The following is a 576716-nucleotide window of genomic DNA, read 5'->3' on the forward strand; positions in this document are numbered from 1 at the left end:
CCGGCCCTTCAGCCCAACCCATCCGTGCTGGCCAAGGTGCCCATCTAAGCTCGTCCCATTTTCAAGAGAGGTGAATAAAATTAGGCGACATAGATTTAAGGTAAGAGGTAAGAGATTTAGAGGCGATGTGGTAAGGATCTTTTTCACCAAGACAGTGGTGAGTACCTGGAGTGCACTGCTAGAGAGTGGAGGAAGCAGAGTGGCTGACAGCATTTAGATATAGAAGGACATGGGTCAAGTGCTGGAAGATGAGATTAATATGGATGGGTGCCCGCTGGGCAGCATGGATGCAGTGTGCTGAAAGGCCTGCTTCCATGCTATCATGCTCAATGATTTGCTATTCATTAAATATTGCAGTGTTTACTGTGAGAATAATCCTAAACCATATGTATAAATAAAAGTTGGTGCCTAAGATGTTACCCTTGGAAAAACCCCAAGCGTTAGGAAGGGCAGAGATGTTATCATAGAGAATGGAGTTGTGTGTAGAAGGTCAGAATCAGTGGTGATATTCATTAAACTCAGGCCCACGCTATTGATTCCCTTCCACCACCATCATCCCAGCCCCAGTGACTGCTCTGCCTCTTGCTGTCTCTCAAAGTAAAGTTGATTCTATTGTCATATGCACAAGTACATGTAGGCACAGGTGAAAAGAAAAGCTTAGTTGCAACAGCATCACAGGCATGTTGCACTAGAGACCCAACTTTCACAAGAAAAACATAAATTATACAAGAAAGAATACATGGGCACACTATGTTGGCGCTGGAAGTGTGGTGACACTTACGGGCTGCTCCAGGACATTCTATGCAAAAGATGCATTTCACTGTGTGTTTCAATGTACATGTGACTAATAAAGAAATCTTATCTTACAATTAGGACAAAAAAGAACAAATTCCATTTTAGTACAAAGTGGTCATAGTGTTGCTAAACTGTAGTGATTAGGGTTTTGCCAGTTGGTTCAAGAACCAAATGGCTGAAGGGAAGTAACTGTTCCTGAACCTGGTGGTGTGGAACTTCAGGCTTCTGTACCTCCTGCTCGATGGGAGCTGTGAGAAGATGGCATGGCCCGGATGGTGGGGATCTCTGATGATAGATGTTGCCGTCTTGAAGCAGCACCTTATGTAGATACTAGTGACAGTGGGGAGGGATGTGCCCGTGATATATTGGGCAGTGTCCACCACTATCTGCAGCTTCTTATGTTCCTGCGTATTTGAATTGCCGTACCAGACCATGATGCAACCAGTCAGGATACTTTCAACAGTACATCTGTAGATGTTTGTTAGCGTGTTCGGTGATAAGTTGAACCTCCTTAACCTCCTAAGGAAGTAATGATGCTGGCGCACCTTCCTTGTGATTGCATCTGTGTGCTGGGTCCAGGACAGGTCATCCAATGCCTGGGAATTTAAAGGTGCTGACCCTCTCTACCACCATCTTGATGTGCAGTCACCAGTATCACTGACATCAGGTGCAGGAATAGACCACTGACTCACTTCCCGCAACCTGCTCTGCCATCCGTACCAACAAGGGTGATCTATTTGCAATCTCAGCTCGGCAGTATGGCCTAATCATGGTAACCTTTCACCCTCTTGCTTATTAAGAATCTATCTCAGAGAAGACTACTTTCTACTGCACTTTGAGGAAGCATTCAAAAGGTACACAACCCCCTGAGTGAAAATATTTTTTCTTAATTCCTGTCTTAACCATACAAGGATTAGAACATACATAGAACATAGAACATAGAACACTACAGCACAGTACAGGCCCTTCAGCCCACAACGTTGTGTTGACATTGTATCCTGCTCTAAGATCTACCTAACCCTTGCCTCCCACATAGCCCCCTCTATCATTCATGGGTCTATCTAAGCATCTCTTAAATGTCCTTAATGTACCTGGCCTCACAACCTCTGCCGGCAGTGCGTTCCACGCACCCACCACTCTCCGTGTAAAAAACTTACCCCTGACATCCCCCTTATACCTTCCTCCAATCACCCTAAAATTATATACCCTCATGTTAGCCATTGTCGCCCTGGGAAAAGGTCTCTGACTGTCCACTCAATCTATGTCTCATCATCTTGTTTTGATTGTTTTGATACAGTGAGCTCTGGTTCTAGATCCTCCCACAAGGTGAAACCTCCTCTCCAATCCTACCCTGTCCATAGCCCTCAGGAATTTGCATGTTTCATTTGCTTTGTTGTCTTAATTTATCGTTTTATTTACAATGATTCCAGACACTGTTGTATTTTTAAGTGTTAGGATTTTTTAAATTAAATTATTTTAAATTAAATTTTATTTATTTTTTTACAGTGTGGTAACAGGCCCTTCCAGCCCAACGAGTCCGCACCGCCCATTTTAAACCCATATTAACCTACCTGTATGTCTTTGGAATGTGGGAGGAAACCGGAGCACCCGGAGGAAACCCACGCAGACACGGGAGAACGTGCAAACTCCTCACAGACAGCGACGGGAATCGAACCCCGATCGCTGGCGCCATAATAGCGTCGCGCTAACCCCTACGCTGACCTAGATTCTCGAATTCTGGAATGCCAGCCATGTTTTTACATTGAAACCAATGGGGAAAGTCTTTTCAATTTGCAACTTTTCATGTTTTCCTGGATTGCAATCCTTTGGTAGAATAAGGGATGGCTATAACTGCCAGCCTTGGAACTGAGGCCCACATCCCAGGATTGAAGATTTAATGACAGAGAACTGATGTCCTGCTCCCCACCCACTGAGAGTTTAATCCATTTCTCACAAAGCACCAGCAACTGTACGGCTGTGAGCTTGGAGACAAGAGGCCAGTGTAGCGATCACATCAATGTTTTGTGATTACTCAGAAAACATTGCAGTAGCAGAGGTGAAAGTCAAGTCTATTAATCTGTTGCTGAGGTTAGCTGAACTCTGTACTATATAATAACGATGTTGTTGCACATTTAGAACAGGTTCCAAAGAAAAGAAATGGGTGTGTGTGGGAATTACAAAAACAGCTACATCAGTGGCAGACAACTGCCCACCAAAGATCCACAGAAGGAACCCATCCAATGCATTTTAACCCTTGAAATGCTGTTGTAAACACTAATGCCCAGAGACTGGATTCACCCTTGTATGGCACACTAACTGGGTTCTGTGGGTGATGTTAACATTTAGTTAGTGTCACTGGGAAATTGAGCAAAACATTTAAAAAATCATTAGCATGGTTTTCACCCTGATTCTCATGTAACCCCTTCAGCAAATGAAACAGACCTCGTTTAAATGCAACAAGACCTGAACAGTATTCAGGCAGAGGCCACCTTGTGAAAAGTTGTATTCCAGTTATTTTTCCGTGCTGTATAGTTCCACGACTCTGTGCCATAAAAATACCAGGCAATAATCGTCTCCAAAAAAGGAAAGAGTGTGGAAACACAGGAGACTACAGATATTGGAATCTGGAGCAAAAAAAACAAACTGCTGGAGGAACTCAGTGGGTCGGGCAGCATCTGTGGAGGCAGAGATATGGTTGACGTTTCAGGTCGAGACCCTGCATCAGGACAGAGTGTAGGTGGGAGATAGCCAGTGTAAAGGGGTGAGGTAGGGGCAGGCAGGTGGTAGGTGTGAGTCTTAGTAAGAACACGGTCGAAGGGCAGAAGAAACCACAGGGGGAACAGTGAGAGAGGAACTCACAGAGCTCCCTTCGAAGGAAGGAGGAAACATTCTTCATGGTGGGCACACCTTGAACTGAGTCTAATCATCTACCCTTGACATTCAAAAGAGTTACCGTGTCACCCATCATCAACATAATTAGGGTCAGCACCGACCAGAACCTCAAGTGGACCAGCAGCACAAACACCGTGGCTAAAGAGCAGGTGAGAGGCTGCAGATCTTGAAGTGAGCGACGTGACTCCTAGCACACCAAAACCCTTTCATCCACAAGGCACATTAGCAGAATACTCTCCACCTGCCTGGTTGAGTACAGGTCCATCAACTCTCAGGAAGCTCACAACCATCCAGGACAATACAACCCACTTGATAAGCACCCCATCCACCATCCTAAACACTTACTCCCTTTACTACTGGGGCACAGCAGCTGCAGTGTGTACTATTGACAAAGTTAATAGTGGTTCTCTGACAGCACTCTCAAACCTGCTACAATTGGGGAGGATAAGGGTAGTAGAGGGAACATCACAAGCTACAGGTTCCCTCTATTGCCCACCATCCTGACTTGGAAATATTTTGCTGTTCCTTCGCTGTCAATGGGTCTGAATCCTAAAACAGCATTGTGGGAGCATTTTGTAAAAATTCGTTCAAGGGTTGTGGGCTTCACAGGCTGAGCCAGCACTTATTTACCCAGACCTAGTTGCACTGAGAAGGTGGTGGTGAGCCGTGCAGTCCTTGAGGTGTGGGCACACCCTCAGTGCTGTTAAGGAGGGAGTTCCAAGATTTTGACCCAGTGACAGTGAAGGAACAGTGGTATATTGCTTCACCACTGCAACAGTTTAAGACTTACTACCAACTTGTCAAGGGCAATTAGGGATGGGCATTACATTTTGGCTTTACCAGTAACACCCAGATCCAGAAAAATAAATCGGGTAGAACTTTATCTGGAAGGTTGCCAAAAACAGCACCTGCAGAGATCACAGCTGCTGCATCATCGTTACTACAAATCGTGGGAAGGCTGTTGGAGCTAATTGCCCTGGGAATGATTGCTAGCATCATATAATGTGCACAAACAGCTTTTATACACAACTTCTGCAGGATAAGTGACTGAGGTGACAGTGGGGAGCACTTTGGGACCAGTGACCATTGTTGTATTTGTTTTAAATTAGTTATGGAAAGGGACAGATCTGGTCCACAAGTTAAAGTTCTAATTTGGAGCAAGACAAATTTTGACGGTATTAGACAAGAAATTGCAAAGGTTGATTAGAGTAGGTTGTTTGCGGGCAAAGGGATGTTTGACAAGTGAGGGCTTTTAACAGTGAGATATCGAGAGTTCAAGATCTGCATGTTCCTGTTAGAGTGAAGGGCAATGCTGGCAGGAGGAGGGAACCCCGGATGATGAGGGATATTGAGGTTCTAGTCAGGAAAAAGGAGGCGTGGGTCAGATACGGGCAGCTGGATCAGGTGAATCCCAGGAGGAGCATAGGGGTTGATAAGATAAGATATTTATTTATTAGTCACATGTACATCGAAACACACAGTGAAATGCATCTTTTTGCATTACTGAGAATGTGTTGGGGGCAGCCCGCAAGTGTTGCCACTCTTCCAGGTTGCAGGAGTATACTTAAGGAAATCAGAAGGGCAAAAGGGGGGCATGAGATAGTTTTAGCAGAGGAGATTAAGGAAAATTCAAAGAGATTTTACAAGTATATTAAGGGAAAAAGAGTAACTAGGGAGAGACTAGGGCCCCTCAAAGACCAAAGTGACATCTGTGGAGCCACAGGAGATGGGTGAAGTCCTCCATGAGTATTTCTCCTCTGATTTTACTGTGGAGAAGGCTGTGAAGACTTCAAACCTTGAGATAGTTAATGGGGAGGTCTTGTGAATAGTCTGCATTACAGCAGAGGAGGTACTGGATGTTGTAAAAGGTATGAAGGTGGATAAATCTCCAGGTCCTGACCAGGTAAATCCAAGAGCACTGTGGGAAGCTGGAGAAGAAGAGGGAGCCCTGGCTGAGATATTTGCATCATCGTTAGTGACGGGTGAAGTGCTGATAGACTGGAGGGTGGCTAATGTTGTGCCTTTATTTAAGAAGGGCTGCAGAGAAAAACCTGGGAACTACAGACCAGTGAGCCTGACACCTGTGGTGGGCAAGTTACTAGAGGGGATTCTGAGGGATAAGGTATACAAACGTTTGGAAAGACCGGAATTGATTAGGGATAGTCAGCATGGCTTCGTGCGTGGGAGATCATGTCTCAGGAATTTGAGTTTTCTGAAAAAGTACCCAAGAAGGTTGATGAGGCCAGGGTGATAGACGTGGTCTAGATGGACTTAGGTAAGGCTTTTGATAAAGTCCCGCATGGTAGGCTGTTATGGAAAGTTAGATCGCATGGGATCCAGGGAGAGCTGACTAACTGGATACACAATTGGCTTGATGGCAGGAAGCAGAGGGTGACAGTGGAAGGTTGTTTTCGGACTGGAGGCCTGTGTCCAGTGGTGTACCTCAGGGACCAGGGCGAGGGCCATTGCTGGCTGTCATTTATATGAATGACTTGGATGTGAATGTACAAGGCACGGTTAGTACGTTTGCAGATGATGCTAAAATAGGTGGTACAGTAGACGGTGAAGATAGTTATCAGGATTTACAGAGAGATGTTGACTCAGTTAGGTAAGTGGGCTGAGGAATGGCAAATGGAGTTTAATTTGGATAACTGTGAGGTGTTGCATTTTGGGAAGAAAATGGGACTGTTGGAGTGAACAGTAGAGCCCTGGGGAGTGTTGTAGAACAGAGAGACCCAGAAGTACAAGTACATGGTTCCCTGAAAGTGGCATTGCAGGTAGACAGGGTGGTGAAGAAGGCTTTTGGCACACTGGCCTTCATCAGTCAGGGCACTGAGTATAGAAGTTGGGATGTTATGTTGCAGTTGTACAAGGCTTTGGTCAGAATCAGAATCAGGTTTATTATCACTGGCATATGTCATGAAAGTTGTTGTTTTGTGGCAGCATTTGGAATATTCCATTCAGTTTTAGTCACCCAGCTACAGGAAAGATGTCATAAAGCTGGAAAGGGTGCAGAGATCGACAAGGATGTTGCCAGGACTGAAGGAGAGAGGTTGGGCAGGTTGGGACTTCTTTCACTAGAGCGTAGGAGAATGAGGAATGATCTTATGGATGTGATCTTATGACCTTTGACAAAGTCCCGCATGGGAGGCTGCTCCAGAAGGTTAAGTCGCTTGGCATTCAGGATGAAGTAGTCAAATGGATTCAACATTGGCTTAGCGGGAGAAGCCAGAGAGTGGTAGTAGATGGTTGTCTCTCTGATTGGAGGTCTGTGCCTAGTGGTGTGCCGCAGGGATCGTGCTGGGTCCATTATTAATGATTTAGATGATAATGTGGTAAACTGGATCAGCAAATTTGTGGATGACACGAGATTGGGGGTGTAGTGGACAGCAAGGAAGGCTATGAAAGCTCACAGCGTGATCTTGACCAGCTAGGAAAATGGGCTGAAAAATGGCAGATGGAATTTAATGCAGACAAGTGTGAGGTGTGCACTTTGGGAGGACAAATCAGGGTAAGACTTACACAGTGAATGGTAGGGCTCTGAGGTGTGTGGTAGAACAAAGGGACCTGGGAATACAGATCCATGGTTCCTTGAAAGTGGTGTCACAGGTAGATAGGGTCGTAAAGTGAGCTTTTGGCACTTTGGTCTTCATAAATCAGGGCACTGAACACAGGAGTTGGGATGTTATGTTGAAGTTGTACAAGATGTTGGTGAGGCTGAATTTAGAGTATTGTGTGCAGTTCTGGTCACCTACCTACAGGAAAGATATCAATAAGCTTGAAAGGGTGCAGAGAAAATTTACACAGATGTTGCCGGGACTTGAGGACCTGAGTTATATAGGGAAAGGTTGAATAGGTTAGGACTTTATTCCCTGGACTGCAGGAGAATGAGGGGAGATCTTATAGAGGTATACAAAATTATGATGGGTATAAATGGGGTGAGTGGATTCAGGCTTTTCTCCTCAGGTTGGGTGAGACTAGAACTAGAGGACATAGGTTTATGGTGAAAGGTGAAATATTTAAGAGGAGTCTGAGGGGGAACGACTTCCCTCAGAGGGTGGTGCGAGTGTGGAACTAGCTGCCAGCGGAAGTGGTGGATGTGGGTTCAATTGTAACATTTAAGAGAGGTCTGGGTAGGTACATGGATGGGAGGGGTTTGGAGGGATATGGTCCGGGTGCAGGTAGATGGGACTAGGCAGAAGATCAGGTTGGCATGGACTAGATGGGCTGAAGGGCCTATTTCTGTGTTGTCGTACTCTATGACTCTATGAAGTGTATAAAATTATGAGGGGCATAGATAGGGTGAATGCGAACAGTCTTCCCAGGGTTGGGGAATCAAGAACTAGAGGCCATAGGTTTAAGGTGAGAGGGGAGAGATTTAATAGGAACCTGAGGGGAACTTCTTCACACAGAGGGTGGTCCGTATATGGAACGAGCTGCCAGAGGAAGTGGTTGAGGCAGGTACATTAACAACATTTAACGGACACTTGGACAGGTACATGGATAGGAAATGTTTACAGGAATATGGGCCAAATGTGGGCAAATGGGACGAGCTTAGATAGGAATCCTGGTTGGCCTGGACATTAGGGTGAAGGGCCTGTTTTTGTGCTGTATCAAAAACTTGTGCAAATGGGTTCCAATTTCTAGGCACAAGAGATGAAGGGTAAATGGGAATAAATTGGTGTTGACAACCACATGCCAGGGAATTTTAGAATCGGCTGCATATTTCCAGGCAGCCGGGAAGCTGTGTCAGTTGTTGGTGTGGAGTGAGAGGCTGCCCTGAGCTGATCATCTTCTCCATTCTCCCCCCTACCCGACCTGCCATTGTACACCAACCTGCAGCCTGTTATGGGCTGTTATGGTTATAACAGGTATAAGTTGTTATAACCATAACAGCCCGTTCATGGAATATACAGCAGGAACTGTACAGCTGTCAAAGATGTGGAAATCCAGATCTGAGCCATCCACGGGCAGGGAGCTGCCCTCTGTGTCAGGCTCTGCTGTCCTGGGTAGGGGCGAGTTCTGTCACAACCTTTCTCCCCTCTTCAGTAGAGGAGTGTGCCACACACGTCCTTCAACGTTCTGAAAGACAACTGCAAGTGCGATGGGAGGCAGCAAGTGCTATAAAAACAAAAACAAACATGGAGGACAATAAAGTTCTCCACACCTCAATCATCTTGTCATTGGGAGGGCAGGAGTATAAACCAGAAAGAATAAACAATCTGATCTTAATCTAAGTTCCTCAGAAGTCCCCGTGCATGTGCTGACACGCAAGCCCTGGAGTGTGAGTGTGGGGAGGAATTGTTCTGCTATCACTTGACAAGCATTCACCATTTCATTTTGATCACAGCAGTCTGACACACCTACAAACTGTGCAACCATTGAACTCAGATCATACAGGGCAGTAATAGGATCTTCGGCCCACCATGTCCATGACAACCATCCACTACATGACACTAATCCCATTTACAGGACTTGATCTGCAGCCTTACATACCTTGACACATATGCACACAGTTTTCCAGGTATGGCCTGACTAATGCTTTATAATAGTTGTACCATAACCATCCCACTCCGATATCCTATACCCAGGCTAATGAAGGAAAGTATACTGTACATTTTCTTAATCACCTTTGGTAAGGCTTCTGACAAGGTCCAGAAGGCACAAGGGATCTGAGACGTGCTGAAGAATCGGATCCAAAATTTTCTTGGTGATAGGAGGAAGACGGTAGCGTGGATGGTTGCTTCTCTGGCTGGGAGTCTGTAACATGTCTTATGAGGATAGGTTGAGCGAGCTAAGGCTTTTCTCTTTCGAGCGATGCAGGATGAGAGGCGACTTGATAGAGATGTATAAGATTATGAGGGGCATAGACAGAGTGGACAGCCAGCACCTTTTCCCTAGAGCGGCAATGGCCAATACCAGAAGACATCAGTTTAAGGTGAGGGGAGGAAAGTTCAGGGGAGACGTCAGAGGTAGGTTTTTTTACACAGAGAGTGGTGGGTGCCTGGAATGCACTGCCGGGGTGGTGGTAGAGGCTGATACAATCCGGACATTTAAAAGTCTCTTAGACAGGCACATGGAAGTAAGAACAATGGAGGGTTGTGGGCTGTGCAGGAGAGAAGGGTTAGATTGATCAAGGAGGAGGTGTTCATATAGTTTGGCACAACAATATGGGCCGAAGGGCCCGTCCTGTGCTGTACTATGTTCTAAGTGGTGTAAAGCAGGGCTTGGTGATGTAACCTTGTTAACTTGTAATGTATATAAATAGATGAGAATACAGGAGGAATAATTAGTAAGTCTGCAGATGTCGCAAAAGATGACACAGAAGTTTCACCTTGTCGAGTCGGGAGTTGGAGCCAGATTTGGAGTGGGACCTTTGGAAAGAGGTGAGTCTCTGTGCGTGTGCAGGTGAGTTTCACCTTGCAAGAGTCTAAACAAGGCACATTTGCAAATTGTTACCAGTGATTGGCTGATTAACAGCAGCAAATAAAAGGAAGGTAGGTCTAAGCAGAGTGGCCATTGTATCAGTGTTAGACTAGGGGACTGATGCTTTGGCTCAAGAGGTGTTGGTGAGAAGTGGTGACTGTAAGTGTCTAGTAAGTACCTTTCTTGCTTTGGTGTTTCCTTTTGTGCCAGGCCAGAGTAGGGAGAATGGCTCCAGGGTCAGTGGTGTGCTCAGCTTGTGAGATGTGGGAGTTCTGGGAGACATCCAGTCTCCCTGATAACTACATCTGCATGAGGTGCATCCAGCTGCAGCTCCTTACAGACTGTGTTAGGGAACTGGAGCTGCAGCTGGATGACCTTTGACTCCTATGGGATAATGAGGAGTTCCTAGATAAGAGCTACAGGGAGGCAGTCACTCTGAAGCTGCAGGAGGGCAGGTAGCTGGGTGACTGTCAGGAGAAGGACTGAAAATAGGCAGGTAGCGCAGAGTACCCCTGTGGCTGTTCCCCTCAATAACAGGTATACCACTTTGGGTACTGTTGGGGGAGATGACCTACAAGGGGAAAGCTGCAGTGCCCAGGTATCTGGCACTGAGCCTAGTCATGTGGTGCAGAAGGGAAGGGGGGAGAAGAGGAGGGTGGTAGTGATAGGGGATTCCATTATAAGTGGGGCAGACAGGAGATTCTGTGGATGTGAAAGAGACTCCCACATGGTATGTTGCCCGCAGGTGCCAGGGTCAGGGATGTCTCAGATCGGCTCCACAACATTCTGAAGGGGGAGGGTAAACAGCCAGAGGTGATGGTACATATTGGTACCAATGACATAGGTAGGAAAAGAGATGAGGTCCTGAAGAGGGAATACAGGGAGCTAGATAGGAAGCTGAAAAGCAGGACCTCAAGGGTAGTAATCTCTAGATTGCTGCCTGTGCCATGTGCCAGTGAGGGTAAGAATAGGCTGATTTGGTAGATGAATGCATGGCTGAGGAATTGGTGCAGGGGGCAGGGTTTCAGATTTGTGGATCATTGGGATCTCTTCTGGGGAATGTACGACCTGTACAACAGGGACGGGTTACACCTGAACTGGAGGGGGACCAATATTGCGGGTAGGTTTGCTAGAATTATTGGGGAGGGTTTAAACTAGTTACCCAGCGGGCTGGGAACCAGAGTGATAGGTCAGACGTTGGTGCATTTAGTGTACAAGTAGATGCAGAGTGTAGAAAGACTGAGGAAGGATAGGCATTTGAAAGGGCAAAATTGCAATCAGCTGGATGGGCTGAAGTGTGTCTACTTTAATGCGAGAAGTATCAGGAACAAGGCTGAACTTAGAGCGTGGGTAAGTACTGGAACTATGATGTGGTGGCCATTACTGAGACTTGGCTGTCGCAAGGACAGGAAGGGCTGATGGATGTTCCAGGTTTTAGATGTTTCAAAAGGGTCAGGGGTAGAGGTAAAAGAGGTGGGGGAGTGGCTTTGCTGATCAGGGACAGTGTCACAGCTGTAGAAAGGGAGGATGTCCTGGAGGAATCGTCCACTGAGTCAGTGTGGGTGGAAGTCAGGAACAGGAAGGGAGCGATCACTCTATTGGGAGTATTCTACAGACCCCCCCCCCCCCCCCCCCAATAGCAGCAGAGATGCTGAGGAGCAGATCAGGAGGCAGATTTTGGAGAGGTGCAAAAATAACGGGGTTGTTGTCATGGGTGATTTCAACTTCCCAAATATTGATTGGCACCTTCTTAGTGTAAAGGGGACAGATGGGACGGAGTTTGTTAGGTGTGTCCAGGAAGGATTCCTGACACAGTAGGTGGACAGGCTGACTAGAGGAGAGGCCATACTGGACCTGGTACTAGGCAATGAGCCTGATCAGGTTTCAGATCTCTCGGTGGGAGAGCATTTTGGAGACAGTGACCATAGCTCCTTGACCTTTACCATAGCCTTGGAGAGGGATAGGAGCAGACAATATGGGAAAGTATTTAACTGGGGGAGGGGGAATTATGATGCTATTAGGCAGGAAGTTGGGAGGGTAAATTGGGAACAGATGTACTTGAGGAAGTGCACAGCAGAAATGTGGACGTTGTTTAGGGTGTACTTGCATGGGGCTCCGGATAGGTTTGTCCCACTGAGGCAGGGTAAAGATGGTAGAGTGAAGGAACCGTGGTTGACAAAAGATGTAGAATATCTTGTCAAGTGGAAGAAAGAATCCTACCTTGTTTAGAAAGCATGGATCAGACGGGGCTCTGGAGAGTTACAAGGTAGCCAGGAGGGAGCTTAAGAATGGTCTTAGAGCTAGAATGGGGCATGAGAAGTCCTTGGCGAGTGGGATTAAGGAAAACCCCAAGGCGTTCTACACGTATGTGAAGAGTAGGAAGATGACTAGTGAGGGTAGGACCAATCAGGGATAAAAGAGGAAATGTGTCTGGAGTCGGAAGAGGTAGGGGAGGTCCTGAATGAATACTTTGCTTCAGTGTTCACCAGAGAGAGACCTTGTCATTTGTGAGAATGGCGTACGACAGGCTGATGTGCTGGGGCATGTCAACATGAGGGAAGAGGATGTGCTGGAACTTTTGAAAAACATTAGGATAGATAAGTCATTGGGGCTGTACAGGATATATCCAAGGTTATTACGGGAAGCAAGGGAAGAGATTGCTGTGCCTTTGGCGATGAACTTTGAACTTTGTGTTCTCACTGGCCACAGGAGTAGTGCCAGATGATTGGAGGTTGGCAAATGATGTTCACTTCTTTAAGAAAGGGAGTATGGATAACTCTGGGAATTGTAGACCAGTGAGTTATATAATGACCTGGATGAAAACATGGATGGGTGGGTTATTAAGTTCGCAGATGATACAAAGATTGGTGGTGCTGTGGATAGTGTAGAAAATTGCCAAAGGATACAGTGGGATACAGATCAGATGCAGATATGGGCAGAGAAATGGCAGATGGAGTTTAATCCAGCTAAGTATGAACTGTTGCACTTTGGGAGATCAAGTGTAAAGGGACAGTATACAGTCAATTACAGGTCCCTTAACAGCATTGTTGTACAGAGGGATCTTGGGGTCCAAGTCCATAGCTGCACAGGTTGATAGGGTGGTAAAGAAGGTTTATGGTATGTTTACTTTTATTAGTCAACGCATTGAGTTCAAGAGTTAGGAATTTATGTTGCAGCTTTACAAAACTCTAGTTAGGCTGCATCTGGAGTATTGCATTCCGTTCTGGTCACCCCATTATAGGGAGGATGTGAAGGCTTTGGAGAGGGTGCAGAAGAGGTTCACCAGGGCACTGCCTGGATTAGAGGGCATGAGCTATAAGGAGACGTTGGACAAACGGGTTTTTCTCTGGAGTGGCAGAGGCTGAGGGGAGACCTGATAGAAGTTTATAAGGTTATGAGAGGCAGAGACAGTAGACTGCAGGGTCATAATGTCCAATACTGGAGGGCATGCATTTTAGGTGAAAGGGGGTAAGTTCAAAGGAGATGCACAGGACATTTTGTTTTACAGTGATGGGTGCCTAGAGGGCACTGCCAGGGCTGGTAGTGGAGGCAGGTACGATAGAGGTGTTTAAGAGGATATTAGACAGGCACAGGAATGTGCAGAGATTGGGGTGATATGGATGCTGTGTCGGCTGAAGGATTAGTTTAGTTAGGCGTTTAATTAATTCGGTACTAATTAATTGGTTAATAAACATGGGGCCTGTTCCTGAGCTGCACTGTTCTGCTCAATGCTATTTCTCATCCCATTTCACCCACACATCGATATCTCCCTGCAGCCTAAGACCACCCTCCATCCTGTCAACAAATCCGCTGATCTTCATGTCATCCGTAAACTTACTGATCTTGTTTCACACGTCCACATTCAAATCATTCCCTTGTATCACAGACAGCAAGGATCCCAGAACTGATCCCTGTGGAATCAAATCACACATATCTAATCACAAAACAAGCTGCTTATTGTCATGGGCTTGCATACCAGGGTATAAATGGCATGAAAGTGAGCTTTTTGCAGCAGCAGCAGCACAGTACCTCCTGCCTAATGGCAGCAATGAGAGAGCATAGCCCGGATGGTGGGGGTCCTGATCATGGATATTGCCTTCCTGATACATCACCTCTTCTAGATGTCCTTGGTGGTGGGGAGAGCTGTAGCTGTGATGGAACTGGCTGAGTCTCTGTAGCCTCTTGTGTTCCTGTACATTAGTGTTTCCATACCAGGCTGTGATGCGACCAGCTGAAACTGTACATCTGTTACTGTTTGTTAGTCTTCGATGACATGCTGAATCTCCTTCTACTTCCAAGAAAGTAGAAACACTGGCATCCATTCTTCATGGTTGCATCTGTGCTAGGGTCCAGGATAGGTCGTCCGAGATGGTGACACTAAGGAATTTGAAGCTGATCACACTTTCCACCGCAGACCTTTCAATGAGGACTAGTGCGTGTTCACCTGACTTCCCCTTCCTAAAGTCCACAGTCAGTTCCTTGGTTTTGTTGACATTGAGCACAAGGTTGGAGAGAGGTTTGGAGCAGGACATTTGAAAAGAGGTGTGGTGCAGAAGGGAAGGGGGAGAAGAGGAGAGCTGTAGTGATAGGGGATTCTATAGTAAGGGGGGCAGACAGGAGATTTTGTGGATGAGAGACTCCCAGATGGTATGTTGCCTCCTGGGTGCCAGGGTTAGGGATGTCTCAGATTGGGCCCACAGCATTCTGAAGGGGGAGGGTGAACAGCCAGAGGTCGTGGTACATATTAGTATCAATGACATAGGTAGGAAAAGAGATGATGCCCTGAAGAGGGAATATAGGGAGCTAGGTAGGAAGCTGAAAAGCAGGACCTCAAGGGTAGTAATCTCTGGATTGCTGCCTGTGCCATGTGCCAGTGAGGGTAAGAATAGGATGATTTGGCAGATGAATGCATGGCTGAGAAGTTGGTGCAGGGGGCAGGGTTTCAGATTTGTTGATCATTGGGATCTCTTCTGGGGGACATATGACCCGTCCCACCTGAACTGGAGGGGGACCTATATTCTTGTGGACAGGTTTGCTAGAGCTGTTGGGGAGGGTTTAAACTAGTTCAGCAGGGGAATGGAACCTGAGTGATAGGTCAGAGGTTGGTGCACTGAGTGTACAAGTAGATAGTGTAGAAAGACTGAGGAAGGATATGTAGTTGAAAGGGCAAAATTGCAGTTGGTTGGATGGGCTGAAGTGTGTCTACTTTAATGCGAGAAGTATCAGGAACAAGGCTGAACTTAGAGCGTGGATAAGTACTGGAACTATGATGTGGTGGTCATTACAGAGACTTACCTGTCACAAGGGCAGGAATGGATGCTAGATATTCTAGGGTTTAGATGTTTCAAAAGGGACGGGCAGATGTAAAAGGTGGGGGAGTGGCTTTGCTGATCAGGGACAGTGTCACAGCTGTAGAAAGGGAGGATGTCCTGGAGGAATCGTCCACTGAGTCAGTGTGGGTGGAAGTCAGAAACAGGAAGGGAGCGATCACTCTATTGGGAGTATTCTACAGACAGCCCCCCCCCCCTCAATAGCAGCAGATGCTGAGGAGCAGATCAGGAGGCAGATTTTGGAGAGGTGCAAAAATAACAGGGTTGTTGTCATGGGTGATTTCAACTTCCCAAATATTGATTGGCACCTCCTTAGTGTAAGGGGGACAGATGGGACAGAGTTTGTTCGGTGTGTCCAGGAAGGATTCCTGACACAGTAGGTGGACAGGCCGACTAGAGGAGAGGCCATACTGGACCTGGTACTAGGCAATGAGCCTGATCAGGTTTCAGATCTCTGTGGGAGAGCATTTTGGAGACAGTGACGATAACTCCTTGACCTTTACCATAGCCTTGGAGAGGGATAGGAGCAGATGATATGGGAAAGTATTTAACTGGGGGAGGGGGAATTATGATGCTATTAGGCAGGAAGTTGGGAGTGTAAATTGGGAACAGATGTTCTTGGGGAAGTGCACAGTGGAAATGTGGAGGTTGCTTAAGGAATACCTGCATAGGGTTCTGGACAGGTTTGTCCCATTGAGGCAGGGTAAGGATGGTAGAGTGAAGGAACTGTGGTTGATGAGATGTAGAATATCTTGACAAGAGGAAGAAAGAAACTAACCTGAGGTTTGGAAAGCATGGATCAGACAGGGCTCTGGAGAGTTACAAAGAAGCCAGGAGAGAGCTTAAGAATGGACAGGAGAGCTAGAAGGGGGCATGAGAAGCCCTTGGTGAGTAGGATCAAGGAAAACCCCAAGGGGTTCTACACATGTGAAGAATAAGATGACTAGAGTGAGGGTAGGACTTTTCAGGGATAAAAGAAACATGTGCCTGGAGTCAAAAGTAGGGGAGGTCCTGAATGAATACTTTGCTTCAGTATTTACCAGAGGGAAACCTTGACATTTGTGAGGATGGTGTACGACAGGCTGATATGCTCAGGCATGTTGGTGTGAAGAAAGAGGATGTGCCGGAACTATTGAAAAACATTAGGATCGATAAGTCAGTGGGGCCAGACAGGATATATCCAAGGTTATAACAGGAAGCAAGGGAGGATCATCCCTTTTGGTGATGATCTTTGCATCCTCACTGGCCACAGGAATAGTTACAGATGATTGGAGGGTGGCAAATGTTCTTTTCTTTAAGAAAAGTAGGGATAACCCTGGGAATTACAGACCAATGAGTCTTACTTCAGTGGTGAGCAAATTACAAGAGAAGATTTTTAGACAGGATTTATGGGCATTTGGAGAAGCATAGGTTGATTAGGGACAGTCAGCATGGCTTTGAGGGGCAGGTTGTGCCTCATGAGCCTGACTGAATTCTTTGAGGATGTGACAAAGCACATTGAAGTTAGAGCAGTGGATGTGGTGTACATGGGTTTTAGTAAGGTGTTTGATAAGGTTCCTCATGGAAGGCTCATTCAGAAAGTCAGGAATGGGATTCAGGGAAAGTTGGCTGTGAATTCAGAATTGGCTGGCCCATAGAAAACAGAGGGTGGTGGTAAATGGAGCGTGTTCTGCCTGGAGGTCGGTGATCAGTGGTGTTCTGCAGAGATCTGTTCTGGGACCCCAGCTCTGTGATTTTTATAAATGACTTGGATGAGGATGTGGAAGGGTGTGTTAGTAAGTTTTCTGATGATAAAAGGTGGGTGGTGTTGTGGATAGTGTAGAAAGTTGCTGTAGATTACAACAGAATATTGATAGAATGCAGAGCTGGGCTGAGAAGTGGCAGATGGAGTTCAACCCAGATAAGTGTGAAGTGATACACTTCAGGAGATCAAATTTGAAGGCAGAATACAAGGTTAATGGCAGGACTCTTAGCAGTGTGCAGGAACAGGGATCTTGTGGTCCATATCCATAGATCCCTCAAGGTTGCTGTGCAGGTCGATAGTGTTAAGGTGTATGGAGTGTTGGCCTTTATTAGTCAGGGTATTGAGTTTGCCCTCTGCTTTGCAGCCTTGGGCCATTCCAGGTGGCTTCTGCTGATCTCTGCTGCATCTTGGGAACCCTTCGAGCTCCATACTCAAGCAGTGAGACTTCATCTTTTTCTTCAGCTTGCAGATGAAGTCCTGGGGGGGGGGGGGGGTGGCAGGCGGGGAATAACTATAGGGAGTTAGGAAGGAAGTTGAGAGACAGGACCTTAAGGTAGTAATTTCAGGATTACTGCCTGTGCCACGTGACAGTGAGTATAGGAATAGAATGAGGTGGGTGTTAAATACGTGGGTGAGGGATTGGAGTGAGGGGCAGGGATTCAGATTTCTGGATCATTGGGGCCTCTTTTGGGGCAGGTATGACCTGTACAAAGGACAGGTTGCGCTTGAATCCCAGGGGACCAACATAATGGTGGAGAGGTTTGCTAAGGCTACTGGGGGGAGTTTAAACTAGAATAGTTTGGGGGTTTGATCCAAACTGGAGAGACTGGGGAAGAGGTGTTTGACTCTCAAATAGAAAGCTTGTAGACAGTATGAGAGGGAGGATAGGAGGGTGATAGAGAAGGGACGTGCTCAGACTGGTTTGAGATGTGTCTCTTAACACAAGGAGTATAGTGAACAAGGTGGATGAGCTTAGAGTTTGGATAAATACTTGGAGCTATGATGTGGTGGCCATTAGAGACTTGGATGGCTCAGGGACTGGAATGGTTACTTCAAGTGCTGGATTTTAGATGTTTCAGAAAGGACAGGGAGGGAGGCAAGAGGTAGGGAAGTGGCACTGTTGATCAGAGATAGTGTCACGGCTGCAGAAAAAGTGGACGTCATGGAGGGACTGTCTATGGCATCTCTGTAGGTGGAAGTTAGGAACAGGAAAGGTCAATAACTTTACTGGGTGTTTATTATAGGCCACCCAATAGTAACAGGGATATCGGAGCAGATAGGGGAGCAGATCCTAGAAAGGTATGAGAATAAGTTTTTGTGATGGGAGATTTTAATTTTCCCAGACATAGACTGGCATCTCCAGACAGTGAGGGGTTTGGATGGGGTGGAGTTTGTGTTCAGGAAGGATTCTTTACACAATATGTAGATAGGCCTACAAGAGGGGAACCTGTGCTTGATTTGGTATTGGGAAATGAACCTGGTCAGGTGTCAGATCTCTGTGGGTGAACACTTTGGTGATAGTGATCATAATTCTATCTCCTTTACGATAGCACTGGAGAGAGAGATAGGAACAGACAGCCTAGAAAGGAGTTTAGTTGGAGTAAAGGGAATTATGAGGCTCTCAGGCAGGAAATTGAAAGTTAAATTGGGAACAGATGTTCTCAGGGAAAAGTACAGAAGAAATGTGGCAAATATTCAGGGGATATTTGTGTGGAGTTCTGCATAGACATGTTCCGATGAGATGGGAGTCATGACAGGATACAGGAACGGTGGTGTACAAAGGCTATAATAAATCCAGTCAAAAGGAAAAGTAAAGCTTACAAAAGGTACAGAGAGCTAGGTAATGTTAGAGATCTGGAAGAGTATAAGGCTAATAGGAAGGAGGTTAAGGAAATTAGGAGAACCAGAAGGGGACATGAGAAGGCCTTGGTGGGCAGGATTAAGGAAAACCCAAGGCATTCTAAAAGTATGTGAAGAGTAAGAGGATGAGATGCGAAAGGATAGGGCCTATCAAGTGCAGCAGTGGGCAAGTGTGTATGGATCCGGAAGAAATAAAGGCATTTAATGAATACTTTACGTCAGTATTCACTATAGAAAAAGATCTAGGTGGTTGTAGTGAAGACTTGCAGTGGGCTGAAAAGCTTGAGCATGTAGATATTAGGAAAGAGGTGCTGAAACTTTTGGAAAGCATCAAGTTGGATAAGTCGCTGGGGCTGGATGGGATGTACCCCAGGCTGCTGTGGGAGGTGAGGGAGGAGATTGCAGAGCCTCTGACAATGATCTTTGCATCATCAATGGACTGGAAAGGTTCCAGAAGATTGGAGGGTTACAGATGTTCTTCCCTTATTCAAGAAGGGGAGTAGGGATAGCCCAGGAAATTATAGACCAGTGAATCTTACCTCAGTGGTTGGTAAGCTGATGGAGAAGATCCTGAGAGGCAGGATTTATGAACTTTTAGAGGTATAATATGATTAGGAATAGTCAGTATGGCTTTGTCAAGGGCAGGTCCTGCCTTACAAGCCTGATTGAATTTTTTGAGGATGTGACTAAGCACATCGATGAAGGGAGAGCAGTAGATGTAGTGTATATGGATTTCAGCAAGGCATTTGATGAGGTAACCCATGCAAGGCTTATTGAGAAAGTAAGAAGGCCTGGGATCCAAGGGGACATTGCAATGTGGATCCGGAACTGGTCGGCCCACAGAAGGCAAAGAGTGGTTGTTGAAGGGTCATATTCTGCACAGAGGTCAGTGACCAGTGGTGTACCTCAGGGATCTGTTCTGGGACCCTTACTCTCTGTGACTTTTATAAATGACTTGGATGAGGAAGTGGAGGGACAGGTTAGTAAGGTTGCAGATGACACAAAGGTTGGAGGTGTTGTGGATAGTTTGGAGGGCTGTCAGAGGTCACAGTGGGACGTAGGATGCAAAGTTGGGCTGAGAAGTGGCAGATGCAGTTCAATCCAGATAAGTGTGAAGTGGTTCATTTTGGTATTGGTTTATTATTGTTACTTGTACCAAGGTACAGTGAAAAGCTTGTCTTACAAACCGATCATACAGGTCAATTCATTACAGTGCAGTTACATTGAGTTAGTACAAAGTGCATTGAGGTAGTACAGGTAAAACAGTAATAGTACAAAGTGTCACAGGTACAGAGTGCAGTGCAATAAGGTGCAAGGTCACAACAAGGTAGACCGTGAGGTCAGAGTCCATCTCATTGTATAAGGGGACTGTGCAGTAGTCTTATCACAGTGGGGTAGAAGCTGTCCTTAAGTCTGGTAGTATGTGCCTTCAGGCTCCTGTATCTTCTACTCAATGGAAGAGGAGGGAAGAGAGAATGTCCCAGGTAGGTGGAGTCTTTGATTATGCTGGCTGCTACACCAGGACAATGAGAGGTAAAGGCAGAGTCCAAGGAGGGGAGGCTGGTGTCCCTGATGCACTGGGCTGTGTCCACAACTCTGCAGTTTCTTGTCTTGGGCAGAGCAGTTGCTGTACCAAGCTGTGATACATCCAGATAGGATGCTTTCTATGGTGCATCAGTAAAAGTTGGTGTGATTCAAAGGGGATAAACCAAATTTCTTTAGCCTCCTGAGGAAGTAGAGGCGCTGGTGAGCTTTCTTGGCCGTGGCATCTACATGATTGACCAGGACAGGCTGTTGATGTTCACTCCCTGGAAATTGAAGGTCTCAACCCTTGACCTCAGCACCATTGATGTAGACAGATGCATGTACGCCACCCCCTTTCCTGAAGTCAATGACCAGCTCTTTTGTTGACAGAGGGAAAGGTTGTTGTCATGACACCATTCCACTAAGCTCTCTCTCCTTCCTGTACTCTGACTCATTGCTGTTTGAGAGATGGCCTACAATGGTGGTATCATCTGAAAACTTCTAGATGGATTTGGAGAAGAATCTGACCACAGTCATGAGTGTATAGGGAGTAGAGGGCTGAGGATGCAGCCTTGTGGGGGCACCAGTGTTGAGAATAATCGTGCTGGAGGTATTGCTGCCTATCCTTACTGATTGCGGTCTTTGTTAGAAAGTCAAGGATCCAGTTAGAGGGATGTGTTGAATCCTAGGTCTTGGAGTTTGGTGACAAGCTTGCTTGGAATTATTGTATTGAAGGCAGAGCTGTAGTCAATAAGGTCAAATATGATGGCAGAGTACAGTATTAATGGTAGGACTCTTGGCAGTGTGGAGGATCAGAGGGATCTTGGGGTCTGAGTCCACAGGATGCTCAAAGCAGCTGCACAGGTTGACTCTGGTTAAGAAGGCATACGGTGTATTGTCCTTCAGCAATCGTGGAATTGAATTTAGGAGCCGAGAGGTATTATTGCAGCTATATAGGACCCTGGTCAGACCCCACTTGGAGTACTGTGCTCAGTTCTAGTTGCCTCACTACAGGAAGGATGTGGAAGCCATAAAAAGGGTGCAGAGGAGATTTACAAGGATGCTGCCTGGATTGGGAAGCATGCCTTATGAAAACAGGTTGAGGGAACTCTGCCTTTTCTCCTTAGAGTGATGGAGGATGAGGGGTGACCTGATAGAGATGTATAAGATTGATCAGTTAGAGGCTTCCCCAGGGCTGAAATGGTTGCCACAAGAGGACACAGGTTTAAGGTGCTGGGGAGTAGGTATAGAGGAGATGTCGGGGTAAGCTTTTTTTTACTCAGAGTGGTGAGTGCGTGGAATGGGCTGCTGGCAACAGTGGTGGTGGATACGATCGGGTCTTTTAAGAGACTTTTGGATAGGTACATGGAGCTTGGAAAAATAGAGGGCTATGGGTAAGCCTAGTAATTTCTAAGGTAGGGACATGTTCAGCACAGCTTTGTGGGCTGAAGGGCCTGAATTGTGCTGTAGGTTTTCTGTTTTTGTTTTGTTACGGACTCAGTGAAAGTCCCTTTAAGATAGAGAGTGTGTGTGTATGTGTGTGTGGGGCGTGCTTACGTCAATAGAAGATAAAGGACGTAATGACGTTGTTGAAGAAGGCAGAAGAAGGAGAGAGAGAGAGAGAAGGGAGAGAGACACCAGCCTGCTTGTTTTCTCTATCGATGGATGAGAAACAATAACTGTTTGCCACTGAAATCCATGTATGGAAGTTGGAAGTAATACGGTGGAGTTCACTTTGTTGCTGACCTGTAGAAGGAAACAGGTATTTGTGTGTGGACGACCACGGTTCGGATGCTTTTCGGGGTGAGGAAGTCACTACCGAGTAAACACTGAAGTGTCGTTTGGGTTCCATTGTGGAACATTTGGATTTCGTATGTACTCTCTGTTTTTCTACATCTACATCTTCAGACAACGGTGGTTGTTGAAGAAGCCCTTGCAAATGTTTCACCTTATGGCTTGCGGAACTGAACTTTAAGAACCATTCCGGAACTGGGAGTTTTGGACTTTGTCACACACACACACAATGAGTTTAGTTTTGGGGTTAACATTCAAGGTTTAACATTTTTGAATTCTAACATACTAACATTTTTACTTTTATTTTACGTATTATCATAAGTAGTGATTAATAAAATAGTTTTTAACACTGAATCATGCTCAGTGTGTTTCTTTTGTTGCTGGTTTGTGACAAAATTGGGGGCTCGTCCGGGATAGTTCCCAAGGTTAACGAGATTCGTCCGGGATCCAATCCAAACATTAACGAGTGTCGTCTGGGATCGTTCCCCAGATTGACGAGATTTGTTCGGGATTCAATCCAAAGATTTTTGAGGGAGGTCTGATAAATTCTTTTTTAATTGGCTTGTGTGTGTGGAAACCAGCAACAATGGATATTAAGGCATTTTTGGAGTCACCCTACAGGGATTGGAGATGGCGAAAAAGGATGATCTGATAAAGATTGCTACAAGGCTAAACCTTACAGAAGTAAAGCAGTCTATGAGAAAGGCAGATATTCAGAGACTGATAGTTGGCCATTATGTGGAAAAGAAGGTGTTTGAGAAGGAAGTGTTAAAACAGTTTCCTGGCAGTGAAATAGCAATTTCTGAGGCACAGGTGCAGCTGGCAAAGATAGAGGCTGAACGAGAACAAACCCAGTTAAAGATAGAGGCCGAACGAGAACAAAAGAAATTAGAAGCTGAACGAGAGCAAAAGAGATTAGAGGCCGAGCGAGAGAAATTAGAGGGCGAACAAAAGAAATTCAGAGACTTGAGGAAATCTGCAGATCAGACTTATATGGAATTTGCCAATGGAAAGAGAATATGTTTTGAACGATGGTGCCTGGCTAAAAATGTAGATGGGGATTATGATAAATTGACAGAATTGATACTAGTGGAAGACTTTAAAAGATGTGTTCCAGCTGAATTAACAACATATTTAAATGAAAAGGCAGTGGAAACTTTACAAGAAACTGCTAGGTTGGCAGATGATTATGCTTTAACCCATAAATCCAAATGGGGACAACCTAAAACCTTTCAAAAGAGTTACAAAGACAATCCAGGTAAACCAGAGATTAAATTGAGAGGTAATCAAAAAGGAAAAGATGAAAAGAAGCCAGGGCTGGAGAAACCTGTTGAGCGTACTTGTTATTACTGTAGGAAACCTGGCCACGTGATATCTAATTGTGCCCTTTTGAAGAAAAAGAAGGCAGCTGGGCCCAATGCTTGCTTTCAGGCAATTAAAAATCAGTCCTTGCAAGAGGGAAAAGCGGAAAAGTTGGAGGAGGTGAGAAAAGAATTCCGTTCGTATGTATCAGAGGGTTTTGTTTCACTGAATGATGAGTCACCCTAGGTGCCAGTGAAAATTCTTAGAGATACTGGGGCTAGTCAATCTCTCTTGCTGGACAGTGTTTTAAATTTTGGTGAAGAAAGTGACACTGGTGAAGTAAATCTAGTACGAGGCGTTACAGGTGAGACCATGTCTGTCCCTTTTCACAGGGTGATTTTAAAGTCAAAGTTCGTAGAAGGACCAGTTGAGATAGGGATAAGACCTAGTTTGCCAGTGGAAGGAGTTTCTTTGTTATTGGGAAATGACCTTGCAAATGGAGAAAGTGATCCTGTGGTACGGTTAACAACCAAACCAAGGATTGATGAGTCTGAGAATGATCCAGATGTTTACCCATCATGTGCGGTGACTCGAGCTAGAGCTAGAGAATTAGCCAAGACAGACAATCCGGCGCAGTCTGATGTAGTTCCTTGTGACAGTCCTAAACAGGAAGAAAATTATGATGCCTTGTCTGAGACTTTTCTGTCTTCATTGGAGGATCAACATCCTTATAGTGAGCCTGAATTTAAAGATTTGTCTTTGTCGAGGAAGGATTTTATGGTGGAACAGACAAAGGATCCTGAGTTGACAGAATTGAAAGAAAAAGTTCTCTCATGTGAGGAGATTGAAAAAGTGCCAACTGGATATTATGTCAAAAATGGAGTGTTAATGAGGAAATGGAGACCTCCTCATGTTCCTGTTACTGAGGAATGGGAAGTTATTCATCAGGTTGTTGTTCCAAAAGTTTATAGGGATGAGATTTTAAACCTGGCCCACAGTATGCCTTTGGGTGGTCATTTTGGGGTGAATAAAACTGTAGGGAAGATCTTGAAACAATTCTATTGGCCTGGTTTGAGAAAAGATGTGGTGATGTTTTGTCGAACCTGCCACACATGTCAGATGGTAGGTAAACCAAATCAAAAACCCCCTGTGGCTCCATTGAAACCAATTCCTGCTTTTGGTGAACCCTTTTCGAAGGTGATTGTGGACTGTGTTGGCCCCTTACCAAAGTCTAAGACTGGAAATCAGTATTTGTTAACCATCATGTGTGCCACTTCTAGATTTCCAGAGGCAATACCCCTTAGAAATATTAAGACCAAGACGGTGTCAAAGGCTCTTGTAAAATTTTTTACCTTGTTTGGTTTGCCAAAAGAAATCCAATCTGATCAAGGTAGTAATTTTATGTCAAAAATTTTTCAACAAATAGTCTATGAGCTGGGAGCAAAGCAGATTGTATCATCTGCATATCACCCAGAATCTCAAGGAGCTCTGGAGAGATTTCATTCTACTCTCAAAAATATGCTGAAGACTTATTGCTTTGAAAACACCAAGGATTGGGACGAAGGTATCCATTTACTTTTGTTTGCCGTTAGAGAATCAATCCAGGAGTCAATAGGATTTAGTCCGTTTGAGCTTGTATTTGGACATAGGGTGAGAGGACCTTTGGAGTTGTTAAGAGAGCAATGGGTTAATGAGGAAGTTCACTTGAGTCTGTTGGACTATGTCCAAAAATTTAAAACTCGGTTGGAGAGAGTCTGCCAGCTAGCGAGAGAGAATCTGAAAACAAGCCAGATAAGAATGAAGACATATTTTGATAGACGTGCTCGGCCTAGGACATTTGCAGTGGGGCAAAAGGTGTTGGTATTTTTCCCTAGCCAAAATAATCCCTTGCAAGCTCGTTTTTCTGGACCCTATGTTGTTGAATCTCGAGTGACTGATCTAACATATATAATCAAAACACCAGATAGACGCAAGAAAACACAACTCTGTCATGTAAACGTGCTAAAACCTTATTATGAGAGGGATTCAGTTGTGGCCTTGGTGGATGGTGTAAAGGTTGTTTCTAGAATGCCTGATGTTGATGTTGAGGAAGGCCAATTTAGACCAAATATTGTTCCATCGAAACTAAAAAACTAAAATATCATGGAGAACCTTGAAACGAAGTTGGACCATTTACAAGTTTCACAAAAACAACAGATGGGAGAATTAATTTTAAAATTTAAAAATCTGTTCCCAGATGTTCCAAACAGAACATCGATAATTACCCATGATGTTGATGTTGGGGATGCAAAACCAATCAAACAACACCCATATCGAATGAATGTAGAAAAAAGTAAACTTGTTGATCAGGAAATAAAATACATGTTGGAAAATGATATTATTAGACATTCTACTTCAAATTGGAGTTCGCCCTGTGTTATTGTACCTAAACCTGATGGAACTGTTAGATTTTGCACAGATTACAGGAAAGTGAATGCTGTAACAAAGTCAGATGCTTACCCTATTCCTAGGGTGGATGATTGCATAGACAGAGTGGGAAAGGCAAAATTTCTTACAAAGATTGACCTATTAAAAGGGTACTGGTGTGTTCCATTAACAGATAGAGGAAGGGAGATTTCAGCCTTTGTAACCCCTTCTGGATTGTATGAATACAATGTTTTGCCATTTGGAATGAAAAATGCTCCGGCAACATTTCAAAGAATGATTAATTCAGTGATTCATGGGTTAAAACATACAGATGCCTACATTGACGACTTAGTGACTGGGAATGATACTTGGGAAGATCACATCTCTGCATTAGAAAGGTTGTTTGAAAGACTTTCCAAGGCTAACCTTACAGTTAACTTGGCTAAAAGTGAATTTGGCCATGCCACTGTGACGTATCTTGGTTATGTTGTAGGTCAAGGCAAGCAAGCTCCTGTTCAGGCAAAAGTTCAAGCAATATCTGAGTTCCCTATTCCCACAGGTACGAGGACTGTTAGAAGATTTTTGGGAATGGTTGGATATTACCGAAAATTTTGTAAAAATTTTGCTGATATTGCTCTTCCCCTAACTAATCTTCTGAAGAAGGGAGTAAAGTTTGTTTGGACAGATTCTTGTCAAGAAGCTTTTGAGAAACTGAAAGCCATTTTATGCTACCATCCTGTGCTCAAAACACCTGACTTTGAAAAACCATTTTCATTAGCAGTAGATGCCAGTGATGAAGCTGCAGGAGCTGTGTTGTTGCAGAAGGGTGACCTTGATGATATTGACCATCCTGTAGCTTACTTTTCAAAGAAATTTAATGAGCATCAAAAGAATTATTGCACCATAGAGAAAGAATTACTGTCACTTGTTTTAGCCTTGCAACATTTCAGTGTATATGTTTGCACCGCTCAGACCATTGACTGTATATACAGATCATAACCCATTGGTGTTTCTGTGCCGAGTCAAAAACAAGAACAGAAGGCTGTTAAACTGGAGTTTAATTTTGCAAGAGTTTGATCTCATGATAACTCACATTAAAGGCAAAGATAATGTGATTGCTGATTGTCTTTCCCGATGTTAAATGGGAAACATGTATCTGTACTAATCTGATAGTCTGTAGTTGTGTAGCATGATAATTATTAACATTACTAACTGTATGCGCGGTTAAATTTTTCTTGGGAAAAATTTTTTTTAGGTGGGAGGTGTTACGGACTCAGTGAAAGTCCCTTTAAGATAGTGTGTGTGTATGTGTGTGTGTGGGGCGTGCTTACGTCAATAGAAGATAAAGGACGTAATGATGTTGTTGAAGAAGGCAGAGGAAGGAGAGAGAGAGAGAAGGGAGAGAGACACCAGCCTGCTTGTTTTCTCTATCGATGGATGAGAAACAATAACTGTGTTAGCCACTGAAATCCATGTATGGAAGTTGGAAGTAATCCGGTGGAGTTCACTTTGTTGCTGACCTGTAGAAGGAAACAGGTATTTGTGTGTGGACGACCACGGTTCGGATGCTTTTCGGGGTGAGGAAGTCACTACCGAGTAAACACTGAAGTGTCGTTTGGGTTCCATCGTGGAACATTTGGATTTCGTATGTACTCTCTCTGTTTTTCTACATCTACATCTTATCTTCAGACAACAGTGGTTGTTGAAGAAGCCCTTGCTCATGTTTCACCTTATGGCTTGCGGAACTGAACTTTAAGAACCATTCCGGAACTGGGAGTTTTGGACTTTGTCACACACACACACGACGAGTTTAGTTTTGGGGTTAACGTTCGAGGTTTAACATTTTTGAATTCTAACATACTAACATTTTTACTTTTATTTTACGTATTATCATAAGTAGTGATTAATAAAATAGTTTTTAACACTGAATCATGCTCAGTGTGTTTCTTTTGTTGCTGGTTTGTGACAGTTTCTACAGGACAGAGCAGAGTAGGGTGAGTAATTGCATGCACTTACCAGCTTGCCCTGACTGTAGGAATACAGGGACTGGACTCATTTCCTGACAGATCTCCCTGCATCCTCACTGAGTTCCAGACTGTAGCTCTGGAGGAGCTCTGACCCCAAGAAAATACAACATGTCTTCTGCAGATTGTCTTCAAACTCTCTAAGTCCCTCTGACCCCAAGAACACTCCCCCCCCCCCCTCCCCACCCCCTCATTGCAACATCCATTCATTTAGTCATAATGCTCCCCTGTAACCAGAAGTGTTGCTTGTAAAGTGGATGTTCCTTCAAGAGTTGGCTGCAATGGTCATACCTACTGTGTAACACTGTCAATGGCAATAAATAGTGAATATCAGCCAGAAACCAACATAGCCAATGTCATCATGTCTTTTGTTCTGTGAGTCTTGCAATTGAGCTCCCTGTTTGTTATGTTATAGTGAGACAGCATGGAAACTGGCCCTTTGGCCCAAGTGGTCCATGCTGACCATGGTACCCACCAAACTAGTCCCATCTGTCTACATTTGGTCCATATCCCTCTAAACCCCTCCTATCTGTGTACTTATCCAAATGTGTTTTAAGTGGAGGTGCTCTGGTTTCCTCCCACATTCCAAAGAAGTACAGGTTAGGAAGTTGTGGGCGTGCATGTTGGCACTGGAAGTGTGGCAACACTTGTGGGCTGCCCCCAGAATACTCTGCACAAAAGTACATCAAACACAGTGAAATGCATCATGTGACTAATAAAGATATCTTATCATTCCACATACAACCCTCTGCGTGGAAAAAGTTGCCCCTCGGGTCCCTTTTAAACCTTGCACCTCTCACCTTAAACCTATGTTCTCTAGTCTTTAGTCCCCCTTCCCTGGGAAAAAGATGACATGCATTCATCCTATCTATGCCCCCCTATGATTTTATACATTGACTTTGAGATTTCACATACAGTTTTCAGTGACACAATGCTCTCCTAACTTTTTTTAAAAAAAAATGTAGATCTGGAAATCTCCAGAACAGCATCTCCCTCTGTAGACTATATCTGGATGTTACACCAAGCTGCAGGCTGGGAGAAATTCACCCACAAGCTGCTTGCATCACTCAGTCAAAGGCACACCTTACAGGGCTGCACCCAGTGAAGGAAAGGAATCACAGCTGCTTTTTGTACCTCTTTGGAAGTGCCACATACACTGCTTACTAGATGTGATGGCTGGGCAGTTAGATAGCAGCCAGACAACCTTTGTCTTCTGTTTGTAAGTTGCAATTACTGAGAAGGTGTGACTACACCATTTTCTTTTGTGAAAGGTTGGCCTCTGGTGAGTTGGAATCTAATTTACCCGCCACATTTTCCCAAAAAAATTGATAAATTTAACAACAAAGTTAATGTCTGAAGCTGACAACTGATTAATGGGAACTAGAGATGAGTGTGCAAGAACAGAAGGCAGCAAGTTCAGAGGAGGAGGCATTCAAACCAAGAGGTGAAAGGGACCATACCAACATCCCTCCCAGTGTAACCCCACTCTCCCACCTCACCTTTCCCAACAGGACTAAACTTTAAATCCTCAGCCACACATATCCATTTGATGATTATCTTAATTTCCTTTCAATGCATTGTAATTTTCTGTTCTGTGTCTCAGTTATTGTGAAATAATTGGGTGTGTAGTGAGAACTGGAAACACCAACACTCGTGCTCAGAACCAAGACTTCCATAGTGTTGGAGCTGACTTGGAAGTAAAGTCAGGATGCAGCCAGAAACTTTGGACTGAACGTAGCAAAGCCCAACAAGAAGGTGAAGAGGTGTACACACAACTTCCCACGTAAAATAAAACAAAACCTGCTGTTCAGTGGTTCAGGAATCCTGATGGCTCACATAACCCCATTCCCACACCTCGTGTACGCACTGGGGACCCCATTCCCACACCCCGTGTACGCACTGGGGACCCCATTCCCACACCCCGTGTACGCACTGGGGACCCCATTCCCACACCCCGTGTACGCACTGGGGACCCCATTCCCACACCCCGTGTACGCACTGGGGACCCCATTCCCACACCCCGTGTACGCACTGGGGACCCCATAAGCAGTGTGGGAATGGGATCCCAGTGCATTAAAAGGAGTGCAGGGATAGGCCTCTGTGAACATGTTTCCAGTATTCCTGTTTAACTCATCGGCACCTCATTTCTGTGCTCTTTTGAAACTTAACAGGTCCCTGCTTAGCATCATAGTCATAAGCACGAAACAGGCCCTTCAGCCCAACTCATCCATGTCGAATGTGTTGCCCAGCGAGCTGGTCCCATCTGCCCATATTTGGCCCATAGTCTTCTCAATCAATCCATGTACTTATCTTGACAGCTCTTAAACATTGTTAATGTGCCTGCCTCAACCACTATTTCTGGCAGCTCGTTCCAAATACACACCACCCTTTGTGTGAAGAAACTGCCCCTGATGTCCCCTTTAAATCTCTCGCCTCTGATCTTAAACCAGTGCCCGCTTGTTTATAGCACCCCCTCCCTGGGGGAGAAAGACTATGTGCTTTCACCCTGTCTATGCCCCTCATGATCTTATACACCTCCATCAGGTCACCCCTCAATCTTCTCCGTTCCAGGGAATAAAGTCCTAGTGTACACAACCTCTCCTTGTAACTCAGGTCCCCAAGTCCAGGCAACACCCTGGTGAATTCTTTCTGCTCTCCTTCTAGCTTAATAACATCTTTCCTATTGCAGGGTGACTGAAACAGCACACAATACTCCAAGTGTAGCCTCACCAACATCTTATGTAACTGCAGGATAACTTCCCAATGTCTGTACTCTCTCATGTTCCCTTTAAGTTCACTGAGTTTTCTTTCCTACACTCCTATTAAACTCACTTGGTTAATTGAAAAACATATTATACTTCTGTGTAACATCTAAAGAAGTGAATTCAAAGTGAGTTGGGGTGTTAATGGGAGTGACATCCCATAGTCCAGAAAATCCCCTGGGTGCTGGATTATTGGAGAATTGTGAAGAAAACAACTCTCAAACTGGCAACCCACAGACCTGCCCAAGTACCCTGTTCTGTAGTACACAGGCCATCCCTGGGTAACCAACATCTCTTGTCCATAAGTCGGAAAATACACAAAAATCTCTCGCTACGGTAACTAGGTTTCCACAGTATCGGAACAAATGGCAGCAAAACCACATAATACTGATAAAGAACAGGTACTCAAAGTGGATGGAGAGTGGGAGCTGGTTCTGCCATTCATAGGAGCAAAAGTATTTGCGTAGGTCAGACTTCTGAATTGAATAATGTGATGGGAGCTCATTTGTATGTATGGTGTCCCAAGTCAGGCATTCTTTAACCCGGGACAGTCTGTAGATGTAAAAAAAGATCAAGGAACCGTGTGGCAACAATCCCAAAATCTACTCTAGAAAAGAGTCTTTTGCTGTGTGGCCAAGGGTAGCAGGCTTATGGTGATGAGTCTGCAATTAAACTTGGCTCCATTTGATATTACTTCAAATGGAAGGATACAATGTGGATGATGTATTATTAGTTGCAAATGCTAATCGTTGCTTTAAGGCAATTGTCCTTTAAGATTGTGTAATATTATTCTGGGTTGTGGAGGAGGATCCAGACTTCTCACTCACAATGAAGCAGGAAGAACCTTTGAATAAACAAGCCACCCTTGTCTATAAATCGGACACATTTGCTTGCAGATCTTATGTGCCAACTACTTGTGAAAATAATAGTGTGTATTAGACATGTCTTACACTGGTTACAAGGATGTGATGTCAAAGAATCACAACTGTTTAAAAATACTGAGATCTTTGAGGTCCTCACGTCTGAGGAGCTCATAATTGCCACAACAACAATCTGCTGGAGGAACTCAGTGGGTCGAGCAGCATCTGTGGGGGAAAGGAATTGTCGATGTTTCGGGTCGAAACCCTGCATCAGGACCAAGGGCAGAGAGGGGAGACGGCCGGTATAAAGAGAAGAGGGGGAGTGGTGAAACAGGAGCCAGAGGTGATTGGTGGACTGAGGAGGGGTGAAAGATGACGGGCAGATAGAACCAGGTAGGAGAGGGGGAGAGGTGAAGCTGGGAGGCAGGCAGGTGGAGGGAGGTGGTGGTAGAGGAGGAGGAAGGTAGAGCGCTGGGGGTGATGAGCAGAATCACAAGGCTGTCACTGGTGGAATCTGGCAAGTAAGTGATAATGGGAACCATTAAGGGAGAGAGAGAGCAGGTGGAACCAGGTGAGGGAGGGGTATGAATGGGTGATGGGGAGCTGGAGGAGGGGTATAGGGAAGTGGACAAAAATGGGGGGACTGGAGGAGGATTGAAAGGAGAGACAGGGTGAAGGGGGGAGCGTACCTGCTGACGGTTACCTGAAACTGGAAATTTCAATGTTGGGTTGCAGACTACCCAGGGGAACATGAGGTGTTGCTCTGGTTTGTATTGGACCTCACCCTGGCAGTGAAGAAGGCTAAGGATGGACAGGTCAGTGTGGGAATGAGAACACAGAACACTACAGCACAGTGCAGGCCCTTCGGCCCACAATGTTGTGCTGACATTTCATCCTGCTCTAAGATCTATCTAATCCTTCCCTCCCACATAGCCCACTCTATCATTCATGGGTCTATCTAAGAGACTCTTAAATGTCCCTAATGTATCTGCCCCCACAACCACTGCTGGCAGTGTGTTCCAAGCACCCACCACAATCTGAGGGGGGAAAAATACTTGCCCCTGACATCCCCCTTATACCTTCCTCCAATCGCCTTAAAATTATGCCCCCTCATGTTAGCCATTGTCGCCCTGAGAAAAAGTCTCTGACTGTCCACTCAGTCTATGCCTCTTATCCTCTTGTGCACCTCTATCAATTCCCCTCTCATCCTCCTCTCCAAAGAGAAAAGCCCTCGCTCACTCAACCTGTCCTCATGAGGAAGGGGAACCGAAATGGCATGAAACTGGAAGCTTGGGATGGCAGTTGAGGAAAAAAAGAGGCTAGAAAAGGGAAGAAGAGAAGCATTGGGGGGGGGGGGGGGTGGTGTGGGGAAGGGGTGGGGATTACCTAAAGTGGGAGAATTATTGTACATGCCGTTAGGCTGCAAGACAGAAAATAAGGTGCTGTTCCTCCAGTTTGCGCTTGGACTTCTGGCAGTGGAAGCTGAGGACTGGCATATCAGTGATAGTGTGGGGGAGGGAGCGCGCGGTTGAAGTGACCGGCAACGGGGAGATGCAGGTCGCGGTTACGGACAGAGAGCAGGTGTTCTGTGAAATGGTCACCTAATTTCCCGCCCCTCTTCCCCACAACTCCCCCCCCCCCACACCACCCCACCCCACCATGCCTCTTCTCTTCCCTTTCCCAGTCTTCTTTATCCTCTCTCTCCTCACCTTTGACCCACCCCCGGTGGATCTGCTCTCCCCTCCTCCCCCGCACCTGCCCATCACTGTCTCTTACCTGCATCTACCTATCGCCTCCCTGTGCCCACCCCGCCTCCCCTCTTTTGTCCACCTATCACTGCTCTGCTTTCCCCTCCTATATATTGGGCTTCCCCTCTTCCTATCTTCAGTCCTAAAGAAGGGTCCTGACCCGAAACGTTGACCACCTGCTTTTCTCCACGGATGCTGCCTGGCCTGCTGAGTTCCTCCAGCATCATCGTGTTTTTCATCATGGGTCAAAGGGCCTGTACTGTGCTGTAATGATCTACGTTCTATGTTAATATTCTTTTAGAGACTGAACACTACCTCTTTCTTTATCTGGAAATGTGCTAGCATATTAGCACACTCCCCACTGACCTCACTATCTTCCATGTCCTTCTCTTCGGTAACTACTGACGCAGGGGACTCATTTAGGACCTCGCCCACATCCCCCACCTCCAAGCACATGTTCCCTCCTTTATCCTTGAGTTGTCCTACCCTCTCCCTAGTTATCTTCTTGCTCTTGATGTGTGTATAGAATGCCTTGGGATTCTTTCATCCTACTTGCCAAGGATTTTCATGGCCCCTTCTGGCTCTGTTAATTCCCTTCTTGTTCTTCTCTGACTTCTTTATAATCCTCAAGGGCTCAGTTTGATTTCAGCTTCCTAAACCATACATACGCTTCCTTGACTAAATTCACCACCTCTCTCGACATCCAAGGTTCCCTTCCCCTGCCATCCTTGCCCTTCCTTCTTACTGGAACATCCCTGTCCTGTACTCTGTGCAGTTGGTCTTTAAACACCCTCCACATGTCAGATGTGGACTTGCCCAACAACAGCTGTTCCCAATTAACTCTCCCTAGTTCCTGCCCAATACTCACATAAGTTGCTCTGCCCCAATTTAATAATCTCCTGCGTGGTCCATACTAATCCTTGCTTATATCTTAAAGTTGAAGGAGCTGTGATCACTGTTCTCCAAATGTTGTCCACTGACAGGTCAGTCACCTGGCCAGGCTTATTTCCCAACACCAGGTCCAGTACGACCCCTCCTCTAGCTGGAGAAGAGACACAATAGAGGCATATAAGAGGCTTTTAGATAGGGACTGGAATATGTAGGCAATGGAGGGACATGGATCATGTACAGGCAGAAGAGAATTGTTTAATTTGGCATTGTGTTCAGCGCAGGCGTGGGCTAAAGAGCCTGTTCCTATGCTGTACTGTTCTGTGTGCTATGAAAGTGAAATATTTAAGGGGAATCTGAGGGGGAACTACTTTCCTCAGGGTGGTGCAAGTGTGGAATGAGCTGCCAGCAGAACTGGTGGATGCGGGTTCAATTGTAACATTTAAGAGAAGTTTACATAGGTATATGGATGAGAGAGGTATGGAGGGCTATGATCCGGGTGCAGGTAGATGGGACTGGGCAGAAAACCAGGTGGGCATGGACTAGATGGGATGAAGGGCCTGTGTGTGTGCTGCGGTGCTCTATGACTCTTATGTCCCCAAGGCCTGATGGAATATACCCCAGGTTATTGGAGATGAAGTTGCTAGGGCCTTGACCATGATCTTTGTGTCCTCTCTAGTAACAAGCTAGGGCCCAGAGGACCGGCAAGTAGCTAATGTTGTTGTTATTCAGTAAGGAAATGAGGGGAATTCCTGGAAACTATAGACCGGTGAGTCTCACGTCAGTGGTAGGGAGCTATTGGAGGGGATTCTTAGGGATAGGATTTATGAGCATTTGGAAAACCATGGCCCAATTAGGAACAGTCAGGTGGCTTTGTGTGGGGCAAGTCATGTCTTTCGAACTTGTTTGAGTTTTTCGTGAAGGTGACAAAGGTAGTTGATGCAGGTACAGCTGTGGATGCTGTCTACAAGGATTGTAGTAAGGCATTTGACAAGGTCCTTCATGGGAGGCTCACCCAGAAGATTAAGAGCATGGGATCCACGGTCACTTGACTGTTTGTATTCAGAACTGGCTTGCCCATAGAAGACAGGGTAGTGGTCGATGGGACTTATTCTGGCTGGAGGTCTGTGACTAGTGGTGTTCCGCAGGGATCCGTACTGGGACCCCTGCTGTTTGTGATGTATATAAATGGCCTGGATGAAAATGTAGATGGGTGGGTTAGTAAGTTTCCAGACGATACAAAGATTGGTGGCGTTGTGGATAGTGTAGAAGATTGCAAAAGGATACAGTGGGATATGGGCAGAGAAATGGCAGATGAGGTTTAATTTGACCAGTGTGAGGTGTTGAACCTTGGGAGATCAAATGTAGAGGGACAGTGCACTGTTAATGGCAAGATGTACAGAGGGATCTAGTGGCCCAAGTCCACAGCTCCCTGAAAGTTACTGCACAGGTTGATAGGGTGATAAAGGAGGCATACAGCATGCTTGCCTTTATCAGTCGAGGCACTGAGTTCAAGAGTCAGGAAGTTGTGCTGCAGCTTTATAAAACTTTAGTTAGGCTGCATCTGGAGTATTGCATTCAATTCTGGTCGTCCCATTACAGGAAGGATGTGGAGGCTTTGGAGAGGGTGCAGAGGAGGTTCACCAGGATGCTGCCTGGATAGAGGGCTGTGTTATGAGGAGAGGTTGGACAAACTTGGGTTGTTCTCTCTGGAGCGGCAGAGGCTGAGAGGAGATCTGATAGGTTATGAGAAGCATAGGTAGAGTAGCCAGCCAGTATCCAGGGTCAAAATATCTAATTCTAGAGGGCATGAATTTAAGGTAAGAGGGGGTAAGTTCAAAGGAGATGTGTGGGTCACATTTTTTTTTACAGAGTGGTGGGTACCTGGAATGTGCTGCCTGGGGTGGTGGTGGAGACAGATACGATAGGGCCATTCAAGGAACTCTTAGATAGGCACATGAATGTGAGGGAAATGGTGGGATATGGGCATTGTGTAGGCAGAAGGGATTAATTTAGTCGGGCATTCAATTACTAGTTTAATTAGTTTGGCACAATATCATGGGCTGAAGGGCCTGTTCCTGTGCTGTACTGTTCTATGCTCCACCACCACCACCCATGATAGCCCATGGCTGGCTACCTACATAACTCATAATTTTACAAACCTCTAACATCACCCCTCAGCCTCCTTCACTTCAGGGAAAACAGTGCCAGCCTATCCAGTCTCCCCTTACAGTGGCATGCAAAAGTTTGGGCACCCCTGGTCAAAATTTCTGTTACTGTGAATAGCTAAGTGAGTAAAAGATGACCTGATTTCCAAAAGGCATAAAGTTAAAGATGACACATTTCTTTAATATTTTAAGCAAGATTACTTTTTTAATTTCCATCTTTTATAGTTTCAAAATAACAAAAAAGGAAAAGGGCCCAAAGCAAAAGTTTGGGCACCCTGCATGGTCAGTACTTAGTAACACCCCCTTTGGCAAGTATCACAGCTCGTAAACGCTTTCTGTAGCCAGCTAAGAGTCTTTCAATTCTTGTTTGGGGGATTTTCACCCATTCTTCCTTGCAAAAGTCTTCTAGTTCTGTGAGATTCTTGGGCCGTCTTGCATGCACTGCTCTTTTGAGGTCTATTCACAGATTTTCGATGATGTTTAGGTCAGGGGACTGTGAGGGCCATGGCAAAACCTTCAGCTTGTGCCTCTTGAGGTAGTCCATTGTGGATTTTGAGGTGTGTTTAGGATCATTATCCTGTTGTAGAAGCCATCCCCTCTTCATCTTCAGCTTTTTTTTTACAGACGGTGTGATGTTTGCCTCCAGAATTTGCTGGTATTTAATGGAATTCATTCTTCCTTCTACCAGTGAAATGTTCCCCGTGCCACTGGCTGCAACACAAGTCCAAAGCATGATCGATCCTCCCCTGTGCTTAACAGTTGGAGAGGGGTTCTTTTCAGGAAATTCTGCACCCTTTTTATCTCCAAACATATCTTTGCTCATTGCGGCCGAAAAGTTCTATTTTAACTTCATCAGTCCACAGGACTTGTTTCCAAAGTGCATCAGGCTTGTTTAGATGGTCCTTTGCAAACTTCTGACGCTGAATTTTGTGGTGAGGTCACAGGAAAGGCTTTCTTCTGATGACTCTTCCATGAAGGTCATATTTGTGCAGGTGTCGCTGCACTGTAGAACAGTGCACTGCCACGCCAGAGTCTGCTAAATCTTCCTGAAGGTCTTTTGCAGTCAAACAGGGGTTTTGATTTGCCTTTCCAGCAATCCTATGAGCAGTTCTGTTGGAAAGTTTTCTTGGTATTCCAGACCTCGACTTGACCTCCACCGTTCCTGTTAACTGCCATTTCTTAATTACATTACAAACTGAGGAAACGGCTACCTGAAAATGCTTTGCTATCTTCTTATAGCCTTCTCCTGCTTTGTGGGCATCATTTATTTTAATTTTCAGAGTGCTAGGCAGCTGCTTAGAGGAGCCCATGGCTGCTGATTGTTGGGACAAGGTTTGAGGAGTCAGTATTTATAAAGCTTTTGAAATTTGCATCACCTGGCCTTTCCTAACGATGACTGTGAACAAGCCATAGTCCTAACAAGCCAATGAAGGTCTGAAACCTTGGTAAAAGTTATCTGAGAGCTCAAATCTCTTGGGGTGCCCAAACTTTTGCACAATGCTCCTTTCCTTTTTTCACTCTAAAATTGTACAAAATAGAAATAATACACTAATCTTGCTTAAAATGTTGAAAAGAATGTATCATCTTTAACTGCATGACTTTTGGAGATCTGTTCATCTTCGACTCACTTATCTATTCACAGTAACAGAAATTTTGACCAGGGGTGCCCAAACTTTCGCATGCCACTGTATAACTCAAGCCCTTCATCCTTGTGAATCTTTTGTGCACCCTCTCCAACTTAATCATATCCTTTCCATAGTGTAGTGACCAGAACTGCACACAATACTCCAAGTGTAATCTATCCAGTGTTTTGAGGAACTATAACACAAGGTCCCAGCTCCTGTACTCAATGCCTCATTCGATGCAGGCAAGTATGCCCTATCTTCACCACCCTGTCTACTTCTACACGAGATGGGCGTAGTCTTAATACATACTGCAAACAGGAAAGGTCCCGGCACTGATCCCTGTGTTACACAGATTTCCAATCAGGAAAGCATCCTTCCACCACTACCCCCTGCCTCCCATCATCAAGCCAGTTTTAAATCCAACTCGCCACTAGCCTTGAACCCCATGTGCCTTAAACTTCTGGACCAGCCCACCAATTCCAAATCTACAACATCTACCACTGTGTCTTCATCAATCTTCTCAGTTACCTCCTCAAAGCTTTCAGGAAAGATAGAGATGGTGAGAAGGAACGAGAGTGGAAAGATTGATGGAGAAGTTTCAGTGTTGTAGAGAAAGGATTTCCTGGGATGATTGAAGACAGAATCTACAGTATGTCTTGAGAAACAGGGAGTAAGGGAGATAACGTTGTATCACTGGGACTGTTCCATGGGTCACCACCTGCTGGGAAGGGTATTAAGGAATGAATTTGCAGGGAGATTGTAGCCGAATGCAAAAGCCATTGCAAAGGGATAACAGGGATATCATCTGTCAGAATACAGACTAGGATAGCAGTAACGTGAGGGGCAGGGTAGGAGAGGTAGCTTCCAAAGTGTGGTGAGGACAACTTTCTTGGTCAGTACGTTTATGGCCTAATGAGGAAGGTGATCTTGATCCACTTTTAGGAAGTGGGCTAAGCCAAGTGGATCAAGTACCAATAGGGGAGCATCCAGGAAACAACAATCGTAATATGTTAAGGCTTAGAAGTCAAAGTTGATTTTATTGCCATGTGCCCATGTCTGTGTGGGTTTCCTCCGGGTGCTCTGGTTTCCTCCCACATTCCAAAGATGTACAGGTTAGGAAGTTGTGGGCGTGCTATGTTGGCACTGGAAGCGTGGTGACACTTGCGGGCTGCCCCAGAACGCTCTACACAAAAGATGCATTTCACTGTGTGTTTCGATGTACATGTGACTAATAAAGATATATTTTTAAAATTTTTTAAAAATTTTATTTACAGCATGGTAACAGGCCCTATTGGACTAACGAGTCCTCACTGCCCATTTTTTAAACCCATATTGACCTACCTGTACATCTTTGGAATGTGGGAGGAAACCGGAGCACCCAGAGGAAACCCACCCAGACACGGGAGAACGTACAAACTGCTTTCAGACAGCAACGGGAATCGAACCCCGATCGCTGGCACTGTAATAGTGTTACACTAACTGCTACGTTAAAACTCAATCCAATTAGTGACACAGAATTTCCCCCACACAAAGCCATGCTGATGATCCCTGATCAGTCTCTGTCTTTCCAAATGTACGTAAATCCTGTCCCTTAGCATCTTCTCCAATAATTTCCGTGCATCTGGTGAAGGCTCACTGGCCTGGCCTATCCCTGCAGCTCTTCTTAAACAAAGCAACAACATTTAAAGGACATTTAAGGAAAACAAGGATGTAATTTTAAGGTGATTGGTGGAAGATATAAGGGGGATGTCAGGGGTAAGTTTTTTTACACGGAGTGGTGGGTGTGTGGAAAGCACTGCTGGCTGAGGTTGTGGGGGCAGATACATTAGGGACATTTAAGAGACTCTGATACCCACATGAACGGAAGAGAAATGAAGGGCTATGTGGGTTAGATAGATCTTAGAGCAGGAGAAGATGTCGCCACAACATTGTGGGCCGAAGGGCCTGTACTGTGCTGTAATGTTCTATTAACTACCCTCCAGTCTTCTGACACCTCAACTGTGGACAACAATGATGCAGAAAACTGTCAGGCCCCCATCTATGTTTTCCCTTGCCTCACATTGCAACATGGAATAGATTTCATCTAGCCCTGGGGATTTATCAACCCTCATGCATCCCATGACATCCTCACTATCTTCCATGTCCTTATCCTTGGAGAATACAGACGAGGAGCATCCACTGCCTCCACACATACATTACCCCTTTGGTCCCTAAGGGGACCTGCTCTTTCCCTGGCTAATTCTTACACTTGTCGTAGAACGTCTTGGGATTCTCCTTAATCTTACTTGCCAACTCTATATTCCTCAAGGGGGTCTATTGATCCCAGTTGCCTATACCTGTCACACGGTTCCTTTTTTTTCTGATTAAACTTTCAACAGCCTTTGTCATCCAAGGCTCCCTGATATTGCCATCTTTGTCCTTCACACTCACCGGAACATGCTGACCCTGAACTTTCACTAACTTTTAAAAGTCCCACTTGTCAGATGTTGTTTTACCTACAAGCATCTGCTCCCAATCTACTTTCGCCAGGTCCTCTCTTTCCCCAATTCAAGATCTTAACTTGAGGACCAACCTTTTCCCTTTTCATAACATCCTTGACATTTACACAGTGATGGCCACTGTTCCCAAAGTTTGCCCCACTGACCCTTCTACCGTCTGCCCAGTTTCATTTCCCAAGGTCAAGTACTGCCTTGTCTCTAGTAGGACTCTCCATATATTGTCTCAAAAATGTTTTTGAACACTCTTAACAAATACTGCCCCATCTAAGTCCAATGAAACATGCAAGGATCTGAGGGGTCTTGACAGGGTGGATGTGGGGAGGTCACCAATTTAAGCCAGGAATAAGGCAATAATTTTCCTCTGAGGGTCATGAGTCTTTGGAACTCTCTTCTTCAAAGGGCAGTGGATGCAAAGACACTGAATATTTTTGAGGCAGAGGTCGATAGATTGTTGATAGGCAGGGGGTGAAAGGTATTGGTTTATTATTGTCACTTGTACTGAGGTACAGTGAAAAATTTGTCTTGCATACCGATCGTACAGGTCAATTCATTACACAGTGCAGTTACATTGAGTCAGTACAGAGCGCATTGATGTAGTACAGGTAAAAACAATAACAGTACAGAGTAAAGTGTCACAGCTACAGAGAAAGTGCAGTGCAATAAAGTGCAAGGTCGCAACAAGGTAGATTGTGATGTCATCTCATTGTATAAGGGAACTGTTCAATAGTCTTATCACAGTGGTGTAGAAGCTGTCCTTAAGTCTGGTGGTACGTGCCCTCAGGCTCCTGTATCTTCTACCCGATGGAAGAGGAGAGAAGAGAGAATGTCCCGGGTAGGTGGGGTCTTTGATTATGCCGGCTGGTTACCAGGTCACCAGGGTAGAGGGGGGTGGGGAGTTGAGGTTACAGTTGGATCTGCCATGATTTTATTAAATGGTGGAACAGACTTGAGGGGCCGAGTGGCTTTCTCCTGCTCCCAACAGGGAAATATTGTTGGGTTGTTTTCCAGTGAAAGGCTAGTTGCCAACTATGTTCAGCAAATAGAAATAAAAACAGAGTTTTTAAATGGCCTTGACTTTGTTTTGGGGATGAAAGGGTCTGTGCGTGAAGTTACACCTCTCACGTGACCAGAATTCTTCCTGAGGTTGCCCTTCTTCATTTTTGGGTTTTGTGGTAAACAGCCTGCACCTGTCCCAGATCAGGATGGATAACGTTGCAGCTTTTCTCCCACTTGGAGAATGTGTTTCTCGTTTGTTGTGTGTTTCAGCTGTTGAACAACAGCTGACGTTGTGGGAGTGGAGAGACCAATCCAGCTCATGGACAAGGTGGGGCAGGCGGGCCAGCACATGATGGACATGTCAGGCTGGGGTCGCTAGGGTCTCATCTCACCCAGACCAAGGGGAGGTCATCCCACAGATCAGAACACCTTCAGCACAGTAGGGACGCTCCCAGGTGACACTATAGTTCATACTCACAACACCACATCTTGTACCCAGGCACTAGCTCCTCTCTCAGGCTGCACAACTCAGGCCAAGGGAACACTGCCAGGAAGTTTTAGGTGCTGCTCAACAGACATTGGACTTTTATTCCTTCATAAAAAGATAGGAGCAAGAATAGACTGCTTGGGTTTCAATAGGCAGATGGGACCAGCTCAGGGAGGCAACTTTGTCAGCATGGACGAGTTGAGCTGGAGGGCTGTTTCCGTGCTGTGTGACTCTAGGACTCTGTTATTTCGTAAGATCATGGCTGATCTTTATCTTGCCTCACTATCTGTATATCCCTTCCTTCTCTGTCGATCTCTGTTTGAATGCACTTGGTGACTGAGTAGCCACTGCTCTCTGCGGTGGACAACTGCAAAGCTCACTCCCCTCTGGGTGAAGAAATTTCATCTCACTCCAATCTTAAATGACCTGCCCCTTGTTATGAGAGTCAGACTCATGGTTCGACACTCCTTGGCCAAGGGAATGTCTCGTGCATCCTGTCTGTCGAGCCCTGAGAATCTTGTAGCTTACGTTCTAGAGACTGCAACCCAGAGCAGTCTCTGGGAGGCTGATGATCCCTCTTGTGGAACATTATTTGTAAACTAGGGATTTACAAATAAGCAGGGAGATAAAAATACCCAAAGTGACATAAGTGCAAGGGAAGAAGTTGATTGGTTGGGAAGCTGCTCAGAGCAGCCTTCTCCTGCTCAGGGATACCCCACCCATTTATTCAGGGGTTTGATAAAGAGTTGTCAGGGCACCTCACTCTCATCAAACACACATCTTGTGCTGTGCAGGAATCCTGGGATGCTCCTCATGTCCAGGATAATAACAAGTGCAAGAAGTACTGTCTGTTGCAGTTGTTAGCATGTGGAGCTTGAGCAGCAGTTGGCATCACTGTATTCATCAGTGGGGCAGAGAGCTGCCTGACAGCACAGCTCAGGAGGCAGCCTCCCTCTAGCTCATGGGCGTTGGCAGTAAGTGCCTGACTTACCGTGAGGACCAGGGTATAATGGGCTCTCCTATACCAGGTAGCACAGGAGAGCCCGTGCATGTCCTTTTTCATCAGTCTGTGCACTAAGTATAAAAGTTGGGAAGTCATATGCAGCCGTATAAAACCAGCTCACACACATTACACCAGCTCACACATTTACATGTTTCACACACTACACAGCTCTCACACATATGATGCCAACTTGTATACACTACAGTAGTACATCCCTATGAATTAGTCATTTTGAGGATGTCATGAAGTTGGTGGTGTTGTGGATAGTGACGAAGGCTGTCTAAAGCTACAGCAGGATATTGATAAATTGGAAAGTTGGGCAGAGCGTTGGCAGATGGAGTTTAATCCCAGCACATGCAAGATGATGCATTTTGAGAAGTCAGATAGAGGTAAGACATATACAGTAAATGGTAGGGTGCCGAGGAATGTCGATGTACAGAGGGACCTTGGGAACCAAGTCCAGAGTTCCCTGAAAGTGGCAACACAGGTGGATTGGGTGGTGAAGAAGCCATATGGCATGCTTGCATAGGGTGTAGAATATGAGTTGGGACATTAAGTCGCAACTTTATAAAATACTGGTTAGGCTACACTTGGAGTATTGTGCGCAGTTCTGGCCACCACACCGTTGGGAGGGTGTCATTGCACTGGAGAGAATGCAGAGGAGATTCACTAGGATGTTGCCTGGATTGGAGGACTTTGGTTATGGGGAAAGATTGGACGGGCTGGGCTTGTTTTCCCCAGAGCGAAGGTGGCTGAGTGACCTGATATAAGGATATAAAATACAATACTCTGTTTAAGAGATAGACAGACACTTAAATAGGCAAAGCGTAGAATGATACCACCCTAATGGGAGTTAATGGGATCAGTGTAGGTGGGCAAAAAGGTTGGCATGGATGAGTTAGTCTGAAGGGCCCGTATGACTCCATGAGTCTATGACTCAATCATTAGATGCTTCAATAGAAATTTATCAGATCCTCAAAAATTCCATGAACAAGATGAAATAGAAATTTGTAAATTGGTTTATTATTGTCATATGTACCGAAGTACAGTGAAAAACTTGTCCTGTAAACTGTTCATACAGATCAATTTATTACAACAGTGCATTGAGGTAGTACAAGGTTAAACAATAACAGAATGCAGAATAAATTGTTGCAGTTACAGTGAAAGTGCAGTGCAGGCAGACAATAAGATGCAAGGTCATAACAAGGTAAATTGACAAGTCAAGAGTCCACCTTATTGTAATATGGAACTGTTTGGTGGTACGTTCTTTCAGGCTTTTGTATCGCAGCCTTGTGGGTCACCAGTGCTGAGAATAATCGTGCTGGAGGTATTGCTGCCTATCTACACTGATTGCAGTCTGTTGGTCAGGAAGTCAAGGATCCAGTTGCAGAGGGAGGTGCTGAGTCCCAGGTCTTGGAGTTTGGAGATGAGCTTGTTTGGGATTATAGTATTGAAGGCAGAGCTGTAGTCAATGAACGTAGGTGTCTTTACTGTCCAGGTGCTCCAGAGATGAGTGCGGGCCCAGGGAGATAGTGTCTGCCGTAGATCTGTTTTGGTGGTAGGGGAAGTGCAGTGGGTCGAGGTTTTCTGGGAGGCTGCAGTTAATGCATGCCGTGATTCTGTCATTAGGTGATTCAATAGAAGCACTTCATGATGGTGGATGTCAGAGCCACTGGTCGGTAGTCATTGAGGCATGTTACCTTGTTTTTCTTAGGTACTGGGATGATAATGGTCTTAAAGCAGGTGGGAACATCAGATTGAAGCAGGGAGAGGTTAAAAACGTCTGCAAATACCCCCGCCAGCTGATCTGTGGATCTAAGGACACAGCCAGGGACATCATCCGGGCCAGATGCTTTCTGTGAGTTCACTCCAGAAGACTGATCTTATGTCTGCAACGGTGACCGCGGGTTGAGTTGCATTGGCGGCTGTTGGGGCAGGTGGTGACATTGCAATCCCCTTCTGTTCAAAACATGCATAGAATGCATTAAGCTCATCAGGAAGAGAAGCACTGTTGTGGGCGATGCTGACTAACTTTGTTTTGTAGCCTGTTATAGCATATAGGAAGGAAGAATAATTGACTTGACAGAAAGTGCAGCTATTTTTAGTTTTTGGAATGTCATTGGAAAATCTTATTGTTGAACTACTCAAGTTCATCGAGTGCAGATCATCCAGAAATACTGTCGAAAAATGAGCTGCTGCAGAGAAGCAAACAGTGATTAGCTGGTTTTATCACCACCGTGGAGTTATCTGATAATACAGTTCATCACAGCCACCTCGGTAAACAGATACTTTAGCTCATAGTTACAGCTTGCTAATCATACCGTGTATCAGCAGAGAAGTATGTCAATTTTCTTAGGGATGGAGAACTTGTAGTAAGGAATGAGATACTCTGTGTTTTGCACCATTGTATTGGGAGTCTTTGTGGGAGTAATTCTCCCTGTACACTGTCCCATCACAATCCCAGGCAGGGACCACTTTGTTTTGATACAATGTGAACTCTGTTGTCCTGAGTAGGTCATTTGGTCATTGTATTGGGGGTCTTTGTGGGAGTTTGCTGTGTACAAATGTTCAAGGTGCAGACTCCTGTCCAGATGGAGGATCTCGACCCGAAATATTGACTCTCCACTTCCCTATAGAGATGCTGCCTGACCCGTTGAGTTCCTCCAGCAATTTGTTTTTTGTTCCACTGTTCAAGGTAATGAGCCTTTTGGCCCTTGTCACAGCCTCTGCCAGTGAACCACCTCACAGCAGGTCATTTCATCCTCTTAAATACTGTCAGTGACTCTGCCTCCGGCAGTGTGTCCCAGGTACTCCCTGCTCTCTGGGTAAAGGTCCCCCTCAGATCCCCTCTACATCCCCCTCACCCTGAATCCATGTCCTCTTGTTTTACCTAACAAATATGGGGAAAAGTTTCCTGCAGTCTACCCTGTCTGTACCCCAATCATGTCCCCTCTTAACCCTATCTGCCCCAGGGAGAACAGACCCAGCATCTCCAGTCTCTCCTCATAACTGAACTGCTCCGTCCCAGGCACCACCCTGGGGAATCTCCTCTGCACCCTCTCCAGCACTGTCTCCAGCACTTCCTATAGCATGGTGACCACAGCTGGAATACTGTGTGCTGGATTCAGAGGCAGAGGGTGGTCCTGAGGAGGAGGTCCTTCTGCTAGTTTTTTCCCGTCACCATCACCACCCTAATCAGTTGCCATGGCAGAAGGGGAGTGGAACCTTCCTCGCTGATGGCTGCAGAGCCTCTGTGGTGTTGAGGTCAGAGGTGGTGTTGAGGTCAGCTCTGCAGTGTCCTGGGAGCTGCTCCACCTCCTGGGACATATTGTAAATACCATGAATAAAGCCCTGCTTCTGGCCCCAGGAACGGCAACAGGTCAGAGAATTATCGATCTCCACCTCAGGAAATGGAAAGCAAAAACCAGCAGGTGTTGCAAAATACTGGAGGTACTCAGCAGGTCAAGCAGCATCTGTGGAGATAGACACAGGATTAACGTTTCAGGTCAATGACCTTTGATCAGAACCAGGAAGCATCTGAAAATGTGTTTTCTAAATTACAGAGAGTGCGGGGGGGGGGGGGGGGGGGCGGGGTGCGGCAGGGAGGGGATGTGTGTGAGAAGGTGCAGACCAATAGGGAGACTGATTGACACAGGAGCTATCAGTGCTGGCTGAGGGAGGGTGGTGGTTAAATCATAGCTGATCTGTTTGGAGGTGGTGGATGAGGACGGAGGGAGAGAAGAGACATGAGTGGAACTGGGGAATGCAGAACTCTGCAATGGCTGGAAATTTGAAATAGAATGCAAGAAATGTCCAACAAGTCAGGTTAAAGTCAAAATCAAGTTTATTGTCATACGCATGCACAGGTGCAATGAGAAACTTACTGGCACCAGTATCACAGGCACAGAGCATCTGATACACAACATTCATAAGAAAAACATAAATTAAACAGTGTCTATGTAAAGAGAAAAAGTTATAGATTGATGACCTTGTATCGGTACTGGTCAAACCTGATGCAAACTGGAAAGTCTGGTTATCTGAAGTTGTTGAATTCAGTGTGATGTCCTGAGAGCTGCAATGTGTCCTGAGAGAAGATGAAATATTGTCCCTTAAGTTTACGTTAGGTATCATTGGAACAATGCAGGAGGCTGAAGAATGAGAGGTCAGGATGGGGATGGGATGGAGAATTAAAGTGTCAGGTGAATGGAAGCTGAGGGTTACCGTGGGATCCTGAACCTGGGTGTTCTGCCATTCTGAGGAGACATGGTGAGCACAGAGTGCATGTCACTAGATTGGAAGAAGTACAAGTGAGTGGCCACTCCAACTGGGAAGGGTATTTAGGAGCTGAGCAATGGGAAAGGTACTGCACCTCCTGTGTTGCATCAGAAGGTGCCGTGGCCAGTGAGAAGGGAAGTTATTGGAAATATTTCTAAGGGACAGTATTTACGTTCACTTGTAAAGAAAGGACTGATTAGGGGGAGTCTGAATTGTTTTGTGCAGGGGAGATCATGTCTCACAAATTAGATAGAGATTTTTTGGGGAGGCAATGAAGAAAATTGATGAAGGCAGATTGGTAGGCGTGGTTTACGTGGACTTTAGTAAGGCTTTTGACAAAGTCCAGCACACTGGACTGGTTCAGAGAGTGTCTGACAGAAGTTCATAACCAGTGGTATACCGCAGGGTTCAGTGCTGGGACCTTTATAACCAGCGGTATACCGCAGGGTTCAGTGCTGGGACCTTTATAACCAGTGGTATACCGCAGGGATCAGTACTGGGACCTTTATAACCAGTGGTATACCGCAGGGTTCAGTGCTGGGACCTTTATAACCAGTGGTATACCACAGGGTTCAGTGCTGGGACCTTTATAACCAGTGGTATACCGCAGGGTTCAGTGCTGGGACCTTTATAACCAGTGGTATACCGCAGGGTTCAGTGCTGGGACCTTTATAACCAGTGGTATACCGCAGGGATCAGTGCTGTCTAAATGACTTTGACCAGAATGTAGGTGGACTGGCAGGAATGTACAGTAAATGGCAGGGACCTCTGGAATGTGGATGTACAGAGGGACCTTGGGGTGCAAGTTCACTGTTCCCTGAAAATAAAGACACAGGTAGATAGGGTAGTGAAGAACGCATTCGGCATGCTTGCCTTAATAGGCTGAGGCATTGAATAGAAGAATTGGGATGTCATGCTGCAGCTGTACAAAACATTGGTCAGGATGCACTCGGATCACTGTGTACAGGTCTTGTCACCACACTACAGGAAGGATGTGGTAGCAATGGAGAGGGTGCAGAAGAGATTCACCAGGATGTTGCCTGGAACGGAGGGCTGTAATTGTAAAGAGAGATTGGGTAGGCTGGGTTTACTCTCATTGGTACATAAAAGGCTGAGGGGTGACCTTACAGAGGTTTATAAAATTATGAGGTGCATTGATAAGGTAGATAGTCAGTCATTTTTTCCCAAGGCAGGGAGTCTAGAACTAAAGGGCAAGGTTTAAGGTGAGAGGGGAGAAATTTAAAGGAGATCTGAGGGGTAAATTTTTCTCACAGAGGGTGATGCGTATTTGGAACGAGCTGCCAGAGGAGGTGGTGGAGATGGGTACAGTTACAACAACTAGAAGACACTTGGACAGGAACTGGTATAGGAAAGAAGTGGAGGGATACCGGCCTAATGTGGGCAGATTGGCTTAGCACATATAGGCATGACGGTTCGCACAGACAGGTTGGGCCGAAGGGCCTGTTTCTGTGCTATACAGCTCTGACTCTAAGGGAAGGTAGGTTGACATAGAAGAGCGTTGGGTTGATGGTGCAGCCTTGCTTGACATTGTCTTTACTTAGATTGACTCTGTGGTAGACACGTAGATACAGCCTGCATGTCATCAAGAAACAAACATAAGGTGGAGAGAAATTTCTGTGGGCAGGCAAATTTGAGGAGAATGCTCCACCATCCCTCCCCACTGACAAACCCATAGTGAGATTGAGAAGGGCCACGTTGGTACTGCTCCCTGCATTTCTCCTGTAGTTGTTATGTGATGAGCTTCATGTCCACGGTGCTTCTACACTCTCCTGTGGCCATAAGGGGAGGATTCAGAAGGATGTTGGTGATGACTTTCCCTGAGGCTCACAGAAGGAAGATCCCTCTGCAGTTACTACTATCAAATTTATCTCTTTTCTTGAAGGAGGTTGTGCTATGGCATCTCTGAGATTGCTTTCTATATCCTCTTCCTCCCAGATGACAAGGTGGGATTTGTGACAGAAGTCCCTCACCACCGACTTCTAGAACTTCAATGGTGAACCATCTGACTGGAGACTCTTCTTGTTCAGCCGATACTGAGCCTTCCACACTGCAAGTTGTCACCTCCCCTCCAACAAGTTTCCTCCTGGACTAATGGGAGACTGTTCAACCTGTGGCACCTCCCCCCCAACAGGCTTCCTCCTGGACTAATGCGAGACCGTTCAACCTGTGGCACCTCCCCTCCAACAAGCTTCCTCCTGGAGTACAGGACTACTGGGAGACTCTTCAACCGATGGCACCTCCCCTCCAAAACCCAGGTGTCCGACTTTGGTACTTGAGCAGTACTAATCTTAGGTTTCCCGAAAGCATTTGGTAAGGTCTCCCATCAAAGGTAATTACGGAAGGTAAAAGCTTGTGGTGTAGGCGATGTGAATAGAAGATTTGCTGGCTAACAGGAGAGACCTAAATGGGGCTTCTTCTGGCTGGCAAGTTGTAATGAGTGGTGTACCATGGAAATCAGTACTGAGAACTAGTGGATGAAGTTTCCAAAGGTACGGTTGCTAAATGCCCTGATGACACAAGGACAGGTGGGAAAGGAAGTTGGGAAAAGGGCACAAGGAGGTCAGTCCACTTTAAGTGAGTTGGCAAATATCCAGCAGATGGACTGTTGGAAGATGTGAAATTGTCCATTTTAGTAAGAAAAATATAAAAAGAACATGAAGTGAATAGTGAGAGACTGCAGAACTGTGAAGTGCAGAGGGACCTGGGTAACCTGGTGAATGATTCCCAAAAGCCTAGTACGCAGGTGTGTACAAAAAACTTGAAACAAGATAGGGAGGTTATGTAATAGTTATATTGTTCATATCTTGGGTGCCATCTGTACGGTATCACTCTCTATATACGGTATCACTCTCTATATACTAGAGAGCGTGCATTTAAGGTGAGAAGGGTTAAGTTCAAAGTTGATGTGTGGGGCAAGTTTTTACACAGAGAGCGGTGGGAGCCTGGAATGTGCTGCCAGGGGTGGTGGTGGAAGCTAATATGATTGAGGCGTTTAAGAGGCTGTTAGATAGGCACAGGAATGTGAGGAGAATGGAGGGATCTGGACACTGTGCAGGCGGAAGGGATTAGTTTAGTTAGGCGTTTAATTGGTAGCTTATTTTAGTTACTAGGGTAACGAGCCTGGCCAGGTGACTGACCTTTCAGTGGGAGAACAGTTAGGGAACAGTGACCACAAGTCCTTAACTTTTAAGATAGCTATAGATAAGGATAAGTATTGACCTTGCTGGAGAGTATTAAATTGGAGCAGGGCAAATTATGGGAGCATTATGCAGGAACTAAGGAGAATTAATTGGGAACAGCTGTTGTTGGGCAAGTCCACATCTGACATGTGGAGGGTGTTTAAAGACCAACTGCACAGAGTACAGGACAGGGATGTTCCAGTAAGAAGGAAGGTCAAGGATGGCAGGGGAAGCGATGTCGAGAGAGGTGGTGAATTTAGTCAAGAAGAGAAAGGAAATGTATGTAAAGTTTAGGAAGCTTGGATCAAATGGACCACTTGAGGATTATAAAGAAGCCAACAAGGAATTCAAGAAGGGATTTAGGAAAGCCAGGAGGGGCCATGAAAAGTCCTTGGCAAGTAGGATTAAAGAGAATCTCAAGGCATTTTATATATATGTCAAGAGCAAGAGGATAACTAGGGAGAGGGTAGGACCACTCGAGGATAAAGGAGGGAACATGTGCTAGGAAGCAGAGGATGTGGGTGAGGTCCTAATGAGAACTTTGCATCAGTATTTCCCAAAAAGAAGGACGTGGAGGGTAGGGAGATCAGTGCGGAGCGTGCCAATGTGCTGGGGCATTTCGAGATAAAGGAGGAGGTAGCGTTGGGTCTCTTAAAGAGCATTAAGGTGGATAAGTTCCTGGGGCCTGATGGGATATACCCCAGGTTATTGAGAGAGGCGAGAGACAAAATTGCTGGGGCCTTGACCGATATCCTCTCTAACAACAGGCGAGGTCCTGGAGGACTGGCAAGTAGCTAATGTTGGCCCATTATTCAAGAAGGGAAACAGGGATAATCCTGGTAACTATAGACTGGTGAGTCTCATATCAGTGGTAGGGAAGTTGCTGGGAGGATTCTTAGGGATAGGATTTACGAACATTTGGAAAAGCATGGCCTAACTAGGAACAGTCAGCTGGCTTTTTGCAGGGCAAGTCGTGCCTTACTAACTTGACTGAGTTTTTTGATGAGCGTGATTGATGAAGGTAGAGCTGTGGATGTTGTCTACATGGATTTTAGTAAGGTGTTTGACAAGGTCCTTCATGGTAGGCTCACCAAAGATTGAGATGTATGGGATCTATGGTGACTTGGCCATTTGGATTCAGAACTGGCTTGCCCATAGAAAACAGAGGGTATTTGTTAATGGGCAGGACCCTTAACAGTGTTGACGAGCAGAGGGATCTTGGTGTCCACGTTCATAGCTCCCTGAAAGTGGCTACATAGGTTGTTAAGGCGGTAAAGAAGGCATATGGCATGCTTGCCTTCATTAGACGAGGCACTGAGTGCAAGAGTCAGGAAGTTATGCTGCAGCTTTATAAAGCTTTAGTAAGGCCGCATCTGGAGTATTGCATTCAGTTCTGGTCACCTACAGGAAGGATGTCAAGGCTTTGGAGAGGGTGCAGAAGAGGTTCACCAAGATGCTGTCTGGATTAGAGGAGAGATTGGACAAACTAAGGTTGTTCTCTCTGGAGTGTTGGAGGCTGAAGGGAGATCTGAAAGGGGTTTATAAGATTATGAGAGGCATAGATAGAGTAGACAAGTCAGTATCTTTTCCCCAGGGTTGAAATGTCTAATACCCAAGAGCATGCACTTAACGGGAGCGGGGGTAAGTTCAAAGAGGATGTGCGGGGCAAGTTTTTTTACGCAGAGCGCAGTGGGTGCCTGGAATATGCTGCCGGGGTGGTGGTGGAGGCAGATATGATCGGGGCATTCAAGAAGCTCTTACATGAATGTGAGGGAAATGGAGGGATATGGACATTGTGCAGGCAGAAGGGATTAATTTAGTTGGGCATTTTATTACTAATGTAATTGGTCTGGCACAACATGTGTGGGCCGAAGGGCCTGTTCCTGTGCTGCACTGTTCTGTGTTCTAAGTTTAAAGAAGAATGTTAAAGCATTGGAAGCAGTTTAGGGAAAGTTGATTTTTATGCCTGAACTGTGTGGATTGTCTCATGAGAAAAAGGAGGGTAGGCTTGTGTCTACTAGAGCTTCGAAAAATGAAAGATAGGAGATCCTGATGGAACTTGTTCGGGTGGTTATTGAGAGGATGTTTCCTCTTGTAGGGGAGCCTGGAACTAGATGTTGTAGTTTAACATAAGGGATGCCCATTTAACATGGAGATGAAGTGAAATGTTTTCTCTCACAGGATTGGGCATCTATGGAACTTGCTTCCTCGAAGGGCTATGGGAGCTGAGTCTTGGGATATTTTTAAGGGACAAGCAGTTAGTTGTTTGATAAGCAAGAGGCTGAAAAGTTACTGGGGAGCTGATGGGAATATGGAGATAATGGTACCTTGACCGGCCATGACTGTATTCAATGGTGGAGCCAGCTCAGCAGGACATGGTCTGCTCCTGCCTGATCGTTTGTTTGTATCTCTTATATAGGAGAAACCAAAACCTAACACAATGTCTCAACCCGACCCCGATGGAAATGCAGTGAGATATTTTTACTGATATCCCCTCATCGTGAAGGCTCACACACCACCTGCCTTTCTAACTGCCTGTTGCAGTTCATGTTGGATTGAATGACTTGTGTACCAGGACACCCAGGTCATTTTGAACATCAGTCTCTCACCATTTAGAGCATAGAGCAGTACAGCACAGTACAGGCCCATGATTTTGTGCCAACTGATATAAACACTCACTCTTTGATCAATCTAGCCCTTCCCTCCTACACTGCCCATAAACCTCCATTTTTCTTACATCCATATGCCTACCTAAGAGTCTTTTAAATGTCTTTTGCAGATAGCAAGGGCCATGACTTGGAGCGAGAAGCAGGACTCTTGAAGTGAGAAGTGGGAGCCATACAAAGAGGGGAGGGTCGGGGCCCAGTTCTCTTCCAGGTATTTCCAGACAATATAGGAGACACAGCTGGGAATTGTTAGGTGGTAATTAAATGGGAAATTAGCCAGTTGGCAGCAACAAATAAAAGGAAGGTAAGGTCAAGTGGAGCGGCCATTTTGGAGTGGCCATTTTGGAGCAGCCATTTTGGAGTGGACCAGTGTTGGAGTGGGGAACTGAGGCTTTGGCTCAAGAGGTTTCAGTGAGAGGAGGCTAAGTTAAGTTTGTGGTAAGTTTCTTCCTTTCTTTGTCTGTCAGTGACCAGTTAAAGTAGTGACAATGGATCCAGGGCGGAGATCTGGGAGATCTCGTGTCTCCCTGATAGCTACAGCTGAGGGAGGTGCATCCAGCTGCTGCTCCTTACAGACAATGCTATGGAACTGGAGCTGTACCTGGATGACCTTCAACTCCTACTGGAGAATGAGGAGATGATAGATAAAAGCTACGGGGTGGTAGCCACACCACAGTTGCAGGAGGCAGGTAGCTGGGTGATTGTCAGGAGAAGGATGGAGAATAGGCAGGTAGTGCAGAGTAACCCCTGTGGCCGTTCCCCTCAATAACAGGTGTACTGCTTTGGATACTGTTGGGGAGGGGTGGGAATGACCTACCGGGGAAAGCCACAGCAGTCAGGTCGCTGGCACTGAGTCTGGTTCTGTGGCTCAGAAGGGAAGGGGGGAACAACAGTAATTGGGGACTGTATAGTTAGTGGGGCAGACAGGAGATTCTGTGGATGCGAAAGAGACTCCCAGATGGTATGTTGCCTCCCTGGTGCCAGGGTCAGGGACATCTCGGATCGGGTCCACAGCATTCTAGAGGGGGAGGGGGAGCAACCAGAAGTTGTGGTACATATTGGTACCAATGACATAGGCAGGAAAAGAGATGAGGTCCTGAAAAGTGAACATGGGGAACTAGGTAGGAAGCTGAAAAGCAGGACCTCAAGTGTAGTAATCTCTGGGTTGCTGCCTGTGCCACGTGCCAGTGAGGGTAAGAATAGGCTGATTTGGTAGATGAATGCGTGGCTGAGAAATTGGTGCAGGGGGCAGGGTTTCAGATTTGTGGATCATTGGGATCTCCCCTGGGGAAGGTACGACCTGTACAACAGGGACAGGTTACATCTAAACTGGAGGGGGACCAATATTCTTGTAGGCAGGTTTGCTAGAACTGTTGGGGAGGGTTTAAGCTAGTTTGGCAGGGGGGTGGGAACCAGTGATAGGTCAGTGGATGGGGCAGATGGTGTACAGGTTGATGCAGCATGTACGTAGAACGTAGAACATAGAACAGTACAGCACAATACAGGCCCTTCAGCCCACAATGTTGTGCCGACCTTTAAACCTCCCCTAAGACTATCTAACACCTTCCTCCCACACATTTTAAATTCCTCCATATGCTTATCTAGTAATCTCTTGAATTTGACCAATGTACTTGCCTCCATCACCACCCCAGGCAGTGCATAGAGACTGTGAGGAAGGATAGGCAGTTGATTGGGCAAAATTACAGTCAGTTGGATGGGTTGAAGTGTGTCTACTTTAATGCGAGAAGTATCAGGAACAAGGGTGACCAACTAAGAGCGTGGGTCAGTACATGGATCTATGACGTGGTGGCCATTACAGAGACTTGGCTGTCACGAGGGCAGGAATGGCTGCTGGATATTCTGGAGTTTAGATGTTTTAAAAGGGACAGGGGCAGAGGTAAAAGAGGTGGGGGAGTGGCTTTGCTGATCAGGGACAGTGTCACAGCTGTAGAAAGGGAGGATGTCCTGGAGGGATCATCCACTGAGTCAGTGTGGGTGGAAGTCAGAAACAGGAGGGGAGCGATCACTCTATTGGGAGTATTCTATAGACCCCCCCCCAATAGCAACAGAGGCACTGAGGAACAGATCAGGAGGCAGATTTTGGAGATGTGCAAAAATAACAGGATTGTTCTCATGGGTGATTTCAATTTCCCTAATATTGATTGGCACCTCCTTAGTGCAAAAGGCTTGGATGGAGTTGAATTTGTTAGGTGTGGCCAGGAAAGAATCCTGAAACAATATATAGACAGGCCGACGAGAGGAGAGGCCATTCTGGATCTAGGACTAGGCAATGATCCTGGTCAGGTGTCAGATCTCTCGATGGATGAGCATTTCAGAGACAGTGACCACAACTCCCTGACCTTTCCCCTTGCCTTGGAGAGGGATAGGAGCAGACGATATGGGAAAGTATTTAATTGGGGAGGGGGAATTATGCTATTAGGCAGGAAGTTGGGAGTGTAAATTGGGAGCAGATGTACTTGGGGGAAATGCACAATGGAAACGTGGAGGTTGTTTAGAGATCACTTGAAGGGGGTTTTGGATAGGTTTGTCCCACTGAGGCAGGGTAAGGATGATAGGGTGAAGGAACCATAGTTGACAAGAGATGTGGAAAATCTAGTGAAAAGGAAGAAAGAAGTTTAGTTAAGGTTTAGGAAGCAAGGATCAGACAGGGCTCTAGAGAGCTGCAACGTAGCCAGGAAGGAGCTTAAGAATGGACAGGAGAGCGGGAAGGAATGAGAAGGCCTTGGCAAGTAGGATTAAGGAAAACCCCAAGGCGTTCTACACTTTTGTGAAGAACAGGAGGATGACTAGAGTGAAGGCAGGACCAATTAGGGATAGAGGAGGGAACATGTGCCTGGAGTCAGAGAAGGTAGGGGAGGTCCTTAATGAATGCTTTGCTTCAGTGTTCGCCAATGAGAGACCTTGACGTTTGTGAGAACAGCATAAAACAGGCTGATAAGCTGGAACATGTTGATGTTAAGAAAGAGGATGTGCTGGAACTTTTGGAAAACATTAGGATAGATGAGTCCCTGGGGCTGGATGGGATATATCCCAGGATACTACGGGAAGTGACGGAAGATATTTCTGAGACCTTGGCGATGATCTTTGCATCCTCACTGGCCACAGGAGTAGTACCAGATGTTTGGAGGGTGGCAAATGTTATTGCTTTGTTCGAGAAAGGGAGTAGGGATAACCCTGGGAATTACAGACCAGTGAGATTTAATTCAGTGGTGAGTAAATTATTGGAAAAGATTTTAGGGACAGGATTTATGAGCATTTGAAGAAGCATAGGCTGATTAGGGACAGTCAGCATGGCTTTGTGAGGAGCAGGTCATGCCTCACGAGCCTGATTGAATTCTTTGAGGATGTGACAAAGCACATTGAGGGTATAGCAGTGGACGTGGTGTATATAGACTTTAGTGAGGCATTTGATAAGGTTCCCCATGATAGGCTCATTCAGAAGATCAGGAGGCATGGGATCCAGAGAAACTTGGCTGTGTGGATACGGAATTGGCTCTCCCATAAGAAGACAGGGTGATGGAAGATGAAGCATAATCTGCCTCTACCACCATCCCCAGCAGTGTGCTTCAGGCACCCACAACTCTCTGTGTAAGGAACCTACCTCTGACATGCTCCCTAAACATTCCTCCTCTGATCTTAAACTGATGTCCTCTGGTATTGGCTATTGCATCCCTGGGGAAAAGGTGCTGGCTGTCTACTCTGTCTATGCCCCTCCTAATCTTATACACCTCTATCAAATCGCCTCTCATCCTGCATTGCTCTAAAGAGAAAAGCCCTAGCTCACTCAACCTGTCCTCATAAGACATGCTCTCCAATCCAGGAAGCATCCTGGTAAACCTCCTCTGCACCCTCTCTAAAGCTTCCATATCCTTTCTACTCTGCCTTCAAGTTTATTCTTTCAAAGTGCATCACTTCACACTTTTCCAGGTTGAACTCCATCTGCCACTTCTCCACCCAACTCTGCATCCTGTCTATATCCCATTGTAACCTATGACAACCTTCTACACTATGCACAACCGCTCCAACCTTCATGTTATCTGCAAACTTACTAACCCATCCCTCATCCAAGTCATTTTATAAAAACCACAAAGACCAGGGGTCCCAGAACAGATCCCTGCGGAACACCACTTGTCACCGACCTCCAGGCAGAATACACTCCATCCACTACCACCCTCTGTCTTCAGTGGACAAGCTAATTCTGAATCCACACAGCCAAGTCTCCAAGGATCCCATGACTCATGACTTTCTGGATGAGCCTACATGGAGAATCATGTCAAATGCTTTACTAAAGTCCATATACACCACATCCATCGCTCTACCTTCATCAACTTGTTTTGTCATCTCCTCAAGAAACTCAATTAGGCTTGTGAGGCATGGCCTGCCCCTCACAAAGCCATGCTGGCTATCCCTAATTAGACTGCTTCTCCAAATGCTTGTAAATCCTGTCCCTAAAAAAATACATTGCACTTTATTTTACATCAAAGAGAACCCAGCTCACAGCTCAAGAGATCCAGGTTCTGTCCTGACCTCTGGTGCTCAGTGCTCCATCTAGATATTCCACATAGTCTGATCCCACTGTTCCCTTCTGGGCAGCAGCTCATAATAGCAGGTAGTGCTACTGCCTCATAGCTCCAGTGACTTCTGGTGCGCTCTGTGTGGAGTTTGCACATTCTCCCTGTGACTGTGCGAGTTTCCTCCAGGTTCTCCCGTTTCCTCCCACATCCCAAAGACGTGCAGGTTAGTGGGTTAATTGGCTGCTGTAAATTATCCCCAGAGTGTAAGTGACTGGTAGAATCGAGGAGAACCCATGAGACCACAGGGAAAATGTGCAAACTCCACACAGACAACACCCAAGGTCATCGTCTCTACTCACTGCACCAATGTGTCACCTGATGTTGCTTCCTCTTTTGCTCCTGTGTTCTATCTGCTCTGCCTTTATCAATGTTTTGTCCCCATCTTGCTGCTTTGAAAACTCTTCCAGTACTTTTGAATCCAAACTTGTCTTGGTGATAGAGGCAGAGTGGAGGGGTGTTTGTCTGACTGGAAGTCTGTGACCAGTGGTGTGTCACAGGGACCAGTGCTGGGACCTCTGTTTGTCATGGATGTAAATGACTTGGATGAGGATGTAAGTGGACTAATTAGTAAGTTTGCTGATGACACAATAATTGGTGCTTTTCTGCTCAGTGAGCCTCTCCAGCGGCACTATTGATGCACTAATGGCGATCTTTGCATCCTCACTGGACACGAGTAGTGCCAGATGATTGGAGGGTGGAAAATGTAGTTCCTTCTTTCAAGAAAGGGAGTAGGGATAACCCTGGGAATTACAGAGAGTGAGTCTCACTTCAGTGGTGGGCAAATTACTGGAGAAGATTTTTACAGACAGGATGTATGGGCATTTGGAGCTTAGGCTGATCAGGGACAGTCAGCGTGGCTTTGTGAGGGGCAGGTCGTGCCTCACGAGCCTCATTGAATTCTTTGAGGATGTGACAATGCATGTTGATGAAGGTAGAGCAGTGGATGTGGTGTACATGGATTTTAGTAAGGTGTTTGATAAGGTTCCTCATGGAAGGCTCATTCAGAAGGTCAGGAGGCATGGGATCCAGGGAAACTTGGCTGTGTGGCTTCAGAATTGGCTCACCCATAGAAGGCAGAGGGTGGTGGTAGATGGAGCGTATTCTGCCTGGAGGTCGGTGGCCAGTGGTGTTCCACAGTGATCTTTTCTGAGACCCCTGCTCTTTGTGATTTTTATAAATGACTTGGATGAGGATGTGGAAGGGTGGGTTAGTAAGTTTGCAGATGACACGAAGGTTGGTGGTGTTGTGGATAGTGCAGAAGGTCGCTGTAGGTTACAACAGGACATTGATAGGATGCAGAGCTGGGCTGAGAAGTGGCAGATGGAGTTCAACCCAGAAAAGTGTGAAGTGATACACTTTGGGAGATCGAATTTGAAGGCAGAATCCAGGGTTAATGGCAGGACTCTTAGCAGTGTGGAGGAACAGAGGGATCTTGTGGTCCATGTCCATAGATCCTTCAAGGTTGCCGCGCAGGTTGGTAGGGTTGTTAAGAAGGCGTATGGTGTGTTGGCCTTCATCAGTCAGGGTATTGAGTTCAAGAACTGCAAGTTAATGTTGCAGCTCTATAGAACTCTGGTTAGACCACACTTGGAATATTGTGTTCAGTTATTATATGATGTGGAAGCTTTAGAGAGGGTGCAGAGGAGATTTACCAGGATGCTGCTTGGATTGGAGAGCATGTCTTATAGGTTGAGCAAGCTAGGGCTTTTCTCTGGAGAGGAGGAGGATGAGAGGTGACCTGATAGAGGTGTACAAGATGATGAGGCATAGATCGAGTGGACAGCCAGAGCCTTTTTCCCAGGGCAAAAATTGCTAACACGAGGGGGCATAATTTTAAGGTGATTGGAGGAAGGTATAAGGGAGAATGTCAGAGGTAAGGTTTTTTTTACACAGAGTGATGGGTACATGGAATGCACTGATGGCAGAGGTGGTGGGGGCTTTACATTAGGGACTTTCAAGAGACTCTTAGATCAGCACATGAATGATGGAAAAATAGGGGGTTATGTGGGAGGGAAGGGTTAGACAGATATTAGAGCAGGATAAAATGTCGGCACAACATTGTGGGTCGAAGGGCCTGTACTGTGCTGTAGTGTTCTACGTTCTAAGTTGAACACTAGTTTGTGTCCTGAGTAAAGTTATGGAGCCTCAGTACCTATGACAAAGTGAAGCAGAGACAGGATGGCAGAACCCTGCTTTATTTGACCAGCATACAGAGTTACACAGATTTGTCCTGTACGCCATATCAATGTCAATAAGTTATAGACTCTCATCAATCACACACATCAGAGGAGGCAATCATGCGACGACCCAATCAGCAAACCCCTTCAAGGGACCCCACTAATGTGTTGGGCTTTAACAGCCTGTGAGGTGATTACTCTGGTGTCATATTGTCCCCAGGAATGAACTGAAGAAGACATCTGGCTCCATCTGCAGAGTTACTTGGCAGTGAAGGGGGTGTGTTTCTTGTTCTGTTTTGAAGAACCTGTGCTGTACGTCTGTCACTGAGGAACAGTGTGCTGTGGTGCTGGTTTGTTTGGGTCTGTCTCTCTCTCTGCGTTTGATCCACATTGATGTGTGGAAGGGTATGTGTACTACCTCAGCCAGTGAGGGTGCACCCCAAGGTGAGGTTGGCTGGGGCTGCGCAGAGACCAGTTGGTGATGTAGGGTGTGCCCCTGGAAGGTCCCAGCATGTAGTCCTGGTGGGCAAAGACCCCTCCCAACCAGTGGCAGAATCATAGGGAGAGCCTATGGATACACCCAGGGACAAGACCACCAGCAATATCTAACCACAAGAGCATGCCCATGTTGTGGCTCTGCTGTGGATGGTCTATGGTCTACAATTGCCTGCAGTTTGGACACCAGGGTTTTAACACAATTCAATTGAACAAGTTGCTTTGATGAAGTTTGTCACTCTGCCAGTTGATCCAGGTCTGTGACAGCTGATTCTAGAACGGCAATGAACTGATTGCAGTGCAGATAGAGAACAGGTGCTTGCAGGAGAACCCAGCATCAGGTGCAGGGTGTGGAAGCGGTGCGGTGTGGAAGCGGTGCGGTGTGTGGACACGGTGCAGCAATACTAGAACCCCACCGAGCCCCGAGCTAGCGAATAGCCAAGCTTGTTTTGATTGCTAATGAGAGAGATGACCCCAATGTACGTCTCAATGGGGATTGGACGATCCAATATAATCAGCCCATTGGCTCTGCCGGGAACTGGCTCCACTTCATAGGCTCTCTGGACAGCTCGAGCTAGCTGGTCTTTAAAGTTTTCGAGCTGTAGAGAAAGAATAAGATCAGATCAGAGTGGGAGTAAGTGTGTCGGTAAAGGAATCCGGACAGGTTACTTCATGGAATCAGAACAACACGTCATGTCCATGCTGGTAGCCCCCCAGCCTAACCCCACCTCCCCATAACGGGTCCACAGCCCTGCAGGTCACTGCTCTTGGAGTTTACCTCCTGTACTGTGTGAATGTGAGGGTGGCCTCTGCTTCTCTCAACCTTTCAAGCACTGATTTCACAACTACCCCTGATTTGCCCTGATTTGTGACCCTCTGCAAAGGGAAAAGGTCCTTCTGATTTACTCTGACAAGGCCCTCCACAGTTTTATATGCTCTAATTAAATCTCCCCTCCTCCTCTTGGGGATAGGAGAAATGGGTGAAGGGTGTGCTCAAAGCTGCTTGAAGAAATGCAACAACAAGGGCAATCTGTGTGGAGCTAGAAGGTAGGAATGAATCCTTCCATTGGCATTCACCACAGAAACAGACTTTGTAGTTGGAGAATTCAGTGAAGGGGTAGGTGAGAGTCTAGTGTGGGTCTCCATCCATAGACAGTGGGCTTAAAGGTGGATAAATCCGAGGGTTGGGTGAGATTTGTCCCAGGCCACTGTGGGAGGCAAGGGAAGAGATTGGTGGGGCTCTGGCTGAGATTTTTAAGTCTTTGCTGGACACGTGAGGTAGCAGTTGACTGGAGGACAGCAAATGTGGTCCCGCTTTATGAGGCAGGCAGCAGGGAGAAGCCTGGTAACTGTAGCTGTAGACATCGGTGGCAGGGAAGATGCTGGAAACAATTTTGTGGGACAGAATTAATGATCACTTGGAAAGGCTCTGTCAGGGGCAGATCCTGTCTGACCAATTTGATTGAATTCCTTGAGGTAACAAAATGTATCAATGAGGGCAGGGCAGTAGGTGTGATTTACGTGGACTTTAAGGTCTTCTACAAGGTCCCACATAGGACACTTGGTTCAAAAGGTCAGGTGGGGCCCATGGGATCCAGGGCAAGTTTGTAAATTGGATCTAGTTTGCCAACTTGCCTTGGATCCCATTCTCCCTAAACAGGAGACACAGGGTGATGGCTGTTTTTGCAATTGGGTGCCTGTGGCTAGTGGTGTCCCACAAGGGTCGGTGCTGGAGCCCTTGCTGTTTGTTATATACATGAATGCTTGGATGTGGCAGGTATGATCAGTAAGTTTACAGATGACATGAAGATCAGTGGAGTTGTTGACAGTGTGGAGGGTGGTCTTAGGTAGCAGGGAGATATCAATATGAGGGTGACAGGGCTGAGAAATGGCAGATGGAGTTTAATCCAGGCAAATGTGAGGTGATGCATTTTGGGAGCACTAATGAGGCTGGGACATACACCATGATGGTAGGCTTGGGGCACTGAATACAGAAGTAGGGAGGTTATGCTCCAACTTCATAAAACCTTAGTTAGACTTCATCTGGAGTACTGCGTGCAGTTCTGGTCACCACGTTATAGGAAGAATGTGACAGTGGTGGAGAGGATGCAGAGGAAATTCCCCAGGGTGGTGCCTGGGATGGAGCTGTTCAGTTAGAGACTAGAGAGGCTGGGTCTGTTCTCCCTGGGGCGGAGGGGGTTAAGTGGCGACAAGGTTGACATATATAAAATGATAAGGAGTAGACTGCAGGAAATGTTTCCCCTTATCAAAGAAAAGTAGAGGACATTGGTTTAGGGTGAGGGCAAAGAGATTGAGGGGATTTGAAGGGGAGTTTCACCCAGAGAGCAGAATGCACCTGGAACACACTGCCTGAGAGAGTGGCTGAAGCTGGGTCAGACAGCATTTAAAAAGTGTCTGGACGAGCACTTGAATTGTTTGGGCATCAAGGGCTGTGAACCTAGTGCTGAGCAGTTTGGTTAATGCAGATGGGTGCCCACTGGCCAGTGTGGACTGGTTGAGCTGAATGACCTGTGCCTTGGCTGGGATGGTCTGAGCCTGCCCACACAGAGAATGTCTCAGACCCTGATGTGACATGGGCTCTCCCAGTGACTGACAGCTTGGTCTGAGCCTGCCCACACAGAATGTCTCAGACCCTGATGTGACACGGCCTCTCACAGTGACTGACAGGTTCACTTCACCCAGGGAGTGGAGAATCTCTGCATGAGGGGCTATGGGGTTCTGATTGTGTTCAACACAGATCAAAGGATTTCGGGATACTGATAGGATATTTCTTTGTTCAGGAAAGTGGCTTCAGGAGCATGATGCACAGAACAGGCCCTTTGGCCCACCCTGTCCATGCTGGGCATCAGGTACATATCTATACTGATCCCATTGACCAGCCTTCCAGTGCTCACCTAACCATGTTTTCAATGATGTGAGGGTGTCTGCCTCCAAACCCCAGGCAGTGTGTTCCAAGATGCCAATGTTCCTCAGATCCTTTAGTCTGAACCTCTGCCCTCTGGTCTTGGACATCTCTGCTGTGGGAGGAAGCTGCTTGCTCTCTACCCTATCTATGCCCCCTACGGTTAAGATTAGTATTTTGTATACCCCTGTCAGATCCCTCCCCCCACTCTCCTCCCCCTTCCCCCCCACCCCCGCTCCACTCCAAGGAAAGTCCAGCCCATCCAACCTCTCCTATTCTCTCCCTCCCCACCCTCTCTCCCTCCCCACCCTCTCTCCCTCCCCACCCTCTCTCCCTCCCCACCCTCTCTCTGACTGAAAACTAATCGGTTTTCTCTCTTTCCCACTTCTGCTGAAGGGTCTCAGACCTGAATGGTTGTCTGCTTCTCTCTCCACAGATGCTGCCCGACCTGCTGAATGTTTGAGTGGTTCTGTTTTTGTTTCAGATTTCCAGCCTGAGCAGTGTTTTCACTAACCAATCTCCCTGATGGCTGCACTTAGACTGAGGTGTAATTGTGTCTAATTGTAATCTAATCACATGGTGAGGTTTAGCAATTTACAGATGTTTTGTTAAAAACACCTCCAGCTCCAGGCATTGCCAGAGCTGAAGAAAAGTGAGCCAGTTCATTTAAATACTGTGAGAACAAAATCCAGTTCAGTGACTCTATGCCAATAAAGACATTAGGCAGTGATTGTGCATCGTAATTTCATTAAAGTTTATTTGCCTAAGGTGGAATTGAGAGTGCAGGTTTAAACTGTGGGAACCAGCAGTGACTAACTGCTGAAGAATTCTCAGAAAGGTTTGGCTGTGGCTGAGACAACAGCTTGCATCACTTGCTGTTGGCCAAGTGTGTACGGAACACACTGGAACACAAGAACACAGGAGCAGGAGTCGGCCACCTGGCCCACCATTCAATATCTATGCTCACCTCAACCCCTCTTTGACCGTTCCCCAGAGCCCTCAATTCAAACAGTCATGGAGTCTTGCAGCATGGAAACAGGCCCTTCAGCTCAACCAGTCCACACCGACCATGGTGCCCACCCAGCTAGTCCTATTTACCTGCATTTGGCCTGTATCCCTCTAAACCCCTGCTAACCATGTATTTATCCAAGTGTCTTTTGAATGTAGATATTTTTAACCACCACCACGCTCCACCCCTCCGCCCCCCCAACCACCCCCCCCCTCCCCCCCCCGCAGCTCATTCCACACACCCACCACCCTCTGCATGAAGATATTGCCCCTCAGGTCCCCTTTAAATCTCTCCCCTTTAAACCTGTGCCCTCTAGTTTTTAATTCCCATTCCCCACACTATCTATACCCCTCATGATTTTATTCACCTCTATAAGGTCACCACTCAGTCTCATATTCCCAGGACTGAGACCTAGCCTCTCCAGCCTGTCCCTATAACTCAGGCCCTCGAGTCCTGGCAACATCCTCAGAAATTTTCTCTGCACTCTTTCCAGTTTAATGACCTCTTTCTTATAACGGGGCGACCAAAACTGTCAGGGCGATCACACCAGCGTCTTGTACAACTGCAATATATTGGTCCAACTCTATACTCCATGCCCTGACTGAAGAAGGCCAGCGTGCCAAACGCCTTCCTCGTTCAGTCAAATATTCATCGATCTCGGCCGTAAGTATATCTAACGGTCCTGCCTCCACACCCTCTGGGGGAAGAGAATCCCAGAGATTCATCCCCCTCAGAAGAAATTTCTCTACACCTCGGGTTGAACTGACCACCCCTTATTTTGTAGTTTGTCCTCTTGGTCATGACTCTCCCACTAGTGAAAACAGCTGAGCAACATTTCCTCTCTCCCCACAGCTGCTGCTCAACCGCTGAGCTCCTCCAGCAGGTTGTTTATGGCTCCAGTTCTCTGGTGTTTCCGGTGAAAGCATCCCAACATCTACCCTGATCAAGCACCTTTAGGATCTTGTATGTTTAAATAAGGTCACCCCTCATTCTTCTGAATTCCAAGGAGTACAGACCCAAACCGTCCAGCTTCTCTTGATAGAACAACCCTCATATCCCAGGAATGACCCTGGTGAATCTCCTGTGGACTGCCTCCAATGTTATCATATTCTTCTAGCTAAGGGAACGGTACCTGTGAGTACCCCAGGTGTGGTCTCAACAACACCCCGTACAACTGGAACACAACTTCCCTGTTCTCACTCCAACCCCTTCGCAATGAAGGCCAACACATTGCTTGCCTTCTTAACCACTTGCCTGCAAACTTTGTGATTCATCATACACACTGGGCCAGGAAGACTCCTGCCATTTTATACACTGTTAACCAGGTTCTGTTGCTTAAGACCCTCAGCTGAACAAAACATGGAATGTGTTTAACTGGGAAAAGGCTCACTGATCAGGTGGGTGAAGTCCAGTGTAGAGAAACGTATGGTGAAAGGAAGTACACACAGAGGTGTCGCACATTTAAAGGGTCTATCTAAAACACGACAGGGCATAAATGAACTAGTTATAAAACGGGAATGCTGGAAACGTTCATCAGGCCACAACATCTGTGAGTTTTGTAGTCCCCAACCTGGGCAGTTGGGGAAGGCATGAGGGCAGAAATCTGCAACGTCACATTCAGGTATGTGTAACAGCTCCTTCACCCTGTCAAGGCAATAAGGGGAGGGCAGTAATAACAGCAATGTGGCCGTACTGCTGACACCCACATCCAGAAAATGAATTGAAGAATCTTTCTCTTCTGGTCCGAGATAGGAGAGGAGAGTGGGGGGAGAGAGCCCCAAAGGGCCTTTCCCGATGGTGTGGGAGAGGCCAGCGGAAATCTCGGGGAACATTGGGGTTCAGTGGGCAGCTGAGGGTAGCATCTCATGAGGTGGCGTGATGATCCCACTTTACTTTGTAGCTCTAACCATATGGATTCTGCTCCCCATCAGAGAGATGCCCTCTGTCCTGTCCACCCCTCACCCAACAACCCTGAGGAGTCTTCTTCAAACACTGGGTGACTGGCTGTGACGGGAGACAGTGAGATACTTTTGGGCTGTGGGGCTCAGTACCACCCTGGCAAGAGCTCAACTAACGACCCCTCTCCCTCCCTGCCTGACCCCACCACTACCTGGCAGATGCTGGTGAACATCTCGTTGGCTCCTTTCACCGGGTGCTCAATGAAGGTTGTGTATGGAATCTCGTTGCTCCAGGGATTCCAGCGGGAGAAGAAGGAAGCCTCACGCAGTTTGTCCCAGTGAATACGCAGCCCATGAGCTTCTTTCCTGTAGAAAACAACAGCAGAGCCAAAGGCTGAATGCCAGATCTGCAGGGGTCACGGCAAAGGGGATGAGGGGTGTCAGCCTGGTGGCACTGGGCTGTGATACAGCAGGATATAGATCAGCTGCAGATATGGGCAGAGACATGGCAGACGGAGCTTTATCCCAGCAAGTGTGAGGTGTTGCGCTCTGGGAGGTCACGTGTAAGGGGAAAAGTGTACAGTTAACGGCAGGACCCTTAACAGCAATGATGTACAGAGGGATCTTGGGGTCTAAGCCCATAGCTCCCTGAAAGTGGCAACACAAGTGGATAGGGTGGTAAAGAAGGTGTATGGCACACTTGCCTTCATTGGTTGGGGCATTGCATATAAGAGTAAGGAAGTCACATCGCAGCTGTATGAAACTTTGGTTAGACCACACTTGGGAGTATTGTGTGCAGAAGGATGTGGAGGCTTTGGAGAGGGTGCAGAGGAGGTTCACCAGGACGCTGTCTGGGTTAGTGAGTATGAGCTATAAGGAGAGGTTGGACAAACGGGTTGTTTTCTCTGGAGCATCGGGGGCTGAGGGGAGACCTGATGGAGGTTTATAAAATTATAATACGTATGATAGGGTAGATGGTCAGTCTTTTCTCAGGGTAGAAATGTCAAATACTAGAGGACCTGCATTTAAGGTGAGAGGGGAAAGTTTAAAGGAGATGTGCGGGGCAGGTTTTTTTGAACAGAGTGGTGGGTGCCTGGAACGGGCTGCCAGGGGTGGGGGTGGAGGCAGATCCGATAGTGGTGTTTAAGAGGTTGTCAGACATGAACAAGCAGGTAATGGAGGGGTATGGATCACGTGCAGGCAGAAGAGAATTAGTTTCATTTGGCATTGTTGGGTTCAGACGTTGTGGACCGAAGGGCCTGTTCCTGTACTGTTCTGTGCTCTAACATCAGACCGCATGAAATTCCCCCTCTGCCCAACCCACCAGAACTGATCCATTTCTAGTTCTCAGCCCATGTCCAGCAGTTCCCACCCACCCCCCGCCCAATACCTCAGAATCCATCGATCTCTGTCCTGAATGAACTCAAGTGACAGGGCAGCACAGCCACCTGTGGTAGAGGTCCAAAGGCTGTCCATGCTGTAGGGATTCAGTTCTGGTGTGGGGCAGGGGTAGTATAATGAACACGTTACCCCACACACTGAGTGAGCAGGGCTCTGCTGGCAGGAGTTAAGGATGAGCAGAGTGCCAGGAAAAACCCCTTCCCTTCAATTGACCGGTGGGATACCAGCCAGACGGAGGGACAGAGCCAGAGGAGGAGGTGGGACAGGAGGGGACTGGTGGATCAGATGCAGGGGGTGGGGTGTGAGAGGAGGGGAAAAGCACTATGCTGGAGGAACTCAGCAGGCCAGGCAGCATCCGTGGAGAATCTGGGGACATCTGAGGATTGTGTGATGTACTCAGGGTGGGGGTCTTACTCTCCAGGACAGCCTGCTATCCCCTTGCAGAAGGAAGTGGTGCTCGTTCCTAAATGGACTTGAATCAAATCTAACCTGACATGTCAATTGCTCCTGAGCGGATGAGCAGTGCCGGTCGACGAGCCTGTAACTTCAGGGTAAATTCACTCACTGATCTCCAACACAAGGCTGAGTGGAATGTTTTGTAAACATTTACCAGAAGTGAAAGGCTCTTTCACAAAGCTGTTGCTGAATGGGTCTCAGCTTGCTACTAAACCATTCCTTTCACAAGAGTTCTGTAAACCAGTGACTCAGACTTGACTCAATGAACAGCTTCACTGACACTCACACAGTTAGGCGCAACAGCAGCCCAGGGCACCACTGGCCTCAGACAGCTGCCCAGTCAGAATGAGCCCCGCTTTGTTCTTCACTCTCCTCACTCTGCCCAAACCAATGGCGAGCCAGCAGCTCCAAGGTACCATCCAGGGGCAGGCGATGAACGCTGACCTTCAGAGTGACACCTACATGTTGAGAATATATTTGTTCGTTCTGTTTTGTTCTGATCCAAGCCATGTAGAACCTAACCAGTTTGCCTCGAACATACACACAGCGCTGGAGCAACTCATCAGGTCAGACAGCATCTATGGAGAGATATAAAGTCAATGTTTCGGGTCAAGACATTTCATGATCTCGACCCAAAGTGTTGACTGTTTATTTCCCTCCATAGATGCTGCCTGACCTGCTGAGTTCCTCCAGCATTGCTCCAGATTCCAGCATCTGCAGAATCTCCTGTGTCTCTGCCTTGAACATACCCAGGCCCTGAACTACCAGGGCCAGTAGGGGAGAGGATTCCAAGGACTTCAGAGAGAAGACATTTCTCCCCTTCACGGCCCGAGGGATCCAGTCACCTGTCCTGGGATTCAGGAACCACCAGCCTGAGGAAGCCCAGATGGGAGATCATTCCCTTGGGGGAGTGAGGACTTTACACACCCAGAGTACGGGGCACAGGAACTCTTCATCACTTCAGTACCCAGTCATTTCAATCTCTTACAAGTTACCATGGAAACCTACACACCCCTGCTCTGCACAAAGCAATTTCTGACTATGACTGATGGTGCAACATGGTGTAAATACAAAGGTGACTGAATGAGAGACAAATATCTAGAATTTAATGACCTTTGTAAATATGCCTCCTTTCCTCTATTGGATGGGAGATCAGGAGCAATGCCTTTTCATCAGATGACTATTCTTTGTCACAATAACCATAAAGCAAAAAAACTGCAGAATCCAGAAAAGTTTCAGGTCATTGGGTTAACATTAACCTGTTTCTCTCTCCACAGACGCTGCCTGACCTGCTGAATACTTCCAGCATTTTCTGTTTTTGTTTCAGATTCCCAGCACCTGCTCTGGGTGTGAAGCTCCTGGGGTCAATGGGGAGGAGATTTACTGGGAATGTTTCAGGAATTTTGGCTGCCGGGATAGACTGGAGAAGCTGGGATGGAGAAGCAGAGAGGTGGTTGGACAGAGATTGTGACTGATTGAGACTGGGTAAATGGAGGGAAGGGAAACAGTCAGAGAGACCACAATAGTCATGGAGTCAGACAGAAAAACAAGACTGGAGACAGAGAGAGAGAAAGTGCTCAGAGATGTAGAATAAGCCCAGATCAGCTAATGCCATTCCCTGTCTGCCTCAGATCTTGTGATGGAGGGGGACTCACCCTGTGTCACTGGGGTGAGGACCCACTGACAGAAATTGCTGATGTTACATCACTTAAAATGATTGACAGCTTCAGTGAAAACAGAGTTCAGTGAGTGAAGTGAAGTCTGATCTCAGCCCTTCCTGAGGCAGAATAAGGCCCTGCCCTTCACCTCCCAGCACGTGTCACACTGCAGTGCCCCAGGGCAAAGGGTGGTGTGGCTGCTGAACCCCTCCCTCTACTGCTCACACACCACCAGGCTGGGAATAGGCTGCAGCCACACACACAAAGTGCTGGAGGAACTCAGTGGGTCAGGCAGCATCTGTGGAGGGAAATAAACAGTCGACGTTTCAAGTCGAGACCCTTCACCTGGACTGGGTAGGCTATTACATGGTGTAAGGGTAGAGTGTGATAGACTGCTGCTGTTGGCGAACTAGCATCATTTTAAACTCCTGAATTAGATCATTCCTGAACCCTTAAAACTCGAGGGCAAATTTATTGGTATTGGTTTATTATTGTCACTTGTACCGAGGTACAGTGAAAAACTTGTCTTGCACACCGATCGTACAGGTCAATTCAGTACATGGCGCAGTTACACTGAGTTAGTACAGAGTTAGTGACCTATCATTGTACTCTACAGTTGCTGCTGAACTTTAAGCCCGTGTGTTAGCCTGCAGCGGAGCCCTGGTAACCTGTCCCTCCACTGTGTGGCGGATTGGGACTGATCAGCGTGGACTGGGAGCTGTGCCCACAGACCACACTGCTGCTCCAGCTGCTGAGGGGAGGGCAGGGGGAGAGGGTGTAGAGAGCTGCCAGCCCTCTGCTGAGATTCTCTTCCATTCACCACACACACAAACAGTACTGGGATCATGCCTGGGGCACGGAGGTGCGATTGTTGAAGAGGCAGACACATAAATTTCGCCAATTAAAAGCTGGGTGTGTCTGTTTATGTACAAGGAGAACTGACAATGGTTGTCCCAGCCCTGTCCTGCCACCAGGAACAACTACCAGCCGATAGCAGGGTCACCTTCACCCCCAGCACCCCGGGGTGCTCTCCACCCTATCACGGACATTGCCTCTGTTCTCCAGCCCTGCCCTTCCCTGCAGCCTTTAAGCCATGGTGGAGATCCAACCCTTCCCACTTCTAATGGGGGCTCATCACCCTGAAACTTTCTGCAGCTGGGAGTCTGGAAGTGCTCAGCAGGTCATGGAGGACCTGTGGAGAGGGGCAAACCTTCTCGTCAGAGTCGGAATGAGTTCTACTGAGATGTCATTGACCTGAAACGTTAACTCTGCTTCCCCCTGGGCAGTCGCCAGCCGACTGAATGAAGATTTCTGGTGCCCCGTTCCGTCCCAGCACCCTGCAGTGCAGTGACACAGGTGACCGTTTGACTCAGTGCCCGGCCCCAGGACTATGGCTGTGCACGGTGAGAACAGCAGGAACTGGCAGTGTGTCAGCAGGCTGCTATGTGCCGCTCCCCGTGGCCACAGACACTCCCAGAGACAGCTGCTTCTGCTTCACTGCCAAGAACAGCAGGACCTTTAACCGAGCTGGGACCCTCTTCCCCACTCCCCACACCACTGCTGACCACAGACCACCCCATCACGAGCTGGGAGCCTCTTCCCACTCCCCACACCATTGCTGACCACAGCCCAACCCATCACGAGCTGGGACCCTCTCTCCACTCCCCACACCACTGCTGACCACAGCCCATCCCATCACGAGCTGGGATCCTCTCGCCACCCTCCACACCACTGCTGACCACACCCCACCCCATCCGACCTCGGCTGTTCTGGACCTTAACCCCTTTACCCAGCTCTGCACAGATTGACTTCTGGACTCAATCTGGAGACAGTTTAATCTCCAACTACCCCCTGATACAGGCCTTTCTGGGAGACAGAGCCAGGTGTCCACCACACCAACTGAGAGACACTTGCTGGCTTCACCTCAGTGGGTTTGCTGTGCCCGTTTCTGGGCAGCCCCTGCTGATATGTATCACACACCAACACAACCTGTCAGCACTTTAAAAGCTTTGGTTAGATCGCCATAACCTTCCAAACGTGGGAAGATGTCACACAGAAACAGGCCCTTTGGCCCATCACGTCCCTGCTGACCTTTTTGCCACCTACACTAACCCCATTTGCCCACATTAGGACCGCATCCTTCTACACCTTGTCTATTTAGGTGTCTGTCTAAATGCCTCCTAAACACCTCGTTATCAACCAAGTGCCCGGTGTATTAGAGGCAACACAGGGTGGTGAAGAAGGGTACGGCCGATCGGCCAAGGAACTGAGGGCAAGAGTTGGGATATTGTGTTACTGTTGTTGGTTAGCCCGCACGGACTATTCCCTGCAGTTCTGGTCATCACACCATACGGACTTGTGATAAAATTCGCGAGGGTGCAGAAAGTTTCACAAGGATGTTGTGTGAATTGGAGGGTTTGAGTTGTAAGGAGAGATTTAATAGGCCGGGCCTGTTTTCCCTGGAGCGAAGGAGGCTGAGGGGTGACCTTATGGAGGTTTATAAAATCATGAGGGGTATAGAGAGATTAAAGAGCAGTGTCTGTTTCCCTGGTAGGGGAGTCAGAAAACAGAGAGTACAGGTTTAAGGTGAGAGGGACCAGGTGTAAAGGGGATCTGAGGGGTAAATGTTTCACACACAGAGGAGTCGGTATCTGCAATGAGCTGCCAGAGGAGGAGGTAGAGGCAGGAACAGTAATAATGGAATGAGCAAGGCATGGGGGAAGATGGAATTAATGCAGGCCAGTGGAATTAGTGCAGACAGGCAGGGTGGTCAGCAGACATGCTGGGCTGAAGGGCCTGTTTCAGTGCTCTACAAGTCTATGACAAAGCACAGGGAGTGACACAGAGAGTGTGCCGCAGGGAGTGCCGCAGGTTACCCGTGGTGCTGAGGACAAGAGCCGAGGGGAGGGGCGGAGAGGGGAGGAGCTGCCGAGGGGAGGGGTGGCCGAGGGGAGGGGCGGCAGCACACAGAGCGATCCCTTGTCCTGTAATCACACTGTCCCCCATGCGAGCCGGCCAGCATTGTCGGGGAACCGGCTGGGATTGGCTCTCCCAGGGAACATGGGCTGGATGGAAGTTCTACCGACACTCCCAGTGGGTGCAACTGATCCCATGAGCACCTTCTCAAAGGCGAGGAGTGAGTTTGTCTGTGTCCTGGTGAACATAAATCCCTCACTCAGCACCAGGGAGAGGGTGGGTGAGGGGCAGCTGCCCAGGGGCAGTGTAGGGTTGGTGGAGGAGAGGGTTGGAGCAGTGGAAGGCACGGCATGGGTATCCACAGCCTCTGTATTCTCCAGTGATGGTCCTGAGAGGCAACAAGCACACAGGAGGGGCAGGTGTGGGCAGCAGAGGTGACGCCACTGCTGGGTGCCCTCAGGCTACCATTAGATGGGTACAGAGGGAGATGGGGTCCATGGTCCCACCAGCTGGTGGGGAGCAGAGGTGAAGGGGGCCAGTGGTCAGTCACTCCCCAGGACACTCTGGGTCCCGTGGGGAAGGGGCCATTGGAGAGGTGGGGAGGGGAGTGGAGGGATGGTGGAGGTGGAGTGGGTCGGTGTTCAATCACTGTCCTGGGACACTCAGGGTCCCATGGGGAGGTAGGGGAGGTGGGGTGAATGTGTAGGGGGTTGGTGGTCAGTTATTCCCCAGGCAGATGGAGTTCAATCCGGAGAAGTGTGAGGTGGAACACTTTGGAAGGACAAACTCCAAGGCAGAATACAAGGTAAATGGCAGGATTCTGGGCAGTGTAGAGGAGCAGAGGGATCTGGGGGTCCATATCCACAGATCACTGAAAGTTGCCACACAGGTGGATAGGGTGGTTAAGAAAGCTTATGGGATGTTAGCTTTCATAAGTCGTGGGATCGAGTTTAAGAGCCACGAGGTAATGATGCAGCTTTACAAAACTCTGGTTAGACCACACTTGTAGTACTGTGTCCAGTTCTGGTCACCTCATTATAGGAAGGATGTGGAAGCATTGGAAAGGGTGCAGAGGAGATTTACCAGGATGCTGCCTGGATTAGAAAGTATGGATTATGACGAGAAACTAAAGGAGCTAGGGCTTTACTCTTTGGAGAGAAGGAGGATGAGGGGAGACATGATAGAGGTGTACAAAATATTAAGAGGAATAGATAGTGTGGACAGCCAGCGCCTCTTTCCCAGGGCACCAATGCTCGATACAAGAGGGCATGGCTTTAAAGTAATGGGTGGGAAGTTCAAGGGAGATATAAGAGGGAGGTTTTTCGCCCAGGGAGTAGTTGGGGCATGGAATGCACTGCCTGTATTGTGCTGTATTGTTCCATGGTTCGATGGACTCTCAGGGTCCTGTGGGGCAGGGGACATTGGGGAGGTGGAGAGGGTCGATGGTCAGTGACTGCCCAGAGACACTCAGGATCCCATGGGGAGGGGAAGGGAAGGGAGGGGAAGTGGTGTCGGGGGTCAGTCACTCCCAGTGACACTCAGGGTTCCATGGAGAGGGGAGGGCAGGGGATGGGAGGGTTGGGGAAGGAAGGGAGGGGAGGAGGTATTGGGGGTCAGTCACTCCCAGTGACACTCAGGGTCCAATGGGGAGGGGAGGGGCTCAGTCACTGTCCAGGGACATTCAGGGTCCCACGTTGCATTGAAGTAATGAGCTTTAAAGGTTCAGGGGTGAATCCAATCCAAACCCCCACTGACCTGTCCTGGAGCCACCCAGTATGGAAGCAGACCCTTTGGCCCACTGAGTCCATGCTAGCCATCAAACACATTACACTAAGATGTGATCTCTTTATCAGTCAAAGTACATGGAAACACACAGTGAAATACATCTTTTGCGTAGAGTGTACAGGTGGCACTGACCGGTACAGAGAGCCCGGTGTGGGTACAGGTGGCACTGACCGAGAGGGCTCTCTGTACCGGTCAGTCCCAGCTGGCTGTGGGAAGTGGCAGAACCACAGGCTGCCACCTGGGGGCAGCATCAGGCACACAACCTCTCCATGGATCACCAGCACCACCATCAGGTGGTGAGCAGTACGACCTGTGAGGAAAGTCCCCACCAGCCCTGGTCTCTCAGCCTCACCATCACTGAGGCCCACTCACCATCCTGTGGGTCACCACTGACCCGAACCTCAACAGGACCAGCCACATAAACAGTGGGTGTACAAGCAGGTCAGGGGCTGGGTCTCCTGTGGTGGGTGACACCCCAAAGGCTTTCTCTACAAGGCGGAAGTCAGGACTGTGATGGAACTCTCTTCCCCTGCAGCTGCAACAGCTCTCCAGAAACACTGTCTGGGACAAAGCACCCCTATTGATTGGCCCCTCATCTACCGCGCTGAACACTGATTCCAGTGGCTGCAGTGAGTACCATCTACACAGTGTGCTGTAGCTACTCAAACAGCACCTCCCCAACCTGCAACCTTCACCACCAAGGAAGACGAGGGCAGCCGTCGCAGGGGAGCACCAGCCCCTGCAGGTTCCCCTCCCAGTCACACTTCATCCTGATGGGAATATCTGACTGCTCCTTCATCACCAGGTCTAATCCTGGAACTCCGTCCCCAACATCACTGCAGGAACAGCTTCCCCACAAGACCATACAACTCACCCTCATCATCAGGGGCAGTCAATAAATGCTGGCCCTGCCATCCTGAAAAATAACAAACATTTGGGATCTGCCTGTTTGACATCCAGCAGTGGTGGGGGGAGTGGAGGGAGTCTGTGGCTGGGACCCACCTTTTCTTTAGAGAAGCATCTTTGTTCAGGATCCTCACTACTCTGCTCTAGACACCTCCTACTGCTCTGATAGCTTCAGATAGCTTCAAGTGCAGCCCACTTCCGCAGAATCCTTTCTCAGCCGAATAATATTCCCCTTCCCCCATTTGCCCTGTTCCATAACACGGGTAACTAACTGAATTACGATCACTGTGTGTAAATTCCCACCTTCAAACTGTCAGCTCTCATCTCGCTTGTTGATCTTGCTAGGTACAGATTAAAAAAACTCTCCTGAATGAATTTCAAGAACTTTGTTTCTTTGGAAACCTTTCCTCTGTAGTGTCACAGTTAATGTTCCAGAGGTGGAAATCCCCTGTTTTGAAGCAGATTACATCTTGCATTTCTCAGAACTTGCTGCCTTTCCCCCTTCTCTGCCTCCGACTGTTTGGGAGGGCATCTGTAAACCCACCCCCATGATACAGCTGTCCCCTATTCCTCAGTCCCACCCAGGCAGCCTCATGATGATCACTCCACCCCCCACAGCTGTATGTTTCCTTCACTGCCACCTCCCCCCTCCCATCAACTCCGTCTGGTAACCCGGTAACCAGGAATGTCAGCTGCCACTCCCTATCCTGCTGGAAACCAAGTGTCAGTAATGGCCTCTGTCCCGCAGTCCTACCCGTCGCTCAGTGCCTCACTTTCACCCACGCAACTCCTCACCTTCCCATTTTAAAGTCTTTTTTTCACTTTCTTGGACTTCGTTTCTTCTGCAGTCCAGGCACACTCACCCCTTCCCTGACCTTCCCGGCCCAACTTTGCCTCTCGCACTGCTGAATCTTTGCTCAGTTTCCCCTGCCCCTCCGTTTAATCCCACTGCAACACACTGGCAGTGACCCACGAGGATCTGCTCCTGGCCCTGTGGAGGAGCAGCCTGTCCGTCCCCTCCCGTCCCATCCCCTCCCCTTCTGTCCCCTCCCGTCCCATCCCCTCCCCTCCTGTCCTGGGAGGGGAGGGGACAGGATGTGCTTGTCGTGCTTTTAGCAAATAAACATTTGTAAAATAAAAAAAGCTGTGGTACTGTCACACCATGAACCTATGACCCCTATTTCCTGATTCCCCAACCCTGGGAAAAAGACTGTGTACATCCTCCCTATGGATGCACCTCTATCAGGTCACCCCTCAGTCACCAACGTTCCAAGGAATAAAGTCCGAGCCTGTGCAACCTCTCCCTGTAACTCAGGCTCAGAGTCCTGGCAACGTCTTCGTAAAACTTCTCTGCACTCTCCCCCGTTTAGTGACATCTTGGATGACCAGAACTGTACACAGTACTCCAGGTGTGGCCTCACCGACATCTTGTACAATCGTAACAAAACAGCCCAGCTCTGTACTCCATGCCCTGACTGAGGAAGGCCAGCGTGCCGAACGCCTCCTTCACCACCCTGTCTACCTGTGACTCCTCCTTCATGGCATTGTCCCAAATCAATCCAGGTCACCTGAAGTGCCCATACCCCAGCTGGTGTGCCCCCGTCCAGCTCGGACTGTCTGCCTCATGGCCCGCTCTACCGCACCGTTAGCTGTGGGATCAGCCCTGGTCCTCTGTGAACACTCTCCCCTTCTCCCTACACTACGGAGGAGACTGACTGGAGAGGCAGCTCAGGAAGATCCAATCAGAGGGTTGCAGAGAGGACGAGGCCTACCTGCTGATGGAGTATTCCGGAAAGGTGAGTTGGCCGTAACACATCTTGTCGATGTAGTTCAGGGGAACTTTACGACAGGACTCGAAACTGAGCATCACAAAGTCGTATTTACAGATGATCAGGGAGTTCTCGGTGATCATTACGATGCGTTCCTTTTCATTGTTCCAGTGATCCACCCTGCAACAACGCCAGGCATCAGCACAACAGGACTACACCACAGGCTGTCACACCGCAACAGGTCGACACAGCAACAGGCCGACACACTGCAACAGGTGATCTGAGCTCCTGCTCCAAGAGACATCAGCAGGAAGGTGCTGTGGGTACAGGACCCAGTGGATGTACCAACTCACATTTCCAGCAGGATAACAGTCCTGGAGGCATACAACATGTTCCACCACGTTCATGCTGCCTGCTGTACCTAGCCACTGGTTCCATTTATCCACATTGAGTCTGTAGCCTTCCACGGCTTGGTCATGAAGATGTTGAGATGCTTCTTAAAAAAAATTGTAGATGTCAGAATCTGAAATAAAAACAGAGACTGCCAGAAACACTCGGCAGGTCAGGCAGCATCTGTGGAGTGAGAGACAGAGGTAAAGCTTCAGGTCCGAGACCATTCGTTAGAACTGGGAACCTTCCACTGGATGCAAAAAAATTCATTTAACATCCCCCCATCTCTTTTGGCTCCATGCATAGATGACCATGCTGATCTTCAAGAGGACCAATTTTGTCCCTTGCTATCCTTTTGCTCTTAATATAGCTATAGAAACCCTCGGGATTCTCTTTCACCTTGTCTGCCAGAGCAACCTCATGTCCTCTTTTTGCTTTCCTGATTTCTCACTCAAGTGTTCTCTTGCATTTCTTATACTCCTCAAGCGCCTCATTTGATCCTAATGGCCTATACCCAATGTGTGCCTTCTTTTTCTTTACCAGGGCCTCAATATCCTTCGATAACCAAGGTTCCCGAAACCTGTTAGCCTTGCCTTTTATCCTAACAGAAACATACAGTTTCTGTACTCTCAATATTTCACTTTTGGAAGTATTCAGTCTAGACCTGTAGTTCTCTACAATTTCCAGAAAGTTCTTGTATCTTCATTTATGAAGGCAGACACAAAATATTTGTTTAACTTCTCTGCCATTTCTTCATTCCTCAATGAAGAGATGGCAGAGAAGTTCAACAAATACTTTGTAAGGGACCATGTTCACGTTGAGGTATTTTCTGATTTACTCATCTATAAGCTCCTTCATCAGTCCTTCTCTTCCTCTCCAACTGCTCCCATGTTCTACCTTCCCTCTCCTTGTCAGTACCTCAGTCCTCTGCTGACCTAGAGTCATAGAGCACTGCAGCACAGAAACAGGCCCTTCGGCCCATCTAATCCATGCCAGTTTGGTTTCCTGCCTAGTCCCATCTACCTGCACCCGGACCATATCCCTCCAAACCCCTCCCATCCATGCACCTATCCAAACCTCTCTTAAATGTTACAATTGAACCCACATCCACCACTTCCGCGGGCAGCTCGTTCCACACTCGCACCACCCTCTGAGTGAAGAAGTTCCCCCTCAGATTCCCCTTAAATATTTCACCTTTCACCCTAAACCTATGACCTCTAGTTCTAGTCTCACCCAACCTGAGGGGAAAAAGCCTGCAGCATTCACCCTAACTATACCCCTCAATTTTGTATACCTCTATAAGATCTCACCTCATTCTCCTGTGGTCCAGGAAATAAAGTCCTAACCTATTCAACCTTTCCCTATAACTCAGGTCCTCAAGTCCCGGCAACATCTGTGTAAATTTTCTCGGCACTCTTTCAAGCTTATTGATATCTTTCCTGTAGGTAGGTGACCAGAACTGTACACAATACTCTAAATTTGGCCTCACCAATGTCTTGTACAACTTCAACATAACATCCCAACTCCTGTACTCAGTGCCCTGATTTATGAAGACCAAAGTGCCAAAAGCTCTCTTTACGACCCTATCTACCTGTGATGCCACTTTCAAGGAACTATGGATCTGTATTCCCAGGTCCCTTTGTTCTACCGCACACCTCAGTGCCCGACCATGTGTAAGTCTTACCCTGGTTTGTCCTCCCAAAGTGCATCACCTCACACTTGTCTGCATTAAATTATCAGCCATTTTTCAGCCTATTTTCCTCACTGGTCAAGATCACACTGCGAGCTTTGATAGCCTCTCTTGCTGTCCACTACACCCCCAACCTTGGTGTCATCTGCAAATTTGCTGATCCAGTTTACCACATTATCATCTAAGTCATTAATAATGGACCCAGCACGATCCCTGCGGCACACCACTAGTCACAGGTCTCCAGTCAGAGAGACAACCATCTACTACCACTCTCTGGCTTCTCCCACTAAACCAATGTTGAATCCAATAGACCCCTTCATCCTGAATGCCAACCATTCACTGTGTAAGTCTTACCCTGATTTGTCCTCCCATCACCTCACACGTGTCTGCATTAAATTCCATCTGCCATTTTTCAGCCCATTTTCCCATCTGGTCCAGATCACTTTACAAGCTTTGATAACCTTCCTCACTGTGCACTACGCCCCCAATCTGATAGCTTCCCAATCGTCAGGATGACCGTGTTTTCTTTTAACCCCACCTTTAACTTCACTGGATAAATGGGGCTGGTCCACTGATCCTAATGAGGTTTATTTGCCTGTTGATATATTTTAGTTGCAAACAACATACTCATTCTTTGAATATTAACCATTGCTTGCTTACAGTCATACCTTTCAATTTTGTTTTCCAGTCTAGCACAGACAGCTCACACCTCACGCCTTCGTAAATTGATTTATTCAGATTTAAGATCCTGTTTTCAGGTCGAACTAACATTAATTTTAAATAAAATTCCGTTATATTACTTCACTGTTCCCTAAATGCCCCTTAACCACCAGTTAACCCTTTCTCATCCGGCAACACTCAACCTAAAACAGCCTGTCCTCTTGTCGCCTCCTCTGCTGACCTCGGACTCAATCCCCTGTCCTCACCGCATGCTTCGAACCCCCGCACCACCATCCCCCGCACCACCACCACTTCCATCCCCAGCACCACCACCTCCATCCCCCGCACCACCACCACTTCCATCCCCAGCACCACCACCACCTCCATCCCCCGCACCACCACCACCTCCATCCCCCGCACCACCACCACTAATTTGGTTTGCCCAATCTATAGGCAGATTAAAGTCTCCAGAATTATTGAATTACCCCAGTTACATGTCCCTCTAATATCCTGCACCACCACTACACACAATCCCAGCCATATTTTCTGCCCCTTGCTGTTTCTTAGCTCAATGAAACTGGTCCTACACGATTATCTGATCTCAGACCCTGAGTGTGTGACCAAGGCCTGTCACACTCTGAAACTTCAGCATCCAACTCCTTTCATTTGCTTCTCTCTTCTAAAAGAATGTTTAATTCTCATCCTTGGTCAACCTGAAACAGCCAGTAGCTCCTGCCCATTTATTTCTATTTTGCATTAATTCAGCCCCAAACAACGTCTGCCCATGAAGAGCCTTCAGTTTTGACGTTGTCCCATTTCCCCCTCTGTCTCCCACTGGAGGTAGACTTGTCTGCACATCCCTGGTTACCGACACCCATCTCACTGCCTGCACTATCGGTTTCTCCTTCAACTTTCGAAGCATCCCTCACCAGACCCCTGCCCTCTCACTATTTAATAACTCATCTACTGCCCTGGTTATTTTATTTACTAGGATGCTGGTTACAAATTGCAGCCCTTTTCCTGCACACCAGCCTCTGAACTACACATTCAGTTAAAACATAGAACACACAACAGTACAGCGCAGGAACAGGTCCTTTGGCCCACCATGTCTGTGCCGATGATGATGCCAATTTAAACTAATCCCATCTGTCTACACGTGGTCCATATCCCGCTATTCTCTGCCTGTCCATGTGCCTTCTGCACGTTGATATCATACCTGCTTCCACCACCTTCCCCGGCAGTGTGTTCCAGGCACCTGCCGCTTCCTGTGTCAAGAAATCTCCTTCAGACTTCCTCCTCCCACCTTAGACTTATGCCCTCTAGTATTTGACATTTCCACTCTGGGGAAAAGGATTACTCTGTCTAATCAGCCCACCAACCTTTTCATTCAAACCATTGATGTACATCACAAACAGCAGAGGTCCCAGAACTGATCCTGCGGAACACCACTACTCCCAGACATCCAGCCAGAATAACTCCCTTCCACCACTACTCTCCGTCTTCTACGGCCAAGCCAAGTTTGAATCCAGTCCACCAAGTCACCGTGGATCCCATGTACCTTAATCTTACCACCATGATGGACCTTGTCGAATGTCCACTGCCCTACCCTCATCAATCATCTTCATCACCTCCTCAAAAAACTCAGTCGCTTGTAAGATGTCATCAACACACAAAGTACTGGAGAAACTCAGCTGGTCAGGCAGCATCTATGGACAGTCGATGTTTCAGGTCAAGACCCTTTATCCTGACTGGAAAGAAACAGGGGAGGTAGCCAGTATAATAGGTGAAGGGGTGGGGTAAGAACTGGTTGATGATCCACGATCTTCCCCCCACAAAGCCATGCTGACTGTCTCTAATAAGTCCATGCTTATCTAGATGTGAGTAGGTCCCATCCCTAAGAATCTTCTCCAGTCATTTCCCTACCACTGACGTCAGGTTCATCGGCCTATAATTTGCTGGATTATCCCCATTGTTCCTCTTAAACAAAGGATCAACATTGACCCTTTTCAGGCAACAGGGCTCCCCCGCACTGTAGAGTCCTCACCTGTATCCTCTTCATTCCCTGCACTTCTGCTCTCACCCCAGACAGTTCCTCTGGCCCTTACCTTTCAACCACCAGCCCATCCGTCCAGCACATCATTCTTTAACGTTTCCACCACCTACAAAGTCATTCCACCACCAGTCATATCTTTCCCTCCCCACCCCTTCCTGCTTTCCACAAGGACCACTCTCTCAGTGACTCCCTGGTTCACTCATCACTCCCCGGGCACTTTCCCCTATAGCTGTAGCAGGTGCAACACTGTCTCAACACCTCCATCTCGGAACCTGAACGGCCCTTCCAGGTGAGGCAGACATTCACGTGTACCTCCTCCAACCTGCTCTACTGCATCTGGTGCTCCCAATGTGGCCTCTTCTACATCGGTGAGACCAGGCAACTGCTCTGCCGAGCACCTGCGCTCTGTCCGCCATGGCTGTCTGGAGCTCCCGGTTCCCAACCGTTTGAATCCCCCTCTCCATTCCCACACTGACCTGTCTGTCCTCTGCCCCCTCCACTGCAGGAGTGAGACCAAACATCAACTAGAAGAACAGCACCTCATGTTCCACCTGGGTAGTCCACAGCTCAACAGCATGAACATTGAATCTCCAACTTCAGGTAAGGTGCTTCCTTTCTTCTGATCGTCTCATGCCCTAAAGCACACCCCTTTCTTCTCAAACCCCTTCCCCACCTATGACCTCCCGCCCCCGTCACGATTTCCACATCCCTCCCCCACCTGACCATCTGCCATCAACCCCACCTCACCTGGATCCACCTATCGCTTGCCAGCTCTTTCTCCACCTGCCCCCAGCTCTTTATACTCTCCCCTCTACTCTTTCAGTCCAGATACAGTGTTGACTGTCCACTTCCCTCCACACACACTGCCTGACCCACTGAGTTCCTCCAGCAGCTATTTTTTTTGCAACAACATTGGCCATTCTCCAGAACTCTGGGACCTCGGCTGTGGCTAAAGAGCAAGGCCAGCAATCTCTTGACTCTCAGTGACTTGGGATAGATCCCATCAGTTCCTGGGGACTTATCCACCTTAATGATCTTCAAGAGACCCAACACCTCCTCCTCATTGATATCAGCTTGCCCTAGAACATCAGCATACTGATGTCACTGATCTCACTGTGGCCTTCTCCCTGGTCAATACCGATGCAAAGTAGTTGCTTAGTACCTCGTCCACATCCTCTGGCTCCCTCCTTTGTCCTTGAGAGATCCTACCCTCTCCCTAATTACCCTTGTTTTTAATGTATGTATAAAATGCCTTGGGATTCTCCTTAATCCTACTTGCCAAGGACATTTCATGGCCCCTTTTAGCCTCCTAATTCCCTGCTTGGTCATTTCTGCTTTCTTTATATTCCTCAAGGGCCCTGTCTGATTATAAAGAACATCAGAAGATAGCGGGGAAGAGAAGGCCTCTCAGAGTCTCAATGTTTACCAGGTGGGCAGTGGCTCAGCGGGTAGAGCCACTTCCTCACAGCTCCAGAGACCCCGGGTTCAATCCTGACCTCCAGTGCTGTCTGTGTGGAGTTTGCACGCTCTCCCCATGACTGCACCAGGGGCTCCAGTTCCCTCCCACATCCCAGAGATGCGCGGCTTGGTGAGTTAATTGCTGTAAATTATCCCTGGTGTGTGGATGGTCGGTGGTCAGCATGGACTGTGTGGGCCGAAGGGTCTGTTTCTGTGCTGCATGACTGAAAATGTGACCATGGTTGACCTGCCCCAGGCCTCATCTCCTCTGCTGTGCCAGTTCTCCATCGCCCTTAATTTCCCAGTCTTTCAAACATTTATCTGGTTCCTCTCCGAGTACCCCTGGAGTAGAGGGTGCCAAAGAATTACAAGAAGTTCCTGCACTCGTCTACTTAAATGACCACTCAATCTTGTAATTTTCTCCCCTTATTCAAGACTCTCCCCACTGGCAGAAACACCTCGGGACCTTCTATGTTTCAGTAGATTACCCTCATTCTTCTCAACTCCAAAGTGTATGGATCTAATTTCTTCAGCCACATGATAGGACAACCTTTTCATCCCAGGAATTTGTCCGGTGAGTCGTGGAATCCCTGCCCACTTCACCAGATGGAATGTGGAATTCAGCATCTTTATTCCAAGGTCCATTGTGACCACTAACAACGTGCGCTCACGCACACTGGACCTCAACTCAGTGAGTCTGGGGGAGACATCAGCCTGTGCTGCCCCCTGAGCTGGGACAGGCACCATGTATAACGTAAATACTCACTCAGTCAGGAGCCAGGTGCTCTGTACTTCTCCATCTGCTTGCTGGTCTATCTGGGCTGTGATGTCGGCCAAGGCTTGCTCGAACATCCCAGGCTGAAAGAACATGAAGAGAGCACCGGCATTGGTGATAGTTTGGTGACAGAGGCCGGCTTTACCCAACCACCTGCAAGTCAGGCCAGTATTCTGTGTACAGATAGATCCCAGGAATGGCTGTCAGCTGAGGGCCAGTTGATTTCTGGTGGTTTGGGCAGTGATCTCACACAGTGACACAAGTGAACAGTTACTGGCTCGCTGAAAGTAACTCCTTTGAGGGGCAAGTTTTTCCACACTTGGCGTTGGGGATCTGCAATGAACTGCCAGAGGTGGCGGTGAAGGTCAGTACAATGACATTGTTAACGAGGTGCTTGGACAGGTACTTGGGGCGTATAGGGATAAGGGGCTAATGTGAACAAATGGGTTTCATGTAATGGAGACACCAGAGACAGCAGCCGCTGGAACCTGGAGCAACGGACAACCTGCTGCGTGGACAAAGTGACAGAGGAGGGTCTGTTCCTGTGCTGCCTGTTTCTACCTTCGTGAGATTCTTTAAGGCACAAAATCCCAAAAGGGAAAGTCCTCCATTTTTGCGTGACGGGATAAAGCAGGAGTGTTACATCAAAGGAAAAGGCTTGTGATGTTATCAAACAGCAGTCAGCCTGACTGGGAGCATTTTAGCGCTCGACAAAGGAGGAGCCAGGAGGTATAGAAGGTAAGTGAGTGTGTGAAGATGGTGGGTGACACGTAGTGTGGAAAAATGTCAGGTCATCCACTTTGGTACAGAACAGGAAGGCAGAGTAGAACCATAGAACCACAGGACACTACAGCACAGAAAAACAGGCCATTCAGCCCTTCCAGTCTGTGCCGAAACATTATTCCGCTAGTCCCATTTACCTGCACCCAGTCCATAACCCTCCAGACCTCTCCTTTCCATGTATCTATCCAATTTATTCTTAAAACTCAAGAGTGAGCCCGCATCTACTACATCAGATGGCAGCCCCTTCCACAATCCCACCACTCTTTGAGTGAAGAAGTTCTCCCTAATGTTCCCCCCAAACCTTTCCCCTTTCACCCTAAAGCCATGTCCTCTCGTACTTATCTCTCCTAATCTCGGTGGAAAGAGCCTATTTGAATTAACTCTGTCTATACCCCTCATAATTTTGTAAACCTCTATCAAATCTCCCCTCATTCTTCTGCGCTCCAAAGAATAAAGTCCTAACCTGTTCAATCTTTCCCTGTAACTCAACTCCTGAAGACCCGGCAACATTTTAGTAAATCTCCTCTGCACTCTTTCAATCTTACAAATATCCTTCCTGTAGTTAGGTGACCAGAACTGCACGCAATACTCCAAATTTGGCCTCACCAATGTCTTAAACAACCTCACCATAACATCCCAACTCCTATACTCAATACTTTTGATTTATGAATGCCAGGATGTCAAAAGCCTTTTTTACAACCCTGTCTACCTGTGACTCTATTTTTAGGGAATTATGTATCTGAACTCCCAGATCCCTTTGTTCCTCCGCACTCCTCAGTGCCCTACCATTTACTGTGTATGTCCTACCTTGATGTGTCCTTCCAAAATGCAACACCCCACACTTGTCTGCATTAAATTCCATCTGCCATTTTCTGGCCCATTCTTCCAGTTGGTTCAGATCCCTCTGCAAGCTTTGAAAGCCTTCCTCGCTGTCCCTAATGCCTCCAATCTTAGTGTCATCAGAAAACTTGCTGATCCAATTTACTACATTATCATCTGGATCACTGATATAGACAACAAACAACAATGGCCCCAGCACAGATCCCTGAGGCACACCACTCGTCACAGGTCTCCAGTCTGAGAAACAATCATCCACTACCACTTTCTGTCTTCTCCCACACAGACAATTTTGAATCTAGTTTACAACCTCTCCATGGATACCTAGTGTCTGAACCTTCTGAACTAACCTCCCATGTGGGACCTTGTCAAAGGCCTTACTAAAGTCCATGTAGACAACATCCACAGCCTTTCCTTCATCTACTTTCTTGGTAACCTCCTCGAAAAACTGTACAAGTTTCATTAAACACGATCTACCACGCACAAAGCCATGCTGACTATCCCTAATCAGCCCTTGGTTGTCCAAATACTTGCATATCCGAGTACTCTTCGATGGTGAGGTACTGGGAGAGGGACCTGACTGTCCTTGGACACAAGTCACTGAGAGCCAACATGCAGGTGTATTAAGTGTATTGGTATTGGTTTATTATCGTCACTTGTACCGAGTTACAGTGAAAAACTTGTCTTACAAACCGATCATACAAGTCAATTCATTACACAGTGCAGTTACATTGGGTGAGTGCATTGATGTAGTCCTTTGAGAATGTTTGGGTTTGCAGCTACACAGGGCCTCACCAAGACCACACCCAAAGGATTGTGTACAGTTTTGGTCTTCGTACTTGATAAGATTGCCACGGGGGGGAGGTTCACCAGGGCCACTCCGGGGGTGCTGGCTTTGCCAGGTGATTACACTGGGGGTTTGGAAAAATGAGCGGCGATCTCCCTGAAACTTACAACATTCTTATGGGGCTCGACAGGCTTAATGGACTTTGGAAAGTCAAGTTCCAGCAGGAAATATAGAGTTTGACCGTAGACCCTAAGGAGCATTAATGTGCAGAGGGACCTTGGACTGTGTCCATTGTTCCCTGAAACACCAGGTAGACAGTTCAGTGAAGAGGGTGTGTGGCATGCTTGCCTTCACAGGCCAAGGCACTGAGTATAACACCTGGGATATCGTTGAAGCTGTACAAAACATCGGTCAGACCTCAATTGGAGCACTGTGAACAGTTCTGGTCACCACACCATGGGAAGGATGTGGTAGCGATAGAGAGAGTGCAGAAGAGATTCATCAGATGCTGCCAGGAATGGAGGGCTGTAGATTCAAGGAGAGATTGGATCGGCTGGGTGTGTTCTCACTGGCTGAGAGGTTGATAAAATTATGAGGGGCATAGATAGGAGGGATACCGGCCTAATGAGGGCAAACGGGTTTAGCATAGATAGGCATCATGGTTATCACAGATCAGGTGGGCTGAAGGGCCTGTTCCTGTGCTGTACGTTTCTCTGATTATACACTGAGAGGAGTACTTCTCTGTTGAGAGTAGAACCAGGAGTCACGGGCTCAGGAGCAGGCCTTCGGGGTGGAGAAGAGGAGTGTTAACTCCACACACCTAGAGGGTGATGAACCTTGTGACCTGCCCTGGAGGGATGAGCTGTCTCAGCCGCTGAGTTCATACAAACCTGAGACAGAGATTTCTGCACAGTAAGGGGATTGAGGTAACCTCTGTGACACCTTTGTCACACAGCATTAGAGCAGGGCACACAGTGTGGTGTGACCGAGGATCACCCTCACTTCTGCTTTGAAGGGTTGAAGAATCAGGAGGAGAGCACTCAGGCCTGTTATTCATCATGGTCACAGCTGAAGTTTTACCCCACATCATTCAGCAGGACTGTCCCCATATCCCTCAGTCCCTCCATAGCCATATCCTTTGATTCCTCTTCTGAATGAACTCATGGCCAAGCCTCAGAAGCCGTCCAAAGGAAAGAATTCTAAAGATTCACCGCACTCTCAGTGAAGAAAGTACTCATCTCAAACTGAACCAGCCTACAGCTCATAGTGACCCCTGGTCCTCATCCCCCAGACAGGGAAACGTTCTCCCTGCACTCAGCCTGTCAGGCTAGCCGGGAACTTTGCAAGTTTCAATTAGGTCTCCTCTTATTAGAACATCAAACACTACAGCACAGTGCAGGCCCTTCGGCCCACAATGTTGTGTTGACATTTTATCCTGCTCTAAGATCTATCTAAACCTTCCCTCCCACATTGCCCTCCCATTTCTCTATCATTCATGTGGCTATCTAAGAGTCTCTTCAATGTCCCTAATGTATCTGCCCCCACAACCTCTGCCGGCCGTGCGTTCCACGCATCCACCACTCTCTGTGTAAAAAACTTACCCCTGACATCTCCCTTACACCTTTCTCCAATCACCTTAAAATTATGTCCCCTCATGTTAGCCATTGTCACCCTGGGAAAAATTCTCTGACTGTCCACTCAATCTATGCCTCTTATCATCTTGTACACCTCTATCAAGTCACCTCTCATCCTCCTTCTCTCCTAAGAGAAAAGCCCGAGCTCGCTCAACCTATCCTCATAAGACAAGCTCTCCAATGCAGGCAATATCCTGGTAAATCTCCTCTGCACCCTCTCTAAAGCTTCCACATCCTTCCTATAATGAGGTGACCAGAACTGAACACAATACTCCAAGTGTGGTCTAACCTGAGTGCTATAGAGCTGCAACATCACCTCGCGGCTCTTAAGCTCAATACCCCGACTAATGAAGGCCAACACACCATACACCTTCTTAACAACCCTATTGACCATCATGGCAACCTTGAGGGATCTATGGACCTGGACCCCAAGATCCCTCTGTTCACACTGCTAAGAGTCCTGCCATTAACCTTGTATTCTGCCTTCAAATTTGATCTCCCGAAGTGCATCATTTCACACTTTTCCAGGTTGAACTCCATCTGCCACTTCTCAGCCCAGCTCTGCATTCTATCAATATCATGTTGTAATCTACAGCAACCTTCTATACTATCCACAACGCCACCAACCCTTGTATCATCAGAAAACTTGCCAACCCACCCTTCCACATCCTTATCCAAGTCATTTATAAAAATCACAAAGAGCAGGGGTCCTAGAACAGATCCCCGCAGAATACCACTGGTCACTGACCTCCAGGCAGTATATGCTCCATTTACCACCACCCTCTGTTTTCTATGGGCCAGCCAATTCTGAATCCACACAGCCAAGTTACCCTGGATCCCATGTCTCCTGCCTTTCTGAATGACTCTTCCATGAGTAACCTTATCAAACACCTTACTAAAATCCATGTACACCACATCCACTGCTCTACCTTCATCAATGTTCTTTGTCACATCCTCAAAGAATTCAATCAGACTCATGAGGCACAGCCTGCCCCCCACAAAGCCATGCTGACTGTCCCTCATCAGCCTACACTTCTCCAAATGCCCATAAATCCTGCCCCTAAGAATCTTCACCAGTAATTTGCCCACCACTGAAGTAAGACTCATTGGTCTATGATTCCCAGGTTTATCCCATTTCTTAAACAAAGGAACAACATTTGCCACCCTCCAATCATCTGGAACTATTCCTGTGGCCAGTGAGGATGCAAAGATCATCGCCAAAGGTGCAGTAATCTCTTCCCTCGCTTCCCATAATAACCTTGGATATATCCCATCCAGCCCTGGTGACTTATCTATCCTAATATTTTTCAAAAGTTCCAGAACATCCTCCTTCCTCACTTCGACATGCCCTGGCATATCAGCCTGTCATATGCCATCCTCACAAATGTCAAGGTTTCTCTCTCTGGTGAACACTGAAGCAAAGTCTTCATAAAGACCTCACCGACCTCACCTACCTCTTCCAACTCCAGGCACACGTTTCCTCTTTTATCCCTGTTTGGTCCTACCCTCACTCTAGTCATCCTCCTATTCTTCAAATTTGTGTAGAACGCCTTGGGGTTTTCCTTAATCCTACTCGCCAAGGACTTCTCATGCCCCCTTCTAAGTCCATTCTTAAGCTCCCTCCTGGCTACCCTGTACTCTCTAGAGCCCTATCTGATCCATGCTTTCTAAACCTTAGGTAAGTTTCTTTCTTCCTCTTGACAAGATATTCTACGTCTCTTGTCAACCACGGTTCCTTCACTCTACCATCTTTACCCTGCCTCAATGGGACAAACCTGTCCAGAACCCCATGCAAGTATTCCTTAAACAACCTCCACATTTCCGCTGTGTTCTTCCCCAAGAACATCTGTTCCCAATTTACGCTCCCAACTTCCTGCCTAATAGCATCATAATTCCCCCTCCCCCGGTTAAATACTTTCCCATATCGTCTGCTCCTATCCCTCTCCAAGGCTATGGTAAAGGTCAAGGAGTTATGGTCACTGTCTTCAAAATGCTCTCCCACCAAGAGATCTGAGACCTGATCAGGCTCATTACCTAGTACCAGGTCCAGTATGGCCTCTCCTCTAGTCGGCCTGTCCACCTACTGTGTCAGGAATCCTTCCTGGACACACCGAACAAACTCCGTCCCATCTGTCCCCCTTACACTAAGGAGGTGCCAACCAATATTAAGGAAGTTGAAATCATCCATGACAACAACCCTGTTATTTTTGAATCTCTCCAAAATCTGCCTCCCGATCTGCTCCTCAGTGTCTCTGCTGCTATTTGGGGGGGGGGGGGGGGGGGGGGGTCTGTAGAATAGTCCCAATAGAGTGATCACTCTATTCTTCTAAAGTCTGAGAAGACAGTGAAATAGGCATTCGTCCAGCTTGCCCCTCTTGTCCCACTCACCTCTGATGTTCTCCCCATCCCGAGTCTCTGCAATTCCCTTCCCCTGCTCCACAGAGAACTGACCCACTGTGAAGAAATGTTCCTGTCACACGCAGGATACTCTGCCCACAACCTTCATTCCATGTCCTCTGGTCACCAAGCCTCCTGCCCCAGTAACAGCTCTTCACTAATGCTGTCAAATCCCCTCCCTGTAATTAAATCTTCCTGGAATCTTCTCTGCTCTGTGAAGAACCCAAGCCTGTCGGTTCTCCCATGGGTCCCCCTCCCCTGACTCTTCCAGTCAATCCCACCCCATCCCCACTCAGGACTGCGAAATACAAGTTGGAGGCAGATCCACAGCTGGGACCAATCAGAGAGTTAGAGACGGGGGTCCCATCCACTGGCTGGCATCTCTCCCAGCTATTGACAGTTACAGTCCAGGCCACCCTGAACCCAGGCCATCCCTGACCCAGATCACCCCTGACCCAGGCCATCCCTGACCCAGATCACCCCTGAACCCAGGCCATCCCTGACCCAGATCACCCCTGAACCCAGGCCATCCCTGACCCAGATCACCCCTGAACCCAGGCCATCCCTGACCCAGGCCATCCCTGAACCCAGGCCATCCCGAAGCCAGGTCACCCCTGACCCCGATTACCCGGAGCACGAAGAATTTCCTGAGTCTGGACTCCCGCAGGACGAGGGCAGGTTCCGGGCTCGCTGCCGCCTTCTGCTCGCTCTCGCCCGGGACGGCCGGGCTCTCGCCCGGGACGGCCGGACTCAGCCCCGGTGTCGGCGACTCGCCTCCATCCCGGCCCGACGCCATGGGATCCCGAGCAAAGCGATTCAGAGCTGGGAAGGTCCACTTGTCCCACGGCAGAGCCTGGTCTACAGGTGATGCCCAACAGGTGATCCCGACAGGTGGGTCTGCCCCCACAGGTGCGTCTGTCCCGGGGTCCCGACAAGTGAGTCTGTCCCGACAGGTGGGTCTGTTCCGACAGGTGAGTCTGTCCCGGGGTCCCGACAGGTGAGTCTGTCCCGACAGGTGAGTCTGTCCCGGGGTCCCAACAGGTGCGCCCGGAGAGTGCCGGTCGAGTACAGGAGGGGCACGAAGAGCGGATGAGCTGGTTGTTTGTTCCTGGACCGTCTGTTTCCTGGTTCCTGGTTCACTTCAGGGCGGGACAGCCCGGCTGAGGCGTGACTGCCGCCACCGTCCGCCCACGGCCGGGATCTGGAGAAATGGGGCGGGTCGCTGTCACATCTGCAAGCGGTGAATACATCCAGAGCAGAGGAGGGGTGGAGGTGAACGGTGCGAACACCCAGCGGTTCAGGCAGCGTGTGTGGAGGGAGTGGACTCCACCCTGGAGCTTGTTCCCTGACCTCTGCACCCGTGCTGTGGCTGCCACATCCCAGGCCCTCTCTGCTCCTTATGCAGAAACCGGCCCAGCTCGTCCATGCTGACCAAGGTGCCCATCTATGCCAGTTTGTCCCATATCCACCCCCCCCCCCCCAACCGTCCGGATCCATGGACCTGCCCAAGTGTCTTTTAAGTGTTGTCACTGTACCCACCTCCTCTTGTTAACCCGATTTTGAAGTCCCACTTCCGTCTGCTGTAAATCACACAGTGCCACAGGTTAATTCAAACGCGTTTGTTTGGCAATATATCGCTAGGGAGAAACCTCCTTACTCTCAGGCAGAGTCCGTGGCAGGGTTCTCCGAGGTACAGAGGAGGCAGACAGTAATTTATACAAACATTGTCACGCACACTTTAATGAGTCAGGTGCCGGAGTTCTTGGTTGAGCAGGAAGCGGACAAAGGGCTACTGCAGATGGACAAAGAACAGCCTCACATCACAGGTTCAGCTCATCGTTTTGCAATCGGGTGAGAGTTAGGCAGGTATCACCTTCATTGTTTAAGACAGCCTTCCTATTTCTCGTTAAGATTGACCATCATCTCCATAGTCAAACATAATGGGAATCCAATTAAGTTCCAGACACAGCAATTACCACACAGCACCCAGCCCAGGTAAGCAGTGGTGTGGCTGTTCTGGCCTGAAGGACACTTTTTAAATCAGTATTTCCAGCAGCCATAATTCTCATCCGTCTTAAGATCTGAATACAGTTCCAGTTTATTAATCCTACACCTCCTCACTCCCCCCTTTTATCATATCATGATAACCTAGGGGGTGCTTAGAACGGGGTCGAGATTTTATTGCAACAGGTATTCAAGCAGGTCCACACCACACAGCAGATTATAATAATAACTATAAGCCCTACTGCTCCATGCAGCAGGTATGATGCCACTGACCCTCCCATCAGCCATCCCAACCAACCCTTCCCTCCTGCAAGTCCCTGCCCAAAGTTATCTACTTGCTTCTGAATATCCAGAATGGCACGGGACATATTGTAGGCCTCATCCCTACCATTGGTGACACATTTTTCCCCTATTATGGCACATACTCCCCCTTTCTGAGCTAACAGGTAGTCCACAGCGTACCGGGTCTGTTGGGCATAAAGTCGAAGTTCCGCCATTTCCTGGTTCACTGCCTCCAGGCCCTTGATGCTGCTGTTTCCCAACACGGTCAGTCCACAGACGAGGTAGTTCCGATTGTTTGCGGCCATGGTCCCTGCCGAACCCCCTTGAGAGAGAGCACTCAGGAACACATAGCCTAACGATGATCCCACTACGACAAGATCCCTCCATTCTTCGCAGAATTCCTTATTTACTGACCGTGCTACAAGTCTTCATTGGATACGAGCTTTCTGGGGGCAGGGGACCGTGACTGGCCCAATCGCTCCTATTGTGAACCAGGCTGACAGAGTGGGGGTGGCGGTGGTATAGGTACCATTGAAAAGGAGCACATACCCTTCCTTGGCCCGGTAACAGGTTATATTTCCCATTTGCTGTGGACTAGGCATCTGAGGATACCAAGTGATTCCAGCAACTCTCCTCCCATGAATTCTCAGTTAACTTTCCCTGATTAGGCATTCCAAAGAGACATTTGACATTTTCACATGGGTACCATTCCCTTCCCCACAAACCCATCGCTCCCCTGCAAGTAGTTCAACATATCTAGTGTTGGCACAGTCACACCTAAACCATCCTCCCCTTAATGCACACTTTCTCTCGCTACAAGTGGTGGTGGCACATGATAGCGGGTGCTGTACTATCGCTAGCCCACAACCCCATCACTTACCATTGAAGCAGTGGGGAAGGACTGGTGGCTAGTTGTGCTGCTTAGGTCTGCTGTGGTTCCTTGCAAAACATTTACCTGGCAGCACCCTCCTGTAAGATCCTGTCTGCCCAATGCACTTTGTTTTCGAGTATTCATATCTTAAGAGAGCCCTGGGGCTCCAGCTTGGTGTGACTACAGAAAGACCTTTTACTGATCCTGCCAAGGGGTAGCAAACAGTGCGATTGCCATGCAGTTGTATATGGGCTTTGTAAAATAAATTGTCCTCTAATGCCCACACACGAGTACCGGTAATGATGAAGAGTCCAAATTTAAGAAGCGTCATTTTCCCTCTGGTGGCCATCGTTTACAGACACTTAGATGAATCCAGCGTTCCTGGCCCTGTACCTTCACCTCTGCAGTAGTATCTGGAGGGGCCTTTCCACCGAGGTCCCAGCTTAGGTCGTTCCCAGTCCCGTATCAGCACCGACCCTGCAAATTCCAGGTTAGGCAACTCTGCATCCTTTCCCTCCTGCTGTGTAAAGGCGCTCTTCACCTGTGAATGAAGGAACTTTAATGAGGTCGTAAGTTGCCTGAAATATCTTTGTAGTTCATTCCCCATGATATTAAGGTCATCCCCATGATATCAAGGTAGGGGGCTGGGTGTCAGCATCCCACGGGGTTCGTCCCGGGCGTCCATAGACGATTTCGGCAGCCGTCACCCCGGTGGCCGAGTGGGGAGTAATTCTCATGTGGTATAAAGCTAATGGGAGAACCTTCAGCCAGTTTAGACCTGTCTCTGAGACTAATTTAGTCAATTTATTCTTCAGGGTGCCATTAGCTCGTTCTACCATACCCGCTGCCTGAGGGTGGTAGGTGCAGTGGAACTACTGTTCGATATGCAGTGCCTCGCACAACTCCTTATTTATTCTCCCTATGAAGTGGGGACCATTGTCTGAACTTATCTGTCGGGTACCCCAAACCTTGGTATGATCTCTGGAAGCAATAACTTCACCACCATTGAGGCCTTATTGTTAGTGGTAGGAAAATTTTCAATACATCTACTAAATACATCAACAATAATAAGACATTGATTATGGCAATGTACACGCGGTAATTCAATAAAATCGAGTTGTATACATTCAAAAGGTCCCCCTGGCAAGGGGGTTCTGCCTGCAGCGCACCTCACCCCTTTCCCAGCAATGGTTTGTTGGCATATTAAACATGATCGTATCTTGCCTTGTGCTGCTTCCTCCAATCTGGGGTGCCACCAGGTACGTAGTAAAATATTACTCATTCCCTCCTTGCCAAGGTGGGTGTCAGAATGCAGGCAGTCAATAAGCATTGGTAACAAAGAATCAGGTATACATACTTGACTGACTGGAGTGGTCCAGAGGCCATGTGGCGCAGAGTGCGTCACCCGTGAGCCTTCCATACTTGATTTTCTGAGTCAGGGGCGTCCCCCTGTAAGTGCTGCACAGTGACCATGTCTGGGGTGCCCTGCGTTGCTACTGTCGGTTTATAAACAACTACCTGTTTTTCCGCAGTCAAAACAATATTAGTCCCCCGGTGTGCTGCCAATTTTGCCTCTGCATCTGCCCTGTTATTGCCCCGTGTTATTATGGAGGCGTCTGAGAGGTGGGCTGAGCATTTGATGATGGCCAATTTATTAGGGAGGATGATGGCTTGGAGGAGGTTCTTCACGTAAGCCGCATTCTGTATGGGGCTGCCTGTAGATGTTAGAAGTCCTCTGTGCACCCATAGTTGGCCAAAATCATGGGCGACTCCAAAAGCATAGCGGGAATCAGTAAAGATATTAGCTACTCTGTCCTTGGCTAAAACACAGGCTCTGGTGAGGGCGAAAAGTTCTGTCTTTTGGGCAGAGACTGGGGGCTGCAAAGATGCAGACTCCGCAACGTGGGAGTCATCTACTATAGCGTGGCCGCAAAGGCGGGTTCCCTGTTCCGAAATGGAGGAACTGCTGTCGACATACAGGTTTAAGTCTGCTGGCTGGGAGGCTTTATCTTAAAGGTCCGGACTGGGTGTAGTCAAAAAGTGGTTACGCAGTAAACAGTCATGTGGTGGGTCTTCAAGATCCTCAGGTGGGGTCTCTAGAAAGGTGACGGGGTTAATAGTGGTGCAGTATGCAAAAGTGAGGAGTGGGTTATTCAGGAGCGCTATCTCATATCTGTTTAAGCGGGCTTGGGTAAGGTGTTGGGTCTGATGGGAGGTCAGGAGTGCTGTTATGGTATGGGAGGAATAAACCATCACTGCCTGTTGCAAGGTTATATTGGAGGCTGCTGTTACCAGGGAATAAATGGCTGGAAGCATTTGTGAGCATGGTGGAAGTCCCCTTGCAACTGGGTCCAGCCGAGTGGAGTAGTATGCCACCGGTCTTTTTCTATCCCCATGGGCTTGAGTAAGGACGGCTGTAGCGCCGTCCTCCAGAACATTCACAAAAAGCTGGAATGGGCGATCATATAGATGGCGTCCCAGGGCTGGGGCGCTGGCAAGGGCCTGTTTGAGCTTATCAAAGGCCTCCTTCTGTTCCTCCGTAAGTTCAAAAGGTCCCACAGACTGGCTTGACGCCAGGGGTGTGAGGTGCTTAGTAAGGAGGGCCACGTTAGGTAGCCACTGTCTGCAGAAATTTACTAAACCTAAGAAGGCGCGCATACCCTTAGGGGTAGCGGGCGGTGGGGTAGCAATGATGGGAGCAATACGTTCAGGGGTGAGCTGCCGCCCAGTGGTGCTTAAAAGGGTGCCCTGAGATTTTGCCTGGCGTTCGTTTTACTTTCTGTGGAAGTATCACATATCCCCAGGAGTGGAGTGCATTAAGTAACCTGTTGGTGTCTGCGATGTTGGTGGGCTCCGAGGGACTTGCTAATAAAAGTTCATCGACACATTGGACAACAGTGGATTCGTCAGAAAGTTGTAACTCTTGGAGTTGTTTATGCAAAACTTGGGAGAAAATAGTCAGAGAGTGTATAAAACCTTGCGGGAGACACGTCCAGGTGTATTGCTGACCTTGGAAGGTGAAAGCAAACAGGTGCTGCGATTTGGGGGATAAGGGAATTGCAAAAAATGCGTGCTGGAGATCTATGAGTGTAAAAATACAGGATTTGGCTGGGATGTTACTGAGGATGGTAGCGGGGTTCGGGACAACGGGATGCAGTGGCTCCACTATATCATTGATCTTACGCAGGTCTTGGACCAGGCGCCATTCTGCCCGTCCGAGTTTGGGGACATGCAAGATGGGGGTGTTACAGGGTGATTGGCAGGGAACCAGGATGCCCTGTTTTCAGAAGGAATCTATTAAATGGGTTATTCTGTTGACCGCCTCTCTCTGGAGGGGGTACTGTTGGACGGAAGGTAATTGTACTCCCGGCCTTACACAGATTTGGATCAGGGTCACTGGGGTGAGCCCAAACTCAGCTTTCGACGCGGCCCATAAATCAGGGTTTGGCTCATCCGAAGGGAGTCGGTGGGGCTGATGGTGGCGTAAATGGCCTGTTACCAAAAAAGGGGTGAGGTAGTAAGTCAGGGTCCCTTCTGGTAGTACCTGGGGAACCCCGTAAAGGCCTGCATCTGCCTGTACTTCGGTTTGCTAGGAATCCCAGTTCCTCGGCTTATGACCCTCGTTAACTGACAGGGTAATGTGAGGGGACACTAGGCCTGACTGATTCCACAATTCATTAGGCACTTGAACCATAGAACCATAGAACAATACGGCACAATACAGGCCCTTCGGCCCACCATGTTGTGCCGCCCTTCAAACCACACCTATGACTATCTAACCCCTTCCTCCCACATATCCCTCTATCTTAACTTCCTCCATGTGCTTATCTAACGATCTCTTGAACTTGACCAATGTATCAGCCTCCACCCCCCCCCCCCCAGGCAGCGCATTCCATGCACCAACCACTCTCTGGGTGAAAAACCTCCCTCTGACATCACCCTTGAACTTCCCACCCATTATCTTAAAGCCATGCCCTCTTGTATTGAGCATTGGTGCCCTGGGAAAGAGGCGCTGGCTGTCCACTCTATCTATTCCTCTCAATATCTTGTATACCTCTATCATGTCTCCCCTCATCCTCCTTCTCTCCAATGAGAACAGCCATAGCTCCTTTAGTCTCTCCTCATAACCCATACTCTCTAATCTAGGCAACATCCTGGTAAATCTCCTCTGCACCCTTTCCAACGCCTCCACATCCTTCCTATAATGAGGCGACCAGAACTGGACACAATACTCTAAGTGTGGCCTAACTAGAGTTTTGTAAAGCTGCATTATCACTTCACGGCTCTTAAACTCGATCCCACGACTTATGAAAGCTAACATCCCATAAGCTTTCTTAACTACCCTATCCACCTGCAAGGCAACTTTCAGTGATCTGTGGATATGAACCCCCAGATCCCTCTGCTCCTCCACACTGTCCAGAATCCTGCCATTTACCTTGTACTCCGCCTTGGAGTTTGTCCTTCCAAAGTGTACCACCTCACACTTCTCCAGATTGAACTCCATCTGCCACTTGTCAGCCCAGCTCTGCATCCTATCAAAATCCCTCTGCAAGCTTCTACAGCCCTCCACACTATCCACAACACCACCGATCTTTGTGTCATCTGCAAACGTTCTAACCCACCCTTCCACCCCCTCATCTAAGTCGTTAATAAATATCACGAAAAGTAGAGGTCCCGGAACCGATCCCTGTGGGACACCACTAGTCACAGCCCTCCAATCTGAATGCACTCCCTCCACCACAACCCTCTGCTTTCTACAAGCTAGCCAATTTTGAATCCACACAGCCAAGCTCTCCCAGTTCCCTTGGCCTCTGACCTTCTGAAGAAGCCTACCGTGTGGAACCTTGTCAAACACCTTACTAAAATCCATGTAGACCACATCCACCACACTACCCTCATCAATCTTCCTGGTCACCTCCTCAAAGAACCCTATCAGGCTTGTGAGGCAAGATCTTCTCTTCACAGAACCGTGCTGGCTGTCCCTAATCAGTCCATGTTTCTCCCAAGTGCTTATAGATCCTATCTCTTAGAATTCTTTCCAACAGCTTACCCACCACAGACGTAAGGCTCACCGGTCTGTAATTCCCTGGACTATCCCTACTACCTTTTTTGAATAAGGGGACAACATTCGCCACCCTCCAATCCTCTGGTACCATCCCCGTTGACAACGAGAACTCAAAGATCCTAACCAACGGTTCAGCAATCTCCTCCCTCACCTCACGAAGCAGCCTGGGGAATATTCCGTCAGGCCCCGGGGACTTATCTGTCCTAATATTTTTTAACAACTCCATTACATCCTCTCTCTTAAATCTACATACTCCAGAACATTACCCTCACCTACACTGTTCTCGACATCATCAAGACCCCTCTCCTTGGTGAATACTGAAGAGAAGTATTCATTGAGAACCTCACCCATTTCCACAGCTTCCAGGCACATCCTCCCACCTTTGTCTTTAATCAGACCTACCTTTACTCTAGCCATCCTTCTGCTCTTTATGTACGAGAAAAAAGCCTTGGGATTCTCCTTAACCCTACTGGCCAAAGCCTTTTCATGTCCCCTTCTCGCTCTCCTCAGCCCCTTCTTAAGTTCCTTCCTTGCTACTCTATATTCCTCAAGAGCCCTGTCTGATTCTTGCTGCTTACACCTTGTGTATGCTGCCCTCTTCTTCCTAACTAGTTGTTCCACCTCTCTCGTCACCCACAGTTCCTTCACCCTACCATTCCTTCTCTGCCTCACCAGGACAAATTTATCCCTAACATCCTGCAAAAGATCCCTGAACATCGACCACATCTCCACAGTACATTTCCCTTCAAAAACGTCATCCCAATTTACACTCCCAAGTTCTCACCTTATAGCCTCATAATTCACCTTCCCCCAATTAAATATCTTCCTGTCCTCTTTGCTCCTATCCCTGTCCATGACAATGCTAAAGGTTATGGAGCAGTGGTCACTGTCCCCCAAATGCTCACCCACCCATAGATCTGTCACTTGACCCAGTTCATTACCTAAAACTAGATCTAATATGGCATTCCCTCTAGTGGGCCTGTCAACATACTGCATCAGGAATCCATCCTGGACACACTTAACAAACTCCACCCCGTCTAAACCCTTGGCACTAAGTAGGTGCCAATCAATATTTGGATAGTTGAGGTCTCCCATTATAATAACCCTGTTATTTTCGCATCTCTCCAAAAACTGCCTCCCAATCTGCTCCTCAGTATCCCTACTGCTACCTATAGAATACTCCCAGAAGGGTAACTGCCCCTTTCTTATTCCTAACTTCCACCCATATTGACTGTGGAAAGGATCCTTCTACATTATCCACCCTTTCTGCAGCTGTAATAGTGTCCCTGACCAGTATCGCCACCCCTCCTCCTCTTCTCCCCCCTCCCCATCCCTTTTAAAACACTGAAAACCAAGAATATTCAATATCCATTCCTGCCCTGATGTCAGCCACGTCTCTGTGATAGCCTCAATAACATAGCCCCAAGTACTTATCCAAGCTCTCAGTTCACCTCCCTTGTTCCTGATGCTTCTCGCATTTAAGTAAATGCACTTTAGCCCATCCACCTTACTACTTTTATACCCTGTACTCTGCTTCTCCTTCCTCAAAGCCTCTCTACCTGTCAGATCTGACTTTTCCCCATCCCCTTCTTCCTCTGACCTACTCCTCCGGTTCCCTTCCCCCTCGCAATCTAGTTTAAACCCTCCTGAACCACCCCAGCAAACCTGGCCGCAAGTATATTGGCCCCCCCTCAAGTTCAGGTGTAACCCGTCCTCTCTGTACAGGTTGCACCTTCCCCAGAAGAGATCCCAATGATCCAAAAATCTAAAACCCTCCCTCCTGCACCAACTTCTCAGCCACGCATTTATCTGCCACCTCCTCCTGTTCCTGCCTTCACTATCACGTGGCACTGGCAGCAATCCCGAGATCGCTACCCTCGAGGTCCTGTCCTTCAGCCTTCTGCCTAGCTCCCTGAACTCGCTTTTCAGGACCTCATCCCTCTTCCCACCTATGTCGTTGGTACCAACATGAACCACGACTTCTGGCTGTTCTCCCTCCCGCTCTAGAATCCTGTGGACCCGATCAGTGACATCCTGGATCCTGGCACCTGGGAGGCAACATACCTTCTGGGATTCATGCTCACTGCCACAGAACCTCCTATCTGTTTCCCTGACTATCGAGTCCCCTATCTACCTTGAACTAGAAGTGCTGTACCCTCCTTGCCCACTACTTCCCCTAAAACAGTAACCGTTGCCCTGCCATCCAGGAGGGGAGCATACAAGATTACCAGCTCCCTTGAGAGCCCTGTGGGGTCATAAGCTAGCATAACATGTGGGTCAGGGGCCTTCAAGGGTGGGTCAAAATCTTTGTTCGTGAAGTCCACTGCCCACCACTGAGGGGGCTGGTGAACCCAGAGGATCCTATAAGGTTTAGGGCCGGTAATGGTAATTCCTTCATCCAGGCATTGTATTTTGTGTCAGAGGGAGCAGAGCAGGTCCCTCCCAGCCAAGTTAACCCCTAGGTCTGGAGTTACAGCAAATTGGATCAGACATTGCTGATTCCCAAATTTCACTCATAATGGTTCCGTTAATGGGTAGGACCTCTCCTGTCCCTCCAGCCCGTTCAATGAGATCATGGCCGTGGAAAGTTTAAAATCATGGTGATCAATGCAGGGAGCTTCAAGGGTCGAAGTATTGGCCCCTGTATCTATCATAAAGGGGATCGGTTTCCCTTCGACTAATAAATTAACGATGGGTTCATCGTCTGGGTTATCGGTGAGGGCAGGGTACGTGGAGTGGCTACTTCCTACGGTTAGTCAGGCGGAGAAAGGCTGCCGTGTGCCAGGGGGTCTGGCCTGCCGTTGGTAGTGGGGGCAATTCCGCCACCAATGGTCAGGTACTCCACACTGGTAGCACTCTGAAACGCTTGCCGGTGCGGGTTGTTGGGGTCCCCTGGGTCCTGCGTAATTACGAGGGTGCAGTGGTGGCGCGTGAGGGGGTCAGTACACTGGGGCTCTTGGGCCATTGGGGCGCATTGCATACCTTCTATCAGACCGGTCAACCCATCCTGGAGCGCAGAACTGCGGCTCCATTTGGTATTCTGTATTATCGGGACAGGTAGGTCGGGGCCGAGGCGGCCTTTGGACCATCTCCTGTTTTACCCTTGTGGCTTTCGAATCACACCCATTGTTCCAGAAGTGGACCAGGGTCCTTCTCATATTTTGTCGTGTATGGTCAGGCCAATTCATGTCATTAGTGCGGACAGCTGATGCCACTCCCTCAGGGATACATTGTAGTAGGAGGGCGTTAAACTGAGGGGAGGCATTTCCTCTGTTATAGGCATCATCCCCTGCATAGGTGCTGTAAAGTGAGCAGAAATGATCCCAAAAATCTGGACCATCCTCACCCTGTTTCGGTCGGCATTCTAAAACCTTAACTATGTCAATGGGCTGTTGGAGGGTCTTGCGGAGGGCAGCTCTAATGGTGTCTACCTGGTTTGGAGCCTGAACGGCCGCTTGTAAGGCTGTCCAGTCCACGTAGTTACCCAGGTGCTCTTTCCACCTATCTGCCTCAGCAGTTGTAAGGGTCATGCAACAAAGACTAAAAAGGTCCTGTGGTGTTGCCTGGCACATCGGAATTGTCCCAATGATATAATCTATAAAATCCTCCGGGTTGGTTTTACGGTTGGGTGCCTGATTCATGATTAGGCACATCTCCTGAGGTTTCCAAGGGGTGTAAATTTAGATCGTGGGATTAGTGGGCGCTCGGGCTGGATCGGGATTGGGGACACTCCTATTGGGGAGCTGTCTTTTAGCCTTAATTCCCTTCCCCTTATTAGGCATAGGTGATGGGTCGGGACCTCTAGGGTCGTCACTATTAGTGGTAGAATCGGAGTTGTAATCATTGTCTGACTGAGGATCTGTTATAGGTCTGTCTCCTACCAAAAGGTTCCGCCGTTTGTCTGTGGTTTTAGAACCTTTCAGAGGTGGTCTTTCTCTCTGTCTGAGCTGATTTCTGGTTCGGGACGCGACAGGGTCAAGGGACTGATCTCGTGACAGGGCTTGGCTGGCAGTAATGGTTTGCGGACTAGCCACATTATATGGGGGCGGCAGTGAAATTGGGGGTAGATAGGGGCTGTGGGTCAAACCCTCCAACCCTCCTCACTCTCGTCCGTATCGTTATTTTGGAACAACAGGGGCACACCAGACATGTCGGGAGGTGCCTCCACTTTCTCCTCGCTATTATTCCTTTTATTACTATTTCTGCATTTTTCCTCCTTCTTCTGATCCATCCCTTCCCTTTCCCTTCTGCTTCTCTCCGCACTGAGACCTCAGAACCTCCCAACTCTTGGGATTGCCTTTCTCATCACGTACACTAATCCCTCTTCTACGTGCATTATGTTCCCAACTACTCTGTTTAGATCTATTTGTTAGCTCTTCGGCCGTTTTTCTCCATGTAGGCATTAATATTTTCCATTTTTCCCCAGTATTCGGTTCCCAAATCGCCTTTTCTGCCTTTTGGCACTTATCCAGATCCCAGGTTCCCCCTAATGGCCATATTTCATTTCCCAATTTTTTATTGAGGCCTGCCGATAATCTGCGGAAGTTATACTCATTTTTCAGATCGTCTTTACATAGTTCAGATAGTGGGGTATTGGACCCAGACTTATCCAGACTTTGTCCCTTTTTTTTCTTACTCTCTCTCTCTCCTTTTTTTCTTTAACTGTCTGGTACAGATCGCTGTGATTATCTGTAAGATCGATCGGTCTCTTTCCTTCACCCACTTCAGGTTCCTGACCTTGCCGTGGGGGATTTCCCCTCTTAAGAACCGGTCTAAGGCAGGGTGGTGGTACCGGAGAACCGATCTCAATACTTAGAGCTCTAAACTTTAAAATTCGCGAACTTAAACTAACCCTGACTGGGGACTTGAACCCCAAACCTTAAATTGACCCTTGACATTAACAGGGGCGTCCAAGCCCAAACATATAATACTTGCCCAAGGCAAACCACAAATGAACCTCGAATAACCTTGATTTTAACCCCAGTTCTCTTACCTGTGGCACTCAGATGGGTTCGCGAGGAGTCCATCAGAGAGTTTTCGATAAGCAAAGGGATCGGTCAGGAGTCCGGCTGCCCGAGAGGATCAAGGTGAAGTTTACCTTGTGGGCCCTTCCATCTCAGGTAGTCGTCGTTCCCATCGATCGCTCACGCCACTTCCAAAACCTCGCCTTGGACTCCTGGCTGGCTCGCCAAATTGCTAACCCGATTTTGAAGTCCCACTTCCATCTGCTGTAAATCACACAGTGCCACAGGTTAATTCAAACGCGTTTATTTAACAATATATCGCTAGGGAGAAACCTCCTTACTCTCAGGCAGAGTCCGTGGCGGGGTTCTCCAAGGTACAGAGGGGGCAGACGGTAATTTATACAAACATTATCACGCGCACTTTAATGAGTCAGGTGCCGGAGTTCTTGGTTAAGCAGGAAACGGACAAAGGGCTACTGCAGATGGACAAAGAACAGCCTCACACCCCAGCTTCAGCTCATCGTTTTGCAATCGGGTGAGACAAAGGCAGGTATCACCTTCATTGTTTGAGACAGCCTTCCCATTTCCCATTAAGATTGACCATCATCTCCATAGTCAAACATAATGGGAATCCAATTAAGTTCCAGTCACAGCAATTACCACACAGCACCCAGCCCAGGTAAGCAGTGGTGTGGCTGTTCTGGCCTGAAGGACACTTTTTAAATCAGTATTTCAAGCAGCCATAATTCTCATCCGTCTTAAGATATCAATACAGTTATAGTTTATTAATCCTACACCTCCTCACTCTGGCAGCTTGTTCCACACACCCACCACCCTAAGCTCCCCTCTCACCCTAAACCTGTGCCCTCTAGTTTTAGACCCCCCTCCCTGGGGATAAAAGGCCATCTACCCTATCGATGCCTCTCATAACATTATACACCTCTATCATGTCACCCCTCAGCCTCCTTCACTCCAGGGAAAACAGACCCAGACTATTGATAAGTCCAGCCGTCCAGTCCAGGGAACATCCTTGTAAATCTTTGCTGCAACCTCCCTGGCTTAGCCATATCCTTCCAGAGGTGCGGTGACCAGAAAGTCCAGTGCTGACAAGCTAACCTGTGCACAAATGTAGCAGGGCTTCCCCACTCCTGCGCTGCATGTCCTGTGCCATTCACCTTTCTTACCTGTTCCCACTTTCAGGCAACTGGAGATGTATCCCAAGGTCTCCCTGTTCTACAACACTCCCCAGGGCCCTGCCATTTACTGTGTAAGTCCTGCCCTGGTGTAACTTCCCAAAATGAATCACCTCACACGTGTCTGAGTTACGTTCCATCTGCCGTTTCTTTGCCCACTTTCACAGGTAATGTAGATCCTGCTGTAACCTGAGACAACATTCCTCACCGATCTGCAGACTTGTCATGGCACCTACGTTCTCATCCATGTGGTTAATGTAAACAATGAACAACAGTTACCCAGCAGCTCCCGTCCTTTCCCAACTCAGCACATCCCAAATCCTTCACAGCCACTGGCGCTCTCTGCGGTGTGATTGGATACACGGCAGCCAAATTGTGCACAGCAAGCTTCCACAATCTGCCAGATGACCCAGGAGGGCACACTGCTCCAAGGCACCTTCCACACGCAGGAGAGCAAGGAGCCTTGCTTTAACTTTTCATGAGGAACCTCAGACACTACAGCACTCCCTCAGCGCTGGCATCAGCTCAGATTAGGGTCTCGCTCTCTGCATTGGGACAAGCCATAACCACCTGACTCTTAAGGACATGCCCCTGCTCCAAGGACCTAAAGCTGAGTCACAGAGTCAGTGTGGAATGGAAGGGGACCATTCGGCCCATCGATTCCATGCTGGATTTTTGCAAAGCAGTCCTATCCTTGTACCCCTGCCGGTTCACTTCCCTCTGTGCCCTTCCAATTTCCTTCTGAGATTGTGAATCGTCTCCACATAAACAAGTCGGAGGCTGGGGATCCTGCAGCGAGTGACTCACCTCCTGACACAAGGCCTTCCCACCGTGAATGTGGGCCAACGCTTTCCACGTGGGGTGTTGACACCATCCAGGACAAAGCAGCCTCTTGACTGGCACCCGAAACATTCACGGCCTCCACCGCTGACACAGTGATTCTAGAAGGAATGGTCCTTTCAGGATGCCGAAGAGGAGGGGGATACCTGTCTGGTGGGCTTTGTTGGATGTTGTGGCGATAACGAAGGGAAGAATAGTCAGAAGTGGGGTACGTGAAGGTGAGGGCAAGTGGGGTACGTGAAGGTGAGTGGGGTACGTGAAGGTGAGGGCAAGAAGGTGTGGGGTACGTGAAGGTGAGGGCAAGTGGGGTACGTGAAGGTGAGTGGGGTACGTGAAGGTGAGGGCAAGTGGGGTACGTGAAGGTGAGTGGGGTACGTGAAGGTGAGTGGGGTACGTAAAGGTGAGGGCAAGTGGGGTACGTGAAGGTGAGTGGGGTACGTGAAGGTGAGGGCAAGTGGGGTACGTGAAGGTGAGTGGGGTACGTGAAGGTGAGGGCGTGGGGTACGTGAAGGTGAGTGGGGTACGTGAAGGTGAGGGCAAGAAGGTGTGGGGTACGTGAAGGTGAGTGGGGTACGTGAAGGTGAGGGCAAGTGGGGTACGTGAAGGTGAGTGGGGTACGTGAAGGTGAGTGGGGTACGTGAAGGTGAGGGCAAGTGGGGTACGTGAAGGTGAGTGGGGTACGTGAAGGTGAGGGCAAGTGGGGTACGTGAAGGTGAGTGGGGTACGTGAAGGTGAGTGGGGTACGTGAAGGTGAGGGCAAGTGGGGTACGTGAAGGTGAGTGGGGTACGTGAAGGTGAGGGCAAGTGGGGTACATGAAGGTGAGTGGGGTACGTGAAGGTGAGTGGGGTACGTGAAGGTGAGGGCAAGAAGGTGTGGGGTACGTGAAGGTGAGTGGGGTACGTGAAGGTGAGGGCAAGTGGGGTACGTGAAGGTGAGTGGGGTTCGTGAAGGTGAGGGCAAGAAGGTGTGGGGTACGTGAAGGTGAGTGGGGTACGTGAAGGTGAGGGCAAGTGGGGTACGTGAAGGTGAGTGGGGTACGTGAAGGTGAGTGGGGTACGTGAAGGTGAGGGCAAGAAGGTGAGTGGGGTACGTGAAGGTGAGTGGGGTACGTGAAGGTGAGGGCGTGGGGTACGTGAAGGTGAGTGGGGTACGTGAAGGTGAGTGGGGTACATGAAGGTGAGGGCAAGTGGGGTACGTGAAGGTGAGTGGGGTACGTGAAGGTGAGGGCAAGTGGGGTACGTGAAGGTGAGTGGGGTACGTGAAGGTGAGGGCAAGAAGGTGTGGGGTACGTGAAGGTGAGTGGGGTACGTGAAGGTGAGGGCAAGTGGGGTACGTGAAGGTGAGTGGGGTACGTGAAGGTGAGTGGGGTACGTGAAGGTGAGGGCAAGTGGGGTACGTGAAGGTGAGTGGGGTACGTGAAGGTGAGGGCAAGTGGGGTACGTGAAGGTGAGTGGGGTACGTGAAGGTGAGGGCAAGAAGGTGTGGGGTACGTGAAGGTGAGTGGGGTACGTGAAGGTGAGGGCAAGAAGGTGAGTGGGGTACGTGAAGGTGAGGGCAAGAAGGTGTGGGGTACGTGAAGGTGAGTGGGGTACGTGAAGGTGAGTGGGGTACGTGAAGGTGAGGGCAAGTGGGGTACGTGAAGGTGAGTGGGGTACGTGAAGGTGAGTGGGGTACGTGAAGGTGAAGGCAAGAAGTGACATGGATACAATCAATGTCCTGTTAAAAGGGTAGCGGGAGGGGTCCGGGTAGAGTGGGACAGACAGGACAGGTCAGGCAGCAGCTGTGGAGGGAGAAATGGATGGATCAGGTCTGGGCACCATCAGCAGTGTTATTATTTCCAGCAACAAAATACATCTGTCCATCCTATGAAGATTGGCGCGTCTGAGAGCCAGTACAATAGTGTGAATGCATAACGGTGACATGGGTAAACTGCTCCCAGTCCTGGATGTTGTGTATCCCGACAGATGCTAACTGGCTGATGTGGCATTGTCCTGTTGTACAGGTCCAGTCACTGCACAAGAAGGGGTTTCAGACGGAGCTACACACAAACTGCAGGAGGAACTCAGCGGGTCAGGCAGCATCTGTGGAGGGAAATGGACAGTCAACGTTTCAGGTCGAGACCCTTTGTCTGGACTGAAAGGGGAGATAGGCCAGTGTAAAAAGACGGGGGGAAGGGATGAAGCAAGAGCTGGCAGGTGATAGGTGGATCCAGGTGAGGGAAGGTGATAGGCACATGAAGGGGGGAGGGGAGGTATGATGTCAGAAACTGGGAGGTGAGGGGTGGAGGTGAGAAAGGGCTGAAGATGATGAAATCTTCAGATGGACACTCAATTTACGAAGAGTGCTGGTGGGGATTGTGTGTGAAACGGTGGGGATGGTGTGTGAGACGTTGGTGGGGATGGTGTGTGAGACACTGGTATTGGAATTGGTTTATTATTGTCACTTGTACTGAGGTACAGTGAAAAATTTGTCTTGCATACCGATTGTACAGGTCAATTCATTACACAGTGCAGTTACATTGAGTCAGTACAGAGTGCATTGATGTAGTACAGGTAAAAACAGTAACAGTACAGAGTAAAGTGCTGCGGCTACAGAGAAAGTGCAGTGCAATAAGGTGCAAGGTCACAACAAGGTAGACTGTGAGGTCATCGTCCATCTCATTGTATAAGGGCACCGTTCAATAGTCTTATTACAGTGGGGTAGAAGCTGTCAAGTCTGGTGGTACGTTGCCCTCAGGCTCCTGTATCTTCTACCTGATGGAAGAGGGGAGAAGAGAGAATGTCCCAGGTGGGTGGGGTCTTTGATTATGCCGGCTGCTTCACCAAGACAGCGAGAGGTAACGACAGAGTCCAAGGAGGGGAGGCTGGTGTCCATGATGTGCTGGGCTGTGTCCACAACTCTCTGCAGTTTCTTGCTGTCCTGGACAGAGCAGTTGCCGTACCAAGCCATGATACATCCAGATAGGATGCTTTCTATGGTGCATCGATAAAAGTTGGTGAGTGTCAAAGTGGACATACCCAATTTCTTTAGCCTCTTGAGGAAGTAGAGTTGCTGGTGAGCTTTCTTGGCCATGGCATCTATGTGATTTGACCAGGACAGGCTGCTGGTGATGTTCACTCCCAGCAACTTGAAGCTCTCAACCCTCTCGACATCAGCACCATTGATGTAGACAGGTGCATGTACACCGCCCCCTTTCCTGAAGTCAATGACCAGCTCTTTTGTCTTGTTGACATTGAGGGAAAGGTTGTTGTCATGACACCATTCCACCAAGCTCTGTATCTCCTTCCTATACTCCGACTCATCGCTGTTTGAGATACGGCCTACCACGGTGGTATCATCTGCAAACTTGTAGATGGAGTTAGAGCAGAATCTGGCCAGACAGTTGTGAGTGTATAGGGAGTAGAGTAGAGCACTGAGGACGCAGCCTTGTGGTGCACCAGTGTTGAGAATAATCGTGCTGGAGGTATTGCTACTTATCCTCACTGATTGCGGTCTGTTTGTTAGAAAGTCAAGGATCCAGTTGCAGAGGGAGGTGTTGAGTCCTAGGTCTCAGAGTTTGGTGACGAGTTTGCTTGGGATTATAGTATTGAAAGTGGAGCTGTAGTCAATAAACAATAGTCTAACATACAGTGGCATGCAAAAGTTTGGGCACCCCTGGTCAATATTTCTGTTACTGTGAATAGCTAAGCGAGTAAGAGATAACCTGATTTCCAAAAGGCATAAAGTTAAAGATGACACATTTCTTTAATATTTTAAGCAAGATTACTGTTTTATTTCCATCTTTTACAGTTACAAAATAACAAAAAAGGAAAAGGGCCCAAAGCAAAGTTTGGGCACCCTGCATGGTCAGTACCTAGTAACACCCCCTTTGGCAAGTATCACAGCTTGTAAACGCTTTCTGCAGCCAGCTAAGAGTCTTTCAATTCTTGTTTGGGGGATTTTCACCCATTCTTCCTTGCAAAAGGCTTCTAGTTCTGTGAGATTCTTGGGCCGTCTTGCATGCACTGTCTATCCACAGATTTTCGATGGTGTTTAAGTTGGGGGACTGTGAGGGCCATAGCAAAACCTTCAGCTTGTGCCTCTTGAGGTCATTGTGAGGTGTGTTTAGGATCGTTATCCTGTTGTAGAAGCCATCCTCTTTTCATCTTCAGCTTTTTTACAGATGGTGTGGTGTTTGCTTCCTGAATTTGCTGGTATTTAATGGAATTCATTCTTCCCTCTACCAGTGAAATGTTCCCCGTGCCACTGGCTGCAACACAAGCCCAAAGCATGATCGATCCACCCCCGTGCTTAACAGTTGGAGAGGGGTTCTTTTCAGGAAATTCTGCACCCTTTTTATCTCCAAACATACCTTTGCTCATTGTGGCCAGAAAGTTCTATTTTAACTTCATCAGTCCACAGGACTTGTTTCCAAAATGCATCAGGCTTGTTTAGATGTTCCTTTGCAAACTTCTGACGCTGAATTTTGTGGTGAGGTCACAGGAAAGGTTTTCTTCTGATGACTCTTCCATGAAGGTCATATTTGTGCAGGTGTCGCTGCATTGTAGAACAGTGCACCACCACTCCAGAGTCTGCTAAATCTTCGTGAAGGTCTTTTGCAGTCAAACGGGGGGTTTTGATTTGCCTTTCCAGCAATCCTACGAGCAGTTCTGTCGGAAAGTTTTCTTGGCCTTCCAGATCTCAACTTGACCTCCACCGTTCCTGTTAACTGCCATTTCTTAATTACATTACGAACTGAGGAAACGGCTACCCGGAAACACTTTGCTATCTTCTTATAGCCTTCTCCTGCTTTGTGGCATCATTTGTTTTAATTTTCAGAGTGCTAGGCAGCTGCTTAGTAGATCCATGGCTGCTGATTGTTGGGACTGTTGGTTCTATGGGTCAGTTAGAGAGCAGACGGGGGCAGTGAGACAGCAGACGGGGGCAGTGAGACAGCAGACGGGGGCAGTGAGACAGCAGACAGGGGCCATGAAAAAAAATGGTATACAAAATATTAAGAGGAATAGATAGAGTGGACAGCCAGCGCCTCTTTCCCAAGGCACCAATACTCAATACAAGAGGACATGGCTTTAAGGTAATGGGTGGGAAGTTCAAGGGAGATATCAGAGGGAGGTTTTTCACCCAGAGAGTGGTTGGTGCATGGAATGTGCTGCCTGGGGTGGTGGTGGAGGCTGATACGTTGGTCAAGTTCAAAGAGATTGTTAGATAAGCATATGGAGGAATTTAAGATAGAGGGATATGTGGGAAGAAGGGGTTAGATAGTCTTAGGTGTGGTTTGAAGGGCAGCACAACATGGTGGGCCGAAGGGCCTGTATTGTGCTGTATTGTTCTATGGTTCTATGGTTCTAAGGTTTGATGAGTCAAGGTATTTATAAAGCTTTGAAATTTGCATCACCTGGCCTTTCCTAACGATGACTGTGAACAAGCCATAGCCCTAACAAGCTAATGAAGGTCTGAGACCTTGGTAAAAGTTATCTGGGAGCTCAAATCTCTTGGGGTGCCCAGACTTTTGCATGGTGCTCCTTTCCTTTTTTCATGCTAAAATTGTACAAAACAAATAATACACTAATCTTGCTTAAAATGTTGAAAAAAATGTTTCATCTTTAACTGTATGACTTTTGGAGATCAGTTCATCTTCAACTCACTTATCTATTCACAGTAACAGAAATTTTGACCAGGGGTGCCCAAACTTTTGCATGCCACTGTAGGTGTCTTTACTGTCCAGATGCTCCAGAGCTGAGTGTAGGGCCAGGGAGATGGCATCTGTTGTAGACCTGTTTCGGCGACAGGCAAATTGTAGTGGGTCCAGGTTGTCTGGGAGGCTGGAGTTGATGTGTACCATGACCAGCCTCTCGAAGCACTTCATGATGGTGCATGTCAGATCCACTGGTCGGTAGTCATTGAGGCACGTTACCTTGCTTTTCTTCGATACCGGGATAATAGTGGTCTTCTTAGACAGGTGGGAACCTGAGATTGAAGCAGGGAAGGGTTAAATACGTCCACAAATACCTCTGCCAGCTGATCAGCACAAGATCTGAGCACATGGCCAGGGACACCATCTGGGCCAGATGCTTTCCTCGTGTTCATTCTCTGGAAGACTGATCTTATATCCTCAATGGTGACCATGGGTTCAGTTGCATCGGAGGCTGTCAGGATGGGTGGTGACAATCCACTTCCTTTCTGTTCAAAACATGCATAGAATGCATTAAGTTCATCCAGGAGGGATGCGCTGTTGTTAACTATGCAGCCCAACTTCGTCTTGTAGCCTGTTATGGCACATAAGCCCTGTCATAACTGATGGCTGGTCAGGGACTCTATTTTGAGTCAGTATTGCCTCTTGGCATCCCTGATAGCTTTCCAAAGGTCATACCTTGATTTCTTGTACAGATCAGGATCACCAGATTTGTGTGCAGCAGTCCTTGACTTCAGTAGGGAGTGGATCTCCCGGTTTATCCATGGTTTCCAGTTTGGGAACACCCAGATTGTCCTCTTTGGTACACAGTCCTCAACAAACTTGCTGATAAAGTCTGTGATGGTGGTGACATGCTCATCAAGGCTGGCAGCTGAGTCTTTGAACATGGACCAGTCCACTGTCTCAAAGCAGTCACGAAGGAGCTCATCTGCTTCCTCAGACCAGCACTGCACAACTCTTTGTACCGGATCCTCCCGTTTCAGTTTCTGTTTGTATGCAGGAAGAAGGAACACAACCTGGTGGTCTGATTTCCCAAAGGGAGGATGAGGGGTGGCTCAGGAGGCATCCCCGATGGTTGTATAGCAGTGGTCAGGGGGGTCAGCACTCCTGGTGGAGCAGGAGATGCGCTGGTAGTATTTTAGTAACAGACTCTTGAGGTTGGCCTGGTTGAAATCACCTGCGATAATGAAGAGGTCCTCAGGGTATCCTGTCTCAAAGTTGTTGACCACGGAGTATAGCACATTGAGTGCAGGCTTCATGTCCGTGTGTGGTGGGATGTAGACTGCCAATAGGATAGCTCAAGTGAACTCCTGTGGCAGGTAGAATGGTTGATACTTCACCATTAGATGTTCCAGGCTGGGTAAGCAGGAGCTCGCCAGGACCATGGTGGGGATGGTGTGTGAGACGGTGGGGATGGTGTGTGAGACGTTGGTGGGGATGGTGTGTGAGACGTTGGTGGGGATTGTGTGTGCGACACTGGTGGAGATTGTGTGTGCGACGGTGGTGGGGATGAATGGGTGTGTGTGACACTAGTCCACAAGATGGCAGTACAGGCCCTCTTTACACGGCCCCTGCTGTCAGGCAGCCAGTCTGGGCTTGGTGTCAGGAATCAGTGTCTCAATAAAGGAAATGCACCTCCAATCTGCAATCATCAGCTCAGCCTGGAAAAGGCCCAAACCATTCCTGAACAGGTTAAATTGTGTGCTGCCAACTTGTGGATACCATGACTGTTTGAGCAGTTCAGTAGCTGTGCATCGACATAAGGAATAGGCCCAGCAGTGGGGCATCCACCTCCTCTCACCTGCCCCAACACTCAGGACCACGTCCCATCCTTACCTCACCGCCATGCTGCTGCATGAAGCGCGTGTCCCTGAATTCCCAGAAGTCTATCAGCCCCTGATGTGAATGTCCTCAGTGACTGAGCCACAGCCTCCTGGGCGGAAAGTTCCCAAGGTCCACCATCCCTAAGTGAAGAACCCTTTTCCCATGACAATCTTATTCTGAGACAGCGACGCTGGCTGTGGACAGCGAGCGGGGAAATGACTCTGTGATCCCCTGACAATTGTACATTTCAATCATTCACCACTCACCCTTCTACATAACGGGCCAGGACTGCTTCAGCTCCACACAGACCCCACCTGTGCACATGATTCCAGGACTATCATGACAGCAACATTTCCCTGCCCTTGTCCACAGATCCCCTTGCAGTAAAGGTCAATACGTGGTTTGCCTTGCTAATTACCTGCTGTACCTGCTGTACCTGCTTGTCAACCATCAGTAATTGGTGTGTAAGGACCCCTGGGGCCCTGAACACAACACTTTCCAATCAGTCATTCTTTAAAAAATACTCTGTAAAGTGGATGCTACCTGTGTGCTCCTTATTGAGCTATCCTGCCAGCTTTAAGGATCTGTGGACACACATTCCCCTCTCCTCCTGCAGTGAATTACCGTGCAGCTGACCCTCTCGCCTCCTCCCACCCGCTCCAGGACGAGGAGTAGTTTACAGGCCAATTAACTCAGCAATCCCCGGATCCTTGTGTGGTAGGTTATGCACACGGTCACAGGGAGAACGTGCAAACTCCACACAGACAGCACCAGAGGTCAGGATCGAACCTGTGTCTCTGAGCTGTGAGGCAGCGGTGGTAACCACTGTGTCCCACCATTGTATATTCCCCTGCCTTACTGCCCACTCCCAGGGACACAACTTCCTCTGGATTAAATCCCGTTTAGCGGTTTTCTGTCCCGCTGACCAGAGCACCTTCCTGCTGTCCATAGCTTCCCACCCACTGGGATCCACACGTCCACAATGGCAGCTGTGTGTGTAATGTGTTCCCCAAAGCTCCTGGTGGGGAGCTGCCCTCCGATGTTCTCAGGCAGGACACTGTCCACGATCAGTGGAGAACCTGCCAGTTTCCTGAACCTTGTCAGCTTCCCATCATTCCCCAGGCTGGGCAGAGAATCCAGCTGCACCAATAACCTGTCAGCAGGGTCTCTGGGCCTCGCTGTGTTTGTTGGTATCTGGGGCTGAGTCTGCCCAGCACTGGTCACAGTTACAGTCTCCGCATCACCCCACCACACCCCCCCCCCACCCGACACACGTCCTGTGGGTCTCTGGGGGATGCCCCCACCTTACTTCTCAGGAGAAGTGCAGTCAGGCCCAAGGGATGGTCATGGACTGGGGGGATGCCTATGGCACCAGTTGATTCCCCAGAGGCTGTGTTCATCAATGAGTAAGCACAGGAGCAGGGGAGGCCATTCGGCCCCTCAACCCAGCTCTGCTATTCAACAAGACCGGGACTGGCCTAAACACTCCCTCCCTCCACCAGCACAGTGGCTGCAGTGTGAACCATCCACAACGTGAACTGCAGTTACTCAGACAGGCCCCTCCAATGCTAACTCCCAGACCCACCACCTCAAGGACAAGGGCAGCAGCTACAGTGGGACACCACTGCCTGCAGGTTCCCCTCCCAGTCTCCCACCAACCTGATGTGTAAAAATGTCACCCTTCCTTCATCTGGGAGCTCCCTGCCCAACAGCACAATGGGAGCACCTTCCCCACATGGACTGCGGCGACTTGGGTGGGTGGTTCGTCATGGGCAATAGATGCCAGCCTTGCCAGATGCTGGAAGTGAGTACAAACTGATGGCCTGCTCTCCTCCCTTTGACGGATGGCGGCCTGGTGTCCCATGGTGGGGCTGGGAGAGCACAGGAAGGAAAGGTGTGGTGATCTGTCCTGGCCAACCGCCCACCAGTTGGCAGATGCACCAACTGTGGATCAGTCTGCGCTGCGTCTGCTGTGGATTTGACCAAGGACAGAGTCCAGATTCCTTTCCCAAGGGCACTTGTGAATGCACTGGGCTTTCAGACAAAACAGCAGATTTTACGATCATTTCATCTCACGCCAGCTCTCGGAAAATCATTTATAATTAATCATTAGCTAATTGCCTGGCTGACAGTTTGCAGAGTCAGAGTTTGCCTTTTAGAGTGCGCAGCCTTTCGGCTAGATAACTTGCAGTTGAATTAAATCAGGCAGAGGGTTGATGTGAGAGAGGTTTGTGTCAAACAGGTGTGCGCTGGACTGGGGCTTCTGACAACGTTGGTCGAAAGGAATATCCGTTGGTTTTCATTTCTGAGACGGCAAGGCCAGCACTTATCCCTAACTGCCCCTCAAAGGTGGGGCTGAGTCTCCAGGAGCTCCCACTGTGCTCTCGGCAGGGGACACAGGATTTAGACCAGTGACGTGCATGCCTTGAAGGGGAACCTACGGGTGGTGGTGTTCCCCTGCACCTGCTGCCCTTGTCCTTGGTGGGAGAGGGTGGGTTTGGGAGGTGCTGGTGATAAGGAATCTGATAGACCAAGGCACTGGAAAGACAGGAGGTATTTGTGAAGCACTTTCATGGTGGGAGTTGGCAGATGAAATGGAATCAAAGCCCCGTGATCCATGTTCGCTCTAGGTGGGAATGGAACCTTTGGGAATTAGACAGGCAGTCTTGTTGATGTTATAAAATACTTTGGATCTGATCAAAAGAGTGTTTGCTGGGTGAGAGGGAGCAAGTGCCGTCAGCCTGAAGGGAAGCAATAGGACTGGGATAGCAGGGTTAGTGCAGGCTGGGCCCCAAGCTGGGATGGGAACAGAGCTCGGCGAAGGAGCAGGTGCACAGGAGGAAACCCAGGTACCGCGGGGATCGACTGCCTCTCTGATACTGTAAAGCAGCAATTAAACTCTAGACCTTTAGCCTGGGAGATCAGTCTTCTCTTGGGCTGTTTGGTAGGTAGCAGTGAACCATTCTCCGCTGTGACTGGAAGCAGAGAGCGTGGATGTGACCAGTGAGTGGAGGTTCCATGGATGGACGGTGTGGGTTGGACACAAGGTGGTGTACTGACCTCGGGCAGAGCTCCAGCAGCTAATGCAGATTACTTGGCGGATTTCCCAAATAAAACCTCAAAAGAGTTCTGCAGAATAAATATGTGTCCAATCCTGTTTAATTCGATAATAAATCACAAAAAATTACTATGTTTTCTTTTCCTGAGTCTCAAGACTTTCCAGCAATCTGTCCGCTCTTCTCTTGGCTTCTGGTAGCAGTTTGTTTGAAATCTTACAAATTCAGTCCAATTAGTAGTCAAATATTTTATTACTATCATTTTAAACATTTTTTAACCACTTCAGATACCTGTACAAACAACGTCATTGTAGCATTGTCTCTGTCAATACTAAACATATTACCAATATTTCTGTGACAGCAAGGGTCAGGCACAGGGTGAAGCTCCCTCCACACTATCCCATCACACACTCCCAGGGTCAGACATAGAGTGAAGCTCCCTCCGCCCCGTCCCATCACAAACTCCCGGGATCAGACACAGGTTGAAATTCCCTCAACACCGTCCCATCACACACTCCTGGGGTCAGACACAGAGTGAAGCTCCATCTGCACCATCCTGTCACACACTCCCAGGGCAGGAACAACAGGTTAGACACAGAGTGAATTTCCCTCTCCACTGTACAAATGTCACATCCAATGTTCCATCACACCAGCTCTGGATTAAGCCATGGTTTGGTGTGTGGAAGTGCGAGAGGTGGTAGAAGGTTTGTGTGTAAATAGGAGGATGTGTTTTGGGGTATCAGAATGGGGATGGGGGTGGGGTGACGAGGTGGGTGTGGGAGGGGGTTCTGGATGTGGGGTGAGTGAGTATGCGATTGTTTGCCCCGGGGTCTGTGTGGAATCCCTTCCTGCAATCCCCGGCCAAGGATCCGAAGGCTACGTCCTGAGACCTCAGTCCTGCGGCATCAGGCAGTAGGGGGATACCCTCCTGCTGCTGATGAGCTCAATACTTCAAATGCAGCAGAGGTTCTACACTGATCCCTGTGAAGCACCACCAGTCACAGACCTCCAGTCAGAACAACACCCCTCTGCCACTACCCGCTGTCTTCTATGGCCAAGCCAACTTTGAATCCAGTCCACCGTCACCGTGGATCTCATGTGCCTTAATCTTGTGCATCAGCCTCCACGAGGGACCTCGTTGAATATCTACTAAAGCCCACGTCGATAACATCCACTGCCCTACCCTCATCAATCACCTTTGTCACCTCCTTCAAAGCCCCAGGGAAAACGTTTACTCCCAGTCTAACTTGGTCCTTTTTCCATGACAAGGTTAAATATGTCTGAATTATGATCACTGTCATCAAAATGCTCCCCCACAGATATCTTCTTATTCCCTCACACTGAGCAGAACTGCCCCTTTCTTGGGCTTGCTACATTTGACGAAGTTCTGAAGTACTATAAGAATTCAGCACTCCCCTGTAACTCACAATTTCCTTCCCAGTGTTCAGACAGTTAGAATCAGTGCCATTATTTCGGCAGTTGGTTCGAGGTTTGCTGAAGTCTTCAACCTTCCCTCCCCCACCCACACCCCCAACTATGACAACATCCTAAATGATTCCGATTCAACAAATGGCCAGTTTCTCTCCTCACCACAACCCTCCCTTTTATCCAGTTCTCTGTCCAGTCCAGAACTCTGCTCTGTTGAACTACCATCCCTGCCCTTTCTCAGATTGTTTCAGCAATTACGTGGTCTCCAGCCCTTCACCAGCTGGCTCTCCAACGTTAGTGCACCGTTGTTCACTGCCTTGTCTACTTCCCAGCTGTTCTTCCCTCTTTCTTTAAGTTGTTTCATAATTCTGTGCCTTCTACTTGTTCTCAACCCCTTTCCCGTTCCCTGTGGGAGCTCGTTCCCTCAGTCCCTGTATCTGGCAGCTCACTTCCTCTGCCCCTGTGTGTGGATCTGGGAGCTTGCTCCCTCTGCCTCTGTGTGTGGATCTGGGAGGCCGCTCCCTCTGTCCCTGGATCTAGGAGTGGGGATCTCCGGGAACTCATCCCAGCAGAACTGGCAGCTCCTTGCTCAGGTTGGGGAAGTTATGCAAAGCATTTTCACACCACATTTTTGGAAGGAGGCTGATCCAACCTCATTTGACCTGATTGAAAACTACAACTGCTTTGAATTAGACTGCAGCATGTAAACAACGGGAAAGATCATTTCCAACCTTCCATTTGGAGTTCACTCTTCTACCATCTGTGAAGCAACAACCCTGCTGTAAATAGGCTAGCTCAGACCCGTCCCGTCCCTCGGACAGGGACAGCCCACAAACCCATCCATGGATGGGGCGTTGGAATGCTGGCCTGGATCTCAGCTCTGGACGGAAGGTTTCAGCTGTGCAAAGCACATCTGGGGTAACCATCTGACCCTAGGGTGGGGGAGCCAGCAGTGACTGGAGCCCAAAGGGTTAAGTTGTGAGGTCGGGGGCACAGCTGGATGTGCGATCGCTCAGTGGTGGAGACTTCCCTGTGGTGGGCAAGGCTGGACGTGGCTCTGGGGAGTTTGTGGATGGATCGTGCCGAAGGCAAGCTCTAACTACTGGAATATTCTAGAAGGAACGAGGGGCTTCAGACCAAGGGCATGAATTTATCAGCGACAGTTGAGGACATGGAACTCACACCTTCTGCGCATCAACAGTCACAGGGATTATTTCCACACTGGGATAGAAGGGAACCAGAACCGGCAGTGATGTTCCCGATACACCAGCAATACCTGGAGCTCTTCTCCTCGGAGCAGACCGAACACTCTCGGTCTGGGGAAGCCAGGGAACGAGGGCACTGACGTAAAGAGGTGACAACCCCCGTGGAAACCCTTGCCCTCCCATTGACACCCACGTGTTGTGGGAAGATGTGCTCTGTGCTGGAGTAGACCAGTGGCTCCATCCTTCAGGAGCAGAGACACCACGATGTACTCACGTGGGAATCCTGGGCAGTGGTAGGGGACTGTGAAGCACCGCTTGGCACATGTGGGTCACCTACAGGCAGAGATGGGAGACTTCCGAAAGGGGAGTAAGGACATGGCAGGGGAATTAAATGAATAAAGCAGCAGGTGTTGGAAATCTAACATCAGGGCAGCAAATGCTGGAACACTCAGTAAGTCAGGCAGCATCTGTGGGGGGAGAATCAAAGGAATTGTTTCAGGTTGGAGAACCTTTGGTGGGTTTGAGGAAGTTCTGACAAAGGTTCCCCAACCTGAAACGTTGACACTTCCCACAGGGAATTTCCAGTATCTTCTGTTTGAATTAAACAAATACTTTGTCTCCATCTTCATGGAAGACACACAAAGTGTCCCAGACATACTGGAAAACTGAAGGTGAAGAGCAAACAAGCAAGTTAAGGAAATTCATCGCAGTGCAGAAGTGACTGAGGTTCGAGGAAAAGGTGTCTGAAGTAGACGTGAGGATGGAAGGGAGAAGGTCGATCAGCAGTGGCAGACGTTTCAGGAGAGACTTCATAAATATCAGCAAAGGGAGGCCTTCTGTGGCCAACTCACAACTTAGTGATGGTCTCACATTGGAAGAACAGATGTAAGTGTTGCGAGGGTTATTGGAGGTCTGATGATCAGCCTGGTTCCTGCTGGTATTTACGTAAGCTCCCTATTGTAGCTTCATCTTCATCTGAAGCTCCTTGGTCATCCAGGGAAGCCTGTGTTTGTTTGTGCTTCCTCTGCTCCTCAGGGGAACGTGCCTCAACCTTACCTGAACCATCTCTTCCTTGCAGGCACCCGCTGTTCGGTTTCAGTTTTACCTGCCAACTGTGGCTTCTGGTTTCCCTGAGCCACATCTCAAGCAGTCACAGAGCTGTACAGCACAGAAACTGGCCCTTCGGCCCACCACGTTGATGCTGGCCATTGGACATCGATACTGATCCCATTTACCAGCACTTGGTCCATTGCCTTCAGCGGATGGTGACCCAAGTGCTCATCCGGATACTTCCACCACCCCCAAGGCAGCGCATTCTCTATCGGAAAAAATTCCCCATTCTCCCCGTGTCTGCGTGGGTTTCCTCCATGTGCTCCGGTTTCCTCCCACATTCCAAAGACGTATGGGTTAGGAAGTTGTGGGCATGCTATGTTGGTGCTGGAAGTGTGGCGACACTTGTGGGCTGCCCCCAGAACACTCTACGCAAAAGATGCATTTCACTGTGAGTTTCGATGTACATGTGACTAATAAAGATATCTTATCTGATCTTATTTCTACAGCCCTCCAATCCAGGCAACACCCTGGGGAATCTCCTCTGCACCCTCTCCATTGCAGTCAAGATGCCCATCCAAGCCAGTCCCACTTACCTGCGTTTGGCCCGTAACCTTCTGGAACCTTTCTGATCCATGTACCTGTCCAACTGTCTGTTAAAAGTTGTTACTGTACCTGCCTCAACCACGTCCTCTGGCAGCTCGTTCTACATACACACCACCCTTTGTGTAAAAAGTTACCCCCCAAGTTCCTATTAAATCTTTTTGCTCTCACCTTAAACCTATAGAACACAGAACAGTACAGCACAGGAACAGGCCTTTCGGCCCACAATGTTGTGCTGAACTAATTAAACTAGTAATCAAATGCCCGACTAAACTAATCCCTTCTGCCTGCACAATGTCCATATCCCTCCATTTCCCTCATATTCATGTGCCTATCTAAGAGCTTCTTGAATGCCCCTATCGTATCTGCCTCCACCACCACCCCCAGCAGCGCATTCCAGGTACCCACCACTCTCTGTGTAAAAAAAACTTGCCCGCACATCTCCTTTGAACTTACTCCCATCACCTTAAATGCCTGACCTCTGGTATTAGACATTTCAACCCTGGGGAAAAAGATATCAGCTGTCTACTCTATCTATGCCTCTCATAATCTTATAAACCTCTATCAGGTCTCCCCTCAGCTTCCACCGCTCCAGGGAGAACAACCCAAGTTTGTCCAACCTCTCCTTATAGCTCATACCCTCTAATCCAGGCAGCATCCTGGTGAACCTCTTCTGCACCCTCTTCACAGTCTCCACAACCTTCCTGTAATGGGGTGACCAGAATTGAATGCAACACTCAATTCAATACTATGCCCTCTAGTTCTTGATTCCCCAACTCTGGGAAAAAAACTGAGTTCATTCACCCTATCTATGCCCCCCATGATTTTATACACCTTTGTAAGATCACCTCTCAGTCTCCTATGCTTTAAGGAACAAAGTGCCAGCCTGTCCAACCTCTCCCTATAACTCAGTCCCTCAAGTCCTGGCAACATCCTTGTAAATCCTCTCTGCACTCTTTCCAGTTTAGTAACATCTTTCCTCTATAGTGTGACCAAAACTGAACACAGTACTCCAAGTGCAGCCTCACCAATGTCCGGTACAACTTACCAACTTTTATTCTCAGTGCCCTGACTGATGAAGGTCAATGTGCCAAACGCCTTCTTCACCACACTGTCTACCTGTGACCTCACTGTCAGGGAACCATGTACTTGTACTCCCAAGCTCCTTCTGTTCTACAGCACTCCTCCAGGCCCTGCTGTCCACTGTGAAAGTCCTACCTGGATTTGACTTTCCAAAATGCAACACCTCACACTTATCCAAATTAAACTCCATTTGCCATTCCTTGGCCCACTTACTCAGCTGATCAAGATCCACTGTGATTTTTGATAACCATCTTCATTGTCCACTATACCACCTATTTTAGCGTCATCTACAAACTTACCAACTGTGCCTGGTACATTCTTATCCAAATTGTTGATATAGCTGACAAACAATGGGCCCAGCACCAATCCATGGCACACCACTGGTCATGGGCCTCCAGTCTGAGAAACAACTGTACACCATCACCCTCTGGTTCCTACTATCAAGACAATTGTGTATCCAATTAGCCAGCCCTCCCTGGACACCATGCAATCTAACCTTCCAGAGCAGCCTACCACGTGGAACCTTACCAAAGGCCTTACTGGTCCATATAGACCACGTCTACCGCCCTGACCCACCACTCTCTGTAGCACCAACCTGGTGAGCCTCTTCTGCACCTTCTCCAAAGCCTCCACATCCTTCCTGTAATGGGGAGAACAGAACTGCTCACAATACTCTAAATGCAGCCTCACCAACATTTTACACAGCTGCAACGTGATTTCCTGACTCTTATACTCAATGCCCCACCCAGTGAAGGCAAGCGTGTCATTTGCCTTCTTTACCAACCCATCTACCTGCGTTGCCACTTTCGGGGAGCTATGGTCTTGCACCCCAAGATCCCTGTGTACATCAGTGCTCCTAAGGGTCCTGCCATCAACTGTACACTTACATTTAACACCTCACACTTCTCCGGATGAAACTCCATCTGCCATTTCTCCACCCGTATCTGCAACTGATCTATACCCTGCTGTATCCTTTGATGACCTTTCACACTGTCCAGATCTCCACCAATCTTTGTGTCATCTACAAACCTACAAACCAACTATGGTCCAAGTCTGCAGCTCACTGAAAGTGTCTGCACAGGTTGACAGGGTGGTAAAGAAGGCGTATGGCGTGCTTGCCTTTATCAGTGTTGAGTTCAAGTGTCATGAAGTTATGTTGCAGCTTTATGAAACTCTGGTTAGGCCGCATCGAGGACGTTGTGTCGAGCTGGGATAACTGAGGTTTGCTGGAATGTTCCAGGGATAAGGGATTGGCTTGGAGAATCTGGGGTTGTTCCTGGCTGGCTGGATGGATGTGGATGACCCTGGAGAGAGGGAAGTGTCCATCAGTGGGTGGCTCAGGGACCAGCAGACAGTGTACAAAGTACCGATGTGGAGAAGAACGTTTCAGCACAGACGGTGATGCTGTGGGATGCTGGGTGATGGAGACAGGCGGACAAGGGGGGTCTGGGTGGGGAGAGGAGAGAGATAATAATCTGCAGTGCTCTTGGGAAGGAGCAGAGGTTACTGCACCAGGAGGAGCATGGACTCGATGGGCTGAATAGCCTCCCTTTGTGTTTTAATGACGCTGTGATTGCAGAAATTCTGTAGGTAAGGCTGCGTCTATGGAGAGAGAATCAGAGTCAGTGTTTCAGGTTGATTAATTCTCATTTCTCAGATCTGTTTTCTTTCAGATTTACGGTCTTTGCAGGATTTTGTTCTTTCCTGGAACCCTCACTGACAGGACATTGGTTAACGCTGTGAGCAATGCAGCTTCTCATCTCCAATGGTCCGATTCATGTGATATTTCTGTTTAACAATCATATTTCCCTTTTGGTGTTTCAGGAACACTGTGCCACAGAGTTTCACTTCCTGAGGAACTAAAGTTAGCTCCTGATTCCAAGGGACAGGATTCACATTTCCCCCTTCCTGTTCACTCTCAGGCATTGGGGTGCACTTGTCTACAAGTAAATGTGAGCACTCATATGAGGGTAAGATTGTGTAAATGTGCAGGAGTGTGTGTGAGTGTGCAGGAATGTGTGTGAGTGTATAGGAGTGTGTGAGTGTGTATGGGTGTATGTGAGTGTGCAGGAGTGTGTGTGAGTGGGCAGGAGTGTGCAGGAGTGTGTGTGTGAGTGTGTAGGAGTGTGTGTGTGTGCAGGAGTGTGTGTGAGTGTGTAGGAGTGTGTGTGTGAGTGTGCAGGAGTGTGTGTGAGTGTGTAGGAGTGTGTGTGTGCAGGAGTGTGTGTGAGTGTGTAGGAGTGTGTGTGTGAGTGTGCAGGAGTGTGTGTGTGTGAGTGTGTAGGAGTGTGAGTGTGTAGGAGTGTGTGTGTGTAGGAGTGTGTGTGTGTAGGGGTGTGTGTGAGTGGGCAGGAGTGTGTGTGAGTGTGTGTAGGAGTGTGTGTGTGTGAGTATGCAGGAGTGTGTGTGTGTGAGTGTGTAGGAGTGTGTGTGTGTGTAGGAGTGTGTGTGTGTGTGTGTGTAGGGGTGTGTGTGAGTGTGCAGGAGTGTGTGTGTGTGTGTTGCAGTCCGATTCCTGAACTACTGGCTGCCTCCTTGTCTGGAGCTGTTTTCCAGCCTGATCAGTGTGGTTTTGCCAGAACACTATGTTCTCTGGGTCCTTGCCAGGAACTCCTCCAGTTACTGTCACACAAGACAGAGGCGAAGAGTGGTGTGTGTGTCTGTGGAAACGCTGTGAGCTAAATTTAACAGCTCTCACTCTCAACTGGCTGTGTGCCCTCCCCTCCATAAATACCGAGCTGTTCCCGACCGAGGCTCCTTCCTGCTTGTTTTGCATCTCATTCTGTTCACTCTCTGACTTGTGCTGAAGTTGTGAAACAAAATATAATCCCTTTAAATGTTTAAAATGTTTCTGAAGGACTTGCATTCACACACACACCTCCCCTGTAGCATAGATCCTCGAAGGGCAACACTATCGCTATTTCTGCAAGTTTACACAATACCCAATGACCACAAACAGGAACTGGGCCGATATCTATTTATGGGCCGGGAATGGGACCAAGTCACCTGGGTTCACCCGAAGCTGCTGCAGTGCCATGGGAGCAATGTCCTCAAATGGTGGGGGCCACGGATCACACTGGGGGCGCAGTCCGAGGGACAGGAGCTAGGGACACAGAGAGCAGCGCGGCATGGGAGGGGCAGTACTGAGGGAGGGTCACACTGTGGGAGGGGTGGTACCGATGCGTCGTGGACGACCCCAATACGATTTTGATATGAAGTATTGAGTGTTACAGTACCGGGCGTAGCGACGTATGTGTGCTCTCGCAGTGTCAGTTTACAGTAATCTCTGAAGTTCTGTCATTGATTAGATGATCCTTTCTGTATTAGATGTATACATTTGATATTTGTAGTCTTTTGTAGTGCTTTTAACTAATAAATGTCTTATACAAAAAAAGGGGGCGGTACTGAGGGAGGGTCACACTGTGGGAGGGGCAGTACTGAGGGAGCAGCAATGCAACACCTCCTCAATACCCCCTCTCACAGTGTGACCCCCCCCCCCATACCCCCCTCCCTGCCCATGCCTCGGATGGGACTTGCACTCTGACCGTACTCCGGGTCAGGATCTACACCGGTCAGTGTGCGGTCCATGGGTTTGGGTTACCCCAGCCTCCTGGGACAATATTTTCCAGCATCTGTTGCTCCCAAAACCCTCACCCCAAATGGTCCTCATTTCACTCTCCCAAACTCTCCCTTAACAGGGAAGGAATGTCCTGGACGACGTGTGTTTTCCTGTATTTCCCCTTCAGGTCTGGCATTTCCTCACGTCTTGGGTCTGGGGCTCTTCCCCACTGTTGCCTGTTGTCCGCTCTGCCCCACTCAGTGCAGGGACTTCCTCACGTGACAGGAGGCAAGGACGGGGTGTGGATGGAACCGGGCTGATTCACCCTCCCAGCCGCCAGTTGTCCTCATTGTGTCCTTTCACTCAGGAGGAATCCGATGGTTGAAATCCATCTCACTGGTTGGCACTGAGAAGTGAAACTTACTCCAGTGTTTCTATCCAGTAAAATAAACTCCTTATGCACCTAACTCAGTCTCTGCAGCTTCCAGAAGGTTCCAAGCGCACAGTCAGCTCACACCTGCCCACAGTGATCAGGTGTAACTGAACAGTGGCAGTTCCTGGTCACTTACATTTCAATGAGAATCTGTTTGGAGTTAAAACCTGCACAAAGGGAAATGGTTGGTCATTGGGAGATCCATCAGCCCAGTCCCAGGACATCACTGCCGAGTCCGAGGCCCAATCATCCCCTGACCTTCCTTCTATCATACAGTCAGAAGTGGCATGTTCACAACTCCTCAAGGGTAACTCAGGGCTTGACAATAAACATTGGCCTTGCTGGTGACCCAGATCCTGTGAGAAGAAGAATTTTCTCCCAGGCATCCGTGTGTGATGCAGCACAGGGGCCTTGACACTTGAGCTGAGCTCCCTCCACCTGTCAGGTCTCCATCAAGTCCTCACAAGCAAAGCCAGCTAAAGCTGAGGACAAAACCACTTCACTAAATGCCAGAATCCGTGGAGAAGCTGAGAAAGTTCACTGGAGCCAGAAAGATCCCATTGGACCCTTTGCGAAGGTTGTGGGGTGATCTCGGGAATGGCTTGAGGGGAATTAAAGGTGCTGATGGGGGGGTGGGTGTGAAAAGGTTTCCACCTGTCGCCGAGACCAGACCTGCGGCCCATCAATGTCAGACGTTACCTGAGAATTCTGATGGGGAATTCTGGAGAAACTCCTTTCCCCAGGGAGCGGGGAGGGTGGGGAATTGCTCCAGCAGGGAGAGGTGAATGGGGAAGATGGACAGAGTCAGGAGAGGGAGAGGAACAGGAGAGGGTGACGAGGTTAGATGGGCTGGGTGAATGCTGGAACATCACCCACAGCAGGGGCTGAATGGCCTCCTTCTTTGCTGAATAATCAGCAGAATTCAGTCTGTTATTTGTTGATGCCGGAGGATTCAGCTGGGGCTGCCTGCATTCGATCTGCACAGTGCTGGGATCCCAGTCATTTTCTGAGCCAAGGTGAAACTCTGTTTCACAACGTTGGATGCAACTTGCAGGCTGTTTATACAGAAAACTCCAGCAACACAAGTAAGGATTGGAGTTTGATTTACGGTTTGTTCTCCTTGTGCCGAGCTGCAGCTGGTCGGGCCAACTCCTGGTGGTGCTGCTTCATGAGAGCTTGTGTTACTGAGGCCACAGTGGATTCAGCACAGTTGCATTTTACTGACTGAAGCTCTACACACAGATGGCAGTGAGGAGCGGTTTACACTGTCGAAATCCGTACCAGAGGTTGAGTTACGTAACACCCAACATTTCCTTCTGCAACTCAAAGCTGCAGCAACATCAAGCTCAGGGACTGGGGCCAAAACCTGGAACAACACCTCACACTAACACCGTGGTGGAGTACTGAGGGAGTGTCGCACTGTGGACGGGTGGTACTGATAGCAACACGCACCTCCTCTACCTGGGCGTCTACCTATCTCTGGCTGAAGGGTCCTGGCCAGCGAACTGTAATCAGAAAAGCTGTTCTCCCAGGACGAATTCGTGGTGGATCGTGGCAGATCTCTGCAGACACCAACATTGAGGAGAAGATATCGAGGACTTTTTGCGATCAAGCAGCCGCCTGATGAGAGCTTAACCTGCTGACACAGAGGAGGATCCTAATGCTGACTGGGAAACCAGTCTAACTCCTCTGTTCTACAACCACATCAGGATGACGGCAGCGACGAGCACCTCGGGAGGAGGGATCTGCAATACCGTCAGGGTGACGGTGAAGAACCTCAGTGATGGGAACCCTTTCACAAGGGACCTCTTCATCAGGAAGGTCTTGCTGGATACGTGCAGGTTCGAGGTGAAGGACATCTACTGCCTCCAGGACTTCACGGGTAACGGGTACTTCGACGTTACCTTCAAACGCCCAGTGGGATGGCAGAAGCTGCTGCAGGACTTTCGGGAGAAGGGGAACGAAGCTCCGCTGTCACTGCTGAAGGTGCAGCCTCTCTTCACCCTCCCCACCCAGAAGGAACGTGTCGTAACGGTGCACATGTTCAACCCACATGTGCCCGTGGTGGATGTCCTCACCTTCCTGGCTCGGTACGTTGACGGAGCGGGAAGCTGCATCGACATCAAGGACCTGTTTGGGATCTGGACCAGCAAGCGCCAGGTGAAGGTCAAGTTGAGAGTCGACGCAAATGGATCCATCATCCACCCCCCTCAGCGTTTGCCATCGGAGGGAACCGTGGATACATGGTGTACACGGGACAACCCAGGGTGTGTCGCAACTGTAACAAACCCGGACACGTGGCAGCCCAGTGCAGCGCAGTCATCTGCAAGAACTGCAAGCAGCAAGGTCACCAGACAAAGGACTGTCAAGAGAGCAAACGTCGCAACCTGTGCGGGGAAGCAGGCCACCTCTACAAGGCCTGCCCAAAACGGGCCTGTCCCTACACACAGGCAATGAAAGGCGGTGTCAGCACCAACACCCTGGGGGACACTGACACACCCCCCACCAGCATGGGGCCCTCAGAAGAGACCAAGACCAGGGAGGGTGAGGACAGCCCGACAGCCTCGAGCTCCCAACTCCCAGCCACAAACCCCCAGCCCCCTCCCCAAGAGGAGGTCAATGGGAGTGGGGGAGGGACAGGAAAGGGAACGGCAGGTGGGGAAGAGGAAGAAGGCGCAGGAGACGCCACCCAAGAGACAACGGGCCACGGAAAATAAAGGGACTGGAAGGAAAAGAGTAATGCAGCAGGTGGACACCAGCGACCTCTCCTCGTCGGAGGATGAAACCAGCAGAAGCCGACGACGGAGGCAGAGGAAGCGGCAAAATGGAGGAGAGAACGTGGAAGAGAACCAACAGACAGGAACAAGCGAGGGAACAACCCTGCCTGCCGACCCCCAGCTCCGGGAGACCGGGAGCAGCGCGGAGGCCGTCGCCCCCCAGCTCCGGGAGACCGGGAGCAGTGCAGAGGCCATCGCCCCCCAGCTCCAGGAGACCGGAAGCAGCGCTGCATCTGATGCAACCCAGCACAGGGAGAGGAAAGATTCTGGACCACCAGTGAAAGGAACAGGGGCACAGGCAGATCCCCCCCCCCCAGCGGCACCACCAGCCTCGCCACAAGGGACCCCACACCCAGGGGGAGACCCAATATCTGAGCCTGGAATCGGTGAGGCAGTTCACCAAAGCTGTGGGCATGAGGGCCCAGGACAAATGAAAAGGGACTGTGTAACGGGAACTGAACTCCAAAAGAGCCATGGAGATAAAACTGGCATCTCTAACGTGCGCAGTGTGAAGCGCACCGCGCAATGCGTTAACGCCCTGCAGTTCCTCACCAAGGTCAAGGCAGATGTGACTTTCTTACAAGAGTGTGGGCTACCACACCTCCACAACTATCGGAGGTGGTCGCGATGGTGGTCCCACGGACTGTCGGTATGGTCGGGGGGCAATGATTGTCGCGCTTCTGGCCTGGGGATTCTGATGCGGGGGGGCAACTTTTCAGTCACGGGGGGTCAGAGAGGTGGTGGGGGGGGGGGCGGCTCCTCGTAGCAGATGTGATGTATTGGAACACTCCACTCCGGTTAATTAATATGTACACCTCGCCTGTGCGGAGCGAGCGGCTGGCCGTCCTCCAGCAGCTCCCACCGCTGCTGGCGAAGTCCCAGCCGGTCGTTCTGGCCGGTGACTTCAACTGCTTCATCGATGCGACTGGACGATCTGGCAGTGCCGACAACAGACTGGACGGCACCTCCAGACTCCTGATGGAAACGGTAAAGGATGCCAAGTTGCGCGACACCTTCGGCACCCCTGCAGGCGGAGCACAGCCACAACACACCTGGTCAAGGTCGGACAGCTCAGCCCGGTCCCGGATTGACTTCCTGTTCGTGTCGGAGCCAATCACGGTCAGATCCACCGACGTCACGCCAGTGTTCTTCTCTGACCACCGTCTCCTTCGGGCCTCCTGTCACCTACAGGAGGACCAGAAGGCAGGCAGGGGGACGTGGAAGTTGAACATGAAGCTGCTGACCCCAGAGAGCGTGGAGGAACTAAAGAGGGATTACGCAGGTTGGAGAACCGTGAAACCCCTCTTCGACTCCCCTGTGCACTGGTGGGAAGCGACAAAGAAGAACATCAAGAGGTTCTTCATCCGCAGGGGGGGTCTAGAAAGCAAGACAGAGTCAGAGAGAACTGTGCCTACTCCAGACAGACCTGCAGCAACTCCTCCTTCTGCAGTCGAGGGGGGTGGATGTGAGGGAGCAGCTCCGAGAGGCAAAGAGCCGGCAAGCCCAGCTCCATGCCTCAAATCCTCCAAGATTATCTTCCGATCTAGGGTCCGCTCCATGGAGCAGGATGAGACGTGCTCACGTTTCTTCTTCCAAAAGGTGCACAGGGGGAGCTCTGTGATTCACAGCCTTAAGGAAGAGGACGGCTCAGTAGCATCCTCGCAGACGGACATGTTAAGGATCTGCAGATCCTTCTATGCCAGTCTGTACGACAAAAAGGCCACAGACAGCACCGCCTCCCAGAACTTCCTGTCTTCTATCACGGAGGTTTTAAATGACAGCAAGCAGGAGAGTCTGGACCAACCCCTGACCCTGGAGGAGCTGACTGGCTCTGTTCGTTCCCTTGATTCAAATAAAACTCCCGGAAGTGAAGGCTTACTGGTGGAGTTGTACTCGGCTCTGTGGGACTGGATGGGCCCGGACCTGCTGGAGTTGTACAATGCTATGCTTCGGTCTGGCAGTATGTCAGAGTCTATGAGGAAGGGCACCGTTACCCTCATCTACAAGCAGAAGGGGGAGAGGGCGGACATCAGAAATTGGAGACCCACCTCACTGTTGATTGTGGACTATAAGATCCTGTCCAAGGCCATCGCCAACAGGGTCAGGTCTGCTCTGGGACAGGTGATCCACCCCGACCAAACCTGTGCTGTACCTGGCAGGAAGATATTTGACAGCCTCATGCTGCACAGGGATACCATCGCCTACGTGCAGGACAGAGGGGTGAACACATGCCTGGTCAGCTTGGACCAGGAGAAGGCCTTCGACAGGATATCACACACGTACGTGTTGGACGTGCTCTCCAAAATGTGTACCCAGCTGGCAGCCCTCCGCCTCTGGGTGCTGAAGAGATACCTGTATACCGAGTGCCCCCCGCGGTGGCACGCGCTGGCCACCTATTTCCTCCACTGGGGACGCTGCCTCCGATAGGGGGCATGTCTCCCGGCATCAGACGTCGGCCGTGCCGCTCTGCAGGAGCTGCCCAGGTTCTTCCGGGATCTGATGCAGGTGTGGGGCATGGTGTCATGCGGCAAGCACGTGGACGATCCCCCTCCTGTCGCGGTGGGCGCCAGGGGCAGGTGCCGGCCATGCCGGCACCTGCCCTCCCAGAGTTGCTGGTCGGGCCCAGGGCCCGGCGTCTCTCGCGGGAGGTGGCGCAGCACAACCTGAGCCGCCTGGCGGACACGCCGACGGTGCCGTTCCGCGAGGCGCTGAGGCAGTTCTTGTACAGGCTGCTCTTGCACACCTTTCACTTCCTCACCCTGGTCTGCTGGCCAGACACGCCGTGGCGGTCCGTCTTTCCGGCAGGCGGCGAGGGAGGTCCCCTGTGGAGGTCTCTTTATGCAGGAGTCCTCCCACTGTACATCAGGGACCTGGGGTGGAGGGTGTTGCACTGGGCAGTGCCGTGTAACCGTTTTCTGAGCCGGTTCACAGACACCCTGGCCACCTGTCACTTCTGTGGCCGGGAGGAGGCAGTTTACCACGCATACACGGAGTGGGAGAGGTTGCAGCCCCTCTTTGCGTATCTGAAGGGGCTGCTGCTTAAGTTCTGGCTGCACTTCAGCCCGACGCTGTTGGTTTACAGCCACTCGGTGCGGCGCGGGGAGGGGTGTGCAGCGGATCTCCTGGTGGGTCTTCTGCTGGGCCTGGCCAAGCTGGCCATCCACAGGACGCGGTGGCGGGTGGCCGAGGGTTCCGGCCGGTCCGACTTCCTGCCTGTCTTCCGTGTTTACGTGTGCACGCGGGTGTCATTGGAAAGGGAGCACGAGGTCTCCGCGGGCACCCTGGCTGAGTTCTGCGCTCGGTGGGCTCCTCAGGGGATGGCGTGTGTTGTGGACAAAACCAATGTGATTTTGATCTGAAGTATTGAGTGTTGTGGTAGCGGGCGTAGTGTTGCGTGTGTGTTCCGCGGGTACAAGTTTGCATTATTCTCTATAGTTATGTAGTTGCTTAGTTGTTTCTTTCTGTATTATCTGTGATGTTTTGATATTCATTGTCTTTTGTAGTGCTTTTAGCGAGTAAACATTTCGTATTAAAAAAAGGGGCGGCACTGATAGCCGCATGCACCTCCACTACCTGGGGGTCTACCTGTCTCCGGCCGAGGGGTCCTGGCCAGCAAACTGGCAGGAATTGGCAGCAAAAGTCTCCGCCCGGCTGGGGCGCTGGTCGGGTCTGCTCCGGGCGATCTCGTACCGGGGCAGGGCGCTGGTCATCAACCAGTTGGTGGCCTCCATGCTGTGGTAACGGCTGGCCACGCTGGTGCCACCCAACGTCTTCGTCACCACCACCCAGAGGAGGTTGATGGACTTCTTCTGGGGCAGCTGGAGGCACTGGGTCTCTGTGGCGGACCTGAGTCTGCCGTTGGCGGAGGGGGGGGGGTGTCAGTCGCTGGTGTGCGTGCATACCCAGCTGGCGGCCCTCCGCCTCCGGCGCTGCAGAGATGCCTGTATACCGAGCACCCCCCATGGTGGCACGCACTGGCCACCTATTTCCTCCGCCAGGGACATTGCCTCTGGGAGGGGTTGCGTCTGCCGGTGGCGGTCATTGGCCATGCCGCTCTGCGGGAGCTGCCCGGGTTCTATGGGGATCTGATGCGGGTGTGGGGCACGGTGTCGTGCGGTAAGCACATGGCCGCTCCCCCTCCCGTCGCAGCGGGCACCGGGGGGGATGCCGGGGGGGGGCCCAGCCGCACTGGCCCCCACCCTGCTGGAGTTGCTGGTCGGGCCCAGGGCCCGGCGTCTCGCACGGGAGGCGGTGCAGCACAACCTGAGCTGCCTGGCGGACACGCCGAAGGTGCCGTTCCAGCAAGGTGCTGAGACGGTTCTTGTACGGGCTGCTCCTGCACACCTTTCACTTCCTCTGCCTGGTCTGCTGGCCGGACACGCCGTGGTGGTCTGTCTTGCCGGCAGGCGGCGGGGGGAGGTCCCAGGTAGAGGTCTCAGTACGCGGGAGTCCTCCCGCTGTACATCGGGGACCTGTGGTGGAGGGTGTTGCACCAGGCTGTGCCGTGCAACCATTTTCTGAGCCATTTCACCGACACCCCGGCTGCCTGACACTTCTGCAGCCGGGAGGAGACGGTGTACCACACATACACGGAATGGGAGAGGTTGCAGCCCCTCTTTGCATATCTGAAGGGGCTGCTGCTTAAGTTCTGGCTGCACTTCAGCCCGACGCTGTTGGTCTACGGGCACCCGGTGCGGTGCGGAGAGGGGTGTGCAGCGGATCTCCTGGTGGGTCTTCTGCTGGGCCTGGCCAAGCTGGCCGTCCGCGGGACGCAGCGGCGGGCGGCCGAGGGTTCCGGCCAGTCTGCCTGCCTGCCCATCTTCCATGCGGGTGTCTTTAGAAAGGGAGCACGCGGTCTCCGCGGGCACCCTGGCTGAGTTCTGCGCTCGGTGAGCCCCTCAGGGGATCGCGTGTGTCGTGGACGGTACGAATGCAATTTTGATATGAAGTGTTGTGTGCTGCGGTGGCGGGTGTAGTGTTGCGTGTGTGTTTCGCGGGTATTAGTTTGCTTAGTTGTTTCTTTCTGTACTAGATGTAGTGTATTTGATATTGGTTGTTTTTTTGTAGTGTTTTCAGCGAATAAACGTTTTGTAAAAAAAAAGGGGCGGTACTGATAGCCGCATGCACCTCCTCTACCTGGGGGTCTACCTGTCTCCAGCCAAGGGGTCCTGGCCAGCGAACTGGCAGGAGTTGGGGGCAAAAGTCTCCGCCTGGCTGGGGCGCTGGTCGGGTCTGCTCCGGGCAATCTCATACCGGGGCAGGGCGCTGGTCATCAACCAGCTGGTGGCCTCCATGCTGTGGTACCGGCTGGCCACGCTGGTGCCGCCCAACGTCTTCGTCGCCACCACCCAGAGGAGGTTGACGGACTTCTTCTGGGGTGGCCGGAGGCACTGGGTCTCCGCGGCGGTCCTGAGTCTGCCGTCAGCGGAGGGGGGTCAGTCACTGGTGTGCGTGCGCACCCAGCTGGCGGCCCTCCGCCTCCGGGCGCTGCAGAGGTACCTGTACGCGGAGCACCCCCCACGGTGGCACGCGCTGGCCACCTACTTCCTCCGCCGGGGATGCTGCCTCCGGGAGGGAGCGCGTCTCCCGGCGGTGGGAGTCGGCTGAGCCGCCCCACAGGAACTGCCCGGGTTCTACCGGGATCTGATGCAGGTGTGGGGCGCAGTGTAGTGTGGCAAGCGCGCGGCCGCTCCCCCTCCGGTCGTGGCGGGCGCCGGGGGTGTCCCGCCCGCGCAGGCGCCGGCCCTGCCGGAGTTGCTGGTCGGGCCCAGGGCCCGGCGTCTGTCGCGGGAGGCAGCGCGGCACAACCTGAGCCGCCTGGCAGACACACCGACGGTGCCGTTCCGCGAGGCGCCGAGGCAGTTCTGGTACGGGCTGCTCCTGCACACCTTTCACTTCCTCGCCCTGGTCTGCCGGCCGGACACGCCGTGGCGGTCCGTCTTGCTGGCGGGCGGCGAGGACGGTCCCCGGTGGGGGTCTCTCTACGTGGGAGTCCTCCCGCTGTACATCGGGGACCTGGGGTGGAGGGTGTTGCAACGGGCCGTGCCGTGCAACCGATTCTTGAGCCGGTTCACCGACACCCCGGCGGCCTGTCACTTCTGCGGCCAGGAGGAGACGGTGTACCACGCGTACGTGGAGTGCGAGAGGTTGCAGCCCCTCTTCGAGTATCTGCGGGGGCTGCTGCTGAAGTTCTGGTTGCACTTCAGCCCGGCGGTGTTGGTCTACGGGCACCCGGTGCGGTGCAGGGAGGGTCGCGCGGCGGATCTCCTGGTGGGTCTCCTGCTGGGCCTGGCCAAGCTGGCCATCCATGGGACGTGTCGGCGGGCGGCCGAGGGTCCCGGCAGGTCAGCCTGTCTGCCCGTCTTCCGCGCTTACGTGCGCGCGCGGGTGCGTTTAGAGAGGGAGCACGCGGTTTCCGCGGGCACCCTAGCTGAGTTCCGCGCTCGGTGGGCCCCTCAGGGCATCGCGTGTTGTGGACGGTACGAACGCGATTCTTATTTGAAGTGTCGTGTGTCACGTTAACGGTTGTTGCGTCGCGTGTGTGTTTAGGTAGTATTAGTTTGCATTCTCTACCGTAGTATGTCGTTGCGTAGTTTCTCTTTTCTGTATCAGATGTGGTGTATTGACACTGGTTGTCTTTTGTAGTGCTTTTAGTGAATAAATGTTTATTATTAAAAACAAAGTGTGTGTTATCACCAGGAGCGGTGGCTGGGACAGCTTCTCTTCGAGAGAGGTCTGTGTTTCCCTCGTGTTGGGAGCTGATTTCCAAGCGCTGTGGGAGCGGCAGCAGCTGGCGAGTTGCCAGGGTTCGTTTTGAACTTTGAGGGAGCTGGGACTGGATTTCTTCTGGTCTGTGATATCCCACTGGAGAACTCGGCCCAGGGTGCCTGGGTGAAGAGTTTCTCGGTCGCTCCTTGGATTTCGTGCGGTAGAAGGAATGGCGGACTCGGCTGCCGGTGGACGTTTCACTGCGTGCGGGAGGGACGGCGCTGGAGTTTTCAGCTCACAGACTGCGTATCAGGAGACGTCTCCCACCTTTACTTTCTCTGGACTGCTCTTTATGGACTAATTAATGTGTAGCTGTTTATTGGACAGGCAGTGTGTTTTGGATTTCTAACTGCGTAGGGACTAATCATGGCTGCCTGTGCTTTGGGCGTGATGCAGCCTCGTTACTACGCGGCCGTCACTGGTCCTGGAGGCGTGGCTACTGCGAAGACATCACCCTTCAGACTGTTGACTTTGAACGATGCAGTGCGCTGCTCTGTGCCTCCATCGGTCGGGCTGAGCGATGGCTTACGGGCCATGTCTGTGACGGTGGGGGGCAGGGCAGGTGTCGTCGTGGTCACTAGAATGTTTGGTAGACTGGTATTTGTATTGCGATCTGAGAAGGAGGTGTCCTTGGCCTTGGGCAGGGGGCTGACGTTAGGGGCGGTCTTCATGCCAGTGGAGCTGGTGGGGGCCCCCGTGCAGTGAGTCATCCTGTTCGATGTCTTTCCCCATATCCCTGATGAGGCCCTCCTCCCTCACCTGCGGTCTCTGGGCGAGGTGCAGTCGAGCATCACTCCGATGTTACTCAAGCCGGCTGTACCTGGTTTCGAGAACGTGTACTCCTTCACGCGCTCGCTGTTTATGCAGCTGGCGCGGGGCGGGGATGCTGAGGGGCAGTTCCAGGTCCTGTACGAGGGACAGAACTACAGAGTGTTGTGGGCCACCGGCCGTCTGCGGTGTCATGCGTGCAAGGCATTCGGGCATGTCCGTCGGCATTGCCCCAGCCGCCAGGCTGCTGGCTCCGCCTTGGCGGCGTGGGCGGATACCGCTGACACTCCTGCCATGGACTTCCTGCCTCCGTTGTCCCCGCCCCTGCTGCCCCTCCTGTGTCGGTGGGGGTGGGGGGTGGGGATGACCGCGGTGCAGAGGGTGGGGAGGGGTGGAATCCTGTCGTGGGTAGGAAGGCGCGGTGGAAGAGAAGGCACCTCCAGGTCTCACCCTTGGAGGGGCAGGAGCCGGCGGCCTCCTCTGGTCTGGACCGGGGGGTCCCTGTGGTCTCTGGGGTTCAGCGGGTGCCAGGGGAGGTTGAGGGGGAGGGTGCGGTGCTGGGGGCCGAGGTTTCCTCTGAGATGGAGGTCACTGTGCATTCGCACCCCAGCGGATTGAAGCGGTGCCGGAACATGTCCCAGGGGTCGGAGGGACTGGGGTTGCCTGAGAGGGGGGACTTACTCCCGGTGAAGGGCGACCCCCCCCCAGAGCAGGATGGTGGTGCTGAGGGGGATGAGTCAGCTTCTGACGGGGTTGCGCCCCCTGAGTCAGTGGGCGATCCTGTGGTGTGGGGAGAGGACCCACCCTCGGTTGAGGCCGCGCGCTCGGAGTGCGTGCCCGCCAGGGTGGGGGTCAGCCCCGCTGAGGGCCCCGCGGATCCAGGGTTGCCTGAGGGTGGGGAGTCGGCCGGAGGGGTGGTCTCCCAGCTCGTGGCCGCCATCGAGGCCAGGAGTCCCGAGAGGGTGTGTTCGGCCCCCGTGTCTAAGGGAGGTCAGTGTGCCCCTGGGTCGCCAGCCTGCTCGGTGGCGTGGAGTGTGGGTGCCCCAGTGAGTGGGGAGGGTGGGGACCCTCCTAGTGCTGCTGGTGGGGCGGGGGGAGACTGGGGTGTGGCGTTGGGCGTGACCCCGTCGACTCACGTCCTGCGTTCGAGCTCTGCGAGGGCCTGCGAGCTGCCCGCCCTGCGGGGTGGTGATGGTGTGCGAGGGTCCGGTCCTGCCCCGCCTCGGGGCCAGAGTCCGGGTGGGCTCCTGGGCCCGGGCGTGGCGGGGTCTTCTCTGGAGGAAACCTGGAGGAAGAAGCACAAGGCCAGGTGGGCCGCCTCCCGGCGGGGGAATCTGCCTGGTGTTGTGCAGTTCATCCGCGGCATCCTTGGCCAGGGGAAGGGGTCGGGTCTGGACCGGCAGGAGAAGTGCCGGTTCAAAGACCTGATGCAGGTTCTGGAGGCTGGGTGCAGGGGAGCTCGGTGGGGAGCCCTGCTCCTTCCACCTGTAGTGTGGGTGAGGGGAGCGTACTGTAGCCATCATGAGGGTCACCATTGCCAGCCTGAACATCAATGGCGGCAGGGGGTCTCTCCGCAGGTTCCATCACCTCTCGGTCCTGCAGGACGGGAGGTACACGGTGAGCTTCCTGCAGGAGACCCGCACCGTTCCGGGAGACGAGCCCACCTGGCTCCTGGAATGTCGCGGTGGGGGGGGGGGTCTACATGAGTCACCTCAGCTCCACTTCGAGCGGGTGGCGATCTTGTTGGCCCCGACCTTCCAGCCGGAAATATTGACGGTTCGGGAACTAGTGCCGGGCCGTTTGCTTCATCTCGCCGTGTGCTCGGACAGCGTGCCGTTGCACTTCGTCAACGTGTACGCCCCTGAACTTGGCCCGATGCAAGCGCGCCTTTTTTGGGAGGTGTCTACCCTGGTGGGCTCTTCCGATCGAGGCGAGTGCGTCATCCTTGGGGGTGACTTCAACTGTACCCTCAGGGAGAGGGATCACTCCGGGCCCCAGTGTAGCCGTGGGTCCGTGCGGCTGTTGAGGGACCTGGTCAGTTCCTTTGCCCTAGTCGACATCTGGTGGAACCTTCATCCAGACTCCCGCACTTTCTCGCGGAGGTCTGGGGGAGGTGGAGGTTCGCGGATCGATCGGCTTTATGTATCCAAGGCGCACGTCTCCTGCATGTCGGCGGCTTCCATGCAGCCGGTGACGTGCTTGGACCACTGCCTGGTGTGGGTGGCGCTCAGTCCGCAGCCCACGAGGGCAGGGTCAGCGTACTGGCACTTCAACAACCGGCTGCTGGATGACCAACGATTCCGGGATTTGTTCCGTCTGTTTTGGACGGCTTGGAGGGAGGAACTGCGGGATTTCCCCTCCCTAAGGCTCTGGTGGGATGTGGGCAAGGCCCACGTCCGTCTCTTCTGCCAGGAGTACGCGCGAGGGGTGACCAAGGGGGGGTTGTCCGAGATCGAGTGGCTCGAGAGGCTGGGACCGACCGCTGAGGACTCGCCCCTTTGGCGCAGGTACCAGGGAGTGAAGGAAGCGCTGAGGGACTTGCAGCTCGAAAGATCCCGAGGCGCGTACGTGAGGTCGCGGGTCCAGATGCTGCAGGATATGGACCACACCTCGCCCTTCTTCTACTCTCTGGAGCGCTGGCGGGGTGTCCGCAGGCGGCTCGTGGAGCTGCTGGCGGAGGACAGATCCTCAGTCACGGATCAGGCGGGAATCATCTGGGAGGTCTGCACTTTTTACACGGCCCTGTTCTCGCCGGTTCCGTCCAGCGAGGAGGCGTGCGCGACTCTGTGGGAGGGTCTGCCGCGAGTCAGCCCCGAAGCTGTCGAGTGGCTGGAGGCTCCCCTGAGTCTGGAGGAGCTGACCGGCGCCCTGGAACAGCTGCAGCAGGGCAAGGCTCCGGGGCTGGACAGGTTGACGGTCGAGTTCCTCCGTGCTTTCTGGGATGTCCTGGGGGAGGACTACGCAAGGGTGCTGGGGGAGAGCCTGGCGACGGGTGAGATGCCCCTCTCTTGGCGCAGGGCGGTCGTGGTCCTTCTACTGAAGAAGGGGGATCTCTGCAGTCTGCGGAACTGGCACCCAGTGTCTCTCCTCTGCACCGAGTACAAGGTGTTTGCCCGGGAGATGGCCAATCGTCTGGGCTCCGTACTGGCCCAGGTGATCCACCCCGACCAGTCGTGCACGGTCCCAGGCCGGTCCATCCAGGACAATGTCCACCTTGTCAGGGACCTGCTGTACCTGTGCCGGGAGGCCGGGATGTCAGCCACCTTTCTCTCTCTCGATCAGGAGAAGGCGTTCGACAGGGTGGATCACGGGTGCCTGTTCGGGACTCTGCACGCATTTGGGCTCGGGCCCCATTTCGCGTCCCGCATCTGGCTGCTGTACACCGCCGCAGAGAGCCTCGTCAAGGTCAACGGGTCCTTGACTGCGCCCTTTCGCTTCGGGAGGGGGGTGCGTCAGGGGTGCCCCATGTCGGGGCAGTTGTACTCGGTCTGCGTGGAACTGTTCCTGTGCCTCCTTCAGAAGCGGCTGACAGGTCTGGTGCTGTGCGAGCCGGCGACGGAGGTTGTCCGCTCGGCTTACGCCGACGATGTCCTCCTCGCGGTCACCGACCCGGCGGACCTGCGGAGGATGCGCGAGTGCCAGCGGGTCTACTCGGCCGCGTCCTCCGCCAGGGTCAACTGGGCGAAGTGTTGGGGTCTGCTGGTGGGTCCGTGGCGGGCGGACTCCCTGCCGGAGGAGTTGTGGCCCTTCGGGTGGAGCACCTCGCACCTCCTCTACCTGGGGGTCTACCTGTCCCCGGCCGAGGGGTCCTGGCCGGCGAACTGGCAGGAGTTAGGGGCGAGAGTCTCCACCCGGCTGGGGCGCTGGTCGGGTCTGCTCCTGATGGTCTTGTACTGGGGCAGGACGCTGGTCATCAACCAGCTGGTGGACTCCATGCTGTGGTACCTGCTGGCCACACTGGCGCTGCCCAACGTCTTCGTCGCCACCACCCAGAGGAGGTTGACGGACTTCTTCTGGGGCGGCCGGAGTCACTGGGTTTTTGTGGCGGTCCTGAGTCTGCCGTTGGCGGAGGGGGTGGCCACATATTTCCTCTGCCGGGAATGCTGTCTCCAGGAGGGGGCACATCTCCCGGTGGTGGCCGGTGGCCGTGCCACTCTGCGGGAGCTGCCCAGGTTCTACCGAGATCTGATACGGGTGTGAGGCACGGTGTCGTGCGGCGAGCGCGTGGCTGCTCCCCCTCCCATCGCGGCGGGCACCGGGGGGGTCCTGGCTGCTCTGGCCCCCGCCCTGCCTGAGTTGATGGTCAGGCTCAGGGCCCGGCATCTCTCACGGGAGGCAGCCGCCTGAGCCTCCTGGAGGACACGCCGATGGTGCTGTTCCGCGAGGCGCTGAGGCGGTTCTTGTACGGGCTGCTCCTGCACACCTTTCACTTCCTCGCCCTGGTCTGCCGGCCGGACACACTGTGGCGGTCCGTCTTGCCGGCGGGTGGTGAGGGGGTCCCCAGTGGAGGTGTCTCTACGCGGGAGACCTCCCGCTGTACATCAGGGACCTGGGGTGGAGGGTGTTGCACCGGGCCGTGCCGTGCAACCGATTCTTGAGCCGGTTCACCGACACCCCAGCCGCCTGTCACTTCTGCGGCCGGGAGGAGACAGTGTACCACGTGTACGTGGAGTGTGAGAGGCTGCAGCCCCTCTTCGCGTATCTCAGGGGGCTGCTGCTGCTTAAGTTCTGGCTGCACTTCAACCCGACGCTGTTGGTTTACGGTCACCCCGGTGCGGCACGGGGCGGAGTGCATGGAGGATCTTCTGGCAGGTCTTCTGCTGGGCCTGGCCAAGCTGGCCATCCACAGGACGCAGCGACGGGCAGCCAAGGGTTCTGGCCGGTTGGCCTGCTTGCCCGTCTTCCGTGCTTATGTGCGCACGCGGGTGTCTTTGGAGAGGGAGCACGCAGTCTCCGCGGGCACCCTGGTTGAGTTCCACGCTCGGTGGGATCCTCAAGGGATCGTGTGTCATGGACGGTACGGACACGATTCTTATTTGAAGTGTTGCGTGTTGCATTAGCGGGTGTAGTGTTGCATGTGTGTTCCTTAGTATTAGTCTGCATTATCTACTGTAGTTCTGTCGTTGCTCAGTTTCTTCTTTTCTGTATTAGATGGTTGTCATTTTTGTAGAGCTTTTAGCTAATAAATGCTCATAATTAAAAAGGGGTGGTACTGAGGGAGGGGCACACTGTTGAAGAAAGCGGATACACAATCAACGTTCAGAGGTCACTGAGTATGTAGAGGAACAGGGGGACCTGGGAGTGAATGCCCACAGTTCCCCGATGGCAGTGAATGAGATGTTAGAGCATCTCCTGATGGAGGGTACAATGCAGAGCGGGGAGGTCTCATTGTAACTGTGGTGCTCACTGGGGCCACAGCTGGAGTACTGGTACAGCTTTGGTCAGACCCAGTGTCAGGGGTGGTACGGAGCAGGATTACAAGAGTTGTGAGCAGGTTCTGTCTCTGCTGGGATTCTTCTCCTTGGAATGTTGGGAATTGAGGGGAGATTCAGAGGGTAGGACAGGGTGAAGAGGAGGCCAGACGTTTGAGTTGATTCCTTGATGGATGGGAGGGGGGGGATTCACCCAGGGGGCAGGGAGTCAGCATCTGCCAGCTCCCCAGTGCTACCACGTTTCGTTTTGGAGCTAGTGGCTGAGAGGCTTCTTTTGTTGCTGTGAATTTCTACGGTGGAGGCCTTTTGCCACTGTAGGAAGGTTTCACAGGTTTACATCTGGTGTCGAGAAAAAGGAAACACTTGAGTCTGGTAGCAGCTCATTCATAAATCCACTTCTCAGTCTCAACTGCAGCTGCTGGGATTGTAGCAAAAATCAGTGCTGGACGAACTTGGCTGCATCTGTGGAGGGAAATGGACAGTTGATGTATTGGGTCGAGACCCTTCACCTGGACTGGATGACCAGTGAATCACTCTCCATCTCCAGGGTCAACTGGGAGGGAGTGTCTGAGTCTGTCTCACACCTTCAGTTGGGAACTGTATGCTTGGTACCTCTCTGCTGGCTGGGTTTTATCAGAACCTCTTCCCGCTCTGCACTGACATTTAATATTGGAACAATGCCACTCCCTTCCCTGAATGATCCAGCTACAATCTGTGTCTGTGGGGGCCACTCCCACTTTCAATTCTCTAAACCTGTGGAAAGCTCCCTTTCCTTTATCTAACTCTCAAAGTCCCCTGACTTCCAGGATACTTGACTTGCAATCCTTGCCTTTCACCCTGACACATTGGCTCTGAACTCTCACTATTTCATCTTTGAATGCACCCACTGTTCGCCGTGGACTTACTGAAGGTAGCTGCTGACTCTGGCCAAGCACTTGTACTGAATTCTTCTCATATCAGGAGTTACAGATAAGGTGTCGACCAAACAAACCAATACAAGGATCAATTTTATGTAACTCTTGGAATAAAGCACACTTCATGAATGCTTATGATTGTGAAAAAACTTTATTGAGCACTGTGTTAATAAAGTGAATAGAAATCTCAGCAGAAAGTCAGGATCCAAGCCTGATTGGAATTCTTAGCTTCTCTCAAATCAAAGCAGAAATGGTTGCAAATAAACAGATGGTTTTATGATGAAATATTTCAATAATTAATACAATCATGTGAATGGCAAAGCAAAATACAATATTTTGTGTTTCATATAAAATGCTTCATTTTCAATCTAAACCAGTATATATATAGACCAACTCGACCAAATCACACTTTAATTCCATTTTATTGCTTCTTTGTGATGGGTGGCTTCTTCCTCGGCCTTGCTCTGACCCCAGGTATCTGGGTTAGAGCACATTGCTCTGGTGGTTTGGATTGGGGTTAAGCTTTGTTGACCAGCTTGGAGAGTGGTTTGTTGGGCTGAGTTAGACTGGGCTGAACTGAGTTCAGGTATTCTCTCTTCATTCCCAAGAAGAGGGTCGCACTGGTACAACAGCATTTCTTGCCCATGGACTGAGTACAGGAAAGAGAGGGACCACACTGCTGAGTCTACATTCACCAACAGACCAGGCTGGGGAAGGAAGCAGATTCAAGACCACGTGGATTTTTATGGTAGTTCTTTCACTCCAGATGTTACTTAAAACAGAGAATGCAGATTCCCTGGCTGAACCTTGGAGTTGAACTCTGGATCATTCTGCATTATCAATCCAACTGGGCTGGGATGAGTTGGGCTGGGGGTTCTGATGTGGTTGAATGGGTTGCGCTGGGAGGCTGAACTTGGATGGGTCAAGCCAGGGCAACGAGGTGGGCCAGTGCTGTTGAGCTTGGTTGGATCGGACCTGGTGATTAAGGTGGTTCTAGATGTTCCAGCCAGGAGAAACATCATCACTGCAACTCCCAGTCAAGGCCCCACAGGATTTTGTATTCATCAATGGGCACAGATCTAATTCTTCTTAACTCTCTACACCGCAGACCCAGCCTGCTCAATCTCTCCTCATACATCAAACCCACCATCCCAGGAACTGATCTGCCAGAACTTTGTTGTTCTCCACTGATCACCTCCTGCCTCAGCAGAGTCTGTGTACACATTCGTTGGCATTGTGATGGTTCCTCTGGCCAACTGTCCTCTTGCCCACATGTTGCAGACTGCTTAGTGTAATCAGGGCTTGGAATCCTGGTGGATGTTTTCCCCTTTGTCCATGTGTGTTGGGAATCATCTTTATTGTCCTGCTCTGGATCTGCCTGAGGTCATTGGGGTCTGCACAGATGCGGGAGGAAGCTGAGACAGGGGTCAGGGTTGTAGTGGCAGATTTACAGGAAAGGGAAATCATAATGTGTACGTCAAAAACTACACAGAACTGGGCAGTGTGGCAAACTCAGAGCAAGAGCCGGTTACAGAGAAGTCACTTCCCAATCTCATGTTTAAGGCATTTACTCATAAGCTGTCTTTGTAATGTTGAGCTGAGGAGGATTCCTGACTCCGATCTCCAGCTCTCTTACAGCTCCATTCATACTTCTGATTAAAGGTATTATTCAGAGGAAACTCAGTTTGGGCATAAAACCATCTGCTGGAGGAACTCTGTGAGTCGAGCAGCACCTGTGGGGGAAAGGAATTGTCAACGTTTCAGGTCAAAACCCTGATACAGAGTCTCAATCTGAAACGTCGACAATTCCTTTCCCCCACAGATGCTGCTCGACTCGCTGAGTTCCCCCAGCAGATGGTTTGTTGCTCCAGATTCCAGCATCTGAAGTCTCTGGTGTCTCAATTTGAATAAGATTTTAAGCAAATAATAAATGCAAATGAAGTATTTTAGCCCCAGACAATCCTATAATTGTGCGATTTGGTGCAAAATGGCAATTTGTCTGAAATATTTAATGTGGTAAATAAACATAACAAACAGCCAACAATCGGTAGAATCCACTGACAGTAACCGTTCCGAAGCTGATTCTGTGAAAACACTTGAACTTTGCTCATTATCTTTCCTCACTGATCAGTTTCAAATCATTACAGTTGATTAGAAATACATAAGTGTAATATTAGTGTTTATAAAGTGTTTTAGGATTAATATTTAGATAAAGCAACAATGCTATTGATTAAGTACAACAGAAATTCACAGAACGGCACCCAGCTGAAGTCACCATGCCCAGGTCTGGCATTACTGAGTGCCTGGCAACAGATCCCCGTGTCTGTCACATTTCTGAAAACAAAACTTGTAAACTGATCCATATACCACAGGTGTGTAGTCACCGGGCACTGATTTCACAGAGTTTGCAGCCACTGGGCACATTTCACAGATTGTGCAGTCACTGGGCATTGATTTCACTGAATGTGCAGTCACTGTGCACTGATTTCATAGTTTGCAGTCACTGGGCACTGATTTCACAGAGTGTGCAGTCACTGGGCACTGATTTCACAGAGTGTGCAGTCACTGGGCACTGACTTTACAGATTGTGCAGTCACTGGGCACTGATTTTACAGATTGTGCAGTCACTGCACTGATTTCATTGAGTGTGCCTTAGGGTTAGGGTTAGACCCTAACCCTAGTCACTGGGCACTGATTTCACAGAGTTTGCAGCCACTGGGCACTGATTTCACTGTGTGTACAGTCACTGAGCACAGATTTCACTGAGTGTGCAGACACTGGGCACTGATTTCACTGCCTATGTAGTGATTGCGCACTGATTTCACTGAGTGTGCAGTGACTGTGCACTGATTTCACTGTGCAGTGACTGCGCACTGATTTCACTGACTGTGCAGTCACTGTGCACTGATTTCACTGATTGTGCAGTCACTGGGCACTGATTTCAAGACCACAGTGATGCTGAACTCCACCAGGTGGCAGAATGATGCCATGGTGACCAGAGCATGTTGAGTTCAGGCAAGGCAGGTAGAGCACAGAATGCCAAAGACACAGCCTCCTGTAGACACACCAGTTTATATAATGGTTGTCGCAGCAAACAGCTTTCATTTTATTGCATAGATATCAACAAAACAGCTGCCCTCACATGTACCAACACCAAGAGTAAGCACAAGCAGTAAATGGGACAGAAAAGGAGATATTCTTGACAATAAAGTTACTCTGAGGATCGAGAACTGTCCACCAGTGGAAGCCAGGACTGTGTCCAGAGGCACAACCAGCAGCCTCACACCTGTCCTGCTGGAGTCTGAGTAGTTCCTTCCCCCTTACAGCTCATCCCCACTGGTACTGTACCCCGGGGTTATACAGCGACAGACCCGTCCCCGCCGGTACCGTACCCTGGTGTTATACAGCGGCAGACCCGTCCCCGCTGGTACCGTACCCCGGTGTTATACAGCGACAGACCCTTCCCCACCGGTACCGTACCCTGGTGTTATACAGCGATGGACCCGTCCCCGCCGGTACCGTACCCCGGGGTTATACAGCGACAGACCCGTCCCTGCCGGTACCGTACCCCGGTGTTATACAGCGACAGACCCGTCCTCGCCGGTACCGTACCCCGGTGTTATACAGCGACGGACCCGTCCCCGCCGGTACCGTACCCTGGTGTTATACAGCGACGGACCCATCCCCACCGGTACCGTACCCCGGTGTTATACAGCGACGGACCCGTCCCCGCCGGTACCGTACCCTGGTGTTATACAGCGACGGACCCATCCCCACCGGTACCGTACCCTGGTGTTATACAGTGACAGACCCGTCCCCGCCGGTACCGTACCCCGGTGTTATACAGCGACAGGCATGTTGCTGTTGATGTGTGTGTTGGTGAGTTTCCCACTTGTTCCTGCCAGCCGTGTGTGAGCTCCATGAGCACTTTGTAATGATCAGGAACTCCTTGCAGTGATGTTTGCTGGACAAACACTGCCTGGGACACTCACATCCTTTAGGTGTGATTGAAGATCCGTTTCCCTCACCTTTTTGAGTCTGAGGCAGCTGAAGACATTAAAGTGTTGCCGTGCTATGGAATGCCGGGATACCCCAGGAACAACACCGGAGACAGAGAGAGGTGGCGAACAGAGACTCCCTCTGCTAGCCCTGCCTCTTCCAACCTGCTCACCCACAGTCCCTACGTTGCTGTTCCTCTTCCCCACCTTTTAGGAGGCAGCGCCCAATTTTCCGTTGGGTTCCACAGGGTCGGCTGGTCCAGAAGGTTAATGGACGAGGGAGCTGAGCTGCATTGACAAACCGGATCCAACACTGGTGGTGGATGGGTGTCTGTCCGACTGAAGGTCTGTGACCAGTGGTGTGCCGCAGGCATCGGTGCTGGGACCTCGCTTATTGCAATGTATATAAATGAGTCAGATGAGAATGTAGGGGGTAGTATTGGTCAGTTTGCAGATGGCACAAAAAGTGGTGGAGTTGTAGGTAACAAAGGAGGTATCTAAGGGCACAGCAGGACACAGATCACCAGGAAAGTTGGGTGGAGCATTTAAACCTGAGCTAATGCACTTTGGGAAGTCAGATTCTGGTCGGACATATGGAGTAAATGGCAGGGACATGAGGAGTGTTGTTGTACAGAGGTGCAAGTCCATAGTTCCTGGAGAGGGTAGTGAAGAGTGTGTTGAGTATAAGAGCTGCGACATCATGTTGCAGCTGAGTAAAACATTGGTCAGACCTCAGTCAGAGCACTGTGTACAGTTCTGGTCACCACACTACAGGAAGGATGCAGTACAATGGCGAGGGTGTGGGAGAGATTCACCAAGATCTTGCCTGGAATGGAGGGCTGTAGATACAAGGAGAGATTGGACAGGCTGGGTTTGTTCTCACTGGCTGAGGGGTGACCTAATAGAGGTTTATAAAATTATGAGGGGCATAGGTAGGGTAGATAGAGTCTTTTTCCGAGAGCAGGGAGTCTTGAACTAGAGGCCACAGGTTTCAGGTGAGGGGGGGGGAATTTAAATGAGTTCTGAGGGGTGCGTTTCACACGTGGGGGGTGGATGTGTGGACCCAGCTGCCAGAGGAGGCGGTGGAGGCAGACACGATGACAGTGTTGGATAGGAAAGGTGTGGAGGGAGACAGGTCTCATGGGATTGGTGTAGATGAGTATCATGGTCAGCATGGAATGGTGGGCCAGAGAGCCTGTTCCTGGGCTGTTGGATGCTGTGATCTAAAAGTGGTTCCAGATTCTGCTCCTTTCTGGTCTGGTCCTGAGAGATTTTTTTCTGAGTGTGTATCACAGCAGACTTATTGGAACACAAGTTGGATACTGGCAATGCTTCCTACGACCTGGGAATATGTTGCAAAATTAGGAATGTGTGCTGTAATGTGGAATGTCTGGAATAATCACAAAATGTCTAGGGGTGTTGTAATCCTAGAAATGTAAGGAATAGTTTGGGAATGGTTTACAAAACTTGGATATATACTGCTTGATCGGGCAATGTACTGAATTTGGGAATGTGTTGTATAAGCCCCTTTATGGATTTGCAAATCTCCAAAGAAGGATCATCAGTCGTTTAACGGTGTCTGTTTGGATGTAGTTGTGCTGAAGTTAGCTGGTGCCACATAACAGATCTAATTTACTTGGAATATGTTTTGCACAGTCTGATCTTTATATTTGAATGGACAGAGGTCACTGTGATGTAGTTCCTGATGTAAGAACCACAGGATCAATAAATGTTATTACTTTGTCACATTGGCATTACCCCAGTTCCAAGTATAATATTAACTCAGTTTGCATGATCAAATCACACCGGCAAAGAGAAATACGTTTTTGTGTTCAGCTCAGGTCCCTGAGGGGCTCTCTGTGGGAAATCTATCTAGTGATTGTCAAATCCAGACTAACGTCTGCACCATGCTGCACTGTCTAATCTCCTCCCTGTGCTCCCTAACCTCTTCCCGCACATTGTGTGCTCCCCACAGAGAACGTCGCAGTCATCAGAGCAGCACGTCCCGCAGGTGGCACACACTTACTCCTGAAAACCTTCAACCATCCTCGAACATTCACCCATCCTGTTGCCATATAACCCCACTTCCACCTATCACAGGAACATGGTGAAGGAAAGAGGGGTGGTGTGTAGCAGCTCTGGCTGATCACTGCTTGGACATTACTTACGGAGGGAGTGATGCTGTGGTCCTCACGCATTAGCCTGAATATCAGTTGACACAGGAGATCACCTGGGGGCAGAGCCCAGATTAACTCCGACCTCCAAACCCACCTCCTCCATGGCAACAGGAGACAGGCCCATAACCAGACAACTTCCGGCTGGGATCCTCGTGAGGACACACTGTCCATTCCTCAGGACACTGGGGAACCAGTCAAGATGGTTCAGTTTTATCCAGTAGTTATAGGCCCCTCTCCCGTGGGTGCAGGCTGAAGCAGCACACTGTGCAACAGGACAATCATCCAGTTCAGGCCTGATCTTGGTCGATGTTAAGCAGAACCATACATCATGTGTGGCAGGAGGAGGTATAAGGAGAAGGCTAAGGCAGCAATGACCTCACTGAGTGCAACAGGGTGAATAAAAAGGGAAAGCACAGTAGGTCATTCACACCTCGAACCCGCTCTGCCATTGGGGCTGATCCTGTGCCCCAGGTCTATGTTCTAAAGATCTGTAACTCAGCAAAGACCATTCTTGCCATTCGACCCGATGTACCCAACTCATTGTGCAGATTCAGAGGGAACAATTCCTGGACTTTCACCCTGTTGATCTCACTAAATATTTTATCTGTGAGCCTGCCTCTCACCCCTAAACATCAGAGAAGTTGTGAGCAGCTGAAACGGCCCCACAGAGTGAAAGCACGACTTCAGCTGAAGACACAAGCTGCAGCTTGAAGCTCCCTGACGCTGTGGGAGCAAGGATCCATCCTGAGCCAGCCTGCCTGCTCTGCCCCTGTAACCAACACACTTATGGAAATCCTGCTTCTCTTCCCAAAAAATTCTTGGCAAAATTGGCCTCTAAGTGGTGCCGAGAAACGCGTGTCTCGGCCTTTGGTTATTTACAATGTCAGGCTATTTATTCTCATTGCAATGCAGATTCCCAGAGCTAAATAAAGGTTACTTTACTCATTTAGAGCATGCCAGAAGTAAATATTATTCCTTCCTGTACAAACACAAAGCAAGAACGCCTGGTCCCATTTTTATCCAATCCTGCTGTTTCTGTCAACAGCTCAACCCTCCATCCAGGGCCTCAGAGCTGGGAGTACAACCCATGGTTAATCGTCTCACCAAACCCATCCAGGTCCAACCAATCTCTCTCACCTCATGTGCTTCTGCTGGGAGGAGTTTCATTAATGTCACATCGGAGGGAGTGGTGTAAAACCGCGCTTCAGATACCTTCTACTGGCAAGAATTCTCCTGGATCACAAAGGTTCCTACAGAAATAGTCCTCAAACACAGGCAGCAGGAGCTTTTGGCAAAGGCACTCCTAGCTTAGGGAACTTTCAGCTGGATGTGAAAACAGTGTGTGTGGCGTGGAGCTCTGATTCTCCCTACACATAAGAAAACAAAATCTGTTCCCTGCAGAGTACGGACTGGGCAGCAATTAAAAGAGGCGAAGACCACATTCCCCGGTGAGATGACACTGGCCCTCAGTCACCCTGAGTTACCAAACCATTGCACCCTCACCGGGGCCAGCCTGAAGCCCTCCTTCAGTCCCATCAACTCACTGATCCCTCTCCCCTGACCGCAGCAACGCAGGGGGCAGGGTCTGCAGCCACTCACCCTGCCATCAGATGGAAGCCCAGCCCTGCAGGGTTAGGTCTGCAGAGCTCACCCCCAATAAAAATTCCAGTCCACTCCAGACACGTACCCCACCCCTCCCGGTTCCCCTCCCAGGGAGGCACCGAATCCTGATGGGAAACTGTGCAATGTGGAGCTATCTGCTGGGACGTACCATAGGTACACTCTCCCTGCTGGGATACAGTACATTGGGCACCCCCTTCCTGCTGGGATACAGTACATCAGACATCTCTTTCCTGCTGGGATACAGTACATCGGGCATCCCACCCTGCTGGGATACAGTACATCGGGCACCTCCCCCCCCACTGGGATACAGTACATCGGGCAACCCCCCCCGCTGGGATACAGTACATCGGGCACCCCCCCGCTGGGATACAGTACATTGGGCACCCCCCCTGCTGGGACACAGTACATCAGGCAACCCCCCCCCCCTTCCTGCTGGGATACAGTACATCAGTCACCCCCCCCCTTCCTGCTGGGATACAGTACATCAGGCACCACCCCCTTCCTGCTGGGATACAGTACATCAGGCATCCCCCCTTCCTGCTGGGATACAGTACATCAGGCACCCCCCCCCTTCCTGCTGGGATACAGTACATCAGGCACCCCCCCCTTCCTGCTGGGATACAGTACATCAGGCACCCCTTCCTACTGGTCTTTGCCTCAACACTTCTCTCAATGTTTTGCTGCCCAAATCTCCAGCATTGAGACCCTGGTTCTGGTACAATGTTACATCTCACCTCCAATGAACACCCTGTGGGAGTGGAGTGGGAAACTTACAGCAACTACACCACAGAACCAAGGTCGCCCAGAACCCAGTAGCTGAGCTCCAACCTATCGTCAGCCTGTTCACTGAAGCCGGGTTAATGACTGTGTCAATGGCACCAGGGAACGGGGAGGGAGTTTGCTCCCAGGCGCTGCAGGAGGTGGAAGCAGATGATTGTTGGGGGTTTGTTCCGGAGGAGAGGTAGCCAGTCCTCGACCGATCGCAGCTCCCTGCCTAACCCTGAGACACCCATCATCCCAGGAACCCACTGCAGGGTTGTGCCACTGAACACACTGAACTCAAGCATTGCTGAGTGGCAGGAAATTTCAGTGGAGGAAGTTGGAGGGTGTGGGGGGGAAGAGAGAGAGAGAGCGAGATGGGTTGGTGCATGTGGATGAAGGAGAGACTCTGCTGCCACCTCACGATGAGACAAGGCAAGGTTTGCGCATCAGCCTGACCCAAGCTCAGGCTCAGTGCTCTCCCTGTCTATTCAGATGGGTGATGAATGGGCACGAGTCGGCTGTTGTTCCCGGGGCAGGCACCAACAGTTCCTGGTTCGTGGCCCACACAGCAGCTCTGGGCAGTGACAGAGGCTCAGACTGACAGGCAGCGTGAGTGAAGATCATCAAAAGTGAGAAGGTGAAGGCGTAAAGAGAAAGTGCAGCTGGTGGATCTTTGGTAAGATTCCAGCTCCCAGCAGGATGCAGGTCCTGCTGGGAGCTGCTGGTCAGTGGGCTCACAGGTCAGTGGTAGCCTTGGCCGTCAGAGTCTGGATGCGCCTGGCGTTGCATGGCTTGCAGTAGATGTGTCCATCCAGGGGGTAACATCCTTGTGTGTCACCGTCCGACAGCAGGGTGCCACAGTCCTGCCAAAACAAAACACCAACACCTATAGCAGGGTGTCAGTAACAGGCAGCTTCAGTCCTCTGAGACAACACTGAGAGAGTCACAGAGTTACACAATACCGAAACAGGCCCTTCGGCCCAACCCGTCCCTGCTGACCAAGATGTCTACCTGAGCCAGTCCCATTTGCCCACATTTGGCCCAAGTCCCTCTAAACCCTTCCTGTCCATGTACCTGTCCAAGTGTCTTTTAAACACTGTAAATGTACCTGCCTCTACCGCTTCCTCTGGCAGCTCGTTCCACACACCCACCACCCTCTGCGTGAAAAAGTTGCCCCTCAGGTCCCCTTTAAATCTTTCCCCTCTCACCCTAAACCTGTGCCCTCCAGTTTTAGACTCCCCTCCCCTGGGAAAGACTGTGACCCTCCACCTTATCTATGCTGCTAATGATTCTATAAACCTCTATCAGGTCACCCCTCAGCCTCCTTCGCTCCAGGGAGAACAGTCCCAGCCCGTCCAGTCTCTCCTTATAACTCCAGCCCTCCGTGCTGGTAATATCCTGGTGAACCTTTCTGCACCCTCTCCAGCTGAATGGGTGACCAGAGCTGCACACAGTTCTCCAAGTGTGGTCTCATCAACCTCCTACTAGACACAAGGTAGTGTTCAAACATATCCTGGAAATGAAACTGGGCAGGTGGGGGAACACTTCGGGAACAGTGACATAATTCAGTAAATGTTCAGGTAGTTATGGAAATGTCAAATAAAACCAGAAAATGCTGGAAGACTCAGCACGACAGACAACATTTCGGGCTGGGACCCTGCACAGATGGACAACTGACACAGACCGAGAAATCAAGTTACCTGATGTTGGAGAATTCAATCTGGTGTCGGGAAGACTGCAACGTTCCCAGCTGGAAGGTGAGGTGCTCCTCAAGCTTGCGTTGGGCCTCACTGACAGTACGGGAGGCCACAGACCGAGAGGGCAGTGGGAGTGGGATGGGGAATGAAAGAACGGGAAGCTCAGGGTCACTCCTACAGACAGAGTGCAGCTGCTATATGGTCACCCACCCAATCTGTGCCTGGTTTCTGCAGTGTAAGGGTCCACACTGTGAACATCAAATGCAGGACACTGGATGGGAAGAAACATCAAATGGCTGCTTCACCTGGAGAGACTGTTTGTGTCCGTAGGTGGTGGGAGGGGAAGAGGTGACAGGACAGGAACAGTGACAGGGAAGGTGTGGGAGAGGGGCTGTGGTTGGTTGGGAATGGAAGGATGCACCAGGGAGTTGTGAAGGGGGCAATGGAGCAAAGTGGTCACCCAATCTGTGTTTGTCTTCTGCAATGTAGAGGAGGCCACACTGTGCATGTTCCCCTCGCTGAACCCACTCTCACTGGTGAATACAGGTGAGAAGTATTCATTAAGGAGCTGGCCCACATCGATTACACCTTGGGTCCTGAAGGAGACCCATTCTTTCCCTGACTCCCCTCTTGCTCCTGATACAGAACAGTTTGGGATTCTCCTTAATTCTACCTGCCAAGGAGATTTCATGGGCTCTTCTTGTCATCCTAATTTCTTTTTGAAAAGCTGCCCTGCACCCTTTGTATTCCTCAAGGGCTCGACTAAGTATAGTTTCTACTACCTGTCATTGGCTTCCTTTTTTTCCTGATCAAGCCTTTCATAACCTTTGGAGACACAAGAGGCTGCAGATGCCGGGGCCAGTGGGTGAACCCAGTGGGTTGAGCAGCATCTGTGGGGGAAGGAACTGTCGACCTACCTCACAGCGATAACAGTGGACGTGGAAGTCCCGGTCGAGAGCCACAATGCGCACTGTTTCCTCCTGACCCTCAGCAGGCATGATGGCCTCACCACACACAGAACAGCGTGGTGCAAATTTCCTGCAGGTGGACGGCAGAGAGCAGATTAAACACAGTCTTGGGTCACAGCGGGCAGGACAAGATGCACAGGATGGTAATTACTGCTGAGTTCCAACACTCCGGCCCACAGCCACACCTGCAGGTACCAACAGATGAAAATCCTCTGGCACAAAGGCAGGTCGTAAGATGGAGGCACGACCTGTGTCAACAGTGCACAGGAGTAAACAATAAGCTGAGGTCCATACCGCGGGGGAGAGTCGGTACCTCAGGGTCTGTACCCTGGCGAGAGTCGGTACCTTGGGGGCCGTACCCCAGGGGGAGTTGGTACCTTGGAGGCCGTACCCCGGGGAGAGTCGGTACCTCGGGGGCCGTACCCCGGGGAGAGTCGGTACCTCAGGGGCCGTACCCCGGGGAGAGTCGGGACCTCGGGGACCGTACCCCGGGGGGAGACGGTACTTTCAGTGAGACCTGGTTGATGAGATGTCCTTCACCTCACCCTGGACAGCTGAAAGAGGAGTGTGGGTCTGGAGTGCAGACAGAATTGAAGGTTGAGCCTTCAGAGGGTGGAGTGAGTTCTCACACTCAGTCGGAGGTGAGAGGCCATGTCCTTTGTTACCTGTTCCCACTACAGTACAGGTGCCCGAAACTCTCCAAGCACATTTCATGTGTCTGTGGTACCAGGTGATCCACTGGTTAAATTATTACTGCTGTGCTGGTAAAGCTGCTGGTTACGTGGTTACTGGGGTGGTGACTCAGCTACTTACTTGTGGAAGTCCTGGATGCAGTGGATCTGGTTGGTGGAGTCCACGGTGAAGGGGATGCCGTCGAGACTGCGGTGACAGACCACACAGGTGAAGCACTGGGGGTGATAGGCCCGGCCGGTGGCTCTCAGGATCCGGTCCATGATCGGCTGGGAGCACACACTGCACTGCTCCAGGGTGCGCTGTGGGTGGGAGAGAACCGAGACTGAGAGCTGTGCACTGGGGGTGGGGAGGGCAGTCGGACCTCTCACCTTCCACCCGTGCCCTCCCGGTCTGATCCCTCTACGGTGGGAAAGGATTCTGACTCTTGCCCCGACCTGTACCTCATCATCTTATAAACCTCTAAAACATAGAACAGTACAGCACAATACACCCCTCAGCCTCCTCCACTCCAGGGAAAGCAAACCCAGCCTGTCCCATCCCCCATCCTGGTACCCCTCCTCCACACCTTCTCCAGCAGTGACCCAATTAATATTTGACAAAGTTTTACCATGAATCTGCATGGTCTTATATTTTATACCCCGGCTAATGAAAGCTAGCATTCTATATACCCTCTTCACACCTTATCTGCCCATGTTGCCACTTTCAAAGCTCCTTGGACTGTTCATCAAGGTCCCTTGTTTCTTCAGTACTTCCTTCATGGTGTAAGTCCAACACTTGTTAGACCTCCCAAAATGCATCAGCTCATATCATTCTGTAACCTAAGACTATCCTCAGTATCAACAATACCACCAATTTTCATGTGATCTGCAAGCTTATTAATTACACCTCTACATTCATACCCAAATCATTAATGTCATAGAGTCATACAGCGCAGAGACCCTTCGGCCCAACTGGTCCATGCCAACCAAGATGCTCCATCCAAGCCAGCCCATTTGTCAGTGTTTGGCCCATAACCTTCTAAACCTTTCCAATCCATGTACCTGTCCAACTGTCTTTTAAAAGTTGTCATTGTACCTGCCTCAACCACTTCCTCTGGCAGCTCATTCCATATACTGACCAACCTCTGTGTGAAAAAGTTGCCTCTCAGGCTCCTACTAAATCTCTCCCCTCTCACCTTAAACCTATGTCCTCTAGTTCTTGATTCCCCAACCCTGGGAAAAACACAGTAAGGGTGCCAGCATGATCCCTGTGCTATACCACTGGGCACCAGCTTCCAACCATAAAAGCAATCCTTCACTACTACTGTCTCCTATTCCCAAGGCATTTTTGGATCTAATTTGCCAAATTGCCTTGGATTTCCTGGGCTACAACCTTTTGGATCAGCCTTCCACATGGGACCTTGTCAATGGCCTTGCTGAAGTCCATGTGACCAAATCAACTGCACTGTGCTCATCAAAATATATCCCATTACTCTTCAAAAAACTCACAGTCAGACAGGACCTCCCACCGAAAAGCCCGCGCTATCCCTGATCTACCCCTGCCCTTCCAGGTGTCGGTCAACACAGAGCCTCAGAATTTTCTCCAATAACTTTCCTACCACTGACGCTAGACTGTAATTACTTAACTTATCTGTGCTGCCCTTTGTGAATAAAGGTGCCCACATCTGTTGTTCTGCAGTCACCTCACACATGGTGAGCACAGATTTCAAACCCTTTGTCAGGGTCCCAGCAATCCCCTCCCTTACTGTTTACAAGTTGCACGATATCCCAGCACCGCTCCCTGGAACCCACAGCTATGCCTCTCCTCTGCGTGAAGTATTCATTTCCAACCTCACCTACACCCTCCATCTCCATGCACAGGGTGCCCTTCAGTCCCTACTGGACACTACTCTGTCCCTGGTTACTCTCTGCATTTAATGGCTAGGGATTTTCCTTGGTTGTTCCTGGCAGTGATATTTGGTGACCCCCCTTTTCCCTTCTAATTTTGTTTTAAAGTACCCCACTTAAACCTCTGTACGGCTGAGGGCATCTTCTGTGTTCAGTCCTCTATAACCTGCCACGTGCTTCCTTTACTTGTATCAAACCTTGATATTCCTTGACATCCAGGGCTGGTTAGACCTGCCTTCTTTACTTTTCACCCTTACAGGAAGATGTTGGCCCTGAACTCTCACTACTTCACTTGCTGAATGTAGATTTAACTGCAAACAGCTGCTCCCAGTCAATTTTTACCAGCTCCTATCTTATGACGGCTTTGCCCCTGTTCAGAACCTCAATCTCATTGAACTCTGATGTGATTCTCCACACAAGTCACTGTGCCACAAGTTTAGTGGGCACAGCTGCCCTGTATTTACCCTGTCTGAATCCGTCACAAACTTGTCCACCTCGAACAAATCCCCTCTGAACCTTTGTTTGCTACTTGAGAACAGACCCAGCTTCTCCAGTCTAAACCTGGAGCTGGGATCTCACCTTTCGGGAACCATTCTGCAGCCTCTCTTCAGCCTTCATGTCCGCCCTACAGTGTGTAACCTGAACTCCTCCGACAAATGTGTTGTGCAGCTACAATGTAACTTTGCCTTTACAGATATGTGAATTCGCAGCTGATGGAGGTCACCTGGCCCCTCAACCTGCTGCACCTTCTCGGGTGGTCTGACGGTGACCTGACTCCACGTTCTCACCTGCATGCTCTCTGCACTGTGCCATTCATATATTGTCCAGCCCAAGCATATCACCTTGTATATCCCAGTAGTACCTTTCACCTGCCATGTGGCTCCATCCCCAGCCTGTAGTTAAATTCACCACTGGCCTCACTGTCCACAGTACTCCCACACTTTGTGCCGTCTGCCCTGTACGTTCAGGTTTAACTCAGGAGCATTGCCCCGGGGGAAGACCACTGACCTGGGGGAAGACCACTGCCCCGGAGGAAGACCACCATTCACCTTGCTCTCTTTCTCCATTTCAATCCTCTCCCCGGCCACCCTCCCATTTGTTCAGTGATGCAGGCAAGCTCGTCAACATTACATTCAGTACAGGTAACAAGCTGGATTTATTTAATAAGTAAAGGAAGCTGTTAAGTGAAGATCTAATTAAGTGTGATCACTCTGTGATCAAATTTAAACAGCAGGTTTCCTTGGTGTCAGTGAGGATTAACCCAATGAGATGGGCAATGCGACTGGTCAAAGGCCGTTCCAGATAAAGGTGGAGGTGGACAATGGAAGTCATAAAGTCCAGAATGTACCCTGAAGGGAAAGAGTTATCGTTACCAAATAACATTTTAAGGTGATTGGAAAAGAAAAAAAAGGAAGAGATGAGAGAAATCATCCTTCTCTCAGTCTGGAGGCAGTGACACAGATTCATCAGCAACTTTCAAAAGAATTGAGATAGTCGAAAAGCAGAAATATTGCTGAATCTGACTGACAGTTCAACCAAAGAGCAACACAGTCACAAGGGCAGAATTTGGTGCTGTGAATTAGGGGCACAGAGTACAAGAGTCAGGAAATCATATTACAGCTGTATAAAACTTTGGTCAGGCCGCACTTGGATATTGTGTGCTGGTCTGGTTGCCCCATTACAGGAAGGGTGTGGAGACGGTGGAGAGGGTGCAGAAGAAGTTCACCAGGGTGCTGCCTGGATTGGAGGATTGCACTAGGATTGTTTTCTCTGGAGTGTCAGAGGCTGAGGGGAGACCTGGAAGAAGTTTGTAACATTATGAGAGGCAGAGATGGAGTAGACAGTCAGGGTCTTTCTCCCAGGGTCGAAATGTCCAATACCAGAGGACATGTATTTAAGGTGAGAGGGGGAAAGTTTAAAGGAGATGTGCGGAGCAAGTTTTTTTGCACAGAGCGGTGGGTGCCTGGAACAGGCTGCCAGGGGTGGGGGTGGAGGCAGATACAATAGGGGTGTTTACGAGGCTGTTAGACGGACACATGAATATGCAGAGAATGGAGGGATGTGGATCATCAGACAGATGGGATTTAGGAAGATGAGCAGTTCCTCTGGCCTTTTGAGCTGGCTCAGCCATTCATTCAGCTCATGGCTGACCTACACTGGCCATCTCCCTGCATGATCCCTTTGTCACCGAAGGGTACAGCACCGAGCAAGGCCATTCGGCCCACTGACTGACTATCAAACACCCACTTACACTAATCCCACAAATCCCATTTTACTTTCCCCACATTCCATCAACTCCCTTCAAATTCTACTGCCCATCTACACACCAGGGGCAATCTAAAATGGAGAATTAACCCACCAACCCACACCTGGAGGAAGCCTATGTGATCACAGGGAGAACATGCAAACTCCACACAGACCGTAGTGAGGTCAGGATGAAATGGGTCACTGGAGCTGTGAGGCAGAGGCTCCACTCTCTGCATCACTGTGTCGCCCCGGCTGAGCCTCCCCTCGATCCCTTAATGTCAGAAGTCCATCCACCAGTGAGTGAATGCAATACCTGAACTGTCACAGACCTCCAGGGTACCAAATTCCAAATGTTCACCACCCTCCGAGTGAAGAGATCTCTCCTCATTGCACACTTAAATGACCTACCATTTATTCTGAAACTATGCCCCTTGTCTGAGACTCCTGAGTTGTGGCAAGCACCTGCTCTGCATCTCACCTGCCAGTAATAGGTCACTAGTTCCCTGTACTCTCCCTCCTTCCAAAGCAGCTGGGTCACATGTGGTGCCCTCCATAGGAACAATTTCAGAACCTACAGAACTCTGGAAGATGATAACCAGGCATTCACTAAAGCCTCCTCCTTCAGAACTCTGGGATATAGATGCTCAGATCTTTGGGATTTATCAGCCAATGTTCCAATTTCTCTAGCACTAATTTTTTTGACTAATACTTAGATCCTCCAGTTCCTCATTGTACCTCTGATTCTGTAATACATCTGGCAGTGTTTGTGTGTTTTCTCCTGTGTAGAGAGACACACAGTGTTGAATTCCTCTGCTGCCTCCCCATTATACTGTAAGTTCTCCTCTCTCTGCCCTCATTACCCTTTCCTTTCTACGTGCTCATACAATCTGTTTTATGTCTGCTCTCATATTTATCTGCCCTCCCTTCATCAGCTATTTCAGATAACTCGAAAAGATATTTTCTTGTATTTAACACTGTTAATCTCTCCTTTCAGCCACGGATGTAATCACTTTTGCTGTTGGACTTCTGTGACTTTTTTGTAACCTTGAATTTTTTTTTTAAATGTAGAAGCAGATATGACAGCAACATTTAAGAGGCATTGAGACGGACACACGAAGGAGTAAGGAATGGAGGGATATGCACCAGGTGGGATTAGTGTGGACTGACATCACGGTGGGCTCAGACATGGTGGGCCTGGTGCTGTGCTGTTCTGTCTTCTCCCTGCTCCTCTCTGGTGCAATCATGGGATAAGGGCCAACAAATTAGTTTTGGGGGTGGGGGTGGGGGAAGAGCAGGGGTGCAGGGAGCACTGGGGGGTGGTGAGGGTGGGGGGCAGTGTTACCACACTGAGCAGGAACAGTTAGAATGGGCTCCAACCTATTTCTGAATCCTCCTCTGAGTTCTCCACACCCCCTGATCACTCACACATTCTAATTCTCCACCACTGATTGCTGCCCCTCCTGCTGCCTGGGCCCTGAGTCCGATCCCCTCTCTGTCTCTCCCCCTCACTACCTTTCTTTTTGCCTTAAAGTTACCTTTTTGTCCTAATCTTTGGCCATTCATCCCACCATCTCCTTATGTGGATCTTGTAAAGTTCCTTGTAATATTTTACTACACTAAAGGTACTACCTAAATGCAAGTTCTTGTTGTTCATTTCAGTCACAACAATAGTCTCCAGGTGACACTGTAGAGCAGACAGTCAGCACTCACTCCCCACCCTCCACTTCAGTCTGTCTGTGAGAGTTGACGGTGGATTAGGATGCTCTGTATACCTGTTCTGGCTGAGCAGGCTGCACTCAGTGCCAAGCCTTTGCTGCCCTTGAGAAGCTGAAGGGCTGCCTCTGAACCTCCTTAGCAACTTTGAGACGCGGTGGCTGGTTCAGGGGGTAGTGAAGTTTCGGCTCTGTTGCTATGGGTCTGGATTCACACAGTGGGTCAGACTGGGGAAAGGCAGTAGTGAACCTTATGAACTTTTACAACAAAGCGATAGTTTCCCTGACACCATTACTCAGACCTGCTTTTTATTTAAAGGAACTTACACAGTGACCACCAGGGTGGGCAGTTTGCTTGGATCCCTGGACCAGGTGCCTGGATACAAGTCCAGTAACAGAACAACTGCATATCATGAACACAAAGCCTCGTTGGTGTGGAAACATCAATTAATATATCAGCAGCTTTCCTAAACAGTCTGCTCCTCCCACACTCTGGTGAAGCCAGACAAGGTTGCACATTGAAATATGGGACTGTACCTAAGTACACTTTCTTATCTCCCAGATAGTCCCTGACCTTCACAGTCTAGTCATGTTTTATTGCCCGTTATCTACAAATATGAGGTGAGATGTTCCATTGTCAGTTGTGGCTCCCGGCACAGGGTTTGAGGATGTGCTGTTGTCTTTCAAGGCCTGGAGACTCAGCAATGCTCATGTGCAGAGAACTGATGGATTAGCAGCAGACCTCAGCTTCCACACCCATTCTGCAACATATCAGATGATGGATCTGGAGGTGGAATTGGCCTTGGCACACTGAATGCTAGTGGGTCAGCTAGTTCCTGCACCTCTGCTCCCTCCAGCAGACAGCCCTGGGCTCAGATATGAAGCACCAGGTGATCAGAAAAACAAAACTCCTTTCTCCTGAACAGCCACAAACACCACATCCACTGCCTTCCCCTGCCCCAAACACACTGAGCAAGCAGCATTGCCTTTAGCTGTTGTTACACAAAATGGGAAACATTCCCCAGGCTCCTCACCACTCAGCTGAAGGAGATTTACCCTCAGGGAAAAGGCCATGGAGTCCCAGCCTTAACTTCAAGGTGTTACACCAGTGAGGAACAGATGCTTTGGGGGACAGGCCCTTGCTGGGATGGATGTGGACAAGCTGATCTCAGTTCTGGGCTTGTCTGATGGCAGGAGGGGGAGAGGGGGTGCAGTAGGCACCCACCCCATGATCACCGTGGGTGAGGTCAGGTTCCACAGACCAGCTCTGTGCTCTCTTTAACACAGAAGATTAACGGGTGACGGAAATAGAAGGATGGAAAAATTTGACTGGGTGTACAAAACTCGACACAAGGTTCCAGGTCGCTCTCACAGGACCCTACGTAGTTGGCATGAATACTGAGTTTTCCAACTTTGGTGAACCCCCTATTTTTTTCCTCCCCCCCCTTCTAATTCTCCTCCAGTCCTCCCACCTTTGTCCCCTCGCCCACACACCCCCAGCCCCCCTTCACCCATCTTCTGACCCCCCCCACCCCCGGTTCCATCCACCCACTTCACACACAGGTCCCCCCACCCCCATCTGGTTCCACCTGCCATACACCTCTCCCCCAATGGTTCCCATTCTCACCGAATCCAGCACAGGCAGCCATGTGTGTTCCTGCTCATCTCCCTCCACCTTCACCCTCCCCTCCCCTCCCCACACCTCCTTCCCTCTGTCTCTCTGTCTGCCTCCATCTATCATTCACCTGCCACTGTCCCCCAACCCCACTCCCTCCCCTCCCCTCCCCGGCACTACCTGCCTGTCATCTTACACCCCTCCTCAGTCCACCCATCGCCTCAGAATCCTTCCCCACCCCCTCCCCTCTTTACTCCGGCCACCTCCCCTCTCCTCTCTCAGTCCTGCTGCAGGGTCTCCACCCAAAACATGGACAATTCCTCCCCTCTACAGATGCTGCTCAACAGGTGGTGTGTTGCTCTGCATCATTGGAGCAGTACAGCACTCCCACATTATGTCAGAGGGCCATAGTATCAGAGTTCTCGAGAGAGATACAGCAGGGAAACAGGCCCTTTGGCCCACAGAGTCTGTGCTGACCATCTTTCCTACATTAATCCCATTTTATTCTCTCCACATTCCCATCAACTCCCCCCAGATTCCACCACTTACCTACACTGGGGGCAATTTACAGTGGCCAGTTAACCTACCAACCCGCATGTCTTTGGGATGTGGTAGGAAACCAGAGTGTCCAGAGGAAACCCTTGTAGTCACAGGGAGAACGTGCAAACTCCACAGACAGCGCCTGAGGTCAGGATTGCACCTGGGTCACCAGAGCTTTGAGGCAGCGGCTCCACGAGCTGTCCCAGTGTGCACCCCATTACCTTCCAACCGCCAGCTTCTTGCTCATTGACTTAACCTGTCTATATCGCCTTGGAGCCTCTCTGAATCCTGCTCACAGCCGACTCTGCCACCTTGCATCAGAAAACTTGGATAAGATACACAATCCCCTCATGGAATCCACCAACAAAGACCGTGGACAGTTAGTGCTCCAGAACCGATTCCTGCGGTACCCACTGGTCACAGCCTCCAACCGTGAAATGACCCGTTCATTCCCACTCTCTGGTCTCTGTCCGTTAACCAATCCTCACCCCCGCCCCCACACCCCTCCACCCCCACTGGTTTTGTTTAATAATCTCTAGTCTGGCACTTTATGAAATGCCTTCCAGAAGTCAAAATACACACCCATTGCAGCCTCACCCATTGCAGCTCCTTTCATTACACACCCACCCATTACAGAACCCATTACACACCCACCCATTACAGAACTCATTACACACCCACCCATTACAGAACCCATTACACACCCACCCATTACAGAACCCATTACACACCCACCCATTACAGAACCCATTACACATCCACTCATTACAGAACCCATTACACACCCACCCATTACAGAACCCATTACACATCCACCCATTACAGAACCACAATATGGACCCTCCAATTACACAACCTCTGGTTACAATCCCTCCATTACAGATCCTTTGGTTCCATCCACTCCAGCTACAGACCCTGCAGCCACAGTACCTGTGAGGGACCACAGTGGTACAGCTGGTGGACACACAGCCTCACAGCTCTGGTGACCCAGGTTCAATCCCAACCTCTGGCGCCATCTGTGTGGAGTTTACACATTCTCCCTGTGACTGTGCGGGTTTCCCCCGGGTGCTCCAGTTTCCTCCTACATCCCAGAGACGTGTGGGTCGGTGGGTAACTGGCCGCTGTAATTGGCCCAGTGCGTGGGTGAGGGGTGGGATAATCGGGGTTCCGTTGATTGGCAGATGATAGAGAATGGAATAGCAGGAATGGGATTCATGGGATTGCACCGAGAGCTGGCACAGACATGATGGGTTGAATGGGTTCTGAGTTATAAGGAAATAAAAATATAAAACAATAACTAACATAGATTACAGCCCCACAATTACAGACTCTAGTATTGCAGATGCACTGTTCTCACCACTTCAATTACAAATCCATTGATTACTCTCCTGATTACAGATCCTCCAGTTATAGCCACTCTGATTACAAACCCTCTAATCATACTCCCTTCAATTACACTTCGACTGTTTACAACCCCTTCTAATAAAGGTCCCAGCACACTGACTGTGGACTCTCAGCACAGACCCATTGATTACAGACTCATTACACACCTCCAGTTACAGCTTCAGTGTCACCTTGGAAACTGCAGCCCTCCAATTGTAGATTCACTCCTTATAGACCTTATGGTTATAACCCCTTCAGTTTCTAGCTCCCCTGGCTACAGTCCCTCTAATTACAGATCTCCAATGACAGCCTCTGATTATAGACACTCTGTTACCTCCTCCAACTGCAGATTTGTTCATTATAGACCCAGGGTTACATCCCTACAACTCCTCTCACCAGAGCCCCTTCAATTACAGCTCCTCTAATCTTCGCTAGGTACAGGGGAGAGGCCAGGTCATGATAAAGTGGTAAATATCCCACCCATGTCCAAGGAAAGGTCATTCTGATAACGACAGGGCGGTCAGTTTAACCTCAATAGTATGGCAAGGAATGAGGATATTACTCATTGAACGCACCAGTACATAGGCTAACAGAATGGGTGTGGCAAATGGAATTAATACAGAGTGATGCCAGGTGGTCAATTTTGGGTGAAGGGATGGGGAGAGGTAACAGCACGTTGAGATGCATAGACCTTTGAAGGAGGAAGGACATATTGAGTGGTTAGCAAAGCACATGGGATCTTGGGCCTCACAACCAAAGAGTTACACCAAACATTTATAAAACTCCGGATGAGCCATAATCAGGGAATTGCATCCAGTTTTAGTCACCATTCTGTAGGAAGGATGTGAAGGTCCTTGAGAGGATGCAGAGGAGATTGCATGGAATGGATCTGAGGATAATTTTGCTCATTAGGTTGGAGAATCTGGGGTTTTTCTCTTTGAGTATAACAGAGGTTACAAGAGTATAAAAGGCTTAGACAAGGTAGACAAGGTGGAACAGTTCCAATTAGTTGATGGTCCAAGAACCAGGAGAGATTTAAGGTTCTGGGTGGAAATACTGAGGTATCGTAAAGAAGTCCTTTACACTGGTAATGACCCAAAACTCATTGCCTGCAAGATAGTGGAGCAGAGACAATCAATGATTTCGAAAGGAAATTGGATCAGCACCTGGGAGAAACAGGACTGTCTGGAGGGCTCCACAGACAGCCAGCACCAACTCAATGGGCAGGTCTGCATTATGAGGAGAGGTTGAGTAGGCTAGGCCTACCTCTATCAGGTCGCCCCTCAGCCTCCTTTGCCCCAGGGAAAGCAAACACAGTCTCTTCCAATAACCAAAGTCCTCCAATCCAGGCAACATCCTGGGGAATCTCCTCTGCACCCTCTCCTGCACAACCACATCCTTCCTACAGTGTGGCGGCCAGGACTGCACCCAGTTCTCCACATGTGGTCTAACCAGTGCTTCATAAAATTGCAGTATCATGTCCCAACCTTCATAGTCTTCACCCTGACTGATGAAGACAAGCATGCTGTTTGCCTTCTTCACCACCTGATCTACCTGTGTCCAGCAACGTTCCTTACTGCCCTACCATTTACTGTATATGTCCTACCCCACCTGACTTCCCAAAACACATCACCTGTCATGTGTCAGGATTAAATTCCACCTGCCAACACTCTGCCCAACTTGTAACTGCACTGTGTAATGAATTGACCTGTACTATCGGTATGCAAGACAAATTTTTCACTGTACCTTGGTACAAGTGACAATAATAAACCAATACCAATACCAATCTGCCCGCATTGGGTCCATGTTCTATGCCTTGTCAAGGTCTCATTGAAATTTATAAAGTATTGCAAGGCTCAACAAGCTGAGGAAATTGGAACTTGGAGTCCAGTCTCAGAATGAGGGCAAGACCACTTGGAGCTGAGGGGAAATCAAAGTTCTTCACTCAGAGGGTGATGGATCTTTGGAACTCTTAAACGGCCTCAGCCACTGATTGCATTCAAAACTGAGATCGATAGAGTTCTGGATATTTAGGTGTCAGAGGATCAGGGTGCGGCAGGAGAATGGTGTTGTAGAAAATCAGATGATTTTGTTTAATGGTGGAGCAGGCTCCAGGGAACAACTCCCTGTAATGTTCTCCTCGGGTATTATTACTCTATGACTCTCTGATCAAGTTGTGACAATTAATGTGGATAAACTTGCAATTAAAACACAAGAATGCCTCGAAGGAAGGGATGGGTGCCTTCTGTATCCAGTCTGGGCCTATAGGTGACTCCAGTCCCAGACATCATAACTGACCCTCTGATATGGTTCCTCGGTTGTATCAGTTGTTAAGAAAATGGCATGGCCACCTTGGAGTACGGGGCTGAGCAGTGAACGCGACGGTGCTGGTACCTCCCACACCCTCAGAATGGATAATTTAAAAAATATTGCAGCAGTTGTTAAAATGGGGACTAATAAAAATGTCTGCCAGTAGTTTAACCCAGAGCCTTTTGAAATCTGCACTTCAATCTATAAAAAGACCTGCACAGATATAGTTCAGATTCCAAAGCAAAATCTGGCAAACATTTTACTATGCCCAGTGGACAGGACATTTAAACAACTGTGTTGTGGGGGTTCATTCTGTAAGGTGTGAATCCTCTGTAAAATTGTTGTGTTTGGCTTTGCTGAAGTGTAGGAGGAGTTTGGAGATTTTCAGTACTGTGGCTTGTTCGGGTTTATACATTCCTCATTTTCACAGGGAAAAGGCAGGCTTCAAAGTGTCAAAATCCTAAACGTTTTGTCAAGCTGACTAATACGTTCTTTCTGTTACAGGTTCAAACCTCAACGTAAAAGTGATAAAATGGGGGGGGGGGGGGGCTATGAGCTGGCACCTCCTCAGTTGCTGTGATCCAAAGTGGAAAGTGCAGCTTAAACCAAGGGAGCATCCGCAGTTTAAAGAATGTGGGACAAAGGGCACCTGGGCTAATTACTGAGCTTGCAAATCAAATCCTTACTTTCAAAGACATGTAATGTCCAAATGAGGGAATCTAAATAGGGTGAAGAGGAGGAAAGAGGGGAATGTGACAGTGGAATGGAAAGGGAGAGACAGGACATGAGGACAGAACAGAGTTCGGGGAGTAGGCGGAGGTCGAAGGGCACTACAGTAACTGCCTCACATCTGTCTCACAGCTCCAGCCACCCAGGTTCGGTCCCAAACTCAGCTACTTTCTACGTGGAATTTGCATGTTCTCCCTGTTACTCGATGGGTTTCTCGCGAGTGATCCAGTTACTTCCCACATCCCAAAGATGTGCTGGTCAGTAGGTTAATTGGCTGCTGTAAATTACCCCTTAGTGTATGTGGGTGACAGGAGAACAGTCACAGATAGATCCATAGAGATGTCCAGCAGAAAGACAGGCCCTTCGGCCCACCTTGTCCATGCCGACATGATACCTATCCACTCCAATCCCATTTACCCACATCAGGCCTGTCTCCCTCTACACTTTTCCTATCCAAGCAGATGCCCAAATGCCTTTTAAACACTATAATTGTATCTGCCTCTACCACCTCCTCTGGCAGCTCGTTCCACCACTCTGTGAAAAAGTTAGCCCTTTAAAATTTTCCCCTCACCTTGAACCCATGCCCTCTAGCTTCAGACATTCCTGCCCTGGGAAAAAGACACTGACCACCTGCCCTATCTATGGCCCTCATAATTTTATAAACCTCTATAAAGTCACCTCTGAGCCTCCTATCCACCTGTCGCCACTCCCAGGGAGCTGTGGACTTTCACCCCAAGGTCTCTCTGTGCATCAAAGCACCAAGGTCCCTGCCATTTACTCTGTCGCTTACCAGAATCTGACCTCCCAAACTGCATTACCTCACACTTGTCTGTATTAAATTCCATCTTCCAATGCTCTGCCCAACTTTCCAGCTGATCTATGCCCTACTGTATCCTTGGACAACCTTCTTCGCCAGCTATGACTCCACCAATTTTCGTGTCATCTGCAGACTTACTAATCAGAGCCCCTACATTCTCATCTGAATCATTTATATACATCACAACAACAGAGGTCCCAGCACTGATCCCTGCAGTACACCACTGGTCACAGACATTCAGTCAAAGAAACACCTTTCCACCACCACCTAACACCAGGCCAATGTTGGATCCAGTTTACATCACAGATCCCTTGTGCCTTAACCTTCTGGACCAGCCTACCATGTGGGACCCTGGAAAAGTCCACGTAACCTGTATCTACCTTGTTGCCTTCATCAAATTTCTTAGTTAGCTCCCCAAAAATCTCCAGAATTATGAAGACAAAGACTTGAATTGCCAAGGCATATAAGGATACAGGTTGAGTGTTAAAAAACAGGCTTAGACTTGGTGGGTGAAAGGGCCTGGTTCTGTATACTGCTCTACACTGTGATGATGAGAAGAAAATGGGGATGCACAGTACACTTCATTGTACATTGCACACAGTACAACAGCAGTACACTTAAGGCCACCTCATTGGTTAAGGAACTAATCATTAATAAGCCTACCAATACTGTGAGTCCCCATGTGGCTCCTGTGCAACTACCTGGGACGGTGAGAGGGATAAGGTGCAGTGAACATGTGTCTCTCTCCACAGGGCAGGTGGAGTGACAGAGGCACAGCTATTGGTGACCAGCACCAATGCAGATGAACGTGATGACAGCTGATTCAAGTCCAATGTGAAGCTGGGATGAGAATAAAGTAAAGTTGTAACACGTGGACCTCCCCAGGGGTCATTATGGAGAGTCTGATGTCACTGACTTGGCAATGTCATGCAGAGAATGGTCAATCATTGGAACTGTCGACTGACAGGGTTGTGGTACCCAGGTCATTGGCTGTGTAGATGGGTCGGGGGGGGGGGGGGGTGACTCGAACTTGAAGATTTGGAAATTGAGGGCGATAGGGAACTGGCACAGAAGAGGAGGCCTGGGGCAGATCAGCCATGGTCACATTGAATGGTGGGGCAGGCTGGAGGGGCTGAAGGGTCTCCCCCTTTCCTGTGATAGTATGTCCAGAACAATGGGACTGTTAATAAATCTCAGTGGCAGGCTGTTCAGAGGAAGTCTGTGATCTCTTGGAGAGCACAAGGCAGCCAGTTCACAGACAGTTTCAGAAAGTTGAAACTGAAAGATCCACTGAAGAGCTCAGTGTCTTCAACACTCTTGTTACTCACAGAACTGTTGAATGGGCTGAATCAAGCGAAGAATGAGTCAGATACTTTGACAGTGAGGCAGTTCTAAAGCTCTGCAGATCCTGGTGTTACCCTTCTACATCGTGTCCGGAGTATGATGGGACAGACTAAATTGAAAGCCTTGTGTCAATCCAGAAAGGGAAAGCTAGAACTGACTCTGTGATGCCAAAGTCCGGTGTCTGTGGGGAATCAGGGACAAGGCAGTGTGAAAACATGTCCAGAGATGGAGAGTCTTGAGAAGTAACCAAAGTAGAGGCTGTTGTAACTGAATTCACGATATGTAGCAAATATATAATTAGAACTGTTGTAGTTATTAATGATGTCTGATGAAATGTCATCAACCAGAACCTTCACACTGGTTCCCAATCTAAAGATGCAGCCTGAACTGTTGGTATTTCCAGGTTACCCTGTATGAATTAATCATGAGCTATTGGACTCTTACATTTTAGGTGGACAGTTTAATGCATTCTGATGGTATCAGAGGATGGTGATCCAGAGTGTAATAAAATGTGTTCAAAGTTATAAGATAACTGTGTTGAAATTGAAGCAACAATTGCAGAACAGAATATGAGACTTGGCAAGAGTGTGCAAGGTTTAGCAAGATCGGCTGGAATTACAGGGCCTGGCATTTCAAGTGCTGTGTTCAATGAGCGTGAGGACCAAGAGATTGAGTGCATTCATAACTGTATCCCAGGGGAATAGTCAACCCATTGCATAATGTCATACATGTAAATAGCTCAACAGCTGTAGGGGTTCACCTCCTCTGAAAAGGGGAAGCAGTGCATTATATACCTGACTACTTTCAAGCACTGATGTTATCAAGTGTGGCACCTGATACATCATTGTATCCAGACACTGCAGAATTACTGCCTTCAGTAAAGGATGTTCTGTTTACATCTCCGTCAATGTTTAACTTTCCTATGTCAGCAGTGAAGGGAAATGACAGGCTGGCAGGATTAACTCAGCCTGTGGCTGATGAAATGGGCCCGTGTGTTCTCACGTAAGTTCCACAAAGGAACCTCCCACTCTGCTGCGGAAGGCAGGCATCACCTGTATCACTGGGAGATCCATATCCTCACAGGGTTTCTCCAACACATCATCTAGTCACATTCAGCTGTCAGAACCTTCCAGTATTTCGTTGATGAACGTTTGCTAAATTTATTGAGAGTGTTTCTCGAGCTGAGTTTGATTCCAGGCTCTGCTGTGACTCTGGACATATTCCCATTCATATGACACAGAAGCAGGCTTGGAAGGGGTTGATAGGGGTTGCAAACTATCATTGTCATTGGACTTGGAGAGTCTTAGATCCCTGGTTAATCAGGGAAATAGGCCCTTCAGCCCAACTCGTCCATACCGACCAAGTTGCACACCTGAGCTACTCCCTTTTGCCTGCATTTGACCTGTATTCCTCTAAGCCTTCCAAATGTCTTTTAACCGGTGGCACAGTAGTGTAGCGGTCAGCGTGACGCTATCACAGCACCAGCGATTAAGGTTCAATTCCTGCCACTGTCTGTAAGGAGTTTGTACGTTCTCCCCGTGTCTGCGTGGGTTTCCTCCAGGTGCTCCGGTTTCCTCCCACATTCCAAAGACATACAGGTTAGTAGATTAACATAGGTGTAAAGGATAGGAAGGATGTGGAAGCTTCAGAGAAGGTACAGAGGAGATTTACCAGGATGTTGCCTGGATTGCAGAGCATGTCTTATGAGGATAGGTTGAGCGAGCTAGGGCTTTCCTCTTTGGAGAGAAGGAGGATGAGAGGTGACTTGATAGAGGTGTACAAGATGATAAGAGGCATAGATTGAGTGGACAGTCAGAGACTTTTTCCCAGGGCAAAAATGGCTAACACAAGGGGACATAATTTTAAGGTGACTGGAGGAAGGTATGGGGGGATGTCAAGGCAAAGTGTTTTTACACACAGAGTTGTGGGTGTGTGGAACGCACTGCCGGCAGAGATTGTGGGGCAGATACATTAGGGACATTTAAGAGACTCTTAGATAGACACATGAATGATAGAGAAATGGAGGGCTATGTGGGAGGGAAGGCTTAGATAGATCTTAGAGCAGGATAAAATGTCGGCACAATATCGTGGGTTGAAGGGCCTGTACTGTGCTGTAGTGTTCTGTGTTCTAATTGGGTGGTGTGGGCTCATTGGGCCGAAAGGACCTGTTACTGTGCTGTATAAATGAAGACTTTTTTTAAAGTTTTAAATGTTGTAATTGTACCTCCCTCTGACACCCTCTTTTTTTACCCACCACCCTCTGTAAAAAAAAGTTGTCGCAGATCCCCTTTAAATCTTTCCCCTCTCACCTTAAACCTGTGCCCCCTAGTTTTAGACTCCCCTACACTAGGAAAAAGACTGTTCACCTTATCCACACCCCGCATGATTTTATAAACCTCTCTCAGGTCACCCGTCAACCTCCTTCGCTCCAGGGAAGACAGTCCCAGCCTGTCCAGTACCTTTCAGTCCAGGGCGACATTTCTGTACCCTCTCCATTGAGCTTCTCTCTAACCTCCAGCTCGACAACCCGCTGAGACCTTCCAACCCTGCTCTCCATATTCCCTCACATTCTCCCACCACTGGCACCCACGTCTCCAGGATTTTCTGCTCCCTCTCTCTGCTCCTTAAACCGTCACAGAGTGAGCGCCTGCCTCCTCACACATCCTCCGTGGCTCAGTGTCTCCGTTGGTGGGGCTCGGAGAGATGTTGGCCACGTTCACTGAGGGGTGACGGTGGGCTGGGAGAACTGGCAGTGCACAGGATAGACCACATGGTGGGTCAGATGTCAAGTGTGTGGGTCAGAGCAGACTCGCAGATGGGACATTGTGGGAGAAGGGGCAGACTGTGGTGAGGGGGTGGGGAGTGAGGTACTGTGAGGGGTGGGGCTGACGGCAGATGGGCCAAAAAGTGGGTGATAAATTATCAGTGAGAATCGATTGCCAGCCCATTGATCGAGCTGCAGAGGTGTGTGACGGACTCACTAGCTGACAGGTCCACAGGCAAGCTGCCTGAGGAGCCTCCCTCCCACACCCATTCCCCACTCCCACTCCTAACTCCCACACCCCACACCCACTCCCCACTCCCACACCCCGCACCCACTCCCCACTCCCGCACCCACTCCCCACTCTCCACTCCCCGCACCCAACACCCACTCCTAACTCCCACACCCACTCTTAACTCCCACACCCACTCTTAACTCCCGCACCCAACCCACTCCCACACCCAACCCATTCCCACACCCCACTCCCTGCACCCAATCCCAACCCACTCCTAACTCCCACTCCTACTTCCACACCCACTCCCACACTATGACCATTTGCCTGACACTCACAATGTAGCAGGGCTCACAGTATGACCTCTTCTCCACCGCGTAGAAGGCCTGCCCTCTCAGCTTGTGACCGCACGTCACACAGGTGAAGCAATCCACGTGGAAGACTTGTTCCATGGCCGTGCAGCCAGCTCCTTCCCCGACCACACTCTCTCCGCACCGGACACATTGCCCTGGAACAAGACGGCCCACAATAAACACGGTAGCCCAGCCGGGGAGAATCCGCACATCAACATGTGACAGCAGGGTTACAGGGCACTATCCTCCACCCTGCGGGTGAGCACTGCCCTCTGCTAACCTGTCTCTCCCACAATCCTGTAGCTGGACACCAAACATCTCATGGGTATGACTGCAAGCAGAGCAGGGAGCTCTCCCCACTGTCCCGGCCAACATTAATCCCTCCATCCATGTGATGAAGCAGGTGAGAACACAAGAACAGGAGCAGAGTGGACACCGGGCCTCTCCAGCCTGCTCCGCCAGTCAATACGGTCAAAGTCATTCCAACCTTGGCCTAAACACCACTTTTCCGTGCCTTCCCCTAACCTGAACCCTAACCCACTTGACATCCTTGTAGTTCAAGTATCTGCCAATCTCTCCATGAATATACCCAGTGACTCCACAGCTGCCCGGCGTGGAGAGTTCCAGTCACCACACTCTGAGAGAAGAAATTCCTCATCACCTCCATCTTAACTGGCAACCCCCTTATTCTGGAACTGCGCCCCTAGTTCTACACACCTCACTATGAGGAACATCCTCTCTGTATCCACCCTGGCAATCACCCTCAAAATCTTGTGTTTTGGTACATTCACCTCTTGTTCTTCTGAACTCCAGTAAGCACAGGCCCAACATGCTGAACCTCTCTTCATATGTCAGCAGTGGAGAGGGGGCAACACTCGATCTCCTCTTGGGAAATGAGGTGGGGCAAATAGCTGAAGTTTCAGTGGGGGAGCACTTCGGCACCAGTGACCATAGTTTGATTGGTTTTAAAACAGTTCTGGAAGAAGATAGGACTGGTCTACAAGATAAAGTCTGAAACTGGGGCAAGGCATTGGACAGGAACGTGCAAAGGTTGATTGGGAGGGGCTGTTATTGGGTAAAGCGATGTCTGGCAAGTGGGGAGCTTTTACAAGTGAGATTGGGAGAGTTCAGAGCTAATGTGTCCTGTTAGAGTGAAAGGCAAGATTGGCAGGAGTAGGGAACTCTGGCTGATGAAAGATATTGAAGCTCTGGTCAGGAAAGAAGCATATGTCAGGTATCGGATCATGTGAATCCCTTGAACAGTACAAGGGATGCAGGAGTACACTTAAGAAGGAAATCAGGAGGGCAAAAAGGGGATATGAGATATCCCTGGCAGACACTGTAAAGGAGGAACCTGAAAGATGCTGGAAGTATATTACAAGTAAAAGGGTAACTCAGGAGAGAACAGGTCCCCTTGAGGATCAGTTGGCGGTCTGCGTATGGAACCATGGAAGGTGGACGAGGTATTGAGTGAATACTCCTAGAGGGCATAGGATTAGGTGAAAGGGAAAAGACTTGATGGGGACCTGAGGGGCAAATCTTTCACACAGGGAGTGGTGCGTATATGAGACGAGCTGTCAAAGGAACTGGTTGAGGCAGGTCCAATTACAACGTTTGAAGGCATTTGGATAGGTACATGGACAGGAAAGGTTTAGAGGGATATGGGAGAAAAGTGGCGAAATGGGACTAGTTGAGCAAAGCACCTTGGTCAGCATGGACGAGTTGAGCCGAAGGGCCTGTTTCTGTGCTGTACAACTATTACTCTATAACTGATTCACCCCTGGGACAACCTATCAAAACAATCCACAGTACTCCAGATACAGCCTCACCAGCCTCCTCCAAATCATCAACACTTCCCTATTTGTATATTCCATACCCCTTGCAATACAGGCCAACATTCCCTGAGCCTTGCTAACTACCTGCTGTACCTTCTATGTTTCATGTTCTAGGATCTCCTTTATACAGCAACATTTTGTACCCTCACTTTATTTAAATAATACATAGTTTTTTCATCTTCTTTCCTCACATTTTATCACATTATACTTCATCTACAGATGCCTTGCCCATTCACTTAACTTGCTTAACCTGCTTATATTTACTTGCAGGCTCTTTGTGTCCACCCCACAACTTTGTAACACACCCATCGTTGTATCATCAGCAAGTCTGCACTGATCACTGAGGCACCTCACAATACAGTTGGCCAATCCAAAAATGACCCATTATATCCCACCTCCTTGTTTCCTGTTATTTAGCCAATCCCCTATCCATGCCAATATATTGCCTAAACCTGTGCTTTCTTCTCTTGTACGGCACCTAATTGAAACCTCTGGAAATCTAAACCCTCTACATCCATTGGATCCACTTTATTCACCCAATTTGTCACTTTCGCAAAGGACTTAAGTTTGTCAAACAAGATCTCCCTTTCACCAAACTAAGTTCGCTCTGCTCGATGTCTTCTGATTTTCTAAATGATTTTCTAAATCCAGGGAATTTTGGAAGATTACAACCAACACATCCACTACCTCTGTAGTCACTTGCTTTAAGACTCTAGAATGCAGGCTCAGGACTAGGGGCTAATTGTCCTTTAGCTCATTAGTTTACCTTGTACAGGGGCTCCTGGGGTTACAAAAGATCGGACTGACGGATATCTGAATTTACGCAAGTTCTCCTATACATTTGTAAAGCACATTTCAAGCTAGAAATAATAATAATAAAATGTTTCATGGTATTCATTGATGACTGGATACAGAATATATTCCATTAGTTTAATCATGGGTAGTGTGAGGCTAATTTTTCAGTGAAATGAAAGAATTATCGCTCTGCATACACTTTACGATACGGGTTACTACAGAAAACGGATGTTTCTGATTTAAAGAAGTCGCCTTAAAGACAGTTCTCAGGAACGGAGCCTTTGTATAACCCAGGGACTGCCCATGCCTTTCCCCAAGTGATAGAGATTATCACATCACTGTCTGTGGGAGCTTGCTGTGTGCAAACTACCTCATTCCCTTTGAAGGAATTCTTGGGTATCAAAAACAAGAGGGCACAGACTTAAGGTGGGAGGAAGGAGTTTTAAAGCGGTTCTGAGGGGTAAGTTTTTATACACAGAGTGGTTGATATCTGGAACACGCTGCCAGTGAAGGTAGTGGAGTCAGACACAATCGCTATGTTTAAGAAGCATTAGACACTCAGTAAACGAAGCACAGAAGGATACCGTCCTAATGCGGGCAAGCTGGATTGGTGTAGATGGGCAAAAAGGTCAGCACGGACGTGCTGGGCCGACCTTTGTTGACTCTGTGACTCTATAATCCAGCTCTAATATCAGTTTCTGGAGAAAATACCACTTTTTAATCTCCTGCTATGTAGTACATTTTCATAGCCTTCCTTTTAATTCTGTCTGATTAGTTCCCACTGTTATTGTCAGAAATAACCCATCAATAGGACATAGAGTCCCTCCCTTAACCCTCTCCACTCTGCTGAAGAGTTCCAAACTGATCAGATATCTACTGGACCTGTTAACTGCCTAGAAACCACACAGCACTACCTCAATCCTTCCTGCAGTGGGGGACAAGTTCATTAAAAGTCCCTTATTCCTTTAGCAGGTCCACTAGAAGATGCAAAAAGATGCATTTCATTGTGTGTTTCGATGTGACTAATAAATAAATATCTTATCTTAGTGGTTGCAGAAGGTGGTCCCTGAGCATTAAATACTGTCACTGACAATACTTCAGATGTGGCCTGACCAAAGTTTTATACAGCTGCAACAGAACTTCCAGCCTTTACACTCAATACTCCAACCAATGAAGGCAAGTGTGCCGTACACATTCTTTACCACCCTATCCAACTGTGTTACCACTTTCAGGGAGCTATGGACTTGGATGCCAAGATTTGCAGCTGTATAAAACTTTGGTTAGGACACATTTGTGTGCAGTTCTGGTCACCCCATTACAGTAAGGATGTGGGGGCTTTGGAGAGGGTGCAGAAGAGGTTCACCAGGATGCTGCCTGGACTGGAGGATATTAGTTATAAGGAGAGGTTGGACAAACATACATGCCAAAGCCAAGAAAGCTCACCAGCGCCTCTACTTCCTCAGGAGGCTAAAGAAATTTGGTTTGTCCCCTTTGACTCTCACCAACTTTTACAGATGCACCATAGAAAGCATCCTATCTGGATGTATCATGGCTTGGTACGGCAACTGCACTGCCCAGGACCGCAAGGAGCTGCAGAGAGTTGTGGACACAGCCCAGCGTATCACAGACACCAGCCTCCCCTCCTTGGACTCTGTCTTTACCTCTCGTTGTCTTGGTGTAGCAGCCAGCATAATCAAAGACCCCACCCACCCGGGACATTCTCTCTTCTCTCCTCTTCCATCGGGCAGAAGATACAGGAGCCTGAGGGCACGTACCACCAGACTAAAGGACAGCTTCTACCCCACTGTGATAAGACTATTAAACGGTTCCCTTATACAATGAGATGGACTCTGACCTCACGATCTTTGTTGTGACCTTGCACCTTATTGCACTGCACTTTCTCTGTAGCTGTGACACTTTACTCTGTACTGTTACTGTTTTTACCTGTACTACATCAATGCACTCTGTACTGACTCAATGTATCTGCACTGTGTAATGAATTGACCTGTACGATCGGTTTGTAAGACAAGTTTTTCACTGTACCTCGGTACAAATGACAATAATAAACCAATACCAATACCAGCTTGGGTTGTTTTCTCTGGAGCGGTGGAGGCTGAGGGGAGACCTGATGGAGGTTTATAAAATTATGAGAGGCACGGATAGGGTAGACAGTCAAAGTCTTTTTCCCAGGGTGGACATGTGAAATACTCGAGGTTTAATGTGAGAAGGGGAAAGTGTAAAGGAAATTTTCAAGGCAAGTTCTTTTACACAGAGAGTGGCAGGTGCCTGGAGAGGTGGTGGAAGCAGGTACGACAGCAATGTTTAAAAGGCATTAGATATATGGAGAGGCAGGGAATGGAGGGCTATGGACCAGGTAGATGGGATTAGTTATATTGGCATCATGGTCGGTACAGACACGGAGCAGGGAATGGAGGGCTATGGACCAGGCAGATGGGATTAGTTATTTTGGCATCATGGTCGGTACAGACACGGAGCAGGGAATGGAGGGCTATGGACCAGGCAGATGGGATTAGTTATTTTGGCATCATGGTCGGTACAGACACGGAGCAGGGAATGGAGGGCTATGGACCAGGCAGATGGGATTAGTTATTTTGGCATCATGGTCGGTACAGACACGGTGGGCCGAAGGGCCTATTCCTGTTTTGTACTGTTTTATGTTCTATCTTCTGAGATTCCTCTGTACATCGATGCTCCGAAGGGTCCTGCCATTTACTGTATACTTTCCTCTTGCATTTGATCTCCCAAGATGTCTCACCTCAAAACTTGTACGGATTAAACTCCATCTGCCATTTCTCCACCCAAATTCCAACTGATCTATATTCTGCCATATCCTTTGGCAACCCTCTTCGCTACCTTTAGGATTTATGTGAACCTTATAAATAAATGTTAGTTGTTCTGTCCAGTGGCCCTGAGTTCACATCACCAATCTTCCCACTTACTAATGTAAATTTACACTTATAATGACATGCTTAAGTTAATCTTAGTAACTGATGAAACCATTCCACAGTTCCCAGTTCATTAAAAGGCACAGCCTACATTCCATACGGCAAAAAGATATAGGAGCAGAATTAGGCCATTCGGCCCATTGAATCTGCTCCACTATTCAATCATGGCTGATTTTCTTTTCAACCTCATTCTCCCACCTTCTCCCCATAACCCTTAAACCCCTCACCAATCAAAACCTATCAATCTCTGACTTCAGTACATCCAAGTCCTCAGCCATCTGTGTCAACGAATTCCACAGATTCACCTCCCTCTAGCTGAAGAAATTCCACCTCATCTCAGATCTAAAGGGACATCCCTTTATTCTGAAGCTGTGCCCTCTGATCCTGGACTCTCCCACTACTGGAAACATCCTCTCCACGTCCTCTCTAAATAGGCCTTTCAATATTCGGGAGGGTTCAATGAGACACCCCCCTCCCCCCACCCATCCTTCTGAACTCCATCGAGTACAGGCCCAGAGACATCAAACGCTCCTCATACATTAACCCTTTCTTTCCCAGGAACATTCTTGTGAACCTCCTCTGGACCCTCTCCAGGGCCAGCACATCCTTTCTTAGATATGGGGCCCAAAATTGCTCACAATATTCCAAATGTGGTCTGACCGATGCCTTCTAAAGCCTCAGCAGTAAATCCTTGCTTTTATTTTCTGGTCCTCTGGATCTATTCCCAACCTCAAGCCTTTTCCTTAAATTTTGGAGCAGCTTTTTTGTTATTGAATTAAAGATGACTGACTCGCTCGATGTGGCATTTTACCATGAGGGAGTAGCACAGCTAATCTTTCTACAAATTAATCAGTTCCTGACTGATGCTCCAAGCTTGTTTGATTGCTTCCCTTCCCCCACAGATGCTGCTCAACCCACTGATTTCCTCCAGCAGACTGTTTGTAGCTTGATTGTATGCTTTAAAATATTAGGTGGACTGTTCCAATTCTTTCTTGAAACAAATACAGAACTGCAGCTGATGATGCACAGGAAGGCTGTGCATTTCTATAGCACCTTTTGTAACTCGAGGATACCCCAACAACTACCCAGAATTAAAGGCTTCTGAAGTGTAAGCACCTTCTGGTGTGAGAAACACTACTCCCGCAACAAACAATACCATCCTGAACATTCCTCAGCTGAGTATGTCTGAGGACACTGTTGACGGGAACAATCTGGGAATTTCAGAGGGGACTGAGTGGGAGTAGCTGGGACTCGTTGACTCAGCTGCCACCCAGGAAGTTCCTGGCTGTTGTAGGGTCAGATTGCTGGGAGTGAACCCCACCCTCAGACAGAGTTATACAGAGGGCAATCAGAAAGGAGTTTCACTCACTCCTCAAATCAGCTGTTGCACAAACCCTGGTACAGAGTCACTACATTAATGAAAAGGATTGCACGGACACCAGTCAAATGCCCATGTTGAGGCGAGGGTGGGAGAGTTTGTCTGCACACACTCCAGGGTGAAAATGACCAAGGGAAGAGACTAGTGTTCAGTAAAATAGAAGAACATGAGGAGGTGAATCATCTCGAGTTTGCTCCACGGGGACCAGAGAAGACAAGTCAGCCCCGTGAGCCGACATCAGCTGACCTGCACTTCAATTGCATTTTGTTTAAAAGGGAATATGCAGGGCTCTGAGACTGCAGAGGGACATTGATAGTTTGCAGAGCTGGGCTGAGAAGTGGCAGATGGAGTTCAATCTGGAGAAGTGTGAGGTGGTACACTTTGGAAGGACAAACTCCAAGGCAGAGTATAGAGTTAATGGCAGGATTCTGGGTAGTGTGGAGGAGCAGAGGGATCTGGGGGTTCATATCCACAGATCCCTGAAAGTTGTCTCACAGGTGGATAGGGTAGTTAAGAAAGCTTATGGGGTGTTAGCTTTCATAAGTCGAGGATTGAGTTTAAGAGCCGCGAGGTAATGATGCAGCTTTGTAAAACTCTGGTTAGACCGCACTTAGAGTACTGTGTCCAGTTCTGGTCGGCTCATTATAGGAAGGATGTGGAGGCGTTGGAAAGGGTGCAGAGTAGATTTACCAGGATGCTGCCTGGTTTAGAGAGTATGGATTATGTGGAGAGACTAAGGGAGTTAGGGCTTTACTCTTTGGAGAGAAGGAGGATGAGGGGAGACATGATAGAGGCATACAAAATATTAAGAGGAATAGATAGAGTGGACAGCCAGCGCCTCTTTCCCAAGGCACCAATGCTCAATACAGGAGGGCATGGCTTTAAAGTAATGGGTGGGAAGTTCAAGGAGATATCAGAGAGTGGTTGGGGCATGGAATGCACTGCCCGGGGCGGTGGTGGAGGCGGGTACATTGGTCAAATTCAAGAGATTACTAGATAGGCATATGGTGGAATTTAAAATAGAGGGATGTGTGGGAGGAAGGGGTTAGATAGTCTTAGGCGAGGTTTAAAGATTGGCACAACATTGTGGGCCGAAGGGCCTGTATTGTGCTGTACTGTTCTATGTTCTATGAAAGAGCAGGGAGTGCAGGATCAGAGAGCTCTCCCAAAGAACGGCAGAGAAAGGCGGATTGAATGGCACCCTGCTGTACTGTAAGGGCGCGTGATTCATAAACAGAGAGTCCAGCTTCTCTGGCAGGCTGACAGGGGACTGTTCTCCAGCAACATAAACAGGCAAACAGCTAAAGCATTCTCCCTGGAAACACAGGAACCCTGCCAGACCATGGAAGTATCTTGGAAAAATATTCCCAATTCCAAAAGTGCAGCACTTGGAACGATATGAACTCCACAAGAGCCTGTGCCTGACAGCAACCCCTCCCAGCCCATTCCCCATCAGAAGTGCTGAGTGGCTAGGAGCTGTGGGCGCCTATTGATATTTCAGCAGCACCTCTACAGCAGAATGTCCATTTACCGCAACAGAACAAAGAGTACAAAATAAACAGCAGGAGTCCTGTGAGAGGACGGCCAACCCCAGCTGTTATACCACACGTCACTCGGAGAGGGGACAAAAGCTTACAGAGGGACACTAACTGGGGTTACGGACTGGCTTCAGCCCCCGAGTGTTCACCCAGGGATCTTAGCTGGAAGCCTCGATCCACGAGGCACAGGTTAGAACATTATTCCCATAACCACCCCCTTGGACAGAACAGATCTACTTGATGATGAATGTGGCTCACATTCAGGAACTCAGGACCAAGTGAAGCAAAATCAGGTTCAGTGGATCTGGGCTGAGGACAGGGAGGTCCTGAGGCCGATACTGAGAATCTGGAAAGGTGGATCTCAGCAATGTGTCCCACATTAAGGCTGTGTATACGTCCAGCATTGCACCTGTGACTGCCTTTGATCTACACCAGTCTTAGACCTGTCTCAGTGTGGGACCTGTGTCAGTGTGGGACCCGTGCCAGTGGGGGACCTGTTTTCTGCCTCTTGCGGAATGCCAGCCTGAGGAGATTTTACTCAGAAAGAAGGCTGTTACTGGACTTTGGGAATCACTAAAGCAACAAGCTGGGAACTGAATGGGATGTGTTCAGGAGGGTTCACACTGTAGCCTGGCCTGAGAATGGATGCACAACAGTGGCTTATGTTTCAATGAATGGTGCACAGTCCCAGGGAAGACTTGAACGTTACACAGAGAGAGCAGTCAATGGAGATTTGCACATCATGCCAATCCTGTCATTATAGCGACGAGAGCAGATATAGTCCCAGTTTGGTAGGGAAACACTGTAAAATAAGAAAGGACAAAGGTCCATCAATTTAAATTGTCACCAAGTTAGCAAGAAGCGAGACTGGGAGAAACCCTAACTCGCTAGTTAGATTTGGATCGAGATGGTTTTGTTTACCAAAGTAATCATCAGATGGTGGATGCTCCATATCAAACAACATCTTCTTTGTCAGACGGTCAAGCTCATCCTCTGGTCTTGGAGCAGGGGCATTTGATGCAGGAACTGGAACAGGAGCCGGAACTGGAGCCGGAGCTGGAACTGGAGCAGGAGCCGGAGCCGGAGCCAGAGGCTGGTAGACATTCTGAAAGAAAGAAAGAGTGCTCGTCAAAGAATTCAGCATCTACCACAACCTCCAGCAGCAGCTGCTCCACGAGTGCTGTTGTCACTGCTGAGAAACCTCAGGGCTGTGGGGGGTGGTGCAGACAAATGAAGAGATCAGGAGACAGCAGCTTCCATCACATAACCCAGCAGTGCGGGTAGGACCCTGCAGTCTGTCCACCTGTAGAGCAGGTGCTGCCAGTCCCCAGCAGTGAGCACACTCACTGTGGAAGCCAGGGTGCAGCCTGAGTCCCACATGTCCTGCCAGATGTGTAAGATCAGGGAGAAGTCGAGTGTCCCTGATGACTACCTTTGCAGGAAGTGTCCTGCTGCAGCTCCTCTCAGACTGCATGGATCAGCTGGAAGGGAAGTTGGACTCACTGAGGAACACACAGGAGGCAGAAAGTGCTTCAGATAGGAGTATCAGGGAGGTGGTCACACCACAGGTTCAGCCAGATGGATGCTGACTGTCAGGAGAGGAAGGCAGGAGTCCCTTGTGGCTATCCCCCACTCCAACAAGTGCACCATTTTGTATACTGCTGGGGGGAGAAATCAGTCTCAGGAGAAGACAACATCAGCAGCCAGATCAGTGGCACCACAAGGGCTCTGCTGTGCAGAAGCAAGGACAAAGCCTGGGTGAGCAATAGTGATAGGGGACTCTATCGTCAGTGAGTCTCCAGGAGGGTGTGCTGCCTCCCTGGTGCCAGGGTCAGGGTGTCTGAGCAGGTCCGGGACATTCTGTAAGGGGAGGGTGGGCAGCCAGAGGTTAAGGTCCATATCAGTATTGGTATTATGACATAGGCAGGAAGAGAGATGAGGTCCTGCAGAGAGAATTTAGGGACTTAGGTAGAAAGTTAAAAACCAGGACTTCTGGGGTTGTAATCTCAGGATTACTTCCTGCGCCAGGTGCAGCTGAGAATGGGAAGATATTGCAGTTAAATGTGTGGCTAAGGTGCTGGTGTAGGACAGAGGGCTTCACGTACTTGGATCATTGGGCTCTCTTCCAGGGCAGGAGGGACCTGTACAAAAAGGAAGGTGTGCACCTGAACTGGAGGGGAACCAATATCCTCCCAGAGAGGTTTGCTAGTGCTGCTTGGGAGGGTTTAAACTGGCGTGGCAAGGGTTGGGGAGCAAAGCAGAAGGTCAGCAGGTAGAGAGATAAAGTAAGTCTGATAGGAAAACCAGGCAGGACCAGGATATTGGAGACAGCAGGAATGATGGGCTGGTGTATTTACTTTGGTTCAATGGGTAAACCTGATAAAGCTTACAGCCTGGGTTAGAACACGGGACAACAATGTTATCACCGTAACAGAAGCTTGGTGGACAGAAGGGAAGGACTTACAGCTCAATGTTCCAGAGTACAGATGTTTCAGGTGTGATTGCAAGGAATGTAAAAGAGGTGGGGGAGTTGGATTACTGATTAGGAGAACATCACAGCTGCATTGGAGAGGACATCCAGTGAGGCAATATGGGCAGGGGTCAGGGATAAGACAGGTGCACTCACTATGATGGGGTTATACTGTAGGTCTCCCAATGGCCAACAGGAGATAAGAGGAACAGGTATATGGGTGGATTATGGAAAGATGTAAAACCAACAGGGTTGTTGCAATGGGTGACTTTAATGACTGGGACTCACCAGAGACGGCAGATGCTGGAATCTGGAGCAACAAACAATCTGCTGGAGGAACTCAGTGGGTCGAGCAAGGTTTCGGCCTGAAACATTGATGATTCCTTTCCTCCCACAGATGCTGCTCGACCTGCTGAGTTCCTCCAACACATTGTTTATTGACTGGGACTCCCCTAGTACAAGGGGCTTAGATTGGGAAGGATTTGTTAGATGTATCCAGGAGGGTTTCTTGAAACAATATGTAGATTGTCCAACTTGGGATGGGGTGTACTAGATCATATATTGGGGAGCATTTTGTGAACAGTGACCATAAGAGAGTTATGGATAAGGAGAAGACTGGTCCTCAAGTGAAAGTGTTAAACTGGGGGAAGGCTAATTACAACAGTATTAAGGCAGGAACTGGATTGGGAGCAGCTGTTTGAGGGTAAGTCTACATCTGATAGGTGGGAGTCTTTTACTGACTAGTTGATTAGAATTCAGGACCAACATGGAACATATAACAGTAAAGCACAGGACCAGGGCCTCTGGCCCAAGATGTCTGTGCCGAACACAATGCCAAATTAAACTAAATCCCTTCTGCCTGCACATGATCCATATCCCTTCATTCCCTGCATATTCGTTTGTCTAACAGCCTCTCAAATGCCACTATTGTATCTGCTTCCACCACTGAAGTGAGGGACACCGGCCAATAATTTCCTGGATTATCCCTATTTCCCTTCTTGAACAAAGGAACAACATTGGCCACTCTCCATTCCCCCAGGACCTTGCCTGTTGCTAGTGAGGATACAAAGACCTTCACCAAGGCCCCAGCAATCTCCTCTCTTTCCTCTTCCAAAAACCTGGGATAAATCCAATCTTGCCATGGGGACTTATCCACTGTGATGATCTTCAAAAGACCCAGCACCACCTCCTTTTTGACCTCAAAATGCTCAAGCACATTAGCATGCCCACACTGCTCTCACTGTCCTCTCCTTGGTGAATAATGATGCAAAGTACTCATTTAGTACCTCACCCACGTCCTCTGGCTCCAGGCATAAATTCCCTCCTTTATCCTTGAGTGGTCCTACCTTCTCCCAGTTATCCTCTATGTCTTTAATGTATGTATAAAATGTCTTGGGATTCTCTTTAGTTCCACTTGCCAAGGTCATTTCATGCCCCCTTTTGGTCTTCCTAATTCCCTGCTTGAGCTCTTTCCTATTTTTATATTCCTCAAGGGCCCCGTCTGATTTTACCTTCCTAAACCTTACATATGCTTCCTTTTTCTTTTTGACTAATTTCATAACCTTTCTCATCATCCATGGCTTCCTTACCTTGCCATCCAACTCCCACATATCAGCTGTGGACTTGCCCAATAGTAGCTGCTACCAATTAACTCCCCCTAGTTCCTGTCCAATAACGTCATAATTTGCCCTTCCCCAATTTAGTAATTTCCTGCAAGGTCCAGACTTATAACTGTCTTAAAACTTATGGAGTTGTGATCACTGTTCCCAAAATGCTCTCCCATTTTAAGGCCAGTCACCAGACCAGGCTCATTTCCCAAAACAAGGTCCAGTTTGGTCCCTCCTCTCACTGGGCTTTCCACCTATTGTTTCAAGAAACCCTCTTGAATGTACTGAAGAAATCCTGCCCCATCTAAGCCGCTTGCACTGAGAAAGTCCCAGCCAATACTGGGGAAATTAAAGTCACCTACTTTGACAAGCCTGTTGCTTTAACATCTTTCCACAATCTGTCTACATATCTGTTCCTCTGTCTCCCGGTGGTGATTGGAAGGCCTATGGTACAAATATAGAGTCATACACCGTGGTAACAGACCCTTTTGGCCCAACTCGTCCATGCCGACCAAGTTGTCTGCCTGAGCCAGTCTCATTTGCCTGTGTTTGGCCCACATCCCTTGAAACCTTTTCTATTCTTGTACCTGTCTAAATGTCTTTTAAACATAATTGTACCTGTCTCCACAGCTTCCTTTGGCAGCTCGTTCCATATACCCACAACCCTCTGTGTGAGAAATTTGCCCTTCAGGTCCTTTAAATCTTTCACCTCTCACCTTAACCCTGTGCCCTCTAGTTTTAGATTCCCCTATCCTGGGGAAAAGACTGTGATCATTCTCCTTATCTAAGGCCCTCGTGATTTTATAAACCTCTGTAAGGTCACCCCTCAGCCTCCTTCACTCCAGGGAAAACAGTCCCAGCCTGTCCAGCCTCCCCTTGTGACTCACCCTCCAGTCCCAGTAACATCCTGGTGAAACTTTTTTTGCACCTTCTATTAGCTTAATAATGTCCTTCCTATAGCTGGCCGACCAGAATTACAAGCAAAAAACAAGCAGCTACAGGAACTTAGTGGGTCAGGCAGCATCCGTGAAGGGAAATGGACAGTCGACGTGTCAGGTCGAGACCCTCCATCTGGACTGAAAGATAGAGGTGAGGGGAAGAGGTGGGGCAAGAGCTGGCAGGTGATAGGTGGATCTGGGTAAGGAGGTTTTGATTGGCAGATGGGAGGGAAGGACGTAAATGACGACCGAGGCTGGGAGGTGATTTGTGGAGGTAACAAAAGGCTGTAGATAGTGGAATCTGATAGGAGAGGAAGGTGGAGCCTGGAACCAAATAAGGGAGGTGCGGACAGGTTGGGCTGAAGGGACTCGATGAATTGACAGGGAACAGAACAGCAGGACATTCGGCTCCTTAAACCGGCTCCACCACACGACAAGATCATGGCTGATCTACAAACTCAGAACCACCTTCCTGCTCTGTCTCATAAGCTGATTCCATTAATATCCAGAAACCTATAGGGATTTGTTTTCCTCAGCCTTTCAATAGAACTTACCCACTGTGGGAAGATATTTCTCCCCAATCAGTTTTAAATAGTTTATATTCAACTATTTTACAACTCATCAGCAATTAAAGCAGCCCAATCTTTTCACACAGAGGGTGGTGGGTATATGGAACGAGCTGCCAGAGCAAGTGGTCGAGGCAGTACAATTGCAATATTTAAATGACATTTGGACAGGAACATGGATAAGGAGGGTTGAGGGGGATGCGGGCCAAATGCTGGCAAAGGGGACTGGCTCAGGTAGGCAATTTGATTGGCATAGATGAATTGGGCTGAAGGGCCTGTTTCTATGCTCTATAACTCAATGGCTCTTGTTATGGCCCTAGTCCCTGACTTGACATACTCTGATCTTAGATACAATCTTATCATATGCAAAAGTTGTTTATAAATCCAAATATACTGCCTCAACTGCATCACCCTTTTCAACACTTTCTGTTAGACCTTCAAAGCCATCAGCTAGACTGGTCATATGTGAGCTTCCCTCTTGGAACTGGCACTGACTGTTTCCAGCTATTTTCCCATCACTTCCTTGAGTCACAATTCCACGGTCTACCCTTCCACTAATTGTAGTATAATGGTCTACAGTTCTCTCAACCTTCGTTACTGAGTCACAACTGTAGCACAGTTCATTATCTGAATCATTTTTTTATAAACGATAAATGTCTACCATCTTGATCCTACCTTCTCTTGTCATGCACAGATGCAATCTGGGGAAACGTGTAAGATTCTGAGGAGTCTGACAGGGCGGGTTTGGACAAGGCATTTCATCTTGTGGAAAAATCATGAGCTAGGCATCAATATTTAAAAATAAGATGTTGCCCATTTAAGACAGAGGTGAAGCAAGAGTTTGTGAATCTTTGGAACCCTCTTCCTCAAGCGAGAAGAATCTTTGAATACTTTTGAAACAGAGGTAAATAGATTCTTTATAAGGGGTTAAAGGTTACCACGGTAGGCAGGAACCCAGAGCTGAAGCTAAAAGATTAGCCATGAACTTATTGAATAGTGGAGCAGGTTCAAGGAACTAAGTTCATGTATTTGTGTCCTTTCCCCAACAATGACTGCAGGGAGTTATTCACCTCCTTACTCTCCAAAGACCTTCCTCCATCTGTGTAGAAGCCAGTGAGTTCAGGGGACGGAAAAGTGATATCCTGGAGCATTCTGATATTATGAAAAAGGAGGTGCCGGGGTCGTGGAATATATAAAGGTGGATAAATCCCTGGGGCCTGACCAAGTGCATCCTAGAAAATTATGGGAAGCAAGGGAGGAGGTTGCTGGGGTCTCGGCAGAGATTTTGGTATGTTCGTTAGCCACAGGTGAGGTACCAGAAGACCGGAGGGTGGCTAATGTTGTGCCTTTATTTAAGAAGGGCAGCAGGGTCAAGCCAAGGAACAACAGGCTGGTGGGAAAGTTATTGGAAGGGACTCTAACTGACAGAATTTATTTGCATTTGGCAATGACAAGGACTGATGAGAGCTTGGTTTTGTGCATGGGGTGTGGGAAATTGTGCCTCACCAATTTGATTGGGTATTTTGAAGATATGACCAAGAGGAATATGAAGGCAGGGAGGGAGAGTTTGTCTACGTGGATTTTAGCAAGGCCTTTGACAAGGTACGCATGGTAGGCTGGTCTGGAAGGTTAGAACACATGGGATCCAGGCGGAGCCAGCAAAAACTGGATTGGTGGTAGGGATCAGAGGGTGGTATTGGAAGTTTGTGACCAGTGGTGTGCTGCAGGGATCGGTCTGGGTCCGCTGTTGTTTGTCATCTACACTAGTGAGTTGGAAGAGAATGCAGCTGGTGTGATTTTTAAGTTTGCAGATGACACCAAAATTAGTGGTGGACAGTGAAGAGGGTTGCCTAAGATTACAACAGGATCTAGATCAACTGGGAAAGTGGGCCAAGGAATGGCAGATGGAATTTAATTTGGACAAGTGTGAAGTGTTGAATTTTGGGAGGTTAAACTATGGCAGAACTTACACAGTAAATGGCAGGGTCCTGGGGAGTGTTGTAGAACAGACAGACTAGGGGTACATAGTTCCCTCAGAGTGGTGACAAGGTGGTGAAGAAGGCATCTGGCATGCTTGCCTTCATCGGACAGAATATTGAGTACAAGAGTTGGGACGTCATGTTACACTGTACAAGAAGTTGGTGAGACCACACCTGGAGTATTGTGCGCAGTTCTGGTTGCCCAGCTGTTGAGAGGGTGCAGAAAAGATTCACGAGGATGTTACCGGTTCTGGAGGGCGAGAGTTATCAGGAGAGCCTGGACAGGCTGGGACTGTCTTCCCTGGAGTGAAGGAGGCTGAGGGGTGACTTCATAGAGGTTTATAAAATCATGAGGGGCATAGATAGGGTGAATGGTCACTGTCTTTTTTCTGGGATAGGGAAGTCTGAAACCAGAGGGAATAGATTTAAGGTGAGAGGGGGAAAAATTTTAAAGGGAACCTGAGGGGCAACTTTTTCACACAGAGGGTGGTGAGTATATGGAACGAGCTGCCAGAGGAAGTGGTAGAGATGGGTACAGTTACAACTATAAAAAAACATTTGGACAGGTATATGGATAGGAAAGTTTAGAAGGATATGGGCCAAACACAGGCAAATGGAACTAGCACAGGTAGGCACCTTGGTCAGCATGGATGAGTTGGGCCGAAGGGCCTGTTACCATGCTGTATAACTCTATGACTTCATCATTATAACTATGCCTGCCATGTGCACCACCTACAAAGTGCACAACAGTTACTTGCAAAAGCTACTCTGCCAAAACCTCCCAAACCTGAGACATCTACCACCAAGAAGGACAAGCACTTAGGGTCACACACCTCCCCTCCAAGTCACACCAATCCTAGCTTGGAGACACATCATTGGTCTTTCATCGTCACTGGATCTAAATCCTGGAGCTCCCTCCCCAACAGCACCGTGGGAGCACCTTCCCCACACAGACTGCAGTGGTTGAAGGAAGCTCTCCCCCATCTTCCCTGGGGCAACCAGTGCTGGGCAATAGCTGCTGGCCTGTGATGTCCATAGACCTGTTTTCTGATCTCCCTTCATCTTTCCTGATAGAGTAAATTTCTATTAGGGCAGCACACTTGGGACATCAGTGGTGCTGGACCAGCAGATTTCCGACTATCGCATGTTTTTCTATTAAGGCACCAACATAATTTTCATTCACTCTTTTGTAAGATGTTACACAATAGAATTATACATTTTCCAGTGAACCCAATAAGTTTAAAGGGAGGCTGGGAACAAGGCCTTGGTAAGTTCCAAAAGAGTGTGGGAAACAAAACCAGTCAAGTCTAAAGGGAGCACAGGAACCTGGACCCCAGTGAATGGAAACATGGGATCAGCATCTGCTGAGCCAGATGCCAAGCCATCAGGATATCGGAACAGTTGCATGGCGGATTACCAGAGTGTTACTGCACCTGAGATCCATGCTGCCCCCACCAAGGCCTCTGGGGAGCTGGAGTTTCTGCCTTGGAATACAGTGCCAGATTTGCAAAGTCTGTGCCAGATGGACTGGAGCCAATCCCTCACACATGAGCAGTCCAACATCTGTGTCTTCATGGACACCAGAACCTCTGGACTGCTGTTTCCTCTGCTCTGCCCTGAGCCAGGTTTCCCTGATTTATATGCTACAACTCTGCATCTCTCTCCTGTTCAGCAGCTGTGGGACTTGCTCAGTTTAAGGCAATGAGACATGCCTTTGACAGGCATTGCTGCGTGTTCCAGTGGTGAGGAAGGCGGTAACCAGGGGAGGGCAGGAACCGGGATCTGGCTTCACCTTCATCCACATGCCAGCATTTATTGGCTGTCCCTAACTGCCCTGGAACCGAGGAGACAGCGAAGAGTCGATGACACTGGGGGGATCCAGAGTAACAGTGAGCCAGGCTGGGTAACAGGGACACTGGGTAATGGGGTGTGTGTGAACTGGGTGGATTTGTACCACAATTTTATGGTCACTGTAGTTGTTCCTGTTGTGCAGAAGGTGGAAGGCCAGACATAAGACCAGGCAGCGCTGGAAACACTCAGCAGTTAGAGAGCAGCTCGCAGAGAGGAGGAGACAATGCTTGAGGTGGGAGACCTTTCATCAGAAAGCTGTGACTAGCACCCGAGGTACTGACATGGCCAAACGGTGTCGGATGTTCGGAGCCAGAGGTGTGTTGATGAGGATCCACAGAGATCAGAAAGGCTTTTCAACTATGGGCCGCCAGTGGGCTCACCCCACCCCCACCCCCCCCCCACCCCCGCCGTTCAGTCCCAACTCCCTGCTCTATCACTGAGCCCTTTAACGAGTTGACTGGGTACTGTATTCATTCTTCACCTGTGTTAAGGCTTCAAATGGAGACACCAGAGATTCTGCAGATGCTGGAAATCTGGAGCAACACACAAAGTGCTGGAGGAACTCAGCAGGTCAGGCAGTATCTATGGAGGGAAATGAATAGTCGACGTTTCGGGCAGAGACCCTTCATCAGGACTGGAAAGGAAGAGGGCAGAAGCTGGAATAAGGTGGGGGGAGGGGGAGGAGCACGAGCTGGCAGGTGACAGGTGAGTCCAGGTGAGGGGGAAGGTAGGTGGGTGGTGGAGGGGATTTGAGCACATGGTCAAAGAGTCGCAGAGCAGCAGAGATCCCCCACCCTCAGCAACAGCCCATCACCCACACCTTCCTCCCACCTCCTTCCCTTTATTGCATGGTCTACTGTCCTCTCCTATCAGGTTCCTTCTTGTTCAGCCCTTTACCTCTTCCACCCATCACATCCTAGCTTCTTATATCATTCCCTCTCCCTCCCCCCACCTACCTTCCCCCCTCACCTGGACTCACCTGTCACCCACCAGCCATGCTCCTCCCCCTCCCCCTCCCCCTCCCTTCTTATTCCGGCTTCTGCCCCCTTCCTCTCCAGTCCTGATGAAGGGTCTCGGACCGAAACGTCGACTGTTTATTTCCCTCCAAAGATGCTGCCTGACCCGCTGAGTTCCTCCAGCACTTTGTGTATGTTGATTAAAATGTTGGCACATTTTTTCCCCTTACACTGCCCTGCCACACTCCCAGGGTAGGGTCAGCACAGGCAGATAACTGTGTAATTAAAATATAAATTGTAAAGAGACACAGGAGACTGCAGATGCTGGAATCTGGAGCAAAAAGAACAAACTGCTGGAGGAACAGTGGGTCGAGCAGCATCTGTGGAGGCAAAGGGATGGACAACATTTCAGGTCAAGACCGTGTACCAGGTCCTGATGCGGGGTCTTTACTGAAAACGTCGACCAGCCCTCTGCCTCCACAGATGCTGCTCGACCCGCTGAGTTCCTCCAGGAGTTTGTTCTTTGTTGTAAATTTTAAAGATACTGGCTTTGTTTCTTGAATGTAGCAGAGTTAATGTTTGCAGTACAACCAACACTGTTGAAGCATTCCCCTTAAATTTGACTTCTACATTGCAAGAAGGTGTGGGGAAAGGAGGAAGTGTATGTCCACAGATTCTTAAAGGTAGTTTAAAAAGCGTAGGGAATGCTTTTCTCTATGAGCTGAGACACAGAATAAAGAGCAGAGTGGTTATGCTAGACCTGTAAACAACACTATTTGGACCACAGCTCGAGCACTGTATAGTCTTCTGGTCACCATATTACTGGAAAGGTGTGATATGTGATTGCACTGGAAGGGTTCAGAGGAGATTTATGGGAATGCTGACAGAACTGGAACATTTTTGCTAGGAGGAAAGAATGGATCAGCTGGGTTTGTTTACTTTGGAGCGCAGAAGGCTGAGTGTAAAATTATGAGGGACCTAGATAGGACCTGCTTCACTCAGAGGGTTCAAACATAGAACATTACAGCACGGCACGGTAACAGGTCCTTTCAGCCCAACGAGCCCACACTGCCCAATTAGAACATAGAACATTACAGCACAGTACCGGCCCTTCGGCCCGTGATGTTGTGCCAACATTTTATCCTGCTCTAAGATCTATCTAACCCTTCCCTCCCACATAGCCCTCCATTTCTCTGTCATTCATGTGTCTAAGAGTCTTTAAAATGTCCCTAATGTATCTGCCCCCACAACCTCTGTCGGCAGTGCGTTCCACACACCCACCACTCTCTGTCTAAAAAAAACTTACCCCTGACATCCCCCTTATATCTTCCTCCTATCACCTTAAAATTTGCCCCCTTGTGTTAGCCATTGTTGCCCTGGGAAAAAGTCTCTGACTGTCCACTCGATCTATGCCTCTTATCATCTTGTACACCTCTATCAAGTCACCTCTCATCCTCCTTCTCTCCAAAGAGAAAAGCCCTAGCTCACTCAACCTGTCCTCATAAAACATGCTCTCCAATCCAGGCAACATCCTGGTAAATTTCCTCTGCACCCTCTCTAAAGCTTCCACATCCTTCCTATAATGAGGCAACCAGAACTGAACACAATACTCCAAGTGTGGTCTAACCAGAGTTCTATAGAGCTGCAACGTGACCTCGCGGCTCTTTAAGTCAATACCCCAACTAATGAAGGGGACTGATTTAAATTTATTAGCTGAATGATTAAAGGGAGAAGAGGAAGGTTTTTCACCATAAAAGTGCCGAGGGTCTGGAACTCACTCCTGAGAGAGTGGGAGGGGCAGAAATCCTCATCGCGTTTAAACTGTACCTAGGTGTGTACTTGAAGCCGTGACCTGCAGGACCGCAGACTGGAAGTGGGGTTAGGCTGGGGAGCTGATTTTCGACCAGCAGACAACATGGGGTGAATGGCCTCCTTCTCTGTTGTGTGGTGTCATGACAACAACCTTTCTCTCAATGTCAACAAAAGAGCTGGTCATTGACTTCAGGAAAGGGGACGGTGTACATGCACCTGTCTACATCAATGGTGCTGAGGTCGAGAGGGTTGAGAGCTTCACGTTCCTGGGAGTGAACATCACCAACAGCCTGTCCTGGTCAAATCACGTAGATGCCACGGCCAAGAAAGCTCACCAGCGCCTCTACTTCCTCAGGAGGCTAAAGAAATTTGGTTTGTCCCCTTTGACTCTCACCAACTTTTACAGATGCACCATAGAAAGCATCCTATCTGGATGTATCACGGCTTGGTACGGCAACTGCTCTGCCCAGGACCGCAAGAAACTGCAGAGTTGTGGACACCGCCCAGGGCATTATGGACACCAGCCTTCCCTCCTTGGACTCTGTCTTTACCTCTCGTTGTCTTGGCGAAGCAGCCAGCATAATCAAAGACCCCACTCACCTGGGACATTCCCTCTTCTCTCCTCTTCCATGGGGTAGAAGATACAGGAGCCTGAGGGCACGTACCACCAGACTTAAGGACAGCTTCTAACCCACTGTGATAAGACTATTGAACAGTTACCTTAAACAATGAGATGGACTATGACCTCACGGTCTACCTTGTTGTGACCTTGCACCTTATTGCACTGCACTTTCTCTGTAGCTGTGACACTTTACTCTGTACTGTTATTGTTTTTACCTGTCCTACATCAATGCACTCTGTACTGACTCAATGTAACTGCACTGTGTAATGAATTGACCTGTACGATCGGTATGCAAGACAAGTTTTTCACTGTACCTCGGTACAAGTGACAATAATAAACCAATACCAATACCTTCTTTATCATCCCCCAACTGAATTGCTCAGTGATTGGTGGCCGTGCCTCCAGCTCATGTTCACCAAGTTTGTGGCCACTTCTCAATGTTCCATTGTATCAGCACCCCTTGTGTGAAGTCTGCAAGTGTTGGGGCTGGGTGTTAGCACTGGAGAGGCGGGATTGGGGAAAGGTTGAGGCTGTCATCAGGCACACTGTGATGCGGTAGTGCTGTTTCCAACAGTTGGTTGAGTTAACAGTGAATCTACTCACAACATCAGCTTTTAAAATGAAAACACAGGCCCTGTTTCCCCCAGCTGAGAGCTTGGGTCCAGGGGCAAAGCTTCGACATCAGAAGTAGTCCACCTCAGGTTGAGATGAAGAGGAACTTCTTCACCCAGTGTATGGAGAACCCTTGGGATTCTCCATCCTGGAGGGCCAGGGAGACTCAGTCATTGAGTTCTTTCAAAGATGAGCTCAATCCCTGCCTGGATTTGAAGACGGCATGTTCCAGATATCAACCACTCTCACTAGATATTCACGGGAGGCTCCCCAACAGCCCAATGACTCCTAACATCCTGATAGTCCAACACGCTCCCAAGATCCCTCAAAACCCTCGGAGAGTGTCTTATGATGATAGGTTGAGCGAGCTAGGGCTTTTCTCTTCGGAGAGAAGGAGGATGAGAGGTGACTTGATAGAGGTGTACAAGATGATAAACATAGAATATAGAACAGTACAGCACAATACAGGCCCTTTGGCCCACAATGTTGTGCTGACCTTTAAACCTCACCTAAGATGAAATAACCCACATATCCCTCTATTTTAAATTCCTCCATATGCTTATCTAGTAATCTCCCGAATTTGACCAATGTACCTGCCTCCACCCCCACCCTGGGCAGCACATTCCATGTCCCAACAACTCTCTGATATCTCCCTTGAACTTCCCACCCATTACTTTAAAGCCATGCCCTCTTGTATCGAGCATTGGTGCCTTGGGAAAGAGGTGCTGGCTGTCCACTCTATCTATTCCTCTTAATATTTTCTATTCCTCTATCATATCTCCTCCTCCTCTCCAAAGAGTAAAGCCCTAGCTCCCTTAGTCTCTCCACATAATCCATACTCTCTAAACCAGGCAACATCCTGGTAAATCTCCTCTGCACCCTTTCCAACACTTCCATGTCCTTCCTATAATGAGGCGACCAGAACTGGACACAGTACTCTAAGTGTGGTCTAACCAGAGTTTTATAGAGCTGCATCATTATCTCGTGGCTCTTAAACTCCATCCCTTGATTTATGAATGCTAACACCCTATAAGTTTTCTTAACTACCCTATCCACCTGTGAGGCAACTTTCAGGGATCTGTGGATATGAACCCCCAGATCCCTCTGCTCCTCCACACTACCAAGAATCCTGCCATTAACTTTGTACTCTGCCTTGGAGTTAGTCCTTCCAAAGTGTACCACCTCACACTTCTCCAGATTGAACTCCATCAGCCACTTCTCACCCAGCTCTGCACCCTATCAATGTCCCTCTGCAATCTTCAACAATCCTCTACACTATCCACAACACCACCAACCTTTGTGTCGTCTGCAAACTTGCCAGCCCACCCTTCTACCCCCTCATCCAAGTCATTAATAAAAATCATGAAAAGCAGAGGTCTCAGAACTGATCCTTGTGGGACACCGCAAGTCACAGCTGTGCAATCTGAATGCACTCCCTCCACCACAACCCTCTGCTTTCTGCAGGCAAGTCAATTCTGGATCCACATGGCCAAGCTTCCCTGGATCCCATGCCCTCTGACCTTCTGAAGAAGCCTACCATGTGGAACCTTGTCAAATGCCTTACTAAAATCCAGGTAGACCACATCTACTGCACTACCCTCATCAATCTGCCTGGTCACCTCCTCAAAGAATACTGTCAGGCTTGTGAGACATGATCTGCCCTTCACAAAGCCATGCTGGCTGTGCCTGATCAGACCATGATTCTCTAAATGCCCATAGATCCTATCTCTAAGAATCCTTTCCAACAGCTTACCCACCACAGACGTAAGGCTCACTGGTCTATAATTCCCTGGACTATCCCTACCACCTTTTTTGAATAAGGGGACAACATTTGCCACCCTCCAATCCTCCAGTCCACTCCCGTGGACAACGAGGACTCAAAGATCCTAGCCAAAGGTTCAGCAATCTCCTCCCTTGCCTCGCGGAGCAGCCTGGGGAATATTCCGCCAGGCCTTGGGAACTAACAGCTCCAACACATCCTCTCTCTTGATATTAACCTGCTCTCGAACATTAACCTTACCAACACTGTCCTCAGCATCATCAAGGCCCCACTCCTTGGTGAATACGGAAGAGAAGTATTCATTGAGGACCTCACCCACTTCCACAGCTTCCAGGCACATCTTCCCACCTTAATCCCTAATTGGTCCTACCTTAACTCTCGTCATCTTTCTGCTCTTCACATGTGAAAAATGCCTTGGGGTTTTCCTTAACCCTATTCTCCAAGGCCTTTTCATGTTCCCTTCTTGCTCCTTCCTTGCTACCCTATATTCCTCAAGAGACCTATCTGATCCTTCTGCCTATACGTTATGTATGCTGCCTTCTTCCTCCTAACTAGATGTTCCACCTCTCTTGCCAACCATGGTTCCTTCACCCTGCCATGCCTTCTCTGCCTCACGGGGACAAATTTGTCCCTAACATCCTGCAAGAGATCCCTGAACATCGACCACATCTCCATAGTACACTTCCCTTCAAAAATGTCATCCCAAGTCACCCTTGCAAGTTCTAGCCTTAAAGCCTCATAATTTGCCTTTCCCCAATTAAATATCTTCCTGTCCTCTTTGCTCCTATCCTTGTCCATGACAATGCCAAATGTTAGGGAGCGGTGGTCACTGTCCCCCAAATGCTCAACCACTGAGAGATCTGTCACCTGACCCGGTTAATTACTTCATACTAGATCTAATATGGCATTCCCTCTAGTCGGTCTGTCAACATACTGTGACAGGAATCCATCCTAGACACACTTAACAAACTCCGCCCCGTCTAAACCTTTGGTACTAAGCAGGTACCAATCAATATTTGGGAAATTGAAGTCTCCCATGATAACAACACTGCTTGCACCTTTCCAAAATCTGCCTCCCAATCTGCTCTTCAGTATCCCTGCTGCTACCAGGGGGCCTATAGAACACTCCCAGCAGAGTAACTGCTCCTTTCTTGTTCCTAACTTCCACCCATACTGACTCTAAAGGATCCTGCTACATTATCCACCCTTTCTGGAGTTGTAATCGTATCCCTGACCAGTATCGCCACCCCTCCTCCTCTTCTTCCCCCCCCTCCCTATCCCTTTTAAAACACTTAAATCCGGGAACATTCCTGCCCTGGTGACAGCCAAGTCTCTGAAAGAGCCACAATATCATAGTTCCATGTATTTATCCAAGCTCTCAGTTCATCACCCTTATTCCTGATACTTCTTGCATTTAAATGCACTTTAGCGCATCCTCCTTATTACTTTTATACCCTATACTCTGCTTCTCCTTCCTCAAACATGTTTTCAGTCACTCAGGCTTGTCAGCACTAACTGGTCACAGCTTTCGGAAGGATGATACTTCAGGAAGAAGAAGAGAGATACTTCCAGGGCAAAGCTGGGTAATATGTGCAGCTGAAGCCAATGGAAGGTTGTAGTGCTGGGGGGTACCTGGTGAAGTGACAGTGATGTGTGGGGAAGGCTGGTGTGGTGCAGAAACTGCAGCAGGTGCTCAGACATTGTACGCTGGATTCGATGACCCCAGCATGTGTCCACAGCACTGACCCCAGCATGCAACAACACCCTGGGAGAGGAAAGGGAAACCAGGGCAGTGGGGCCTGCTGTGTGGGGGAATGAGGCAAGCCTTGACGATGCAGTGGGTCAGGGAAACACTGGTAGAAAAAGCAGAGCTGAAATCACAGCAAGAGGGAGACAGTGGGTGAGAGAGAGAGAGAGAGAGAGAGAGAGAGAGAGAGAGAGAGAGAGAGAGAGAGAGAGAGAGAGAGAGAGAGAGAGAGAGAGAGAGAGAGTCAGAGAAACGGAGAGGGAGAGAGGGAGTGGGTCAGAGACAGAGAGAGGGAGGGTCAGAGAAACAGGGAGAGGGAGAGGAATGGTTCAGGGAGAGGAATGGTTCAGGGAGAGGGAGAGAGTGGGTCAGAGAAACGGGGAGAGGGAGAGGAGTGGGTCAGAGAGAGAGAAGCAGTCTCTGGATATATTGTTCTACACTGTAGGAAAATATTTCTCTAATTTTCTTCACCAGTTGTAGAGGCAATGGATTCAGCACCATCCTTCCTGAAAGCTGTGACCAATTAGTGCTGACAAGTCTGAGTGAGTGAATCATGTTGTTTACTCAGCACTCTCTGGACAGGGTAACGTGTCCTCCTTCGAGGGAGGAACGTCTGCATCAGCTGCCATGTTTGGCTCCCACCCATCACCGCCCCCAACACCTACCCCCAACCCTCCCCAATGGCTTCTCCCGATCCCTTCTACTGAACTCTGTGTTCCAGCAAAACATTGGAAGGAAGGGATGTGTGTTTCCCCCAATGGAGGAAGCTGCCCCCACCCCCAGCTCACTGTTCACCGAGAGAAGGAATCCCAGTCACCAGTCCATTAACAAAACACCGAAAAGGGAATAGGTTTTTATCTTCAGCTCCCACATAATACAGTTAGCAACAGAAAGGCAGCCAGCTCCTGCAACTGTGTGCCCCGGAGCAAACGAGAAGCAGGCTGCTTTAGACAGATACAGCCTGGGAAAAGGCCCTTTGGCCCACTATCTGTGCTATCAAGCATCTATATTTACACTAATCCCATCCTAACCCATGTTATTCTCCCACATTCTCATTAACTACCACTGTCCCAATGACTCCACCCCTCACCCTCACACCAGGGGCAATTTACAGCATCCAATTAACTCATCGATGGGGCCTGGAGCAGAGGGGACGGGGAGTGGGGTGAGGGGGAGCGGAGGGGCGTTGAGTGGTGGGAAGAGGACCGGGGGGACGGGGAGGGGGGGGACCGGGGAGTGAATGGGGAATGGGGGGATGGGGGAAGTGAATGGGGAGTGGGGAGGGGAAGGGGTGGGGGGAGTGGATGGGGAGGGGGGAAATGAGCCTGGAAAATGGAAGGGACAATGGGGCTGCCATAGGTTGGGACTCAGGCCCTGGTGTGCAGTGTTCACTGACCAGCACCTCCAGGACAACACAGTCTGACGCCCACCTGCACCAGAAGCAGCACTGCGTGGGGAATGTCCCCAACACCAACATCACCCCAGGTGGAAGGGTCGCCAGGAAGGGGTGTGAGTTGACACGGGGATCCCGCTGGGAACCTAGGGACATTGAGAGCAGGCACAGACTTCAGGGGCTGAATGACCTCCTCCTATGTGGTAAGAAAATATGAGAGATCAAATTTAAAGAAACAGTGATGGATGCGATTCAGTCTGGGTGAAAACCATTTCCTTTGCAAGCACTGACAAAGCCATAGTGCATGATCAACGCTGAAGGCAGGAGTGTTCCGAAGGCAGAAGTGTGAGTGGCTCGGTGCCAGTGTTGGGTAAACCAGTGTCCACGTGATGCCGCTGACTGATCGCTGACAACCGGGGAACTCAACTGGAGACAGTGGTCAGAACAATTCTAATTTGATAAAGAATCAGCTTAAACCCACAAGGGCAAGAACTCTGTAAAATAACATTCCAGTTAAGATGAAAGTGACAGACAACCTCTAAAAAAGAGCAGAAATAGTGACGAGTAACGCAACAACGTGGAGAGCAGCTCAAGGTGAGAGACATTGGGAGGAGGAGCAAAGGGGCAATGCAGAGGGAGTCAAAAGCAACTCACGACAGCCATCAGAAGCAACAGCTTGTTTTACTACTTTATTAGGGAAAACAGGGTTGTCGGAGTAACGGGGTCTGAACAACCTGGGTAACGTGACAGCTTGAATGAACACAGGGAAATGGCAGAGGCTGGATCATGACTTAGTGCAGGAAGAGAGCAGGACCTGCAGAAACCATCGCTGACTCAGAGACAAGAACTCATCAGCATCAACAGAATTAACCAATGCAGAGAACATACAGGCTTTGAAGTGTGACCCTCCCTCAGTACTGCCCCCCCACAGTGTGACCCTCCCTCAGTACTGCCCCTCCCACAGTGTGACCCTCCCTCAGTACTGCCCCCCCACAGTGTCACCCTCCCTCAGTACCGCCCCTCTGTGTGACCCTCCCTCAGTACCGCCCCTCTGTGTGACCCTCCCTCAGTACTACCCCCCCACAGTGTGACCCTCCCTCAGTACCGCCCCCCCACAGTGTGACCCTCCCTCAGTACTGCCCCCCCACGGTGTGACCCTCCCTCAGTACCGCCCCCGCCACAGTGACCCTCCCTCAGTACAACCCCTCCCACGATGTGACCCTCCCTCAGTACTGCCCCCCCACAGTGTGACCCTCCCTCAGTACCGTCCCCCCACAGTGTGACCCTCCCTCAGTACTGTCCCCCCACAGTGTCACCCTCCCTCAGTACCGCCCCTCCGTGTGACCCTCCCTCAGTACCGCCCCTCTGTGTGACCCTCCCTCAGTACTGCCCCCCCACAGTGTGATCCTCCCTCAGTACCGCCCCCCCACAGTGTGACCCTCCCTCAGTACTGTCCCCCCACAGTGTGACCCTCCCTCAGTACCGCCCCTCCGTGTGACCCTCCCTCAGTACCGCCCCTCCGTGTGACCCTCCCTCAGTACCGTCCCCCCACAGTGTGACCCTCCCTCAGTACTGCCCCTCCGTGTGACCCTCCCTCAGTACTGCCCCCCCACAGTGTGACCCTCCCTCAGTACCACCCCTCCGTGACCCTCCCTCAGTACTGCCCCCCCACAGTGTCACCCTCCCTCAGTACTGCCCCCCCACAGTGTCACCCTCCCTCAGTACTGCCCCCCGACAGTGTGACCCTCCCTCAGTACTGCCCCTCCGTGTGACCCTCCCTCAGTACTACCCCTCCCACAGTGTGACCCTTAGTACCACCCCCCAGTGTGACCCTCCCTCAGTACTACCCCTCCCACAGTGTGACCCTCCCTTAGTACTGCCCCCCATGGTGTGACCCTCCCTCAGCAATGCCCCTCCCACAGTGTGACACCCCCTCAGTACTGCCCCCCCCACAGTGTGACCCTCCCTCAGTACTGCTCTAAGAGTGTCAGCCAAAACTTTGTCCTGTGTCTGGAGTGGGGCGTGGTGACTGAGTGACAACTAACATCCTCTTTGCAGCCTCACCTCTTGAGTGAAGGTCTGTGCTTTGTGTTTCTCTTGGTTTTCTCATTCCTTCCTTTGTTGATAAATTCTGTCCGCTACCCTCCGACCCAGAGTGAGTGAGGTGCTGTCACCCTGTCCCGCACCCTTTCCGTGCTCAGCTTTGAGGGAAAGTGTTTAGTTGTGAGTGAGTGCTGGGAAGTTTTCTGCCCTGTTTAGGAGTTCATTAAATTCCCATTTGCAGTTGTTGTTGGACAGCGAGTTGATCAGTGTAATGAAAACCATCACAGTCACTTGGAGTGCAGCACAAACAACACACTGCAAAGAAAGCGACTTCAGCATTGCCAACACCGTCGTCTTTAGTTAACGAGCAGGTTGCCGGGAATAGCTGTTACATATTCAGTCTGAGAGTCTTTAACTACACAGCAAGCAGTTACCGCGACAAGCTGCCAGTGTATGACTCAGAGGCTCCTTCCTTCTCTCACAACCTCAATCTGGACTCGCTGCCTCTCCAGGGAATCACTCAATCGACACAACAAGCTCCTACACAAGGCTACTAAACAGAATTAATATTTCCTCCCTGTTTCCCGAGCCATGTACTTTGTGAATTAGGTGAAGATAAACTGCCCAACCCTCACAGGCAGTGACTTGAAGCATGTTCAGGCGACTGCAATGCCCAGGGAGGTGACAGGTATGGAGGGGGAAGGAAGGGTCAGCAGTGGTGGGGTGGAATGAGACGGCAGACGGGGTAATGAGGCTGTGTGTGGTTGGGGATGGTGAGACCGAGGAGGGAGAAGGGGAGGGAGAGGAGGAGTGCAGTGTGCGTGAGTTCAGTAGTGAGGGGAGTCAGGCTCTCTCTCCCCAACACTGCACCAGGACAGAACATGCTCCACAAGTTCAGCTCACACACACATTCTGGGCAGTACAGTGGTTCAGTGAGCGCAGCTGCTGCCTCAGGGCCACACGATGCAGGTTCAGTCCTGGTCTCCGACGCTGTCTGTGCGGAGTTTGCACGTTCTCCCCGTGTCTGCGCGGGTTTCCTCTGGGTGCTCTGGTTTCCTCCCACATCCCAAAGATGTGCAGGTTGGTGGGTTAACTGGTCGCTGTAAGTTGCCCCCCGTGCGTGGGTGAGGGGTAGAATGTGGGAGGAGTTGATGGGAATGTGTGAAGAGTCAAACAGGATCAGAGTATCAGTGGTTGGCACGGACTGGGTGGGCCGAAGGGCAGGTTTCCGTGCTGCAGACAAACTCACTGAGGAGATGAAGCCCTCACAGCAACACCACTGTTCCCAGAGCACTCACTGTTTTCCAAGGTACACATCTACAGTCATCAGGCTGTCTGCACCTCATGAATCACTGAAACCAGGTGAAACATTCCTCCTTTCCCAGTGAGCCCTGTAACCAGGGAACACCGTGAGACTCCCACCCCGTCCCTGGGACCAGGGAACACCGTGAGACTCCCACCCCGTCCCTGGGACCAGGGAACACCGTGAGACTCCCACCCCGTCCCTGGGACCAGGGAACACCGAGAGACTCCCACCCCGTCCCTGGGACCAGGGAACACCGTGAGACTCCCACCCCGTCCCTGGGACCAGGGAACACTGTGAGACTCCCACCCTGTCCCTGGGACCAGGGAACACTGTGAGACTCCCACCCTGTCCCTGGGACCAGGGAACACTGTGAGACTCCCACCCCGTCCCTGTAACCTCTTATCATCTTGTACACCTCTATGAAGTCCCCTCTCATCCTTCTTCTCTCCGAAGAGAAAAGCCCTAGCTTGCTCAACCTATCATCATAAGTTAAGAGGCATAGGACGAATGGACAGTCAGAGACTTTTCCCAGGGCGACAATGGCTAACACGAGGGTGCATAATTTTAAGAAGATATAAGGGGGATGTCAGGGGTAAGTTTCTTTTTACACAGGGAGTGGTGGGTGCGTGGAACGCACTGCCAGCAGATGTTGTGGGGGCAGATACATTAGGGACATTTAAGAGACTCTTAGATAGCCACATGAATGATAGAGAAATGGGGAGCTATGTGGGAGGGAAGGGTTAGATAGAGCAGGATAAAATGTCAGCACAACATTGTGGGCCAAAGGGCCTGTACTGTGCTATAATGTTCTACGTTCTTCTATGTTCATCTCCAGCCGTAGGCAAGATCCCAGAGGACTGGAGAGTAGCTAGTGTTGATCCTTTGTTTAAGAAGGGTAAAAGGGAAAATCCAACAAATTACAGGCCAGTGAGCCTGACATCAGCGGGAGGGAAGCTACTGGAGAGGATTCTTAGGGACAGGATTTACTCGTATTTGGAAAAGCGTGCGCTTATTAGGGACAGTCAGCATGACTTTGTGCAGGGCAGGTCCTGTCTTACAAACTCAATTGAGTTTTTTGAGAAGGTGACAATGATGATTGATAAGGGTCGGGCAGTGGATGTTGTCTACATGGACTTCAGTGAGGCATTTGACAAGGTCCCTCATGGTGGGCTGATCCAGAAGATTAAGATGCATGGGATCCACAGTGACTAGGTAGATTGGATTCAAAATTGGCTTGGCCATAGAAGACAGAGTGGTGGAGGGGTGTTATTCTGACAACAAAAATATAAATAGGCTGATTAGTAAGTTTGCAGGTGATACAAAAATTGGCAGAGTTGGGGACAGTGAAGAAGGTTGTGAAAGGATTCAGCGGGACATAGATCAGTTACAGACATGGGTGGAGAAATGGCAGGAGGAGTTTAATGCGGGCAAGTGTGAGGTGTTGCATTTTGAGAGGTCAGATGTGAGAGGAAAGTGTACAGTTGATGGCAGGACCCTTAGGAGCACTGATGTACCAAAGGATCTTGGGGTGGAAGCCCATAGCAGCACAAGTAGATGGGTTGGTAAAGACAGTGTATGGCATGCTTGCCTTCATCGGTTGTGGCATAGATTATAAAAGTTGGCAAGTCACGTTGCAGTTGTATAAAACTTTGGTTGGGCCACATTTGGAGTATTGTGTGCAGTTTTGGTCACTGCATTACAGGACAGATGTGGAGGCTTTGGAGCGAGTGGAGAAGAGGTTCACCAGGATGTTGCCTGGATTAGAAAGTGTTAGATATAAAGAGAGGTGGGACAGACCTGGACTGTTTTCGCTGGAGCGTTGGAGGCTGAGGGGAGAATTGATAGAAGTTTATAAAATTATGGGAGCCACAGATATGGTAGAAAGCCAGAGTTTTTTTTCCCAGGATGGAAATGTCAAATACTAGAGGGCATCGACTTAAGGGGAAAGTTTAAAGGAGATGTGCGAAGCAAGTTTTTTCCACAGAGAGTGGTGGGTGCCTGGAAGGCACTGCTAGGGGGAAGCAAATACGATAGTGGTGTTTGAGAGACATTTAGACAGACACATGGACAGGCAGGGAATGGAGGGGTATGGACCACATGCAGGCAGAAGGGACTTGGCATCATGGTCGGCATAGACATGGTGGGCTGAAGGGCCTGCTCCTGCACTGTACTGTTCTGTGTTCTATGTTTAGTCTTTAATATCTCCTGACATGGTCTGTGTGCTTTAGTTTGTTTTGTTTTCCTACATTAAAGTGCTATGTAAGTACAAATTGCTGTGTACATTTTTTGGTTAACAGATGGTGTGACCCGATCTATAAGGGGCCTGGGTCTAATTTTAAGGCTTTCCTGCTTGTTTTGGACTTGTACTGGAGGAAACATTTTCCACCCTATCCAGCCGACTGAATTGGAACTGCTGTTAACGTCCCATTTCCAGGGAGGTCAGTACAGCCGGTGCAAACCCCACGTAACCTCAGCCTCGCACTCTGGTGAAGCCTGCCTGCCGAGGCCGGGGTGGGGCATGGGGTCTGACCAAGCTCAGGACAGTGCCTGCTCATCGTGGCTTCGCTCCCCTGACATTCCTTCGCCTGGTTTCTGCACCTTAACACGGGCTTGGTTTTTAACAAATCTGTTCCCACCGAAATGGCAGAGCCCTGTCACCCCTCCCTGAGGAAAGGGACATGGTGACCAGTGAGGCATCGTGCCCACTGTGCTCCAGTCAGCATGACCTTCCGATACTCTGAGTTTTCATCAAATCCAAGTTAAAACAAAACATTCCTTCACAGGGCACCACTTTCACTCAGTGTTTGCCCTGGTCGGTCAGTGTCTGTGCTCTCTCTCACAGACACACACACACACACACACACACACACACACACACACACACACACACACACACACACACACACACACACACACACACAAACACCTCCTGCCAACCAGCCAGTGTGACCTGCTGTTCCTTCCTCTTCCACATGTTGAGACAGTTTCCCCTAAACTCAGAGTTATGGTTTTCTGTAGTGCTGCTCCTTCTGTCGGGGAGAAGTTCCACAAACACACCTCAATCTCCTGCAGCCACGGTGAAGTAGGACAAGGATCTAGTTTAACCTTTTTGGCAATGATGCAGGAGCCCGCCAATCTCCTGCTTCATGTACACTGGGGATCTGGGAGCAGGTCAGCAGTCCCTGTGACAGCAACTTTGAGGGTGATGAAACTGGGCAATGGAGAGCAGAAGCGAACAGAGGGAATGCAGCAAAGCTTCAGCACTGTGACACCGTCAGCGCCGTGTCACCGTCAGGACCATGCCGTCAGCACTGTAACACCGTCAGCACCATCCCACCGTCAGCACCGTCCCACCGTCAGCACTGTGACACCTTCTTAGGTGCTTCACCACCACTCCACACCTGGTCGGATGTGCAGTGAAACAGCAGAAAACAACATGGCTTCAGTTTTAGAGTCACACAGCACGAAACAGGCCCTTCAGCCCAACCGGTCCACGCCAACCAAGATTACTGTCTAAGCCAGTCCCATCTACCCACGTTTGGCCCATATCCCACGAAACCTTTCCTATCCACGGACCCGTCCAAGTACCTTTTAAATGTTGTCAATGTACCTACCTCAACTACTCCCTCGTTCCATATACTGACCACCCTCTGGGTGAAAAAGTTGCCCCTCAGGTTCCTCTTGAATCTCTCCCTCTCACCTTAAACCTATGCCCTCTAGTTCTTGATTCCCCAACCCTGGGGGAAAAGACTGCACATTCACCCTATCTGTGCCCCTCATTTTTACTCCTCTATATGACCACCCCTCATTCTCCTACACTCCAATGAAAAATGTTCCAACCTGCTCAACCTCTCTCCTTAACTGAGTCTCTCGAGTCCCAGCAACATCCTCATAAATCTCCTCTGCACTCTTTCCAGCTTAATGGCATCTTTCCTACAGCAGGGTGACCAAAACTGAACATAATATTCCAAATGCAGTCTCACCGACATCTTGTTACAACTATAACGTAACATCCCAACATCCATCTCAGTGCCCTGACTGACGAAGGCCAGTGTGCCAAACGCCGCCTTCACCACCCTGTCTACCTGCGATGCCACTTTCAGTGAACCATGTACTTGTACTCCAAGCTCCCTCTGTTCTACAACACATCCCAGGGCCCTGCTGTTCACTGTGAAAGTCCTACCCTGGTTTGTCTTCCCAAAATGCAACACCTTGCACATGTCTGAATTGAACACCATTTCCTTGGCCCATTGACCCAGCTGATCAAGATCCCCCTGTAATTATTGATCCCACTGAACACCACCAGTCACAGGCTTCCAGTCGAAAAACAACCTTCCACCATCACCCTCTGCTTCCTGCCATCGACAATCCTGTATCCAGTTGGCTATCCCTCCCTGCTCCCACGCGATCTGACCTTCCAGACTAGTCTACCACACAGGACCTCATCAAAGGCCTTGCTAAAGTTCATATAGTCAACAAACAATCAGCAGGAGCAACTCAGTGGGACAAGCAGCATCCGCAGTCTCGTGTCTCCACATTGACAACGTCCAACACCCACTCCTCATCAATCCTCTTTGTTACCTCTAGCAGATCTGAGACTCGTTGCCTCTTGACGTAGCTTGAGTTTGGAGGAAATGCCGAGCACGGTTGGGGCGGGTCCTAGGAGGGCCCCAGGATAGGATGTGTGCGTACCTTAAGTTGGTGCAGAGGAGCTGCTGGCACTGGTTCCATGACGTAGGGCTTCTTGGAGGGAGCAGGCTGGCGGTAGGCACCGGGTCCAGGAGCGATGGGGCTGTAGGCTGCCTCTGGCCTCCGGGGCTGCTGAGTGCCGTAGGCTGGGTCTCCAGTATATCCCCCTCCATACGCTGGTGCCATGGGCTGGGGGTCCTGGTAGCGCGATGCTGGAGTGTAACCGTAACCTGGGTCAGGACACCACGCCGGGGCAGATCTGTGGCCGGGGTCCGTGGAGCGAGGCTGCTGGAGGGGAGACCGGCTCGGCTGCACATTGTACTGCTGCTGCAGCGAAGACATCAGGTCTGGACCGGGTGGATGGGCTCCCGGGGGCATGAAGTTGGGATTGGGCTGTGCCGTTTTGACCTGCACATTGAAGGCAGGCTGGGCAGGGGTGCTGGCTGTGGTGTAGGAGGCTGGGACAGGCTGCGGAGGGCTCTTCGGGGCTGGTGCCATGCCCGGGGAGGTGTGGGGCTTGGCCGTGGTCTTCTTGGTGGCCGTCAGAAGTGGCTGAGAGGGGATGACCATCCTCTGGTGCCCAATCACGGGGCTGTGGGCGGCCGTGGTTACCGGCGCTTGGACAGCTGAGGAGCTGCCACTTGACACTCCGTGACTCTGAAACAGAAGCCAAGAGGTGACAAGGGTGAGGCAATTCATGAACTGCAGTGGGCTTCACACCCACACATAACACACACACAATACACACACACTCACATAACACACACAATACACACACACACTCACATAACACACACACAATACACACACTCACATAACACACACAATACACACACACACTCACATAACACACACAATACACACACACTCACATAAACACACACACTCACATAACACACACACTCAACACACACACACTCAATACACACACACACTCACATAACACACACACACTCACATAACACACAATACACACACACAATACACACACACAATACACACACACACTCACATAATATACACACACACTCATAATACACATAATACACACAAACAATTACACACATATCATGTACACATGCACATACATACACAATATATACACCCAATAAATACACACACATAACATAAACACACATAATATACACACACAATACACACACAGGTACATAGGCAATTGATACAATTCATCAACTGGAGTTGCCTTCTCCAGCACAGTGGTCATCTACACACACACACACACAGGTACACAGGCATGTGTTTGCACATCTGCATGCACGCACACATGCATGCATGTACATGGACATGCATACACGGGCTGCATGCTTTTACACACACACACAAGACCTTGGTGCTTTCCCATTTTTTAACTTTATACAGAATTTTGGCATAACCTGAACTGGCAGATCAAGGCCTGAATAGACAGGCAACTTTAAGATGAAGGAAAAGTTTGAAAGGGCAGACAGAGAAACCAGCATGCTGCCTGGATTAGAGAACATGTCCTATGAGGAAAGGCTGAGTGAGTTAGGGCTTTTCTCTTTGGAGTGACGCAGGATGAGAGGTGACTTGATAGAGGTGTATAAGATTATGAGGGGCATAGACAGAGTGGACAGCTGGCACCCTTTCCCCAGGGCGGCAATGGCCAATACCAGAGGACATCAGTTTAAGGTCAGAGCAGGAATGTTCAGGGGAGATGTCAGAGGTAGGTTCCTTACACAGAGAGTGGTGGGTGCTTGGAACACACTGTCAGGGGTGGTGGTAGAGGCTGATACAATAGGACCATTTAAGAGACTCTTAGATAGGCACATGAAAGTAGGTAAAATGGAGGGTTGTGGGCTGTGCAGGAGAGAAGGGTTAGATTGGTCATGGAGGAGGTGTTCATACAGTTCGGCACAACATGGTGGGCCAAAGGGCCCATCCTATGCAGTACTGTTCTATCTTCTATGTTCATACACCCTTTTGTGAGTACAAACAAAACCAAGGTCATGGATCCTTACCCCAGAGCAGGAACCGCAGCAGGCCTTTCAGCTGCTCAACCCTGCTCCACCATCCAGTGAGATTAGGGGTTGGAGACCCAAACCAGGCAGTCCTCCAAACATGATCTCAGGAATGGCCCAAACTCACAGCAAGACATGGTGTGCGTGTGCGTGCGTGTGTGTGCATGATGCAAGTAACACTTGTACAAGTGCTAATTGTTCATTTGTAACATTTGTACAATAAGCAAGTAACATGTACAATAACAGTTATAGGGAAAGGTTGAATAGGTTAGGACTTTATTCCCTGGAGTGCAGGAGAATGAGGGGAGATCCTATAGAGGTGTACAAAATTATGAGGGGTATAGCAAGGGTGAATGCATTCAGGCTTTTTCCCCTCAGGTTGGGTGAGGCTAGAACTAGAGGCCATAGGTTTAGGGTGAAAGGTGAAATATTTAAGGGGAATCTGAGGGGGAACTTCTTCACTCAGAGGGTGGTGCGAGTGTGGAACGAGCTGCAAGTGAGCAGCCACGGTAGTGTAATTATTACAGCGCCAGTGACCTGGGTTCAATTCTGCTGCTGTCTGTAAGGAGTTTGTACGTTCTCCCTGTGAATGTGGGTTTCCTTGTCCAAGTGCCTTTTACAAATGCTGTTAATGTACCTGCCTCAGCCACTTCCTCTGGCAGCTCGTTCCATATACTGACCACCCTCTGGGTGGAAAAGTTGCCCCTCAGGTTTCTATTAAATCTCTCCCCTCTCACCTTAAACCTGTGCCCTCTAGTTCACGATTCCCCAACCCTGGGAAAAAGACTGCACATTCACCCTATCTGTGGCCCTCATGATTTACACACCTCTATAAGATCACCACTCAATCTCCTCTGCTCCAAGGAATAAAGTCCCAATAGTTCCCATACATAAGTGATCTGGATTAAAATGCACACAGTATTAGTCCAGATGAAGGGTCTCGAGCTGAAACACCAACTGTCCATCTCCCTCCATAGATGCTGCCTGACCCGCTGAATTCTTCCAGCATCTCAGTTTTTTGCTTGATGAAAGTGTAGGTGGGCTTATTGGAGATGACACTAAAATTGGTGGAGCTGTGGACAGCGAGGAAGTTTGTCAAAGGATACAGCAGGATATAAACCAGTGGAAATGTGGGCAGGGAAATGGCAGATGGAGTTTAATCTGGACAAGTCTGAGGTGTTGCATTTTAGCAGTCAAATGTAACGGGAAAGTCTACAGTAAATGGCAGGACCCTGAGGAGCACTGATGTACAGGGGGACCTTGGGGTGCAAGTCTATAGCTTCCTGAAGGTGGCAACACATGGATAGGGTGGTACAGAAGGCGTATGACACGCTTGCCTTCATTAGTCAGGGAACTGAGTATAAAAGCTGGCAAGACGCATTGCAGCTGTATAAAACTTTGGTCAGGCCACATTGTATTGGTTAGTGTAATGCTATTACAGTGCCAGCGACCCGGGTTCAATTCCCGCCATTGTCTGTAAGGCGTTTGTACGTTGTCCCCATGTCTGTGTGGGTTTCCTCCGGATGCTCCGGTTTCCTCCTACATTCCAAAGAAGTACGGGTTAGGAAGTTGTGGGCATGCTATGTTGGCACCGGAAGCGTGGTGACACTTGCGGGCTGCCCCCAAAACATTCTACGCAAAGATGCATTTCACTGTGTGTTTTGATGTACATGTGACTAATAAAGGTCAGTTCTGGTCACCACACGACAGAGAGGAAGTGGTAGCAATGGAGAGGGTGCAGAAGAGATTCACCAGGATGTTGCCTGGATTGGAGAGTATTAGCTATCAGGAGAGGCTGGACAAACTTGGGTTGTTTGGTAGCTTGTAGCTGGGTGACTGTCAGGAAAGGGAAGGGGTATAAACCAAAAGAGCAGAGCACCCCTGTGGCCGTTCCCATCAATAATAAGTATACCATTTTGGATACTGCTGGTGGGGACGACCTACCAGGGACAAGTTGCAGTGGTCGTGTCTCTGGCACCGAGACGGGACCCTCAGCTCAGAAAGGAGGGAGGGAAAAGAGAGCAGTAGTGATAGGGGATTTGATAGTTAGGGGGGCAGATAGGAAGTTCTGCGGGAGAGATCGAGAATCCCGGACGGTCTGTTGCCTCCCTGGTGCCAGGGTCCGCGATATCTTGGATCGAGTTCTCGGTATTCTCAGGAGGGAGGGTGAGCAGCCAGATGTCGTGGTCCACGTAGGGACCAATGACGTGGATAGGAAAGAAGAGGAGGTCCTGAAAAGAGAGTTTAGAGAATTAGGTGCAAAGTTAAAGGACAGGACCTCCAAGGTTGCAATCTCAGGATTGCTACCCGTGCCACGAGCTAGTGAGGCTAGAAATAGGAGGATCATGCAGCTAAACATGTGGCTAAGGAGATGGTGCAGGAGGGAGGGCTTCATGTTCCTGGACAATTGGGCTTTGTTCCAGGGAAGGTGGGACCTGTTCCGACAGGACGGTTTGCACCTGAACTGGAGGAGGACTAACGTACTTGCGGGTAGGTTCAATAGTGCTGCTCCAGGGGTTTTTAAACTAGATTTGCAGGGGGAGGGGAACCAGAGTGTTAGAGCAGATAGTGAGGTGGAGGAGGAAAAAGGTCATGCGAGGACCGCAGGTATCGACAGAAATCAAAGGTTTGTACGTGATAGAAATGTTCTCAGGTGCATCTATTTCAATGCAAGGAGTATTGTAGGTAAGGCAGATGAGCTTAGAGCGTGGATTGGCACGTGGGATTACGACATTATTGCTATTAGTGAGACTCGGATGCAGGAGGGGCAGGACTAGCAGCTTAATGTTCCGGGGTTCCGTTGTTTCATACATGATAGAGGGGGAGGGATGAAGGGGAAGGAGTGGCATTACTAGTCAGGGAAAATATCACAGCTGTGTGTAGATAGGACAGCCCGGAGGGCTTGTCTACGGAGGCCATATAGGTGGAGATGAGAAATAGGAAAGGTGTGACCACACTAATAGGGTTGTATTATAGACCACCCAATAGTCAGAGAGAATTGGAGGAACTAATCTGTAGTGAGATAGCAGACCGATGTAAGAAACAGAAAGTTGTAATAGTAGGGGGTTTTAAGTTTCCACATATTGACTGGGACTCCCACACTATGAAAGGGCTGGATGGCTTGGAATTTGTCAAATGTGTTCAGGAAAGTTTTCTAAATCAATATATAGAGGTACCAACGAGAGAGAATGCAATACTTGATCTCCTATTAAGGAACCAGGTAGGTCAGGTGACAGAAGTATGTGTAGGTGAGCATTTTGGGTCCAGTGACTATAATGTCATTAGTTTCAAATTAATTATGGATAAGGACAGGTCTGGTCCTCGGGTTGAGGTTCTAAATTGGAGAAAGGCCAATTTTGTGGAAATGAGAAAGGATCTAGGAAGAGTGGATTGGGATAAGTTGTTTTCTGGCAAGGATGTGCTCAGTAAGTGGAAGACCTTCAAAGGTGAAATTTTGAGAGTATAGAGTCTGCATGTTCCTGCCAGGATTAAAGGCAAAGTTAACAAGCATAGGGAACCTTGGTTTTCAAGGGATATTGGCAACCTGGTTAAGAAAAAGAGAGGTGTATAGCAGGTATGGGCAACTAGGAACAAATGAGGTACTTGAAGAGTGTAGAAAATGTAAGAAAATACTAAAAAAAGGAAATCAGGAAGGCAAGAAGACATGAGGTTGCTTTGGCAGATAATGTGAAGGTAAACCCGAAGGGTTTCTACAAGTATACGAAGAGTAAAAGGATAGTAAGGGACAAAATTGGCCCCTTAGAAGATCAGAGTGGTCATCTATGTGTGGAGCCTCAGGAGATCTTAAACAGTTTTTATGCATCCGTGTTTACTCAGGAAACCGGATAGTGGATATGGAAGGAAGGGAAACAGGCAATAGTGTCATGGAACATATAGAGATTAAAGAGGAGGAGGTGCTTGCTACTTTACAGTGAATAAAGGTAGATAAATCCCCCAGCCTGATAAGATATTTCCTCAGACATTGAGAGAGACTACTGTAGAAATTGCAGGGGCCCTGGCAGATATATTTAAAATGTCCTTAGCCACGGGTGCGGTGCCAGAGGACTGGAGGGTAGCTCATGTTGTTCCGTTGTTTAAAAAAGGATCTAAAAGTAAACCAGGTAATTACAGGCCAGTGAGCCTGACATCAGTAGTGGGTAAATTATTGGAAGGTGTTCTGAGAGATTGGATATACAAGTATTTGGATAGCCAAGGGCTGATTAGGGATAGTCAGCATGACTTTGTGTGTGATAGATCATGTTTAACGAATCTTGTACAGTTTTTCGAGGAGGTTACCAAGAAAGTAGATGAAGGAAAGGCTGTGGATGTTGTCTGCACGGACTTTAGTAAGGCCTTTGACGAGGTCCCACATGGGAGGTTAGTTCAGAAGGTTCAGACACTAGGTATCCATGGAAAGGTTGTAAACGGGATTCGAAATTGGCTGGGTGGGAGAAGACAGAGAGCGGTAGTAGATGATTGTTTCTCAGACTGGAGGCCTGTGACTAGTGGTGTGCCTCAGGGATCTGTGCTGGGGCCATCGTTGTTTGTTGTCTATATCAATGATCCAGATGATAATGTGGTAAATTGGATCAGTAAGTTTGCTGATGACACTAAGATTGGAGGCATAATGGACAGCGAGGAAGGCTTTCAAGGCTTGCAGAGGGATCTGAACCAACTGGAAAAATGGGCCAGAAAATGGCAGATGGAATTTAATGCAGACAAGTGTGAGGTGTTGCATTTTGGAAGGACACATCAAGGTAGAACATACACAGTAAATGGCAGAGCACTGAGGAGCGCAGAGGAACAAAGGGATCTGGGAGTTCAGATACATAATTCCCTGAAAGTGGCGCCGCAGGTAGACGGGGTTGTAAAGAAGGCTTTTGACATAAATCAAAGTATTGAGTATAGGAGTTGGGATGTTATGGTGAGGTTGTATAAGACATTGGTGAGGCCAAATTTGGAGTATTGTGTGCAGTTCTGGTCACCTAACTATAGGAAGGATATCAGTAAGATTGAAAGAGTGCAGAGGAGATTTACTAGAATGTTGCCGGGTCTTCAGGAGTTGAGTTACAGGGAAAGATTGCACAGGTTGGGACTTTATTCCTTGGAGCGCAGAAGAATGAGGGGAGATTTGATAGAGGTTTACAAAATTATGAGGGGTATAGACAGAGTTAATGCGCGTAGGCTCTTTCCACCTAGATTAGGAGAGATAAGTACGAGAGGACATGGCTTTAGGGTGAAAGGGGAGAAGTTTAGGGGGAACATTAGGGGGAACTTCTTCACTCAAAGAGTGGTGGGAGTATGGAACGAGCTGCCATCTGATGTAGTAAATGCAGGCTCACTCTCAAGTTTTAAGAATAAATTGGATAGATACATGGACAGGAGAGGTCTGGAGGGTTATGGACTGGGTGCAGGTAAATGGGACTAGCGGAATACCGTTTTGGCACAGACTAGAAGGGCCGAATGGCCTGTTTTCTGTGCTGTAGTGTTCTATGGTTCCCTCTAGAGTGTTGAAGGCCGAGAGGTGACCTGATAGAAGTTTATAAAACTATGAGACGCATGGATAGGGTCTTTTTCCCAGAGTGGAAATGTCAAATACTAGAGGGCATAGGTTTAAGGTAAAGTTTAAAGGAGATGTGTAAGGCAAATTCTATTACACAGAGAGTGGTGGGTGCCTGGAACGGGCTGCCAGGGGAGGTGGTTGAAGCAGACATGACAGCAATGTTTAAGAGAACAGATACATGAACAGGCTGGGACTGGAGGGATATGGATCATGTGCAGGCAGAAGCGATTAGTTCAATTTGGCGTCACGGTCGGTGCAGACATGGTGGGCTGAAGGGCCTGTTCCTGGGCTGTACTGTTCGATGTTTGATGAATCTAATGAAGGGTTTTCTGTTTGGATCTGGACCACCCGACAAAGGAAACCTTTCCCCTCTATCCAACACCTCAGTGCCCCAAACCTGGAGGAATACATGCCCTGTTTATGCAGCCTGTCCTCACTGACTAAATCCTTCAGCACGTGTCATTCTGATGGGTCTGTGATACCCCTCCCCCTACTCCCTGGGGTACAGGTCCCGGGGAGACACTGACCACGACTGCACCGTGGAACATCCTGTCCAGCTCCTGAGATTGTCTACGTTCCATCGAGCTGTTGACGTGTGTGTGAACTTCCTGTTACTGACTTATTTACCGTCAATGTGTCGCAATATTTGAGACAAATCAAAGAAATACTAAGGCAAAGCTAAGTTACTGGATGGAGTTCAGATGGCAGGGGCTGAGTTCCGGACAAGACACACAAAATTGCAGAATGTAATATTTATATATTAATTGCAGTAATTTGGAAAAAAAAATCAGTCAACGCATTAGTTTCAGCTTAGCTCAGGCTCCACGACAGACCTGGCAAACGGAGTGCAATGAATAATGAAAAGGAAGCATATTATCTGAATTGTGGGAGATTTCAAGCTCTGGGATGCAGAGGGATCTGGGTATTCTAATACATGATTCACATAAGGCTAATTTGCAAGTAACTGTAATTAGGAAAGCTTGTTTCTGCTCATTATTAGGTAATTGAATACAAAAGTAGGGAAGTTGTGCTTCAATTACAGTGAGCATTGGTGAGACCACATCTGGAGCACCATGCACAGTATTTATCTCCACATTGAACAAAGCATGTTACTGTGTTGGAGCAATTCAGAAAAGGTTAACTGGACTGGTACCTGGAATGGGAGGATCGTTTGATGAGGAAAGTTGGACATGTCTTACCAGGGTGCATGTGGAGAGGAGATTTCCTTGTGGGAGAATCGAGAACTAATGGACTTGGTTTAAGAATAAGAGGTGGCCATTTAAGGCAGAGATGAAGCAAACTGTTTTCTCTTTGAGGTCTTTTGAACTCTTTCTCCGGCAGTATAAGCAGAGTCTATGAATATTCTTAAGACAGCGACACATATATTCTTGACAACAAGGAGGTAAAAGGTTCCCATGGATAGACGGGAAGTTGGAGTTACTATCAGACCAACCACGGCCTTACTGAGTGATGGAGAGGGCTTGAATCTTCAATCTGTGGGAACTATTCCAGAATCAGTAGGACTTTGGAAGAGGCACCTCCTATCTCCATGGCCATTCTTTCACAACCTTGAGATGCAGCTCATCAGGTCCTGGGAATTTATAGGGTTTCCGTGCCATTCATTTCTCCAACACGAGAGTGACCTGGGTCCCAGAAGTGACCGAGAGGGAGCACAGAGACCCAGGAGTGACTGAGAGGGAGCACAAGAGACCCAGGAGTGACTGAGAGGGAGCACAGAGACCCAGGAGTGACTGAGAGGGAGCACAGAGACCCAGGAGTGACTGAGAGGGAGCACAAGAGACCCAGGAGTGACTGAGAGGGAGCACAGAGACCCAGGAGTGACTGAGAGGGAGCACAAGAGACCCGGGAGTGACTGGGAGAAGATAGAGGCCTGGGAGTGTCTGGGGGGGTGGGGGGGGAACAGAGATCTGGGAGTGGCTGGGTGGGGGTACAGAGACACAGGAGTGCCTGGGAGGGAGGATAGAGGCCCAGGAGTGACTGAGAGGGAACACAGAGATCCAGGAGTGAATGAGAGGGGGATAGAGACCCGGGAGTGACTGAGAGGGGGTCAAACACCCCGGAGTGGTTGGGAGGGGTGACAGAGACCCAGGACTCACCAGGAGGAGAGAACAGAGACCCGGGAGTGACTGGGAGGGGGGGACAGAGAAATGGGAGTGAGGACACAGATCCCAGGGGACTCAGATAATTCAGCTTCATGGGCCAGATATTTTGGGATCACAGTTTAGGTTGGGCCCTCAGCATTGCGTGAAATCCATCAACAGACAGCGTCAGTCTGAGAGTTTTAAGTACATAGATTCTGTACTTTCTACATTCAACTATTTCAAATATGGGAAGTCACTTTTTCTATTTCAGACCAATATTTTAATTAGGGCCTCCACCCAGACTGAGAGCAAAACCACTGGCAATCAGCAGTGCAGCCTTGAAGCTTCAAGGTGCACTACGTCAGTCTGACAAGTGTAGCACAGGGGAGCGGGTAGGGGATCAGACACTAAACTCTCCACTTGGACCAGGAGAAGGCCTCTGACCAAAACACAGAGTAAGCACAGAAACAGGCTCTTCGGCCCACTGAGGCTGTGCCGACCATCAAACACCCATTTACATTCATCCTATATTAAATCTCATATTTCAAATTCTCCCCACATTCCCATCAACTCCCCCCAGATTCTACCCCTCACTTACCCACTGGGCGGGGGGGGGGGGGGTGCAAATTACAGCGGCCAATTAACCTCCCAACCTGCACATCTTTGGTACATGGGAGGAAACCAGAGCATTCGGGGGAACCCACATAGTCACAAGGAGAACATGCAAACTCCACACAGTCAGCGCCAGAGATCAGGACTGAAGCCTGATCTGGCGTTCTGAAACGACACCTCTGCCTGCTGCACCACTGTGCAGAACATGATAGGCTCTCCAACAGGGATTGCAAGGGGAACAGCAGTTGGATACGACAGCTTTACAGCAACGTGAGCAGTAAATTAATGTGGGAAATGGAAGGTCACTCATCAAACCTGGAGTTGGACGAGGCTGTCCCCTCTCCCGCCTTGTCTGTCTGTTGTACTACATCTGTTGCTGAACCCAGAAAGCAGGGTGTGGGCATAAGATGGGTGCCAATTGCCGGTAGTGGAGGTGCTTGAGTCAAGGCCTCCGTGCACAGGGATGGTGTCACCATCTTCTACAAGATCCAGTCCTGGTCCATAGATTGTTGGGCACTCATAACCAGCTTCAACTGGACTCAGGGACCACAGTGAATCATCGTAAAATGAGGCTACATTCTCTGGCAACTAGTCTGTCCAATCCTTTGTCCCCTTCACTATCAGGTCCAATTACGTGAAACTGCTGGAGGAATCAGGGCATGGAGTGACTGCTGGGCGGAGTTCATGGCCAAGCAGAACCTGGGATTGTGGGAGCAATGCTCATCTCGATTACTGGTTCTTGGTGTTGCTGTATGTGGCACTGGTGAGGCAATCACTAGAGTTGTCTTCCATTTCATCTGGAAATCCAAAACGGATACAAGGTGCATGCATAGGGATCCACCGTACTCATCTCCAGAGAGAGGGCGAGAGAAGGTGCCCAAAGTGGCTCCCTTTGTATGTGGCTACATCAAGCTGAGTCCAGACCCTGGAGGTGGAGGTCTAGGCAGCAGTGAGGCCAATGAGATCATGGCTGATCCAATCTTGGCCTCAGCACCATTTTCCTGCACTCTCCCCATATCCTTTGATGTTCTTTCTATTTCAGATATCTATTTTCTTCGTTGTTATAGATACAAAAAATATATTTGGTGCAAGTCATTCTCTACATTCATTGTTCCTCAACTTTCTCCCACAATGTGTCGGTGCCACTCCTGTTTCCTCCTTAAACCATGCACGGTGTTTGAGAGGCCATTACACAGGATCCAGTCCCTCAGTGTCCAGTGAAGGACGCTACACTGTGGTCCTTCCCCACAGAGCCTGTTTATTGGCTGATTGGCTGCACCGAGCTTCAGTGCGTTGCTCACTATGTTGAAGAGACATTTAGACAGGTACTTGAACAGGCACAGCGTAGAAGGATACAGTCCTAACGCAGGCAAATATGATCAGGGTAGATGGGAAAAAGGTCAGCATGGAAGTGGTGGGCCGAAGGACCTGCTTCTGGGCTGTTCAGCTCCATGACCCTACGGTCCCTTACATCCCCCTCCACACCTTCTTGCCAAACGTATAGTCCACAAGGAAATGGATAACTGTCTCATCCTCACTCCAGCCACCTGGCAGGTAGTGTATAGTGAGAGAGAGACTTGGACTGTGCAGGAAGGATCTGACGGTGAGGGTCCCTCTCACTGCCAGCCATGCGGGGTCTCGGTGCTTGTTCTGGCAATGTGCCATTCCACCAAGTGATTTGGATAGTCTGCACAGGGAACCATCCCACCGGATCCACCATGTCCACTTCCCACAGGGCTTCCAGGACATGTAGGACTGATTAGGGACAGAGGAGGAAATGTGCCTGGAGTCGGAGGAGGTGGGGGAGGTCCTTAATGAATGCTTTGCTTCAGTATTCACTTGTGAGAGACCTTGATGTTTGTGAGGACAGTGTAAAACAGGCTGATAAGCTGGAACATGTCAATGTTAAGGAGGAGGATGTGCTGGAACTTTTGGAAAACATTAGGATAGATAAGTCCCCGGAGCTGGACAGGATATATCCCAGGATATTGTGGGTAGCGACGGAAGAGATTTCTGAGCCTTTAGCGATGACTTTTGCGTCCTTACTAGCCACAGGAATAGTACCAGATGATTGGAGGGTGGTAAATGTTATTCCTTGGTTCGAGAAAGGGAGTAGGGATAACCTTGAGATTACAGACCAGTGAGTCTTACTTCATTGGTGGGCGAATTATTGGAAAATATTCTTAGGGACAGGATTTATGAGCATTTGGAGAAGCATAGTGTGATTAAGGATAATCAGCATGGCTTTGTGAGGGGCAAGTCGTGCCTCACGAACCCGAGTGAATTCTTTGAGGATGTGACAAAGCACGTTGATGAGGGTAGAGCAGTGGATGTGGTGTACATGGACTTTAGTAAGGCATTTGATAAGGTTCCCCATGATAGGATCACTTAGAAGGTCAGGAGGCATGGGATCCAGGGAAAGTTGGCTGTGTGGATTGGGAGTTGGCTTGCCCATAGAAGGCAGAGGGTGGTTGTAGATAGAGCATATTCTGCCTGGAGGTCAGTGTTCTGCAGGGATCTGTTCTGGGACTCCTGCTCTTTGTGATTTTTATAAATGACTTGGATGAGGAAGTGGAAGGGTGGGTTAGTAAGTTTGCAGATGACACGAAGGTTGGTGGTGTTGTGGATAGTGTAGAAGGTTGTCAAGGATTACCATGGGACATTGATAGGATGCAGAGCTGGGCTGAGAAGTGGCAGATGGAGTTCAACCCGGAAAAGTGTGAAGTGATTCACTCTTGAAGGTCGAATTTGAAGGCAGAATCCAGGGTTAATGGCAGGATTCTTAGCAGTGTGGAGGAACAGAGGTCCAGATCTTGGAGTCCATATCAATAGATTCCTCAAAGTTGCTGCGCAAGTTGATAGGGTTGTTAAGAAGGCGTATGGTGTGTTGGCCTTCATTAGTTGGGCGATTGAGTTCAAGAGCCGCGAGGTGATGTTGCAGCTCTATATAACTCTGGTTAGACCACACTTGGAGTATTGGGTTCAGTTCTGGTTGCCTCATTATAGGAAGGATGTGGAAGCTTTAGAGAGGGTGCAGAGGAGATTTACCAGGATGGTGCCCGGATTGGAGAGCATGTCTTATGAGGTAGGTTGAGCGAGCTAGGGCTTTTCTCTTTGGAGAGGAGAAGGATGAGAGGCGACTTGATAGCCGGCAGAGACTGCCGGCAGAGGTTGTGGGGGCAGATACATTAGGGACATTTAAGAGACTCTTAGATAGGCATATGGATGATAGAAAAATTGAGGGGTATGTAGGAGGGAAGGGTTAGATAGATCTAGGCTAAAATGTCGGCACAACACTGTGGGCCAAAGGGCCTGTACTGTGCTGTAATGTTCTATGTTCCGTGTTCTGCAGAAACTTTTCTATGAAGGACAAGTAGTGCTACAAGGTCCAACTGAATGGGACATTGTGTGGCATTGAGGCCAGGCCCATCCTTCACAACACCAGGGACAGCAGAACGTCAGCACATAGTTGCGTACTTTGGTTCTACGCATGGCTTGATGCAGTGACACACGAAGGAGGCCATCAGGACGAGGGAGATGTTGGGAACGTCTTTCTGACCTTTCTCCGGAGAGCTGTACATCACTACTCAGTGGACACAAACCATTCTGGATCTCTAGATGAAATGGAAGATGGCTTGGTGACTGTCACAGTGGAGGAGTGGGCTGTTCTATATATGAGTAAAGTATAATTTTGTAATAAAAGCAATGTGCAATCAATAAACTCTGGATGGGAGTGGGCAGACTGATCTACGCCTCCCACCCAGGGAGAACCCAGTCTACTGATACTGCAGCTGCTGGTCACCACAGAGATCAGTCTCTGTCAATGAGTCACAGACTCTGACCCAAGACCAGGAAACCCCAGGGTGGAGAGCACTGGAAACCTGAGCCCACTGCTCACCAGTCCTCGGTGAGCCTGCATCATGCTGTAAGTTACACCTACACTGGGCCCCAAGCTGCCCTTTGAACTAAATCCAATCCATAGCTTCACATTTACGGTGAGACGGGGCAAGTTCAAAGGAAAGTGTGGGCAAGTTTTGTTTTTACACAGAGAGTGGTGGGTGCTTGGAATGTGCTGCTGGGGGTGGTGGAGGAGGCAGATATGATAGTGGTGTTTAAGAGAGACTTAGTGAGGCACATGAATGTGCAGAGAATGGAGGGATTGTGTCAACAGAAGGGACTAGTTTTGTTGGGCATTTAATTACTGGTTTAATTAGTTCGGCACAACATGGTGGGCCAAAGGGCCTGTTCCTGTGCTGCACTGATCTACATTCTATGTTCTATGTTCTACGTTTGTAATTCAATGAATCAGCTTTTCTGCTCTGAAACGTCTCCCAGGAGCCATGGTCCTGAAAGGTCTGTCCCGGGTGTGACCTGAAGAAGCACTGCTCCCTGACAGAGCACTCCCCCAAATACAGGCTATTCACTCGGTGGTATGGTGTTCCGAATGTGACTGTTCCCCAGAATGGGCCCTCCCTGAACTACACCAGATTCTCTCTGAAATACTGCTCTACAGGCAGAACACTCCATGAAACGTTTCTCCAGATTTGGGGGGCTAAGGAGAGACAAGAGACCAGTCGAATTAATCTAGGATTGACAAAAACTGTAAGAATAAAGCAGATAAAGATTTATAAAGGGGTGTGGAAAGAGAACAAAGCAGAGGTAAAAGGAGGAAAGGATACAGGGCAATGGATCCAGCCAGGGGTCTATAAGGGGCAGTCTGGAGAACGTGGAACTGTGGTATTATTCTGGGATTGATACAGGACTATGGAGAGGGGAAATACGACTAGCCTTTGGAAGAGAATGAGTGAATTAATGGAATTATTCTGGGATTGATACCAGGAGATGGGAAGGGCAAGGGGTTTATTGGAATTAATCCAGGGGATGGGGATTGATTTGGAGAATGATCTCTCCTTGTACTGTAAGCAGCTCTTCAGAAACCTTGTCCAGTTCCCAGCGAGAGTGAGGTTGGAGAGATTTGGTCGAGAATGCTTTCCACTCCATGACATTTCTATTCCAATTCTGTTATTAACCAGAAATGAAAATAGAAATGATATTTAAATTAACTGGGCCATCTGCTTCTCTTTTGCTTACAATTGGCATTTGTTGATGGCACAGATGGGTTAGATAGAGAGTGAGTCAGATTGTGACCAGAAGCCCCAGCGTTAGAACAGGGTCCATCCTGACAGCTGCTGAGCCTAATGGCGAGGGCAGCAAACTCTGTCCATCTCCAGCCTAGGGTCAGAAAGGGCCAGTGGTGGCGGCGACAGAAAGGGAGGTCAACAGGAGGCTCTCAATCAGACCATGGCTGACCACTACCTTATCACATCTCCTGACCCTGGCTCTACCTGAACTTACATCCAGTCATTCTCTGTAACTGTAACACTTTATTCTGCATTCTGTTACTGTTTTTGCCTTGTACTATCTCGATGCACTGCTGTGGTGAAATGACCTGTATGGATGGTTTGCAAAACAAAGTTTTTGACTGTCCCTCGGTACATGTGACAATAATAAACCAATTTACCCAGAATTAAACTGACCTCTGGACCCACACCCAGTGCTTCCCAGCCTTCCAGCCTCTGTCAGTATTCCCATTCTCCCCTCTCCCAGTCACCCCCCCCCCACCTCACCTGGATCCACCTATCACCTGCCAGCTCTAGCTTCCCCTCACCTCTTTATACCGGCTATCTTCCCTCTATGTCAGATGAAGGGTCTCGGCCTGAAACGTCGACTGTCCATTTCCCTCCACAGGACCCGCTGAGTTTCTCCAGCATCTTGTGTCTTGCTCCAGATTTCAGCATCTGCAGTTTCTGGTGTCTCCAGGAGCCCAGCTGATCCTGGGCTTCATTCATGTTCCCTCCTGATCACTGTCCACTTGGTGTTTAACAATCCATTAACCTCACCCTTGAATAACGCTAATGATCGCAGCTCAATGTGGCAGACAGTGCAGGAATCTCTCCTCATCTCAGTGGTACATGACTGCTCGTCCTGAGACAGTGTGTCTGGTTCCAGAACTCGCCAGCTTGAGCAACTCTTGCATCTACCCTGTCAGTCCCTTGCAGCATTTTCTGTGTCTCAGTGAGATGACCTGACCTCCATGAGGATTGTCCAAGCTCCCACATTTTGCTTTCATTGAACATCCCAGGAATCAATCTACTAAATCGATACTGCATTAACTCCAAGGTCGGTGTATTTTTTCCTTTGATGCAGAGATCAAAATCACATAAAGCGCGAATATTATGCCAGAGGCAGCTTGAGAAAGGATAAAGGAAGAAAATTTCTTCAGAAGTAGAGTGGGAACTAAAAGTAAAAGAACTATTAGTCAAAGGTAAGAAAGGATGAAGGAAATGATTTTGCTTTTGCTACCATTGATGCAGGAAGCAGTGACCAGTATTTGGTGTGCTCTGCGTGTTACACTAATTACGTCACCGCAGCACCATTACGTTGGGACCAACATGCTGTATGGTTGTAAGGAACTATATCATCAGATTATAAGTATTCTACTTGTGATACTGAGGCAATTTCTGGGATGCTATATTCTGTATCATAAGGCAAGCATACATTCTGAAGCTGAGGAATAAACACTCTGTGAGTCACAAATCTGAGTCTGGAAATCCAAGCAGCAAACAGTGCTCTGGGAAACTGTAACATGGTTCAAAACATCGTGCCCAGGGGAAAAGTAATCTATACTTGTCAACAGGCACTGGTGCCAGTAAGGGCCATGAGTTAAAAAAATTACTCCAGCTCATGTTTGTGTGGGACATGGTTACATTCCCTGTCTAATTCCAGTGACAAAGGACTAGGAAGTTGATGGGTTTGGTGAAGCATTAAGTTAAATAAGTAAACAAACCAACATTCAGTAATTTTCTGAAGGTTGGGAGTAATAAACAGAGGTTAAGTTTATCCTTTTGTAGACAGCAGGAAAAGGATGAGAAATTTTCTAACAGTCGGGAAATAGGTGAGTCAGAAGGTAAAAGTCCTGATGTGATCTTTGGAAAATTCAAAGCCCTGTTGTGAACGTGTCTTATGATAATAGGACACTGGACAGATCAATGCTTTCGGTAACGACCCGGGAACAGTTCTAGTAAGTTAAAAAGCTGAGAACAATCACATCAGCAGAAACAAGATATACCAGCACTGAGAGAGAGGACTATCGACAGCTGGATATGGCTGTAAGAAATTCTACACCTGGCTGCATAGTAGGAGGTATGTAGTGGAGACTGATCACCTTCACCACAGGACTGCAGAGGCTCAATGGCTGACCATCACCTGCTCAAGGATAAGCAGGATGCACAATAATTGCTGGTCTTGGCAGGACTCTCCAGAGTCCAAGAATTATTCATTTAAAGTTGCAAAGTTAATTTTTCAAACAAACCTTTACAGAAGCACTTGTCAGCAGAGTCTGATTACTCTCTGGCTATGTCAAAGACCTCGGGAACATCCAGCACCTTCTCAATTACAATCAGCTTCTCCCTACTCTCTAGCATCCCTCTCCAACACATTCGAGTCACAGCCAAGTCTCCAGTAACTGGGTTTCTTTGCAGTAGATGAGATGTCTCCTGTACTTAAGATTTCATAATAACAGTATGTCCAGGCTTCAACCATGTGCCAAGAAATTAAACAGATGGCAACTGGTTAGTACTCTAGCAAATGCCTGTAAAAGTAGCACTTCACAGAATTAGTCACTGCACCTCATAAATCTATCGGCAAGTGACTGCAGAGAGTCTCTGTGCAGTAATAGAAGTCTGAATCCCTTCCAAGCCAGAGATCAATAGGGAAAGAGGGTGAAACCACAGGCACAAGAACAGATCGTAAATAGGTGGCAGGGGGAAAATACACAAGGAATCAACAGACATTGAGAGTATCAAAGACGGGAGGAGGGAGAAAGAAAGTCAACACTCAATGGACAGAGGGACAAAAAGCACGTGTGTGTGTGTGTGTGTGTGTGTGTGTGTGTGTGTGTGTGCAAGAGAGACGGAGAAAGAGAGATGGAAAGAGAAAGAGAAAGTCAACAGACAAAGTCAATGGGCAAAGGGACAGAAAGCACGTGTGTGTGCAAGAGAGAGTGGGAGACAGCGAGGGGGGGGAGGGAGGGAAGGAGAGGGGGAGGCGGAGAGAGGGTCAATAGATGGGAAGAGAGAAATTGAATTGACACAATGTCAAGATTGGAAACCCAAGAGAGTGCACACGCTGGAATCTGGAGCAACACACAATCTGCTGGAGGAACTAAGCAGGCAAGTCAACAGGCAGAGAGTTAATAGACAGTCAATAGAGAGAAGCAGCACAGGGAGTCAATACAGAGTGAAAGGGGCACGGCAACACAGTCGTTCAGTTACAGGTTAGCGCACAGATTATTGATCTAGAATCCTGACTGAATCCAACCTGACAGATGGAGAACATCAATTCATGTCATTCAATGAAATTGGAATTTAAACAAAAGCTAGTATGTAATGGTAACCATGAAACTATTTGATTGTTAGAAACCTCATCTGGCTCACTAATGTTCTTCAAGGAAGATTATCTGCTGTGCTTACCCAGTCTGACCTGTGTGTGACTCCACAGGCACTAACGTAATCAACTCTTAACTCTTGTCAGAGACAAGAAGGGACAGACATGAAATTCTGGCACCAGTACAGAAGTTCATAGAAATTCATATAGTCAAAGAGCAATACAGCACGGACACAGGCCCTTCAGCCCAACCAGTCCATGCCAACCCCGGTGCCCACCCAGCTAGTCCCAATTCCCTGCGTTCGGCCCATATCCCTCCAAGCCCCACCCCTCCATGTACCTATCCAAGTGCTTCTTAAATGATACCATTGTACCTGCCTCACCCACTTCCTCTGGCAGCTCGTTCTATATCTTCACCACCCTCTGCGTGAAAAACTTGCCTCTCAGGTCCCTTTTAAATCTTTCCCCTCTCACCCTAAACCTATGCCCCCTAGTCTTGGACACACCTGCCTTGGGGAAAAGACTGTTACTGTCCACCTTATCCGTGCTTCTCATAATTTTAAATACTTCTATAAGGTCGCCCCTCATTCTCCTATGTTCCAAGGAATAAAGACCAAGCCTGGCCAACCTCTCCCTGTAACTCAGGCCTTCTTGTCACAGAGTACTACAGCACAGAAACAGGTCCTTCCGCCCATCAATTTTGTAAACCTCTATAAGATCACCCCTCATTCTCCTGCGCTTGAGGGAATAAAGTTCTAACCTCAAGTCCCGGCAACATCCGTGTAAATTTTCTCTGCACTCTTTCAAGCTTATTGATATCTTTCCTGTAGGTAAGTAACCAGAACTGCACACAATACTCCAAATTCAGCCTCACCAATGTCTTGTACAACTTCAGCAGAACATCCCAACTCCTGTACTCAATGCCCTGATTTATGAAGGCCAAAGTGCCAAAAGCTCTCTTTACGATATGACCCTATCTACCTATGACGCCTCTTTCAAGGAACTATGGATCTTCAAGGAACCAGGTCCATTTGTTCTACCACACACCTCAGAGCCCTACCAGTCACTGTGTAAGTCCTACCCTGGTTTGTCCTCCCAAAGTGCACACCTCACACTTGTCTGCATTAAATCCATCTGTCATTTTTCAGCCCATTTTCCTCACTGGTCAAGATCACTTTACAACCTTTGATAGCCTTCCCCACTTTTCACTATGCCCATAATCTTGGTGTCATCTGCAAATTTGCTGATCCAGTTTACCACATTATCATCCAAATCATTAACATAGATGATAAACAACAACAGGCCCAACACCGATGTAGTATGAGAGCACATGGCTGTCACTTGACAGTAACAATACTGACCCCTCTGGTTGGAGGACAGCATTGCTTATTGGGTCGGAAGTGACACCACTGTCAATCAAGGTTTGGCTCCACCCCACCCACCAGGTGTGCGCATAGGGATTGGCCTTGGAGAGCACCTTTGTTCCTGAACCAGCCTGACCATTGGCCTTGGCAGGCACCTTTGTCCTTGACCTCCAAGTCATTGGCCTGTCTAAATTACCTGGCTGGGCTCCACCCAGCCTCCCAGCACTATGAAGAGTGTTGCACTCCCCTGGCCCTTCCTCTTTTGACTGCCCCAGGAGCAGTAAGACAATGCCGCAGAGACCACTGGTAAGAGTGTCCATCACCATGTGGTTTGGGAGCGTCTAAGTCAGATTCCAGGGAGTGTTAGGGCCAATGCTTGTTTGGGTCAAGGTATTAAGGCACTGAAGCGTTTATCCCTTGATAAGCTGTACCTGTTTATTGTGTTTGCGTGTGTGTATCTCATCCTTGTTGCGATTCCCCCTCACATTTGTGGTCTCCTGCATGTGTGAGTGTGCATCTGTTCCCATTCATTCTGTCCCCATGTTTGCCTTTGTGATTAAACTACTTTTAAAATCAAAAGCCTGTGTCCAGAGTCTTCCATCTTTAAGATTCCAAAAGAACCTTGCCACACAACAACCAATCCCTGCGGCACATCACTATACACAGACCTCCAGTCAGAGAGACAACCATCTACCTCCACTCTCTAAGTTCTCTCACTAGGCCAATGCTGAATCCAATTGGATAAAAGGATAGTAAGGGACAAAATTGGTCTCCAAGAAGATCAGAGTGGCTGTCTATGTGTGGAGCATCAGGAGATGGGGGAGATCTTAAACAGTATTTTTGCATCAGTATTTATTCAGGAAACTGGCATAGTGGATATGGAAGGAAGCAAAACAAGCAGTAGTGTCATGGAACATATAGAGATTAAAGAGGAGGAGGTGCTTGCTGCCTTACAGTGAATTAAGGTAGATAAATCCCCCAGCCTGATAAGATATTTTCTTGGACATTGAGAAAGACTAGTGAAGAAATTGCAGGGGCCCTGGCAGATATATTTAAAATGTCCTTAGCCACGGGTGCGATGCCGGAGGACTGGAGGGTAGCTCATGTTGTTCCATTGTTTAAAAAAGGATCTAAAAGTAAACCAGGTAATTACAGGCTAGAGAGCTTGACATCAGTAGTGGGTAAATTATTGGAAGGTGTTCTGAGAGATCAGATATTCAAGTATTTGGATAGCCAAGGGCTGATTAGGGATAGTCAGCATGACTTTGTGTGTGGTAGATCGTGTTTAACGAATCTCGTAGAGTATTTCAAGGAGGTTACCAAGAAAGTAGATGAAGGAAAGGCTGTGGATGTTGTCTACATGAACTTTAGTAAGGCCTTTGACAAGGTCCCATATGGAAGGTTAGTTCAGAAGGTTCAGACACTAGGTATCAATGGAAAGGTTGTAAACTGGATTCGAAATTGGCTGTGTGGGAGAAGACAGAGTGGTAGTGGATGATTGTTTCTCAGACTGGAGGGAGGCCTGTGACTAGTGGTGTGCCTCAGGGATCTGTGTTGGGGCCATTTTTGTTTGTTGTCTATATCAATGATCTAGATGATAATGTGGTAAATTGGATCAGCAAATTTGCTGATGACACTAAGATTGGAGGTGTAGTGGACAGCGAGGAAGGCTTTCAAAGCTTGCAGAGGGACCTGGACCAACTGGAAAAATGGGCCAGAAAATGGCAGGTGGAATTTAATGCAGACAAGTGTGAGGTGTTGCATTTTGGAAGGACACATCAAGGTAGGACATACACAGTAAATGGCAGGGCACTGAGGAGAGCGGAGGAACAAAGGGATCCAGGAGTTCAGATCCATAATTCCCTGAAAGTGGCGCCACAGGTTGTAAAAAAGGCTTTTGGCATCCTGGCATTCATAAATCAAAGTATTGAGTATAGGAATTGGGATGTTATGGTGAGGTTGTATAAGTCATTGGTGAGGCCAAATTTGGAGTATTGAGTGCAGTTCTGGTCACCTAACTATAGGAAGGATATCAGTAAGATTGAAAGAATGCAGAGGAGATTTACTAGAATGTTGCTGGGTCTTCAGGAGTTGAGTTACAGGGAAAGATTGCACAGGTTGGGACTTTATTCCTTGGAGCGCAGAAGAATGAGGGGAGATTTGATAGAGGTTTACAAAATTGAGGGTATAGACAGAGTTAATGCGAATAGGCTCTTTCCACCTAGATTAGGAGAGATAAGTACGAGAGGACATGGCTTTAAGGTGAAAGGGGAAAGGTTTAGGGGGAACATTAGGGGGAACTTCTTCACTCAGAGTGGTGGGAGTGTGGAACGGGCTGCCATCTGATGTAGTAAATGCGGGCTCACTCGAGTTTTAAGAATAAATTGGATTGATACATGGACGGTAGAGGTCTGGAGGGTCATGGACTGGGTGCAGGTAAGTAGGACAAGTGGAATAACATTTTGGCACAGACTAGAAGGGCCAAATGGCCTGTTTTCTGTGCTGTAGTGTTCTATGGCTACTTCATCCTGAATGCCAAGCGACTTAACCTTCTGGAGCAGCCTCCCATGTGGGACTTTGTCAAAGGCCTTGCTAAAGTCCATGTAGACAATGTCCACCACCTTTCCCTGATCAACCTTCCTGGTAACCTCCCTGGAAAAACTCTATAGGGTTGGTTAGACATGACCTGCCACACACAAAGCCATGTTGATTATCCCTAATCAGGCCCTGTCTATTCCAATACTTATACATCCTGTCCCTTAGAATACCTTCCAATAATTTACCCATGGCTGACGTCAGGCTCACCAGGCTATGGTTTCCTGGCTTATTCTTAGAGCCTTTCTTGAACCACGAAACAAAATTAGCTATCTTCCAGTCCTCCGGCACCTCAGATGTGGCCAAGGAGGTTTTAAATATCTCTGCCAGGGCCCCTGCAGTTTCTGCACTAGCCTCCCACAAGATCTGAGGGGAAACCTTGTCAGGCCCTGGGGATTTACCCACCTTCATTCACCTCAAGACAGCCAGCACTGCCTCTTCCGTTATCTGGATATGGTCCATGACACACTGCTCTTTACTTTAGTTCTATAGTCTCTTGAGTCTGTCTCCAGAGTAAATATGGATGTAAAAAATTAAGATCTCTCCCCTCTCTTTTGGCTCCATGTATAGATGACCATGCTGATCTTCAAAAGGACCTATTTTGTTCCTTGTTACCCTTTTGCTCATAATATAGCTATGGAAACCCTTGGGATTCTCTTTCACCTTGTCTGCCAGAGCAACCTCATGTCCTCTTTTTGCCCTCCTGATTTCTCTCGTGTTCTCTTGCATTTCTTATACTCAAGAACCTCATTTGATCCTAACTGCCCATACCTGATATGCGCCTCCCTCTTTTGCTTTATTAGGGCCTCAATATCCCTCGATAACCAAGGTTCGGTTAGCCTTGCCTTTTATTCTATCAGGAACATACAGATTTCGTACTCTCAGTGAAAAACACGATGATGCTGGAGGAACTCAGCAGGCCAGGCAGCATCCGTGGAGAAAAGCAGGCGGTCAATGTTTTGGGTCAGGGCCCTTCCTCAGGACTGAAGATAGGAAAAGGGGAAGCCCAATATATAGGAGGGAAAAGCAGAGCAGTGATAGGTGGACAAAAGAGAGGAGGAGGGGTGGGCACAACTGGTGATAGGTAGATGCAGGTAAGATATAGTGAAAAGCAGGTGTGGGGGAGGAGGCGAGAGCAGATCCACCGGGGGAGGGGTCAAAGGTAAGTAGAGAGATGAAAAAAGATAGAAAAAAAAGAGGCTACATCGTATTTTTCATTCAGATTCCAGCATCTGCAGTCCTTTGTTTCTGTTCTGTATTCTCAATACTTCACTTTTGAAAACCTCCCACTCACCAAGCATCTCTTTGCCAGAAAACAACCTATCCCAATCCACACCTGCCCGATCCCTTCTGAGGCCATCAAAGTTGGTGTTACTCCAGTTTAGAATCTTAATCCTAGGACCAGTCCTATCCTTCTCCATAACTATCTTGAAGCTAATGGAATTATGATTACGAGATCCAGAGTGTTCCCCTACGCTCACTTCTGACACCTGCCCCGTCTCGTTCCCTGAGAAGAAATCCAGTATCGCATTCTCTCTAGCTGGGACCTCCACATATTGATTAAGGAAACTTTCATGAACACATTTGACAGACTCGGTCCCATCCAGTCCCTTTACAGTATAGGACTCCCAGTCAATATGTGGAAAGTTAAAATCACCTACTATCACAACTGTGTTTATCTTGCAGTTGTCTGCTATCTCTCTGCAAAGTTGTTCCTCTAAATCCCACTGATTATAGTCCAGGCAACATCCTCGTAAATCTTTTCTGCACTCTTTCCAGCCTAACCACGTCTTTCCTATAACAGGGTGACCAAAACTGTAAACACTACTCCAAGCGTGACCTCACCAACGACTTATACAACTGCAACTTAATGACCCAACTCCTATATTCAGTACCCTGACCGATGAAGGCCAGTGTGCCAAACACCTTTTTCAGCACTGTCTACCTGTGATGCCACTTTCAATGAACTATGCACTTGTACTCCTAGGTCCTTCTGTTCCATTACACTCCCCAGTGCGCTACCATTCATAGCATAAGTCCTACGCTGGTTTGACTTTCCGAAATGCATCACCTCACACTTATCTGTATTGAAATCTATTTGCCACTCCTTGGCCCACTGATCAAGGTCCCCCTGTTATCTACAATAACCTTCTTCACTATCAGCAACACCTCCTAATTTCATGTCATCTGTAAACTCACTGATCGAGCCTTGTGCATTCGCATCAATATCATTTATATAAATAACAAATAACAAGGGTCCCAACACCGACCCCTGCGGCACACCACTAGTCACCAGCCTCCATTCTGAGAAACAACCTTCAACCATCACCCTCTGCTTCCTATCTCCTAACCAATTTTGAATCCACCTCACTAGCTCTCCCTGGATTCCATGGGACCTAACCTTCCAGACCAGCCTACCACGCGGGACCTTGTCGAAGGCCTTGCTGAAGTCCAAATAGACAACATCCACTACCCTCCCCTCATCTACCCTCTTGGGTTAGCTCTTCAAAAAACTCTAAAAGATTTGTCAAATATGACTTTCCACACACAAAGCCATGCTGACTCCTCCTGATCAGACTCTGTCAAAGAGTACAGGGAGGAGATAGAGAGCTCAGTGGAATGGTGTCATGACAACAACCTTTCCCTCAATGTCAACAGAACAAGAGCTGGTCATTGATTTCAGGAAAGGGGGTGGTGTACATGCACCTGTCTACATCAATGGTGCTGAGGTTGAGAGCTTCAAGTTCCTGGGAGTGAACATCACCAGCAGCAGTCAAATCACGTAGATGCCATGGCCAAGAAAACTCACCAGCGCCTCCACTTCCTCAGGAGGCTAAAGAAATTCAGTTTGTCCCCTTTGACACTCACCAACTTTTATCGATGCTCCACAGAAAACATCCTATCTGGATGTATCACGGCTTGGTATGGCAACTGCTCTGCCCAGGACCACAAGAAACTGCAGAGAGCTGTGGACACAACCCAGCACATCACGGACACCAGCCTCCCCTCCTTGTCCACCCAGGACATTCTCTCTTCTCTCCTCTTCCATCAGGTAGAAGATACAGGAGCCTGAGGGCACGTACCACCAGACTTAAGGACAGCTTCTAACCCACTGTGATAAGACTATTGAACGGTTCCCTTATGCGATGAGATGCACTCTGACCTCATGATCTACTTTGTTGTGACTTTGCATCTTATTGCACTGCACTTTCTCTGTAGCTGTGACACTTTACTCTGTACTGTTATTGTTTTTACCTGTACTACATTAATGCACTCTGTACTAACTCAATGTAACTGCATTGTGTAATGAATTGACCTGTACGATCGGTATGCAAGACAAGCTTTTCATGTACCTTGGTACAAGTGACAATAATATACCAATACCAAATGCTGGTAAGTCCTGTCCCCCAGAATTCCCTCCAGTAACTTTCCCACCTTTGATGTCAGGCTGACCAGCCTGTAGTTCTCCGGATTTCACCATTTTCTCTTTTTACATGTTGTGAAAAAATTAACGAATTTAAAGAAGAGTTGATGTATTATTGTACCAAGAATCAAGGATACAGAATAAAATGCTGATCTCAGTATCAGAGCCACCAACTGTCACAAAGAAACACATGATTCACTCATGTCCATCAGGGAGGAATTTGCTGCCCTTGCTGGACTGACCCAGATGTAACTCCAGACATAAACCACCTGCCTTGACTGGTGCACCCTCCAAAATGTCCAACAAACCATTGGGTTGGGTCAGATTGCTGGAAAAAAAACAGATGCACAACCTGACATTCAGAAATGGCAAAGTCACTGGTCAGCCTCAGAAAGTCTTCCTCAAGAAATATACAGGGACTCGCTTTGAAATTGGGAGACTTGTCCCATGGACAAGTTAAGCAATGTACCAAAACTGCTGGGTGTGTCCTGTTCCACCACTAGGATGCAGTGAGCAGAGTGGGATTTCTTGTGGGCTCGATGAAATCCCGTGGCACCAGAACCTGTGAAACCACAGCTGGAGGTTGTGGCAATGACAGAAGATCAACACTGGCTGAAGAACCAACGTCACCAGTGAAGAAGCCAGTCTTCACTCCATGTGATGTTAACACATACACAGAACACCACACCCTGGCCACAATGTACGCTCCACAATGAGCCTCCTCAACCACAACACTGGCATCTACTGACAATTTCCCTGGAATGTCACATCCACAAAAATCGGGGCAAATCCAATCCTTCTAATTATCACCCAGTCAGTCAACTCAGTCATCAGCAAAGTGATGGAAGGTGTCACCACCCAGAGCTTACTCACCAATAACCTTCTCACCATCTGAGCTCCAGACCTTTTACCATCTTGGCCCAAACATGGAAAGCAATGAGCTGACAGTGACTTCTTTTGACAGTAGTGCAATGGTGCAGCAGTTAGTGCTGCTGCCTCATAGCCTCAGAGAGCTGGGTTTGATCCTGACTTCGGGTGCTGTTTGTGTGGAGTTTACACCTTTCCATATTCATGACAGTTTTATAGAACAACATGGAACAGTACAGCAATGGTCAGGCCATTTGGCCCACCATGGTAGCCGATCTTGATGCCAATTTATATTAAATGTCCTCCTCCTGTGTATCATTCATATTCCTCCATTCCCTTCATATTCATGTGTCCATCTAAAAGCCTCTTAAACTCCACCAAACTGCCTGCTTTCACTACTACCCCTGGTAACCCGTTCCAGGCACCCACCACCCTCACGTCGCCTTTAAACTCTCCCCCTTAAAAGCATGTCCTCTGGTGTTTGACAGTTCTACCCTGGGGAACAGATTCTGACTGTCTACCCTAACTATGCTTTTCATAATTTTATAAACCTCTATCAGGTCTCCCCTCAGCCTCTGACACTCCAGGGAGAACAACCCAAGTTTGTCCAACCTCTCCTTATAGCTCATACCCTCTGATCCGGGCAGCTTCCTGGTGAACCTCCTCTGCACCCTCTCCACAGTCTCCACATCCTTCCTGTAACGGGGCGACCAGAACTGCACACAGTACTCCAAGTGCGGTCTGACTAAAGTTTTATACAGCTGCAAGTTTCCTCCATGTGCTTCAGTTTTCTCCAACATCCCAAAGAAATGCTGACGGATTGACTGGATCTCCCCGAGTGCAAAAGGAAGCAAGGGTGAGTAGACGGGCATGTCTGAGAGTACAGGGAGATAAGGAGACTTGGAATGGGACGTATGAGATTGTTCCTCCGCACTCTGGCGTGGACTCAATGGGCTGAATGGTCTCTGTTACATAGTAAGACATCAAGGATCTCTGATAAAACTGGTCTAACATCAAAGGGAAAACACTCAAAAGGCTGCATTCATACCTCACACATATCAACTGCAAATGCTAGAAATCAAATGAAAACAGCAAATGCTGGAAACTTTTGAAAGGTCCCAGAGCTGAACTGTTCACTGTTTCTCTCTCCACAGACACTGCCTGACCTGATGAGTGTTTCCAGCAGTTTCTGTCTTTGTCTCACACTAAGGAAGATCTGTTTCCTCCCCCCGCGCCCCCCCCCACCGTTTTCCCTCATTCCTGTGGACCCCTCACTCCTTCTTCTTTCCCCTCCCCAGCCCTCATGACCTGCCCATCTCCATGGTCCACTGTCCTCTCCTACCAGATTCCTTTTCCTTCAGCCTTTTGCCTCTTCCACCTCTCACCTCCCAGCTTCTCACATCACTCCCTTTCATCCCCCCTCCCCACCCACCTACCGCCCCCTCACCTGTACTCACCCCTCACCTGGACCCCCCTCTCACCTGCCAGCCTGTGCTCCTCCCCCCTCCCCCTTCTTATTCTAGGTTCTGCCCTCTTTCTCTCCAGTCCTGATGAAGGGTCTCAGCTCAAAATGTCAACTGTTTATTTCCCTCCATGGATGCTGCCTGACCTGCTGAGTTCCTCCAGCACTTTGTGTGTGTTACTAAGGAAGGTTGTTATGTTTGTTGGAGATCTATCATCCCAGCCCCAGGACATCACTGCAGGAGTTCCTCAGGGCAGTGTTCTGGGCCTCACCATCTTCAGCAGCTTCATCACTGACCCTTCTACCATAAGGTCAGAATGAGGTGTCTGCCATTAACTGTATGATGCTCAATTCCATTTGCAATCCTCAATAAGTGAGGCAGCCCCTGCCGGCAAGCAGCAAGACCTGAATAACATTCAGGCACGGGATGAAAGTGGGAAGTGACATTTGTGCAGCAAAAGTACGAGGCAATGGGCAAGAGTGGGTCGAACCACCCTCTCCTTAACCATCTAGCCCCCGCTATCAATAACCTGGCAGACCATCCACAGAAATACTGTGGCTACAAGTGTAGGTCAGAGGCTGGTATCCTGCAGCAAGTGACTCAGTCCCTGAGACCCAAGGCTATCCCACCATCTCATAAGAGACAGTCATGTCAGGGAATACTCTCCACTCACCTTGATGAGAACAGCACCAACATCATTCAAGAAGCTTGACACCATCCACAACAGGCACCCCATCAACCACCCTGAACAATCATTCCCTCCAGCAACAACCCACAGTGGCTGCAGTGTGTACCATCTACAAAGTACACTGCAGTAACTCATCCAGGTCACCATAGAAACACCCCCAAACCTGCCACCTCTCTCACCAAGAAGAACAAAGAGAGCCAGCTGCACGGGAGCACCACTCCCTGTGGTTCCCTTCCTAACTTAGGAATGTATCACTGTCCCTTCATCACACAGAACGCAGTGATTCCACAAGGTGGCTTGAAGGTAAGAAAAGGGTGATATATGCTGGCCTCCCAGGAACAAATGGAAGTCTTTTAAGGAGACACCAGAGACTTCAGATGCTGGAATCTGCAGCAACAAACAATCTGCTGAAGGAACTCAGCGGGTCGAGCAGCGTCTGTGGGGGAAAGGAATTGTCGACATTTTGGGTCAAAACCCTGCATCAGGACTTGCGTTCTGGTGAAAGTCTTCCCAAGCCCACTGCTGCCCTTACATGACTCTGCCTCTCCAATGGGGGCAGCAACACCTCTGTGGATCAGATCTCCCTTCTGCATTGCTAGTCATCACAACATAGACATTTGAGCTTGAGGCAACAGAGGGGTAGAGCAGAGCAAGGATGGAAGAGTTGGGGAGGGAGTGGAGGTGAAAGAAAGAGGAAAGAAGGAAGGAAAGGAGGGAAAGGCAGAAAGACACCATATAATAGAAAGAAAGGGATGGGGAGAGAGAGGGAGAGAGAGATAGCACCAGAGAATGTTGGAAATATTCAGCAAGTTGAGAACAGAAAGGAATATGGCAAATCACGGATCTTTAATCAGACCTGGATGATCAAAGGGAGAGATTGTTGGCAAAGGGAAGAGCAGAGTGAGGTGGAGGAGGAGGGTAAAATGGTTCAGGTAATGAAGGAAGAGTGCCCCACAGGTGAGTTGGAGAGACTGTGAGCTGCCGAGCAAAGATCCCAAGTGGTTCCCAATGACATTCAGGAAATTCAACTCTATTCCTGAAGACTCCAAGTAATATGATTCCAGAATCTCCGAGCTCAGAAACAGGAGCCTCTCACTGGGTTTGTGATGGCCACAGTGAGTGGGCAAGCCTGTGGGTTTGCAGTGTCAGTGTGATATAAACGTCTGGTGCAGTGACATTCTCAGCCCAGAAATAGAAAGGCACATCAGACGTTGTCCAAGGTTAATATTCCAACACACAGGATCTCTCTCAGGCCACCTCCTTCAATCTAAGGCTCACCAAAACAGCTCTCTGTACAGTCTGTTCCTGTGTAAAACATATTGCTAATCTGGGATTTATTTTGATTTCTTTAATCCTTCTCAGTGTTCAGTTTCTTCACTGGGTTCAGGCAGAACTCAGTTATTTCACAATTCCGCAGTGCTTCATCGGCAGATTTTCTCCCACAAATACTAAACAGAGACTGGAAAGTATGAACCATAAACACCATATGCAGATCTCATTTATGGACGTGAAAGAGCAGAGAGTTCAAATGCACCCCCAGGCCACATACTGAACACCAAGATGCCAGCCCTGGTCTCCAGCTCAGAGCTGAAGGGTGGAGGTGGAGCATCTGTGACCAAGGTACCAGCGTTCTCGCTCGAAGTATTATCCAGGAACACGAAAACATTGGGAAGTCAAGAGAATGAAAGACTGGTACAGGAGTAGAAGAGGCCATTCAGCTGATCATGCCCAGGTTTGCCCAGTCTCAGGCAGCACATTCCAAATGATGGTAACATCATACAACTCTTTCCTCATCTCCTGCCTGGTTTTTCTGCCAATCAACCTGTGTCCTCTGGTTACTACTCCCCCTGCCAGTAGACACAACCTCATCAATACCATCACATTCCGTCAGTAAATCTCCTGTCAACAGTCCCCACTCTATAATCCCCACCTCCACACAAAGGCAGTCCCTCAGCCTGACTCCAGGATTGAGCTGAGTTGTGATGCCCCCAAGTACACATCCTAAAGCTCACAAGTAGAATGGCCACTGGAGTACTGGTGCACATCTCCAGTGTAGAGCAAAATAACTGAGTTATAAGCAGAGAGTGGACAGGCTGGGACTGTTTTCCCTGGAGCAAAGGAGGCTGAGGGGTGACCTTACAGAGGTTTATAAAATCATGAGGGGCGTAGATAAGGTTGATGGTCACAGTCTTTTCCCCAGGGTAGGGGAGTCTAAAACTGGAGGGCACAGGTTTAAGGTGAGAGGGGAAAGATTTAAAGGGGACCCTATTTTTCACACAGAGGGTGGTGGGTGTGTGGGATGAGCTGCCAGAGGGAGTGGTACAGGCTGGTACAATTATAATTATAATGTTTAAAAGACACTTAGACAGGTGCACGGATAGGAAAGGTTTAGAGGGATATGGGCTAAACGTGGGCAATTGGGACTATTCAGGAAGGTACCTTGGTGAGCATGGATCAGTTGGGCTGAAGGGCCTGTTTCTGTGTTGTACAACTCTGTGACTATATAACACAGGTGGGAGTGTGCGGGAAGGGTGCTGGTCAGTGGTGAGACCTCATCAGTCTGTTTCTAAGTCTGGACAAGTCCAGGTGATCTGTCCGTCTATCTGCACCTTTTCCCAGTTCCTGTTTGTGCCTGGGTGTCCCTGGAGAGGGAGCACACAGTGTCCTCTGGCTCACTGAACGTGCAACGTGATCGCTGAAAATACTCTTTGATTATGTTAATAAAATTATTTTAAAAACAAAACTGCACAAAGTGGGGCTTGAGCATAAAGGTAAACAAGACGGGCTAGGTGCAGAGTAAAGATCTGTCCCATCACACTCCCAGGGCAGGGGCAGAACAGGTCAGAGACAGAGTAAAGCTCCCTTGTACAGTGGTTCAGCATGTCATCTCCTGAAAATAATATTGCGACTGATTGGAAAATGGGTGAAGCGTTAGAGCCTGAGATGTTTGAAAATTACCTGATTAAACTGATCAAATATTTGAGCTGGGACTCTGAACAAATTGTGCTGAGTATTTAGTGTTTTAATGATGGTACTTCAGGATATTGCTGGATTATTCTGGCAGCAGCTCAGATAATTAAACCTTTTATGAGGATTTAAACCTCCCACTTTGTTTTCAAGCATTGATTGCTCTGAGAGGCCTCTGCTGTCGGTGATGGTAATTGCCAGCATCCTCGGATGTGTGTGGTCACCAGGTAACGGAGTACTGGGACAGAACCATTCTGCTCCAGTGGAGCTGCGCTGTTATCCCAGCCACGGTCCGCTGCATTACTGCCTGGCTCTTCCACACTCATCACCAGTTCAGGGCACCTTTCCGCTTCCCGATGAATGGCAGCCTCTGAGCTGAGAACACAGAACAGCACAGCACAGGCCATTCGGCCCACAATGCCAAACTAAACTAAACCCCTTCTGCCTGCACACGATCCAATCTCTCCATTCGCTGCACAGTCATGTGTCTAACAGTCTCTGAAACACCAGCATTGTATCTGCTTCCACCCACCTGCCCTGGAACCTACCACTCTGGAGAAAACTTGCAACATTAATTTCCTTTAAACTTTCCCCTCTCACCTTAAATCTGTGCCCTCTGGTATTTGACATTTCATAGAACAGTACAGCACAATACAGGCCACAATGTCGTGCCTATGGCGACCCACTTTCGACGCAGGCAAACCGGCTCAGAAAACAGCGCGCGTGTCGGCAGAGAGGCCAGCCACTAAATGGCGCTGGGCCGCCTTCTTCACCAGCGAGGGGAGAAAACCCACACACGGGAAGAGGTTTTCGTGATGTAACTCTGACATCACTGCCGCCCGGAGAGGGCGGGAACTTGTCTGCTTAAAGCCAGCGCGGCAAAGTTCTGAATAAACCAGTCTCGAGTGCAACCTACAGACTGCGTGTCATTATTTCTAGCTCAGTGCGTAGCCAATCGCTACATTGGTGACCCCGACGGTCCAAATGGGATTTGGACCAAAGATGATCACGCAGTTTCACTAAAACTGCCAACCTTCTGGATGCTGCGACCACGCCTGTGGTTTGACCAAGCAGAGGCCCAGTTCCGGATTCGGCAGATATCTTCTGATTCCACGCATTACTATTACGTGGTGAGCTCCCTTGACCAGGAGACGGCTGCCCAGGTTGCGGATTTCATACAGTCGCCCCCAGAGGAAAGCAAATATGCAGCATTCAAAGTGCTGCTCATAAGGACCTTCGGCCTCTCACGGCGGGAGCGAGGTGCCCACTTGCTGCACCTGGACAGTTTGGGAGACAGGCCGCCGTCAGCATTAATGAACGAGATGCTGGCCCTGGCTGAAGGACACAAGCCCTGCCTCATGTTCAAAGCAGGCGTTCCTAGAGCAACTGCCCGAGGACATACATCTGCTACTGGCCGACGCAGATTTCAGTGACCCCCGGAAGGTGGCGGCCCAGACAGACGTGCTGTGGAAAGCCAAGAGGGCTTAGCAAGCCCAGACAGATTACCAAGCCACGTGCCCAACGGCAGGACAGACCAGGCCCGGCAACGGAGCGCACACAACCCAGAGGCAGGAGTGAGGAGGCCAATGAACAGTGGTGTTTCTACCACCAGTAGTGGGGCACAGAAGCCCACCAGTGTCACCTGCCCTGTGAGTTCCCAGGAAACGCCAAGGTCAGCTGCCGCTAATGGCTACAGCGGCTGGCCACCAGGACAGCCTCTTGTACGTCTGGAACAAACAGTCGGGACGCCACTTCTTGGTCGACACCGGAGTGGAAATCAGCATCTTACCCCCGACGGGGTATGACACCCGCAACAGGGAGCTGGGACCCACCCTGAAGGCCGCAAACGGCAGCACGATACGGACCTACGGCACCCGCACAGTGCAGCTGCAGTTCAGTGCCAGCTGGTTCACGTGAGACTTCACAGTGGCCGCCATGGCTCAACCACTCCTTGAAGCGGACTTCTTGTGAGCTCACAGCCTACTGGTCGACTTGCACAGGAAAAGGCTGGTCCAAGCCAAGATTTTCCAGACGTTCTCCCTGGGCGAAGCCAAGTTGCTGGCCCCACACCTGGACTCCATCAAGTTGTCGGACAACTAATTCACCAGAATCCTGGTGGACTTCCCATCGGTTCTGGCACCGCAGTTCACGGCAGCCATACCCAGACACGGAGTACAGCACCACATTTCGACCAAGGGACCACCCCTCCACACCCGCACACGACGGCTTCCCCCGGACAAGCTCTACCTGGCAAAGGAGGAGTTCAAGAGCATGGAGGAATTGGGGATCGTACGGAGGTCCAACAGCCCATGGGCCTTCCCCCTGCACGTGGTGCCCAAAGCAGCCGGGGGCTGGAGACCATGTGGCGACTACCGTAGACTGAACGAAGCTACAACCCCAGACCGCTACCCTGTGCCGCACATACAGGACTTTGCAGCAAACCTGCACGGGGCAAATGTCTTTTCCAAAGTGGACTTTGTCCAGGGATACCATCAAATCCTGGTACACCCTGAAGTCATCCCCAAGACAGCACTCATCACCCTGTTCAGCCTGTTCGAGTTCCTCCGAATGCCGTTCGGCCTGAAGAATGCCGCACAGACGTTCCAGCGGATAATGGATGTGGTGGGACGCGACCTGGACTTCGCATTCATCTATTTGGATGACCTAGCCAGCAGTAATCGTCAGGAGCATCTGTCCCACCTCCGCCAGCTCTACTCCAGCCTGAGTGATTTTGGCCTCACAATCAATCCAGCCAAATGCCAGTTCGGACTCGACACCATCGACTTCCTGGGCCACAGGATTACCAAAGATGGGGCAATACCCCTGCCTGCCAAGGTAGACGTGAACCGCCACTTCGCCCGGCCAAACACAGTCAAAGGCTTGCAGGAGTTTGTTGGTATGGTCAACTTCTACCGCCGTTTCCTCCCCTCAGCAGCCTGTGTCATGCACCCTTTGTTCACCCTGATGTCAGGTAAAGGTAAGGACATTACTTGGGACAAAAATGCCGCAGCTGCTTTCATTAAAGCCAAGGAAGCATTGGCAGACGCCGCGATGCTGGTGCACCCCAGAATGGACATTCCAACCGCCCTCACAGTGGACGCATCCAACACGGCAGTCGGTGGGGTGCTGGAGCAACTCATCGAGGGGCGCTGGCAACCCCTGGCGTTCTTCAGCAGGCACCTGCGGCAACCCAAACTCAAGTACAGTGTTTTCGACCAGGAGCTATTGGCACTATATCTGGCAATCCGATATTTCAGGTACTTAGAGGGCAGGCTGTTCACCGCATTCACGGACCACAAACCGTTGACCTTCGCGTTCACGAAGGTGTCCAATCCCTGGTTGGCCTGCCAGCAGCGACATCTGTCCTACATCTCACAGTACACGACAGACATCCAGCATGTCTCGGGAAAGGACAACGTCGTGGCGGACGCACTCTCCAGACCAGCTATCCAGACGCTGTCCTAGGGGGTGGACTATGCAGCACTGGCGGAGGCGCAGCAGGCAGACAATGAGATGCCCAGCTACAGGACTGCAGTCTCAGGTTTGCAGCTGCAAGACTTCTTAGTAGGCCCAGGTGGGAGGACCCTCCTGTGTGACGTGGCTACCAGCCAACCTCGCCCCATCGTCCCAGCAGCGGTGAGTTTTCGACTCCATACACGGCTTGGCACACCCATCTATCAGGACAACCATCCGGATGGTCTCCAGCAGGTTCATGTGGCACGGACTTCGCAAACAGGTCAGTGAATGAGCCAAAGCGTGCACACAGCATCAAACAGCCAAGGTACAGCAGCACACCAAAGCCCCGCCACAGCAGTTTGAACCCACCCGCCGGAAGTTCGACCACATTCATATGGATATCGTGGAGCCCCTGCCAGTGTTGCGAGGAGTGCGGTACCTCCTAACTATGGTAGACTGGTTCACGAGATGGCCAGAGGCGGCCTCACTCACTGACACCACCGCCGATTCCTGTGCCTGAGCGCTGATTGCAACCTGGGTAGCACGCTTCGGGGTACCGGCCCACATTACCTCCGACAGAGGCGCCCAGTTCACCTCCAACCTGTGGTCAGCTGTGGCCAGCCTGTTGGGAGCACGGCTACACCACACAACTGCCTGCCACCCACAGTCGAACGGACTGGTGGAATGCTTCCACCGTCACTTGAAGTCGGTTCTCATGGCCCACCTGAAAGGGCCTAACTGGGTGGACGAGCTCCCCTGGGTCCTGCTTGGAATCCGCACAGCACCCAAAGAGGATCTGCACACCTTGTCAGCCGAGCTGGTGTATGGCGCACCCCTGGTCATCCCGGGAGAGTTCATACCAGCCCCAAGGGGGCAAGAAGAAGAACCCGCGGCACTCCTGGACAGACTATGCGAGAGGCTTGGCAACCTGGCCCCTGTACCGACTTCACGGCACGGACAGATCCCGACCTGCGTACCCAAAGACCTGCAGAACTGTAAGTTTGTACTTGTACGAAGGGGCGCACACCGGGCACTGCTACAGCAGCCGTACGAGGGGCCATTCAAGGTGCTCAGGAACAACGGGTCCACGTACGTTCTGGACATTGGGGTGAAAGAAGAGGGTTTCATGGTGGACCGGCTCAAACTGGCCCATGTGGACTTGGCGCAGCCAGTTGAGGTTCAGGCCCCGCGGCGCAGAGGCAGACCACCCAAACAGCGACTGATCCAGCCTGTGGACATTGGGGGGTGTATCACCGGTTGGGGGGGGGGGGGGGGGGGGCATTATGTGGCGACCCACTTTCGACGCAGGCGAACCGGCTTGGAAAACAGCGCGCGCGTCGGCAGAGAGGCCAGCCACAAAATGGCGCTGGGCCGCCTTCTTCACCAGCGAGGGGAGAAAGCCCACGGGCGGGAAGAGGTTTTCATGACGCACCTCTGACGTCACTGCCGCCCGGAGAGGGCGGGAACTTGTCTGCTTAAAGCCAGTGCGGCAAAGTTCTGAATAAACCAGTCTCGAGTGCAACCTACAGACTGCGTGTCATTATTTCTAGCTCAGTGCGCAGCGCATTGCTACATGTCGACCTTTAAACCTCACCTAAGACTATCTAACCCCTTCCTCCCACATATCCCTCTATTTTAAATTCCTCCATATGCTTATCTAGCAAGCTCTTGAATTTGACCAATGTACCTGCCTCCACCACCACCCCAGGAAGGGCATTCCATGCCCCAACCACTCTCTGTGCAAAAAACATTCCTTTGATATCTCCCTTGAACTTCCCACCCATTACTTTAAAGCCATGCCCTCTTGTATTGAGCATTGGTGCCCTGGGAAAGAGGCACTGGCTGTCCACTCTATCTATTCCTCTTAATATTTTCTACACCTCTATCATGTCTCCTCTCATCCTCCTTCTTTCCAAAGAGTAAAGCCCTAGATCCCTTAATCTCCCCTAATCTCCCCTCATAATGCAAACTCTCTAAACCTGCCTTCCAAAGTGTACCACCTCACACTTCTCCGGATTGAACTCCATCTGCCACTTCTCAGCCCAGCTCTGCATCCTATCAATGTCCCTCTCCAATCTTCAACAATCCTCTACACTATCCACAACACCACCAACCTTTGCGTCATCTGCAAACTTGCCAACCCACCCTTCTACCCTCTCATCCAAGTCATTAATAAAAATCATGAAAAGCAGAGGTTCCAAAACTGATCCTTGTGGGACACCACTAGTCACAGCCCTCCAATCTGAATGCACTCCCTCCACCACAACCCTCTGCTTTCTACAGGCAAGCCAATTCTGAATCCACACGGCCAAGTTTCCCTGAATCCCATGCCCTCTGACCTTCTGAAAAAGCCTACCATGTGGAACCTTGTCAAATGCCTTACTAAAATCCACATAGACCACATCTACTGCACTACCCTCATCAATCCAAAAATTTCTACCCTGGGGAAAAGATTCTGACTGTTCACCACATCTATGTCCTTCACAATTCCACAGACCTCTGTCAGCTCTCCCCTCAGCCTCCAACATTCCAAAGAAAACATCCCAAGTTTTTGATTCATGCACAAGAGCACCCAGATTCCTCCGTACTGAACCACTTCCAGTTTCTCTTCATTTAGGCAACCATCTGCTCATAGCTTCCTCCTTCTGAAGTGCTCAACCTCGCACTTCCCATGTTAACCTCCTCTCCCACTGTTTTCCCATTCACTCGCCCTGTCAGTGGGGTGGTACTGAGGGAGGGTCACACTGTGGGACTGTTGGTACTGAGGGAGGGTCACACCGTGGGAGGGGCAGTACCGAGGGAGGGTCACACTGTGGGACTGTTGGTACTGAGGGAGGGTCACTCCGTGGGAGGGGCAGTACCGAGGGAGGGTCATACTGTGGGGGGGCGGTACTGAGAGAGGGAGTTACTGCTAGTTCAGTCCAGATGAAGGGTCTTGACCTGAGACGTCGACTGTCCATTTCCTCTACAGATGCTGCCTGAACCGCTGAGATCCTCCAGCAGCTGTATCCAATGTTCATTTTATGAGCAGAATTATTATCTTAATTCTTCAGCTGTCACTGCAGCAGATTTTCTGGTCCTTATCTTTCCATCTCTGTGGGAACTTATTGTAGGCTAATTGGTGTTGCCTTTCCTGGAGGTAATATTGCCTCTTTAATATGTTCTCCTGATGTATCTCTGTGTAATGTTGCCCCAGTAATATTCCTCCCTGTGTTCATTGTGTGATGCCCCCTGCATCATAACACATCCTGCATTCACTGACCATGTATAGTTTCCCCTGGGTAATCTCTGCTCCTGATCACAAAGGCCCAGGTGGAATTTTGCCCTCCTTGTGATATTGTCCTAGTTATATATTCAGTGTAATATTTTGCCTTGTGCACAGAGATTGCCCAGTGGTGCCGTTGGCTATTGAAGGGTTGTGATGTTTCGCCCAGCCCAGAATGTATGGTTCAAAGTTGCCTTGTGCTAATAATCCAGAGTGCAATTGAAACCATTCCCTGGTCCAATCAATTGTGAACTTTGGGTGACACTGCACTTCTCTAACACGACATCCATTTATATCTGGTTTGTACATGAATCCAGAGTCCACGTGATTGCCCAGACTCTGCAGGAGCTGCGCTGGATATTGCAGACTGTGGGTGTGGGGTGGAGAGCCTGCTGTGGTAACTGGAGGGAGGTTGAACCTTGTTAAAAGGAGCTTTCTTTGGTAAGCAGTGGCAAATGGCGTCTCTCAAAGTTCATAAGAATGGGGCATAAAAGTGGCTGCAGTTGAGATGAAGCTTGGGAGGATGGTGAGTGAGAAAGTTGGAACAGGCACCAACTCCAAAGAGACAAGTACCCTCATGCAGTAGAGTGCCACGTCAGTAGAGAGCTCGCTCGAAGAGGGCCAGGTGTAAGTCATGACAAGCTCTTCAACATTAGGGAAAAATGATCAGAGGAAGGAGAATGGCCCAAGAGAGGCGAGTCCTTGGAGGGACCGCTGTACACTGGGTAGTCAGGGTGGTGCTTCAAATGGAGGATTCTCATCTCTTCTTAATTAGATGTTCACATGGCGGATGATGGTGACAATGTGGACAGTGTGCAGGAGCATCTCATACAGATTACCCCTCTCTTCAGTGTGGAACAGCATGGAGGATATATCTAATGGATGGCTCAATTTTTGTAGAACCACCTCCCAAGGAATGTTTCAGGTTCCTCGTGATAGGCTGGTCCAGAAGATTAAGTCACATGGGATCCTCCATTCCCTGCCTGTTTAGGGGATAGAGTCATAAAGACCTCCAGTCCCTTAGAAGTTGGTAAGTTGGATCCAAGTTGGCTTGGTCGATGGGTAGTAGTAGAGTGGTGTTTCTCTGACTGGAGCTGTGTTTCGTCAGGATCAGTGCTGGGACCACTCTTGTTTCTGATATATATATATATATATATATATTAATGATTTTGATGAGAATGTAGATAGTCTTATTAATAAGTTTACAGATGACACAAAAAATGGGCCGAGTTGTGGATAGTGAAGAAGGTCGTCAAAGGATTCAGCAGGATACAGTTTGGAAATATGGGCAGAGAAATGACAGATGGAGCTTAATCCAGACAAGTGTGAGGTGTGCAATTTGGGAGGTTCAAATGGAATAGGAAAGTATGCAGTAAATGGCAGGACCCTGAGGAGCACTGATGTACAGAGGGATCTTGGGGTGCAAGCCCATAGCTTCCTGAAAGTGGCAATACGACGATGGGATGGTAAAGAAGCATGCTTAGAGTCACAGAGTCATGGAGCCATACTGTATGGAAACAGGCCCTTCAGCCCAACTCGTCCATGTCAAACAAGACGTTCTACATTTGCCCACGTTTGACCCGTATCCATCTAAACTTTCCTATCTATACACCTGTCTAAATGTCTTTTAAATGTCGTTCCACTATTGTACCACCCTGTGTGTGAAAAGGTTGCCCCTCAGGTCCCTTTTTAAATCTGTCACCTCTCACCTTAAACCTATGCTTTTAGTTCTTGATTCCCCAACATTTTGTCGGGGCATTGAATATAAAAGTTGGCAAGTCATGTTGCAGTTGTATAAAACTTTGGTTGGGCCACATTTGGAGTATTGTGGGCAGTTTTGGTCACCATATCACAGGAAGGATGTGGAGGCTCTGGAGAGGGTGCAGAAGAGGTTCACGAGGATGCTGCCTGGATCGGAGTACGTTAGCTATAAGGAGAGGCTGGACAAACTTGGATTGTTTTCTCTGGAGAGTCAGAGGCTGAGGGGCGACCTGATGGACTTTTATAAAATTAAGAGAGGCACAGATGGGTAGATAGTCAGAGATGTGGTTGGGAGCATAAGGGTGTCTGTCAAATCATTGGCAATGGACTCTTAAATCCATCCCAGTGCCCCAGATGGATGCTGTTTCTGTGCAGTTACCGTGAGTGGCTGTGCAGTGGGTTTCTCCAACCTGCAGGCTGACCCTACCTCTGTCACAGTCGCAGCCCAGGATTGGTCTGGGGCTGTGGTTCACAGACCCCTGGGTCTGTGAGCTGAATAGATGGCATTGATGGTGAGAATTCGGGGCCACTCGCTGCGCCTGCTCCATCGTCAGGGTGGTGGGGGTATCTTGATACTCTCTCCCTGTAAACATGTCAGTGCTTTCCACGATGCTCCCTCTTCGCCCCCCCCCCCAACACTTCCCCACAGACTGCCATGAGAATGCTGACCCACTTCCTGTCTGAAGGCACAGCATCTGCCTGTCTTGAGAGTGGTGATTGCTTCTGAGCTAATCAGCTCCAAGCACTTGAAAGGGGGAAAACCACAAAACCAACTCCTCGAAACAATGACGTAGCAGTTGTTGGATTGAGAGTCCGCTTTGCTTTTGCAAAATATGCAGCATCACTTCCCCAGCAGATCTGGTCCTAATGCAGGCAAATGGGCAAAAGGATCAGCATGGACAGAGTGGGCTGAAGGGCCTGTGTCTGGGCTATACAACTCCATGAATCTATCCCATGATGGAACTGTACTTCGGAACCCTGCATTAGGTTTCAAAGCATTGACAGATGCTGCTCGACCCACTGGCTTCCTCCAGCAGATCGTTTGTTGCTCCAGATTCCAACACTCTGGTGTCTCCATGGAACTGCACTTGACCTGAAATGCTAACTCTGTTTCTGCTCCTGCAGATGCTGCCTGACGTGCTGAGTGCCTGCAGCAGTTTCAGTTTTTGTTTCAGATTTCCAGCATTTGCAGGTTTTGGTTTCCTACACAGGAACAACTGAAGGAGAGGGGCGGCTACATCTGGAGTGTTGGTCTTCCCTACTGCAGCTGGGGATCTTGCCACAAGGAGCGCATCGACCCGCTTCTGTGATGGGATCTCAGGAGGAAACTGAGATGAATGTGATCACTCACATCTGGGACCTGCCGTTGTTCAGGATGGGGAGGTTCAAGGTGCCTGCTCCTTCCGTTCACTGTTTAATTGTTCACATCTATTCATGACTACATGAGTAAGACTGCAGGATGTTTGATTTGGTCTGTCAGGTGTGGGATCACTATTACATGCTGTTCAGAACTGTGCTGCACCTTCACCAGTTTAGTACTGTCCCTGGCATGACTGTCCGCACTCCTCTTCCAGGACCTCTCCAGCTTGGTGTGTGGTGGTACTACCAAGCCACCCCTAGCAACGGATGTTGAAGTCCCCAGCCAGAGTACATTCTCTGCTCCTGCTACACTCAATGCTGCTTACAAGTGTTGGTCCACATGGAGGAGCAGGGCTGAGGGAAGACCGGGGGTGGTAATCAAGAGTAAGTTTCCTTGCCCATGTTTGGGCTGTGCCCTGAGACTTCATTGGGTTCTGATGCCAGTGGTTGCTGGGTTACTTCAGTGAAAAGCTGTTAGTATGGAAGAACACACAGGCAGGACCAGATAAGGATGGCAAAATTCAACAGATGCCACAGTGGGAAGTTAGGCTCTTTGTGTTCAAGCCTCCAGATTAAACATCTGGTCATTTAACCACTCTGGCACCATTGTAGCCTGGTAGTTTTAGTGTAGTGGTGAAGGTCACTCCTCCTGCTGACCAGCACCGGTCTGGGGCCTGCTGTGACTGATTCCACATGAATGGGAAGGCCTGTTATCCAGGCCGAGAGCGGGGGGGACTGCAGCAGGGTAACTGTCTGGGGGACTGGCCATTTAGTCCATGGGTCAGTTGAGGGTAAGGGTAAGCCCCAGTTCAGTCCCGTCCTGTTCTATGTTCTGGTGGCCTGTCAGCTTTGTGCTGTCAGCTGGTTTCCCAGCAGAACCTTCCCCTCAGCCACATCAGGGTCATCCCTTGAAGAGAGGATGGCCCATGCCTCAGGAACTTGCTGTTTGGCAACACCACGCTGCTCACTTTGAATAAACCACAGTACACTCACACCCGTCGCTGCAGCAATCCAATGCCAACATTTCCCGTGACTCGGTGCTACTCACCTGGCGAGGCCGAGGCTGATATGGTGAACTGCTCTCTAGATCAGCCAAGATGCTGGTCAGTGAGTCTATCTCCGCATCCAGGCTCGAGCGCCTCTCCTCCAGGCTCCTCTTCCCTGGCTGAAAGAACAGCAATAGGTGAGCTTACGGGCTGCAACTAAATGGTGAACTTCCACATCCCCAGACTGGAATAGGCAGAGGGAGGCCATTCAGCCCGTCAAGTATGTTGCATCGTAGTATTTAATAGAATTATAGTATCGTACAGCACACAAACAGGCCCTTCGGCCCATCTCGTCCATGATGCCTATCCACACTAATCCTATTTGCCTGCATTAGGCCCATATCCCTCTATGCTTTCCTATCCAAGTACCTGTCCAGGTATCATTTAAACTGTACCCATCTCCACCACCCCCTCTGGCAGCTCATTCCACATGCCAACCACCCTCTGCGTGATAAATGTATCCCACAGATCTACTTTAAGTTTCTCCCCTCTCACCTTAAACCTGTGCTCACTAGTTCCAGACTTCCTGTCCTGGGAAAAAGACTGACTATATACCTTATCTGTGCTCTTCATAATTTTATAAACCTCCATCAGGTCACACCTCAGCCCCCTACATTCCAGTGAAAACAAACCCAGCCTATCCAATCCCTCCTTGTAACCACAGCCCTCCGTTCCAGGCAACACCCTGGTGAATCCCTTCTGCGCTATCTCCAATGCTACCACACCCCTCCTGTAGTGCCGTGACCACAAATGTACACAATACTCCAAGTGTTTTATACAGCTACAACTTGACGTCCCAACTCTGACCATAATGCCTCAGCTTATGAAAGCAAGCATATCGAAACGCCTTCTTCACTCCCCTATCCACCTGTATAGCCACTTTCAGTCAGCTATGACCTTGTCCCTCTGTTCTATTGCTTCCAAGGTCCCTACCAGAATCTGACTTCCCAAAATGCATTACTTCACTCGTGTCGGATTAAATTCCATCTGCCACCGCTCCGCCCAACTTTTCTGTTGATCTATGTCCCACTGTATCCTTCTTCGTTATCTACAATTCCACTAATTTTCGTGTCATCAGACCACGTACATTCCCATCCCGGTCATTTGCCAGTTTAATTACTCCATTGTTGGCTATTTGCCCTGAGCTCTGGAATTCACTCCTAACCCTCTCCACCTCTTCCTCCTCCTTCAATCCACTTGACCAAGCTTCTGTCATCTGCCTCAATACTTCTTTATGTATCTAGATGTTAAATTTTGTCTGATAATACTCCTGGGCCATATTGGTCGAGAGGTGTCATATAAATGCAGTTTATTGCTCTTGCTGCAAGACCCATGGTTTCCAGGGTGCAGTCAGAAACCTTTCAATGTTATTGACACTGAGAGAAGGGCATAGAATGAACCAGCACAGAAACATGTCCTTCAGCTCAACCTGTCCATGCCTACCATGGTGTGGATCCCAGAGGAAAGATCCACTGCAAAATTGCAGATTTTACACATTTTTAATAAAGGCTGTAGAGCTAAACCCAATAATTACATATCAGTCAGTAAGGAGGGTAAGTTTTAGAAAGAATAGCTAGGGGATAAAGATTGTGTGAAACAAAGGACTGCAGATGCTGGAATCTAGGTCAAAAACACGATGATGCTGGAGGAACTCAGCAGGCCAGGCAGCATCCGTGGAGAAAAGCAGGCGATGAACGTTTCAGGTCAAGATCCTTCTTCAGGACTTAAGATAGGGAAAGGGGAAGCACAATATATAGGAGGGAAAAGCACAGCAGTGATGGGTGGACAAAGGAGGGGAGGTGGGGCAGGCACAGGGTGGTGATAGGTAGATGCGGGGGAGGAGGGGAGATCAGATCCACCAGAGGAGGGGTCAAAGGTAAGGAGAGAAAGGGGAAAAAGAAAGGTAGAACAAAGGAGGCTAGGACAGGGAAGAAGAGAAGAAGCCTGGGCGGGGGGGGTGGGGATTACCTAAAGTGGGAGAATTCAATGTTCATGCTGTTAGGCTGCAAGGTTCCAAGATGGAAAATGAGGTGCTGTTCCTCCAGTCTGCGCTTGGAATTCTCCTGGCAGTGGAGGGGGCCGAGGACTGACATATCAGTGATAGTGTGGGAGGGGGAGTTGAAGTGACTGGCAACGGGGAGATGCAGATCGCGGTTACAGACAGAGTGCAGGTGTTCTGTGAAACAGTCACCTAGTCTGCGTTTGATGACCAATGCAGAGGAGGCCACACTTGGAGCACCGAATGCAGTAGATGATATTAAGGGAGGTGCAGGTGAATCTCTGTCTCACCTGAAAGGACTGGATGGAGGTGGTGTAGGGCAGGTGAGGCACCTATGGTGGGGGCAGTGGTAAGTTCCCAGGATGGGAGCGGGATGGGTGGGGGGGAGGAGTGAACTTACGGACAGAGTGCAGGTTTCCAACATATCATTCTCTGCCATGCCCGCCACCTCCAACGAGACCCCACCACCAAACACATCTTCCCCTCCCCACCCCTTTCCGCCTTCAGCAGGGACCGCTCTCTCCGCAACTCCCTAGATTATCGTCAACCAAACCTCGGCACGTTCTGAAGCAGTCCCTGTGGATTGCACAGAGCAAATGTGAATCCCACTGTTAAGGAAGAGCAGAGAAAACAGTAAACTAGACCTGCTAGTCTCATGTCTGTGTGGGAAAAGAATGGATTCTGTTCTGAAACATGTAATAAAAGAACACCTTGAAAAGAAAAAACAGGATTGAACAGTGTCAGCCTGAAAGGAAGTTGGTTAATCTAGTGGTTCTTTGAAGATGAGACCAGTGGAATAGAGAATGGGGCAACCAGTTTTACTCTGAACACATTACTCCCAGTCCTGAGGAAGGGTCTTGACCCGAAACGTTGACTATCCTTTGCCTCCACAGATGCTACTCACCTTCTGAGTTCCTCCAGCATTTGTCTTCTGCAACCAGTGGATATGGTGTACTTCTCATTTTCAGAAGGCATTCAATAAGGTGTCAGGCAGCCGGTTGATCATCAAGGTCAGAGCGCATGGAACTGTGGTAACCTACTGGCATAGAGAACCGGTTGATGGACAGAAGGCAAAGGGTGGGGGTAAATGGATGGTTCTAAGGTCGGTGGACTGTGGCTAGTGGGGTAGCCCCAGTTATTCACAATCTACACAATGATTTGGTCGAGGGGTCCAAGTATCATGTTTCCCAGCCTTCTGACACTACACAACCTGGTGGGGCTGTGAGGCGGGAGGGGAATACAGATACATCGGGGGACATGGACAAGCTAACTGAGTGGACAACAACATGGCAGATGGAACAATGTGGGAAAAATATGAAGTCATCCAGTTTGTTTCACCAAAGAGAAAAGGAAGGTACTTTTTAAATGGTGGGAGATGGAGAGTATCAATGTGTAAAGAAACCTATTTCTGCTGGTACACAGTCAGTGAAGGCCAACATTTAGGTGCAGCAAGTAATTAGGAAGGCAAATGGTATGTTGCCTACATATTGTGAGAGGATCTGAGTACAAGACTGAAGATGCCTTACTGCATTTATATAGGGCCTGGTGAAACCACACCGTGAGTCATAGAGTCATACAGCACTACAGCACAGAAACAAGCCTTTCAGCCCATTTAGTCCATGCCAGCCTGGTTTTCTGCCATAGAACCATACGGCACAATACAGGCCCTTCGGCCCACCATGTTCTGCTGCCCTTCAAACCACACCTAAGACTATCTAACCCCTTCCTCCCACATATCCCTCTATCTTAAATTCCTCCATATGCTTATCTAACAATCTCTTGAACTTGACCAACGTATCAGCCTCCACCACCAACCCAGGCAGCGCATTCCATGCACCAACCACTCTCTGGGTGAAAAACCTCCCTGACATCACCCTTGAACTTCCCACCCAATACCTTAAAGTCATGACCCCTTGTTTTGAGCATTAGCGCTGGCTGTCCACTCTATCTATTCCTCTCAATGTCTTGTATACCTCTATCATGTCTCCCCTCATCCTCCTTCTCTCCAATGAGAACAGCCCTGGCTCCTTTAGTCTCTCCTCATAATCCATACTCTCTAATCCAGGCAGCATCCTGGTAAATCTCCTCTGCACCCTTTCCAACGCCTCCAAATCCTTCCTATAATGAGGCGACCAGAACTGGACACCGTACTCCATGTGGCCTAACCAGAGTTTTGTAAAGCTGCATCATCACTTCGCGGCTCTTAAACTCGATCCCACAACTTATGAAAGCTAACATCCCATAAGCTTTCTTAACTACCCTATCCACCTGTGAGGCAACTTTCAGTGATCTGTGGATGTGAACCCCCAGATCCCTCTGCTCCCCTACATTGCCCAAAATCTTGCCATTTACCTTGTACTCCACCTTGGAGTTTGTCCTTCCAAAGGGTACTACCTCACACTTCTCTGGATTGAACTCCATCTGCCACTTGTCAGCCCAGCTCTGCATCCTATCAATATCCCTCTTCAAGCTTCTACAGCCCTCCACACTATCCACAACACCACCGATCTTTGTGTCATCTGCAAACTTGCTAACCCAGCCTTTCACCCCCTCATCTAAGTCATTAATAAATATCACAAAAAGTAGAGGTCCCAGAACTGATCCCTGCGGGACACCACTAGTCACAGCCCTCCAATCCGAATGCACTCCCTCCACCACAACCCTCTGCTTTCTACAGTCAAGCTAATTTTGAATCCACACAGCCAAGCTTCCCTGGATCCCTTGGCCTCTGACCTTCTGAAGAAGGCTACCATGCAGAACCTTGTCAAACGCCTTACTAAAATCCATGTAGACCACATCCACTGCACTACCCTCATCAATCTTCCTGGTCACCTCCTCAAACAACCCTATCAGGCTTGTGAGGCAAGATCTTCCCTTCGCAAACCCATGCTGGCTGTCCCTAATCAGTCCATGTTTCTCCAAACGCTCATAGATCCTATCTCTTAGAATCCTTTCCAACAGCTTACCCACCACAGACGTAAGGCTCACCGGTCTGTAATTCCCTGGACTATCCCTACTACCTTTTTTGAATAAGGGGACAACATTCACCACCCGCCAATCCTCCGGTACCGTCCCCGTTGACAATGAGGACTCAAAGATCCCAACCAATGGTTCAGCAGTCTCCTCCCTCGCCTCACGAAGCAGCCTGGGGAATATTCCATTAGGCCCAGGGATTTATCTATCCTAATATTTTCTAACAACTCCAACACATCCTCTCTCTTAATATCTACAGACTCTAGAACATTACCCTCACCTACACTGATCTCAGCATCAAGACCCCTCTCCTTGGTGAATACTGAAGAGAAGTATTCATTGAGAACCTCACCCACTTCCACAGCTTCCAGGCACATCCTCCCACCTTTGTCTCTGATCGGACCTACCTTTACCCTAGCCATCCTTCTGCTCTTCATGTACAAGAAAAAAGCCTTGGGATTCTCCTTAACCCTACTCGCCAAAGCCTTTTCATGTCCCCTTCTCGCTCTCCTCAGCCCTTTCTTAAGCTCCTTCCTTGCTACTCTATATTCCTCACGAGCCCTGTCTGATCCTTGCTGCTTACACCTTATGTATGCTGCCTTCTTCTTCCTAACTAGTTGTTCTACCTCTCTCGTCACCCACGGTTCCTTCACCCTACCATTCCTTCTCTGCCTCACTGGGACAAATTTATCCCTAACATCCTGCAAAAGATCCCTGAACATTGACCACATCTCCATAGTACATTTCCCTTCAAAAATGTCATCCCAATTTACACTCCCAAGTTCTCACCTTATAGCCTCATAATTCGCCTTCCCCCAATTAAATATTTTCCTGTCCTCTTTGCTCCTATCCCTGTCCATGACAATTCTAAAGGTTATGGAGCAATGGTCACTGTCCCCCAAATGCTCACCCGCCGACAGACCTGTCACCTGACCCGGTTCATTACCTAAAACTAGATCTAATATGGCATTCCCTCTAGTCGGCCTGTCAACATACTGTGACAGGAATCTGTCCTGGACACACTTAAACTGCGCCCCGTCTAAACCTTCGGCACTAAGTAGGTGCCAAACAATATTTGGATAGTTGAAGTCTCCCATTATAATAACTGTTATTTTCACATCTCTCCAAAAACTAACTGCCAATCTGCTCCTCAGTATCCCTACTGCCAAGTCCCATCTACCTGCACCCGGACCACATCCCTCCAAACCCCTCCCATCCATGTACCTATCCAAACTTCTCTTAAATGTTACAATTGAACCCACATCCACCACTTCCGCTGGCAGCTCGTTCCACACTCGCACCACCCTCAGAGTGAAGAAGTTCCCCCTCAGATTCCCCTTAAATATTTCACCTTTCACCCTAAACCTATGACCTCTAGTTCTAGTCTCACCCAACCCAAGGGGAAAAAGCCTGCAGCATTCACCCTAGCTATACCCCTCATAATTCTGTATACCTCTCTCCCCTCTTTCTCCTGTGCTGCAGTGAATAAAGTCCTAACCTATTCAACCTTTCCCTGTAACTCAGGTCCTCAAGTCCTGGCAACATCCACAGAAACACAGAAAACCTACAGCACAATTCAGGCCCTTTGGCCCACAAAGCTGTGCCGAATATGTCCCTACCTTAGAAATTACTAGGCTTACCCATAGCCCTCTATTTTACCCAGCTCCATGTACCTATTCAAAAGTGTCTTAAAAGACCCTATCGTATCTGCCTCCACCACCATTGCCGGCAGCCCATTCCACGCACTCACCACTGAGTAAAAAATTTACCCCAGACATCTCCTCTATATCTACTCCCCAGCACCTTAAACCTATGTCCTCTTGTGGCAACCATTTCAGCCCTGGGAGAAAGCCTCTATCTACGCAATCAATGCCTCGTATCATCTTATACACCTCTATCAGGTCCCCCCTCATCCTCCGTCGCTCCAAGAAGGAAAAGCTGAGTTCCCTCAACCTGTTTTCATAAGGCATTCTCCCCAATCCAGGCAACATCCTTGTAAATCTCCTCTGCACCTTTTCTATGGCTTCCACATCCTTCCTGTAGTGAGGCAACCAGAACTGAGTACAGTACTCCAAGTGAGGTCTGCAACCTATATATCTGCAACATTACCTCTCGGCTCCTAAATCCGTGTAAATTTTCTCTGCACTCTTTCAAGCTTATCAATATCTTTTCTGTCGATAGGTGACCAGAACTGCACACAATACTCTAAATTCAGCCTCAGCAACGTCTTATACAACTTCAACATAACATCCCAACGCCTGTACTCAATGCCCTGATTTATGAAGGCCAAAGTGCCAAAAGCTCTCTTTATGACCCTATCTACCTGCGACACTATTTTAAGAAACTATGGATCTGAATTCCCAGGTCCCTTTGTTCTACCGCACACCTCAGAGCCCTACCATTCACTGTGTAAGTCTTACCCTGGTTTGCCCGCCAAAGTGCACACCTCACACTTGTCTGCATTAAATTCCATCTGCCATTTTTCAGTCTATTTTCCTAGCTGGTCCAGATCACTTTACAAGCCTTGATAGCCTTCCTCGCTGTGCACTACGCCTCCAATCTTGGTGTCATCTGCAAATTTGCTGATCCAGTTTACCACATTATCATCTAAATCATTAATATAGATGATAAACAACAACGGACCCAACACCGATCCCTGCGGCACACCACTAGTCACAGGTCTCCAGTCAGAGAGACAACCATCTACTACCACTCTCTGGCTTCTCCCACTAAGCCAACGTTGAATCCAATTGACTACTTCATCCTGAATGCCAAGCGACTTTACTTTCTGGAGCAGCCTCCCATGTGGGGCTTTGTCAAAAGCCTTGCTAAAGTCCATGTAGACAACGTCCACTACCTTCCCCTGATCAACCTTCCTGGTAACCTCCTCGAAAAGCTCTATAAGATTGGTTAGATATGACCTGCCACGCACAAAGCCATGTTGACTATCCCTAATCAGGCCCTGTCTATCCAAATACTTATATATCCTGTCCCTTAGAATACCTTCCAATAATTTACCCACGACTGACATCAGGCTCACCGGCTTATAATTTCCCGGCTTATTCTTACAGACTTTCTTAAACAATGTAACAACATTAGCTGTCCTCCAGCACCTCACCTGTGGCTAAGGTTTTAGATATCTCCGCCAGGGCCCCTGCAATTTCTGCACTAGCCTCCCACAAGGTCCGAGGGGACACCTCGTCAGGCCCTGGGGATTTATCCACACTAATTTGCCTCAAGACAGCAGGCACCTCCTCTTCCGTAATCCAGATATGGTCCATGACTTCACTACTCTTTTTACTCAGTTCTATAGAATTTGTGTCTGTCTCCCGAGTAAACTCAGATGCAAAAAAAAATTTAAAATTTCCCCCATCTCTTTCAGCTCCACGCATAGATGACCACGCTGATCTTCAAGAGACCAAACTTTGTCCCTAGCTATCCTTTTGCTCTTAATATAGCTGTAGAAACTCTTGGGATTCTCTTTCACCTTGTCTGCCAGAGCAACCTCAAGTCCCCTTTTATACCTCCTGATTTCTCTCTTAAGTGTTCTCTTGCATTTCTTATACACCTCAAGAGCCTCATTTGATCCTAACTGCCTATACCCAATGTGTGCTTTCTTTTTCTTTACCAGAGCCTCAATATCCCTCAATAACCAAGGTTCCCCAAACCTGTTAGCCTTGCCTTTTATACTAACAGAAACATACAGATTCTGTACTCTCAATATTTCACTCTTGAAGGCCTCCCACTTACTAAGCATCTCTTTGCCAGAAAACAACCTATCCCAATCCATGCCTGCCAGATTCCTTCTGATGCCATCAAAATCAGCCTTCCTCCAGTTTAGAATCTTAACCGTTGGATCAGTCCTTTCCTTTGAAACTAATGGAATTATGATCACCAGATCCAAAGTGTTCCCCTACACTCACTTCTGTCACCTGCCCTGTCTCATTCCCTAAGAGGAGATCCAGTATCGCATTCTCTCTAGTTGGGACCTCCACATATTGATTGAGGAAACTTTCCTGAACACATTTGACAAACTCGATCACATCCTGTCCTTTTACAGTATGGGAGTCCCAGTCAATATGTGGAAAGTTAAAATCACCTTTTATCACAACTTTATATTTGCTGCAGCTGTCTGCTATCCCTCTACAAATTTGCTCCTCTAAATCCTGCTGACTATTGGGAGGTCTACAATATAGTCCCATTAACGTGGTCATCCCTTTTTTATTCCTTGGTTCTACCCAAATTGCCTCGGTAGTCAAGCCCTCCAGTATGTCCTCTCTGAGCACTACTGTGACATTTTCCCTGATGAGTAATGCCACCCCTCCCCCTTTAATACCTCCCCCTCTCTCATGTCTGAAACAATGGAACCCCGAACATTGAGCTGCCAGTCCTGCCCCTCCTGCAACCAAGTCTCACTATTGGCTACAGCATCATAATTCCAGGTACAGATCCGTGCTCTAAGTTCATCTGCCTTACCTACAATACTCCTTGCATTGAAATAGACACAACTCAGAACATCAGTCCCACCACGCTCAACCTTTCGGTTTCCATCTTTGCTTGTAGTCTTAACATCTACTTTCCCCACAGCCCCTCCACTTGCTGCCCTGCCACTCTGGTTCCCACCCCCCTGCAACTCTAGTTTAAACCCCCACCGAGCAGCACCAGCAAACCTTCCCACAAGGATATTGGACCCCCTCCAGTTCAGGTGTAAACCATCCCATTTGTACAGATCCCTCCTGCCCTGGAAGAGACCCAATGATCTAAAAATCTGAAGCCCTCCCCCCTGCACCATCTGCTTTGCCACGTTAAACTGCACTATCTACCTATTTCTTGCCTCACTAGCATGTGGCATGGGTAGGAATCCTGAGATCATCACTCTGGAGGTCCTGTCTTTTAACTTAGCACCTAACTTCCTGAAATCACTTCTCTTACCTGTCACTGGTACCGTGTACCATGACCGCTGGCTGCTAACCCTCCCTTCAGAATGCTATGGACTCGATCCGAGACATCTCTGACCCTGGCACCTGGGAGGCAACATTCCATCCGAGGGTCTCTTTCTTGTTCACAAAGCCTCCTGTCTGCTCCCCTAACCAATGAATCCCCTATCACTTCTCCCCTTCTGAGCCAAAGAGCCAGACTCTAAGCCCGAGACCTGACTGCTGTGGCTTTCCCCTAGTAGGTCGTATTGTGTACAGTTTTGATCTCTTTATATTCTTGCTTTGGAGCGAGTGTGGAGAATATTCACTGGACTAGCTCCAGGGACAGTGGAATTGCCATTTGAGTAGACTGGGAGGAACTGTGTTCTCTGGAGGTTAGAAGAACATGATGTGATCTGATTGAAACTTTGACAATTATTACAGGGCTCAACAGACTGAGAAGTTTCCCCCCGGCTGAGGAACTTATAACAAGGGTCATGGTCTCAGAGTAAAGTGTAGGCCATTTACAACTGAGATGAGAGATTTCTTCACTCAGAGGATGAGGAATGTTTGGAATTTTCAACCTGGGGAATTGTGGAAGTTCAGTCATTGATTTCATTCAGAACAGAAATTGATAGCCTGAATACCATGGGGAGGGAAATGAGAATGGTGCTGAGCTGGAAGATTAGCCATGAACTTGGTGAATGGTGAGTCCGGCTGAAGGCCTATTCCTGCTCCCATACATCAGGTTCTTAGGGACAGAATCAGTAGTCATTTGGACAAATATGGATTGAATGCACAAGGCCAGCATGCATCTGTCAAATTGTGTCTGACTGACTTAAAAGAGCTTTTTGATGAAGTAATGGGCGTTTGATGAGGGTAATGTAATTGGTGGGATGGACATGGTCCTCCAAAAGGCATTCGGCAAGTTGCCACAAAGTGGGAGCCATCAATATTGGAAGCTGAGGGATACAGAGTACTGGAGCAGTGTGCAGACAAAATGCGCTGAACTAACAGGAAACAGAGTGAAGTGAAAGGTTGTTCTCCAGATTGGCAGCAAGTGTACCGTGAAATCCCCAGGATCAGTACTGGCATGACTGCTTTTCTTAACATGATGTGAATGATTTAGACCTGAGTATACAGGACACAAATTTGAAATATGTAGATGATACAAAGATTGGAGGCACGGTGAATTGTAAGGAGGGTCAGTGATACTGTCCAAGGAGATGTAGACAGGCAGCTAAAATTTTAACGCTGAGAAGTATCAAATGTTCCATTTTTGTTGGAAGAACAAGAAGAGGCAATGTAAGGAGTGTCGTAGTGCAAGGGCAGAGAGAGCTGGGATGTGTGCGTAGTTCAGAGAAAGTGGCAGGGTAGTCTGAGAAAGTGGTTAAACACAGAGGCACGGAGCCCAAGAGCAAGGAAGACATGATGATCCTTCATAAATTACTGTTGCAGCCACAACTGGAGTATCGTGTCCAGTTCTGGGCACCACACTTCAGGAATGATGTAAAGGCCCAAACAAGGAGAAAAATGACCAAAATAATTGCAGTGGAATGGACTTTAGTTGTGTGGTAGACTGAGGAAGCCAGGGAGCCGGAGAAGATACATCACAAAAACTGGCTCTCAGCCTATCAGTCCACACTGACTATCAACCACTGCTTTTACACTAATCCTACATTCATCCCATTTTATATTCTCCACACATTCTCATCAACTCCCCCCTCCCCGCCAAGATTCTACCTCATTTACAGCAGCAAATTAACCTACCCACACGTCTTTGGGACATGGGAGGAAACCCATGCGGTCACAGGAAGGACGTGCAAACTCCGCACAGACAGCGCCCGAGGTAGGGATTGAACCTGGACCAAGGTGGGTGTTGTGAGGCAGCGGCTCTACCCACTGTAACAACAGAGCAGATAGAGAGAAACTCTTCCCGTGGCAGAGGGTTGAGAACCAGAGGACAGTAAAAGATGACGACTCACGTTAGGAGGAATGGTTCCTCGACAACAAGTGTTTGGGGCATGGACTGCACTGTGGGGAGTACTGGCAGCAGATTCAACTGTACCTTCAAAAGGGAGCTGGATAAGTATCTGAAAGGTAAGATTTTGCAGGTCTGTGGGGAGGTGCAGAGGAGTGGGCCTACTGAAGTGCTCATAGACACGGCTGCTGTGGATTTGTGTGAATTACTGTCAATGGTTGGGGGCCAGTGAGGCCTTAGTGGGCTATAGGACTGTCATACTGTCCATCTCCATGGCTATGACTCTATCAACACAAATGGCCTGCTTGTGTCTTGTGACCATTCCATGACATTGCCTGTTACTGGATTCCTTAAAGCACTGGTGGGAAACCGGAAGGTATAAGGGTCACCTACAGGCCAAAGGTTTATGACTCAAAGGGATGTCAATGAACCAAAGGCGTTTCTGCAACTCAGCAGTCTGCACAGCCAGCCTGTCCTCTCACCCAATTATTGATTGTTGGATTTGAACTTGTGTTCTCTGCTTTTAACACAGCTCCTATCTTTTGAGGTGTGGTTGCTGTGTTGCTAAGGAAGGCAGGAGACTGAAGTGATGATGGATTTGTTTCAAGCTTACAGGTAGCAGACACTTGGCCTTGTGTCTGCCGCTCTCATCTCCCAAGATCCTCTGGACAACCATCACTTTGCCTGGGTCCAGGCTCTGCACAGCTTCTTGCCCAGCTCCACTTCACTTGTCATTCTCCATCACAGTGTTAAAGATAAATATCCAGCTCTCTGTTTCCTGGGGTGGAAACTGAACTGATCAGTCTCTGAACTATGGTTGATATATCTCTGAGATGTTTTGTGTGTGGACTGGGCTGCCACACCAGGCAAACGGCAGCAGATGTGTTTTAGCCGTTATGCTGAGAGTGGCTGTGATCACCCAAGGTACTAGATTTAAAAATCATTCCTGCCCTTTCACGGGGCTGGCTCGAGCTACACACTGAACAATAACAATCACCGACATCACTTCCCCTTTGCACTACAACATTTTTTGCCACTTTTAATAAGGTTAAAAAAAGGAAGTGAGAGCCAAGAGGTGAATCAGACCAGTAGACGTGTGTAACGCCACTGGAAACAAGCAGGTGATGCAAAGCAGAAGCCCCAAATGTCAGCTCTGGAACAGTGGTCCAGTTAGACACTTAACCAAGTCGGCGGGTTAAACCGGTTGGTGAATCTTATCATATGTATCGCGCTTGCCCCGGCACAGTCCTTGCAGCTTCACGGAGGAATTCTCCACAAGAGCTGGGATTCACCGGGTGGGATATCAGACCACTCCACTGCACATCCCCCGAGGTCCCTGCTGTGTGCAACCCCCCCCCCCCACCCCGAGATCCCTGCTGTGTGCAACCCCCCCAACCCCGAGATCCCTGCTGTGTGCAATCCCCCCCCCACCCCGAGATCCCTGCTGTGTGTGGCCCCCTGCAGAGCTTTGCCATAAAAAACAGTCAGTCTCTCTCAAGCAGCACTGTGCCCCCTCCACCCCTCAGTGCCCCCACTGTCCCTCACTGTGTCCCCCATCCCTCACTGTGTCCCACAGCATGTTCCCACTGTCCCTCACTGTATCCCCCACTGTTCCTCCGTCCCCCCCACTGTCCCTCACTGTGTCCCCTCCGTCCCTCACCGTGTCCCCCACTGTGTCCCACACCGTCCATCCCAGGGTCATCAGGGGAACTGGGGACACACCACTGGCCCATCATCCCACTGTAATGCAACAACAACCTGCCGTTATGCAGCATCTTTCCACAGTAAGTCAGCCTGATGCAGCTCACTGCAGCGTTCTGACAGAGAGCCACACAGGGAGATATTAGTTCAGGTGACCAAAAACACTTTACGGAGGGAGGGAGGGGTAGGTGGTGGTGGTGGTTTGGAGAGGTAGTGCTGAAAGGCCAGGGGTGTCCTGACAGTTCCTGTGTTCCTGAGGCAGAGGTTGTAGCTGCTTCAACATTGGGGGGAGGACTTGCTCACAGCAGCTCATGGACTAATTATACCTGGAACTTTGTTAGCTGGACTTGCGACAGACCGCACCTGGCTCCGTGTGGCTGGACAGACAACTCACGCAGATGCGGGGACAAACCGGCAGTACAGCCTGTGCCTCCTAGGGAATTTTTATTTGGGTCGGGTAAGGAGATTTTAATGAAAGAGGACAACAGTTTACAGCTGGAACAGAATCAAAAATCAGCTCAATGTTCAGACGAAGAAAATGAAGGAGCTCCAGGCAGGCTGAAATCAGGCCAGTTTATGCCGCTGCAACCGGTCAGGCCAAGGAAGGCTGCGCAGGCACCTGAAACTGAGGCTCCTACTGCTGCAGACTTACTGACAGCAGAACAAGTACAACCATGGCAGCAGCGCATTTAACATCAGCAAATGCCCAAGTGACCTGAAACACCATGCCACTGAAGACAGTAACAGTCCTTGTGACTAAACGTTTATTCAAGTAGGTATGTTTTAAGAAATGTCTTAGCGGTTGAGAGGTGGGGAGGTTCCAGTAAGGAATTCCAGAGATTAAAGCCTTGGCAGCCGAAGGGATGAGGCTCCAGAGATCAGGAAGGAAGAGCGCGGATTGGGGGGTGGGGGGGGGACTTGTAGAGATACAGGAGATTACAAGATTGAGAGCAGCGAGACTATGAAATGGCATCAGACATATGTCCAAGTATTAAGATGGGAAATTATTGAACACAAAAGCTTCTTCACCCCCTTGAGTTGGACTTTATAGAATAAATGGTGTTGAGGAAGTTCTGTATGAAACTGCAACAAAGGAACCATGCCTTTTTGTTGGTTCATGACAGCTGGGGGACATTCAGCCCTGAAGCTTTTCCTTCCGTATGAATGAGTACATGGAGGGTACGTCCTGACTTCAACAACTGCCTTCCCCTTCCCCTGTAATATGTATGAATAAAAACATTTCAGCAATCTAGCATCGATTTCCCTTTCTCAAAGAGAGACTTCATCAAAGGTCTGCAGTTTCTCTTCAGCTCTCACTTTCAGACCCTGCCACCTTGTCCCAGATTATAACAGCTAGTTTCTCTCTGTCCACCCGATCATGCCCTTAATATCCTGAAATGTTCATTCAATTCACTGCTTTACCTCCCAATTCGAGAGAATACAATCCTAGTGCTCATAATCTCTGCTCACAGTTGAAGCAGGGATCTTCCCAGGAACACCATGCCCCTCTCTCGCCCCGTGGCGTGGAGTCCACAGGGACACCACGCCCGTCTCTCCCTGCGGTGTGGAGTCCACAACTGCTCACGGTGGTCTACATGATGTCCAACCAGGTCTGTTGACACAACTTCCTTCTACTCCAGTCCTTCAGAGATAAAGACCCATCTTTCAGTTGCACTCTGCTTAGTTCCTGTCCTGTCCCTGACATTTTAATGATCCATGTACATCCAAGTCAGTGGACCACCACTGCTTCTCACCTTCACCACTGAGAAACTGCTCACTTCTGCCCCATTTAGATCCAGACCAGGGAACATCACATCTGCGCACATTGAGACTCATTTGCCATAACTGGACCACCTTGCTGTTTCTATCACTTCCCTACGGCCAATCAAAAGTATCATGGGCTTCTAAAACCATCTTCCCAGCAATGGTTAGGAAGGTACTATGTGGCCCAGGAGGAGTATACGATACTCTACACAATACAGTACCTGATTGTTACTGCACGGACCAAACCTTGGCAAAAGCAGATCCACTACGGCTGTGCTGGAGAAGCCTGCATTTCAACAGCACCTTTCCCAAGCTCAGCTTATCTGGTAAAGTCAATCAAATGCTTGCTGGAACGTAGTCACATTTCTAATGCGAGAAAGGGAAGAAAAAGTAGAGGAGGGACTGGGTGAGCTGGGAGCACAGACTGGGTGTTTGCCTGCACTGCATGTTCTCTGTGACTGTAACACTTTATTCTGCATTCTGTTATTTTTTTGCCTTTTGTACTACCCCAAGGTGCTACTGATGCAACCTATATGTACAGGTGGCAGGCAAAACAAAGCTTTTCACCGTACCTTGGTACATGTGACAATAATAAACCAATTTACCAATTTAAAGCAATATTCTGCTGTGTCTGGACAGGAGCACAATGGCAGCCTGGCCACTGGGGAGATTCTCACTGGGAGTCTCTGCACTTTGCCCATTACACCAGCTGACTGATTTGAATGAAACTTGACAGACTGGATAATATACTTTGAATTGCTACCACAGTTTCAAACTGAGTTTTAAATAACAGCCACTTTATTGACTTTGATGCTTATCTCTGTGCAGCTGTTGTTTTAGCAACAGGAGGCTGTAGCCTTGTATAATTCACCTAGCTGTAAGAGCGAAGTCTCAGAGCTCTGCTCAGACAGATTGAGGAGCTGCTGGTGATGGTCCATCCGTGTGATCCTCACCTCACTCTCCCAGGGTCTTGAGCACAGTGCACAGGGCTCTTGTACATCCTCCTCAGACCTGACAGAGGCTGGGTAAACACAGGGCTCTCTCGATTCACCCCGACCCATACCATTCTTCTCCTCTGCTCCCCCCCCCCCCCCGTCTGGACCCACACATGGAGAAAGGCTCACCAGCCAAGATACCAAGGTCAGTGTGACTGAGAAGAGGAGGCAGGAAGAAATGAGGGAGGATTTCACTGAGGGGTATAATCAGAAACGCGTTTAGAGGACAAAAGTTAAAGGTCTCCAAATTATCCCTCTCCATGAGTGGAGCGGGCAGTGAGACTGAACGAGCAAAGCAGAGCCCTCCTTCTACCGTAGGATCCCAAGATCCTTTCTTTAATTAGTTGAATTTAAATTCCCCATTTGCCATGTGGGATTTGAATTTTCAAGAGTGAATAGAGCATTCCTTTTGGAACTCACTACATTGTAGAGCTACACATGGTTTAGCTCCTACATCTTGGTAGACCATATTTGGAACAGTGCATAGTTCTGGTCTCTAGATCCTTTGGTAAGGCATCACTGGGATCATTAGGCATATGTTCTTGTCTGCATATTCCTTGCTTAGACCATGCTAGGGGTACGGTGCACAGTTTTGATGACCATATATCTTGGATCAAACTGGGAGCACTGTACACAGTTCTGATCTCCAGATACATTGGTTAGACTGTAGTTATAGCTCTGTGACTAGTTCCAGTCTCTGTGTTATATAAAGAGGCTGATAATCTGTCATGTGGCTGTCTTGTGGGAGGAGGACGATGGGATTGTGAAGCACAATGTGGTTCACCCTCAGCTTCCACATGAAATGTCACGTGACGTAGGGACAATTAGGCACAGGCAATAAATGTTGGCTGTGTCCAAGATGCCCACATCCCATTCATAACACCAGTGTAAAGGTGATGAGATGGGGGCTGGTGGTGGGAATGGGAGGGATGGAAATGATGTGCAGGGGAGGGGAAGGAGTGTTGGCTACAAATTCTCTAATGGTACAGTAATTCAGGACAGATTCCAGCAGGTTCTGATCCAACATGCACTCAGATACTGCAGACTCAAGCAATTCCTAAGATGCTTTGCCTCAACAAAAGTCTTTTTGCAGACACTCCTGACTCAAGGGAGAGCTGGCTAACTGGATACAGAATTGGCTTGACGGTAAGCAGAGGGTGACAGTGGAAGGTTGCTTGTCGGACTGGAGGCCCGTGACCAGTGGTGTGCCATGGGTCGGTGCTGGGCCCTTTGTTGTTTGTCAGCTATATCAATGATTTGGATGAGAATCTATAAGTTTGCAGATGTCACTAAAATAGGTGGTATGGTGGACAGTGAAGAAGGTTATCAAGAAATTACTGGGGATCTTGATCAGCTGGGTAAGTGGGCCAAGGAAATGGCAAGTGGAGTTTAAATCAGATAAGTGCAAGGTGTTGCATTTTGGGAAGTCAAATTAAGGTGGGATTTTCACAGTGAATGGCAGGGCCCTGGGGAGTGTTGTAGAACAGAGGGACCTTGGGGTACAAGTACATGGCTTACTGAAAGTGGAGTCACAGGTAGATAGGGTGGTAAAGGCGGCTTTTGACACCCAGGCCTTCATAAGTCAGGGTAGTAAATATAAAAGATGGGAGGTCATGGTGCGGTTGTACAGGGAGTATTGTGTTCAGTTTTGGTCACCCTACTATAGGAAAGATGTTATTAAACTGGAAAGAGTACAGAAAAGGTTTACAAGCTTACTGTCAAGACTTGAGGGACTGAGTTAGACAAGCTTTGACTATCCCTTTGGAGACTGAGAGGTGATCTCATAGACGTGTATACAATCACAATGGCAATAGATAGGGTGAATGCATGCAGTCTTTTTCCCAGGATTGTGGAATCAAGAACTAGAGGGCATAGGTTTAAGGTAAGAGGGGAGAGAATTGAGAAGAACTTGAGGGACAACTTTTTTTTTTACACAGAGGGTGGTATCTATGTGGAATCAGCTGCCAGAGGAAGAGGTTGAGGCAGGTACAATAACAATCTTTAAAAGACACATGGACAGGTACAGAGATTGGAAAGGTTTAGAGGGATATGGGCCCAAGGTAGGCAAATACCAAATACTGGACTTAAAGTATTATACGTAAATGCACGCAGCATAAGAAATAAGGTGGATGATCTTGAAATACAGCTACAGACTGGCAGGTATGATGTTGCGGCCATCACTGAGACGTGGCTAAAGGATGGATGTCTTTGGGAGCTGAACGTCCAAGGATACACAGTGTAGTATAGTGTCAGCACAAAAGTAGGCCCTTCAGTCCACCACATCCATGCTATCCATCGATATTAATCATAAAACATAGACCATAGCACAGTCCAGCACAGGAACAGGCCCTTCGTCCCACCATGTCTGTGCTGACCATGATGCCATATTAAGCTAATCCATCTACCTGCACATGGTCTGTATCCCTCCATTCCCTGCCAATTCATGAGTTCTCTACTTGCCTCTTGACCATCACTATCATACCTGCTTCCACCACTTCCCCTGGCAGCCTGTTCCAGGCTCCCACCACTCTGTGTAAAAAAAAAACTTGCCCCGCACATCTCCTTTACTGAGGCGTAACCTTATAGAAATGTTTAAAATTATGAGAGGCATAGATAAGGTGGACGGTAACAGTCTTTTCCCCAGAATAGGGGAGTCCAAAACTAGGGGGTATAGGGTTTAGGGTGAGAGGGGAAAGATTTAAAAGGAACCTGAGGGGCAACTTTTTCCCCACACAGAGGGTGATGAGTATATGGAACGAGCTGCCAGAGGAAGTGGGTGAGGCAGGTACAACAGTATCATTTAAGAAGCACTTGGATAGGTACATGGAGGGGTGGGGCTTAGATGGGCCGAACGCAGGAAATTGGGACCAGCTGGGTTGGGCACTGATCGGCATGGAATAGTTGGGCCAAAGGGCCTGTATCCATGCTGTATTGCTCTGTGACTCTATTTAAACTAGCCCCCCCACCCCCCAACCTTAAATTCATACCCTTAGTATATGACATTTCCATGTTGGGGAAAAAAAACTGACAGTCTACCCTACTTATAAATTTATAAACAGGTCGCCCTTCAGCCTCCGACACTCTAGAGAAAACAATCCAAGCTTGGCCACCCTCTTCTAGTAGCTAATACTCTCTAGTCCTGGCAACGTCCTAGTAAACCTCTTCTGCACCCTCTCCAAAGCCTCTACATCCTTCCTGTAACGGGGCGACCAGAACTGCACACAATACTCCAATTGTGGCCTAACCAAAGTTTTATACAGCTACAACATGACTGGCCAACTTTTTGTACTCAATGCCCCGGCCAATGAAGGCAAGCAAGCCGTATGCCTTGTTTACCACCCTATCCACGTGTGTTGCCATTGGCTATCTGCCCTGATTTAACTTGAAGACACTAATTATGGACATTCTCAAAGTGCATTTGGAATTCTATCATGATGTGGTCACTACCCCCTCAGGCACCTTTAACCACAAGACCCCTTATTAATCCTTCCTGGTTACACAAGACTAAATCTAAAATAGCCCATACCCAGGTAGGCTCTGCAATGTACTGCTATAAAAAGCAATCCCATACGCTTTCCACAAATTCTTCTACGATACCCTTGCCAGTTTGGTTTGTAATATGTAGATTAACATCATATACCCTTGATATTTCCCCATTTATGCACTGACCTGCAGAGATGTCACATTTTGGGGTCTATAGAACACCCCCACTTGTTTCTTCCTTCCCTGCTAATATTGGTTTCAACTCAAACTGATTCCACATCACTATCCACTGCCTTTATGTCACCACTCGGCACTGCTCTGCTGCCTCCCTCGATTAGCAGTGCCACCCACCTCCATTCCCCTTTGGCCTGTTCCTTTGGAACAGTGTCTAACCTGGAAGAGCACAGGGAGAGAGGGGAGAGTGAGATTCGACTGGGCAGGATATTAAAGCACAGGGAGAGGGGAAGGGTGATTCAACTGGGCAGGATATTAAAGCACAGGGAGAGGGGAGAGTGAGATTCGACTGGGCAGGATATTAAAGCACAGGGAGAGGGGAGAGTGAGATTCGATTGGACGGGATATTAAAGCACAGGGAGAGAGGAGAGTGAGATTCGATTGGGCAGGATATTAAAGCACAGGGAGAGAGGAGAGTGAGATTCGATTGGGCGGGATATTAAAGCACAGGGAGAAGGGGAGGGTGATTTAACTGGGCGGGATATTAAAGCACAGGGAGAGAGGGGAGAGTGAGATTCGATTGGGCGGGATATTAAAGCACAGGGAGAGAGGAGAGTGAGATTCGATTGGGCGGGATATTAAAGCACAGGGAGAGAGGGGAGAGTGAGATTCGATTGGGCGGGATATTAAAGCACAGGGAGAGAGGGGAGAGTGAGATTCGATTGGACGGGATATTAAAGCACAGGGAGAGAGGAGAGTGAGATTCGATTGGGCGGGATATTAAAGCACAGGGAGAGAGGAGAGTGAGATTCGATTGGGCGGGATATTAAAGCACAGGGAGAGAGGAGAGTGAGATTCGATTGGGCGGGATATTAAAGCACAGGGAGAGAGGAGAGTGAGATTCGATTGGACGGGATATTAAAGCACAGGGAGAGAGGGGAGAGTGAGATTCGATTGGGTGGGATATTAAAGCACAGGGAGAGAGGAGAGTGAGATTCGATTGGACGGGATAGCAACATTTAACTTATTCCTTCACAGACCAATGTTGATGATTAGTTGATTCCACAGCTGATTTAATAGGAAAGTGACAGATGGAATTCAATCCAGGGAAGCGTGAAGTGTGTGCAGAGAGGTGCAGCTGGGCAAGTGAACGCACAAGAAATGGTTGAACTCTACAAGAAGTTGAAGGGACAGAAGGATCGGAGTGCATGTCCACAAATTCCTGAAATAGATCAGATGGTTCCGAAGGAATTTGAGATACTTGCCTGTCTTAGCAGAGGAATGAAGCAGAGAGGTGATGCTAGAACTGCATAAAACACAGCCAGAGCACTGTGTACAGTTCTGGTTACACCATAGGGAGTGTGTGATAGAACTCGAGAGGGTGCAGAGATTCATGAGGATCTTGCCAATGCTGGACAATTATAGTTATGAGGAGAGATGGTCTAGGCTGAGCTGTTTACTTTGCAACAGAAGAGAGTGAACAGAACATTGGGCTCCTTTAGAGGGAGACATGATTCAGGTACTGGGGCAGAGCTCCCTGGATGACAAAAGAAATACTGAGGAAGATAACGTGTAAAACAACTGCTCATGACAACTGTTAGGCTAAATACCAGTGGCAACCAGGCTGATGACGAAAGAATCAGGGGAAGAGAAAAAGTTAAAATAAGAGGCAAATAGAGTATGAGAAAAGATTAGCTGCCAACATCAATGGGAATCCAAAATGTGCTCTCTAGGCATGTAATAGTAAAATGGTAGGACGTGGAGGAGTGGGGCCCATTAAGGACAAAAATGAGAACTTGCACGTGGATGTGATAACATTAGAGTCAAGAGGAGATTTACGAGTGGTTTCTGGGATGATGAACTCCAGTTACAAGGACAGATTAGAGAGGCTGGGACTGTTTTCTTCAGAGAGGGCTGAGGGGAGATCTAATACAAGTTCATAAAATGAACAGGGGTGTGGATAGAGGGCATCGTGGGAGATTGTTTCTGTTGGTGGACGGGTCAAGGACTAAAGGTCCTGTGGACAGGATAAAGGAGAAGAGAATTAATAGCAACGTGAAAAAAAACTTCTTGATGCAGTGTGGTTGGGATCTGGAATGAGGTGTGGCAGAGGTATGTCCACTGTGGCCTTCTGAGGGGACTGGATAAATATAAAGTAAGGGAAACTATACAAGACATACGTCAGTGATAATAAACCTGATTCTGACTACAGGCAAAACGGGGTTGGTGGAAGTAGTAAGTTGCTCTGAAAGAGAGCCGATACAGACACAGTGGCCAAATGGCCTCCTGTGTCTGTCATCATTTGATGGTTCTGTTCCATGAGTTAATTAAAGTGCATAAAATTCTGCAAAGCCTAGAGAACTAGGTAAACAGGGGACATATATTTAGTATAATTGCTGAAAGGATTAGTGGGGAAGTGAGGAAAATTATTTGACCTGTCTGGGCTCCGCACATAGATGCAATCACAAGGAAAGCACGCCAGTGTCTTTACTTTCTGAGGTTAAGCAGGTTCGGCTTATCACCGAACACTCCAACAAACTTCTACAGATGTACTGTTGAAAGTGTCCTGACTGGTTGCATCACGGTCTCGGACAGCAATTCGAATGTGCAGGAACACAAGAAGCTGCCTGTGATATATTGGACTCTGCCCAATATATCATGGGCACATCCCTCCCCACCATTGGTAGTATCCACAGGAGGTGCTGCCTCGAGAAGGCAACACCCATCACCAAAGATCCCCACCATCTGGGCCGTGCCATCTTCTCACAGCTCCCATCGGGCAGGAGGTACAGAAGCCTGAAGTCCCACACCACCAGGTTCAGGAACAGCTACTTCCCTTCAGCCATTTGGTTCTTGAACCAAACACCAAAACCTCAGTTACCAGTACAGTTTAGCAACATTATGACCATTCTCATCACTTTGCACTAAAATAGACTTTGTTGTTTTTGTTCTACATGCGTTATTTTGTAAAGAATGTATATCATTTATGTTTTTCTTGTGAATGCTGCGTACCTGATGTGATGTGCCTGTGATGCTGCTGCAAGTAAGTTTCTCATTGCACCTGTGCACACATGGACTTGTGCAGATGACAATGAACCCGACTTTAATTATTTTCACCCAGAGGATGGTGTTTTCTGGAACTCACTACCTGGATTTATAGTTTAAGCAGAAACCATTGTCACATGAGAAAGCACCTCAATGTGTGCCTAACATGCTCAAACCCTGGAGGCTGCAGATCAAGAGCTGGGATGTATGGTTGTCCAGGGTAGTTCTTTAACAGCCGGAAAGGATGTGATGGGCCAAGTAGCCTCCTACTATGGTGTAGGTTGTCATGAACTTTACAGGGAAAAATCATCCGAACTTGGGCTGCACTGTGTACATCTGGAAATCAGACCGCAGTCAATTCTAGTTAGACCACACTTGGAGTACTGTGTCCAGTTCTGGTCACCTCATTATAGGAAGGATGTGGAGGTATTGGAAAGGGTGCAGAGATTTACCAGGATGCTACCTGGATTAGAGAGTATGGATTATGAGGAGAGACTAAAGGAGCTAGGGCTGTTCTCATTGGAGAGAAGGATGAGGGGAGACATGATAGAGGTATACAAAATATTAAGAGGAATAGATAGAGTGGACAGCCAGCACCTCTTTCCCAGGGCACCAATACAAGAGGGCATGGCTTTAAGGTAATGGGTGGGAAGTTCAAGGGAGATTTTTCACCTAGAGAGTGGTTGGTGCATGGAATGCACTGCCTGGGGTGGTGGTGGAGGCTGATACGTTGGTCAAGTTCAAGAGACTGTTAGATAAGCATATGGAGGAATTTAAGATAGAGGGATATGTGGGAGGAAGGGGTTAGTCAGTCTTAGGAGTGGTTTGAAGGTCAGCACAACCTGGTGGGCTAAAGGGCCTGTATTGTTCTATGGTTCTGGCCGTGAAAATTAAAGAACTGCAGCTGCTGGGAACTTGAAATAAAAACAGAAATTGCTGGAGGCCCTCAGCAGGTCAGGCAGCAAGGGAAAGGGTTAACCCTTCAGGCTGATCCCTGCCTCCAGCTGTCCACACATTCAAACATCAGGTGTCTCCAAAAGCACTCAGGTGCCCCATTGGTCAATAGTATTACAGGACACTCCAATCCACCCTCCAACCTTAAGCAGTGAAATCTAGGTGACATTTTGTGATGACAGTGCTGCTGTAACTTGATCTGCACTTTGAGCCAAGAATCAGCCTGTATTTTAATCTCAACACTCCAACTCTGAAGGTCACCATTTCCAAACAACTGTCCAGCTGCTCAGCACCCACTGAAACAGCTTTTCAGGAGCACAGGAAGTGTTGGGGTGTGTATGGAGGGCAGAGGGGGACACACAATTTCACTGATGGGCAAGGTTAAGGAAGATCCCAAATGATATTAAGGGCAAGATGGTAACCAGGGAAAGAGTATGGAACCTTAGGGACCAAAATGGCAACGTGTGTGGAGCCAGAGGGAGTAGGTGAGTCGTTAACAAATACTTCTTATCTGTACTCAGAGGACATTGTAGTTGGGGAATTCAGAGAAGGGGGACGGTGAAATGAACAACACTAATGAAATGAAATGATGAAAGAAAATGAAATGACCTGTAGTTGTATATATGACAGTAAACATGACTGATTTAAATCAATCTCCTCTAGTTTTATCTACCTCTGATATGGAGGAAGTTTTCCTGCAGTCTGCCCTACCTCATCATTCTATATACCTAATCATGGGTGGCATGGTAGTGTAGCAGTTAGCATAACGCTATTACAGTGCCAGTAGCCCGAACGCCGCTGTCTGTGAGTTTGTACATTCTCCCCGTGTCTGCGTGTGTTTCCTCCGGGTGCTCCGGTTTCCTCCCACATTCAAAAGATGTACGGGTTAGGAAGTTGTGGGCATGCTATGTTGGCACCAGAAGCATGGCAACTCTTGCAGGCTGCCCCCAGAACACAATACGCAGAGATGCATTTCACTGTGTGTTTCAATGTACATGTGACTAATAAAGAAATCTCTTATGTCCCCTCTTAACCCCTTCCGCCCCAGGGAGAACAGACCCAGCCTCTAGTCTCTAACTGAACAGCTCCATCCCAGGCACCACCCTGGGGAATCTCCTCTGCACCCTCTCCACCACTGTCACATCCTTCCTATAACATGGTGACCAGAACTGCACGCAGTACTCCAGATGAAGTCTAACTAAGGTTTTATGAAGTTGGAGCATAACCTCCCTACTTCTGTATTCAGTGCCCCAACTAATGAGGGCCAGTATCCCAGGTGCCTTCCTAACCATGTTATCTACCTGTGCTGCCACCTTCAAGGATCTATGGACTTGTACTCCAAGGTCCCTCTGTTCCTCAATACTCCCCAGGACCCTACCATCATGGTGTATGTCCCAGCCTCATTAGTGCTCCCAAAATGCATCACCTCACATTTGCCTGGATTAAACTCCATCTGCCATTTCTCAGCCCATGTCACCCTCATATTGATATCTCCCTGCAAACTAAGACCACCCTCCACACTGTCAACAACTCCACTGATCTTCATGTCATCTGTAAACTTACTGATCATACCTGCCACATCCAAGCATTCATGTATATAACAAACAGCAAGGGCTCCAGCACCAACCCTTGTGGGACACCACTAGCCACAGGCACCCAATCGCAAAAGCAACCCCCTCCCTTCACCCTGTCCCCTACTGCCGAGCCAATTTTGAAGCTGGAGCAACAATCACTCTGGGTGGAGCAGCATGTGGACCTGCTGAGTTCCTCCAGCAGAGTGTTTGTGGTGTCTTCTGAGATACTGCATTAGCTGTGAGCATTTTGGACAACCTGAGGTGACAAAGTTCTGGGGTAAGGACAGCAATGCTTGATCTCTGCGAGGGTCTTATCCAGGCTCAGATACTACAGCACCCAGCAATCATCATCAAGTTCTGAGCATTCAGTATCAGACTAATGCAGTAACACTTCCATTTCCTGCAATAATGTGTGTTGACATAGTCTGTCTGATGATGAAACCCTCCAGAGAAGGCAAGGAAATCTTTCCATTTAATGTTTTCGATTCGTTTATGGGAGTGAACATCACCGCAGGGCCAGCATCTGTTCTCCAGTTCCATTGGCCTTGCACTGTGGTTTGCTGAGCCATTTCAGAGCAGTTAAGTCAGTCACATTGGTGGGTCTGGAGTTACACATAGGCCTGAAGGGAAAGCTCATCAGATTTCCTTCACTGAACAACCAAGGGAACCAGATCCAGTAGTTTCATCTGTAGATGCAAAGAAATGGTCAACGTTTTGGGTGGGGACTATGCAGTTTGTTTTTTCTCCAGGATTGGCAGTCTCTTATGGCTCCAGTGCTGTCATGGTCACCATCTAAGGCTGGAGTTTTATTCCAGAATATTTTTACTTTATTAAGTGTTTAAAGTCTCCATTTGCCAGGATGAGATTTTAAGCCATCATCACATCAGTGGTCCAGAACTTTGTATTCTAGTCCGGTAAGCACACCACTACGTTACCGTGCCCTTCACTTCCCGACTGGTGCAGACAGACACTGAACAAAACTTCAGCCTTCCAGTGTAAGCCAGTGTTTCACAACTTCTGCTCATTAACAGACTTCAAAATATGACATCTATTATGCTCTGGGATTCACTCCTGAGCATTTCAGCCTCCATCCCCCTCCCTTTCCTGCTACTGCACATTCTTAAAAAGAAACTTCCTTGGCGAGCTGCCCCAGTGTCTGTGGCTCAGCCTGAGACACACCCTGGCATATTCTACTGCCATAGGCAAGTTGCTGCTGTTGTTGCTGGATATCCAAGCTGAATTAGGGGCATATGAACAGGAAGCCATTCCGCCCTTCAAACTGTTCCTCTGTTCCACAAGATCATGGTTAATCTGTGACCCAACTCCAGTTCCAGTCATAGAATTGTACAGTATGGGATCAGGCCATTTGGCCCACAAGTGTTGTACAACTCCACAACAATGACTGGAGTTCCCCACCCTAGCTACATGCATTTAGTAATTTTGATTATAAAAATCTGTGTCAGATTGAAAATGAGCACTTCTCTATCATCGATTGTGTGTGGAAGAGAGTCTCCAAACTCCACCACACTGTGCATGCAGTGTTTTCTAACTTCACTGTAGAAAGCTGGTCTCTTCCACCATCCCAGACACCCCCCACCAATTCTCACCCAGCCAGTTCCCCCAGTATCTCCTCACCTGCCCATCAGAAGATGCACTTGATTCATAATGATCCAATTTTGGTGGAGGCGGGAATTCCACAGGGATCTGGCTTAATCCTTCAACACTCGGAGGTGGTGGTGGAAACTCCCCTGCAACAAACAATGAAATTCAAACATCATTAACCTCCATAAACACAGCAAAAACTGGTTACCCAACACATCATTCTCACTCAGGGCAGGTTCTCTGCACAGCCTGATCAGTGAACAAGCAATGCTCCACAACACAGGCATGGTGCTATTCCTTTCTGGCTTCCACTGCTCAGTGCCTAATTTCTGCCTTCAGTCTATCCCAGACAGTCTGAGGTAAGGACATGATGTGGAGCAGCGCTGACAGGAGAGACGGTTGGCCACTTGACTCCTTGAGCCTGCACTGCCATTTAATATGATCACAACTGACTTGATTGTAACCTCAACTTTGCATTCCTGTCTCCTCAATGACCTTTCACCCTTCACTTTTCCAGAATCTATCTATCTTTGTATTAAAAATATTCAAAGACTGCCTCCACTGCCCCCTGAGCAAGAGTGTTCCGAAGGCACGTGACCCTCTGAGACAAAATTGCCTGGTTGGCACACAGCAAGCAAAGAGAAATAAATGGGTCCTTTTCTGAGTGGCAGGCAGTGATTAGTGGGGTGACACAGAGATCCATGCTTGGTCCCCAGCTATTCACAGTACACACTGATAACTTGGATGGGGGAATTATTGATATACTGTATATCCACATTTTCAGACAACAGAAAACTGGATGGGAGTGTGAGCAGAGAGTACAGAGAAGTTCCAGTGTCATCTGGACAGGGAGTGAGTGGGCAAGTACAGGGCAGGTGCCAAAGGGGGAGGTGTAACAAGACCTAAGTGTGCCCAGTCATTGAAAGCATATGTGCAGATGTGGCAGACACTGAATTGTGACTTTGGTTCGATCCCAGGGCACTGGACAAAGAGGAACACGATGACCCAGACAACAATCCCTCAGCTATCAACAAAACCCAACAAACTGAGCAATCATCTCCTCGTTGTACTGAGGGCCTCATGAACAGAATGTTGACTCTGTTCTACGCTTGGTCTTTGATCTTCAAATCAAATGTAGAGACCAAATGTAGAGCACTCCATGTCAGTACATGGACCCCATCCCATGACCTTTCCTCTTACACACTAATCTTTGTGGGAGAAAAGGTGGACCTTGTGGGGGCCTAATGAAATGTCCAAGTACACCCCTCTCCCCACCCACCCTACTGATACATTCTGAAGATATTCCAGTAAATTTGCCCAGCATGGTCTTCCCTCTGGTAAACCCATGCTGACTCTGACCAATCCTGTCACTGTTTTTTTTAAGTGCTCTGCTATTGCACTTTTAGTAATGGACTCCAGCATCCAATGGAGGCAACCAGATGTTGGAAAATGGCCACAAACCATATTTCTGGGGTCACTTCCTCAGGTAGTCTGGACACAGGTAATTGGGCCTCAGCATCTCACATCCTTCAATCCCATCAATTTCCCCAACACCACTTCTAGTGATAGGGTGGTAAAGGAGGCACATGGCAAGCTTGCTTTCATAGTTTGGGACATAGAACAGAGAAGTTGGGATCTTTACAGAACTTTACAAAGCACTGGTTAGACCACACTTGGAGTACTGTGTGCAATTCTGGTTGCCACACTATAGGAAGGATGTGGTTGTGCTGGAGAGAGTGCAGAGGAGATTCACCAGGATGTTGCCTGGATTGGAGGACTTTGGTTATGGGGAGAGATTGGACAGGCTGGCTGTACTTTCCCTGAGGTGAAGGAGGCTGAGAAGTTTATAAAATTACAAGAGTCCCTCTCACCAGACCCAAAGTTCTGTAACATCTCTGCAAGGTTAATTGTTAGACATTTGTACAGCACAGAAGCAGGCCCTTCGGCCCACCACATCTATGCTGACCTTTACCTGTTTACACTAATCCCATTTGCCTACATTGGTCTGAATCCTTCTATGCCTTTTGCCTATTTAAATGCCTCCTGAACGCAGTGACTGTATCTGATTCCACCACCTCCTCTGGCAGTGAGTTCCAGATATCAACCACTAAAAAAAATGTTCCTCCTCAAATCCCCTTTCAAAGGTCCTTCCTCAAACCGATGCGCTCTTGTTTTTGAAATCCCTACCATGAGAAAAAGATTTGGACTACCCTATCTATTCCTCTTGTAATTTTAAAAACTTCTCAGCCTCCTTCACCTCAGGGAAAGTACAGCCAGCCTATCCAATCTCTCCCCATAACCAAAGTCCTCCAATCCAGGCAACATCCTGGTGAATCTCCTCTGCACTCTCTCCAGCACAACCACATCCTTCCTATAGTGTGGCAACCAGAACTGCACACAGTACTCCAAGTGTGGTCTAACCAGTGCTTTGTAAAGTTCTGTAAAGATCCCAACTTCTCTCTTCTATGTCCCAAACTATGAAGGCAAGCTTGCCATGTGCCTCCTTTACCACCCTATCAGCCTGTGTGGCCACTTTCAGGCAACAGTGGGCTTGAACCCCAATGTCCCTTTGTTCATCAACATTCCTTCGCACCCAACCATTTGTTTGTTCTACCACTTCCCAAAAGGTATCATCTTACACCTGTCAGGATTAAATTCCATCTCCCAGCACTCCGGTCAACTTTCCATCTGGTCAACTTTCCATCTGATCCATACCCTGCTGTAGCCTTAGATAACCTTCCTCATGATCCACAATAGCACCTTTCATGTCAGTCACAAACTTATGAATCATGCCTCCTACATTCATATCCAAGTCACTAATATATATCACAAACAGCAAAGGTCCCAGTACCAATGCCTGCAGTTCACCACTGGTCAGACTTCCAGTCCACCACTACCCCCTGCCTCCTATCACCACATCCACTGTTCTACCTTCATTTCTCTGGCGCGACAGAGGCTGAGGGGTGATCTGTTTGAAGTGCATAAAATTATGAGGGCATAGGTAGGGTGGACAAGCAATATCTTTTTCCCCCATTATTGAGTGATCCAATACCAGAGGGCATGCATTTAAGGTGAGAGGGTGTAGGTTCAGAACAGACGCGAGGGGTACTTTTTTTTAACTAAGTGGTGGATGCCTGGAATGCATTGCCTGATAGGGTGGTGGAGGCTAATTCACTGGGGGCTTTTAAGAGGGGCTTGGATGGGCACATGAATGAGAGGAAAATAGAGGGATATGCGCATTCTGTAGGTAGGAGGGATTAGCTATGTCGGCACAACATTGTGGGCCGAAGGGCCTGTTCTGTGCTGTACTGTTCTATGTTCACTGCTCAACCTTCATCAATGTGCTTTTTCATATCTTCAAATAATTCAATCAGGCTCGTGAGGCACAACCTGCCCCTCAAGCCATGTGACTGTCCCTAATCAGCCTATGCTTCTCCAAATGCCCATAAATCCTGTCTTAGAATCTTTTCCAGTAATTTGCTCACCTCACTGGTCTGTAATTCCCAGGGTTATCCCTACTCCCTTTCTTAAACAAAGGAACAACATTTGCCACCCTCCAATCATCTGGCACTACTCCTGTGGCCAGTGAGGATGCAAAGATCATCGTCAAAGGCACAGCAATCTCTTCCCTCGCTTCCCAAAGATAACCTTGGATATATCCCATCCGGCCCTGGTGACTTATCTATCCTAATGTTTTTCAAAACTTCCAGCACATCCTTTTTCCTCACACTGACATGCCCTGGTGTATCAGTGTCATACACCACCCTCACAAACATCAATGTCTCTCTGGTGAATACTGAAGCAAAGTCTTCATTAAGGGCCTCCTCTACCTCTTCCAACTCCAGGCACACGTTTCCTCTTTTATCCCTGATCAGTCCTACCCTCACTCTAGTCATCCTCCTATTCTTCATACACATGTAGAACACCTTGGGGTTTTCCTCGATCCTATTCGCCAAGGACTTCTCATGCCCCCTTCTAGCTCCCCTAAGTCCATTCTTAAGCTCCCTCCTGACTACCTTGTAACTCCAGAGCCCTGTCTGATCCATGCTTTCTAAACCTCAGGTAAGCTTCTTTCTTCCTCTTGACAAGATATTCTATATCTCTTGTCAATCATGGTGCCTCAATGTGACAAACCTATCCAGAGCTCCATGCTAGTACTCCCTAAACAACCTTCACATTTCCACTGTGCACTTCCAAGAACATCTGTTCCCAATTTACACTCCCAACTTCCTGCCTAATAGCATCATAATTCCCCCTCCCCCAGTTATACACTTTCCCATTTCGTCTGCTCCTATCCCTCTCCAAGGCTATGGTAAAGGTCAAGGAGTTATGGTCACTGTCTCCAAAATGCTCTCCCACCGAGAGATCTGAAACCTAATCAGGCTCATTGCCTAGTACCAGGTCCAGTATGGCCTCTCCTCTAGTCGGCCTGTCCACACACTGTCAGGAATCCTTCCTGTACACACCGAACAAACTCCGTCCCATCTATCCCATTTACACCAAGGAGGTGCCAATCAATATTCGGGAAGTTGAAATCACCCATGACAACAACCCTGTTATTTTTGCACCTCTCCAAAATCTGCCTCCTGATCTGCTCCTCAGCATCTCTGCTGCCATTGGGGGGGGGTCTGTAAAATACTCCCAATAGAGTGATCGCTCCCTTCCTGTTTCTGACTTCCACCCACACTGACTCAGTGGACGATCCCTCCAGGACATCCTCCCTTTCTACAGCTGTGACACTGTCCCTGATCAGCAAAGCCACTCCCCCACCTCTTTTACATCTGCCCCTGTCCCTTTTGAGACATCTAAACTCCGGAATATCCAGCAGCCATTCCTGCCCTTGTAACAGCCAAGTCTCTGAAATGGCCACAACATCATAGTTCCACGTACTTACCCACACTCTAAGTTCATCAGCCGTGTATCTGATACTTCTCGCATTAAAGTAGACACACTTCATCCCATCCAACTGACTGCAATTTTGCTCTTTCAAACGCCTATCCTTCCTCACAGTCTTTCTACACTCTGCATCTACTTGTACACTAAATGCACCAACCTCTGACCTATCACTCTGGTTCCCATCCCCCTGCCAAACTAGTTTACACCCTCCCCAACAGTTCTAGCTAACCTGCCCACAAAAATATTGGTCCCCCTCCAGTTCAGGTGTAACCCATCCTTTTTGTACAGGTTGTACCTTCTCCAGAAGAGATCCCAATGATCTCTTGATCAACAAGATCTGAAACCCTGCCCCCTCACCAGCTCCTCAGCCACACATTCATCTGCCAAATCATCCTATTCGTACCCTCACTGGCACGTGGCACAGGCAGCAATCCGGAGATTACTACCCTTGAGGTCCTGCTTTTTGGCTTCCTACCTAGCTCCCTATATTCCCTCTTCAGGGCATCATCTCTTTTCCTGCCTATGTCATTGGTACCAATACGTACCATGACCTCTGGCTGTTCGCCCTCCCCCTTCAGAATGCTGTGAGCCCAATCTGAGACATCCCTGACCCTGGCATCCGGGAGGCAACATACCATCTGGGAGTCTCTTTCGCATCCACAGAATCTCCTGTCTGCCCCCCTTACTATGGAATCCCCTATCACTACCGCTTTCCTTTTTTTCCCCCTCCTTCCCTTCTGCACCACACAATCAGGCTTGGTGCTAGAGACCTGGTCACTGAGGCTTCCCCCTGGTAGGCTGTCCCCACCTTAATAGGATCCAAAGTAGTATACCTGTTATTGAGGGGAACAGCTGCAGCAGTACTCTGCACTACCTGCCTAGTCTCCTGACAGTCACCCAGCTACCTGCCTCCTGCAGCTGAGGAGTGACTATCTCCCTGTAGGTCTTATCTATGAACTCCTCATTCTCCCGTGGGAGCTGAAGGTCATCCAGCTGCAGCTCCAATTCACTAACACGGTCTGTAAGGAGCTGAAGCTGGATGCACCTTGTGCAGATGTAGTTATCAGGGAGACTGGATGTCTCCCAGAATGCCCACATCTCACAAAATGAACGCACCACTGATCCTGGAGCCATTCTAACTACTCTAACCTGGCACTAAAGGAAAACTCAAAGAAAGAAAGAAAGAAAGAAAGAACTTACCAGAGACTTACTTTTACCGCTACCTCTTAAGCCAAAGCCTCAGTCCCCACTCTAACACTGAAGCACTCCCAAAATGGTCACTCCACTGCTACCTACTTTCCTTTTATTTGCTGCTGTTAATCAGCCAATTACTGGTAACCATAGAACCATAAAACCATAGAACCATACAGCACAAAACAGGCCCTTCGGCCCACCGTGTCGTGCCGTCCATCAGACCACCCTCACACTACCTAACCCCTTCCTCCCGCATATCCCTCTATCTCACATTCCTCCATATCCCTATCCAACAAGCTCTTGAACCTGTTCAATGTATCTGCCTCCACCACCACCCCAGGCAGTGCATTCCATGCACCAACCACTCTTTGGGTGAAAAACCTCCCTCTGACATCTCCCCTGAACCTCCCACCCATAACCCTAAAGCCATGACCTCTCGTCTTGAGCACTGGTGCCCTGGGAAGGAGGCACTGACTATCTACTCTATCTATTCCTCTCAATATTTTATATACCTCTATCATGTCTCCTCTCATCCTCCTCCTTTCCAGTGAATAAGGCCCTAGCACCTTAAGCCTCTCCTCATATTCAATACCCTCCAATCCAGGCAGCATCCTGGTAAATCTCCTCTGCACCCTCTCCAATGCCTCCACATCCTTCCTATAATGAGGCGACCAGAACTGAACACAGTACTCTAAATGTGGCCTAACTAGAGTTTTGTAAAGCTGCATCATAACCTCGCAGCTCTTAAACTCAATCCCGCGATTTATGAAAGCCAACATCCCATTGGCCTTCTTAACTGCTCTTTCCACCTGTGAGGCAACTTTCAACGAACTGTGAATATGAACCCCCAGATCCCTCTGCTCCTCCACACTGCCAAGTACCTTGCCGTTTACCCTGTACTCTGCCCTGGAGTTTGTCCTTCCAAAGTGTACCACCTCACACTTCTCCGGATTGAACTCCATCTGCCACTTGTCAGCCCAGCTCTGCATCCTATCAATATCCCTCTGTAAGCTCCGACAGCCCTCCACACTATCCACAACACCGCCTATCTTAGTGTCGTCCGCAAACTTACTAACCCAGCCCTCCACCCCCTCATCTAAGTCATCTATAAATATCACAAAAAGTAGAGGTCCCAGAACCGATCCCTGCGGGACACCACTAGTCACTGCCTTCCAATCCGAGGGCACTCCTTCCACCACAACCCTCTGCTTTCTACATGCAAGCCAATTCCTAATCCACACAGCCAAGCTTCCTTGGATCCCTCGGCCTCTAACCTTCTGAAGAAGCCTACCATGAGGAACCTTATCAAATGCCTTACTAAAATCCATGTAAACCACATCCACCACGCTGCCCTCATCAATCTTCCTGGTCACCTCCTCAAAGAACTCTATCAGGCTTGTGAGGCAAGATCTTCCCTTCACAAAGCCATGCTGGCTGTCCCTAATCAGTCCATGATTCTCTAGGTGTTCATAAATCCTATCCCTTAGAATCCTTTCTAACAGCTTACCCACCACAGACGTGAGACTCACCGGTCTATAATTCCCCGGCCTATCCCTATTACCTTTTTTGAACAAGGGGACCACATTCGCAATCCTCCAGTCTTCCGGTACCACCCCCGTAGACAACGAGGACTCAAAGATCCTTACCAGCAGTTCAGCAATCTCCTCCCTAGCCTCTCGAAGCAGCCTGGGGAAAATCCCGTCAGGCCCCGGAGGTTTATCTGTCTTAATATTATTTAACAACTTCAACACATCCTCTCTCTTGATATCAACAACCTCGAGAACATTACCCCTACCAGCACTCCCTTCCGCATCATCAAGACCCCTCTCCCTGGTGAATACCAAAGAGAAGTACTCATTCAGAACTTCTCCCACTTCCGCCGCCTCCAGGCAAATTCTCCCACCTTTGTCCTTAATCGGACCTACCTTCACCCTAGCCATCCTCCTACCCTTCACGTACTTGAAAAAGGCCTTGGGATTTTCCTTAACCCTACTAGCCAAAGCCTTTTCATGTCCCCTTCTAGCTCTCCTCAGCCCTTTCTTAAGTTCCTTCCTCGCTACCCTATATTCCTCACGGGCCCTGACTGAACCTTGCTGCTTATACCTCACATATGCTACCTTCTTCTCCCTAACAAGTCGTACCACCTCTCTCGTCACCCACGGTTCCTTCACCCTGCCATTCCTTCTCACCGGGACATATTTATCCCTAACATCCTGCATAAGATCCCTGAATATCGACCACATCCCCATGGTACATTTTCCTTCAAAAAGGACATCCCAATTTACACTCCCAAGTTCTCTCCTTATAGCCTCATAGTTCGCCCTTCCCCAATTGAAAAACCTCTTGTCCTCTCTGCACCTGTCCCTGTCCATGACAATTTTAAAGGTTGTGGAGCAATGGTCACTGTCCCCCAAATGCTCACCCACCAATAGATCCTTCACCTGTCCCGGTTCATTTCCTAAAACTAGATCTAACATGGCATTCCCTCTAGTCGGCCTGTCAACATACTGAGTCAGGAATCCCTCCTGGACACATTTAACAAATTCCGTCCCATCTAAACCTTTGGCACTAAGCAGGTTCCAGTCTATATTTGGGAAGTTGAAGTCTCCCATTATAACGACCCTGTTATTTCTGCTTCTCTCCAAACACTGCCTGCCAATCTGCTCCTCTATATCTCTACTGCTACCGGGGGGCCTATAGAATACTCCTAGTAGAGTAACTGCTCCTTTCTTGTTCCTTAACTCCACCCATACGGACTCTAGAGATGATCCTTCTACAACATCCATCTTTTCCACAGCCGTAACAGTGTCCCTGACCAGTATCGCCACCCCTCCACCTCTTCTCCCCCCTTCCCTATCCCTCTTAAAACACCGAAAACCAGGAATATTCAATATCCACTCCTCTCCTGACGTCAGCCACGTCTCAGTAATAGCCACGATATCATAGTCCCCCATACTTAACCAAGCCCTCAGTTCATCCCCCTTATTCCTGACACTTCTTGCATTTAATTTGCAAATGTGCCTTGTTTAGACTCTTGCAAGGTGAAACTCACCTGCACACGCACAGTGACACCTCTTTCCAAAGCTGTTTTCAAACCTTTTCAAAACATTCAGGAACCCTATCCCTTAAAGACTCTCCAATAATTACCATTGACACAAGGCTCACCAGCCTGTAATTCCCTGGCTTATCCCCGCTGCCCTTCTTAGATCAAGGCACAACATCAGCCACCCTCCAGTCTTCTGGTCCCTCATCCGTAGCTAACAAAGATATAATATCTCTGTCAGGGCCCCAGCTATCTCTTCCCTTGTTTCCTATAGCAACCTGGGATAGATCTCATCCAGCCCTTGGGATTTATCCAGTCTTTATGCATTGCATCTAATGCCTCCTCCTTCTAACACTGACCTGCTCCAGATTATCCACGTACCCCTCTCCCTGAACTCACTATCTTACCTCCTACAGGAGCATCCCACTGCACCAACTCCCATATCCTACAGGAGGAGCATCCCACTGCACCCATATCCTACAGGAGGAGCATCCCACTGCACCAACTCCCATATCCTACAGGAGGAGCATCCCACTGCCCCCATATCCTAAAGGAGGAGCATCCCACTGCACCAACTCCCATATCCTACGGGAGGAGTATCCCACTGCACCCATATCCTACAGAAGGAGCATCCCACTGCACCAACTCCCATATCCTACAGGAGGAGCATCCCACTGCACCAACTCCCATATCCTACATCCCAGTCCCTTCTACTAAGAAAGGGAAGTAGAAATAAATGCCTTACCTGATCACCACCTGCCTTCCTCACCAGAGCCCACACTTTGACCTCAACAACAGCTCTTTGACCTCATTGCCACTCTCCAAATGGCCACTGCCAGGATGGCTGCTCCACTCTCGTCATCCCTATCACTCACCAACAATCCCGAAGGTGGAGCTGTTCCCACTGCCACCTCTGGCCCTTATCTCACTTACTCAGCCCATCTCACTGAGCAAAGACAAACCCAAGAATTTGTTCAAATGGTGCGGCATTTCCTAGTTCCCGGTTATACATTCCTCTGTTTCTGACTGTAAGAACCCACATTTGTCTTCACTAAACATTTTATCTTCACCTATCTACTTAAGTTTATACAGACAGATTTTTTCAGCCAATTTCTAAGTCTTCTCCTTGGACGCAGCACTATCGATATTTCTCTTTCAAGTCACAGTTGAGTCAACATTCCTGTTTTATTTCTGTCCCGGACAGGAAAGAACAATTGTCATCCGTCCACCAGCTCCTTAAATGCCTGTCTTTGCTGATTACCATCAAGTCATGTAAAGTTTCCCAATCCACCTCAGCCAACTCTCACCTCATACACTGTACTTTTCATAATTGGACGTAGGACCTTTGCTCTGAATTAACTATGTTACTCTACATTTTCATGAAGAACTGTACCATATTATGAGCGCTGCTCCCCGAGGGGCCTTGCACAAGATTGTTCATTAATCCTTTCTCATCACTCAAGGCCTAGTCACGCGCATATATATGTGTGTGTGTGTGTGTGTGTGTGTGTGTGTGTGTGTGTGTGTGTGTGTGTGTGTGTGTGTCTCTGTCTCTGTGTGTCTCACCAGTCTCTCCCTGCACTTTCTGTTGTTCCCTCAGTCAGTTTATTCCAAAACTCATTTATGCTCCTAGATAGAAATGTACAGGCAGAGTCCAAAACGACATTTCTGTTCTTAGCTGCTTGAACACTGAAGGCCTTCTGATTCATTCTCTGCCCAATTAAATCTGACAGTTCCCCTGGACCCATGCCCTTTGTTATGTTAGATGCCTTGAAACCATTTTCCCCACTAGAAGAACAGCAAGTTCTCTCTGAGCTATTCAAACAATGTGAGCGTCTGTGTCCTGGAATCATCAACTGTTATTTTCCTGCTAACCCATCAACGTCCTTTCAAAGTACAGAGGCCAGAACTGGATGTACTATTCCATGTCTTGGCCTGACTGAAGGACTGGATTATGTTAAACACTGCATCCTTTAAACACTGTGACCTGCTAGCCACACAGCATTAGATGACAGTGGACCAGTGCCCCATGGTGAAACAACTCATCCATCAGTGATGCCCCAACACCTGTCCACAGCTCTGACCAGCAGTACAGCCCACCCTCCGTACCATCACAAGACTTCCCCTGCCAACAGCCACCACTGTCTCCACACTGTCAGTGCTGGGCATTCAGTGCTACAGCTGGTGCTCGGGCTATTGGTGCTGGCGTGAGGTGGTGCCATCCGGGCAACACATCTTCTGGCCAAGGTGTGCACCCTCTGCAGCCCTTGGTGGTGAGAACATGGTTCAAGCCTGAGGACTGACCTGGATCTGTAGTGAACACCCACTACAATCTCACCTCAGCCTCAGTTAAAGTGCGGACCAACCTGTTATTGATAAGACAGTCTCATTCACATCCACAGGAGACTGCAGAGACCGCGATATGGAACAACAAAACGAGCTACTGGCGGAACTCAGTGGGTCAGGGAGCATCTACGCAGGGATGCTTTAGGCCGAGTCCCTTCATCTGGACTGAATGATAGAGGGGAAGTAGCCAGTACAAAAAAGCGAGGGGAAGTGGTGGGGCAAAAGCTGGAAGGTGATAGGTGGATCCAGGGGATGATGGGTTGATTGGCAGATGGAGTCGAGAGGGTGTACTGTGGGGATTGCCGCTGGGAGTTTTGTTGTTTGTAATATATATCAATAATTTGGATGAGAATGTAGGTGGGTATGATTAGTAAGTTTGCAGACAACATGAAAGTTGGTGGAGATGTAGACAGCAAAAAGGTTGTTTAAAGATACAGCAGGACATAGATCAGCTGGAAAGTTGGGCGGAGCAGTGACAGATGGAATTTAATCCTGATACATGTGAGGTAGAACCATAGAACACTACAGCACAGAAAACAGGCCATTCAGCCCTTCTAGTCTGTGCCGAAACTTTATTCTGCTAGTCCCATTGACCTGCACCCAGTCCATAACCCTCCAGACCTCTCCCATCCATGTATCTATCCAATATATTCTTAAAACTTGAGAGTGAGCCTGCATTTACTACATCAGATGGCAGCCCGTTCCATATTCCCACCACTCTGAGTGAAGAAATTCCCCCTAATGTTCCCCCTAAACCTTTCCCCTTTCACCCTAAAGCCATGTCCTCCTAATCTAGGTGGAAAGAGTCTACTCACATTTACTGTCTATACCCCTCATAATTTTGTAAACCTCCATCAAATCTCCCCTCATTCTTCTACGCTCCAAGGAATAAAGTCCTAACCTGTTCAATCTTTCCCTGTAACTCAACTCCTGAAGACCCAGTAACTCTCCTCTGCACTCTTTCAATCTTACTGATATCCTTCCTATAGTTAGGTGACCAGAACTGCACACAATACTCCAAATTTGGCCTCACCAATGTCTTATACAACCTCACCATAACATCCCAACTCCTATACTCAATACTTTGATTTATAAATGCCAGGATGCCAAAAGCTTTCTTTACAACCCTGTCTACCTGCGACGTCACTTTCAGGGAATTATGTATCTGAACTTCCAGACCCCTTTGTTCCTCCACACTCCTCAGTGCCCTGCCATTTACTGTGTATGTCCTACCTTGATGTGTCCTTCCAAAATGCAACACCTCACACTTGTCTGCATTAAATTCCATCTGCCATTTTCTGGCCCATTTTTCCAGTTGGTTCAGATCCCTCTGCAAGCTTTGAAAGCCTTCCTCGCTGTCCACTACACCTCCAATCTTAGTGTCATCACCAAACTTGCTCATCCAATTTACCACATCATCATCTGGATCATTGATATAGACAACAAACAACAATGGCCCCAGCACAGATCCCTGAGGCACACCACTAGTCACAGGCCTCCAGTCTGAGAAACAATCATCCACTACCACACTCTGTCTTCTCCCACACAGCTAATTTCGAATCCAGTTTACAACCTCTCCATGGATACCTAGTGTCTGAACCTTCTGAACTAACCTCCCATGTGGGACCTTGTCAAAGGCCTTACTAAAGTCCATGTAGACAACATCCACAGCCTTTGGATGACAAAATTCTGGAAGGACAAATAGAGTAAATGGCAAGGAGCTCAGACGTACAGGGAGACTTTGGAGTTCAAGTCAATAGCTCCCTGAAAGTGGCAACACAAGGTGGATAGGGTAGTGAACAAGGCAAATGATACGTTTGCCCTCATAGAGTGAGGCATTGAGTACAAGAGTTGGGATGGCATGTTGCAGCTGTACAAAACACTGGTAAGGCCGCACTTGGAGTATTGTGTACAGTTCAGGTCACCACACTACAGGAAAGATGTGGTAGCAATGGAGAGAGTGCAGAAGAGATTCACAAGGATGTTGCCTGGAATGGAGGGCTGTTGTTATAAGGAGAGATTGGATAGACTGAGGAAGGTATGACCTGTACATAAGGGATGGGTTACACCTGAACTCAACAGGGACCAACGTCCTTGCGGGCAAGTTTGCTAGAGCTGTTGGGGAGGATTTAAACTAGGTTGGCGAGGGGATGGGAACCCGAGTGTCAGGTCAGATGATGGAGCAGTTAGTTAATGTGCAATGTGCAGATAGACTGTGAGGAAGGACAGGCTCCACCTACTCCTCTTGAAGGTACTTGGTGACCAAGACCCTGCACTGTTCAGCCCTTTGTCACCTCCACCTATCACCTCCCAGACTTTGGCATTATGTCCGCTCTCCCCTCCTCCATCTGCCCCCCCCCCTTTCATCTGGATCCACCTGTCACCTGCCAGCTCTTGCTCCATCCCTCCACTTTATCTAAAGATAGAAGGCTCTCTCCCTTCTATTTTTCAGTGCAGATGAAGGGTCTCGACCTGAAACGTCGGCTGCCTGACCCTCCAAGCACTTTTTGTTTTGCTCGAGACTCCTCAATCCCCTGGGGAGAGGTCCAAGCACTCATCACCCTTGCGCTGTAGAAATTTCTCCTGACCTCTGTCCTGAATGGCTGATCTCTTATTTTAAGACTCCAATCCTTGGTCCTAGGTACTACAGCAAAGGGCAGCATCAACCCCGCATCCAAGATAGAGAGGAAATCAGGTTGCGAAGAGCATGTAAGCAGGTTGCAGAGGGATATAGACAGGTTAAGTGAGTGGGCAAAGATCTGGCAAGAGTGCAGTGTGGGAAATGAAAATCAAAAGCCTGAAAACCCACAGCACCAGGATCAAGGACAGCTTCTATCCCACTGTTATAAGACTCTTGAAAAGACCTCTTGTATGTTAAAAATGAACTCTTGACCTCGTAATCTACCTCATCATGGCTCTTGCATCTTATTGTCTACCTGCACTGCACTTTCTCTGTAACTGTAACACTATATTTTACATTCTGTTATTGCTTTTCCTTTGTACTATCTTGATGCACTGAAGTGATGAAATGATCTGTGTGGATGGCATGCAAAAGAAAGTTCTTCACTGTACCTCATTACATGTAACAATAATAAACCAATTCCAATTCTTCAGTCTCTAAGATTAGGTCCAGCAACGCCCATCTCAAGTAGGACAATCTAGCTATTGGCATAAGAAGGTCTCCTGATGCACTTCAGAAATTCCACCGTTTATTACCTTCACACAAGGTGATCCCAATTAATGGTGAAGTTGAAATATCCTACCACTGTAACCCTATCAACCAGATGGCTCCATAAACAGAGGAATCAGATGGCAATCCCCTCCCTATCAGAGATATTTCCACCCACATTGCAACTTAAAGCTTGCTTGCTTCTCAATTTCCCAGTTCGACCTGCACCATTAATTCCATTCCTCTTTCCACAGAGGATGCCTGGTGTGCTGTTTCCTGTAGCTTTTGTTTTCATTTCAAATTTCCAGCATGTGCAGCTTTTTGACTTTCATGTTCTGGAACCATGCAGAAAGCTGGCTGTACAGGCCTGGCTTTGTGCACCAAGATAGAATTAGTTAGCGACCTCACAGAGGAGGCAGCCCTGGAGAGCAGTGATCTTTCTAAGACTGAATTTTACATTCAGTATGAGAGAGAGATGGGTGTAAGCCTGGTACTTTAAACTTCAACTAAAAGTTCACTGTGAGGGCATGAAAGCAGCACTGGCTAAAGTGAACTGGCTACCCTGGGAAAAAGACTGTGCACATTCACCCTATCTCTGCCCCTCATGATCTTATAAACCTCTGCAAGGTTACCCTTCAGCCTTTCACTCCAGGTAAAACAGTCCCAGCCTATCCAGTCTCTTCCTATAACTCAAACACTCCAGGCCTGACAACATCCTTGTGAATCTTTCCTGCACCCTCTCCAGCTTAATCACATCCTTTCGATAGTATGGCAACCAGAACTGCACACAATACTCCAGGTGCATCTCACCAACATCCTCTACAGCTATAACATAATATACTCAGTGCCCAGACCGATGAAGGCAAGCATGCTAAATGCCTCCTTCAACACCTTATCTACCTGTGTTGCCACTTTCAGGGAACTATGTACTTGTACTCCTAAATCTCTCTGTTCTACATTCTCCATGGCCCTGTCGTTTACTGTGTTAGTCCTGTCCTGGTATAACTTTCCAAAATTCACCACTTTACACTTGTCTGAATTAAGTTTGTTCTGCCATTCCCTTGTCCACTTTCCCAGTTGATCTAGATCCTGTTGTTTGCAGAGTCTCTGTGGGTGGAGATTAGGAACAGGAAAGGGTCAATAACTTTACTGTGTGTTTTCTATAGGCCACCCAATAGTAACAGGGATGTCGAGGAGCAGATAGGGAAGCAGATCCTAGAAAGGTGTGAGAATAACAGAATTGTTGTGATGGGAGATTTTAATTTCCCAAACATCGACTGGCATCTCCAGACAGTGAGGGGTTTGGATGGGGTGGAGTTTGTTAGGTGTGTTCAGGAAGGATTTTTGACACAATATGTAGATAGGCCTACAAGAGGGGAGGCTGTGCTTGATTTGGTATTGGGAAATGAACCTGGTCAGGTGTCAAATCTCTCAGTCGGTGAGCATTTTGGTGATAGTGATCACAATTCTATCTTCTTTACGATAGCACTGGAGAGAGATAGGAACAGACAGACTAGAAAGGCGTTTACTTGGAGTAAAGGGAATTATGAGGGTCTCAGGCAGGAAACTGGAAGATTAAATTGGGAACAGATGTTCTCAGGGAAAAGTATGGAAGAAATGTGGCAAATATTCAGCGGATATTTGTGTGGAGTTCTGCATAGGCATGTTCCAATGAGACAGGGGAGTCATGAGAGGATACAGGAACCGTGGCGTACAAAGGCTATAATAAATCTAGTCCAAAGGAAAAGAAAAGCTTACAACAGATACAGAGAGCTAGGTAATGTTAGAGATCTGGAAGAGTATAAGGCTAACAGGAAGGAGCTTAAGAAGGAAATTAGGAGAGCCAGAAGGGGGCATGAGAAGGCCTTGGCAGGCAGGATTAAGGAAAACCCCAAGGCATTCTACAAGTATGTGAAGAGCAAGAGGATAAGATGTGAAAGAATAGGGCCTATCAAGTGCAGCAGCAGGAAAGTATGTATGGATCCGGAAGAAATAGTGGAGGCATTTAATGAATACTTCACATCAGTATTCACTATGGAAAAAGATCTGGGGGATTGTAGTGAGGACTTGCAGCAGGCTGAAAAGCTTGTGCATGTCGATATTAGGAAAGAGGAAGTGCTGGAACTTTTGGAAAGCATCAAGTTGGATAAGTTGCCAGGGCCAGATGGGATGTACTCCAGGCTGCTGTGGTAGGCGAGGGAGGAGATTGCGGATCCTCTGATGATGATCTTTGCATCATTGATGGAGACGGGAGAGGTTCCAGAAGATTGGAGGGTTGCAGATGTTGTTCCCTTGTTCAAGAAAGGGAGTAGAGATAGCCCAGGGAATTATAGACTGGTGAGTCTTACCTCAGTGATTGGTAAGCTGATGGAGAAGATCCTGAGAGGCAGGATTCATGAACATTTGGAGAGGTATAATATTATTAGGAATAGTCAACATGGCTTTGTCAAGGGCAGGTCCTGCCTTACGAGCCTGATTGAATTTTTTGAGGATGTGACTAAACACATCGATGAAGGGAGAGCAGTAGATGTAGTGTATATGGATTTCAGCAAGGCATTTGATAAGGTACCCCATGCAAGGCTTATTGAGAAAGTAAGGAGGCATGGGATCCAAGGGGACATTGCAATGTGGATCCAGAACTGGCTGGCTCACAGAAGGCAAAGAGTGGTTGTTGAAGGGTCGTATTCTGCATGGAGGTCGGTGACCAGTGGTGTACCTCAAGGATCTGTTCTGGGACCCTTACTCTTTGTGATCTTTATAAACAACCTGGATGAGGAAGTGGAGGGATGGGTTAGTAAGTTTGCAGATGACACAAAGGTTGGATATGTTGTGGATAGTATAGTGGGCTGTCAGAGGTTACAGAGGGACATAGATAGGATGCAAAGTTGGGCTGAAAAGTGGCAGATGCAGTTCAACCCAGATAAGTGTGAAGTGGTTCATTTTGGTAGGTCAAATATGATGGCAGAGTATAGTATTAATGGTAGGACTCTTGGCAGTGTGGAGGATCAGAGGGATCTTGGGGTCTGTGTCCATAGGACACTCAAAGCAGCTGTACAGGTTGACTCTGTGGTTAGGAAGGCATATGGTGTATTGTCTTTCATCAATCGGGGAATTGAATTTAGGAACCGAGAGGTATTGTTGCAGCTATATAGGACACTGGTCAGACTCCACTTGGAGTACTGTGCTCAGTTCTGGTCACCTCACTACAGGAAGGAAGTGGAAGCCATAGAAAGGGCGCAGAGGAGATTTGCAAGGATGCTGCCTGGAATGCGGAGCATGCCTTATGAAAGCAGGTTGAGGGAACTCAGCCTTTTCTCCTTGGAGCGGAGAAAGATGAGGGGAGATGATAGAGTTGTATAAGATGATGAGAGGCATTGATCTGGTGGATAGTCAGAGGCTTTTCCCCAGGGCTGAAATGGTTGCCACAAGAGGACATAGGTTTAAGGTGCTGGGGAGTAGGTATAGAGGAGATGCCAGGGGTACGTTTTTTATTCAGCGAGTGGTGAATGTGTGGAATGGGCTGCCGGCAACGGTGGTGGAGGCGGAGGTGGATACGATAGGGTCTTTTAAGAGACTGTTGGATAGGTACATGGAGCTGAGAAAAATAGAGGGCTATGGGTAAGCCTAGTAATTTCTAGGGTAGGGACATGTTTGGCACAGCTTTGTGGGCCGAAGGGCCTGAATTGTGCTGTAGGTTTTTCTATGTTTCTTTCTATGTTTCTATGTTGTAACCTGAGACAACCTTCTCCACTGCCCAGCAATTTTTATGTCATCAGCAAACTTACAAACCATGCCACTCCATCCTCATCCAAACCATTAATATAGATGACAAACAACGGAGAACCCAGCACCGATCCCTGCGGCACACTGCTGGTCACAGACTTCCAATCTGAAAAACAACCCTCCACTACCATCCTCTGAATCCTACCACCAAACCAATTTTGTATCCAATTGGCTACCTCACCCTGATCCCATGATCTCACCTTCTACACCAGCTTACCATACGGGACCTTGTCAAAGGCCTTGCTAAAGACCATGTAGACAACACCTACCACCCTGTCCTCATCAAACCTCTTGGTCGCCTCTACGAAAACCTCAATTTGTGAGACAAGATTCCCCACACACAAAGCCGTGCTGAGCTTATTTATGGTAATAAGGCAGAGTAAACATGGCTTTCTGAAAGAGAAATCATGTTTGACAAATTTATTGGAGCTCTTTAAAAGAGTGATAGGTACTGTGGACAGAGAACCAGTGGATCTACAATAGCTGATTTTCCAGAGTGCATTAGTTAAGGCTCCACATCAAAGGTCACGGCAGAAAATAAACGTGTGTGTTGTAGGAGGCAATATGTTGATCTGGACAGAAAATTGGCTAGCTAACAGGAGACAGAGAGCAGGGAAAAGTGGTCTTCTGGCTGGCAAGTTGTACCAAGTAGTGTGTCACAGGGATTAGTGCGGGGGACATAAATGGTCGATAAATTCGCTGATGATGAAAAAAGGCAGGCAAGTAAATTGTGAAAAGGACATGAGGAGACTACAGAGGGATATAGAGGTTAAAAGGGCAAAGATCTTTAAATGATGAGAGACTGCAGAGCTGTGAGATGCAGAGGGATCTGGGAGACCTGGTGTATGATTCACAAAAGGCTGATATGTCGATACAGCAAGGGAAGTACAAAGTTGATAGAATGCTACTGTTTACTGTGAGGAAATTGACATGCTTTAGTTAAGTAGGGTAATGGTGAGGCCAGATATGAAGCATGCATACAGTGTCGATATCCTTACTTAAGGAAAGGTTTGAAAAGTGTTTCTGAGGTTTACTGGACTGTTATCTGGAAAGGGCAGGGGCCTAACAATGAAAGGTTGGACAGGCTAGCTGTGCACCCACTGGAGCTTAGAAGAATGAGAGGGGGCCTGACTGAAATGTGCAAGGTCCTGAGTGGCAATGATGGGGGGATATGGAGAAGCTGCCTCCTCTTGTGGGGGTATCTGGAACTAGTGGTCATTGTTTAAAAATAATCGATCACCATTTAGGACAGAGATGAGAAATTTTATTTTCTCTCAGAGGATTGTGGAACTCTCTCCTTCAATGGGTGATGGAAGCAGAGTTTTGCTACCTTTGGGTAGAAATACAGAAACACTTGACACATACCAGGGTGAAAGGTTACTGGGAGTAAGTGGAAGTGAAGAGTAGGGATCACAGCCAGGTCAGGCATGGTCTTATTAACTGGTAAAACATCCTTGAAGGGCTGAGTGCCCTCCACCTGCTCCAAACTCCTGTGTTTGTACTGAGAGAGGGTCACACTGTGAGAGGGGTGGTGCTGAGGGAGGGTCACACTGTGGGACGGGCGGTACTGAGGGAGGGTCACACTGTGGGGGGGCAGTACTGAGGGAGGGTCACACTGTGGGAGGGGTGGTGCTGAGGGAGGGTCACACCTTGGGAGGGGTGGTGCTGAGGGAGGGTCACACCATGGGAGGGGTGGTGCTGAGGGAGGGTCACACCGTGGGAGGGGTGGTGCTGAGGGAGGATCACACCGTGGGAGGGGCGGTACTGATGTGCGCGCGCGGGTGTCTTTGGAAAGGGAGCCCGCTGTCTCCGCCGGCATCTTGGCCGAGTTCTGCACTCGGTGGGCCCCTCAAGGGATCGCGTGTGTCGTGGGTAGTACAAACGCGATTCTTATTTGAAGTGTTGCGTGAGCGGGTGTAGTGTTGCGTGTGTATTTCGTTAGTATTAGCTTGCTATATCTACTGTAGTTCTGTCGTTGTTTAGTTTCTTCTTTTCTGTATTAGATGTCGTGTATTGATGCTGGTTGTCCTTTTGTAGTACTTTTAGCGAATAAATGTTTATATAAAAAAGGAGCGGTACTGAGGGAGAGTCATTGTGGGAGGGGCAGTACTGAGGGAGGGGGGTCACACTGTGGGGGGGCAGTACCGAGGGAGGGTCACTGTGGGAGGGGCGGTACTGAGGGGAGGTCACGCTGTGGGGGGGGCAGTACTGAGGGAGTATCACACTGTCAGAGGGACAGGATTATGGAGTGCTGCACTGTCAAAGGGGTAATAGGTGTAGTGCAGAGGGAGAGCTGCATTGTCGGAGGGGGCAGTACCCAGGGAGTGCCACACTGTCGGAAAGATTGTGCACTGTACCTTGGAGGGGCAGTACTGAGGGTGTGGCAGTGTTGGAAGGGTAGTACTTCAATGACAGCAGGACACTACTAAACTTGCGCTCCTCTCTCTTGGAGGCAGTATTGAGCTGTTTTTCTATAGGACAGTTCTCTTTGCTGTCTGGGAAATATCTCTCAGTCAGTGGAGTGGATCTTCTTATCATTAACACACTGTTAACTGCAGGCGCTTGTTGTGCACAGGTTAGCTGGCATATTTCTCTGCTTTACCATAGTAACTGTACTTCTAAAGTGCACCGGTGTCCTGAAATCCTGAGAGGCACTGTGGAATGGCAAACTCATCTAAGTAATACTGTCAATGGACATAAAGGGCAGCGATGTCAGAGGTGTAGAGGGCACAGAGACGTCTCCTTGGAAGGCAGAGATGGACTGGCATTGAAGGAAGAATGCAAGTATCAAACAAGTGCACAATTTTATGTAGGCAGTCAAAATGAAGCTCATTCCATTCCACAACTCCTACTCCTCAATTACACTTGCAAATACAACAAGGTAACAAGCAGGAGACAGTTACCAAAACAACCTGAGGTAATTGGATAAGACAGCTTCATCAGTATCCAGTAGATGCAGAAATGTAAAGAACTGATGACGATGGAGTAATTTGGAAAAAAGGCACTGTGATGCAACAATCATTTTATAGAAAACACAACCTTTGGCAAGTTTGAATGCAAATCTCTGTAGGATATTTCTCTATCCAGTAAAGCAACCACTATAGTTCACAGGGAGTTCCAGTTCATGTAAAATGCTCAGAGTGTACAAAGGAATTTCCATGCAACATCTGGCAGCAGTTACAGTCTCGTGCCAGAGATTACATGAGATCATAGGGTTAAAGGGTTCATTGATGAACGAGGAGTTACAGGTCACACAGAGACTTGTCAACAAGAATGACAGGACTTTGCCTCTAAACAACAGCACAACTTGAAAACCCTCATCAACCCTCAGGTTCCAGGGCTTAGCAAAGGGTGGGGCCAACATTACTCACGATGCACGGACTCACAGCCTCTATTGCAGAGCAGCAAGAGACTCAACCAGTGACTCTGACTACAGTTTGGCTGGAGCAATGAAATCCCAATGTCCCATTATCTCCCCACACTCCTGTGTCCATCATTAACTACTCCCACTACCCTTGTTCTCCCCATGGCCCTATATCAGTCCCAAAATATCCCACTGCCTTGCTCTCTCATCACAGCACTCGAACAATCCCAAACTAACCCCATTGCCCTACTCTTTCTCCATAGTCATTGATGAATCCCAATCCGATCCCAATACCACGTGCTCTCCTCATAGTCCTGTATTCTAAGAAAAATCCCACTGCCCTCTCTCTAGCCATAGCCCTCGCTGGCTAACAGGAAACAGAGGGGAGACCTCAATGGGACTTTTACTCATTGGTAAGACAGACATGAATATGCAGGAAATGGAGGGATATGGATCATGAGCAGACAGAAGAGATTTAGTCTAATTTGGCATCGGGTTTGGCACAGACATAGTCAGCTGAAGGGCCTGTGCTGTTCCGTGTTCCATGTAACAAGTGACATTCCAGCTAGATCGGTGTTGGACCTCAACCATTTACAATTTATATAAAGGAACCACAGGTCAGGATGCTAACCTTGCTGATGTCACAAAGATAGGTAGGAAAGTAGGTTGTGATGAGGACAGGGGGCCTCAAACAGATGTAAGTAGGTTAAGTCATCCGGTAAATACTGCATAATGTGGGAAAATGTGAAAGTGTTCATTCTTGCAGCAAAAATTTTAGAACATATACTATCTAAATGGTGAAGAATGGTGCAGAAGTCTGAGGTGCAGAGGCATCTGGGTACACAGGTACATAAATAAGCTACCAAAAGCTAGATATTAGGAAAGCTAAAGAATTGGTAAGTTGGTTTATTATTGTCACTTGTACCGAGGTACAGTGAAAAACTTGTCTTGCATACCGATCGTACAGGTCAATTCATTACACAGTGCATTGAGGTAGTACAAGGTAAAACAATAACAGAATGCAGAATAAAGTGTCACAGCTACAGACAGAGTGCAGTGCAGGGCAGACAATGTGCAAGGTCATAACGAGGTAGATTGTGAGGTCAAGAGTTCATTTTATCGTACTAGGGGACCATTCAATAGTCTTGTAACATAGGGATAGAAGCTGTCCTTGAGCCTGGAGGTACGTGCTTTCAGGCTTTTGTATCTTCTGCCCAATGGGAGGGGGGGGAAGAGAGAATGTCTGGGGTGGGTGGGGTCTTTGATTATGTTGGCTACTTTACTGAGGCAGGGAGAAGTGTAGAATGTTATTCCTTATTGCTAGGGGAACTGAACTGGTAAGGCAGAAAGAAACAAAACAGGTTAGACATGAAGTACAGCTCCCTCTATGTCAGACAGGGGCTTTTGTTTATTCATTTTTGGGATGCATCGTCACTGGCAAGGTCAGTGTTCACTATCTGTCTGTAACTGGTATTCTGGTGGTGAGCCATCTTCTTGGACCACCGCAGACCTTCTGGTGAAAGTACCCCCACAATGTGGGCAGGGAGCTCCAAGATTTAGATCCAATGACTATGAAGGACCAGCAAAGTATTTCCAAAAGAGGATGACAGGAGGGGAACCTGCAAGGGCTGGTGTCCCCTTGTCCTTCCAGGTGGCGGGTTTGGGAGGTGTCGTTGGAGCAGCCTGGGCAAGTAACTACAGTGACAGAGCAGTCACTGTGTGCTGGTGGTGGTGGGGAAGTGACTGTGTAGGATGGTGGGTGGGAGCCCATCGAGTAGGCTACTTTGTCCCGGATGGTCTCAATTTCCATGATCACTCCTGCGGGTGTAATCATCCAAGTTACTGGTCAGCATCCTGACCTGTAGGTGGTAGAAAGGCTCAGGGGCGTCAGGATATCCAGCTCGTGCTGCCATGATATTAATGTCTGGTCCCGTGGATAATCTGGCCAATGGTGACCCCATAGATAGGAAGCTTCCTCCACTGCCCCATTGAACTCTCCCAGGGCAGGCAGAGCATGGAATCAATGCAGTGGGGTAAGTCTCCTAACAATCATAATGGAAGGTTTCTTGCAGGAATAACTAAAATATACTTAATGATGCTTTGGTGATGTTAAAGAATACATGAAATATATTTAGTTCCACTGTTAGATATGTGGCAATTAATCAGTTAGTCAGGTCAAGTTTAATGAGCTGACACATGACTGCTTCAGGACTTTCCTTGGGGTGAGCTTTGTCAAGCGTAGGCCATGCGAGATACAACAACGTGGTCAGTATGACTTTTAATTAAACTCGGGTGGATAAAGTTAAATATTGGAAAACATAACAAGGGGTCAGGATTCAATTAACCCATACCACTTTCTGTGTAAAAAACTTGTTTGTACATCTCCTTTAAACTTCCCCCCTCCCCCCTTAAAGCTATGCCCTCTAATATTTGACATGTCCACCCTGGGAAAGAGACTCTGACCATCTACCCTACCTACGCCTCTCATAATTTTACAAACTTCTACCAGGTCTCCCCTCAGCCTCTGACACTCCTTGCAGCTAATATTCTCTAATCCAGGTAACATCCTGGTGAACCTGCACCCTCTCCAAAGCCTCCGCATCCTTCCTGTAATGGGGTGACCAGAACTGCACTCCAAATGTGGCCTGAGCGAAGTTTTATACAGGTGCAACATGACTTCCTGACTCTAATACTCACTGCCCCTATCAATGAAGGCAAGCATGCCATACGCCTTCTTTACCACCCTATCTACTTGCGTTGCCACTTTCAGGGAGCTATGGACTGGCACTCCTCTGTACATCAGTACTCCTAAGGGTCCTGGCATTTACTGTATACATTCCTTATACATTTGACCTCCATCAGCTAGTGGCTGTATGGTCACCCCATCTGTGTCTGGTTTCTCCAGTGTAGAGGAGACAATATTGTGAGCACCAAATGCAGTTCACTAAGCAGAAGTAAATTCTTGCTTCACTTGGAAGGTATGTAGAGGGAGCTTTCCTCAATATCAAACTTGAGCTGGCCCTGCCTTAGACTATTTAATGGGATTGTGGGGATGGTGCTTTACTACATATTTAACATGCTGCCCTGGAAATATTTGATAAGAGAATGTCGAGAGAGCTTTCCTCTGTAGCTCAGCCCTGTTCCTACCCTGAGGGTCTGATGCTAATATTGCCATGAAAAGTGCTCTATTCCTCATCCTGATGAGAACAAAGTACACGCAAGTTTTGTTCTAGAGAAAAGGATTGAAGCTGCCATTTGATTTGCAGCTGTCCCCTGTACCATGGCTGATACAGTGCTGATATATGGGCTACACCACACTGTGCAGCACACACTGTGGCAAGGCCAGCACTGAGACCAACAATACATCCCTTACTTACTGAACTGCTTGAACTCAATACAGAGTTATCCAGTACTTGTGCAATTTAAAAACCATGACATAAAAACACTGTCAAATCAGTTCAAAACAACAATAAATTTCACACTTTCCTACATCTCGGAATCCTCCTTATTTGGTTTACTAACTCCACACTTCCCGTAAGGAATTTCCATGTGTCTCTAATCTGCTCCCTATTTGAGCTGAACTCAGGATTCTAGTAACTGTGCTGGTAACATTCCAACAAATAATGTTTGTGCTGCAAACCTTGCTGGTGTTCCTGTTTTAATTAAATATATTATTCATTAAACCTAATCTTCTCTCACTCAGCACAGTACACTGGACAGCTGGGCTTCACAGACAGTTTCTCACTTCTGAGTTGAAAGCTGTGGTTTCAAGCTCTCGTACTTGAGCACATGCTCAGTGCCAACACCTCAGTGTGGAAGAGGGACTGACACACTCAGTCGGGCAATTCTATGAGGGTTCTGTGCTGATGAGGAGCTATCCAGGAGGGTGGTGCAATGTCCAAGTGACAGTCATATGGCAAGTACCTCACAGTCAGAGGGGTGGTGCTGAGGGAGCGTCACACGGTGGGAGGGGAGGTACTGAGGGAGGGTCACACTGTGGAAGGGGAGGTACTGAGGGAAGGTCACTGTGGGAGGGGCAGTACTGAGGGAGGGTCACACTGTGGGAGGGGCAGTACTGAGTCTTCTGCGCTTACGTGCGCGCGCGGGTGTGTCTAGAGAGGGAGCACATGGTTTCCGCGGGCACCCTAGCTGAGTTCCGCGCTCGGTGGGCCCCTCAGGGGATCGCGTGTGTCGTGGACAATACGAACGTGATTCTTATTTGAAGTGTCGCGTGTCGCATTAACGAGTGTAGCGTCGCATGTGTGTTTTGTTAGTATTAGTTTGCATTCTCTACCGTAGTATGTCGTTGTTTAGTTTCTTCTTTTCTGTATTAGATGTAGTGTATTGACACTGGTTGTCTTTTGTAGTGCTTTTAGTGAATAAACGTTTATTATTAAAAAAAAGGGGCAGTACTGCGGGAGGGTCACACTGTAGGAGTGTGGTCTTGAGGGAGGGGCACACTGTGGGAGTGCCAGTACTGAGGGAGGGGCAGTACTGAGGGAGTGTCGCGCTGTGGGAGGGGCAGTACTGAGAGAGGGTCACACTGTGGGGGTGCGGTATTGAGGGAGGGGCAAACTGTGGGAGTGCCAGTACTGAGGGAGTGCCAGTACTGAGGGAGGGGCAGTACTGAGGTAGTGCCGCATTGTGGGAGGACCGGTACTGAGGGAGGGGCACACTGTGGGAGGGGAGGTACTGAGTGAGCAGTAAATGCCTGGGGAGCAGAAGTAGATCATGTAGCCTCTCAATCCTCCCCCGCTGTTCGACACAATCACGGCTGATTTGCCCCAGGCCGGATGTCCTCAGGGTACTGAAGGGTGTGAGGGAGTCAGGACACACAGAGACCTAACCCACCAGTCAGACAGAAATGCAGCTGCAGTGCCTGGAGTGACAGTTTGATAATTAACAGCAATTAATGTCAGGAAACGCCATACTTGCCTCAACACCTGGCTGCTTACCATCCTACACAGACACTCCCCACTTCTAAAGTGAAGCTCATTTTAAACACATTTTGCATTCTCTGTACATTGAAAATATGCGCTTCAGGCTTGGTAGTAGGGGAGGGTCAATCCATACCTCCTCCTGCCACAACTCATCAACACCCCTAGCTCCATAAACCTCCGCGGTTCTTCAGTTTAAAGTGCAGCTGACAGGAACAGAGTACACACTTTAGAAACTCAATGCACCCTCAGGTCTACTCCTCAGACACTCCCTCAGTACTGCCCCTATGGCAGTGCCACACTCCCTCAGTACTGCCCCTATGGCAGTGCCACACTCCCTCAGTACTGCCCCTATGGCAGTGCCACACTCCCTCAGTACTGCCCCTATGGCAGTGCCACACTCCCTCAGTACTGCCCCTATGGCAGTGCCACACTCCCTCAGTACTGCCCCTATGGCAGTGCCACACTCCCTCAGTACTGCCCCTATGGCAGTGCCACACTCCCTCATTACTGCCCCTATGGCAGTGCCACACTCCCTCAGTACTGCCCCTATGGCAGTGCCACACTCCCTCAGTACTGCCCCTATGGCAGTGCCACACTCCCTCAGTACTGCCCCTCCAACAGTGTGCGGGAGCACCACACTATCAGAGGAACAGGACTGAGGACACATAATACGACAGTCAGACTGGATAACTGAGGGAACCCTGCACTGTTACAGGAACAGTGGTGAGGGACCCCACGGTCCCTGTTCTACAACACACCCCAGGGCCCTGCCGTTCTCTGTGCAAATCCTGCCCTGGTTTAACTTTCCAAAATTCATCACCGCACTTGCCTGAGTTAAGTTCCATCTGCCGTGTCAGTTCGTCTAGATCCTGTTGTAACCTTCGACAACCCTCTTCACTGTCCACTATACCGTCAATTTTGGTGTCATCCTCAAACTTACTAATCATGCCAACTACATTCTCATCAAACCACTAATAAAGGTGACAAACAACAGGGGACCCAGCACCGATCCCTGCGGCACACCGCTGGTCACAGGTCTCCAATCTGAATACCAGCTCTCCACTACCACCCTCTGGTAGTGGATCCCCTAGGTTAACTCACCCTGGATCCCATGTGACCTCACCTTCCGAACCGGACTACGATGTAGGGCCTTCCTAAAGGCCATTAGACAACGTCTATACCCTGCGTTGTCAATCCTCTTGGTCACCCCTTCAAAAATCCTCTGCAGTATATTACTTCAATTCCACCTGCTCTAACCGTGTTGACCAACCTCGTACGCGGAACTTTATCAAAAGCCTTCCAAAAATCCAAATACACCCCATCCACTGGCTCTCCCGTACCTATTCTACTGGTCACAGCCTCAAAGGACTTTAGTAGATTCGTCAGATTTGATTTGCTTCTCATAAGTACATGTTACTCTGCTCAATCCAATTAATCTTTTCAAGCTGTTCTGTTATTACATCCTTCATTATCAATGCAAGGCATACAAGGCTACAGACCTGATGTGTGTAAATGGGGTTAGCAGCGATGGGAGCAGCGAGGTCGGCCAAAGGTCCAGTTTCTGTGCTGTCTGACTACATAGACCAGCAATGTCCCCCACATTGACAACAGGCCAACAGGTTGGTGGTTCCGTTCCTCTCTTAAATAATGAGTTTCATTTGCTACCCTCCAATCCATAGGAAAGATTCCTGAATCTAGAGAGCCCTGGAAGATCATAACCAGAGCATCCATTACCTCTAAAGCCAACTCTTTCCAAACTCTGGGACAGGGATCACTGTGAACTGGATTTATCAGCTCACCAACTTCCCTAGTACATGTTTTGACTCTTGTTAGTTTCTCATTGTCTGCATCCTTGATTCTCTGATATATCTGGCAGATTCTGTGTGTCTTCAGTGAAGAGGGACACAAATTGGTTAGTGTCTTTCCACTATAAATTCTTCTCATCTCTGTAAGGAGCCACATTTGCCCTCACTAGACTTTTCATGCCACAAACCACATCAGACTATCTCCAACAAGCCGCAGCCTAACTATCTACCCTTGACATACTTGAGTCATTGAGTCAATCAACACAGAAACAGCCCCTTTGGCCCAACTGGTTCATGCCGATCACGATGCCCATCCAAGTTGTTCCCATTTGCCAGTGTTTGGCCCATAACCTTCTAAACCTTTCCTGTCCATGGACCTGTCCAACTTAAAGGACAGTTGTTGTTGTTATCAACCACTTCCTCTGGCAGCTCATTCCACACGGATACCACCCTCTGTGTGAAAAAGAGTTGCCCCTCAAGTTCCTATTAAATCTGTCCCCTCTCACTATTGCATTACCATCCATTGCTGTCCCTAACCATTAATATCCTGGAGGTCACAACAGACCAGAAACACAACTGGACCAGCCACATAAATATTGTGGCTACAAGAGCAGGTGAGAGGCTGAGTATCCTGTACTAAGTGACTCACCTCCTGACACTTCATGGCTTTCTACCATCTACAAAGCACAAGTCAAGAGCATAATGCAAAACTCTCCACTTACCTGGATGAGTGCAGAACCAACATCTTTCAAGAGGTTCAGCATTGTCCAGCACAAAGCAGCCTGCTTGATTGACACCACATTCACCACCCTAAACACACCCTCCCTCCACCACCATCACACAGTGGCTGCAGTGTGCACCATTTACAAATGCACTGCAGTCACTCTCTCAGGCTACTCCAACAGCATCTTCCAAACCTATAATCTCGACCATGAAGGACAAGAGCACCATCCTGACTCGGAACTATATTGCTGGTGCTTTGTTGTCACTGGGCTGACATCCTGGACCTTCCTCCCCAACAGTACAGTGGGTGCACCTCACCAGTTCCAGAAGGTTGCCCATTCCCACCTTCTCAGGGGCAATAAATGCTGACCTTGCTGGCAATGCCCAAGTCCTGAAAATGCTACAATAATCCTGTTTTTATCTATCTCCTTAGCAGTGATTCCAGCATTTTCCCAATGACAGGGATTGGGTTAACTGGCCAATGGCTCCCTGCGCTCTTTCTATGTCAGGTCCCAGCAATCTCCTCCCTTGTTTCCCTTAGCATTCTGGGATAGATCTTATCTAGCCAAAGGGATTTATTCACCCTTAAACATTCCAAGATATCTAACATCTCTACCTTAATAATACTGACATATCCGACCATTTTAATTGTGTCTTTGAAGATGTAACAAACGGTATTGATTAGAGCAGTGCAGCTGATGTGGTCTACATGGACTTCAGTAGGGCCTTTGACAAGGTCCCGCACGGGAGACTGGTCCAAAAGGTTAGGGCCCATGAGATCCAAGATAAGTTGGCAAATTGGATCCAAAATTAGCTTGGTGATAATGGATGGTGGAGGGTTGCTTTGCGATTGGAAGCCTGTGACCAGTGGTGCACCACAAGGATTGGTGCTGGGACCTTTACTGTTTGTTTTATACATTAATGCTTTGGATGGGGATGTAGGAGATATAATTAATAAGCTCAAATGACACAAAAGTTGGTGGTGTTGATAGTGACATAAGGCTAGTTCAGTGTGCAGTCTGGTGACCACACTACATGATTACACTGGAGAGGCTGGGAGGGATCTGGCTACAGTACACAGGGTTATAAGGTACAGAGATAGGCAATGACCTTCTCCAACAACAATATCTAAACATCTAGTCTTGACATTTAATGACATTATCGTCAATGAGTCCCCCAACTTCAACATTGCCGAGGTCAAACAGAAACCAGAAACTCAACAGGACTAACCATATAAATACTGTGGCTACAACTGCAAGCCAGAAGCTAAGTGTCCTGTGGCGGGTGACTCACCTCCTAACATCTCAAATCTTTTCCACCATCTGCAGGGCACCGAGTGTGAATGGGTGACAGAATGCACTGCAAGTATTCAGCTCCCAAACCTATAGCCTCTACCACCAGAAGAGGAGATGGGAATCACAGGGACACCACCACCTGCAGGTTCCCCTTACATGACACACCCTCCAGGTGTGTCAGCATGGTTTTACGAGAGGGATATAGTGTCCAACAAACTTAGTTGAGTTCTTTGAGGATGTAATGAGCAGAGACCAGCAGATACAGTGTATTCAGATTTCCAGAAGCCATTCAAAAGTTCTGTACCAAACATGACTTTAAGGGGAAAATTTTGGCATGGAGACAGGTCAGGCTGGCTAACAGAGCACAGGGAGTTGGGATAAATGGATCATTTTCTGGCTGGTAAGTTCCAGCTAGTGGGGTGGCCTCAGCTATGTACAATTTGCATTCGTGACTGAGCTGAAGAGACCAAGTGCACTACAGCCAAATTTGCTGATGACAAAAAGAGAAATGTGAGAAGGACTTCGAGAGACTAAGGCTGGGGTTAGGGTTCAGTGAGTGGACAAACATTTAGCAGATAGAGAGATGGTGTACAATGCGGAGAAACGTGAGGTTATCCACTTTGGTAGGAAAAACAATAGGATGTTGTTTAAGTAGACAGAAAATCTGGAATGCTAATGTCCAGAAAAATCTGTGTGTCTTTGTACATGAAAGAAAGCAAGTAATCAGCAAGACACTGTAAAGGGTAAGGAAGCCTTGCTGCAGCTGTTCACAGCATTGGTGGGAGAGCTGGATTACTGCATAAAGTTTTAATCTCCTTGTTTAAGGAGGAATACAGAGAAACAAGTTAATGTTTCAGATCAGAGCAGTTTACAGAAGGTTCACTCGGCTGGGTCATGGGACGAATGGGTTACCCTATGAGGAATGGTCCTCACTCGTTGGAATTTCGAAGAACGAGTGGTGATCTGAGGAGCTTGGCAGAGTCGATGTTGAGAGGATGCTTCCCCTTGGAGGGTAATCTAGAATTAGAGGGCATCATTTCAGAAGATGGGCTTTCATCTCCTAACACAAAGATGAGTAGAAATTTCTTCTCTCAAGAGGTCATGAATCCACCCCAGCAAAGTATGGAGGCTGAGGCATTGGATAGTTATGGGGAACAGGCAGCAAAGTTTAATCAGGGAATTACGGAATGGCCGAGTCGTCACAGGGCCTCCTCCTCCCCGTTTCTTACATTATTAACACTGTGTCCTGAGTACCTGTGACTCCTGCCAAATCCTCACTTCCCCTGAACTACCACTACCACTGCACTGAAAGAACACGGGCAGGAACACGGGGATGAACACGGGCAGGAACACGGGCAGGAAAATGAGCAGGAACACAGGCATGAACATAGGCATGAACCATGGGCATGAACACAGGCATGAACCATAGGCATGAACCACAGGCATGAACCACGGGCAGGAACACAGGCATAAACCATGGGCATGAACCATGGGCATGAACACAACAAGCATGAACGAGCATGAACCACAGGCATGAACCACAGGCATGAACACAGGCATGAACCACGGGCATGAACATAGGCATGAACATAGGCATGAACACGGGCAGAAACACAGGCATGAGCTGCAGGTTATTGTCCTGCTGCGCGATGAAAAGAGAACAGAAATCAGCGTCAATAATTGGAGGTAACACAACCACAGACACAGCAAACTACACTTCTGAAATGGGAAGCAGGATTACCACCAGAAATGTGTTTTTATGCAGAATCAGGGGAACATAGTCACTGTAAGCCAAGGCAGCATTTATTACAATTGGTCCCTTACCCAGAGATTCACTTCATTGGAAGAATATTGGTCAATTGCTTAGGCTGCTGTTTGTTAAAGCAATGCGAAACAAATCCTGCTCTGTCATTCTCTCCCCACAGCCAATATCAATCCCAAATCCCCTCCCGATTGTTCGGTATCAATCAAAACTGATCCATTTAACCCTCCCATACTTCACTGACCTGTATCAATGCTAAACTCATTGCATTGCCCTGCTCTCTCCCCATGGACCTGTACACTTTACAAAGTAATTCCACTGGCTCCTATCCTCCTCACAGTTTCAAGCTACTTGCCTTGACTCTAGACCACGTCCAGCTACAACGGTATCTGACACAGCACACAGGGTGCATTCCCAGGAAAGAGAGGGCCAATGGAATCAGCATTAAATTGGGCCATTACAGCTTTACAGATAGAGAGGTGCATCACCAGCAGTGCTGCAGGGCCGTGGCCATAATCCTATTGGTTTTTAGTTATGGAAAAAGGATTGGTCCACAAGTTAAAGTCCTGAACTGGGGCAAGGCCAGTTTTGATGGTACTTACAAAGGTTGGTTGGGAGAAGTCGTTAGCATGTAAAGGGATGTCTGGCAAGTGGGAGGCTTTTAAATGAGAGAACTGGAGTTCAAGGCCAGCATGTTCCTGTTATAGTGAAGGGTAAAGCTGGCAAGGTTTGGGAACCCTGGTTGAAGAGGGATATAGAGGACCTAGTCAGGAAAAAAGAATGTGGCATGGGTCAGGTGGGATCAAGTGAGTCCCATGAAGAGTGTAAGGGGTGTAGGAGTACACTTAACAAAGAAATCTGGAGGGCCAAAAGGGTATATGAGATATCTTTGGCAGATAAAGGATCATCCTAAAAGAAATGTCAAATACAAGAGGCCATAGCTTTAAGTTGAGAGGGGGAAAGTTTAAAGGAGATGTGTGGGGTAAGTGTTTTACTGCCAGGGTGATGCTAGGGTGGTGGGGGAGGCAGGCATGATAGTGGTGTTGAAGAAACGGTTAGGCAGGCGCATAAACAGGCAGGGAGTGGAGGGATATGGATCGCGTACAGGCAGATAGTTTAGTTTAATCTGGCAACATGGTCAGCACAGACATCATGGGCTGAAGGGCCTGCTCCTGTGCTGTTCTGTTCTATGTTGTATTCTATCGGTATTTTAAGAGCAGATGGGTAACTAGGTAGAGAATGGTCATCTATGTGTGGAGCCGTGGGAGGTGGGCAAGGTCTTAAATGAATACTTCTCTTTAATACCACGGGGAGGATCATGGGAGCGAGGGAGCTCAGGGAAGAGAACAGTGATGTCCTGAAATATATCAACATTATGAAAGAGGAGGTGTTGGCAGTCTTGACGCGCATAAAGGTGGATGAGTCCCATGGACCTGACCAAATGTGTCCTAGGACATGGAGGGAGGCAAGGGAAGAAGTTGCTGGAGCCCTGGCAGGGACTTTTATATCATCACTAGCCATGGGTGAGGGACTGGGACAATAGAGGGTGGCTAATGTTGAGCCTTCTTTAATAAAGGGCTGCAAGGACAAGGCAGGGAACTACAGGCTGGTGAGCCTAACATCAGTGGTGGGAAAGTTACTGGAGAGAATTCTGACATACATGATCTACCAGCATTTGGAAAGGCAAGGACTGATTAGGGATAGTCAGCATGGCTTTGTGCATGGGAAAACGTGTCTCACAAATTTGATTGGGTTTTTTGAAGAGGTGACCAAGGGCAGGGCGGTAGACGTTGTCTACATGGACTTTAGCAGGTCCTTTGACAAGGTCCTGCATTGTATGCTGGTCTGCAAGGTTAGATTACATGGGATCCAGAGTGAATTAGTCAATTAGATAGAAAACTGGCTTGGTGGTAGAGTCAGAGGGTGATAGCGGAAGGTTGTTTCTCAGATTGGAGGCCTGTGACCAGTGGTGTACCGCAAGGATTGGTGCTGGGTCCACTTGTTTGTCCTATATCTTACGATATCTTACGATGTGTCCAGGATGGATTCCTATCACAGTATTTGTGTCCAGGACGGATTCCTGTCACCGTATGTTGACAGGCCGACTAGAGGGGATGCCAAATTAGATCTAGTTTTAGGTAATGAACCGGGTCAGGTGACAGATCTATTGGTGGGTGAGCATTTGGGGGACAGTGACCACTGCTCCATAACCTTTAGCATTGTCATGGACAGGGATAGGAGCAAAGAGGACGGGAAGATATTTAATTGGGGAAAGGCAAATTATGAGGCTATAAGGCAAGAACTTGAGAGTGTGAATTGGGATGACATTTTTGAAGGGAAATGTACTATGGAGATGTGGTCGATGTTCAGGGATCTCTTGCTGGATGTTAGGGATAAATTTGTCGCGGTGAGGCAGAGAAGGAATGGTAGGGTGAAGGAACCGTGGGTGACAAGAGTGGTGGAAAAACTAGTTAGGAAGAAGAAGGCAGCATACACAAGGTGTAAGCAGCAAGGATCAGACAGGGCTCGTGAGGAATATAGAGTAGCAAGGAAGGAACTTAAGAAGGGGCTGAGGAGAGCGAGAAGGGGGACATGAAAAGGATTTGGCGAGTAGGGTTAAGGAGAATCCCAAGGCTTTTTACTTGTACGTGAAGAGAAGAAGGATGGCTAGAATAAAGGTAGGTCCGATTAAAGACAAAGGTGGGAGGATGTGCCTGGAAGCTGTGGAAGTGGGTGAAGTTCTCAAATGAATACTTCTCTTCAGTATTCACCGAGAGGGGTCTTGATGATGCTGAGGACAGTGTTGGTAAGGGTATGTAGATATCAAGAGAGAGGATGTGTTGGAGTTGTTGGAAAATATTAGGACAGATAAGTCCCCAGACCTGACGGAATATTCCCCAGGCTGTTTCGTGAGGCGAGGGAGGAGATTGCTGAACCGTTGGTTAGGATCTTTGAGTCCTCGTTGTCCACGGTGATGGTACCGGAGGATTGGAGGGTGGCAAATGTTGTCCCCTTATTCAAAAAAGGTAGTAAGAATAGTCAAGGAAATTACAGACCAGTGAGCCTTATGTCTGTGGTGGGTAAGCTGTTCAAAAGGATTCTGAGATAGGATCTATGATCATTTAGAGAATCATGGACTGATTAGGGACAGCCAGCATGGCTTTGTGAAGGGAAGATCTTGCCTCACAAGCCTGAGGAGGTGACCAGGAAGATTGATGAAGGTAGTGCAGTGGATGTGGTCTACATGGATTTTAGTAAGACATTTGACAAGGTTGCACATGGTAGGCTTCTTCAAAAGGTCAAAGGCCAAGGGATCCAGGGAGGCTTGGCCGTGTGGATTCAGAATTGGCTTGCCTGTAGAAAGCAGAGGGTTGTGGTGGAGGGAGTGCATTCGGATTGGAGAGCTGTGACTAGTGGTGTCCCTCAGGGATCGGTTCTGGGACCTACACTTTTTGTGATATTTATTAATGACTTAGCTGAGGGGGTGGAAGGGTGGGTTAGCAAGTTTGCAGATGACACAAAGGTCGGTGGTGTTGTGGATAGTGTGGAGGGCTGTCGAAGCTTACAGAGGGATATTGATAGGATGCAGAGCTGGGCTGAGAAGTGGCAGATGAAGTTCAATCCAGAGAAGTGTGAGGTAGTACACTTTGGAAGGACAAACTCCAAGGTGGAGTACAAGGTAAATGGCAGGATTTTGGGCAGTGTAGAGGAGCAGAGGGATCTGGGGATTCATATCCACAGATCACTGAAAGTTGCCACACAGGTGGATAGGGTAGTTAAGAAAGCTTATGGGATGTTAGCTTTCATAAGTCGTGGGATCCGGTTTAAGAGCCGCAAAGTAATGATGCAGCTTTACAAAACTCTGGTTAGACCAGACTTGGAGTACTGTGTCCAGTTCTGGTCGTCTCATTATAGGAAGGATGTGGAGGCGTTGGGGAGGGTGCAGAGGAGATTTACCAGGATGCTGCCTGGATTAGAGAGTATGGATTATGAGGAGTGACTAAAGGAGCTAGGGCTGTTCTCATTGGAGAGAAGGAGGATGAGGGGAGACATGATAGAGGTATACAAGATATTAAGAGGTAGAGTGGACAACCAGCACCTCTTTCCCAGGGCACCAATGCTCAAAACAAGAGGACATGGCTTTAAGGTAATGGGTGGGAAGTTCAAGTGAGATGTCAGAGGGAGGTTTTTTCACCCAGAGAGTGGTTGGTGCATGGAATGCGTTGCCTGGGGTGGTGGTGGAGACTAATACATTGGTCAAGTTCAAGAGATTGTTAGACAAGCATATGGAGGAATTTAAGAGAGGGATATGTGGGAGGAAGGGGTTAGTCTTGGGTGTGGTTTGAAGGGCGGCACAACATGGTGGGCCGAAGGGCCTGTATTGTGCTGTATTGTTCTATGATTCTAAATGGGACTAAGCTCAAGTAGGTAAACTAGTCGGCATGGACAAGTTAAGCCAAGGGTCTGTTTCCTTGCTGTATAACTCTACGACTTCCAAAGACTCAGCACACTCCAGGCAAAGGAATTTCTTATTATCTCTGTCCTGAATGTTGGACCCCTAACTTAAGACTGTAACTCCCCAGCAAGGGAAATGATCCCTACACCTATCCCGTCAAACATACAGCATAGAACAGTATGATGCAGGAAAAGGCCCCTCACCACAATGAGTCTGCTGACCATGATGCCAATCTAAACTAATCCCATCTGCCTGCACAAGGCCTATACCCTCCTATTCTCTACCTGTCCATGTGGCTGTCTAAATGCCTCTTAACCGTTGCTATCGTATCTGCTTCCACCACCTCCCCTGGCAGTGGATTCAGGCACCCACCACTCTCCACCTCATAAATCTCCTTTAAACTTTCCCCTTCCCACCTTAAACCTACGCTCTCTAGTATTTGATATTTCCACCCTCGGAAAAATTCCATCTACCCTAAATATGATCAGCCTCCTATGCTCCAGCAAAAACAATCCAAGTTTGTCCAACTTCTCCTTATAGCTCTCTAATCCAGGCAGCATCCTGGTGAACCTTTTCTGCTCCCTCTCCAAAGCTTCCACATCCTTACTGTAATGCGGTGTCCAGAATTGCACACAATAATCCAAATGTGGCCAAAGCAAAGTTTTGTACAGCTGTGACATGACTTGCCAACTTTTATACTCAATACCTCGACCCATGAAGGTGAGTATGCCATATGCCTTCTTTACCACCCTATCTACCTGTGTTGCCACTTTCAAGTAGCTATGGACTTGGACCCTGAGATCTCTCTGTGCACTGATGCTTCTAAGGATCCTGCCATTTACAGTATACTTTCCTCTTGTATTTGATCTCCTAAAATGCATCATCTCACACTTTTCTGGATTAAGTTCCATCTGCCATTTCTCCGCCCAAAGTTCCAGCTGATCTCTATCCTGCTGAATCCTTTGATGACCTTCCTCACTGTCCACAGCTCCACCAATTTTTGTGTCGTCTGCAAACTTGCTATTCAGACCATCAACATTTTTGTCTAAATCATTTATATATATATGATATATGTGAGGAACCTCTCCATCTTTACCCTCTGTCTTCTATGACCAAACCAATTTTGAATCCAATCTACCAAGTCACCATGGATCCCATGTGCCTTAACCTTCTGGACCAGTTTACCATGAGGCACCTTGCAAACGAGTCACTGCCCTAAGCTAATATATCATCTTCTTCACCTCCTCAAAAAACTCAATCAAGTTAGTGAGACATGACCTACCACACACAAAGCCATGCTAACCATCCTGAATAAATCCATGCTTTACCTGATGTGAATAAATCCTATCCCGAAGAATCTTCTCCAATAATTTAGTATGATGTTAAGTCTCACTAAGATTTTGGCCATGGCCCCAGCAATTTCCTGCCTTGCCCCGCTCAGTATCCTGGGACAGATCGCACCAAACCCTGGGGACTTATCCACCTTAATGTTCTTCATAAGGTCCAACACCCCCTCCTCCTTAATATCAACATGCCCTGGAGTATTCGCATACCCCTCCCTGATCTCACTGTCCTTCCTGTCCTTCCCTAAGTGAATACAGACGCAAAGCACTCGTTTAGTACCTCACCCACTTCTTCTAGCTCCAGGCATACATTCCCTCCTTTGTCCTTGGCCCAGAAAGAATGTTGTACTTTTCAATGAGATAACCTCTCATTCTTCTAAACTCCAGATAATATAAGTAGTTGGGGGAAGGATTAGCAGTGCAGAGTGACGAGCTGGAACTCACTGTTTGAACAGGTGGGAGAGGCAGAAACCTCATTACATTTAATCAGTACTTGAATGTGTACTCCAAGAGGTGACCTGCATGGAAGGTCGGGTTATACCAGGTTGCTCTTTTCACCAGAATGTACCTCGGTACAAGTTACAATAATAAACCAATTCCAATTTCAGGGTGGTACATTTTCTTTGATTCTATGATTATGTGTATGTGCTAAACATATACAGCAGAGTCTAGTCTCCAATTATCTTGGACCTCCATACCACTGCACAATGACCTTACTCTGTCAAATCTGTATAGTAACTGGTGTGAACACAAGCATCTTCTGTTCCTCAATGTGGAGTTCAGGACCTGGAACATCAGGATCCTTACAGAAAACCCCAGGAGCTACAGCAGTCATACCCTGGGAGTTCAGACTGCCCTTGGCAAATAGGATTAAGGAGAACCTCAAGGCATTCTATACATGCATCAAGAGCAAGAGGGTAGGACCAGTCAAGGGTAAAGGAGGGAACATGTGCTTGGAGGCATAGGGTGTGGGTGAGGCAGAGGGTGTGGGTGAGGCCCACATGAGTACTTTGCATTAGTATTTACCAAGGAGAAGGATGTGGAGAATAGGGAGATCAGTGTATAGTGTAATAATATGCTGGGGCATTTCGAGATACAGAAAGAGGTAGTGTTGGGTCTCTTAAAGAACATTAAGGTGGATAAGTCCCCAGGGCCTAATGGGATATACCCCAGATTACTGAGAGAGGCAAGAGATGAGATTGCTGGGGGCTTGACCAAGATCTTCGAGTCCTCCCTAACCACAGGCAAGCTCCCAGAGGACTGGCAACTTGATTGAGTTTTTTGAGGAGGTGATGAAGGTAGAGCTGTGGATGTTGTCTACATAGATTTTAGTAAGGCGTTTGACAAAATCCCTCATGGTAGACTCATCCAGAAAGATAAGATGCATGGGATCCACGGTGACTTAGCCATTTGGCTTCAGAATTGGCTTGCCCATAGAAGACAAAGGGTAGTGGTTGATGGTACTTATTCTGGCTGGAGGTCTGTGACTAGTGGTGTTCCGCAGGGATCCGTACTAGGACCTCTGCTGTTTGTGATGTATATAAATGACCTGGATGAAAATGTAGATGGGTGGGTTAGTAAGTTTGCAGACAATACAAAGATTGGTGGCGTTGTGGATTGTGTAGAAGATTGCCAAAGGATACAGTGGGATATAGATCAGTTGCAAATATGGGCAGAGAAACGGCAGATGGAGTTTAATCCAGCCAAATGTGAAGTGTTGCACTTTGGGAGATCAAATGTAATGGGTCAGTACACAGCTAATGGCAAGACCCTTAACAGCGTTGATGTGCAGAGGGGTTTTGGGGCCATAGCTCACTGAAAGTGGTTGTACAGTTAAAGAAGGCATTTGGCATGCTTGCCTTTATTAGTCAAGGCATTAAGTTCAAGGGTCAGGAAGTTATGTTGCAACTTTATAAAACTCTGGTTCGGCCGCACCTAGAGTATTGCATTCAATTCTGGTCACCCCATTAGGCTGAGACTTTGGAGAGGGTGCAGAAGAGGTTCACTAGGATGCTGCCTGGATTAGAGGGCATGTGCTATAAGGAGAGGTTGGACAAACTCTCCAGAGTGGCGTAGGCTAAGGGGAGACTTGATGGAAGTTTATAAGATTATGAGACGCATAGATATGGTGGACAGGCAATATATTTTTTTCCCAGAGTTGAAATGTCTAATATCAGAGGACATGCATTTCAGATGAGAGGGGGTAAGTTCAAAGGAGATGTGCGGGGCAAGTTTTTTTTACACAGAGCGTGGTGGGTCCTGCAGCCATGGGTGGTGGTGGTGGAGGCAAATACAATAGAGGTGTTTAAGAGGCTCTTAGATAGGCACATGAGTGGGCAGAGAATGAAGGAACATGGATATAGGCAGAAGGGATTAGTCTAGTTGGGCATTTAATCACTTATTTAATTAGTTCAGCACAACATGGTGGGCTGAAGGGCCTGTTCCTGTGCTGTACTATTCTATATTCTATGTTCTCTATCCCAATCTCAGCACGAAACCTGTGATCTACCAAACAGCAGTGATCCGCACTCTTCCATCAGTTCCAGAGATATAGGCAACCTCCTGCAGGGCACTTCCCGGAGAGGTACCAGTAAAACTGTGTCCGCAAAACCCTCCAAATTCACTGGCAGCACGTGAACTAATCATCGGTGCCCCCTAGCCTTGAAACCCTGACTTTCCAATTAATGGAGAGAGGAACAGTTAAATATTTCTGGCTAACCCAAGATGTTAACTCTCCTTCTCTTCACGGACGACCTGTTGAGTTGCAGCATTTTCTGCTTTTATTTCAGTGCCTTCTCCCAAGTAAACACCCCTAGCATCAAGATTCTCATCTGACTCAATCAGCTGCAGTGAGCAGGCACAGTGTCCACATGCCCAGCACCAGAATCCAGAGATAAGTACAGTGGTCAAAGCTCTGTCAAGGCAAGAAACTGCCAAGAGAAGAGACTTCATGACCTTTCTCAAAGCCTCCTTGAAAAAAAATGTAATCTCCTAACTGGCTCCTGGAACAGAGAGATGCAGCATGGAAGCAGGCCCTTCGGCCCACCGACTCTGTGCTGACCACCCATTTACACATCCTACACTAATCCCATTGTATTCTCTGCACACTCCCATCAACTCCCCCCACATTCTATTAGTCACCTACACACTGGGGGCAGTTTACAGCAGCCAATTAACCTACCAACCTGCATGCCTTTGGGATGTGGGATGAAACCAGAGGAAACCCATGTGGTCACAGGGAGAACATGCAAACTCCATATAGATAGGAAGCAGATGAGGTCCTACGTGACTGCTTTGAGACAGTGGACTGGTCCATGTTCAAAGACTCAGCTGCCAGCCTTGATGAGTATGCCATCACCATCACAGACTTTATCAGCAAGTGTGTGGAGGACAGTGTACCAAAGAGGACAATCCGGGTGTTCCCAAACAGGGAACCATGGATGAACCGGGAGATCCACTCCCTACTGCTGCACACAAATCTGGTGACCCTGATCTGTACAAGAAATCGAGGTATGACCTCCGGAAAGCTATCAGGGATGCCAGGAGGCAATACCGACTCAAAATAGAGTCCCTGACCAGCCATCAGTTATGACAGGGCTTACATGCCATAACAGGCTACAAGACGAAGTCGGGCTGCATAGTTAACAACAGTGCATCCCTTCCTGATGAACTTAACGCATTCTATGCACGTTTTGAACAAAAGGGAAGTGGATTGTCACCATCCACCCTGACAGCCACCAATGCAGCTGAACCTGTGATCACAGTGGAGGATGTAAGATCAGTCTTCCAGAGAGTGAACACGAGGAAAGCACCTGGCCCAGACGGTGTCCCTGGCTGTGTGTTCAGATCTTGTGCTGATCAGCTGGCAGAAGTATTTGCGGACATACTTAACCTTTCCCTGCTTCAGTCTCAGGTTCCCACCTGTTTTAAGAAGACCACTATCATCCCGGTACCAAAGAAAAGCAAGGTAACATGCCTCAATGACTACTGACCAGTGGCTCTGACATCCACCACCATGAAGTGCTTTGAGAAGTTGGTCATGGCACGCATCAACTCCAGCCTACCAGACAACCTGGACCCACTGCAATTCACCTATCGCCGAAACAGGTCTACAGCGGATGCCATCTCCCTGGCCCTACACTCAGCTCTGGAGCATCTGGACAGTAAAGACACCTATGTTAGACTATCGTTTATTGTCTACAGCTCCGCCTTCAATACAATAATCCCAAGCAAGCACATCCACCAAACTCTGAGACCTAGGACTCAACACCTCCCTCTGTAACTGGATCCTTGACTTTCTAACAAACAGACCACAATCAGTGAGGATAGGCAGCAATACCTCCAGCACGATTATTCTCAACACAGGTGCCCCCACAAGGCTGCGTCCTCAGCCCTCTATTCTACTCCCTATACACTCATGACTGTGTGGCCAGATTCTGCTCGAACTCCATATACAAGTTTGCAGATGATACCACCGTTGTAGGCCGTATCTCAAACAGCGATATCGGAGTTAGAGGAAGGAGATAGAGAGCTTAGTGGAATGGTGTCACAACAACAACCTTGCCCTCAATGTCAACAAAACTAAAGAGCTGGTCATTGACTTCAGGAAAGCAGGCGGTGTACATGCACCTGACTACATCAATGATGCTGAGGTCGAGAGAGTTGAGATCTCAAGTTCCTGGGAGTGAACATCACCAGCAGCCTGTCCTGGTTAAATCACGTAGATGCCATGGCCAAGAAAGCTCACCAGCGCCTCTACTTCTTCAGGAGGCTAAAGAAATTTGGTTTGTCCCCTTTGACTCTCACCAATTTTTACCGATGCACCATAGAAAGCATCCCATCTGGATGTATCACGGCTTGGTACGGCAACTGCTCTGCCCAGGACCGCAAGAAACTGCAGAGAGTTGTGGACACAGCCCAGAGCATCATGGACACCAGCCTCCCCTCCTTGCACTCTGTCTTTACCTCTCGTTGTCTTGGCGAAGCAGCCAGCATAATCAAAGACCCCACCCACCTGGGACATTCTCTCCTCTCTCCTCTCTCCTCTTCCATGGGGTAGAAGATACAGGAGCCTGAGGGCACGTACCACCAGACGACAGCTTCTACCCCACTGTGATAAGACTATTGAACAGTTCCCTTATACAATGAGATGGACTATGACTTCATGACCTACCTTGTTGTGACCTTGCACCTTATTACACTGCACTTTCTCTGTAGCTGTGACACTTTACTCTGTACTGGTATTGTTTTTACCTGTACTACATTAATGCACTCTGTACTAACTCAATGTAACTGCACTGTGTAATGAATTGACCTGTATAATCGGTATGCAAGACAAGTTTTTCACTGTACCTCAGTACAAGTGACGATAATAAACCAATAGCAATACCAATAGACAGTACTGGAGGTCAGGACTGAACCCAGGTTGCTGGAACTGTGAGGCAGTAGCTCTACTCGCTGTGCCACTGTACGGCTCCACTTTGGTCCATGATCATTAAAATGAAGAAAGGGGGTCAGGGAAATACTGAGCAGCACAAAGCTCCACGATGGAGACCTTGAGAAAATAGTGGAAGGAATGCACAGCAATGCAAACCACCCATCCACTAGCCCCTTCATACACCTCCTGTCCCACCTCTGACACTGTCTGTCAAGCATACAATGGCCTTTTTAACGATTTCAGAAACGAGAAGATTAGATGGAAGCAAGTCAGTCTTGATTCCAAGGGACTGCCTGAGAAGACCAATACAGCCTGAAAAATCAGCCACAGCAATTTGCAAAACAAACTCAGACCACAAACAACTTCCCTAATTTAATCCCTGGTTTAACAATATCAGCGAGGCCAAGTCATAATTTCTATGTGGGCTCTGTGCATGATGATAACAGCCTCCATGTCACACATTCTCTAAATCCAACAACACTTCATAGCAACAGTACTCTGTGTGAGAACTGGACCAAAAGAGTGTGTCGACAAACACAATGACACATCACAAGACTTCCAATACAGACTTGCTTTGCAGCAGAACCTTGCACAGCCTCTGGGTATTTCGAGGCACTTTAAGACCAATGAAGTACGTTTGAAGTGTGGTCAATGTTGTAAAGCAAGAAATGTGAAGCCATTTTGTACACTTTGAGCAAACTCCCACAAACAGCAGTGAGATAATGACTACATTATCTGCTCTGATCATGTTGAAATCCTGCTCTTCGTTCATCAGTACTATTGGATGCTGAATTAAAACACACATCACAGGAACTGGCCCCTCAGCCGACCATGTCTGCACCAAACATGGTGCCAAATTAAACTAATTCTTTTCTGGCTGCACGTGATCCATATCCCTCCATTCCCTGCCTGTTCATGTGCCTAACAGTCTCTTAAATATCGTATCTGCTTCCACCACCACCCCTGGCAGCCCGTCGCAGGCATCCACCACTCTCTGTGTAAAAAACTGGCCCCACACATCTCTTTTAAACTTTCCCCCTCTCGCCTTAAAGGCAGGTCCTCTAGTACTTGACATTTCTACACTGGGAGAAAATGTCATGACTGCCTCTCATAACCTTATCAATTTCTATCAGGTCTCCCCTCCGATGCTCTAGAGAAAACAACTCATGTTTGTCCAACCACTCCTTATAGCACATACCCTCTCATCTAAGAAGCACCCTGATAAACCTCTTCTGCACCCTTTCCAAAGCCTCTACGTCCTTCCTGTAATGGGGTGACCAGAACTGTGCATAATACTCCAAGAGCAGCCTAACCTCCTAAAAGGGAAAATGAGTAACCAGAGAGAGCATAAGGTCCCTCAACGACCAAAGTGGACATCTTTGTGTGGAGCCACAAGAGCTGGGCGAGGTCTTCAATGAGTATTTCTCCTCTGTATTTACTGTAGAGATAAACAAGAAGACTTCGGAACCTGAGATAGTCAATGGGGTTGTCTTGCGGATAATCTGCATTACAGCAGAGGAGGCATTGGATGTTTTAAAATGTATGAAGGTGGATAAATCTCCAGGGCCTGACCAGGTAAATCCAAGAGCACTGTGGGAAGCTGGAGAAGAAGAGGGAGCCCTGGCTGAGATATTTGCATCATCGTTAGTGACAGGTGAAGTGCCGGAAGACTGGAGGGTGACTAATGTTGTGCCTTTATTTAAGAAGGGCTGCAAAGAAAAGCCTGGGAACTACAGAACAGTGAGCCTGACATCTGTGGTGGGTAAGTTACTAGAGGGGATTCTGAGGGATAAGGTATACAAACATTTGGAAAGACAGGAATTGATTAGGGATAGTCAGCATGGCTTTGTGCGTGGGAGATCATGTCTTACGAATTTGATTAAGTTTTTTGAAAAAGTAACCAAGAAGGTCGATGAGGGCAGGGCAGCAGTCGTGATCTACATGGACTTTCGGTAAGGCCTATGATAAAGTCCCGCATGGTAGGCTGTAATGGAAAGTTAGATCGCATGGGATCCAGGGAGAGCTGACTAATTGGATACACAATTGGCTTGATGGCAGGAAGCAGAGGGTGACAGTGGAAGGTTGTTTTTCGGACTGGAGGCCTGTGTCCAGTGGTGTACCTCAGGGATCAGGGCGAGGCCCATTGCTATTTGGAATCTATATCAATGACTTGGATGAGAATATACAAGGCACAGTTAGTAAGTTTGCAGATGACACTAAAATAGGTGGTACAGTGGACAGTGAAGAAGGTTATCCAAAATTACAGGGGGGTCTTGATCAGTTGGGTAATGGGCTGAGGAATGGCAAATGGAGTTTAATTCAGATAAGTGTGAGCAGTTGCAATTTGGGAAGACAAATGAGGGTAGGACTTTCACAATGAATGGTAGTGCCCTGGGGAGTGTTGCAGAACTAAGGGACCTAGGAGTATAAGAACATGGTTTCCTGAAAGTAGAGTCACAGGAAGACAGAGTGGGGAAGAAGGCTTTTGGCACTCTGACCTTCATCAGTCAGGGCACTGAATACAGAAATTGGGACATTATGTTGCAGTTGTACAAGACATTGGTGAGGCCACATTTGGAATATCGTGTTCAATTTTGGTCACCCTGCTACAGGAAAAATGCCATTAAGCTGGAAAGACACAAAGGAGATTAACGAGGATGTTGCCGGGACTCGAGGGACACAGTTAAGGAGAGAGGTTGAGCAGGTTGGGACTTTTCTCATTGGAGTGCAGAAGAATGAGGGGTGATCTTACAGAGGTGTATAAAATCATGAGGGGTATAGGTAGGGTGAATGCCCATGGTCTTTTTTTCAGGGTTGGGGAATCAATAATTAAAGGTGAGAGGGGAGAGATTTAATAGGAACCTGAGGGGCAACTTTTTCACCCAGACAGTGGTCAGTATATGGAACGAGCTGCCAGAGGAAGTGATTGAGGCAGGTACATTAACAACATTTAAAAACCACATGGATAGGAAAAGCTTAGAGGGATATGGGCCAAAGACAGGTAAATGGGACTGGCTTAGATCTTGGTCAGTAAGTATGAGTGGGGTCAAAGGGCCTATGTCCGTGCTGTATGAATTGATTAGGTTTGCCAAGCACTTTGAGGACAGGAGAAATCCAGGCAATTTTCCAGTTGTCAGGCAGATGACGTAGTCGGCTAGTTTTGGAACATCAGCCAGCTTGTGTCTTGCAGCTTTGCAGTATCCAGTGCTCTCTGCTGATTATGACATCATGTGGCCTGAATCAAATTTAGCTGAAGATCATTTTCTGAGATGGTGGGGATCTCAGGACATGGCCAAGTTGGACTGAAAACTTGGCACTTCTGGATGAAGGTGGCTGTGGATGGTCATGGCCTTGAAGCCTTGTCCTCATGGTGGATACTTAGTTGTCCACCACCATTCATGACTGTATACACCAGGACTGCAAAGCTGTGAAAAGATCCAGGGCCTGTGGGATTACTTAGCATGATTTACTGTGTGCTAATTTTGTCCTACAATACATATGTGGTTTAACCTGCATTGTGGTTTAACAGCTTGTGTCCAACTTTTGGGTATGTCTGCTGCTGCTTCCAAAGTACCATTCTGCACTCCGCACTGAACCAGGGTTAGAAGCTTGGCTTTATGGTAATGGTACAGGGAGGGGTATGTTATCAGCTGTTATCAAGCTTTGGGGAGCCTATTCCTGGCACCATCTTCAATTCCTTCACCACGATGGAATCCTTCACTAAAGAGCAGCAGATAAGTTACACTCACCTCTGAAACACAGTAAAGACACCTACATTAGACTATTGTTTATTGACTACAGGTCCGCCTTCAATACTATAATCCCAAGCAAACTCATCACCAAACTCCGAGACCTGGGACTCAACACCTCCCTCTGCAACTGGATCCTTGACTTTCTGACAACAGTCTGCAATCAGTGAGGATAGGCAGCAACACCTCTGGCATGATTATTCTCAACACTGGTGTCCCACAAGGCCATGTCCTCAGCCCTCTACTCTACTCCCTATATACTCATGACTGCGTGGCCAGATTCTGCTCTAACACCATCCACAAATCTGCAGATGATACCACTGTAGTGGGCCGTGTCTCAAATAACAATGGGTAAGAGTACAGGAAGGAGATAGAGAGCTTAGTGGAATGGTATCATGACAACAACCTTTCCCTCAATGTCAGCAAAACAAAAGCTGGTCACTGACTTCAGGAAAGAGGACGGTGCACATACACCCGTCTACATCAACGGTGCTGAGGTCAAGAGGGTTGAGAGCTTCAAGTTCCCAGGAGTCAACATCACTAATAGCCTGTCCTGGTCCAACCATGTAGATGCCACAGCCAAGAGAGCTCACTAGCACCCCTACTTCCTCAGGAGGCTAAAGAAATTTGGCACGTGCCCCTTGACACTCACCAACTTTTATCAATGCACCATAGAAAGCATCCTATCTGGATGCATCATGGCTTGGTACGGCAACTGCTCTGCCCGTGACGGCAAGAAACTGCAAAGAGTTGTGGACACAGCTCAGCACATCACAGAAACCAGCCTCCCCTCCATGGACTCTGTCTATACCTCTCACTGCCTCGGTAAAACAGCCAGCATAATCAAAGACCCCACCGACCTGGGTCATTCTCCCACCTGGCAGAAGATATAGGAGCCTGAGGGCACATACCACCAGGCTCAAGGACAGCTTCTATCCCACTGTTATAACACTATTGACCTCACAATCCACCTCGTTATGACCTTGCACCTTATCGTCTGCCTGCACTGCACTTCCCTGTAGCTGTGACACTTTACTCTGCATTCTGTATTGTTTTCCCTTGTACTACCTCAAAGCACTGTGTAACGAATTGATTTGTATGAATGGTACGCAAGTTTTTCACTGAACCTTGGTACATGTGACAATAATAAGCCAATTTCAATTCCAATTCCAGGTATTGAACTATATCAAAAGACACAGACCAGTTATCTGTTACTGTGAGTCTGAATGTCACCTCAGCAGCAGGGAAACTTACTTTCAAATAATTAAATAAAATTTGCAATGAAAAGATAGTGTCAGAAATAATGTCCACGATACTAACAGATTGCCCCACTTAGATCAGTAATATCGTTCCGGAAGGAATCTGACCTTTTATCCAGCCTGCCCTCCACCCACCCTCTGAAACAGCTTACTGGGCAGTTGGGGATCAACAACACACACCTGCCTTGCCAGTATTGTTCATATCCCACAATTAAATAAATAATGATAGGTGCCGAGGTTCCATGACATCCTGGCTGAGGCCACTCACTCTGCACAGATCAGGGGTGAAGTCAGTGGTGGGTTCTGCAACCACTGTGGTACATCCACGCAGAGAGCTGGTCACATCGTGCAACATGCTTGCCCTTTGCCACATGAACCTGACTGTGAGGCTGCATCTTATCCCATGAGAGTGGAGAGATCTCAGCACATCGCAACAGTGCTGCAACTATTCCATGGAAGGATAGTTAAGGGAAGATGTGAGACCACCGTCAGTTAGTGTGCAGACTCACAGCTTCATGTCAAAGATCATAAACCATCATTTCTGGTCTTTAAACCTTTTGAATTCTCTGAACCATGTGACCACATTACAATATGAACCAGCTGGTGTGGTTCTAATGGAGACACAAGGTGCCGGAATCTGAACCAACAAACAATCTGCTGGAGGAACTCAGGGTGTCGAACAGCATCTGTGGAGGGCAGGGGGACACTCAACGTTTCAGGAGGAGACCCTGTACCCAGAACTGATGCAGGGTCTTGACCCAAAACGTCGAATATTCCATTGCCTCCACAGATGCTGCCTGACCCACTGAGCTCCTCCAGCAGTTTGTTTGATGGCATAGTTCTAAAGCATGTGCAGAAGCAGAGGAGCCTAGATGAGCACATGCATTGATCCTTGGTATGGCAGTATGTGTAGCGAGATTAATTAGTAAAGCAGACGGCATGCTGGTTTCATAAACAGAGGCACAGAGAAGTAAAGTAGGGAAGTTACATTAAATTAAAAACAGAAAATCCTGTAAACACTTAACAGGTCAGGCAGCACATGTGGAGACAGCAAAGTTAAAGTTTCAATTGATGATCATCAGAAAGAGGGAAAGCTCGAAATCACTCCTGTTCTAAGTTGCTGAAAAGCAGAGAGGGAGAGAACAAAGGTGGGTTGTGACAAGGAGGAGAGCCAGACACACTAAGTGACACAGATAGTGGAGGTGTCAGCCGGGAGACGATGGCAAAGCTCGTTAATCACAGTTGATCTGTCCGGAAGAGATACAAACAGAAGGAGATAAATGAAGAAAGGCGGGACGGAAGAAAACCAAAGAAGCAACCAAATGCCAGTGCTGTTGGAGTCCTGAACCTGAACATTTAGGAACAGGAGTAGGTCACTCAGCTCTGTGTACCTGATCTGTCATGTAATGGCTGATCTAACTGTAACCTCTACTCCACTTTCCAGCCACGGTAAACTTTCACCCACTTGTTGATCAAGAGTCCACCTACCTCTGCTTAAAAATATTCAAAGTTTCTGCTTCCACTGTCTGTGAGAAAAAATGTATCTCGTCTCTGTTTTGAACGATCCTCTTGTTCTAGAATCTCCCACAAAAGGAAACATCCTCTTTGCATTTATTCTGCCAAGACCCCTCAGGACATGACAAGCTTCCATCAAATTCCTTCTCACTCCAGCGGATACATGCCGAGCCCATCCAACCTTTCCTCACCATTCCAGTAAACCTTCTGCTGCCAACGCATGAGCATCTTTCCTTAAATAAGGAGACAAGTAGTGTACATAGTATTCCAGATGTGGTCTCACTGATGCCCTGTACAACTAAACACAGTGCCCAATGAACTGAACAACAGAACCATTCTCAATGAAGACTAGAGTCAAACAGGCCATGTCCCTGCCACAACACTTCTCTCAGTCTTTCTTTCTGAAATGTTGCATCTCACCTCCAACAGACTTCTGTGGCAATGGATCTAAGCTTCAGAACTAATGGCAAGCTCTTTAACCTGAGGTGACTATATTCCAGAATCAAGGTTAGCCAAGCCTCAGTAGTCAAGCTGCAGTATGCAGACAATGTTCCTATTTATGTATGCTCAGGGGATGAGCTCCAAGCCAATGTCAACACTTTCACTGAAGTATCTGAGAGGATGGGCCCCACACAAAGGTCTTCTGCCAACCTGCATCACACTGCCCTCCCACAACAAGGGCTCACCACCACTCATATTTCAGGAGACTCCTCTCAGTGAAGGCTGACGTTGAGGAAATTCACTATTGCACCAGCTCAAACTTTGGTCAGTTGAAGAAGAGAGGATTTGAAGATGAAGCCCCCAGACCTGGCACAAAACTCATGGTCTACCAGACGATAGTTATCACTGTCTCCAGTGTGCTCTGGGTCCCTGAACTACTTACAGTGGACATCTCAAGGCATTGGAAAAATTCCACCAACACTGTTTCCACAAAATCCTCCAGATTCATTGGAAGGATAAGTGAACCAACATCAGTGTCACCAGCACTGAAGACCTGGCTATGATGGGCAGGCCATGTTTTTCACATGCCTGTTCTGAACTCTGTCATGGGAAGAGATACAAAGATGTTCCCAAAGCCCCACTGAAGAAATACCTCATTCACACTGACTTCTGAGAATCTCTGGCCCATGACTACAGAAAGTACAAAAGGAGCATTCAGGATTGAGAACCCCGAGTTTGTCCATCAGGAGCACAGTGAGACCCTGCAGAAGAGGCAGAAAACGACCAATACCTGTCACCTTCCCCCTCTCCCATCTCCTCCCCACACCTGCTTCCATCTGCCTGTCATCCTCTTCCCAACTGGTTCCACCGATCATTGACCTATCTCACCCCTGCTACACACTAGCAATCTTTCCTCTACTCAGTCTTAATGCAAGTCTCAATTCTGACCTCAGGTGCTTTTGTGTGGAGTCTACAGGTTCTCCGTGACCATGCGGGTTTCCTCTGGATGCTCCGCATTCCCTCCCACATCCCAAAGATGCGTGGGTCGGTAAGTTAATTGGCAGCAGAAATGTCAACGTTCACATTTTGCCTCCACAGATGCTGACTGACCTGCTGAGTTCTTCCAGCGCTCTGTTCCTTGCTCTAGCTTCCAGCATCAACAGTCTCTTTCACATCCACCACCTGCCTAATCTGTGGAAGAGTTTTCCATAGATTTACAGAAATCATTTGATAAGGTGTCTCATCAAATATTACTGCAAAAAATAAAAGCTCATTCTGTAGAAGATGAGATTGGTGCGGCAAAAAGATTTATTGTTAATAAATCCACCAATTCCCCTTTATTGACGGCACATGCTATTGCTTAAAGAACTCCAAATCTGCTTTGCTTTCCTGCTCACAAAGCTGTGCAACCATGTTTACCTTACCTAATTCCCATGATTTGTTTCTGTGCCCTGCTATAATGTCGTTAATAATAGCTTCTGACACTTTCCCTCTGACAGATGTTGAGCTAACTGTAGATTCCTGCTTTCTGTCTCCCTCCCTTCTTGAATAAATAAATCAACGAGAATGCTGGAAAGACTCACAGATCAGGCAGTGTCTGTAGACCCTGAAAAGTAGAGTTATTATTACAGTTTCATAGAAATGGCTGTATTATGTCCAGTCAGCAGATGAGATACTGTTGCTCCACTTCATTAGAAAAGTGTTACAGACCAGAGAGAGAAGGGGTGGAGTGGGAATGGGATGGAGAATTAAAGTGACAGGCAATCCTTGCAGAATTATATGTGGAGCGAGGACCAGCTAACAGCTGGAATAATTGGGTCATTTACTGTTTGGGAAGCTGTGATTTATGAGGTGCTGCAGGGATGAGGGGACCAAAACAAATGTATCCAAGTGACACAAAGCTAGGTGGCAATGCGGGCTGTGGGGAAGATACAGAGAGACTGTGATGGGATACCTACAGGCTAAGCGAATGGGCAATGACATGGCAGGTGGAACATCATGTAGAAATCGTGAGGGCATTCTGTATGGTAGGAAAAACAATCTAGAAGCCGAGTATTTTTTTAAAGAATGAGAGACTGGAAAGTGCTGTGATCCCTTGGGGATCCTGGTACGAAAATTACTGAAAGTTAACATGCATGTAAAACCAGCAATTAGGAAAGTAAACAGTACATTGGCCTTTAATTGAAGAAGGTTTGAGTACAAGTGTAGAAACATCTAGTTCCAATTATAGAGAATAGTGAGAGGCAGGATTTATGAACATTTGGAGAGGTATAATATGATTAGGAATAGTCAGCATGGCTTTGTTAAGGGCAGGTCCTGCCTTACGAGCCTGATTGAATTTTTTGAAGACGTGACTAAACACATCGATGAAGGGAGAGCAGTAGACGTAGTGTATATGGATTTCAGCAAGGCATTTGATAAGGTACCCCATGCAAGGCTTATTGAGAAAGTAAGGAGGCATGGGATCCAAGGGGACATTGCATTGTGGATCCAGAACTGGCTGGCCCACATAAGGCAAAGAGTGGTTGTTAAAGGGTCGTATTCTGCATGGAGGTCAGTGACCAGTGGTGTACCTCAGGGATCTGTTCAGGGACCCTTACTCTTTGTGATTTTTATAAATGACCTGGATGAGGAAGTGGAGGGATGGGTTAGTAAGTTTGCAGATGATACAAAGGTTGGAGGTGTTGTGGATAGTGTGGAGGGCTGTCAGAGGTTACAGAAGGACATAGATAGGATGCAGAGTTGGGCTGAGAAGTGGCAGATGCAGTTCAACCCAGATAAGTGTGAAGTGGTTCATTTTGATAGGTCAAATATGATGGCAGAGTATAGTATTAATGGTAGGACTCTTGGCAGTGTGGAGGATCAAAGGGATCTTGGGGTCTGAGTCCATAGGATGCTCAAAGTGGCTGCATAGGTTGACTCTGTGGTTAAGAAGGCATATGGTGTATTGTCCTTCATCAATTGTGGAATTGAATTTAGGAGCCGAGAGGTAATGCTGCAGCTATATAGAACCCTGGTCAGACCCCACTTGGAATACCGTGCTCAGTTCTGGTCAGCTCACTACAGGAAGGATGTGGAAGCCATAGAAACAGTGCAGAGGAGATTTACAAGGATGCTGCCTGGATTGCAGAGCATACCTTATGAAAGCAGGTTGAGGGAACTCAGCCTTTTCTCCTTGGAGCAACGGAGGATGAGGGGGGACCTGATAGAGGTATATAAGATGATGAGAGGCATTGATTGGGTAGATAGTCAGAGGCTTTTCCCCAGGGCTGAAATGGTTGCCACAAGAGGACATAGGTTTAAGGTGCTGGGGAGTAGGTACAGAGGAGATGTCAGGGGTAAGTTTTTTACTCAGAGTGGTGAGTGTGTGGAATGGGCTGCCGGCAACGGTGGTGGAGGTGGATATGATATGGTCTTTTAAGAGACTTTTGGATAGGTACATGGAGCTGAGAAAAATAGAGGGCTATGGGTAAGCTTAGTAATTTATAAGGTAGGGAGATGTTCGGCACAGCTTTGTGGGCTGTAGGACCTGAATTGTGCTGTAGGTTTTCTATGTTCTATGTTCTAGAGTCCTGGACTATGGTGTACAGCCTGGTCTTCCAACCTAATAACAGATATACTGGATAGAGAGAGTGTACCAATGGTTCACCTGATGGGTTCCTGGGATGGTGAGTTTCCCATTTGGAGAGGAAGAGGGATTAAGCTGTCTGGGTCTATACCCTCATGAGTTTAGAAGAACAAGAGATGATTTCATTGAAACATACAAAATTCTTCTGGGGTTTGACAGGACATATACAACGATGATGGATTCAAACGTTAATGTTACAGGCTTTATCAGATACATGGATTCAAAATTCGTGTGGCCGTAGAAGACGGAGGGTAGTGGTGGAGGGGAGTTTCTCTGACTGGAGGTCTTGGCCAATGGTGTTCAACAACAATCCCCTATGGATCAGTGCTGGGACCTCTGTTGTTTGGTATATGTATACAGTATATGATTTGGATCAAAGTGTGGGTGGGCTGATTAGTAAGTTCACAGACAACACAGAAATTGGTGGAGTTGTGGGTAGTGAGGAACCTGACACCAGAACCTGAGTAGAACCTGACTCCCTCCCCAGCTGAAGTGTCTAGAACCTGACACCAGAATCTCAAAATATGTAGTCCACCTATCAACACAGAGTTGAGTACAAAGTTCTTCACCCCAAGAGCAATGAATGCTTGGAATTCTCCACTCAAAGGGGCTATGGAGGCTCTGTTGCTGAGTATCTTTGAGAAAGGCATTGGTAGATTTTTGATACTAAGAGATGTGGGTTAATGCAGGAAAATGGTGTTGAGGTAGAAGATCAGCCATGAACTTATAGAGTGGTGTGGAGGCACGAGGGCTGAATGGCCTCCTCCAGCTTCTATTCTTATTTCCTTGTGTCAGTCTGATCTACTGAGCATTTCTAGCATTTTGGTTCTAATTTCAGACTTTGAATATCTGCATTGTTTTGCTCCTGAACTAATGAACACTACTTAGACCACACATGTATCCAGTTCTGGCCACCCTACTAAAGGGAGGTATTAAGGTCTGAGGAGGACCAGGAGGTCACTAGAAGGTTCAAAGGATGAAGGGTTTTAGCTACATGGTAAACTGGAGAAGCTGAGTTTGTTCTTCATGGATCAAAGTTGTTTGAGAGAAGATTTGACAGATATGCAAGGTCCTGACAGATTGTGATAGGGTAAATGGAGGGGTACTGTTCTTGTCAGCGGACAGCTCAAGAACTGGGGCTCACAGATTTCAAATGAAAAGCAGAAGGTATGTTGGAAAGTTTCTGTAACTACACAGAATCACAGTGAGAAGTTATAATCTGGTATTCACTGCCTGCTGAGGTAGTGGAGAAGGAGACAAGCTGAGCTTTGGGAATGTGCTAGGCTCTGGGGAAAGAGTGAGGCCACCAAGGTTGCACCACTCAGTGGATCAAACGACCTTTGATTCCTTCTGAGAAAGTGACGAGGGGACAAAGAGAAGGAGCCCCTGCCCTCAATCAGTTTATCCTTTATCAAATCTAGTAGCTCATATTTCTACTGAAATTCAACATTGGAAGGGGACATTCAGTCCATCTAGTTAATGATAGTATTTATCCTACAGATGATGCAACCGTCTGCAGACATCCTGTTTCACACTCCTTTAAGCTGTTCTCCTCCAACATCACACCAACTTAACCTCAATGTTTCTGCCTCAACCATTCACCCTGGGAGGTTGAGACCCACAGCCTCAACTTTCTCTGAATGAGGAAACTCTGCTCTTTATACTAGTTGTCCTACAGTTAACCTACTTACAGCCGATCAGGTTAGACTCCTCAATAACACCGTACATGTCTTGAAACAGATGGAAAAAGTAAATTTAGCTTTAAAGCAAAATACACCACAGGAGTGGACAATGAGAATCAACTGGGAGAGATGCCAAAGATCCGAAAAGGGGAAATGGTTTTTATATAATGGGATGTGAATATAAAAGTGCAGAAGTAAAGCCGAACCTGCACAAGACATCTGTTAGGCTGTGTTGAATGGGTCACTGAAGCACTGTACAGCTCTGGGCTCTCTCATGCAATCCACACTCTCTCCTCACTTCACTTGGCAGCCTGCCTTCTGCTGCTCAAACCAAAGCTTCAGAATTCTCCCCAAATCTCCCTCTCCCATTCTTTAAAGCACATCTTAAAAGATACTGCTTTGTCACAGGTTTTATACCTGGCCCTAGCATCCATGGGGCTTGTCCCAAAGATTTAACATTCCTATGAGGTTCTTTCTGACCACATTAGGGGAGCTATACAGATAAGGTTGTGTTTTATTCCAGTCTGACCAATACTTTTGATGAGTTAACAGGGAAATTTATTGAATGGAATGAAGTTAATGTCATCTGCATGGATCTTCAAAAGGTTTTTTCCTCTTGTTTTTTTCATCTAGATTCCAGTATCTGCAGTCCTTTGTTTCTCTGATCTTCTAAAGGTGTTTGATAAAGTCCCACACAGAAAAAAACTGGCTATAAAATTGCATCCTGTGTAATTAAAGGTTCACTGGCAGCATTAAATGCATTAAATGTAATTAAAAGCAGAGTTAGTGATAAATGGTTCTATTTCAGACTGGAGGCTGATAGACAATGGTGTTACCCGAGCCTGTTTTGGGACCATGCTTTTCATAAATATTCATCACATATGTGCAGCATGAAATGTCCTAATTTACAGACAGAAGTGTTGTGAACAGTGTGGAGGACATCAACATACTGCAATAGGAAAGAGATGGCAGAATAGGCAGGCTGGCAGCCAATGACATCTAATACAGAGCAGAATAAAGTGATACACTTTGGCAGAAAAGAGGAGAGGCAATGTGGATTAAACTTCAGCACCCCAAAGGGTGAGCAGAGATAGAGGGACCTGATGGGGCATATTGAGAGTGTGGTTGGTAAGGCACATTGAGTGCTGAGTTAAAGCTCAGGGGGTAAACTCTGCCTGTCCTCTGTAGCAGATTAGAAGTAAAATTCAGACAACCTAATCCTTCACAAACATTTTGATACCCAAGTTTCCTTTCACTGTTCTTAAGATGCGGACAATGAAGAGCCTGCGTAACGTAACTCAGACATCAACTGGAGAGGGTGAGGGTACAGCTGTGGTCAAAGAGTGGAAATCCACAGCTCTCTCAGCATCAGCTCCTCAATGAATCCATGGGGTTTAAACCACCCCCACCCAAAAACTGACTGCATACTTATTCTAGGGCGTGATAGACCAAACTTTTCTTCCTGTTCTGTAAGATTCTGTGGTTTCACACTTAAGACCAAGATGTCTAGAACTGCTGTTTAATACTTATAGGTCCGTGTCTCGTCCACAACTGACTCACAGATGTCTGTGAAAGGTCTCAAGGCCATTATACAAACCAGCAGAGGGGAGTTTCCCCATGTGCTGATTAACAACAATCAACAAACAACAGATTTCGTGGGTGATTCTGTATCTGTTTACTGAAAAGAGAGACACCACCCCAAAGGGTGTGCAGGCATAGAGGGACCTGCAGAGCATATTAAGAGTCAGGTTAGAGAAGCACCTCCTTCAGCCAAAAGGCTTCCATTTGTCCCGATCCCTGCACATCAGAAATAATCCATGGGTTATGAAACATCTGCGCTGTCTAATGAATTGACCTGTACGATCGGTATGCAAGACAAGTTTTTCACTGTACCTTGGTATGTGACAATAATAAACCAATTCCAATATCAATACCAATACATTTGATAATGCCTTAAGCACATAAATTATTTTTGCCACAATTAGACCAGACAGTGTAGTCTGGTGAGATGATGGCAGAGGATGGAAACTGTGGATGTGAGGGAAAGTTTGCCTCAATCCAACTTCAGGATATTGGCCCCACAGCTGCAGGACAAGGTATGACTTGGTCCATCAGCAGTGGCAACATGTCGACCCTGGGACTGCCTGACTGGCTAAATAGAGAGAAATGATCTCCTGCGGAGAGCTCTGCACTAAAAACGGAGGGAGAGTGTGTGTGTGTGTGTGTGTGTGTGTGTGTGTGTGTGTGTGTGTGTGTGTGTGTGTGTGTGTGTGTGTGTGTGTGTGTCTGTGTGTGTGTGTGTGTGTGTGTGTGAGAGAGAGAGGGAGAGAGAGAGATAGTATGTGAGTGAAAGAGATAGTGAGAGAGTGTGAGATAGAGAGTGTGTGTGTGAGAGTGAGGCAGAGTGTGAGAGTGAGAGATAGAGAGTGAGAGACAGTGTGAGAGAGAGAGAGTCTGTGTGAGAGTGAGAGAGTGTGTGAGATAGTGAGATAGAGAGAGAGAGAGTGTGAGACAGAGAGAGAGAGAGAGAGAGAGAGAGAGAGATAGAGAGAGAGAGAGATTACTCCAGGGTGACAGACAGCAAGAGAGGGAAAGAATGAGACAGACAGATAGACAGAGTGATACAAAGAGAGAGCAAGCAAAGAGCTATTAGATGCCTTAGTGGACTTAAAGGTGGAATAATTGTGATGGCCAATGAGATTGAGATGTATCCCAGGCTGCTATAGGAGGCAAGGGAGGAGATTGCTGGGAGTTTTGAATCAGCGCTGGCCACAAGTGAGATGCAAGATGACTGGAGGGCAGCTAATCTGGTACCTTTATTCGGGAAGGACAGCCAGAATAAGTCAGATAATTGCAGGCCTGTGAGTCAAGTATCAGCGGTAGGGAATTTACTGGAAAAAAATTCTGGGGAATAGGATCCGTCTACACTTGGAATGACAGTGATTAATCAAAGATAGTCAGCATAGGTTTATTAGGGAAGATCCTGCCTGACCAATTTGATTGATTTTTTTTGAAGACGTATCGAAAATATTGGTGGGCACTGCAGTTGATGCAATCCGCATGGACTTCAGTAAAGCCTTGACAAACTCCTACATGGGAAACTGGTCCAAAAGGAGAGCCTATGGGATCCAGCACAAATTGGACGCAAAACTGGCTTGGTAACAAGAGGCAGAGGATAATGGTCGAGGATTACTTCTGTGATTGCAGCCTGTGACCAGTGGTGTATCACAGGGATCGGTACTGTGACCCTTTCTGTTTTGTAATATACATTAACATTTTGGCTTTGAACGTAGGAGGTGTATTAGTAAGTTTGCAAATGATATGAAAATTAGTGGTGCTGTTGATAGTGTGGATGATAATCTGAGGCTACATGTTGATACTGATCAGTTGGTCTGATGGCAGTTAAGAGTGTTTGGAAGGACTAATAAGGTAGGGCATGCGCAATGAATGTTGGGGTCTAAGCAATATTGAGGAACAGAGTGATCTTGGTGTACAAGTCCAAAGATAGAACATAGAACAATTACAGCACAATTCAGGCCCTTCGGCCTACAAAGCTGTGCCGAACATGTCCCTACCCTAGAAATTACTAGGCTTACCCATAGCCCTCTATTTTACTCAGCTCCATGTACCTATCTAACAGTCTCTTGAAAGACCCTATCGTATCCGCCTCCACCACCGTTGCCGGCAGCCCATTCCACGCACTCACCACTCTCTGAGTAAAGAACATCCCTGACATCTCATCCATACCCACTCCCCAGCACCTTAAACCTATGTCCTCTTGTGGCCACCAATTCAGCCCTGGGGAAAAGCCTCTGACTATCTACCCTATCAATACCTCTCATCATCTTATACACCTCAATCAGGACTCCCCTCATCCTCCATCTCTCCAAGGAGAAAAGGCCGAGTTCCCTCAACCTGCTTTCATAAGGCATGCTCTGCATTCCAGGCAGCATCCTTGTAAATCTCCTCTGCACCCTCTCTATGGATTCCACATCTTTCCTGTAGTGAGGCGACCAGAACTGAGCACAGTACTCCAAGTGGGGTCTGACCAGGGTCCTATATGGCTGCAACAATACCTCACGGCTCCCAAATTCAATTCCCCGATTGATGAAGGATAATACACCATATGCCTTCTTAACCACAGAGTCAACCTGTGCAGCAGCTTTGAGCGTCCTATGGACTCGGACCCCAAAGTCCCTCTGATCCTCCACACTGCCAAGAGTCCTACCATTAATACTATATTCCGCCAACATACTTGACCTACCAAAATGAACCACTTCACACTTATCTGGGTTGAACTGCATCTGCCACTTCTCAGCCCAACTTTGCATCCTATCTATGTCCCTCTGTAACCTCTGACAGCCCTCCAAACTATCCACAACACCCCCAACCTTCGTGTCATCCGCAAACTTACTAACCCATCCCTCCACTTCCTCATCCAGGTCATTTATAAAAATCACAAAGAGTAAGGGTCCCAGTACAGATCCCTGAGGTACACCACTGGTCACTGACCTCCACTCAGAATACGTCTCTTCAACAACCACTCTTTCCCTTCTGTGGGCCAGCCAGTTCTGGATCCACACTGCAATGTTCCCTTGGATCCCATGTCTCCTCACCTTCTCCATAAGCCTCGCATGGGGTACCTTATCAAACGCCTTGCTGAAATCCATATACACTACTTCTACTGTTCTCCCTTCATCGATGTGCTTAGTCACATCCTCAAAAAATTCAATCAGGCTTGTAAGGCAGGACCTGCCCTTAACAAAGCCGTGCTGACTATTCCTAATCATATTATACCTCTCCAAATATTAATAAATCCTGCCCCTCAGGATCTTCTCCATCAGCTTACCAACCACTGACGTAAGACTCACCGGTCTATAATTTCCTGGGCTATCCCTATTTCCCTTCTTGAATAAGGGGACAACATCCGCAACCAATCTTCCGGAACCTCTCCCACCTCCATGGACGATGCAAAGATCATCGTCAGAGGCTCCGCAATCTCCTCCCTCGCCTCCCAGAGCAACCTGGGGTACATCTCATCCGGTCCCAGCGACTTATCTAACTTGATGCTTTCCAAATGTTTCAGCACCACCTCTTTTCTAATATCTACATGCTCAAGCTTTTCAGGCCGCTGCAAGTCCCCACTACAATCTCCCAGATCTTTTTCCATAGTGAATACTGACGTAAAGTATTCATTAAGTACCTCTGCTATTTCTTCCGGATCCATACACACTTTCCCACTGCTGCACTCGATAGGCCCTATCCTTTCGCATCTCATCCTCTTACTCTTCACATACTTGTAGAATGCCTTGGGGTTTTCCTTAATCCTGCCCGCCAAGGCCTTCTCATGTCCCCTTCTGGCTCTCCTAATCTCTTTCCTAAGTTCCTTCCTTTTAGCCTTGTACTCCTCCAGATCTCTAACATTACCTAGCTCTCTGTACCTTTTGTATGCTTTTCTTTTCCTTTTGACTAGATTTATTATAGCCTTCGTACACCACCGTTCCTGTATCCTGTCATGACTCCCCTGTCTCATTGGAACATGTCTATGCAGAGCTCCACACAAATACCCCCTGAATATTTGCTACACATCTTCTGTACTTTTCCCAGAGAATATCTGTTCCCAATTTAATCTTCCAATTTCCTGCCTGAGAGCCTCATAATTCCCTTTACTCCAAGTAAACACCTTTCTAGCCTGTCTGTTCCTATCCCTCTCCAGTGCTAACGTAAAGGAGATAGAATTATGATCACTATCACCAAAATGTTCACCCACTGAGAGATCTGACACCTGATCAGGTTCATTACCCAATATCAAATCAATATCAGTCTCTCCTCTTGTAGGTCTATCTACATACTGTGTCAAGAACCCTTCCTGAACACACCTAACAAACTCCACCCCATCTAAACCCCTCACTGTCTGGAGCTGACAATCGATGTTTGGGAAATTAAAATCCCCCATCACAACAACTCTGTTATTATCACACCTTTCTAGGATCTGCTTCCCTATCTGCTCCTCAATAACCCTGTCACTATTGGGCGGCCAAGAAAAAACACCCAGCACCGTTATCGACCCCTTCCTCTTCCTAACCTCCACCCACAGAGACTCCGTAGACAGTCCCTCCACAATGTCACCTTTTCCGCAGCCGTGACACTATCTCTGATCAACAGTGCCACTCCCCCACCTCTCTTGCCTCCCCCCCGTCCTTCCTGAAACATCTAAAACCCAGTACTTGAATCAACCATTCCAGTCCCTGAGCCATCCAGGTCTCCGTAATGGCCACCACATCATAGCTCCAGGTATCGATCCAAGCTCTAAGCTCATCCGCCTTGTTCACAACACTCCTTGCGTTAAAATAGACGCATCTCAAGCCTGTCTGAACACGTCCCTTCTCTATCACCTGCCTATGGTACTTACTCCTAGCCTCCTCTATTTGAGAGCCAAACACCTCTTCCCCAGCCTCTCCAGTACGGATCCCACCCCCCAACAATTCTAGTTTAAACTCTCCCCAGTAGCCTTAGCAAACCTCCCCGCCAGTATGTTGGTCGCCCTGGGATTCAAGTGCAACCCGTCCTCTTTGAACAGGTCATACCTGCCCCAAAAGAGGCCCCAATGATCCAGAAAACTGAATCCCTGCTCCTTACTCCAATCCCTCAACCACGCATTTAACCTCCTCCTCATTCTGTTCCTATACCCACTGTCACTTAGCACAGGCAGTAATCTGGAAATTACTACCTTTGAGGTCCTGCTTCTCAACTTCCTTCCTAATTCTCTATAGTCTCTTTTCAGGACCTCATTCCTTTCCCTACCTATGTCGTTGGTGCTTTATGGTGGGCACACAAGTAGATAAGGTAGTGAAGAAGGCATGCAAGGTGCAAAGAACATAAGTGCAGGGAGGTTAAGGTACAACTTTACAAAACATTGGTCAGGCCACTGCTCCAATACTGTGTGTGCTGTTCTGGTCACCACAGAATAGGAAGGATATGATTACACTGGAGAGGATGGAGAGGAGATTCACCAGCATGTTGCCTGGGATGAAACATTTCAACTATGAGCAGAGACTGGAGAGGATGGGACTGTATTCCCTGGAGCAGACGAGGCCGAAGGGGACCTGATACAAAACTATGAAGTGCCTAGATAGGGTAGTTAGTGGGAAACACCTCATCGTAAATGTTTCTAAAGCCAGAGGGTTTAGGTCTAGGGTAAAGAGCAAGAGGTTTAGAGGGGATCTGAAGAAGAACTTTTTTACCCAGAGTGTTGTTGCAATCTAGAATGCACTGCCTGAGTAGGTAGAGGCAGAGACGCTCACAACATTTAAGATCTAGACAAGCACATGAATAGCCAAGGCATAGACGGCTATAGACCCAGTCCAGGTAATAGTAAATAAGACTCATAGAGTCACAGGGTTATACAACACAGAAGCAGGCCCTTCGGCCCAACTCGTCTGTGCCAACCAAGTTGCCTTCCTGAGCAATGACATTCCCCTGCATTTGGTCCATTTCCCTCTAAACCTTTCCTATCCATGAATCTGTCCAAATGCACTTTAAATTCTCATATAATTAAATTTCTTTTCAATTTTTCCTTTTGTATTTGTTCACTTAATAAGAGAATGGGAGGGCTAGATTACTTTTTTTTACTCCCTGTGATTATATATATTAACTGTTATGATTGCTATCCTGATCTCTCTGCACCAGATGTAGAATTACTAATGTTAGATATATTATTTTGTACTAATTTGAAAATTAATAAAAAGATTGAAAAAGAACAAATGCACTTTAGACATTGTACCTGCCTCTACCACTTCCTCTGGAAGCTCATTCCATTTATCCACCACCCTCTGTGTGAAAAAGTTGCCCCTCAGATCCCTTTTAAATCTTTCCTCCCACACCTTAAACCTGCGCCCTCTAGTTTTAGACTTCCCTACCTTCAGAATCAGAATCAGGTTTATTATCACTGACTTATATGTGGTGAAATTTGTTGTATTGCTGCAGTAGGACCGTGCAAAGACATAAAATTACTATAAATTATAAAATAAATAAATAGTGTAAAGAAAGGAATAACAAAGTGGTGTTCATGTATCATTCATAAATCTGATGGCGGAGGGGAAGAAACTGTTCCTGAATCGTATAGTGTGGGTCTTCAGACTCCTGTACCTCCTCGCTGATGGTAGTAACGAGAAGAGGGCATGACCCAGATGGTGAGGCTCCTTAATGATGGATGCTGCCCTCTTGAGGCACCTCCTCTTGAAGATGTCCTAGATGGCGGGGAGGGTTGTGCCTGTGATGGAGCTGGCTGAGTCTAGTTCCTGGGCATCAACATCTTGGAGGATCTGACCTGGGCCTAACACATCAATGCAATTGTGAAGAAGGCACGCCAGTGGCTCTACTTCATTAGGAGTTTGAGGAGATTTGGTATGTCACCAAAGACTCTTGCAAATTTCTACAGATGTACGGTGGAGAGCATTCTGACTGGTTGCATGGAGGCTCCGATGTACAGGATTGCGAGAGGCTGCAGAGGGTTGTAGAAGCTGCTCACCCTTTCCACCGCTGACCCCTCAATGAGGAATCAAAGTCAAGTTTATTGTGATATGCACAAGTACATGTATGCATAGGTGCAATGAAAAAATTACTTGCAGCAGCATCACAGGCACATAGCATCAGATAAGTAGAATTCACAAGAAAAACATAAATTAAACATAAATTATGCAGAATTTTTACAAGAAAGAGACACAATTAGAACAAAAAAAGTCTATATTAGTGCAAAGTGATCAGGTTGGTCAAAGTGTTGCTAAACTGTAGTGGTGATCAGGGTTGTGCCAGTCGGTACAAGAACCGAATGATTGAAGGGAAGTAGCTATTCTTGAACCTAGTGGTGTGGGACTTCAGGCTTCTGTACCTCCTGCCTAATGGGAGCTGTGAGAAGATGGTATGGCCCGGATGGTGGAGATCTTTGGTGATGGATGTTGCCTTCTTGAGGCAGCGCCTCCTGTAGATACTATCGATGGTGGGGTGGGATGTGCCTGTAATGTATTGGGCAGAGTTCACTACTCTCTGCATCTTCTTACATTCCTGCACATTTGAATTCCGTACCAGACCATGATGCAACCAGTCAGGAAGCTTTCAACAGTACAGCTGTAGAAGTCTGTTAGAGTGTCTGGTGGGAAGCCAAATCTCCTTAACCTCCTAAGAAAGTAAAGATGCTGGCATGCTTTCCTTGTGATTGCATCTGTGTGCTGAGCCCAGGACAGGTCCGATATGTTAACGACCAGGAACTTAAAGCTGCTGACCCTCTCCACCGCCGATCCCCCCAATGTAGACTGGCACATGTTCACCCTCCTTCCCCTTCCTGAAGTCAACAATCAGTTCTTTGATTTCACTGACGTTGAGCAAGAGGTTGTTGTTGCGGCATCACTCAACCAGGTTATAGTTATACAGCACAGAAGTAGGCCCTTCGGCCCAACTGGTCCATGCTGACCAAGATGCCCCATCCAAGCTAGTCCCATTTGCCAGCGTTTGGCCCATAACATTCTAAACCTTTCCAATCCATGTTCCTGCCCAACGTCTGCTAAAAGTTGTTATTGTACCTGCCTCAACCACTTCCTCTGGCAGCTAATTCCACATAGATACCACCCTTTGTGTAAAAAAGTTGCCTCTCAAGTTCCTATTAAATCTCTACCCTCATGATTTTGTACACCTCTGTAAGGTCACATCTCAATCTCCTACCCTCCAAGGAATAAAGTCCCAACCTGCCCGACCTCTCCCTATAACTTAGTCCCTCGAGCCCTGGCAGCATCCTTGTAAATCCTATCATCCTATTAGTGTCCTACCTCATTCCGGTAAGCTGGCTCATCCCCACCTGTGGTTTGTCCAACAACAGTGGTGTCATCAGCAAATTTGAAGATGGCACTGGAGCTGTGCTTAGCCACACAGTCATGTGTGTATGGAGAGTAGAGCAGGGGGGCTAAGCACTCAGCCTTGAGGTGCACCTGTGTGGATGGTCAGCGAGAAGGAGATGTTGTTACCGACTGATTGAGGTCAACTGATGAGGTAGTTGAGTATCCAGTTGCAGAGAGAGGTACAGAGGCCCAGGTCCTGAAGTTTGATGATGAGCTTGGATGGGATGATTGTGTTGAACGCCAAGCTGTAATCGATGAACAGTAGCCTGATGTATGAGTTCCTGTTGTCCAGATGGTCCAGAGCAGAATGAAGAGCTAGAGAAATCGCATCTGCTGTTGTGGCGGTGGGCAAATTGAAGTGGATCCAGGTCATCTCTGAAGCAGGAGTTGATTCACACCAAAACCAACCTCTTGAAGCACTTTATTACGGTTGATGTAAGCACTACCAGACGGTAGTCATTGAGGCAGGTCACCACGCACAGGTCCAATAAATGTCTTTTTGAAGCACATGGGAACCTCAGACCACAGAAACGATGTCTGTAAATACTCCAGCCCGTTGGTCCACACAGGATTGGTGTGTGTTCTCCCGACTTCCCCTCCTGAAGTCCACAATCAGTTCCTTATCTTGCTGACGTTGAGTGCAAGGCTGTTGTTTTGACACCACTCAACCAGCTGATCTATCTCACTCCTGTACACCTCCTCGTCGCTATCTGAGAATCTATCGACAACAGTGGTGTCATCGGCAAATTTATAGATGGTATTTGAGCTGTGCTTAGCCACACAGTCATGAGTTTACCCTGGGAAAAAGATTTGTGACCATTCACCCTATTTATGCCCCTCATGATTTAATAAACCTCAATAAAGTCACCCCTCGGCCTCCTATGCTCCAGGGAAAAAAGGCTCAGCCTATCCAGCCTTTTCTTATAACCTAGGCCCTCCAGTCCCAGCAACACCCTTGTAAATCTTCTTTGCACCATCTCCAGTTTAATGACATCCTTCCTATAGCAAGGCAACCAGAACTGTATGCAGTACTCCACATCGATAGTACATGACATGGACAGCCTGCTTCTACACTGTAGGACATAATGCTTCTATGACTCTATGAGTTACAGAAAATACACTGGGGAAAACAGAAAAAGAGAGAGATTTAAGAAGACTTGCATTTCTGTATCACCTTTAATTGTTGCTCAGGATGTTCCAAAGCATCTTACAGCCAGTGATGTATTTTTGAAGTTAGATGTTGGAAATGTAACATCCAGTTTACAGACAACGAGCTCCTATGCGCAGCAACAAGAGCAAGTTCCCAATATTGAATGAGGGAAAAGTAATAGCCAGAATGTGAAGGAGAACCCCCTTATACATCATCGAAGCAGTGCCTTAAACGCTGTAGAAACATCAGCAAAAGCAGAGGGCACCTCAATGTCTCATCCAAAGGCACCATCTCAACCACTGCAATGCTTCTAGAGTCATCCACAGAGAAGCAGATGTCTAGTTCTCTGAGTTCACACGGACCATCAACCACACATTAACACATCCCATTTAATCCTTCCCATTTCCCCAACAACTCCCCCCAGATCCTTGCTCTGTGTTAGCCAAAATTTTTATGCTCAAGCCTCGGGAGTGGAACAGTCAAGCGCGCTGCCAAATAAGCCACAGCCAGAGTGGACTGAGAACTTTACATGTGACATTAACAGTATTTCATTAAGTGACAATATGAAGCTTCACAAGGGAACAAAGATAAGCAAACAGAACTAAGATTTAGTTCCATGGTTGAATCGTGGGACAGGCTCGATGGGCTCAGTGGCCAACCCCTTCCTGTACCACTGAGTTAGATTATTCTTTACAATGTAAAATGTCATCAAACACCAAATTTAATTCTCTGGGCCACCTACTGCCCTTTATTTTTCAATAGTGTCTTCGAGAGAACTGCTTTTGTAGCAATCTCACTGTCAGGACAACTTCACAGAGTTACAGAGGCACAGAGTTGTACAGCATGGAAAGAGGCCGTTCGGCCTAACTTATCCATATTGACCAGTGGGCATGTTTCCATATTAACCCCATCACCCAGTGCTCGGTCCATAGTCCTCCATACTTAGGCAATTCAAGTGTTCATCTAGACACTTTTTAAATGCTGTCAATGAGCCAGCTTCAGCTACTCTCTCAGGCAGCTGCACAGGGAAAACAGACTTACAGTTCCAATCAACGATTTGGATAAGAATGTACAAGGCATAGTTAGTTTGCAGATGACAATAAAATAGGTGGTATAGTGGACAGTGAAGAATGTTATCAAAAATTACAGGGGGATCTTGATCAGCTGAGTAAGTGGGCTGAGAACTGGCAAATGGAGTTTAATTCGGATAAGTGCAAGGTGTTGCATTTTGGAAAGTTCAATCCAGGTAGAAATTTTACAGCGAATGGCAGGGCCTTGGGGAGTGTTGTACAACACAGGGACCTTGGGGTACAAGTACATGGTTCACTGAAGGTGGAATGACAGGTAGACAGGGTGGTGGAGAAGGCTTTTGGCACTCTGACCTTCATCAGTCGGCACTGAGTATAAAAGTTGGGAGGTCAAGGTGCGGTTGTACAGGATGCTGGTGAGGCTGCACTTGAAGTATTGTGTTCAGTTTTGGTCACTCTGTAAACTGGAAAGAGTGCAGAAAGGATTTACAAGGATACTGCCAGGACTTGAGGAACTGAGTTATGGGGAGAGGTTGGGCAGGCTAGAACTTTATTCCTTAAAGCGTAGGAGACTGAGAGGTGATCTTATAGAGGTGTACAAAATCAAGAGGGTCACAGATAGGGTGAATGCACTCAGTCTTTTTCCTATAGTTGGGGTATCAAGAACTAGAGGGCATAGGGTTAAGGTGAGAGGGGAAAGATTTAAGAGGAACATGAGGGGCAACTTTTTACACAAAGGGTGGTATCCATGTGGAATCAGCTGCCAGTGGAAGTGGTTGAGGCAGGTACAATAATAACGTTTAAAAGACAGTTGGACAGGTACATGGATAGGAAAGCTTTAGAAGGTTATGGGCCAAATGCTGGCAAATGGGGTATCTAGGTCAGCATGGACTAGTTGGGCCGAAGGGCCTGTTTCTGTGCTGTATGACTGAATGCAGCATTGTGCACTGCACAGGGAGTTCAATGCTGCCTGTCATGTCCTGCACAGATCAGACACTGCCCCTTCCACAAACCACTCTAGCTTCGGACACTTTCTGTTTACTGGAAGTCCTTCTCTCACACTCAGTTTCATTCACCCTGAAAAGCAGAAAGCACCGGAAGACTGTTGCAGCCGATCTTGTGGTGTTTTCAGGAAGAGAGCTTGTTGTTGGTTTTATTTCCTGAACTGAGTCATTGCCAGCGACCTCAGGTTATTTTTACTCTTGGGGAAAACCTTCAGGAAGTATCACTCAATGTATCTCTTCCAAGAACAGAAGGCAGAGTCCAGTCACCAACTCAGCCTGAACTTCATCCAGTCCCTGCACCAGAAAAACCCTCAGCTCAGGAACACTGGGCTCACGGGCATCAGGAGCCAGGTTAAACCACTTACTCATTGCTCACCCTCCACTCACCTACTGTCTGCACTGACTGGCATTTTCTGTTACAGCCCACTGACCCACTCACTGACCATCTCCACCGCTCATCCCCACTGCCCACCGTTCACTGACCATCCCCACTGCCCACTGCTCACTACCCGCCCCCCACTGACCATCACTCACTGACCACCCCCCACTAACCATCACTCACTGATCACCCCTCACTGAGCATCACTCACTGATCACCCCTCACTGACCACTCCCCACTGACCATCACTTACTGACCACACCACTGACCACACCACTGCCCACACCCCCCACTGACCACCCGCCACTCACCGTCACTCACTGACAACCAGACACTGCCTACCATTCACTGACCACCCCTCACTGACCATTATTCACTGACCACTGCCCACTGACCATCACTCACTGCCTGCACTGACCGCCCGACGCACCACCTGCACACTGACCACCCAACGCACCGCCTGCACACTGACCGCCCGACACACCGCCTGCACTGACCGCCCGACGCACCGCCTGCACACTGACCGCCCGACGTACCGCCTGCACTGACCACCCGACGCACCGCCTGCACACTGACCACCCGACGCACCACCTGCACTGACCACCCGACGCACCGCCTGCACACTGACCGCCCGACGCACCGCCTGCACTGACCACCCGACGCACCGCCTGCACACTGACCACCAGACGCACCGCCTGCTCTGAATTAAGAAATGGGCCTTTCTCTGAAAGACAGGATGTGACAAGTGGTGTACCACACCCTCCTGTGCTGGGATCTCAACTTTTAGAATTTATAGAATGACTTGGATTGCTCAGTTTCCTGAAGGCTCAAAGATAGGTGAGGAAGTACCTTGTGAGGAAAACATCAGGAGGCTTCCCAGGGGCTTGACAGGTTCAGTGAGTGGGCAAGTTCTAGCACATTGTAGGAAAATGTGAAAAATAGTCCACTTTGGCAGGAGAACGTCAGTAGAGGCATATTATTGAAATGTTGCGAGAAGGATCTGTGTGTCCTAGTCCATGATTTACAAAAGACCAGCAAGGAGGTGCAACAAGTAATCAGGAAAGTTGACCTAATTTTATTGTTTATTGCGAGGGAAATGAAGACAAAAGTGGAGAAGTTACACTTCTGTAACGTATGGCATTGGTGAAACCACACCAAGTACTGTGTGCAGCGTTGGTCTCCTTATTTAAGGAAGCACATTAATGCACTGACGCAGTTCAGAGAAGGCTTACCAGATTGATACCTGGTGTCAGTGGGTTGTCTTATAAGGACAGGTTGCATAGGCTCAACTTGTACCTCTGGAGTTTACAAGAGTAAGAAGGGATGACTGAAACAAAAGATCTTGAGAAGTCTTAGATGAGGAAGGCTGTTTCATTTGTGGGAGAATATATCTCAAGGGGTCTCTATTTAAAAATAAGCAAGTTGCTCATTTAAGGCAGAGATGCAGCAAAATATATTCTCCTACACAATGGTGAATATTTGGAACTCTCTGCCTCAAAGGGTGGTGGAAAAGTTTTACATATTTTTAAGACAGAGATAGGCAGATTCTTGAAAAGCAAGGGGGGTGAAAGGTTACTGCAGACGATGAGGTTAAAGTCAGATCAGCCACCTTATTAAATGGTGGAACAGGTTTGGGGAACTGCGTGGCCTAATCTTCCTCCTAACTTGTATTGATCAGGTTACTGTGAAGAACCATAGATCTGTACAACACAGGAACAGGCCCTTCGGCCCACCATGTCTGTGCCAACCATGATGCCAATTTAAACTGCACATTTGCCTGCACATGGTCCATATCCCATACCTGTTCATCTGCTGGTCTAAATGCCCCTTCAACATATCTGCTTCCACCAGTTCCCCTTTCAACACGTTCCAGGCACCCACCACGCTCTGTGTAAACAAAAACTTGCCTCGTACATCTCCTTTAAACTTCCCCTCTCAATTTAAAACTATGCCCTCCAGTACTTGACAGTTCCACGCTGGGAAAAAGACTCTGACTACCTACCTTATCAATGCCTCTCATAATTTTATGAACTTCAGTCTGGTCTCCTCTCAGCCTCTGATCCTCCAGATAAAACAACTTAAGTTTGTCCAACCTCTCCTTACAGCTAATCCAGGCAACATCTCTTCTGCACCCTCTCCAAAGCCTCCACATCCTTATTATAAAGCAGTGACCAGAACTGCACCCTCCAAATGGGTCTAACCAAAGTTTTATACAGCTGCAACATGACTTGACAACTTCTATACCCAGACCATTAAAGGTAAGTACACTTTCTTTACCACCCTGTCTACTTGTATTGCCACTTTCAGGGAGCTACAGACTTGGACCCAAAAATCCGTCTGAACACCAGTACTCCTAAGGGTCCTGCCATTTACTGTGTACTTTCACCCTGCATTTGACCTGCCAAAGTGCAACACCTCACACTTGTCGGGATTAAAGTCCATCTGCCATTACTCCACCCAAATTTCCAGCTGGTCTATATCCTGCTGTAGACATGTAAATCCTATGGTACCACTGAAAGCAGATCAGCAGGGTTGTCTGTGAATGATTTGGACTAAAATATAAGTGAGCTCATTAGTAAGTTTGCAGGCATGCAAGAACTAGGAGAGTTGTGGATAGAGAGAGGAAAGTTGTCAAAGGATTCAGCAGAATATAGACTAGGAATGAGGAAAGGTTCCAGTGGACCAGTCTAGCTTTTGGTTGCACCACGATTACACTGGCACAACAACTGAAACTCCTTATAAATCAGGTCACATGCAGCCAGGATCCTTTTCACATAGGATTTCAATCCTGTGTCTTACACCAAGGATACTGAGAAACCCTGGTACCATGAGACAACTCCCTCAACCCTCCACCCACAACTCCCCCCAATTCCACTAACCACCTGACCCATCTCCTGCAATCACCTCCTTTTAAGTGACCATTATTACAGTACTTTGGAGACAGTTACACAGCTACCATCTGGTCACAGAGTCAACACAAACACGTGTAATCAGTACGTATGTTGGGTAACACAGTTACACAAGCCACTTGCAGTCCAACACAGCTGCAGTCTGACAGCGGGACCACTGATAGGAATAGCTCCCAAATTTACTGCTGTGCCCACATTTCTTTGCAAAGATTAGCACCCAGTCTGACTGAGTGAAGTCCTTTAGCCCACCAGTTCAGAGAGCTCACTCAGCTTGTTTAACATCTTTTGGATGAGCCATGAAACTGAAGCCCCATCTCCTGTGTCTGGAGGTGCAAGATCTCCTCTGTTCTGTTGGGGAAGTGGAAGAGTCCTGATCTGGATCCTTCAATCAGGCCCCACAAAGGCAGGTTATCTGCACGTTGGGGCAGTGGTGTTTGTGGCAGCTTGTTGCGTGCAAGGTGGCTGTGGTGTCTCCAACACTGCAACAATGGCAACGTTTCATCGGTGGTAATACCCTTTGAGATGTTCCTCAGCCACCCAAAGCCCTGCAGAGATGCAAGGTCATACTAGGAAGGATTCTACAGCCTGTCCAGGCACCAAGTGTACCGACATCTGATGCTGCTTATTTGTCTGATTTGAGAACTAATCGCAGTGAGCTGTTCCGTTTAGAAATGTGCATTGATGTGTAGCTCTCACTCCAAGTGTTACTCAACCCTCTACTGCTAGGCAACCAATATGACCAGGCAGCAGGTTGCTCGGTGACATTCTGAAACAACCAACAATCAAAACAATGACATGGGACTAAAAATGGGGATTGTTCTAGAATCTTCACCTTAGTGTCTGAGAAGAAAGAGGAGAGGAGGAATGAGAGAAAAGGAATGAAGAGAGAAGGGAAGATGAGGCAGGGTAGGGAATGAGATGGGAAGCAAATGAGGAATTGGGAGGGCAAAAGGAGGGGCAGAGGGAGGAGAGGATGATGTAGATGGAAGGTGGGAAAGAAATAAAGGACGGAGGACAAAATGCCATATCAAAGGGAAGCATCACAAGGAAGAGAGCAAGAGGTTCAGAGGCTTAGGAAACTCCAGGGATTAGGCTAGATCCCCGGAAATCAGGGATGGTCAAGAGGCTGGAACTGGAGGACAGAAGAAAAATGGAATGGATCCTGGAAGGTGGATTTCAACTCCAGGGTCAGACTGAGAAGCCAGCCTGTTCTTGGAGCAAAGAAGGTTGAGAAGAGATCTGGTAGAGATGCACAAGATCATAATCGGTTTAGACAGGATACATGTCAGGAAACTCAAGTACCGAGGGACACTGATAACAGAAGATACAAGGGGGATGAGAGAAAAATCCTTTTTATGCAGAACGGTGATGATCTGGTATTCATTGCCTTTTAGTGTGGTGAAAGCAGAATCGAGTAGGGATTTCAAAAGGGGATTGGATATGCATTTCAAAGTAAATTACAGGGTTGTGAGGAAAGATGGGAGGGATGGGACTGACAGGAGCCAGCACTGACTGCATGAGCCTCCGTTGGAGGTTGGAGGTTAGAGGACAGTGCAGAAGTGAGGGGAGGGAAAACACAGTGAGCTAGGAAACAAGGACTAGAGTTTTATAGAGATATGAGGAAGCTGGAAAGCTGAGACACAGGAAGAAAGGGGGAAGGAGGAAGAAAGAAGGAGAAAGCATGAGAGAATGGACAATGTGGATGAAGAAGGGGAGTATCAGAGAGGGGCTGATGGAGGCATGTCAAGGTTCCCCATTGCTTGCTTCAGTTACTGAGGAACTTTCAGTGAAAAACATCAGCAATTCGAATAGAAAATAAAGTCAACACCAAATGTCGGCTAGGAATCAATTATGGGTTTAAATGCAGTGCAGGTTTAAACATTTTAGAATTTGTATAGTATGAGATTAGGTGTAGCACAAATTTAAACACTGTACCAGTTTAAATGTTAGAGAATTTAAGTGCAGTACAGTTTTAAGCACAGCATGGGTTTAATGGTGAAAATGTTGTAATTGGCTTAAATCCAGTGTAAGGTTTTACACAGAAACCTGCAGTAAAACACAACCTGCACAGGTCCCTGCTCCACTAAGTGCACCTCCCACTCGGCTGTGTAACATCCAAAGAATTCAACTTCTCTCTCCACAGGTGTTGTCTGGCCTGCTGAGTGTTTCTCGAGCATTTTCTGCTTTTATTTCAGATTTCCAGCATCTAGGCTTTTTAATTTTCACCCAGAGAAGGACATCAGCCCATTTCCCCAGCAGCAGTTATTGAACAGCTTCACAGATCACAGTCACCATGGAAGAGACTGAAAGAGGGGAGGAGGCACAGCCCACATCTACTCCAGAGACACACAAATCCTGGTCAACAAGGTATATAACAGGAGAAAGGGCTCATATGCAACTCCTGGAGCATTCACCATGAGGGAATTCTGCTCAGGATCCATGAAAGCTCCACACTGAGGGTGTGGAAACCTCTTCTGTTACAGACAAGCTCTGTGTTCTTCATGAGAGCCTCCGTGGGCACGAGTCCAGTCAATGACTGCCTGCACTCGTGAAATCAAAGTTGATGAAGACACTTTCTCTTGAATGGAGTGCCTGGGTGACTGCTCGTATGCTGTGGTGAGCAGTACATTGGGAACTACTGCCAGTGCTTGAAAGGTCCTGGAAAAATCCAGGACGTTAGGAGTCAGGATGACTTTCATCTCCACAGAGGGAGCAGTCCAGGCACAAAACACGGTGACAGATGTCTCAGTGATGTCAGCCTTGAAAAAACCTGAGCCTGTCCATCAGACAGGTCCAGGCCTGAGGACACTGTAGAGTAGGCACTTCATGGACTGGCATGTCTTTGCCTCTTTCCCCTGGGTTCCTGGAATACTCAGAATGGTCAGTAAAGGAGCACTGCCAGTGGTATCACCACGAAGGCATCCATGCAATGAGTACCTCAGCAGCTAAATGCTGGGGAAAACACCCTATGGCAGTTGGAACATACTGTGTAGACACTGGGCAGTGAGTTCTAAAATGGCCCAAGGTCTCCCAATACCAGCAGAATCCCTTTAAATGTTGTGAAGAGCAACAAACTAACAGGACAGACCTACAGTGGCTGTAGTATCCAGCTACAGTGACTGTGGTATCCAGCTACCGTGGCTGTGGTATCCAGCTACAGTGGCTGTAGTATCCAGCTACAGTGGCTGTAGTATCCAGCTACCGTGCCTGTAATATCCAGCTACCGTGCCTGTAATATCCAGCTACCGTGCCTGTAATATCCAGCTACCGTGCCTGCAGTATCCAGCTACAGTGGCTGTAGTATCCAGCTACAGTGGCTGTAGTATCCAGCTACTGTGTCTGTAATATCCAGCTACCGTGCCTGTAGTATCCAGCTACCGTGCCTGTAGTATCCAGCTATAGTGGCTGTAGTATCCAGCTACTGTGCCTGTAGTATCCAGCTACAGTAGCTGTAGTATCCAGCTACCATGCCTGTAGTATCCAGCTACAGTGCCTGTAGTATCCAGCTACAGTACCTGTAGTATCCAGCTACTGTGCCTGTAATATCCAGCTACCGTGCCTGTAATATCCAGCTACCGTGCCTGTAATATCCAGCTACCGTGCCTGCAGTATCCAGCTACAGTGGCTGTAGTATCCAGCTACAGTGGCTGTAGTATCCAGCTACTGTGTCTGTAATATCCAGCTACCGTGCCTGTAGTATCCAGCTACCGTGCCTGTAGTATCCAGCTATAGTGGCTGTAGTATCCAGCTACTGTGCCTGTAGTATCCAGCTACAGTAGCTGTAGTATCCAGCTACCATGCCTGTAGTATCCAGCTACAGTGCCTGTAGTATCCAGCTACAGTACCTGTAGTATCCAGCTACTGTGCCTGTAGTATCCAGCTACAGTGGCTGTGGTATCCAGCTACAGTGGCTGTAGGATCCAGCTATAGTGGCTGTAGTATCCAGCTACCGTGCCTGTAGTATCCAGCTACCGTGCCTGTAGTATCCAGCTACAGTTGCTGTAGTATCCAGCTACCGTGCCTGTAGTATCCAGCTACTGTGCCTGTAGTATCCAGCTACAGTGCCTGTAGTATCCAGCTACAGTACCTGTAGTATCCAACTACTGTGCCTGTAGTATCCAGCTACAGTGGCTGTGGTATCCAGCTACAATGGCTGTGGTATCCAGCTACAGTGGCTGTGGTATCCAGCTACAGTGGCTGTAGGATCCAGCTATAGTGGCTGTAGTATCCAGCTACCGTGCCTGTAGTATCCAGCTACAGTTGCTGTAGTATCCAGCTACCGTGCCTGTAGTATCCAGCTAAACTTATGTCAGCATGCATGGAACTTACGAGAATGATAACATCATTAGGTGTGTGCCCACCACCGGGAGTGGATACGTATGCAAGTATACAGTCCAATTATGCAGTTAACCATAGAATGTAGGAACAGGAGACGGCCATTCAGCCCTTTGATCCTGATTCTCCACGGCCTTCTGTGATAGAGAACTCCACAGGTTCACTACCCTCTGAGGAAGCTATTTTTCCTCGTTTCAGTCCTAAATGTCTTCAGAATGTGACCCCTTATTCTAGACCCTCCAGCCAGCGGAAACATCCTCCCACTTCTGAGAGAGCACAGTAACAGGCTCTTTAGCCCCCCTGTGTCCGTGCCAGCCATCAAGCACCAACTTACACTAATTTCACATCCCCTCTTTGCATCTCCATCAACTCCCCTACCCCCACTGATTCTCCTGACCCCCACATACATTAGGGGCAATATCACCCAGTAACGTTCTTTAGCACAATTTACTCTGGATAAGATCAAATTTTGCACAATCAGCATCTAAAATACAGCTGCTACACATTTATCGAGTCACAGAGTCATACAGCATGGAAACAGGCCCTTCAGCCCAACTGGTCCATGCCGACCAAGATGCCTATCCAAGCTAGTCCTACTTGCCAGCATTTGGCCCATAACCTTCTAAACCTTTCCTATCCATGTACCTGTCCAACTGTATTTTAAAAGTTGTTATTGTACCTGCCTCTGGCAGCTGATTCCACATGGATACCACCCTTTGTGTAAAAAAGTTGCCCCTCATGTTGCTCTTAAATCTTTCCCCTCTCACCTTAAACCTAAGCTCTCTAGGTCTTAATATCCCAACTCTGGGAAGAAGACTGAGTACATTCACCCTATCTGTGACCCTCATGATTTGATACAGCTCTATAAGATCACCTCTCAGTCTAGAGAAACAAAGGACTGCAAATGCTGGAATCCAGATGAAAAAAACAACAAGATGCTGGTGGAACTCAGCAGGCCAGGCAGTATCCGTGGATAAAAGCAGTCCTGAAGAAAGGTCCTTGTCCAAAACGTTTACCGTCTGCTTTTCTTCATGGATGTTGCCTGGCCTGCTGAGTTCCTCCAGCATCTTGTTGTTTTTTCACCTCTCAGGTTCCTACATTCTAAGGAATAAAGGCCTGGCCTGCCCAACATCTCCCTATAACACCGTCCCTGAGGTCCCATCAGCATCCTTGTAAATCTTTTCTGCACTCTCCCTAGTTTAGTAGTATTTTTCCTCTAGCAGGGTGACCAAAACTGAACACAATACTCCAAGTGCGGCCTCACCAACATCTTGTACAACTGCACCATGACCTCCCAACTTTTACACTCAATGCCCTGACTTATGATGGTCAATATGCCAAAAGCCTTCTTCACTGCCCTGTCTACCTGTGATTCCACTTTCAGTGAACCATGTACCTAAACTCCAAGGTCCCTTTGTCCTGCAACACTCCTCAGGGCCCTGCCATTCCCTGTGAATTTGACTTTCCAAAATTCAACACCTTGCACTTATATGATTTAAGCTCCATTTGCCATTCCTCGACTCACTTACCCAGCTGATCAAGATCCCCTGTAATTTTTGATAACCTTCTTCACTGTCCACTGTAGCACCTATTTTAGTATCATCTGCAAACTTACTAACCATGCCTTGCACATTCTTATCTAAATCACTGATATCGATGACAAACAACAAAGGGCCCAGCAACGACCCCGAGGCACACTGCTGGTCACAGGCCTCCAGTCCAAGGAATCTTTTTTCCCTAAGTCTTTTACAGCGATTTGTGATATATTAGTTTCATAGTACTGTCTAGAATGAGTGGGTGTAAACGTAATGCATGTTTAAACATGCAAATACCTGGAAAGCGGACTACTTGAGCCCACTTTTAATGCACATAAATTATTTCGTGCGTGTTTTAAAAGACTTGTGCCCAGAGGGAAATTGGAGTCATCACTTCTGGATGTGATTCACCCTAACACGGGCACCATTCAGCTGGTGTCATTCACACACATGTATGCTTTGAGTCATAGACCACTACAGCACAGAAACAGGCCCTTCGGCCCATCTAGTCCATGCTGACCTGATCTTCTGCCTAGTCCCATCTACCCGCACCCGGACCACATCCCTCCAAACCCCTCCCATCCATGCACCTATCTAAACTTCTCTTAAATGTTACAATTGAACCCACATTGCACTCGCGCCACCCTCTGAGTGAAGTAGTTCCCCCCAGATTCCCCTTAAATATTTCACCTTTCACCCTAAACCTATGTCCTCTTGTCTCAATAGTGATTACAGTTGGTGCAGAAATGAGCATCCAAGCACACAGACCTGCACATACAGATCAGTGAACAGTCAGGTAGGCACCATGAGGAAGCAAGAGATCAATGCTCTGGAGGTACCTGAATTCAAGTATGGCCAACAAGTAGGCGCATGGTATTCCTTGATAGTGAGTGAAAATAAGAGGTCGTAAGTTGCACATTTTGGCATCAACTTTCATCATTAATGAAGAAAGAAGCATTGATCATGTTGATCTTTGTGCATAAAATCAGGCACAAAAGGGTCTACTTTCTAGACATTTGTGTGCTTAAACCCACATTGCATCTAGATTTGCAATCTTCTATAACCTGCACTACATTTAGATACAATCTTTGTTTAACACTGTGCTACGCTTCAAGCCAGACTACCACAATCTCTGCTTGCAACATGGATCCCATGGGACCAGTGAGGAAACACAGATGAATGCTTGGCTATGATTACAGTGGGGAAGGGATGTGGTCAGACAGTGACAATATATACTCCTCCACCCCTCCTCACTCGAACCTTCACATCTCCTGCCTCTTTTCTCATCCCCTCCCTGCTCCCAACCAACTCCAGCTCTCTCCCTCTTCTGCCAGTGTCACTGTGACTCAGGACCTGCACCTGTTTAACACTGGTTACTCTGGCTATTAAGGACAAGCTACCTTCAGGCTGCGAGCCACTGCTCATGACGTCTGGTAGCAATGAGGCAGCAGCTGGAACCACTTCAGGCTTAGAAGGACATGGGACAAATGGGAAGATGGGACTAACTCAGGAGATCTTAGTCAGCATGGACCAGTTGGGCCGAAGGGCCTGTTTCCATGGTGTATAACTCCATAACTACTGCTGAGAATTGCAGGGGTTGATTTAGACCACCAAAATGGGTTACAAAAAGCACAAACAATTTTTAAAAGATAAATTTAGCAGATGCCATGACTGGACATCAGTGCGGGGTTACGGTGGGGACAGGTTCGGGTACAGTGCGGGGTTACAGTGGGGACAGCGGGTACAGTGTGGGGTTACGGTGGGGACAGGTTCGGGTACAGTGCGGGGTTACGATAGGGACAGGTTCGGGTACAATGCGGGGTTACAATAGGGACAGGTTTGGGTACAGTGTGGGGTTACGGTGGGGACAGGTTCGGGTACAATGCAGGGTTACAATAGGGACAGGTTTGGGTACAATGCAGGGTTACGACGGGGACAGGTTTGGGTACAGTGTGGGTTACGGTGGGGACAGGTTCGGGTACAATGCGGGGTTACGATGGAGACAGGTTCGGGTACAGTGCGGGGTTACGATGGAGACAGGTTCGGGTACAGTGTGGGATTACGGTGGGGACGGGTTCGGGTACAGTGCGGGTTACGGTGGGGACGGGTTCGGGTACAGTGCGGGTTACGGTGGGGACGGTTTCGGGTACAGTGCGGGGTTACGGTGGGGACAGGTTCGGGTACAGTGCGGGGTTACGATGGGGACAGGTTCGGGTACAGTGTGGGGTTACGATGGGGACAAGTTCGGGTACAGTGTGGGATTACGGTGGGGACGGGTTCGGGTACAATGCGGGTTACGGTGAGGACAGGTTCGGGTACAATGAGGGGTTATGATAGGGACAGGTTTGGGTACAGTGTGGGGTTACGGTGGAGACAGGTTCGCGTACAGTGTGGGGTTAAAATACTCCTATATACCATTATACTTTTGAATATTCAGGGATAATTAGATCTAAAAATCTGAATAATTAGCTTGTCCTACGTGACCAAATGAGCAAACCAGAGATATAAACACAAGCTGTAATATAAACACAGTTGGTGGGAAGAGCAGAGCGGAGGAAGGCTTTGCACGTTCTGCAGCCAAAGTTCTGAGGGGCTTGGCTTCATCCAGCTCGGTACAGTGAGTTCAACAGGGAGCTTGTGTGGCTGGCCCCGACAAGGGCAGCCAACACGTGTGGCAGGAACAGGCACTGTACAGGTTCCTCAGCACAGAACACAAGACTTTATCCTTTATTGTTGATTAAAATTGTTAATCATAACACAAGCAGGTCATAGGTCACTGCTGAGAGAGCATCCATTATCCAATATTAAACAGGTGGACGGCCTGAGTCACAGTGACACTGGTGAAGAGGCAGAGAGCTGCCAGTGGATGGAGGTGGGGAGGGGGAGAGGAATGAGTCACAGAGGGAATGCGAGGGTGAGAGAAAGAGGTGGTGGGAAAAGGAGTGAAAGAGAGAAATGGGGCCAGACTATGGTGAGGGGCAGAGAGAGAGGGCAGGGAGAGGGTTGGAGGGAATAACTGTGGGTGGGCGAGAGAGTTGGTGGGGTACGAGTGGGGGGGGGGACGAGAGTGGGGGGGACGAGAGTGTGAGAGTGATGAGAGCGGCTGGGACAAGAGCGGGGGGGAGACAAGATGTGGGGGGGAAGAGAACATGGGGGGGACGAGTGTGGGGGGGACGAGAGTGTGGGGAGGACGAGAGTGTGGGGGAGGACGAGAGTGTGGGGGGGGCGAGAGTGTGGGGGGGACGAGAGTGTGGGGGGGACGAGAGTGTGGGGGGGGGATGAGAGTGTGGGGGGGACGAGAGTGTGGGGGGGGACGAGAGTGTGGGGGGGACGAGAGTGTGGGGGGGGACGAGAGTGTGGGGGGGGGATGAGAGTGTGGGGGGGGCGAGAGTGTGGGGGGGGCGAGAGTGTGGGGGGGCGAGAGTGTGGGGGGGACGAGAGTGTGGGGGGGACGAGAGTGTGGGGGGGACGAGAGTGTGGGGGGGAGCGAGAGTGTGGGGGGGACGAGAGTGTGGGGGGGGTGAGAGTGTGGGGGGGGGCGAGAGTGTGGGGGGGGAAGAGAGTGTGGGGGGGGCGAGAGTGTGGGGGGGAAGAGAACGTGAGGGGGACGAGAGTGTGGGGGGGACGAGAGTGTGGGGGGGCGAGAGTGTGGGGGGGGAAGAGAGTGTGGGGGGGGCGAGAGTGTGGGGGGGGATGAGAGTGTGGGGGGACGAGAGTGTGGGGGGGGATGAGAGTGTGGGGGGGGCGAGAGTGTGGGGGGGAAGAGAACATGGGGGGGACGAGAGTGTGGGGGGGGATCAGAGTGTGGGGGGGGATCAGAGTGTGGGGGGATCAGAGTGTGGGGGGGACGAGAGTGTGGGGGGGACGAGAGTGTGGGGGGGGACGAGAGTGTGGGTGGGGTGAGAGTGTGGGTGGGCGAGAGTGTGGGTGGGCGAGAGTGTGGGGGGGGATCAGAGTGTGGGGGGGGACGAGAGTGTGGGTGGGCGAGAGTGTGGGGGGGGATCAGAGTGTGGGGGGGGACGAGAGTGTGGGGGGGGACGAGAGTGTGGGGGGGACGAGAGTGTGGGGGGGACGGGAGTGTGGGGGGGGACGAGAGTGTGGGGGGGATGAGAGTGTGGGTGGGGCGAGAGTGTGGGGGGATGAGAGGTGGGGAGGAGAGTGGGGGGGTCGAGAGGTGGGGAGGAGAGTGGGGGTGCTGAGACACTGGGGTGGGAAAAGAGTGTGGGGGGGGGGGGAGGGCGCGTGAGTTCACTCCCAAAACACATAACTACTGAATTCCCAATCCTACCCCACACGCCCCCCCCACACACTACCCTACCTTCATGCCTACAGCATAAACCTCACACTCACTCAAATCACACACACCTATCCCCTTCCCCCCCACACACCCAACCACCTCCCACCCCCTCACACCACCCCACCGTTACATACACACCTACCCCCACACATCCCTCCACCACAAACAGTTAATCCCACTGTAGAGCACTAAGTAGCAAAGCCATTCACTCCCCCCACTGGTGCACTCCGGTGCCCTGTGCGTGCCATTTAAAAGATGCGGTGGTTATTCACCTAGGCTACTCCAATTACGTTCCATCCTGACTTGGAGGTAGATCACAATTCTTTCATCGCCACTGGGTCTTAATCCCGGCATTCCCTCACCGCCCCTGTACACGTTACCGCTGCGTACCGCCCCTGTACACGTTACCGCTGCGTACCGCCCCTGTGCACGTTACTGCTATGTACCCCCCGTACACATTATTGCTGTATACCCCCCCGTACACGTTACTGCTGTGTACCGCCCCTGTACACGTTACTGCTGCGTACCCCCCTGTACACGTTACTGCTGTGTACCGCCCCGTGCACATTACTGCTGTGTACCACCCCTGCGCACGTTACTGCTGCATACTGCCCCTGTACACATTACTGCTGCGTACCGCCCCGGTACATGTTCCTGTTGTGAACCGCCGCTGCACTTTGCTGTGCACGTATTACACCACCGTAGTCGACGGCAGTTTCAGTTCTGCGGAACCCACCTTCAGCTACCACCTGAGCCATGGGCTGCCCATTTTGCTTGTAGGGGTTGAACTTGGGTTTCGGAGCTACCACAGGTGCAAACTTTTTGGGGGTTTGTTGAGTTGATACAGAAATACTGGGGTTGGTGATTGAAGTCATGGTCTCCATCCTGGCTGGCACATGACCGGAGTTATCAACGTCCTTTGGCAGGACCCAGCTTGGGTTGGACATAGCTTCAAAACCTAGAAAACACAAGGAGGAGTTAAGTTAGGCTGTGGACCAGCCAACGAACCTCAATGAACAGCCCACCAGGCCTCAAGCAACATTGGTAGTATATAATGTCAGGTCATAAAACCCATCAGATTTAACCCACCCCAGAGCCACCCATCCTCTCCCTCAAAGCAGAGCTCTTTCTTCCATGATTCTATGCTGTGGTCCCCAGTCCCTCATCGTGAATCTAACTCCTGCATTTGTAAGGTCACCTGACCATCACCTTGTTCATTCATACGGCTCTGGAGACAGCAATACACAAAAGCTCAGGGAATGAGAAGGATGCAGAATGACTGAAAGGCAAACACAGCCAATGTGGGGGGCAGCGAAGGGCAGGTGACTATGTGGGAAGTAGGGACTGAGGGAGGGATGGAGGAAAGGATTGTGGAAAGGATTGTGATGGTATAAGCGAGGGTCTGAGGGAGGGAGGGAGGGAGGGAGAGGAAGAGTGAAGGAGAGAAGCAGTGAATGAGCGATAGGAGAATAGACAGGAAGGAAGGGATGGGTAACTGAGAGAGAGTGAATAAGTGGGGGGGGCAGGGGGAGACAGGAGTGCAAGAGAGGAAAGGAAGTGGGACTGTAGTACAACAATACACCACCAGGATAGGCACATACTGAGACATAGTCCTGTAGATAAGATATCTTTATTAGTCACATGTACATCGAAACACACAGTGAAATGTATCTTTTGTGTAGAATATTCTGGAGGCAGCCCGCAAGTGTCGCCACGCTTGTGGCGCCAACACATCATGCTCACAACTTCCTAACCCGTACGTCTTTGGAATGTGGGAGGAAACCGGAGCACCCGGAGGAAACCCATGCAGACACGGGGAGAACGTGCAAACTCCTTACAGACAGCGGCCGGAATTGAACTGGGTCGCCGGCGCTGTAATAGCATTACGCTAACTGCTACACTACCGTACCTGCCAATAGGGATTATTAAAGTATGTTAACAGTACAGGGGTAATGAGTTCAAATCCCACCACAGAGGTTGTGAAACGTTATAAATGACGTAAGAAAAATAACCATAAAGCCTGCCAGATTGCTGTAAAAACCAACTGGCTCATTAAAGTTCTTCAGCGAATGGACAATAGCTGTTCATGGTTCTTTATAAAGTGGTCTAACAAGGTTAAAATGTGAAAAACTATTGGCCAACGCCTCGGGTGCCACTGGGAATAGCCGTAACTTCAGCAATGTTCTCCTGCTACCTCAGTGTGAACAGAAAGGACCTGCACCAACTCCTTGGTGAAAGGTCGCTGCTAACTGAAATGATCTCTCATTGTGGTGAAAGGATCCAACTGCAGCAATGACGAGGTTGGCACATTTAATAATTTTCCAGTTCCACTTTTCTCTCAGGTCTGACAATCTGGTTGAACCCCAGATGAACACAGTTGGGTGTTCACCTGCAGTGGAGTGGATGACACACCATCAGGTTATTCATGACTCAGGAGGTTGGAAGACGAGTTCCAGGCTGACACTCCAGTGGCAGGCCTACAGGAGACCTCTACTGTGGGACTTGCTTTCCATCGTTTGAGGCTGTGCCTATCCTCTCCAGTAAAAATATCAGCACCCTACTTCAAAAAGCTCTCCCCAGTATCACTCAATACCGATGACCAACATCAACATGGCACTACCTTCCTAATAACCTGCTCACTAACACGCAGGTTGGGTTTCACCAGGACAGCTCAGCTGAAAACCTCATCACTACCTTGGGTCAACAAACTGGCTGAATTGAAATGGTGACACACTGTGGGATGTTGAGATGTTGATTGTCATAGGGACCTACCCAAGTGTCCTTGTACACAAGTCACTGAGGCCAACAAGCTATTAGGAAGGTAAATGATATGTTGGCCTTCATTACGAGAGGATTTGAGCAAAAGAAAGATGCATCACTGAAATTATACGGCCCTGTAGTTCCCTGTCTTGTCCTTGTGGCCCTTCTTAAATAAAGGCATAACATTAGCCAGCCTCCAGTCTTCTAGTATCTCAAACTCCTAATGAAGTGGAGCCACTGGCGTGCCTTCTTCATGACTGCATCAATGTGTTGGGCCCAGGATAGATCCTCTGAGATGTTGACGCCCATGAACTTGAAGCTGCTCTCCCCTTCCACCACTGACCCCTCAATGAGGACTGGTGTGTGTTCTCCCAACTTCCCCTTCCTGAAGTCCACAATTAGTTCCTTGGTCTTGCTGACATTGAGCGCAAGGTTGTTGTGACACCACTCAACCAGCAGATCTATCTCACTCCTGTAATTTTTTTCCCTACTTTCCCACAACGTCCTAGGATACACTTGTCCAGGCCTCGGGATTTCTCCACCTCTACGTGCGTTAAGACAGCCCAGCACTTCCTCTTTTGTAATGTGGATCACTATTCTATTCCCTGAATTCCCTAGCTTCTGTGACTTTCTCCACAGTAAATACAGACGAGAAATATCCATCTCCTGTGCCTCCACACACAAACGGCCACATTGATCCTTAAGGGGCCCCATTCTCTCAAATACACAGCAAGACCCTGGGAAACAGCAGTGAATTGAGTAACATGTTACTCTCCGTCTCCAGGAGCCTCCTCTCCCATAAACCTGGAGCTTCCACATCCAATTACAAAACCCTAGGAAGAAGGGTGCATGGCATGACCTCAGGGGATCCTAAAGGGCTTTAGTGCGATTGAAATGTGGTCACCGTTGTGAGAAACACATTTGTGTGTGTGTGTACGTGTGAGTGAAGTGCAAGAACTGTGTTACATATGAATCCAGACTAGACGTAGACCACTCAGCCTTCAAGTCTACGTCATCATTTAATCTATTTGTAATTGTGCATTCCTGTCTTCCTCTGTAACCTTTTGTGCTTTGTATATATGTGTGTGCCCCCCTCCTCAATCCTGTAGGATGTCCAATCCACCACAGAGCCTACTGTTTCCATGCCTGACCCACTGCCTGTCTTTATGCATGCTGCCTGCCCATGTACAAACTGCTTCCTGTCACCTGCAAGTGTGGCTTCTTCAATAATAGTGAAAACATTCAGCAGCTCAGGCAGCATCTGTGCTGAGTGAAACTGCTGCCGTTTCAGATCAGTAACTGTTCATCAGAACTTGGAAAAATTAGAGATAAAGTCAGTTTTAAGTCATTGACCAGAAACATTAGCTCGACTTCTTTCTTCACAAATGCTACCTGACCCGAGTATTTTCAGCATTTTCTGCTTTAATTCAGATCTCCAGCACCTGCAGTTTTTCTATTGTTGCTTCAATTCCTCCTTCATCAGTCTCTCAAGCTGTACCTCACAACCCCCCAAGCACCTAATGCATGCACCCCAACTGGTTCCTCAATCCTCATTGCCTCTCCTAAACCCCATCCTCAAATGGTTTCCAGTTCAGTTCCAAATTGCAATCTCCCATCCTCATCTGCATCCCTCTAGTGCTGATCTGATGGGAAGGGATAAAAAGGTTACTTTTCAGAATCTGCAGATCAGCGACTTCTCCCTGGCTTCAATTTTTGCTGAAGTTGCTTTTCAAGAACTAATAGCATTGACAGGGTTTGAGAACATTTCCACACCCTGAAGAAACAACCATGTTCATGCAGCACAGAAATATTGCTTTACGTTCAGTTTATTTTTATGCAGATTGTTCAAGGAAATTTGTATAGGAATCTAGGTCTTAACCCAGGATCATGACTGATATGTCTGGGACATAAATGGGGTGAATGCACTCAGTCTTTTTCCTAGGGTTGGGGAATGAAGAACCCGAGGCAATAAGTTTAAGGTGAGAGGGGATAGATCTAATAGGAACCTGAGGGGCAATGTTTTTACACAGGTCAGTATATGGAACGAGCTGCCAGAGGAAGTGGGTGAGGCAGGTACAGGGACAGGAAAGGTTCAGAGGGATGTGGGCCAAATGCAGACAAACAGGACTAGCTCAGGTGGAAATTTTGATCTGCACGGATGAGTTGGGTCGAAGGGCCTGTTTCTATGCTCTATGACTCTATGAGGAAGTGGGAGGAGAGGGGAGGGGAGAGAGACATGAATGTAGGGTGATGAGGAGAAGGACAGGTTGGGAAGAGAGAGAATTGGGGACTGATGCAGGAAATCAGGGAGAGCAGGGGAGCAAGAAGTATGAGGGTGTGGGAGGAAGGGGTATTGGTAAGAATGGCGATGGGAGAGAGTGGTGTGGGTAAGTGGTGGGGGGGTACAATTACAACATTTATAAGACATTTGGACACATACATGAATAAAAACGGTTTAGAGGGATTTGGGCCAAATGCAGCCAAATAGGTCTGGCTTAGATGGGCATCTGGGTGGAGTTGTGCTGAAGGGCCTGTTGCCATGCAGTATGGCTCTATGACTCTATCTGCCTATGCTCAGAGTGACTGATAGGTCGAAGCTGCATTGAAGACTGCCAATCCAATGTGTCTTTTCCTACTGAGAGAAGGAGCTGAAAGGACAGAGCAGCAAAAACTAAATTGGAGAATGTTTCATTGAGAAAATGGAGGCTGCAGCTCCCAACAAGCAATTTTAAATCATTCAACAGTGATTGCAGATAAAAGTCCCTACGTTAAATATCAGGAGCAAGTGTAAAGGAGTTCATTGGGTTCTTGGCAATTATAAATGCAAGAGCTGATAGCAGCAAGGACTCAGAATGAAATTCAATCAAAAGGTTCACAAGCTGCCCCACCCAGAAACACAAGACTCATGTCACTCAATCCAGCTTCAGTCACAGAGTTCAACGAGTCCTGGGTAGGTAGAACACAGGCTCAACTCAGAGTAAACCTCCCTCTGCGCTGTCCTGTCAAACACTCCAAGACTGCACAGGCCAAGCATGGAGATGATCCTCTCAGCTTCTGCCGGTAACGCGCTGCTCATGTGACAGATGTGAGGAACATGTTTGCCAGCACGTCTTTTCTACCATGTCCTTCACAAGGATCATCTGGGCAAACTGTTCCAGACTCCTGGTAGATCAGTGGCAGGTAGACTCCCTGCAGGGAGATGAGCCCATCTCTATGGACCACTGTGTACCTCCTCTATCTGGACATCTACCTTAGCCCTGCCAAGAAAACCTTGCAGGTAAATTGGCAGGAGTTGAGGCAAAAGTCATCACCTGGTTAGGGCACTGGACAGGACTGGTCATAAACCAGCTGATGGCCTCCATGTTGTGGTACCAGTTGGTCAATTTGGACCCATCACCTGTTTTTACCACCAAGATCCAGAAGAAGCTTGTCAATTTCTTCTGGGGAAAGAGGAAACACTGGGTGTCTGCAGCGGTTCTGAGTCCCTTGATTAAATAGAGCAGCCAGTCACTGGTGTAGCCTGCAGAGATATCTGTATATGGAGCATCCTCTGATGAAGAGAGCTGACAATGTGCTTTCTCAGTCAGGAGTCCTACCTTCAGGATGACAGAATTAGTCACATCTCTCATAAATTGGTTGTCTTTTACCAGGACATTTCTAGAGTCTGGGACATGGACATCTCCATTCAGAGTCTCCCACCTGTTGAAGGAGACTGGCTGTTTAGACAGCCAGCCCTGGGGACAGACCAGACAGTGGAGGATTGACACTCAGTGGGTGTCAATGTGGAATTGTAGTCGCTGATTTGGGAATGATGTGCAGGTGCCAGCAAGTCTCTTTTACCACATCCTTCGATAGGAACCCAGATTTCAGAACCTTCCTCATGAACTGGTCCCACAAAACTTAAGCCAGCTCTCAACAATGACTTCCATACCTTTCCACACCTCCTGGAGGAGTGTCCTGTTCCTCTCCACTCTCCACTTCCTCGCCCTCATCTGCCATTTGGACACACCAGGGTGGTCCATTCTGCCATATGGCAGCGAGATACTATACCTGTTGAGGTCTCTTTATGCAGAGAGTCATCTTCCTTTAAGCTGGAGACCTGGGTTGGGAGTGTTGCATACAGCATGTTGTGCAACAGGTTTGTAAACCAGTTCACAGACTCCTGGGCCATTTGTCATTTCTGGGGCCTGGATAAGCCCATGTTCCATCTACGCAGTCAATGCACAGGATTGCAGCCCCTGGAGTATCCAAAGGGGATGCTCCTCACATTCTGGTTGATCCCCAGACACTATGGAGGGAGGCAGGTCAGTTGAGGGACCCCTCAAGCCTGCTCCTAGGCCTGGACAAGGTGCCCATTCCTAGCTACAAGCACCAGGCCAATTGGTATTGACTGCCTGCCCTTCTTTCACTACATTCCTGTCCTGGTGTCCATGGAAAAGGAGCACACGGGCTTGCTGGAGTCCTTCTGGGTCAGGCACACACTGCAGGGTGTGGATCACATCCTGAACAAGGAGGATAACACTCTTATTTAACTGTTTTATTGATGTTTTTAATAAAGTTATTTTAAAACAATAAAAGCCATCTACAAAATTGGACCTGGACATAAAGGCCAAAATAGGTAACACTCCCTTTCAACTGTCCTGTCAAATACTTCCAGAGTGGGGACAGGATTACAGTACACCCAGAACACTGAGGACAACATCTTAATTAAGTTTTGATGATGCTTTAATAAAGTTATTTTAACACAAAACAACAAACACGGTAATGGTTGCACTTCCTATGCTCCTGACCTTTGGGCACCCAGTACACAGGGAGGTGAGGCAACCAGGGACCTCCTTGTAGGTCTGCTACTGGGCCTGGCCAAGGAGGCCATTCACAGGTCCAGGCAATGGGCTGCCAAGGGGGCCAGCCCTGCTGATTGCCTGCCCCTCCTGTGACTGGAGAGGGAGAATGCGGGGTTCCGTGGCCTGCCAGAGGCTTTCCAGGATGAATGGGACCCCCCGGGGTGAAGTGCATTGTGAACGGTGGGCTATACATCATGGTTTAAAAATGGTGTCAATATTCTAAAAATGTAAATAAAGTTATGTGGGTTTGCCACAGAGTGAAGTTCCCTCTACACTGCCTGACCAATGCTCCCACCTGAGTCTGAGTATTCTGTTGTCCAATAGATAACTGATTCCATGTAACTGTTCATTAAGAGCAAGGATCGTTTATTGAGATCAACTCTCTTCCCTCCACCAACACCTAAATATGATTAATTGGCTGTCTGACTCACCTTGTTTGTGGTCTTCTGCTAGAGTGATGTGCTACTTAATTTTGTCTTCAGAAAAGTGTGACAAAAGTCACACACTACACCATGAAATTGTTCCAAGGGACAAGCCTTTCATCTCTATAAATCTGCACACTCAGTTGCTCAGATTAAAGAACACGTGGACACTCCTCGACACTGGCTGGAACCTGTGTCGAGGAGTGTCCACGTGTGCCTTAACCTGAGCAATTGAGTGTCCTGGCAGAAGTGAGACTGGGTCCTGGCAGGGAGCACTGATCGCAGGGCCAGGACTGACAACCTGCACAAAGCACTATGCACGTGGAAGGGACAGAGATCAAAATGGTGTAAGTTAGCCCACCCACACTGGCTTTGGGTGTCTTGGTGTTTAGGGATGGTGGAATGAGGGAGGCTGCCCAGGGTGTAATGGATCAAGGTTTCAGCAACAGTTGAGCTCAGGCATGGACAAAGTTAAGTGGAGAGTTACAGGGAGAGGTTGGACTAACTTAGACTGTTTTCTCTGGAGTTTCGGAGGCTGAGGGGCAACCTGAAAGAAGTTTATAAAATTATGAGAGGCATAGATAGGGTAGATAGAGTCTTTTCCCAGGGTAGAAGAACTATGAGGTGTGTAAAAAAAAAACCTGTTGTTTTTGTTGTTGTAACACAGAAGAGTACAGCACAGGAACAGGCCCTTCGGCCCGCCAGGTCTGCGCCAACCATGATACCAATCTAACTAATCCCATCTGCCTGCACATGGTCCATATCCCGCTATTCCCTGCCTCTCCATGTGTCTGTCTAAAAGCTTCCTAAACATTGTTATTGTATCTGATTCCACCACCTCCCCTGGCAGCACATTCCAGGCACCCACCACTCCCTGTGTAAAAACATTATCTCACAAATCCCCTTTAAACTTTCCACCTCTAAACCTTAAAGCCATGCCCGCTAGTATTTGACACTTCCACCCTGGTAAAAAGACTCTATCAATCTACTTGTCTATGCCTCTCATTTACCAACTCACCATGGATCTCATGTGATTTAATCTTCTGGATCAGCCTATCATGACGGACCTAGTCGAACGTTTTACTGAAGTCCTTGTTGACAACAACCTCTGCCCTACCCTCATCACTAACCTCCATCACCTCTTCAATCAAGTTAGTAAGACAAGACCTCCCCCGCACAAAGCCATGACGGCTGTCCCTAATAAGTCCCATGTTTTTCTAAATGCAAGTAAATCCCGTCTCTAAGAAGCTCCTCTAATCATTTCCCTACCACTGATGTAAGGTTCACCGGCCTATAATTTCCTGGTTTGTCCCTGTTGCCCTTCTTAAACAAGGGAACAACATTGGTTATTCTTGACATTTCATTGATTGAAATATCTGCTTATGCAGCACAGAGTTAGATCAAGGTTTTGCTCAAGTTAGACAGTGAAAGTATCAGGAGTGGGGCTGTAAATCCAAACGGGTAGAATTCAGATGGATATTGTCCTTGTTATCCAAAATAAGTGGGGCAATGTGAATGATGTTGAAGCAGTTAATTTTGATTGGAATATTTTGTCCCTTTGACTATCGGAGGAGCAGATGGGATCAGCATCATAGTTGGTGCCAACATGGTGAGCCGAAGGTGTTGTTCTATGCTCCATAACAAAGGTGATTCTAACGCCTGTATTTGACCCAAAACTGAAAGAGGTAGTTGTGATCTCTCAACATGCAGGCTGACTGCAATGTGAAGAGTGAAACCTTCAGCCTACGACTGTGTCAGACAGCCAAGTAGTTCAAGTCACAATATGATTGTCCAAGATGATGTTGGTGCTGAGAAGATATTACCATGTGCTTCATTCTGGAGGTAACTCAAAGGAATACCAACAATGGTACATGAGCACATGATGACTGGAATTGGGAATTTCTGCTGAAACCACACAATCTTCACATCTCCAAATTCGCCAGTTTTGATCTGAGTAAAATTCATCTTTCACAAACCACAAAAGTAAAAGGGAGCTTCCTCTGGTTTCAATTTTATTAAGACTGGTCTGTGGATTTTTAGATTTTCGAGAAAGTTAATGAAATATTTCTTCATTTTTACAATTTACCGTATGTGTGAACGTTGCAAACAAGGAAGTACATTATCTTCAAAGTTGTCATGAAATAGCTGCAGACGAGTCAGACTTTGTTTACTGAGTTCTTCCTATTGAAATACAGTTCGAAACAAGTGTGTAGGTGAAGCACTGGCCCCTGACCTTTGCAGATATCCACTGTGTGAAGATAGTAATCACCCTTCACTCATGCAATGCAATGCATAAGTATCCCTAATTAACCTTGCTCTTCATTGAGACATTTAACAACAACTATACATTCATTCAATGCAGCTTTCTCCCCTTCCTTCTGTTCTACTCCCTGCTCTTCTTGCAGTCTATAGCAATATTTGGTTAAGTTTTATTTATTAGACAAACGTTTCATACTGAAACTCAGACCTGCTTGTTCTTGTGTGTGATGCTCTATATTGTAAAGACCCAGTTCTAAAATGTTTACGTTTCCAAATTTCACATAGTCTCACCCAGACCTTCAAAACTTCCTCCAGCCCTACACCGTCCCCATCACTTTTATCTCCTTCCAGCCCCTACACCCTTTCTACATCTGTGACCTCCTCCAGCCCCTACACCTCTCCAAGATCTTTGTGCTCATTAGCCTTACTTATGTAGCTGAGTCACATTCTGTCTGGTAATTCCTTATATGAAGTGCCTTGGGGCATCTTAAAGGCATTATGCAATTGCAAATTTTTGTTGCTGTACTCTTACAGGGTTGAAAGAAAAAGCAATGGTAAAAAGAGACTTTTTTAAAAAAAGAAACCGAGACACTGGCAGAAGCAACAAAGCAGAACTGGAATATAATTGGTTTCCGTTTGTTGGTCAGCACTCAGTGATGTATCTCTCGATCTCATAGCACCTACACATCAAACTTGCTCTCCCACATAACTCTGTATTTCACTTTCAAAAAGTGCATCAATTTGGGGAAACTTTTCAGAAACATTGCTGCTCTGGAAAGCAGATGTACACCACTGCCCTCTTTGCTGATGCTTTCAAAACAAACAACATCAGGATTTCAGAATTCTACCAATAATACCCAAGTAGAATGATCAGTGGGTTGTCATGACTGCACCATTAGCAGTCGATAAACAGGTCACACTGGAGATGAAATCTGCATCATTCACTCTCAATCAACTGTTTTCTATCAGCTTCAGCCCACGCTAAGAACAAAGCTGCAGCAAGCTTCAACATATTTTCTTTGCAAACTCAAAATTATTCCTCAAAGTCACTAAATATGTGTTTTTAAAGAAGAATACCTTTTTAACTTGGCTAACCAGCCATCTGTGAATCACTTCTTGCAGCATGTGTCTCACTGCTGTGTTTACTTTATTCCTTACTGGGACCTGAGAGCTGCTGATAAGTCTAACACTTACTACTCATCTTCAACAGCCCCAAGAGAGTGGTGCTGAGCCACAGATACATGTGTAGACATAAGGCATGGACATATGTTATCATGCCTGAGACCCAACCACCTTCAATGACCTTTCTTCCATCAGAAAGTTAGAAGTGGGGAAGTTTGCTGATGACTGCACAACCTTCAATTCCACTTGCAATTCCTCAGCAAATGAGGCCACCCAAGCCTGCATGCAGCAAGATGCGGACAAGAATAAGGCACGGGCTAGTAGGCAGCGAGTAACATTCATGACAAACAAATGGCAACCAGTGACAATTCCTGCAGCTGAGAATAAATGCTATTCTTGGCGTTCACTAGCATTACCATCACCAAGTCACCCAATGGCATTATCTTTGGAGGTATCGTTGATCAGAAACACAACTGGACCAACCACAGAAGTAGACAGGTTGGGTAGTCTACTCTGAGTGATTCACCTCATGTCACCCCTGGCCTTTCCACCATTGACAAGGCACATGTCAAGTGTGTGAAGGCATACTCTTTACATGCCTAATGAGTTCAGTGCCAACAACTCCAACTCCATCTGGGACACAGCAGCTCACTTGACTGGTACCCATTAACTACCCTAACACTCGCTCCCTCCATCAACAACGTACAGTGGCTGCAGTGTGTGTGATCTAATTCAGCATTACAGTTACTTGTTCAGGCTCCTCCAAGAGCACCTTCCTGGATCAAGGGGAATCTCAATTTGTAAAATGCTCCTTTTATACTGTCATGGATCATTGAATCAGGGAATCTCATGACACGATGGGGGCGTTACACGTTTTAAAGCCAGCTTTGAGAACATCCATAAATTGTTTGCTCTGTTCACCTGGTAATCACTTGTTTTAATGGAGCTCAGAGTACAATGTGTGTCAGGAGTCGACTGACGTGGCCCGCCCACCAGAGCTGACTGACCTCAATGTTGAGAACACAGGCATTGGTTAACATCCTTTCAGTACAGTCATAAGAGTCACAGAGCAATACAGCACGGATGCAGCCCCTTGTTAATGTCCTGCAGATCTGAGGAGATCAATGTACAGTAAAGCTCTGATAGTATAGCATGGTCAGGGATTGGGAGATGTCAGGCTGCTTTAAATTATTCCTCCTAATACTCCAACGCACTTTCAATTCACTTTGCGGGAAATGGGGCTCTGATGAGTTTAAAAGGGAGGAGAGGAAACAGGGCCCTGATGAGTTTAAAGGGGAGGACAGGAAATGGGGCCGTTTTTTAAGGGAGTGCGGGAAATAGGGCCTTAGTGTGTTAAATGAAAGTGCAGGAAACAGGTCACCAGTGGGAAAGAGAGCATGGGAAACAAGGTCCAGGAGAATTTAAAGGAAATGCAGAAATGAGGACCTGGTGAATTTAAAGGGAACACAGGAAATGAGGCCCCGCTAAGCTTAAAGTGGGAAACGTGGCTCCAGTAAGCTTAAAGGGAGCCCCAGAAACTGAATTCCATGGGAGTGCAAGAAATTGGGCCTTAGTGATTCTAAAGAGTTTGGGTAACAGGCCTCCAATTGTTTTAAAGCCAGCGTGAGAAACAGCGCCAATTCTTTTAAAGGGCCTGTAGGAAGGATCACCTGGTGGGCCAGATCATGAATCATTGGAATTTCAAAATAAACAGCACAACTATTTGTGCTTAAAAAAGATCAACTCTAGATCAACTGGGAAAAGTGGCCAAGGAATGGCAGATGGAATTTAACTCGGATAAATGAAGTGTTCCAGTTTGGGAAGAAAAACCAAGGCAGGACTTGGACAGTAAATGGCATGGCCCTGTGGGAAGTTATAGAACAGAGAGACCAAGGGGCACAGGTATATCGTTACCTGAAAGTGATAACACAGGTGGTGAAGAAGGCATTTGGCACGCTGGCCTTCATCGGTCAGGGCACTGAGTACAGGAGTTGGGACATCAAGTTACAACTGTGCAAGATGTTGATGAGACCACACTTGGAGCACTGTGTGCAGTTCTGGTCGCCCAGCTATAGGCAGGATGTCATTCAGCTGGAAAGGGTGCAGCAAAGATTCACAAGGATATTGTTGGGATTGTGTGGATTAAGCTATAATAAGAAACTGAATAGGCTGGGACTGTTTTCCCTGGAATGAAGGAGGCTGAGGGGTGACCTTATCGAGGTTTATAAAATCATGAGGGGCAGAGATAAGGTGGATGGTCACAGTCTTTTTCCCAGGGTCGGGGAGTCTAAACATGAGGGCACAGGTTTAAGGTAAAGGGGACCTGAGGGGCAAGATTTTCACATCGAGGGTGGTGGGTACATGGAACCAGCTACCAGAGGAAGTGGTGGAGGTGGGTACAATTACAACGTTTAAAAGACATTTGACAAGTACATGGTTAGGAAAGGTTTAGAGGGATACAGGCCAAACGCAGGCAAATGGTAATAGCTCAGGTAGGCACCCTGGTCAGCATGGACGAGTTGGGCTGAAGGGTCTGTTTCTGTGCTGTGTAACTCATTGACTCTGACTCTAAGTGCCTTTAGCTATTAAAATGTTTCTTGGACTTTGCAGCAACATTATCAAACAGTACCAAACCATATGAGAAGATATTAGGGAAGGTCTGATGGTGGATTCTTTAGCTATGGACACGAGGACACAAGAAAACAGCAGCAGGAGTAGACCACTCTGCCCCTCAAGCTTGCCTCACCATTCAATATGACTATGGCTGATCTACGTTGGCCTCAACTCCTCTTCTGTGACAGTTTGCCATGACTCTCAGTTCCCTGATCTTCCAAATATTTATCAATCTCCACCCTAAACACATATAATGAATTGTCCTCCACCACCCTCTGGGGCAGAGAATTCCAAAGATTCACCACCTTCTCCAACAAGAAACTTTTATGCACCAGTTTTAAATGACCCTCTGATGTATATCCTGCTGTAGCCTTGGACAACCTTCTTTGCTATCCACAATACAAACAATGGTAACAAAAGCTCCTATTCTTAAACTCCAACCCCTTCCCAATAAAAGCCAAAATTCGGCTTGCAACAAGATATAGATAGATTGAGTGAGTGGGCAAAAGACTGGCAAATTGAGTTTAATGTGGGGAAATGTGAGGTCATGCACTTGGGTAAGGGGAATCAAAGGGTACATTATTATCTAAGTCGAAAGACACTGTACGTGAATGAAGTCCAGAGGGATCTAGGTGTTTCAGTGCATGAATCACAAAAAGTTAGCAGGCAGATCCAACAAGTAGTTAAACAACATTAAACAGAGAAGGCAAACAGCATTTTGGCCTTTATTGCAAAGGGGTTGGAGTTTAAAAATAGGGAGGTTTTGTCGCAATTAGATAGGGTATTGGTGAGGCCTCATCTGGAATACTGCATACAGTTTTGGTCCCCTTACCTAAAAAAGGTGCAGTTATATTGGAGGCAGTGCAAAGGAGATTCACCAGGTTAACGGCGACACAAGAGACTGCAGATGCTGGGATCTGGAGCAAAAAATGATCTGCTGGTGGAATTCGGCGGGTCAGGCAGTGCTTGCGGAGGTAAAGGGACGGTTGATGTTTTGCGTCAAGACCCTGTAGAGTGTAGAGAGGAGACAAGTGGCTGGGGCGTGATTAGTGGAGACAAGGAAGGGCTGGAGATTATGGAATCTGATGTGTGAAAGGTGATGTGTGGAATGAGATAAGGGAAGGATGGTGGGCAGATGGATTGGGGTGAGGGGAGGGGATAGGGACAGAGTGGTGGAGTGTGTGGGTGCTAGGCTGATGGAGCCAGTGGGACAGGGGAAAGAAACTGGGAAGCGGCGGGGGGGGGGGGGGGGTGCGGTGGGGGGGAGTGGGAGTGTTGGAAGGAAATGAATGTGCAAGAAGACCTGGGTGGATCAGGAGGAAAGAGAAAGGAACAGAAAGGATACGGGGTTACCTGAATTTGGAGAATTCAATCTTCATGGGTTATGGACTACCGATTTTCACCAGGCTAATTCCTGGGATGAGACACGAAGTATACTGGCCCTGAATTCTTATAGTTTAGAAGAATGAAGGGTAACCTTATTCAAATATATAAGATTCTGAGGGGACTTGACAGGGTAGATGTTGGTATGTTTTCACTAGTGGGAGAGTCATAAACAAGGGGGCATAGTTACAAGATAAGGGGCCAGTCATTTAAAACTGAGGTATGTAAAGATTTCCTCTCACAGAGGGTGGTGAATATCCGGAATTCTCTGCCCCCGAGGGTGGTGGAAGCTGGACCATGAGAAGTATTTAAAGTGGGGGTGGATAAATAATTGATAGATCTAGGAATAGAGGGGCATGGAGAACCACAGAACACTACAGCACAGAAAACAGGCCATTCAGCCCTTCTAGTCTGTGCCAAAACTTTATTCCGCTAGTCCCATTGACCTGCACCCAATCTTAATGATAACCCAGTCTCACCCACCCTTAATGATATTATTAAGCTAGAGAGGGTGCAGAAGAGATTCACAACGATGTTACCTGGACTGGAAGGCAAGAGTTATTAGGAGAGACTGGATAGGCTGGGACTGTTTTCCCTGGAGCAAAGGAGGTTGACAGGTGACCTTACAGGGGTTTATAAAATCATGAGGGGCATAGATAGATGATCTTTTTCCCAGGATAGGGGAGTCTAAAACTGGAGGGCATAGGTTTAAACTGAGAGGGAAAAGATGAAGATCTGGGGGGGGAAGGTTTTGGGTGGTGGCTATATGGAATGAACTGCCAGAGGAAGTGGTAGAGACAGATGCGATTACAAAGTTTACAACACATTTGGGCAAGCATATGGATAGGAAAAGTTTAGAAGAATAAGGGCCAAATGGGACTGGCTTAGATGGGCCTCTTAGTCGGCATGGACGAGTTGAGTTGGTGCCTGTTTCCATGCTGTATAACACTATGACTCTAAACAGCACAGAAGAGGAGCTGAGGCCAGCATCAATTAGTCATGATCAGATTAACTAGTGGGAGAAGCTTGAAGAGTCTGATGGCCTACTCCTGCTCCTATTTTCTTGTGTTCTTGTATTTACCTTCTTAACTACTTGTTGGACCTGATTCTAACGTTTTGTGATTCATGCCCTAGAATGCCTAAATTCCTCTGAACTTCACTCACTAACATGCAGTCTCTCTCCATTTAGATAATAATCCATCTTTTGATTCCCCTTACCGAAGTGCATGACCTCACATTTCCCCACATTAAACTTCATTTGATTATTGACTCTAGGATCTTGACAACAACAGAGGTTCAACTAACTTGAAGTACTGTGTGCAGTTCTGGTTGCCAAACTGCAGTAAAGATGTGTTTAAGTTAGAGAGGGTGCAGGAAGTATTTACAAGGATATTGCCTGTATTGGAGTGATTGAGCTATAAAGAGAGATTGGACAGGAGGGGTCTGCTATCCTGTAGCAAAGGAGGCTGAAGGCTGACAGGATAGAGATATATAAAATTATGAGGGACATAGACAGAGTAGATAGTCAGAGTCTGTTTCCCAAGGTTGGGGTATCTAAAACTAGAAAGTGTAGGTTTAAGGTGAGAGGGGAGAAGTTTAAAGGGGATCTAATGGGTAAATTTTTCACACAGAGCAGTTGGTATCTGGAATAAGCTGCCAGAGGGGGAGGTGGAGGCAGGAACAGTAACAACATTTAAAAGGCATCTGGACAGGTACTTGAATGAGCAGGGCATGGAGGGATATGGAATTAATGCAGGCAAGTGGGATTAATATAGATAGGCATGGTGGTCAGCACAGACACAGTAGGCCAAAGAGCCTGTTTCCAGAGTCATAAAATCATACAGAGCAGAAACAGGCCCTTCAGCCCAACTGGTCCATGCCAACCAAGAAGCTCCATCCAAGCTAGTGCCATTTGTCAGCATTTGGCCCATAGCCTTCTAAACCTTTCCAATCCATGTACCCGTCCAACTGTTTTTTAAAAGTTGTTATTGTACCTGCCTCAACCACGTCCTCTGGCAGATTATTCTACATAGCTACCACCCTTTGTGTAAAAAATGTTCCTCCTCAAGTTCCTACTAAATCTTTCCCCTCTGGTGTATTGGCCAGGAATGCTGTACAACTCTTTATGATTCTATCATTCCTAGCCTTCTATCTTCCTCTCTTTTTGAACAAAGGAATCAGTTTGGCAGTTTTCCAATCTTCTGGTGCCCTCCCAGTATTTGTTGAGCTTTGAAAAAATTTAACCAATGGGTTCACTGTCTCTGCAGATACCTGCTTTAAAATCCATGGGTGCAGGCAATCAGGTTCTGGTGATTTGTCTGCCATTAAGACCCATGAATTCCTCCAATACATTATCCCTTGTGATTAGGAAGTTTACAAATCCCTCTGTGTTATCTGAACTTAGTCCACCTGGATATTTTAGGAATATTTGCAGTGTCCTCTACAGTGAAAACTAGTGCAAAAAAAATTAACATTTCTTCTAAAGAAATCTGCTATTTCTTTGCTTCCTGTTATTAATTCACCAGCCTCGTTCTCCAGAGGTCCCACATTTACCTTAGACACTGTTTTTATATTTATATATCCATACTCTTACTCTTTGTTTTGATATTACCCGCAAATTTTCTCTCAAATCATTCTTCTCCCTCCTTATATGAGTTTTTCGGTCTTTGCTGGACGGTGAAAACTTCTCAGTCCTCAGGCCTACCACTAGACCTTGCCACACTGCATGCCCTACTTTTCAATTCAACATTATCCTTGGCCTCCTTTGTTAACCACAGATTGTGTCTCTTTGTAATGGAGTCCTGCAGACCACAAAGCCCACTTCTTCCTGGGGTCCCACTCAAGGGACATAGAACAGTACAGCACAGAAACAGGCCCTTCAGCCCATGATGTCTGTGCTGACCATGAAGCCAATTTAAACTGCACACCTGCCTGCATGTGGTCCATATCCTTCAATTCCATGCCTGTTCATGAGCCTATCTAAATGACTCTCAAACATTGCTATCATATCTGCTTCCACCACCTCTCCAGGCAGCATGTTCCAGGTACCGAGCACTCTCTGTAAGATAAACTTGCTATGTAAATCTCCTTTAAACTTTCCATATCTCACCTTAAACCTATGCCCCCTAGTATTTGAGAATGCAACTCTGGGAAAATGTTTCTGACCGTCTATCCTGTCTATGTCTCTTATAATTTAATATATTTCCATCAGGTTGTCCCTCAGCCTCCGATGCTCCAGAGAAAACAATCCCAAATTTGTCCAATCTCTCCTTATAGCTAATACTCTAAAATCCAAGCAACATCCTAGTGAATCTCTTCGGCACTCTCTCCAAAGCCTCCACATCCTTCCTGTAGTGTGGCAACCAGAACTGAATAAAATACTCTAAATGTGGCCTGACCCATGTTTTATACAGCTGCCACATAACTTCCCATCTTTTATATTCCATACCCCGACGGATGAAGGAAAGTGTGCCGTATGCCTATCTACTTGTGTTGCCACTTTCAGCAAGCTATGGGCTTGCACCCCAAGATCCCTCTGTATATCAATGATCCTAAGCATCCTGCCATTTACTGTATACTTTCATCTTATATTTCACTTCCCAAAATGCAACACCTCACACTTGTCCGGATTAAATTCCATTTGCCATTTCCCTGCCCACATTTCCAACTGGTCTATAACCTGCTGAATCCTTTGACAACCTTCCTCTCTACCCACGACTCCATCAATTTTTATGTCATCTACAAACTTACTAGTCAGACCACCCATATATTTGTCCAAACCATTTATACATATATCACAAACCAAGGAGGTCCCAGCACTGATCCATGTGGAACACCAATGGGCATATACCTCCAGTCAGAATAACACCCATCCATCACTACCCTGACTTCTACGGCCAAGAAATTTTGAATCCAATCTACCAAGTCTACATGGATCCCATGTGCCTTAAACTTCTGGATCTGCCTACCATGAGGGACCTTGTTGAAAGCTTTAGTAAAGCATATAGACAGAATCCAATACACACCACTACCACAACATCCATCCTCAACAATCATCTTCCTCACCTCCTCAAAAACCTCAATCAAGTTTGTAAAACATGATGACACTAGAGACTGCAGATGCTGGAATCTGGAGCAACAAACAGCCTGCTGGTGGAGCTCAACAGGTCAAGCAGCATATCTTGGGGGGGAAGGAACTGTCAACATTTTGTGTTAAAACCCTGCATCAGGACTAAGAGCGGAGAGGAGATATAGCCAGTATAAAGAGGAGAGGAGGAGTGGTGAGACAGGAGCCAGAGGTGATTGGTGGATTGAGGAGGGGTGAAGGATAACAGGGAGGTCAAGCCAGTTAGGAGAGGGGTGGAGTTGGGAGACAGAGGCAGGTGGATGATAAACAGAGGCAGACAAAAAAAAGAGGGAGGAGGTGGGGTGGCAGAGAGGAAAGGAGAGAGGGAAATAGGAAGGAGGAGGGCAGAAGGGGAGAGGGTTAAGGGAGGAGAAAAGGAGAGAAGGTGAGAGGGGAGATGGAGAGGAGGGCAGAGGAGAAGCAGAAAGACAGAAGGAATAAGGTAGCATTGTGGTTATGCTCCTGGATTCACAGCTAGAACTCCAGACCAGAGACATGAGTCTGAACAGTAACCACAAAACTGTTGTAAATCCACTCACTAAAATATCCCATCCTAGTCCATCCATGTCCATAAGACCATAAGATATAGAAGCAGAATTAGGCCATTTGGCTCATTGACTCTGCTTTGCCATTCAATCATGGCTGATTTTTTTTCAACCCCCTTCTCCCACCTTCTCCCCATAAGCCTTAACCCCCTTACCAATCAAGAACCTATCAATCTCTGCCTTAAATATACCCAATGTCTCAGCTTCCACTGTGGCAAGAATTCCACAGATTCACCACCCTCTGAATGAAGAAATTCCTCCTCACCTCAGTGTTAAAGGGACGTCCCTTTATTCTGTGCCCTCAGACCCTAGACACTCCTACTGATGGAAACATCCTCTTCACGTCCATTCTATCCAGGCCTTTCAGTACCCGGTAGGTTTCAATGAGATCCTCCTTCATCCTTCTGAACATTGAATACAGGCCCAAAGACATCAAACGGTCCTCATATGTTAAGTCTTTCATGCCTGGGATCATTCTTGTGAACCTCCTCTGGACCCTCTCCAACGCTAGCACATCTTTCCTTAGATGAGGGCCCAAAATTGCTCACAATATTCCAAATGTGGTCTGACCAATCCCTTATAAGCAGTACATCCTTGCTTTTATATTCTAGTCCTCTCGAAATGAATGCTAATATTGCATTTGCCTTCTTTACTACTGACTCAACCTGCAAGTTAACCTTAAGGGAATCCTGAACTAGGATTTCTAGGTCCCCTTACACCTCCGATTTCTGAATTTTCTCCCCATTCAGGAAATAGTCTACACCTTTATTCTTCCTACCAAAGTGCATAACCGCACACTTCTCAGCACTGTATTCCATCTGCCACTTCTTTGCCCACTCTCCCAACCTGTCCAAGTCCCTCTGCAGACTCCCTGCCTCCATGACACTACCTGCTCCTCCACCTATTTTGGTATTGTCTGCAAACTTGGCCACAATACCATCAGTTCCTTCATCCAGATCATTAATGTATAAAGTGAAATGTTGTGGTCCCAACACCGACCCTGTAGAACTCCACTAGTCACCAGCAGCCATCCTGAAAAGGACCCCTTTATCCCCACTCTCTGCCTTCTGTCAGTCAGCCAATTCAGCCTAAATGTCAGTACAGACCCAGCAATATGATGAACTCTGAACTACCTCAGGGGCAATGAGGGACAGGCAATAAATGCCTGCATTGTCAGTGCTATCCACGTCCCGTGAATAAAAGGAGTCAGGGAAGGACGAAGGTGGGGGCAAAGGAGGAAGAACAGGGTCGGGTGGAGACAGGGAGTGCAGGAGTTAAATGAAACCAGCACTCAGACCCCCTGTATTTGATCTCTTGGCTCTCCAAATTGGACTCAATAGGGCGACAAATTCAGAAACCACCCAAAGCAAAGCCCCATCTTCCTCTCCAACCCTAACCTGCAGCCCTGCACCCCATCCCACCTTGCAGTACATGCAGAAACAATTCCTCATTCCCTCGATAAACTGACAATTCAAGTGGAAAGCTCCCAAATGCAATGATTCTGTCAGTTGGCAGAATTACCAGTGACACTGTACTTTCCATTTTGTGAGAAGAAGTCAGTGAGGTCAGCTCTATTACTGCTGTTTGACAAGCAATGATGCAATGACAAGCAGAAGATTGCACGTAAAATACCACAAGTTCTGGAAATAAGATCCTAAGAGACAGGAACAGGAGTTGACCATTGGCTCTTCAAATCTGCTCCATCATTCAGTATCATCTATTTTCTTGCCTAATCGCCATATCCTTTAATTCCAAAATCTATCCATCCCATCCCTGAATATACGTAGTGAGTGCAGATACATAGCCTTCATGAGAAATTTCTCATTTAATGGACAACTTCTTGCCCTGAGACAACTGGTGCTAAACTCCAGCACCAGAGGAAATGGCATTTCATCAAACAGAACTGGAAATGATGTGTAAGCTCAATGATATTGGAAATACAGAGTGAAGTAGGAAACCCATTGCATTTGTTCTGGTTCTCTAATAGTTATTCAATTAGTCCACTCCTTTGCTCTTTCCATAGTTTGGCTGGAGAAGGAAGCCCAGTCATGAAATAATCAAACAGTCTGAGGGGGATGGAAGAGCAATATTGCACTGGCTGTATTTTAAAGCAGGTACAAAAGTGAAATGGTACAGATGCTGGAAAGCTGAATTAAGAATAGAAAATGCACAAAATATTCAGCTTGTTAAATGGCACCTAATGAAAAAAATTGATTTATTATTTCAGGTTGACTGAAAAGTTAGTCGTTGCCCTCTCCAGACGCTACCTGACCTGCCAAGTATTTCCTGCATTTTCTGCTTTCTGAGAAATATACTTATGCTGCAGATTCCACTACTTCCAACTGCTAAGCAGAATCCCACCCAGATATGGATTCATAGAGTTATACAGCATGGAAACAGGCCCTTCAGTCCAACTAAGAGCTAGTCCCATTTCCCCGCATTTGGCCCATATCCCTCTAAACCTTTCTTATCCATGTACCTATCCAAGTGTCTTTTAAACATTACTATTGTACCACCTCTAGCACTTCCTCTAGCAGCTTGTTCCATATGCCCACCACCTCCTGTATGTAGCTGCGGTCAGCAATCCTGCTGGGTGTGGACCCACACACAATCAATGCAGAGCAACGGTAAATTGCCAGAAGGCAGCAAGATTGAGACCTTAGAGACCATCTGGTAATTGGACCAGCAACAAGGGAGCATGATTCTGCTCCTCCCGGTCTCATGCCCAGCACTGGGGCCAAGTTGCGTCATCATGAAATAAACCCAAATTCAATGTTCCAGATATGTGTCCCAGTCAAATCCCATTCTCTTGTCTTACATGCACTCTTCCCTTACTGCTCACACTATTTAAAACCACACCCAGTTTAACCCCATTCTCATTTCAAGCACTGATCTATTTTGCCTTTCAATGGACTTTGCTTACCAGTTTGCAACATTTAGTTCTAAGTTTTAGTTATCATCTGTGAGAAGTCTCTGATTCTGCATTTCATTTAACTCATCAAGATTGTTTGATCCTGACCTTTATTTGATTCATCAGTTAACCCTCTGGGCTCTGGAATTTAGTGGACTGAGGTGGCACTGAGGGAATTTGTTGTGTTGCTCACACTATCCATTCGATCATCTATTCAGTGGTTCAGGGACCAAAATTTCCAAGGAAGCAAATGCCTCTCCTTCCTTAGCCTGGAGTACAAAAGCAGATCAATGAGGCATTGTGCCCTTCCCACAGGGAACTTCCACTTTATCTGAAAAGTACAGTTGTTCAGGCAGTACATTATTCATTCCTTGAGGTGCTTTGAAATATGAGCATAACAAGGTAGTAAATATTGTCAGAAATTATTTACCACAAACACATTTATAACAAAAGAGCTGTAAAGAATAGTAAGAGCACTCGACAATGATAAGATGCAGTTCAGAAAGTGTCAAGCTTCAGTTCATAAGGAACCCAACTGGCAAAGACCTTTTACCAGGATGTTGCCTGGATTGGAGAGCATGTCTTATGAGGATAGGTTGAGTGAGCTCAGGCTTTTCTCTTTGGAGAGAAGGGGGATGAGAGGTGACTTGATAGAGCTGTACAAGATGATAAGAGGCATAGATCGAGTGGACAGTCAGAGACTTTTTCCCCAGGGCGACAATGGCTAACATGAGTGGACATAATTTTAAGGTGATTGGAAGAAGGTATAGGGGGGATGTCAGGGATGAGTTTTTTACACAGGGAGTGGTGGGTGCGTGGAACGCACTGCCGGCAGAGGTTGTAGGGGCAGACACATTAGGGACATTTAAGAGACTCTTAGACACATGAATGATAGAAAAATGGAGGGCTCTGTGGGAGGGAAGGGTTAGATAGATCTTACAGCAAGATAAAATGTCAGCACAACATTGTGGGCTGAAGGGCCTGTGCTCTGCTATAGTGTTCTATGTTCTATGTACCGCTCCCAGTCACTCGTGCTCCCACAGACATTATAAATGGTGACTAGCAGATGGCCCCTATCACCCCATTCCCTAATTTCCTGCTCTATGCAGGAAATCCGGGAATGGCTATAATTTCATGGTTAGATATTTCAAATTCATAAACTGACCACATCAGTACCTCTCACTCGCTTTGTATCAACAAAACACATTCTCATTCTGAAGCCACAGAAACATACAACAGAAACTCTAAGCTAAATCACCAGGAACATGCAAAGCCTGAAGTAAAACACAACCACAGACAGAGCCTGTTTGTTTCAGAATCACATTGTATTTGGACGTCAACAGAGTCATGGGATGAATGCATGGTGAGATTAGATAGTGGTTGGAGATTGGGCAGCACAGTGGCACAGCTAGTATTGCTCCAACCTCACAGTCCTGAACTTGTTTGTGCATTCTCCCCATGAACATCTGGGTTTCCTCTGGGTATTCTGGTTTCTTTGCACATCCCAAAGGCATGTAGGTTGGTGGATTAATTGGGCACTGTAAATTGCCCCTAGTATATAGGTGAATCAGAGAATCTGGGATGAATTGTTGGGAATGTAGGGAGAATAATGGCTAAAACAAGGGGGCATAATTTTAAGGTGATTGGAGGAAGATATAAGGGGGATGTCAGGGGTAAGTTTTGTTACACAGAGAGTGGTGGGTGCATGAAACGCACTGCCAGCAGAGGTTGTGGGGGCAGATATATTAGGGACATTTAAGAGACTCTTAGACACATGAATGACAGAGAAATGGAGGGCTCTGTGGGAGGGAAGGGTTAGATAGATCTTAGAGCAGGATAAGATTTCAGCACAACATTGTGGGCTGAAGGGCCTGTACTGTGCTGTAATGTTCAATGTTCTATGTTCTAATAAAATTGAATTAGTGTAAATAGGCGCTGCTGTACGGATTCTGCCATAATCTCACTGATACTCAGTGGCTGCCAGTAACTTCCGGTAAATATCTTTGACTGGTGATGTAAGTGTGGTTTGTTGCAACTGAACTAAACTGTAGATTTTCCATCAGGAGGAGCAGCAACTTCTCTGACCCCATAGCTGGTTCCAGATGTTGCAAACCAAATTTCTTACACAGTACATCAAGGTTAGGACACAGAACATGGAACAGTACAGCACAGAACAGGCCCTTCGGCCCACAATGTTGTGCCGACATAGCTAATCCCTCCTACCTACAGAATGCCCATATCCCTCTATTTTCCTCTCATTCATGTGCTCATCCAAGCCCCTCTTAAAAGTCTCCAATGAATTTGCCTCCACCACCCTATCAGGCAACGCATTCCGGGCATCCACCACTCTCTCAGTAAAAAACGTACCCCTCACGTCTGTTCTGAACCTACACCCTCTCACCTTAAATGCATGCCCTCTGGTATTGGATCGCTCAATAATGGGAAAAAGATATTGCTTATCCACCTTATCTATGCCCCTCATCATTTTATACACCTCCGACAAATCATCCCTCAGCCTCCACCCTCCAGAGAAAAGAGCCCAAGCTTGTCCAGCCTCTCCTGATAGCACATGCCCTCTAATCCAGGCAGCATCCTAGTAAACCTCCTCTGCACCCTCTCTAAAGCCTCGACATCCTTCCTGTAGTGAGGTGACCAGAATTGTACGCAATACTCTAAATGCGGCCTAACCAGAGTTCTATAGAGATGCATCATAACTTCTTGACTCCTAGACTCAATACCTCGATTAATGAAAGCAAGCATTCCATAAGCCTTCTTAACCACCCTGTTTACCTGTGTAGCCACTTTCAATGACTTGCACCCCAAGGTCTCTCTGCTCTTCAACACTGTTAAGGGTCTTGCCCTTAAGAGTGTACTGCTTCTTGACATTAGTCCTACCAAGGTGCAACACCTCACATTTATCCGGGTTGAACTCCATCTGCCATTTCTCTGCCCACATTTGCAACTGATCTATATCACGCTGTATCCGTCGCCAGTCTTCTACACTAATTTAGGATCAGTTCAGGATTGGTATTGGTATTGGTATTGGTTTATTATTGTCACTTGTACCGAGGTACAGTGAAAAACTTGTCTCACAAACCGATCTTACAGGTCAATTCATTACACAGTGCAGTTACATTAAGTTAGTACAGAGTGCATTAATGTAGTACAGGTAAAAAAACAATAACAGCACAGAGTAAATTGTCACAGCTACAGAGAAAGTGCAGTGCAATAAGGTGCAAGGTCACAACAAGGTAGATTGTGAGGTCATGAGGTCATAGGATCAAAAACCTGGGCCACAGTAAAGGTCCTGGATGCACTTGCAGTCAGAGGTCTCATATTACAGAGGTTTGATACAAAGGCTGTGGAAAAACTATAAACTTTACACATTGACAACTACAGATTGAAAATGAGAGGGACCAGGAGATCCATCTGTTCAATAAGTAATCCACTGTGTACACTTCCTCCTGACCAGTGAAAACAGCCAATTATCAACAAACCCAAACACTGACACCAGAACTGGAAGGTTTTAATGATCAGAAAGGGTTGCATAGGCTTGGGCTGCTCTTTGACCAGATTGAGGTGTCCCAGTGAAAGTCTTACACAATACATTTACAGTGCAGGAACAGGTTGCTCAGCCCCTCAGGCCCTTGCTGACACTAATGCTCCACCCTTCCATCTCCTCTCAGCTTTTTCTCCCATTCCCATCTCCCTCAAATGTTTACTGAGTTTCTCTTTGAAAGGATCCAAGCTGTTGACCTCATCTACTCCCTGCAATGGAGATATTGTGCAAGCCTCTCCCCTCCTGCATCTCAGCAACACGCTGCAGGACTCACTGGTTGATAGAAGGCAAAACAATGATCTTCTGTAATAAAGTATCACTCTGTACTCCTCTGCTAAACCCAAAATAAACCCACTTTCTAAAGTTGCTATTTCTAATCCTCAAGGTTGATTAAGTACTCTGTAATTTACTGTCAGTTACACCAGGTTCACAGATGATCAGCCTCCTCTTGCTTAAATTAAACTAAAAATATATCAACAGATGAACATCTGGTTTCATTTCAAATGTGACCATTCACATCACAACCTACATTGAACATCCAAGTCATGTTTCAACATCATATCACACAGTGCTACAGTATACAATGCAGCCTGCAATTCACTCAGCCAATTTCATCTCAGTCAATCACAACACTGGCCGAGGTGATATTGTCCATATTCCCTGGATTCCACTGTAATACATACAAGAACAGTCCCAAGGGAAATTTCATGCAGAATCATGCTACTATTAGGGTAAACTAGTAATTTCTGTACACTGCTTTGCCTCTTCCCTGTTACGCAATCAACAGCGAATGAATGAATCATCCAATAGTGTGGAGCACTATTTGGTGCAGCAGACTCGATGGGCGAATAGCCTAATTTTGCTCCATTGTCTTATGTCTTATGGTGTGCCAACTTGACGAGGCTCTGTTGGAGCAATGCAGCTTGTCCGGCTCCCATTTCTCCCTGATTCCATTCAGTTTTTTTCATCAGTTCCCTTCTGAAAGCTGCAATTGAATCTCTTTCAACGACCCCATCAGGAAATGCATTCCAAATCCTAACCAGTTGCTGCATTAAATCATTTTTTCCTTGAGCTGCTGCTGGTTCTTTTGCCAATCACCTTAGATCTGTCTATTCTAATTATCCTCCTGCCACTGAAAACTGTACCTACCCAGTTTAATCCCTTAATGATTTTAAATGCCTCTACCAAATCTATGAACCTTCCCTGTTCTAAAGGACAATACCTCCACTTTCTTCAATCCAAGCTTGCAGCTGAAATGCCCCATCCCTGCACCACTTTCAAAATATCTGCACCCACCAAATCCTTCATAAAGTGGTGCCCAGAATTGGTTGATGCTTCTGCTGGGGCTAAAACATTGTTCTACAAAGATTCTTGGCTTTTTGTAATAGAATTGTGGAGTCACAGAGTTGTACAGCACAGAAACAGGCTCTGCGGCCCACTGCATCTATGACAACCACCATGCCTATCTACACTAATCCCACTTGCCTGCATTAATTCCAGATCTCTCTATGCCCTGCTCATTCAAATACCTGTCCAGATGCCTCTTGAATGTTGTTACTGTTCCTGCCTCCAGCATCTTCTTCCAGATACCAAGTACTCTTTGTGTGAAACATTTGCCTCTCAGATCCCCTTTAAACCCCTCCCTCTCACCTTAAACCTATGCCCTCTAGTTTTAGCCTACCCTACAATGGGAAACAGACTCTGACTACCTACCCTATCGACCTCTCATAATTTTATACATCTCTGTCCTATCACCTCTTAGCCTCCTTGGCTCCAGGGAAAATAGGCACCGTCTATCCAACCTCTCCTGATAGCTCAAGCCCTCCAATCCAGGCAATATCCTTGTGAAACTATTCTGCACCTTTAGCTTAATCACGTCCTTCCTGTCGTGTGGTGACCAGAAGTGCACATAATGCTCCTACCCAACGTTTTGTGTTGATAAAGCCCAGGATCGCAGTTGCACCATTAACCACGTTGTTAACTTATTCTGCACAAACATCTGGCACCCCTGCAAAATTATAACTCAGTTATATATAGTGAAGTTTTTGAAAAAAATAAAGAAAGAGCAGGTTTATAAGTTTTACACCTGTCAACTTTACTTGGCTGAGAGATGATTTAGGAAGAATACGTGCAGCTACTTGAGGGTAGATTTGAATTAGAGCAGTGGGGACAAATATGTTGTGCCAAAGGAAAAGGGTGACACTCCCACAAGTACAGCCCCATGGATGTCAAGGAACACACAGGGCAGGGAAAAGTAACAAAGGAAGCTGATGACAGATATCGAGAGCTCAATACTGCAGGAAGCTGTGGGAGTACAGAAAGTGCAATGTGAAGTTAAAAAAAGAAAGGAGAAAATATTGGCAAGTAAAATCAGGGCAAACCTTAATACATTCTATAAACACATGAAGGGATAAAGGATTAGAGAATAAAGAGTGGGTCCTTTTAGAGATCAAAATGGCAACATTGCTGTGAAGCTGAAAGGCATGTTTAACGTTCTGAATGAATACTTTGTACCTCTGTTCACAGAAGTGGAAGATGACACAGGCATTGACAAGGAGGGAGAAAGCAAAGTATTGGACATGATAAACACAGAGAGAAAGATAATGTGTTAAGAGCTCTCACATCTTTAAGAATGGATAAATCACCAGATTCAGGTGAAAAGTATCCCAGTCCATTAAAAGAAGCAAAGGAAAGACAGCAGGTTCTGACCATCATTTTCTAATCCTATTTGCTTACAAAATGGTAAAGTTAGGGAACCTTGAATGGCAAAGAATACTGAAGATCTCATCAAGAAAAAAAAGGAAACATATAGCAGGTACCTGGGGCCAAGGGAGTCTCTTGAGAAATATAGGATGTGTAGGAAAGGAGAGAGATATCCTTGGTAAGTATGATTAAGAAGAATCCCAAGACATTCGATAAGTATATCAGAAACAAAAGGGTAGTCAATGAAAGAGGGGCTCCCCCTAGGAACCAAAGGCATATTCCATGTGTGGAGCCTGAGGATGTGAGAGAGCTCCTCAAAGAATACTTCTCATTCCTAGGAGAAGGACGTCAAAGATCGTGTATTCAGAGAGGGGTACATGGAAAATCTGGAACAGGTCAATATTAAGAAAGAGGAAGTGTTAGATGACATGGGACTAATAAATCCCCAGGGTCAGATGAGAACTATTCTAGGTTACTATGGGGAGCAAGGGTGGGCATGGCTGGGACCCTGACAGAGATTATGGCATCTTTGTTGGCTACTGTTGTTCCTTTAGTTAAGAAGGGCAACAGGAATAGGCCACTCAACTATAGACTGGTGAGTCTTATGTCAGTGGTAGAGAAGTTATTAGAGAAAATCCTAAGGAATAGGATTTATGTACATTTGGAAAAGCAAGATCTGATCAGGAATCATCAGCATGGCTTTATGTGGGGGAAATTCTGCATACTAATTTGAGTTTTTTAAGGAGGAGCTAACTAAGAAGTTTGATCAATGCAGAGTAGTAGACATTGTCTATATGGACTTCAGTAAGGCATTTGACAAGGTCCCACACAGTAGATTGGTCCAGAAGGTTGAAGCACATAGGATCCAAGGTAAGCTGGCTAATTGGGTCCAAAATTAGCTTGGTGATAGGAGGCAGAGGGTAGTGGTGGAAGGGTGATTTCTGATTGGAAGTCTGTGACTAGTGGTGCACCACAGGGATCAGAGCTGGGACCTTTGTTATTAATATATATTAATTACTTAGTGTGGTTGGGTTACACTTGAATGGACGGGTTGCATCTGAACTAGAAGGGACCATTATCCTGGCGGGCAGATTTGCTGGTGCTACTAGGGAGGGTTTAAACTAGATTGGCGGGCAGCAGGGGTTGGGATCAAAAGCAGAAGCAAGGCAGATGGAGGCTGGAAGTTGAGGCAGAATTCCATGACAGTGCGGTCAGTAGACGAGACAGGCAGCAGCATGGCAAAGTAAGGAGAGACTGACAGGTAAGGAGGAGGAACTCAGGGCATGGACAGCTACATTAGACTGGGATATGATAGCTAGTACAGAAATTGCAGGGGCCCTGTCAGAGATATTTAGAACGTCCTTAGCCAGGGGTGAGATGCCGGAGGACTGGAGGATAGCTAACGTTGTTCCATTCAAGAAAGGCTCTAAAAATAAGCCGGGAAATTATAGGCAGGTGAGCCTGACGTCAGTCATGGGTAAATTACTGGAAGGTATTCTAAGGAACAGGATATATAAGTATTTGGATAGACAGGGCCTGATCAAGAAAAGATTTCTTTATTAGTCACATGTATATCGAAACACACAGTGAAATGCATCTTTTGCGTGGAATGTTCTGGGGACAGCCCGCAAGTGTCACCATGCTACCGGCACCAACATAACATGCCCACAACTTCCTAACCCATGTGTCTTTGGAATATGGGAGGAAACCGGAGCACCCAGAGAAAACCCACATCACAGGGAGAACGTGCCAACTCCTTACGTACAATGACCGGAATTGAACCCGGGTTGTTGGCGCTGTAATAGCGTTATGTTAACCGCTACACTACTGTGCCTGCCCTGATTAGGGACAGTCAACATGGTTTTATGCGTGTCTAACCAATCTTATAGAGTTTCTTGAGGAGGTTACCAAGAAGGTCGATGAGGGAGAGGTGGTAGATGTTGTCTACATGGACATTAGCAAGGCCTTTAACAAAGTCCCACATGGGAGGCTGCTCCAGAAGGTTAAGTTGCTTGGCATTCAGGATGAAGTAGTCAATTGGATTCAACACTGGCTTAGCAGGAGAAGTCTCTGTGGTAGTAGATGGTTGTCTCTCTGAATGGAGGCCTATGACTAGTGGTGTGCTGCAGGGATCGGTGTTGGGTCCGTTGTTGTTTATCATCTATATTAATGATTTAGATGATCATGTGGTAAACTGGATCAGCAAATTTGTGGATGACACGAGATTGGGGGTGTAGTGGACAGCAAGGAAGGCTATGAAAGCTCACAGCGTGATCTTGACCAGCTAGGAAAATGGGCTGAAAAATGGCAGATGGAATTTAATGCAGACAAGTGTGAGGTGTGCACTTTGGGAGGACAAATCAGGGTAAGACTTACACAGTGAATGGTAGGGCTCTGAGGTGTGTGGTAGAACAAAGGGACCTGGGAATACAGATCCATAGTTCCTTGAAAGTGGCATCATAGGTAGATAGGGTCGTAAAGTGAGCTTTTGGCACTTTGGCCTTCATAAATCAGGGCACTGAGTACAGGAGCTGGGATGTTATGTTGAAGTTGTGCACGACGTTGGTGAGGCTGAATTTAGAGTATTGTGTGCAGTTCTGGTCACCTACCTACAGGAAAGATATCAATAAGCTTGAAAGAGTGCAGAGAAAATTTACAAGGATGTGGCCGAGACTTGAGGACCTGAGTTATAGGGAAAAGTTAAATTGGTTAAGGACTTTATTCCCTCGAGCACAGGGAAATGAGGGATGATCTTATAGAGGTATACAAAACTAACTCTATTGACTATAGGTCATGTATTTAAATACATGTAATCCAAACCTGACAATCCTACCTTTTTTTACTCTGCTACTAAGTTTGCATTATTTCCCCCTCTCACCCAGTTCTCTCACCTCTACTCTTTAATCATGGAGACACAGAGTTGTACAGCACAGAAACTGACCCTTTGGCCCACCATGTCCATGCCAACCTTTCTGCCCATCTGCACCAACTGCAATTGCCCACATTTAGACAGTATCCTTTTATGCCTTGCTTATTTAGGTTTCTGTCTAAATGCTTGTTAAACTTTGGTTAAGTCACATTTGGAGTATTGTGTGCAGTCCTGGTCACCATATTACCAGAGGGATGTGGAGATTTTGGAAAAGGTGCAAAAGAGTTTCACTAGGATGTACCTGGATTAGAGGGTATGAGCTATAAGGAGAGGTTGGACAAACTTGGGTTGTTTTCTCTGGAGCGTTGGAGGTTGCGGGGAAACCTCAATAGAAGTTTACAAAATAATAAGAGGTATAGATAGGGTAAATAGTCAGAGATTTTTTCTCCAGGTAGAAATGTCAAATACTAGAGGACATAGCTTTAAGGTGAGAGGGGGAAAGTTTAAAGGAGATTTACAAGGCAAGTTTTTTTTCGCAGAGTGACAGGTGCCTGGAACGTGCTGCCAGGGGAGGTGGTGGAAGCAAATTCGATAGTAACGCTTAAGAGGCATTTGGACGACACATGAACAGGCTGGGAATGGAGGGATATGGATCATGTGTAGGCAGATGGGATTAATTAAAATTGGACTCATGGTTGGCACAGACATCATGGGCCAAATGACCTATTCCTGCACTGTACTGTTCTATGTTCTATGTTAAATGTAGCTGTTGTATCTGATTCCTCTGGCAGTGCTTTCAACGTTATCCACCACTCTGTACAAAAACTTACCCCTCAGATCCCCTTTAAAGCTCCTTCCTCTCACCTTAAACCCATAAATCCTTTATCCTGGTGATCAAATCGTTGGCAAAGTTAAACATCCCCTTTTCTCTCTCCCTTTCCCACTAACCTTTAACTTTCCTTGCACCCACTGCCAGCACACCCTCTCCCCCTTCCACGTGTACCCTCTGAAAGGATAGCAGAAACAGATTCAACATTAACTTTCAAAGTATTAGTTAGCTAAGATGAAAGGTAAAAATGTCACAGTGGCTGAGTGAAGCAGGAGGGGTCTGGAACTGAGTGAAGACCTCCCAAAGGCAGCATGATTGGCTGCACAATAAGTCCTTGGGCTAGCACTTACAAACTGCCAAGCAGCAGCACATTGCTGAAAACTGAAAAGCCACGAACAGATCCTTGTTATTAAAAATTAGTAGGCAGGCTACTTGAAGGGATATTGGAGAAATCGAATTTGATTGAGGAGTCTCTCCCAAAGCCCACAATGATCTAACATAGCTGAGGGTTGGGCGGTTCAGTTTCCTATCAGGACTTCAGTCCGTCACTCCTGGTGGAAGTGTCTACGCCCCGAAAGATCTAACACCTTCACTCCAGTTCCCAGGTCAGGCCAACTACTGCCAAGAAGAGAAGCCACTGAGTGTCACTGTGCCTTTCCCACTCCACACTGCAAACAGGCACTGGTCCCAAAGTTATGGACAATTGAGCGCTGAGCTGCGATGTTCAAAATAGGTAAAGCACTAATAAAATGATCCTCACAAAAGCATGTTGGGAGGAGCTAGTTAGCTGGAATGGGAGTGGGGGGGGGACAGAGAGAGAGAGAGAGAGAGAGAGGGATGGAGGGAGGGAGGGGTGGGGGAGAAAGAGAGAGAGAGAGAGAGAGAGATAGAGCAGAAAAAAAGAAAAAAGGAGGGAAGATGAGGGTAGAGGGAAGAGGGGAGGAAAAGGATGGGAACCAGACAGTAGGAGAGAGGAAAACAGAACATAGATGCAGGGAGGGGGAGCCAATGAAAAAGGGTAATGGGCAAGTGAGAGGGAGAAAGTGAGGGAGGAAAGGGGGGGGAGGCAAGAGAAAATTAAATGAATCCAAAATCTTGGCATTAGTATTTTATTAATGAATATTATCCAAAACAGACTTCCTAGTTGCTAGTGGGCACATTCACTGTTATATGCCCACTGCACTGTAAGAGAACCAGTGCCGAGGGAGTGCTACACTGTCAGAGGGGCAGTGCTGAGGGACTCCGGCACTGTTGGTGGGATTCTTTCAGATTAGACTTGCGTTTTTCAATGGGTAGTGCTGAAGGAGCCTTAACTATGTCTGATTTGAGAGGGAGCTTGACACATATTTGAATTGCCTGAAATTCCTAGCATTGACATCCTGCAGCTTGAAAAGATGCAATCGCACTAATAAAAGTTCATAGTTTAATGTGTGCATAGATTTTGAGCTGTTACCTCAATGCTTAGGATCGCATTCCAGTAAAAGCTTTAATTGAAAAAGCCTTGGGCACCAGAAACATAAAGAAGCCTTTCAATATGCAGTCTGAGTTTGTTGGGGTTCAGAGTTCATTAGGTTGTAGACAAGACTATAATCCCTGACTGAGCAGCCATTATTCAGGGAACAGAAACAATCTCAGCAACTCTGACTGGAGGTGTGGGAAGTGAGGGTGAGGACAGCTGAGGTTGGAGCCATGGGATCTAATGGGATTTAATGGGTAGGATTGGGGAACTGGGAAACAATGTCCAACCAGATAAGATATCTTTATTCGTCACACATACATTGAAACGCACAGTGAAATACATCTTTTTGCGTAGAGTGTTCTGGGGGCAGCCCGCAAGTGTCGCCACGCTTCCGGTGCCAACATAGCATGCCCACAACTTCCTAACCCATACAGCTTTGGAATATGGGAGGAAACCGGAGCACCCGGAGGAAACCCACGCAGATATGGGGAGAATGTACAAACTCCTTACAGAGAGTGGCTGGAATTGAACCCAGGTCGCTGGCGCTGTAAAGTTTTACGCTAACCACTACACTACCATGCCAACCAGGATTGTTTTCCAGGTATTCCATCCAGAATTGAACTATATCTATCCATTTCACCACACAGTAGCCACTGGACACTGTTAAAAACACAACAATTTAACAGGCATCCTTAGTTGTTAGCTGCCTCAGCATTCTCTACCATGACCTCCCCTAACCTCCCCACCAACGCTGTCTCATGACTATGCAACATACTAGACCTTTCTGCTCATCTGTGAACCAGAAGCCAGGGTTGTCCACTCAGCTTCTCTGACATTCAGCAGTTCCTTAGATGACTTTAGGTTACAACAGGGATGATGTATCAGAGTTGCATGGTGTCAACAAGAAGACTGTGTTACACATCACTGGGGGCGATGCACTGGATCAGGAGCAGGCTGTGACAGAGGCTGGTCAGCAGGATGTGAAGAGATTAGCAGAGGAAGCAGTTGGCTACAGTGTGTGAGCACCCGGTCCTACAGAAACGTTCCAAAGGTAGTTGAACTGGGATCCAGCAGTACAATTTCAAAGTGGAGTCAACATATCTTGGGGACGTTATGTACAAGAAAAGTTTCAAAGCGAAGGACAGCATGTTGATTGGTAATCCTGTTGCCTGTGCTTTTGCTTCCAAAATCATTGTCCTGTCTGAAACTGACCACAGTCTCAGGGCCAAACCAAACCTGTCCCAAGGCTGGTGATTACAAGGCATACAGACACTGGGAATGCTGAATTTTAGACTCCCCTGCTCTGGAAAAAAGACTCTATCTACCCTATCTATGCCCCTCATAATTTTTATAAACCTCTATAAGGTCACCCCTCAGCCAGTGAGGAAAAGCCAGCCGGTTCAATCTCTCCTTGTGTCTACAGCCCTCCATTCCAGGCAACATCCTGGTGAATCTCTTCCGCACTCTCTCCATTGCTACCACATCCTTCCTGTGGTGTGGTGACCAGAGCTGTATACGATATTCCAAGTACAGCCTTATCAATGTTTCATACAGCTGAAACACGACTCTTATACTCAATGCCTCGGCCTATGAAGGTAAGCATACCTTATCTACCTGTGTCACCATTTTCAGGGAGCTATGGGCTTGCACCCCAAAGTGTCTCTGTGCATCAACACCCTAAAGGTCCCTGCCATTTACTGTATAAGTACTGTCAGTATTTGACATCCCAAAATGCTTACCTCACACTTGTTCCACCTGCCAGCACACCGCTTTGACGATTACCGGAAAATGTGCAAGTACAACAGCTTATCCCTTTATTCTTAAACTGAACCCTGGTCCTAGACTCCTGAGCAGGGAAAACATCCCCCCTGCATCTTGTCTGCCAAGCCACTGCATGTTTCCATATTCCCTTACGACACAGGAGGAGGCTATGTGGCCCGTTGAGTCCATACCACCTCTGAGAGCATTCCCACCAATCCTATCAGAGTCATGAAGCCAGAGTGGTAGAGCACAGAAACAAGACCTTTGTCCCACCACACCTATGCCGACCTTTTTGCCCATCTATCTAATCCCATTATCCCACATTAGATCCATATCTTTCCATGCCTGCTCTATTTAAGTGAATATCTAGATGTCCCTTAAATGTCATGATTGTACCTGATTCCACTACCTCCTCTGGCAGTGAATTCCAGACATCAGCAACTCTCTGTGTACAACAAAACATCCCTCAAATCCCCTTTAAAACTCCTTCCTCTCACCATCAACCTATACTCTCTGCAATGGGACAAAGATTCTGACTATCCACCCCATGTATGCTTCTTATTTTATATACCTCTATCAGATCACCTCTCAGCCTCTTTCACTTGAGGGAAACAAGCCCAGCCAATTCTGTCTCTCCCCAGAACTACAGTCCCCCAATCCAATTAAATAACAACCAGCATACATTTGGGATGTGGAAGGTTACTGAGTCCCTGGGAGAAATCCATATGGTTACAGTAAGAAATTGCAAACTCCACAGGCTGGAGATTTTGAGGTGATCCCTCCTCTCATTCTTCTAAACTTTAGAGAATCCAATCCCAGTGTACTCAGCCTCTCACCACACAGCAAACCCACCAGCCCTGGAATCAGGTCACCAAATCTATGTGAACCATAGAGTCATAGAGCAATACAGCACGGATGCAAGCCCTTCATCCGACCAGTCCATACTGACCACAATGCCCACCCAGCTAGTCCCAATCTCCTGCGGTCAGCCCATATCCCTCCAAGCCCAACCCCTCCACATACCTATCCAAGTGCTTCTTAAATGATACTATTGTACCTGCCTCACGCACTTCCTCTGGCAGCTCGTTCCATATACTCACCACCCTCTGCGTGAAAATTTCCTATGCAAGTGTGCCCTTTTTTAGGTTAGGAGGCCAAGTCTGCACACAATATTCCTGGTAAGGTCTCACCAAGTCCCTGTACAATTGCAATAAGGCTCCCTTACTCTTGTATTCAGATTTTCTCACAATAAAAGCTATCACATTGTTTACCCTCCAAATTGCTTGCTGCCACTTGCATGTTGGGTCCAAGCACACTTTGAAAATCAACACTGTCCAGTCCCTCACCCTGTAATAGATGCTCTACTTTACTGTTATGTAATGTGGATGACTTCATTTTTGTCCACATTGTATTCCATCTGCCATGTCCATACCCCATGAAGTCTGTTTATGTTCCCTCTGTACTCGTAATCCCACCTTGCTTATATCATTAACGAACTTCAAGATATGACATTTGGTCCCCTCAGTCAAACTGTTGATAGAGAATGTGAAAAATTGGGAAGGAAGAGAGAACCTCAAGGGATACAGGGAAAGTGCATGAAAGAGGTGCTGAAGGAAAATGTCACTGTGATCTTCCTGGATGGTACAGCAGATGAGGAACTGAATCACCAACTCCTATTTCCATTTCTTATGTTCCTATCTTTTGATGCATTGGTCCCTTCAGAGGATGAGATTGGTGGTTTAATAGTAGGAAATAATGACAAGACAGAGTTTGAACAAATATTTTGTATCTGTCCCCATGATAGAAGAGACAAATTTTTACCTGTACTATATCAATGCACTCTGTACTAACCCAATGTAACTGCACTGTGTAATGAATTGACCTGTACGATCGGTATGCAAGACAAGTTTTTCACTGTACCTCGGTGCAAGTGACAATAATAAACCAATACCAATACCAAGTAGCATCCAAACTACAGTAGAAACTTTTAGGGGAATAGGAAGGAACTACAACAACCACCATCACTAGAAAACTGAAAATGCTGGAAATATTTAGTCAAATCAGATGTTTCAGCCGCTGAGTATGTTCAGCACTTTGCATTTCTATTTCAGATCACCAGCTTCTACAGTACTTAAGGGTAGCCTAAGGAAACTGTACAGCATACTAATGGCAGTTAAGGCTGAAACATCGCCTGGACCTCATAGCCTGCTTTAGGCTCTTAAAAAAGTGGCTGTAGAGATAATTGCTTTTATCTCCCGAATTTCCCAGATTCTGAAAGATCCCAGTGGATTGGAAAAGCACAGACATAATGCCAATATTCAAAAAAGGAGGGAGGTCGAAAGCAGGAAATTCTAGGTAAGTTAGTTTGACCCATGTTACCAGGAAAATGATGCAATCCATTGGTAAGTACATAATCATGATTCCATCAAGCAATGCCATCAGGGTTAATGAAAAGTAATTCATGTTTGGCACATTTTGTTGAGTATTTTGAGGATTTAGTGAGCAGAATGAGATAAAAGGAACAAATAGATGTAGCGGAGACACAAGAGACCACAGATGCTGGAACCTGGAGCGAAAACCAAACTTCTGGAGGAACTTGGTGGGTTGAGCAGCATCCGCGGAAGCAAAGGGATGGTCAACATTTCAGGTCAAGATCCTGCATCAAGTCTGAGAGGATAACCTGTACAGAGGTGAGAGTGAGGAGCGAGGGGTGAGGGGTGAGGGGTGAGGCATGGGCTGGTGGGTGAAGGGTGGGACTAGGTGAGGAGGATGATGCGCAGATGGAGCCAGGAGGGGGAGTTCAGAGAAGGAGGGTGGTGGGTGACAGGTGGAAACAGATAAGGAAAAAATTGGCAGTTGGGTAGATGAGTAACACTGAAAACACAGAACATCAAACATTAGAGCTCAGGAACCAGCCCTTCAGCCCACCGTTTCTGTGCCCACCATGATGCCAATCTAACTAATCCCAACTGCCTGCTCATGGTCTATATCCCTCCATTCCCTGCCTGTCCATGTGCCAGTCTAAATGCCTCTCAAACATTCTTATCGTATCTGTTTCTACCACCTCCCCTGGCAGCACTGTCCAGGCACCCACCACTCTGTGTAAAAAACGTGCCTGTCCTTTAAACTTTCCCCCTCTCACCTTAAACCTATGCCCTGTAGTATTTGATGTTTACTACCCTGGGAAAAAGACTCTTACTCTCTACCCTATCTGTGCCTCTCATAGAACATTACAGCACAGTACAGGCCCTTTGGCCCACGATGCTGTGCCGACATTTTATCCTGCTCTAATATCTATGTAACCCTTCCCTCCCACAGAGCCCTCCATTTCTCTATCATTCATGTGGCTATCTAAGAGTCTCTTAAATGTCCCTAATGTATCTGCCCCCACAACCTCTGCCGGCAGTGCGTTCCACGCACCCACCACTCTCCATATAAAAAACTTACCCCTGACATCCCCCTTATACCTTCCTCCAATCACCTTAAAATTATGCCCCCTCATGTTAGCCATTGTCGCCCTGGGAAAAAGTCTCTGACTGTCCACTCGATCTATGCCTCAAATTTATCTATCAGGTCTCCCCTCAGCCTCCGCCACTCCAGAGAAAACAAGCCAAGTTTGTCCAACCTCTCCTTATAGCTAATGCCCTCTAATCCAGGCAGCATCCTGGTGAACCTCTTCTGCACCCTCTCCAAAGCCTTCACATCATTCCTGTAACAGGGCAACCAGAGCTGCACACAATACTCCAAATGTGGCCTAACCAACATTTTATACAGCTACAACATGACTTCCTGACTTTTATACTCAACACCCCAACTGATGAAAGCAAACGTGTCATACATCTTCTTCGCCACCCGTCTACTTGTGCGGCCACTTTCAAAGCAACACAGGAAATAGGGACTAGATTGGTGGGCACGTGGTCAGCATGGACTGGTTGGGCTGAAGGGCCTGTATCCATGCTGTATTGCTCTATGACTCAGCGCACCATGAGGGACTTTGTCAATGGTTAATCTCACCTCTAATTACCTTACTTCTCCTAAGCCCCACATGACTGTTTGGGGATCTACAGTCAAATACTCCACCAATGTTTCCTACCCCTCATTTCTTAGCTCCACTCAAACTAATTCTACTTCTTGATTTTCTGAGTTTGATCATTTTTCTTTTCTCTGTTACCTTTATCTCACTCTTAACTACCTCCCAGCTATACCAGCCCCCGTCATTACTCCATTCCTTTCACTTCTCCAACCTGAATGTCCCCGGCACCACAGCATCAGGTTGTTTATTCTCCCTGCAGTCTCTGCCCTCACCCAAAACTTGCTTATCCTTGGACAAGTCCAAGGACTGAGGCTCTGCCAGCACTAATTCTGGATCCCTCGATCTGCTTCGTTCGTCACCACACCTTCCTCTCCCTCAACTGGACAAGTCTGCAGTGCAAAAGCTAAGGTGTGTAACTGCCTCCTGGAACAAAGTGTCCAAACATACCCCTCCTGATGTATATCAGTGTCCAAACATACCCCTCCTGATGCATCTCAGTGACATCAACATGCACATTGAGACACACTAATGTGCAAAGAGATGTGGGACTGCTCACAAAGGCACAGCAGTAAGCGCAGACCCAGATACACCTGCGCAAACATTCCAACTTGCATACACACAGAGCAGGAAAAGCACAAGAGCATTACAAAAACAGTGCAGACACCCAGAAACACACACAGCAGGTTATCCATTTTGTGTCTGCCTACAGAAGATCACCTACTGAAACATGTATTTCCAAGGGAACCTTGAGATCCCAGATGATAAACGATTCCTGGTCATCAATGTGATAGACATCCCAATACATGTTTGAGGGCAGAATGCAAAAGGAAGAAAACTGGAGGGCATAGCTTTAAGGTGGGAGGGGAAAAGTTTAAAGGGGATGTGCGGGCAAGGTTTTTACACAGAGAGTGGTGGGTGCCTAGAGCACGCTAATAGGGGTGGTGGAGGAGTCATATATGGTAGTGGTGTTCAAGAGGCTTTTAGGCAGACACATGAACATGCAGGGAATGGAGGGATATGGATCATGTGCAGGCAGAAAGGATTAGTTTAATTCAGCATCATGTTCGGTACAAACATCGTGGGCCGAAGGGCCTGTTCCTGTGCTGTACTGTTCTAGGTTCTAAGAAGATGAGAGGCACAGAATAACAGAGTGACTGCCACTGGGTGTCGAACAGCAGGAGGGATGAACAGGGAGATTCGGCAGGGGGGATGTTGCGATTCAAGAGCAGCAGCTGAGGGAGCTGAGAAAATGAGGGTGAAAGCTGTCTGGGTGCCAGAGGATGACTTTAAAGGATCCACATCAAATAATTTGCTCTCACACACCTAAGAATGCTCCAACGATCTGAAGTCTTTCAATAGTAGCACCTGTAGGAGATTGACTTGATGGTCTGAATGGTCTCTCTCTGTGCCTTCACAATTCTCTGATTTGAGGGGTTTGGCCACCAAAGAGGAGGGTTGTTCACACAGAACCCAAGTTTCTGGGCCACGCAGGCCTTTCCTGAGCTGGCAATTCCATGTAATCTGACCGTGTCAGTCATTGGTCAGTGATTGGTCTCTGATATACTGCAGGATCATTCAGGATTGAAGAGGATCTGCGACAAGCCAACAAGTGATCCCAAAAATCCCTTTCCAATCATGCCGCTACCTGCACTTTGTGCCTTTGACCATCTCATGGCTCAGAGAAAAGAATCATTGTTAAAACATTCTAAGGTACAACCAAAAGATGAGAACTCTTTAAATCACATGTCAATCCTGCGCTTTGTAAAATGGCAGTGAAGAAGAGGCAGTGTTGATGGGGCAGGGGTGAGGCGGTGGTTTAGTGTTTATTTATTCTGATCCTCCTGAAGTAGTAGTTGGCACTGAGCTATTTGTCTTCTGCCAGGCTTGGTTCTGCCAACACTCTGACTCCTAGTCATTACTCCACATTCCTTTGGCATGCACAGTTCCGAAGCAGTTCCATCTGATACCAATACTAGACTTTGCTTCTAAATTTGGACATTTTTTTAATCTTGCTGGCCTCAGAAGCAGCAGCTTGCACCAATAAAGCATTCCTTTATTTCTTTATTTCTGATTTCCAGTATTTGCAATCACTATCCGATATTTGGAAATCCAATGGTTCAGCATCTGCCTCACCAGGTGATAATTCCTAAACTGCTTTTAAACTCACCGGGGCCCACTTTCCAGCACTCCCTTTAAACTCACTGGAGCTGGTTCGCTCACTCCCTTTGAACTCACCGAGGCCCGTTTCCCTTGCTCCCTTTAAACTCACTGGAGCCGGTTCCCTCTAAACTCACCGAGGCCCGTTTCCCTCACTCTCTTTAAACTCACTGGAGCCGGTTCCCTCACTCCCTTTGAAATCACTGAGGCCCGTTTCCCTCGCTCCCTTTAAACTCACTGGAGCCGGTTCCCTCACTCCCTTTGAATTCACTGAGGCCTGTTTCCCTCACTCCTTCAAATCTCACGAGGACCCATTTCCTGTGCTTCCTTGAAACTCACCGGGGCCCCGGTTCTCAGGGGGCTGGCCCCACACTCCCTCAAAGTTCATCAGGCTCTGTTTCCCAGGCTACCCTGTAGCTCACCTGGTTCATTGGAAAATTCAACATCTAGAATAAGGAATTAAAAGTGTATGGGGTATTAATAGGAATAACACCCAATCGCCAAGAAAATCTGAGCAGTCTGGCCCCACCAAAGTCCCAAAAGTGCTGGATTAATAGAGTTTTGTTCTTGGATCACAGTATATGTAGGTAGTGGTCCATTATGGTCTCACCAGTGTTGCTATACTCCTGCAGCAAGGCTTTCCTACATTCTACACCATCCCGTGCCCACCCTGCCTCCCCTCTTTTGTCCACCTATCACTGCTCTGCTTTTCCCTCTATATATTGGGCTTCCCGTTTTCCTATCTTCAGTCCTGAAGAAGGGTCCTGACCCAAAACATTGACCACCTGCTTTTCTCCACAGATGCGGCCTGGCCTGCTGAGTTCCTCCAGCATCATCGTGTTTTTCATCTTTCCTACATCATCCTGCAATGGGGGCCAACAATTTTTTGTGTTTCTTGTACTGGGTCACCCATATTTTGAACACAGAAGAGTACAGCACAGGAACAGGCCCTTCGGCCCATAATGTCTGCACTAACCACGATGTCAATCTAAATTAATCCTATCTGCCTGCACAATCTATATCCCTTTATTCCCTGCCTGTCCCTGTGTCTGTCTAATGCCTCCTAAACGTTGCTATCATACCTACTTCCATCACCTCCCCTGTCAGCACGTTCCAGGCACCTGCAACTCTGTGTACAAAACATGCCTTGCAAGTCTCCTTTAAACTTTCCCCTTCTCACTTCAAACCTGTGCCCTCTAGTACTGGAGATTTCTACCCTGGGAAAAAGACTTTGTCTATCTAACCTATCTATACCTCACATAATTTTATTTACTTCTACCTGGAGGTCCCTCGGCCTCCAACAATCCAGAGAAAGCAATCAAAGTTTGTCCAGCATCTCCTTATAATTAATCCAGGCAACATCCTGGTGAACCTCTTCTGCACTCTCTTCAAAGCCTCAGCATCCTTGCTATAGTGCAGCAACCAGAACTGCAGGTAAAGAGATGTCAGGCAAATTGGAGGCTTTTGAAAGTGATATAGGAAGAAGTCAGGATCAGCAAGTTCCTGTTAGAGTGAATGGCAAGGCTGGCAAGATTAGGGAACTTTGGTTGATGAGGGATATTGAGGCTCTCATCAGGAAAAGGGAGGCATGTGGCAGCTGGGATCAAGAGAATCCCTTCTGGAGTATAAGGGAAGTAGGAATACACTTAGGAAGGAAATTAGGAGGGCAAAAGGGGGCATGGGATATCCCTGGCAGATAAGATAAAGAAGAATCCTAAAAAAATGCCATGTATATTAAGAGTGACATGGCAGCTAGGGACAAAATAGGTCCCCTTAAGGATCAGTGTAATAATCCATGGGTGAAGCAACGGCAAGGTCTTAAATGAATACTTCTCTGTATTGACCGTGGAGAAGGTCATGGAAGCCAGTGAGTTTACAAGAGGGAATAGTGATATTCTGGAGAATATCAACATTATGAAAGAGGAGGTGTTTGAGGTCCTGAAATGCTTCCCATTATATTCCAGGTGTATCCTATAATATTATGGGAAACGAGGGAGGAGATTACTGGCAGAGATTTTTGTATCTTAGTTAGCCACAGGTGAAGTACCGGAAGACTGGAGGGTGGCTAATGTGTCTTTAAGAAGGGCAGCAGGGATAAGCCAGGGAACTACAGGCCGTTGAGTCTTTCCTCAGAGGTGGGAAAGTTATTGGAAGGGGTTCTAAGAGACAGGATTTATTTGCACTTGGAAAGTCAAGGACTGACAAAGACTGATAGCCAGCACGGCTTTGTGCACGGGAAATCATGTTTCACGAATTTGATTAAGTTATTTGCAGAGGTAGCCAACAGGATTGACAAGGCAGAGCGACACATGTTGTCCACATGGACCTCAGCAAGACCATTGACAAAGTTTCCCATGGTAGCCTGGTCCGCAAGGTTAGAACACATGGGATCCACAGTCAGCTAGCCAACTGGATACAAAATTGGACTGGTGGAAGGAGGCAGAGAATCGTTGTTGCCACAAGGATCGGTGCTGGGTCCACTGTTGCTTGTCAACTATATTAACAATTTGAAAGAGAATGTCATTGGCAGTGTTATTTAGTTTGTGGATGATATCACAATTAGTGCTGTAGTGGACGGTGAAGACAGTTGTCTAAGATCACAAATGAATCTAGATCAAAGGGAAAGTGGGCAAGGAAATGGTACATGGAATTTAACTCAGACAAACATGAAGTGATACATTTTGGAAAGTTAAACCAGGGCAGATCATGAATGGCAGGGCCCTAGGGAGAGTGTTGCTGAACAGAGGAAACGGAGGGTACAAGTACATTGTGCTGAAAGTGGCAACACAGGTAGACAGGGTGGTGGAGAAGGCATTTGGCACGCTTGCATTTATCAGTCAAGTCACTGAGTATAAGGGCCTCACTGAAGTCTACCGCACAGCCCTCATGAACACAAGTATCCCCTATGCCTTTTTTGCCACAGTGCAGTTCTCTGCAGAAATAGGCACATCTCTTGCCCAAATAGAATTCTGTTTCATCATGGCAATAATCTCCCTCAATCTTCAGTACAGCAGTGTGTTCTTTTTGGTGTAAGGCCATGTTTATTGCCAGTATAAACGGTTTGCAATACAATCTTTCAGGAACCACGCAAGCACATGGGGCTAGATCAACTTGTGCTAGAATCCAAGATGGACCCATACTGTCCCAGCTCTGGGACTGTTTAATGGGGCAGTGAGGAAGCTTTATTCTGTCTCTCCCCCAGGAGTGTTTGACAAGACCAAGTGGAAGAAGCTTTTCTTTACATAGTGCAGTAATTTCTCTCAAACATGGCATGTTTCCAACTTCAAGTGTGAAAGTTTCTTTCTCTGGGCGGGGAAGAATTTCTAGTGCTAATTAGGAAAGGATTTAGTGCAGTAAATCTTGCAGTGCTGTTATGACACAAGCATTAATCTGTTTTGTTCAATTTTATTGAAGAATGTGAGTGGTGGGACCTGTCCCAGCCCAGCCTTGTTTGCAGTAGGAGGCGTGTTCAACTCCCACCAGCAGGGCATTGGGTTCAAGTCAGTCAGCACATGAACTCAGTTAACCACACTTGGAACCCTGCCAATTGCTGGCTTGCCTGAGAAGGGATTCGAGAGTGGAACAATCCACCTCCAACAAGAGTAACCAGCAGTTTTAGCAATTGCCGATGTTTGTTGTGGTGATGTCTCTGTTGTCACAGACTGGGATGGAAATGGAAGGGAACAGTGTTGCAGCACGAGGTACAAAGCCAAGCCTGTAGTAGATTCTTCAACCGTTCAGAGCAAATATCAACATCAGAGGGAGAACTGGGTTTGGAATTTAACAAACTGTCCCAACATTGCACAAAATATATTCCAGTTCTTTCCAATCTAACAGCCTCCAGAACATGTCAAAATGACTGTGCAAGAGCTTCAACAGAAGTAAAAAAAACAGGATAAAATCAACTTTGTGGAGTGGTCACATGTGGAGGATCAGGAATCTGAAAACAGCTGAGTTAGTGCCTTGCTGTCTCCTCCCTGTTCCCTGAATATTATCACATTCCTGCCTCCCTGGGTCACTGCTCTTGTTTACACGATCTGTACTTTGCAGCCACACCCCAACGGCTGCAATCCCCATCCCCTTCCCCTTACCTTCCCTGCTCCTGGTTGTCTACTTGCCTACAGCTCAGGACTAATCAGAGAGGCCTGTAAGCTTTGATTATTAACATTCGCTAAGTACCCCAAAACATACAATTTATTTTGAACCCTCAAACCACCACCACCAGTTCAGTGGATGGAATATAACATATGGTACACAATGACCAATCCAAACTGCAGTGTGTGATTTACTGATCTGGAGGTGCGCGCTGAGGGAGTGGGGGTACTTGGATCGTTATGACACACTAATGTACTCAGTTCAGTGATCGAGAGCCTGATTACATCACTCCAAAAATCTAAGCAATTTACAAAATAAATGATTTTACAAGAACTTACAGCACTTTTAGCTCAACAGTTTCATGTTTGCTCCACACCATCCTCCTCTTCCTCCTCCTATCTCCCCCATCTCCTTAACCTTCATTTCCATAGACACAGTGCAGCTTCCCTTTACGTACATGTCAGCTGTTCACCACCCCGAGTCGGTCTGTGTTCTACACTCTAAAGTGCAGTAGCTGAGGAATCACTGACACCCGCCCCCCCCGAAATAAAACTGCAAGTGCTGGAAACACTCCGCAGGTCAGGCAGCAGCTGTGTGGGGAGAATCAGTTCATGTTTCCTGTCAATGACCTTGCTTCAGAACTCAATTATGATTAAGTTTCACACCCAAAATGTTAAGCCTGTTTCTGCCTCCACGGATGCTGCCTGGCCTACAGAATATTTCCTGCATTCTAGGTTTTTATTTCAAACTTAGTTTTGAGCTTTTCGAACCCTGATAACTATTCAGCACATAGCAAGATCCCACCAACAGCTGGAGGAACGCGCTTTGACTGGATATAGTGTAGTGTTCTCTAAACTTCACACCAGAGCAGTGGCTGCTTGACACGTAAGGCATGTTCACAACCAAGGACTGATTGCTCCACACAGAATCTAGCTGCTCTGAGTGTTATCCAAGAGTCTAAATAAACTGCTAGGATATCATTAAAAGCAAACACCAGCTGAAGTGAAGGTCATTGACCTTGCAGTTACCTTCAATGAATGTCCAGCAGCAGTCACGGTGCATTCAGACCCTATACTGCACAGTATTTTATACAAATTCAATGCTTCATACGTATCCTGGACATAATATTTTACGGAAGAGTTTTAACGGTTTGGCCATTTAAACTTTTAAGTAATTTGCTCTATATTGCTTGCAATTACAGACTGCATCAGTCTGGAAAGTTGAGGGCTTATTAAGTGAAATCTCATGATACAAGATTATCACAAAAGACTATGTTGTTTATCTGGCATTTTCATGTGAAATTGTGTGACTGAGTACCCAGAGAAAAAATAAATCTACTGCAGGCATCAACAAAGCTAAGTTACCAAACTTGCACAACAGGTTACAAACCCTGGGGCAGTGTGCGTGTATGGGTGTGCATATGGGGCTCTGCATCTGTGACTGTGTGGCTGTGCAAGTGTGTGCATGCTAGTACTGTGCAAGTTTCTGTTTGTGTGTGCATGAGAGTGTGTCTGCAAGTGTGTGAGTGCTGCATGTGCAAGATGGGTGAGAAAGCTCAAGCATTATTCACAAGGCAGCAGTGAAGTCCAGATGCCAGTCCAGATGAAGGGTCTCAACCCGAAACACCAACTGTCCATTTCTCTCCATAGATGCTGTCTGACCTGCTGAGTTCCTCCAGCGCCTTTTGTGTTGCTGAAGAATCTCAAAGCTGTATATCACTCTCCTGTGGTTGTAAAATTATCACTTAATTCACAAAAACTAAATTAGTTTGAATAAAAAAGCAGAGAAATGGCATTACACTTGGATCAGACTTAGGTTAGACCACAAAGAGCCTTGAGGAGAGTCTGGTCTCCAAGATTCAGTGAAGAAATTTTCAAAACTAATTCCAGAACTTTGAGGTTTTGTAGGTCTGATAATGCTGGGCTCTCTTCTCATCAAGAAGCTGAGAGATGACCTGTATGAGCGTTTTAAGATCATAAAAGGATGTGCCAGGTTTGGTATAGATTACATAGAAAAAGAACATACAGCCCCTTGAGCCTGCCCTACCATTCAATAGGGACAAAGCCGCTCGTGCCTCATCCACATTCTTGTCCAATCCCTGTATCCCCTGATTCCCATAGTATCCAAAAATCTATCAGTCTCAGCCTTGAATGTAATAACTGAGCACCAATGGCCCTCAGAAGGTAAGAATTCCAAAGGTTCTCAAGCCACCAAGTGAAGGAACCAGTCATAATCTCAGTAAATAGCCGACTCCTGAGAGAACAACCTCTCGACTTGCATCCTGTGAATCCCTGAGAATATGAAATGTGGAGGGAGAGGGAGGGATGGGAGGGCAGGGGATGCTGTGATTTTAATTTCAATTTGAAACATAAACTTGGAAATAAGAAGCCAGGATCAGCAAACGTGCTACGCGATTGCAGGTTGCTGGAAAATCTCACCCGGGTCCCTTACGTTCTTCAGGGAAGGAAATTGCCGTCATTCCCATCTGGCCTGTGTGTATCCAGACCCACCAACATGAAAGGACCCAATAAGCACTCTGCCTCAGCAGATCTACAGGTAGCTAATCCCACCTCCTCAAGGGAAATAAATCAAGCAAGGGGGTCATGGCTCAAGAACCACTTCAGTCTCCAGTGAGTCAGGTAATCTCAAGAATGTCATCCTCAGCAGATGGAGGTGGGTGGGTGGGATGGGGAGTGTGTTGGGAGGGGCAACATCATCACCAACCATCTCTAATACAGACCATCCCTGGATTAAGAACCCGCACCTTATGGATTTCTCTACATACAAATGAGCTCCCATAATATTCTTAAATTCAAAACTCCAATGTATGTACAAACGGCAGAACCAGTTTCCTCTCTCTTGCTCTCACTCTCCCCCTCCCTCCACTTTTAGTAATTGTTCTTTCTTACCAGTCCTGTGTGCTTTGGATGCCATTCATTACAATACTGAGGAGGTATGGTTATAATATCAAGCAATTTTTGTGTATTTTCCAACATGGACAAAATCGACTTATGGACATCTGTAAAAATGGAACCCATTCATTACCCAGGGACAGCCTGTATGCAGTGAATATCAACTGAGGAAAGTTCATGAGGATCAACAATCACCGTTAACCACCCCCATCCCATCACCAGCAATCGTGATCAAATGCCACATTTCAAAAATGACCCTTTGGATAAAGCACTGGCCAGTAGGAACAGACAGAACTGGAGATTGAATTCAATCCAAATTCCTTATAAAATATTTGCTCATTTCTCTCTCTCTATTTGACAACATACTCTCAACCCTCTCAATATATCATCCCAGTCTTGCAGACTTAAGGCAAGTTTGATCATGACGTTTCATCAACTGAAATTTTCTACACTATTTAAAAAGAGGACTCATCATAAAATGTCTGGTTTGTGAGTAAATATTTGAATACAGAGAGTCCAAAAGATTAGATACAGCAGAAAATAACTTAACGCACTCTCTCCCTTGCTCTCTGTGCAGCAGGCACCAGTGCAAAGGAGCAAAGGGTAGAGGGGGGAGAGAGTGCACAGGCATGGATTACAATCCATGATGTCAGTCATCTGCGGAGCACTGTACTGGAAAACAATATCCTACGATCCCTGCAGGAGGAGCTGCTCCTCTCCTCTCAGTTAGTCCCAGGAATTCAAGCAATAGCCAGCAATGAGTGAAGAAAGGGGGGAGGAGGGGGGAGGGGGCAAGGGAGAAGAAAGGGGGAGGAGGAGAAAAAGAGAGAGGAGAGGGAATTGAAAGAGGGAAAAATAAAGAGAAAAGGAGGGAGAGAGATCTCCTCATTGACTTGGAGCAGAAATTGTCAACTCCTGGCGTTTTCTTCTGACATAGAAACAAGTACATCAACTTTGAATTTCTGGGGTGACCTCACTGCCCTGAGCCCGAAGCTAACATTTTCAGCTCAGGATAGAGCCCAAAACCTGCAACCCAAGAGAGGCAATCCATCAACAAAAATGAGAATCACCTGAAATCAAAACTTTATCACCAGACAAACACCATCAGCAGGGAGCAGGGAAACACTGGCCTGCAGCTAAACCCAGCACTGCTTTGATAGACCTAGCTCACCAGACAGACAGACAGACAAACCCGACTCTGAACCTAGTGACCCACTTAACTTGAGGCACAACCACACCTCCAAACATAATAATCATTCCTTTATTAAACCAAAAAGACTGCGAATCCTTTCTTTCAGTGGCCCCACCAACAGGAACTTGAGGTCCAGTTGCTCTGATACATCTGAGCCCAACCTCAGTCACACATCCTCAGCAAAGGGACAAATAAGTCATACTCTATGGGCATCTAGGGGAAAGTACTTCAATGGTCGGAGTTGTATCTTGTACTCAGAGAGGTGGTTGTGGCTGTTGAAAGTCAATAATCCCAAATTAGGACATCACTGCAGGAGTTTCTCAGGGCAGTGTCCTAGGCCCAACCATCCTTCATTGCTTCGTCAATGACCTTCCTTCATCGTAACATCAATAACATCATAACATGAGTAAATTCATTATTTATTGAAGTTCAAATTCATTTGTGACTCCTCTGCATGTTCCAAAGCCCTGACTTTTATCACCAAGCTGGACTAGGGTAGCAGGTTCACCTCCGTCACACACCATCCTGACTGGGAAATATACCATCAGCCATTTCTCATTGCTGGACACAGTACTGGAATTCTGTCCTCAAGAGCATTGTGGGAGCACCTTCACCAGAAGGACGACAGTAGTTCAAGGTGACAGCTCACCACATTATATAAAGTCATACAGCACAGAAACAGGCCCTTCACACCACCGTGTCTGTGCCGACCATTACTTGACCTGGAGCCTCCTTGCCATGCTGTTTCAAGTGCTCTCTTGTTAAGTGTTGTGAGCATGCCTCAGACAGTGAGTTTCAGGTTTCAAAAACCCTCTGGGTGAAAAAAAATCTCCTGTCCTCTGAACCTCCTATCCTAAACAACTATGCCCTCTGAAAAGGAGAGAAGTTTCTACCTACTTACCCATCTATGCCCCTTACAGACAGTGGCCGGAATTGAACCCAGGTCAGTGGCGTTGTAATAGCATTATGCTGACCGCTACACTAATGTGAGGTATTACATTTTGGGAGATCAAATCAGGGTAATACAATGAATGGTAGGCCCCTGAGGAGTGTTATAGAACAGAGGGACCTAGGAGTGCAATTACATAGTTCGCTGAAAGCAGCATCACAGGTAGATAGGGTGGTGAAGAAGGTGTTTGGCACCCTGGCCTTCATCAGTCAGGGCACTGAGTATAGGAGTTGGGAAGTTATGTTATAGTTATATAAGACATTGGTGAGGCTGCACTTGGAGTATTGTGTACAGTTTTGGTCACCCTGTTATAGGAAAGATTAAACTAGAAAGGATGCAGAAAAGATTTACCAGGATGTTGCCTGGACTCGGGGGCCTCAGTTACAAGGAGATGTTGCGTAGACTAGGACTTTATTGCCTGGAAAGTGGGAGGTTGCGGGGTGACCTGGTAGAGATGTAGAAGATCATAAGGGGCATAGACTGGGTGAAAGCACACAGTCTTTTTCCCAGGTAGGGGATGCTAAAAACAAGAGGGCATGGGTTTAAGATCAGAGGCGAGAGATTTAATAGAGACATCAGGGGCGACTTCTTCATGCAAAGGGTGGTGCATATTTGGAATGAGCTGCCAGAAATAGTGGTGAGGTGGGCACATTAGCAACACTTAAAAGCCATCAAGATAAGTACATGGATAGGAGAGTTTCAGAGGGCTGTGGGCCAAATGCAGGTAGATGGAACTAGCTCGCTGGGCAATGGTTGGCATGGACGAGATGGGCCAAAGGGCCTGTTTTCATGCTCGATGACTCCTGTCAGTCTCCGCTGCACCAGAAAACAACCCAAGTTTGTCCAACTTCTCCTTATAGCACATGCCCTCTAATCCAGGCAGGATCCTGGTGAACCTTTTCTGTCCCCTCTCCAAAGCCTCCACATCCTTCCTGTAATGGGGCGACCAGAATTGAATGCAGTACTCCAGGTGTGGCCTAACCAGAGTTTTATAACGCTGCAATGTAACTTCCAGACTATTGAATTCAATGCCTCCACTAATAAAGGCAAGCATGCCGTACACCTCCTTTACCACCCAATCAACCTGTGCAGCCACTTTCAGGGAGCTAAGGACCTGGACCCCAAGATCCCAGTCCTGCCATTAACTGTGTACTGTCCCTTTACATTTGATCTCCTAAAATGCAACTCTTCACATTTGGCTGAATTAAACGCCATCTGCCATTCTCTGCCCATATCTGCAGCTAATCTATATCCCCCTTTGGCAATCTTCTACACTATCTGCGACACCACCAATCTTCGTATCGTCTGCGAACTTACGAACCCACCCATCCATGTTTTCATCCAAGTCACTTATATATATCACAACAGCAGAGGTCCCAGTACAGATCCCTGTGGAACATCATTAGTCATGGACCTCCAGCCAGAATAAGTTCCATCGACCACTACCCTGTGTCTTCTATTCTAAATGCAAATGGCCAATTCACCATGGATCCTGTGCTTGGACACATACACCAAGGTCACTCTGTTCCTCAGTACTTCTGAGGGCCATTCCTAGCCTTTTCAGGTCTCCTGAAATGCATCACTTCACATTTTTCAGGATTAAATTCCACCTACCATTTTTCTGCCCAGTTTACCAACTCATTATGTTGCTTTGTAGACAAAGGCTACGCTCCTCACTATCCACTTTACCACCAATTTTCATGTCATCTGTCAACTTACTAATCGTATAGAACATAGAAAACCTACAGCACAATTCAGGCCCTTTGGCCCACAAAATTGTGCCGAACATGTCCCTAGCTTATAAATTACTAGGCTTACCCATAGCCCTCTATTTTTCTCACCTCCATGTACCTATCCAAAAGTCTCTTAAAAGACCCTATCGTATCCGCTCCCACCACCATTGCCGGCAGCCCATTCCACGCACTCACCACTCTCTGAGTAAAAAACTTACCCCTGACATCTCCTCTGTACCTACTCCCCAGCACCTTAAACCTGTGTCCTCTTGTGGCCACCATTTCAGCCCTGGGAAAAAGCCTCTGACTATCTACACAATCAATGCCCCTCATCATCTCCCACATTCATATCCAAACGCTAGGTTTCTCACAGCATTTAAGAACTGTCTAGAAAAGCATTTGACTCACCAGCGTAAAGAGGTCTATGGACCAAGTGCTGAGAAATGGGATTGACAACGAAGGGTGCCCACTGGTCAACATGAACTCCATCATTAATTTATATATCAAACAGCAAGTAATGATCCCTGTGGTGTATGACTAGTCACAGGCCTCCAAAAACAACGCTCGTTGTTCACTCTCTGCCTCCTATTGCCAAGCCAGTGTCAGATCCAATTTGCCAAATTGCCCTGGATCCCATGACCTCTACCCAGATGGATCCATCTCCAATCTGAGGCACAGATAATCAAGGAGCTATAGGGAGGGAGAAATTTAAACAATCTCAAACATTCAAGAAAAATTACAAGGTAAACTAATGGGGCTAAAGGCTGACGTCTCTCCCCAGACCTAATGGTCTGAATATGATGACCTTAAAGCAAGTGGCTGCAGAGACAGTGGATGCCTTGGTTGTAACCCACCAAAATTCCCTGGAGTGGCCCTAAAGGGTCGTAAGACTGCAAATGTAATGCCACTACTTGAGAAAGGAAGGAGACAGAAAACAGGAATCTCTATGCAATCCAAAGACTGGGCAAATTCTGGAATCCATTATTTAAGAGGTAAGAGCAGGACATTTAGAAAATCATGAGACAGTCAGCATGGTGTTACGAAAGGGAAATTACATTGGACAAATTGGTTAGAGTTGTTTGAACAGGATAGATAAAGGGAAACAGTAGATGTAGTGTACTTGGGTTTCCGGAAGACATTTGATAAAGGTGTCAAGTAAAAGGTTATGAACAACATGAGAGCCTACGAGGTTCGAGGTGGTATATTGGCATGGTTAGGGGACTGGCTAACTGATAGCAAAAAAAGTCAGGAGAAATGTGTCAGTTTCAGTTGACAATCAGTGGGGTCGGTCCTAGAGACTCAACTATTTGCAATCTATATTAATGACTTGAAGGAATCAAATGTACTGTAGTCAGATTTGCTGATAATGTTAGTTATGGAGGTTATGGAGGACAAATGGAATGTCGGCCTTTAGTGAAGGGGGCACGGAGCATAAAAGGAGGAAAGTTTTGATACAAATTTATGCTGTGTTTATTAACTTCAGGTAAAGCCCTCTTTTTTCTTCACAGATTTGGTGGTACTTTAATTTCACTTTGTTTCTCTATTACTTTGTTTCATTTGCTAGTTTTTAAAGTAATTGCTAACTTGACAATTTTGCTCTGCAGCATATCACCGACAAGTCCCCGTCCTCTCCACAAATTAAAACATACTTCCTTCTCACTTTCCCAGTTCTGATGAAGGGTCCAAGACACAGACTGTTTCCCCACTAATGCTGCCTGACTGGTTGAGCACTTCCAGAACTCTCTTTTGCTTCAGATTTCCAGCATCTGCAGTTAGTTGCTTCATCAATGCTGTGATTGGTGTCCAAATGACGACCTAGAAAGCTTTACAGGATTATCATTTCCTTGCTTTCATTCTCTGTCCTGTACTTCACAAAACCAAGGCATTTTTGTAGCAGCCTTCTCAACATCGCTAGGTAGCAACCCTCTGGACCCTCTACTCCTGCCTAACACTACAATCTTCAGTCAATATTGTTTATCATTCCTCAACAAAATGAATTACTTCAAACTGTGTTCGCTTATACCCACTATGACTAACATCTTGTTCTTGGATATTGGGCCAGGAGTCACTACAAGTGACACCTGGATCAATGTTACTCAGCAGGAAAGGCTTTATAATAGGGGATTCACCACAGTGCTGCTGCTTCTTAACTACCTGCTGAAGCCACTAATACTAAAGGCGCAGAACCTCTTCAGAGCATCACAGCCCTGTGTGGGCAGAGTTAACAACTTTCAAACTAGAGTAAAGAATCAATGGAGAGTAGCACACAGTGCAAGTCCATAGAACCATAGAACCATATAGATCAAAATTAGAGTGTTGAACTCAGTGTCCCACTTCCACAGAAAGCAATGGAGAACACTATTCAACCTATCATCATTATTTCACAGAACCTGGTGATGTCAAAAGCACTACATAACTGCAGGTGTTACTCTCATTCTTGGTGTAATTTACCGAGACTACTTCCACACTAGCGGGAGAACATCCACATTTCCCTTAATCAAGGTCAGAAATAACCCATTAAATTGTTGCAACATACCCAGCTTGTGAAATTACAAACTGGGGGTGGGGGTTGGGGGTGGTAGCACTTTTACCCAGTTAGGCCACAGATACAAATCTATTTGAGCATAAATTCCAGGCTGAAATCCCAGTGCAGTATCAGTTCTGAGGAAGTGCTACCCTACCAAAAGGACAGAGGTGAGGGAGAACTACACTACAACTGTGGTAGATGAAAGGTTTATTATTCAGTTTATTAAAGTTCTGGAGTGAAGTATTAAATCAAGGTCCCATTGCTCTCTCAAGTGGACATTACACAGTCAAAGAACAGGGTCACAGGAGAGAGGCAGAAAGAGGGATGGGAGAGGGGGAGCAGGAGAGACAGACAGACAGACAGACAGAGAGAGAGCAAGAGGGAGAGCTGGAGAGAGCGAGAGACAGGAAGGGAGCTTTCTTCTGGACGATATTTCTTTCCTAACTAAAATCAGCAGTACAGATTATCTGGTCATAGGAACGGAGTTCAGGGGAACTTCAAGCTCAAATTCCCTGTTATGTTTTGTACATTACATTTGTGACTGCATTTCAAGGATATTTAGTCAGCTGTGAATCATCTGGGTCATCCTGAGGTTGCAAAAGTTGCTGCAGGTCCTTCTTCTAAAAATGGAAATTTCGGCACAGCCCAACTAGAAAATTCTTCAGTCCCACCTTGGTGAGAAACTGTTTCTTCTGAGACACAAGAAGTGGCAGTCTGATTTTTGTCAGTTTAACTGATCATACAGAAGTTAAACTAAAGCACAAGAACCACATTGAGAATTCATCAAAACATTACCTGCGTTATCTGCCACAGAGAGAGAGAGATAGAAAAAGCATTAGAGGGAGGGAGGGGTAAAAATTCAGAACGCAGAACGAGTGTAGGAGACAGACAGAAAGAGTGAGACTAACAGAGGGAGACAAAGTGAGAAAGGTGGAGAGGGAGATGAAAACAGATACAGTGATACAAAGTAAGACGGGTAAGGAGAGGGTCACAGAGAGAACAGAGGAAAATAAAGAGGAAGACAGTGATGAAGAGTGTCATTGTACAGACTGATGGACAAGAGGTAAAATCTGCACACACGCACGCACAAATGCACACACATGCACAAGTGTATACACACACAAACACACGAGTGCACACATACATGCACGAGCGCACACACACGCACAAGTGCACACACATGCACAAGTGTACACACACAGACGCACAAGTGCACATACACGCACGAGCACACCCACACAGACGCACAAACGCATACACACACAGATTCACAAGCGCAGGCACACACGCACGAGTGTATACACACACAGACGCACAAGCGCACACACAAACGCACGAGTGCAAACACACACGCACGAGCACACACACACACACACACAATGCAGCACATGCTCCTGAATTTGATGATTCTCCAATTCTCCAAGGGAGTGTTGCTGCTGCAGTTTAAAATATATATCCCTTTGAAAAGACATTTCAGAGGCCTTAACTGTCCACTCAGGTGAGTGCTATAGATCTTCTGACCTTAATAGAGAAGTCACACAGCAGCTGTACTCTCCCAGTACCCTGAGTAGTACCAATGCTACAAATTAACGGTCCATTTAGTTCTGCTTTATGTGATCTTGCACATGCTGACTGCCGGATTTGCCAATAAAATTTTGATGTTTGTGATGTATATCAATGACCTGGATGAAAATGTACATGGGTGGGTTAGTAAATTTGCAGATGATACGAAGATTGGTGGTGTTGTGGATAGTGTAGAAGACTGGCAAAGGATACAGTGGGATATGGATCAGTTGCAGATATGGGCAGGGAAACGGCAGATGGAGTTCAACCCGGCCAAATGTGAAGTGTTGCACCTTGGGAGATCAAACGTAAAGAGACAGGACCCTTAACAGTGTTGATGAGCAGAGGGATCTTGGGGTCCAAGTTCATAGCTCCCTAAAAGTGGCTGCATAGTTTGATAGGGCGGTAAAGAAGGCATATGGCATGCTTGCCTTCATTAGCAGAGGCACTGAGTTCAAGAGTCAGGAAGTTATGCTGCAGCTTTATAAAACTTTAGTTAGACTACATCTGGAGTACTGCATTCAGTTCTGGTCGCCCCATTATAGGGAGGATGTCAAGTCTTTGGAGAGGGTGCAGAAGAGGTTTTTTTTAATTTTATTTACAGCGTGGTAACAGGCCCTTCCAGCCCAACGAGTCCACGCCACCCATTTTAAACCCAAATTAACCTACCCGTACGTCTTTGCAATGTGGGAGGAAACCGGAGCACCCAGGGAAACCCACGCAGACACGGGACAACGTTCAAACTCCTTACAGACAGCGACTCACCAGGATGCTGCCTGGATTAGAGGGCGTGTGCTATGAAGAGAGGTTGGACAAACATGGGTTGTTCTCTCTGGAGCGGTGGAGGCTGAGGGGAGATCTGATAGAGACTTATAAGATTATGAGAGGCATAGATAGAGTAGACAGCCAGTATCTTTTCCTCAAGGTTCAAATGTCTAATACCCGAGAGCATGCATTTAAGGTGATGGGAGTAAGTTCAAAGGAGATATGCAGGCAAGTTTTTTTTACACAGAGAGTGGTGGGTGCCTGGAATGCACTGCTGGGGGTGGTGGTGGAGGCAGATACGATAGGGGCATTCAAGAAGCTCTTAGATAGGCACATGAATATGAGGGAAATGGTGGGATATGGACATTGTGCAGGCAGAAGGGATTAGTTTATTTGGGTATTTTATTACTAATGTAATTGATTTGGCAGAACATTGTGGGCCGAAGGGCCTGTTCCTACGTTGTACTGTTCTATGTTCTAAAATGAACAGTTGCTGAGATGGTACAAGTCAGTGTATCATTACAAAGCATTGTCCATATGTACAAATCAGAACAGAGGATACAATTCAATCTCAAAATGAACCTTTGAACTAAAAGCTTTCTTCGCATATAAAAAATATCAAAATACAGATGAGAAGGTTGGAGTAAATACAGAAGTTTGGGACTAGCAGAATACCGTTTCGGCATAGACTAGAAGGGCCGAATGGCCTGTTTTCTGTGCTGTAGTGTTCTATGGTTCTAAGTTAAAGTGAGCAAGTTCAGTAGGTAGGACAGGCGGGGGCAGGCCAGGGAGTGAGGAAAGTCTGATAGAATAAACTGCATTTATTTTAGTGCAAGAAGCCTGACATGTAAAGCAAAGGAACTCAGGACATGGATCGGTACATGGGACTGGGATATTATAGCTACTGCAGAAATATGGTTGATAGATCGGCAGTGTTGTGGATAGTGTGGAGGGCTGTCGGAGCTTACAGAAGGATATTGATAGGATGCAGAGCTGGGCTGACAAGTGGCAGATGGAGTTCAATCCGGAGAAGTGTGAGGTGGTACACTTTAGAAGGACAAACTCCAGGGCAGAGTACTCAGTAAATGGCAAGGTACTTGGCAGTGTGGAGGAGCAGAGGGATCTGGGGGTTCATATTCACAGTTCATTGAAAGTTGCCTCACAGGTGGAAAGAGCAGTTAAGAAGGCCAATGGGATGTTGGCTTTCATAAATCGCGGGATTGAGTTTAAGAGCCGCGAGGTGATGATGCAGCTTTACAAAACACTAGTTAGGCCACACTTAGAGTACTGTGTTCAGTTCTGGTCGCCTCATTATAGGAAGGATGTGGAGGCATTGGAGAGGGTGTAGAGGAGATTTACCAGGATGCTGCCTGGATTAGAGAGTATTGAATATGAGGAGAGGCTTAAGGTGCTAGGGCTTTATTCACTGGAAAGGAAGAGGATGAGAGGAGACATGACAGAGGTATATAAAATATTGAGAGGAATAGATAGAGTAGACAGTCAGCGCCTCCTTCCCAGGGTACCAATGCTCAAGACGAGAGGGCATGGCTTTAACGTTATGGGTGGGAGGTTCAGGGGAGATGTCAGGGGGAGGTTTTTCACCCAGAGAGTGGTTGGTGCATGGAATGCACTGCCTGGGGTGGTGGTGGAGGCAGATACATTGGACAGGTTCAAGAGCTTGTTGGATAGGCATATGGAGGAATGTGAGATAGAGGGAGATGCGGGAGGAAGGGGTTAGGTAGTGTGAGGGTGGTTTGATGAACGGCACAACATGGTGGGCCGAAGGGCCTGTTTTGTGCTGTATGGTCCTATGGTTCTATGGATGGGCAGGACTGGTGGCTCAATGCTCCGGGGTACAGATGCCACAGGTGTGATAGAGGTGACGGTAAGAGAGGAGGGGGAGTTGCTTATTTGATCAGGGATAACACCACAGCGATCCTTAATGAGGATATTCTTGGGAAATTAATCAGTAAGGTACATGGGTGAAACTCAGAAATAAGAAGGAAATGATAATTTTGATGGGATTGTATTGTAGGCCCTCCCACTAGTCAGCAGGAATTAGAGGAGCAAATACGTAGGGAGATCACATATAGCTGAATAAACAATAGGGTTGTAATAGTAGATGTTTTTAACTTCCCTGATATTGACTGGGACTTATTGCTAAAGGCTTAGATCTGGAGGGATTTGTCAGGTGTGACCAGGAAAGTTTTCTCAAGCAATATGTACATGGACCTACTTAGAGAGGGGGCAACACTCGATCTCCTTTGGGCAAGGCAGGTGGGGCAAGTGACTGAAATGTCAGTGGGGGAGCACTTCAGGACCAGTGACCATAATTCTATTCGTTTTAAAATAGTTATGGAAACAGATAGGATTGGTCCACAGGTTAAAGTCCTAAACTGGGGCAAGGCTAATTTTAATGGCGTTAGACAGGACTAGCAAAAGTTGTTGGGAGAGGCTGCTTGCAGGTAAAGGGGCATCTGGAAAGTGGGAGGTTTTTAAAAGTGAGATGGGGAGAGTTCAGGGCCAGCGTATTCCAGTTAGAAATGAAAGATAAGGCTGGCAGGATTAGGGAACTGTGGTTAACGAGGGATATTGAGGCTCTGGCCATGAAAATAGAAGGAGGTATATGTCAGGTATGGGCAGGTGGGATCAAGAGAATCCTTTGAGGAATATAAGTGATGTAGGGGTAATGCACAAGGGAAAATTAGCAAGACACAAAGAGGACGTGGGATAGCTTTGGCAGATAAGGTAATGGAAAACCTGAAGAGATCTCTAAGTATGTTAAGAGCAAAAGGGTGACTAGGGAGAGAATAGCCCCTTAAGGATCAATGTGGTCATCTACACGTGGAGCCACAGGAGACGAGCAAGGTCGTAAATGAATATTTCTTACATGGAGAATGTTATGTAAGCTAGGGAATTCAAATAAAGGTGTCTTGGAATATATCCAAAAGAGGAGGTGATAGTAGTCTTAAAGCACGTAAAGGTGGCTAAATCCCCAGGGCCTGACCAAGTGTACCTTAGGACATTGTGGGAAGGTACGGAAGAAATTGCTGGGTCCCTGGCAGAGATAGTTGTTTCGAGGGATATAGGCCAAAGGCAGGCAAATGAAACTAGCACAGGTAGGCAACTTGGTCAGCCTGAATGAGTTGGGCTGAAGAGCTGGTATCTGTGCTGTTTAATTCCATGACTCTACTGGGTTTACTGAGAAAAGATATATAAAAAAAATCACAGGAAGTGTTGAGGACCCAGAGTGAGAAATGAGATAAAAGACAAAACAAGAGATCTGAAAGGGCAGTGGAAGCAGATTCAATGGGAACTTCATAAGGATAAGGACCTCTAAGGATAAGGAACTTCATAAGAATAGGCAGCAATACCCCCTGCACAATTATTCGCAACACTGGTGCCCCACAGGGCTGCATCCTAAGCCCCCTACTCTACTCCCTATATACTCATGACTGCGTGGCCAGATCTGCTCTGACTCCATCTACAAATTTGCAGATGATACAACAGTAGTGGGCCATATCTCAAATAATGATGAGTCGGAGTACAGGAAGTAACCTCGTGTCATGACAACAACCTTGCCCTCAAAGTCAGCAAAACTAAAGAGCTGGTCATTGACTTCAGGAAGTGGGGTGGTGCACATGGCCCTGTCTACATCAACGGTGCTGAGGTTGAGAGGGTTGAGAGCTTCAAGTTCCTAAGAGTGAACATCACCAATAGCCTGTCCTAGTCCAACCACGTAGATGCCACGGCCAAGAAAGCTCACCAGCGCCTCTACTTCTTCAGGACGCTGAAGAAATTTGGCATGTCCCCTCTGACACTCACCAACTTTTATCGATGCACCATAGAAAACATCCTATCTGGATGTATCACGGCTTGGTATGGCAACTGCTCTGCCTGTGACTGCAACAAACTACGGAGAGTTGTGGACACAGCCCAGCGCATCACAGAAACCAGTCCCCTCCACGGACTCTGTCTACACTTCTTGCTGCCTCGGTAAAGCAGCCAGCATAATCAAAGATGCCACCCACCCCAGATATTTTCTTTTCTACCCTCTCCCATCGGACAGAAGACACAAAAGCCTGAAAGCACATACCACCAGGCTCAAGGACAGCTTCTATCCCGCTGTTATAAGACTATTGAACAGTTCCCTAGTACAATAAGGTGCACTCTTGACTTCACAATCTACCTTTTTATGACCCTGCACCTTATTGTCTACCTGCACTGCACTTTCTCTGTAACTGTAACACTTTATTCTGCATTCTGTTATTGTTTTACCCTGTACTACCTCAATGCACTGTGTAATGAAATGATCTGTACGAACAGTATGCAAGGCAAGTTTTTTTACTAAACCAATTCCAATAAATATATAGACCTGAGGCAAGGGAGTGAGGCTCAATGAAGAGCACTTTTATCAAGCCATCAAAGGCCCGATGGGCTGAATGGCCTTCTCCTGTGCTGTTATCAATCTGAGTATCAAAGAGCGGAGCAATGTATCTGGTGCATGCTCTTTCTCTGCCTTGTTCCCTCAGCCCGTTCTTAGAAGCTACTGATAATGTTGGAGTTTCCGCCAAACCGTCAACAATTTCCTTTGCAGAAGCTGCGACTTTCCAGCATTTCCTGTGGGGCTTTCCTTTTTGTTTCCCTCAGTGCTGGGGCAGTCAAGACATCTGACACCCACCCACAGGAGTACAGAAAGAGGCAAGTGAACTGTACGACTGCAGCTGGCACTGTTGATTTCAGCCAATCTCCCTCCACAATCACAAGCCCAGAGTGTCTGTGACAAACAGGAAATAATTCCCTGCGTTCTGAACTCAAGCATTCCTAACATTCCCTCTCGAGCTCATGTCAAAAACAACCACCTCAGGGCAGCTCCACAGCCTTGCACAGCACAGCATGAACTGCAAGTAGTTTCTGCCACATTTCGATATCAGGCTTCCCACAGGTGAGAGGGTCCCAGACACTGTGCAGGTAAAATAAAGCCGGGCCATAGTGAGAGGGAACCTTTCTTCCTCTCACAAGCCCCAGAGCTGGAAACCCAGGGCATCCACAGCCAAAAAAGCTCATGTGAAGATTAAGACACAATCTCTCGTGTTTACCAAACCACAGGCTAGAATCTAAACAAATTAAAGAGACATCTATCTGTATATACAAACCAGCTAAAAGTCCCTGGAGAGCAATTATAGGATGAATATCTCGAGGAAACTGCACAAACTTTCCCAAATTCCATTCCTTCTTTCCTTGCAAAGTAGATGAAGGGATACAGGCAGGAAAAAGGCAGACGATGGATGATTTTGCCAAAAACGACACTCAGTAAACACAGGCTCTGGGTCAGAAATTGGCAGCATTTATACCCAGTAGGCACCCACTGTGGGTAATAGATCTCAAGATTTGCACCCTGGCCTGCACTGCACTTTCTCTGTAACTGTAACATTTTATTCTGCATTCTGTATTGTTTTACCTTGTACTACCTCAATGTACTGTGTAATGAAATGATCTGTATGAACGGTATGCAAGACAAGTTTTTCACTGTATCTCAGTACGTGACAATAATAAACCTATTCCAATAAATTTATAGACCTTTTTCACTCTAAGGAGAAATCCTCAGAATTTATAAATGATTTATAAACAACAAATTCTCTCTGTCCACTATCCGCCGAAATTTCTCACAGAAAATAAACATTCTGGGTCAGAAATACCCAGAATTTACCCCCAATAAACATACACAGTAGGTAAAAAGGGGGCTAATCACCCCTTGTTCTTGTTCCACATTCAATAAGACCCTGGCTAATTATTTATCTCAGCGCCACTTTCCTGCACCAACCCCCATGTTTCCGCCAGCTGCACTGAGATCCCACCACCAGTCACATCTTCTCCTCCCCACTCCTTTCCACCTTCACAGACACCACTCTCTCTGTAACTCCTGGTCCGCACACCCCTCCCCACCCACCCCTCCCTGACCCCAGCAGTCGCAGGAGGTGTAACACTTGTCCCTACACCTCCTCCCTCACCACCACCCAGGAACCTAAACAGCCCTTCCAGGTGACACACTCACGTGCAGACTCGGTAGCCGTTTCGCAGAGCACCTGCACTCTGACCACAGCGGCCATCCCAAGCTCCCAATTGCACGCCATTTCATTTCCCCTTCCCACACAGACCTGTCTATCCTTGGCCTTCTCCGCTGCCAGAGTGAGACCCAACGCAAACTGGAGGAACAACACCTCATACTCCACCTGAGTAGGCTACAACCCAATGGCATGAACATTGAATTTTCCAGGTTCATGCCACTGGGTCAATCTTCATCCAGAGGATTAAGGTGCATGGGATCCATAGTGACTTTGCCATTTGGGTTCAGAATTGGCTTGTCCATGGAAGACATAGGGTAGTGGTTGATGGGATTTATTCTGGCTGGAGGTCTGTGACTAGTGGTGTTGGGCAGGGATCCGTACTGGGATCTCTGCTGTTTGTGATATATATAAGTGACTTGGATAAAAATGTGGATGGGTGGGTTAGTAAGTTTGCAGAGGATACAAAGATTGGTGGCATCGTAGATAGTGTAGAAGATTGCCAAAGGATATAACAGGATATAGATCAGTTGCAGATATGTGTGGAGAAATGGCAAATAACATTTAATCCGGACAAGTGCAAGGTGTTGCACTTTGGGAAATCAAATGTAAAGGGACAGTACACTGTTAATGGCAGGACCTCTAACAGCGTTGATGTACAAAGCGATCTTGGGGTCCAAATCCATAGCTCCCTGAAAGTGGTTGCACAAGTTGATAGGGTGGTAAAGAAGGTGTATGGCATGCTGTCCTTTATTAGTTGAGGCTGTGAGTTCAGGAGTCAGGAACTTATGTTGCAGCTTTATGAAACTCTGGTTAGGCTGCACCTGGAGTACTGCATTCAGTTCTGGTCGCTCCATTATAGGGAGGATGTCGAGTCTTTGGAGAGGGTGCAGAAGTTGTTCATCAGGATGCTGCCTGGATTAGTGGGCATGTGCTATAAGGAGAAGCTGGACAAACTTGGGTTGTTTTCTCTGGAGTGGTGGAGGCTGAGGGGAGACCTGATGTAAATAAAATTATGAGAGGCGTAGACAAGGTAGATACTCTTTTTCCCAGGGTGGAAATGTAGAGGGCATAGTTTTAAGGTGAGGGGGGAACATTTAAAGGAGATGTACATGGGAAGTCTTTTTTACATAGAGAATGGTAGGTCCCTGGAATGCACTGCCAAGGGAGGTGTTGGAGACAGATACATAAAGGTGTATAAGAGGCTCTTAGATAGGCACATGAATATGCAAAGAATGGAGGGATATGGACCATGTATAAGCAGAAGGGATTGGTTTAATTAGGCATCATTAACTTAGTTAGTTCAGGATAACATCATGGGCCAAAGGGCCTGTTCCCTTCCACATCTCCATGTTCTATGTCCTGTACTGTTCAATGTTCTATGAATCTTGCCATGATCCAGGATTCACAAATCTGCTTCATGAGCACCCAATCTGCCACTCTACACACTCACTGCCTTCACAAGCAATGCACAGTGGCCATTGACCATTTACATAGTCCATGTACCATTTACAAAACAGTCTGCCATTTACAAAATACACTGCAGTTACTCAACCAGACTATTCGAGTAAACAGACGAGATCACCACCACTAAGACAGACAAAGGCAGCAGGCACAGGGGAATGCCACCACCTGCAGGTTCCTCCTCAAGTCACACACCATTCTGACATGGAAATGGATTATCATTTCTACATCTTCACTGGGTCTAAATCCAAGAACTCCCTCCCCAAAAGCATTGTACAATGCCTTCACCAGAAGAACTATGGAAGTTCAAGGAGGCGCCTCACCACCATCTTCCCAAAAGCAAATTGGGATGTGCAATAAATGTTGGCTTTCCAGTGAAGCACAGATTCCACAAAAATAAAAAGAGTTGGAAAAGCAAGTTGTGAAGAGACAAAGAGTCTGTAAAGAGAAAAAGATAGGTTAAACAAATAATCCTGCAACAGCCAGTTCAGAAAAGATCCACTGGCTTTATTTTTGGGATGAGGGAACTGGATTATGAAGAAATGTTGAGCAGTGTGTTTGAGCAGTTTAGAAGAATGAGGGAAGATCTTATTGAAACACATAAGATCCTGAAGTGAAAATCAAAAAAACTACAGATCTGAAATTCTGAAATAACGTTTTGACATGGAAACATAGAACAGTACAGCACAGGAACAGGGCCTTTGGCCCACCATGTCTGTACCAACCACAATGTTAAATTGGTTTAACCCCACCTGCCTGCAATGCCTCTTAAAAATTGCTATCGTATCTTCTTCCACCATCTCTCCTGGCAGTGATTTCTACTACTCTCTCTGTAAAAAAAACTTGCCTCATAAAGCTCCTTTATACTTTCCTCCTCTCACCTTAAACCTTTGCCCTCTAGTATTTGACATCTCCACCCTTGGAAAAAAACTCTGAGTATCTACCCTATCTCTGCCTCTCATAATTTTATACAGTCATAGATTTATACAGCACGAAAAGAAGCCCTTTAGCCCAACTTGTCCATGCCAACCTAGGTGCCTTCCTGAGCTAGACCCATTTGCCTGTATTTGGCCCATATCCTCCTAAACCTTTCCTATCCATGAACATAGATTTAAGGTGAGAGGCAGAGATAAGATTCAAATGGGACCTGAGAGGCAGGTTATTCACACAGAGGATGGTGCGTATATGGAACTAGCTGCCAGAGGCAGGTATTGTAGAGGCAGGTACAATCACAATATTTAAAAGACATTTGGACAGGTTCATGGTAGGAAAGGTTTAGAGGAATATGGCCAAATGCAAGTACTTGGGACTAGCTCAGGAAGGCGCCATGGTCAGCATGGACGAGTTGGGCCAAAGGACCAGTTTCTGTGCTGTATAGCTCTATGACTCTAAGCCAAGGTCAAAGACATTAGTCATTCTGAGAGAGTCATGCACCTTGGCATTCTCTGGCTCAGAGAGTGTAAAGTCTGAATCACTGAATATAAATTTGGCCAAAATACAGAGATTAGTCTACAGGGGCATCAGGACGAGAAAATGGAGCTGAGGCTGAGATCGTATCAGCAATGAATTTACTGAATGACTTATTTGAGATGGTTTAGGGTGTGGCATCAGAGGGTCACTGAGAATAAGCCCAGATAGCTAGACTAAAGGAACCAGGAGAAGGTTCCAAGCAAAGTAGCTGAGGTATGGCTCATAAGGAAGGACCAGTTTGAATGGAGACTCATAGGACAGCAAGGAACAGGTAAGTTTGTGTTTGTGCTGTCAAGCAGCACATCACCATCCATCAGCCTCCTGCTCTGACCCAGGCACAACTTCTCAGTGCCTTCAGGTACCAGAGGAAAGTGAAGAAATACTTTTTCTTACACACAGCAAGTTGTTGTAACCTGGAACATGCCTGAAAGATCGATAGGAGCAAATTCAAAAGGGGATGTTAAAAGGGAATTGAAAAATACTAGAAGGGGAAAATATGCACAATTTGTGGGATGTACAGAGGAGCAGAATATAATAAACTCTGTCCAAAACCTGACCAAAGAGAGCAATGAGACAAATCGCTTCTTTCTGTCAAGGATAATTCATGATGAACTCCAATACATACCCTGCCAAACCATTTAACTTTGGTGATCCTTCCTGAAAAGATCCTCAGGCTGTTCAATCCCACAGAAACTCTCAATTTTGATATCATCCTTGAGAATCAATTTTGTGCCTCTCTAGTGATCCCATACCCTGCTTATAACCCTTGAAGATACTCTAAATAAGTATGATCCAAGATTGTTCAAAATATTCTGATTTCTATCCCCATCAAAAGTCAGTGCTTTATTTACATATTTTCATGTGTTAACATAAAGTAATGGAGGATCGGTGTATCACAGAACCACTTCCTGATGTGCCTCGCTGGCCCGTTGCCACCTGCTCTATCAAACATACCGATTTAAACAAAACAGAAATACAAACAAAAGTGAGATCATAAAATACTGGCAAGCATGTTATTCAGCGAGTTCCCATTAAGGGACAAAAATGGAAATTTTGTAGTCAGGAATGATCAAATAGCAGAGAGCAAGATTAGAAAAAAAGTTTCTCAAAAGAGTTCCTGGAATGTGGAATGTTACCATAAGTGGTAATTGATGAGGCGAGACGCTGTGATCTGGAATGTGCTCCTGGAAGGGCAGAGGAAGCACATTTGGTAGAACTTTCACAGTATCTTAGGGCACAGACGGAGGGCTTTTCATCAGCTGTATGTGTGCTGATTCTTTCAAATATTGATCCAATTAAACCCACACTCCAGTATTTTCCCCATAAACCCACTGATCAGTCCTCAAATATATGAACAACTGCCTACTAAAAGTTCCTATGAAATCTGATTGAATATGCTTTCATGTAGAGAGTTCCAGATCTTAACACTCTGTGTTATGAAGAAATTTCTTTTCACTTCTGTTCTGATTACCTTGTGCATTACAAACTCTGCTCATTGCCCCATTGACAATGAAAACACTCTCCTTACGTGCCTATCAAATCTCACATTTTAAGATTGCTCTAGCCTCCTATTAATTCTCCGCATCAAGGGCCACAATCCTGGACTCTCTAATCCCTCTAGATACCTGAAATTCCTAATCTCTGAGATTATTTTGAGAAATCTCTTTAAAATATTGGCATCCTTCCATAATGTGTATTATATAAGGCATTGGTCAGACCAGACCACATCCAGGGTAGTATTGGTCTCCTTATTTAAGGACACATGTTAATACACTGGAAACAGTTCAGAGAAGGTTTACAGCAACCCTGGTACCACCCTTACAGAGATATTCCCTTTGTCCTATCCATACCTACCTGCCCTCTCTGCAACTCAAAATAACTGTTTTCTCTCTTTCCCAATTCTGCTGAAGGGTCTTCAACCTGAAATATGAACTGTGTTTCCTCCCACAAATGCTGCCTGACCTGCTGAATGTTTCCAGCATTTTCTATTTTATTTCATATTTCCAGCATCTGCAGTTCTTTTCTTATTTTCATTTACTAATACCACAAATCAGCGCAAAACAAACTGCTGGAAGAACTCAACAGGTCAATCAGCATCTGTGGAGGCTATGGGATGGTCGATGTTATGGGTCGAGACCCTGTATTAGGACTGGTTGTCTTGTGAAGAAAGGTTGGGCAGGGTTAGCTTATATCCATGGAGTTTAGAAGAGTGAGGGGAACTTGACTGAGATACACAAGTTGCTGAGGGTTCTTGAAGGGGTGAACATGGAGAGAACCTAGAACTAGGGATCACTGTTAAAGTGTTGCTCATTTTTACACTCCCTTCATCAAAGTGTGATGAACGATGACTGAACGTCTTTAAGGCAGTAGGCAGATTCCTGATGAGGGAGGGGTGAAAGGTTACCGTAAGTTGAAGGAGTTGCGAAGTTGAGGTTATAATGGTCCTGTTAAATGGGGAAGAGCTTCAGGGTCTGAGGGGCTTCCTCCTGTTACTAATTCATACATACGTGCCATCCAGAAATGGTGATACAACTCTAGATCAGATCAAACCATTTTGCCTACCTTCTTTGTTTCTGTAATCACTGCCCCTATTTATACAGATAAATATTCCAAACACTATCTTAACAACCTTGTCAACCTGCCCTGCCCTCTTCAAGTATTTCTCAATAATGCACTCCGGGCCTCAAAACTGGACAACTTAGATTGCACTGCCACTTCACACCTGCATTAAATGGAAGCTGCCACGGGTCAGTCCCTATCCCCTTGAATTCTCATACCATTAAACACACTATTTATTGTGCTGACAAGTTTTGTGTCAACCACAGACAATTAAATAGTACTCTCTGTACCCAATAAGTGGCAGTGAATGCTGGCATTGCCAGTGACATCCTTATCCTGTAGATCAATAAACAAAAATTCTGTGTCCTTTATACATAACAAGAATACTAATGGTCCTAATATCAAATCCGAGGAGAACCCATGGCATATCTCCAGCACAGAAAACACATGTCTCCTCCTGCACCTCCCACCCCACGTCCAGCAATGGCTGCATAAGAAAAAAAAAATTAAAAAAAAGAAAACACATGTCTCGCACTACTCATTCTCTAATCCCTACATCAGTTATATACAAGCTACCATAGAAATACATTTCCCAAATGTATTTCTATGAGAAGCAACATATAATATGCTGGAGGAACTCAGTGGGTCATGCAGCATCTGTGGGAGGAAAGAAATTGTCGACGTTTCGGGTCAAAACCCTGCATCAACAATTTCTTTCCTCCCACAGATGCTGCTCGACCCACTGAGTTCCTTCAGCATATTGTTTGTTGCTCCAGATTCCAGCATCTGCAGTCTCTTGTGTCTCCATATTTCCATGAGGTTTCTAATTAAATGCCTTTTGAAATTCCACATCTACAACACTGACAAACAATTTTCAACAACCCATCTCCATTTCTTGCTTAACATGCAATCGAATATACACACAGAGGAAATACTTGCAAGGCTCTAGGCAAAATCTGCGTACGGGGACCAGTTGCAATGAGTTGGCACATTGGGCCAAGTCATCTCTCTCCACTGTACAATCACATACTAAATCAATGATAGAATTCAGCAAGGTCCCAAATATTTACAGCTATGGATAAGGCATCTACAGTGGCTCTTATAGTGCCATGCTCATCTGAGGCAGAAGGTTGTAGGCGGTGCTGACTGCGTCACAGAACAATGTAGGCGACCACTTCGCTGAGCACCTGTGCTCTGTCCGCCATAGCCTTCTGAAACTCCCAGTTCCCAGCCATTTTCCCTCTCCATTCCTACACACACGTCTGTCCTCGGATCCTCTCCTACCAGGTTGAGGCTCAACGCAAACTAGAAGAAAAGCCCTTCATAATCCCCCTGGGTAGTCTGCCATACAATGGCATGAACATTAAATTCCACAACTTCTGGTAAATTGCTCCCCCTCTGTCCCTTTCCCTCTCCTCCTGATCTACCCATTTCCTCTTACACCCACCCCAACCCCATCACCATTCCTTTCCCCTCCTCCACCCACTCCATTTGCCCATCACCTACTCACTTCCTTCTACTGAGTCCCCTCCCCGATTGCTCCCATCTGCCCTCCCCACCTCCATTACTTGGTTCCATGCTCCACCTTCCTCTCCTATTGGATTCCATCATCTACAGCCCTCTGTCGCCTTCACCTCTCACTTCCCAGCCTCTGTCGCTATCTCCACTCTCCCCTCCTCCATCTGCCTATCACCCCTCCTCACCTGCACTTATCTATTGCTTGCTGGCTTTTGTCCCACCCCTTCCCCTCACCTCTGTATACCAGCTATCTCCCCTCTATCTTTCAGTCCAGGTGAAGGGTCTCAACCCGAAACATTCACTGTCCATTTCCCTCCACAGATGCTGCCTGACCCATTGAGTTTCTCCAGCATCTTGTGTGTTGCTCCAGATTCCAGGATCTGCAGTCTCTTGTATCTCCAGGAGCCCACTCCCCCGTATTTCTCCTCTTCAAGTATTTATCTAGTTCCATTTTGAAGGCACCTATTGAACTTTTATTTGATAATTCACAGGATGTGAACATTGCCAGAAATTCTATTCCTAATTACCCCCCAAACTAACGATGCAACTGCGAGCCAACCACATTAGTGGGTCAGGAGTTATACACCGGCCAGTCCAGGTAAGGATGACAATGCTCTTCTCTGAAGGACATTAGTGAACCAGATTGGTTCTTATCTAGTAGTTTCATAATTAACATTACTGAGATTAGCTTTTTTATTGAATTCCAGATTGTATTTGATTATACAAATTTAGTTTCCCCAGCTACTATGGATTATTGAAACTCGTGTCTCTGGATCAATGGTCCAGACTGTTCGTCTCTAGTCCGGTGGTCCACTGTGCCCAAACCTGCTTCTAACACCGTCTCAGGAAGCTCATTCTAGATCACAACTACTGTGTAAAAAAAATACTCAAATCACCTCGATTTTTTGCCAATCATCTTACGTCTATTGATTCACCTTGTAAGACTTTCTGCTTGAAGGTGAACATTTGCAGTCTCTTTCCTTCTGTGTATTTGAAGTCTTCACCCCTGGGATCATTCCACTGAATCCTTTCCACATTCTTTCAAATGCTGTGACATCCTTCCCAGACTCCTATCTGGAATTGGACTTGATACTCTAGTTGCAGTCCCAACCAGTGATTCATAGGCTCATAGATTCAGAGAATCATACAGCACAGAAACATGAGTGTTCAGCCCACAGTGTCCATGCTGATCATGATGCCTCTATACACTAATCCCATTTGCCTGCATTAGGCCCCCATCCCTCCACACCTTTCCTATCTAAGTTCCTATCCAAATGCCTTTTAAACGTTGTAGTTGTATCTGCCTCTACCACCTCCTCTGGAACCTTATTCCAGATTACTCTGTGTGAAAACCTTACCACTCAGATCTCCTTTAAATTTCTCCCCTTTCACCTGAAACCTGTGCCCTTTGGTTCTGGACTCCCTGCCCTGGGAAAGAGAATCTGACTATGTATTCTATCTATGCTCCTCTTAATATTATAAACCTCCATACAGTTGCCCTCAGCCCCCTACGTTCCAGTGAGAATAAACCCAGCTATCCAATCTCTCCTTATATCTACAGCTCTCCATTCCAGGCAACATCCTGGTGAATCTCTTCTGCACTCTCTCTATTGCTCCCACATCCTTCTTGCAGTGTGGTAACCAGAACAGAACACAATACTCCAAGACCAGTCTAACCAATGCTTTACACAACTGCAGCATGATGTCCCAACTGTTATACTCAGCGCCTTGGCCAATGAAGGCAAGCATACAAAATATTAAGAGGAATGGATAGAGTATACAAAATATTAAGAGGAATAGGTAGAATGGACAGCCAGTGCCTCTTTCCCAGGGCACCAATGCTCAATACAAGAGGGCATGGCTTTAAGGTAATGGGTGGGAAGTTCAAGGGAGATGTCAGAGGGAAGTTTTTCACCCAGAGAGTGGTTGGTGCATGGAATGTGCTGCCTGGGGTGGTGGTGGAGGCTGATACGTTGGTCAAGTTCAAGAGATTGTTAGATAAGCACATGGAGGAATTTAAAATAGAGGGATATGTGGGAGTAAGGGGTTAGATGGTCTTAGGCGTGGTTTGAAGGTCAGCACAACATGGTGGGCTGAAGGGCCTGTATTGTGCTATATTGTTCTATGGTTCTATACCAAATGCCTCCTTCACTACCCTATTCAACTGTGTCACCACTGTCAGTGAGCTATGGACTTGTGTCACCTCCTTGCTCTTGTTTCCTATACTTCTGTTTATGAAGCTATGTCAGTCCCAGCAGCCATCTCAAATTATCCTGTGTGCAGGAATAGTAGGTAAATCCTTAAAAGTGACAGGTCATGTTGGAGAGAGTGGTTAGTAAAGCATATGGGATCCTGGGATTCACAATAAGATGCAAGTTGTACAGAGACAGGGAAGTTCTATTCAATCTATACAAAAGACTGGACAGGTCACAGCTGGAGTACCACACTTCACCAGGGACATCAAGGTCCTAAAGTGGGTGCAGAAAGATCTATTGGAATGGTTCTAGGGATGAGGAATTTCAGCTCCAAGGTTAGACTGTCAAAGCTAGGGATGATATCCTTCAAGCAATGAAGGCTGAAAGAAAATTTGACGGAAGTGTACAAGATCACGACTGATTTAGACAGGTAGATCAAGGGAAGCTGTTCCCATTAGGTAGAACGTTCAAGGACCAGGGGCAGAGATTTAAGGTGATTGGCAAAAGATGCAAATAGGATGTGAGTTTTTACTTTAGATAGACCGTATTTACGATTTGGAACGCATTGCTTTTAAGCTTACAGGGAACAGAATTAAACAAGGCCTTCGAAAGGGAAATGAATAGGCACCCAAGAGAGAAAGATTTATAGGGCTATGGGGAAAGAGTGAGTTACGAAACCGATGGGATTGCTCTACAAGGGAGCTAGCGCACATTTCATGATCTAAATGGCCTTAACAATTCCATGATTCTATGATAATTCTTGAAACAATTGGGCTTTTAGCATGTGCGTAAATTTTCTGATTTGCCAGCTCTTTTCAAATGTAAATCCTATCTCAAATTATCATTTCCAGCAGTTTCTACACCATCATGGTCTGACTGACCTACAGCTGCCAGCCTTCACCCTCTGTTTTTGAACAAGGTGCAACACTTGCAATCCTCCTGCCCTCTGGTGTCAGCCACACAAAGTCACATAGCACGGAAACAGGCCCTTCGGCCCAACTGGCCTAAGCCAACCAAGATGCCCATCTAAGCTAGTCCCATTTGCCCACATTTGGCCCATATCCCACTAAATCTTTCCTATCCATGTACCTGTCCAAGTACCTTTTAAATGTTGTTAATGTACCTGCCAACTTTTCCTGATTTTAATGAAAGATCTGTTTCTCCCTCCACAGATGCTGACTGACCTGAGTAATTTCAGCATTTCCTGTTTTGATTTCAGAGTTCCTGCATCTGCAGTACTTTGCTTTACATCCTATCCAGATCAGATGATTCTTCTACTTCCAACACTGACAACTTTTCAATTACTTCAAATCGTAAAGTAATACAGTTGGAAACAGGCCCTTCGGCCCAACTAGTCCATGCTAACCGCTAGTCCCAGTTGCCCGCAGTCGGCCCATAACCCTCCAAGTCCCTCCCCTCCATATACCTATCCAAATGTCTCTTAAATGTTGCAATTGTGCTACTGCTCTGGCAACTCATTCCAGGTACTCACTACCCTCTGAGTAAAGAAGTTACCTCTTCTTTTCTTGTCCTATTTATATCCTTCCCAACAATGTAATTGTCTCCTCTTTGGCTGTCACCATGGCAAAATACTCTTTGCAACTGAATACAGATGCAAAAACAAACTTGGGATATTAGCTTCCCATTTTGCCTCTGTTACAACATCTTTTTTCCCCCTAATTGGCCTAACCCTTTGATTAGTCTTTTAGTACTTATCTGTATATTAAGTCTAACAAAAGTGTGGGCACAATCAGGAGGTACGCACAAGTGTAACAGTTAAGGCAAGGGCTAGTTCAATACACTCACTATGAGAGAGCACTTGGCACAGACACAATGACCAAGCGCTTGGCACAGGCACAGTGAGGAGCAGCCACAGCACGAGTGCAATTTGTCCATTATAGTGACTATCAGCAGAGATAAATGTCACTGAGATCACACACCGAGCATCCAGATGTGGCAGTGGGGCTGACTGGAATGAAGTTACCAATCACCACTGCTTAACATTACATTGTCCATTTGCTTTGATTTATGCACAGCATCACTGCTTCAGTCTGTGGATCAAGTACAGGTCTGGTGGAAAATGCCAGTCAGTAGATCACTAAAGGCGACTCACCACAGCAGCAGACTCACATTACAAAACCTCATCTTCTCACTGTTTCCAGACATATCAAAGCTTTGACCAGTGTTTGGCTCCTCACTACCTCTCCCTCATGCACACTGATCATAAGTCTGGATGCCAGGGTAGCACCAGATAGGCACGCACTATGCAGTCAGGTAAACATAATGCAGACAGGCACAGACAAACCAACATCACAGACATGTAAAAGTCCTGCATAACACAATGCAGATGCAGCACAATCAGATTTACACGACAGACAGACTTTACTGACGCAATGCAAGATTACACAGAAGGGCATTTAGCGCTCCATGTGTTTACATACTGCAGCAGTGACATTGTCCTCAAGGGGTTAACAACTATACTGTTAAAGAACACAGAATACTGTCATAATCTCAGGGGCTCCACCCAGTTCAGTGAGCAGACCAGCCATTTCTGGCCCTGTCCTTGTTCTCTCGCTCTCTCAGTTCCTGTACAAACCTGCCTTCCCTGCCCTCTTCAAGAATTATACTTTTCAGGTTTCCTCTTCTTCTACTGAACCCAAATCCAAAGAGTTGTTACACTTACAGTGAGACAGGGCCGAGAGTAGCGAGCAGCAGCCTGTCCTCCAATCCTCAGGCCCCCAGGGCTGCACACTCCACAGCTACTGGCAGGAACCTACTGGAAACACCACCAAATCCTCCCTCCTACATCCCTCCCCTTCCCTCCGATCCCAGCAACAGCTCAACAATTCCAAATATGGAAAATTACAACAAATACAGCACAAAAATTACAGCCACAAATTCTCTTCAAAAATGGGAAACAAGTAATTGTGCCACAGTGCAGCCTCTGCCCCTCCCCATAAATTATGCAGTTCAAACTAACAGCAATCTTTAAAGTGAAAGTAGAGGCAGCAAAAGGAATGATTTTGACTCTGCTCTTGTAACAGAATCGCAATTCCCCACTGCATTAACAACCACATTGAGCTAGAATCAGTGACAATATTCAAACACTGCAACAAAACCATCCCACAAAGTAATATTTCCACACTAATGCACGCCATACCACCCTGTACATTATCAGACAACAACCCATGTCTGTACTATTACAGCACATTCCATGATTGCACATCCCATGCCACTACACACAATGATGTACATCCCGTGTTACTTCACATAGTAACACACATCTCATAACATCAAGTACTGTACTTTGCAAATCATACAAAGCAACACACATCCATAACATCACACGCAGTAAAGTACCCTCTATTATTATACAATGTGAGACACAACACATATCATTGTATAGCATGTCTCCATTACTGCACACAGTTACACACATCCAATGGCATCACACACAGTACACATGCATCATATATATGTCCCATACCATCACATACAATAATGCACTAGTCATTGTAAAACAACAAAATACAAGTCCTGTATCATTACAGTAACTATCACGCACTAAAATATGTCTCATAGCATGACCCCTACTACATAAGGCATAACATGAAAATAGAAGCAGAAATAGGCCACTCAGCCCCTCAAGCTTAGCCCACCATTCAACATGATCACAGCTGCTCTGCCCCAGGCCTCATCTCCTTTACCAGCTTCCCACAACATAACACACAGTAATATCTGTCCTGTGCAATTTCACGAAGAAACCTACACTACATAGTATTATGTGAAAGAATTAGAATTGGTTTATTATTGTCACTTGTACCGAGGTACAGTGAAAAACTTGTCTTACATACCGTCCATACAGATCAATTCATTATACAGCGTATTGAGCTAGTACAGGGTAAAACAACAACAGAGTACAGAGTAAAGTGTCACAGCTACAGAGAAAGTGCAGTGCAGGTAGACAATATGGTGCAAGGGCATAACAAGGTAGATTGTGAAGTCAAGTCTTATTGAACATAGAACATAGAACACTACAGCACAGGACAGGCCCTTCGGCCCACAACGTTGTGCCAACATTTTATCCTGCTCTAAGATCTATCTAACCCTTCCCTCCAACATAGCCCCCTATTTTTCTATCATTCATGTGTCTAAGAGTCTCTTAAATGTCCCTAACATATCTGCCCCCACAACCTCTGCAGGCAGTATGTTCCACACACCCACCACTCTCTGTGTAAAATAACTTACCCCTGACATCACATTGAAAGGTGCAATCACTCTGATGGGGTTTTATTATCGGCCTCCCGATAGCCACCGGGAGATAGAGGAGCAGATATGTAAACATATTTTGGAAAGCAACAGGGTTGTTGTAGTGGGTGGCTATAACTTCCCCAGTATCAGTGCAAGAGGCTTAAATGGGGCAGGATTTCTTCAGTGCATTCAAGAGGGTTTCTTGCAACAATAGGTGGAAAGCCCAACTAGAGGAGGGACCAAACTGGACCTTGTTTTGGGAAATGAGCCTGGTCTGGTGACTGGCCTTTTAATGGGAGAGCATTTTGGGAACAGTGATCACAACTCCTTAAGTTCTAAGATAGTTATAAGTCTGGACCTTGTGGGCAAATCATGACATTATTAGACAGGAGCTAGGGGGAGTTAATTGGGAGCAGCTATTATTGGGCAAGTCTATAGCTAATATGTGGGAGTTGTTTAAAGACCAGCTAATCCAATCTCAGGACCGTATGTTCCAGTAAGGAAGAAGGAAGCCATGGATGTTGAGAGAGGTTATGAGTTTAGTCAAAAAGTAAAAAGAAGCAAATGTAAGGTTTAGGAAGGTAAAATCAGACAGGGCCCTTGAGGAATATAAAAATAGCAGGAAAGAGCTCAATCGGGGGATTAGGAAGACCAAAAGGGGGCATGAAATGTCCTTGGCAAGTAGGATTAAAGTGAATCCCAAGGCATTTTATACATACATTAAAAACATAGAGGATAACTAGGGAGAGGGTAGGACCACTCAAGGATAAAGGCGGGAATTTATGCTTAAAACATAAGAACGTAAGAAATAGGAGCAGGAGGAGGCCATCCGGCCCGTCAAGCCTACTCCACCATTCAATAAGATCATGGCTGATCTGGCCGTGGACTCAGTTCCACCTACCTACCTTTTCCCCATAACCCTTAGTTCCCCTACTATGCCAAAATCTATCTGTGTCTTAAATATATTTAATGAGGTAGCCTCTACTGCTTCCCTGGACAGAGAATTCCATATATTCACTACTATCTGGGAAAAGCAGATCCTCCTCATCTCTGTCCTAAATCTATTACCCAGATTCTTGAGGCTATGTCCCCTAGTTCTAGTCTCACCTACCAGTGGAAACAACTTTCCTGCTTCTATCTTATCTATCCCTTTCATAATTTTATATGTTTCTATAAGATCCCCTCTCATTCTTCTGAATTCCAATGAGTATAGTCCCAATCTCTCCTCACAGGCTAACCCCCTCATCTCTGGAATCAACCTGGTGAACCTCCTCTGCACCGCCTCCAAAGCCAGTATTTCCTTCCTCAAGTAAGGAGACCAGAACTGCACGCCATACTCCAGGTGCAGCCTGACCAGTTCCCTGTACAGTTACAGCATAACCTCCCTGCTCTTAAATTCAGTCCCTCTAGCAATGAAGGCCAACATTCTATCTGCCTTCCTGATAACCTGTTGCACCTGCAAACCAACCTTTTGTGATTCATGTACAAGCACTCCTAAATCCCTCTACACAACAACATGCTGCAATCTTTCACCATTTAAATAATAATCTGATCCTCTAGTTTTCCTTCCAAAGTGGATGACCTCGTATTTACCAATGTTGTACTCCATCTGCCAGACCCTTGCCCACTCACCACTGATTGCCAACCAGAGAAACACCCATTTATCCCAACTCTCTGCTTTCTATTGGTCAACCAGTCCTCTATCCATGCTAATACATTACATCCAACTCCATGCATCTTTATCTTATGGATGTCTTTTATGCAGCACCTTATCGAACGCCTTCTGGAAATCCAAGTATACAACATCCACCTGTTCCCCTCTATCCACTGCGCTCATTATATCCTCAAAGAATACCAGTAAGTTTGTCAAACAGGACCTGCCCTTCCTGAATTCATGCTGTGTCTGCCTGATGGAACCACTTCTATCCAGGTGTCTCACTATTTCTTCCTTAATGATAGCTTCAAGCATTTTCCCGATTACAGACGTTAAGCTAACTGGCCTATAGTTACCTGCCTTTTGCCTACATCCTTTTTTAAACAGTGGCGTGACATTCACTTTCTTCCAGTCTGCCGGGACCTGTCCAGAGAATTTTGGTAAATTATGACAAACGTCTGTACAATAACTTCCGCCATTTCTTTCAGTACCCTGGGATGCATCCCATCAGGACCAAGGGACTCGTCTACCTTTGGGTCCACTAGTTTGTTCATCACTACCTCTTTAGTGACAGCGATTGTAGCGAGGTCCTCACCTCCCATCGCATCCATAACATCTCTCTTTGGCATGTTAGACGTGTCCTCTACCATGAAGACCGACACAAACTAGTTGTTCTTGGAGTCAGAGTACGTGGACGAAGTACTAAATGAGTACTTTGCGTCACCAAGGAGAAGGGCATGTAGGATACTGAGATTAGTGTGGGGCATGCTAATATGCTAGGGCATATTGAGATCAAGAAGGAGGTGGTGCTGGGTCCTTTGAAGACCATCAAGGTGAATAAGTCCCCAGGGCCTGATAGGATATATCCCAGGTTATTGAAAGAGGCAAGAGAGGGGATTGCTGGGGCCAAGATCTTTGTATCCTCATTAGCAACAGGCGATGTCCTGGAGGACTGGAGAGTAGTCAAAGTTGTTCCTTTGTTCAAGAAGAGAAATAGGGTTAATCCAGGAGAGTATAGGCCAGGAAGCCTCACATCAGTGGTGGGGAAGCTAATGGAGAGGATTCTTAGGGACAGGATTTACTCGCATTTATAAAAACAGGGCCTAATTAGGGACAGTCAGCGTGGCTTTACGCATGGCAGATCATGTCTCACCAATTTAATTGAGTTTTTTGAGGAGGTGACGAAGGTGATCGATGAAGCTGTAGACGTTGTCTAGCTGGATTTTAGTGAGGTGTTTGACAACGTCCTTCTTGCTTGGGTCATGCAGAAGATTAGGCTGCATGGGATGCATAGTGACTTGACCATTTGGATTCAAAATTGGCTTGCCATAGAAGACAGAGGGTAGTGGTTGATGGGTCTTATTGACCATGACCAGTGGTGTTTTGCAGAGATTAGAGCTGGGGCCTCTCTGTTAGTGATATATCTAAATGACTTGGATAAAAACATGGATGAATGGATTAGTATGTTTGTAGAAAACACTAAGATTGGTGGAGTTATAGACAGTGAAAGAGGTTGTTAAAGGATTCAGCAGAATATAGATCAGTTACAGATATGGGTGGAGAAATGGGAGATGGCATTTAATTCGAGCAAGTGTGAGGTGTTGAACTTTGGGAGATCAAATTTAAGAGGAAAGTGTACAGTTAATGGCAGGAACCTTACAGCAATATTGTACAGAGGGATCTTGGCGTCCAAATCCATAGCTCCCTGAAAGTAGCCATGCAAGTAGATAGGGTAGTAAAGGTGTATGGAATGCTTGCCCTCCTTGGTTGAGGGCATTGAATATAAGAGTAGTCATGTTGCAGCTGTGTAAAACTTTGGTTAGACCGCACTTGGAGTATTGTGTGCAGTTCTGATCACCCCATTACAGGAAGGATGTGGAGGCTTTGGAAAGGGTACAGAAGATGTTTACCAGGCTGTTGCCTGGATTAGAGGGTATTAGGAGACCAGATAGAAGTTTATAAAGTTATGAGACTCATAGATAGAGTCAGAGGAAATATGTTTAAGGTGAGAGAGGAAAGGTTTAAAGGAGATGTGCAAGTCTCTTTACACAGAGAGTGGTCGGTGCCTGGAATGGGCTGCCAGGGGTAGTGGTGGAAGTAGATACGATAGTGACGTTAAGAGACTATTAGACAGGTACATGAATATGCAGGGAATGGTGGGATATGGATCATGTTCAGGCAGAAGAGAATGTTTAATTTGGCATCATATTCGGTGCAGACATTGTAAGCCAAACGCACATGAGATTGTTGCCATCATGGAAACGTGGTTGAGGGAAGGACAAGACTGTTTGTCCAGGCATTACAGGGTAGGGTACAAAAGGATAAGGGATGTGGCATTGCTGACCAAGGAGAGCATTATGGCAGTATTCACAGAGGACATCCTGGAGATGTTGGCCATACAGCAGTGTGGAAGAACAGAGGAATTTTGGAGTCCAAGTCCACAGATCCCTCAAAGTTGCCACACAAGTTGATAGGGTGGTTAAGAAGGCATATGGTGTGCTGGGCTTCATTAGTCGGGGGATAGAGTTCAAAAGACGCGAGGTAATGTTGCAGCTCTACAAAACCCTGGTTAGACCAAACTTAGAGCATTGTGTTCAGTTCTGGTCACCTCATTATAAGAAGGATGTGCAAGCTTTAGAGAGGGTGCAGAGGAGGTTTACCAGGATGCTGCCTGGATTAGAGAACATACCTTATGAGGAAAGGTTAAGCGAGCTAGAGCTTTTCTTTTTGAAGCGACGCAGGATGAGAAGTGACTTGATAGAGGTGTATAAGATTATGAGGGGCATAGATAGAGTGAACAGCCGGCACCTTTTCCCCAGGGCACAAATGGCCAATACCAGAGGACATCAGTTTAAGGTCAGAGGAGGAAAGTTCAGGGGAGATGTCAGAGGTAGGTTTTTTTACACAGAGAGTGGAATGCACTGCCGGGGGTGGTGGTAGAGGCTGATACAGTAGGGACATTTAAAAGACTGTTAGATAGGCACATGGAAGTAAGTAAAATGGAGGGTTATGGGCTGTGTAGGAGGGAAGGGTTAGTTTGATCAGGGCGTAGGTGTTTATACAGGTCGGCACAACATGGTGGGCTGAAGGGCCCATACTGTGCTGTACTGTGCTGTTCTATGTTCTGACAGGGTATCTGGGTAGAAGTAAGGAACAAGAAAAGAACGATCACTTTAATCATATTACAGGACTGGACAAATTAGATGCAGAAAGGACATTGCCAATGCCTGGGGAGTTCAGGACCACACGTCAGTCTAAGGATAAGAGGTAAGCCATTTAACACTGAGGTTAGGAAGAATTTCTTCTCCCAGAAAGTACTGAACCCATGGAATTTTCTTGCACAGCCAAATCATTAAATATATTCTAGAAGGAGTTAGATATCGGTCTTAGGGCTAGAAGGATCGAGGGAGAAAGCTGGAACAGGGTACTGTATTTGGATGACCAGCCATGACCATGTTAAATGCTAGAATAGGCTCTAAGGGCCAAATGGCCGAATCCTCTCCTACTTTAACACAGAAACATAGAAAACCTACAGCACAACACAGGCCCTTCGGCCCACAAAGTTGTGCCGAACATGTCCCTACCTTAGAAATTACTAGGCTTACCCATAGCCCTCTGTTTTTCTAAGCTCCATGTACCTATCCAAAAGTCTCTTAAATGACCTTATCGTATCTGCCTCCACCACCGTTGCCGGCAGCCCATTCCATGCACTCACCACTTTCTGAGTAAAAAAAACTTGCCCCTGACATCTCCTCTGTACCTACTCCCTAGCACCTTAAACCTGTGTCCTCTTGTGGCAACCATTTCAGCCCTGGGAAAAAGCCTCTGACTGTCCACACGATCAATACCTCTCATCATCTTATACATCTCTATCAGGTCCCCCCTCATCCTCCGTCACTCCAAGGAGAAAAGGCTGAGTTCCCTCTACCTGCTTTCATAAGGCAGGCTCTGCATTCCAGGCAGCATCTTTGTAAATCTCCTCTGCACCCTTTCTATGGCTTCAACATCCTTCCTGTAGTGAGGCGACCAGAACTGAGCACAGTACTCCAAGTGGGGTCTGACCAGGGTCCTATATAGCTGCAACATTACCTCTCGGCTCATAAATTCAATTCCACAATTGATGAAGGACAATACACCATATGCCTTCTTAACTACAGTCAACCTGTGCAGATGCTTTGAGCGTCCTATGGACTCGGACCCCAAGATCCCTCTGATCTTCCACACTGCCAAGAGTCCTACCATTAATACTATATTCTGCCATCATGTTTGACCTACCAAAATGAACCACTTCACACTTATCTGGGTTGAACTCCATCTGCCACTTCTCAACCCAGTTTTGCATTCTATCTATGTCCCTCTGTAACCTCTGACTGCCCTCCACACTATCCACAACACCTCCAACCTTCGTGTCATCAGCAAACTTAATAAACCATCCCTCCACTTCCTCATCCAGGTCATTTATAAAAATCACAAAGAGTAAGGGTCCCAGAACAGATCCCTGAGGTACACCACTGGTCACTGACCTCCATGCACAATATGACCCATCAGGAACCACTCTTTGCCTTCTGTGGGCAAGCCAGTTCCGGATCCACAAAGCAATGTCCCCTTGGATCCCACGCCTCCTTACTTTCTCAATAAGCCTTGCATGGGGTACCTCATCAAATGCCTTGCTGAAATCCATATACACTACATCTACTACTCTTCCTTCATCGATGTGTTTAGTCATATCCTCAAGAAATTCAATCAGGCTCATTAGGCAGGACCTGCCCTTGACAAAGCCATGCTGACTATTTCTAATCATATTATACCCCTCCAAATGTTCATGAATCCTGCCAATCAGGATCTTCTGTGTTTCTATGTCTATGTTTCGAGAAGATGGGAGGTTTGCTGATGTATGCACAGTATTCAATTCCATTCACAACTCCTCAGCAAATGCAGCATGTCAGAGACAATATTTAGGCATGGGCTGGTAAGTGGCAAGTTACATTCATGCCACAAGAGTCCCAAATGACCACCTCCAACAAGAGAGAGTCTGATAATGTACCCTTAATCTCCGATGGAATTACCATCATTAGGTCTCCCACCATTACCATTTTGAGCAAAAAACTGCTGGAGGAACTCAGCAGGTCAGGTAGCATCTGTAGAGGGAAACGGATAGTTGATGTTTCAGGTCAAGACCCTTCACCTGTCCATTTCCCTCTATAGATGATGCCTGACCTTCTGAGTTCCTCCAGCAGCTTGTTTTTTGCTCCAGATTTCAACATCTGCAATCTCTTGTGCCTCCATTAACATTTTGAGGGTCACTATTAACCAGAAACTCAGCTGGATCAGCCACTTAAATACTATGGCCACTAGAGCAAGTCAGAGGCTGGGTATCTTGCAGTGAGTGGCTCATCGCCTGACAACCAAAAGCCTTTCCACTATCTACAAGGCACAAGTCAGGAGCATGATGGAAAATACTCATAAGGCTGAAAGTGTGCAGCACTACATTACTACACACATGTTCCACGCCACCACCAATCAAGAAGCTCAGTGCTGTGCAGGACAAAGTAGCCCCTCAAACGGCACTCTTAACACTATCCTAAATAATCATAACCTGCATCACCTGTGCACCATTGCAATAACAACATAATCCCATACCACCACCACCAGTCATGTACATCCCCTTTCATCACAATGGCATAGAACCCATCCTATTGTATAGAATACATAGAACAGTACAGCACAGGAACAGGCCCTTCAGCCCACCATGTCTGTGCCAACCATGATGCCAAAGTTCCGTATCCCTCTATTCTCTGTCTGTTCATGTGCAGGGGCAAGCATGGGGATAGAAGCAGGCAGGGAAGACCATCCACATGAATGCAAGAAAACAGGAACAGGAATAATGCACCCAACCCCTCAAGCCTGCCCTGCCATTCAATGTTTCATGGCTGATCTATGCTGGCCACAACTCCTCTTCTGTGCCACCTGCCCATAACCCTCAATTCCCCAATCTTCCAAACATTTAGTTACATCCACCTGAAATATTTCTAACAATTTAGCCTCGCTCACCTTCTGGGGCCATGAATTCCACAATTCATACCCACCATAGAAGAGTACAGCACAGGAACAGGCCCTTTGGCCCATAATGTTGTGCTGAACTAATTAGGCTAATGACACCTAATCCCTTCTGCCTGCACATGGTCCATATCCTTACATTCTCTGCACATTCATGCGCCTATCAAGAGCCTCTTAAAAGCCTATATCGTATCTGCCTCCACTACCACCTCTAGCAGGGCAGTCCAGGCACTCACCACCCTCTGTGTAAAAAGAAACTTGCCGCACACATCTCCTTTGAACTCGCCCCCTCTCACCTTAAATGCATGCTCTCTGGTATTAGACATTTCGACCCTGGGAAAAAGATACTAGCTGTCTACTCTATGTCTCTCGTGATTTTATAAACTTTTTATAAACTTCTGACACACCTCAGTTTTAAATGATCTTGTAACTATTGCTCTGTCTCCACTTTCTGTTCACAGCCCTGATGGGAAAGTCACTGGACCAGGTTCCAGCACACAAAGCAAGTTGTTCCTAAGGATGCCAAAACAAACCAATGAAGGCTAAGGTGACAAAACAAATAGATGAAGGTAGAGTGGTGGATGTGATGTATATGGACTTTACTAAAGTGTTTGAAAAGGTTCCCCATGGTAGGCTCATCCAGAAAGCTATAAGGCATGGGATCCATGGAGACTTGGCTGTGTAGATTCTGAATTGGGTGGTAGTAGATGGGAGTGTATTCTGCGTGGAGGTCGGTGACCAGTGGTGTTCTTCAGAGATCTGTTCTGGGACCCCTACTCTTTGTGGTTTTTATAAATGACTTGGATGAGGAAGTGGAGGGATGGGTTAGTAAGTTTGCAGATAACATGAAGGTTGGAGCGGTTGTGCATTGTGTAGAAGGTTGTCATAGGTTACAATGGGATATAGACAGGATGCAGAGTTGGGTGGAGAAGTGGCAGATGGAGTTCAACCTGGAAAAGTGTGAAGTGATACACTTTGAAAGAACAAACATGAAGGGGGAGTACAAGGTTAATGGCAGGATTTTGAGCAGTGTGCAGGAACAGAGGGATCTTGGGGTCCAAGTCCATACATCCCTCAAAGTTGTCATGCAAGTTGATAGGGTGGCTATGAAGGCGTATGGTGTGCTGGCCTTCATCAGTTGGGGGACTGAGTTCAAGAGTCACTAGGTAATGTTGCAGCTCTATAAAACTCTGGTCAGACCACTCTTGGAGTATTGTGTTCAGTTCTGGTCACCTCATTATAGGAAGGATGTGGAAGCTTTAGAGAGGGTGCAGAGGAGATTTACCAGGATGCTGCCTGGATCAGAGAACATGTCTTATGAGGAAAGGTTGAGCGAGCTTGGGCTTTTCTCTTTGGACGACCCAGTACGAGAGGCGACTTGATAGAGGTGTATAAGATTATGAGGGGCATAGATAAAGTGGACAGCCTTTTCCCCTGGGCAGCAATGGCCAATACCAGAGGACATCCGTTTAAGGTCAGAGGAGGAATGTTCAAAGAGATGTCAGAGGTGGTTCTTTACACAGAGAGTGGTGGGTGTCTGGAACGCACTGCCGGGTGTGGACATAGATACAAGAGGGACCTTTAAAAGGAAGGTCACATGGAAGTAAGAAAAATACGGTTATGGGCCGTGCAGGAGGGATCATGGAGGAGGTGTTCATATAGGTTGGCACAACACGGTGGGCCAAAGGACCCGTACTGTGCTGCACCATTCTATGCCAGCCTCCAGACAGTGAATGAACCAACTAAAGGAAACCACAATGACGAGGCCGGTAGTTGCTGCTGATTTTGCTCTTTCTTCCTGTAAGTTGATGTTGAGCTTTGCTAGACAGGGTTTCAATCAGGGAGCCGAGGGTTCCCTTGTGTCAGACCCTTGTGTGACTGTGCTTCTGGACAAGCAGGCAGTGAGAACCACAGTTGGACACAGTGCAGAGCCACGCAGAAAGTCTGAGTTCAAGACGGCTCAGAGCACAAATTTCCAATGTTGGTAAGTGGGGGAATTAGCTAAAGTGGGGAAAGAGGACCTACTTTGATTATTCCATTTAAAACAAACATATAGGGCAGGAACTCAGACCCATAGAGTGTCAGCCCTGTGCCATCTCCAGGTTGCTTTCTACACCCTGGGCCACCATAGGTAGAGGAAGTGTTATCAGCTAGAAGAGTCCAGCCCTGGATTTTGGAGCTTACAACATTGAACATTACAGCACAGGTCAGGCCCTTTGGCCCACAACATTGTGCCGACATTTTATCCTGCTCTAATCCTTCCCTCCCACATAGCCCTCCATTTTTCTATCATTCATGTGTCTACCTGAGAGTCTTGTAAATGTCCCTAAATCTGCCCCCACAACCTCTGCCAGCAGTGTGTTCCACACACCCACCACTCTCTGTGTAAAAAAACTTACCCCTGACATCCACCTTATACCTTCCTCCAATCACCTTAAAATTATGTCCCCTCGTGTTAGCCATTTTCACCCTGGGAAAAAGTCTCTGAACTTGAGCAACAACTGCTATCACTGCAATCCATCCACAAGGCTGAGTGTTTGTGGACAGTACGATTCAAGTGGGGGTCACCCTGCAGCTCAAGACAGGGCAGGCATAGAGGGATGGTGTCACTGCCAGACACATCACTAGATCAGGAAACCCCCGAGGACATCCTGTGCTCTAACCAGTCTTCAGACAGGGAGAGAGTTCACCTCAGGAGTGCAGCCAGAGCCAAGGCCATTGCACCAAGGATGGCTCAGTTGCATAGGAAGGCAAGAGAAAGGTCAAGGGAGCAATATTTCTTGGAGATTCTATAGCTATGGGTGCAGACAAGCAATACTGCCTCACAGATGGATGGTATGTTGTCTCTCAGGTTCAAGGGTACATTGAGTATCTCCAGACGATTCTGGAAGGGAAGAGTGAGCAGTTAGAGGTTATGGTACAATCAACACAGGAAGAAAATGTGATGACATACTGCGGATAGATTTTAATAGAATAGATTAAGCAGGACCTCAAAAGCCATTTCCTCTCAGTGCTATGTGTCAATCAGTGCAGACATTCGAGGACAGCACAGATGAATGTGTGGCTGGAGAGATAGTATGGAAAGGATTGCTTCAGATTCTTGAGGTATTGAGACCTGTTTTGGGGAAAAGGAATCACATACAATTCAGGCAGGTTGTTCCTCAACAGGGTAGGGCCAATACAATCGTGGACAGTTCTTCTACTGCAGATGGGCAGGGTTTCAACTTACTGAAAGATTGGGGAATCAAGGATTAAGGGGAACTAGCGCAGAAGAGGAGTTAAGGCCAGCATAGGTCAGCCATTATCATTAAATGGTGGGGCAGGCAAGGGGCTGGATGGACCATTCCTGCTCCTATTTTCTTATGTTGTTGGTTCAGAGGTTGGGTAAGGCAGAACCTTCACTGCATTTGAATGTACTTGGGTCTGTACATGAATAGTCTTGACCTGCAGAACTCCAAACCCATTGAAGGGTAGTGAGATGAGATGAGATTACTTCTTTTTTTGAGCAGTAAAAACACGATGGGGTAAATGGCCTGCTTCTGTAATGGAAAATTTTAATGATTTTAATGAAGAACTTTAGGATTATGGAGATCCCACTGCAAGTATCACCAAATGTCCCATCGCCTTGTCTCCGTGGTTCTGCAGACCCTCACCCCTCCAGACTCTGCAGAATCCTGACCCTGCATCTACAGGGAGAGGCACAGTGCACGTAAACCAAACTAAAATTTTCAAGACTGACATAAATGTCAAAAGAACGCAGGAAAATGTGGAGAAATTTGTTCACACAGAGTGGTTGTTGCGATCTGTACAGACTATCAGAAAGGGCAGTGAAATTAGATTCCAGAGGAACTTTCCGAAGGCAGCTGGATCTATACCAAGTAGAAATGATTTGCAGGATCCTGGGGAGAAAGCTGGTGATCAACTGGACATTTCAAGACCAAGACTGGTGGATTTTGACTGGACAACAGCATCAAGGGATAAAGAGATGGACTGAGAGTTGGACCTCCCAAACCAGTGAAAAAATTCAAGGCATTAAATAGTCTGCCCCCATTCATATTTCTGTTCTGAATGAAGAGGTGTCCTCAGAGGGGCTTGAACTCACGCGTGTGCTGGACGGCTCAGCTGAGGTGGACCATAAACTGTTGAGAAAGCTACCGCTTGCACCGTGAAGTGGAGTATGTAGGGCGCCCCTAACACTTGCTCACTTCACTGCCTTACATTGTCAGTGGTGACTCTGCACATCTAAAGTTGCCAGTGGTTGAAACTTTGAACTTGGCCTCTGGCCAATTTCAGTTACACTAAAAGCCTTTCCACACCCCAAATACCTTGAAACACTATATGCATTGAGGGACTTTGAACTTCTTATGAACACATACACAACTGTACATAGCAAGCTGGTGCCCTGCAACCAGCAATGAGCAACCATCTAACATCCGTCTGTTAAGGGAAGGGAGTATTCGCACTTGTTCCCTAACTTTGTAATGCATTCAGTTCTGGTTTCTCCATTACAGGAAGGATGTGGAGGCTTTGGAGAGGGTGTAGAAGAGGTTCACCAGGATGCTGCCTGGATTAGAGGGCCTGTGCTATAAGGAGGGGTTGGACAAACTTGGGTTGTCTTCTCTGGAGTGGCAGAGGCTGAGGGGAGACCTGGTAGAAGTTTATAAGATTATGAGAGGCATAGATAGATAGCTGGTATCTTTCTCTCAGGGTCGAAATGTCTAATACCAGAAGGCATGAATTTAAGGCAAGAGAGGTTAAGTTCAGAGGAGATGTGTAGGGCAAGTTTTTTGTTTACACAGAGAGCAGTGGGTACTTGGAATGCACTGCTAGGGGTGGTAGAGGAGGCAAATATGATAGAAGCGTTTAAGAGGCTCTTAGATAGGCACATGAATGTGCAGAGAATGGAGGGATAAGGACTTTGTGTGGCAGAAGGGACCAGTTTAGTTAGGCGTTTAATCACTAGTGTAATTAGTTCATCACAACACTGAGGGCCGAATGTACTGTTCTATGTTCTAACACTATCAGTAACAAGCCAAGCTATCAGAACTGGCAGAATGGGCTTATGGAGATGCAGACAGGCTCAGTGAATAGATAAGGACATGTCAGATAGAGAATAGTGGGAAAATGTGAGGTTATTCACTTTGTTAGGAAAAAATAGAAAGGCAGAGTTTTTTTCTGAAATGATGAGAAACTGAAAGGTGTCAGTGTTGTGTGGAACCTGGGTGTCCCTATACACCAATCACTGAAAGTTAATATGTAGGTTCACCAAGCAATTAATAAGACCTTTATTACAAGAGAATTTGAGTACAAGAGTAGAGACATCCCATTATATAGAACCCATGAAACATTGTGTACAGGTCTAGTCTTCCTTTCCAAGGAATATATGGAATTTGCAGCAAAAGTTGACCAATCCGATTCCTGGGATGGCTAGTTGCTCATACGAGGAAAGATCAAAGAGACCAGGCCTGTACTTTCTTGAGACACAAGAAACTGCGGATACTGGAATCTGGAGCAACACACAAATTGCTGGAGGAACTCAGCAGGTCAGGCAGCATCTGTGGAGGGAAACTGATAGTTGATGTTTCGGGTCAAGACCCTTTGTCTGGATTGAAAGATAGAGGGGAGGTAGCCAGTGTAAAAAGGTGGGGGGAAGGGATGGAACGAGCTGGCAGGTGATAGGTGGATCCAGGTGAGGGGGGATAGTGGGAATGATGTCAGAAGCTGAGAAGTGATAGGTGGAGGTGACATCAGGCTGAAGATGATGGAATCTGATAGGAGAGGTGCAGCATGGAATAAAGAGACGGAGGTGGGGAGGGGAACCGATGCGAGTAGTTTGTGGGTGATGGGTAGATGGAAGGGGTGGGGTAGGAGAAAGAGATAGGGTGATGGGGACCAGGTGGATCAGGAGGAAAGAGAACAACTTCCCACCACCTTTTTATACTGCCTATCACCCCTCTTTCTTTCAGTTCAGATGAAGGGTCTCGACCCAAATCGTTGAGGTTTGCCATTTCCCTCTACAGATACTGCCTGACCTGCTCCTCCAGTTCCTCCAGTGCTTTGTGTGTTGCTGTACTTTCTTGAGTTTAGAAGGATAAGAGGTGATCTTACTGAAATGTACAAAATTCTTACAACGCTTCGCTAAACAGATGTATAATTGGCTGGGTGTCTGGAAGCAAGGCTCACTATCTTAGAAGAAGTCAGCCATTCAGGACAGAGATGGAAAGAAATTTCTTTGCCCAGTCATTAGAATTCTCTATCCAACAGCATCGTGCAGCCTCAGCTGCTGAGTAAATTGAAAACAAAGGAAGACTACTAGGTAGTGAGGGAATCGAGGGATATGGGATTAGTTCAGTAAAGTGGCACTGAGGTAAAAGACGAGCCATGATTTTATTGAATGGAGAAACAGACAAGGAGGAACTGAGTAGCCTATTCCTGCTTTTATTTCACATAACAATAAGACAGCAGCTCTGAAAACTCAGCACTTCCTTCAAACTACACCAACTCACAGATGAGAAACATATTCTAGAAGGTGGTGATCTGGCCTATATTATCCTTGCCAACTTTTGGAAAGAGTTGTTCTATTTTCCAATTCCCTACTCCTTCCCAGAGCCCTGCAATTTTTTTTGTTTCAAGTATTTGCCAAAAGAAGTCATAACTCTAGTTTCAACTGATCTTGTGCAGAGACAATCCAAAATCTCCTTCCTCTGGTTAACCAGTACATACCCAGTCAAGGGTATCAAGTCTGTCACTTAAAAGGATTATATGAACAAAACTAAACAGACTACTCAGCATTGACCTCAGTACCAGATTGGGCAAAGTCACCCTCAGCCCAAATGCTCTTACAAAAAATTCCCCATACAATCTGGAAGCAGGTATATGGGAAGCACTGTCCCATGGACCATGCTATAGAGAGAGCAAATCAATCTCACAAGTCAGATCCAAGCTCTGTAAACAGATTACGTCCACTGTAAGTGGTGGTAGATACTGGCAGGAGGAGTAAGCTCCATGTATGTCCCATCCTGGAGAATGGAACCTAGCGTGAGTGCTAAAGGCTCCTTCAGTCAGACGTGCCAAATGGCCTGATCTGAAGTCCAAACAATTACAGATGTTAGTCTTCAGCCAATTCAATTCACTCTATATGATTTCAAGAAATGGTAAGACCAATGGACACAACAAAGGTTACAGGACACAACAACATCCTGGCTGTCATCGTGAAGACCTGCACTACAGAAATAGCCGTGCCACTACCAAAGCTGTTCCAGAATAGTTAGAACACTGGCACCTTCCTAACAATGCAGAAAATCGCAATAGGTGTGTCCAGTCCAGCTGGCAAGTCTATCCTGGCTAATTTCCACTCCAGACTTCTCTCAGTTATCAGTGGAGTGACAGAAGGTGTCATTGACAGTGTTATCGAGCAGCTGTAAGAAACTCCACACCATCTTCTCCAAGGCAATTAGGGATGGACAATAAATGTTGACCTTGCCATGAATAGAAACATTGAAACACAAGTGGAGAAGACCATTCAGCCCTTCAAACCTGCCCTGCCATTCAACAGGATTATGGCAGTAATCTGCTCCAACAAATGACTCTAGAGTTGTGCAGCATAGAAACAGGCCCTTCAGCCCACTACACCTCTGCTGACCACCATGTCCATCAAAACTAATCCCACTTACCTGCATTAATTCCATATTCCTCCATGCCCTGCTCATCAAGTACCCGTCCAGATCCTTCTTAAGTGTTGTTGCTGCTCCTGCCTCCAGCACCCCCTCTGGAAGCTCATTCCAGATACCAACTACTCTGTGTGTGAAAATGTATCCCCTTAAACCTTCTCCCGCACACTTTAAATCTATGCCCTCTAGTTTCAGACTCCCCTACAGTGGGAAAGAGTCCGTGATTATCTACCCTATCCATGCCCCTCATAATTTTATAAACCTCTATAAGGTCACCCCTTTGTGCCAGGGAAAACAGTCCCAGGCTATTCAATCACTCTTTATATCTCAAGCCCTCCCCCAGTCCCGGTAACATCCTTGTGAATCTTTCCTGCACCCTCTCCAGTTTAATCACGTCCTTCCTGTACTGTGGCAACCAGAATTGTACATGGTACTCCAAATACAGCCCAATCAACGAATGTACAACTGTAACATGACATCCCAAATATAATGCAACTATATCATTGTACTCAGTGCCTCGGCCAATGAAGGCAAGCATGCCATGCGCCTTCCTCACCACACTGTCTAAATGTGTTCCCATTTTCAGGGAAGGATGTATTTGCACTGCAATGTCTTTCTGTTCAGCAATACTCCCCAGGGCCCTACCATTCACTGTGTGTGACTAAGCCTAGTTTATTGGTACTGGTATATTATTGTCATTTGTACTGAGATACAGTGAAAAACTTGTCTTGCATACTGTTCATTATACAGTGCATTGAGGTAGTACAGGGTAAAAACAATACCAGAATACAGAGTAAAGTGTCACAGCTACAGAGGAAGTGCAGTGCAGTTAGGCAATAAGATGTAAGGTCATAACAAGGTAGATTGTGAGGTCAAGAGCCCATCTCATCATATAAGGGAACTGTTCAATAGTCTTATCACAGTGGGATAGAAACTGTCCTTAAGTCTGGTGGTACGTGCCCTCTGGCTCCTGTATCTTCTGCCCGATGGGAGAGGGGATAGGAGAGAATAACCCAGGTGGGTGGGGTCTTTGATTATGCTGGCTGCTTCACCAACTTCCCGACTTGAATCACTTCCCAAAACTTCCCAAAATGCATTACTTTGCACTTCTCTGAGTTAAACTCCATCAGCCGTTCCCTGACCCACTCTCCCAGTTAATTTCCTGATATCCCTTCATTTCTTATCAAGGTAATTATAATTAATTATCGTTTACATCTAACACCTCTTGAATATATGCCCAGATCCCACAGAATTGAGGAGAAACAATTTGGAGCACCATTGGGAAAGAGTGGTGAAATGGGACTGACAGAATTGGATCCAGTACGGAGAGTCACGTAGTGCTGGTCTGAGGAGACAGATGAGATTCTACACGACTGCTTTGAGTCAGTGGACTGGTCCATGTTCAAAGACTCAGCTGCCAGCCTTGGTGAATATGTCACCACCATCACGGTCTTTATCAGCAAGTGTATTGAGGACTGTGTACCAAAGAGGACAATACGAGTGTTTCCAAACCATGGATGAACCAGGAGATCCACTCCTTACTGAAGTCAAGGACTGCTGCATTCCAATCAGGTGACCCTGACCTTTACAAGAAATCGAGATATGACCTCCATAAAGCTATCAGGAATGCCAAGAGACAGTACCAAGAGTCCCAGACCAGCCATCAGTTGTGGCAGGGTTTACACGCTATAACAGGCTACAAAATGAAGTCGGGCAGCATAGTCGACAACAACACATCCCTTCCTGATGAGCTTAACACATTCTATGCATGCATTGAACAGAAGGGAAGTGGATTGTCACCACCCACCCTGACAGCCTCCAATGCAACTGAACCCATGGTCACCATCGAGGACGTAAGATCAGTCTTCCAGAGAGTTCACCCAAGGAAAGTATCTGGCCGGGATGGTGTCCCTAGCCGTGTGCTCAGATCTTGTGCTGATCAGCTGACGGGGGTATTTGCATACATATTTAACCTCTCCCTGCTTCAATCTGAGGTTCCCACCTGTTTTAAGAAGACCACTATCATCCCGGTACCTCAGAAAAACAAGGTAACGTGCCTTAATAACTACCGACCGGAGGCTCTGACATCCACCATCATGAAGTGCTTTGAGAGGCTGGTCATTGCACGCATTAACTCCAGCTTCCCAGAAAACCCTGACCCACTGCAATTCACCTATCACCGAAACAGGTCTACAGTGGACGGCATCTCCCTGGCCCTACACTCATCTCTGGAGCATTGGACAGTAAAGACACCTATGTTAGACTATTGTTTAATGACTACAGCTCTACCTTCAATACTATAATTCCAAGCAAACTCATCACCAAACTCTGAGACCTGGGACTCAACACCTCCCTCTGCAACTGGATCTTTGACTTTCTGACCAACAGACTGCAAACAGTGAGGATAGGCAGCAATACCTCCAGCATGATTATTCGCAACACTAGTGCCCAACAAGGCTGCGTCCTCAGCCCTCTACTCTACTCCCTATATACTCATGATTGTGTGGACAGATTCTGCTCTAACTCCATCTACAAGTTTGCAGGTGATACCACAGTAGTGGGCCGTATCTCAAATAACAATGAGTCGGAGTACAGGAAGGAGATAGAGAGCTTAGTGGAATGGTGTCATGACAACAACCTTTCCCAAAATGTCAGCAAAACAAAAGAGCTGGTCATTGACTTCAGTAGAGGGGTGGTGCACGTGTACCTGTCTATATCAATGGTGATGAGGTCGAGAGGGTTGAGAGCTTCAAGTTCCTTGGAGTGTACATCACCAATAGCCTGTCCTGGTCCAACTACGTAGATGCCATGGCCAAGAAAGCTCACCAGTGCCTCTACTTCCTCAGGAGGCTGAAGAAATTTGGCATGTCCCCTTTGACACTCACCAACTTTTATCAATGCAACATAGAAAGCATCCTATCTGGATGCATCACGGCTTGGTATGGCAACTGCTCTGCCCGGAACCGCAAGAAACTGCAGAGTCTAGCACATAACAGAAACCAGCCTCCTCTTCATGGACTTTGTCTATACCTCTCGCTGCCTTGGTGAAGTAGTCAGCATAATCAAAGACCCCACCCATTCTCTTTTCTCCCCTCTCCCATCAGGCAGAAGCTACAGCAGCCTGAGGGCACGTACCACCAGGCTCAAGGACAACTTCTATCCAACGGTGATAAGACTACTGAACGGTTCCCTTATACGATGAGATGGACTCTTGACCTCAAAATCTACCCTGTTATGACCTTACACCTTATTGTCTACCTGCAATGCACTTCCCTGTAGCTGTGACATTTTACTCTGTATTCTGGTATTGTTTTTACCCTGTACTACCTCAATGCACTGAATAATGAACAGTATGCAAGACAAGTTTTTCACTGTACCGCAGTACAAGTGACAATAATAAACCAATACCAATAAACTAGGCTTAGTCACACAGTGAATGGTAGGGCCCTGGGGAGTATTGCTGAACAGAAAGACATTGCAGTGCAAATACATCGTGTAATGAATTGATCTGTACGAATGGTATACAAGACAAGTTTTTCACTGTACTCGGTGCAAGTGACGATAATAAACCAATACCAGTACCCCTTGTACCAGTGCTGAGTTGATGGGATGAATGGACACCTTCTGAGTAAGGGGTCAGCTGTTTCGGACTGACAGAAGATGTTTCTTTACTCAGATGAGTGTGAATCGTTGGAATGTTCCACCACAATGGGCTGTGGATGTTCAGTATGATGCAAAGGTACGTGGGTTAGCACATTGTGAGGAGAACACAGAGCCCGCAGAGGCATAGAGACTGGTTAAGTAAGTGGACAAGAAATTGTTAGAATGATATGATAGGAATGTGTGAGGTTATCCACTCTGGAAAGAAGCATGAAAAAGTATTTTTAAATGGAAGGAGACGACAAAACATTGTACAGAAGTTTCTGGGGTATACGAAACACAAAGGGTTGGCATGCATATAACCAAATAATTAAAGAAGACAAATGACCTTTACTACAAGGGGATTGAAGTATAAACATCAGAGCACTGGTTGAGACTGCATCTGGGATATGGCGTCCAGGTTTGGTCTCCATGTTTAACCATAGAACCATACCATACAGCACAAAACAGGCCCTTCGGCCCACCATGTTGTGCCGTTAAACAAACTGCACAATGATATAGTTGCATTAGTGGCTGATTTCTGGGTTGAAGGGCTGGTGCATGCAGAAAGGTTGATCGGGGAGCAGCACAGTGGTGCAGCAGATAATGGTGTAGCAGCTCTAGTGACACAGATACAATCCTAACCTAGAGTGCAGGCTACGTGGAGTTTACACGTTCTTCCTGTAACCACGTCACTTTCCTCTGGTTCCACTTTCCCCTTAGTTCCACAGCCTAAAAACAGGGTGATAGGTTAATATCCCTGTGAATATCCCTACTGTAGGTACCTGGGGGGAGTTGATGGGCATATGAAAAAACAGATAACATGGGAAAAAAGTGGGGGTTTGTGACTGAGGGGAATGCACCAAGAGCCAGGAAAGACCTGACATGGCAAATGGCCTCCTTCTATGTTGTAAGAAAATATGAGAAAACTAAATATGAGGGGAAAACTAAATACGGCTACGTATTGGAGTTTAGAACAAGAAGTGACTTTATTGCAACATCCTGAGGGTTTTAATGCAGATGAAGAGATTGCTCCCCTCATGGGGGTATTTAAAACTAATGGGTATAGTCTTAGAATTCCAGATAGAGACTGGTGAGGAGTTTTTTCTTCTTGGAGGCATATGAATCTTTGGAACTCTCTGCCCAAGAGAGCTATGAAGGGCAAGTCATTGGCGTTCAAGTCGGAGAGTGACAGACACTTGAACTAAAGAACACAAGAAAAAAGGAGCAGTAGGCCACTCGGCCCCTCAATCACACCCCACCATTCAATATGGTCATGGATGCTCAATGTTGGCCTTAACTCCCTTTCTGCGTCAATTCCCCATCACCTTCAGTTCCCTGATCTTTTAAATATTTATACATCTCCACCTCAAATACTTCCAATGGCCCGGTCTCCACCACCCTCCGTCCCCTGGCCGAGCCTCTTCCCGTGGTCCTGAGGCCAACGTTGGATAGTCATCCTGGATAGCGAACAGGTCAAGGGGCCGAATGGCCTGCCGGCCGGGGGCCGAGGCCCTTCAGCAAACCGGCCGTTGCCATCGTGTTAAAGGCGCCTCACAGCCCGGCCCGCACAGCAAGATCCCACAACACCAATGACCACCGAGGCCCAGGCCCGGCCGCCCGGTTCCCGGTTCCCCGGCCCCCCGGCCCCCCGGCCCCGGCCCCGGCCCCGGCCCCGGCCCGCCACGCCACACACCGGAGCAGCGCCGGGACCCCGGGCCGGCTTCGTCGCCGCTCCCCACACCGCCCGCCGCCGGTCCCCGGTCCCCGGTGCCGCACTCACCGCCGCCGCTCCCGCCGCCCCGGGCCGCGCCTGACGTCACCGCGTCACCGCTCAACGGCACCGGGGGGGAGGGGGGGAGGAGGAGGAGGGGGTGTGGGGGGAGGGAGAGAGATAGGGGAGGGGGGGGAGAGGTAGTGGGGGGAGGGAGGGGGAGAGGTAGTGGGGGGAGGGGGGGAGAGGTAGTGGGGGGAGGGGGGGAGAGGTAGGGGAGGGAGGGAGGGGGGAGAGAGGTAGGGGAGGGAGGGAGGGGGGAGAGAGGTAGGGGAGGGAGGGAGGGGGGGGGAGAGGTAGGGGAGGGAGGGAGGGGGGGGGGAGAGGTAGGGGAGGGAGGGAGGGGGGGGGAGAGGTAGGGGAGGGAGGGAGGGGGGGGGAGAGGTAGGGGAGGGAGGGAGGGGGGGGGGAGAGGTAGGGGAGGGAGGGAGGGAGAGGGGGAGGGGGAGGGGAGGGAGAGAGAGAGAGGGGAGAGAGAGAGAGGGAGGCGGAGAGGTCGGGGAGGGAGAGGGGGAGAGAGGGAGGGGAGAGAGGGAGGGGAGAGGTAGGGGAGAGAGGGAGGGGGGAGAGAGGTAGGGGAGAGAGGGAGGGGGGGGGAGAGGTAGGGGAGGGAGGGAGGGGGGGGGAGAGGTAGGGGAGGGAGGGAGGGGGGGGGAGAGGTAGGGGAGGGAGGGAGGGGGGGGGAGAGGTAGGGGAGGGAGGGAGGGGGGGGGAGAGGTAGGGGAGGGAGGGAGGGGGGGGGAGAGGTAGGGGAGGGAGGGAGGGGGGGGGAGAGGTAGGGGAGGGAGGGAGGGGGGGGGAGAGGTAGGGGAGGGAGGGGGGGGGAGAGGTAGGGGAGGGAGGGGGGGGGAGAGGTAGGGGAGGGAGGGGGGGGGAGAGGTAGGGGAGGGAGGGAGGGAGGGGGGGGAGGGAGGGGGGGAGGGGGGGGAGAGGTAGGGGAGGGAGGGAGGGGGGGGGAGAGGTAGGGGAGGGAGGGAGGGGGGGGAGAGGTAGGGGAGGGAGGGAGGGGGGGGGAGAGGTAGGGGAGGGAGGGAGGGAGGGGGGGGGAGAGGTAGGGAGGGAGGGAGGGGGGGGGGAGAGGTAGGGGAGGGAGGGAGGGGGGGGAGAGGTAGGGGAGGGAGGGAGGGGGAGAGAGGTAGGGGAGGGAGGGAGGCGGAGAGGTAGGGGAGGGAGGGAGGGAGGGGGGGGAGAGGTAGGGGAGGGAGGGGGGGAGAGGTAGGGGAGGGAGGGGGGGAGAGGTAGGGGAGGGAGGGGAGGGAGGGTGGGGGGGGAGGGAGGGAGGGAGTGGGGAGGGAGGGAGGGAGGGGGGGGGGAGGGAGGGAGGGGGGGGGGGGGGGGGTGAGGAGGGGGGGAGGGAGGGAGGGGGTGGGGAGGGGGAGGGAGGGGGAGAGGGGGGGAGGGGGAGGGGAGAGGTAGGGGAGGGAGGGAGAGAGAGGGGGAGGGAGGGGGAGGGAGGGAGAGGGAGGGGAGAGGGAGGGGGAGAGGGAGGGAGGGAGGGGGAGAGGGAGGGGGAGAGGGAGGGGAGGGAGGGGGAGGGGAGAGGTAGGGGAGGGAGGGGAGAGGGAGGGAGGGGAGGGGAGAGAGGGAGGGAAGAAGGGAGGGGGAGAGGAGGGGGAGAGGGAGAGAGGGGGAGAGGTAGGGGAGAGGTAGGGGAGGGAGGGGGAGGGAGGGGGAGGGGAGAGGTAGGGGAGGGAGGGGGAGGGGAGGGGAGGGAGGGGGAGGGGAGGGGAGGGAGGGGGAGAGAGGGGAGGGAGGGAAGGGGAGAGGTAGGGGAGGGGGGGGAGAGGTAGGGGAGGGAGGGGGGAGAGGTAGGGGAGGGAGGGGGAGAGAGGGAGGGGAGAGAGGGAGGCGGAGAGGTAGGGGAGGGAGGGGGAGAGAGGGGAGGGAGGGAGGGGGAGAGAGGGGAGGGAGGGGGAGAGAGGGGAGGGAGGGAGGGGGAGAGGTAGGGGAGGGGGGAGAGGGGGAGAGGTAGGTGAGGGGGGGAGGGGGGGATGGGGAGGGAGGGGGGAGGGGGAGAGGTAGGTGAGGGGGGAGGGGGAGGGAGGGGGGGAGGGGGGGGAGGGAGGGAGGGGGGTGAGATAGGGGAGGGAGGGGGAGAGAGATAGGGGAGGGAGGGAGGGGGAGAGGGGAGGAGGGAGTGGAGAGAGATAGGGGAAAGAGGGGAGGGAGGGAAGGGGGGAGAGAGGGGAGGGAGGGAAGGGGGGAGAGAGGGGAGGGAGGGAAGGGGGAGAGAGGGGAGGGAGGGAAGGGGGAGAGAGGGGAGGGAGGGAAGGGGGAGAGATAGGGGAGGGAGGGAGGGGAGAGGTAGGGGAGGGAGGGGGGGAGAGGGAGGGGGGAGAGGGACGGAGGAGGGGGGAGAGAGGGGAGGGAGGGAGGGGGAGAGAGGGGAGGGAGGGGGAAGAGATGGGGGAGAGAGGGGGGGGGGGCGGGAGGTGGGGGGAGAGAGAGGGGAGGGGGAGGGAGATGGGGGGAGAGAAATGCGGGGAGAGATGGGGAGGGAGGTGGCGAGAGAGGGGGGAGGGGGAGAGATGGAGAGGGAAGGGGAGAGGAGAGAGAGGGAGGGAGAGAGGGGGAGAGAGGTGGTGTGGGGAGAGGGAGGGGAGAGAGAGGGGGGAGGGGGGGAGGAGAGAGGGAGGGGAGAGGGGGAGGGAGGGGGAGAGGGAGGGGAGAGGGGAGAGAGGGCGGGGAGGGAGAGATAGGGGAGGGAGGGGGGAGATAGGGGAGGGGGGGAGATAAGGGAGGCTGGGGGGAGAGATAGGGGAGGGAGGGAGGGGGAGAGATAGGGGAGGGAGAGAGATGGGGGAGAGATGGGGAGGGAGGGGGCGAGAGAGGGGGAGGGGGAGAGAGGGGGGAGAGAGGGAAGGGGAGGGAGGGGGAGAGAGGGGGTGTGGGGAGAGGGGAGAGAGAGGGCGGGGGAGGGAGAGATAGGGGAGGGAGGGGGGGAGATAAGGGAGGGAGGGGGGAGAGATAGGGGAGGGAGGGAGGGGGAGAGATAGGGGAGGGAGGGGAGAGAGAGGGAGGGGGAGAGAGGGAGGGGAGGGAGGGGAGAGAGAGGGAGGGGGAGAGAGGGGAGGGAGGGAGGGGGAGAGAGGGGGTGTGGGGAGAGGGGGAGGAAGGGGGAGGGGGCAGAGAGGGGAGGAGGGGGGGAGAGATAGGGGAGGGAGGAGGAGAGAGATAGGGGAGGGAGGAGGAGAGAGATAGGGGAGGGTGGGAGGGGGAGAGAGGGGAGGGAGGGGGGATAGATGGGGGTAGAGAGGGGAGGGAGGGGGAGAGATAGGGGAGGGAGGGGGAGGGATAGGGGAGGGAGCAAGGGGGAGGGAGGGGGGAGAGATAGGGGAGGGAGGGGGGAGAGATAGGGGAGGGAGGGGGAGAGATAGGGGAGGGGGAGAGAGATGCGGGGAGAGATGGGGAGGGAGGTGACGAGAGAGGGGGAGGGGGACGGAGGGGCGAGAGAGGGGGAGGGGGAGGGAGGGGGAGAGAGGTGGTGTGGGGAGAGGGGGAGGGGGAGACAGAGGGGGGAGAGGGGGGAGAGAGAGAGGGGGAGGGAGGGGGAGAGGGGAGAGAGAGGGGGAGGGAGGGGGAGGGAAGAGGAGAGAGGGAGAGGGGAGAGAGGGCGGGGGGAGGGAGAGATAGGGGAGGGAGGGGGGAGATAAGGGAGGGAGGGGGAGAGATAGGGGAGGGAGGGGGAGAGATAGGGGAGGGAGGGGGGAGAGATAGGGGAGGGAGGGAGGGGGAGAGATAGGGGAGGGAGGGAGGGGGAGAGATAGGGGAGGGAGAGAGATGGGGACAGATGGGGAGGGAGGGGTGAGAGAGGGGGGAGGGTGAGGGGAGAGAGAGGGAGGGGGAGAGAGGGAGAGGGAAGGGGAGGGAGGGGGAGAGAGGAGGTGTGGGGAGAGGGGGAGGAAGGGGAGGGGGGAGAGAGCGGGAGAGGGAGGGAAGGGGAGACAGGGCGGGGGGAGAGAGGGCGACGGGGTGGGGGAGGGAGGGGGAGAGGGAGGAGGGGCAGAAGGAGGGGGGAGAGGGTGGGGGAGAGAGAGGGAGGGGAAAGGGAGGGATTGGGAGAGAGGAGGGAGGGGGAGTGAGGGGAGAGGGAGGGGAGGGAGAAGGGGGAGGAGGGGTGGAGAGAGAGGGAGGGGGAGGGAGGTTTTAAAAATAGAAAGGTAGATGAGCTGAAGTGCATTTACTTAAATGCAAGAAGCATCAGGAATGAGGGAGATGAACTGAGAGCTTGGATAAGTACATGGGACTACGATATTGTGGCTATCACAGAGACATGGCTGACGCCAGGGCAGGAAAGGATATTGAATTTTCCTGGTTTTCAGTGTTTTAAAAGGGATAGGGAGGTGGGGAGAGGAGGAGGGGGGTGGCGATACTGGTCAGGGACACTGTTACAGCTGCAGAAAGGGTAGATAATGTAGAAGGATCCTCTCTAGAGTCAGAATGGGTAGAAGTTAGGAAAAAGAAAGGAGCAGTTACCCTCCTGGGAGTGTTCTATAGGCCCCCTGGTAGCAGTAGGGATACTGAGGAGCGGATTTGGAGACAGATTTTGGAAAGATTCAAAAATAACAAGGTTATTATAGTGGGAGACTTCAACTTCCCAAATATTGTTTGGTACCTGCTTTGTGCCAAAGGTTTAGACGGGGCGGAGTTTGTTAAGTGTGTCCAGGACGGATTCCTGTCACAGTATGCTGACAGGCCGACTAGAGGGAATGCCTAATTAGATCTAGTTTTAGGTAATGAACCGGGTCAGGTGACAGATCTGTCGGTGGGTGAGCATTTGGGGGACAGTGACCATTGCTCCATAACCTTTAGAATTGTCATGGACAGGGATAGGAGCAAAGAGGACGGGAAGATATTTAATTGGGGAAAGGCAAATTATAAGGCTATAAGGCGAGAACTTGGGAGTGTAAATTGGGGTGACATTTTTGAAGGGAAATGTACTATGGAGATGTGGTCGTTGTTCAGGGATCTCTTGCAGGATGTTAGAGATAAATTTGTCCCAGTGAGGCAGAGAAGGGATGTCAGGGTGAAGTAACTGTGGGTGACAAGAGAGGTGGAACAACTAGTTAGGAAGAAGAAGGCAGCATACATAAGGTGTAAGCAGCAAGGTTCAGACAGGGCTCATGAGGAATATAAAGGAAGGAACTTAAGAAGGGGCTGAGGCGAGCGAGGAGGGGACATGAAAAGGCTTTGGTGAGTAGGGTTGAGGAGAATCCCAAGGCTTTTTACTCGTATGTGAAGAGCAGAAGGATGGCTAGAGTAAAGGTAGGTCCGATTAAAGACAAAGGTGGGAGGATGTGCCTGGAAGCTGTGGAAATGGGTGAGGTTCTCAATGAATACTTCTCTTCAGTATTCACCAAGGAGAGGGGTCTTGATGAAGCTGAGGACAGTGTTGGTAAGGGTAATGTTCTAGAATATGTAGATATCAAGAGAGAGGATGTGTTGGAGCTGTTAGAAAATATTAGGACAGATGTCCCCGGGGCCTGACGGAATATTCCCCAGGCTGCTTCGTGAGGTGAGGGAGGAGATTGCTGAACCGTTGGTTAGGATCTTTGAGTCATTGTTGTCCACGGGGATGGTACCGGAGGATTGGAGGGTGGCGGATGTTGTCATGTTATTCAAAAAAGGTAGTAGGGATAGTCCAGGGAATTACAGACCAGTGAGCCTTACATCTGTGGTGGGTAAGCTGCTGGAAAGGATTCTAAGAGATAGGATCTATGATCATTTAGAGAATCATGGACTGATTAGGGACAGCCAGCATGGGTTTGTGAAGGGCAGATCATGTCTCACAAGCCTGATAGGGTTCTTTGAGGAGGTGACCAGGAAGATTGATGAGGGTAGTGCAGTAGATGTGGTCTACATGGATTTTAGTAAGGCATTTGACAAGGTTCCACATGGTAGGCTTCTTCAGAAGGTCAGAGGCCAAGGGATCCAGGGAGGCTTGGCCGTGTGGATTCAGAATTGGCTTGCCTGTAGAAAGCAGAGGGTTGTGGTGGAGGAAGTGCATTCGGATTGGAGGGCTGTGACTAGTGGTGTCCCACAGGGATCGGTTCTGGGATCTTCTGATATTTTCTGATATTTATTAATGACTTGGATGAGGGGGTAGAAGGGTGGGTTGGCAAGTTTGCAGATGACACAAAGATTGGTGATGTTGTGGATAGTGTGGAGGGCTGTCGAAGCTTACAGAGGGATATTGATAGGATGCAGAGCTGGGCTGACAAGTGACAGATGGAGTTCAATCCAGAGAAGTGTGAGGTGGTACACTTTGGAAGGACAAACTCCAAGGCAGGATACAAGGTAAATGGCAAGATTCTGGGCAGTGTAGAGGAGCAGAGGGATCTGGGGGTCCATATCCACAGATCACTGAAAGTTGCCACACAGGTGGATAGGTTGTTAAGAAAGCTTATGGGATGTTAACTTTGATAAATTGTGGGATCGAGTTTAAGAGCAGCGAAGTGATGATGCAGCTTTACAAAACTCTGGTTAGGCCACACTTAGAGTACTGTGTCCAGTTCTGGTCACCTCATTACAGGAAAGATGTGGAGGCGTTGGAAAGGGTGCAGAGTAGATTTACCAGGATGCTGCCTGGATTAGAGAGTATGGAATATGAGGAGAGACTAAAGGAGCTAGGGCTGTTCTCATTGGAGAGAAGGAGGATGAGGGGAGACATGATAGAGATGTACAAAATATTAAGAGGAATAGATAGAGTGGACAGCCAGCGCCTCTTTCCCAGGGCACCAATACTCAATACAAGAGGACATGGCTTTAAGGTAATGGGTGGGAAGTTCAAGGGAGGTTTTTCACCCAGAGAGTGGTTGGTGCATGGAATACGCTGCCTGGGGTGGTGGTGGAGGCTGATACGTTGGTCAAGTTCAAGAGCTTGCTAGATAAGCATATGGAGGAATTTAAGATTGGGAGTGCTTGGGTTTGAAGGTCGGCACAACATGGTGGGCCAAAGGGCCTGTATTGTGCTGTATTGTTCTATGGTTCTATGGGGGAGAGGGAGAGAGTGGGGAGGGGGGGAGAAGGAGAGGGTGGGGGGGGGAGAGAGGGTCAGAGGGAGGAATGAGGGGAGGGGGGAGGGAGATGTGTGGGGGGGAAGGAGGAAGGCGGGGAGAGGGAGGGTGGAGGGAGGAGAGAGGGGGAGAGGAAGGGGCGGGAGGGAGGTGGAGAGGGAAGGAGAAGGAGGGAGAGGAAAGGGAGGAATCAGGGTGAGGGAAGGAGCGGGTGAGGAGCAAGAGGGGAGGAGGAGGAGGTTGAGGGGTGAGGGAGGAGGAGGGGAAGAGGATGGAGTGGGTTGAGTGGTGAGGGAGGAGTGGGGTGAGTGAGGAGGAAGGCGTAAGGAGGGGGTTGTGGGGTGGAGGAGGGGGATGGGTGAGGAAGGAGATTGTGAGCTGAAGGGAGCGGGAGGAGATAGAGGATTCTATGGTCCAGGAGGAGGCAGGGGTTTGGGGTGAGGGAGCAGGTAGTTATGCATGAAGGGGGATATGGTGAGGAAGGATGAGGGGGTATTGAGGAAGGAGGGGGTTAGGAGGAGAGAGATGGAGAGAGGAGGAAGGGGAGGATACTGGAGGACGGTTGGCGTGGGGTCAGGGAGGGGAGTAGGCGTGGGGAAGAGAACACAAGTGGGGCAGTGGGCTGCAGAGAGGGATGGACGGTGAATGGTGGGATTGGGATGAGGAAACGTGGAAAGGAGGGTGTGGTGGGGTGCTGTGTGGAGAACGATCTGGAATGGCGGAACTGACTGAGGGGAGACTTCTTTCAATCAAAATTAAATTTATTTATAAAAAATATATACAAGAAGTGCAAGAGTAAAGCATTTGACAAGGTTCCCCATGATAGGCTGGTGTGGAAGGTTAAGTCACACGGGATCCACGGTGGCTGGGTAGATTCAATACAGAATTGGCTTGACTATGGAAGACAGCGGGTGGTGGTGGAGGGGTGTTTTTCTGACTGGGGGTCTGTGACCAGTGGTGTTCCGCAGGGATCAGTGCTGGGACTTGTTTGTGAGAGATAAATGATTTGGATGGAAATGTAAGTGGGCTGATTAGTAAGTTTGCAGACGACACAAAAATTGTGGATAGTGAGGAAGGTTGTCGAAGGATACAGATCAGGTGGAAATTTGGGTGGAAAGATAGCAGATGGAGTTTACTCTGGACGAGTGTGAGGTGTTGCATTTTGGGAGGACAAATGCAAGAGGATAGTATACAGAAAATGGCAAGATCCTGAGGGGCATCGATGTATGGAGGGATCTCGGGGTGCAAGTCGATAGCTCTCTGAAAGTGGCAACACGTGGATGGAGTGATAAAGAACATGTGCAGCGTGCTTGCCTTCATTGTCAGGGAATTGGGTATAAAAATTGGCAAGTCGTATTGCAGCTGTCTAAAACTTTGGTCAGGCCACATTTGGGGTGTGTGCAGTTCTGGTCGCCCCATTACAGGAAGGATGTGGAAGCTTCGGAGAGGGTGCAGAAGAGGTTCACCAGCATGTTGCCTGGATTGGTTCTTATAAGCTAAAGGAGAGGTTGAACAATCTTGGGTTGTTTTCTCTGGAGCATAGGTGGCTGAGGGGTGATCTGGCGGAAGTATATAACCTTATGAGGGGCATAGATGGGGTAGATAGAGCCACAGAGCAATACAGCACAGAAACAGGCCCTTTGACCCAACTCGTCCATGCTGACCAAAGATGTCAATGTAAGTTAGTCCCATTTGCCTGTGTTTGGCCCATATCCCTCTAAACCTTTCCTATCCATGGACCTGTCCAAATGTCTTTTAACCATTGTAATTGTACCCACCTCTACCGCTTCCTCTGGCAGCTCGCTCCATCCTGTTCCCAAGGTGAAAATGTCATAGGTTTAAGGTGAGAGGTGGAAAGTTTAAGGGGGAAAGAGAGAGAGTGGTAGGTGCCTGAAATGCAATGCTGGGGAGGTGGCAGAAGCAGATAGGATAAGAACGTTGGAAAGGTATTTAGACAGGCACATGAGCAGACAGGGAATGGAGGGATGTGGAGCAAAATATAATGTCGATGTTTCGGGTTGAGACCCTTCATCTGGACTGAAAGATAAAGGGGAGATAGCTGGTATACAGGGGGGAGGGGGAGGGGTGGGACAAGAGCTGGCAAGTGATAGGTGGATCCAGGTGAGGAGGGGTGATAGGGGAGAGTGGAAATAGTGACAGAGGCTGGGAGGTGACAGGTGGAGGTGACAGAGGGCTGCAGATGGTGGGATCTGATGGGAGACGAAGGTGGGGCATGGAATCAAATAACAGAGGTGGGGAGGACGTTTGGGAACAGAGACTGGTAGAAAGGGATATCATCCTTACAAGAATCAGGGTGGGAAGAGGTGTAGTCTAGATAGCTGTGGGAGTCAGTGCATTTATAGTAAATGTCAGTGGATAGTTTGTCTCCTGAGATGGAGACAGAGAGATCCAGAAAAGGGAAGTGTTGGAAATGATCCAAGTGGACTTGAGAGCAGGGTGGAAGTTAGTAGCAAAGGTGATAAACTTGATGAGTGCAGGAATCAGCTCCTGTGCAGTCATTGATGTAAAGGAGAAAGAGTGAACTGGTAGCAGAGAAGGTTTGGAACAGGCAGGCATAGCGAGTGTCTATGCCAGTGCACATAGCTACATCTTTGATTTGTAAGAAGTGTGAGGGATCAAAATAGAAGTTGTTCAGGGTAGACACAAGATCTGCCAGGTGAATGAGAGTGTTGGTGGAGGGGAACTGGTTAGACCTTTGTTGCAGAAAGAAGTGGAGAGCTTTAAGCCCTTCCTGATGGGGGACAGAGATCTATAAAGACTGGACGTCCATAACGAAGATGAGGTGGTGGAGGCCAGGGAATCAGAAGTTGTCCAAATGGTGGAGGACATGCGAGGTATCCCAGATGTAAGTGGGAAGGGACTGAACAAGAGGAGACAGGATTGAGCCAAGTTCAGTGGGGCAAGAGCAGGTAGAATATGAGGAGATGTTCCAGGTGAATCCCCTCTGCACCTTCTCCAGTGGAATAACATCCTCCCTGTAGTATGGAACTCCAAACTATACACAGTTCTCCAGCTGTGGTCTCACCAATGTTTTATAAAATTGTACAATAACCTCCTAGCTCTTATATTCTGTGCCATGGCTAATGAAGACAGGTATCCTATACACCTTCTTAATCACCTTATCTACCTGTGCTGCCACCTTCAGGGATCCTTGAAATTGTACACCAAGGTCCCTCTGTTCCCTAATATTTCCTGGGGCCCTATATTCATGGTTCCTACACTATTGGTCCCAACATAATGCATGGCATGAGACAATCCTCCTCCTTATAAACAGCATCATTAATTTTCAAATCATCTGCAAAGTTACTGATCCTACCTCTTGCATTCACATCCAAATTGTTAATGCGTGTAATGATCAATAAGAATCCCAACATCGATCCCTGTGGTACACCACTAGTTACAGGCTTACAACTCAGAGTCAGGTTTATTATCACTGACTTATATATTGTGAAATTAGTTGTTTTCTGGCAGCAGTACAGTGCAAAGACACAAAATTACTATAAATTATAAAATAAATAGTGCGGTAAAAAAGGAATAACGAGGCAGTGTTCATGGGTTCCTGGACCATTCAGAAATCTGATGGCGGAGGGGAAGAAGCTGTTCCTAAATCATTGAGTGTGGGTCTTCAGGCTCCTGTACCTCCTACCTGATGATAGTAATGAGAACAGAGAATGTCCCAGATGGCGGGGGTCCTTAATAATGAATGCCACCCTCTAAACACACCGCCTCTTGAAGATGTCCTCGATGGTGGGGAGGGTTGTGCCTGTGATGGAGCTAGCTGAGTCTACAACCCTCTGCAGCCTCTTGAGATCCTGTGCATTGGAGCCTCCACACCAGGCGGTGATGCAACCAGTCAGAATGTTCTCCACCATACATCTGTAGAAACTTGCAAGAGTTTTTTGTTGGCAGAATCTCAGATGGTGTGAGATAGATCAGCTGGTTGAGTGGTGTTGCAACAACAACCTTGCACTCGACATCAGCAAGACCAAGCAATTGATTGTGGACTTAAGCAAGGAAAAGTCAGGAGAACACACACCAGTCTTCATTGATGAGTCAGCGGTGGAAAGGGTGAGCAGCTTCAAGTTCCTGGGCGTCAACGTCTCAGAGGATCTATCCTGGGCCCAAAACATTGATGTAATCATGAAGAAGGCATGCCAAGGCTCTGCTTTGTTTAGTATGTCACCAAAGACCCTTGCAAATTTCTAGAGATGTATGGTGCAGAGCATTCTGATTGGTTGCATCACCGCCTGGTATGGATGCTCCAATGTGCAGGATGGAAAGAGGCTGCAGAGGGTCATAGACTCAGCCAGCTCCATCACAGGCACAACCCTCCCGCCATTGAGGACATCTTCAAGAGGCAGTGCCTCAAGAAGGCGGCATCCATCATTAAGCACCCTCATCACCCAGGATATGACCTCACATTACTACCATCAGAGAAGAGGTACAGCACCCTGAAGACCCACACACAATGCTTCAGGAACAGCTTCTTCCCCTCCGCCGTCAGATCTCTGAATGGTCCATGAACACTACCTCGTTATTCCTCTTTTGCACTATTTATTTATTTTTGTAACTTATAGTAATTTTTATGTCTTTATGTCTTGCACTGTACTACTGCCACAAAACAACAAATTTCATGACATATGTCAGTGATTTTTATATACATACCTGATTCTGGTTCTTTGGTGGCATACCAAATCTCCTCAAACTCCTAATGAAGTAGAGCTGCTGGTGTGCCTTCTTCATGATTGCATTAATGTGTTGGGCCCAGGATAGATTCTCTGAGATGTTAACACCCAGGAACTTGAAGCTGCTCTCCCTTTCCAGCGCTGACCCCTCAATGAGGACTGGTGTGTGTTCTTCCGACTTCTCCTTCCCGAAGTCCACAATCAATTCATTGGTCTTGCTTACGTTGAGCGCGAGGTTGTTGTTGCGACACCACTCAACCAGCCGATCTATCTCACTCCTGTACGCCTCCTTGTTGCCATCTGAGATACTACTAACAGCAGTAGTGTCATCGGCAAATTTATAGATGTCATTTGAGCTGTGCTTAGCCACACAGTCATGAGGGTAAAGAATAGAGCAATGGACTAAGCACACATCCTTGAGGTGCACCTGTGTTGGTTGTCAGTGAGGAGGTGATGTTAGTACCAATCTGCACGGACTGTGTTCTCCCAGGATCCACCTTCTTCTCCTATCAGATTCCACCATCTGCAGCCCTCTGTTGCCTCCATCTATCACCTCCCGGCCTCTGTCACTATTTCCACCCTCCCCTCCTCACCTGGATCCACCTATCGTTTGCCAGCTCTTGTCCCAGTCCTCCCCCTCACCTCTTTATACTGGCTAACTCCCCTCCATGTCCAGATGAAATGTCAACTGTCCATTTACCTCCACAGATGCTGCCTGACCCACTGAGATCCTCCAGATTTGTTTTTTGCCTCAGATTCGAGCATCTGCAGTCTCTTGTGTCTCCCATGTGGGACCTTGTCAAAGACCCTACTGAAGTCCATTAGACAATATCCTCTGCACCGCTTTCATCAGTACATTTTATTACCTCGCTGACAAATTCAATCAAATTGGTTGATAGGATCTTTCGCAACAAGGTTGTTCTCTCATTGATTAGTACCCATCTTTTCCAATGTAGAGTTATAGAGTAATACAGCACAGAAACAGGCACTTCAGCCCAAATGGTCCATGCCGACCACAGCATCCTCCCTGCTGGTCCCAGTTGCCCGCGTTCGGACCATGACCCTCCAAGCCCCTCCACTCCATGTACCTATTCAAATGCCTCTTAAATGTTGCAATTGTACCGGCCTCAACCACTTCCTCTGGCAGCTCATTCCAGGTACTCACCACCTTCTGTGTGGAGAAGTTACCTCTCAGGTCTCTTTTAAATCTCTCCCCTCTTATCCTGTATCTGTGCCTTCTAGTTATGGACTCCCCAGTCCTGGGGAGAAAGGCTATGATGTCCACCTTATCCCTAGCCGTCATGATATAAACTTTCATGAGGTCACCCCTCATTCTCCTGCACTCCAAGGAATAAAGATCCAGCCTGGCCAACCTCTCCCTATAACTCAGGCCCTCTAGTCCAGGCAGCATTCTTGTAAATCTCTTTTGCATCGTCTCTAGCTTGACAATGTTTTTCCTATAACAGGGTGACCAAAACTGTACACAGCCCTCCAAGTGCACCCTCACCAACAACTTGTATAATTGCAACATCATGTCCCTGTTCTTAAACTCAGTGCCCTGACTGATGAAGGCCAGCGTGCTAAACGCCTTCTTCACCACCCTGTCTACTTGCACGGCCGCTTTCAGTGAACTGTGCACGTGTACTCCCAAGTCCCTCTGTTCCACAACACTCCTCAGTGCCCTGCCATTCACTGTACAGGTCTTACACTGATTTGACCATCCAAAATGATAGAACCATAGAACAATACAGCACAATACAGGCCCTTCGGCCCACCATGTTGTGCTGCCCTTCAAACCACACCTATGACTATCTAACCCCTTCCTCCCACATATCCCTCTATCTTAAATTCCTCCATGTGCTTATCTAACAATCTCTTGAACTTGTCCAATGTATCAGCCTCCACCACCAATCCAGGCAGCGCAGTCCATGCCCCAACCACTCTCTGCGTGAAAACCCTCCCTCTGACCTCTCTCTTGAACTTCCCACCCATTACCTTAAAGCCATGTCCTCTTGTTTTGAGCATTGGTGCCCTGGGAAAGAGGCATTGGCTGTCCAATCTATCTATTCCTCTCAATATCTTGTATACCGCTATCATGTCTCCCCTCATCCACCTTCTCTCCAATGAGAACAGCCATAGCTCCTCATAATCCATACTCTCTAATCCAGGCAGCATCCTGGTAAATCTCCTCTGCACCCTTTCCAACGCCTCCACATCCTTCCTATAATGTGACCAGAACTGTACATAGTACTCTAAGTGTGGCATCATCACTTCGCAGCTCTTAAGCTCGATCCTACGACTTATGAAAGCTAACATCCCATAAGCTTTCTTAACTACCCTATCTACCTGTGAAGCAGCTTTCAGTGATCTGTGGATATGAACCCCTAGATCCCTCTGCTCCTCCACACTACCCAGAATCCTGCCATTTACCACCTTGGAGTTGGTCCTTCCAAAGTGTACTACCTCACACTTCTCTGGATTGAACTCCGTCTGCCACTTGTCAGCCCAGCTCCGCATCCTATCTGTAAGCTTCGACAGCCCTCCACACTATCCACAACACCACCGATCTTTGTGTTATCTGCAAACTTGCTAACCCACCCTTCCACTGCCTCATCTAAGTCGTTAATAAATATCAGAAAAAATAGAGGTCCCAGAACCGATCCCTGTGGGACACCACTAGTCACAGCCCTCCAATCCGAATGCACTTCCTCCACCACAACCCTCTGCTTTCTACAGGCAAGCCAATTCTGAATCCACACAGCCAAGCCTCCTTGTCCTTCAGATTATTTTCCAATAATTTCCCTACCATTGACTGTACTGGAATTATCTGGCGTATCCCTTCTCACTTCTTAAGTAAAAGTAACATTACCAGTCCTCTAGCCATCTGGTACCTCACCTGTGGCCAACAAAGATTTAAGTATTTCTATAAGGGTCCGTCCCAGCAATCTCCCTTGCTTCTGATAGCAGCCTGGGATATATCTGATCAGGACTTGAGGATACATCCACCTTTAAGCCCACTAACAACATCTAATACTTCCTCCTTTTTAATGCTAACATGTTCTAGAATTTCACCATCCCCTCCCTGAATTGTCCAACTACAATGTGCATCTGTATGGTAACTGCAGATGAGAAGTATTCACCTCAACTACATCCTCTGGCTCTGTGCACAGAGTGCCATTTAGTCCCCCTGCTCTTAATATAATTATGAAATGCTTTGGGACTTTCCTTAATCACGTCCAACAGTGAAATTTTGTTCTCCCTCTTTGCCCTCTGAATTTATTTCTGTAGCTCCCCTTCCCCCTCCCCTCTCTCTACTCTTGTCAGACTTCCCTTATTTTAAACTCTTTAGTCCATTCATATGCTTCTTTTTGTTCTATATCCAACTTTTGATATCCCTTGATGTCCAGGGTTTCTTGGACTTGCTGTCCTTACATTTCATCATTGTGGGAACACGTTCGTCCTGAACTCTCTATTTCACCTTTTAGGTGGTTCCCACTGGCCAGACATCAGACGTGAATGAGGTCTGGTGTGTGTACAAGAGAAGGAAGGTAGTGGTGGATGGGAACTGGGCCTCTGTTCAAGGCAGAAGCAAGAGAGCCGGCTGGCCGTCCTGTATATGATGGAGGAGTGGAGGGATTGGACCTCCCTGGTGAAGATGCACCAGCAGGGGCCAGGAAACTGTTAAAGTGGTGGAAAGTGTCAGAAGTTTGTGGATGAAAGGGACGAGAGGAGGAGAGGGTCACTGCTGGAAGAGGGTGTTGTTGGGTAAGAACAGGTTGAAACATTGGATCTACTGGGACAGCCCTGTTTGTGGGGAGAAGTTAGAAGTGAATGTGAGGGTTTGAGGGAACCATGAGGCTGTGGAGACCAGATTCCCAGAGGGACTGAGGTAAGTGATGGCCTGGAAGGGTTTAGTTTGACGCTCAGTGGCGGGGTCATGAACCAGAGGGAACAATGAGCAAGTGTCAAAGAGCTAATGTTCGGCCTCTGTGAAACAGAGGTTAGTTCAACAGTCCACAGCCACGCTGACAGTGCCCTTGTGGGCAGATTGATATTGTAGGGTTGGTCCTTAGTGAACAGAGGGCTGCAAACAACTTAGAGTGAGGACAAGGAAACGTTGAGAAGGTCCACATCATATCAACAGTTAGCGATGAACCTGGAGGGTTAGGGAGGAGTCCAGGTGAACCAGGAATTCTGAAATCTCTGGGTTTGCTTGCTTTCTGACTACATTTGCACTCCTCCGCTTAAGATACCTTCAATCGTCACATGTACATCAAAACACACAGTGAAATACATCCTTTTGCGTAGAGTGTTCTGGGGGCAGCCTGCAAGTGTCGCCATGCTGCCGGCGCCAACATAGCATGCCCACAACTTCCTAACCCGTACAGCTTTGGAATGTGGGAGGAAACTGGAGCACGCGGAGGAAACCCACACAGGCATGGGGAGAACATAGAAACTCCTTACAGACAGTGGCCAGAATTGAAACCGGGTCGCTGGAGCTGTAAAGCGTTATGCTAACCGCTACACTACCGTGCCTGCCCTTCATCTGTTGCACTTCAACATGCCAAATATAAACCCTCACAGCAAACTTGCAGTTTTAATTCTTACAGATTGAATATTTAATCACATTCATTTTATTTTCAGAACTTGCAACCAACACTTGAAAAAGAAAACCTTGTAAAGCTTTGTACTAACAACAATGGATGATTCTGCTCTGAGTCATGCAGCTGTTCCACACAATGGAGTCACAGCTCAGTTGGTGATGCGACACGAGTCAATGTACTAAGAGCATCAGCAGAAGGCAATGGTGAAATCTGTCCCAGGAAATTCATGGCAAGTTTTCCCCTGTAGATAGCACCCAGTAGAATGGCGGCAAGGGGCATTGAAGAAATCACTGGTACTGCCTGTCTTATGGAGACACATGAAGACAGGGCCTCGACCTGGTATGTCAGCTGCCTCTGTGTTCGTCCAGCGGTTTGCTTTTTGCCTCACTGTGACACATTTCTGGCCCCTCCCACAGTGTGACCCTCCCTCAGTGTGCCCCCCCTCAGTACCGCCCCCCCCTCAGTGTGACCCTCCCTCAGTCCAATACAATGTCTAAGCATAAGTTAGGAGCTAGTTCTGGGATCCATGTTGATCTAAGGACAGAGTGCTCCTGTGAAAGAACTGCTGTTGTCGCAGTGATGGTCAGACATTGTCCATGTCCGTGACTGATACCTTCAGTGATGCTGTCTCATGGATGAGACATTCAACTGTGGCCAGGTGTGCTTTCCCAGGTAAAAGCTGCCAGGACATGGTTAGGTGGAAGTGACCAAGCTGTCCCCAAGGGTCTGCTCACTCAGCATCACAGAGGAAACCATTATCTGGTGGTCATCCTGTTGATGTTTGTGGGATCTTGCTGTGCAGAATCAAAACAAAACAAGTTTGAAGATGTGACTGAAGTCTGAACCCAGTGTCTTGCTGATGGGTCTTCAAATGAAATGTTAGCTTTTTTTCTGACTGCACATCTAAAGGGGATCTGAGGGGTAAGTTTTTCCACACAGAGGGTGGTGGGCGTGTGGAACGAGCTGCCAGAGGAGATGGTGGAGGTGGGTACAATTATAGTGTTTAAAAGGCACTTGGACAGGAACTCAGATAGGAAGAGTGTAGAGGGATACAGGCCTGACGCAGGCAAATGGAATTAGCGTAGGTAGGAATCTCGGTCATGGACCAGGTGGGCCAAAAGGGCCCGTCTCTGTGCTGTACGATTCTGTGATGTACTGCCTGACCTGCTGAGGACTTCCAAAATTTCTGCCTTTATTTCAGGTTTTCAGCATTTGCAGCAGTGTACAGATCTGCATCTCCTGTGCCTCACAAACCACCAGCCCAGGAACTTTTCTCCTCGAATTTTGGAAACAGCCAAGCTCCTGGCTGGAAGATCCCCTGATGTTGATCACCAGGAAACCACATTGTCTTGCCACTGTTTCATTCCCCTCAGAACACCAGCAATCTGTGAAGGCCTAGTTCTGCTCTGGGGCTCTTTCAGGGCTGCTTCCAGTGAAGTCACTGTGCCATTGTCATGGGTCTCCCGTGGTTGCAACCACTCCCTCTCAGCTGCTTGGGATAACAATCACAGCAAAGCAAATGTGCAGGGAGCCATGTCCTCTCAAAATCAGCCCAAGCCCTGCTCATGTTCTGGAGCTCCCTACGTTCTGCTGCTTCTTACACAGATGCCTTCTTCCATCGTAAGTGGCAGGCAGAGAATAGGCAAATAACCATACGGCATAGAACCGGCCCCTCCCCACAGTGAGCGGGTGTGGAGGCAAAATCTCTCACAATGCTTGAATCAGCAAGGCATATGGTATGGACCAAGTCCTGGTAAACAGGCTGAGTGTAGACAGTACTTGATGGGCATGGAATTGGTGGGCTGAAGAGCCTGTTTCTGTGCGACATAACTCAATGGTAACCCATTAATGCCGTGTTCCTGTGGGCTGCACTGAGCTCACTGCAACTCCAGCTTTCCATCCTAACACCATTCCTGGACACACCTTTCCAGTGGACAGCTCGGCGAACAGTTATATCATTCTCTCCAGCAGCACTGTGGGAGGGCTTTCTCCACTCAGCCTGCAGCAGTTTAAGAAGACAACTCACCTCCTTCTGGAGATAGGAAATAAAAGCAAATCTCCCCAACATCTGTGTGATAGAAGCACTCTGTGGTTTAGGTCTGCCCCCAGCCTGAAGAACAACTAATGTCCAACATCAGTTGACCCAAAGGAGACACAAGAGATGGCAGATGCTTGAATCTGGAGCAACACACAATCTGCTGGAGGAACTCAGCGGGTCAGGCAGATGCTACTTGATCCGTTGAGTTCCTCCAGCAGATTGTTTGTTGCATCAGTTGACCCAAACATTGATTTATTGCTGACTTTATTATAATTTTTCTCAAAGGCTGCAATCCCCAGTGGAACCAAATGGTGCTCACAGGTATCGAACCACAGCACCCTGACAACATGAGCAATGCATCTGGCATTTCACATTAATCGTACTGCGTGTCTTCTTGTGCCTTCCTGTCGCTTTGTAAACATCAATAGAAGATGAAGGATGGAGGGCCAGAGCTGAAGTGCAGAATAATTCGATGTTATTGTGTGGAGCTCAGGGTCGCAGTGTTGTCAGAGGCGGTAAACATCAGGAAAAGATGGATTATAGTCTTGTCAAAGGCATAAAGGTTCCCTGCCAAAGGATCTGCATTAACCTTTACCGATTGAAACAATACATGACACATTTTATAGTCCTGCTCAATAACTGTTCCAGGGTGACGTCTGTCCGAGCACGATGATGGGGGAGTCAGCGACAGAGTGCTACGTGTCAACCAGAAACTGAGAGAAGAGTGCAGATCCCAGAAGTGAATGGTTCTGACATTGTACCTTGTTGTACTTCACACGCCCGTAGCTCACAGCCACAAATGCTGGACTTTTCAATACTAACTCAAAGTGACTGACCAGCCCTGGGACAGTCCAGGCTGGAAACAGTGCCCAGGAGAGGATGTCACACAGAGCTAGGTCAGCTCTTTCAGGGACTTAGCGAGTAAATGCGTGGGGTTAGATGCTGAGGCAAACTCACCAGGAAAGTGAGTGGTAATCACAGCTCCTGTTGACAAATGTTTGGAAGGGAAGTTATTCACTGGGGTTCTTTGTCCCGTTCACTGTTTGATTACCCCAGCTAAGGAAGAGTGCACATGAGTGGACATTGTATGAGACACAGCCAGGAGCCCCTGGATTGTAAACGCTAGTGAGGTGGGATCTGGGCTCGGGATTCTCATTTTGACAATCACTCATCTGCAGAGATAAAGCTGAAACTCAGCACCTACTAACAGAGCTGCTCCTATGTGTTGGAAATAACATCTGGATCTGAAACCTCGGATATCTGTCGCTTCTGCTGGTCTCTCCTGTCCCTGAGTCTTCACTGGGCACAGTCCAGTTCCATGGCACCACTGAGGTGCTGGGAATGGGCCAAATGGGAGTTATCCCAATGTGACTGGTGCCAGGTTAATTTCCCTTGCAGGTAAAAGCCTTCAAGCCTTGTCCAATAATGTTGATCGCTGTAGCACCAGCAGCCAGTGAGGTCCCTGTCTCAGCTGTGTGCGGCACTGCTCTTTGTCCTATCCTTCCTCACTCAGGTCTGAGAAGCATTTTCTCACCAGCTAGCTGGGATTGCACTACACATTCTCCAATGTGTGGAGTTTCCTGAGTCACAGTTCAACACAATTCTCAGTGTCCAATCAAAGGCTCTTCTTTTCAACCGAAGAGAAGCCCTGTCCCCTTGATGTCTCAGATCTCAGATTCCCATCACAAGAATAGAACATTACAACACACAGAGGCCACTGAACCCTTCAGCTTGTTCACTGCTTGAACTGATTACGTGGTGATTCCACCCATGTATAGTTTGGGGTTTCCATTTGCCAACATGAACACGTACCTTCAGATTTCACTACATAACTTGGTTCTATTTTTAAGACAGCAAACCTTTGTTCTGAATTGTTCCACCAAAGGAAATACCTCCTCTGTAGCTCTCACACTGAATTGATCTGAAATATTAAATCTGTTCATCTTTACAGATGTTGTCTTACCATTTGAATATTTCACACATTTTCTCCCTTTATTGTACTAGTCAGCCCTCTTCTCAAACATTTTGAGAAACCCCTTAACCTTCTAAACTCAAGAAGATACAAGTTATGTCATTGTTTACTTTTGGACCTGGTTTCAGCCCGGTTGGCAAATGTCTACCATACTCCTAGAATGGTTCAAAGTTCTCTAACTGGATCTATTCAGCCCTACAACTGAAGGATAAATTCCTTTCCATTCTATTTCCAGCTCCAGGTTAAAGCCTAGCACTCCAAAAGCTACATTGACAATGTTTTGTACCATTGGACTAATTTTATCAACAGATTAGTGCTTGACAAATTTATTAGAATTCTTTGAGGATATAACAAAGCAGGTGGAACAGGGTAGAAATTTTAAAGAGGAACCAGTAGATATGGAGTCTGTGTGGAGTTTGCCCGTTAATCAAAGAATCATAGAATCATAGAAGGGTACAGCACAATACAGGCCCTTCGGCCCACAATGTTGAGCCGACCTTTAAACCTCACCTAAGACTATCTAACCTCTACCTCCCCCATAGCCCTCTATTTTAAATCCATCCATCTGTTTATCTAGTATTCTCTTGAATTTGACCAATGTGCCTGCCTCCACCACCACCCCAGGCAGCGCATTCCATGCCCCAACCACTCTCTGGGTAAAAAACCTTCCTCTGATATCTCCCACCCATTACCTTAAAGCCATGTCCTCTTGTATTGAGCATTGGTGCCCTGGGAAAGAGGCGCTGGCTGTCCACTCTATCTATTCCTCTTAATATTTTGTACACCTCTATCATGTCTCCCCTCATCCTCCTTCTCTCCAAAGAGTAAAGCCCTAGCTCCCTTAGTCTCTCCTCATAATGCATACTCTCTAAACCAGGCAGCATCCTGGTAAATCTCCAATGCTTCCATGTCCTTCCTATATTGAGGTGACCAGAACTGGACACGGTACTCTAAGAGTGGTCTAACCAGAGTTTTGAGGAGCTGCATCATTACCTCGTGGCTCCTAAACTTGTTCCCACAACTTATGAAAGTTAACATCCCATAAGCTTTCTTAACCACCCTATCCACCTGTGAGGCAACTTTCAGTGATCTGTGGATATGAACCCCCAGATCCCTCTGCTCCTCCACACTGCCCAGAATCCTGCCATTAACCTTATAATCTGCCTTGGAGTTTGTCCTTCCAAAGTGTACCACCTCACACTTCTCTGGATTGAACTCCATCTGCCACTTATCAGCCCAGCTCTGCATCCTATGAATGTCCCTCTGCAATCTTTGACAATCCTCCACACTATCCACAACACCACCAACCTTTGTGTCATCTGCAAACTTGCCAACCCACCCTTCTACCCCCTCATCCAAGTCATTAATAAAAATCATGAAAAGCAGAGGTCCCAGAACTGATCCTTGTAGGACACCACTAGTCACAGCCCTCCAATCTGAATGCACTCTCTCTACCACAACCCTCTGCTTTCTACAGGCAAGCCAATTCTGAGTCCACACGGTGAAGCCTCCCTGGATCCCATGCCCTCTGACCTTCTGAAGAAGCCTGCCATGTGGAACCTTGTCAAGTGCCTTACTAAAATCCATGTAGACCACATCTACTGCACTAGCCTCATCAATCTTCCTGGTCACCTCCTCAAAGAACCCTATCAGGCTTGTGAGACATGATCTGCCCTTCACAAAGCCATGCTGGTTGTCCCTAATCAGTCCATGATTCTCTAAATGCTCATAGATCCTATCTCTAAGAATCCTTTCCAACAGCTTGCCCACCACAGACGCAAGGCTCACTGGTCTATAATTCCCTGGACTATCCCTACTACCTTTTTTGAATAAGGGAACAACATTTATGAATTAAGGGGACAACTCCTATGAAGAACATTTCCCCCGGGTGCTCCAGTTTCCTCCCACATCCTAAAGACAAGTGGGTTGGTGGGTTAATTGGCTGCTGTAAGTTGCTGCTGGTGTGTAGGTATGTTGAAGTAGGTGTGGGAATTGATGGGAATGTAGGGAGAATTAAAAAATGAGATCAGCGTAGGGTGGCTGATGGTTGGTGCAGACTCCTGGGTTGCAGGGCCTGTTTCCGTGCTGTATGACATTTACAGGTTAACAGGCTCAGATCAGTGCTGGAGCCTCAACTATTTACAAACGATATTAACTATTTGGGTGAAGGGACAAATGCGCTGCAGCCAAATTTATTGATGATACAGCTAAAGGTAGGAAAGCAAGAAGTGAGGGTGATGAAGAGGCTGCAGAACGATAGAGGCAGGTTAAATGAATGGGTAACAAAATGGGAAATGCAGTATAATGTGGAGCATTGAATTGCTCTATGTTGAGAGTAACATTAGAAAACAAGATATGGTTTAAATGGAGATAGACAAGCAGGTAAAGTAGAGGGGGTGTATAGGTTCTCATACATGAAACAAACAGTGAACAGGAGGATACTGCAGGAAGTTAGGAAATCAGATTTATTGCAAAGGGGGGCAAGTCTGGAAGTTGATACAACTATACAGAGTGTGGGTTAGACTGGATCTGGGGAACTGCAAACTGTGCTGGGCTCCTTAGGAAGAGGGGTTGCTTCAAGCAGTTCAGGGAAGGTTCAGCAGATTGAAGGATGACCTTATGAGAAGGTTGAGTAGGTTGGCCCTATGCTCTACGGTATTAAGAGAGGGAGAGGTAATCTTATTGAAACATATAAGGTCCTGAGGAAGATTGATGGGGTGAATGCTGTGGTTGTCACACCCAGTGGAAGAATCTGGAACTAGAAGTAAAGTGTCAGAATAAGGGGTAGCCTATGTATGATAGGAATAAGGAGCTATTTCTTATCTCAGTGAATCATTTGATTTAAAAATGTGAGAGAGCTGCTGAGTTAGAGTTGTTGAATATCTCCTGGGCTGGGAGGGTGTCAAAGGGGAGAGCTGGACTGTGGGAGGGGCGATAGTGAGGGAGTGTCGCTGTGGGAGGGGCGGTACTGAGGGAGGGTCACTGTGGGAGGGGCGGTACTGAGGGAGGGTCACTGTGGGAGGGGCGATACTGAGGGAGTGTCACTGTGGGAGGGGCAATAGTGAGGGAGTGTCACTGTGGGAGGGGCGATACTGAGGGAGTGTCACTGTGGGAGGGGCAGTACTGAGGGAGGGTCACTGTGGGAGGGGCAGTACTGAGGGAGTGTCACGCTGTGGGAGGGGTGATAGTGAGGGAGTGTCACGCTGTGGGAGGGGTAGTACTGAGGGAGGGTCACACTGTGGGGGGGCAGTAGTGAGGGAGGGTCACACTGTGGGAGGGGCAGAACTGAGAGCTCACTTTGAAAAAATATTTGATTATTTTAAATCATTGTTTAATTGGTTTTAATATTTAACAGTTTCTGAATACTTCAGTGTTTCAGGAACTTTTAGGAAGATTGCAAATATTTGACAGCTGTGCGAATGCCACATTAGGTTGTGCGGACTGAGGTTTGCTGGGGTTTTGTGGCTGAGGTTTCTCTACCCCACCCTGCAGAGCCGATGTTCTGTTCCAGCCCCGGCACACGTTAGCCCTCATCATGTCAACTGTGCCCTCCAGCCAATCAGCTTCAGCCCTGCACAGAGGTAAGGGCACAAAGTGCTGGGGAACTCAGCGAGTCGGGCAACATCTGTGGAGGGAGGTGGACAGTCGACGTTTGGGGCGGAGACCCTTCACCTGGGTTGACAGATGGGGGGGTAGCCAGTATACAGAGGTGAGGGGAAGGGTGGAGATGGGGGACGGGGTAGAGTGGCAGTGAGGTCAGAAGCTGGGAGGTGAGAGGTGGAGGTGACAACGGGCTGAGGAAGGTGGAGGGTGGAACCAGTGAGGGAGGTGGGGAGGGCAGATGGAAGGGTGGGGTAGGGGGACCGGTGGGAGGAGTGACATGTGCTGTCTGGTGGCTTGGAAACCAGGGCAGGTGAAGAGTGGGGGCAGCAATCTCTGGCCACTGCAGTCTCCATCTGGCCCAAAGAACGGTGCCAGGATTCACTCCCCCCCCCCCCACCCCACCCCAGTAAGATGTTTACAATCCTCCAGCCCTTTCACGTTGACCTGAACTCAGCACTTTGCTCTTGCACAGACCTTGGAATTTCTTGGTGAGTGACTGTAACTCACTGAACTGGTTTGTTAGGGCAAACCAGCAGAGCTGCATTTCAGTTGAGGAAGACAGGCAACTGAAAGGAACACGGTGTTCTCTGATAGGGGGCAGGGCTGCAGAGTTGTCCGCACTTCGTGTACGGATTCATTCCACGCGGGGGTGAGAGTGACGGGTGGACAAGTGCATCTTCTCCTTCACACTCCCTGCAGGCTTGTGCTTTGAAAACTTCCTCGGTGCCAACATTTCATTTTCTGCTGCCTATCCCAGGACTCAGATTAATTCTACCTGGATCTCTGCCTGGATTCTGAAGCTTGATAAAGAGATAAGAAATTGAAACAGGAGGAGGCAATTCCGTCCTCGAACCTGCTCGACCATTCTATCAGGGCTGAGCTCCTACCTCAGCATCACTCTCCTGCACCTTTCCCGTATCCCTTGTCTCCCCTACCGACTGAGAACCACCTGACAATATTCACTGACTGAGCCCCTGTGTGGAGAAGAATTTCGTTCCAAACAGTGATTGATAGATTTCTGGATACCGGAGGAATGAGAGGATTAATGACAGGAAGATCAATCAGGATCTTGTTGGAGAGCAGGTTCTAGAGGCCAAATTGTCTAAACCTGTTCCTATTTCTTGTCTGTAATGTCCATGTTCATTACACTTGAACATCCAAGCCTTGCAATGCCTCACCATTTTAAAATACTCTGCTCCTCTATTCTTCCACAGAAGATGACCACCCATTTTATTTCATTAATCTCCTAACCTGTCTATACAGAATCAGAATCAGAATCAGATTTATTATCACTGACTTAGATGACGTGAAATGTGTTGTTTTGTGGCAGCAATACAGTGCAAGACATAAAATTACTATAAATTACAAAAATAAGTAAATAGTGTAAAATAAAGGAATAACGAGGAATAATGGGTTCATGGACCATTCAAAATTCTGATGGTGGAGGGGAAGAAGCTGTTCCTGAAACATTGAGTGTGGGTCTTCAGGCTTCTGTACCTCCTCTCTGATGGTAGTAACGAGAGGAGGGCATGTCCCGGATGGTGAGGGTCCGCCTCTAGCTCTAGCCTCTAGGTCGAGCTCTAGCTCTAGTCACCGCATAGGCTGGGTGATGGATGCCGCCTTTTTGAGGCACTGCCTCTTGAAGATGTCTCCAATGGTGCTCTCTGCATCCTCCTCGCCATCTACGCTGCTTCCCAGCTCTGTAGCATCTTCTAACGTGTATGTACTACACTGGGTTCTCTCACCCAAACTGCAGATATAGTGTGTGATAAGGTGGGATCTAGTACCAGTCCCCGCTAGTCACAGCCTCACAACCTGAAACTGACCCATTTGTAATGGTTTACTGTCATCAACCAGTCCACACCGGTACATTAACCCCAATCCGATATGCTCTAATTTTGCTCAATGATAGCTTGTGTGGTACCAAATCAGACCTCCTGCAAGTCCAACTACACTCCAATGGGAGGTCAAATTCTGGTAGAACATGTATAGTAAATAGCTGGGACCTTGGGAGTGTTGAGGCACAGAGAGGCCATAAGGTGTAAGTTCACACCTCCCTGAAAGGGACAACAGGGGTGTATAGGGTGCCGAAGAAGGCATTTGGTATATGGACACAAGAGACTGCAGATGCTGGAATCTGGAACAACAAACAAGATGTTGGAGGAACTCAGTAAGCCGAGCAGCATCTGTGGAGGGAAGTGGACAGTTGACGTTTTGGGTCGAGTATGCTTGTCTTCATAGGTAGAGGCATTGAGTAAAAGAGTTGAGGTGTCACATTGCAGCTGTACAAAACATTAGTCAGACCTCGGAGCACTGTGTGCAGTCCTGGTCACCACACTACAGGAAGGATGTGGTAGCAATGGAGAGGGTGCAGAAGAGATTCACCAGGATGTTGCCTGGAATGGAGGGCTGCAGATACAAGGAGAGATTGGACAGGCTGGGTTTGTTCTCACTAGAACGCAGGGGGCTGGGGTGACCTTATCGAGGTTTGTAAAGTTGTGAGGGGAGAGTCTTTTTCTCAAGGCAGGGGAGTTCTAGAACTAGAGGGCGCAGGTTTAGGGTGAGAGGGGAGAAATTTAAAGGAGATCTGAGGAGTCAGTGTTTCACACAGAGGTGGTGGGGATCTGGAACGAGCTGCCAGAGGACGTGGTAGAGGTGGATACAGTTACAATGCTTATGAGGCATTTGGACAGGTACTTGGATAGGAAAGGTGTAGAGGGATGGGGGCCTAATGCAGGCAAATGGGGTTAGAGTAGATATCACAGTCAGCATGGACAAGGTGGGCCGAAGGGCCTGTTTCTGGGCTGCACAGTTGTATGACTATACTACTAATTAGTTAAATCTGTTCTGCTAGTTCCAACCTCAAAAACCTCTAACAGTCAACCATGATTTCCCTGTCATAAGTCTATGCTGCCTCTGCCCAACACTACTAATATTTTCAAAGTGAGCCGTTACCACTTGATCAGTAATCGATTCCAGCATTTTCCCTGCCTTTGAGATCAAGCTTACAGGGCAGTTGGTCCCTGTCTCCCTTCACTTCTCTCTTAAATAATGGGCTTAGTCTTGTTACCTTTCTGTCTGTGGGAATCTATGTTGAAAGATGGCAAGCAGTGCATGTGCTACCTCTGATCCGAGCCAATTAAGCAGTTAGTCAGCACTGTCTAGACTGCTTTCTAAAGATATAAAAATGCTTGAAGCAAAGGAACAATTGGTCTAGCAAGCCTTTCAGTTATTCTTCAGCCATTACTGGTGAAATATTAATTTCTGGCTGTTGTCAGTGTTCAGGAAGATGATGTGAAAGGGATCTCTGGCTGTCAGTGAGTGGTGGAATGATGGGGAAACCTTCTTCTGATGGCTGCCCTGGGGAGGAATGTTCTATTGCTCCATCTGGGCAGGGTCCTGGGGCACTTGGCCAGGTCCATGGGCAGCGCTGACCCAGTACAGGTAACACAGAGTATTAAACATGTAACTGGCCAGGTCCATAGTCAGTGCTGTATACACCATGCGTGACACGGTACAAGTAACACAGAGTATTAAACATGCAAAAGAAGCAGAAGGAAAAAGAATAAATAGACCGTGCATTCTCTCTTTTCACGATTGGGGAAAGAAGCAGACACTTGTAATAAAGGAGGCTTTGTGAAGTGTTGTGAATGTAATGATGAAAAACAGTGAAATCCTGCAAAATGAAAATTGATTTTTGAAAAAACATAGATTGTTTTATGCACAATCTATGAGAGAATTCATCGATCAAGATGTAACCACATTAAGACCTTGCATCGAGTTAGGAATTTGCTAACCTGAAATAGAGAACATGGCAGCTATCAGAATCATGGATCGGTGTCAGAGCAAGAGGTGAAGAGATCTGATGCAGCCAAACCAACTTGTGAAGCAGGATTTCATACACCATCTACACCATCCTCAATGCACTGTCGTTACTCACCCAGGCTACTCCAACAGCACCTCCCAAACCTAACACCTCTCCCACCCAGAACAAGGACAGGAGGTGCATGGGAGAAGGTGCAAACACCACTGTTTGCAGCTTCCCCTCCATCATTCTGACTTGGAAATATATCACCATTCCTTCATCGTCGCTGGACCTGGATGCTGGAAAAGCCTGGCTGTCAGCACTGTGGGAGCGCCTTCACCTGAAGAACTGTCACAGCCACAGAAGGTGGCTCACCACACTTTCCCAAGGGCAATCAGGGACGGGCAATAAATGCTGGCATTGCCACAGATGTCCAGGTCTTGAAATTCATTACAAAGAATTCATATTTGTGGAAGAACCTTTGAAGCATCATCACTGTTGTAATGTAGGTACTAGGCAGCCAGTTTACACATCAGTATTTACCAAGGAGAAGGATGTGGAGGATGGATTAGAGGGTCTGTGCTATAAGGAGAGGTTTGGCACAACACGGTGGTCTGAAGGGCCTGTTCCTGTGCTGTACCGTTCCATGTTCTAAAGACCCACACAAACAGCAGTGGCATGGGGGCATCAGCTTCCAGGTCAACCACAACACAGGAGAACATCGATCACGGGCTATTGGCCAATCGTGAACATGCAGGTTGGTAATTTCCTGCACTTCCTCAGCGCAAGGTCAGTCCCTCGGACCAAGCAGAAGCTCAGTCCCCTCAGACATCGAGCAGAAGGTCCGTCCCCTCGGACATCGAGTGGAAGGTCCGTCCCCTCGGACAGAGCAGAAAGTCTGTCCCCTCGGACTGAGAGAAAGGTCAGACCCCTCGGACATCGAGCAGAAGGTCAGTCCCCTCAGACTGAGCTGAAGGTCCATCTTCACTTCTGCTTCAGTGAAGCTGCCAGCAGTGGCATGGAGTTCAGCCTGTGCACACCCAAGCCCACCCTCCAGACATCCATTGTCAGCCCTGGGAAAGTCACAGGTCTTCAAGGTACAGCTTAAATGTGATGGTCTCTGCCTCTCTCCCCATCAGACACTGTTCCAGATCCCCACATCTTGGGGTTCAATCGTTGTCCCTCAGCCACCCTCCCATCCTTCCTGCAATTACTTTACACCTCTGCCCCCTGGTTTTCCACCCTCTGCTATGGGAAACAGGTTCTGACTGTTTCTTCTATCCTGGCCCCTCAGAATTTTATAAATGTTAATTAAGGCTTCTGCTTGCTTGTCACTACAACTCTCCTTCCCACCCCCACAGCAACCTGTCTGTCCTCGACCATTCCCTCACTCTACAGTGAGGCCAAACGCACTTTGGCAGAACAACATCGCATATGATAGCTTACAACACCACGGTATGATCACTGCATTTTCCAGTTTCAGGTAACCCACTCCCCCAGTGTCCTCCTCCCACAGACTCACCTGTCCACCTAGTTCTCTCCTCCCTTGGTCCACTGTTCCCATCCCCTCCCCATCTGGTTCCACCCATCATCTACCAGCCTCTGTCTCACCCCTACCCCAACCCCCTTTACTGCCACACCTCAAATATTTCCTCTTCCCCCTCAGTCCTGATGCAGGTCTCGACCTGAAATGTCAACATTCACCTTTTGCCTCCACAGATGCTGCCTGACCTGCTGAGAACTTCCAGCGTTCTGTTTTTTCAGTTCGGTCTCCCCAAACCCTCCCCTGTTCAAAAAAACCCCAGCCGGTCTGTCTAAACTTGCCTCAGTACTGCCCCTCCCACAGTGTGACACTCCCTCAGTACTGCCCCTTTTTTTTATATTTATAAACGTTCATTCACTAAAAGCACTACAAAAGGACAACCACCGTCAATACACGACATCTAATACAGAAAAGAAGAAACTAAGCAACGACAGAGCTACAGTAGATATAGCAAACTAATACTAACGAAACACACACGCAACACTTCAAGTAAGAATCGTGTTTCAGTACTGCCCCTTTTTTTAAAAATAATAAACGTTTATTCACTAAAAGCACTACAAAAGACAACCAGTGTCAATACACTATATCTAATACAGAAAAGAAGAAACTACGCAACGACATACTACGGTAGAGAATGCAAACTAATACCACTGAAACACACACGCGACTCTACATCCATCAACGCGACACTTCAAATAAGAATCGTGTCCGTACCGTCCACGACACACGCGATCCCCTGAGGGGCCCACCGAGCGCAGAACTCGGCTAGGGTGCCCGCGGAAACCGCGTGCTCCCTCTCTAGACGCACCCATGCGCGTACATAAGCGCGGAAGATGGGCAGGCAGGCCGACCTGCCGGGACCCTTGGCCGCCCGCCGATGCGTCCCGTGGATGGCCAGCCTGGCCAGGCCCAGCAGGAGACCCACCAGGAGTCAGTACTGCCCCTCCCACAGTGTTACGCTCAGTATTGCCCCCCCCCCCCAGTAATGCGCCTTCCCATAGTACTGTCCCTCCCACAGACCTACTCTCTCAGTGCATGCTTGTGTTTTGTTGACGAGTGTCTGGAGTGGGATTTGAACCAGTAACCTGTGTGTGTGGCGCTGGTGTTAACCTCTGCTACTGGAGCTGGCGGCCATGAGTGTGATGGCTGGTTTGCACCTTGCCCTACTAAGCTGGGCCGCCAATGTGTATCTTGGCTCAGGCAACCCACAGTGGGAGGGGGACTTTCCAAAAAAACAGGGGAAAGTAGGTGTCAGAGATGACTCAGTGGAGCAAGGGAGACACGCACCCTGGCCTTTGATGCGATTGATCATAAACAGAGAAAAGATGCAGCGATGACATGCAGGCTGGGACTCTCATGCTTAAAAACAAGGCCCAACCAATCTCATGTTTGACTGGTGACCAATGGAGAGGTCATCAGTTGGTGGAACTGCCAGGGTACAGCAGAGGTAACGGTGCAGAGAGCTGTGGGGAGCTGGTCGCCCACAACACCACAGACCCAGGGGTCAATTATCCCTGCTGTGTAGTAGCGGGGTGGAATTTGTGGGGGGGGGGTGTTGGGAGCATGTAGGAGGATAGGAAAATGGGGTTAGGGTAGGATTAGTGTAAATGGGAGGTTGATGGCTGGCACAGACTCAGTGGGCCGAAGGGTCTGTTTCCATGCTGTTCCCCTCCCTTGTGGAGACAATAATTAAAGACCCTATCCATGTTAAAATGCCCACCACCTCTACCAGCTAGAAGGACAAGGGCAGCAAAAGCACAGGGAACAGCCCCCACCCCCCCCACCCCCCCCCCCCCCCCCCCCCCCCCCCCCCCCGGAAGTTGCCCTCCGAGCTACACACCATCTTGACTTGGAAATACATCGCTGTTCCTTCACCGTCACTGGGTCAAAATCCTGGAACTCCCTCCCTCACAGCACTATGAGTGCACCCACAGAGTAAGTGGTTCAAGAAGGAAGCTCACCACCACCTTCTCAAGAGAACTAGGTTTGGGTAATTAAATACTGTTCAGCCTCCAAAGCCCACACCCCTTGAATTAATAATTGAAAAAAGTCCCGTGTGTAATCACATTTTGTTCCACAAGAATTGAACCAGTGGATGTGGCGCCGAGGGACTCAAAGACTTCAGTTCCAGATGCCACACGTTGCTCTTCTGTTGCTTTTGATTTTAATCTAAGACTATTCTGAAGGTTCATTTCATATAAATGTAAACATCTGATGTTAGTGCCCAATGACCGGCATTATAATCATGTCATACGAGATCAGATGTGTAACAATCTTGGTTGTGACTACAAGGGAATCAGAGGCATAGAGTCACACAGCACAGAAACAGGCCCTTTGGCCCAACCTGAGCCAGTCCCACTTTCCTGCGTTTGGCCTGTATCCCACTAAATCCTTCCTGTCCATGTACCTGTCCAAGTGTCCTTTAAACACTGTAACTGTACCCACCGCCTCTGGCAGCTCGTTCCACACACCCACCACCCTCTGTGTGAAAAAGTTGCCCCACAGGTCCCCTTTAAACCTTTCCCCTCTCACCTTAAACCTGTGCCCTCTAGTTTTAGACCCTGCTACCCTGGGGAAAAGATTGTGACCCTCCACTTTATCTATGCCCCTCATGATTTACAAACCTCTGCAAGGTCACTCCTCAGCATCCTCTGCTTCAGGGGAAATAGTTCCCAGCCTGTCCAGTCTCCCCTTATAACTCGAGCCCTCCAGTCCCGGCAACATCCTTCTGAATCTTTTCTGCCCCCTGTCCAGCTGAATGACGTCCTTCCTATAACTGTGTGACCAGAACTGCACACAACACTCCAAGTGTGGTCTCACCAACATCTTGTACAGTGTAACATGACGTCCCAACTCAACAGGTCGAGCAGCATCTGTGAGGCAAATGATGTAAGTTGATGTTTCATGTCGAGACCCAGCGTCAGGACTGAGGGGGAAGAGGAAAGGTTGCCAGTGTACAGCAGCACGAGGATGTGCTGCTGGGATCGAGCTGGGACAAGCTGTGGGATAGGTAGAACACCCACCTCGTTCCCCCGCCCTTCCTGAAACCCGAGGCTTTCCCAACCGCAGGCCATGTCAGGCGTGTGACAGAATACTCTCCACTTGCCTGGTTGAATGCAGCATCAACAACTCGCAAGAAGCTTAACACCATCCAGGACAAGGCAGCCTACTCATGTGGCACCACACCCACCTCCTCGAACACTCATTCTCTCCACCAGTGGTGCACTGTGGCTGCAGCGTGACCAGCTACTGACTGCATGCACTTACTCACCAGCCTGCTTCAACAGCACCTCCCAAACCCACAACCTCTGCCAACAAGGACAAGGGGAAGGTGCATGGGCCAACTTGCACAGCATCTTATACCTGAAACTGCACCAAGTGCTACACCTGTCCCTACACCTCCTCCCTCACCACCATTCAGGGCCACAGACAATCCTTCCAGGTGAAGCTCCATCTGTGAATCCAAGGGTGTCATTTATTGCATCCGGTGAGCCTGGTGCAGCCTCCTGTACATCAGTGACACCCGATGCAGATTGGGTCACAACTCCAGCCGCTGCAAAAACAGATCTTCTGGTGGCCACCCCCTTCAATTCCACATCCCACTCCCATACCGACATGTTGATCCACGGCCTCCTCTACTGCCACATTGAGGCCAGACACAGGGTGGAGGAACACCTCGAATTCCGCCTTGGGAGTCTCCAACCTGATGGCCTCAGCATCGATTTCTCTAACTTCAGTAACCCCTCCCCTCTGTTCCCCCTTTTCTTCCTCACCCCCCTTTGTCTTTCCTTATTCTTGTGGCCCCCTCACTCCTTCTCTGTCCACTCCCTGCCCTCATGACCTGCCCATCTATTCCCCACCTCTATTCCATGGTCCACAGATTCCTTCCTCTTCAGCCCTTTGCCTCTTCCACCTCTCACCTCTCAGCTTTTTACATCTCCCCCCTCCCCCACCCACCTACCTCCCCCCCCCCCACCTGAACTCACCTGTCACCTGCCTGCGTGTGCTCCTCCCCCTCCCCCAACCTTATTCCGGATTCTGCCCCCTTCCTCTCCAGTCCTGATGAAGGGTCTCGGCCCGAAACGTAACTGCTGACGGACCTGCTGAGCTCCCCCAGCACTGTGTGTGTTGCTGCATCTTAACTATGTCACCAGGTCTAAATCCTGCAAATGGGGTGGGTCAGAGGACCACTGTCCCCTGGTCCTCTGACCCACCCCATTTGCAGGAGAAGTCAGGCACTTTGGTTCCAAAAGCAGAGAGTACTATCTGAATGGTGGTGGATTGGGAAAAGATAAGGTGCAGTGAGAGCCGAGGTGTCTGCGTACACCAGCTGCTGAAAGCCAAGTGTTCAGGTGCAGTGGGCAGTGAGGAAGGTCTTCACTGTAAGAGGGTTTGAGTGATGGAGCCAGGATGTCTTGCTGCAGCCGGGAGAGCCCTGCTGAAGTTGTGTGGCCAGCTTTGGTCGTCCGACCCAAGGGAGGGCGCTTTGTCAGGATGGCAGTGTAGAGCTGATTAGGCTGGTTGCTGGGCTGGCAGGACAGATGTTGTTGGTTGGGGAATAAAGGAATGGGAGGGAATTCCACAGAAACCTATAACGTGCTAACAAGACAGAGAGAGGAGGAGGAGAGGATGTCCCCAATGGTTGACAGTGCAGCCTCAGGATGTGGGGTAGGCCTGTTCCAACTGTGATGAGCAGAAGTATCTTCGCCCAGAAGTTAGTGGAGGACACATCATGTATTCAAGGTGTAGGTGACGGTATCGAGGATGTGGGGAGAAGATGGCAGCAGGGACTGAGGTGGATGGTCAGCTGTGACCAGGGCAAGTGATGAGCCGGAAGGATCATAGTTTAAGGCCATGGTTCACACCACCGCCTCACTCAGCAACAGGTGTTCTGGTCTGACAAGTGGTGACCTCATCCCGAAACACAAATAAAACACCTTCCAGTGTGTGGACCCAGACCCCAGTGTGTGGACCCAGAACCCAGCGTGTGCATCTAGACCCCAGTGTGTGGACCCAGACTCCAGTGTGTGGGCCCAGACCCCAGCGTGTGGATCTAGACCCCAGTGTGTGGACCCAGACCCCAGTGTGTGGACCCAGACTCCAGTGTGTGGATCTACACCCCAGTGTGTGGACCCAGACCCCAGTGTGTTGACCCAGACCCCAGTGTGTTGACCCAGACCCCAGTGTGTGGACCCAGACAGGTAGTACGTTCCGGATTCCACACACCCTCCAAATGTAAAGAACATTCCTGAAGACCCCTCCATATTTCCATTCCATTCTCTAAGCTATGCCCTCTGGTCATAGACACCCCTCCTAAAGGGAAAACCTCACTGCCTACCCTATCTATACTCTCATAACTTAAACATCAGGTACCTCTTGGGCTCCTCCTCTCCAAGGAAAGCAAACCCAACCTGTCCAATCTGCTCAGGGCTGTAAGTTTCCATCCCAGGCAACGTCCTGGTGAATTTTCTCTTCACCATCTCCAGTGCAATCACATCCTCCCTGTAGGTTTGTGACCAGGATCATACTCCAGCTGCCGCCTAACCAATGTTTTATAAGTGGAGTCACAGAGCAATACAGCACGGATACAGGTCCTTCGGCCCAACCAGTCCATGGCGACCACGGTTCCCACCCAGCTAGTCCCAATATCCTGCGTTCGGCCCATATCCCTCCAAGCCCCACCCCTCCATGTACCTATCCAAGTGCTTCTTAAATGACGCTGTTGTACCTGCCTCACCCACTTCCTCTGGCAGCTCGATCCATATACTCACCACCATCTGCGTGAAAAAGTTGCCCTTCAGGTGCCTTTTAAATTTTCCCCTCTCACCCTAAACGTATGCCCCCTTGTTTTGGACTCCCCTACCCTGGGGAAAAGACTGTTACTGTCCACCTTATCTATGCCTCTCATAATTCTAAACATTTCTATGAGGTTCACCCTTCATAAAGTTATATTATAACGTCCCTGCTGTTATCGTATCTTATCTTATCTTATCTTATCTTATCTTATCTTATCTTATCCTGTGCCCTGGCTGATACCCAGTATGATTTCTAAACCACTTTATTTACCTGTGCTGCAGCCACCAGTGACTGTGGACACATACACCTCCTGTTCCTCAGTACTTCCTTGGCTCTACCGTTCAGTATTTATGTCCTGGCTTATTATCACCTCAGAAATTCAGGATTAAATTCTATTTGTTAGTTCTCTGCTCATCTTGGGCTCACTGACTTGTAATTACATAGCTTTTCCCCACTGCCTTTCTTGAACTACCGCATTTGCTGTTCTCCAGTCATCTAGCACCTCCTCTGTGGCTAGAGAAGCTGTGAAAATTTTTGTTTGGGCTCCAGCAAGTGCAAGGAAGGCCAAATAAGGGTAAGGCACAGTCAGTAAATGGTGGGGCCCTGGGGAGTGTTGATGTTCAGTGGGATCTTGGGATACAAGTCCATAGATCTCTGAAGGTGGCAGCACGGTAGATAGAGTGGAGGAGAAGGTGTACAGGATGCCTGCCTTCATCGGCCTTGGCAAAGAAGATACAGGTAGGATGTCACCTTACAACTTTATAAAACATTGGCTAGACCTTGCCTGGAGTACTGTGTGCAGTTCTGGTCACTGCACGATAGAAGGATATGCTTAAACTGGAGAGGGTGCAGAGGAGATTCACCAGGGTGGAGGGTTTCAGTTATAAGGAGAGTTTGGAGAGGCTGGAGCTGTTCACCCTGCAACAGGGGAAGCTGACAGGTGACCTGACAGAGGTGTACAAAATGAGGAGGTGGGTGGATGGGGGAGGCAGTAAGAATTCTTTTTCCTATGGTGAGGGTGTCTAAAACAGGAGGGGCATGGGTTTAAAGTGTGGCTGGAGGGTTAGAGAGGATCTGAGGGGATTTTTCACACAGTGGGTGGTTGTAATCTGGAACTCACAGCCTGAGGAGATGTTGGAGGCAGAGACTCTCACAGCATTGAGACAATAGGTAGCTCAGAGTAAATGCAGGTAAATGGGACTAGTCCAGATAACTAGAATGTCAGCATAGATATGGTGGGCCAAAGGTCCTGTTTCTGTGCTGTGTGACTCTGTGACTGTGACAATCTTCCCCCTTGCCTGTTATAGCAGTGTGGGATGCATCTCACCAGGGATTTATCCACATTTACGCCCAATAAGACATCTAATACCTCCTCATAGAGTCATACAGCTCAGGAACAGGCCCTATGGCCCAACTGGTCCATGCTGACCACAGCATCCTCCCTGCTGGTCCGAGTTGCCTGCATTCAGCCCATAACCCTCCAAGCTCCTCCCCTCCATGTACCTGTCCAAATGCCTCATAAATGTTGCAATTGTACCCACCTCGACCACTTCCTCTGGCAGCTCATTCCAGGTACTCACCTCCGTCTGTGTGAACCTCTCAGGTCTCTTTTAAATCTCTCCCCTCATGTCTTGTGTCTGTGCCCTCTAGTTATGGACTCCTTGACCCTAGGGAAAAGACTGACCATCCACCTTATCCATACCCCTCACGAGTTGATAAATTTCTATGAGGTCACCCATCATCCTACTCCGCTCCATGGAATAAAGATCCAGTGTGAAAAGCTCCTTCTTTTCATTGATATGACCATCGAGAACTTCACTGTCCCCTCCCTGAATTCTTCAACTGCTTTATAAACAAAGACTTCTCATCTTCTGCACTGATACCTCACCTTCATCCTCTGTCTCCATGTACAGGTTGCCCCTTTGGTCCTACTCTTTCCCCAGTTATCCTCCTACTCTGAACATGCACATAAAATGCTTTGTGGTTTCTCTTAAAGAGGCTCTTAGAGAGGCTCATGGATGTGCAGAGAATGGAGGGGTACGGATATTGTGCAGGCAGAAGGGATTAGTCTAGTTGGGCATTTAATTACTAGTTTAATTAGTTTGGCACAACATGGTGGGCTGAAGGGCCTGTTCCTGTGCTGCACTGATCTACGTTCTCCGTTAACCTTGTACACCCAAGTGACCTTGTGCCCACTCTGCTCTCTACCCCCAGCACATTTTATAGTCCTCGTCTGTTTTCAGTTCTCTAAACTTCCATAATCTGTTTCTTACTTAACCCTTGATATCTCTTGACCTCCAGGGTTCTTTGGATGTTGGCCTTACCTTTGACCTTTGACCCATATGGGAATAAGACGCCCTCTGAACTCTCATTATTTCTTTTTTGAACGTCTCCCATTATCCATGTACTGCCAGTAGCTGTTCCCAATCTACTTTTGCCAGGTGCTGGCTTCTGATGATGACATCAACCTTCCCCATTCAGGACCTTCATTTCTGTCCATCATTTTGTTGCTGTGCCTGAACCTGATATTCCTGCACAGTTCAACGGAAACACAAAACCCGCGGATGCTGCGATCCGCAATAAAACAGAGCAGCAGCTGCGGAGAGAGAAACTGGTGCAGGTTCTGCTGTTTGTTCTGGCAGTCTAACTGGCCTCAGAACCAGGGGACAGAAGCCACCCCAGCTGTGGAGGGATTGATCAGCTGTTGGTGCGTGTCCAGCGTGCCCACTCATTTCTCCAGCCTGGTCACATTTGGAAAGGGTTCGTTTGAAGGCGCAGTGGGTTTGAAGTTTGTGGAAGGGTGCAGAGGATTTTGGAGGTTCCGTGTCAGAGGGTGTGCTGAGGAGGGAGAGTATATCGGACAGGTAACTGGAGCAGGGGCAAGAAACAAACTGCAGGGGAGCTCAGCGGGTGCAGCAAGATCCGTGGAGGCGAAGGGATGGTCGACATTTCGGAGAAGTTGCGTCCAGGCTGGAGCAGGGGAATGTGCAGAGTCCCGGGACAACTGCTCGCAGAAGGAGGAGCGCGAGGCCATGAAGCAAACAGTGGCTGATGGGAGGTTAGTTGTTGCTGCCTCTCCTGGAACTGCCTGGCCTGCAGTAGTGTGGGAGTGCCTCGCTGGTGGAGGGGTAGTGCTGTGCACCAGGGCCCTGTGAGCCCTCTTAGTGACCGTAAACAATCCCACTCCATCTAATTTAGATAGAGCTGGGCTGTGGGAACACAGAACACAGAACAGCAGAGGAGCAGACTCTCCAGCCCACAATTCAGTCAGCATTAACGGAGGGAAAAGAACTGTTGACAATTCCTTTCCCCCACAGATGCTGCTCAACCTGCTGAGTTCCTCCAGCAGATTGTTCTGTGTAAAAAAACCTTACCTTTAAACTCCACCCCCCCCCTCACCTGGAAGCTCTGCCGTCCAGTATTTGACACTTGGTGTGGTGATATTCTACACAGATCATCATCGGACAGTTGTTTATGGGAATTTCCTGCAGGCAAATTAGGCGGCAGATTCTTCTCCTGATCAGTCACGACAGGTCAGGGAGGAGTTCATGGGCTGTGATCCCTTCAGGACCCATCGAGAGATGACAGGACGTCACAGAAGGAAGGCATTTGGCCCTTTGTGGTTTTGAAAGAACAACCCAATTATCTCTCCCCCACCTCCCACACTGAGCCACAGCCCAATAAATGTTCACACAGCTTCCAACAACAACTCACCAGGTGTGAACATTCCTTCCTGGAATTCTTGCCGGTCATCATTGAACTATGTCCTCTGTGTTACAGAGTAATACAGCACAGAAACAGGCCCTGCGGCCCAACTGATTCATGCTGACCATGGGACTGGAGAAGGAGCCCAGGAATGTTGGAAATGTTGAGGTCTGGGGCTGGGTACAGGCGGGTTAAATCAGTCATCCCTATGGAGTGTGATGGCCTGCACAGTCAGATGGCCTGTGGTGCACAATCAGACCGCCTGTGGTGCACAGTCAGACCGCCTGTGGTGCACAGTTAGATGGCCTGTGGTGCACAGTCAAACCACCTGTGGTGCACAGACGGCCTGTGGTGCACAGGCAGACCGCCTGTGGTGCACAGGCAGACCGCCTGTGGTGCACAGTCAGACCGCCTGTGGTGCACAGTTAGATGGCCTGTGGTGCACAGTCAGACCGCCTGTGGTGCACAGTCAGACGGCCTGTGGTGCACAGTCAGACCGCCTGTGGTGCACAGTCAGACTGCCTGTGTTGCACAGTCAGACGGCCTGCGATGCTCACACGGGAAGGACAGCTGCGGGAGGAGCAGCAGCAGATGTTTTGGTGCAAGGCAGCGGTGCTAGAGAGCAAGGGATCGAAGAAAGCCGCAGCTGAGAGTGGCTCACACCCAGTTCCACTTTCACTACATCCCACACTTTCCAAGACAGCGCTGAGCCTGCGAGCTACTGTTCCCCAGCACCACTCTGTCCGCTTGCTCCCACACCACACGCATCTTCACACATGACATTTAATGTGTTAGCAGCCCTGAAACCCCAGATCTATAAATAACGGCAGGAACGAGAGGCAGGGTGAGGGAGTGCTGGCGTCTGCAGACAGAGCGGTTCGACACACGGCCCTGCAGCTCCTTCACCCGTTTCCAATCACAGCACAAGGCAGAAAGTACAGGAAGTGGCGTCATTCCTGAGAGCAATGTGGAGGGGCAATACTGGGGGGGGGTCACACTGTGGGAGGGACAGTACTGGGGGGGTCACACTGTGGGAGGGGCAGTACTGAGGGGGGGGTCACACTGTGGGGCAGTACTGGGGGGGTCACACTGTGGGAGGGGCAGTGCTGAGGGGGGGTCACACTGTGGGGCAGTACTGGGGGGTCACACTGTGGGAGGGGCAGTACTGGGGGGGTCACACTGTGGGAGGGGCAGTACTGAGGGGGGGTCACACTGTGGGAGGGGCAGTACTGGGGGGGTCACACTGTGGGAGGGGCAGTACTGAGGGGGGGTCACACTGTGGGAGGGGCAGTACTGGGGGGTCACACTGTGGGAGGGGCAGTACTGGGGGGGGTCACACTGTGGGAGGGGCAGTACTGAGGGAGGATCACACTGTGGGAGGGCCAGTACTGGGGGGGGTCACACTGTGGGAGGGGCAGTAGAGGGAGGGTCACACTGTGGGAGGGGCAGTACTGAGGGGGGGTCACACTGTGGGAGGGGCAGTACTGAGGGAGGGTCACACTGTGGGAGGGGCAGTACTGAGGGAGCACCGCATTGTGAGAGGGGTTTTACTGAGGGACCATAAACCAACATCCCTAGCTTGGGCGTTCTGTTTACACTCACTACACTTTGTTGGGGAGGGAGAGTCCTTCACCTCCCTTCACCACCAGAGCCCTGGAACAGTCCCCGAGTCATGGAGGAGATCAGCAGGTGGACAGAGCAAAAGTTCAAGGCTCAAAGCCTTCTTGAAAACCTGCTACTTGTTCATTACTGCCAGGAGCCTCTGGCTCCTGACTGCTCAAACTGGAGAAAGTCGATATTGAGAACCTCAAGGCCACTTGTCGAGAGCACACAGAGGTCTTGTGAAAGCAACTATCTCCTGCCCCAGTGGTGGATGAGTCCTCATGCCTCACATTACCATCTGAGTACAGGACTGGCAGCATAATCCACGATCTATCGAGCAACGTTAACAAAACCAAGAAATTGATTGTAGACTTCAGAAAGGGGATGAAAAACACGGTGATGCTGGAGGAACTCAGCAGGCCAGGCAGCATCCATGGAGAAAAGCAGGTGGTCCACGTTTCGGGTCAGGACCCTTCTTCTGGACGCTGAATCCTGAAGAAGGGTCCTGACCCGAAACGTTGACCACGTGCTTTTCTCCATGGACGCTGCCTGGCCTGCTGAGTTTCTCCAGCATCACCGTGTTTTTCATCTAGATTCCAGCATCTGCAATCCTTTGTTTCTTCAGGAAGGGGAAGTCAGGAGAACACGTACCAGTCCTCATTGTGGGGTCAGTGGTTGACAGGGTGAGCAGCTTCAAGTTCCTGGGTGTCAACATCTCAGAGGATCTATCCTGGGCTCTAAACATTGATGCATTCATGAAGAAGGCATGCCAGCAGCTCTATTTCATTGGGAGTTTGTGGGGATTTGGTATGTCACCAAAGACTTGCGATTTCTATAGGTGTACGGTGGAGAGCATTCTGACTGGTTGCATCACTGCCTGGTATAGATGCTCCAATGTTTAGGATTGTGAGAGGCTGCAGTGGGTTGTAGACTCAGCCAGTTCCATCACAGGCACAACCCTCCCCGCCATCTAGGACATCTTCAAGAGGTGGTGCCTCAAGAAGGTGGCGCCTCAAGAAGGTGGCATCCATCACCACCCGGGACATGCCCTCCACGTTACTACCATCAGGGAGGAGGTACAGGAGCCTGAAGACCCACACTCAATGTTTCAGGAACAGCTTCTTCCCCTCCGCCATCAGATTTCTGAACAGCCCATGAACCCATGAACACAACCTTATTATTCCTTTTTTTGCAATATTTATTTATTTTTGTAACTTATAGTAATTTCTATGTCTTGCACTGTACTGCTGCCACAAGACAACAAATTTCATGACATCTAAGTCAGTGATAATAAACCTGATTCTGATGTTTAGGGACTCCCTCAGAAGTGAAGCTGAGGGAGATTTGTACTGTCGGAGGGACTGCACTGATGAATTGGTCATTATCATTGCTCCTTGTGGGGGCTCGTTGTGCAAAATACGGCTGCTATGTTTCCTACAATAACAATTATGCTTCATTATTATGTCTCCCCTCTTCTACTGAAGGACTGGGCAGATATTGATGAGAAGCAGGAACCACTTGATGAAGGCTCAGCAGCACACTGTTCACAGAGTCACACAGTCGTACAGCGTGAAGTTTTCTGCAAGCAGTTGCAAATAGAATTGGACATTGTGCAGTCACCAGCGCACATCCCCACTGACATCACGATGGAAGGAAGGTCACTGTTGAAGCAGCTGAAGATGGTTGGGTCTGGGGCACTGCCCTGAGCAACTCCTGTTGAATTGTTTTTGAAAGGTTTGTATATTGCAGTGTTACATTCTGGGAGCTGTGGAGTTCAGTAATTTTTAGCTCTTGAGAAAGCGAAGACTTGATTTCAAAACATTGACAATGGGGAAGAGGAGAGCTCTCAGCAGCTGTCCAGGCAGGAGATTGTGAGCTGTGAAATAATGTCGTGGGGATGTTGTGCTGGGTTGGGACTGGTCACAAAGCTCCTTCACTGAATCTAAAAGCAAAGAAAAATGCAGATGTTGGAAACCTGAGTTATAACACAGACACAACAGGGAAGTTAGAAAACAGAAGTATTTGAAGTTGTGTGGTGGGGTGGAGACCCGGACTGTCAGGTGATGGTGCTTTCAGTGCTGTTGAGTTAACAGATGACTAAGGGCAGTTAGAGAGAGAAAGATGAAAGAGTTGTGAGCTGCAGAATGCCAGCAGTCATGTGAAATCTGAAAATGAATGCTGGAAGTTACCAATGAGTTCGGTAGCACTTGTGAAGGCAGAAAAACTGAGTCAGTGTTACAGGTAGATAACCTTACATCAGAATTAGCCAGCTCTGACACAACAGGATGTGCTGGTTATCTGAAACTGTTGAACTGTTTGGAAAGTTAAACCAGGGCACAACATATGGCCAGGCCCTGGGGAGTGTAGAACAGAGAGACCCAGAGGCACAGGTACACAGTTACCCAAAAGTGGTGACACAGGTAGACAGGGTGATGAAGACGTTTGGCACACTTTCCTTCATCGGTCAGGGCAGTGAGTACAAGAGTTGGGATGTCATGTTACAGCTGTACAGGACGTTGGTGAGACTGCGCTTGGCGTATTGTGCACAGTTCTGCTCACCCAGCTGTAGGAAAGATGTCATTAAGTTGGAGAGACTGCAGAAAAGATTCACGAGGATGTTACCGGCTGGGGTCATAAGGAGAGGCTGGACAGGCTGGGACTGTTTTCCCTGGAGCAAAGGAGGCTGAGGGGTGACCTTATAGGGGTTTATAAAACCATGAGGTGGAGGGTCACAGTCTTTTCCCCAGGGTAGGGGGAGTCTAAAACTAGAGGGCACAGGTTTAACGTGAGAGGGGAGAGATTTAAAGGGGACCTGAGGGGCAGGATTTTCACACACAGGGTGGTGGGTGTGTGGAACGAGCTGCCAGAGGAAGCAGTAGAGGGGGTGCAGTTACATTAGGACAGGTAGATGGATAGGAAAGGTTTAGAGAGATATGGGCCAAACGTGGGCAAATGGGACTAGTTCAGGTGGGCACGTTGGTCGGTATGGATGAGTTGGGCTGAAGGGCCTGGTTCTGTGCTATGTAAATGTATGACTCTATGATTTTAATTCAATATTGAGTCCTAAGACAGCAGTGTACAGGATGGAAGGTGAGATGCTGTTCCTGGATGTTAGTCTGGCACTGGCACAGGCGCAGACAGAGAGGTTCGAGTGGGGAGAAGAATTAAGGTGCAACCTCCGGTTCAGCCCGTGGACTGAATGGAGGTGCTCTGGAAACTGCTCACCCGGTCTAGGTTGGTTTCTCTGGTCTAGAGGAGATAACGAGGTGAGCACTGAGTGCAGGACATGCAAATGAATCACAGCTTCATGGGAGGAACACTTGGGACCCTGGATGGTGAAGAGGAAAAAGTGAAAGGCCAATGTCAGTCCTCCAGAAACTTTGCACCTTTCACATTAAACATTGGCCAGTCCACTTGGTCGGACCCACTTCTACATTTCACAAATTATATATTTGTGAAATGTGGGCAGGCACGGTAGTGTAGCGGTTAGCGTAATGCTTTACAGCGCCAGCGACCCGGGTTCAAATCCGGCCTGTCTGTAAGGAGTTTGTACGTTCTCCCCGCGTCTGTGTGGGTTTCCTCCGGGTGCTCCGGTTTCCTCCCACATTCCAAAGACATATGGGTTAGGAAGTTGTGGGCATGCTATGTTGGCACCGGAAGTGTGGCGACACTTGCGGGCTGCCCCCAGAACACTCTACGCAAAAAGATGTACTTCACTGTGTGTTTCAATGTACATGTGACTAATAAAGATATCTTATATATTTCTATCCAAAAATTAAAGACAACAATGAGACGTTGAGATTTTCAGTAACTGAACAGCATCTTTTCTGAAGAAAAAGAGAGACACCAGGGACTGGAATCTGGACCAACAAACAATCTGCTGGAGGAATTCAGCAGGTCGAGCAGCATCTGTGGCGGGAAGTAATTGTCAACGTTTCGGGTCGAAACCCTGCATCAGGACCTGAAACGTCGACAATTCCTTTCCCCAACAGATGCTGCTCGACTCACTGAGCTCCTCCAGCAGATTGTTTGTTGCATCTTTTCTAAAACTTGTTTGAGGGAATATAACAGCGAGCGATTGAGTCGCCTGGGACCATACTCGCTGGAATTCAGAAGAATGAGAGGGGATCTTATAGAACCATAAGACATTATGAACAGGTTAGACAGAATAGAGGCAGGAAGGTTGTTTCCACTGGTAGGTGAGACTACAACTAGGGGACATGGCCTCAATATTCTGGGGAATAGATTTAGGACGGAGATGAGAAACTGCTTTTCCCAGAGGGTAGTGAATCTGTTGGCCTCCTCCTGCTCCTATTTCTTCTGTTCTTATACCAGAAGCTTCCTCTTCTGCACCCACTTAACAGGCAGGGTCTCAGCTTATGGAATTATCTAAAAGTCATTTCACCAGCAGCACCTTAATATCACAACGTTGACAGTGTGACGCTCTCTCAGAACTACTCCTTCAGCTGTGCAGCCCTCCCTCAGTACTACCCCTCCACAGTGTGACCCTCCCTCAGTACCGTCCCTACCACAGTAACACTCCCTCAGTACTACCCCTCCACAGTGTGACCCTTCCTCAGTACTGCCCCTTTTTTTTAACAAAACATTTATTAGTTAAAAGCACTACAAAAGACTACAAATATCAAATGTATACATCTAATACAGAAAGGGTCATCTAATCAACTACAGAACTTCAGAGATTACTGTAAACTGACACCGCGAGAGCACACATACGTCACTACGTCCGGTACCGCAACACTCAATACTTCATATCAAAATTGTATTGGGGTCGTCCACGACACTCGCAATCTCTTGAGGAGCCCACTGAGTGCGGAACTCAGCCAGGGTGCCCGTGGAGGCCGCGTGCTCCCTCTCCAAAGACACCCGCACGCGCACATAAGCACGGAAGATGGGCAGGCAGGCAGACCGGCCAGGATCCTTGGCCGCCCGTTGCCATGTCCCGTGGATGGCCAGCTTGGCCAGGCCCAGCAGAAGACCCACCAGGAGATCTCCCGCACGCTCAGCCCCGCGCCGCACCGGGTGGCCGTAAACCAACAGCGTCGGGCTGAAGTGCAGCCAGAACTTAGGCAGCAGCCCCTTCAGATACGCAAAGGGGGGCTGCAACCTCTCGCACTCTGTGTACGCGTGGTACACCGTCTCCTCCCGGCCACAGAAGTGACAGGTGGCCGGGGTGTCAGTGAACCGGCTTAAGAATAGGTTGCACGGTATCGCCCGGTGCAACACCCGTCACCCCAGGTCCCCGACGTACAGCGGGAGGACTCCTGCGTGTGGAGACCTCTATCGGGGACCCCCCTCTCCGCCCGCCAGCAAGACAGCCCGCCACGGCGTGTCCAGCCGGCAGACCAGGGCTAGGAAGTGAAAGGTGTGCAGGAGCAGCCCGTACAATAAGCGTCTTGAAGCCTCGCGGAACGGCACCATCGGCGTGTCCCCCAGGCGGTTCAGGTTGTGCTGGGCCGCCTCCCGAGACAGACGTCGGGCCCTGGGCCCAACCAGCAATTCCGGCAGTGCAGGGGCCAGCGTGGCCGGGACCCCCCCGGCACCTGCCATGACGGGACGGGGAGGGGCCACGCGCTCACCACATGACACCGCACCCCACACCCGCATCAGATCTCGGTAGAACCCAGGCAGTTCCCGTGGAATGGCACGGTGGACGGCCTCCACTGGGAGATGCGCCCCCTTCCGGAGGCAGCGTCCTTGGCGGAGGAAATAAGTGACCAGCTCATGCCACCACGGTGTGTGCTCGGTATACAGGTATCTCTGCAGCGCCCGGAGGCGGAGGGCCGTCAGTTGAGTGCGCATGCACACCAGCGACTGGTCCCACCCTCCACCAATGGCAGACTTAGGACCGCTGCAGAGACCCAGTGTCTCCAGCCGCCCCAGAAAAGTTCGTCAACCTCCTCTGGGTGGTGGCAACAAATACATTGGGCGGCACCAGCGTGGCCAGCTGGTACCACAGCATGGAGGCCACCAGCTGGTTAATAACCAGCGCCCTGCCTCGGTACGAGGTTACCCGAAGCAGGCCCGACCAGCGTCCCAGTCAGGCGGAGATTTTCACTCCCAACTCCTGCCAGTTCGCCGGCCAGGACCCCTCGGCCGGAGACAGGTAGACCCCCAGGTAGAGCAGGTGCGAGGTGCTCCACTCGAAGGGCCACAATTCCTCCAGCAGGGAGTCCTCCTGCCACAGACCCATCAGCAGACCCGAACACTTTGCCCAGTTGACTCTGGTGGAGGATACGGCCGAGTAGACCCGCTGGCACTCACGCATTCTCCTCAGGTCTGCCAGGTCGGTGACTGAGAGGAGGACGTTGTTGGCGTAAGCCGAGAGGACGACCTCCATCGCCGGCTCATGCAGGACCAGCCCCATCAGACACTTCCAAAGAAGGCACAGGAATGGCTCCACGGAACTGCTCCGACATGGGGCACTACTGACGCACCCCCACTCCCAAAGCGAAAGGGCACCGTCAAGAACCCATTGACCTTGACGAGGCTCTCTGCGGCGGTGCACAGCAGCTGGACACCGGCTGTATTTTGCAGCCTGAGCCCGAATGCGCGCAGAGTTCTGACTATGTATTCGTGATCCACCCTGTCGAACGCCTTCTCCTGATCAAGGGACAAAAAGGCGGCTGACACCCCAGCTTCCCAACACAGGTACAGCAGGTCTCGGACGAGGTGGATGTTGTCCTGGATGGACCGGCCCGGGACCATGTACGACTGGTCGGGGTGAATCACCTGGGCCAGCATGGAGCCCAGACTATTGGCCATCGCCGGGGCAAATACCTTATACTCGGTGCCAAGTAGAGATACCGGGCACCAGTTTCGTAGATTATGGAGATCCCTCTTCTTAGGTAGCAGGACCACGACTGCCCTGCGCCAAGAGAGGGGCATCTCACCTGTCGCCAGGCTCTCCCCCAGCACCCTCGCGTGGTCCTCCCCCAGGACGTCCCAGAAAGCCCGGAGGAACTCGACCGTCAGCCCATCCAGCCCCGGGGACTTGCCCCGCTGCAGCTGGTCTAGGGCGATGGTCAGCTCCTCCAGACTCAGGGGAGCCTCCAGCCACTCGACAGCCTCAGGGCTGACTGGCGGCAGACCCTCCCACAGAGTCGCACACGCATCCCCACTGGACGGATCCGGCGAGAACATGGCCGCGTAAAAAGCGCAGACCTTCCAGATGATACCCGCCTGATCCATGACCGAGGATCCGTCCACCGCCAGCAGCTCCACGAGCTGCCTGCGGACACACCGCCAGTGCTCCAGAGAGCAGAAGAAGGGCGAGGCGTGGTCCATATCCTGCAGCATCTGGACTCGCGATCGCACGTACGCGCCGCGGGACGAGCTGTAGGCCCCGCAGCGCCTCCTTCACTTCCTGGTACCTGTGCCAAAGGAGTGTCCTTGGCAGATGGCTCCAGCCGAGACTCCAAGTCGAGCAGCTCCCTCTCGAGCCGCTCGACCTCGGACACCCGCCTCCTGGTCGCCCCCCGCGCGTACTCCTGGCAGAAAACCCAGACATGGGCCTTGCCCATGTCCCACCAGAGCTGGAGGGAGGGGAAACCCCTCAGCTCCTCCCGCCAAGCTGTCCAAAACAAGCGGAACGAATCCCAGAATCGCCGGTCATCCAGCAGCCGGTTGTTGAAGTGCCAGTACGCGGACCCCGCCCTCATAGGCTGCGGACTGAGCGCCACCCACACCAGGCGGTGGTCCGAGCACGTCACCGGCCGCATGGAGGCCTCCGACATGCAGGAGACGTGTGCCTCAGACACATATAGCTGATTGATCCACGAACCTCCACCCCCCCGGCCCCTGGACCTCCGCGAGAAGACGCGGGAGTCTGGGCGAAGGTTCCGCCAGATGTCGACTAGGGCAAAAGACCCGACCAGGTCCTGCAACAGCCACACGGATGCACGGCTACATTGGGGCCCGGAGCAATCCCTCTCCTCAAGGGTGCAATTGAAATCGCCCCCAAGGATGACGCACTCGCCCCTTTCGAAGGAGCCTACCAAAGCAGACACCTCCCTGAAGAAGCGCGCTTGCATCGGGCCGAGCTCGGGGGCATACACATTGACTAAGTGCAACAGCACGCCATCCACGCGCACGGCCAGATGAAGCAGATGGCCCGGCACCAGCTCCCGAACCTGCAATATCTCCGGCTGGAAGGTCGGGGCCAACAAGATCGCCACCCGCTCGAAGTGGAGCTGAGGTCACTCATGTAGACCCCCCCCCCCACCGCGCCACTCCAGGAGCCAGGCGGACTCGTCTCCTGGAACGGTGCGGGTCTCCTGCAGGAAGCTCACCGTGTACCTCCCGTCCCACAGGACTGAGAGGTGGTGGAACCTGCGGAGAGACCCCCTGCCGCCATTGATGTTCAGGCTGGCGACGGTGACTGTCATGATGGCTACAGTACGCTCCCCTCGCCAGCGCTACAGGCAGAAGGAGCAGGGCTCCCCACCGAGCACCCCTGCACCCTGCACTCCGCCTCCAGGAGCAGTTTCAGATCTCTGAACCGGTGCTTCTCCGGCCGGTCCAGGCCCGATCCCTTCCCCTGGTTGAGGATGCCCCAGATGAACTGCACGACGGCCGGCAGACTCCCCCACCGGGAGGCAGCCAGCTTGGCCTTGTTCCGCTTCCTTCAGGTGTCCTCCAGGAACTCCCGGATCCCCTCCACGGTGACGGGCTGCGACAGGGTGCCGGGGACGAGGTAGTCCTCCAGCTCGTCATTGGAGGCACCCTCGACCTCATCACCGGTCCCCAGGCTCTCATCTACCTCCGGGCAGGTGCCGCCACTGGTCGATGCGCCCACCCGAAGATGGGGAGCGACCCCCTCGGATGATCCCACCCCAGGGACGACCCCCCCCAGGTTCAGCGACAGGAAGATACCCCGCCGCCCCCGAGTCCGGGGGCCCACCCGGACCCTGGTCCCGAGGCGGGGCAGGACTGGACCCCCGCGCACCGACACCGCTCTCCTCCGCAAGTCCCGCCCCCAGGGCAGATGGCTCACAGGCCCTCGCAGAGCTCGAACGGAGGACGCGAGTGGACGGGGCCACACCCACCGACACACCCTGGTCTTCCCCACCTCCAGCAGCACCGGGAGGGTCCCCACCCTCCCCACTCACAGGGGCACCTTCACACGGTGCAACCGAGTGGGCTGGCGACCCAGGGGCACTCTGACCCCCCTCAGACACGGGGGCAGAACACACCCTCTCGGGACTCCCGGCCTCGATGGCGGCCACGAGCCGGGAGACCACCACCCCGGCCACTGCTCGCCCCTCAGGCAACCCCGGATCCGCAGGGCCCTCAGTGGGGCCGATCCCCTCCCGGCAGGTGCGCACTCCAAGCACGCAGCCTCAAATGAGGGTGGGTCCCCCCCTCCGACAGCCCCCCCTGCACCGTGGAACCGCCCACCGACTCGGGGGGCGTGACCCCAACAGAAGCCAAGTCAGCCCCCTCAGCATCGCCCTCCAGCTCTGGGGGGGGGGGGGGGGTGGGTTGTCGCCCGCCGAGCACAAGGCCTTCACTGGGGGCAAACTCCCCCTCTCGGGAGACCCCAGTCCCTCCGACCCCTCGGACATGTGCCAGTGCCGCTTCATCCCGCTGGGGTGCGGAGGCACGGTGATCTCCATCTCGGAGGGAACCTCGGCCTCTGGCACCGCAGTCCTACCCTCGGCCTGCGGCCTCCCCCAGCACCCGCGGACCCTCAGCGACCACGTGGTCCGACAGGTCTGGACTGGAGGAGGCCGCCGGCTCCTACACCTCCAGGGGTGAGGCCTGGAGGTGCTTCTTCTTCCGTCGCACCTTCCTAGCCACAACCAGAGTCCACCCCTGCCCACCGTCCGCACCGCGCTCATCCCCACCCCCCACCCCCACTGACACAGGAGGGGCAGTGGGGGCAGGGGCAGTGGGGGCAGGGGCCACAGTGGGGGCAGTAGTGGTATCCCCTGTGCCATCTGGGCAGAACCAGCAGCCTGGCGGCGGGGTCAATGTCGACGGACATGCCTGAATGCCTTGCACACGTGGCACCGTGGGCGGCCGGTGTTCCAGAAGATTTGGTACCGCTATCCCTCGTGCTCTATCTGGAAAACTCCCTCAACGTCTCCTCCCTGCTCCAGCCGCATAAACAGCGAGCGCTTGAAGGAGTACACGTTCTCGAAGGCAGGTAGGGCCGGCTTGAGCAGCATCGGAGTGATGCTCGACTGCACCTCACCCAGAGACCATAAGTGAGGGAGGAGGACCTTGTCCGTTATATGGGGAAATACCTCGGAAAGGATGACCCGCTGTGCGGGGGCCCCCACCAGCTCCACTGGCATAAAGACCTCCCCCGACATCAGCCCCTAACCCAAGGCCAAGGATACCTCCCTCTTAGAATGCAAGACAAATACCAGCCCACCAAGCATTCTGTTGACCGCGACAACGCCTGCTCTGCCTCCCACCGTCACAGACGTGGCCATTAGGCCACCGCTCAGTCCAACCGACGGAGGCACATTGCCGTGCACCACATTTTTCAAAGTCAGTGGTCTGAAGGGCGACATCTTCTCAGTAGCCGTGCCTCCAGGACCAGCGACGGCTGCGTAGGAACGAGGCTCTGACACGACCGAGGTACAGGCAGCCATGTTGAGTCCCTACACAGTTAGGATATCAAAGCACTGCCTTTTCGATGAGCAGCAGCACTTTACACAGTTCCTCACAGAGCGGTCCAGAGAAAAGAAAGGTACGAGATGTTTCTTGAGTGTAGTCTGTAAGCTTAACCTCCATCGCCGTCCCTCTTGCACGCAGTGAAACACCCACCGGTAGTCCAGGCCGACATCCCTCTAGTCGCACGAAAGTCTGAGGAGTCCCGAGAAGCTCTTCACCCAGCACCCTGGGCCGAAGTTTCAGCCACTGGCACTCCCACAGTGCTCAGAAATCAGCTCCCAGTCCTAGGGCAAGAAACAGCCCTCTCTCGAGGAGAAAGCTGTCCCAGCCCCGTTCCAGATGACAACCCCACACTCCCACAACTTCCAAAAGTACTCTGAACTCACTCCTTTAGATTTTCACCAAAATATCTACAGTATATCAGCAGTCCAGTGGAGAGCACACTCAGAGCAGCCACTTCCACAGTGTGATCCTCCCTCAGTACCACCCCTCCCACAGTGTGACCCTCCCTCAGTACTGGCCCTCCCACAGTGTGACCCTCCCTCAGTACCACCTCTGACACTGTGTCACTCCCTCAGTACCGTCACAGTTTTGGGATTCCTCGGTACAGCTTTGGTGTGACAGTGGGATTTCAACCCATAACATTCAGACTCAAAGCAAGAATTGTCCCTTTAGAAGCAACACTTCGGTGATGAAGTGGGCAATTTTATTCAATAATTTCACATGGGAGGAACCTGTGGTTTGTTTTGTGTGGAAGAGGACTGTCCTGTCAATAACATTGCTGCTCTTCCAACATGGATCAGGATCTCAGCACCAGCACTGCTCAGTCTCTGAGGGCCTTCACTCAAACAGCTCTCAGTGTGATTTGTTTTTAGTAAGTTGCTTCTTACCCACTTGGACACATCTTGTAGCAAACGGAAGTTACACGAATTAAGCGGAAGTATCTGTTTGCAGTTTCGTCACTGTGATATTTACCCACATCCTGGTATTTCTCTGCAATGTGTTGATTTGCCAACGAACAACCGATCTCAGTCACACACTTACACCGGCTATCTGGGCAAGGACCAGCTACAGAGTTCATCCCAACAAAGTCCTCAGTGGTTGAGGGCGAGATCTGACCCTTTGGACTGGACATTGGGATTTCACAGAGCCATAGAACAGTACAGCTCACGAACAGGCCCTTCGGCCCACCTTGTCCGTGCTGACCATGATGCCCATCTAATTAATCCCATTTGCCCATATTAGGCCCGTATCCCTCTACACCTTTCCTATTCATGCACCTGCCCAATTGTACCCAGCTTCACTGCCTCCTCTGGCAGCTTGTTCCATATACCCACCGCCCTCTGTGTGAAAAACTTACCCTTTGGATCTCAGCATTTCTCCTCTCTCACCTTAAACCTGTGCTCTCTAGTTCCAGACTCCCCTGCCCTGGAAAAAGCCTCTGACTGCATACCCTATCTATGCCCCTCGTACTATTGCAACCTCTGTGAGGTCACCCCTCAGCCTCCTACGTTCCAGTGAGAATAACCCAACCCATGCATCTCTCCATAACTACAGCCCTCCGTTCCAGGCAACATCATTTCTGTAAATACCAGAAAGATGAACAGGGTAAACCTGTACAAGAGCAGGGCAGACCAGTCACCTGCCTGTGTGATGAACTTTCCTCCCATCCAGATACCAACTGCATTACTATGTATATTTCTCACTTATTCTTCAGGATGTGGCCTTCAATGGCTGCACTGGCTTCATTGTCCATCCCCAAATTATCTTCGAGAAGGTATCCTCCTAGTAGATGTTATCCCACAGTGTCAGAGGGTGGAATATTCCAGAATATAGACACAGCAACAACAAAGGGGCAAGGATATCTTCCCAGTTCAGGATGGATTGCCAGTTCAGTGGCTGTTCTTTCTTTATCCCTGGGATATGGACGTTGCCAGCAAGACCTGCATTTGTGACCTATCCCTGATTTTCTCAAAAGTATTCAATAAAATCATTTGCTTTCCTAAACATCTCAGTGTGGGGATTTTTTGCTTCTGAGTTAAAAGTCAGGATGAGGGGGATCTCATTGAAACCTACCGAATATTGAAAGGCCTGGATAGAGTGGACGTGGAGAGTATGTTTCCGGTAGTGGGAGAGTCTAGGGCCAGAGGGCACAGCCTCAGAATAGAAGGACATCCTTTTAGAACAGAGATGAGGAGGAATTTCTTTATCCAGAGGGCGGTGAATCTGTGGAATTCATTGCCACAGACAGTTGTGGAGGCCAAGTCATTAGGTGTATTTAAAGCAGAGGTTGATAGGTTCTTGATTAGTATCAAAAGTTACGGGGATAAAACTGGAAAATGGGGTTGAGAGGGAAAAATGTCTCAACCATGATTGAATGGCAGAGCAGGCTCCTATGTCTTGCGGTCTAAGTCTAAGTCATAGGTTCAAATCCCAATCCAGAGATCTTAATCTCATAACCTAGAATGACACGCAGGCAGTATTGAGTGAACCTGGAAGGGCAGGGGTGAGAGAGTGCTGCACCGTCTCTTGAACTGCTGCAGTCCTTCTGGTGAAGGTGCTCCCACAGTGCTGTTGGTTTGGGAGTTCCTGGATCTAATCCCAGTGATTATGAAGGAATGGTGATATATTTCCAAGTCAGGATGATGTGTGATTTGAAGGGTAACGTGCAGCCGGTGGTGCTTCCATCTACTCTGAGTCCAGCCTTCTCAACCATTTCTTGAGTGAATTGAATTGGCTTGGGATGGTTTCTGTGGTGTCGGCACCTCAGGACTTTTTACTGAATAAGAAAGTACATAAGAAATAGGAGCAGGAGGAGGCCATCCGGCCCATCGAGCCTGCTCCGCCATTCAACAAAATCATGGCTGACCTGTCCATGGATTCAGCTCCACCTACTGCCTTTTCCCCATAACCCTTAATGCAGCTTTACAAAACTCTGGTTAGACCACACTTAGAGTACTGTGTCCAGTTCTGGTCACCTCATTATAGGAAGGATGTGGAAGCGTTGGAAAGGGTGCAGAGGAGATTTACCAGGATGCTGCCTGGATTAGAGAGTATGGATTATGAGGAGAGACTAAGGGAGCTAGGGATGTTCTCATTGGAGAGAAGGAGGATGAGAGGAGACATGATAGAGGTATACAAAATATTAAGCGGAATAGATAGAGTGGACAGCCAGCGCCTCTTTCCCAGGACACTAATGCTCAATACAAGCGGGCATGGCTTTAAGGTAATGGGTGGAAAGTTCAAGGGGGACGTCAGAGGGAGGTTTTCACCCAGAGAGTGGTTGGTGCATGGAATGTGCTGCTTGGGGTGGTGGTGGAGGCAGGTACATTGGTCAAATTCAAGAGATTGTTAGATTAGCATACCGAGGAATTTAAAATAGAGGGATATGTGGGAGGAAGGGGTTAGATAGTCTTAGGAATGGTTTGAAGGTCTCCTCAAATTGGTGGTTCGAAGGTCCTGGATTGTGCTGTATTGTTCTATGGTTCTATGGTTCTAATTCCCCTACTATGCAAAAATCTATCTAAATGTGCCTTAAGTATATTTAATGTAGCCTCTACTGCTTCCCTGGGCAGAGAATTCCACAGATTCACTACTCTCTGAGAAAAGCAGTTTCTCCTCATCTCTGTCCTAAATCCATTCCCCCAAATCTTGAGGCCGTGTCCCCTAGTTCTAGTCTCACCTACCAGTGGAAACAACCTTCCTGCCTCTATCCTGTTTATGCCTTCCATAATGTTATGTTTCTATAAGATGCCCTCTCATTCTTCTGAATTTCTGCGAGTATAGTCCCAGGCGACTCAATAGTCTAACCCCCTCATCTCCAGAACCAACCTGGTGAACCTCCTCTGCACCACCTCCAAAGCCAGTATATCTTTCCTCAAGTAAAGGGGACCATTGTGGTGTGAAAGCCTCAGATTCGCCTCTAGTACTCACATCCTGGGCTGGCTATAGTGGGGATGGGGAGCATAATAATAAAAGAATACAAAAGAATAAACCCAGTGCAGACTTTTTACATTCAGTAGTGTTAACACTTCCTTTAAACCACAGCACCATTGCCACTCAGATGCAGACTCTGATCTGATCCGTTGGCTGTGAGATCCCCCACTCCGTCAGTGACCTGGTTGGACAACCCACCTCGAGGTGTGCCACTGCTGGCTCTCAAACGATGTGACACAACCCCTCTACTGAAGAGAAACGGGTGCTTTTTTTGTCAGAAGCTGGGAGGTGATGGGTGGAGGTGACAAAGGGCTGAAGATGATGGAATCTGATGGGAGAGGACAGTGGAGCCTGGAGTAAAGGGGGGAGGTGGGGAGGGGAGATATTGAGCAGTTCAAGGAGATAATGAAAACATGAACCCAACAACCAGATTAAAGTCTGAGAGAGGGAGATGGGTAACAGGAGGAAGTGTGAGCAGTTGGACATGCTGTTCATTGTGGAATCCGAGAAGCCCCACACTGGAGGCCCTGTGTATCCAGGAGAGGACACCGCACAATCCCACGTCCTTCCGCGTTCTGTCTGCGGGAATTTCACACCTTTAGCTTGGGAACAGAGCCAATTGGATTTGGCGAGCTCTGTTCATCGCAGGGATTAGTTGACAAGCTTAAGATAAACCTAAAGTTTGGAGATAGTCAATACTCCTTTCAGCTCACCCACCGACAAAAGATTGGTCTGTTTGAGAGTCCCAAAGCTCAGTTTCCCATTTACACCTGGATTCCTTGCTAATTTCAGTCACCTTCTGACAAATGTCAGTCAGTGAACAAGCTCCTCTCCCCTGAGGCTCAGAACCAGTCCCTGGTATCCCATTCCACCTGCCAATCAACTAACCCACCAAAACTAATGCCCTGCAGATGCTGCAAATCTGAAATAAAACAATGCCAGATACACTCAGGAGGACAGGTCAGCTGTGGAGAGAGACAGGCTGGACCCTTCCTGAAAAGTGTTCTGATGAAAGGTCACCAGTATTTACTTCCTGAAAGACATTAGTAAACTGAAAATCCAACAAGCAATGTCCATTTCTACAGAGATCAGATTTGCTTTCCACTAGCCTGTCGTCCAATATTAATTTCTCATCAGTCAGCTTATTTTGATAAGATTTTAATTTGTCATTGTTGCCAACAGCGACAGAAGCATGGAAGCAGGTAAAGGCTATTCCTCGTGTTTGTTCCAGCATTCAACAGATTGTGTCCAATTGGTCCCTTGTTAACCAATTATCACTGGGACCAATTAACTGATCAATCTGTAACTGGTGGGGGGGGGGGTGGGTGGCAAGGAAATGTTTAAATTGATCTGAGTTCAAGCAGCAAAATTAAAGTAATGAATGGGATCGCTGGAAGGTCGAGGGCCCCTCACTCTTGTAGCAGTCTTCCAGCACGTCAATCCCTTCTGCCTCACCCCCAGTCCTCACCAGAACAGAGGCGGGACATTGGGTGACAACTCTGCCCAGGACAGCGTTGGAATGCGGAGCGAGAACTGACCTGGACAATGCGTTGGGCTAACTGGCAGCACCCAAACCTCTTCGGCAGGACGCTGGGCTTCAGGGCCCGATGGGATCCTGAGCACAAATCTACGCTGACACTTCCTTTGCGGTGCTGAGGGAGCGCCATGCCATGGGAGGGGCAGTGCCGAGGGAGTGTGGAGTTATAGAGCACTGCAGCACAGAAGCGGACCCTTCGGCCCATCTAGTCCATGTGGCCTGGTTTTCTGCCTAGTCTCATTTACCTGCACCCGGACCATATCCCTCCAAACCCCTCCCATCCATGTACCTATCCAAACCTCCCTTAAATGTTACAATTGAACCCACATCCACCACTTCCGCTGGCAGCTCGTTCCACACTCGCACCACCCTCTGAGTGAAGTAGTTCCCCCTCAGATTCCCCTTAAATATTTCACCTTTCACCCTAAACCTATGTCCTCTAGTTCTAGTCCCACCCAACCTGAGGGGAAAAAGCCTGCATGCATTCTCCCCTCATAATTTTGTATACCTCTCTAAGATCTCCCCTCATTCACCTGCACTCCAGGGAATAAAGTTCAAACCTATTCAACTTGGGTCCTCAAGTCCCGGCAACATCCGTGTAAATTTTCTCTGCACTCTTTCAAGCTTATTGATATGTTTCCTATTGGTATTGGTTTATTATTGTCACATGTACTAAGGTACAGTGAAGAACTTGTCTTGCATTCCGTTTGCACAGATCAATTCATTAGGTGAGGGGGTAGGTTCAGAACAGACATGAAGGGTTTTACTCAGAGAATGGTGGATGCCTGGAACACGTTGTCTGATAGGGTGGTGGGGGCAAACACATTGAGGGCTTTTAAGAGGGGCTTGGATGGGCACATGAATGAGAGGAAAATAGAGGGATATGGGCATTCTGTAGGTAGGAGGGATTAGCTATGTCGACACAACATTGTGGGCTGTACCAAGCCATGATGCATCCAGATAGGATGATTTCTATGGTGGATTGAGGGTGACCAGACCTGCACACAATACTCTAAATTCAACCTCACCAATGTCTTGTACAACTTCAACATAACATCCCAATTCCTGTGCTCAGTGCCCTGGTTTATGAAGGCCAAAGTGCCAAAAGCTCTCTTTATGACCCTATCTACCCGTGACGCCACTTTCAAGGAATTATAGATCTGTATTCCCAAGTCCCTCTGTTCTACTGCACACCTCAGAGCCCTACCATTCACTGTGTAAGTCTTACCCTGGTTTGTCCTCTCAAAGTGCACACCTCACACTTGTCTGCATTAAATCCCATCTGCCGTTTTTCAGCCCATTTTTCCAGCTGGTCAAGATCACGCTGCAAGTTTTGATAGCCTTCCTCACTGTCCACTATGCCCCCAATCTTGGTGTCATCTGCAAATTTGCTGATCCAGTTTACCACATTATCATCTAAATCATTAATATAGATGATAAACAGTAGAGAGACAACCATCTACTACCACTCTCTGGCTTCTCCCGCTAAGCCAACTTTGAATCCAATTGACTACTTCATCCTGAATACCAAGTGACTTTATCTTTTGGAGCAGCCTCCCATGTTGGACTTTGTCCAAGGCCTTGCTAAAGTCAATGTAGACAGTGTCCACTGCCTTCCCCTGACTGCCTTCCTGGTAACCTCCTCGAAAAACTCTATAAGATTGGTTAGACATGACCTGCCACACACAAAGCCATCTTGACTGTCCCTAATCAGGCCCTGTCTATCCAAATACTTGTATATCCTGTCCCTTAGAATACCTTCCAATAATTTACCCACGACTGACATCAGGCTCACCGGCCTATAATTTCCCGGCTTATTCTTAGAGCCTTACTTGAACAACGGAACAACATTAGCTATCCTCCAGTCCTCTGGCACCTCACCCATGGCTAAGGATGTTTTAAATATCTCTGCCAGGGCCCCTGAGATTTCTGCACTAGCCTCCCACAAGGTCTGAGGGGACACCTCGTCTGGCCCTCGGAATTTATCCACTTTAATTTGCCTCAAGACAGCCGGCACCTCCTCTTCCATAATCTCAATATGATCCATGACCTCGCTACTCTTTTTCCTCAGTTCTATAGTCTCTGTCTGTCTCCAGAGTAAATACGAACGCAAAAAAGTCATTTAAGATCTCCCCCATCTCTTTTGGCTCCATGCATAGATGACCACGCTGATCTTCAAGAGGACCAATTTTGTCCCTTGCTATCCTTTGCTCTTAATATAGCTGTAGAAATGCTTGTGATTCTCTTTCACCTTGTCTGCCAGAGCAACCTCATGTCCTCTTTTTGCCCTCCTGATTTCTCTCTTGTGTTCTCTTGCATTTCTAATACTCCTCAAGCGCCTCATTTGATCCTAACTGCCTATACCTGATATACGCCTCCTCCTTTTTCTTTCAGGGCCTCAATATCATAGAACATAGAACAGTACAGTACAGAACAGGCCCTTCAGCCCACAATGTTGTGCCGACATAACTAATCCCTTCTTCCTTCAGAATGCCACTTGTGGGCTGCCCCCAGAACACTCTACGCAAAAAATACATTTCACTGTGTGCTTCGATGTACATGTGACTAATAAAGATATCTAATTATCTTCAAAGTAATGGAAATATGATCACTGGATCCAAAGTGTTCCCCTCCACTCACTTCTGTCACCTGCCCTGCCTCGTTCCCTAAGAGGAGATCCAGTATCGCATTCTCTCTAGTTGGGACTCTGCATATCGATTAAGGAAACTTTCTTGAACACATTTGACAAACTCGATCCCATCCAGGTTTGCTGCAGAGCTCAGCTCAAGTGTTCTAAGACTTTAATCCTTCAAGGGATGAGAGTGTGTCCAGGAAGGACACCAATCACCATCCCTAATTGCTCTTGTACTCATTATGACATAGGAGGAGGCCATTCAACCTATTGGGTTTGTGCTAGGGGAGCAATCCCATCAGTCTCAGTGTCCTCACATTATTTCCCGATACCCCTGCAACTTGTCACATGCCCGTCGATTCTCCTTTGATTCTTTTTATCATTCACCTACATTAGGGGCAACTGGTGGACAATTAACCTGCAGTTGTGGATAATGAGGATTCAGCAGGATATAGAACACTTAGAGAAATGGGCAGAGAAATGGCAGATGGGGTTTAATCCAGACAAGTGTGAAGTGTTGTACTTTGGGAGGTCAAGTGTAAGAGGAAGATACATAGTAAATGGCAGGACCCTGAGGAGCGCTGATGTACAGAGGGATCTTGGGGTGCAGGTCCATAGCTCCCTCAAAGTGGCAACAGAGTGGACAGGGTGGTAAATTAGGTGTATGGCAAAGGCTTATCAATCAGGATGTGGAAAGTCATGTTGCAGCTGGATAAAACTTTGATCAGTGTACAGTTCTGGTACCCCCATTACAGGAAGGATGTGGAGGCTTTGGAGACGGTGCAGAAGAGGTTCACCAGGATATTGCCTGGATTAGAATATCAGCTTTAAGGAGAGGTTGGACAAACTTGGATTGTTTTCTCTGGAGTGTTGGAGGCTGAGGGGAGACCTGATCGAGGCTTGAGAGGGATCCCGGGGTGGAGATGTTAAATACTGGAGGCCACATCCATCCAGTTTAACAATTCACAATTAACACACATCCTTGGTGTTAGTGGAACAAACCAAAGGGAATAGTAAAGCCCCCACAAGCAACAAGAAAAGAAGGCATAATGTGATTATAGTAACAATAGCAGCCATTACAAGTTTAGTTTTGATGTACACTTCCTTTTGACCAACTTGAACAAAGGACATAGTCAGCTAGCTGTATTATTTATCTTCTTCGTGATGTAGTTTTGAATTTCACGTCTGCAATTACAGAAGTAGCTTGGATGATATTTGTTACAAGAATGTTTTCCATTCCAACAGAGAGCAGGTTGGAAGAAGAAGCCAACACCCAGCTCATTCTCTGCTAGACTTTCATTCTTTACTCTAGATCGGAGCACAGTTTGTCATTTTGAGTTGGCCCAGTGTCTGTTTGGAAAGGCTTGATCTGTAATCCCCCTCACATGGAAAGAGACAAGTAAACCCAATTTCATGGCCACAGTACAGTTCCTCCTGTGTACCTACACAGTGTGGGAAGGCCTGGCCCAGCTAACTGTACTGTTTCCCTGGATGAAAGACAGATTAGGTCTCTGACGGGCAACGGGTATAAACCGCATCTTGTATTCATTGCAAGAGGCCTGGCTCTTCCCAACACAAACTGCTGGAGGAACTCAGTGGGTCAGGCAATACCTGTGCAGGCAGAGGGATGGTCAGTCCTGATGCAGGGTGTTGATCTGAAATGTTGACCATCCTTTTACCCCCACAGATGCTGCCTGACCCGCTGAGCTCTTCCAGCAGGTCTTTTTTGCTCCAGTGACAGCATCTGCAGCCTTCTGTGTCACCTGGCTCGTCAATCTGTGCTCAGCAGACACCAACACCCAACTATCAACTGATATCAGATGCAAACCAGGTATAACCACAAAACATCTCATTTTAGATACCCCATCGTAGGGGTGTCAAAAACAAGAGGGCATTGAGTTTGGGGTGAGTGGAAGGAGTTTTAAAGGGTACCTGATGGGTACATCTTTTACAGAGTTGGTGATATCTGGAACTCTCTGCCAGAGGAACTGGTGGAGTCAGATACAATCTCTTGAGAATAACTGAGAATTTACATGGATAAGAATGCAGGTGGTCTGATTAGTAAGTTTGAGGGTGACACTGAAATTGATGGAGATTAGATAGTGAAGAAGGTTGTCTCAGGACACAGCGGGACAGAGGTCAGATAGAAAGTTGGGTGGAGTGGTGGCAAATGGAATTTTATCCAGACAGGTGTGAGGTCATAGACTTTGGGAAGTTAACTTCTGGTAGGACATGTACAGTAAATAACATGAGGGACCTTGGGACCTTAGTCCACAGTTCCCTGAAAGTGGGAACATGGGTGGACAGGGTGGCGAAGAAGGCATTTGACATGCTCGCCTTCATAGGCCAAGGCATTGAGTATAAGAGTTGGAACATCATGTTGCAGCTGTACAAAACATTTGTTAGTCTGCACTCGGATGACTGTGTCCAGCTCTGGTCACCACACTACAGGAAGGAAGTGGTAGCAATGGAGAGGGTGCAGAAGAGATTCACCAGGATGTTGCCTGGAATGAAGGGCTGTAGATATAAGGAGATGTTGGAACATAGGAGGCTGAGGGCTGACCTGAGGTGTTTATAACATTATGAGGGGTCTCGATACAGTAGACAGTCTTACCTTCTGACATCGTTCCTGCCCTCACCTGCCTATCACCCCCCTCACCTGGATCCATCTATGATCTGCCAGCTCTTGCTCCACCACCTCCCTCCACCTCTTGACTGACTATCTCCCCCTTGCTTTTCAGTCCAGATGAAGGGTCTCAACTGGAAACCTCGACTGTCCATCTCCCTCCACAGATGCTGCCTGACCCGCTGAGTTCCTCCCGCAGTATGTGTTGCTCCAGATTTCCAGCATCTGAAGTCTCTCGTGTCTCTAGACTTTTTCCCAGGGCAGGGGATCTAAAACTAGAGGGCACAGGTTTAGGGTGAGAGGGGAGAAATCCAAAGGGGATCTGAGGGGTATGTTTTTTTACACAGAGGGCAGTGGGTGTGTGGAACAAGCTGCCAGAGGAGGTAGTAGAGGCAGATACAGTTACAATGTTTATAAAGCATTTGAACAGGTGCATGGATAGGAAAGATATAGGGGGATATGGGCCTAATGCAGGCGAATAGGGTCAGTGTGGATGGGCGAAAAATCCATTTGTGACCCATTACTGTACAGGGCAGCTGACTCTACAATAAGCACCAAACAAAAACAGTGCCAGAAATACTCAGTGGGTTGGACAGCGTCAATGGAGAGAGAGAGAGAGAGAGAGAGAGAGAGAGAGAGAGTGAGAGAGAGACAGAGAGACAGAGAGAGAGAGACAGAGACAGAGAGAGAGAGAGAGTGAGAGAGACAGAGTGAGAGAGAGAGAGAGAGAGACAGAGACAGAGAGAGAGAGACAGAGAGAGGGAGAGAGACAGAGAGAGAGAGTGAGAGAGACAGAGAGAGAGAGAGAGGGGGGGAGATATTTGTGTTTGCCTTTCAATTACTGATTCTCTTGGGTCGCACTGAAGTCTCACCGCAATTCAGTAGCATTCTCCCCTTGCAGTCAACATGTGGACAAGGCACAGTCCAAAGACTGATGCCAGTGAGGGCTGGCACACCCAGTGTACAACTGAGGCAGAGAGACTGTAAGTCAAGTCGGTGAAAATTAGTAGCGAAATTTATGAAACTGTCAAGTTCTGCACAGGTATGAGAGGTGGCACCAATGCAGTCAGCGATATAGCAGAGAAAGAGTTGAGGAATGGGGCTGGAGTAGGCTTGGAACAGAGACAGTTCGATGTAGCCAAGGAAGAGGCAGGCATAGCTGGGGCCCATGTGAGTGTCCATAGCTGTGCCCTTGGTCTGTAGAAAGTGAGAGGAATTGAAAGTGAGAGGAGTTTAGGGTGAGGACAGGTTCAGCCAGGCAGAGGAGAGTGTTAGTGGAAGGGGACTGGTTCTGTCTCTGGTCAAGAAAGAAGCGGAGGGTGGTGAGGCTGTCATGATGGGGAATGGAGGTATATAGGGATTGGCCATCCATGGTGAAGATGAGGTTGTGCGTGCCGGAGAACTTACAGCTATGGAAGAGTTGGAGAGCATGTGATGTGTCACAGACATAGGTGGGAAGGGATTGGACTGGGGGGGGGGGGGGGGAACAGGGTAGTGTCCAGGTTAGGGATAGAGTTAGCCCTCTCCAGTTAACCCTTCCTCTGCCTCATCAGTGATCTGTTCTCTCCTGGAACTTAGGAAGGATGTCAAGGACTTAGAGCGGGTGCAGAGGAGGTTTACTAGGATGTTGCCTGGATTAGAGGGCATGTGCTATCTGGAGAGGGTGGACAAACTTGGGCTCTTTTCTCTGGAGCGGCAGAGGCTGAGGGGTGATCTGTTGGAAGTGTATAAAACTATGAGGGGCAGAGATAGGGTGGACAAGCAATATCTTTTTCCCATTATTGAGCGATCCAATACCAGAGGGCATGCATTTAAGGTGAGAGGGGGTAGAACAGACGTGAGGGGCACGTTTTTTACTGAGAGAGTGGTGGATGCCTGGAATGCGTTGCCTGATAGGGTGGTGGAGGCAGATTCACTGGGGGCTTTTAAGAGGGGCTTGGATGGGCACATGGATGAGAGGAGAATGGAGGGAAATGGGCATCCTGTAGGTAGGAGGGATTAGCTGTGTCGGCACAACATTGTGGGCCGAAGGGCCTGTTCTGCGCTGTACTGTTCTCAACCAGACGCCGATCCACAGCAAATCCAGGCCGGCGCAGCGATCGACCTGGAACCGGGGCCTGTCCCTTTAAGAGCGGACTCCCGGCCGTTCCCCTGCCAATCAGCCCGCGGCCCCGCCCCGCAGCCGACCTGTCCATCAGAGGTGGACACGCCCCTCATTGGGCAGTCGGGCGCTGGCCCCGCCCCTGGGCGGCCTGGCCCCGCCCCCGGTTAATGAGTTCTCAGAATTCGGATTCAATGTATCAATTTCAGCTCTGACGTCATTCCAGGGACCCACCACGTGACGGTTCAACCCATCCAGCGGGATGCATGGGGGGGACCGGAGAGCGGGCGACGGCAGGACCGGCGGCCGCAGCCCCGGGCTCGGGGCCACCGGCGAGGACCCCGCCTGACTTCTTCCATACACGCCCGCCGCAGCATCCACCGACCCCGCGTCCCGTCACGGCCACGTCCCCACCGCCACCCCGCAGCCGTACACCCCTCCCCCGTCCCCGGTGGTTCCGCCCTGCGCTCAAATTCGCGGAATTGGCGAGAGGCGGTTCTGAGAAGCGGCGGTTCCTGGAAGGAGCGGCCAGGTGACCGGGGCCGGGCCGGGCCGGGCAGCGGGGCCGGGGCAGGGGGAGCGGGAGAGGGGCAGCGGCAGCGGGAGAGGGGGAGCGGCCGGGGGGCCGGGGCAGGGGAGCGGGGGGCAGCCGGGCCGGGGGATGCGGGCAGCGGGGCCGGGCTGGGGGATGGAGCAGAGGGATGGGGGCAGCGGGGCCTGGGGGGGGGGGGGAGAGGGGGAGAGGGGGAAGCCTGGGCAGGGGAGCGGGGCAGGGGGATGGGGCGGGGTGAGAGGCAGGGGCTGGGGGGGGTGGAGAGAGGGGGAGGCAGGGGGATGGGGCCGGGAGAGGGGGCAGGGGAGCTGGGCTGGGAGGGGAGGCCGGGACCGGGCGGAGGGGACAGGGGGCAGGGGAGCGGGGCCGGGGGGGGGACGGAGAGCCGGGGGGAGAGGGAGGGCAGGGGCCGGGGAGCGTGGGGTAGGGGATGGGGGAGAGGGAGGCCGGGGAGCGGGGAGGTGGCGGGGGCCGGGGGGAGTGGAGAGGGGCTGGGAGAGGGGGGACGTGGGCCGAGGAAGGGAGGGTCCCCGCCGCTGGGAGCGGGGGCTGGGTGTAGGGAGGGAGCAGTGACAGGGCCGGGGGAGGGAGGTCGGGGCCGGGATGGGGGGAGGCCCCGGACGGGCCGGGCCGGGTGACAGGGGGCGGCGGCGGGGTTAGAGCTCCGGCGGCCTCGGTCTCTGCGGCAGGCGGGCCGGGACATGGAGCCGGTCACTGTCCCTGGGACTCCCCGCTCACGGCTGCGCTGGGGCCGCGGGCTGGGCCCGGTTCACCGGGACGGGCGGCTGTCGGCCGGGCTGTGCCAGGACCCGGCCCCGCTGCTTGGGCCCGGCCCGCGGGACGTGCCTGCCCTCTGGCGGCGGCCCGGCCCGGCCCCGCTGCCGGGCGGCGGTGAACTCGCTCCCGGGGACGGGCGGCCCGGAGCTGGAGCGCCGGAGGTTGGATTCCCCCCCCGGGCCGGGCTCCGGGACCCGCCGCCGCGCACTCGGTGTCCGGGCAGCGAGGGGTTTGTTCGGGTTGTTGGCCGGAGATTGTGTCGGGAGTCCGGGGGGGCCGGGCCGGGCGAGTCGGTGCTGCCGAGACCCCCCGGCTGCCCCCCAGTCCGGCCACAGCCCGGGTGGGATCCCCTCGCTCGGTGGCTGCACCGCGCCGGACCGGGGAACCTCCGGCTGCGGCTGTTCTCAGCGTCTGTTCCCCGGCCGCCCGGGTCCCCATCCCCGCCGCCCTCACCGAGCGGCCGCCCGGGTCCCCATCCCCGCCGCCCTCACCGAGCGGCCGCCCGGGTCCCCATCCCCGCCGCCCTCACCGAGCGGCCGCCCGGGTCCCCATCCCCGCCGCCCTCACCGAGCGGCCGCCCGGGTCCCCATCCCCGCCGCCCTCACCGAGCGGCCGCCCGGGTCCCCATCCCCGCCGCCCTCACCGAGCGGCCGCCCGGGTCCCCATCCCCGCCGCCCTCACCGAGCGGCCGCCCGGGTCCCCATCCCCGCCGCCCTCACCGCGCGGCCGCCCGGGTCCCCATCCCCGCCGCCCTCACCGAGCGGCCGCCCGGGTCCCCATCCCCGCCGCCCTCACCGAGCGGCCGCCCGGGTCCCCATCCCCGCCGCCCTCACCGAGCGGCCGCCCGGGTCGGCGCTTTAATGAAATGTCTCAACATCGCACATTATCCCCAAACTGAGAGAAGGGTCTGATGTCCCGTCCCGGTTGGGGGGCGGTGGTTCTGATGGTCCCGGCCCTGGCTGCCGGGGGGAGTTGGCGGGGGGGGGGGGCTCTCTGATGGTCCCGTCCCGGCTGCCGGGGGGGGGGGGGAATTGGGGGGATCTGATGTCCCCGGTTGGGGGGGGGGGGTTCTGATGGTCCCGGCCCCGGTTGGGGGGGGGGGGGTTCTGATGGTCCCGGCCCCGGTTGGGGGGAGTTCTGATGGTCCCGGCTGCCGGGGGGGTTGGGGGGGGGGTTCTGATGGTCCCGGCTGCCGGGGGGGTTGGGGGGGGGGTCTGATGGCCCCGGCTGCCGGTGGGGGTTTGGGGGGGGGGTCTGATGGCCCCGGCTGTTGGGGGGGGGGGGGGGCGAGGTTATGATGGTCCCGGCCTCCGCTGCCGGGGGGGTTGTGGGGGGGGGTCTGATGGCCCCGGCCCCGACTTCTGGTGGGAGTGGGGGTGACTGATGGTCCCGGCCCCGACTGCCGGGGGTCCCACGGTACAAAACTTCCCTGTCGCTTGTTGCCGCCCTTTACCCTGAGGTTATCTCAGACCCACCTCCCGTGTGGAACTTTGTTAAATGCCGCCTGGAAACTCATGGATGCGTCATTGCAATCGTTGCAGTGCAGGAGGCCACTCGACCCATCGAGTCTGTACTGGTTCCTGTGGGAACAATCCACCTAACCCCCCACCAATCTTCTGGGATACATCCAGCTGCCTCTGGAAACTGTAGCTGAGTCTTCCTCTCGGAGCCCAGCTGCAGATTGTAGGTCATTGTTTGTGTTTGATTCAAATAAACTTGTTTTGCGATTGTTCACCAACCGGTGGATTCCCTGCATCCCCGCTCTCGACCCTGCACAATGGGGTAGTTTATTCCATCGCTCTAAATGCTCGACCCACAGATGTCTGGGTGACTAATCCCCTCCCTGGTTGGTGTGAATTTCCTCATCACTCCAGATAATTTGCCTGCACTGTAGTTACTGCCTTGTTCCTGGTGCAGCCTTCGAGATAAGGGAGTTCCAGCTGCAATTCTCCCAACACTTGGGTAGCACCCAGAACCGTCAGATCATGGCCAGGGCCTGGAGTTTCTTCCCCCCCTTTCTTCCCACCCCCCCCCCCCCAATGCATCCGGCGGGGGCCAGGAGCCCTGCACGCTGACCCAGTTGTCCGAGGGCTTTGCGTGGAATGTGACCCCAGACCACTGCCGCCCGCCGACATAAGGCAGAGGTTTAACCAGGCGTGACCATGTAATGGGATCTTGCTGTGCGCCGGTGCGGCGGATCCTGATGTGGAAGCTGCTCTGGAAACGCGTCTCCGGGCATAACCCGAGCCCCAAACTCGGCGCCTCCTAAAGTTTGTCCGGAATGGAAGGCGCGCCCGCAGCTGACGTCTGATCGGACATTGACAAAGGCTTTGCATAAACTCTTTGCCTCTGTAGCCGTCACTTCGCCTCCGAAACCAGCGGCCGAGCTGGAACTTCGGTCACCGGAGCCAAACTGCGGCAGATTCCTGGCCCTGCACCGCCACCTCCTGCCCGCCGTCGGTATTGCGGCTTAAAAATGGCCCGGCACCGCCACCTGCCGCTCGCTGCGGGGATTGCGGGGGAATGGCCCGCGCCCGCCACCTGCTGCAGGGACTGCGGGGGATGTTTGCCCCAGGGCGCTCTCCTGCCTCTGGTGTTGTTGCCGGTCCCTGGTGTTGCATTGGGATGGCGCCCGGTGATGGTGGCCAGGGTGCAGGCAGCTCTGTGATCCGAGCGTTGGGCACCCTGGGGTGGAGGCAGACCCCACATACTCCATCCAACGAGATCATGGCCCATCCTCCACCTGGGATCACTCACCCCTGTCCGTTAATAAACCCTCTCAATCCTGTCTTGAATAAACTGTCAGGTGGTTGATTCCACACACTGGCAACTCTTGTGGTTTCCCTCGTCCCTCCTGAATGGCTGACCCTGTACTTGTGGACACCTGGCTCTACTCCTGAACTGGGGAAGCATCAGCTAAGAATCAGCGCAGGAACCATTGTCCTTCAGTTGTGAGCAGCAGTGTTCACAGTGAGGGTTCAACAAACCCCTGATTAATTACAATAGGTGTCCTCGGTACCACAATCTTCTGGCAATAAAGGCCAGCGTGTTTCTACTCTGTCCCGTGTGCACCTGTTAACATTCAGTTCAGGACACCCAAGTCTCTCTGACCACCAACATCTTTCAATCTCTTGCCTCGGGGCCCTGCCCATTCACTTAACCCGTCTACGATCCCCTTGAAGCCCCCTGCGCTCTCACTGACTCCTAGCTCCTTGTGTTATCGTGGATTGTACCCTTCCTCTGGCTCTCTCATCATTGATGTAGATTATAAACAGCTGGGACTAGAGCAGATCTCCTGGTTACTCCTTCCATTCATTGCTCGAGCTAAGCTGGGATCTCGGCACCTCCTCCCCCCACTCCGGACTTTAATAACCTCCTGCCTGGCACTCTAGTGAGGGCTTCAACGTCCAGAGCCACCTACTGGTTCACTGCAGCCCAGCGACTGACCAAGTAATGTTTGTTTTCATGTGGTTGTTGAGGATTCCTGTGGGTCTGATGGGACCCCTGGTGCTCCCACCCACCGGAGTGGCTGAGACCCCTGTCCCTGTGTGAAGAGGGCAGTGTTGACCCTGTCGCACTCCCTCGGCTCGGCCCCCCCCAGAATCGCCTTCAGTGGAAGTTGGTGGAACAATCATCGTCCTGTTCCCTCCCTCAGGGCGAGGTTGTAGTAGCAGGGCACCGGCACCAGGGAGCAGCACTGCTCTGGCCCAGTGTCAGTGGTCTGGCTGCACTGCCGCTGACTGACCCGCTGAGTATTTCCAGCATTCTGTTCCTGCTGTCTCTGCCGGTGGCCCCTCCAGTGGGGTGGGGGGGGGGGGTGACTCTGGGCCCTCCAGCTCTCTGTGGTCAGCTCCCCTGAGGCTGTGCTGACCTGCTCTCTGCCGCAGCCACTCTCACTGAATCCCTGACCCCGACCCCCCCCCCCCCCCCCCCCGGGCTGATTCGACCCCCTGACCCCTCCCTGGGGCTGATCTGACCTCCCACCCCCGGGGCTGATTTCCTGCAGCTGTTCATGGAAACGCAGACAGGATCGAATTAGCTGAACTGAGATGTTCGTAGTTGTCATTCACCTCCAAGAAATGCAGAAATCGCAGAAAGATTAAATCAGGTTCGCTGCCTTCCAGAAACTGAAAGTGTCTGCAGCAAAAAAACTTGCTGCAGACTCTGTGTGTTTGGTGCTGGGAGAGTGTGCAGGCAGGGGGAGGGGAGAGGGTGGGGGGAGTCCCTGGGGCACTCAATACAAATGATTTAGTGGGTGTTCATGTAGCAGACCTCTCAGTAAGATGATGCCCCAATGTTGTGGGCAGCAGTGGGTGGTCCTGGCCAAGGGTGAAGTGACCACTGGCCAAGAGTGGAGCAAAGGGGATCTTGTGGGCTTTGCTGAAGCTCTGTGACTGCAGGTTCTGGGGCTCAGAGCTGATTGTTTCCCAGATAGTCTGACCTTTTCTGTTAATTTTGCTGTTTGAACCAGGAATTTAAATTACGATCTGAACTTTGGGTGGATGTGGTAATGATGTTTAAAGGCTCCTGGAGGTGTGACAGTGTTTTATGGGCAGATTCTCAGAGACTGGTATCCAATCAAGTTCAGTTTGCTGTGTGAGAAAGTTTAATTTCTATGTGAAATTCCTGTGTTCTAGTTGCACTGAGAATGGTGGGGAGGCTCTCTCTGGGGGGGCAGGGGGCTCTCTGATCAATAGATCTGAGTGAAACCACGGTGACTCATTTTTGCAATTTCCTTTTTTACTTTCAGACTTTTCAATCAACTGAGGTCTGGACGTTTTTATGGGTAAGCTGAAAGTTCAGGATTATTGACACTTTGTGAAGTTTTGCTAGAATTGTCGGGTTGTTTGGAGCCTGCTGTTGTCTAACTGGGGTTGGGTTTGCTGGGGTGGGGTGGGTGGTGATGTAGCTTTTGTTCAGATGAAGTGTGGAATGAAACTTGGATGTTGGGCTGTCGACTGAAGAGCTTCAGTTTAAATCTGGAGTCCTGAGCAAGGGGTAGACGGAACAGTGTGTTCAGCAGGTCGGTCGGCAGCTGTGGAGAGAGAACATTTGATCTTTGGTGAAAGGTCCTCCTGTTCAGGAACATGAATGTTCTCCACAGGTCTTTACCTGGGGTAGTGAGTTTCCCGTGAGCCCTGCGTGACAGGTTTCTGGGCACTGTTGATGTGAGGGCTCCAACCTGTACGTTTATCTTGTAGGCACAATGACCTCGGCAGCTGACAGCTGCATCCAGTTCACCAGACATGCCGGTGATGTGCTGTTCAACCTGAACCGACTTCGGTCCCGGGACATCCTGACTGATGTTACCATCCTGGTGGATCGCCAGAAGTTTCAAGCCCACAAGACTGTGCTCATGGCCTGCAGGTCGGTCTCCCAGAACACTTGTGTCACATCCTCGACGAGGTGGAGGAGCTGGGCCAATCACAGCAACGTCCAGCTCCTCTGTCCAGTGGTTCAATGGTCCACTGCCCCACAGCTCCAGAGACCTGGGTTCCATCCCGACCTCCGGTGCTGCCTGTGTGGAGTTTGCACGCTCTCCCTGTGACTCTGTGAGTTCCCCTGGGTGCTCCGGTTTCCTTCCACGTCCCACCGAGGCAGGGTTGATGGGCTGCTATCAGTTGGTAGGCATTGGCAGGAGGTGGGAGCATTGATGGGATTAGGTGTGGGATCTGTGCCTGTTCCTCGGCTGACGTCTGACACTGCAGGGCTGGGGGGTGCTGGGGAGTGGAGCTGAGGGAGGGTCACTGCCCTGTTGGGGGTTTAAGGGGGGAGGGGCTCTGCCCCAGACGGGTGCTCAAGATTCCAAGTGACCAGTGGACAGAGGGAAGATCCCACCGACTCCACAGGGATCCTGGTAGGACACCCCACCCCAGCCCCCGGACCTGTCACTGGGAGCAGGAGGAAACTGGTCGTCACTGTTGCTGCTCTTGTGATTGGCTGGGAGAAATCGGGGGTTTGGATCCCCTGACTGGGTGGACGATTGCAGGAGGAAGGTGGGTGTGTGGCTGGCTCTGGGGTTGGTCTTCCTGGCTGATGGTGTGTTGTGTTTCCAGCGGCCTGTTCTACGTCATCTTCACCGATCGGGTGAAGTTCAACCTGAATATGGTCACACTGGACCCCGACGTGGACCCAGAGGGGTTTGGAATTTTGCTGGATTTCATGTACACGTCTCGCTTGGCGCTGAGGGACAGCTCCATAGTGGCAGTGATGAACACCGCCCTGTACCTGCAGATGGACCACGTGGCAGACACCTGCCGCAGGTACCTGCAGTCCAGGTGAGGCAGTTGCTGGGGCGCTGCTTTGTGTGTGGGTCTGGGGGGGGGGGGGGGGGGGGGGGTAGCGAGGGCTGCAGGGTGGGGCCATGGTATGGGGGCGGCAGGGGAGTCGGGGGTTAGCCATGGGGTGGGGGATGTGCTGGGAGGGGGTGGTTTGTGTTTGGGGAAGTGCGGACATTGTTTACTGGGCATGGTAGGGGCGGGGTCACATGGGTAGGGGCGGGTCCATGCAGGCGGGGGCGGGGCTGTAGTGACAGCACTGTGGGGAACATCAGCGCCTTGTCGTGGAGTCAGGAGCTCCCAGCGCTGCTGCTCTGACCTGTCACTGGGAACAGGAGGAAATTGATCGTCGCTGTTGCTGCTCTTGTGATTGGCTCCTTCCTGACTGTTGCCGTGTGTCCGGTACAGTTGTGGACACAGATCTGGGACTGGGGACTGGGCAGAAAATTACTGGTTCCCTGTCCAACACCCCCAGTGGGAGCTGTAACTGCAAGCTCTCTGCTGCACAGACTAACGATTAACCCCATCAATGCCATGGTTTTTCAAGGTACCTGTTGATGATATCAGTTCCTGGAACCTTAACCACGGCTGGCTTCCTGTGACAGAGCTGGCACAGGTGTGAGGGGTGATCGGTGAGGGACAGAACTGGCACAGGTGTGAGGGGTGATCGGTGAGGGACAGAGCTGGCATTGGAACGGGTCTGAGAACCACTGAGGAGATTGGTTTTATAGTTTGTGGTCTTTTCCTGGAAATGGTCGCTAACCTTGTCTCCTTCATTGCCAGTGAAGACATCTGCTCGACTCTGAGTCCGTCCCGACAACAGTACCTGTCCGGGAACCCCGCACTACCTCAGGAACTCGTTACCTTCCGCAAGTCTGATGTTTCGGAGCCCGTGCTGCGGGACTGCTCGGTGCCCGATGGGAGGGCTGCAGACTCTGCCGTGTACAACGTGATGGCCCCCTCCCCTCACCCTTACCACTTGTACCGGCACCTCCCGGTGCACAGTTACTCTGCCAACCCCTACCTGCTGGGTGAGCTCCAGGACTCCCGCAGCCCCTGGTCTGAGGTGACCGAGATGAGGCGGTTCCAGGGGAGCTGCGGGCAGCACAGTTGTGAACCGGGTTGTGTGAAGTTCCGCAGCAGGTCTGTCACTGACATCAGCTCAAGCATGGCCACCTTCAGCCCCCGAGAGCTCCGGGACGGGGAGCCCAGGGGAGATTTGCACTACAGCTCTGGCAGTGGTGCCCAGCCCGTGACCCAGGCCGGACACAGCTGCTCTGGGTATGGCCACGGCTGGCGGACAGAAGAGTGCCGATCCCCAAAGGAGGAGGGCAGGGGTCCACTGGAGTCCAGTAACCTGCCCGTCAACCACAAGGGTGCCATGGTGGGCCCCCAGAGCCCCCTGAAATCGGACTGCCAGCCCAACTCGCCCACCGAATCCAGCAGCAGCAAGAATGCCTTCCGGTCGCCCTGCGCGGACTCTCCCCCCAACAAGAGCCTGCTGGCCGCCAAGGCCTGTAACTGGAAGAAGTACAAGTTCATCGTCCTCAACTCCCTCAACCAGGCGTCGAAGGGGGGTGTGGACAGCAGTCTGGAAGCCGTCAACGGTGCCCCCCCGACCTTTCCTGGCTGCCCCCCCCCATTCCAGGCATCTCCCGACACCGAGGGGCTGGGGAGTCCCACCCCTGACAGGATGGATGTCGACAGTCATTCACAGGCTTCTCGGCTCAACAGTATCGTGGGCAGGTAACTGGTCCCAGTGCCACCCCCTCCCCCCCCAGTGCTGACGGACCGGGGGGGTGGGGAGGGGGGGCGTGATCCTCTGATCCTCTCTCCCTTCTCCTGCCTCCCGCGGGCTGTGGGCACTGAAACCCGGTTCTCCAGCCCCCTTACAGGGCAGCTTGTCCCACCCCCCCCCACCTACCCCCCTCGCATCACTGTCACCCCCCCCACCCTCGCATCACTCCCCCCACAACCCCCACCCTCGCATCACTCTCTTCTTCCCCCCACCTCTAAGCACCGCCCCCCCCCCCCCCCACTCACCGCTCTCCATCTCTCCCCCAGGTCACCGGACCATGACCGATGGGCCTCGTGGACCCCCTGCCCCCCGAGCCCCCCGCTATCCCCCCTCCCCGCCCAAAATACCTCCCCACTCACCGCTCCATCTCTCCCCTGGGTCACTGGACACCCCATCACCAGGCAGTGACCCACAGTCCTCGGGGACCACACCCCATCCCATTCCTGAGACCCCCACTCTCCCCCCCCCTCCACTCCCCCTGCCCCCGCACCCCCCACTCACTGCTCTCTCTCTGCCTCCAGGTCACCAGACACCCCGTCACCGGACAGCGAACGACGGTCCTCGGGGACCCCCCGCCCCCGAAAGTGCAGCTCGTGTGAGTCTCCGTCCCCCCCAGCGGAGCGGGGACACCGGACCTCCGGACCCCACCCCCGGGATGAGCTGACCGAGACCCAGTCCGAGCTCTCCGACTCCAGCTCAGGTGAGGGGGCGGTGGGGGGGGGTGCGAGACCCTGCTGTAACCATTGGCGGGGCGGGGGGGTGGTGGGAGGTGAGCCCTGCTGTAACTGTCGGTGGGTGGGGGTGATGGGGGGGTGAGCCCTACTGTAACCATCGGTGGGTGGGGGTGACGGGGGAGGTGAGCCCTGCTGTAACAGCCCCTCTCCCCGCAGACACCGGCTCCTTCCTGTGCTGTGAGTGCGACTGCAGGTTCTCCGAAGACGCGGCCCTGAAGCGCCACCTCCTGCAGTCGCACAGCGACAAGCCCTATAAATGCGACCGCTGCCAGGCTGCCTTCCGGTACAAGGGCAACCTGGCCAGTCACAAGACAGTGCACACAGGTAGGGCCCGGGGGGTGGGGGATCGGGGGAGGGGTGTCAGCCTGGGATGTGGGGCACAATTTGTGGGGAGCAGGTAGGGTCCAGCGTTGGTGGGGGTGGGGCAGGGAAGGGCCGGGGGTGGGATTTGAGGTATGGTGGAGGGGTCTGGGGGAAGGGGCCCAGGGTCTGGGGAAGGGGTGTTTGGAGGGGGACTCCCGGAGCTGTGGGGAGAAAGGGGGAGGATGGGGGGAGGAGCCTGGTCTGGGGGAGGGGTCTGAGGTTCGGGGGGGTGAAGAGTCCCAGAGCTGTGGGGGGGATGTTGGGGGAGGGGCCCAATATCTGGGGGAGGGGTCTGAGGTTTGGGGGGTGAAGAGTCCCAGAGCTGTGGGGGGGATGTTGGGGGAGGGGCCCAATGTCTGGGGGAGGGGTCTGAGGTTCGGGGGGTGAAGAGTCCCAGAGCTGTGGGGGGGATGTTGGGGGAGGGGCCCAATGTCTGGGGGAGGGGTCTGAGGTTATGGGGGTACACTGTATGATTGCCCCCACTCACTGAGCCCTGTACTAAGCAGGTGAGAAGCCTTATCGCTGTAACATCTGTGGAGCACAGTTCAACCGACCAGCCAACCTGAAGACACACACACGCATCCACTCCGGGGAGAAGCCCTACAAGTGCGAGACGTGTGGTGCACGATTTGTTCAGGTCGGTGACTCCTTCCTTCGCTACGGACGTTGTTCCAGTGTCCTGACCCCATGAGGGTCAGTCATTCCCAACCATCCTGAGAATCCCTGGTTCCTTCTGAGCCACGTGTTTGACCATGGGGGTCTGTTACAGCGAGAGGTTTCAGCTGCTGTTGGTGCCTGAACCTCACTGATGTCTCCCCCCACCCCACGTCCCCCATGCGAGAGAGCCGGCCTGTCAGTGATCAGTTGTCGAAGTTCATTTCCTGCACCAGCTACGATTCTCTTCAAGACTGGCAGATCCCAGACGTCTGTGATCGGGGAGAGGCTGGGGGCTGTCTCGCTACAGCTCTGCTCCAGGGAATGCTGGCAGCTCGCGACTGGGCATGGACTGCTGGCCAGGGGCTAACAGACCGAGAGAGGCGACGGGACGGGTTCTATCCCTGGCTCTGATCGCTGTTGAAGTTTGGGATGATCTCGATCCTTGGGAAATGTGGTGGAGTGGTGCAGGGAAGAGGTCAGATGAGGAATCTAGGGTTGTCCTTGGAGCTGATGGAGGTCATGGGCAGTGCTTTTGAGAGAATGAATAGAAGTGGGGGCAGGGGGGTGGTAACAGGGAGGAGCAGAAGACCCAGAGGGGAGATGTGTTCCCACAGCAAGAGATCAACGTTCAGACCACAGCTGGAGTACTGCGTGCAGTTCTGCTCACCGTGTGACAGTGCTGGAGGGGGTGCAGAGGATATTCCCCAGGGTGGTGCCTGGGACGGAGCAGTTCAGTTATGAGCAGAGACTAGAGAGGCTGGGTCTGTTCTCCCTGGGCAGAGGGGACATGATGAGGGGTACAGCCAGGATCGACTGCAGGAAAACTTCCCCCATATCAGAGGTGGATAGATTAGGGGGCATGGATTGAGGGTGAGGGAGAAGCTGTGGAGGGGATCTGAGGGGGACCTTCACCCAGAGAGTGGGGAGTACCTGGAACACACTGCCGGAGAGAGTGTGGAGGCAGAGTCACTGGACAAGCAGTTGAATCACCCAGGCAGAGAAGGCCAAGAGCTGGAAGATAGGATTAACAGGGATGAGTGCCGACTGGTCAGCACAGACAAGGTGGGCCAAAGGGCCTGTTCCATGATGTATGACTCTTGTAGCTCGTGTGCCTGATCCCTTGGTATCTCTGAACACGACTGCCTCTTTGGATAATATTCTTTATTTCTTCAGCCACAGTGGACAGTTTCACTTTTTCCAACATAATATTATATTTTCCTTTGTCCACTCGTGATCCATCCAATTCCCCGCAGCCTCTTCACATCTCAGCTTCCTCCCAACCTTTGTATCAGCAAATCTGTCTCCGGTGTTTCACCTGTCACATGTATAAACCCTCACACAGGGAGAGACAGATCTTGCCCCTGGCCTGGGTCTGTGAGGACGGATTGAGGCCGTGTGCTACATCACTCGCCACGTCACACCAATCAGAAGACCCACTCTCACTGCTCACCTTCTATCCACCAACATTACCTCCGACACTCTGACCTTTCATTCATTACTAACCTTTGATGTGGTGCCTCCTGGAAAGTTTGGAACATCCACCAAATCCTGTTTTATCAACAGTGTGTGCTGCTTCGTATGACAGCAATAAGTTGTGTGTCCATAGTGGCGAATTCTCTCCATGAGAGATATTAAGCTAGCTGATATAGTTTCCTGTTTTCTGTCTCCCCCTTTGAATAAAGGAGCAAGATTTACTATTTTCCAATCTACTAAAACCTTCCCTGTACTTTGGAAAATTCAGATTTTGGGTGTTACTCCCAGGGTGTGCTGTTCTGTGAGTCAACAGTGAGCCCTCGGTCGCTGAGCTTCCTGCTTGGGGCAGTTGCTGTGGTTGAGGGGTTTGATGCCCGTGGACTCGCTGACTTGCCCCCTCTCCCTCTCTCTCTCCCCGTAGGTTGCTCACCTACGTGCTCACGTGCTGATCCACACCGGGGAGAAGCCCTATCCCTGTGAGATCTGTGGCACACGATTCCGGCATCTGCAAACACTCAAGAGTCACCTTCGCATCCACACGGGAGAGAAGCCTTACCATGTGAGTGTGGGGAGGGTGGTCTTGAGGGATTCCTGGGGGCAGTGGCCAGACCCACACTGGGAGATACAGATCTTCGCCCTTGGCTCTCTGAGGACAGATTCAAGCCGAGTCCCAGGAGTCAGCTCTAGCCTGCAGCTGGTGGTCAGTGGCTCCACACTGCCCCAGTGTTTGGGCCAGAGGGGTGTAACAGTTCCAGTACCCCACACCAGCCATCCGGCCGAGGCATCGATGGGTGGGGTGGGGAGTGGTCAGTTAATCCTGGAATGTGCCCCTCCCCAGGGTCGGCCTGAGGGGAACTGTTCTGTTCCCGCTGTCCTGGGCTGTTTGATGTGCGAGTGCTGGTGTCTGAGCTGGGTGGTGACGATCTGACAGTGCAGGTCAGTGTTGGATCCCTGATAGTGGGTCCCAGTCACGGGGAGTCCCCACGGGGAGTGCTGTGGTTCTGAGAACGTGTCAGAGTGGGAGGGGGAGGGCAGCACCATCCAGGGAGCCATGGCTGTGGCAAACACGGGCACGTTGCCCCCAGCAAGCTCTGCACCAATGACTTCGGGGGTGAGCCCAGGGAGATGTCTGTCTCTCCTCCCCTTGGCACACCTGCCATGGGACCTTCTTCAACCACGTGAGAGCAAAGGGTATCTCTTAATTTCTGGGCCAAAACATGACCCTGCAGGTGACCCAGGCCACACTTGGGTGAGGGAGTTGGAGGAGAGTGACACCCTGTGACTGAGAGTGGGCTGTGTTTGAGGGTGTGCTTTCTCTCTGCAGTGTGAGAAGTGTAATCTGCACTTTCGCCACAAGAGCCAACTGCGACTACACTTGCGACAGAAGCATGGAGCCATCACCAACACCAAAGTGCAATATCAGGTGCCCCCCGAGTGCCAGACTGAGCCCTGTCGGGCACGCTGAACTCCTCTCTCCACTGCACACGCGCGTGGAACATTGACTTTCCGAGGTGGTGGAATTTTTGAATTGTTAAAGGATTTTAGTTCCGAGTCTCCACATGGTCAATTTTACAGCAGGTATCGGCAGATAGAAGTATAACGGGTTTCTAAGCTTGTGAAAAGTGCTTGCAATTATTTCCTGTTAATAGAAATTTGGAGTGTTTGCTTTTAAAATATGCATCTCTGCCCATAATATAAAGGAATGTATGGATATATAAATATATATTTTTCCTGTGCAAAGCACAGCAGAGTTGTACTATTATATAAGAATGGGAAGGTTTCAGTCATATTTTTAACCAAAGTTGTAGCTACAGCAGTTAATGAATGAATCATTGGACAGACTGTCTGCAGGCAGAGCACTGTCTGAACCATCTCTATAGCTTAAAGCACTTAAGATATTTTGTCTATTGTGAAATGATATATGTGCTTTTTGAAGTATTCTTCTCAGCTGCTTTTGAAAAGTAAGGTTTACATTTTCTCCAGATGCTGTGTTGGACTTTCTCTGTTCCTGTCTTGTCTATGAAGCTGTGTCCATTGGTGCCTTCCGTGTGCTAAGGCTGGCTGCCCCAATCACTGGGTCATCGACCTTTCCACTTCGCCCCCTCCACCTCCTGGGTCACTGGACCCTCCCCTGACCTTAGCCCCGGGTCACTGACGAGCGCTCTACCACGAGCAAGGTTGGGTTGGAAAATGGGCAATGATTTTAAAGAAGATTTTTATCATAAACTGTACAATAGCAAGAATGTAATAAATAAATATATCGCCTTGCTGCCTGTGTCTGTTATTGTGTTGTCACCGGGAAACTGAAGAAAGTTGGGAAACTGTGCGGTCAGCTGGAGGAGGGGCCCTGACCAGGGGTGGGGTGTGCACTGACCATGGGGGTCCCTGACCAGGGGCCCACTGAGCATGGGGGTCCTGGGTCCTCACCGGGGGGTGGGGGGGCATACTGACCATGGGTCTCTGACCAGGGGCACACTGACCATGGGGGTCCTGGGGCTGAGGGGGCACACTGACCAAGGGGGTCCTGGGGCCCTGACCATGGGTGCACTGATGCGTGGGTGGGTGGAGCACTGACCATGCCAGGGTCCAGGTACCCAGGAACGTTCTCTCAAGCTGCACCAATACTGTTGTCGAGTGTTGAGTTCCCAGGTTGCGCTGACCCGGCTCGCCTGATACCCCAAATTGTTGCAGAATCCCACCTGCTCCACTCGACCTCCAGCCCCTTGGCCAACCCTGTCCCACCTGTGAACCCCTCGACTGCTCAGCCATTCTGCACAGTCATGGCTACTCTGACCATTCCTCCCATCCCAACCCATTTTGGTCTTCACACTATGATCCCTCCATCCCAGCTCTGAACAGTTGGACAACACCTTTTCTATTCCTGTCAAAGTCAAATGGAGAGTTTGATATTTTCTGTCTGTACCCTCTTGCGGTTGCGGTTTGTTACACTAATACATGTAACAGTCCCATCTTCAATCCCACGTCCAAGCCAGTTCTATACTCATTGCATCCTGCTGAGCGGTAAAAGGCCCCTGGTCCCTGTCTCTGGATGGGTCCACGCCGATATACCATGAGCTTTGATTCTCTGCAGTAACCTTTGTTGTAAATGCTTTCTGGAATCGAGTGCTGTACCTCTACTGGTTCCCCATTATCCACACCACATCTCGTTTCTTCCTAACCCATTGACAAAACCATTGCTAATGTTGCTAATTCCCTGAATTTTCCCAGCTTCCATCCCTTGATGGATGTTAAACTGACTGGCCATGACCCTTGACCCAGCAATCTGATTGGCTGTTACCCACCTCCTCACTGGAGGGAGGGAGGGAAGTGATGGCCGTGTCTACGTCCAGTGAATGAATGAGAAGTGGAGGTGTCCTCACAAGCTCAGAGGTGGCTTTTAAGAGCAGCTTGGAGCAGAGGTCTGGGAAGGGGAATCTGGAGCTCAGATCCCAAAGCTGAAGGCACTGCTGCTAATGCTTGGAATGAGGAATGGGAAGAGCACAGATAACCCGGAGGGGTGGATGCGGCTCCAGGTCTCTTGGTGCCTGGGGTGGGGAGATGTTCAGTGTTCCAGCAGCTTACAGACTGTTATAGGCTTCGCTGGTTACAGGAGTCCAACCTTCGTTGTCAGTGGTGCGGTTGGACGAGTTGGGTTGGAGGGCTGGTTTCCATGCTGAATGATTCTGTGACAGTCGTGTGAGCGACGTTCGGCTCTGGCACAAACCCAAAGGAAATTCTAAAGCTGCCTCATGGATTTGGATTGCGTTTTCTGCAGAACTAGTGGTTCAAGTGTTTGTGCAGGAACTTCTTACGTGCTGAGAGCCTCTGCCTCTGCCTCTGCCTCCACCACCTTTGCAGACACCTCATTCACATTCCAACCCCTTCTGGGAGAAATGTATCTCTACCAACCCCCTCTACACAACGTCTGTCCACCTCATCAGGTTCACCCCTCAGCCTCGTCTGCTCCAGGAGTTAACAAACCCAGCCTGTTCATTACAGCCCATAATCTCCCTGCTCTTGTAATCTGACACGTGCTGGCAGGTTAGTTAGCAAATGAAAATTGCCTTTAGTGTAGGTGGGTGGCTGATGTGAGGGAGAACAGGGTATGGGACTGATAGGAATGTTCCATGAGCCAGCAGAGACTGATGGGTCAAATGGCCTTATTCCCAGTTGCAATATGAGTTCTCCCACCATCAACTTCTGGGGGTCACCACTGACCAGAAACTGCACTGTTATTAATATGGGAACTACAAGAGCAGCTAAGACAGTGTCCTGCAGCAACTGAGTCACCTCCTGATGCCCCAAGACCTTCCCATTATTACCTGGCAGAAGTGTGATGGAACTGTCCACTTGCCTGGATGAGTGCAGTGCCAACAACTGCTGGTGCTGAGACTGTGCCCCTGGTTCTAGTTCATTCCTGCATCCAGAGAGTCGCGCCCCGTAGCAGCTTTGTAAGTTTCAATTACATCTCCTTTCATTCGTCAAAACTCTAAAGAATTTAGGCCTCATTTACTCAATCTTTCCTCACACGATAAACCCACCATCCCAGAAACCAGTCTGGTGAATCTTCCCTTCACCCCTATCTGTGACAAGTGCATCTTTTCCTGGGTAGGGAGACTAAACTGTCCACAATCTGCCAGGTGAAGTCTCCTCACATCTTTATCCAACTGCAGTAAGACTTCCTTCTCCAATTCCTCTCCTAATAAAGGCAGATAAGTCACCTGCCTTCCTAATCACTTGCTGCACCTTCATGTTGGCCTTCAGTGACTTGTGAACAAGGACACCCAGGTCCCCTTGAACATCAGCTCTGCATAATCTGTCACCATTTAACACATAGAATGTAGAACAGCACAGGAACAGGCCCTTCGGCCCACCATGTTGTGCCCAACTAATTAAACTAACAACATCTAGTCCCTTCTGCCTACACAATGTCCAAATCCCTCCATTCTCTGCACATTCATGTGCCTACCCAAGAGCCTTTTAAACGCCTCTACCGTATTAGCCTCCACCACCACACCCAGCAGCACATTCCAGGCACCCACCACTCTCTGTGTAAAAAACTTGCCCCACACATCTCCTTTGAACTTTCCACCTCTCATCTTAAATGCACGCCCTCTGGTATTAGACATTTCTACCCTGGGAAAAAGATACCGTCTATTTACCTATGCCTCTCATAACTTTATAAACTTCTACCAGGTCTCCCCTCAGCCTCCGACGCTCCAGGGAGAACAACCCAAGTCTGTCCGACCCCTCCTTATAGCTCACGCCCTCTGATCCAGGCACATCCTGGTGAACCTCTCCTGCACCATCTCCGTACTCTGCTCTCCTGTTTTGTACCAAGTGGATGACCTCACACTTTCCCACATTACATCTCATCTGCCACGTCCTCCTGTTCACCCCCTTGAAGCGTCTCTGACCTCCACTCTCCTCACAATCCCACCAAACTTGGAAATACGGCATCCGGTCCTCTCAGCCAACAGAGCACAGGCAGTGACTATCTGGTCCCAGCACCGATCCCTGCAGTACCCCATGACCAGCGAAGGATCCATTCAAACCCACTCTCTGCTTTGAGTCTGATAACCAGCCCTCACTCCATGGCCACGTATCCCTTGTTAACCAACCTCCAGTGTGAGACCTTAGCGAAAGCCAAATAACCCACCAATCCACCTTCATCTATTCTACTGGTCACATCCCCAAAGAACTCCAGCAGGTTGGCCCAATGTAAGTTTCCCCTCATAAATCCAGGCTGACTTTTCTTTATCCTGTTACTTTTTTCAAGGTGTTCTGCTTTCATTACAGGTTTCAGCATTTTCCCCAGTGCAGGTTGTTAGTTCCCCGTTTTCTCCCTCCTTTCTTAAATAGTTGGGTCACGTTTGCTCCCCTCTGATCCACAGGAGCCATTCCAGAATCTGCAGAACTTTGGACGATGCTATCCAGAGCACTCACTACCTCTTTAGCTACCTCCTTCAAAACCGGGGTGTAAATAATCGGCTCCTTCGGGTATATCAGCTCCTAATCGCACCAACTTCTGTGAAACTTTTTTCCTTCTGTTCTTCACTCCCATTAGACACTTGGTTTTCCATAAAGTCATTCACAAAATAAGTGTTTAATTTTTCCGCCATTTCGTTTGGTCTTCCTTTGTTTTAATGCTACCTTTAATTTCACTAGCCAGCAAGTGATGAATCATGCTGCCTTTTGGGATTCTCCAAGTCACGCACCGTTCTGATTTAGAAATGTATCGCTGCTCCTTCATCGTCACTGGGTCTGACTCCTGACTCTCTCCCCAACAGCACCGTGTGAGCATCTTCAAAGTTCCTGTGGCAGCTCACTCCCACCTTCTCAAATTAGTGATGACAATCAATCCTCATCTTTTGAGCCTGTCACTGATTAAAAACACCATGTGCTATTCCAAAAAAAAATTCACCTTAAGCAACTAAGGGAGAATTAAATGTTCACATTAGCTTTCTGTTTCGGGCTTGGGGACCACTGATGATTCAGACCTGTTATCAAACATTTCCACCAGAGGGCAGCAAGGTACCGAATTGCTAGTGCTGCTGCCTGTTGGAGCCGACAGAGCAGAGCAGAGTCCTGGGACAGGCGGAGTCCTGGGACAGGTGAACTCCCGGGACAGGCGGAGTCCTGGGACAGGTGAACTCCTGGGACAGGCGGAGTCCTGGGACAGGTGGAGTCCTGGGACAGGCGGAGTCCTGGGACAGGTGGAGTCCTGGGACAGGTGAACTCCCGGGACAGGCGGAGTCCTGGAACAGGCGGAGTCCTGGGACAGGTGAACTCCTGGGACAGGCGGAGTCCTGGGACAGGTGGACTCCCGGGACAGGCGGAGTCCTGGAACAGGCGGAGTCTCGGGACAGGCGGAGTCCTGGGACAGGTGGACTCCCGGGACAGGTGAACTCCCGGGACAGGCGGAATCCCGGGACAGGTGGAGTCCCGGAACAGGTGGAGTCCCGGAACAGGCAGAGTCTCGGGACAGGCGGAATCCCGGGACAGGTGGAGTCCCGGAACAGGCAGAGTGCTGGAACAGGCGGAGTCTCAGAACAAGCAGAGTCCCAGAACAGGCAGAGTCCCGAAACAGGCGGAGACCCGGGACAAGCGGAGTCCCAGGACAGGCAGAGTCCTGACACAGGCGGAGGAGTCCTGGCACAGAGTCCTGACACAGATGTAGTCCTGGGACAAGCGTAGTCCTGGAACAGGCTGAGTCCTGCGTCAGGTGAAGTCCCGACACAGGCGGAATCCCAACGCAGGCAAGAGTCCCGGCACAGGCGGAGTCCTGGGACAGGTGGAGTCCTGGGAAAGGCAGGGGGCAATAGGCAGTCTTGGGATTGAAGATGGAAGTGCAGGGAAACCGGGAGGTATCCAGAGCACAGCAGAGGGTGGGTCCTGGGACTGTACAGGGAGAGGCAGAGGGACCTGGGATTGGGTCAGGAGTGACAGAGTCATAGAGTCACAGCACGGAAACAGGCCCTTTGGCCCAACTAGTCCATGCAAGCAAAGATTCCTTTCTAAGCTAGTCCTATTTGCCTGTCTTTGGCCTATATCCCACTAAACCTTTCCTATCCATGCACCTGTCCAAGTGTCTTTTAAATGTTGTTAATGTACCTGCCTCACCCACTCCCTCTGGCAGCTCCTTCCATATACGGACCACTCTCTAAGTGAACAAGTTGCCCCTCAGGTTCCTATTAAATCTCTCCCCTCTCACCTTAAACCTGTGCCCTCTAGTTCTTGAATCCCCAACCCTGGGGAAAAGACTATACATTCACCCTATTTGTGCCCCTCATGATTTTATACACCTTTATAAGGTCACCCCTCATTCTCCTATGCTCCAATGAAAAAAGTCCCAACCTGCTCAACCTCTCTCCTTAACTCAGTCCCTCGAGTCCCAGCAACATCCTCGTAAGGGAGCTCTTTCCAGCTTAATGGCATATTTCCAATAGCAGAGTGACCAAAACGGAACACAATACTCCAAATGTGACCTCACCAACTGCAACGTACATCCCAGCTTCTATACTCAGTGCCCTGACTGATGGGAAGGCCAGTGTGCCAAAAGCCTTCTTCACCACCCTGTCTACCTGCAATGCCACTTTCAGGGAACCACGTACTTGTACTCCTAGGTCCCTCTGTTCTACAACACTCCCCAGGACCCTGCCTTTCACTGTGAAAGTCCTACCCTCATTGTCTTCCCAAAATGCAACACCTCACACTCATCCGAATTAAACTCCATTTGCCATTCCTCAGCCCACTTACTCAGCTCATCAACATCCCTCAGTAAATCCTGATAATCATCTTCACTGTCCACTGTACCACCTATTTTAGCATCATCTGCAAACGTACTAACCGTGCCTTGTACATTCTCATCCAAGTCATTCATATAAATGACAACCAGCAATGGCCCTCGCCCTGGTCCCTGAGGTACACCACTGGACACAGGCCTCCAGTCCGAAAACAACCTTCCACTGTCACCCTCTGCTTCCTGCCATCAAGCCAATTGTGTATCCAGTTAGTCAGCTCTCCCTGGATCCCATGCGATCTAACTTTCCATAACAGCCTACCATGCGGGACTTTATCAAAAGCCTTACCTAAGTCCATCTAGACCATGTCTATCGCCCTGGCCTCATCAACCTTCTTGGGTACTTTTTCAGAAAACTCAAATTCCTGAGACATGATCTCCCACGCACAAAGCCATGCTGACTATCCCTAATCAATTCCTGTCTTTCCAAACGTTTGTATACCTTATCCCTCAGAATCCCCTCTAGTAACTTACCCACCACAGGTGTCAGGCTCACTGGTCTGTAGTTCCCAGGTTTTTCTCTGCAGCCCTTCTTAAATAAAGGCACAACATTAGTCACCCTCCAGTCTTCCGGCACTTCACCCGTCACTAACGATGATGCAAATATCTCAGCCAGGGCTCCCTCTTCTTCTCCAGCTTCCCACAGTGCTCTTGGATTTACCTGGTCAGGACCTGGAGAGTAATCTACCTTTAAACGTTTTAAGACACCCAGTACCTCCTCTGCTGTAATGCAGACTATCCGCAAGACATACCCATTAACTATCTCAAGGTTTGAAGTCTTCATGTCCTTCTCCATGGTAAAAACAGGGGAGTAATACACACCGAAGACCTCGCCCATCTCCTGCGGCACAACACAAAGATGTCCACTTTGGTCTTTGAGGGGCCTTAGTCTCTCTCTAGTTACTTTTTCCCTCCATAGACTTAAAAATCTCTTTGGATTCTACTTAATCTTCTCTACTAAAGCTATCTCATGCTCCTTTTAGCCTTCCTGATTTCCTCCTCAATTTCACCCTATACTCCTCCCAGGATTCACTTGATCCCAGCTGCCTGTACCTGACCCATGCCTCCTTTTTCCATCGGGTAGGACAATGGCAGATAGAATCGATCCTGATAACAGTGAAGTGATGCATTTTGAGGGGAGTCATAGAGTTGTACAGCACGAAACAGGCCCTTCAGCCCACCACATCCATGCTGACCCTTTTGCCCATCTACGCTAATCCCATTTGCCCACATTAGGTCTGTACCCGTCTGTGCCTTGGCAAGTGTCTGCCCAAATGCCTCTTAAACATAGTGGCTGTATCTGTCCATCTCCTCTGGCGACACACTCCATATCAACCACTCTCTGCTATCTGGGTCAAACAACGAACTGTAGGGCCCTCGGAAGGATGTGCTTACACTGGACAGGGGACAGAGGAGATAGGGATGAAATGTTTCGGTTATGAGGAGAGACTGGAGATTCTCAGTTTGTTTGCTGAGCAGAGGAGGCTGAGGGGAAACCTGATAGAGGTGCAATCGTTTCTCTGCACATTCTAGGCACAGAAAGGCACATTAAGGATAACCGCAGTCCATCCCTGTTCACTGAATCACCCGGTGATCTGGTCACAGACCAGTGATCATCAGTTACCCAGGCTTTTAATCTACTATCCAGCCACCTTACCTGGGTATAACCAGGACGCTTTGCTGCAGTCCCACTGGTGTTACCTGGGTCTTTAATTGCTCTCCTCCTGTGTTACAGGATAACCTGGGGTTTGATCGCAATCCCCTCGTTACACCAGCTACCCGATAACCACAGTCACGCAACTGAGCTGCAGGCCACTCATGTCACCTAACTGAACCGTTTGTTTAGCACAGATGAGCATGTTGTGTCTGGATCACTGCAGGTATTGGGGAATTGAGGGCGATGGGGAATTGGCACAGAAGGGAGATGAGGGCTGGGGCAGATCAGCCATGATCACATTGAATGGAAGGGCCGGGCTTGAGGGGCCGAGTAGTCTACTCCTGGTGCTGTGTTCTTGTGTTCTCTCATCTCCCAGATGTTGCCACTACCCACCTGCCCAACCTCGTTGTTGTCCTCCACCACCCTTCCTCCCATCCAGCAACCCCCACACCTTCCAGTTTTGTTCAGACGACCCACTGAGAGTTGGCTGAGCGGGATATGCAGGGCAGCAGGTGGGATACAGCAAAGTGGTGGAACCTCTGTGTGCGTGAGGAGAGGGAAGGTTCAGGGCAATCATTCCTCTGCACGTTCTAACCAGTTGCAGATCACGTGTGGCGTCTAGGTTGACTGCAGGTACCACTGAGCATCTTCTCGGAGGGCCTTGTTTGTTCTTCAATTGCACTGTGTTTTGCAAAACAATCTTTTTAATTTCTACTGTGATGCTCAGAACCCTTGGGTTTCTGTAATAACCTTCCTACATTGTTTAATTAGCCTGCCGCCTAACATTTAAAGTTTTTTACATAATTTCATGAATCATTTAAAGAAACTTATGATCTCATAAAATTTGTATATTGCAACACAGCAGTCTCCAAGAATTCATCCTGTTTATGTTAATCAGACATGTAAGAAACAATAAAGTGTTCCAATTTTTCTTTAACTCTTCCTCTGCTCTCTATTTTTTCTTTCCTGAGTTACGTGGCAGTATTGCATTCCCACTCAGCTCCGTGGTGGTTGGAGGTTCCTTACGTAGAACCTGGTGTCCCAGACCTTCCTCATGTCCCAGACCTTCCTCGTGTCCCAGACCTTCCTGCTCATGTTGGGCTGATGGATCCCAGAGACAGGTCTTTAGACCCACTGTGCCCAGACCAAGCATCCATCTGTGGCAACATTTGATCCCTGGTACTCTCTGTTTTGGCAACTCCAAAGCCCATCTAGATACTTCAGTGTTGTGAGGTTCTGCCTCCACCACCTGCTCAGGAGGCACCTTGCAGATTCCAAACCCCTCTGGGTGTATCTTCCTCAATCCTTCTAAACTTTTATACCTTTTATACCTTACACTAACCCAGTTATACACCATGAAAGCAGGCTGAGGGAACTCAGCCTTTTCTCCTTGGAGAGACGGAGGATGAGGGGGGACCTGATAGAGGAGTATAAGATGATGAGAGGTATTGATCGGGTAGATAGTCAGAGGCTTTTCCCCAGGGCTGAAATGGTGGCCACAAGAGGACATAGGTTTAAGGTGCTGGGGAGTAGGTACAGAGGAAATGTCGGGTAAGTTTTTTACTCAGAGTGGTGAGTGTGTGGAATGGGCTGCTGGAAATGGTCTTGGAGGCGGATACGATAGGGTCTTTCAAGAGCCTTTTAGATATGTACATGGAGTTGAATAAAATAGAGGGCTATGGGTAAGCCTAGTAATTTCTAGGGTAGGGACATGGTTGGCACAGCTTTGTGGGTCGAAGGGCCTGAATTGTGCTGCAGTTTTTCTATGTTTCTATGTTTCTATGGGTAAAAGTTTCTTACAATCCACCTTATCTGTGCTCCTCATAACTCAGAGAAGGTATTCTGGGATGGTCCCGGATGTGGAGGGGTTATCCCATGAGGAATGGTACATGGATAGTCCTGGAAGTGGAGGGGTTATCTCATGCAGAATAGTTGGACAGGTTGTGACACTAACCACTGGAGTTTAGAGAGGTGATCTCATTGAAATGTGAGATTTGTTCAGGGATGGGCAGGGCAAATGTTTCCTCTCCAGAGGGACCAGTCTCAGATTAAGGGGACGCCTCTTGAGGCCTGAGCTGAGGAAGAATCTCCTCTCTCAGAGGGTTGTCAGTCTATGGGTGTCCTTGTCACACAGAGCTGTGGAGACAGTCCTGGGGAGAGGGCAGGGGATGGTCCCGGGGAGAGGGGAGGGGACAGTCCTGGGGAGATGGGTGGGGATGGCTGAGAGGGGTGGGGATGGTCCCAGGGAGAGGGGAGGGGACAGTCCCGGGGAGAGGGGTGGGGATGGTCCTGGTGAGAGGGGACAATCCCAGGGAGAGGGGTGGGGACAGTCCCAGGGAGAGGAGAGGGGCGGTCCTGGGGAGAAGGGATGGTCCCGGGGTAAAGGGTGAGGCAGATGAATTCCTGAGCAGTGGTGGGTCAGTAGTTAAGGGGAAGGGTGGAACGTGAACGAGGAATGTTGGGTGTATTGAATGGCAGAGCAGGTGCTGGGCCGGAATGTCGTATGGATTAGAACGTTGGTTCCTAGAGTGTGAAAACTGGAAGCCATGGAAGTACTGGGCACGTTGGCTGATATCTGCAAAAATTCTATGGACTGTGGGATAGTTCCCAGAGTTTGGAGAGTGGAAAATGTAACCCCATCCTTTAAAACAGGGAGAGAGAAATCAGAACTACAGGTTTGTTAGCCTAACATCAGTAATAGGGAAATGCTAGGATCTATTACATAGGATGTGGGAACAGGACACGGATATGGATATGGATTTATGAAAGGAAAGTATGTCTGAGAAACCTCCTGGCATCTGAGATGTAACGGGTGGAACTGCCCAGGGAGAACTGGTGGATGCGCCATCCCTGTGGCATCCCTGTATTTTCCGAAGGTCCACAGCAGTTAGTGAGCAGGATTAGAGGCTGAGTGATTGTGGGTAATGTACGTCACTGGGAAATTACCCACACCTGGAGAATTACCTAAGGGTATACTTGCCATTGAAAATCTGCTGGACTGATTTCTGGGATACTGGGACTGACGTATGAGGGAGACCCAAGAGACTGCAGATGCTGGAATCTGCAGCAAGAAGCAAGAAGCGAGAAGCTGGAGGAACCCTATGGGTCGAGCAGCATCTGTGGAGGGAAATGGGCAGCTGATATTTCAGGTTGAGACCTTTCAGTCTGGATGGAGGAAGGGAAGATGTTCAGGGTAAGCACTGGTTCTGCCAGGCGGAGGAGAACTGGTTGGATCTGCGTTCTACAAAGAAATGTAGAGCCCTAAGGCCTTTCTGATGGACGTGTACAGAAACTGGACGTCCATGGTGCAGGTGAGGCTGTGGGGGCTGGGGAACTGAAAGTTGTTAAAGTGGTGGAGAGAATGGGAGGTGTCCCACATGTAGGTGGGAAGGGACTGGAGAAGGGGGACTGGAGGAGGGGGACAGGATGGGAGTGGAGGTATGAGGTGACGTTCAGGAGGGCAAGAGCAGGCATAAACCAGGGCAGTCCTGTCTGTGAATCTTGGGTAGGAAATAGAAACATTCAGTCCAGATTGAAGGGTCTCAACCCGAACCATCGACTTTCCATTTCCCTCCACAGATGCTGCTTGACCTGCTGAGTTCCTCCAGCTTCTTGCTTGTTGTTCTATATGAAGGGCACTGCACCGCCTTCGCACGTGGCCTCCCCGCCGCCCGGGTAGGTTGGAGCTCAGTTCAGCCGACATGCCCCTCGCCATGTTCGAGGGGCTTTGTGGGGTTGTTGCGGAGCCACACGCACCCTGAGACCTGGATTCAATAGAATTTAGAAGAATGAGAGGAGATCTCTCTGACAGAGCTTGATTCTTTGGACGGTACAGAAGCATGAGTGGTGGAGCTGCTGCCTGACAGAATGTGGGAAATTACCAATGGGCAAACATTGCCGCTGTGAGATTCCCCACCTCCCAAACATAGCTCCAACCTTCCTCAGTTCTCTGTCCAGACAATTTGTGGCTGAAACCTTTCTCCCAGGTAACTCTTCAATGGACTCAGCTGGTTTCCTGCTCCTCCGGGTTGGACAAACTCAACTGGGTCACCCTTCATTAACTCACAAACACAGAGGCAGTTTCTTAGCTCTTGGCAACACACTGATTCTCCTTCTGGTTCAAGATGTGGTTTACCTGCTCCTTTCTCATATCTGACAGTGTCTGCTCTACCATTGGCCAGTTGCTTGTGCCATTGCTGAGGGTATTGTACAAACCATACTGAACATAGGAACATCATTGCAAGAGTGTGACCCACTGGTAGTGAGGAGAACAGAGTCTCAAGTCCTGCTGCGTCAATCCAAAGGGCAATGATCCTGCCCAGTGCATCTAGTGCCCTGCCCAGCAAGCAGTTGTGGTTGAAGGACACCCAAACCCCATTCCAGATGATCCAGGTGTAGTTGCTGGTGACCTAGGGGCTGGAAGTTAGGGCTGATGATGGACACCATCAATGGTGAAGATGCTTTAAGTCTCCCTAGTCAGTGGAGCGGCTCGGAGCTGTGTTGTACACGGACACAGGATCTGCCGACTGCATCCCCTCCAGTCATTGAGCAGGCACCTACACCTACCATATATGTGCTCATACATCACTATTAGCTCCCCCCACCACCTCCTCTCCTGCCACACACCACACGAGAAGCAATTTACAGCATCTACCAATCTTACTGAAATATATCTCCCACAGTCGTAGAAACTACATTATAGATCGGTGAGACCCGACGCAGATTGGGTGATCGTTTCATCGAGCACCTTTGCTCCATCCGTTGCAACAGCCGGGATCTCCCGGTGGCCAGCCATTTTAATTCCACTTCTGATTCCCACACTGACATGTCTGTCCACGGCCTCCTTTACTGCTACATTGAGGCTAAACACAGAATAGAGAAACAACACCTCATATTCCGTCTTGGGAGTCTCCAACTTGACGGCATCAACATCGATTTCTCCAACTTCTGGTAACCCCCCCCGTCCCGCCCCACCCCCTCCCACCCTTTTGGTTTCTCCTTATCCCTCTGGCCCCATTACCCCTTCTCCTTCCCCTCCCCACCCACACAACCTGCCCATCACCCACACCTGATTCCCCACCTCCTTCCCTTTATTCCATGGTCCACTGACCTCTCCGACCAGATTCCACCTTCTTCAGCCCTGTCCCTCACCTCCCAGCTTCTCACATCATTCCCCCCCCCCACCCCCGCCCCCGCCACCTTCCTCCCTCCCCTGGACTCACCTGTCACCCACCAGCTGTGCTCCTCCACCTCCCCCCACCTTCTTATTCCGGATTCTGCCCGCTTTCTTTCCAGTCCTGATGAAGGGTCTCGGCCCGAAACGTTGACTGTTTATTTCCCTCCATTGATGCTGCCTGACCTGCTGAGTCCCTCCAGCACTTTGTGTGTGTTACATTATAATTCAGATTGGATTTAGTCTTCAGATCTGTCCCTGGGGCAGCCAGTGCTCTCCGGGTTGTCATAGAGCCACACAGCACAGAAACAGGTCCTCAGCCCTGACCATCAGATACCCATCGGTACTAACTCCATTTACCAGCACTTAGTCTGTGGCCTTCCGTGAGCTAGCTCATCACTTCTGAAATGTTCTGGAATCACTTCCTCTCACCACCCACATAGGCAACATGTTCCATCATTTTTAAAGCTCAGATTTTTTTATACCTCAGTCAGGTTCCCCTCCCCCACAAACACCCCCCAACCCCTCAGCCTCCTCTGCTCTAAGGAAAGGAAACCCAACCACTCCAGTCTCTTCCTGTAATTCCAATGCTCCATCCCAGGCAACTTCCTGCTGAATCCCCTCTGCACTCTGTCCAATGCAATCATATTCTGACAATACTGTGGCAACCTCAATAGCAACCAATACTCCAGCTGTGGCCGAACCAATGTTTTAGAAAGTTGTACTATAAGCTGCCTGCTCTTATATTCCATAACAATGTAAATCAAGGTAAGTATCCCAAATGTTTGTAAATTTTTGAGATGACACCAGAATTGGTGGTGCAGTGGACAGTAAAGAGGGTTATCAAAGATTATAACAGATCGAGAACAACTGGGAAAGTGGGCCAAGGAATGGCAGATGGAGTTTAACTCAGACAAGTGTGAGGTGTTTGGTAAATTAAACTAGGGCTGGATTTACAAAGTAAATGATAGGACCCTGGAGAATGTTGTAGAACAGGGAGGCCAAGGGGTATAGGTACGTACATAGTTCCCTGACACAGGTAGAGAGGGTGGTGAAGAAGGTGCTTGGCACGCTGGCCATCGGACGGGTCATTGAGTAGAGGATTTGGGACATCATGTTAAAACTGTACAAGTCATTGGTGAGACTGCATTTGGAGTGTTGTGTGCAGTTCTAGTCTGTCATTAAGCTGGAAAGGATACAGAAAAGATTCACAAGGATGTTACAGTGACTGGAGGGCTTGAGTTATGAGAGAGTGGAGAGGCTGGGACTGTTTTTCTTGGAGCGAAGGAGGCTGAGGGGTCACCTCAAAGAGGTTTATAAAATCAAGTGGGGCACAGATAAGGTGAATGGTAAAAGTCCTTTTCCCAGGGTAGGGGTGTCCATAACGAGAGGGCACAGAACTAGAACCAGAATCAGGTTTAATATCACTGACGTATGTGGGGAAATTTGTTGTTTTGTGGCAGTAGTACAGTGCAAGACATAAAGACATAAAAATTACTATAAGTTACAAAAATAAATAAATAGTGCAAAAGAGGAATAACGAGGTAGTGTTCATGGGTTCATGGACTGTTCAGAGATCTGATGGCGGAGGGGAAGAAGCTGTTTCTGAAACACTGAGTGTGGGTCTTCAGGCTCCTGTACCTCCTCCCTGATGGTAGTAACAAGAGGGCACATCCTGGGTGATGAGGGTCCTTAATGATGGAAGCCGCCTTCTTGAGGTGCTGCCTCTTGAAGATGTCCTTGATGGTGGGGAGGGTTGTGCCCCATGATGGAGCTGGCTGAGTCTACAACCCTCTGCAGCCTCTTTCCACCCTGCACATTGGAGCCTCTGTACCAGATGGTGATGCAACCAGACAGAATGCTCTCCACTGCACATCTGTAGAAATTTGCAACAATCTTTGGAGACATACCAAATCTCCTCAAACTCCTAATGAAGTAGAGCAGCTGGCGTGCCTTCTTCATGATTACATCAATGTATGGGGCCCAGGATAGATCCTCTGAGATGTTGACACCCAGGAACTTGAAGCTGCTCACCCTTTCCACTGCTGACCCCTCAATAAGGACTGGTGTCCTCACTTCCCCCTCCTGAAGTCCACAGTCAGTTCCTTGGTCTTTCTGACGTTGAGTGCGAGGTTGTTGTTGCGACACCACTCAACCAGCTGATCTACCTCACTCCTGTACACCTCCTCATTGCCATCTGAGATCCTGCCAACAACAGTGGTGTCATTGGCGAATTTGTAGATGGCATTTGAGCTGTGCTTAGCCACACAGTCATGAGCGTAGAGACAGTAGAGCAGTGGGCTAAGCACACATCCCTGAGGTGCGCCTGTGTTGATTGTCAGCTAGGAGGAGATGTTACTGCCGAACCACACTGACTGTGGTCTCCTGATAAGGGAGTCGAGGATCCAGTTGCAGAGGGAGGTACAGAGGTCCAGGTTTTGAAGCTTGTTGATTAGTACTGAGGGGATGATGATGTTGAACGACAAGCTGTAATCAATAAACAGTAGCCTGATGTATATTTTGCTGTTTGTCTAGGTGCTCCAAAGCAGAGTGAAGAGCCAGTGAGATTGCATCCATTGTGGCGGTAGGCAAATTGCAGCAGGTCAAGGTCCTTGTTCAGGCAGGAGTTAACTCTTGCTATGAACAACCTCTCAAAGCATTTCATCACAGTAGATGTGAGCGCTACCAGGTGATAGTCATTGAGGCAGCTCACCCTGCTCTGCTTGATGCTCTTTTGAAGCAGGTGGGAACCTCCAAATGAAGCAGTGAGAGGTTGAAGATGTCTTTGAACACTCCAGCCAGTTGGTCGGCACAGATTTTCAGTACCCAGCCAGGTACACCGTCGGGGCCTGACACCTTGTGAGGGTTCACCCTCTTGAAGGATGTTCTGTCATTGGCCTCTGAGACAGAGGTCACAGGGTCGCCGGATGCTGTGGGGATTCGCACAGGTGTAGTGTTATTCTCCCTTTCAAAGCTGCATAAAAGGCGTTGAGCTCATCGGGGAGTGAAGCATCACTGCCATTTATGCTGTTAGGTTTCTCCTTCTAGGAAGTAATAACATGCAAACCCTGCCACAGCTGTGATCTTTCACCTCTCCCGATGGCCTTCCGTAAGGCGCACCTGGACTTCTCGTAGTGTTCTGGATGACCAGTCTTGAACGCCACAGATCTAGCCCTTAGCAGTCTGTGAATCTCCTGCTTCATCCAGGGTTTCCGGTTTGGGAAAACTTGGTATGTTCTCGAAGGCACACACTCATCTATGCAGGTCTTGACGAAGACAGTGACGTCCGCAGCATATTCATTCAGATCCAATGATGAATCCCTGAATATGGTCCAGTCCACTGATTCAATGCAGTCCTGTAAACGGTCCTCCAGCTCCCTCGTCCATACCTTTGTGGTCCTCACCATTGGCGCTGCAGTCTTTATTCTCTGCCTATATGCTGGGAGTAGAAGTACAGCCAGGAGATCGGACTTGCCAACGTGTGGGCGCGGGATGGCACGAAGGCGTTCTTGATGGTGGTGTAACAGTGATCAAGTATGTTGGCTCCTCTGGTTCCACAGGTAATATGTTGGTGGTAGTTTGTCAGAGACTTCTTCATGCCGGCCTGGTTGAAGTCCCCCATGATGATCGGGGTGGCAAATGTCAGGCACTGGAGGAGCTGAGCACCGTGGTCAGCAGTCACGAGACAGGGCACCCTGATGCCTCCCCAGGGGGAGTCGGTACCTCGGGGACCATACCCAGGGAGAGTTTGTACCTCGAGGACTGTACCCTGGGGAGTCAGTACCTCAGGGACCATACCCCAGGGAGAGTCGGTACCTCGGGGACCATACCCCGGGGAGAGTCAGTACCTCAGGGACTGTACCCTGGGGAGAGTCAGTGTATTTTGTGTTTGAACAACATTGTTATTTCTGGAAGTGGCTGAGAGTTGGTGGTGCTGGATTCTTTTCATCAGGGATAATGATTGTGAGTGTTCAGTGGAGCAGATAGTGTTAATGCAGCGATGTCGGAGTTAAACAGATTAGATATTGTTTAATGAGAGGAGCAGTGATTTGTTAGTGAGAACAGGTGTGTTTAATAGGATCTTTCCAAACCCGTTTTGTTCAACTGAGCATCTACAGATTGTTTAATGGGTTGGAAAATTGGCATTTTCTTTGCCTCAGGTTCTTGTTTTTTTGTCTGTATTTTCTGCCTGATCAGTTTGCCCTTTGTTTTTGCAGACTGATCCTCGGCAATGTTTGTTCTCATATGCGGTATCATTGGATTGCCATTGGCCGCAGACTGACCCATCAGGGGGCACGGTAGTGTAACGGTTAGCGTAACGCTTTACAGCGCCAGTGACCCGGGTTCAAATCCAGCCACTGTATGTAAGGAGTTTGTATGTTCTCCCCGTGTCTGTGTGGGTTTCCTCTGGGTGCTCTGGTTTCCTCCCACATTCCAAAGACGCACGGGTTAGGAAGTTGTGGGCGTGCTATGTTGGCACTGGAAGCGTGGTGACACTTGCAGGCTGCGCCCAGAACACTCTACACAAAAGATGTATTTCACTGTGTGTTTCAATGTACATGCGACTAATAAAGATATCTTATCTTATCTTATATCACTCAGACCTTTGGGTGGGGTGGAAATGACACAGGGTCATCGCTCCACACACTGAAATCATTTGGATTAAGTTAAAAGCGTTGAACTTTTTGGGTAAATCTTTGCCTTTCCTGTCCACGTACCTGAGCAAATGCCTTTCAAACATTTATCTGCCTCCACTATGGCTGAAAACCACAATTCAGCTATCACCCCCTGACATTCACTGGCATCACCATCACTGATCCCCCACGATCAATGTCCTGGGGGTTCCCATTGACCAGAAACTGACCTGGAGCAGCCATATAGACATTGTGGCTACAAGAGCAAGTGAGAGGCTGGGAATCCTGTGGTGAGTACCTCCCCTCCTAACTCCCCGCAGTCTGTTCCCCACTTGCCTGAATGAGTGCAGCTTCACCAACACTCAAGAACCTCGACACCATACAGGACGTAAATAAGCAAGATGGCGCCGGAGTGTGGCGACACGTTGCAAGCTGCTCTCTACAGATCTGCTCATTACCTTTACTATAATCGTTCTACACTTTTAAATTTTTACCTGTACTACATCAATGCACTCTGTACTAACTCAATGTAACTGCACTGTGTAATGGATTGACCTGTAAGATCGGTTTGTAAGACAAGCTTTTCACTGTACCTCGGTACAAGTGACAATAATAAACCAGTACCGATACGTAGCAGCCCACTTGATAAGCACCACAACCATTCACTCACTCCACCACTGACGCGCAGTAGCAGCAGGTTGTACCATCTAAAGGAGGCACTGCAGCAACTCACCAAGACTCCTTGGACAGCTCCTTCCAAACCCACCAGCAGCTAGAAGGACAGGAGAGCAAAAGCATAGGGAACACCACCAGCTGTAAGTTGTCCTCCAAGCCACACACCATCCTGACTTGGAAATATATCGCCATTCCCTCACCGTCACTGGGTCAAAATCATGGAACACTCTCCCGAACAGCACTGTGGGTATACCTACTCCTCAAGCACTGTAGCGGTTCAAGAAGCCAGCTCGTTACCACCACCTCAAGGGCAATTAGGGACGGGCAATTAAACGCTGGCCCAGCTTGCGAAGGTTACATCCCTTGAATGAATATAGAAAGGTATACATACAGAAGTGTGTGATTGATTGTCACATCTTTGCACTAATTGATTCCCCGTTCCCTCCCTCCATCCCCCACCCACTCACCCGGCTACCTGCAAGAAGGGCTACCAGTCTCGCCCGCAGGCCCACCGTTCCTTTGAGGCATTCGTACAGAAATGTTGGTGAGGTAAGTGGGTATAAGGCTGGGGAAATCTCCTGTGCACTGTGTAAAACTGAGACACTCAGGTATTTACGCCTTTGAAGCACAGAATCCAAGTCATGGAATCGTGCAGCACAGAAACAGGCCCTTCTGCCCATCCGTCCTGCCCACTGATGCCCACCTATGCTAATCCCATTTGCCTGCACTGGGCCTCCATCCTCTATGTCTCTCCCATCCAAGTTCCTGTCCAAATGCCTTTTAAACATTGTAACCGTACCCATCTCTACCACCTCCTCTGGCAGCTCGTTCCAGATACTCACCACCCTCTTGTTACTAGATTCTAAAAGGACAATGAGTGTAAGGGCACTTTATCTGAATGCCCTTAGAATTCGAAACAAGGTCAGTGAACTTGTGGCACAAATCAGTACAAATGGGTATCATTTAGTGGCCATTACAGAAATGTGGTTGCAGGGTGGAGATTAGTGGGAATTAAATATCCAAGGGTATCAGGTAATATGGAGGGATAGGCAGGAAGGTATGGGAGGTGGGGTAGCACTCTTAATTAAGAATGAGATCAGGGCTATAGTGAGAGATGATACAAGATCTAAGGAGCAGAATGTTGAGTCCATCTGGGTAGAGATTAAGAATAGTAAAGGGAAAAAAATCACAGGTGGAGTTGTCTATAGGCTACCAAATAATAACATTACAGTGGCACAGGCAATATCTGATGCATGTATTGGTATTGGTATTGGTATTGGATTATTATTGTCACTTGTACCGAGGTACAGTGAAAACTTGTCTTGCATACCGATCGTACAGGTCAATTCATTACACAGTGCAGTTACATTGAGTTAGTACAAAGTGCATTGATGTAGTACAGGTAAAAACAATAACAGTACAGAGTAAAGTGTCACAGCTACAGAGAAAGTGCAGTGCAATAAGGTGCAAGGTCACAACAAGGTAGATCATGAGGTCAGAGTCCATCTCATTGTATAAGGGAACTGTTCAATAGTCTTATCACAGTGGGATGGAAGTCTGGTGGTACGTGCCCTCAGGCTCCTGTATCTTCTACCTGATGGAAGAGGAGAGAAGAGAGAATGTCCCGGGTGGGTGCTGGCTGCTACACCAAGACAACGAGAGGTAAAGACAGAGGAGGGGAGGCTGGTGTCTGTGATGCGCTGGGCTGTGTCCACAACTCTCTGCAGTTTCTTGCGGTCCTGGGCAGAGCAGTTGCCGTACCAAGCCATGATACATCCAGATAGGATGCTTTCTATGGTGCATCTGTAAAAGTTGGTGAGAGTCAAAGGGGACAAACCAAATTTCTTTAGCCTCCTGTGGAATTAGAGGTGCTAGTGAGCTTTCTTGGCCATGGAATCTACGTGATTTGACCAGGACAGGCTGTTAGTGACATTCACTCCCAGGAACTTGAAGGTCTCAACCCTCTCGACCTCAGCACCATTGATGTAGATGGGTACATGTACACCGCCCCCTTTCCTGAAGTCAATGACCAGCTCTTTTGTTTTGTTGACATTGAGGGAAAGGTTGTTGTCATGACATCATTCCACTAAGCTCTCTATCTCCTTCCTGTACTCCGATTCATCACTGTTTGAGATACGGCCTACAACGGTGGTATCATCTGCAAACTTGTAGATGGAGTTAGAGCAGAATCTGGCCACACAGTCATTAGTGTATAGGGAGTAGAGTAGAGGGCTGAGGACGCAGCCTTGTGGGGGCACCAGTGTTGAGAATAATCGTGCCGGAGGTATTGCTGCCTATCCTCACTGATTGTGGTCTGTTTGTTAGAAAGTCAAGGATCCAGTTACAGAGGGAGGTGTTGAGTCCTAGGTCTTGGAGTTTGGTGACAAGCTTGCTTGGAATTATTGTATTGAAGGCAGAGCTGTAGTCAATAAACAATAGTCTAACATATGTGTCTAACGCATGTAAGAATGGAATGGCAGTTGTCATGGGGGACTTTAACTTCCACATAGATTGAGCGAATCATGTTGGTTGAGGCAGCCTTGAGGAGGACTTCATAGAATGCATCCATGATAGCTTTCCTGAACAGCAGGTTAGTGAACCTACAAGGGGAAATGTTATCTTCGATCTGGTCCTGTGCAATGAAACAGGTAAAATTAACAATATTGTGGTTGGGGATCCTCTTGGAAAGAGTGATCACAGTGTGATTGAATTTCTCATACAAATAGAGGGTGCAATAGTTCAATCTAAAACCAGTGTATTATGTCTAAACAAGTGAGACCACAATGGGATGAGTGAGGAGTTGGCCAATGTAGACTGGGAACACAGGCTATATGATGGGACAGTTGAGGAACAGTGGAAGGCTTTCAAAGAGATTTTTCACGGTGCTCAACAGAAGTATATTCCAGTTAAAAGCAAGGACAGTAAGGGTGGGGAGAGCCAGCGTTGGATAACTAAGGAAATAAAAGAAGGCATCAAGCTAAAAGCTCACGCATACAAAGTTGCCAAGAGTAGTGGGAAACTGGAAGATTGGGAAAACTTTATAAAGCAACAAAGAACCACTAAGCAAGCAATAAGGAAACGGAAGATAGATTATGAAAGTAAACTAGCACAGAGTATAAAAAAAGCTAGCAGAAGTTTTTATAACTATATAAAGTGGAAAAGGGTGGCTAAAGTGAACATAGGTCCCTTGGAAGATGAGAAGGGGGAATTAATATTGGGTAATGTGGAAATGGCGGGGGCCTTGAATGACTATTTTGTGTCAGTCTTCACGGTGGAGGACACGTCTAACGTGCCAGAGAGAGATGTTATAGATGCGATGGGAGGTGAGGACCTTGATACAATTGCTGTCACTAAAGAGGTAGTGATGAGCAAACTAGTGGGCCTAAAGGTAGATAAGTTCCCTGGTCCTGATGGGATGCATCCCAGGGTACTGAAAGAAATGGCGGAAGTTATAGTGAAGGCGTTTGTGATAATTTACCAAAATTCTCTGGACTCTGGGCAGGTCCTGGAGGATTGGAAGACAGTGAATGTCACGCCACAGTTTAAAAAAGGATGTAGGCAAAAGGCAGGTAACTATAGGCCAGTTAGCTTATCGTCTGTAGTCGGGAAAATGCTTGAAGTTATCATTAAGGAAGAAATAGCAAGACATCTGGATAGAAGTTGATCCATCAGGCAGACACAGCATGGATTCAGGAAGGGCAGGTCCTGTTTGACAAACTTACTGGTATTCTTTGAGGATATAACGAGCGCAGTGGATAGAGGGGAACAGGTGGATGTTGTATACTTGGATTTCCAGAAGGTGTTCGATAAGGTGCTGCATAAAAGACATCCGTAAGATAAGGATGCATGGAGTTGGGGGTAATGTATTAGCATGGATAGAGGATTGGTTAACCAATAGAAGGCAGAGAGTTGGGATAAATGGGTGTTTCTCTGGTTGGCAATCAGTGGTGAGCAGAGTGCTGCAGGGATCGTTGCTGGGCCCATAACGGTTCATGATATTCATTAACGATTTGGAAGAGGGGACTGAGTGTAGCGTATCTAAGTTTGCTGATGACACTAAATTGAGTGGAAAAGCAAATTGTGCAGAGGATGCGGAGAGTCTGTAGAGAGATATAGAGAGGTTATGTGAGTGGGCAAGGGTCTGGTAGATGGAGTACAATGTCGGTAAATGTGAGGTCATCCACTTTGGAAGGAAAAATAGAGGATCAGATTATTATTTAAATGGCGAAAATTGCAGCATGCTGTTGTGCAGAGGGACTTGGGATTACTTGTGCATGAATTGCAAAAGGTTGGCTTGCAGGTGCAACAGGTTATCAATAAGGCAAATGGAATGTTGGCCTTCATTGCTGGAGGGATTGAATTTAAGAAGCAGGGAGGTTATGCTGCAACTGTACAGGGTACTGGTGAGGCTGCATCTGGAGTACTGCATGCAGTTCTGGTCTCCTTACTTGAGGAAGGATATACTGGCTTTGGAGGCGGTGCAGAGGAGGTTCACCAGGTTGAGTCCGGAGGTGAGGGGCTTAGCCGACGAGGAGAGATTTTGTCCCTGGGACTATACCCGCTGGAAATCTGAAGAATGAAGGGGTTCTTATAGAAATATATAAAATCATGAAAGGGATAGATAAGATAGAAGCAGGAAGGCGGTTTCCACTGGTGGGTGAGACTAGAACTAGGGGACATAGCCTCGAGATTCAGGGGAGTAGATTTCGGATGGAGGTGAGGAGAAACTGCTTTTCCCAGAGAGCAGTGAATCTGTGGAATTCTCTGCCCAGGGAAACAGTAAAGGCTACCTCATTAAATGTATTTAAACACAGTTAGATAGATTTTTGCATAGTAGGGGAATTAAGGATTATGGGGAAAAGGCAGGTAGGTGGATGGTCCATGGCCAGATCAGCCATGAATGGTGGAGCGGACTCAATGGGCCAAATGGCCTCCTCCTGCTCCTATTTCTTATGTTCACCCTATCCACCTGTGTCGCCACTCTCAGGGAGCTGTGGACTTTCACCCCAAGGTCTCTCTTTGCATTGAAGCACCAAGGTCCCTGCCATTTACTCTATGTGTTCTACCAGAATCTGGCCTCCCAAACTGCATTACCTCACACTTGTCCGAAATATATTCGATCTGCCATCACGCTACCCAACTTTCCAACTGATCTGTGTCCCACTGTATCTTTGCTATCTACAATGCCACCAATTTTCGTGTCATCTTCAGACTTATGAATCAGACCACCTACACTCTCATCCAAGTCATTTATATATATTACAAACAACAAATGTCCCAGCACTGATCCCTGCCGTACACCACTTCTTACAGATTTCCAGTCAGAGAAACACACCACTCACCACTACCCTCTGTCTTCTATCACCAAGCCAATTTTGGATCCATTATGCCCACACAGCTTGGATTCCATCTGCCTTAACCTTCTGGACCAGCCTACCATGTAGGTCCTTGTCAAAAGCTTTACTGACGTCCATGTAAACCATACTCTGCCTTCATCAATTTTCTTAGTTACTTCCTCAACACCGTGGTCCTCCTCCTTAATCAGTCCCGGCTTTTCCAAGTGAACACAAACCCTGTCCCTCAGAATCTTCTTCAGCCTTTGATGTAAGTTTCACTGACAGTTAGTTTCCAGGCTTATCCCATCTTTCCTCTTTGAACAAGGGGACAACATTAGCAACATTTGTTTATTCTTCCTATAACCTGGTCCATGGTTCAAATCAATGTCCGTTAACCATCTCTCTCCTAGCACTCCCTCCTTCCTCACTATGACTGTGACACACTGGGTTCAGGGGGTTCTTCCTCAGTATGTCCACCCTGACTGATAACCTGACCTTGAGGTGCTGGCTTGGAAGCCTGGTTCAGACCATCTGCCACATTGAAGATAACTATTCAAAGGGGTGGACTTGGTAGGACTGTAATGGGAGCAATCTGGAAGGAGAATGTGGAGAGGAAAGAGCAATATTCAGGAAACTGGGAGGTGATGCAATGTGGAAATAAAGTTAACAATTAAACTTCATGGTTATTTTCTTCCTTGGCATATCATGAGAGAAGAAAGCTTTTCACGTTCTTGGCTTGAGTGATGTTTTAACATGTGTGAAGGATAGTAAATTAAGTACATCAGCTGAAAGGCAGCTGACTGGAGAAGAAGAAGGAAAGGCAGGAACTGAGGCTGTGAACCCACCTCGAGAGAATGCAAGTAAGAACGCACTGTTCTAAAATGTTTCTTGGTTGGAAGTCTGACAGCAGGTTGGCCCAATGTCAATCCATAACCTTCCTTTCATTACCTAGACTGGGGGGCAGACACCATTTGTGCCAGGGACACTAATGGACTTAAATGGTTGAATTTGTAATCTGGTTGAAACTAACTAGCCTCTCACTTTGGCAAGTCTCACTAATTCCAACAGATAAACAGAGGGAAAGATATGAGGAGGCATGGCAGGTAATTAGTATTTCTTGAAGGTGTGAGGTCATGAGTTATGCAACATGGAAGTAGGCCCTTCAGCCCACTGTTCCCATGCTGGCCCTGAAAACCTATCTATTCTAATCCCATTTCCTAGCAGTCAGGCCAAAGGTCATGGTGATTCAAGTGTTTACCTACATTCTGCCCCCACCACACCCCGAGGCAGTGGGTCCTAGGTTTCAACTACCCTCTGGGTGAAACATTCCCTCTAAATCTCCTCTCCATTACCTTAAATCTATGTGCTCTGGTCATAGACACCTTTGTTAAGAGGAAACGTTTCCTACTACCTACCTTGTCTACGCCCCTCGCATTTCTTAAGCGTCAGTCAAGTCATTTCTCAGCCTCCTCCACTCCAACACAGAGCCAGCCTCTCCAGTCTCCCCTCATAACTCAAACACTCCATCCTGGAGAATCTCGTCTGCACCCTCTCCAGTGCAATCACATCCTTCCAATAAAGGGATGACCAGAACTGTACACAGCATTCCACGTATGACCTAACCAGAGCCTAAAGTTGTCCCTCACTCTCTCTGCTCTTATACGCTATGCCCTGTGTGATGAAGGCACATACCCCGCCTGCCTTCTTCACCCCCTATCTATGTATGAAGTGGCCCTCAGCGATCCTTTGACATGAACACCGAGATTCCTCTTTCTCAGTACTCCCCAGGTCCTACCATTCATTGTTTATTTCTTATCCTTATTAATCCTCCTGAAATCCAACACCTCACGTTTTTCAGGGTTAAAGTTTATCTACTTCTCCACCCACCACCTCCTCAACAGCATCTGCAAAGGTTGCCTTCCTCACTGTCAACATTACCACCAATGTTCACGTTATCTGAGATCCTTCCCGCAATCACATCCAGATGAGAACATCAAGGGTCCCAGCACCAACCCTTGGTCCACCACGGATCACAGGCTTCCAATCATAAGACAACCCTCCGCCATCACCCTCTGCCTCCTATCACCAAATCAATTTTGGATCCAATTGGCTAACTTACTCTGGATCCCATGGGCTCCACTGCTTTGGGCCAGAATCCCACGTGGGGCCTTTTCAAAGACCGAGACCACATTAAACCGCACTCCCCTCACTGACACCGTCACCTCTACCAAAGGTTCCGTCAGGCTGATCCGCCGACACCATCAAAGCGGGGTGACGACCTTTGGATAATTCCCACCTCCCCACATGCAGACTAATCCTCAGAACTTCTGCTAATAACGCCCGTGGACGTCGCGGCAGAACGAGCAATCATCGCCCACCCTGCGGACCTAGGGCGGCGGTGTCTGCTTTGAACCGCTGGAAACAGTTTGATTTCAGAGGAAAGTTAAGAGTTAAGGCCACTGCGGGGGAACTGGAGGCCGCGGAGAAGGACGCAGATCTCCTGCCCTGCAAGACGCCCCTGAACCAGTCACAAAACCCTGTCAACTTTAAAGTATTGTTTTAATTCTCTTTTGTATTTAGTTCCTTTTGTTTTAGAATTGAATACCAAATTTCCTTTATGGGATTATTAGTCAGGGATTGAGCGGGCGGTGAGACAGTCGCGGTCTGAGGGCCGACTGGCAACTGCGGCTGTGGAAGACCTTGCTGAGACTTGAATGTCCTGTCTGAAGCCCACAGCGTGAGGCAAATGTCGGCGGCAGGCGGGGGACTGCCTGGGTTGGTTCGGAGTGACGGGACTCTGGGTTCTGTCTGAGGAATACGGGACATCTCTCGCTTACCGAACGGGACGGTGTGGGAGTTGAGATCCACCAGACTCTCTCGAAGGGCAGGACAGAGACAATCCAGCCGGGCAGTTGTTAGGATGGAGCCATTCGTCAGGTTGAGTAATCGGTGAGAGAGGTCAGAGATGGAAAGTTTCAGGGGGCTCCCGCTGACGTGAGGGTGGGTAGAAAGGAGGGGAGCTGTCCTCAGCGGCAATGCTGAAGCGTCCCGCGGTCCCCAGATGTGGAACCGCCGTGTCCGGTGAGCCCTCGCCCTCCTCTTGGTCTCCCTGTCGGTCCGCAGCTGCGCTTCGGCCCCCACAGTCGGCAGGACTGGCCAAAGTCTCCAGACGACCATGGCTCCGGTAACAAAGACGCCACTCACTGGACTGACACCGGCAGAAGTGACAGTTGGCTCAAAGCGAGCGGCCGATCCAGGTGCCAGTGAACAGAATATCCAGCAGCCCTGTCGTTAGGTTATTGAGGGAAGGGCAAACAACCACTTCAGTAGCGCCCCGTGATCTGCCCCAGTCCCCGCCCCTGTCCCTGCCCCTGCCCCTGTGCCTGCCCCTGCCCTGCCCCTGCCCCTGACCCTGTCCCTGCCCCTGACCCTGCCCCTGACCCTGCCCCTGTCCCCGCCCCTGACCCTGTCCCTGACCCTGCCCCTGCCCCTGCCCCTGACCCTGTCCCTGTCCCTGCCCCTGTCCCTGCCCCTGTCCCCGCCCCTGACCCTGTCCCTGACCCTGCCCTGCCCCTGCCCCTGACCCTGACCCTGTCCCTCTCCCTGCCCCTGTCCCTGCCCCAGGCCCCGCCCCGTCCCTGCCCCTGTCCCTGCCCCTGACCCTGCCCCTGTCCCTGCCCCTGTCCCTGACCCTCCCCCTGCCCCTGTTCCCGCCCCTGACCCTGTCCCTGCCCCTGACCCTGCCCCTCCCCCTGCCCCTGCCCCTGCCCCTGACCCTGCCCCTGACCCTGTCCCTGCCCCTGCCCTGCCCCTGCCCCTGTCCCTGCCCCTGTCCCTGCCCCTGCCCCTGACCCTGCCCCTGACCCTGTCCCTGCCCCTGTCCCTGACCCTGACCCTGCCCCTGACCCTGCCCCTGCCCCTTACCCTGCCCCTGACCCTGCCCCTGTCCCTGCCCCTGACCCTGACCCTGCCCCTGTCCCTCCCCTGCCCCTGTCCCTGCCCCTGACCCTGACCCTGTCCCTGTCCCTGCCCCTGCCCCTGCCCCTAAGCGCCACCAACAAGGAGGTGTAGTCCTGAACGTTGAATTTGGATGGCTACATGGATAGGAGGGGTTCAGAGGGATATGGGCCAAATGCTGGCAAGTGGGACTAGCGTGGTGGACACCTTGGTCAGCATGGACCCGTTGGGCAGAAGGGCTGATTTCCATGTGGTATGACTCTATGACATGCGGTGGATTGGGAAATGTAGAGTTGAAAGCCAAGACTGAGATGCTGCCTGGAACGGTGGGCCGGTGAGCAGAGAGCTGTGGGAATCAGTCTACAAGATGAGGTCTCAGTAAAACGACTGAGAGCAGGTGCCTCACAGACACAAGTGGGCAGGTGTGTGAAATGATGCATTTAGGGGAGAAATGTGACAGGTACATAGGATCATGATTAGCAACGTAAGGAAGTTATGTTCAACCTTCATGAGTTACAGGTTGTCTACAGGGAGAGAAAACTTTTGGTAAACGTCCTTACAGTGCAGCGGAGGGCTGATAATGACCCGTTGACCCCGCACGGGCGAGATTTCCCCTCCACACGACTGCCATTCCATTCTCAGGCTCTCTCTTGGACTTCTCTTTCCCCACCCCCTCAGATGATATTCAGGCCAGTTCTCACTTGAATTATGTTCCCCTCCTGCACTGAGCAGATGATGAAAATAAAAAAACACAGATCTGGATTTTGAAAATAAAAACAGAAAGTTCTGGAAACACTCAGCAGGTCAGGCCACATCTGTGGGAAGAGAAACAGAGTGATTGTGTCAGGTCTGAGAGCCTTGGTCAGAGCTGGACCTTCCACTGAAACATTAACCCTGACTCTCTTCCCACAGATATGGCCTGACCTGCTGAGTGTTTCCAGAACATTCTGTGTTATTCAAGGTGCAAATGATGACTGAGTGACACTGTCTGGTGGTGCTGTCCATTGTAAAAGTAGAGAAGAATTCAAAGTCAACCAAAGTCCAGTCACAAGTCCATGTGTGCACAGTTGCAATGAAAAACTTACTTGCAGCAGCATCACAGGCACATAGCATCAGATAAGCAGCATTCACGAGAAAAAAAACATAAATTAAACATAGATTATACACAATTTTTACAATAATTTTCACAATTAGAACAAAAAAAAAGTCCATTTTAGTGCAAAGTGGTCATAGTGTTGCTAAACTGTAGTGATTAGGGTTGTGCCGGTTGGTCCAAGAACCAAATGGTTGAAGGGAAGTATCTGTTCCTGAATCTGGTGATGTGGAACTTCAGGCTTCTGTACCTTCTGCCCAATGGGAGCTGTGAGAATCTGCAGGAGGTGAGTTTCAGTTCCATGCAGTGTAGGTCCTGCAGCTGCCTTCCACTTCTCCCAGTAACCAATTCGCCATGTGGGGCACAGGCCTCATTGGCAACTTTTGAAACAATTGGCCAGATCTGACTGGTCTCCTGCAACCCCTCCCTCCCCCCAATCCCCTGTCTCTTCCATGGTATTTGCTCGCTTTGTTACCCAGGACACTCTGTGGGGACATGGCCACCTTACACCCAAAACATCTTTTGCTTACAGGTTACCCTTTGATGCATTTGTTTAATTACTAATCAATAGATTCCAGGCAATCCAATTAAGCTAGATCTCCCCCAGCTTAGAAAGTCCACATTGCCTCCCTGAAGAACCAATTCAAACATTGTTAAAGATGACCACTGTTCCCCAATGTTTCTCCCACTGACACTTGGCCCATTTCATTCCCCAGAACTTGATCCAGCAATACCTCCCATCTCACTGAGCTGAACACCCACTGCTCAAGGAAATTCTCCTCGGTACATTTTCAGAAATTCCTTTCTCTTCTTTACTCTTTGTTCTAATATTATCTCAAACAGCAGTGGGACAATTCACATTGCCCAGAACACCACAGCGTTTCTATGCATCGCTGTAATTTCCCTGAAGATTTGCTCCCGTGACTCCATCCTGAGGTAGAATTCCTCTTGTGGTGTGTTAGCTCCCTTCTAATGATATATATGTTGTTCTTGATTCCTCAAGGATATTCTGTGAGAATTCACTCTAAACATTTACAACAAACCTGCAGAAATAAACATCTTATAAATTTATAAATTTACAACAATTTAATTTAATGAAAACAGTAAAAGGATTTAACTATTTTGCTCACTGTATGAATTACATCACATTGCCCAATCTATTAACCCTAACCCATAACACCATGAACAGTAAGGTATGGCAATTTAGCATACAGAGAGCCGGCTATACCCCACGTCTTTGTCAGCATTTGGAAATTTATCTCCAATTAATCACACTGTTCTATGTGTCTCCCTGAGCCTGCCAGTTTCTTCACTTTTGGTAGAGATTATGATCGTGCCCATCACCTACAGATAGAGGCATAGAGTCACACAGCACAGAAACAGGCCCTTTAGCCCAACTGGTCCATGCTGACTGTGATTCCCATCTAAACTAGACCCATTTCCCTGCATTTGGACCATATCCCACTAAACCTTTCCTATCCATGTACCTGTCCAAGTACATTTCAAATGCTGTTAATGTACCTGCCTCAACCACTTTGCTTGGCAGCTCATTCCATATACTGACCACTCTTTGGGTGAAAGAGTTGCCCCTCAGGTTCCTATTAAATCTCTCCCCTCTCACCTTAAACCTATGGCCTCTAGTTCTTGATTCCCCAACCCTGGGGAAAAGACTGTGCACATTCACCCTATAAATACCCTCATGATTTTATACACCTCCAGAAGATCATCCCTCATTCTCCCACACATCCTCATAAATCCCCTCTGCACTCTTTCCAGCTTAACGGCATCTTTCCCATATCAGGCCAAAACTGAACACAATATTCCAAGTGCGGCCTTACTAGCATCTTGTACAATTGCAACATAACACTCCAATTTCAATACTCAGTGCCCTGACCGAAGAAGGCCAGCATGCAAAAGCCTTCTTTATCACCCTGTCTACCTGCGAAGCCACATTCAGGGAACCATGTACTTGTACTCCTAGGTCCCTCTGTTCTACAACACTCCCCATGGCCCTACCGTTAACCGTGAAAGTTTTCCCAAAATGGAACACTTCACACTTATCTGAATTAAACTCCATTGGCCATTTATGGTATCTACAGGAGGCGCTGCCTCATGAAGGCAACATCAATCATCAAACATCCCCACCATCCAGACCATGTTATCTTTTAACTATTGGCATTGGAATTGGTTTATTATTGTCACTTGTACTGAGGTGCAGTAAAAAACTTGTCTTGCATTCTGTTCACAAGATCACAAGATCACAAGATAAGGGAGCAGAAGCAGGCCATTCAGCCCATCGAGTCTGCTCCAAGGAAAAGGGAAAAAGAAATGGGGTGGGAAAAAAGAGAGAGAAAAAAAAACTATTCTAATCCCATTTGCCAGCCTTATCCCCATATCCCTTGATACCCTGACTATTTAGATATCTGTCTATCTCCTCCTTGAATACCCCCACTGATCTGGCCTCCACTGCTGTGCGTGGCAAGGAGTTCCACAATTTCACCACCCTCTGGGTAAAGAAACTTCTCCTCATCTCTGTCTTGAAACTGTACCCTCTAATTCTAAGATTGTGCCCTCTGGTCCTGGACACGCCCACCAAGGGAAACAGCCTAGCCACATCTACTCTATCCTTACCTGTCAACATTTTAAATGTCGCTACGAGGTCCCCTCTCATTCTTCTGTACTCCAGCGAGTACAGTCCAAGAGCCGACAAACGCTCATCATACTTAAGCCCTTTCATTCCTGGAATCATTCTCGTAAATCTCCTCTGAACCCTCTCCAACGTCAGCACATCCTTCCTAAGATGCGGGGCCCAAAACTGCGCACAGTATTCCAAATGAGGCCTCACTACAGATCAATTCATTACACAGTGCATTTATGTAGTACAGAGTGGAGACAATACCAGAATACAGAGTAAAGTGTCACAGCTACAGAGGAAATGCAGTGCAGGTAGACAATAAGGTGCAAGGTCATAACAAGGTAGATTGTGAGGTCAAGAGTCCATCTCACTGTATAAAGGAACCATTCTATAGTCTTACCACAGTGAAATAGAAGCTGTCCTTGAGCCTGGTAGTACGTGCCCTCAGGCTCCTGTATATTCTGCCTGATGGGAGAGGGGAGAAGAGAGAATGTCCTGGGTGGGTGGGGTCTTTGATTATGCTGGCTGCTTTACCAAGGCAGTGAGGTATAGACAGAGACAATGGAGGGGAGGCTGGTTTCTGTGATGTGCTAGGCTGTGTCCACAACTCTCTGAAGTTTCTTGGGATCCCGGGCAGAGCAGTTGCTGTACCAAAATTGCAGTCAGTTGGATGGGCTGGTGTGTCTACTTTAATGAGAAAAGTATCAGAAACAAGGGTGATGAACTTAGAGTCTGGGTAAGTACATGGAACTACGATGTTGTGGCCATTACAGAGACTTGGCTGTCATAAGGGCAGGAATGGCTGCTGGATATTCCGGGGTTTAGGTGTTTCAAAGGGGACAGGGACGGAGGCAAAAGAGGTGGGGGAGTGGCTTTGCTGATCAGGGACAGTGTCACAGCTGTAGAAAGGGAGGACATCCTGGAGGAATCGTCCACTGAGTCAATGTGGGTGGAAGTCAGAAACAGGAAGGGAGCGATCACTCTATTAGGAGTATGCTACAGACCCCCCAATAGCTGCAGAGACACTGAGGAGCAGATCAGCAGGCAGATTTTTGGAGAGGTGCAAAAATAACAGGGTTATTGTCATGGATGATTTCATCTTCCCTAATATTGACTGGCACCTCCTTAGTGTAAAGGGGACAGATGGGGCAGAGTTTGTTTGGTGTGTCCAGGAAGGATTCCTGACACAGTAGGTGGACAAGCCGACTAGAGGAGAGGTCATTCTTGACCTGGTACTATGCAATGAACCTGGTCAGGTGTCAGATCTCTAGGTGGGAGAACATTTTGGAGACAGTGACCATAACTCCTTGACCTTTACCATAGCCTTGGAGAGGGATAGGAGCAGACGATATGGGAAAGTATTTAACTGGGGGAGGGGGAATTATGATGCTATTAGGCAGGAAGTTGGGAGTGTAAATTGGGAACAGATGTTCTTGGGGAAGTGCACAGTGGAAATGTGGAGGTTGTTTAGGGTGTACTTGCATGGCTTTCTGGATAGGTTTGTCCCATGGAGGCAGGGTAAGGACGGTAGAGTGAAGGAACCATGATAGACAAGATATTCTATGTGAAAGACATAGAATACCTTGTCAAGAGGAAGAAAGAAGCTCACCTGAGGTTTAGAAAGCAAGGACCAGACAGGGCTCTGGAGAGTTACAAGGTAGCCAGGAGGGACCTTAAGAATGGACTTAGGAGACCTAAAAGGGGGCATGAGAAGTCCTTGGTGAGTGGGATTAAGGAAAACCCCAAGGCACTCTACACGTATGTGAAGAATAGGAGGATGACTAGAGTGAGGGTAGGACTGATCAGGGATAAAAGAGGAAACATGTGCCTGGAGTCGGAAGAGGTAGGGGAGGTCCTAAATGAATACTTTGCTTCAGTGTTCACCAGAGAGAGAGACCTTGACATTTGTGAGGATGGCGTGACAGGCTGATACGCTAGGCCATGTCGAAGCAAAGAAAGAGGATGTGCTGGAACTTTCAGAAAACATTAGGATAGATAAATCACCGGGGCCAGACAGGATATATCCAAGGTTATTACGGGATGCGTGGGTAAAGATTGCTGCACCTTTGGTTATGATCTTTGCATCCTCCACAGTAGTGTCAGATGATTGGAGGGTGGCAAATGTTGTTCCTTTGTTCAAGAAAGAGAGTAGGGATAACTCTAGGAATTACAGACCAGTGAGTCCGACTTCAGCGGTGGGCAAATTACTGGAGAAGATTCTTAGAGACAGGATTTGTGGGCATTTGAAGAAGCATAGGCTGATTACGGACAGTCAGCATGGCTTTGTGAGGGGCAGGTCATGCCTCATGAGCCCGATTGAATTCTTTGAGGATGTGACAAAGACCATCGATGAAGGTAGAGCAGTGGATGTGGTGTACATGGATTTTAGTAAGGTGTTTGATAAAGTTCCTCATGGAAGGCTCATTCAGAAAGTCAGGAGCATGGGATCCAGGGAAACTTGGCTGTGTGGATTCTGAATTGGCTCGTCCATAGAAGACAGAGGGTAGTGATAGATGGAGCATATTCTGCCTGGAGGTTGGTGACCAGTGGTGTTCTGCAGGGATCTGTTCTGAGACCCCTGCTCTTTGTGATTTTTATAAATGACTTGGATGAGGATCTGGAAGGGTGGGTTAATAAGTTTGCTGATGATACAAAGGTTGGTGGTGTTGTGGATAGTGTAGAAGGTTGCTGTAGATTACAACAGGACATTGATAGAATGCAGAGCTGGGCTGAGAAATGGCAGATGGAGTTCAACCTGGGTAAGTGTGAAGTGATACACTTCTGGAGATCGAATTCTAAGGCAGAATACAAGGTTAATGGCAGGACTCAGCAGTGTGGAGGAACAGAAGGATCTTGGGGTCCACATCCATAGATCCCTTAAAGTTGCCACGCAGGTCAATAAGGTTGTTAAGAAGGCATATGGAGTGTTGGCCTTCATTAGTTGGGGGATTGAGTTCAAGAGCCACTAGGTAGTGTTGCAGCTCTATAGAACTCTGGTTAGACCACACTTGGAGTATTGTGTTCAGTACTGGGTGTCTCATTATGGAAAATATGTGGAAGCTGTAGAAAGGGTGCAGAGGAGATTTACCTGGATTAGAGAGCATGTTATAGGTTGAGTGAGCTAGGGCTTTTCTCTTTGGAGAGAAGTATGAGACGTGACTTGATAAGAGGTGTACAAGATGATAAGAGGCATAGTTCACCTGGACAGTCAGAGACTTCTTACCAGGGCAACAATGCATAACACAAGGGGACATAATTTTAAGGTGATTGTAGGAAGATATAAGGGGGATGTCAGGGGTAAGTTCTATGGTCTATGCCCTGTACATTCTCATCCAAATCATTGATATAGATGACAAATAGCAATGGGCCCAGCACCGACCCCTGGAACACCACTAGTCACGGGCCTGCATTGTATTCCTGATCACAATTTCACACTTTCACTTAAAAAACACTTACCACATATCGCCTCTGGTTATTTTGCCCGTCATCTTAAACCTGCACCTTCTGGTTACAGATGCCAGAAACGTTTCTTCTTTTTACTCTGTCAAACACATTCATGATCTTGAGCATATCTGTTAAATCTCTCCTTAATCTTCTCTGCTCCAAGGAGAACAATGCTTACTTTTCCAGATCCTGACCCCTGCATGCGTGCTGGGAACTCTCTTAAACAGCCTCCTGGGGCCTTGCCATTCCTCCTGAAGTATGATCCAAGAGGTAATGTTGCAGCTGTATAGGACCCTGGTCAGACCCCACTTGGAGTACTGTGCTCAGTTCTGGCCACCTCACTACAGGAAGGATGTGGAAGCCATAGAAAGGGTGCAGAAGAGATTTACAAGGATGCTGCCTGGATTGGGGAGCATGTCTTATGAAAGCAGGATGAGGGAACTCGGCCTTTTCTCATCGGAGTGATGGAGGATGAGGGGTGACCTGGTAGAGGTGTATAAGATGATGAGAGGCATTGATTGTGTAGATAGTCAGAGGCTTTTTCCCAGGGCTGAAATGGTTGCCACAAGAGGACATAGGTTTAAGGTGCTGGGGAGTAGGTATAGAGGAGATGTCAGGGGTAAGTTTTTTACTCAGAGAGTGGTGAGTGTGTGGAATGGGCTGCTGGCAACAGTGGTGGAGGTGGATACAATGGGGTCTTTTATTGGATAGGTACATGGAGCTTAGAAAAATAGAGGGCTATGTGTAAGCCTAGTAATTTCTAAGGTAGGGACATGTTTGGCACAGCTTTGTGGGCCGAAGGGCCTGAATTGTGCTGTAGGTTTTCTATGTTTCTATGTTTCTAAATAGACACAATGCTTCTGCAGAGTTATAACCCATAATTTATGAAAGTTTTCACATAATTTCCTTACTTTGATATTCAAATCCCATGTACTTGGTTTACCTCTTTTTACAGTTCACCCCTAAATGTATCATTTGCCATTTATGTCTGTGATATGCCTGCTATTTCTCAAAGCAATAAACTTTTTTTAAAGTGAGATCTCATCTTGTACTGTTATTAAACTTACCAGAGAGTGGAGTGCTGCAGTGTCTGGGAACAGATTTAATCTGTACATGTGTGAAATGTGGTTTGTTCAAACCCAACCATAAACCAATGTTCTATGTTCTAAATGTTCCACTGGGGAATTAAATGTTAGCATTCTGATTCACTCAGCGGCTGAGCATATAAATAGCCTTTTTATCCAGTGACAAAATGAATTAGATAACATCCAGAAGGATTCTAACTTTCCAAGTATTGGCTGGGATTGCTTAGTGCAAGGGGCTTGGAAGGGGTAGAATTTGTTAAGTGTGTCCACAATTTTTGAGACAACATGTAGAGAGTCCTTCTGGAGATGGAACAGTACTCAACCTTATCTTCAGAAATGAAACTGGGCGGGTGCTGGAAGTGTTGCTGGGGGATCAGTTTGGGAACAGTGACATTATGCAGTGAGGTTCAAGATAGATATGGAGAGGGAAGAGGTTGATCCTCAGGTTGAGGTCTTGAATTGGGATGGCTGATTTCAATCATAGAAGAGAACACTTAGCAAATGTAGATTGGGAGTAGATACTTGGGGGTAAAATGAGAGCTGACAAGTGGAAGTTAGTCAGAGCTCAGGGCCAGCATTTTCCAGGAAGGGTGAAAGACAAAGATGTCAACATTGATCAGGAGTAAAAAGGCAGCTGCAGTCAAGGAGATCTCTTGAATATGGAGGAGAACTTAAGAAAGAAATTAGGAGGGCAAATAGGGGCCTCAAGATATTCTCGACGTGTGATTAAGGAGAGTCCCAAGACATTCTGCAGGTCAGGGACACGGCACACCGAGCTTCAATGGCACTCACATCCACGATAAAACCCATCAGCTCCAGAGCTCCGGCACAGGCTTCTGAGGAAATGGGTCCGGACCACAAACCTAGCACCAAACTCGATGGGATAGAGATCCTGCCCTGTGGTGGGGAGGGGCAGGGACCCTGCCTCATGGTGAAGGGAGGGGGCAGGGATCCTGCCCTGTGGTGGGGAGGGTGGCAGGGATCCTGCCCCGTGTTCCGGAGACAGGGACAACCTACTGGGGCACCACAAGGTGCCAGGGAAGCATCGGTATCGCAGGGTCCAGAACATCCTCCGAATCCAGAGTGGCCTCTCCCAACTCTGTGCCCCCACCACACGAGAAGAAAAGGGGAGCAGGAGGATGCCACGGCCCCTCAGACCTGTCCCATCATTCAATATGACCCCAGCTGATCTACACCAGCCTCCTGGGCCGGTTCCCATAACCCCAATTCCTCAATGTCAAACCTTTACCTCTTCCCACCTTACTGCCAACCTCCCCCAGCCTCGGGGGCAGAGGATTCCAGAGGTTCACTCCCTCTGAGTGAAGGACAAGGCTTTGTTAATGCTCAGTGCGCTCCGGGTTCCTTCCATTCCAAGCTTTCCCCCCACTGCCTCCCACCCACCACCCCCATCCCCGCCTCCGGGAGGACGGTTCTCAGGGTGAGTGGGAGAGGGGGAGACACTTCGGGTTTCAGGTCCGGGCTGCCTCCGGCTGCCTCGGTCTGTGTGGAGGAGGACACACTGGGTGTATAACCGTGTTCCCCAGAGCAAGTCATAATTGTACCGGTAACTGAGAACAAAATAAGCTGCAGATGCCTGAAATCTATGAACTGGGAATATTAACTCTGGTCCTTCCGCAGGCGCTGCCCGGCCGCTGTCTTTTCACGGTGTTCAGTCTTTATTTGCCTTTTTGTGTTGTTCCGTTTCGAGCCGCACATGACCACAGCGAGCGAGGGCGTTTTAATGCCGTGGGGATCAACTCATCTGCCACAGAGCACGGGAGGGGTTTAAATAACTCAACTCATCTTTCAGTGTGAAAATCCAAAATTAAACTGCGCAGATGTTAGAAGCCTGAAGCAGTCAGCTGTAAGGAAGGTTCGCAGCCCCGAACTGTTGGCTGCTCCTTTCTTCCCTGCTGAGACTTTCCAGCAGTTGCTGTTCTTACATCGATGTTTCGATGTGTACTGAAGTATTACAGTCGGATTTCATTCCTCGCTTTATAAATGGAACGTCTTTAATTACCCAGCAGTTTCACCGTTTCGCAATATTTTATTTGACATAATTATCTTAAACTCACTGCTTGCTGCACAGAGTCTGAACCTATTTATTGCTTTACTTGCCTTGACGCTCCGGAGCGCGAAATTCAGGCTTTTTACGGCACACCGTGGTCTGATTCAGTGCTGCCTATCATCAGGATATCAACACGGGAATAATTAGAATACAGATTAAAGTGGGAGATGAGGCAACTGTGTGAATTCTTTGTGATGATAATTCAGGTAAATGAACTTTCCATCAGCCGGGAAACAGGAAATAGTTATTACAGGGTGACAATGTCTCTCGGTGCCAACACTGTGATCGGTGACATCGGCTGTAACCCGAAGTCTGCAGAAGTGCAGGTTGTCGACTCGTCTGTGCTGTGCTGCTGTGAACAATTCGCGTTCATCATTTAAACGCCCAGGAACTGGGGGTGGGGACTCCGTGGGCGAGAGGAGACCTGGATTTTATCATCCCAGGACCGGGAGCTGTCGTCGCTAGGAAAATTATTCATCTGTTCCTTCAGATCATTGGGCATCACTGCGCGGAAGTAACATGTGCCTAACAATTAACAGTAACACGTAACCGGTGTCCAACAATAGCGGCAAACTAGAGATGCTGCAAATGGCAACGAAGGAATTCGGAGCGGGAGTAGCCCGCTCGGCATTTAATGGCTGAGGCCGACCTGACTGTAGCCCGGTCCGACTGTAACTCTGTCGACTGTGACCCTATCCGACTGTAGTCCGATCTGACTGTAGCCTGGTGTGACTGTAACCCGTTCTAACCGTGACCCGGTCTGACAGTAGCCCGGTCTGATTGTAACCGGTGTGACTGTAGACCGGTCTGACTGTAACCCAGCCTGACGGCAGCTGGGTCTGACTGTAACCCGGTCTGACTGTAGCCCGGTCTGACTGTAGCCCGGTTTAACGTTAGCCAGGTCTGACGGTAACCCGGTTTTACCACATCCCGGTCTGTCCCGCTTGCCTTGGTAATTGGGAAATAAGACAGAAAAAGCTGGAAACACTCAGCAGGTCGCAGAACTGGTTAATGTCGGAATCGGGGCCAGCTGTAGGTGTAATGTCGGGCTGCTGACGTCGTGGCGGTTGTTGCCCTGTAGGATCGCTTGGAGGACTCGGTGGTCCGGTTGCTACAGGTGGTCGCCGAGGCGGACGCTGAGAGCGGGAAGTGGCTGCTGCCGAAAGCGGCCTTCCAGCAGAACGCCAGGGCCCGCTGAAAACCCAGCTCCGGCCGCTGGGGACCAGACTCCAAAATCTGTCAGTACTTCTTCTGGAAAACCTATACACTGTGCTAACCAGCGAAGCAGTGGACCTTGCCCCAGTGAACCAGTGGACCGGCCCCAGTGAACCAGTGAACGCCGCTCCAGTGAACCAGTGGACCGGCCCCAGTGAACCAATGGCCCAACCCCAGTGAACCAGTGGATCCCGCTCCAGTGAACCAGTGGACAGGCCCCAGTGAACCAGTGAACGCCGCTCCAGTGAACCAGTGGACCGGCCCCAGTGAACCAATGGCCCAACCCCAGTGAACCAGTGGATCCCGCTCCAGTGAACCAGTGGACAGGCCCCAGTGAACCAGTGGCCCAGGCCCAGTGAACCAGTGGATCCCGCTCCAGTGATCCCCGCCCCCCGCTCCTCCCACCCTGCACAAATACACGCGATAGTTTATTACAAAGCGGTGTATTGTTAATTCTTTGTTAATTTGAACCTCTGTCACTCTTTCTCCAATACAATGAAAAATTCACTCTCGAGTCAGTGCCGCGCGTTGTCTCTGGTTTAAGCTCTTCGTTACCGCTTAGATTGGACGCGGAGAGCACGCAGATTGTGAATTTACCGCTAACGCCGAATGTCTGGCGTGATCGTTATTAAGTTTTCACAGTCGGACCTTTGAAGGGCGCTCGGTCCCGTTCCGTCCGAGCCCGACATAAATAGGACACCCATTGACCCACAACCGTCTCCGCGCCCCTGACGGTGACCCGGACCAGTCCCTGGGGAGCAGTTCTGCCCGCACCTC

The 576716-nt window shown here is 48.6% G+C and overlaps 3 protein-coding genes and 1 long non-coding RNA gene across 9 annotated transcripts; 1 reads left to right on the plus strand and 3 right to left on the minus strand.

Annotated features, from left to right (window-relative positions):
- Nucleotides 1-60047: 60047 nt before the first annotated feature.
- On the minus strand, nt 60048-91869 carry tprg1 (tumor protein p63 regulated 1). The gene is made up of 5 exons (XM_052017884.1): nt 91354-91869; nt 84279-84370; nt 77265-77441; nt 66583-66736; nt 60048-61139 (listed from the first exon to the last, which is right to left on the minus strand). The coding sequence occupies exons 1-5, from the start codon at nt 91519-91521 to the stop codon at nt 60945-60947; spliced, it is 786 nt and encodes a 261-aa protein (XP_051873844.1). The 5' UTR covers nt 91522-91869; the 3' UTR covers nt 60048-60944.
- Nucleotides 91870-94192: 2323 nt separating this feature from the next.
- On the minus strand, nt 94193-105175 carry LOC127571480 (uncharacterized). The gene is made up of 3 exons (XR_007956479.1): nt 105096-105175; nt 103941-104175; nt 94193-94423 (listed from the first exon to the last, which is right to left on the minus strand). It is a non-coding gene; the product is annotated as an uncharacterized LOC127571480 (long non-coding RNA).
- Nucleotides 105176-150889: 45714 nt separating this feature from the next.
- On the minus strand, nt 150890-458273 carry lpp (LIM domain containing preferred translocation partner in lipoma). Of its 4 annotated transcripts, none has more exons than XM_052017882.1 (10): nt 458176-458273; nt 360496-360717; nt 277436-277548; nt 250244-250360; nt 207271-207924; nt 181818-182001; nt 172370-172539; nt 154576-154754; nt 153712-153832; nt 150890-151960 (listed from the first exon to the last, which is right to left on the minus strand). In XM_052017882.1, the coding sequence occupies exons 2-10, from the start codon at nt 360704-360706 to the stop codon at nt 151832-151834; spliced, it is 1878 nt and encodes a 625-aa protein (XP_051873842.1). In that variant the 5' UTR covers nt 360707-360717; nt 458176-458273; the 3' UTR covers nt 150890-151831. The 4 variants fall into 4 exon arrangements, with proteins under 4 accessions (XP_051873842.1, XP_051873841.1, XP_051873839.1 ...); XM_052017881.1 differs by having other exon boundaries at nt 458089-458201; XM_052017879.1 differs by lacking the exon at nt 458176-458273 and adding an exon at nt 452757-452893.
- A 64037-nt stretch (nt 458274-522310) lies between these two features.
- Nucleotides 522311-536934, plus strand: LOC127571477 (B-cell lymphoma 6 protein-like). Of its 3 annotated transcripts, none has more exons than XM_052017878.1 (10): nt 522311-522564; nt 528113-528148; nt 528564-528729; nt 529419-529640; nt 530424-531386; nt 531960-532138; nt 532329-532496; nt 533042-533172; nt 535087-535224; nt 535990-536934. In XM_052017878.1, the coding sequence occupies exons 2-10, from the start codon at nt 528145-528147 to the stop codon at nt 536128-536130; spliced, it is 2112 nt and encodes a 703-aa protein (XP_051873838.1). In that variant the 5' UTR covers nt 522311-522564; nt 528113-528144; the 3' UTR covers nt 536131-536934. The 3 variants fall into 3 exon arrangements, with proteins under 3 accessions (XP_051873838.1, XP_051873837.1, XP_051873836.1); XM_052017877.1 differs by lacking the exon at nt 522311-522564 and adding an exon at nt 524657-525049; XM_052017876.1 differs by lacking the exon at nt 522311-522564 and adding an exon at nt 524657-525045.
- Nucleotides 536935-576716: the final 39782 nt, after the last annotated feature.

Source organism: Pristis pectinata, chromosome 6, assembly GCF_009764475.1.
Source record: "Pristis pectinata isolate sPriPec2 chromosome 6, sPriPec2.1.pri, whole genome shotgun sequence".
Taxonomy (NCBI): Eukaryota; Metazoa; Chordata; class Chondrichthyes; order Rhinopristiformes; family Pristidae; genus Pristis; species Pristis pectinata.

Excerpts from the sequence above, each read along its gene's own strand:
- LOC127571477 (XM_052017878.1), top strand. Across the intron at positions 528,730-529,418 it reads ACTGTGCTCATGGCCTGCAG|CGGCCTGTTCTACGTCATCT; the intron begins GTCGGTCTCCCA and ends TTGTGTTTCCAG. Across the intron at positions 529,641-530,423 it reads CGCAGGTACCTGCAGTCCAG|TGAAGACATCTGCTCGACTC; the intron begins GTGAGGCAGTTG and ends CTTCATTGCCAG.
- tprg1 (XM_052017884.1), bottom strand. The coding sequence starts at position 91,521 with ATGGCGTCGGGCCGGGATGGAGGCGAGTCGCCGACACCGGGGCTGAGT. Across the intron at positions 84,371-91,353 it reads GGAAATTCTTCGTGCTCCGG|CCTGGGATGTTCGAGCAAGC; the intron begins GTAATCGGGGTC and ends ATGTTCTTTCAG. Across the intron at positions 66,737-77,264 it reads CCGGAATACTCCATCAGCAG|GAAAGAAGCTCATGGGCTGC; the intron begins GTAGGCCTCGTC and ends TGTTTTCTACAG.
- lpp (XM_052017879.1), bottom strand. The coding sequence starts at position 452,781 with ATGGAGGAATATGGAATTAATGCAG. Across the intron at positions 154,755-172,369 it reads ACTGTGAGCCCTGCTACATT|CGCACCCTGGAGCAGTGCAG; the intron begins GTGAGTGTCAGG and ends TCCCACCCACAG. Across the intron at positions 153,833-154,575 it reads TGCATCCAGGACTTCCACAA|GAAATTTGCACCACGCTGTT; the intron begins GTAAGTAGCTGA and ends GTCCACCTGCAG.